General features: G+C 41.8%; 9 protein-coding genes and 2 long non-coding RNA genes across 13 annotated transcripts; 8 read left to right on the top strand and 3 right to left on the bottom strand.

Moving 5' to 3' along the window:
• Positions 1-11,714: 11,714 nt before the first annotated feature.
• On the top strand, positions 11,715-36,126 carry slc6a11b (solute carrier family 6 member 11b). The gene is made up of 15 exons (XM_030092601.1): positions 11,715-12,034; positions 12,426-12,653; positions 13,668-13,802; positions 14,014-14,154; positions 14,260-14,341; positions 17,362-17,494; positions 22,060-22,194; positions 28,171-28,274; positions 28,491-28,615; positions 29,675-29,787; positions 30,058-30,195; positions 32,196-32,298; positions 32,847-32,947; positions 34,226-34,396; positions 35,925-36,126. The coding sequence occupies exons 2-15, from the start codon at positions 12,443-12,445 to the stop codon at positions 36,066-36,068; spliced, it is 1,836 nt and encodes a 611-aa protein (XP_029948461.1). The 5' UTR covers positions 11,715-12,034; positions 12,426-12,442; the 3' UTR covers positions 36,069-36,126.
• Positions 36,127-75,023: 38,897 nt separating this feature from the next.
• Positions 75,024-86,803, top strand: slc6a1b (solute carrier family 6 member 1b). Its single transcript, XM_030092600.1, has 15 exons — positions 75,024-75,443; positions 76,735-77,169; positions 77,465-77,596; positions 77,836-77,936; positions 78,447-78,556; positions 78,964-79,096; positions 79,939-80,073; positions 80,596-80,699; positions 81,202-81,326; positions 81,676-81,788; positions 82,139-82,270; positions 83,355-83,457; positions 83,626-83,726; positions 84,101-84,268; positions 85,775-86,803. Exons 2-15 carry the CDS (start codon positions 76,923-76,925, stop codon positions 85,886-85,888), a joined length of 1,818 nt encoding a protein of 605 aa, XP_029948460.1. The 5' UTR covers positions 75,024-75,443; positions 76,735-76,922; the 3' UTR covers positions 85,889-86,803.
• Positions 86,804-139,486: 52,683 nt separating this feature from the next.
• hrh1 (histamine receptor H1) lies at positions 139,487-141,130 on the top strand. Its single transcript, XM_030091136.1, has one exon. It carries the CDS (start codon positions 139,487-139,489, stop codon positions 141,128-141,130), a length of 1,644 nt encoding a protein of 547 aa, XP_029946996.1.
• A 7,562-nt stretch (positions 141,131-148,692) lies between these two features.
• Positions 148,693-222,045, top strand: atg7 (ATG7 autophagy related 7 homolog (S. cerevisiae)). Its single transcript, XM_030092318.1, is given in 20 exon segments — positions 148,693-148,837; positions 149,294-149,486; positions 149,568-149,622; positions 150,768-150,861; positions 150,863-150,886; positions 150,961-151,038; positions 151,138-151,254; positions 152,691-152,837; positions 153,062-153,150; positions 157,362-157,483; positions 158,382-158,472; positions 158,724-158,868; positions 160,439-160,597; positions 171,874-172,068; positions 173,042-173,287; positions 174,655-174,770; positions 178,063-178,138; positions 183,844-183,924; positions 191,520-191,642; positions 221,162-222,045. Coding segments are annotated over 19 exon segments (2,163 nt in total). The 5' UTR covers positions 148,693-148,837; positions 149,294-149,314; the 3' UTR covers positions 221,195-222,045.
• Positions 222,046-222,697: 652 nt separating this feature from the next.
• vgll4b (vestigial-like family member 4b) lies at positions 222,698-266,266 on the bottom strand. 2 transcript variants are annotated; one of them, XM_030091433.1, is made up of 6 exons: positions 266,081-266,266; positions 262,478-262,551; positions 237,412-237,652; positions 228,184-228,451; positions 227,661-227,778; positions 222,698-227,012 (listed from the first exon to the last, which is right to left on the bottom strand). In XM_030091433.1, exons 2-6 carry the CDS (start codon positions 262,539-262,541, stop codon positions 226,756-226,758), a joined length of 948 nt encoding a protein of 315 aa, XP_029947293.1. In that variant the 5' UTR covers positions 262,542-262,551; positions 266,081-266,266; the 3' UTR covers positions 222,698-226,755. The 2 variants fall into 2 exon arrangements, with proteins under 2 accessions (XP_029947293.1, XP_029947292.1); XM_030091432.1 differs by lacking the exons at positions 262,478-262,551; positions 266,081-266,266 and adding an exon at positions 243,852-244,839.
• A 989-nt stretch (positions 266,267-267,255) lies between these two features.
• On the bottom strand, positions 267,256-277,053 carry tamm41 (TAM41 mitochondrial translocator assembly and maintenance homolog). Its single transcript, XM_030091431.1, has 8 exons — positions 276,698-277,053; positions 274,865-275,047; positions 274,454-274,546; positions 273,863-274,013; positions 272,757-272,902; positions 271,011-271,176; positions 270,844-270,906; positions 267,256-269,856 (listed from the first exon to the last, which is right to left on the bottom strand). Exons 1-8 carry the CDS (start codon positions 276,833-276,835, stop codon positions 269,765-269,767), a joined length of 1,032 nt encoding a protein of 343 aa, XP_029947291.1. The 5' UTR covers positions 276,836-277,053; the 3' UTR covers positions 267,256-269,764.
• A 12,595-nt stretch (positions 277,054-289,648) lies between these two features.
• LOC115387892 (synapsin-2-like) lies at positions 289,649-399,327 on the top strand. Its single transcript, XM_030090791.1, has 13 exons — positions 289,649-290,623; positions 356,073-356,130; positions 359,616-359,707; positions 367,644-367,800; positions 368,079-368,168; positions 385,096-385,158; positions 386,457-386,599; positions 387,470-387,544; positions 389,338-389,440; positions 393,650-393,826; positions 394,029-394,095; positions 397,697-398,573; positions 398,828-399,327. The coding sequence occupies exons 1-13, from the start codon at positions 290,184-290,186 to the stop codon at positions 398,979-398,981; spliced, it is 2,496 nt and encodes an 831-aa protein (XP_029946651.1). The 5' UTR covers positions 289,649-290,183; the 3' UTR covers positions 398,982-399,327.
• On the top strand, positions 359,979-366,132 carry LOC115387896 (uncharacterized). The gene is made up of 3 exons (XR_003931442.1): positions 359,979-359,990; positions 361,447-361,448; positions 366,060-366,132. It is a non-coding gene; the product is annotated as an uncharacterized LOC115387896 (long non-coding RNA).
• On the bottom strand, positions 371,478-382,867 carry LOC115387894 (metalloproteinase inhibitor 4-like). The gene is made up of 5 exons (XM_030090792.1): positions 382,517-382,867; positions 374,390-374,487; positions 373,865-373,979; positions 371,959-372,083; positions 371,478-371,680 (listed from the first exon to the last, which is right to left on the bottom strand). The coding sequence occupies exons 1-5, from the start codon at positions 382,653-382,655 to the stop codon at positions 371,483-371,485; spliced, it is 675 nt and encodes a 224-aa protein (XP_029946652.1). The 5' UTR covers positions 382,656-382,867; the 3' UTR covers positions 371,478-371,482.
• A 323-nt stretch (positions 399,328-399,650) lies between the features above and the next one.
• On the top strand, positions 399,651-400,836 carry LOC115387895 (uncharacterized). The gene is made up of 2 exons (XR_003931441.1): positions 399,651-399,952; positions 399,983-400,836. It is a non-coding gene; the product is annotated as an uncharacterized LOC115387895 (long non-coding RNA).
• Positions 400,837-414,883: 14,047 nt separating this feature from the next.
• Positions 414,884-447,296, top strand: pparg (peroxisome proliferator-activated receptor gamma). 2 transcript variants are annotated; one of them, XM_030091776.1, is made up of 9 exons: positions 414,884-414,950; positions 429,473-429,772; positions 429,904-430,070; positions 433,774-433,912; positions 439,754-439,953; positions 442,976-443,114; positions 443,206-443,411; positions 443,628-443,871; positions 446,220-447,296. In XM_030091776.1, exons 1-9 carry the CDS (start codon positions 414,899-414,901, stop codon positions 446,465-446,467), a joined length of 1,695 nt encoding a protein of 564 aa, XP_029947636.1. In that variant the 5' UTR covers positions 414,884-414,898; the 3' UTR covers positions 446,468-447,296. The 2 variants fall into 2 exon arrangements, with proteins under 2 accessions (XP_029947636.1, XP_029947635.1); XM_030091775.1 differs by having other exon boundaries at positions 443,203-443,411.
• The last annotated feature ends 19,421 nt before the right edge of the window (positions 447,297-466,717 follow it).

The raw sequence follows: 466,717 nt of genomic DNA, 5'->3' as shown, positions 1-466,717 counted from the left end.
GCCTTACACACTTCTGCAGATGATGAGAGAGAAAAAAACATAAAAATCTTTCTCTGTCCAAACAATATTGAAATCATTCACTCATTTCATACATGAAGCCATTTACAGTGGAGTATGATCATTTTACTGAGAAACACATGAAGCTGCCTGCAGCATGTCAGAATAGCTTCATGCAGCAGCGTTGAAGGGAGAATGGGAGGGGGTTCTCTATTTAATTTGCGATGCAGGCATGGATGACAGACCCAAACTGTCTCCATGAGAGGGAGGGAAGGACTGAAAGAGCCACACTGGTCTCTTTCCTGTTTTTGAAACAATCAGTCACACCAGCAGTGAACGGTCAGTGAACATGACTGGTTCGGTTAGGTTAGTGACTATGAGGAAGGTCAAGGACGATGCTGAGCGATGGCCACTGGAGGGCAGTATTCACCAGAGATTCCCCTGCTGCTCAGGCATTTTTACCCTGCTGGAGGTGGAGCACAGCTAATCACACAGAGGCCTGTACCCCCACCTCATCAACAATGTTTCCAGTCCAGGACAAAGAATTTGTGGAGTTTGCATGTTCTCCATGTGAAATGCTGCTTTTCCCCTTCGTCTTCTTCTTGCAGTTCAAGAAACACAAATGTAGGATTCAATTTAAGGTGTGAGTGAGTGTGTGTTTAAGCCTGCGATGGACGGTGTTCGTGGTGTACCCTGCCTCCAGCCACAGACTGCTGGGATCAGATACAACCTGCTGTTAAATCAGGCAGAAGGTGAATGGATGAACTGGTGGGTCGTCGTCAGCTAATGTAACTGGGCCCTCCTGGTTTGAACATGTATTACGTTGTGAGTGAATCTCAGGAACTGATCAATATACAGTTCAGTATCTAAAGGTCACCAAATGTCTCCAACTACCAACTGAAAAAATTCACCATCAAGCATTTATGGTAGTTGTCTTTCTGGATTTTACTTTCATTGTACTTTAAAATCTCTTTTTTTTTCTGTTGAGTACTTGCATGAAAAAACCTTTATTCTTACTAACTGAGAAGTTAAATTTTGTTTTGTTTTGTTTTTTGATGAGATTGAATTTCTTGTAAGTGGTGAATTTCTGTGCCTAAAAGATAAATTGTGAAAACAGTGAACGGTGAATGGTCACCCAGAAGGGCCAGCACCACAGCGCAACCACAAAATCCACAATACAACAGCAAAAAGCCACAAGACTACAGCAAAAAACAGCACAATGCTGCAGCAAAGGCCACAGCATGAGTGTGCAGAAGTTGGAAGAAGAGGCTTTGTTTCCAGGGGACAATATTTTTTGATGGAACCAAAGTAAAACCAAACGATTGAAGGCAGAGCTCATACATAACAGTGATGACAATTTGGACAACATTGTTCATTTCTGAAAGCACCCAGCGACATTAATGACAATTATCAAGTAGCAACATTTTACTTACATTTTATTAAACTCTCATATAATTGAAATAGTCCGTCAGAAAATATTGTCTCCCGGAAACAAAGCCTCTTGTTCCGACTGCTGCACACTTCTGTTATGGCCTTTGCCTTTGTCTTGTGGCTTTTTGCTGTTGTGTTGTGACTTTTTTCTGTTGTATTGTGGCTTTTTTCTGTTGTGCTGTGTCTCTTTGCTGTTATATTGAGGTTTTTTTCTGTTGCATTGTGGTGTTGGCCCCTCTGGGCCACCGTAGAACGTGGATCTGACACATCTGATTTAATAATCTACACATGAAGGTAAATGGGAAAATATGCATTGGGATTTTATGACATGCATGGCCAGTTAGAAACTAAATTTCCGAAATGGGGATCTGTTTTTTTTAATATTTCTCTCACTGAAGAAAAAAATCTGCAAATGGATGTTGCATCATTCATCTCAATGGAATGCAGACTATTTAAAACCATCAAAGATGTTTTGGGCACTTGCAGTAAATCATTGCTCTCAGAATTACTCCCATATTCAGAAAGAAAGCATTTGCAGAGCTGCATCAGTATTCAGAGATGCATCTATGCATATTAGAATTGTAATTTCTCTTGTAGACTCTTCATCAACTCCTGAAGGAAATATGTGGCTCATTAGTCGATCGTGTTGGCAACTTTTTCCTGTCTGCTGGACAGAGGAGGCTCATACGTCTGCCAAAGCTTTTTTCCTCAGCACAGCTGCTGTTTTGGAAGATCTGACCGTGTTGAAATGTGAAATGCAACCATAAAGTCGGAAGTGTGAAAAACATGCAAACTCAACACAGAAAGCCCTCGCTACCAAACTGGACGGAATCCTGAAGATTATCACTGTGATTTCACAGTGCTAACCAGTACAATACTGGCAATGAATGCATGATGCATAAAACGTTTAACCGATGGTTATTAAAGTTCTAAAAACAAATGACACTTTCAACAACTAATTGCAATTAGATTTCATTGAAAAGCTGTGGATGCGTCATAAACAAAGGTCATCTTCTAGAAGAAAGCAATTTGCTCTGTTCAACCACCAGTGCAAAAATAATATGTAGATAATTAATTGACTGCTGCCTGGTTAAACATACTGCTGCACTGATGCAGACTGAAAACACCGTTAATGAGGCCATAAGAGCGGCTTCAGTCTGTAACGATAATGAATGCTGTTCTTCTCCACGTCAATAGATGGTGGTGATGTTTGTCATCCTTCATGGGATTAACCCCATTTAAACATCATTAAAAATGAACTTGACCTCGATGTGTGTTTTAGTTTTATGAGCCTTGAACTGTTCATGAATGACTGTGCTTGCTATTGATAAGGAAGTACACTTCTATAAAAAAATTCAAATAGCCTCATTTCTATTTCTAAAAGACATTTTCCAATTGCTGTTTATTTGTCAGGCCTTTTAACTAATTACAGAACATGTGCGACAGACAGACTAATGTAAATACATTCGCGTTAACCCCGTGCCTGCCCAGCAGCCCGGTGTGTGGTGTGCGTAGTAACATCAGCATGCGCGGCGGTGCCTGCTGGGATGGCACCGCCCGTGAATATAGAGTGGGCTCCCACAGCTCAGAAGATTAGCATCGGAGTGCATTCAAGTCCATGTGCAAGGGCCGATTTCCAGGAAGAATAGCCCTTTATTGGGCCCCAAGTTGAATCCTGCTGCTTCCCTTTGGCCCAATAGAAGGCTGCAGTAACTGACAGTCCTTTACAATCAGCCAACACTGGTGGAGGTTTTGGGGCTCTCATTCTGGTTTTTTTTTTTTTTTTTTTTTCCCTCCACTCTTTTTCTCCAAAAGGATTGATTTTGAAATTACTCTTTCTCTGCCCAGTGTGTGTATGGGTCGGTATATTTGTGTGCATTGGTCCGTATATGTGTGTTTGTGGGTGTGCTTCCGTGCATAAACACACACACACACACACACACACACACACACACACACACACACACACACACACACACACACACACACACACACACACACACACACACACACACACACACACACACACACACACACACACGTGCACACATGCTTGAATGCCAGTCTTGGCAATTGTCTTAATGGGATAAGGGGAGACTATGGTTCCTGTTGGGGGGATGGTTCTGTGGGAATGACATGGGAAAACACACACGTGGCATTCATTGCACTAACAGCTATATTGTCGGCTGATTCAAAGCAAAGGTGATATGTTGCGGCTCATTATCTCCCAAACACACCTCAGGGAGGTGAATAGTCTGCACACTGGCTTAAAAAAAAAATAAAGATATGACACACCTTTTGGCAGGACAGGAAGTAGAAGCCTCTATTTTTGGCAAACAAAAATAATCCAACACTGCAGTGACTCAAGTGTCAGTGTTGGAGAGCACTGCTGTCCTGATGTGTTGTATCATTTTACTGATGGTGATATTTTACACTCTGTTAAACTGAAGGTGCCTTTAACCCCATAAGAGCAGAGACTCTTCCTACTGCTGCAGAACTACACTGCTGGTTGCAATGGAGAATTGTGGCCAGTAGGGGTCATCTGTGGCATAACGTTAAATCTGCTCTTGAAATCAGGAGTGTCAAACATTTCAGTTCAGAGGCCTCATGTGGCCCAGTTTCCTCTTGAGCGGGTCAGACTGGTAAAATAGTGCCCTAATCACCTTTAAATTTAAACTATTACATTTTTCTTTTTTCTACAAGACATAAGTTATGGAAATGTAGAGGTTGCGACAAAAATATTACTGTAGAAAATGATTTGTATCAAAATAAAGTCAATTTTAATGATGCCTTCCAGTGTGAATCACAGCGAATTGACCAAAAAACTTCTTCAATAGCTTTTGCATTAAGTACGAACAGACAAAATCAAACCGACAACTTGTCTTTGAGGCTTTTTCCCATTTCTATTTTGCAATAATGTTGCGTTGTGTCGATTACTCTTAGGTGTGTATTAAAACAACAACAACAAAAAACAAGAAAAAAAAAACTGTTTTCTTTGACGCTTTTAACAATCTGGGGATTTGACGGGCCGGATTGGAGTCTCTTGTGGCCACGGACCTTTTGTTTGACACCCCTGATCTAAATAGTTTGTTGTGTTTCTCCTGCTTAACAAAATGAGTATTTATTTGTGGCTCAACATCTCAACTTGTGATCTACAAGATTTAGGAGCTAATGCTACACTCAAAAAGAAAAATGCAGTAAAATCAATTTCCTCTGCAGCTTTATCCAACGAGACGTTGTGATTCAGTACACACTGTGATTCAGTGTAAAACAGAAGTTAACTGCAAATGGTGGATCTGACTTGAAGGGTATGTTGTTTGAAATACATCAAGCGTTTTATCAATGACCTGCTTGGGCATTGTTTTCATTTTCAAAAACTCCAATGACATTATCCATGTATCCATCATGTGAAGAAAACAGCTCAGAGAGCAGGAGAGCAGTCAGCGAGAGGAGGAAGTGGTAATTGAAGAAGAGCTGAAATGATTGAAATGAAAACCTCTTGGGCTTCATTGAAGGATGGGTTCATGAATCGTACCTTGGAAAATTAAGAAAAGGTATTTTCTGTGCACTCTGTGGCGAAGCTTCAGGACTCCAGGGAGTTCTTGCACATGACGGTTCACCTGGATACACATGCAATCACTGACACTCTCCTCCTGCCTCTCACAGACACACAATGACACTCAATTCTCCGATGACAGCAGATAGACAGGCCTGTGATTACCGCTCCACCTCCAAACCTCACAGGTATAATTGCCTCATTCCCGCCTTCATTGTGTCGATACTGAGATGTCAGGCAGCGATAAGTGAAATGACAAATTCAGAGGAGGATCCAGGAGTGTCATATTTCCCCAACTGATCAACATTTCATCTTGATATGAGCGCGAGCTGAAGAGGGGCAGGATGATGGATGGACGCGCAGGAGAGAATAGAGAGAAAGAGACCACTGGCAGCCATTATTTGTATGATATTTCCAGTTTGTCTTCATTACCCACGGTCTGATGCACTGTGGGATGTGGTAACAGCTCATGCATCGAGGGCTTGTCTGGCAGGTGGAGACAGATGACACTAAGAATAGCTGAATGTATAATTGCACATCAGGTTTAATAATTTCATTCACACATGAGAAAGCTCCAGGGTGGAGGGATTCACTGCAGCGTTTAAAGTGGTTGAGTTAGGATTAAAGTCATCAAAATGACAATTTGGGCCACATTTGAGATTTTTGAAACAGTTATGAAAAAAGAGTCGAGATTTAATCACTTCACGTCATGGTTCAGTGGGTAGTCCTTCCTCCTCACAGTGTAATCATCACTGGTTTGAGACCTGGAGGCTTCTCTGTGTGGAGTTTGCATGTTCATCCTGCGTCGGCTTTCTGCAGGTGATCAAGTTTTCTCCCGAAGTCTAAAAACATGCCTGTCAGATTAAATAGATGGATTTGAAGCAAAGTGAAACGTCATTGTTACATCAGATTCAATAAATTCATTTAGTTTAGATCAGGAATTTCCTAATAATCAGGTCACTTGGAGAAAGCACACACACACTCAGGGAGAGAAAACACAAACTAGAGTGACTTTAACTCAGTCAGAATAGTGCTGGTGTTTTTACCCTTCATCTCAGGCTAGGCTAAGACAGAATCCTCCTGAATCAAACAACTTGTGTTAAACCTTATACCGGAAATGCACAATATTAATAAAAAGTCAATTTAAAGAGGGAACTCACAAATTCTACAGAGAAAAGTCTGGGCTCAAACCAGGTCTTGGCCCACTGCGCAGTGACAGTATAACCACTGCACACCAAACAGTTCAACTTGTTTCTGCGCTGATTTTTTCTTCATTAACCGAAAACCCTCACAATGTGAGCATATTTCTCTGACAGCTTGGACTAGCAGAGTCTGGTGTTTTGTGTGATGTGTGCACACGTATAGCGGTTTTCTCAGCTCTGTTGGCATGTGCTCGGCGCTGCCATTGGCAGGTTCTGCTCACTACTGGGTGGCCTGGTTGGTCGCTACTCAACACCCCTCTCTTGCCATGCATAGAAACTATTGGACCCCTCAAAGAAAGCATCAAGGTGGGGTGAGATTGAACGTGCCGGTATGTGAGCATCCTCCACTCACGTCAGCAGCACCAGGTAAATGTTCCAGCCGTTCGTCTTTCTTACTGTTCCTGACATTGCCCACCTGGTTGCTGAGTGTAAATATCACCTCTTGTTGGGCACCAGACTGATTGTTCCGTGGGGATGAAGGAAACGTGGCCTGAATGAGAGCTGCGGATTGGCTGCAGCCAGTTTGTTGAACCTGAGTTTGGGATCTGTTGCACTGGGCTCTTTGTCTCGCATTTCCCCTCGCTCCTTTTCTCTTCACTTTCCCTTGCAGTTTCTCTTTGTTGGTGAAAATTGTGCATCAATGCCGTCTAAAGCTTTCTCAGTGAAGTGACCCGTGTTTAAATGTTCTGGGGGCGTCTCAAACAAATTGCTGTTGATATGAAGATGTGGGGTGGTGTCTCTATTGAGGCGGAGGCTTATGCACTTGGCGAACTGCTGGTATTTCAGCACACTGAATGGCAGATCTGGCTGCAGTTATGACTTCGTCTTTTGTCAGGCAGTTTTGGTTCAACCTTACAGCAAAATGCTAAACATATCAAACATACGTTTTAATTTTCAGAGTGAATCCATTGACAAGTCTCCTTTTAACCAAGTTTATATCAAGAGAATAAATTATTTCACTGGTAACATTTACATCCTACAGTATTATTTATTTATTTATTTATTTATCTATCTATTTATAAGTATTTTGAATGTGTGTGTGTGTGTGTGTGTGTGTGTGTGTGTGTGTGTGTGTGTGTGTGTGTGTGTGTCTTTAATCGGAGAGAGAACAAAATGTTATGTTCTCATAATGACAGTAAAGACTCTCAGTCTCAATCACTAGGATGGGATATTTCATCAAGACATTACTAAAGCAGAAAATGTGCTAAACTTAGTTCCCTGTTGTTGCTAATTTCCACGTGCAACTGGAATAATTCCACTTTGACTTTCTCTTTTCTACATTTTTATAAGTGTGTGTTAAGTTGCTCACTATCACTGAAAAAGAAAACAGTCACACGCTCTCACATTCAAACTCAAATGCAGTTTTTAAGATGCTAATTAGCCTCAGACTTATGCTTTTTGAACTGTGGAGGGAAAATAGAATAGCTGGGAAAAACCCTGCATGCACAGAGACCACTCAAACAGCGATTACTCCAAATATGTGCAAAAAATCCCTAATTTACAGACCCTTTTCGAAAAATTAGAATGGAAGTTTGACTTTTTCAGTGGAATTATGGAAATAAATGCCCGCTGTCCTGGGCCGGGCAGCCTTCCGTGGGGGCCGGTTCTCCTCGATGGGGGCCGGTTCCTCCTTGGTATGGTCATGGCCCTCTCCCTGAATGGGTGGAGTCGGCTCCGGTGGGGCCGGCGCCTGTCGGTCTGGGCTCCTTGGGGCCCGGGTCCCGGCCGCAGCCTTCCTCTGCCCCCTTCTGGACCGGTGTGTGGACGTCTGCCTGGGTAGCTTGGATCTGGGGTCTAGGATAGCCGCCGGTTGTCTGGGCCTTGAGGACCTCTCTGGCCAGCTTCTGGCCTTCTCAGGGGTCAGAGTTCATATTTGCATTATCTCTGTCACATCGGCATGATCATGTTGCTCTTTAATCAAGATTGAAGTTTATTCTTCAGCGTTTGATAATTAAAGTAAAATGAAAAAGAAGCAAATTTCATTCATGTTAACATTTCACTCTTCATATTCTGCATGGACTCGGTTAACTTGTTGGTGTTTTGTGGTGGGTTAGACTCATGGTTATCTGGATCAGGTCTCTCCTGATGCTCTTGTGTAATTTGATACCTGGATCCTCAGCTTGCACGTGTCAGATAACAACCAGCTATAACAAAAGCCCGTAGGATGCCTCTGTCATGTCTTTACGCCGGTCATCTGGAGTGTCAACACCAACTGAAGGATCGTCATATCTTTGCAACTCTCTTCCTTCGCTCCACTCTTTTTTTTCAGGTCCAGCAATATCATGTATTCAAAATAAATGAAATAATGTAAAAAAACATGTAATCAAAAGGATCTTATAAGCTCCACTTCGAAGAGCAAATCTGTCAGACACACACCAGCAGCCAGACCTCCATTCTGCTGCTTCAATGTTGGACAGGACAGGTTAAAAAACAAAACAAAAACAAACAAACAAAAAACAACTAAAAAAAAAAAAAAAAAAACTACAACAAACTGAACCCCAAGTTTTTCCCATGAAAATCTGAGCACTTTGTGTTATAGTGTGTGTTTAGTTAGAGCTGTTCGTTCACACTTTGTTAAATACAAAAGTAAAGATAAAAACAATGTTACAAGCCTTGAATTGACTCTTATATATTGATCGTAAAATCAAGTGTGTTGCTTCTACACAAGATTTCTTTTGGAATGGAATATCCAATAAAGCCCAGAAAAGAGTAATCAACACCCAAAGTGACGATTCTGAAGCATCACGTCTCTCACATCTCCCAAGTCAGATGATTTTTTTTTTTTAACTTTTCATCTTTGGCACATCTTCAGAAAACTAAAATGTTGAAATGCTCTGTTGCTATGAAACATCTAAGATTCCTTTTGCAGTGTCTTTTCACCTTCATTCCCTGAAAGAACACTTTGACTGTTAGCTTCAAAAACACACTGACTCAAACTTATGACCCTCTCTGGTCTTCAGCTGACGCACTAGACTTTGCAGAACTATCTTCTCTTGCCATAAATTAATGTAAAATATGTCATGTTTCTCTTGCTAACTTCCTTTTTTACAATAAAGTATGCAGACCCTTCTAAGCTCCAGAGGGTGGATTTGTCACTCAGATCTTAAAAACATGTATTTTCTTGAAAAGTCAACGTTACAGCATGCTTTAATCACATCTTTACTTTTTTGTGCATCGTTGCAATCATGGACTGAGCAGCAGCTGTAATAGTAATCATCACAAAATGATGCTGCTAAGTTTGTTGCTGCAGTTTGTTGTAAATTTAAAGACAGAAGAAGCCCAATCCGGCTGCACCGCTGCTCACAGAAGAAGGAAAAAGCAGCGTTGCGTAACGTCACGTGAAAGAAGTGAGACAGATGGAGCGACAGCCTCATCCACTCTCCTCCTACAGTTTTAATTCTTAATTTGGCTTCCTTTACTCTTCCATTCTTCTTTAATCTTCTTTTAATCACTTTATTTGCCAATATATGATCCCTGCATTAATCTACTTGTCTAATTTCTTTGCTTATTTTTTATTTTATTTTTTTACTTGTTTCACCTCATAAAAGACTGATGGGTTTCCCAGCAACAAGCCTTTGTAGCACTGTCCCGACCGGACAGCCGAGTGACTCTGTCCTGCCCGACTTCAACAACCAATGAAACAACAGCTCTGTGTTCCCTTTGGAGCGGGACAACCAATGAGTCTGCAGCATCTCGCTTGTTTCAGAGTCAGTAGGCCAGAGGGATTATGGTTGAGTAGTATGACCTGTAATCATCTTTTCAATCTAGCTGAGCAGAAATCTCACACAAACCAGGCTTGTTTTGTCCTTAAAGGGTCCAAAGTCATTTCCTGAAGTTTATTATCGTTACAGTTATCTGGCTGCAGCCTGTAACCCGCAGAGAACAAGGCAAATCAAAAATTCAGCAGCAGCGTTTGTACCTGAAAACATTTTTAATGCACTACTGAGAATTCAGCTTCTGATAATGTTGTGCCGGGCAACATAAATAAAGGACTTGACTCTGCCTGAAAAGCACAGCCAGTGTTTGCCAGCCGCTTTGGGTGGCCATACTTTTTATGCAGGGCACTTCCTTTAAGCTTCTAATGACGGGTGACCCTTGCGTGAAGGGACTCTTAGATACTAGGTCAGGCTTTAGAGTCAGGGGAGTTCCTAGTGCACCGAGTCTATCACGCCTGGAAACCAGGCAGTCAACTGGTGTATGCACCAACCTTACACTCTTCCCTGTTTCCAGGCCCAGAGGGAAACAATTGTTTATGAAGCAGCATGGGTTATTAGCGCGTTATGATGCGCTGGTCATTCATCATGAGCTGCTGACAGCAAAGAGCAAATGTTTTTTTCGGGGGGGTGGGTTGACCGGGAAGTCCACTGGTATTGTGTGGTGGGGTGCGGAGTGACTTTCTGAGGACACAAAGAGGTGTGAGTTGGTATTCTGGGTGCAACACATCAGGAGCAACTACACTGACAAAGGGAACCAGACTGTTGACACCGATTCATAAATCAAACGGGGTCACTGCCTCTTTGAAGATTAGGACTTGACTTCCCACAGGACTTGAACCAACAACCCCTCCCCCCCCCCGAGGTAAAAGAGAGGATTTAGTCATTTGCAATGTACACAGCAGACAATTTCAGTATTCATGTGATTATGTAAATGCAACTGGAGTCTTCCACAAGAAAATAACAACAGCATGAAACATTCAGATGAGATATTACAAAAAACCTGTTGTTTTTTTATTGTGAGGATACAAAACATTTGATTAGATTCTAAAATTAGAGCTATACAAAGTGAGATCCACCAAAAATGTAATCTTAATAAGTTGTCCAGCAGTCATTGGGTATAACTGTGAATCAGTAAGCCATAGCCAATCTATTATGCAAATGCATCATGCTAAATTAGTGTTATATTGCCATAAAGCAATATAAAACCAATTTATTAGAGAGAACTTTACTAGACCAATATGGTCCCAATGACTTCTACATTTCTCCTACACCCCCAGCCCCTCCACCTCAGGCAGCCCACAAGCCAATTCCCCAAAACTGATGATAGGTTTGACAGGAAATGGCAGGGAGATGACTCATTCTGAGCAGATATGAGGCAGGTGTCAGCTGACAAATTAAAGTAAATGTATGGCTGATTCGAATAGGGACATTGACCCAGAAACATGATTTTGATGAAGTTTGTGGCATAATTCCAACATATCCTGGTGAAAGATGCATTTGATAACAATTCCTGACACTCTTTCTTGCTAATAAGGTTTAAAACTGGCATTATTATGAGTAATCATGCATTTTTCACAACTTGCATGCTGCAAGTTGTAAATTTAACTCAGTAATAATCTAAATCTAACTGGTGGATTTGAAGTATAGCTGGTTGAAATGCTGTTGCTCCTGGTACAGTCTAAATTGGTTCTCTCCATCATCTTTCCTGCTGGTGTGCTGCGCGCCTCCGTCTCCGTGCCATCCTGCGCGCTCTGCGCCGTGGTAACGCTGGAGTGCGCGCTAGATTGGTTACCACATGGCTTTTATCCAAGTCAGAGGCGCTTGAGAGTGGACCGCTCGGAGAGTGGGAGCGCAGTCGCAGGTTCTCCATCGCCTGGTGCAAGATCTACCGCCACTCCGCCACGTCTGGGATCTTCCTTTATACAGACGAGAGACTCAAACCAACTCACTTCAACTCAGAGCGGATCCACATTGGTGTTTTTTTTTTTCTTTATTCCACTTTTTTTGCCCCCTCTCTCCTCTTGTCGCCCCCCTGGTCAGGCTTAACCACTCTGCGCGCTTGTAAAGGTAATTGTCAGTGCGCACCGTCTCGGGAGCCAACAGGAGGTTCGCCACCGTTTCACAAGACACTGGTGAGTGGAGAAACTTGCGTTTGGATTCATATTTGTTACACTGCGTTTAGATATTGTAATGCATTGAAATGCGTGTTTGCGTAGTTTCTGATTGTGACTTCACAGTAGGATTAATCAGTCAAATGCTGTCAATTTAACTTTTTTCCGTTGGTGTGATCTTGTGAAGGATGAAATGGCCACATGGCTGCGTAATTAGTAAAAATTAATTAGACTGCTTGTTCCTCATAAGTCTAAGCCATGAGATGGGCGTGGTTTGCATTAATTGGCATTCAGATGTCTCCTATAGAAAGAAAAAAAAACTTCAAGAAAAGTGAAGTGAGTGAAGTTGAGTTTATGAAGTCAACCTTTTTTGTGCGTTTCTTTTTTTCCTTCTTTCTTTTCTCCCTCTCAGCGGGCTGCTGGAGCGCCATGACAGCTGAGAAGAGTGGCCCCGTTATAAACGGTAAACCAGAGGACAGCAAGGACCCGGAGGGGTCCAGCTCCAGCCTTGACAACGGGGGGTACAATGAGAGGGGGCACTGGAACAACAAGATCGAGTTCGTCCTGTCTGTGGCCGGAGAGATCATCGGGCTGGGAAACGTCTGGAGGTTCCCTTACCTCTGCTACAAGAATGGAGGAGGCAAGAAAGTTTTCCTTAAGGGCTTTTTAGGGATGCGTGGGGAATCAGTGTTGATCAGGAAGGTTACCTGTTGATGACATGAAGCCAGTCCAGCTGCAGAAAGGCAATGGAATAGAAACGTTTTGTTCTGTGATGAGAACAGTTAGAACATTGGAAATGGACTTTTATCCATTTAATCACACATTAATGGGGAAAGATGTTTGCAAAACAATCGAAGCAGCTTGGGGTTCAATGTTTTTTCCCAATAACATCTCAACATGATGAATTCAGGGACTGAACTACTAATTTTGTGATTGGAAGACTCAGTTCTTTTCAGTTTTATTATTATATATAGTTCAAGACAGTCATCTTTACAGACGAAAACCCAGCAATCCCACCTGAGCAGACAGGAGACCGAGGTCTTAACAGGAAGAAACCTGCAGAACCAGAAGGTGGAAACTTGTCTTAAGAACCAGAATCAGAAATGCTGTTCCAGTTGAGGATGGAGGATAGGAGAACAGAGAACTACAAACAGACATAAACCCACTCGCTGTGGATGGATGGAGGCTTAAACCGTGAACTTCCAGTTCCTCTGTCTGAGATCCTGCATGGAGGTGGAGAGAGGAGACGACCTGCTCCACCAATCCTTTCACCATTACCCACAAACAGACTTTTCACGAGCAGGAGACACCTTCCTGTTTTTCCCTGTGTAAAACGAGAAGCGTCACTATTTGAAAATGACACAAGGAGTTTCAAAAGGCTGTCCTTTAGTCTTTCATCCATTATGCATGTTGATGTCAATAAAAGAGGCAGGTTACCTCATTACGCTCTATTAGACGGCACAGTATGGATCTGTCTTCCCGTCTGAAAAGGTCATCCTGCAGTGTGAGCCTCATAATGAGTGTTTTCATTTGAAATCGCTTATTGCACAAGTGTATTGGAGCAGATGTTAACTTTGGAGCTGTTGTCAGACGTGCGGATTCTGTTGCTTCTCATGCGTTTGTCGTACGAATCGGTCTGCTGGTGTTCACACAGGCGCGTTCTTCGTCCCGTATGTCATCTTCTTCGTGTGCTGCGGCATCCCGGTGTTCTTCCTGGAGACTGCCCTGGGTCAGTTCACCAGCGAGGGAGGCATCACCTGCTGGAGGAAAGTCTGCCCGCTGTTCGAGGGTGAGAAAACGCTCGCTCTCTGTCTTTTTTTAGACTCCGCTCAGGATTTTAATAATTGAAGTGGAAACGGTGAACTTCAGAGAATCAGAGTGGCTGGAATGATGAAATAGTGCAATATAATTCTGCTTTTTGATCAAGTTTTATTAAATGTGAAAGATCTAAGGTTAGGTCATTTTTTTTCTTGTTTATCATTACCTCTGTGTCTTTTCAGGTATTGGCTACGCGACGCAGGTGATCGAAGCTCATCTAAACGTGTACTATGTAGTTATCCTCGCCTGGGCCATTTTCTACCTCTTCAACTGCTTCACCACTGAGCTGCCGTGGGCCGGCTGTGGACACTACTGGAATACAGGTGGGAGGAAATACACTCGACAAATTCCAGAAAACTGAGAAGATTTTTATGCCCGTTGTCGCATCTTGCAACCATCTGGCAAATGAACCTGTTGTGTCTTTACAGAATATTGTGTTGACTATTATGGAGAAAATGCCACCAACATCACAAGCCCCAATGCATCCTCTCCCGTCATTGAGTTCTGGGAGTGAGTATCCATTTACTTCTATTTCTGTTACATCTCCGATGTGTTTGGTCTTAAATTGTGAGCTGTGAAGTAGATCCGAGTGCCATTTTTTTTTATCTCTGGGGGTTTAAAATCTTGATAGACTTGTGTTCCGGTCGCGGCAGCCTTCCACACATCACCTCTTCATCAAAGGTCCTAATCTGCCATATTGTGTGAAGCTGAGCTGTTGACGGCTCCAGGCCGCTTCCCTGACCCCCGCTAACCTAAACCCCCAATAATTAGTCAGCCCTTTTCATATCTGTGTGTCAGCAGGCCGTGCTAGGCCAGCTGCCTCCCAGCTAGAGCCATGTGTGTGGCGGCGGATCAGGCCTTGTCAGTGTGTAATGCTGACCACACTTCTGTCCCGCTGCCAGGAGCTGTGTTCACACTGCTGGCCTCCATCTCACTCGCCTCCAACATATGAATCTTCGGAAAACTGCACACTGAAATGCCAGGAGATGAATATTAAAACTGTTGGGCATTTCTTCGTTTAAATTTGACTGATATAACATCGACAGATCAGAAACAAACGAAAACGCAGATCATGGTGAAAGACACGGCAAAGGAGCCAACCACCATGTCTTTGGCATAAATGGAGACTAACCACGCTTCGTTCAGTCCGCGCCAAGGCAGGGAGGATGGTACTGTACATACAGGATAAACAAACATCAGACCCCAAAGAGCGTGCATTTTACTACCAAATCCTGTTTTATGCTTCAAACCAACCAAGGAAAAGCTACTTATTTTTTTTCAAAGATTCAACCTTATTTTTATTTTTTTCCTTTTATATTTATATGAATTTACAGTTCGAGAGAATTACCAAAGTGATTCATTAAAACAGTACGGTTTTATCAAAGTGAAAACATTTTAAAAAGGATGATATTGCAAGACACTTGTTTCACATCGTTTTTATGCTACCAGAGTAACAACAATAATGATAATAATAATAATAATAATAATAATAATAATAATAATAATAATAATAATAATAATAATGATACATCATATTTACATGAAATAATAAAAAGAAAGCAAGACTATATAAAATGTAACATTCAGGATTTATCAAGATTGCTACACCTGTTTAAAAAGGTTAGAGGGATTTAAAAGTGTGCCGGTATTGATTATTTTAGATGTCAGGAAGTTGGAGGTCTGCATGAAGACAGTGATGTGGATGATCATAAAAAAAGCTCTATGTTTTTAGTAAAAAATATGAAATATACACATAAGTTACATTGTCCACACTATGCATTCATCATAAACAATTTAGAACTCCTACAGGTTTATTTACACACATTAGCGTTCACATCTTGGCCCCTGGGCCGACCAGGGAGGGACACGGGGGGGCCGTGTTGGACCTGGCCTGTGGCTGACCACCAAGAACATGTCAGTGTGATCAATGGCTGGTCAGGAGCCCCGGGGGTGAACTCGGAGGCAGAGATTTGGCAGCGCGGTGCGGCTCAGTGGGTCCGGCTCCCGCTTCTCATCCTCCATCAATGCTGTTGCCTGGCGACGCTTTATAAAACAGGAAGTGCACTGTTCATTCACCAATCCCGTCAAGCCGTGATGATGTCATTACCTCTGATCATGACGCTCACCTGAGCATTTCTCCAGAGAGACGCTCAAGATGAGGAAATACCAAAATATTTCACCTGTTCTAAGTTATTAGCTCTAAATTTGTCAAATTAAGAGCCTAAACATCACAATCAAACACGGCAGATCTTCTAACTTCATTTAGAGACATTTGTGTGCATAAATTACTTCAGCAAAACACCAATTAAACTTTTTTAGTTAAAGATTCTGAACTATCTTGAAGTATAAGAATAGTTGTTGTTTTTTTTAAATTGTTTTTAATTCAAACATTACTTGAACTTACTACATTTATCAGAAAGGATACCCCGGGTTAATCGTTATCGAAGACACTGATCATTCAGTCACTCCCTTCAATCCGCAGCTGGACTACATGCAGCGTTGTCTTTGTGGTCAGTGCGATGGTGCTGGCTTTCCTGCTTGTGCCTGATGAAAACTTCTTCTTTCCTGACCTGCATTGATTTCATCTCTACCTGCAGGACCTTCACTGCCACATTTTCTCAGACATGTAAAAACCCCACAGTCTCCACATACCGCTGATTTTAGAGGGCATCTCTTTCTGCATGTCGTCCTCCGTCAGTGAAGCTCGCATGACTTCAGCAGATCCATCACCAGGTTCAGCTCAGGACACGGCCGAAGGCAGCCAGGAGCTTCTGATCTTAGTGATCTTAATGGGGGAGTCTGACAAACAGAGACAACAGGAGGAACCAGATCTCAGGTTGAAGGATACTTCACTGCCAGCTGTTTTTTTTTTTTTAAATCATTTAGAAAGGTCACAATCATTATAAAGCAGACCATGAAGTAATCTTAACCAAAAATAGATTAGTGAAATTCTCTTTTTGCAAATATTTCAGTGAGGGACCTATATAGGGTTAAAATGACAACCAGTTCTTGACTTAAGTTAAAAAGTCAAGTATCAGTGATCCATAATAAGATCCAATATGCTGATTGTGGCAGACTAATTAAAGAGATGTCTTCCATTTTGACACACAGATGTTTTTAGGTTTTAAACTGACAGAATAAATAATATATTACTGTGCTTTTTTTAACAGACTGTCAGTACTGGACAAAAAATCTTCTTTTTCCCATTTTATTTGAATATATTGTAGACATGCTGAGGAAGTTTTCAAAATCTTCGCTTCAAAACGGATCATTTGTTTGGTGAGAAATGAGGTTGAATTCACTGATATTCCTCAGCAATACGGTGAAACCAGAGGCAGATGAAATGTTTCTATTCATACTGAACAACTTCAAGCAGATATTTAGGTCTCAGACTTTGTTTTAACATAGTTTAATGTCTGATTTTGAAGACTGTGCTTTTATTTTATTTTTTTTTTTACCTTGTGTGTGATTGTAAGAGCACCGGCGAAAACCAGAGTGTGTAATTATGTGTGTTCTGTGGGCCAAATCAGACGGAGAGTGCTGAAGATATCAGATGGCATTGAGCACATGGGGGGGATGCGCTGGGAGCTGGCCATGTGTCTGGCCCTGGCCTGGTTCATCTGCTACTTCTGCATCTGGAAGGGACCCAAGTCAACTGGCAAGGTGAGGCTGCGGGATGCATGTTCACTGGTGTGTGTGTGTGTGTGTGTGTGTGTGTGTGTGTGTGTGTCTGTGTTTGTGTGTGTGTGTGCGCGCATCCAACCGTGTGGATGTCGGCACTGTTAAAACTGCAAAGCTTCAGCTCATGCAGTTAATGTAGTACTCGTGCTTGTGTGCCAGGATTTGTTCAACAGTTCAGCTTTCATTTCCAAATGGCCTCAAGGTAAAGCGCTCTCCAAAACAAAAGCTGCCGACGTCCAATTTCTCCTCCAATTACGCTCTCCTTTCGAATCCCTTTCCTGTATCTCCTGGAGCAGCCTTGAGAAGGAAAGTTGGGACTCTGCACCTCGCTCTGGGTGCTCAGCAGCCCCTCGAACCCTCCTCACAGATTCAATGAGCCAGAATGAGTGGAGAGATAGAGATGGAGTGAGGAAAGAAAGAGAGCGAAGAAGAAAAGAGGAGAGAGGTGTGTGGGGAAAAATTAATGGGTTCACATTCTACATGACGGGGGGAAAAAAAACAACCAGGCAGCAATGCCTATATCTCCATGAAGTGTCTTTTGTTTGGCTGTGAAGTAAGAGGGGAGAATGCTTCTTCATGGCTGGGCTTTAGCAGCCGGTCCAAGATTGATTCCTGTATTCACTGGAGGAAAGGAAAGCGTTCATGAGGAGCATGCAGAGTGTATCCTCAGCCTCCGCCTCTCCTGCTCACTCCCTCGCTGAGAAATTAACCACAGCTCGCTCTCTGCGAGAGAGAGAGAGAGAGAGACGCTTTCTTTTCCACAGACCCCAGAGCCCATTCAGTTCCGACTCAGCTAAGCTGTTTGCTTTTGTTGACCGTGTTTGTCTCACATTTAAGCCCTCCTGTTAGATTTACGGTGAGGCAGGAGCAAGTTTGACCAGTAAATTTGTGGTGGCTTAAATGTTTACCCGCGGTGAGCGGGAACGAGCATGTGGAGCGTCAGAAGTTCACGGCGCGATGGAATATTGTCCTTTTCATCTCCAGAGAGATGGGAAGAAAGCGAGGGGGAAGGTTTAGGATCTGTAATCGTTTTATTTGACAAATTAAAGAAGGGATGTTGCCGGCCAGGACACAGGTTTTCCCACACTTTCCCTGTAAGCCATGTGAGGATTAACAGACTCCATCAATGTCACACATACTTTAAACTACACTTTTTTTTTTCTATTTTCAAAGCTGCAATTAACATTTGGAAGGTTTAAAGTGTGTGGTTTGTGAATGAGTGTGTGTCGCACGATTTCCTCACCAGTGATCTGAACTCTGGAGGAGTTTGATTAAGAAGTTCACCCGACTTCCCTTTCCCAAAAGTTCATGAGCACACACACACACGCACACACACACACGCACACCCTCAAACAAGAAGCTTCCATTCATTTCATTGATGAAGGTGCAGCTTGCAGCAGTACAGTAATGTGAGCGGGTTGTAGCGGAATTGTTTGGTACATGTGTGTACTTGTGTCTGCGCACCCATTTCTATGTTGTGAATGAAGCTGTGTGTGTGTGCGTGTGTGTGTGTGTGTGTGTGTGTGTGTGTGTGTGTGTGTGTGTGTACTCATGCACTCCTGTGCGTGCTTCAAAGAGAAGCACATTTTCCCACACTGCCAGCATCACTCCTCTGGGCTTCTCCTGTTTAGGAGACGGGTCCAGAGGAGCCTTCTTTTCTTTTCACCCTCCTGGCCCGGCTCTGTTCTGTCCTGTTCTGTCCTCAATTGGACTTTGACTGCGTGCCAGAAAGGCAGGGGATGTATGTTGCCCGCCTCTGCCTTCCAAGAGGCCTAGCGTCTTTGTTCGCTGGGTTTCTAAGAGTCTTGAGATGTTGAACACAGCGCTGCAAAACCTGAATAGTTCAATAAAAAAAACCGGTGTTGGTTCGACGGTGGGCAGGAGATAGATACTGTATAGAAGGAGCTGCTGATTATATGCATCCCTGTAACCTATATCATTACAAAATGTAGAGTAACTACTTCTAAACAGAAAGACGTGCTGTGCTGTCAACAGCAACACTTTAGAAAACTGAAGTAAATCACAAAAAACCGAAGGGCATTTCTGAAAGACATTCCACGTAAAGAAACCGTTTAACAGCCGAATGTAATACTAATACATGCAGGAGTTTGATCTTGAATGGTTCTCAGTGTCAACATTCTTGTGGATGTGAAATTGTTCCTGGAAGAAAAGACTTTGGTGATTGTGTGAGAAAAATAATGCAAGGTTTGTCCAGTAGGGGTCACTGCTGCCCCAAAGACAAAGACAATCCATCAAAATTTGCAACATAAAACAAAAACATGTGATGAGCACATTTCCTGAGGCTCTGGCAGTGACTGCGGTGCATGTGAGCTTTGAACATGATGCTAGTTTTTATGTTTTTTACCAGAACTTATAAACTATATAAGAGGCGGTGATGATGCATATAAGAGAAACCATTTGAAAAAAACGTTTTGTCACTTTTGCAACATGTGAATAACAATGTGAATAAATATTGTTTATAGATGCTTTTTTATTGTTGGATTTTCTATTTTTCATATATAGATGGAACAATATGGACATTTATTTGAATCCTAAAATTACTAAAATTGGTTTTTACATGGATTTTTGTATGGAAAATTGCAAAATTAAATAGCATTTAATTGCTTTTTTTTTTAAATCTTAGCATACTATTGACTCCTGTTTACATTGTATTGATTACAAGATGAGACTTTCCTCCTTGTGTGTTACAGAGATCAACTGTTGGGAATTTTTTTTCAGCTGACTTTCATACAGTTTCAGTTTTTCTACAACTCCATGAATTTCTGAGAAGTTTCAGTGTAACTCTGCCAGACAAACTCCAAATCATAAAATCAAACGTAATAACAGAAGTCACCAGTAAAGAGCTGAGGCCGAGTAGTGTAGCAGGTTGTTGGTTTGATTCCCAGGTTTTCATGTGTTAAAGCTTCTCCCAATGGCGTGTGAGCCGTCTTCATGAATGCCTGTATATAAAAAGGTGGATGTGGGTCACGCTGTAAAGTGCTTTAATCCTGGTTAAAAAATTGTAAAAGAAGCTTCACATGAGAGTTCATTTAGCATCGAATCGATGTTATCACTAACTTTAAAAGTATACAGTGAAAAGTGATGATTTCTTTTTCTTTTTTTTTTTTGCATTTTATGTTTTCAACAGAACATAAAAATGATAAAAGATTAATTTTATTATTAATCATTCATTCATGTTAAAAGCTTCTTTTGTGCTCAGCTTGGTTGACGACACAATGCCTTTTAAGATATTGCTTATATTGCTATTTGTTTGTGAAAATAGGAATCAGAAACTGAACGATAGCTTCCCTTTTACCAACAAGCTCCAGAACAATCAGAAAAAAGAAAATAATAACAATTCAACAATTTCAGTGTAGATTCTATACATTTCTTATATAGTGTGTCCCAATTATACCAACGCAATGTTTGAGCCATCTCTGCTATATAGATAAGTTTTCACAAAATAATCCAAAAATAGGATTTTCTATGTTGTTCTTCTGACTCAAAACCGATCATATCTGTTTGTGGGAGACTGGCAGCTTTAATTAATAATGGACAATCATTTCTACATGTCTTTTCTAAGTATTTTGTATGTTTTTTTTGTTTGTTTTTTTGGTATCAACAAGTATGGCTGTGTTAAAAAAAAGGAAGGAAAAGCACCAATTCCATTTCTTTACCTCAGTAAAAAAAAAAAAAAAAAGTGACAGTTTGGCCAGTACACACACTGCCTTTTCTTGGTGTTGCTGATGGAGTTGGGCCTGGGATCATATGCACATGCATGTGTGCACATGTGCACGGATATACATTGTTATTGTAGTGTTTGCTTAATCATCCGTAACGACACAGATCAATATTGACCTTGGATCATAGTTGTGAGTCAGAAGCTACAATATTCTATAATTAAAAAAATATGCAATAATCTGGCTAACCTTAAAATTTTAATTTAAAACTTCATCGCCCTTTAATTCTTCGCCCTTTAATTCTTCAGCTTTTGCAGCTTCAGTGAGAATAACTGTTACCATGAGCTGCTTCGATCCTTTTGCTGTAATTGAGTCATCTTCGAGGAGGTTAAAGGAGTCACTGCTTCCGTTTGAAGAATGTAAGCAGCAGAAACGACTCATTTCCATGTTTAAATTGAGAGGAAAAGCAAAAGTCAGCATTAAAATAAGTACAGAGACTGAAATACAGTGGTGAAGGTGACATTTTATTACTTTCCATCTCCATGTAGCTTACAGGTAGTGTTGTTAACATTATTAGAAAGTAAAGTAACACAACTAATTTTAAAGGTTTTCCAGGTACAGTGTAACTCTTGAATCTTTCGTCATTAGCGTGTAGACGCGCGTGGTTTGGTATTTTGTTTTGTTTTCTGGAGTTCCTTCATCTTTGTGTTACTATACAAATATAGAATAACACAAAGAACAAAATAATAATATCATTATGTGGTTCTGCACAGCTCCAGGTCAACCTTTTTGTAAGTTTTCTGAGAATTTATGCTGATAAATGTGCATGTACAGTATATTAACAAATGCATGTGTCTGTTCCTGCAGGTGGTGTATGTGACAGCCACCTTTCCCTACGTCATGTTGTTGATCCTGCTGATCAGAGGAGTGACGCTGCCCGGAGCGTTCGACGGCATCAAGTTCTACCTCTACCCAGACATCTCCCGCCTCTCTGACCCTCAGGTAGGCCTGGAGCCAGTGTCTCCACCTCAGACATCAACATCAGTCAAAATCCTACTGTATCTCAGAATCTTGTCAGTAGACTAACAGCATCTGCCATGTTCATATTTAAGAGATTTAGCAGATGCTTCAGTAGGTCTCACTTGCATGAATGACTAGAATTAATCTTCTTTTAAAAAGTACTACGAAACACAGACATGAAGAACATGAGCCACTATCATTAATATGAGTTCTACGTTTTAGTGCAGCTAAAGATCTACTTCATTACCCTGAAGATCTATATTATACTTTCGTATCATATTTTCTGTGTGCTTAAGGTGAATTAGTGTGATTGTGATGATGACTTAAAGCCTTTTTTTGTGTGTATTAATGAAAGCTTCCCAGGTTAAACCTGAAAGCTAAAGAGCGTAGACTCATGAGGCTGCATTTATCCCCCCCCCATCACACCCACCTGTTTAAAGCTGGGTGGCGTCCAGAGGGACAGGTGGCGTTGTGAGTAACTGTGAAGGCCATCAGGCTCTTTATTTACACATACAGTAATACCATTCATGCATTGCTGTAGAGCAGAAACAAGGTTGTATGATTTCACCCTTTTTAAGAAGTACTTCCACAATTGTTCTTTTGTGGCTGAAACAGTGGCTCAGATTTTAATATGGCCTCTTGAGTCACACTGATTGTTTTTGTGTGAGTTGGAAGAGATGACAGATCTGGATTTACAGCTAAGAGAGGTGCTGTAATATCACATGCGCATGCACACACACACACGCACACACACACACGCAGAGACTTCTTGACCTCATCTGGTAAAGACAGACATTTGAGGTCGCTAGGCAACAGCAGCCCTTGAAAATGTCAGTGGATGTGGTGTCATGACAGCATGATGGAGACTGATGAGTGAGTGAGTGAGTGAGTGAGTGAGTGAGTGAGTGAGTGAATGGTAAATACATATGCATACCTTACAGTATTGCTGATTCAGAGTGTGGGTCTGCTGTTTTTGTTTATGTGTTGTTATACATTGCAAATTTAGCTGATGTCTTAAGTTCAATGTTTAATTTAGAAATTAATTGTTGAACAGGCTTCATATCAACCCCTGCTTCTTTTATAAACTAATTGTTTACACTTTTAATTTCAACAACTATTCTCTGGAGTGAGATCCTTCCAACATGATAACAAGCAAAACTTGTGGACTCATAATTTAATAGAAATACTGTGCAACCAACATGTTTCTCACAAGTTAAAGATGTCAAAGATTAATGTTTCTCACAGATAAACGAGAGATGATCAGAGTTGTTTGTTGGGACGTGCTCTCATTCAGTGGATTCACCCCCTGAAACAGTAGGCTGTTTGAAGGGACAGATTTTCTTTATTGAGGAGGCTCGACAGGTGTTTTACAGTAAAGCTGACGGAGGCATCTGCGACTCCTCTGGAGGGAGAGAAATGGTGACGCAGATAAACGGTGACAGAGTGAGAAACGGGGACTGACAAAGACACAAACAGCGGCGTAGGGGCTCTGTGGAGGAGAGCGATAAAGAAGCGCTGCTGCTTGGCAGAGGACATTACTTCTGACACCGATGTTAAATTGGCTTCCTTCGGGGACAATCGGGGCTCTGTTCTGTTCGCCGGGCTGTGCGGAGCGTGTGTGGCAGGGTGTTGGCCTCTCTTTTTTACACCACTGAACTTTATCATGCCTTCACTATTCTTTTCTTTCCCTCTTCCTTTCTCCCTGCCCACCGTCCTCCACCCTGCACTGTGCATCCTCCTCCTCATTTCTCACACTGTCTCACATACAGTTTTCTCTTTGCACAGCTGCAGATGTGTGTGTGTGTATTGATGTTCACATCAGTTTCCTTGAAACCAAAGTTTCTGTCATTCAAATCCATCAGAGAACAACAGCAATCAATACCAGTTCAGAGAAGATACAGTCTACACAGGGTGCACTTTCTGATTAAAAGCAGTAAATAGAGCAGAAGCAAGTGACAAGCCCACTTTGAAATATGTTCACGTGGTGACACCGGTGATAAACAGTTCTGCATTTGTTAATTAATCAAGTCAAATGAGGAATATTTGGACCAGAAAGGGGTTATTCCACCCGTTTCTCCGAGCAAATTCCACCATGAATGTATGATTGTTTTAACATCCTTTACCTCAGGGGTCTTCACTGTACAGTAGAGGCCTCTGCTGTGAGGAGCCAGAGAAAATGTAGAAGAGTGAATCAACAACAACAACAAAAAATTGTTTCATGGTTTCTGAGGAGGGGTAGTTCTAAAATTAGAGAACCCTGCTCTGTAATGTGTTGAAAAGGCCGCAGTCCTGCATTCTCTTCCTGCTCCAATACAAATGAATCGAACGAATGATATAATAAAACTTTCCAGAAAACCCATTAACACACTAATCAGAGCGCAATCATGCAGGAATGTAATCCTCCAGAACCCGGATCAACAAGTCCTCAAACCTCAGAAACAGAAGAGTTTATGTATAAGTTCAGCAACAGGGCAATCGGTCCGACTAGAGCTTTCTTTTTCTTGTGTTTAGTCTTAAATACCTGCTGCATTGGAAAAAAATAAAATCTGCTAAAAGATTCTATAATAGATCTGAACTTGTCACCACAGCAACAATTGTGAACTTGTGATTGGAGTTGTACCAAGGTCAGTTAAGGTAAGACAGTGTTCAACTATCCAAACGAATTGCAACTTTATGTCTTAAACTAAAGTTATTTCAATATAGGCAGATGACTGTTTACTGAATAAATATTTACAGTTCAGGTATATCTGCTGAAAATCTGCCATTTTTGGAAAGTACTCCCTCCTGCTCCAATTCTCTCCAGTGTTTTATGATTCTTTCTTTTCAGTACTTTTAACGCTGTTTTCCCTAAAGTAGCCCATTCTGGCGGGAGAGTCCACTTTACTCAGCCTGACCTTTGTCAAACAATACGCTCAACCTTTAATGATTGCAGTGATCAAGTCAAACTACAAAGCATCTGACATTTCTGTTGGCTTAAATTTGAACTACTACAACTACATCCATCCCTCCCTACATTTTTGTGGTCAGAAATTAGTTTAGATGAGAAAAAAAAAAAAGTATAAATGTTGAATTTGCCTCAGAGAAGGATTGAAGACGCCAGACACCACCGTCAGTGGAACAGAAGCTTATCTTAATTCCAAGCCCAAAAAAATAAAACAAAACAAAATCCTATAGAACTGGAAAGATACTAGAGAGCTCACACACAGAAAGTAGAAGCCAGAACATAGAAGATGAACGTTATATACCACAGCCACCAGGCGAAGACAGTCAGTCACTCAGAGGTGAAACACATCAGGCCGGGGATCAGCAATCAGACACCAGGAGAGGAAGCTGGTTTGTACCATGATTTAAAACGCATTAAAACAGGAGACACTGTAAATAACATGCCATGTTGTACGATTGCTCTTCTGTGAGAAGTCGCCCTCAGTGCATCATGTTATTACATCAGCCACAAGTTTGTACATGAAATATCACGTGCACAAAGTTCCAGACGATCAGGCCCGAACGGTTTAACTCTTCGGTTGGAGTTGGATAATAAGAGTATTCACTTGATAGCAGTCGTATGCATGTTTAGGACTGTAGATAAATAAGAATGCTTTCATCTGTGTGTGGCTCAAAAGCAAAGACACAAAACAATTGATTCATATCAGCTATATTCAAATAAAATTATTGATCTCTTCCATTAAAAAAACGAAGTGGGGGTCGGGGACGTGCGGAGCAGCAAGAGTGGTACATTTACATTACAAGAACACTATCTTACAGCCAATGTCATCCAGCTTTCACACAGCAGAAAAGTTTCCTGGAGCCACAGTCCCAACATAACCAAACACAAGCCGGCCAAATTAGGCACAACATCAACAAGTGATTCTCTCCGAGCCTGGGCCTTTAAGGTTTCCCTGCGCTGTGCGGCCATCAGCCGAGAGGGAACTAAAGGGAACATTAATGAACATTAGGAGAGAAAGGCCTGTTCTTCCACAGGAACAGTCCTGTGTTTGTGAGGTCACAGAAGTTACCGTGGTTACTCCCAGGAGGGAGCGAAGACCTTGCGTTTGTTAATTGTTTTTCGGTGGGGAAATGAGATTAGTGGCTGAATGGTGATGTGGGAGAGTTTTCAAAGAGCCATGCTGCATTAAGTTTGAATCCGCTAGCACCCCATGCTATCCTGTGGGCTCCGGAGCCCTGTGTTGCACTACAAACTGCTTTCATAATGCACATTTTAAATCTTTCGCAGTGAAGAATCCAACATGTGTAAATCCCCATGGAGTCACTCAACCTGGTAGTTATGTAACAAAACTATTTAGTGATAAGAACTGTTAGTGAAAGCATATCCAGAAAGTTCAGTCTGTAACATAAAGACAGATTATGTGCAGCTAGAGGGGTGAAAATGAGAGACATTTTAGAAGAAAAAACTATTTTAAAAGAAATCTAAACAGCAGAATGAAAAACAACATCCAACTGTACACCGAAACAACTCTTCACATTTAAATGACAAAACAGGTTCTGAGAGCGTCACAAAGTCTAATTAACCCAAAAATATGGAAAACAGTATAACTGCTTGATGCAAACATGTGCATGTTTTTTTTTCAAAGTTTCATCTTGGGAGCAGTTTTTAGAAAGTGGTGACTCTGAGCACTACTGTTGCGTAAACAGAACATTGAAGGTTGTCCATTGTTACTTCAACATGTTGTTGTGTAAACAAGACCGAAAACTTTAGATTAGCATGATGAAAACATGCAACCAAAATGAAGAAAAGCCAGAACTCTGAAATCCAGGGACGACTCCGACCAAACCGACTCAACACTGCCACCTAATGTGCAACAACGGCATGACTTCAACTCAAGATACCGACCCTTTAAAGATAAAACTTCATCTCATAATGAACGACTTGACTCTTTTCTTTTCTTGCATGCTCTGGTTTCCATGTGTCTGAAGTTAATTGTGTGTATGTGTGTGTGTGTGTGTGTGCGCGTGTGTGTGTGAGACAAAAAGCACACACTTAATGTTTAATTAAGCGTTTTATTACAATGTTGTGCTCCACTCTAATCCCAGGAAACAAACAGTGTCAGAGGGGGGGTTAGTGGAGCGTAATGTGAATATTTAGCCAGTGGAAGACTTTGCAGCTACTTTTAGGATTTTAATCCATGATTCATGCTGCTTCACTGTGTGACTCTCTGAGGGGAGGAAGGACGGCAGAGCTGAGCCATAATTTCATTACCAAGTCACTGGGAGGATCAAGGATAAAAAAAAAAAAAAAAAGGAGAGGAGTTTCACTGGACAAGATGAAGGCTTTTCATTTCATTAAATTAAGAATATGCATCACACAAAATGGCTTGTTTAGAACATGCTGAGATGTGATAGTGGAGAAAATAAGCAGGATGGATCAAAAAACTGAGAATGTGAACCGTCCTTTTTGTTATTATCGTCCATCTGCAGACCAAAACGAGCACAAACTTTAATAATCAAGCAGACGCTGCGCATGCTAGAAGACTTTCTGTGAAGATGCAACCACCTTCAACCTAATGTCGTTCAGCATTAGACTTTTCCATTCAACCATTTTCCATTCAGCACACACAGACGAGAAATGTCGACTTGTCAGTTAACCTCAAATGTGCTTTTGCACTGTGGGAAGGATTCCTGCAGAAAACAAACATATCTAGAGAGAATTATACTAAAATTCTCCATCTGGAGACAGTTCATGTTTGGCGAAACTATTACTTCTCACTGCTGTATCTCACAGGAGATTTCTGTTTTGTGAAAGTCAGACTTTAGTTAAAAATGCAAATTGTCCAAATCAGTGAACAGGAAAAAGCAAACAGGATCCACTCCGTTGACTGTTTATTTGCTGTGTCTGAATAGTATCTTGCAGAAAAGGAGATATTAGTTCCAACTTTTGATCTTGATTGAAAAATGTTTGTTTCTCTGTCTGCACATTTCTTTTTGTATCTGTTTTCATATCAGGTATGGGTGGATGCAGGAACTCAGATTTTCTTCTCTTATGCCATCTGCTTGGGCTGTCTCACTGCGCTGGGAAGCTACAATGCTTACGACAACAACTGCTACAGGTAAGCAGTAGATGCTAGAAACATCTAAAAAAAGTTCAAATGTACACATTTACATACATTATATACGCTGAATGGTAAACTCTGCAGGGAAAAGTAGTTGAGATTGAAAAGATTTGTACCTTAAAGTGGCATTTTAGTCTCTCTCAATTACATATCCTAACTCCATTACTTTCTGTCTTCTGGTGAATAAGCTCTGTCTCCTGTCTGGCTCCTCAGGGACTGCATCATGCTGTGTTGCTTGAACAGCGGCACCAGTTTCGTGGCTGGTTTCGCCATCTTCTCAGTGCTGGGCTTCATGGCCTACGAGCAGAACGTTCCCATCGAGGCTGTGGCAGAATCTGGTGAGAATTTCGTGGACAGCATTTTTTTTTTTTTTTTTTCTGAGATCAGAATCTGAAAAATCCGAACTGAGCAGACGGAAGCAGCATCTCTAAGTCTTGATGCACTCAACCATCACATCGCCCTAAATGGATAAACATGCATAGTTATATAACTCCACACTCTCAGAGCTCTATGTTATGATTTATTCAACTTAGCATGAATGATTCAGTAAACTTGACAGGGTGTGAGATTTGAACTGTTTGTCTTGGAGCAGACTGAGGACACAGCTTAAGGCTTTCAACAATGCCTTTTTAAGAAACTTTCACCACGTGGGAGTCCTTAAAAATATGATGGCTGCTTCTATGAAATTGGTCATACTTGCAGTAGAATGAGAAACCTTGACAAACACATTTCAGTTCAGGAACCACAAACACTCCAGTTTCATCTTGAGTGGTAAACTAATCCCATGATAACCTTTAAATGGAAACTTTAAAGTGTTTGTTGTGGTGCAGAGAACACCCGATGAAAATTTCTCTATAAAACTAATAAACAACTACGATATGAAATGACCACAATCTCAACATGGAGCCAGTTTTAATGAAAACCTTCTGGTGCAGAATCCAGGGAAATGTCCAAAAATCTCTCCTACAGCTGTTGGATTCTGCATGTTTTTACAAACTCACCCTGACAGCATGACTTTGAGACTAATAGTAGTTTGCCTGCAACAACCTCAGCGTTACAGTGTCATGTGTTCACTATTCTTTAGAAATCTGATTTTAAAAATCTGTTTTCTGTGAAATATTTACAATCCGCTTGGTAGTTTGTCAGATTGGAGCCCAACGTTTAACATCCTTATTTTAGATTCTACTTTATTATCGACTTTTTTGCACCTTGATTAGAAAACAAGGGGAGGATATGGTGATAGAGGATCCAAGATGAGATGACAAAATGACTGTGCTAATGCTTTTAAATCATCGTCATCATAATGTTGATGGTTTTTTTGCCCAACTGGGAGGTTTGGGACAGCAACTCTTCAGAGTTACCGTCAGACCTTTATTTGTCCTGTCCGCATCGTGCAGGCCCTGGTCTCGCATTCATTGCATACCCCAAGGCCGTGACCATGATGCCTCTGTCTCCACTCTGGGCTTGTCTCTTCTTCATGATGCTCATCTTCCTCGGCCTGGACAGTCAGGTGAGCTGCCGCTCTTTCAGTGGCCTCCAGTTTGCTCAGATGTTTCAGTTTTTAACAGTCGAGCTGGAGTGCAGATTGGAGATCACGCAACAAATTTTCTGAGTTATGCAGGGGAGTTTTTGTGCAAAAACAATCAGGAGGTAAAAATGGGTTTTTCAGGAGCCGTGATAGCACGAGGATCTCTGCAGGTGGACCAAACAGAGCAGAAGATACTAGATAAATGCTTCCTGGACAAAAAAAATGACTGTGTTTTGTTTTGTTTGTTCTTAGTTTGTGTGTGTGGAGAGCTTAGTGACGGCCGTGGTGGACATGTACCCAGAAACCTTCCGGAGGGGCTACCGCAGAGAGTACCTGATTCTGGGCATGTCTGTGGTGTCCTTCATCATAGGACTCGTCATGTGTATGGAAGTAAGTCTCAGATGATCAGATAATGCCAGATTCTTATCTACCTGCATTAATACACACAATCTGCTCCATTTAGACCTCTGTTTCTCTAAAGTGGCTTTATATTGTGGTTCACCTTGACTTAGATTAAAAAAGAGAAATGAGTTATTCACTGCTGCATATTTGAAATTGCATCTTCATAATTTCTGCGATCATCCTCATCATCACCACTGTAACCATCCCTTCACTGTCTTCATCGTCACTGTTGACGTCTTCATCATCATCATCAGTCTTTGATAAGGTACGCTATATCTGATGAATGGACGACTGAATTAATGAATGAATGCCTGTATTGTCCTATTAATGAATCAGCTTGATGAATAAAATATTTATTCCAACTTCTTTTTTTAAAAGTTATCTTTAAGTCTCTATTATCTGAATTATTTTTGCCTTTGTTTTCTAAAGTTAGTGTTAAATACACCGTCATTAAACAGCCTGAGTCCTGCTGTGCTTTTCAGCTTGACGTTGTGGTACTGAAGGCCTTGTTTTTCTATCAGTGAGGCTTTTCATGCTGTGGCGTAAATCTACCCATTGTTAATACATCATTCTTTATCTGGCGAGCCATAATTGCCCCGGATCAGCAGGGAAAGATTTGATTTGATTCTGGAGCACAGTAGAATCCATTTGGCTGATCAGCGGCCTCGCCTCTGTTTGTCATCGTCTCCACATCTCCCGCCGCTCCGCCCACTCTTCATTTCCAATCAGACGTCTCCTGAGAGTGTGGTTCAATTCTCATCTGGAGATAGTTTATTGAAATTCTCAGCTGTTTTCTGCCGTTGCAGAGCCGTGATGTAATCCCACTCTCAGATGCATGTGAGGTTTTATTCATGATGGCCCTTTTAGTGGAGGCAGAGAGAACAGATGAGCCATCCTGAGTGGAAGCACACCAGGTGGAGGGTGCCATAATACACATGATAACCACTGAAACTAACACACGGGGGGAAAAAGCCAAAAATACATTTATTCTGATCAGATTTTTTTTTTTTTTTGCAAAATTATTCCTCCAATATTTGTTATTCTTATTTATTTCAGGCCATATCAATACAATTTAACACAAAATTGACACATTTATAATCAAAACTTCCTGAATGATACCTGAAAAGGAGTGGGAAGAAGAAATATATGGAAGACATAATTTTATTTTCCTAAAGTCTGATCACATCAGATAGATTGAGGATGTTTTTCCCTCTGATATTTAAAAACGCCTTAAGTACAGGATGTGCGGAGATCTTTTACAGGCAACAGCATAACATCTGTGCAACATTACATCATTCACACTGAAACTCAAAATAACCAGCCTTTTCAAACTGTAAACCTTCAGAAAAATGAAACATCGAGCCAGCTGCAAGTCATGCACGAGGCACATTAAAGCATTGTGAAATCAGTCTATATTACCATTTGCATCAGAAATAACCAACAAAACAACACGAGACGCTTGTTCAACAATATGTGAGAGCATATTTGTTAATCATTAAAGCAATTACGTGTTCAATAGATACAGAGCCTTGACAAGAAATAGATGCGAGTTCTGTCTTTGTGACTGTGTTCAATAGTCAGTGTTAGTAAATCTGTTTACAATTTACAGCTTTACTCACAAATATGTGACATTTATCCTTTTGAGATATTTTCTTACTGATGAGATCAATAAACAGTGAAGGAAACCCAAGTTATTAACTGAAATAGTTCAAGTCTTTTAGATAATAAACCATATAGATTTAAACTCCACATGTGGACAAACTCCTATGTGACACAGCATTACTTACCGCACCTGTAAAGTGCTTCTCTTTGAAACTTAAATAAGATTTCACCACTGGAGTTCAGTCCAGAGTTGAGCGGTTGTGGTGTGTGATTGTAATAAATCCTCATCCAGCAGACCGTTATTCACTCTGTGTCTGAAGTTGAGTGGCTTTCCTTTTAGCAGCTGTAACAGAAGCGCTGACTCCTCTCTGCTTCGCTCCCATCAGGGCGGGATGTACGTCTTCCAGCTGTTCGACGCTTACGCTGCCAGCGGGATGTGTTTGCTGTTTGTGGCCATTTTCGAGTCCATATGTATCGGCTGGGTGTACGGTAAGATTTCCACTGGTTTCCACTCAAACTACATTAAAACACTGTTGATAGTGTTCAGATGATTTCTCTTTATTTACCAAACCAGGGCACCTTGTGTTCTGGGTTCACCCTCCTCTGTGGAAGAACATTTCTTCTCTGCCCTCTGCTGGAGAACGGTCTCAAACACATGCAGTGATAAAATAATGTTAATAAACAACTATCAACACAAAAGCTGTTTTCTTCACAAAACAGCTACTTTTTTTCTGTAAAATGAGCTCTTTGATCTGAATTTTGATTGTTGAATAAAGATAATGGGTTTTGATTCATAGTAGGATTTAGGTCATTCTTTTTTTTTTTTTTTACATCCAATACAAAATACAGCCAAAACATACCCACATTGTGTGTGACTTTGACGATCACAGAATGTTTTCACTCATTGTGATGTAAAATATCAGAACACATTTCTTCCTCGTCAGTCAACAGTTTTTGTTTGGACTTCCACAAACTGTCAGCAGGCATCAATCACATCATTATTCTGAAGCTCAGAGTGACTCTCGTGTGTGTTTCAGGTAGTGACAGATTCTATCTGAATATTGAGGACATGATCGGCTACAAGCCTGTCTTCTTCATCAAGTGGTGCTGGATGATCCTGACCCCGGGCATCTGCGCTGTGAGTCTCAGTTCAACACGAATCCAAAGCAGCAGCATCTTCAACCTGAGGACGCACGTGTAGTAGAGTACGAATGTCATGTCAGACAAACATCTGCAAAGGATTAGCGTTCTTATCTTACGCTGAATTTAATTCATGGAAGCTCATTTATGAAAACAAAGAACCTTTTTTGGCTCATTGTAAAGATATTTGAAGTTTATTGCCACGTACAGATTACTGTAATTCTTTTCCTGAAGGTCTGCTATAAAATGCATCATTATGGAATTATATTACATTATAAAACATGTTGTAAACGCCCATAATGTTATTTGACAAGGTTCATAAAGGATTATGGGCAGATGTGTCATTAGCTGATCATTTATGGTGTTTTCATAGAAACCCACAGTGTTTTCTGGTGGAATTCCAAGTTGGAACAAACGCCCAGAGACAGGCAGGCAAATTCACAAACTAGCCACAAACTAGTCTTAAATCAGGGGCGTTCAGCATAAGGCACATGGGCCAGAACTGGCCTGAAAGAGACTCCAGTCCGACCCACCATACCACCAAGAAAATTGCGAAAGTTTCAAAGAAAACAGTGATTTCTTTGAAGTTTATCAGTTTTTGTGCAGTTCTGTTTTCAGGAATAGGAGTAATGGGTTACATAGTGGTCATATTTGTTCACTTAAAATACACACAATGGAGCACTCTGTCTTAACTATGGTTGTAGTGGTTGTCGGAGTGTATGGTTGTGTTTAGATGTCACATTTTCGGGCATTGCTATGTTATTGTTTACTGTAAGTTGATAATATAGTTCTTCAAAAGTTCAGGTTTTGCCAACATATTTATATAAATGTTGATACTTTCAGATGTACAAAGTATGATATTCTAATATGAATCTGAGTTTTTATGAACTGTATTCCTTTTCAGTAAGTGAATTCAGTCAAACACCATGAAGTTGGGCGACGCCTAAAACGTTATGAATGACAAGCACAATGTATTCACCAATATTGATAACATTTTATTATAATTCCTCATGAATGCTCTTGAAATGCATTATGGATCAGACCTTTCGGCATTACTGTGATTTGTAATATGTAGCTGTATTGTGTTGCTGACTCTTTTTTTTTTTTTAACCACACTGTAATTTAGGTTTTCGCAGAAACATTTAATCCAGCCTTAAATTGAAGGGATATTATTAGCACGGCAATCAGAGAAAATTAAATGAGCTGCGGTCGCCTTTAACGATCAGCCTCTCAGTCTGAACCACATTTGCAAACTAAGTGTGTTTTTGTGCTGCAGGGGATCTTCTTGTTCTTCCTGATTAAATACAAACCGCTGAAGTACAACAACGTGTACACCTACCCGGACTGGGGCTACGGCATCGGCTGGTTCATGGCCATGTCCTCCATGGTCTGCATCCCTCTGGGCATCATCTGGAAGATTTGGCAGACCCCCGGCACCTTTTCTGAGGTAACGTCACTCCACAAACACCAGCATGCAATAGGCTGCGGCCCGGCTTTGCCCTGCTGTCTGCATGGGAGCACCGGTTTTTAAACCTCTGTATTTTTCCATAATGCCTTCTCACATGTGGGAGCAGCTCTCTCTCTCGAGGCACTAATGGTCCTCTGTACCATCAGAGCTGCTTGCTGATAAACCAGATGACTGACTGCAGAAAGGGTTTTCTACTTTTGCTCAGTTCATTTTAAATAGTGGCTTTGTTTGAATTGGAATAAATATATATTGTGCTGTAAGACCTTTGTTGATAAGAATTCACCTTGAATGGAAAAATACAGATGAGAACAAGAGAATTGTAAAAGCACTGCATTGAGGAAGCTGCAGTCTTATCTCTCCCGTTGGTCTTTCTCACTGGGATTGCAACACAGTGGGATGATCTCCCGTCTTTGCCCGGGGACAGATCACATAAACATATTGCAGTTTTTTTTTTTTTTGATATGAGATGAACAGTCGTCTCCTCTGGCAGACCTCAAACATGATGAAAAGTAGACAAACAGAAAAATCAACATGACACATGAGCACTGCTCTCGGCATAAGAAAAAAAAATTGTATAACTGACAAAAGGACAAAAAATGTGAGCACATTTATATCCAAACAATGTATGGGAATAGCTATAGAAATACAGATTGTTTGGCTTTTGTTATCTATTTGTGACATGTTTAGATACAGTATATTGAAATCACACAATCTTAAGAATTAAGAATTCCTTTAACTGCGCCTGAGTGACATACTGTATTTGATGCTATGTTATAAAGATCTAGTAAAGCTTTGCACAAATATAAATTAGTGCAAACATGGCATTACGTGAGGGGTAATGTCAGGTGTGGGAGCGGGCGTCCCAACAAGACGTATATAATATTGCATCTGAGAAAGACAAAAAATAACACACACTATCCACCTGGCCTTTGTTAATATGGAAACTTGGGCGAGTCGTCTGGATCATGCATAATGCTGGAGGAGTTGATGCTAATTTATTAAAATACAAGTGGAATTGTGTTGAAATATCTCTGAAAAAGGTTTGATTGTTTATGATTTCATCGCTTGCTTGTGGAAAATTTTCCTGCTGTTACTGTGATGAGGGACATTTCTTCAGCTGGCTCTCCAGGACTTTATATTACAAAACATTTCCTGTTTTGTACTTCAGATCTTGACTTTTTGAGCGACCCTCCACCAGATAATTTGTTTTTCCACTGATCAAATCAAATCAACTCAACTCAAATCAACTCAAATCAAATCAAATCAAATCAATCTTTAACTCGCTTTTCATGTTAAAAAAGACAACTGAAAGTGCATTATAATATTAAAATAAAGCGAAAATCGGTCAATAATGAATATCTCATTTGCTGTAAAGCTCTGATATGTTTAATAACTTCCTCCACCTGACTGCGAGCACCGCGACACGGAAACAGTGCGGTTTTTTCACAGATTGTCCTCGTGAGGGCTTTTTATTTTTCTCACCTCATCTTTCCTTCTCCTCCTGCAGAGAATGAAGAAGCTGACCACTCCCAGCGCAGACCTAAAGATGAGAGGAAAGCTCGCCGCCCTCAGTCCGTACGCCGCCAATGATGCCAAACTCAAGGTCGATGGGAAAATATCCACCATCTCAGAGAAGGAGACGCATTTCTAACCGAGCGCCTGATGGAGCCACCAAGCTGCCTGCAGTCCAGCGAGAGAAGACCACGGCGACACGCGAAACGGAAAACAAATGACTCGGAGCGTTATTTTTGTTTTGTACAAAAACAAAGGAACAACACGTGGAAATGTTATCACATGGTTATGTAGTCTGCTCGTTTTGCACAAAGTTGAAATAACACGTTTCTCGTTCGGATTAACATTGTGACTAAATCTCTAAATTTCTCTCTTTTTATAATCATTAATGTTTAAAAAAAAAAAAAAAAGCTGTTTGGTTGAAATCCGTCCTGGTACCTTGTCTTGTCAGTACTGGTCACACTCGTGTCTGTGCCTTTAGAACAGGACCAGTGTGTCGTGTTGTACAAGGCTTACACTGTACATTTATTGGCAAAGTGCTGTGCCTCTATATTAGGTACTAGGTACCCAAATGAGACTATCTGAGATGTAGCAGCTTGGGGACCTTTCCACATAGAGTTTAAAGACAGGAGACTGCCGCATGTTTTAGTAGTGAGGTTGAAGGAGGGCAGCCCGCACCCAACACCTTGTACAAAGACTCTTGCAAATGAGGTATTGAATGCTTGTTGAACATTTAAAGAATTGAGTTTTTCCGAAATGGCACATCGGTATGAGTCCTGAACTTGACTTGCTGATCTTGGTTGTTGCCGCAATTGCATGCGCCGAGTTGCAGTGACTCGATGGTGACCCCTGGAAAAGCGAGCAGCCAAATAGAAACAACGCTGTTGCTAAAACAGAAGGAAAAAGTCACTGATAATTAGATTTCTCAACATGACAGATGTGAATATTACATTTTCCCCCTATTTTCCAGAATTAAATGGCACAGATGTTTCTAAACACATTTTGCAGAGAAAACAAAGGGCCATTTAAAAGATGTCCGAAGGTGGAAACACTTCAATTCCGACCTAATCTTCACTTGGCTGCAAACAACAGTGTGTGACTCGCAGGCCGGGTCTGAAAACACACCTCTCTCTCCTCCAGCGGCCCTCCTGCAAGTCATGGATATCTGTCATTTCACAGTAATTATGCTGAGCCTAACACAGAGTGACAGATAGATGTGCTTCCAACCCTGCATTTTTATTTCCTGCTCCGCTTGTAAAGGAGAAGATGGACGGCCGTCAGATGAGCGTTTCAAACCTCATCTGCTTCCTTATCCTCTTTCTGTTTTATTCTCCTGCCTTGTCTTCTCCCCCTCTTTTCTTCCTCCCCTCCAGCTGTCCTTTCCCCTTTTCTTCAACCGCCGGTTGTCCGCCTCTTTCAGCGTTTTCTCCGCCACATTTGCCGCTTCCTTTCATCGCGCGCAGGGCTTGAGCGATGACGCAGGCATCGCATGAAGCTGTGATGTTTTGATTTCGTCACACAGACGTGCTGCAGCATTAAGCCTTTTTTTCCCCCTCCCTTGCCTTTCTGTGACCCTTCCTCTCACTCTGGAAACTTCAGTTAGAGAAACATCTGAGTTAGTGTCACCGCCTGAGCCACTGCGGGGGTGAAAGCAGTCTGGTCGCGTGTCAGAGGACGATGAGCCGGTCTCATTGTTCGGATCGTTCCAGCTCGGTCCCGTCAGCTCTCACTCCTCTCCCGGTCGTCCCTCCACTCTTCCTCGCCTCGTCCAACTCATTCACTTCCCTTCCTTTCTTTCTCATGTCCTTGTTTCCTGATGAAAATGCAATCAGAGGAGAGCATCTGAGGGAATGAAAAACTCTCTTACAGCTTTTCAGGAGGAGGCAAAGAAAGCAGGGGAAGAAAATAAGGAATTGATGAGTTGAGGAAGTGTGTGATTGAGTCAGTAATCGAGGGAAATCGAGGAAGTGTTCAGAGACCGAGGCTCCTCCTGTCTAAGCTGCGACGTCCTCTCAAACATGTGATTGGTCCCTCCTGTGTGGTTGCATTGTGGCATTATCACCTCCTCACTGATGTTTGTTGCAAGTTGCTAGTTGTGTGCATCAGAAGATTGTAGCCTGCTGTTTAACACTGATCACGTCGATGTATATTTTTACATCTCCTTTTAGAAATCTGTGATCTGTTTCTTGAGATGAAAACGTTTAAAAAAAAAAAGTATTTGCTGTAATAAAAAGAAATACGTTCTTTGTTTTGACTTTTGATATGCTCAAAAGGTCCTGTTATAGAAATATAATGAAAGGTGTTTCACTGTTCTGTACTGTTCTACACACATTTTGGTATTCACAGGACACATGAACTGTCTGCTTACTCATTTTTAAGAATAAATATGATGAAGAAAGGTGTAGACTCATCTTTTTTTTTTGCTTTTGGAGAACTCAATTAGATTATTTCTTTCATTTGTTGATATGCCTTCAGATGCATTTCTTAATGTGTCAGTTACTCAGTCCATCAGTTAAATAATAAAGAGTTGTATTTCATGCCCAGTGGATTTTGTATGATGTACATGACACAAGTTCTCACAAGACCCTATAGCTACAGATTACAGATATATCCAAAGGATCTGAATCAGATTAACAAATAAACGCATTCATTTTGTTTTATTGCAAGTAAGAGCAATTGATAGCTTGGAAATGAACAAAAACCAAAGTACTTAAAAAAAATGTCACTTGGACCTGAAAGGATCACACATGAGGAATGGAAGAAAAAGCCTCTACAACACCCTTCATCAATAATCTTGTAATGTTTTGAGTGTGACGATGGGTTCACACACATGCTCTTGTTCTCCCATATTGAGCAGGTACCGACGGCTGTCCTAAAACAGGAAACTCTTCAGCAAAGGACTGAAACAAACTGCTTGTTTGCTCGTTCTCAGTGTTGCGTCTGCTTCGCTTGAGAAATGGCTTGAATTCTTGAAAATCAGTGTTTTCTTTGATATTTTTACAATTTGCTTGATGGTTTGGCGGTCTGGATTGGAGCCTCTTGTGGGACAGTTTTGGCTCACGGGCCTTATGTTTGACACCCTTGATCCAGAGTTTTAAAGAAAAAAGTGTTTTTTGTGTGTGATCATTGCGTCCAAGGTGTAATTCATTAGCATAACCAGCTCTCTCTAGTCATCTACCACTAGAGGGGCTGAAAATCTTGATCCCAGCCGTCAGGAGATCAGGGTCAACCCCGAGGACACTATCAGGAAAAAAGATGGGAAAAATAAATAAATCACAAACATTCGTTTTCTATCTGTGATATACAATTGGTTCTGGGGCGTTTCATACCGACAGAGGGCATCCGGCGTTTGTGTGTGTGTGTGTGTGTGTGTGTGTGTGTGTGTGTGTGTGTGTGTGTGTGTGTGTGTGTGTGTGTGCGTTCTCGTATTTCTATCCTTGTTGGGGCCAAATGTCCCCACAAGGATAGCAAAACGTGGAACGACGTGCCTTGTGGGGACCTTTTTCCGGTCCTAAGTAGGAGAAACAGTGTTTTCTTGACCATGTTGTTGTTACTGAAAAAAGTAAAAGTGCAAAAACATTTCTTTAGGGTTAGGCTTTGTTGTGGTGTGGGTTAGGGTTAGGGTAAGGGTCAGGGTTAGGGGCTAGACATGAATGGGAGTCAATGGACGGTCCCCACAAGGATAGAAATACAAGACTGAGCGTGTGTGTGTGTGTGTGTGTGTGTGTGTGTGTGTGTGTGTGTATGTGGGTTTTCGTATGGTCGTGGGGACAAAATTTCCCCACAACATAGGAAAACCTGGCACAATGTCATTTGTGGGGACATTTCTTGGGTCCCCATGAAGGGAAACAGTGTTTTCTTGGCCATGTTGTTGTTACTGAAAAAAGGAAAAGTGCAAACACATTTCTTTAGGGCTACGCTTTGTTTTGGTCTGGGTTGAGGTTAGGGTCAGGGTTAGGAGTTAGACATGAATGGGAGTCAATGGAAGGTCCCCACAAGAGTGGGAAACCCAACCCCAGACTGTTACACTCCATAAATCAGCTTCCGTTGTTTTCATCTGGAGGTGACATCTTGACTTGATCCAGTAGATGATGTGAAGTAAATCTGCTTTTGTTTTCGCGTCACGTCGCTGCTGCAGGAGAACTTCTGAGAACTCTTTACTGGAAAAGTTTCTCGACTCTGCAGCCACGTAAATATATTCACAGAGGGATGTGAGGTTTAAATGGCTGCACATTTCTCTCTAAATGGAAATAAATGTCTCTCTGAAGAGCTGTAAAATTACTTTTGGCTTTCCTCTTTTTTCTTTTTGGAGATAAGCTTTTATCTGAACCTTAATCTGAGACGGAGCAGCAGGCTGACGGCCACGTACAGAAACACGCCGCAGATGAAACTCCTCCCAGGCAGAAATGTTTTACTTCACTTCTTCCACTGATGGTACGGGAAGAAGACAGGTGACAGATCCATTCTCGGGATTTCCTGGAAGCTACGGATCCTACAAAGAAACCACCCAGCAGAAAGAAAGAGATTATGGAAATGTCAAATCGGCCGGATAGCTGACACGAGACAAACTACTACAGAACTGGTGCTGATAAGAAGAGTTGGAGCCACGATACCGATCTCACCGCTTTCTTTCATCAGGGGCTGAACAACACGGTGCAATTTAGACAGAATTTGGGTGAATTATTAACGAGGACTTACTTGAGGTTTGGCAAAATGTTGATTGCAGAAAGAAAACTGACTAAGCTGCTCTATCGGCTCAGAGAAAGACCATGGGTTCGAGTCCTGGCTTTGTATCTTCTGCCTGTGCTTGCTCAAGTTCTGTCTGTCTATTCAGGGGTTTTTCCACAGTTCTAAAACATGTTATTGAGGTTCATTTTTTCCTTCTAAAATATGTGCAGCGAACTGTCTGTCTTTATGTGATTGTTTAGTATTTCACCTTTATTTTAACTGAAGATCAATAGAGAACCAGTTTTCATTCACAGTTACAACCTGGCCAAGAGACAGCGAGGAGGCACAAAGAAAAATTTTAGAAATACAAATGCATTCATACATAAAAACATTACTCAAACTTAAAAGAATAAAAGTTTTATTTACAGTGTCTGCAGTGATGAAGAAACAAACTGGTAAAAGGTAAAAGTAAGAGCACTGATCCTTCATTATTTATTGGAAATAAATGTAGAAAGTTTGAAAATTTCTGTCATTTGCAGCAGACTGATGAATCTACTAGATCATGGACTCTGAAGGGACTGTTGAAGGGACCCCATTCTTCATCACAACATTCCCCTGTCCACCTCTGTTACAAACCTAGGAATTAGAATGGACTCTCATCTCTCATTTGACACCCACATCCACCACCTCTGCAAGGTCTCTTTCTTCCATCTCAAAAAACATTTCCAAACTCCGATGCTGAGAGGTTGGTCCATGCCTCTGTCTCCTCCAGGTTGGACTACTGCAATGCCCTCCTCGTCAGGATCCCTGGCAAGAGCCTCCAAAAACTCCAGTACATTCAGAGCTGTGCTGCCTGGATCCTGACGAGGAGGCGCAGATACGATCACATCACTCCTGTCCTCAAATCCCTTCACTGGTTACCCATACAATACAGAATACAATATAAACTCTGTCTCCTCACCCCTCAGTGCATCCGTGGAACCGCCCCTGCCTACCTCAGTGAATTACTCACCATCCACACCGCCACACGAAGCCTGCGCTCCTCCTCCTCTTCCACCTACTGCCTTCACCAACCAAGGACTAAACTCTCCACCATGGGAGGCAGGGCCTTTCAGGCTGTTGCCCCTCGGCTCTGGATTGCCCTCCCAGAGACCCTGAGGGCTCCACAAAGTCTGGAGGTCTTCAAAAAAGGCCTTAAGACCTTCTTATTCAAAAGGCCTATTAGGAGTCTTTTAATGACATTGTTTTGGTTTTTGTATTGTATTTTAAACTCTGCTATTCGTTGTTATTGTTTTTAACCCTGGCACTGCTGTAGCACTTTGAGATTCCGTTGAAATGTAAAGTGCATTATAAATAAAATTTAATATTGTTATTATTGTTGAGGAGTTTTCCCAACAACAGTTTTGTATCTGACGTGAAACCAGTGAGTTTGTGTACGAGCATGACTGGAGGGCCAGTTTAATGGAGAATACAGGCAGCAGTGGTGAGGGCTGAATGGAGCTCCAGTTACGACTGTTAACATGTTCAGAGAGGCTGACGTAGATTACCCGTTCAGCAACATGGGAAGTATCTATCACTGGCTTTCACTGTCACAGTATGGGAAAATGAGCACAAATTAAGGATTAGCCTAAACAAATATTTTGAATTTCAGAAGTATCACTGTAACATCGTCACAAAAAAGAGAAGTGAAGGCGGTTTCTGAAGGCCGGGCTGCTTTGGCAGCATAAAGATGGGGAACACAGCAGTGGCACCAAGCACATGCCAATATGTTGACAACAATTAGAGCGGCAGCAAGGAAGGACAGGTTGATGACAGATAACAAATCACAACGGAGTGCAGGAGATTAGCCAACAGAGAAGCAATATTCATGCTTTCATTCATTCCTTGGGAGGGATTAGTTGACTCACGCACTGTATTCTGGGGCGGCGCTTCAGGAAAAAGCCAAGATAGAAACACATCGCAGCACCGGGACCAAAAGTCAGCCTCGCCTGAAGACCACAGAAACCTACGTTTTTTAATCATTATCTTCAGATAGTTCGTGAGAGGAAAACAGCGTGAGAGAACATCACTTTACTGTAAAGCCAAAACTTACACAGACTCAAAAACCGGAGTACAACAATCACGGGAAGAACACGCAAATTCTGCATAGAAAAACCCCCAGCCAGATCTGAACTGGGCATGTTCTCGTTGTTGGACCTTCTCATACAAATCCTACAGAGTGAAATTAATCTGACACAAATGATCTTTTACTCTGCTCGTGTAGCTGGGTGTTTATCAGCAGTCCATCATTCTTATAGATGGTAAAGGACGACGTGAGAAACAGAGAGGTTTGGGAAAGATGTGTCGTAATGGAGGATTGGCTGGAAAAAGAGTGGCACAGACAAATTTGACAGAATATTATTACCGTTTACGTTAATTTTCAGGGTACAATTCACAATTAAAGGTGAAGGAAGGCTGTGTTGTTTTCATATTTCACATGTATTGTTATACTGCAGAATTATCAGAAAGTACATGAAACACAAAGTCTTACTTCTTCATGTTTCAGTTAAAGAAGTGCCATGAATGTGTAATGCAGACAAACTGAAATTTAAGATAAGACTCTGTTACCCACCAACAAAAGTCAGCTGTTTCTTGTGAGTCGGCTCTTTAAAATGATATAATCAGCCCACTAAAACGTGATCCGCACCCTCTGCAAATCACCTGCTCTGTATGGCGACAGTATCTACTGTGAGTCAGAGAAGTGCTGACCTTTCACCACCCAGTGGTGAAATGCTCCGGTGAATCTTCTCAGTAAATCTCAGTGACGGCCAGTAAATACATGAGACCACGATGGGATTTTTCACAGGTTTAGATATTAACTTAAAAAAAAAAAAAAATGTAATTTTGTTTTAGAACGTAAGTAAAACACCAGCTTTTCGTTGGTATGTATGCTTCATGGACTAAAATCAGGCCCAGATCACATCATTGACTGTCTTCTACTGTCAATATGATTAAATTTTCTGCCCCCCTGAGCACTCAGGTGAGATCGGAAGCTGGAGTTGTTCTTTTAATTTCAGCAGGGGGCAGCAAATTCCAAACTACAATTTCTGCAGGAGCCTCAGGTGAAAACACCACATTGTATTGATGTGTACCACAATTCATCTGCACCTGATGGCATGACATTACGAGTGGGTGTGTGCTGTCTGCTCCAATCTGCGTGTGTGTGTGTGTGTGTGTGTGTGTGTGTGTGTGTGTGTGTGTGTGTCTAAATGAATGCTTTCCTCTCTCGCAGTGCCTCGCACGGCATCATGTAACATCAGGTATGTTTCACTCTGGCACGCTTCATGCTGACGGCAGTTTGGGCACACGGGGCCTTTCCTGCATGCGGCTCCTCCATATAGACCCACACACACACACACACACACACACACACACACACACACACACACACACACACACACACTCCTGTCATAGAAGAATGAGACATTGAGTGGGCTGGATGAGAAGTGGACGACCAATTGGGGGAAGCAGAATAGACACACACACACAAAAGAGCCCAAGGAGGGAGAAGGATGGGGGAGAGGAAATGGAGAGGGGAAGGGTGTGAGTCAGAGTAATCTGGTGTGTAATGAAAAGAGGCAACACAGGGAAAATGGTTCCTCTACCTGGTGAGAGCTGAGCCGACCGAGGCTGGACAGGAAACTGAGGTCAGAAAGGGTAACAATGTCCAGTGTTCTTTGTATGGAGGAGCCAGACTCAGCTCCAGGTGTTAATCCAGGAGGATTTTTTTTTTTAAGCAAACCATATTAATCATATGTTTTCTCTGTTGACAGTAGCTGGAGAGATTATAGAATTATACGTGTAAAGTGTTTCACTTGATTTTATATATATATAATCTCGGAACATACTGTACATCAGGTCATCTAGCTTCTGCAGTGAAATTATGTTGAACTGTTGTGTCACTTAAATATAATTAATCAAATTTCCAAAGATAGCAAAAGGACTTAAAACGTAAACATCTTTAGGGAATCTTGATATCATTGTGTTCTCTACTGTAAACGTGTCGAAGTTGGCTTCAGTAGTCAAAAAAAAACCCCTCAATCTAAGGTGAGATATATAATTCTTCATGAAATCATAGTAAATGAATGTAATTTCAGTTCCTTTCAGATGTGTTGATTTGAAATCTATGAACTCATATAAACATGAAAGATTGCAATCATTTAACCACCTTGATTCCTTTTATTGATCTTTCACAAACACACTTCTTTCTATGCTCACAAACTGTACACTAATCATCTATCGACCGCAGTAAAGTGGTTGGCATGCCTGCATCGCAGCAATGTATTCCCTGGTTTGAGTCCGACTTTGGGAGTGCAGTTGGAGTTGGCATGTTCTAGCTGTGTTTCTGCAGGTATTTTGGTCCAAAAACAGGTGTTCAAGGCAAATTACTGTTTCTAAATTGCCTGTATGTGTAAATACGAGTGTCTCTGTCTCTGTGTGTTTGTCCTGGGATGGAGGGGTGACCTGTCCAGAATGCATCTGGAGTCATCTGGAGTCATCTGGATCAATATGTGTATGTATACTATATACATCATTACTGAGGTCCTATAACACATTTTTATTAAAGAAAAAAAGAAAAATTTGACTGCTTACGTTTAAAAATAGATACTCGTAGAGAAATGTGTGTGGTTTTGATGGTCCAGTGCAGTTACCTCCGCCAGGAGGTTATGTAATTTTTCATATTTTCAAGAGGGATGCATTAATCGGCTGCACTAACTTGTAATACTGCAGATGCATTGATCTAAATTGAGTAAACATTGGGTGTTTACACAATTACAAGAAATGACAAAAAAAAAAAAAAATAGAGCTCATCTCAATGAGATCCACAACTAATTTCCCCTACACATGCAAATTTCATTCAATTTAGAGTTGCAAGCTTAGGATACAACATAAAGAGATATGCAAATGATATGGTCACTTAGCCTGTGAAGGGTTAATGTAATAGAGCTGCACTGAGGAGGATGTAATTTAATCAACGCCAACACACTGAGACACACATCGAGTAGACATACTGTGGCTGTGGAAACAATTAATATACTCTCCCACTGAATTTTCTTTAATGAATTCGTCCGTTCTGCGATGCCTGTGTTTGTTCTGCAAATGAGACGTTCATTCGTCCCGACGTAAGAAACGGTCCATGCAACGCTGGAACGCTGCACTGTCCACTTTGACCTACATGTCAACGTTTTCTCTGTGCAACGACGCTGCAGCAGTGTATAATTACTGTCAGTGTGTGTGTGTGTGAGAGTGAGGTGTTGACAGTGAAGGAGGGAGATTGAGAGAGACTGAATTACATGGGTACGGATGTCAAATGAGACCTGCCCCGGCACCTTCTCTGAGCTCCCGGTTCATGGGTCAAAGGAGACGACGCCCGAGGAGCCACCAGCCATCCTTCTCTCTCCCTGCTGGCCTCTCTCTCTCTCTCTCTCTCTCTCTCTCTCTCTCTCTCTCTCTCTCTCTCTCTCTCTCTCTCTCCAGTGGGCAGCAAATGAAGTGTGGCCTGAAATCCTCAGCATCACCACAATCTATTAAGATAATTGCCACTATCTTGGGCATAATAAGTGTTTATTAATTAACGAAGCGGGCGAGCCTGAGAGGTTCTGGCTGTGCCTCTATTCATGTTTTTTTTTTTTATGACAGATTACATATAGCGGACACGGGAGTTTTCATAATTCCCACCTCTTCACATCTCTTTCAGCTCTTTTGTCATTGCCCTCATAATTTCACAGCTTTATTCGAATCCCTGTTACAAAAGCAGGGCTGTGATTTGCTACCTGAGTGCAGTCAGCATGGATGATTAGCCGTGAAATGGCCGAGTGACTGCTGTGAAAGGTCAAACTGAGCTGAGTGCGACTGCAGCGATGAGAGATTCAAAGCCAGTGAGCCTGGCGATGAGAGGGAGAGCACAGCGCTTTGTTTCGTCACACCTGCTCTCAGACCAGCCTACAGTGAATTTTTAAATTCTTTTATTTTTTTTGTTACACATTTGTCTTGCCTGCTTCTTGAGAACCTGTGAGGAGAATCTCATTGTTTCTTTTAGATTTCAGCTCCTATACTGAATTACACAGATGAGTGAAACCAGGACTCAACAATGATATGAACAGAATAAATACTATGAGGCTTGAGTGTATGATTATAATTTGCTGGCTTCAGTCTCCTCTGTGTCAAACACGCGCACAGTAGTGTATGTGTGTGTGTGCAGCTCAATTCCTCAGCAGACCCAATGAGCGGTCCATGCCCATTGGGTAGTCCCTGTGTTACGCTGTTCAGCTGTAATGGGTTTTGGCAGCTGTGTAATTTCTGTTGATTTATTGCTGACCTTGGAAAACTCTTCTTCTGCAATGCAGGTGTCATTTCTATTGGACACACACACACACACACACACACACACACACACGCACGCACGCTCACTCGGTGTTAGTAGGTCAAGTCACCATTGAGCGAATGACCAGTGACTGTTTCCAATTTCTCGTCATCCGGTGCGGTTGAATGGGTGAGTGGTCAGGTGAGGCCCCACCTCGGCAGTATTTTACTAAAAGCTTGTCTGTCCTGTTGATTTTTTTTCATCTGGATCCCAGAGATGGTGGAGTTTAAATGCATCGTTTGATTTGGAAGCAGACTCGTTCCCTGTGCAAAGCTTGAGCGTGTGCCACAGTGTGCGCCTGTATAAACACGAAAAAGAAGTAAAAATATGACATTGTTTGAAGAGATTAACCTGTATGGACACTCAATATAAGAAATTTAAATATCGGTGCATTAAAATATTGGCTGTAATAGTTTATGTTTGCTTCTTATCTTCCAACAAATCTTATCCACCCTAAAAGAGCAATCTGATGGAGGAGCTGGAAAAAAAACACGCTCAGCACAAATGTCATCCTGTTTTTTATCTGAAGACATTTACACCAGCAACATATAAATCCATATCTGCTCATCAAACTATCCATTCACCCACACATCAATCCATCTTCGAAGCTTGAATTAATCTAAATCCACATCAGAAGCTGGGGACCATCCCAGCTGACATTAAACGTTAGCCGGTGTACACAGTTTTCTCAAAGCTGAAAGCACTGCAGTGCTTCTTGCTTTTATATCCATAAGAACGTTAGTTATTCAATGTAATGCTCCGATCAGGACATTGTTTCAGAATTGAAGGGTTTCGTGTCATTATCAGGAACAATAGCCAAAGTTCTCACTGTGCATCAACAACGCAACTGGAGTCAAATTACAAAAGAAAAGTGTTGTTTCAATAGTTTTTACAGCTTGAGCAATAAAGCTTGCATGTTCTGAATGACAGTCTCTCTGTGTTGCTGTAATGCTCTTCTTTTATCACACTGTTCATTTTCCATCATCCAAACACCCTCAGAAGTCTTCAACCTGAAGTGCTATCATGCTTTAACGTTGCTTTTCTGTCATCCGAACTCAATTCGGATCCATTTTTATCCTGATAAACCAACATTAGATTTATATGTTTGTGGTAAAACATTTATTGCACCCTTACTGCCAGGTTTTAGTTTTGACCATTTTAAACCGTGTTTCTGTTTCTTTCCTCTGCTTTGTTTGTGTGTGGTATACAGACTTACATAGAGCTGCAGATGCTGAGTGGACGAGACGAGGAATGAATACATCAGTTTGATGGGAAAGACAGAAATCCTTTTGAAATTACTGTCATTTAAAGGCAAAATCTTTCTAAAAAGAAAATGTGAAAATGATACGTTTTCATGTGAAACGTTGTGTAAACAGGGTCCAAGGCTCCAACTGAAAATGTTGAAGTGTCAGCTTTTGTGTGACATTTCTCTTTATTTAGTCTTTACCATAAGAGGTCAGTAGGTTTGTTTAACTAAAGGTCTTCTTGACAGTTTAGTGACTTCTGCCCCAACTGTTGACCAGGAAACAATTATAATCTTCAATAAAGCCAGCCTGATTTTGGTAGTGTTGCATGTTTCTAAGACTAATCTGAAATCTGTGCTTTGTGAAAACAAAGCGCATTCTTGAGCTGAAAAGCTGACTGCGGTGCTATTCAGGTCATCGCCCTTATTGGGTCAAGTGATGATGAGGATAATGACGGGAGTGTGTGACATTCAGTGAGATTACAAACTGCAACCAACAGTATTCATGAAAACTCCCTCTCTCCCAGCATCTTCCTGTGAAAAATGGAAAAGGGTTCCGGACTAGATTTGTCCAGTCTGTGCTGCAGTCATGTGGCTGTTTAGCATCGTAAGCAGGGAGGACAAGGGCACACTTACTGCAGCTACATTAGCTCTGAGCTGCACAAGTTCATTATATCAGAGAGAGGGAGATGGTATCCATCCAAAAACACCTCTGGCTACTCTCAAATGAAACTCCTCATCATGGTTGTGACCTCCGACCTCCGTTATAAAGCGCAGAGTAATTGAGGTTAACAGTATAATTTGACCTTTGAAGCGTCGCCTCGCTTCTGTTGGAACATTTTCTGCTTAACTGTGAAAATATAAGAAAATGTCACAGCCTTCAATATTCTTATTTGCAGCTCCTTTTACGTGGCTCTGTGGTGCGAGAGCCTTTAATCCACACTGAACATCAGACAGAGGGGAGACTAAAAGCCCTGGGTGGGAAAATTAACCCAACGTTATTAACTGAGAGCTCTCACATCAAGTCTTTACCAGTGTTTAATTTATGACTTGTGAGTGAATATCCATACAATCCAGTGTGTTAAATGCACCTCCAATCATTGTGTTTCTCCTCCTCAAGAAAAGGAAAATAAAGCACCCTCCAGAGTAGACAGAAACAGGAGCCTGGAGCACAATGAAGCCAACATCACATCTGGTGTAACGCTACTCAGAGACACAGAGGGGCTGTTCACACCTAAAGGAAAAGGACCATAAACACATACAAACACCTCCAGATGATCGTGTCACACTAAGTGCACATGCGCGCACTGACACGACCATGCCGGCACCTCTCCGAGTCGGGGGACTTGAAAACATGCATGTGGATGAGTTTGGCTGCAGGCGCCGACACCTCCCTGGGAGCCACTTCTCCTGCCGTTCAGTCCCAGAGCTCCACACCTACCATTTAGAAAGGTCAGGCTATGAAGGGAGTAGCAGCAAATAAAGAGAATTTGTTCCTTGAGGTGACACGTGCCCTGAGGTCAGGAGGGCTGTGTGCTGTGATTTGGGACGCGTGTGGTGCAGATTTCGTGAAACACTTCCCTCGGCAGAAGCAAAAGTGTACATAGTGATTTCATGTCTTCATTAAAAAAGGAGAAAAATAAGTATAAAAATAATGTTTTTAACATTAGTTTAAAAAAATCAAGTGATGATTGACATTGTTTTCCAGACCGTTAGTCTACAACTCACCCCTTAAAGTCTTCAGATTCTTCGCCACAGAATTGAAACGGGAAGCGAATGTGCAGCAGCTGTGTTGAAGACATTCTGCAGCAGACTTGGAAGGAACTGACTGCACTCGAGGCCGATGAAGAGAGTTTATTACAAATGAAGATATTGAGATATTTATCTCAGAGAAATCAGAGAGAGAGAGAAGAACTGCGCAGAGTCCTCCCATCTCCAATCCTTTGGAGCCAACCTTTGGGAAACATACTCACAAAGAGAGCTAAAGACAACCAAACAGGGGGAATTCAGTCTGACTCAGAGCAGCAGCCTGTCCTTAGCCTGTGATGGACTGCATGAAAGTGGGGGTCAGAGGTCACTGACAGTGGTCACTTTTTCTATATCAAGCTGAAAACGGACATTCTCTACATTGTCTACAACATGTTGGAGTTCAACTAATTTCATATTAGCATCAAAATGAGTTCAGATCACAAGAGACAGGCTGCATCACGTTGGTGACGTCCTCACCGAGGAAAGAAGAGACGACAAAGTAAACAGAGGTAAAGTCATCGGAACCACCAAATCTCCCAGTGTGTCAGCTGAAGCTCCCTCGTCTCTCTCACAAGTTCACAACCAACTGTGTTACATTTTCACCACAGTCCGCTTGTTCTGTGGTCTAGGAGTGTTTACATGGACCGTGGCTGGAGCTTTTCGTACATTGTTCATATGACTGCAGAACCCAGGAGCGACTCTGAATGTTGCATGGCTCGACTGACCCTGCTTCCCCTGCCAGCTTAACACTTTCACACCAACCCTGCACTGATCAAAAGAGGCGCTATAGTGGCTGCGAAAAGATACTATAGCAATTTGTAGGAACACAATGCAGATTATGATGCTATGAATAGTTGAAATTGAGCTAATTTAACAGTTGCAACTAAATTATTAACAGTATATCCTCTTTCACCTGTCTGTCCAGTATTAAGTGACTCTGCAGAAAAAAGTGTAACTGGTTCTCCTTCACTCTTCATCAACATTTGTTTTTTTATTTCATTTTGAGGAGACCACAATATCTGTGTAGAAATGTTAAGACGATAACTTTCTGACATTTTATTAATCAAATATCTAAATTTACACTGGCCCGATAAAAGTTGAGATGCATTTTATACAATTTTTAGGTTATGCATCTCAACACATGTTGAGATGTTAGTTAAATGTTTTGTAGTAATTAGTCTCCCATGAGAATCTTTAAGTCTGTCTTTTGAGGGATTGAACAATAAAGACAATCTGGGCAGTTTAAGACGGAAGGTTTCTGTCCATTTGGTGTCTGCACACAATCCATCTTTTATCAGGAAAAAGAAGGGCGGCATGATGATGTGAGTCTGTTTGCATGAGTGGGAAAGAGATTAAACTGATAGCCTGAAGATGGAGTGCCTCCCACGGTTGTGTTCAGCAGCTGTGACACTATAGAGCAACTGCATTAAAGCACCATCAAATTCAGAGAGAAAAACCCTCTACAGATAACACACACTGTGCTTCACACTTCACACTGGTAGGAGCCGAGTTTTTCTCAAAACACTATAAGTAACAATTCCAATTTTATACCTACAAGCTACAAAGATCACAGAGCAGAGGGTGTCAGTAATTCCACACTTGAAAAGATAATTTTAGAGACAGGCAGCTTCAAAAAGATGCCGTTTGTGTCATAGTTTTAAATGATTTTTCATTTTGCGATGTCTTTCTGCCATCCCATTCTAGTAAACTGCTCTTCCCTTTGACAAACTGTAATTCAGTTTTCTTCTGCACCTGCTCAAAAATCAGTTTAGGCTCGGTTTACGCAGTTGCAGAAGAAGTGGACCAAAGGGGCCTCCGGTGTGAGGCGGAGTGTGTCGGAAATGTCTGCCAGGTCAGGGGAAGCAGGCCGAGCTTCAAAGCAAGCAGCGTCTCTTCCTCTGGACCTCCACAGCTTCATTTTATGCTTAATCTGCTTCCCTTTATGTCACTGCCTCCCACCACATGGTCGTCCGTCTTCCCGCTCCAGTGGCCCAAATCTCTCCTTCTTACAACAACTTTGTCTTTTTCTGTCGTTAGCTGTTGGATCGTGAATCACACGGTGCAGTTGAGCTCCATTGGTGGAGTCCAGTCATATCAGCGCTCACCTATCATTATCAAATCAGAATAATGAAGGTTATTAGCCGGTTTAACGATGCCTCCTGAACATGCTTTCATAAAAAAAACATGGCATGTATGCTTCAGTCCTTGTTTTTCTCACTGAGTTTCACGTAAATCCCCTCAGATGGGAAAGATGGTCTGTGAATCAACTAACAGTGGTATAGCGCATTACCCAAATTCCCTATGCCTAATGGTGTGTCAACATAGATAGGCTATTAACATATAATGATGTGCTCTGCGATAACGAGTGGATTATTTGGTTTACCATGCCATGAGTGGCTGCACGGAAATAACATAGGGGGAGAGGAGGGGAGGATAATTTAGTCCTAATTCGATGCCCAAGGCGATCTTATCCGTTTTGTCCTTGTATGAAGTGCCTCTTCTCTTCCCTGCTCTTCTATGAGTGCAGTATAGTGAAAAGCTATTTTAGACGCCGTGGAAGCAGTGTGAGCATCTCATCTTTTCAAATTTCCTCATGACACATCAGCCAGGGGAAAGGATATTCTCTCTGTTTAATTTTACTGCGCACTATCAGAAAATTACTTTTCCTTTTTCCTTTGTGTTGTTTTGGGACTGTTCTTTGTTGTGGACTTATTTGTTTATTTCTCATTAGATTCAAATTAAAAACTGTGAATAGTAAATGGACTTCACTTAGTTGGCACATTTTCTCTGCTTTAGCAGTCTCAGAGTGCTTGACGTTGTTGGTTACTTTAACTTATTCACACACACACACACACACACACACACACACACACACACACAATTAGGAATGGTGATGAAGCTGCAGTGCAGAGAAAATGGAGAGGAAGAGGAAGGAAGCGAACTACAATGTCAAATGGACATTTACAACTAAATATGACAGATTAAGTTACTAATATTTATAGTGTGGCATGAAAATGTCAAATGCATCTATTTTCTTTCCTGCTCGCTCCACATGGGGGCAACGAGACGATGAGCAAAAGAAATGTCCCTCACAGCTTCTCCCATCTCTTCTGAGAGGATCACGATCTGGTTCTCGACCAACTGAAGACATCGCCTCCTCACTGGGTCAGAGGTCAACCCGGGAGCCTCGTGGTGGGTGAATGTGGATGATGCTGCCAAAAAGACATGGTGATGGGTGTTGTGGAATTTTTGGTGAATCAGAGCCAAAGATGACGAGTCAAGGTGTTGACGCTGCACAAGGAGGATTTATTGAGGATTGCAGAGGAAGCACACATAAATCAGCTGATTGAGAGCAAGGCTGTTGCTCCGGGGAGAATCCAACCCAACTCTGACATGACTTCCGGCCATGCCAGGTCATATAGCTAGATCTCACGAGACTAGCAGACGCTGTTTCCAAGTGACTTCAGACAAAACAGAGCGGCCTTCACACTGTGTTCCTGAGGACTTTGAAAACAAAGCATTATTCCACATCAATGGGACTTTCCTGCAAAACTGGCCGTGACATTTTAATTTGTTGACTCTTTACTCATAATTAAACAGCTTTGAATCGTTTTTGCTGTTTTTGGGAGACTATGCGCTGTATTTTGTTTCTTATTGGTATGAATTTTCGTTTATTTCTCAGACGTGGCAATAATTATTGGAATCGTGTAGCCATTCAATTGAAAGTGATAATCCTTGTCCCTTTGTGAAATTGTCAGTTTTTTTTAAAAAAAAAACATTAGAGGCAATTTGGCCAAAAGATTATCAAAATCTAAGATTTTTATAGCGTTTCTTGTTTGAGCAACAAGATCCAGCTAAAATCAAGTAGTCTGACAAAGTAATATGGTAAAATCCCAGCTGTGGAAAATATGAAGAGGTCGTAGTCGTATGTACTACTATGATTTTACACACTGCATCAGCGTTTGAGGCAACCATTGTGGTAATCATGCTCCTTCAGGCCATTTCCTGTTTGTTGCAACTGCAGCGATGCAGCGGTGCACAAGAGGGAAGAGATATTAACGCTGTTGACCGTAACGGTCTCTTACTGTATGTTCAGTTAGCTTGAATTTTCCTGTCTTCCTGGACACATGGCTGCTCGACCGTTCCCGGCTGGACAGGAAGGTTCACTCTTTGAATAAAACTGAGTTGAGTCCAGGTTGTGTTGCCTTCCTGTGGTTTGCTGATCAAAACACTTGGATAAAAGCAGCATCTACTTTTTCACTCTGTGGAAGCATTACATATGTTGCTTTATATCCTATTTCTACATTGTCCAAACATAAATTATAATGCACCAGTACATGTTGACATTGGTTATCTGCATCTTAAAGGTATAATACACGATTTTGATTTCCGGGTGGATCACCTAAATAATTGGTGGGTCTGTTTGTCAATCATTCTGACAAGCTGCTTTCGTAAGGCGGTTCTACGTGCTTGCGCCCAATCAGCTTCTCCCTTTTGCGCATGCGCATTCAGAGTGTTTATGTAGCGTGAGCTTCTGAGCTAGTACTTACCGATGGCGAGTCTGACATAATGAAATCAAAGTTGACGCTCAATTGACATTAATGTGATGAGTGAGTGAGCGGCCCTGTACCAAGATGGCCGCCATGTGACGACGTTAGTCCCCATTGGGTTACAGCGCGCATGAGCCATCTAGTGTTTCTATATATATCTATGGGAGAGCCGGGCGGATGGTCTGGCGCATGCGCGTTGTTCAAAAAGTGAGTAACAGACTTGGGGCTTCGTCTTTTTGAGAAAATCGTGTATTAGACCTTTAACATGCTTTGCACACTGTATAGTTACTTTTGTCTCACAGATCTGAAAGTAGAAATGTTAATTGAGCAGAAGAAGGCTGTATTTTGTAATGTGCGGAGATCATAGAAACAACCACATCAACACAGATGAACCAACAAACCAGAGCCACCGGGTGAAGACCGTCTCACATTCAGACTCTGGTGAAACATCAGAACAGCAGTCAGACAGGAGGAGGGGAGTCCAGCCTGGAGTGAGAGAGTGACAGAATCTTAGAAAGAGCAGAATGTGAACCATGATGAAAGTTTAGCTCCAGGGCAGACTGTTCTGCTATAACTTTAGCAGAAGACAAAAGGCAAAAGCAATCATCTTCATTGATGTATGACTTTCCAGGGGTTTTCTGGGACGTTGAATGGTTTTAGCAGTGTCAGCTCTGGTTTCACTCTGCTGGTCCACTGGAACTTTTCAGTTCAGTTTATTTGTTTTGTCTAAATCTGGCTCACATCAGATTTCACCCACAATGCCTAGATTTAAAGGTAAAGAACAGGTAAGGACTTTGTTTTATCATAGGTGTGTTGAGGTGGCTGTTTGAACTGCTAACACGTCCAAACCGAAAGGCCTCATCACTAATACCACAACAACATCGAAGGTTAAACAGCAAGGAACACTTACAGACAGAAGTTAATAACCTCTGATGAAGAATTAGGAAAACCATTGTCTGGTGGGGGCCCTCCCGCGAGACGCATTAATGTCTTCAATGGTTTTATCAGCTGGAGACATCAGCCAGCCGAGATCCATGAATCCCTAAAAAGCTGAAATAAGTTGTGGGACCTGATCTCCTTCTCTCATCCTTCCAAATCTGAACACACAGTCCTGAAGCGTGCGCATCGATTTCTTATTTACCCTCTGTAATTAGTTTGAAATTTATTCACAGTGAAAGAGAGAAGAAACGATTCCCGATCATAAGATCCATCAGCAGTAATTCACTGTCAATCACCTGAAATAAGCGCTGAGAAATCAATCCACTGTCAAATTGCAGCAGATATGAATTGATTCTGGCCTTTCCTATCATTATATGTGGTGCACTAAAGGCTGTGAGCCAACAAATGAGAATGAATGACATGGCACTGTGGCTCCAAGCAGATTTATGGTGCCCTGGTTCCTCTTAGCAGTTAAATGATTGAAAGAAGAAACAGTAAATCGTCCTCTGGAATACAGAGTTTCAGTGCTGCAAGTTATTTAAGGAAAGGATCTTTTTGTAATATAAGATGATTTTTTTAAAACAGCTTCGACTTGCATGGCTGAATTTTTTTCAGCCTGATGGTGATATTCATTCACAATTATCTCCACATTTTGAAAAAAGAGTGTGTCTATGTGTGCGCGTGCGTGTGTGTGTGTGTGTGTGTGTGTGCTGGTATTGGTGCAGAAGATGCCCACAGCAACGCAACAGTGGCCACAGAACCAGCAAAAACGGTAAATAAAAACTGTGGTGATCCCAACCTTTGTCTAAAGGCAGACACTGAGGAAGAGGAGCAACCGCACTCTGCAGACTGGAGATGAGATACAGCACATGAAGCACAAGCTGTGAGAAAATTAAAGGATGACGTACATCATATTGAACAGGAGGACATGAAAGACACATTTCAGACTTCAATACCAAGAAGATACTCCACAGATTATGGGAATAAAACAGAATGTGATCTTCAAACAGAAGCCAAAACAAGCCTGAGGGAACGAAACACAATGGTTCATAGTTACAACTGATTAAACACAGAGGGAAACATCCGTCCATTTTCTATTCCCCTTTGTTGAGTTCGGAGTGACGGTCTGCTGAAGACAATCTCAGTTAACAATGGGCAAAGGCAATGCAGACCCCGGACAGGGCAAACACAGAAAAAGACTGTCACGGTCTCACAAAGACACACACAAACACACACACACCTACAGGCATTTTAGTTTCACCAATTAACTTCACATTCTCGCTGTGAGGCGAGCGTGCTACGCTATCCACCACACCAGCCTGATGGAAACAACCTTTGGGAGATCATATCACACAGTGATCCTTTACATCTGATAAAACGCACAAATTTCAATACATATCAATTCACCTTACCTATTGTGACAGAATTTAAGAATCCAGCCAGCTGGAGTCAAACCCCTTGTATGTAAACTGCTCTGTTTTCTGTCTCCAGTCCACTGTCCTCCTCTCACCCTGGCATCGTGGCACGTGTGGAAATGTGTTACTCCAGGACTCATGACTCAGCCGCACGCAGCCGTGGATGTTCATTTAAGGTTTCCGTGTTACAGCTTCCTCCTGACTTCATTTCTGCCTCCACCTTCTTTTCAGCAGTGACTTTACCTTCATCTTTCCACGTATGCGTTGTGTCCCCTCCTCACCTCATCCGTCTGTTCTGCCATTTTTCACACACTTTTGTTTTCATTTCCTTTTCGTCCGTCCTCCTACTCAATCTCAATGTGCTGTGAGTAAAAGGAAGCCAGTCGCAGCCTAGTAGGCATGACTGTCAGTACAGTTCAAGACAACCTTTCACTGATGTAGACGTGTGTAACAGGGTCAACTATATGTGTGTATTTAAGATTTGTATTTATTTCAAAGAGTTTATATAGATTTATTTTATTTAAAAGCTGGCAGCTGGGCCTACAGGCATGCTAAAATGTGACACCCCCCGTTATATCTGCGATTCCCGCACGTTTTCCTCTTCCGTTTTGCTGGTGACTGCCTCCGAAGCAACCGTCTGAGTGTATTCTCATATAAAACAACGCAGAGCTACTACCGGTTAGACGTGCAGCAGCGCCTAACTGTGGATAATTTACATCCGGCTGTTCAACCTCCAGCCTTCCTCCTGTTTGCTTTTGTGTGACGTGTTTTCCTGACTTTGCCACTTCTATCAGATTTTTACTTCAGCCATCATCAAAAGGCTGGGAGTCTTTCTGTTTCCGAGTTTTCATGTTCTCCCCATGGGTGTGTGGTTTCTCCCAGATAATCCAGGTCTCCTTCCACAGACATGTGCTGAAGGTTAACTGGTGAGTGTAAATTGCCTGAAGGTGTGAATACGAGTGTGACATTATCTGTCTGTCTGTGTTTGCCTTGTGATGGATTAGAGGTCTGCATAATGTGTGTTTACTGTCAAATGGAGTGAGTCCAGTCATCATAAACTGGGTGAGCAGCACAGAAGAAGGATGGATCGCTTGTTTTTGTTTTTGCATTACTTTACAGGAGTTCTTCAACTCATTGAAATACTTCTTGTTTCATTCCTGTGTATCAGATTTAATAGCAGCTTAATCTTCAATAGTCCAAAAACGTGTGAGATCACGTGGTGACACTCGTGTGTGGCTGTGTCTCGTTCCATTTTCATAAGTTTATTCCTGAATGCACCACCTGTGATCAGCAGGTCAGAAATTGGAATCTGGGACCAGTTCATCAGTTTTTGACTCAGGTTAAGATTGTCCTTGAGAAGGCAAGAGGTGTGTTTACTTTGAGGGTATGATCCAGAACATTGTCAGGAAACTGCAGTCCACACACAAACGAGACACAACAGCCACGCTGTCGATTACTGACATGTTTATTTATTCTTTTGGGACTTCCTTTAGTTGTCTCTACGGTAATAGCTAATCTTTTTGGGTTCCAGCAACAGCAACATTTAGAACACTCAAATTTATAAGTTCTCAATGTCTCATTTGGGATATTTAAAATTTATTACACTATCAAGGGAAAACTATTTCACCTGACCCATTTTGTAATAATGAACCCAAGATGTAACAAACAAACTGTTACATTTCAGGCAAAAAGTTCCTACGTTTTGGACTCAGCATGTTGTTACATTATTGACCAGTTTTCAGGTTTTCTTACATTGTTTTGGTAACAATTTGGGTCGCTGTTACGTTTGGGGTCATTGTTACATATCGGGCTGTCACTTCATTTGCTCATTAATTTAAGGTTTACAGTGTCGTAACATGTCACAGTGGATTAGGGTTCTTTCCGCCTGCACCCTTTCGTCAGCCGGTAGGTTCTTCAGGCAAGGTTAGCTTGGTCTCTCTTTGTCTTCTGCTTCAGCGAGCGGCTCTGCCACAGAGCACCCGCTGGAAACTTTTCACTTGTCATTGTCAGTTTTCCTCACTAGTTAGCCAAACAGACAACAATCCTGAGAGCCATGTCACAACACATCTGCTCCTCATACTAAATGTCTATTTAGAAGCTTGAAAAAGGAGAAAGGCCCGTCTTTTCTTCGGGACAGTCAGGAGATACAGCGGGCAATAGATGAGGGAATCAGATTTCACTGACATTGACATGCGATTGTCTTTTCGGCAGTAAGAAAGTTGCACAGAACATCTTTTTGCCGAAGGACAAAGAGCTGGAATGTAGACGTGTGTCTTTCAGGAATCAACATTTTTCCTTCAGTTCAAGAAGATATTATTCTTTTCAGTTGTTCTCTCTTGTCACATCTTACCAGGAATGTCATGAATTGAAGGAATCAAGCATTAAATGAAATATAATGCCATGATAATGGATGTGTTGCTAGAAGAAGTCAAAAGTGTTGAAGCAAATTCATCTGAAATTGGCAAAAGAAAATCAAGGGCAACAGAAAAGATTGCATGATGTAAGAAGAGGTGTGACAGAGACAATATCTGAAAATAAAGCCTACAAATAAAAGTCATGGAGGGCCAGCAGAGACAATGGCCGTGTTCGAAACCGCATACTGTCTACTACATCCTTCCATACCCATACTGTCCATACTGCATACTACATACCCAGTGCATCAGACAGTATGCAAAGCGTTTACACTACAGCAAACTACATAATAACCCACAATGCATTGCACTCCTCCCCAAGCCGAAATCGACCGGCTAAAGCTGATTTCGCTTTAGCTCTAAACTCTTCAAATGTATGACTTTATCAAGGTTTTTTTTTTTTTTTTTTAAATTAGGCGACAAAGTGGTCGTTTAGAGCCCGAGTGTGTCGTTTATTTGTCCGAATATCAACCGTTTATGATTTTGTTCGGACGAATTCGGCAAAATTTAAGCCAGCCGCAGTGAACAACGCACTTCCGATTATTTTCACAGAAATAAAGCACCCCTTTCCCTTTCTCATGCAAAAAACCTTAGTGATAAATCTGTGCTTTTACTTTGAAAACAAGAAGCTAACCTTTCAGTAATATATCTCGCTTAACATCGCCGTTTGGACCGCTGTCCCGTTAACGGAATTGGACCAGTTACGATGCCTTACCGACGGAGAGTTTTTTCGGCTCTTCAACGAAGATCGGCTCGCCATCTTCGGTACATCATGGTCGCTTTCAACATGGACTTGTTGTCAGATGTAAGTGTTTTTGTTTTTTGTTTTTTTTTTTACTTTTTTTAATCAATGTAAATCCAATCAGAAATCTCTAACATAACATACCTACTAGCACAAACATTGGAGGGAAAATTACATGTATAACCATCCTCAGCTTGGTAAATGTACATCATTAAGAAACAGTCATTGTGAACTGAATAAAGTTTATTAAAATAAATAAATAAGTCGCGTTGCATCTTGGGTAATTTCAGTATGAGTAGTAAACCCACAATGTATACTCAACATTTCTGGCGAATGCAGTATGCATCCGGGAATTTCTCACATACTCACAAATCGCATGCTGCCAGTGTAAACGCACTGCATACTCAATAAGTTAGTATGAGTAGTACGTAAGTATGCGGTTTCAAACACAGCCAAAGCCTCTCACCACCTCTGCCAAACTCTGAGCACTTCATCTTCAAAGTATTGAAGACAGACCAACAGCAACAAACATTTTCTGCACAATCTGGGACACACAATATTCCATATTCATAAAAGCAAGCACACGCCATGGACTCTGTGTCTTAATGGGTGAGTCAGTCATGCAAGGATCAGTGTGTCCATGTGTGTTTGCACATTATCAATCCTGTTCCTCTATACGCTTATCTTTAGTAGATCTTACCAAGTGTTTGATATCTTTGATGACGATTCTTAATAATTTCCTATCCAAAATATTTCAGTTCAGTAGTGAGTTAGGTAGAAAAATGTCTGCCACTGGTTCAGGCTCTGAAAGTATAAATGGATTTTTAATATATCCATATCCTAAAGACTAAATCCTGAAATAGGGCAGAAATATTAAGTTCAAAGAAGCACGTTTCATGCCAATTATCCTCTATCAGTGTGTGATCTCTCTTTGCCATCTATCATGTAGAATATGTATAATCGCCATTAGGCATCAGCTGAATTCACTGATAAGATAAAAACTACCTAAAATCCAAACGCTAACTGTGGCAAAAGAAACTGGTTTAAACCTTTTGCTGTCAAGGGGAACTGTTTTCCACATTAAAATCTGTAATATAATATATACCCTGACAAAAAGTAGGCATAAAATTCTAAGATCATTTTACCTTTATACTCTTGTTGAGTTAACGTGTTTCCACCATCACTATGTTAAACACTACATTATTTTTTAGGTATTTTGACTTTTATTAAGGACAATCATAGATAATCCAGTGTCCTTTGAAAGCAAGCTATATATTATCGAATAAGCAGCTCATCCTTCGACATATGTCTCAGTGTCAAAAGGTTTTGGAAAATCTTTTTTTTTTCTTACGATAAAGTGCTGTATTGAAGTGACAGCCAAAAGATCACTGGGAACTGACCAAAGCAATACCTATCAGCCCTAACAGCCATTGACGTGAGCATTCATACATGTGCACTCTGGACATTAGAAAGGATCGATGCAGTGTTCGACATCCTAATCGTCACAATCAACAGTCTCCAAGTTTTATAGCCATAGCCGTGCCTTTTTAAAGGGTTTGGAAACGGTTGGCAAGAAGCTGTCACCAGGCACTAAAGGAACAGCGTCTATTTTAACTCACTGATTCATTTCCAAGTTATCTTTATCATATTTTTCTTCAAAGGAGTAGGCTGGTGGAATCTGTGCAGGAGGTTGCATGTTCTGTCTTAATAGCAATGTTCACGCAGCCGTCAGTCAAACATCCGTCCAAAACCTGCTTTCTAATTGTCCCATGTTGACACATTGAAGCTGTCTCAGTAAGGACAGTGATTTACCCCTGCAAGGCTCAGTAGACCACTACAATTCCCCGTCCTAAAAATAAATCAGTCTGTCATTATGTATATATATTTAAGGCTAGAGAGTCTCGCTGTAGTCAGCACGTGGACTTCCACTGAGCTTTAAATGTGGTTAAAAATGTGATCAAACATCAGTCTTCGATCTGTCGTATGACAACATGTTTAAAAAATGTTGATACATTCATCAAAAGACTATTTTTGGGGCTGTTGAATAAAACGAAAGGTTAAAGTTGCGAATTCAGTGGAACTTTGTTTTTTTTTCTTCTTGATTTCATCAGGAAGCCTGTTGTGGTGAAAGCATGATGATGGGATGATGTTTTTGATTCAATGTCAAATTAGATAAAATGTCTAGAATTATATTAAATCCCAAAAAAGCAAAACCATGATATCTGTAACAGAAAGGCCAATTTTATGGACTGATTACAGATTCTACTTTTGAAATAAAACTTTTTAGCGATCACTTTTCAGTGAATGCAAGATCCTGCTTAAGGGTCAAAGTTCTCAAGTTGAACAGTGATAATGAAGAAATGCTGGAAAGGCCAAACACAGAAAACACAGACTGAAACGTTGGAGAGTTACCGATGCTGAAACACAGCAGACAAACAGAACACGCACCACACACACCCAATATGTAGCAGGGCCTGCAGGCTACGACAATCACACACCCAGACACAGGTGAAACACATCAGGTGAAACACATCAGGGAACAGCAATCAGACACGAGGAGCTTGAAACCAGAGACAGAATCTCAAAATAACACAGGAAACAAAAATGTGATTCATGACAGGAAGGAGTTTATCTCCCATTTCACCTTCATAGCAGATGACCTTCCTTTGTTCTTTTTCACAGGTTGTATTTTTAAGGGAACTGTGACTCAGTACATGATATTATTACCTCAAATATATATTTTTTTTAATTGTACAAGTGAGAAGAATTTTCTCCTAAAAAAAGAGCTTAAGAGAAATAACAGCATCTCTGAGGTCTAGTTTACGTTTTACTTGCATCATGGAGGTATACATGTCCAGGGTGTGAGTACAGAGACAACTGAAAAAGAAAAGTATCTGTCGGTGTAGTAAATGTTGCTGTCAGGACAGTCTCATGGTTCCGTCTTTTGTTCTCAGACCATTGTTAGAGTCAGCAGTAGAATTCAAAAGACAAAAAGAAGTTAACCCAGTATTTCCCAATCAGGAGATACGTTTAATATTTTTACTTGGGTTTTTATTCTGTTTTTTGTCATTTTTAAACTGACATTTCAAATAATTGAATCATAGCAGTGTATTTCATTATGGAAATGTAATTTTTATTAGCAGTTTATTTGAATTCATCTTCTTATATGATTGTATTTTTATGCTGTATACTTCTGACTATATTTTTGTTTTTTGTTTTTTCCTTGGCAGCCTGAGGCAGTATTGCGGTGATCCATGTTAGAGTGAAACAATATGCTTGTTTTGTCACTGCACAGGCAAATCCGTGGTCAGTGAAAAGGATTTTTGTTGTACACAATATTGGAGGTTCATTGGATTCACGCTGACCTTTGGCCTAACAACCTGGGAGAAAACCAGGGAAATATGGCCACCACTGGTGGCAATGCAGAAGTCCCTAAAAATATTTCAAATCAAAATGTCCAGTATTGTTTTTTGTTTGCTGTAAAACTTTTACATGGATTATGTTATAAAATGAGTCATAAAGAACTAATCTCATGGATAGCTTTTAAATCTTAAGAGCATTTCAAATTGATTCCACAATCATTAGTACTCAGTTTAAACTTTTTGATATTTTGTCTTTATGTGTTTAAAATACATGAATTTGTAACTGTGATTTTAAAGTGCTGCTGTCCATCTTGGACAAGTTTTCTTGAAAGGCAGGCTTTTAATAAAAAAGTTACATTTCTGGCTGATTAAAGGCTATAAATCAACACAAAATGAAATGTGGTGCAGAACAGAAGCAGGATATTGTGTGTGCGCCACATACTGGTGTTGTCTCATAAGACCTCTAAACAAAACTTTGATCTGGCTGAGTTTTCTACTTTTTACCTCAACGGTGAAGGCTGGTTACAAGGAAGAAGTTGGCTTACATCAATGCCTGTATTCAGCTTTATATGAATAACTGAGGACTTAATTCTGAACATCTGTGAACAATACATGACAGATCACGTCTGGTTTGAGTAGAACACAATAGCATGCTATCAAGAAAGTACACGGATAGTCCATTGCAATTTAGAAAATTGGTGAATGTAAGTTTAGAAAAGTGGTAAGGACTGCAGACCAAGATGTTTTAAATCCCCCAAGTGATGCATTTGACACATGCGAGGCTTTGTTCCCTGTTAATTTACTATTATTTTCCTGAGTGGGTGTCCATTATGAGGCCAATGACTGGTGGATTGGCACCAATCATCCATGTGGCAATCCTTTCATTGGTTGCCATGGAGATGGGTCGGGTGAATAGGGGATAAGTGGGGGCGCATGAGAAGATTGCTGACACCTGCTCTCCTTCATTTTCTACCATTGCACACATATACTGTAAAAACTCCTCACAGATATGTGTTATGTAACCATGCAGACTCCGACTGTGCACGCTCACGTCCGCTTTCCCAAATTCGCTTCATATCCGTTATATTTACTGTTGAATGACTTCTAACGTCGTTCATCGCGTGCAGCAAAAAGATGAAAATGTTATTGTGTAAACATGTGCAGTAAACCACGTGTGTTTGTGTGTGTGTGTGTGTGTGTGTGTGTGTGGTCTGATTGACTGCTGTGGCGTTTCAAACCTGGATTTTAGAATGAAAGATGCAAACAAATAAAAGTAGCTGCAAGTTTCTCATTTCAATGTTTCACACTATTCTAAGCTTTTCTAATGAATAAGACAGAGAAATAATAACAATGAGGTTTTCAGTACTCTCACAGTTAAGAGACAGCCCATAAATCAGGATGGCTTGGTGGATTATAAAACTGTTCTCAAGCAGGAGTAGCTTCATAGAAGAGAAAAGACATACAGGCAGATGGGATTGCTTTGTGATCCGTACCTGATTGCATCCAGCAAGCTGCAGCATTTGCATAACACAACGCAGAAAAAAAAAAAAAAAAACATCAGAATTCAATGTGACCTTAACGGACATGTTACCTTTTAACATGTTTAATGGAGCGGCGCTGTAGCGAGCGGAGCCGGGAGGCCTCCCTGGAGGGGTGAGTGGGGTGTAGAAGGTGTGTGATTGGATCATTACATAGCCAATTACGCTGAACTAACCCAGAGCAGACATCTGAGTAGCAGAGCCTGGTCTGTACAGGCTAACAAGGCAACAAAGAAAGTAGGGAAAGGACTGAACAGACACATGAAATGAAGAAATCAACCTGGAGTGTTTCAAGTGACTCAGTTTTCCACAAAAAAAAAAAAAAAAAATGAAAGAAATATTTCAAACAAGACCTGTTTACACGTAGATATTGTGTACAAAGAATAACAGTTTTATTGGATCAATATTCAATTCAGTTTAGTGTTTTAAAACGTATGTGGACCTTTCGTAGGCCTTTTCAACTATTATTCATCCATCCAACCATCTTCTACATCGCTTCATCCAACTGCGGGTCATTGGAGCCTCAGCCGAGCAGCTCACACTCCAGAGGGGTCGTCAGACCACCACAGGGCAAAATGCAGACTTCCAGTCATACTCATTGACATTCACATCAATTAAAGAAAAAAACAAACAAACAAACAAACATGCAAACTCAGCACAGAACGGTCCTCAATCCTGGAGCTGATGCTAATCACTACCTCACTGTGCAGCCCAAAGCATCTAGAGACATAAATCTTCAGAAATTGAATAATATATCTGTAGCACACAAAGTTTTACTGAAATTCAGGGAGTGACTATAATGTCAGAGGTTTGCATTTCTGCTGATTTCCGTCATAGATGGCATTCATCCTTTCACAGTGATTGCAAAAAGGATCTTGTAGCATTTACAGTAAAAGCCACTGCATTAACATAAAATCAGACAACACTCCACAAAAACTCTCTAAGGATCCTTTACAGTGTTTACTGTCAAAAATACAGGAAAATGTTAATATCTGAGAATATTGTGTGGGATTGTTGACAGACTGAAGGAAAATTACAAGTGTCACTAAAACTGTAAAGAGTTGCACCTTAATCGTTCAGCATCTATCAACATTTATCAGCACAGCAGAGTTTTGTTTGAATCTAACCTGTGTGACATTTTTTTTGTACACATTTCAGTTCATATTAGAAGAAAAACTAATGGATAAACTGAAGGAAGAAGGTATTATTTGGGGTATTAAGTATTTGGAGTACTGTAAAACAAACTAGTGCACAGTGTTTGGTTCAAATAAATGTATATTGATGACAAAAAACGATGTCATTTTAAATGTAGGGAGAAAAAAGAAATAAATGTAAAATGTGCCCATTTGTCCTTCTCAGAATGCTTGAACTGCATCTAATGGCGGGAGCTTTAGCAGCCATTAAACCAGAAAAGCTGACAGGCTTTAAATGACAAAAACAACATGAAACATTTGATGGAGCAAAGCACATTTAAATTAACCCCTTGGAACTCCGTGTAAAGACCCATAATAAGAATTATATTAAAGTTAATGAGGCTGCTGTTGAAGCTGGAGACAGACTTTCCCCTCAGCCTCGGCTCCTGTTTCAGCCTTCCTGCAGGATCTCCTGCACACAGCTCGGCCCCATAACTCAGAGTCCGGCTCAGATCTTAGCCCTTCACTCCAAACATCACTTTTTAATCGTCATGCCACTCTATAACAGCTCCCTTGCTTTTCTGTCAGTACAGATGCTCCTGCTGCAGCTTCCTGTCCGGCCTCACCAAGGAATATTTTTTATTGTCCTCTTCATCCCAGGAATACAGTCAAAACTTGCAATGGAAATTGGCTGAATGTATTCTTTCCTTTTGTCATCAACAGTAAACGATAGTTAATGATGAATGCATTAGTCTCTTAATTGCACTTCACAGTTTTATTCCCTCCTTGCATCATGCGTGACCCTTTCATAAGATCCTTGCCCTCAAAATGGTCCAGACGGATGTGACCAATCAAGCAAACAGCCCACCGCTCTGTTGCCTAGCAACACATCAGCGCACATTTCATTTATCACAGCAAGGATTTGCATTTTAACTGTAATATGAATTGAACTGATTTAGCCTCAGCCTCACAAAACGTTGTGACTGTGCACGCTGAAGCTTTACAAAATCTGACCCGATTCAAAGTGAGTTCCTCTGACGAACATCTGAAATCACATTAAAAGTTACAGTTTTCCCTCCAAACTGCACAGGAAGGGAAATGACAGAAGGGGGTGGAGGGGTACTGGCAGCCACATTCATCCCCTCTCTCCATGCGCTGCATTCCTCTACGGTTTGAATACGAGCACGCCGAGGATGGAGGGACCAGGTGGCAGCAGATGCAGATTTTGTGAAATCTATTAAGGCTAAATATCAGCCCTGACTCCTGGATCACATTCTGCCTGCCTCATTTACTTTGACTCCAGCCAGAATCCCATGAAAACCAGTGGGAACACAGTGTGAGGAGATACAGAAGAGGCACTTCTTTCTACCACATGGCGATAAACAACCTGGGCTATGAGTGATTTTGCACACTGATCATACATATACTTGATAAGAATGGTTTACTGTGCTCTTGGTCCAAATGTAGTTGTGATATAATCATAATTGCATTTTTGCCAAACATATGTAAGACTCAACACATTGCTCCACGCTGCAGCTCTTTCCTGAGCGAGCTTGTCAATCCCATAATTTATATTTCTGCGGCCCCACCAGCTGCAAGCCAATCAAACTCAGTCATCCGGCGTTTAAAGGCCCCCATTCTGTTCTGCTCTCAAGTTGTGTGAGACAGAAGATTGATGTGGAACATTAATACAGGTGTACGAGCAAGAAAAATGTCCTCCGCTATAAATTATTGCACAACCAGAGGCCAAAACATATTGACGTCCCCAGAACACCACCCACAAGCCCTCCAGATGAAAGCCAAAGCTTTTAGTTTAGACTTTAATATCAAGTCAATAATGTCACTTTGGTGCAGCGAGATAAAACAGAGGTGATCCACGATGATTCTAAACTAACCGGTTATAATGATGGTGCAAAGGCTACAACTCTTGTGTCTGCTGGTACCAGTCAAGTTTTTTTTGTAGCTTCAATCTGCACAAACGACCTGATTCACAAAGATCCTGCAGGAAGCATGTTCAGCTGCATGCTCACACAGAGTGTGTGTTTTAGGTTTGTGTGCATTTTGCAGGTGATCATCTAAGATTAGTGACACCACTTCCAAACACAAACATTCAGACAAGGGTTTTTGGTGCATCAGAGCTGTTTGTATGTGAACAAGCTGCTTGAAGCTGTGTCGTTTCACTCTTCGTTTGCTGGCATGGGTGTCAAATTCGTTTTAGTTCAGGGGCCACATACGGCCCAATATCACCCTGAGTGGGCCAGACCGGTAAAATATGGTGCCATAATAACCTTTAAAGTTTGACTTTAAAGTTTTTCTTTAAAGTTTTTCTTTGCTGTGGTGTCAATTGTTTTTAAGGAGTAAGTGTTTTTGCAAAATGTTTCGCATTTAGTAACAAAAATGACTATTTTCTCAACATAAAAGCAATTTAATTAATCATTTCTGGTATTAAATATAGTGAAATGGCAAAAAAAAAAAAAAAAAAACTTGCTGTATTTTGCAGCCTTTTACATGTGGTGTTTTCATACAGTCACCCTGACAAACTGTGTTAAAAGTCTATGACTTCTTTGAAATTCCTTCAGTATCTGTTACGGTTTGTCAGGCCAGATTGAAGCCTCTTGTTTGGCTCTCGTGTTTGATGCCCCAGCCATAAAGTGATTAGATGAAGCACTAAGCTTCTACTACACCGAAACAATGAAATGATACCATGGAACTGGACGTGCTGCTCGACATTAAATCATTGCTGCAAACAAATCTGAATATAGCAATTAACAAAGGGGAAAAATATATTGCACATTATATTTTTTTAAGCAGACTGAAGATTGAAGGGGAAAGAATAGCAATCAAAGAAATTCAGAAAAAATTACAAGAAGAAATAATAATCAGTTCACCTCACATGCATGTTTTTGGAATGTGGGGAGAAACTGGAGCACCTGCAGATGCACAACCAGAGTATGGAAACTCCTAAAGCACAGACCTCAAACCTGGAATCCACTGTTGTGAGGAAAGAATGCGAACCAAAGCACCATGCTGCAGCCTACTGGCACATCAGAAATGACTGAGGCTTGAACACATCGGCTCATAATGACAGGTGAGTGTCATTCTTCTTTTATTGGCCATCTGATTTGATTACTGAGGATGAACAAAAACTGGCTCTTTCGTTTTTTTTTTTTTTTTTTTTTTGTTTTTTTCAATGACGATAGGCAAACGGGAGCATCCGGGGTAAATCAAAATCCAAAGGCTGCAGGTCTTCTAATCTGTGTTTTCATCAAGAGAACCACACCAAGACAATCCTCCACCAACGCAGTGGAAAAATCCAGTAAAGCAAGATTTCTTTGGCAGCCTCGTCAGGTGGTGAAGAGCAATGTCAGTGAAAGTCGTGTCACACACGTGGTTCTCAATCGGCAAGAATCGAACCTGTCTGGGTCTTTCTGTCTTTTTGGGTTTTGATAAAGTTTGAAAACAGCACCAAAATAAAAAGGCCCACTGAGGTTTTGGTCCTGTTGATGTTTTCTTTTCTTTCCTCAGTTTTTCTTTGTGTCCTCATCAATCAGTGTTGCAGCAAAGTATAAAACATAAAGAATGCACATACGTGACAAGCCAAAACACACATGATACACACTCCCAGGAGGGAGGGACGATACAGCATGCCGGAACAACATAAGGAGCAGCGACTACAAAATATCGTAAAATAAAGTAGGAATAGGTCGTCTCTAACAGGTCACCAGTGCTGTCAGTGAGTATCAGAAGTTCCTGCCTCCCCGTGAGAAGCCACATAATATCAAACTAGGTACGGCCCTCCAACGACGTCCTGAATTCAGAGTTCAAATTTAGAGAAAAAAATATGTGAAAATATCACAACAACATAAGAAAATAAAGAACATATATTGATAAGGCACCAGTACACCATGTCTGGGTACATTTTCTGATGCGGCTGGCAGTTTTTCTCTAGTCAATACAAAACGATGCTCTTCATGTTCAGTATATGTTGGCCTGGTTCAGGCACCCTGTACTGTTTTGGCCTCTTTGTCCGTGTTCTTTTTTTTTTTTTTTTTTTTGACAATTTTTCCACTAAAAGAAACACCAATAATGATCACTTTATTGCACTGAGGCGTCGTATAACAGAAAAGATTTCAAACAAACATTAAAACGTATAGTTATTAGTCATCAAAGTATTGAAACGCCAGTTGGTGACTTCGTAGGTTGAATTCACGGCTTTTTATTCAAACCTTGAAATCATTACTCATGTCAGTTTTTGTAAAAGAAATCCCTTTTTTTTTTACTTCAGTGCTTGCATTTCATTCAGTTCATTTCATTAAAAAAAAAAATCCAAAATGAATAGCTATTTACCTCCAACTTATTTCCTTTGTATCGGAAATCTGTCAATCTTCAGAAGAAAAAAGGCGTTCTGGGAAAGTCTTGCCGCTTCGTTCTCCCCACCCTCCCCTCCTCTGCTTGTTCTTTGTGGTTCCTCACAAATGGGACCCTGAAAACACATAATGTGCTTTACGAACTTGTGGCCAGCTTGAAAATGTTGTAATCATAGACTCTGTTGAATACAAGCTATGGCAGCTCTGTCTGGAAAAACAGCTTCCGTTCTTAATTGATGGTTTTGTCCTGCGTATTGACCCGCTGCGCCTTGGGTTCTGTGATAAATCAGAACAATGTGACGGTCACTTATCCTCTGTTTACACTTATTTATTCCGACAAGTTTATTAGTGTTTTTTTTTTTTTTAAGAAAATACAGAACATCAGCTTCTATTTTGGGATTTTTCGACTAATTTTGTGAGAATAATAACCTCAGCTGCCCTATTATGGCTAATGGCCCTTAAAGACGTCACCACAATGAAGTATTTACCGGATTGGTCGGGACAATTTGGCTTTGCATTTTCTCCGTGTGCTCCCACATCGACTTCTACATTCCTCCCTGGCTATGAGAAAGGGAAGGAGGCCAATATTTGTTTTACTTCGCCACTGTGTTTCCACCCTCTCCTTTGTAAAAATGCACCCCGGGTTCTTTTTGTGGATCACCCGGCAACAGACACATCGCTTTGTCTCCATCTTTTCAGCGCAAGCGGAAACGTCGCGCTGAGGCTCTTCTGGAGAGGCCTCGCTGCATCCTACCTGACTGTCTTACCAATGAAGAGCCGGAGCACATTCTGCGGGCCAGCAGTGTTACACATAACTGGCCTTGACAACAATCCCTCCCTTTCTGCACCACCCTGAAAGAACAGAGGCTTTTTTGGGGATTAGGAAACATGGAAACGCCACGGCACAGCGCTCCCGCTCCGTCTTTCTGTCTTTCTGTTTACCTCTCAGTCTTTATCTCTCTTTAACACGTGCAAACACAGACACAGATTCCTCTCGAGTGCAAAGCCGAACAATGTGTGTTAGCCGAACCAGGTATTTGGAATGCTTAAGAACAATTTGATCGACAAGCATTGGAACTGACTTGACAATTTCAGCTGAGAGCTAGAGCTCTCTGCGTGATGGTAATACCACAAGACGGTAATGTTATGTAATTATGCCGAAAACGAGGCAGAAAAGGCCCTTTTTTTCAGTCTCCTACAAATTTACTAAAGGTCAGTGTTTTTTGGATGACTACAGATCTATGTCTACATTCCAGCCCTCACACTGAAAAAATACAAAAAGTGCAGACATCTATGGAGCCTTGTTGACACAGAGTGCTGCCAAGACGTGACCAGCACTACATCTCAATCTTCACATCGATAATAATCCATCAACAGCAATGATTTTGTACCAAATAGCAGCTGACGTGATAACATTGACATTTACTAGCCCCATTGGGTTTGAGGTGTGTTACACAGAACATTAACCTCAGATCCTGGTTACACAACATTTTCACAACAATTCAGAACCTTTGTTTTGCTTGCAGTCACTGAAAATCCAAATGCAAAGTGGAAGTATTTCAAAATCCCAACTCCATCGTGTTAATGATGGAAAAGCAACTTTGTGAGAATGACCAGGCTTCATCTCCATGCAGACGAAAAACACTGCTACCGTGTAGCATATCAGCCGAGGGAAACAGTCCATGAGTGTCACGACTCCCAGTCCAGATTCTCCTGGACTTGGTAGTTTTACAGTTGGAATAACAAAAATCCAACTCCGTCATCTGTTCATACACGTCTGTTTTTTCCCGCTGCTAATGTTACAAACAACAGCATCCTCTAGCAGCACAACAAGCAAACTGAAGTATTTCTGGTGTTGTTTTCGTGTAAACAGAAATTGGTCTTAAAACTGTGGTGTGTAAACATGAAACTTTTCTGGAGCAAAAACACAAAATCACTGTGTTTTCACTGAACTGTCACGTAAACGGGGCCTCGTGCATTCAAAACGTACACTCTCATGTCGCACTGAGTGTCAGTTTTTAGCTCAATGCTGAACTTCTTCTCTCTTCACCACAGCAGATGAAGACTGACTTCCATCATAAGTCATGAGGGTAAAAGAGGTCTTATATTTAGATATTATCACATGACAATTTGTCCACGTTTTTCCTGTTACTGCTAAATGCACCAAATTCATGGTTTTACTTCATCTGGAGTATTTATTTGACCTTTAATTTTGTCCTCAACAATATATAACTTCTGACCAAAATGTAAGTTAGAACAGAAATAGTACATTTCAATAGAAAATGAACACTGGCTTTACCCTTAATGTAAAACACACTGTTATTTCTTCTCAAATATGAAAAGGAACACTGGGAAAGACTAGTAGTCTGACTATAATTTTCATCTCTTTTTATTGTTCAGTGTCTTTATATGGTACACACACCCTAAATGAGCATTTACTCTCCAGGACATGATTTTTCAAGAAGTTTTATTTCTAATCAACTCGTACCTGCGACTGTAAAACCCAGGAACATTAAACAAAAGTTAAAATCAATACGGTACTTTAACAGTCAGTTGCCACCTTGTTTCTAGGTAGATAATGTTAACAAGGAAAACATGCATGGTGTAGAAATCTCGTGTCCAAACAAGTGACGAGATTTTGCAAACAGTAGACAGGAGAGGAATGCTCTGCGATTTGAGATAATGTTGATAATGACAAGAGATCAAAACTGAAAGCAGTTTCAAGACACACTACTGTGCGACAAACCTGTGCTAAATGTAGAAGTTGTTGTGATGTTTGGGTTATTTTGCGGTTCTTTCTGCTCAGGCTCCATAAAAATCTAGCTGGACTGTGTTTGTGCGTTGAGTCTCACAGCCTCGCTCCAGATCCAGAACCTGAGCTGACATTAGTGTTGAGGAAGCTGTTGTTTCTCTGGATAATGAAGTCAGTCTGGTGTCACTCTGAAGAGTGAGGAGCCTCAGTATGTTTACACCGAGGTGTCATAAACACGCTGAAGCTGAGAGCTGACATATTTCTGCAAACACCCATGAATTATAAAGAACATCTGTCACCATTATCACTGTCACCATTTGCATCACTATTTTTCCCACATGAGTGATAATCTGCTCCACACTTCCAGAGCATCACTTTTGTCCCCAATGTGTGCGCGGTGAAAGTGACAGGAGGCCAGCTGTCTGCCCGAGCGTCTGCCTGTACTCCGCTCTCTATTACTACCACCTCCTTCTGTAATTACAAGCTTCAGTGCACACGAGCTCACCATCAGGTGGGGCCGGGGCCACGAGCGCAACACCACCAGCTCTCATCACCACCCCTCGTGTGAGCGCCGCGGGCCAACGGGAGGCTTTCTGCACATCAGAGGTGCCGCAGCCTGCGGGCCAATCAGCCAGCCAGGATTAGAAATGCTAAATTTTGTTTCATATCATTAGAGGGGCAGCTCACCCCTCATTGGTTCACCATCTGGGCATTCTTTCCTCTCCTGTCAATGGCGTGGCTTCTCGGCGCTGTGTGCACACTGCGCAGCCTGCAGCATGGCGAATAGAGGCAAAACCAAGCAGAGACGGAGGGGGAAGATTTTTGGCAGATGAGCACAGTGGGAGAAATGTAGAACAGGTAGAGAAAAAAAAAAGAAAATGGCGTTACAAATGCAGAATCTGTTGATTGTATTGCATATTATGTCACCTGACACCAAAACAAATCTACTTTGGCATCAAAGATTCACATGAATCATTACTTTTATAGAAACCAGAAATAAAGGAGACGTTAAATATTACCAACACAGTTCTTAGCAATTACACTTCTGTCATCCCCGAAGGCGGAATATCTTTTAAAATTACCACTGGTTTAATTCTCCCTCACTTCCACGACTCTAAGTTCAACTGTTAAACCATGAGAGGATCTAATCTCCCAGTGAGGCCCTCATATTTTATCTCGATGTGGGAGTTAAAGTCTGCATTAAGACTGTTCATTTGGGATGTTCCACAAGGGTATTTCATTTTGGAAGACAGCGGGCTAAGAAGATTATAAGCCCAGTTTTCAATTTATCTCCCACACCCTGACTCTTTTTATTGGCTGGGACCCTCTTATCATGTTTTGCCAGCAGCTACAGCAGCCACTGGCATCTTCCTCTGTATCCCCTTCTTTGGAGTGGCTGCATTTGATGCAATATTACACCACTTATTTTTACCCAAAGTGTGGCCTTTTTTTTTTTTTCTTCCTTTTTTAATTTTTTTTGACAATTCCTTTCTCATTATTCATGCAGGCTGTAATTAACAGAATCCTAACTATTCAAAAGTTGCCTCTGGTGTGAGTTTATGAGACATTAATGGCAACTTCATGGAATCTAGTTAACTTTAGAGATAACTTCAGGCTGCTGTGTAAAATGTTGAGTAACCTCTTGCAGTCTATATTGTGCATCAAGTGACCCTTGAGTGAGTCAGAAAGAGAGAGAGAGAGAGAGGGAAATGGGGGGGGGGAGAGACAGAGAGTGTTTGAGAGAGAGAGAGAAGTTGCTGATGTAAAAAAAAAAAGAAAGCAAAAGGAAAAAAGAAAAAAGCTGCAGGAGTAAGGATATAAAACCTTGAGACAAGAGGATGCTCCTCTCTCAAACCCACTGCCGTCTCAGTGGTGGAAATGCTGGAGTTGGGGAGGGTCGACTTTGAGGTGACATTGACGCTATGTAGATGAGAGTGAGGATCCTGCGCTGCATGTTACGTCCCTGCGCGCTTCAACTCAGACGGCGGCAGCTCCTTTCCCCGTCTTCTCTCCCCTCCTCTCTTTCAGCACCACTCCTTTAAGGACAGCACCTCGCTCTCAAAGACGCATTTGTCCACCAACCTTCCCCCTTCAGGATCATATATTTGCTCGTTGGCTCTTGGATGCAAAGTTTTGATCTCAGTTTTATTTAGCTCAACTGCGAGGAACTAACTTTTCTGATAAAATAAGGATTTTTTTTTTTCCCATTGGGGATATAATCTGGCAAAGTGCAGATTTCACTGTAAGTATATTTGTTTTTGTGCAGTTTCTATGTTGCATGAATTAAAGACAGCGTTACAGTGGGAAGTGTCGCGACGTTCGTGGACCATTGAGGAATTTGTCATGCAGATGCGCAGAAATTGGCATCGCGCGTTGAGGCGCGACTGCACTTTTCTGTGATCGAGACGATGACTTATATTATGATGTCTGTCACGGTACACATCTTCTTGAGTCATGCTTCATGTGAGATGCAATTAGTCATCTGTGTATAAAAATAGCACATTATTGTGCAGCTAATGCCAAATTGCCATGACAATGTCCGCGCGCAAAATGTAAAATATTACATTCAGACCAAGTAGTGGTGATATTTTATGGATTTAAATTGCATCTCCATGAAATGAAGATTATTATTTTTGGCAAAAATCTACATGAAAACCTCCTGCCTCTTATCGCTCCTCACCAATGCGCACCAGGTAGATTGGAAGCTCTGAGAGCGCGCTCCGTGCGTAATTTGCTTATCGCAGCGGCTATGCGTGTGCACATTAAACTACATATATTTTTTTCAAAATACATCCAAAAAGTTGATTAAAAAAAAAAAGAATCAACATAAAAACCGTCTTGGGAATTTTTTTTAATGATATTTGTCGAATAGAAATTATAAACAAGCTCAAATTAATTAAAAAAAAAAAATCTTGAAATTTCGCGTTGAACTTGCAGCTCCGGTGAGTTATTGGCCTCTTCAGGTGATTTATTAGACATGGAGATCGCGTCTGCCTCCTAAATGTGTTTAATTGCCCTCCTCTTGTACCGGAGCAGTGGGAAGTGGGCCATTGAATTTAGAGCATAATGAATCAAGGACAAGAGCAGGCTCTAAATTTCTGCTAACATGGATTCACTCCGGGCTATTAAAAGTGATTCTTATTGCATGAGAAGTCTTTATTTGATCCCGTGGGGTTCACGGATCGTGGGGCATTCAGTTTCTCTTCACCCCAGAATAAATTACATACAATTACGACTCTCCGATGATGTAATTTTATATATATATATATATATATATATATATATATATATATATATATATATATATATATATATATATATATATATATATATATATATATATAAAGCTTTCATCATTTTTCAAATTCTTTCACAATTATCCTATACAATGTTCTTGATTTTATTTGAAATAAAGACATCAATCAGTGACAATTAATACTGAACCCGATCAGTTGTTAAAATATGGATTAACTGAGTATTCTTCCGAGCCTTTTTGATATGAAATTTGACTCATTGTGTGTTTGTGGTTTCAGGGCGTCTGGGCTGCTGCTGAGGTGCCTCTGCTCCTGCTCATAATTGCTCACACTACCCGATCATTCGCCCTTCCTCGGCTGTTCTCTGGGAATTGGGAGTACTGGACGGATACGCTACAGTCTGTCTGGACCGGTGCTGAAACCCCCTCCTCTCCACTGGTCAGGACTGTCCGACACACTCCGTGACCATGGCTACCAACGGGACCAAAGCCTCGGACGGGCACGTCTTAACGGAGACGGTCAATGACGCGCCCACCACCACACCAAACGACAAACCCAAAACCTTGGTGGTGAAAGTGCAAAAGACGAAAAAGGACATACCCGAAAGAGAAACGTGGGGTGGAAAATTTGACTTTCTTCTTTCTTGTGTCGGATACGCAATCGGACTCGGGAATGTCTGGCGATTTCCTTACCTATGTGGAAAAAACGGCGGAGGTAAAGAGGAATTTTTGGCTATTTTCAGTGTACCCACACACCAGACGGAGTGCAAAGATGTCGCCATGAAAACCTGACAGCTTGCTCCTGGAGGTTTTTGATTTCAAAAACATATGTTCAGGCTATTGCCCCGTTAGTGCCGTGCGTAATTACGCACAATCCCGACGCCATAATGTGGTTTGCAATCTGACACCAAACGCTTCTTTTACCGCATATCTTTCTGGATTATGATAAATACCAGTAAATTACGGGTTCGTCATCATTTACACACCTCTACTTTTCACCTCTCATCCAGGGGCCTTCTTGATTCCATACTTTTTGACCCTCATATTTGCCGGCATGCCCTTGTTCTTTCTGGAGACGGCCCTGGGTCAGTATACTTCCATTGGAGGTCTTGGAGTGTGGAAGCTGGCCCCAATGTTCAAAGGTAAAAAAAACAAACAAAACAAATATATTTTTATATATTTGTCATATTTTAAGGCCATGAAATCTGTTTTCTGCTTTATCTTTGGCAAGAAATTGGGAGCTGGCCCAAATTATGTAATAAGGTGTCATACACAATCAAGCCTATGTAACAGCTTCTATTTCCTTCATTTCATCTACTCAGTTTTCCCATTTAATTCCAGCAGAATTTAACATAATGCCTGCATTCTCCGATTGTTTCAGGTGTGGGTCTGGCTGCTGCAGTTCTGTCCTTTTGGCTCAATATCTATTACATTGTTATTATTTCCTGGGCTCTTTACTATCTGTACAACTCCTTCACTGCAGTGAGTATCTGATTTTCAAACCATCGCTGTTCCCTGAAAACGCAATTATTCAACATATTTTCCTAAAGGTTTAAACATTTAGATTACTTCCAGATTTTCTTTATGAGGTACAGTTGTTATTTTTTTTTCTCGATTTATCGTTATTTTTCTCGATTCACCGTTTCTTCTCGTATTTTTACTCGGTAATCCATTCAGTCAGGTGGCAGGGTGTCTTTGCCAGCATAACCTAAATAAGGCTACACAGTCCTTAACAGAGTATGACATTTATTACTTCCTTTCCCACACAATTAGCTCCTTACACAAGGTATTGATAAATGCATTTGGCGATGAGGCATTCAGTCCTCTGAGAAAAGCATGAAATCTCAATGTCCCGAACGAGTATCACGGTCTTGGCTGCTCGACAGCCAGAGATAAAGGGACCCAGCGGTGGGAGAGTGGTCCAAGTAAAAAGAGCTGTGTGTGTGTGTGTGTGTGTGTTTGTGTGTGTGTGTGTGCTCCTTTAATTTCCAGGATCTGCCATGGCAGACTTGTGGCAATCCCTGGAACACAGAACGCTGCTTCAACAACTATAGCATTCCTGACACCACAAACTACACCAGCGCCGTGGTGGAGTTCTGGGAGTAAGCAGGACATTTGGATCTGTTCAGATCATGAGAACACTGCCATGCTGTGAAGAGATTTTAATGTCATGGCCTCTACTGTGTGTGTTGCATTTGTTGATCCTGTTTTCCAAATTTGTCAGTAGCTATCTAACATAGAAAACAAACGTGTGCACGTGATAAAAGGCCTAAGATTATCTTATAGGGGGGAAAAAAAACTTGATGGCTGGACTCACATACCATGTAGACATGCGTGCATACAAGCATGACTTCACTTGACTGTGATGCTTTAGGGGGAAGAAAAGAAAGCCATTTAGAGTCTCTTTGTCATTATCCAGACATGTGTAACACACAGTCATGCATGCTTCATGCACAAAATCCAAGAATGACCTTGTGGCTTGCAATGAGACGACTTTGCTTCCTTGCAGACGTAACATGCACCAGCTGACCGATGGTCTGGAGAAACCTGGGGAGATCAGGGTCCCACTGGCCATCACACTCGCCATTGCATGGGTGCTCGTCTATTTCTGTATCTGGAAGGGGGTCAGCTGGACAGGCAAAGTAAGTAGTTGAAGACAACAAGGACACAAACAAAACCTGCTGTGATCTGTAGGCCTCTGTCTCAGAGCTGGAGGTCACAAACATGGTACCATGACACATTCAAATGAAGTGATTTTTAACTTCATATCATATTATTTTCCTCTGAAAAAGGCCTATGATGAAGGATAAGGATGAATAATAGTTCAAGGTTAAACATTTTCCATTTCAATTAAATGAAATATAATCTTTTTTTTTTCAGTGTTTGATAACCAGGAGTTGCATGCACAAATGTATTAACAGTTCTGCATTTAATTGAAGTACCCTCAGTTATTTGGACAGTGAATGCTAAATTTTTACCAAATCTTTCCCCTCCATCGAGCTCCCCACTCAGAAGACTCATAATTTACTTTCTGCATCAGTCTCAGTGGACAAAACCCGGTTTGCTGTGTGGAAAAGTGGAAGCTTGAGCGCATTTTACTGCAGAGAGTCTCAGTGACAAAACCTCTGCTGGTTTTGTTTCCATTTCAGTTGAGTCTATCATGAATGACTTAATAATTACGATGATGGTAGGACAGGGGGAAATTAGTTCAGATAAGGAGGAAAATGGTGCACTGGCAGTGTACTGAACCAAGTCATTCTGGGGTCATATTGCCTCTGGGGAATGGCTGACTAGGGCACTGTGCTCTGCTGCAGGGATGGTGCCACAGTAACACACAAAGTTATTGTATTTCAGATCCTTATCAGCTATTTAATCAGTTTATTGCCTTTTAGAACAAATTATCAAAGTGCAATCACTGTCACTGGTCTAGCTATTTTTGGCTGAGATAATCCTGATTGCTTGATAGTGAATTTGCGTCCCACAGGTGGTGTACTTCTCCGCCACGTATCCCTACTTCATGCTGTTCATCCTGTTCTGCCGTGGCCTCACTTTACCTGGCGCTTTTGATGGGATCCTCTTCTACATCACACCAGACTTCGACAAACTCAAGGAGTCTGAGGTACGTTGGAGCACAGGCTGATGTCGCTTCGACCGTTCACGGGAAACGGACGGGTCATGCCAGGGTTTCCAAACTGCCCCTGCATCTTAAATGCTCCAGGAGTGCGCTGTACTTAGTCATTAAGAGTCGTGCCTGTTAAATCTTATCCAAATAAACCCTGTCAGCTCACAGCATTGACATTAACATCTGCAGACGGCGTCAGGAACAATCGCCATTCATTCCCGTGAGACGAAATAGTAGAAAGGATGGGATTTGGCTCACAGACACAGAACATCGTGTTCGCTTTGGCTTAAATCTATTGTCTGATATGAAGCAGTGTTGCTAATGAGACGATGTTCAGAGAGGGCACAAGATCAGGTGTAGCAAAAACAGCTTTTAGATAGATTTCTCATCATGCAGTCATCAGTACAGCCAGTTATGCAGCCTTAAATAAACCAAAGAGGTTGTGTATGCAGGATCCCGGTATCCAGTTTAAGAATGTGTCTCTCCGTCTTCTCTCTCTCTCTCTCCACTGTGTGTCAGGTGTGGCTCGATGCTGCCACTCAGATCTTCTTCTCCTACGGGTTGGGATTAGGCTCTCTGATTGCTCTCGGCAGCTACAATCCCTTCAATAACAACGTGTACAGGTGGGTGCTTGAAGCATTTACAGGTTCTCCTTATAAACACTGTCATTTCAGATGGGATGAGGACACGCACTGGACTGGGGAGGAAGTCTCTCCCTCAGGTCACATTTGCTGCTAGTTGCATCCTGGTGTGTGCGTATCTTCCATTTTGGGACAGTTTGGGCACACGCTTTCATTGTTTTGGCTCTGCAGTGCATTCTGATGTGTGCATTAGCTTCGGTGTCCTTGCGGGGTTAAAGCTGGCGAGCAGGCCAATTATGTGAATCTGTGATCATCATCGCTGTTAGAAAATTGCTGGAGCTCGCTGCCATTTTGGAAGAGCAGATCGATATAGACATATTCAAGTCTCTGTGCCGCCGCGAGGATGTAAAATGGCTTTCCACCTTTCCATTCCCCTCCCCTCCCCCCTCTCGGCCCCGACAATTCGCGACAATGTGTGACGGGTTGATAAGGAATTGATATAAGCGTGACAATGGCTGCCTTGTGCTTTGTCTCTCCCCTACAGAGATTCTGTCATTGTCTGCTGCATCAACTCCTTCACCAGTATGTTCGCCGGCTTTGTCATCTTCTCCATCGTGGGATTCATGGCCAACATAACAAAGAGGCCCATCGCTGATGTGGCAGCCTCAGGTAATTGCAATCAATTTTCAGATTCAATTGTGACAAAAGGCACCGGCAAGTGACACTTCAAAAAAAAAAGAAAGGATGGGATTATTTCAATCAGATAATGTATGTAAATTCATATTATGGGGATTTATTCAAAGGGTAAATTGCTGTGTCATTTTGTAAAACTCCCTGTCCTAAATACTGACATTGAACATGTTCTTTCTCTCAATGACACATCGGATTTAAACTCTCCTTTCCTCAGTTTTTCAGTTTCTGCTCTGTCATATAAGCTGGATAAAATGAATGAGAAGTGCTATAATGTCCTCTTGTTGACTGAAAATACCAACATCCTGTAATATTTGTCATGTTTCAGGGCCGGGCTTGGCTTTCCTGGCGTATCCTGAGGCCGTCACCCAGCTGCCCATCTCTCCACTCTGGGCAATTCTCTTCTTCTCCATGTTGCTGATGTTGGGAATCGACAGCCAGGTAAAGATTTGTCAAAACTATATTTTCATTATGAGTGGAGACTCTTCTTTCTTTATTTGTGTAGTTTTTGTAGCATTAAGTCCTCCTAGTGTCCAACATGTGGTGAGTTGGCTGATTAAAACAGGCTAATGTTACATAACAGGTGTGTTGTTTCATGAAGCCTAATTTTTTTCAGAGAGTAAAACTAAAAATGTTTCTGATTGGAAACTTTGACGATGTGTCAACAATTGATCGCAACATGTCTTAAATGGAAATCTCTCTCTGGCGTCCTGAACCGCAGCAGGGCTTTCTGTTGTGACAGCTCCGTATTACGTAACAAAGTCTCACCATGACTCCGCAAATCTCTGCAGTTCTGCACGGTGGAAGGCTTCATCACCGCCCTGGTGGATGAATTCCCTCATGTCCTCCGAAAGCGCCGAGAGCTCTTCATCGCAGCCGTCTGCCTGGTTTCTTACATTATCGGCCTGTCCAACATCACACAGGTAAAACCATGATACAGCAAACCCTCCGAGACGCCTCCAGGAGGCCGTTAGAGGATGGTTCGGCTTGCTCTCTGGTTCAGGCGTTTCCCCTCAGGACGCTGCTGCCGTGAGCGCAGTGGCTGACCTACTAACCTGTTAGATTGCTAACTCAACCTGTAAAGTGGCCTTTGTGTGAAATACAGCGCGAGTGAAAAGGTCATGAGTTCATACTCCTGAGACTGGAGTTCCCAGCCAAACCAGTTCAAGTTATTTAGCATCAAGTTTTACTCAGCAAACACTAAAAGGTATGAAGGCCTTTTCTTTTTTTAGTTCTTTGCATTTGATGGGTGGACAATTTAAACTATGTCTTTGTATTGACTCCCAGACCATTAAATAATACAGTATGTTAGTAATGTGTGTGTTTGCATCTTCATGTCCGTCCATCTGCTTTCTATTACTGCTTGTATCTGGATAAACACATGGAGAACATGCAAACTCTGATAAGGAAGATTCCCAGTACTGAATATAATAGAGACGTGAGAGTGCTATACCCACTAAAACCACATCCTAAATGTCTAAAAAGATGTTTTTCTTGTATGACCATGCAGTTTGTTCCAAGTCCAAGGAGCATGAAAACAAAATGCTGCCTCACATTCTTCTTCATATTTTATTTTGGGTGCATTGAGCTCTGGTGAATCTTGGAAATGAGAATGAGAGTCCTTCTCTTCCGGCCTCAGTGGTCTCCTTTCACACCACAGACTCGACCCCATTAGAATAAGACGGCCTTTTCCTCTCCGCTCGGAGCTGCTCAAAGTACATCCAACTTCAATGAGCACAAAGGGACAAACAGCAACTCATTCCCTGAATGACCTCCCTGCTGCAAAACAACTAGACGCGAGCTTTTCTCCATGTCTGCTGCACAAGCGCAGTGAAAACCTGCACTGCTAACTGGGACCAGCCACGGTGGCTGGTGCTCGCGCTGCCCGAGTGCTTCCAGCTGACCTGTCTCGCTCTGTCCTGCACATGGAAATAATTGCTTCCTCAGTGTTCGGTCCCTTTGCCTTCGCCCATCTCGTCACGTCCTCCTCTCTTGTCTCCTTTGCAGGGCGGCCTGTATGTGTTCAAGCTATTTGACTACTACTCTGCCAGCGGGATGTCCCTGCTTTTCCTGGTCTTCTTTGAGTGCATTTCAATTTCATGGTTCTACGGTGAGCCACCTTTTCATCTCTGGAATGAAGGTTCTCCAATTTTGGGTTGAAGCCACAGTGCACAGATGACTTTTGACGAGACTGAGAGATAAAGCGAATGAATGGAGTGTTGAAATGGAGCCAGGAATTCAAAACAGATCAGTAATTCATCTTTTTTTCTTCTTTCAGGTGTAAACAAGTTTTATGACAACATTGAGGAGATGGTGGGCTACAGGCCCTGCCTGTGGTGGAAGGCCTGCTGGGTTGTTTTCACTCCGCTCATTGTGGCTGTAAGTACCGTTAGCTGCATCTAGTATGTACGTTCAAACAATTTCCCATAGTATCACTACATTAGGCGTCTTGGGCTTTCAATAATAATATTATATAATATAATGCGAAAAGTGTGACATTAAACCAAAGATGGTGTGAGATAAGGCATGTGAGTTAGGAGGATTCAAGAGGGATAGATCTCATCCTCCTTTCTTCATTCAAGCTCATTTTGGCTCATTTGTTCCTTAATCATCATTTAATCGTGAAACAAAAAAATGATTTGAGGTAAGAAGTGTTGTAGATGAACAGAACCATCACGTTGACTGAATGTTGATCCTTCCTGTTTGTGTTTGGCTGTTAAACCTGTTTCCTTGTTTCTTTGTTTGGTGTCCAGGGAGTCTTCATCTTCAGTGCCGTCCAGATGGTTCCCCTCACCATGGGCGACTACGTGTTCCCGTCCTGGGGTCAGGGGGTCGGCTGGTGCATGGCGCTCTCCTCCATGATCCTCATCCCTGGCTACATGGGCTACATGTTCCTCACACTCAAAGGCACATACAAAGAGGTAAGAAGAATCTTCTTTAAGCTATTTTTTTTTTCTCAGGGTTTGGAAATACCCCCAAGGTTAACCTATCCTTCCTCTCTGGAAAAAAAAAAGTGAACTGGGCTGCAAGATGCTCACAGTAACTGGTATGCTAATACCAGGAATGTATTAAAGATGGAAACATTCGCGTGGCTGTAGCCATCTCTCAGAACTTCACACATCTCTTAACCGGTTTGAATTTTAATCTGCAGTCTGCTGCAAGGCACAGCATGTTGACTTTTAAGTGGATTACTTAGTGTGCAAGTATATATTTTTTTTAACTCGAGCCAAACTATTATTACGTGCTGTATGCCACACCAATCTAATATGAACATAATGGATTTTTTGGGATGAGGATAATGTGATGTAAATGTAAAACACAAGCCCTCAGGACTCTTAGGAGAAGATTAATTTTAATCATGTCAGTAAGCTTGGATGAACATTTGAGGTCACCATAAATATAGTCTGGTTCACATAAACACAGTTACTTAATGTCTTCATCAACTTCACTTACATCTGCAAGATTTTCCTGAAAGGCCGAAGGACCTGAGACTGCAATTTGTAATTAAATTTGTACTTTTACATCCTCAATTAACTCCAGAAAGTGATGAGCTTGGCCAAATGTCATTTAGTTTTTGTGCGTCACTGTGACTGGATGGTTTTCTAAGAAACAAACAAAAAAGCATGCTGGGTAAAGCCAAAATAGAATGTCATCAGGGGAAAAATGATGACGAAAGGATTAGCAAAAACAGACATTTTAATTAGTTCTGCTAAACATTTCCTGATGGCTACTTGCCACACAAGAGTTCTCAGTATATTCATGCGGCACAAAGCCGCGCTGCATTTTTATTGGCCTGATGATCCTAATCAGTGGCTGCTAATACCTTTTCCGGTGTACTATTTATATTAACAGCTTTTTGATTCGCAGTCATCCACAGTGCACTCAATAATAGTCCCACAGTCCCCGGTGACAGATATAACTTCACAGCCCGAGCTGACAGAATAAATGGGCCGTAATTGCAGGCAGTGTAACAGAGGCGATCAGAGGCGATGTGCAGGTGTCAGATCCTGCAGCAGCAGCAGCTGATGGCTGATTGTCTAATTGTAGCAATCAGCCGGTTGATTAGTGCTCTGCACCCGGGCTCAGTTTTGCAAACACTCCATAAAAAATTCCTTCTGCAGAGCTCGTGTCCAACCACCAAGCATTATGGGAAACATTTGCAGGATTCGCTGAGTTCAGGAAGTGTGGAAAGTTTTGCCTTTCTGAATGATTTGTAGGGGGGAGCGTGTTTGATTTAAATATTGCACATGTATTGCAAGTCCGGGATAATGCACGATCAAGCAGTGTTTCCGCTCGGGCCCTGAGGGCAAGCATTCATCAAGCTCACAGCTGTGGAGCTGGTGTGTTTTGTTACAGCTCATGAGCACAAACTTCCCAGCTGTCACACTGCTGTCCTCCCTGAAAGTTTCCCGGTTCTCTGTCCCCAGCGTCTGCGGATGATGATCAAGCCCTTGGTGCTGGTGAAGGCTCAGGAAAACGGCCCGGACCAGCAGACAGACAACCAGAATCAAAACCCCGCCAACGAGGAGGCCTACATCTAAACGGCTCGGCTCGGCGCGTCTCCTCCGTCTCGCCACGACGGCGCTCCACTACAGAAGAAACGTAATCAAGGTTGGGAACGACCACTAGACTTCTACGTCTGCTTTTATTCACCTACCTCCTGGGGACACGTGAAACCAACCTGATTACACAGTTATTTTTAGGGGTTTTTCTGTTTGTTTATTTGTATAATACAGAGTTATAAAACTTATGAAGAAAAATAAATCACCCAGCAAAGTTGTTGTGATATTATGAATTTCATTATGCAAAAAAGTTAGTCTTTTTAGAAAAGGAGATGTGACTTAGGAAATTACTGTATATTGAATATATATAATTTAAATCTGGAGGCCCACTTTGATTCAATAGTATTGTGCTTTGATGATATTAATCTACTAAACTCTGATTACTGTACAAAGAAAAATATTGGTAAAATGCATTTTGCTTTTACACAAAATGACTACATTACAATGAGAGCTGGTGGATAAAATGCAATTCGAAAGCTTGTAAATTTAATGATGACGAATTTAAGGCAAAGACAATGTGGGAATGTGCAACAGGTAAGGCCAAATCTGCTTGTATGTGTAAAGTATAATTTAGCCAGACTATCACTCCCTTGCAGAAAGCTGCACTCTGCCTGAAATGTTTACCGCCCACGTCTGGGGATCCGTTTGAAAAGCACAAGTACAGTCTGGAATTTCTCAAGTGTCCAACTTCTGTTTGGCATGATTGAAACCTGTGACAACAGCAAAAATAACCTACATAGGATACATAGCAAGAGACTGTTATAATTGTTTCTTTGTTTTCTAAAGAACAATAACTTTGTATGTTGTCTGAATCTTTTTTGTAGAATCATTTTTAGCTTATTTTCTATGTGTGAGACTGAGAAGGACCAAAATCGAGCTCTGGTTTAAAAAACATCGATGCAGACGTCCGACCCGATGACGATACACGGATTAAATCCTTCACCCGCTCCTCCTTTTTGACTCCACACGGAGCGATGGGGGGAGTAAAAACAGCATCCGCCCACAAGCACAATTTGAATCTGTAGACTACCACCTCTCATAAAACAGGTGTAGCCATTACAGAAATCCCACATTTGCACTGTGCATATTATATTTCTGCATGAGAGCAATGAAGATTTTTTTTTTTTCTTTCCTGTGACTGACAACCAGTAAAAAGCAAGCGCGTTGCAATAAGCCAACTCAGATGTATATTTTAAACTGTGAGAGTGAATAAGCTGCAGAGACCGGTTGTACTTTGTTGGAAACTGAACGGTGATATAGTTACCACTTTAATGCCTGGAATCGTTTACTTGTATATCTATTTAGTAACCCTCTCCTCAGGAACAAAGGTGGACGTGACCAAATTCTCTCAGACGCTACCACAAAACAACGAAGGCTACGTACATGTTTAAAAAGTGCACAAAATCATGCTATTCTCCCCATAAATTCAACTGCAACAGAACATGAAGACATGAACTAATGTGAAGACTTGGCGTGATCCAAAATGTTATTTCTGCTCAGCTTGCATAATTTCCTTTCCATGCATATCAATTCTTAAGGCCTTTGCTCATTTCAGTAGAAGCCATAGTGTATTTCTATTGGGTAGCAAGTGCAGACTTCCTACATGAGACTCAGAGAGAGAAACTTTACTCAGCGAGAGACAAAAGCGCTGGCAAAAGCACTGTTAAAGCAACGCGACAAAGCCAGGATTTGTACAGGCCAACACCACGAAAAACTGCCCCCGTTGACAGGGTGATTAAAAAAAACCTATCTCGACATATCAAGTTATTTTCTCGGCAATATTGAAAACACTTTGTTACAGACAGCAGATATCACTGTATTACCACCAAGAAAGAAGAAGAGAATTTGCTTCTGTGGCAGCTACATGCGACAGGAATCAGGTTGAATCAGTCCCGTTTTATTCCTTTAAGTTATGTTTTCTTTCTCTTTTTCTCTCTCAAAGATATGTGAATTAAAATGTGCAATGACAAAAAGGATTCTGTGAATTTTGTATAAAGTTACCATACTGCAGTTTTCTCTCTTGAATGATGTTGTAAACTGGACTGTGTAATACATGTATCTGTGAATGTCCGTACAACCTGAGTTTTTCTTTCGTTTTGTCTAAATGTTGAACAAAAAAAAAGTGATATTATTTGCTGTTTTCTGCAATAATACTATCTCAGAAACTATAGCACATATCTCTCAACTGTAAAAATGATGACAACAATAACAGAATAGAGTAATATTAAAGATGATGATAATAAAGATAATAATAATTATAATGTCATAGAAATGTCTAGTCAGAGAATATTGTTTTGTATATTTCTAGCTGTTTCATGGGCCTAATGTAAAATATTATATGTAAAAAATATAATAAATGTCTTTAGATGGTGTTATATGAAAAAGCATGATTGCAATATATGTTATCTGCAAAATAAATAAAGACCTATAGATTATAATGTCTGCATCCTGTCATCTTTCCATCACAGTTTCAGGTTCAGAGGTCGGCAGCCTTTATCATCAACAGAAACATTTTCGCAAAACTTTTCAACAATTCTTAGTCTTCTTCAGTTGTTTCACCAGTTTTGACAATTTTAGCTGTTTTCGCCTGTTTAATTGCTTCAACAGGTTTGGCCATTTCAGCTATTGTTATTCTTTTTTAGTGGTTTGGGCCATCAATTCCATCATTACCTTTTGTCTCTGGATGACATGTGATGATTATTTTAGCTGAAAAATACAAAGCTTTTCTTTTATAGAAGGGTTCATCACCATTCATCACCTCAAAATATGAAGAAAGCAACCATAAAAATGGCATAAAACTGGTAAAATTTTAACATAATCGCTGAAAGAAGCTAAAGAACTGCGTGGCTCCAGCTGTGAGAGGTAGAGCCTGTCAGCTGGTATATCATCTGGAAATATGTGTCTATCCGGCTTTCTTTGTATAGTAATTATGTGTATTAGGTTAATTATGGCATCATTCTAACTTTGCTTTTATCTCAAGGATGTCAAACACATTTCAATTCAGGGGACACATCAAGCCCAATTTCACCTTCCATGAGCTGGACCAGTAAAAACAGTGTTGTGGTGCAAATTATAGCTGATGAAAATGTCCATATTTTCATGTGCTCATGTCACGTGCATGTTTTTACAAACACATTGAGGCTAATTCTAGTGTCTAAATTGAGCTCACGTCTCAGTGTTGTTGTGTTGTTGCATGAAACTGGCCTGCTCTGCATTATTCTGGAGCTCCATTTACTGTCTAAGTGGGGGAAGAATACGCAATCAGGCCATCGCCACATGAGCTGCTCAGAGTAAACTTTGCTGATACTTTCTGACAAAACGAGACTTGCTACATCTATATCCTCCTAACTGGTGTTCAGGCAGCTGTGCCAGCGCAGACACAAGAGCCTCACTGGCTGGAGACCAATCCTCCTTTTCACAATGCGCCCTCCATCTCTCCCGGCTCTGCGGTATTTGTTGCAGTCCACACAGCCCCCAAAATCCTCCAGAAACGCTCAGAGAGAAGGAACTGAAAAATATGTCGACATGTAAACTTAAAGAGTTTACACACAAAGTGACAAGATGCTGAGTTTCATGTTTCTCTGCTGACATTTTACCTACCGGCATCTTGCAACCTCAGCCGTTGTCATATAAATGTAGATCGAAAACAGTGAAAGTTGTGTTACATTTAGTGTCACTTTCAGCGCGTCGCTGCAGGCTGACTGCTGGCTGCACTGTGTCTTCCAGCTGCAGTATTACAGCAGGTTGCTTCAGCCAGAACCGCTTCCATGGCCTCTTTGCTCAGTCACTGAGCCAGGTGAGAAGAGCTGAGAGAGCACACGCCGAGCTTCAGTTACTCTCGTTTCAAACACCTTTCCTTTCAAAAACACAAGAGGCAGGAGGATAAAGGGAAGGCGACCAAAGCGAAACAGAAAACGCTCTGGCGCCGCCAGGCAGACGCTGCCGGGTGTGAAACTACTGCACTCGTGTCCCTTCATCAGCTGTTCCTCAATCACCCTCAAGTCACAGCACGGGTATTTTTGCTTGAAGCACATTGCATTTATAATCAGGACGCACAGGTAAGTGCATGACTGGAAATAGGTCGGGGCGTTACCTGTGCTGCTGCAGGAATGACGGATACAAGACAGGTCAACTTAAAAACATATCACAGCACAAAGAGGTTTGATGCAACAACAATCGTCCTTCATGTACGGGTCCCAGCGGGCTGCAGCTGTTTTCCCAAACCGGCTGATGGGCTCGCTCTGCTTTCTGCAGCCGGATCACATGGAGCAGCTTAAGATGTGACCGCAGCACATGTGTAGAGTTTATGATTACCATCGTTTCCAGAATGTAGAATCGATGATAATGACGTCCCTTCAAAAACCGTATTAGACATGGAGCCCGCTGCCAGATATTATGGGAAATCTTCTGTACGTGCGGCTGCAGATTAGCCACTGCGGCCGTTTCCATGAGTCTACTCCACACGTAGAAGCAATAGCAGCTTATGTTTGGCCGTTTCATGCTGAGAACTTCAACAACATCGAGGGAATGAAGAAAAATCTCAACAAAGACATCAAAATGAACTTTTCAGGTTTGAAATGTCAGAGTTGCTTTACTACCCAACACTGTGCCCTCCAAAGCAAAAACACACAGAATAGGTCTTTTAAATCATTTCACCTTCATCTTCAAGCTCAGAAGAAAAGTCTTAGCGCAGGTTATTGAGCAGTGACTGAAGTGTACCTACGAGTTTACACGTTGGTCTCGGCCGTGACGATGCTGACTAAATCAAATAAATAAATGTGTGCATGAATAAAAGGTCTGAGTGTGTTCATCTGAGCATGCGGTGGGAGCAGAAGTGTTAGTTGTGGCGATGACACAGACGTGAGTGTAGCAGCTCTGACAGCTCCAGTCTAGCAGAGGTAGTAGCAGCTCAGAAGTCACCTCCGGGGCCACACACACACACACACACACACACACACACACACACACACACACACACACACACACACACACACACACACACTGTGGAAATGGTAATCTCCTCCTCCTCCCTGCCAGCTTGGCCGAGGCTCCTGTAGCATGCACACTCTCCAACCACATCACAATCAAAAAAAAAAAAAAAAAAAAAAAAACTGAAAGAAAAAAGAAAACTAAATAACAAGCTCAACTTGTGCTTCGTGTGGCTGCGAGGCTGTGTTTTTCCAGTTGTTTCATGTGAATGACGCACAAACGTTATGCAATTGACTTTGTGATGGGAACGCGTGCTTATTGGATAACTCTTTTAATGAGGGGCTCTGGCGGAGACCAAACGAGTCACATTGCAAAATGACTCGGGCAACAGCAGCAGTGACGATGTCCGGCTGCACAGCGGTGTGATGGCTTCCATTCCCACTTCACAGAGAGTCCAGGTTTCACCAGGTGGACCACGTTCCAGGAGATTATGGACCGGGAGTCCGCTGAGCTATGAAAAGACTGTGCTTTGTTGTTGATTATGTTAAGTTTTCTAACTCAGACTGTGTGATCATGAGTAACTTAAACTAAAACAGGATGTGAGCTGTCAGCCATGCCGACTTCCACCCAAGCCGTTTGCAGCAAGTGTGTTACAGTTTGGACCCAATTTGCTCCACTGGCAATGTTTCTGTCGTTATTGCTGCACAGTAGATCATAGGACACATGAATACATGAATGGTTGATCGCTGTTGTTTTTTGGGTGTGAGAACAATTCATCCTGAAAAGGGCTGTAATGACTGTCTAGATCAAGAACACTGAGATCTGATTTCCAGCTAATCCAACTGTTACCTTGACGAGTTCATACCTTTGATATACTGTCAATGTCAAGGTTTTGCTATCATCCATTGACTCAAACTGGCCTGAAAATGAATGATCATGCCACAAAAAAACAAAATGCTTGCTTTTGCAATATATTGGCAATTCATGCTTTTCTGCCAATTGAAATTGTGCCCATAATCGCTTTAATTTGAAGGAATGTTTCAAATAAAGGCAGCTGTTACTCTGCACCTGAACTTTTTCAGGATACCTGGCGCACGCTGCCAAGCATTTCCTTCTCCCAGCATCCCTGACCAAAGCTGAATCACAGTATCAGTGAGTCTTCTGTTCACCTTTACAACTGGGTCCTGATAGCGTATCTGCTCCCAGCAGACTGACAGCCAGACAGGCAGCGAGAGAAGCAAATGCCCTTATCGCTGCCTGCCATATGATGGGATTAGCTGGAGTGTTGTCTAACAAAGCATTAATGAACAGTTTTAATTGCCTGCACGGCATTTCCTGCCAAACTGCTGAACTACACACGCGCGCGCACACACACACAAACGCACATTCACGCAGTCGCACAACAGAGGGCTGTGACGTGTATTTTGTCCCGGCAGAAATTTGTATTCATAGCTGCAGTACAATCACGCAATTACTACTATCATCCCAATCTGTTTCAGTACAGTGTGACGGGAAACGCAGGCTTGAAGACGCTCGTCGGAGCTCCCCTCACTCCCCAGAAAACACAGACTTGATTGAAATCAATAGATGTTTGGAATTATGTGACAGTGCAAGAAGAATGCATTAAAAATGAACTGACTCACCACTCCAGATCAATACAGATCAATACCAAAACATTGATACTTCTGCTTGGTTTTTTTCCCCCTCTTTTGCTTTGACTTTAATGTTAAAATTGCATCAAAAGACTTTGAGGGACCCAGACCAGCCTCCCAAGGCAAGACCAGACCAAGAATATACTGTATAGGGACAAGACCGAGTCAAGACCACGACCAGAGCATCTGAAGCCCAAGACAGAACCAAGACTTCAAGGGACCAAGACCGAGTCAAGGCCAAGACTTTGAAAATGTAGTCCAGAGTGTAAGACCACATTTAAGTACTACATCACTGCAATGTTTGCGCCAATCCACGTATGTTCACTACTAACTTGGTCTTTTCAGAACATCGGTTGTATTTTTTTTGTATCAACACTGTCCTCCATTAGTGTACTATTGATGTTTTGTTTCAAAGATATAATGGGGCTCCCAGTTATGTTTTACCAGAAGCTTATTTCACTAAAGTGTTGCTATTTATGTAATTATATTACATTTGAATAATTGTTTTACTTTTGTATTTGAAACATATTTAATATTACTATATATCTTGTTAAATGTTATATCCTGATCATCTTCCATTTGACATATGTGTGAGTTCATGATTTCAGACTCCTCAGTATCTTGCAATATTTCCAGGACACTGTCCACCTTTTATGGGGTTCAATGGATGAAAAGAACTTTCTATTACTGTCTTTACTGGACAAGTAAAGAAAATCTGAATTCACGCTCTGGAAAAAACTGCCAGAGGTTAATAATATCCTTCATTGCAGACATTTTGGCTCAATAAAATTCTCTGCATGATACACAAAATAATCCCAGAGCGGTCAGCGCTGCGGCCCGCCACCGATCAGGCTAATAAAGGATGAGTTAGTGGAAAACTGCTGCCGAGCAGGCAGTGAGTGTGACGCTCTGCTCAATCAGCACCGTAATTTAGCGTTGTCACAGTGAGGAAAACACTCCAGACTCTGGGATGTGACTGCTTCATTGACCTAACACTTCATATGGAGGCATGAGGGGCAAATAGCGGTCCTTCTGGGCAGAAGTATTTACAATTATTTATGGTGGGATTTGCTGGAGTGATCCCCCGCTGGTCCACAGATTCCAGTTTATCTCCTCTTCATACTGATTAAAGGTACTTCACACACGTGTGTGTGTGTGTGTGTGTGTGTGTGTGTGTGTGTGTCTGTGTGGGACTTCTTCCTTCTCCTTTTTCCAGCAGGCAACACTACATAACTTTTGTTATTGTTTTTGTTATCTTCCTATCCTGACTTTGACATTTTTATGCATAGAAATAACTTTTTTTAGCAATACAAATAAAGCAAAGTTGTCGTTTCTCACACATTCAGAGTGATTTACTTTTAACAAAGTGAAACCTTTGATCATGTCTTTAATCATGTCTGCAACCGCCACACCTGAAATATCTGAAAACTGTACTTCCGCTTTGCAGTTTTGCACTGTATGTACATAGTAGGGGGCTGGGAAGTCCTGTGTGCTCTGATGTTGAACTGCAGCATCATTTCAGTTTGGTTTTTGCATCAGCTGATGAGCAGCATTGTGAGAATTTAGCCAAACAATGTTCTTCAGATGCTGTGCGGCTCGGTGATGAATGGAGACGGAGGAGGCCTGTCAAACAGAACACGGAGGGTGACTTTCAGCTGCAAACGGTTCCTCTCTCCTGGCGCAAACACCATCCCCGGCAGGGAGAGTGATTGCCACGCGAGAGCCTCAAACCAATGAACCCGCCCATCCCTTCCCGTCTCGGAGGCTTCTCTGAAATGGCACATTTATCACCAAATGTACCAGGAGGGCACGCAATATGATGCATCTCACAGCTCAGAGGCAGCCTTTCTTTTTCTTTTTCTTTTTTTTTTGTAGCATCTCCTTCAAAAATGAGGAGGAAAAAGTATACAAAATGGCATATATAAGAAAATATGGTAATAAAGATGTGCTGTTTCTTCCCTCCGTCTACATGTTTCTATTGAACGGTACTCAATGTCTTGTTCATGAAAGGCGTCTTGTGCTAAAACCTCGTGGAGATGAACAGAATTACCAGGTTTTCTTTTGGAAAGCTTCGCCATCTTATTGAAGAAAGTGTAATTAGTGCTGCATTTACCCTCGAGAACCATCACCTCATCAAGTCACAGCTCTTTGACGAAGACAGGTTGTTCGTGTGCTGCACCTCTCAGGAAATGCCGTGCACTTGACACACTTTCCTGAGTGCTATCCACACAACTCACAAGGCAGACTGACGGAAATGAAGCTGGAACCAAAGAGAGATCTGAACACATCATGAAGCTACGATCCTGCTGATGTTAGTGCCACGAAAACAACGTGAAATCATTTCACATGCACTTTCTTTTCCATATGTTATGGGATACACAGCCTGAAGTCCCATTGTCTTATCAGGATAATGTTGAGAAGTCCCACAGAGTCTCACAAATTAAAACAAAGGAGCTCCAGATGGCGTCCATCTTCTATGCCACCAAACCAAAACAGATTTTGGCCTCTGATTTATATTTTAGGACTCCACCACACAGTACATCACATCTTCAGAGAGATCATTTAGACACATTTTTAAGATCTGAGACATTTCATGCGTCATTTCTGACAGAGCTGGTTCATAAAAACTTCTACAGCCACGTGTGAAGCTCAGTGATGCTTGGTGCTTATGCTTAACGCCAAAAGATGGAAATGTTAGGCGGTGTGCTGTAACAGTTCCAGAGGGACACACAAATTGATTGAAAAGGCCCCGAATGAAGACACTTTCTAAACAGGCGCCGTGAATGAACATCCTGTGAGATGCTCAACAGCGCCGCGTCCAACCCAGGATGCATCGTACGTCGACAACCCCCAACCTTTCCTCCTCCTTAATGCTGCTTATGCAGAGAGGAGGAAATCTGATGTCATGCCTGCCTGCCCCCGGCTGTCAAGCCTCCACACACACACGCACACACACACACACACACACACAGACGTTATTTACAGTATAATTACTTCCATGACAGTTCAGACGCAGGCCCATCACTGAGTATTATCAAACCAGCGAGGCATGTAACAGTCAATAATGCAGAAAGGAAAATCTATGAGTTCTATCACAGAACCACACACACTGCCTACAACACACTCGATGTAATCTACTGGCAACACAACGTTCACTGATCTTCCTGGAGGTTTTTTTTTTTTTTTTTTTCCATCTTTCAAACGGACTAATTTGAGGCCCCAAAAATCTACAACTCACAAAGAGAGCTTTAATCTCAAAAACTAACTCTCGGAAATGAGAGTGACCATCTGAAACCTCTTATCTGATCCATTATCATTCAGATTCAGGCCAGCGAGCAGAATTTTGTGGAGAAATAGGCGGCGAGAGATTTTTATGAGCTTCTAAAGACTATCGTTACTATGCAAATCGAGTGTGGAAGACGGAGCGAGTGTGCGGATCGCTCAGTCATCTACACTCAGAGCGCCGCCGCCCTGCTGTTCTCCTGCTCGCACCGGCGCCATAACCTGAGCCACCGGAGCAGAACATGCTCTTGTCTTGCTTCATGCTTCAATTTTAACATTGCTGAGGGCATGCTGAGAGAAATTGGATGCAATTAGAGGGATGTTTGAGAGGCGGTTGGATATTAACATGGGTTTCACCACTCGACATGGTGTTGGACGCCAGGCGCACACGGCTCCTGCAGACACTTTATGTTTGCAGACAGATGTTCTTTAAGGCCCCCTCCTCTACACCACCGGGATACTGGCTGACTTGAGCTGTGCTTGCATTCTCGAAGACAGTCTTTACACAGATAATAACGTGGCTTGAAAAGGAGTTGGTCTAAAAAAATGTTTCAGTTTGTATGAAAGAAGACTGATAGTAGAAATAGAGAAATACCAAATGCAGTAAAAACTACTTTTCCATTAAACTGCTGGTTGTCTCAGTCACAAACTGAAGAATCATCATCACAGTTTGTCCAAATCCTCTGACGAATAATAACAATAATAATAATGAAAAAAACTGCTATTCAGTTGAATTTTATGTTCATTTCATGTTTACCTCACTTGTCAGTCTTTGCTCTTACATTTTCCTTTATTTTATTCTTTTGTGTGATTTGACAAGATGGATGGCGCAATATCTGTCCATGTATCATCTTTATTACCAGAGGAGACAAAATCACCCTGTCCCTCAGATTTATCTATCAGCAAACCATATAGAACACAGAAAAAGAAAATAATAAATTTTAATCAGTAAGTAAACTGCTGAAAGCTGAGAGCAGTCTTTCTCTATACGAATTCAGACATTGAATGGCACTTCTTAATACAAGATCTCATTTTAATAAAGAGATGAGGACAAAACTGTGTCTGTCGGCGTTTTTTTTGTGTTCTATCAGAGCCTTGTTAGAAAACAGACACTATTTGTGTATGTTGTTTTACTGAGTTGAAAAAAATAAAACCATGTTAAGCTGTGGTTAGACAGCAGTTTTGGCTTTTCAATAGAAACTATGACAGGTGGGGACGGTTCTACCTCCCAGTGCAAAAAAAGCATCCATTATCAAATGGGAAAGGTGGGAGGTTTCAGGAGCAGTAAAGCACACTGCACCTTGCATATTGGTTACTATATATCCTGTGAGCCTTCCAGTCCTACAGCACAGTGAAATGTGTTGAACCTGCTTCTTTATCCAGTTTGCAATAGGGGACAGTTTGCATTGTTCATAACAGCTTCACCCTTGTGCTGTTCTGTACAGCTCCAACAGAATCGAGACTCTTTCCAGTCACTCAGCCAATAGTTTTTACGAGCTTCCCAAGAATCTGAGCCTGTAGAGAGAGAAGAGTTGGCTCTATCCATTCTTAAAGATGGTGTCTGTGTTTGCAGGCCAGTCAAGCCTGATGTATGTTCCATCTCCACAGCCTCTCCTCGGAAGAGGACCGGCTGACCGGCTGGCTTTGTTCTCCTGAAGTCCACTGCCATCTCCTGAGTGCCGGTGTTGAATGAGTTACAACCGCTACAACCGCTGCATCATCAGACTACATCTCTGAGCTGTATTTAAAAGCTCAACGGTACAGAGAACGCAGGAATACAGCTGGAGCGGAGCCCTGAGGAACTCCACAGAAACAGTTCAACCCCAATTAATACGAGGCCAGCAGTGAGCTTTTCTTCAACCGCGAGGGTTAATTTCCAATGTATTATTTTAAATGTATTATTTTAAATTTACGTAATTTGGAATCTCACCTCATGGGGACTCCAGCTGAGAACTGAGGAAAGCACACACACACACACACACACACACACACACACAGAAATAAGTAAATAGGACATGCTTCGAGGAAAAATGGCAGAGACAGATTACAGATTAAGCGTGCCACATCCAGCTCTCTAACTCTTCTCTCTGTCTCCTTTCTAATGGTAAATACGTTCCTTTTCTCTGCTTGGAGAAAGTAGTGGGAAAGAGTGAGTCAGGCTGGAGTGCCGAGAGCTGGACCGGACTGTTAATGGCGTTTAATGAATTAAGAGTCGGTTCTGCTGGTTTACCATTTGAATGACTGGGAGGCTTGGGAAGGTGGTGAGCTCTGAACACAAAGAGATGCTTCACAGCCTAAATGCACTTTGGTTCACATCTACATGTCTAAATATTTGCTTCCAGGAACACAGCATGTTGTGCAGAAGTGGACAGACATTGCATTGTGCCACAAAACCAAAAAACAGCTATGTTACTTTGTTGTGTAATTTACAAGTGACTTAAACATCTTCATTATATTGGGAGGTTTAAAAAAAAGTTGTACATTTTCTGAATTTCTAAAATTTGTAAATCATTCAAATTGTCCAGACCTTTTGGAAACGAGATTGGTGAAAGTGTGCCTCGCTGAGGCAGCGCAGTCGGCCATCATTTTTGTGTTTGTAGCTACTTACAGTATTTCCACTATTAATCCTGCATGTGGGGCAATTACAGTGGGGGTTTGCAGAGCGCTCCGTGGTCTTCGTCACCAGGATTAGTGAAGGATACTTGGATTAGTCCCACAGCAATCAGCCTGCAGTGGTGGTGAACTGTTACTATCCCGTTTCAGTTAAGCCCTGTTAACGTAACTTTTCACTCCCATCAAAGCCGCTGTAATTGTAATGTTGGGGACACCTTGAGGCTTTGAACTACACAGACGAGTTTATCCTCTGACAGTTCTCCCTTCATAATTTACCATCATAGAAAAACTGAGGACTGAAACTGCGCCGTCTCATCGGAAGGATCAATCTGTGCTCAGAGAACTAGAGTGTAAAGTGTAGCGTCTTCGATCCAGAGGTGTTGTTTTTCAGCGCGACTCGTGAAGAAAGAGCGAGTAAGTCGAATCACGTGAACACTTTGTTCCCCACATGGAGCTTTCACAAGCCTCATCATCAGTGAGCCCATCGAGCGAGGCCTGATTGCAGCGACAGCGCTTTGCTTCAGCTTCACAGCAACCCTACTGAGGGCGCTATTTATGAAGAACATGGCTCACATTTCAGAAACGCTGCTCATGGTTCGGGGCAGAAATCTTGCCTTTTGAGCCATTAGAATGACGCACAGAGAACCTTTTCAAACATGGTATGTACGATCTTCATGGTCACTTATCACATTTTTTGATTCCTGGATTTAAAACAGACTGTCAAAGTGCCAATACTACGGTGAATAGATCACATAATAGATTGAGCACATTAGTAAAACAAAAAGCTGCTGAAACTGTTTATATTTTACTTACTTTGCTTTAAATAACACACCTCACCTTCACATTTCACTAATATATCTTTTTCCAATGCGTGGTCATAAGTACAGGGAAAATTCCATCTTGTGATGATAATCTATAAGCCAGAATTTTCACATGTTCATAGCAAATTAAATCATTCATATAACTATATATATATATATATATATATATATATATATATATACACACACACACAATTACATACGCAGTTAATGTATGCTCATATTCCTACAGCTATAATAATAGTACACCTGCTCACAAACAGTGATTATGTCCAAATACTTTGTATGTGAATGGCAAAAAAAAATGTCTTATTGTTTCAGACAGAAGGCCACCAACGAGTCTAAAGGGACAGTCTTTAACTTGAAGACTCTGTAGGATTTAACACAAACATGGATTTGAATTCTCAGATAAACCAGAGATTAAAATTAATGAATCATTCTTGAAGCTTAACTAATTTCCATAAATGTTTAAACCATAAATCACAAAACATGTAAAATTAAGACGGTGAAGATCTGCGTGATCCAAATAGCTTGGAACTGTTTGTAGCTGCTAATGGCACAATTAATCATACAGGCCACCGCATGTGTCACACACAAGAAAAACACATTCTTTTCATTCCCACATAGCACGAAATTCCCCTCTCCCACCGACCCAGCTTCCTTTTCTGCAGCAGGAATATCTCCAGGCAGCCTCCCAAGACAATGGCGCACAATTACCCTGAGCAAAAAGCACTGTGGCACTGACAAATGTAGTTTTTACTGAGCAGGAGACACTATGTTCTCACATCAGAGTTAAATACCTCCTATTCATCTCAGCCAAGGCAAGAGAGAGAAAAGAGCAACAAACAAACAAACAAAAAAAGTCGAATCAGAAGGCGGGGGGAGAGGAAGTCAAAGTGATCAAGATAGACAGAGTGGGGGGGGTGGGGGGGGGGGGGGGGGGGCTGGGCTGGGGAGACATTGCGAGACGTTCCATGACAACCAAGCAGGAGGATTTTGAACCATTTCGTCCTGTGTTGCCGATAGGAATGTCACACGGCAAGTGAGAAATTGCACAGTGAGAAGGTGCAGCTGCATCATGACCTATAGCTTATTCTCCACGCAAAGAGAGAAAGAAAGAAAGAAAGAAACAGCACAGATGACACAGAATCTGAGTAACACAGTTTTGCACTCCAGTAATTTTTCTCCACACGGTAAAATGTTTTACATTTGATACTCTGGTAGAAGAGAGAATGAATTTAGATGGCTGAGTCTGTCAGTCACTTCTAAGAATATGCAGCAGGTTTTGCAGTTTTCTCCAGAAACTGATGAGCATGTTTAAAGTCACATATTTGGGTGATCGCAGTATTTGTGTGTATTCATGCTGCTCTGTAAGCAAAAATCACCAAGAGAAAGAAATAACCAAAGGCAGTTTAATGATCCAAAAACCCTCTTTCCTTCAAACAGAGGAACATTCAGTAAAGTAACACTTTTTTTAGAAAAATAAAATGAAAGAAAAGAAAACTGGAGGCAGTGAAGTGCTTGTGCTTAATTGCACCTACATTTTCCATGTAACTTACTGCAATATTTTATCCTGTCACAGTCCAAGAACATCCTTGTCTGGCTAATTGCTGCACATGCATTATTTTAGACGATTGTGCTTCTCAGTTTTATTCTGGTTATGAATTGGAAACTGATCGTCAGTGTTCCCTGTTGATTGGGTTATCCTATCCATCTCTCTGTTGTGCTGCGCTGTGCACTTCAGGGTGACGGAGCGCTGTAGTCAATTCAAACTGACTGAACAGGAAGCCCACTGGAGAGGTCATAGCTCCATCACAGCAGGAAAACAGAGAGTCACACACTTTCCAAACATTAGAATCCATGTTTCAAACATGTTATTGGACAGTGAGATCTGGTGTGAACAAAGGTCAGAAGCAGAGGACAAACCAAACAAAATGGAAGTCAAATTAAAAGAAAAACTGCATCCCATCATTACATACACCTGGTTTCATTACTTGACAGTTTTTAGTTCAATAAAAAATAATAATTAAGAACCCAGAAAATTTGTTTAAACTATTTTGATGGGTTTGGTCTCCAGAGTGAAGCTATTACCAAAGTTTTCCCAGTAACCTCAGCTGGTCTGTTCCATCAGTACAGTTTTGTACCATGCAGGGATGATGTTTGTTGTAACTGCAGCCTCACAGCAGGTGTTGCTGAGTGGAGGAGACAGTCAGAGCTGATGTGAGTCTCTCTGAAATTCACCTGCTGCGGCTACACATTAAATGATGATTACAAGCAAACAATACAATACTCTTCAAAGAATAAAATCATGAATTAACACAGGTCAGCTGAACTAGTGCTTCAAGTACTCTGTGCTATTGGTAAGTGAAGAAATGAATAACAATTTCTGCCGATGAAAAACACTTACTGTTTTTAATGTCATTATTATTATTACTATTATTGAAATAGATCATCAAGGTGACATCAAGGTGGAGGACCATTAAGTTTGAAAAAGGGTTTTTATTTCCGGTTCCCACCTAATCAGGCACTGTCATTATGAGCAAAAGTACGTCTGCCCATCATGTAGAAATGAGCTATAGTGAAACTATCCCTCCATCCCTTCATCAAACTTTGATTAAAACTTAGCTTTGTCCAACTCGGGATGATTGAGCCACTCTCCAGAGACAGAGGTATTCAAACAAAGTAACACTCAATTAATCAGAAATGCATGTGTGCATGTGTCTGGATTGTGGACAGGACCACCTAGAGAAAACCAATACATGCACAGGAAGAAAATGCAAACTCCACACAAAAAGGCCAAGGCTGGAGTCGAACCCATGAACTGCCAAACACTACATAACTTTGCAGACCTGTTGATACACTTGGTATTTCTGTGGATTTCAACAGTGCAAAAAGAGAAAAACAAAATGAACAAATTAAATAATCAATGACTTCAATGGTATCTTGCCTTGCCAGAATATTATAACATGATATCTACGAGACAGAATTTCAAACAAATGATCTGCACATTCTCCTGTCTTCATAAAGGTTGCATCAAATTGTCAAGCGTGACTTTATTTCCTGGTGCATCCAATTTCACAGCCCAGCCGCAGCAGGACAGCTCGTGTCGCCGGTCTCTCCTTGGTGAAGCGGGTCTGAACCGAGATGTGCGTCTCCGGAGCGTGGCTTCTGTTTGTGTGTTTGGTCCTTCTCCAGCAGTCAGAGGTGCTTCATCGCTGCACTTTCCTTCATGTCTGAAGCTCAGTTGTGTAACTCTGCCTTCAGTAAATTACCGGAGGTCGGCGCAGGTTCAAGGTCAGCCACAGCTCTGAGTGAAAAGGGCTCCGGCTCTTCTCTCGCTGAGTCCGCCCCCCTCTGCTGCAGTCGCCACTGTGATTGCAGATAATTACCTTGGCAATGTGTGATATTTTCAGGCTGTTTGTGCTCGTGTGTGTTTGACCAGTGGAAGCATTGTGTGTGTGTGTGTGTGTGTGTGTGTGTGTGTGTGTGTGTGTGTGTGTGTGTGTGTGTGTGTGTGTGTGTGTGAGATGCATGTTTGTCTCATCCATTTGTTCAGTTCTTGACAATAACGCTTCTTCTTTCCATTATTTTGGTGAAAACATCTGTACTCCTGGTGTTGTTTGGGTGCTACAGTATAGAAAACCCGTCTGTACAGGAAGTGTGCTCTGTATGTCCCCAGGATGAGAGTTTTTTGGACAATGTCAAGGCCTTTGTACCGCTATCATGGTCTTCAGCGCAGAAACCCGTCTTTTATAATCTGTGTGTCACTATGTCACAGTGCGCACGGCTCTGAGGGCTCTCTGTGTGTTCAGGCATGACGCAAGAAGAGCTGAGGCGATGGGTACTTGAAAAGAAAGCTCTGATAGTATTCAGTCTTTAGCATTTGGAGTATTTCATAGTGCAGCGGGCACCAAGGGGGAGCGGAGGAATTAATCCATGGCCCCTTTTCATAAAGTTAGTGAATGCCCTGAGTGGCGCTAGGAGAAAAGCGCCGGGCCCGGCAGCGATGGGAACTGATGATCCATGATGCCTTTATGCTATGCTGGTCTGCATCACTATGCCTTCCCTCTTTCCCTCCTCAGCTGCTGTGGCGGTATGTGCTGAGGGGAAAAACCCGTCTGCACTCCATGAATACAGAGGAGCTGCTACCAGAAAGCGTCCGCTCAAACACCCTCACCGTTCAAACATCTTTGTCTTCTCCAAGTCTTCACTTCACAACTTGTTAACTCACAGAAGAGGCGCCAACATTTAAAACAAGGCGGACCATCTTCACTGTTTGATGTTACAAAAATGTAGAAGTAGTCCTCCTTTGCTATGCGCGTTGATTAAATTCCAATTATCAAGTAAAACTTCTTGTTCCAGATGAAGTCGAGCAAGAGTGAAAACTCTCAAAGCATAGCCTATTCATAGATCACGATTAAACATCATCATCATGTTTATATTTTCTTTTCAGAAAATTTTTTATGTTTATTAAGGAACTTTTTGAAAATTACGTCTGTTTATCCTGAAGCGTCAGAAATGCTGAAGGCAGGTCAGGCCACCAGCTGGCGTTGTTGGTTGTTTTTGTAATGAAAACACACACAAATGTGAGAACAATAAGCTCTGAACAGTAACATCGGTGATGACACAGACATTTTAACGACAGACGGCCAAGTCGGATTGCCATTCTCGGTGACTCTCGGTAACTAAACTGCAACGTCTCTGGAGAATATGTGCAGAAAGTCATGACTCTCTGGAGGCTGCCATCATTGTTATGTAGTTTACAAACCTGAAAAAATACAAACAAAACAAGAGTATTTCTGAGTTTTAATTATGTTTGTTAATGCCACATATAAAGGTACTTGAAATGATGTCTGAAATGATGTATTTAAAGTGCAGCAAAGTGGTAGCATGAATAGCACTCACATCAGCTACAATAGACTGACTTCCAGGTGTTTCCCTGGAGTTTGCATGTTCTTCTTTTGGTTGCGTGAGTTCGCTCATGTTACCCTGGATTGTTTTTCTCATTGGATGACACACTTTTGCAGAGAACTGACAATCTCTTCATAATTAAAAATTGACGCAAGTGTGAAACAAGAATTTAGTGAAAATGATTATGTAATGAAATGAAGATAAAATAAGTGCTAGCTTTGAAACTATAATTAAGCTGTGTCCTTTTCAGTGTGGATTTGGTTTGTGTTCATTTATCGGAATTTAAGACGTGAGTAGTGAGTAATCTTGGTGTGAGTGGGTCATTAGAAAGTCAATGTCCATAAATATCCAACTTTTGAAAACATCTGGTGTGACTGTACATTTCATATCTTGACAAGTGTAATGTGGAAAATCTGTGAAATTTTGTTTCCTAATGACAGTTTTGGTTCTGTTGAATATCAACATGTGAAGATCTACTAGAATTCTGTATGTAACTACAGTTGTCCGAAAGAGTGAATTTATTATTTACTATGCTGACATTTAACAACAGGTAAAGCAGCCAAGCAATGTTTTAAAGGTTGTTAAAAAGAAAAACACACACATACAAAAAAAACAATATGTCTAAATACGACCAGAACTGGTTTTGCTCCTGTAATCATTTAGATTTTTTTTTTTGTAATCCTTCACATTGCACACAGGATGTCCTGTCTGCTGCGTATCTTTTGGAGAAGCCTGATTTTCTACTTTATCACATCTGTAATGAACTGAGAAATCCTTCCTGCTGTACTTGCTGAACGTTTTTAAACAGGCACTGCCAAAAACGGAATTCAGCCCCAGAGATGTTGATGTTTTTTAGTGGTGTACTTCCTGCTGTCCGGTCTCTTCAGCCATCTCTTTCTGTTTCGCTCTTGAACAAGTGAACCCTCCCACAGTCTATTTTTACATTAAACTCACTGCTGAGTGGATCACAATAGTTTTCCACGTTAATGTACACTCGATGTCTTCCGCCCTAAACAGAGGCATCGTTTTCAGAACGACTGACCCACTCGTTTTAGAAAATCCAACCTTTTTTGAAGCTCACAGGTCCTTTCTGACACCAGCCTGGCAGCGAATGCCTCCATCCCACAGAACACAAAGACAAAATACTTCCTTTCACCATTTATTCCCCTGCGCAGAATTAGGACTGGAGATATGATAGGAGCCCTTTGTGGGCTCAGTGTAACGAAAGTCTGTACCAGTCAACAGTCCCACCGTCAAGAAGGATACACTTCTTTTTTAATCCACAGAATACGATTTGAGTTTGGGGGAATTGTTAGCTGACATAAGCTATTTCCATCATTTCAAAGGGTTTCTAAAGGCTGCAAAGCCCGCAGATCCTCATATGACCTAAATGTGGGAATGAGAAGAAATGTCATAGCGGTTGTTCAAATTATAATCATGTCTTGGCTGGAAAAGGGAAAATGTGTCATCATGTCAGATGACAAAGCCCATGGTGCATAATATGTGCAAAATACACTTTAACTGAAAACAGCATCATGCAAGTTGAGGACCAAAGTGTTTAAAGGAAAATATTCCTCGCACTGGAATACAACAGAGGGAAGGTAATTTTCTTCCAAATAAATTCAGTCTCTTTGGAGGACAAATCAATTAAAAGTCTATTATAATAAAACAGCATGCATCAATAAGCTCCAGTCTGTCTTACTCAATAGTTTGGGCCCCATGGGGTGAACAGTAATGGATTGCGCTTCAATTTTCCATTATCGCAATGTAGTATCAAAACCGACTATTACATTTTTTCCAATATACAACAGAGAGAGAGAGAGAGAGAGAGAGAGAGAGAGAGAGAGAGAGAGAGAGAGAGAGAGAGAGAGAGAGAGAGAGAGAGAGACATAATCATGAAATCAGTAAATGTGACCTCCCAACGCCCGAGGCAGAGCAAGTCACATAGCAGCAGCGTTCATTTTAATGATCTCATGCTGCATTTACTGTTTGCAGGCTGCCGTATCTTCCAGGCTCACGGGACCTTTCCTGTGTAAAGAAAAAAATGCAATGGAAAGTAACACACAGTATGATATGGAGTGGCTTTGACACACACCGTAATGCACATATTCTCTGCTTGGGTTTCTCACGGCATTCATGCACTGTATAATTTCAATTTATTGAAAGGATAACCCCTTGAGATCCAATAAGATAATACAGCACGGGTCTCAGCCTATGAGAGAAGCATTTTACATAAACGGTGCAGCCAAAATCTGAGCTGAAATGTGACTCATGAGCTACATATGCAGTGGAGACAGAGGAGTCTAATGAGTTCTGACTGGACAGCGGACCTTGCTCTTTTCATTAGTCACTATGTGAGGAGAGGTGTGGGTGAGACACTGAAATAAAACCTACGTCTGACAGACTGACTACGAGCAAAATCATGTAAGGACTCATAGTATATTTCCAGAAGTGTATTTTTAGCCCATTAGTCCAGGGCTGTGCATGTCGTCGGCAGTATGTAGAGATGTCTGCTCAAGCCTTAGTACGAACTTTTAACTGCGCACCTGAGCTGCGCCGCGCTTGTGCCTGGTCAAACAAAATAAAGCCCACAGTGTTAATCACAGGAAACAGGAAGTCATACATAAAAGAGACCTGATAAAAAAAAAAATATGTAATGAATGACTGAGAACTTATTCAGATTATTTGATATGGGCCAATGGTTTCCAACCTTTTTCACCCATATTTTGCATGTATATAAGCCCTCTCAGCATGCACACACACACACACACACACACACACACACCAATAATATGATTCATATGAAGTCTTCATTGAAAAGATTATCATACATTATGCTGGTTTTGTTCCACTACAGTCCCTTCCTGCCATGTTTGGTGAGCATCCATAAGTCTTTTTTAGCTGAATTGATTAATGAGTTCATAGATGAACATACAGTATGTGTCATGTATGTAGATGCATGAGTGAGCAGCATTTCCATGCTTCATTCATAAAGTGATTAACCTCTGACCACAGCAAAAAATAAGAATGAGTTGACAGACTTTGAGTGGTCAATTGAGACGTGTGTTTTTATAGATTTCTTTCTTCTCTTAATGTTTAATCTATCATGTACAAATCTACTGTTTTCCTCAAACCAGACAAAGCCGTACAGGGTTGTTTTTGACAGCTCCCCATTGAGGGACTTTAAACCAGGGGTAAATAAACTATAAATTTAGCCTGCAAATACGTTAATGATTTGAGAATCCAAACTATCCATCTATATCTACAGAGTCCAAATTCAGCTTGCAGTGCACCGAAGCCAGGTTGACGAGGGGTACACACCATAAACAGACACTCATATTCACTTCAAAGACTCAGAAGTCTTTTCAGGGTCTTCAGTCCCTGGTGGTCGATAAGAGCTTCTCTCCCTGGTGTTTCACAGCTGATTGGACCATCATTTAATATGAATGTTCACATCTAACATGCTTGAAGTTCAACTTAAGTCTGTTCTTTGTGATTTTTTTTTTGTATTCAGACTATATGTGTGCGTGATCAGTGTAAGCTTACAGAACTTTGTTTTATGGGTGGATCAATGGATTTTTCTAAAACGCTCCAAACGAACCAACCACAGGATGTGACAGCACTGTAATCAGAATTGATCATAATTGGTGTGGACAACAATCTCGTTTTTTATGTCTTTATACACTGCATTATGTGTTAGAAAGATCTGGCATTGTGTGGTATTGGGCAGCACAAACAGCTTTGTTGTTGGAGCACAAAGTTTTCCTTTTTGAACTTTGATCTGGTAAAGAACTAGTTCTCAAATGTGACCTCTGTCTAAGGCACATTATCTCCCTGCTGTTTCTTTACATGCCATTGTTCTTCCAGGCCACAGTCAAACCCTCTGGAGAACGTTGTTAGAAAACCTTTGATCTATGACTTTGTCACATTCGAACCCCATGGCAATGGAAAATCTATCAAAGAGCAGTTCACCCACTTACCCTAAAAATAATTATGTCTTGTGTGATGGCCTCAGAATGCATGTCTAATAGTGAATTCCTCGGATCATTAATAACCTGCCATAATAAGAACTAACGCAAAGAAATACGCTGTCACATCTTATAAACTTTGGGAGTTGAGCTTAATCTTTGCACTTTGATTGCAATTTCTGGAGCAACACCAGAGGACATGTCGTTTCCTGAACAATACTCACATATTACTTCTGTAATTACCAGATGTCTGATAATGTGGAAACAAGAAGCTTTTCCTTCTCACATCCGATGAACAAGAGACATAGTAATACTAGTATTAGAAGTAGTTTTTGTTGAGTTTTATAATGATGGATACTTTGGCATTTTTTTGCTCTTTGGAACTACTGTACATGTTGAAGGTTTTTTCTTATGGATTCAGGAACAGCTTGTTATATAATTAAAAGTTATGTATGCTTTGTTAAAACTGCCAAATTGCTCAGATTTCTGCAAGTTTTGGATAGCAAGGCATCCATGTGTGTGAACTAATGCAGCATTTTCAAGCCAACAGATGTGAAGTCATGTCAGATATGCAACCTATGGAGGGCCGGTGACCTGTGTGTTTTTGCGCTCTCCCTGCTGCAGCACTCCTCAGTCTGATGCTGATGTCTTCATCTTTCTAAAAAAGCCCAGTAATAAGCTCTCATTGCAATCAGGTGTGCTGCAGCTGCACCCTAAAAAAATGAATGGTAAAAACAACCCAAATTGGTTTATTTTTTAACCCAACAGTTAATCAATATTGGACCAGCCCAACAGTAGTCATTTTTACCCAACAAAATGGGTTGGTCTTTTTAACCCAACAGATGGGTTAACAAATTTAATCCAATCATTGGGTCAAATCAGTTTCAGCCCCGGGTCGATTCTACCATATGATTGGGTTGAATATTGTGCTCATATTTAACCCAAATGTTCCATTAAATCAATTTCAGCCCTGAGTCAATTTTACCATATATACTGGTTGAATGTGCCCAAATTCTGGGTAAAATTAACTACAGTTCTGTGTTAATTCAACTACACACATTGGTTTAATCTTCCAAAAAATGTTGATTCATCCATTTTCTATGCTGCTTCTCCTTCTCAGGGTCGCGGGTGGCTGGAGCCGATTCCAGCTGCTGTGGGCGAGGGTAGGGTCACCTGTCTGTCGCAGGGCTAACACATATAGACAAACAACCATGCACACTCACATTCACACCAAGGGGCAATTTAGAGTGACCAATTAACCTGACATGCATGTTTTTGGTCTGTGGGAGGAAGCCGGAGTACCCGGAGGGAACCCACACACTCACGGGGAGAACATGCAAACTCCACACAGAAAGGGCTCGAGCCCCAGCCGAAACTTGAACCCAGGACCTTCTTGCCGTATGAGGACTACCAACTGCTCTTTAGATATCTTTCCAACCAAACTGCTGAAGGAGGTTTTTAACATTGTGGGGCCCTCCCTCTTGATTCTAATCAATACTTCTCTCAACTCTGGATGTGTCCCTGATGCTTTTAAGCATGCTGTTGTCAGACCTCTGCTAAAAAAGCCTCAGCTTGATTCTAGTATCTTATCTAATTTTAGACCAGTATCTAATCTGTCTTTTATTTCAAAGGTTCTTGAGAAAGTTGTTTTCACACAGCTCCATGTGTTCCTAGATCATAACTCTATTCTCGAGAAATTTCAGTCTGGTTTTAGGTCAAGACACAGCACAGAGTCTGCCCTGTTGAAGGTTCACAATGATATCGCCCTTGCTGTTGACGCTAAATGTCCTGTTGTTCTGGTACTACTAGATCTAACAGCAGCATTTGACACTATTGATCACAGTATTCTTTTGTCGCGCCTAGAGATGATCGGCATTCGTGGTACTGTGTTGAAATGGTTTAAATCCTACTTATCAAACAGAAGTTTCTCTGTTAGGATCGGCAGTTTGTCCTCTTCTGTTGCCCCGTTAACATGTGGAGTGCCTCAGGGCTCCATTTTGGGTCCTATTTTGTTCTCTGTCTGCATGCTGCCTTTGGGATCAATAATTACCCATCACAAATTATCATTTCACTGTTATGCAGATGACCTGCAAATCTATTTGCCTGTGTCATCACATACGAGTGATGCTGCCAAAGAAGTAATGGGCTGCATATCTGACATTAAACAGTGGTTATGTCAGAATTTCCTTCATCTTAATGAAGCAAAAACAGACTGCATCTTATTTGGCGACTCCTTGCCTGGAGACTTTGGTGTGATGTCTGATCATTTTAAACCTACTCTGTTTGTCGCCCACAGCAGCTGGGATCGGCTCCAGCCACCCGCGACCCCGAAAGGGAGCAGCGGCAGAAAATGAATGAATAAGAAATCTTGGTGTTCTTCTTGACAGTGATTTTAGATTTGACAAACAGATTGACAGTGTGGTCCGAGCGAGTTTTTATCAGTTGCGCCTCCTAGCCAAGGTGAAGCCATTTTTAAACCGCTCTGATCTGGAAAAGACAATCCATGCTTTTATCAGCTCAAGAATAGACTATTGTAACGCCCTTTACATCGGAGTGTCCCAGTCTCGCCTGAATCGCCTCCAACTGGTGCAAAACGCTGCAGCTCGCTTCCTAACAAACACGCCTCGCCGTGAGCACATTACCCCGGTTCTTCTATCACTGCATTGGCTTCCAGTTTCTTTCAGAGTTGATTTTAAACTCTTACTTTTTGTTTTTAAAGCACTTAATGGCCTTGCTCCCCCATACCTAACAGAGCTTCTCAAAGTTCGCAGTTCAAACAGGGCTTTGAGGTCATCAAACCAGCTCTTGTTGGAAGTCCCTAGAGCCCGATATAAACATTGGGGAGATCGGGCGTTTGCTGTTGCTGGGCCCAGACTCTGGAACAAACTGCCCCCCGACATGCGAACCATCACTGACCTGGGCCTTTTCAAATCCAGGCTTAAAACTCATCTATTCAGGCTGGCATTTAACTCTCAGTAGCACAGTGGCACCTTGGTTTAATTGTATTTTATCTGTCTTTATTTTCATAGCTCCTTTTAATTGATCATGGACAAAATTTCAATTTGTACCATCTGTTTTATTTGTTTTAGTTGTTATGATTTTATTGCTTTTATCTCACTGTAAAGCACTTTGGTCACTTTTTGTGTGTAAAGGGCTATACAAATAAAATTTGATTGATTGATTGATTGATTGATTGAAGAGCGCTAACCACTGCGTCATCACGTGGCCATGTTGATGCTTGGAGAAATGTATATAATATACATATCTTGTAAGCAGCTAATTTTTCAACCCTTTTAAAATTCAACATATACTTGGTCATGCAAACAATACAGTATGCAATGACACACTTGTCAACAATGTTTAAAGTATTTATTTTGAATTTCTTTGGACCCGTTGACAACCCAACAGTGGTCAAAACAACCCATGTGCTGAGTTTAAAGATCTATGTTGGGTCTGCTGGACTGTAACCCAACACGAGTTGCAATAAATAACTCCAAACGCATTATAATAGCCCAAATTGGGTTACCGATTTCATAACCCAGCAACTGGGTTAATAAAATGACCCAACATTTTTTAGTGTGTGGGAGAAACCTAAAACATGCAGGACACTGGCCCTCCAGAACCAGAATTAAAGATCCCTGCTGTTTACCAATGTGGTTGTTGTTTCTTCATTTAGTGGGATTTATTGCCTGTTATTTCCTTAATGACCTTGAAATTGCAGTAATAATAAATTATAAAAATGTAATTAACCTCTGATATATTTAAAGTTTTTGGCACAAAAACATGCTTTTCTCTGTCATCGATAGTGACCATTTTCCCTTTTATTTAACTGTGTTTATTTTGGATTTTATGGCTTTAAGTTGTCTAAAAAATTGTAATGTTACATGTTTCTGTAATTTTAATAAAAACAACTTCAACTTTCAATATCTGTCCGTTCTTCAACGTGACTGATTTTTTGCAGGGACTGAGGAGCTTGTGAGAAACTGGTGGCTCTCTGCTGAATCTTGTCTGTAGCTGGACAGCAGAAGTCATCCACCATAACGAATAACAATTGGACAAATTTATTTTTCTATTCATTTTGCTGATTTCTTGTATTTTTTTAATTTTCTCGATATCATACACAGGCTAGGAGGAAACGTTGAGAATTATACATATGTAGCATCTCTTCAGTGAAAACAGAGATGAAAAAAAACATTGAAAAATCTTGTAAAAACGTGATTCATTATAGATCCATCAAATAGACACAGAAGCTTTTTCCCGTTATTCTGAGCATTTGTAAAGTTCAAGTTGAACAAGCAATAATGTTTCAAGTGGTCCACTAGATATGAAAGCCATTAAGTTATTATGGGGAGTGTTTTTATGGCATTACATACTCGAGCTAAGCGCTGCATTTGTACTTGGAAGAAAAGAGCATCAACACTTTGCTGCAGATGTTTTTCAGACATTTCTGAGAACAGTTCTTATGAAAAGCTACACATTTTCCATGAGCAAGAATTTGATTTATGGACGCTGACAACATTTAACCCTGAAATAGTTCAATGCGTCATTTTAAGTCAGCAGAGCTTAAAATCTGATCCCAAATAAGAGGAGCTGAGCTGCACAGAGCGTTCAGCTGCCTCGAAACAGAAAAAGTAGAATTTGTTTCCTCTGAATTTGTTCGACCGTTTTCTTAACTTTAAGCATCTCCCCGAGCGTCATTATTTTCCTGATGTTTGTAGCAATTTCAGCAATGCTGAGGATCTAGTCAAAAGGTTGTGTGCAACTCTTTCAATGTTTTGTTGAGTTAAAGACCTGAATAAATACAACTTTCACACAGGATGAGCTTTTCGCTGCTCTAGCAGAGAACAAACAGTCATGAACACAATAAAAAAAGAAAAAGGAGAGTTTATTCAGGGCCATTTGAAAGACAACAATAGTAAATTGAGGAAATTATTTCTTCTTTTTTATTTGAGTAATGCTATCAAAAGTGTTTCTTGACAGAAACTAACAGTGCGTGTTGATGTAAGTATGGGGTGTATCCTGGTTTCACTCTGGACTACAGACGATTTTCATGGAAACGATGTCGTTGGCATGCCAGGCCGATATGCTGCTGTTGGTTTCTTACTGTCATGAAACCACACACACACACAGAACAAAACCGTATAAACATTAACAATGGTGAGTACACGGACGTTCGAATGGACGGACGATCGAGGTGGATTGTGATTATGGTGACTCTCATCTATAAAGTAGTCCCATGTTGCATTTTTTAAGACACTGTGTGTTTCTGAGGATTTAGAAAAGATCTTGCTCACCTTTATTTGCTGCCATAGTGGTGAGAGACTTTTTCTCAGCTGGCTCCCTTTGACTTTTCTTTGACTACTTTATTGAAAGTTATGTTTTCTGTTGTAACTTTTCTTTGTAATCTTTTCTGAATTTTGTCTTTTGCTTTTTTCCCCTGCAGCTTGGAATTTGTAACTGAACATCACCTATGTACTTAATTTTTCCTTATTTACTTACTCCCTCCATGAACAAGTCTAGCTATATTTGCTTTGTGTTTGTGAGGGCTCAGCGCTTCATCAGAGTATTTCATGGCAAATGTAAACAGAAAAAAACGTCATGCAAACATGCATGGAAGACTCTTATTTGAATCCTTTTTTACACTTGATGTGTGTGACATTGGCATAAAATTAGTAGAACTAGGACACTGCATACTCTGTTAAACATGAAGTTGCTTTCTGTTTTCTGCAGGGTTTCCCCAAAAGATAAAGACTGATCTACACTGTGTTCACAGCAGTCTTAGAATTTCATCAGCTGCTCCGGTGTGCAACAAAGATTCCATAAACTTGAGAGTGGCATGATGTTTGAAGACACAACATTCCTCTTCACTGAATGGGATGTATCATGAAAAATTAGCTTTCTAAAACAGTGCTTTTAGGAGGTAAACATAGTAAATCAAGACTTGAGCTGCCATTCTTGTGGCATTAATTTGCAGGAAAAAGCTTAGAATGAAAGTAGAAAGAGAATGTGGACTTGGTCCAACATTCACCTTACAGCCACGAAGTTTGAAACACTTCTAAAGGCAGAGCCCTTCTTTCTTCTGGGAGGCGAAAAATCTCAGTAAAAACAGTGTCAATCCAATCGAGTTGAGTACCTGGCCCTTATATCATACCTCTTATCCAGCTGCTTTAATGAATCCTCTCGATTGGTCGACACTGCAATGCCTCCAAATTGAACAAACCAGTCATACTGTCATGATTTATTAAAATACGACGTGATCAGCAGTGTTTCCTTGCAAACAGTGCAGGATCATGAGTGGTCTTGGAGGGACCCCTGGATTGATATTCTCACATTGGTCTGGGCATTGCCCAAAGTGACACACACTTATTTAATTAAAACAGAAGACCTTTCACACTTGTCGCTCCCACTGACGCTTCTGAACTTGATGTTTGACGTCCTGTCTGGATCACTCGTGGCGTTGGCAGGCCTCGTTTCACATCTTTACATTATCACTGACTGGTATGATTATAAATGTATAACCTTGTGAGCATCTTCTTGTTGGCTTTCTTCTGCCTTCTTCTTATTTCCTATTCCACTTATACAAATGAGGAAGATAAAATGATCTGCATTGAGGCTATATGTCCCATATTCGCCGTGGCACGTGGACTCTGCATTCGCCATCTTTGAAACAAATTGTCTATTTCTCAGTCAAATGCTATTTGCTTTTTTAACTTTGATTCCACTGGGACTAGTTCTTTTGCAGTGGAAATGAGCAGTCCGCTTCATTTCAAGACTTAGCAAGGTTAACAAGGTGCTTTAAAGATATAGCTGCAGAGTCACATAAATCTGGACTGCCTTAATAGAATTTAACTGATAACTCAAACATAGTAACCTCTCAGGGGAGGAAATAAGGGGTGGATCTGTGTGGGTCATACAGCACCTGCGCACTCTATACGTTAGGTTTTTCCACTTTGTACTAATTATACGAGTGTGCTCACACAGCACGGCTGAGAAATCTACAGATTGTGCCTTTATGTATGAGTGATATTTGTGTAAGATTTATTTCATTTGTAGAGGGTGATTTGGGCTTTTTTCATGAAAGATCCCATACAAACATTATTATGCCATCCTCTGTGTATTGTTCACGTCATTACTGATTTCTTGTATCTCTCTTCATGTAGCTTTTCCCACGTTTAATTCCTGCCACATCAAACTAAAGAGCGAGTGGTGGGTGAGGGTGGAAGGTTGAGCACAGCATCTTAATAGTGGTGAATCTACTACAGCGTGTCTGCCTGTGAGCTTTAAATGTGAGTCTGCTGGGACTGATTCAGTCTCCAATGGACCAGAGGATCCAGACTAGCCTGACTGCCTCTGACTCACAGAGAGAGAGAGGGAGAGAGAGAGAGGGAGAGAGAGAGAAGAGTACGACCTTAGGTCTCCCCTCCATCCATCCCTCACCATTCATCCATCCATTCTTAATGGGATACTCTAACCTGGCTGTTTAACACACATTACCATCAGAGCTCCCCTCAGCTGGAAGTCTGGCTTTAGAGGCTTTTGGCTATAATGTCCAGTTTGAAGGGCACAATTACATTTTAAAGGCTGTGTTGTAGATCTGACACTGATGTACATGAAATCCTGGGCTATGAAATTAGTAATATCTGAACACAGCAAACAGGCTTGTTAATGTTTGCGTCTTAACATTTTTCACTTGACCATCGGTGGGCATCTAATTTTCCCACAGGGCCACATGAAAAATTAGCACCGCTATTGATGCCCGAGCCATTATAAAAAAAAAGGGTTGGGGTTAGTTTGTTTGTTTAAACATTCTTTTTGAGCGACTATTGCTCTGTGTCACTTTTGTAGATAAATTTAAGTTAACATTTCTCAAACAAGAGGTTCAAAACAAAATAAACATTCAAGGCTGATTAGAATGAAAGTGCTCCATGGAGACACACCTATTGGAAAATTATGATCAGATACAGTCAGTTTGGTGTTGCAGTTTCAAAAGAGAACAGCTTGATTAATCGAGCTTCAAGTTCATGTCAAATACTGACCGACCTGCATGTAACAATGGTGTGGGGGTCATGTTTGCACTTCATAGACGTCACACTGCAATGCATCATGGGCTTGATCCACTGACTGAATCCAAGGATATTCCTAATGCATATAAACATGCACGTGAATGTAATCTCTTCAGTGTTCCTGTGCAATGGAAAATCTGAAAAGGGAAATTTGAACCTTCCACACTTGAATAATGACACAAACAGCTTTCAACAATAAATGAATGAAGTTTGAGAACAAAGGTGACCAATGCACTGGAAATTAAAATACATCAGACGACAGTGGAGACACGCACGAGAATTTAATCCCCCTTGGATGAAATATACATGAGACAAAATACAAATTGATCTAATTTTTACTGTATAGTAAGTGCAGCTGTGCCACATCAGTATCATTTGACACATACTCCAATGTTGAAGTCTCTGGTTGAAAAAAAAATCTCTTATCCACATTATAAGCCACAGAGTGTTCGAGTGGCATAAAATGCTGCAGGCCAAAGACAACGATGAAGTTAAACATGTTCCCATGTTTGTTTATCTATTAATGATGAATATCCATTAACTGAGGGCAAAATTAAATGAAGTGCCGCTTGACGCTGGGTTTATTAATCTGTAACGAGAAACAGTGGGAGAGTGGTTATTGAGAACATGGCTCCCTGCTGGTGACTGGTTCTGGTTGGCGGGCGTAATGATGTTAGTTTTACATTAGGTTGATAATATTCATTCCCAGAGGTGAAGCAAAATATGCTTTCATCAGTAAAGACAGTCATGAAGCTCATTTTTAATGATGTTGACACTGTGACTCGATTACGCTTTTTCCATCTTGCTTGCTTGTTTTTTGTTTTTTTTTAATACGTATTTTGTTTTTATATTGACAATGTTGGGGTTTTAGCTGCCTGGATACATAAATGTGATATAAACCAGGACAAGACAGTAAAATGAAATGTTTTCTCTGATCTATGAATTTATGAGGCACGGTCAAGAAATAACAGTATTTCTTTCATTTACTGTGAAAAACAAGATGCATGTTTTTGAGCAGCAAATCTAAAAAGAAACGTTGGATTCTTGTTGTAAGGTGGCATTACTCTCAATGAAGAGATGGTTTTTGGTATAAATTTAATTCCAGGACCTGTATACGCGACATTAAAAACAGGTGAAAATGGGGACATTTCAACACACTTCAGCCTTTCATTTACATGTAATAAAGTTAAGCTGCAAAGTTGCAAAAATGATTATCAGTGAAAACCCAAGCTTTGAGAACAATCTGACTTTGTGTTTGCTTGTAGATGGGGCAGATGGAGCTTAACATCACAATATGGCACTGAAAAATCAGCAGTATTGTAGGTGTGTGACCTGTGTTTACAGTTTCACAGATTCTGATGTGCTAGCATGGCTTTATACTTCTCGTTACACTGTCATCTAAAGGTTTAATTCACTCATAGTAGCTCGTCACAAGATTTTTATGTAGGTTTATGTAAATGAAAATTCCTTTGAAAACATACGAGGGAAATATCGAATTTCTGGAAATTCCCGGCGATGTGTAAACTGTTGTGTCTGATTGCTGTTTGTTGTCCTGATGTGTTTCACCAAGCTGGGTTTTTTTTTTTACGGTGAATGTCAACTGCAAAAGCACCAAGTCCAGGAGAATCTGGACTGGGAGTCATGGCACTCTTGTCCATGCAGTCGTGCTGTTTGGCTGTGGTGCCATATGCAGAACCAGAGTTTCTGAAAACCTGCCTTTTCCTCTGTCTGCAAAGAGACAGAATCTGAACTTTTTCTCTCTCAAGTAAGTCTTCCAAGGTTCTTGTTTGGGAGAACCGCTTTCAAAACGTTGCAGTTTGTAAACGGTTTGTAAAAAGACAGGATAAAATCTTTATTGTCATTACACATTGGTGTATATTGGCTTTCTTTGTCACAGCAGAATATAAAAATGGTGCATTGTTGTGAAATGTCTCAAGAAAAAAAGCTGTATAATAAGTCAATTAGGTTCAGGCTGAGGTGGAAAATTAGTTTAGGCTTCAAACAGAGCTGTTTTCTTTTTATTTAAAAACACACACCTACCAAACCCTGAGAAATACAAGCATAAAAAAAAAGTTTGTTCTGATTTGTTCCACAGATTACTCATTTTCATCTGTAAATCCAACTTCACTGAAAAAGGGCTCAGAAGGTAGTGAGATTAATTTTTCCTTCATCCTTTGCAGACGCTGAACGTCTACAGTAAAACTCATTAAATGTTTGGACTGTTCCGTAATTCATCGCTCTTCTAATGAGATCTCACAGTATTATGCGCCATGAAGCTGCTCAGACCACTGAACCAGTGAATACAATTATTTGACCATTTATTCAACATACTCCAAAAGATAAAATTAATGAAATGAAAAGACATTTTAATCAGTTCACACAGCTCTTACGAAACATTTGCCCCTCTAAATTACAGCCGGACTTTATTGGATTTGGACCTCACTGTTGTTTTTTTTTTTTTTTTTGCTGTTTTCTCAGCTCATGTTTGATTAATGTGAAGCTTGAGATTTCCATCACACACGGGCTCACATTCTCTTGTGTATTCGGCACAGAGAAGGAACCAGCAATTAATCTGTCACTTTCAAAACAAGGTCCTTTGTGTACGGCGGGGCGGGCAGCGGGTGACCACAACACGCCCACAATGCACACACACAATTCCCCGCGCTGCTTCAGGAGCGCTACCTTCCACCAGGCCGGCGTTTAGTAATGTGTGTTATTGTTCCAGAGGGAGGCGCAGGCTCCCCTGGTGCCCCGGCTGAATGGCCTCCTTTGCTTTATAGCAGGTCGCTGCTCTCCTCTCAAGCCGCATGATTAATGTTTTACCACCATTAATGTAGGTCACCGATGACAGCATTATTACGGCATTATGTGAACAGACGACCATTATTTATTGTAGGAAAATGAGTTTCGGCCTATAAACAAGGCAAAACAATGATGTTTATTGTGATAAGGTGGAAAAAAAGCGACAGCAGCACGGGGATGTCGGGAGAACTGTAGTACATTTATCTTAGTCTTCTTTGTGCTTCCTGGATTGGATCCAATATCATATCAGCGTCACATGCAGTGACAAGCTTCTGCACTGAATTCTGAGAGTAATGTAGTTTTAATAGGTGCTGGATATTGGACATTTTGGTTATTTGACTGTATATGTGCTCAGTTTGAACTTATTATTGTGAATTCATCCATTTTCTACATCAGTTTATTCAATCAAGGTTGGAAAAGTTAAACATGAACAGGAAGAACATGCAGAAAGGCTGCTAAGCTCAACGAACCACTCATTCACTGACTGGCCAGTGCGGCTCGGTTGTGATTGGTTTATTTTAAAACATATTGGGGATTTTTTTTCTTTCTCGGCCTCTGTAAACAGTTCTTCCAATAAACATCCATATGAAATCTCCTCAGCCCGCTTCTGCATTTACTAAAGCTGATACGTTTTCACGTGAAAATGCAAAACTTTCAGTGCATTTTGGGGATCTGTTCACATGACAACGGGGCTCACAGCTACTGAAAATGCATATTTTGAGAAACAGCTCAAACAGAGGAACATTTATTTGAGAATGCCTGATCAAACGTGTGAAATAATGGTAACCCTTCAAAATTTGAATGAATTGGGGAAGAATATAGTTTACTGTAATCTCCAACTATAAGTCACCATTTTACTTTTGTGTCTTTGTTTGACATACGACTTACATTGACATATATATATCAAAATATTCTAGTGCATAACAACTGGGACCAGTGGGACTGTTTCACTCTGTTGAAACAGAACGCTGATAAAATACCACAGAAAAACCTCCATTATTACCATATTTTGCTGACAGAGCAAGCCAGAACAAAACATCTACAGTGGAATTCAAATTTTAAAAAAAAATCATAAAACGGAAAATAAAAACATAGCAACACAAACAGTTTAGAGTGTGTGAGAAGTGTTTGAGGCACTGGAGAAAAGCAGAGAAACTGTTTAATGAAGGAAACAACAAATCATCAGTGCATGGAAAAATAATACACCACTGCAACTTAGATGTGTTTCTTTTTTCCTTTTTATGGCACGTTACCTTTTACTCAGGAGCATGTCATTTAATCCAGTGCAGGTCCAGAAAATAAAGGAACATATTCACAAGTGAAATGTTATTTATTATTAGAGAACTTTTGGGCACCAAACATAATATAAACACACACTTTTGAATTACAGTCAATTTCAACCTACTCTATTTACCATTAAAGCTCATATTTTGGGGTTATGCTTCAAACTTATGAAGTGCATATCAGGACGAGCTTCACAAATGAATTTTAATGGTTAATTTAATCATGAAATGTGTTCATATTCACCCAAATTTGATTACATTGACATTAGTATTGACTCCATACTATCGAGTACTACATACTCATTTTTGCTGTGAGAAATTTGACAAAATAGTGTCTTTCTTCCTGAATCCATTATGAGATGTACGACTGCCAGAGAGCTTTGAAAGCAGAGACACAGCCACCACATACAAACAGCACCAAAAAGCTCAGATGCTGACACACAGTGAAACGGGATGTTGTAGAATGCACAATGTAAATACAGCCTGTCTGCGGTTTGATTTTGTGTTGAACTCTCGTGACATGCACTGGGTGAGCAAACCGGTGTATGAACCAGTTTCCAAAAATGTCAGGCGAGTCATTGAAGCCTGAAAGAGGCAGGCAGGCTGCACATAATGAGTGTGGTTTTCAATCATGCGCCATTGAGGCTCGAGAGTCTGCTGGTTTCCGTTCCAGCCAGCAGCCGACACTGAAGTAGCTGATTTCTCTGATTGCAGTTTCAAACTGAGCCACAGAGCACGGAGGGCTTTCATTCCTGAAGCGTCTCTCAAATACATTTGTGCTGCTGATCAGAAAAGGCGAAAAATGAACATATTCTGCATCTGCATCAGTGAAACAAGGAGACATTATTTGCTTCTTTTTTATGTTTTGGTCAAGCTGTGTTGTTATTTGTCTGTGAAGATTATTAGTTGTCCAGCTTGTGACCAGACATGTGATTCACAAATGTCATGTGTGATCAGTATATTTCCTGGTCTCATGTCTTTTCTAAAGCCAAGTCACCTAAATGCCTGATTCCACTATTATTCTCTAATATGGTCATACTTATCACACTCCTGGCATAGCATCATGCATTAAATAAGAAGGTAAAATGGAAAATAAGTGCCGTAGTCTGTCTCACAGAGGAGCTGCATGGTTACGGACCCCGAGCCACTCGGCGCATAACTCGTGGACCCTGACTTGCAGGACAGCTGTCCTGTCCGGCCATGTTTGTTCCAAAAGAAACGCCCGCAGAGACTATATCTCATCACCCTCCCTTTAAAAATAACAACATAATGCAACCGGTGTCCGTCCTCGTTAGGTTACACGTGCACAACAAACACACTGACTCATCACCTGAGCATGAAGCAAGAAGTCCGCTGTCAAAGCAAAGCTCGCCGAGAGAGTCGGCCGGTCGAAGGAGACGCAGCGTGTGACTCACTTCAGTCTGCTGTCAGGACGCTCACATGTTGAGGAAGTCCAGCGGAGACGAAGTGGGTCATCAAGGTGGAGGTTTGAACACAGCAGACTGCTGCTCACTCTGGTTTCTTTCAGCCACTGTCCACCACTTCACTCAGGACATGCTGGTATTTGGCAGGGCTGATTGAACTTTTGAAGTAACTTCAGATGAGATTACTAAATTGGAGCAGGAAATCAAACAAACAAATCTTATGAGGTTTTAGTTTTTCATTTGGGTTAAAGCTCAACATGGAAACGAGTCATCCATGTTTTAAATGCTCAAATTTTATTTGAATGCATTTTCTTTTTTTTAATTGCACAAGTGATGTTCAAGAACTACTCACAAAAGACAAAGCAGGAGGTTCATCTCTTCGGGCACCGCTGCCTTTAACTCTCAAGCATCAATATGGACATTTATGTCTATTTTGGTAAATTTTTGTTCTTGATAGACTCATTTTTTCTCTCCACAGATCTCTGAAACAAACCTCAGTCCTGCACCAAACTACCAAACCCGCTATAATCTTCAAGGGTCTGATTCATTGCTGTCACTGTTGTTAATGGAAAAATACAAGATTTAGCAATATTAGTGTGTGATGTTGTGAGAAGCTGTAACAACCGATTTTGCTACATAACAATTAGTAATACCTTAATATTATCTTAACTGTTTTTGACGTCATTAAATGTATCATATTAAAATATTTACCTTGTCAACAAAAGGTCAACGCCACATTAGGATGATCTGAAACCCATCAACTCTTTATTGTTATGATAAACAGCAACATAAAACATGTTTGGCGCTGCTCTGGATCACAGCGATGCCGTTTCAGGGTGACAGCATGATTGTTCGGGTGGTTTAAAGCCATGAAAGGCAACAAGGGAGTGTTTCCTTCTTCTTCCACAGGAAAGACCTGAGCTCAAACTGCTTCACAACAAAATGCCATAAATCAAACTGTCAATCCGCTGAACAAAGATGAATCTGACTTCATAGTAAGGATCAGCGACTCCAAGAAGGAAAGTGTCTGAGTGGAAAAGATGGATATGTGTGTGTTTGGCACATGTAATATGTTATGCTCAGTGTGTGTGTGTGTGTGTGCATGTGCATGTCTGTAAGTGTGTGTATCACTTTATATGACTAATAGTTACACTATATGGACACTTCAATACTACTGCTAATCTTCTCATTCCAAAACCATAAGCACCAATGTATGACGTCCACTTTGGTTTGGAGACCTGGAACTGAAGACAGTGTGAGTAGATTTATAATGAACTACAAAGCTCTGAGCTCTCAGTATCGTAGCAGTGACATGTGAGAGTTCTGTGGAAGTCAAAAACATTCATTATTGTAGGTATTGCATAAATCTTTGAATTCAAAGTGGTTGTTTGAGAGCGCTTTGTATTTTTCGAGCTCTGAGTAGATTTAATCATTGAGTTGAGGAAGTCTGCCTTTATATCTCCAATTTTATCTTTTGGTGATGGTCAGTGCTGGTAATACAAAAAGGTCTTAAAGGCAGGTGATCATCAAGTAGTACAACTGCTGGGCAGACAGGGATGCTGAGATCACACTCATCACCTCTGACCTAAAGGCTTGGGTGTGTTAGATTCAAGATTCAAGAAAACTTTATTGTCATCCCAGTTCACATTAACATGTTTGTGGCATGAAAAGGGGGAACCCAGGTCCCAGGTCAGAAGCCTAACTCTAGGAGTAACTCAAGGGATACGAATAATAATAAGGATACAAAAAAAAAAATAATAATAATAGTTTGCAGACAGTGTTACAAGAGCAGTAACCTGGTGTGCAAAGTGTCCAGTGCTAAGTGATATCAGTGTCTCTCTAGTGCGGAGTAGGAGCCTACAGAGCACGACTGGAGTTCAGCAGTCTAACAGCTTCAGGAAAGAAGCTGTTTCTGAGTCTGGTGGTTCTGCAAAAGCAAAGCCAAAAGACACTGAAATAATAATGAAGAGATTTTTGACAGTAAATCCAGATTTTGGTTTGACTACAGCCCATGTGGTGTCGTTTGTGGGTTGTATGAAAACACAAACTCATTTTCTGTTCCTAATTAGTGCACTTGATTGATGTGTTTATTCTACAAATATGGAAAACTTTGCTTTTGCTTTCACTCAGAAGACAACTGAAAGTGATAAGATTGTATTTTTAACATACATGCAGTGTGTCTAAAGAGTCAAGTAAGATGTGCTTTGAAAAAAAACATTGTTTTTGTAGGTCTGTAGTATGAAATAATGTATTCACCACCTACATATCACAATAATGACAATTTTGAAAACATTTTCAACAAAAAAATGGTAGAATGTGTAGGATTCTTGGCGAGTTTTACATCACTTTCTAAGAGATATGATTGTCTAACTTTCATGCAATGGTGTACTTTTGTACTACTGAGTCCTGAACTAAAGGAATATTCTCTTTTCTAAATAACTTGACAGAAAGTTTCTTTACTGGAGACATGCAGCTAAATCCAAGTCAGCAAGTGTCTCTCATCTTTTTTATAGTTTCATCCCACCCAGAGAACCAGATGAGCCTTCTATTCCTGATAAATATGATTTAAACCATAAAAGCACTGTCACAACGTTCTGCTTTCCAGTTTACAATAAAAGAACCTCATCCATAAATATGAGGGTTCCCTGACTTACTCAGAAGAGTTTGCATCGTCTTCAATTGCTGAATATTTTCCAATGTCCCATGAAAGGAAAGCAGGAAGGAGAAACTAGAAAGTGACTCATTTTCTTAATAAAATAACCAACAATAAACTTTCTCCTTGCATGGACCCAGTCAATAGGAGAATGCATCACTCCTCAGACCTTTCTCTGGCAAGTCTTCAGACATGAATCAAATTTGTTACCATTATCTGTCATTTTACAGCATTTATCTCCGCTCTGCCAAAACAGGAAGACCAGACACCACAAACCTATTTCCCTCCCCCATTACTTTTTTTTTAAACATTACTGTAATGAATTGGCTTGTATGACAAGAAGGCAGTGTAGTGAGGAGCCTTTTTCTTGTCTCCATTAGCAGGTCCTGTGTTTCCACAGAGGCATCAAAGAGAGAGGAGCGGGAGAACGCAGGGGGGAGGCGGGCTGTAAGCTTCAAGCTGCACCCAGAGATAAAGACCAGACATCTCTGCAGGAGTGTGTGTGTGTGTGTGTGTGTGTGTGTGTGTGTGTGTGTGTGTGTGTGTGTGTGTGTGTGTGTGTGTGTGTTTGAGGGATTAGGCTGACTTTGACTGGCTCTGCTCCATTGTGACAGCAGCTCCTAAGAAGCTGCACACTGCCACATGACGGACAGCACTTGGAATTGCACAGATAATGTCTGCAGCTCTCTCCCTCTCTCGCTCTCTCTCTCTCTCTTGCACACGCACACACACACACACACACACACACACACACACACAAGCTGCATAGTGTCTGTGTGATAATGTCTCATAGCCTGAGGACACACGAGCTTTACAAATTTGTGTGACTACTGAAACATGCAGTATCACCGCTGAAGGTCATTGGCTCTTAAAACTGCAATTATATACTGTACATTTCATCCTTTGTGGCTCTGTGTGTGTGTGTGTGTGTGTGTGTGTGTGTGTGTGTGTGTGTGTGTGTGTGTGTGTGTGTGTGTGTGTGTGTGTGTGTGTGTGTGAGATGTTAGGTGCCTGTTAGAGGAGGGTAAGGCAGAAAGCATGTTTATCAAGAGCACATACATTACAAGTGTGCATGTTTTCGACGCTTCTATTGAGATGTTCAATATAAAATCTGGACATGGAGTAAAATGACGGAACAAAGGAGTACAAATGACTTCTCAACACAATGATAGGAAAACAAACATCTGAGCAAAGGATCAAATGACGGTCAGAGGAAGGAATAAAACCTTCAGACAAATGGAAGCATCGACAGAAAGAAAAGTCAGAATTACAGTTTAAAAAGTTAAGAGAAATCATCCCAATAAATCCTCTTCTTCTTTTTCTCTCAGCACAACTGCATTAGTGTGTGACTCGCAGTGAGGCTTGCTTCTTTGCTTTAGTTGGAATGACATAAGCTTGTTACAGTGGTCATGTTTGACTAAAAACCCTCTGCTAAGTCCCGCCATGCCTGGCCAGCCTCATTACCTTCATCACTGAGCGAATTCAGCCGTCACACACTCCCAAATAATCCAGAGGAGAATCAGAGTTCAGTGATAGCAAGAGGTAGAAGGAAGGGCAGCTGTTTCTTTTATAAACAGATGATTCTCAGACTGTAACTGATAAAACAACTTCCAAATTTCAAAAGAGATAAAAAAAAAACTCACTGGACATTCTATAAAACACTATAAATTAAAATAAAAACTGTCATTTCGGGAAGACAAACCAAATAACATGTTAGGACAACACTTAAAAAGTCATCAGAAGAATATATGAGGATCGAATTACATCACAAACTGTTGATCTACTGAGATTTTCAGACAACCATCTCTGAAAGATGCCTTGTTGATGTCAGGAGTCAGAAGAAAATGGCCTTGTGAGTTTCAGGAAACACATGGAACCTCAAAGCTGGTGGACTGCAGCGGGAAATAAACAGAAGGGCTCACTCTGCTCCTCTCAGTTCACACACAGCACTTCCTGGTGTGACGAGTCTCCATTTCTTCAGTCAGTAACGGAATCGTTACTGACGACTGGTACATCCGTCCTTACAGTATCTTCTGTTAGACACTCCCAGCATATCAGACTAATCCCACCATCTCAAACCTCTCTTTGTGAATGTGACAGTGAGTTTATAAACTCCATAGTCTCCACGTTTCAACTCATACCTGCTATTACATTAAGAAAATGCAATTCTATGGTATATACTCTTGTTGCCTTTACCTTAAGATTCTCTCTAACGCTGTCAATCTTCACATTCATGTATTTATGTATACAGTGTAATGATCTCTGATCATTTGTCTCACAAATCACTGATGAATGCTTCGGTTTAAACAATAAGAGGTTATATTTCACATTGAAAAGACTTTGAGGTTGTAAATATGATTCCAGTTTGACTCCATCAGCTCCTCTGTCTCCCAGCATCGTTTCACCGAACCGTCCGCCTCCCTCAGTTGCTCCTCATATCTGATATTTGACATGCAGTGCACCGACAGTGAATGAGAACTCCACTCTGAATATCAGGAGTCCTTACTAGATTCACATTTTGGATGTAGAAGGGACATTTATCGCTTAACTTTCAAGATCTAATTCAGTAATTTGCAATGATCAGCATGCCGATGATTGCTTTGAGTGAGTAGGATGGTAAGAAGTTGGGGTAAACTTGGACGCAGAGTGAAGTAGAAGGTCTCCTGGGGGCGTTTATGACTGTCCCTTCAAATAAAACAGCAAAGAGATGAGGCAAAGCTTCTGTAGGCACACTCACTGTGCCTATGAAGTGTGAAATTATTATGCCATGCTCTGTGGATGTACCAATGCAGCCACTTCAAAAATGGAATACATACTGTATTTTGCTGTAACACTCATTTTTTCTTTAAAGGATCAACCCCAGCTACATCAGTATCTGACAAGTGCAAGTGGTTTTTAATGATTTTCATTTAATTACCACTCCTTTAATGTTTAAGTTTAATGATAAAAATGGGAAAAAGCTGCGGTCTGAGAGTGAAATTCTGCAGATTCTTAACATTTCTATGATGTATATGTGGAAGGGAAGTCGAAATGAGTGAGGTTTCAGACGTGTTGATGCTTCCTCTTTCTGTATGTTCACCATATGTGTGTCACTCTGAGACACTATTAAAGTCTCTGATGTGTTAATGCAGCTGCAGGCATCTGCTGATGGTGAGTGTGCGTGTGTATACAATACACGGCTGTGTGCACTGGTATATATGCATGCTCGTCATGTGTCCGTGTGTGTGTGTGTGTGTGTGTGTGTGTGTGTGTGTGTGTGTGTGTGTGTGTGTGTGTGTGTGTGTGTGTGTGTGTGTGTGTGAGAGAGAGAGAGAGAGAGAGAGAGAGCGAGAGAGAGGGAGAAGGCAAGTCTTTTGTCTGTGTCCAGTGCCGTGCATTATTCTTCATTAGAAACAGATGAGTGACTCTGTCTATTCCAGGACTGCCCCTGGGTTCAAGTCAATCCACCACCCAGGCACACACACACACACACACACACGCACGCACGCACGCACGCTATGCACCACCTCTGTTTTAGACAATGAGCAGTGATTCTTATAATCTAGAAGTTTACGTTTTACATCAGCCGGCATGGTAGCTACATTAAAGGGGCTGTATCATGCTTTTTTAGCTCGTCCAAACCCTAGAAATGGCATTAACATGGTTATAGTTTATTTTTGGCGCTAAGGAAAAGTAATTTTGTGTGAAATAAAAGATTTTCTGGGGCTAATTCTGAAACCCGGAAGAGAAAACGCTCCGTTTCACTGAAAATCCCGCCTCTCCCCCTGTGGACTTTGACTGACAGCGAACTTCAGCCAATCAGCGCTTCAAAACAAATACGCAAGCTAGCTTTAGCTTCTCTACATGCAAAGACACGCGAAAACGTCTTTTACTGTTAGAAACTCACCAGGCGCAGACCCTTCAGACTCTTGCTCTTGCTTGACTGTTGCTTTCAGACGATGGTTAAAGTTTACATCCGTAATCGGAGTTACAAAAAGCGGCAACGCTGATTGCCGAGGGCATGCGGGAGGGGGGCTCAGGGGAGCCATCTTCTCCGTGTGACGTGAACGTGGGAAACGGAGCGTTTTCAGGGTGCGGGAGGGGCTGCCTCTCTGACCAGCACAACAACGAGGAAAGCTCAAATGCACAGGCATGAAGGAAAGAAACGCTTTGGGGGTGTTTTTGGTGAGTACATAACTATATAACAAGGTTAAAACATACAAAAAGTGAATTTTGCATGATACAGCCCCTTTAATCAAGACACACGTGTTTAACAGGCTTACCATGCCTGTTATCCATTAGAATTATGTTTTAATGAATAACAGGAAGATTTACATGGGTGAAAATAACGTGGTTGCCAAAATAACCAGTTGAGGTCAAAGAAGTTATGCTTTGGGAGATATCTGAACAACTTTTTAATTAAGGAGTTCAGTAATATTGAATAATATTTGGACTCTCAGTTAAAAGTGTCCATTAACATCTGCTGCACTTTTGGTCTTTTAATTAGGTTTTGTGGCAAATAATCTCAACATCAATTAGCCTCGAACACCTTAACTATAATCTGAAATATCACATTCAGATTTCACTAAGAAGACAAGAAGGTGTGAGTTTACGTGCTGAAATACTCAGTCGGCCATTTCGCGGTGTGATTTTTCTGAGGATAAATTGATTTTCAGGAAGCATGATGAGCCTCTCTGCTATCTGTCACACACTTAATAGTGCCCGCCTCCATACTGCTGGATATTTGTTGGATGGAATCCTCGAATGCACTAATACCTCATTTTTTTGTGCTTACTCAGGTCAGATAAAGTGTTTCCTTTTTTTTTTCAAGACGAAGAAATATTCCCACAGACAAAAAAAAAAAAAAAAACACATTTTCAGCCCATCAGCATACAAAAATATAGACACAGTAGACACAGTTGCAGTGTGTCTGTGACCCATCTCCACATTATGAAGCCTTTTGGTTGAGTAGTGATGAGTAACTGATTACTTTTAGCCAGAGGTGCACGTTGTGTGCATGAAAGTGAGCGTATGCATTTACAATAGGATCCACCACAAAGACAAGAGGACAATTTGACTTCTGTTGCCTCCACTTCATTTTCAAACTGGCAGCGTGGTTAAAAAAAAGAAAAAGAAAAGGAAAGACAGACAGACAGACACAAGGAGAAAGAGAGAGAGAGAGAGAGAGAGTGTGTGTGTGTGTGTGTGTGTGTGTGTATGGAGAGAGCAGATTACATAAGTCCTTCACCTCACATGCCTGACTGTGTGACTGCAAAATGCCCAAGAGACTGGGGGATGGAGGAAGGCAGCGAGAGGAGAGGAGGAGGGGGAAGCGGAGTAAATTGGAGAAAATTAAGTGGAAGAGGGGCGAGAGAGAGAGAAAGAGAGAGAGAGAGGAGGGATTTGAGAGAGAGGGAGGCTGATGAGAGGTTTATAAAAAGGAAAGTGAAGATGATGTGGAGGGCGTATGAAGTAGGCCTCTGTCATTGGAGCTAATGCCAGGCGCCTTGCCTCCACAGCGCTGAAAAGACTGCAGCTGAGGAGGGTTCTGATATGCAGCCTGACAAAAGTACTTATCAGATGCGGCACGGCTTGAAAAATGCTGACATGCCGACAAAACGCTGAAATCAAGTCGACCATAAGGCGGGTTGATGACCTTATTTAAATTGTCTGGCTGACGCAATGTGACGGAGAATTTGTTTTGTAATCGTTTGACTCATTATTGGACATCGCCGCATTTATGAAGATTTTAATTAAAAAGACAATTTGATGAAGCGACAAAATGTGCTGTCGCATTAGGAAAACAACCCTCGGTTTTCCTTTTGATGTTTGGTTTGAGATTAATGTGGCTGGGGAGGAAAAAATACATGCTCAAAGTTGGGTCTGGAATCACATGGTAACAACACAGTTCTCCCTTTAAGAAGATTTGACACATGCAGCACAGCCAACCATCAAGTCCAAGTCACTGGAGCTGCTGCAGATTAAGTGTCATGCTCAAGGACACTTCAGAAGGACAATATCATCCTTTCAATTCCACTCCAGTGCTGCAATGCAACTCAGAACATTTCTTATTTCACCCAGTTCTTACCACTAAATGAATTAACTGTACATTTCAGAAGTAAATTCGTAAATTCCCATGATGTGTGATTAGTCAACTAGACAAACAGACACCCACTGTCAGAAATATTAGTCCAATTAGTACTTTTAATTATGTAAAAGGATATTTAATGAAGAATCCATAAAATATCCTAGAGACGGAGCATTTTCAGAAAGTTTTACCTTGGGACTCACTGTCAAAAGTTGCATTTTTAATGAAAGTTTTGCATTTTCACTTGAAAATTTGTAAACAGAGCCTAAGAGTGGTTTCATCTCATGAATGGAAACAGGGTGGCATGTAAACTGTGTGAGAAAAAAATCTTTGGAGAAGCCAAACCTGCATTTAACACATTTAGCTGCACTCAGGCCAGTTTGATATTATTTACCCAGGACATGTAACCTGCAAGACGTGCTTCTGCTTCACTCTGTTGATGGTAAAACAGACCTGCTGATTTTCATCTTCAGCTAGAAGTCAGATTATTTTTTCATGTAAGCGCAGAGGCATACATCGAATATTTTTATTATAGCATTGATTGCAAAGACTTTGCAGAAAGCTAGTTTACTATTGAAGAAGAAAACATCCCGACTCTACTGGTGAAGAATCATTTATTTCCATTATCTTCAATTTATGATGACGATTGGATGCTACAAAGAAAGGAAAATTGTTTGGAGATGAATTCTAGCTTTTCCCAACAGGAAGCAGAAATACTGTGAACAATTTTTGAGAGCAGGGTGAAATTTAGTTGTAGTAAACACGCTATTTGAGGTTATTTTAGGGAAAAGGATCGTTGTGAAGAGGATACATTAAAAGCAATGGAAATTTCTTGTTGTAAAATAGTTACAGAAAGAAACTCAGGGTGAGCTTTATATTTTTGACCTTTTTGCTTTGGGAATTGCAAAAGAGTTTACATTTATGTGAAATTTAATTTTTCACATTGGAATTAAACCTTATTCAACTGAACAAGGAGCATCCCTTGTAAGTGATGTCTTTTAATGGAGTACACATTCCATTTAGATTATTCAGAAATGTAGTCTGCAGCATTACGGACATTAACATAAAATGATTCTAAACAGACAGAGCTTTTTGCAGTAATTTCAGTCCTCCTGTTGAGCCTAATGGAACATTTTATTTGGCTCAAAACTAATTTCTTTTGTTGCAGAGCTGCTGTCTCTTTCTGCATCCACAAAGGTCTGACAAAATAACATTTGTGTAACTTAAAGAAACGAGCCAATATTTTGAGAAGGTAGGTAATACATTTAATGAAGCACTGTTTTTGAACCACCTATGCAATTCTGGTAATGCTAAAGTTTTGATAATTACCTGAAGTTTCAGAGCTTCTCGTGACATAAACCTTCACTGAAGCGTCGTTCACAGAGCAGAACCATGATTGCCTGATTGCCTGCCTTTTTTCAGGGGGTCACCAGTCATGTCATTGAAGAATCATGACAGCATATTTGGCCACATGCATCCTGCACATAAATGTAGTTTTGCCACGTATGGTGAGTCTGAGATTATAAACTTCAGAGGGAAAAGGCTCTTCACATTATTCAATAGAATAAACCCTCAACGGCCAGTAAGTGGCATCCAAAGGGCCGTCCCTGGTCCACAAGCCACATATTGTCTGTTTTTCATTAAGAGAAAGACTTTTCTCATCCTGTGTGGAATACAGCGGTTGAGTTTCCCTCCCGTCTCTGCCCAGTGTTTAAACCCTGCGTCTGAAGTTGAGCTCAGATAAACTTTCCACTTTCTGGCCTCAGATTTCAAAACTGCCTTTTAGTGTCACAGTGTGAGCAGCCATCATTCTGCCCAGTGGAGCCGAAAAGTCCGGGGGAAATCATCACTGACCAAAACAGGCCTGAGTGACAAGAAAATTCAAATAATGGCTCAGAAAGCTTTCTTGCTGTGACATTAAGACTCTGTGGAGGATAGTGTGAGAGAAGCTGCAGTGAGAGATGTAAACTAGAAGGAGGAAACATCAACGATAGAGGGAGGAAAGGTATGAGGGAATATGTCAAAAAGAAAGTAATTTAACGGGATGAGAAGATCCCTGCTGAAGGGGATCATCAGTATTTAGTGGCTTTATTAGTGAAAGATCGCAACGTGCACGGTTATTTCTACATTTGGCTTCTTGCATAAGAGAAAAATCCAGATATTGAGAGACATTTATCCTCCTATTCAAGCCTGTACAAGCATTTATTGAGTTTATGAGCTTATCATTGCCCCTAGATGGCACTCTCACAGCCCATTACCCTGCTGATGGAGGGTTTCTGCAGCTGCGGATCTGACCAGCAGATGTCACTATTGATCTGTGAATCTTTCCAGAAGCCTGAATCATGTCGATCTGAAGCAGCACCGCTCAGACACATTCATTTCAGAAATAATAGACATGAAATCTGCAAACCAGGGATGGATTCTGGTGAAGCCACCTGGCTCATTGTTAGTGGAATAATTGTGCCACACTACAATGCACTGAAACAGACCTGTTCCTTTCCCACAAGCTGTAATTACGGACTATTAGACACTCCGATTGTACAGAATGAACTTAATGAAATTAGGCCTCTGACGTACACACACACACACACACACACACACACACACACACACACACACACACACACAACCTGCAGGCTCAGACACAAAGTTAATTTGACAACACAGAAATATGTTGATTTATTGATGTACATTTTACATTTGTCTGTGGGACATTAATAAAGGTGGCACAGCATCTCGTTTGCATCGCCTCCTTTATGCACGTGTTCAGTTTGTTTGTTTTCCCCTCACAAAATGTAAAGTGAAGGATAAATGGTGTGATGTCCTGGAGAACTGTCCAGGGTACTTCCTACTTTCACTCATAATCAGCTGGGATCATTTGGACAAAACAAACTACAATATGAATGTACAAATATAAATAAATACAGCTTTTGCTCATTTCAGTGAGGCAAACAAAGGTTTGGGATTTTCAGCAAAGGTCAGAATCCTTCTGAATAAATTCAAGCTCTTTTTTGGGGGGCCACAGAGCAGCAAATACCAACTGCACCAGTGGGATTATGGGGTCACAGAGGTCAATATCTGAAGATCCTGTGTTGATAAAGAGATCTCAGTCATCTTGTGATACACACACACACACACACACACAAACACACACACACACACACACACACACACACACACACACACACACACACGGTCACTTTCTTCAAACCGTCCTCCATTTTTTGTGTGATGCGTCTTTCATCCGTCCCCCCTCACCCTCCTGGCCTTTCTCCCTGTGTTTCCTCCTTGGTTTTTAACTCGTCGCCCACAGCTCTCCCTGTGAGGAACACCATCATAAATAGAGAGGGCGCTCGACATTTTGAAAGGACTGTTAGTACGCTCAGCTGATATTAACTTCAATAGTTCATTGTTATGAGCGTGACCTACACACAGGAGCAGGTGCAGCACAAGATGAATTAAATCTACACCCATAGCTCCTGTAGTCACTGCACAAGTGCAACACTCACATTTCAACTTTATGTCTGAAACAGCCACAACATAATTTAATCTCACACATGCTTCGAGCGTGGAGCCGTGACTCCATGACGATGCTTTGAGCAGTTTGGGTCAGTGGCCGATGACCGAATCGCAGCTGCTGTTTCATTGGTGCAAGTACAGGAAAAAAGGTGCTATTCCGATTGGTTTTAAATTCTCAACAGGACGTCTTGAACTTGTGAAGGCCACATCTTTCCAGGTGCCAGAAGAGGTCAGCTGTCTCACTGGAGCTTGTGCAACAGGTCCGGCGGTGTCAGAACATTTTCACTCTGTCCTAAAGGTTTGGTCAGACCGCAATTACAGAAGAACACCTGAGCCTGAGATAATCTAAAAATAAATACGTCCTCTCACTGGTGTTTCAGCTTGAATGCAACACACAACACTGTCAGGAACGAAAGATAAGAGTTGTCTCTCTTGGAAAGAAGCTGAGTTATTCAGAGAACACTTGTGAAACACATCATGTAGAAGAAGAGGAGAACCCAGTCAAAGACTAATAACCAGAGTCAGAATGGTCTTTATTGTTGTTGAAAACAATGAAATTGTAGGTGCAACCCATAGATGTGCCACATTATGAATATATAAAGAGGTACACTAAAGAGAGCAATAAAATGAATATAAACTGTAAATGTGCCACAGTTTATCTGTATTAAAGGAAGCTGAAGGTTTCAAATACAGAACACAAAAATAAAGCATCCAACAGTCAGACAGCTTTCAAAATATCATATTATGGTTTTAACAATGACTAATGACTCATCCCAAAGCAGGTGTGAACTGTGAATACAGATTTAAAACCAGGTATACTGGATTTCTTGGACATGTCTAAAATATTATTTATCCAACTATCTTCTGTACATCAAATCGAAAGGAAACCAAGTTTTAAGATGAAATATCTGTAATGGTGGCAGTTCATTTGTAAAAGTTCATATACTGCCGGCATGGTGTGTAACAAATGGAAGCATGAGATGATGTTGGAAAACTCGGAATTCTGGCTGGAGTTACAGTCATTGTCCACACAGCAGAGGGCTGTCAGGACCAGGCACACTCATCTCACTCTTGGTGCTGTAACAATGGTAACATAACCTGCTGCCCGGGAAATAACACACAGCAGGGGGACCAAACAAGAGCAGAAATACAAAATCTTCAGGTATAACCACACCAAGCCCATAGAAAAAGTTCCAGGAAAGCCATAAGTCCTGGTGGCAGGCTATCAGACAGTCATGCAGAAGTGCTTCTACAGGGACAGAAAGGTTAAAAGAGTCCTCGAGATGAATCTGATGAAACACTTGGCCTGTTATTGTTCTGCATTTACCAATTATCTTATCTTAATCATATATAGAGCATCCTTAAGTTGTTGCTGAGCAACTTCTTTTGCCTGGAAACTGAAAGCTGATGAAAGTGTCTGTTTTTCTCGAGTCTGTCCTCTTAATGATCTCACACTGACTAAAGGAAATGTCAACACTTAATGTGCTCACTAGGTTCATGCATGTTTTTTGTGGGTTTTCATTCTCTAGCCCTTTTCTTCCTGGTGCCATTGTCTCATGTCCTCAGCCGGCCTCACCTGAGTTTCCTTCTTGTGCTGAATGTCTTTTACTTTCACTTAGTCGAGTCAACGACTGGTCTGCAATTTTTGCTTTTTCTTTTTGCTTTCCATTCTGTTTGCACTTGCTCCAGTTTCTGTTTGTCTTGTTGCCCTTTGTGAAAAAATTGCTTTTGAAGCTCTGGGGCATTTTGATGTGATTTTGAAACGTGAACGGTCTCTCTGAGTTTCAGTTTGGCCTTTGAACCCTCACTACTGGACAATCTCTGTCAGTAAATAGATAAATATAATATATTCAATCCCTTAATAAATAAATAAACAAATACACTGTAAAATATCAGTGGCACACCAACTCTTCTAATTTGTCTCTCTAAATATCCCACACATCTAACTAAATATAACAGTTAAAACAATCTGAGCATGTTGGAACCTGCTTGATCCAAACTGGGGGGTCCACCGGCACGGTAGACACCGGCCGTTCGGGAAACCTCCCGAACCTCCCGATGGCCATCCCGCCCCTGTCCATCACAGTATTTATTGTACCTGTACAACCGGCAACAAATAATTGGCATGGGTGGTCTAGAAGTTAGGAAACAAAGTATGTAGCCCAAAGTTACAAACGTTTTGGTGAATGAGAGGGGATCATGAGCTTGGTTGAACATTTCTGCAGCCAGTTGCCATTTAGTAGTCACTTCACAGGATTGCTCTGAAAAGATGACAGGGTGAGAACATTCAAACTCCACACAAGGACCCATTAGTCAGACGTTTCAAACCTGCGACATTTTATATAAAAACTGTGCTACCTTATGAGGACCCCTGCTTTATTTATTGCCATCTCTAGATGTGCAGGGTGAAGTACGAAATACTTTGCTGTGCTCTGGTTTATAATAAACATTGAAATGTTGCAAGCTGAGAGAAGAAAGTGTTCCACCCTACAGTCTTTTTGTTCTTCAGAGTTACTGTACACTATATCCTCACTGCATTTCCACTGCACTCTCTCTAATGGCAGTCTCTCAGCACACAGAGCTATTTCCTCTGTTTCCACCTTCATTTTTACAGTCTGACCTTTCATGGTTTCAGTTCCATCATGCATTTCTCACCCAGTGGACAGTTTAATCTGCAACAGATTCAATTTAATTCAGTTCAATTTAGCTTTATTTATGTAGCACTGAGTACATCAGTTATTTGAAGACACTTTAACACAGAAAACCCCAACAGATCCAACAGCTCTTTAAGATTTGGTGGAGCCTGGTTGTAGATATAGAAGCTAATATTGGACCAATGTGATCTCTCCTGCAGGTTCTTGTAAGAAGTCTTGCTGCTTATTTTGAACTAGTTGAAGACCTTTTAGGCAGTTGTTGGGGTCTCCTGATAACAGGGAATTACAATAACTACTACATTTTAAAAATGCTTGATTATCTCTAGATTTTCAAGTTATGTAACAATGAAGTTACTGACATTTGCATTTATTTTTGAGATCAGTTACGCTTTTTATTTCCCAAGGATGTCAGTGATATAACTTATGATGTGAAAAGATAAGACTTGTAAAGAGACAAGACAGAAAAGTGAGGTATAGGAGACTCTTTTGAAAATCACAATAAATAGACATTTTCACACAACTTGCTGTCTGAATGTTTCCTTTTAGGAGATAGACCAAATAGTGGAATCTGAAACAAGAAGCATTTATCCTCAGGTCCAGTTTCTTCATATCAGCTTCACTGCTGAGATTGGAAGAATTCATGAACTGATGGACTGATGAGTCCTCCTATTTCCTCCCACTCCTCATACACATCTCCGCCTCTCCGACTCCAAATTTCCATGTAATGCCTCAATTTAAGAAGAAGCCTAAGTTATTTGCTGGTATCATATTTTTCATTGAACCTCAATGCCCATTTCCCCGTTAAATGCATGAAGTTCCTCTGAGAGGAGCTGATTACGCACTGGTTATTTTCCCCTGGGTGTGATAAGAGAGAGAAAAGGAGACGGGGAGAGAGAGAGAGAGAAGGAGAGAGGGAGAGAGAAAGAGAGCGAGTGAGAGCGGGAGAGACGCCTTCTTTGGGTTTTCTGTCTCTGTCGTTCACTGAGTTCAAACCGGATACCAGAATGAATGAAGAGGACTTTCCCTGAAAAATATAAACCTTACCGGTAAGACGGAAATTATTTTCTTATTTTTCTAGACAATCCTTAAATTATTAGGTGAAATCGTATGTTTTCCCAGTCCGAGGACACTGAAATGTAATGTTGATGCTGAATGAGGAATTAGGCATGCCTTGTCTGTTTATTGGGTGAAAGTTGCGTGCGCGCTCCTGGCGCGGCTCCACAGGTGCTTCCTGCGCTCCGCTCTTGGCACAGACGCATTGTTCATAGTAATAAAGAAAAAAGAAGAATCCCTCAGGTCACAGCACGGGCAGAGATAGACAGATTAGCCTCATATGTGCTCCCACTCCGTTGTAATGAAATCATGCGGCAATGACTGTTACGGATAATCACGTTGCTCCCGATAAATAGCTTTTTCTAAAGAGCGGCGCAAGGCAGAAAAGGCAGAAAAGGCGTTATTTATCCAATCCTTTTTTTTTTTTTTTTTTTTTTGTTTTACCTGGTTATGCTCTGTTAATGTGGTGAGTAATACAGGGACACAAATGTTTGCATTGCAGAGGCAGATTCTGCAGAAACCGAGTGTTCACACAGAGAGGAAAGTCATTAAAAATGATTCATTTCTTCTCAGATAAAAAAGGTAGCCTTAAATCACCCCAAGTCTCAAATGTGGAATTTTTCTTTTTAACATTCAACAAGCGTACACCTGTTACATATGGGGACTGCTTCATCCCGATAAAACAAAAACAACCAGCCTCATTATTGAAGTTTCTCTCTGTTTAATTAGCTGCACTTCATCCTCTTCAGATGTCACAGTGAAGGCTGTCTGTCTGGGGGAGAGATTTTTCATTTTCCTGGAAGTTTCGGCCAATTTCAGTCTCACACTGATGGCAGAATGAGTCATTTTGGGAAGAAGCACCACTAAAATCTCTCACCCTCAGTGAGTGTTGTGATGTTGTTTTCCCATGTGGGCATACAGCAGTGAGATAGATAGATAGATAGATAGATAGATAGATAGATAGATAGATAGATAGATGGATAGAACTGAAGGTGTTATTGACAGAAACACACATGGCATTCCTATTTCTCTTCTTCTCCTCTTCTTTCTTTCTTTTTTTGTTTATCATCACACATTGAAAAAAGTTGTGCATAAAAATGTCACCTGCATCCATGGCAACCAGTTTATTTCAGCCAGCACCATTAAAGATCAATACTCCGGGAGCCCGGATAAATGCTTTTAGGGCAGCATATTGATATGATTTAATATTGGAAGTCTTGCAGAGTTTTTCACATCCAAGGTTGTGCCGCTGACTCCTTCTCACTCCACTCGAGGGTCACTTCCTCCATCGGCAGTTTGTCTGCTGCTGTGTTGTTTATGGGATTTGCTGTAAGTGATGAAGAAAGCCAGCTGGGCAGTGAAAGAGGGACATTAGAGGAAATTAGAGACAGCACTTTTGTACTAAAAAGGTGTCAAGAATACTGTTAGGGTGTATTTCCGATATTTATGACGAAGCTTTTTAGTTTGTGTTCTTTTAATAGGTGATTGATTTCATGTTTTCCTTACAGACTCATTTTATAACTGCCTTTGAGGAATTATATGTTGTGTGAGGCTGTGTTCCTTTTTGTAAAAAAGTTGTGGTTTACTGAAATCTAACCTGTGGAATATCTTTTTGTCTTTTCAGATGGTTTCACTTTCTTTTTGCAACAAAATGGAGTACGGCTCAAAGAAATGCTGATTATATGTTCTGTGGAAAAACCTTTTAACATCTTCTCGCTGCGCTGCAGGTATCAGACCCAAAGTAAAAAACATTGTTACCTGGGGCAACAGGAACATTAAAACCTGCTAATACATTCAGGTTGTGGTCTGCGGTGGAGGAGACAGCAGCCGGCAGTTTCCCGCCATGTAACGGGACCTAGAGTCGTCCGTCTCACCGAACAGAGATGGAATCGGTTCTTTCACCTTTCACCGATCCGCCGCACCTCAGCACCAACGGCTACGCCGGCTACGGCAACCGCAGCCGGAGCGGCCTCCCCGACGCAGAGGCGCCCGGGGGCAACCAGACCGCCGCCTTCAACAGCCACCTCCACAGCGCCCTGCTGGGAGTGTGCCTGGGGCTGCTGTCGCTCCTCACCGTCACCATGAACATGCTGGTGCTGTACGCCGTCAAGCGGGAGAAGAGCCTGCACACCGTGGGGAACCTGTACATCGTCAGCCTCTCGGTGGCCGACCTGATCGTCGGCGCCACCGTCATGCCTTTGAACTTGGTGTACTTGCTGGAGGATGAGTGGAGACTGGGACGGGCGGTCTGTCAGTTCTGGCTGATTATGGACTACGTGGCGAGCACAGCTTCAATTTTCAGCCTGTTCATCCTCTGCTTGGATCGGTACCGCTCTGTCAGGCAGCCACTTAAATATCTGAAATATCGAACGCGTGGAAAAGCCAGCCTGATGATTTCCGGGGCCTGGCTGCTGTCGATGATGTGGATTATTCCCATTTTAGGATGGAGGTCTTTCACCCACGTAGACCTGAAACCCGAAGCGGAGAATAAATGTGACACAGACTTTCGTTTTGTCACGTGGTTTAAAGTGATCACAGCGGTATTTAACTTCTACATACCCTCTGTTCTGATGTTGTGGTTTTACACACATATCTACTTAGCAGTGAGGCAACATCTCAGGGACAGAGAGAGGATTATTCATCCGTCTGATTCCTTTGGGGACAATGAGAACGGCCGGAACGATCCAACTCCAAAGGAAACTGACTGCAAGTCGGCCAAGGACAAAACTGAGGTTTCCGACAAATTATCAAAGAAGGAACGACTGCTGGACCAGAACACCTTGGATCAAGTGTATTCCGACAATGAAAGTGACAAATTAAAGTCTGGCCCGTGGAGAACTCACAGAAAAATCGGCGTGAAGTGCGGCCAGACGTCACTGCTCGCCATGACAGCACAGAGACTCAGAAAGCCACAAAAGGCTAAAAGGTGCTCCACGTCTCCTGAAGAGAGGCGGCCTGCCGCTGAGTCTCCCCCGAGCCAACCGGTGACCACGCAGGAGGCCATTTGCTCGGCGGGGGGGAATAATGACAGCAAGCTCCAAGCTTCGCTGAATGAATGTCACGTCACGGTGCCAAACTCGGTGAGCGGCGTCTGCGATATCAGCCAAGTGAGGGACGTGCAGAGATACGCCTCTGCGCCCTTCAACAACTACGACCCCGGCCGGGCTCTGCCCTGGCCCGAAGACGAGGTCGAAGACGTCCAGCTGGATCCAGACAACGCGGCCACTCTGAAGCAGGCCTGGCAGAAGTTCCTGGACCAGTCATGTCAGCGCATTCAGAGTCTGAGGATCCACAAAGAGCACAAAGCCGCCAAGCAATTGGGCTTCATAATCGCTGCTTTCTTATTGTGCTGGATCCCGTACTTTATAGCGTTCATGGTCATGGCGTTCTGCAGAGAGTGCGTGCATCATGACCTTCACATGTTTACCATATGGCTGGGTTACATCAACTCCACTCTGAACCCCTTCATATACCCACTGTGCAATGGGACCTTTAAACGGGTGTTCAGAAATTTCCTCAACATGTGACAGAGCACAGAAAAAGTACAAAATGACGCTTTCTGAATGGTACCAAACAGTGGCAATGTAAAAAAAAAAAAAAAAAAGTGATATTTACCTTGTATCTGCCTGGTTTTGTTTTTTTGTGACCTGCAGCACTTTCATCAGACAACTTGAAAAACATGTCATAATTTATTGTTATTTATTTTCTTTCCTCTGTGTTATTGACTCTTAGCTAAAGTGTGTGTATCACCAAATGCATCCAAGCTCAGAAAAATTTCCCCTCCCATCTCTGGAAGCAGAAGGAATCAGTGATTTTTCTGCCCTGCTGTTGCCCTCACTGTGAAAGACAAGAAATATGCTGTTAAAGATCTGTTTTTGCTATTAATGTAAGCAAGCAAGACACAAATCTTAAAGAATTTACAGTTGTCACATTCTGTTCTTTGTCATGTTTTCTCACTACAAAAACAATAAACTGGTTCTGCCTTTACACACTTTAAAATACCAATTAAAGACCAAAAACACATAGAACCGATTGAATGGTTTGAAAAAAATTGGCAGAACAAACTTTTTCCTGTGTACACCTGGAACACTACTTTATCTAGAAATAGCTATATCGATCCCCCACCGCTGAAGAAAAGACCTACATGGTCCAGAAAATCTTTATATGACTATATATGAAGAATCACAATAAGTTCTCTTTACAGCAAATATGAGACGACAGATTTGTTTTTCTGCTCGTTGGGAATTGACTGCAGAGCTGTTTACACTCATCTCTTTTCTTCAGATGTGATGTCGCACCTTTGTTAAAGTCAAATGATATTCCTCAGACTTGTGAGAAAGCAATCATAAATCCTCAGCTGAGTTTAAGCACTGGCATTGATTAAATATTTCACACATCCACAAGTTCCTGCATGAAGCTACAGAGAAAAAAAAACATCAATTTCAACAAATTGGTAATAAGATTTAGGACTTTAAAGTTCAAGCTGAAGATGCGCGATACAACAGATTTACATTTTGATCTGACACATGATTAAAACCCTTAGATTTAAGCTTTGACTTCGACCAGGAGGGATTCACCTGAGGATGGGGAAGTTTTAACAGTCGACTATTATGGAAGTCATTGTCATGTCATTATTAATGGCTTTACTTTAAATAACTGTTACTGTCAGTTGCTTTGATCCTTTCCCTTGTAATTTTAAATTGTCCCATTTTGAAGTCAGAAAAATGCAAAGAGGAGAAACTTCAGATATTTTTTTGTCATAGCGTTTCAGAATCAGAGTAGTTTTGGTCATTTTCCCTTTATCTTTGTCCTTCGGTCACGCTTCCGCCAGAAAAATGACTGTCTTATCGCTTAAAAGGTCATAATTACCGAATGATGTGAATTAATTGCGCTGTCCTTTCCCATTAAAAGGTCTGTCGTTTTGAATTCGCAGAGCACGAAGGACCAGATCATGGGAGCACAACTGATCACAGTTCAGTTTCACATGTTGATGCTGCAGTAACTAAACATGACATTTGTGATATATGCTTCAGCCACTCCATGCACAAAATTAATTTACATACCACACCTCTGAAGTCATGCTACTAAAATTCCGTCTGATTCCAAATGTTTCATATTTCCTGAGCAGAATCAACAAATTGTGAGTCACTGCAGGTAATCAAACAAATCGAAGGGGGAGAGGAGAGTCACAGCAAAATGCATGAGCGTGATTGCAGAAGGTGCACCTCTCATCACTGAGGGGAAGGAAATTGCAGTGTGTCATATATCTTTAATGTTTATTTATTTTTCATTGAAAAAAACTTCTGAAGGAGGGAAACAAAAGGTTTCACGTTATATTTTGTGCCAAAAATGTTTTAGTGTCAGCGTGTTAATTTTAAATCATGATTAACTGAATATATTTCTCAGTAAAGAATAAGTTCTTACTAACACACTATTGTTCAAACAAACAGCAGAAAGCAAAACTCTACAGGGCATCAAGCCGATTGTGATTTACGGCCACAAACCACCGAATTTCCTCTCCAGTGGGCTGAACCTGTACTATCGTTCCAAAAATAACAGTAATATCGGAAAAGTTTTTCTTGGTTGTGGCATAGAGTAGACGTGATGAAAATGTCTATATCGTCACAAAAAACAAACAATTACTGCTAAATTAACATAAAGCCAATTTTAATAATATCTTCAGTTGCAAAATACAGTGACATGTTGACCTTTAATCACTGTGAAAAGAGATTTTATCCTCCTCTCTGGTCAAAATAACCGAGCAAAAGATGAGATCTGTCAATCCTGACACATCAAGGTGGTGTAGTGGTTCGCTCACAAGAACATCAAAGGTTTGAGTATAGACTAATGGCTGCACCCTTCCTTCGCCTGTGCTGAGTCGGGACCAGCCCCTGCTGAGGTGGATGAAGCAATAAAGATGATCAACAGGGAAACAGAACCTTTGACAGTTGTTGAATTACATCCCATGATGCTGCTCAGCAAAGTAACCAGTTTAATATGTGGCCTGCACGATGATACTTCAGCATTTTCTTTGTTAGTGAGATCATGACATCCATCCAAAGAACAAAAGCACACAAATGAGTTTGACTCAAATTTTTGAGTTTTTCCTGTGATCATTTTATTAATTTTTCTCCTGGCTCATTCATGTTGGTATTATCCTGTTTCCTGATGTCCGTCCTTGTATTTCACACCTGTTCTGTGTCCATTTGCTCTACCTGTGTCCTCCTCTGTGCTTCCTCTACTCCCTTGATGGTTTGTTGTGTCTTGTGTCTTGTTACGTGTCGTTTTTGTGTTTTTGGTTGAGAAAAGTTTACCGGTAGCACACCAGCATTTTAAAAACCATGTCAGATGCCAGAAAGAAAATTAAAAAGAAAACATTGTCAGTTTACATGGAGACGGCAGAAATGCTGAAAACGGTGTAGCTCTCATGCCGGGTCACGAACTGGCACTGCTGCTTGTTTGTGCAATGAAACACGACCTGCATAAGGTACAGACACAATGGGACAAGGACATTCGTATGGACAGTGGACAAAGGTGAGTTATTTCTTTTTTTTTCATTTCATTTCGGGCCTGCACGTTAAATCAATAATGCACTTTCATTAGAAAACAAGAAAACATGCCAGTCCAATGTTCAATTCTTTTCATTCCACTCGAAAAAGAGTGGGAAGAAGAAAACTAGCTTAATCCCACCCCACAGTCCTCATCAGTCACTTGACAGTGAATATTCAGTAAAAGTCTGGATTCTAGGGATTTTTTTGTTTTTGTTGAAATAATTCAAAATAAATAAAACTAGTTGTTGATGGCTGTGATCCATCCATCCATCCATCCATCCTCGTCTAATCTTCTATCTTCTAATCTAATCTTCGATCTTCTAATCTGGCTAATGAGGCTACACACTGGACAGAGCTCAGGTCCATCATTCTACAGAGAAAGAGACTCACTAACATCTCAAACAATTTTAGGATCATCCTTCCCTCTTGAATGAACTTTGTACTAAATGAAAAAAAAAACACAAACAAAAAAAATCAATAAATTTGGATTGGCTATAAAAAACAAAATGAAGGCGTCAACATAGATGCAGTAGAAACACATTCACGAGAGCAGTTTTTCATCCAAAATCAAGATGTAGAAGCGGGTTTGAACAGCGGCTCAGACGATTCGCCCACATGAACTCCTGTTCTCAAAATGTCATTGAGCTGACCTGTGGAAACTGATTTCATTAAGTTCCCTGTGTAGATACACGTGCTTCAAGCGAACGAATCAACTTTAAAGCAAGACTGTCCTTCAAATGTAAAAACCCATTACCGCTATTCCTATTTGAAAGCATTCTCTGAGCCTTCATTATGAGATACAGAATGGGGAAGTTTGAGTGCTTGTGCCACTCTTATCATAAGAATGCTGTTGTTGGGGAAAATGGGTAGAATAGTTTGAACTAGCGATAAGAGCACATTCACGTCATGCATGGTCAAACATTCAGTATGGCTTAAGCAAAACCATGCTACAAAAAGGCTTTCAATATTTCTAATAATGTGTACTTGAGATCTTTTAATCAAAATAAGGAAATATGCATTTAGATTAATTTCCGTGGAAACAGAACAGCTTGTTGACACGAGGCTGACCATTCTGCGCAGGGCTGTCTGCATGCTTGTATTTGTGCACAGTGTATGCCTCCAAGTGACAACCTCTGTCGTCTTTATAATGTTCTTGAGGACGGGAAAACAATTTCACTTGCACCAAATTTAGAAATTTAGACCCAAAGACGTATTGTCTTCTGTTACAGCCAGCATAGGGAAAGGGGAAGGCAACAAGATAACAGTGAGGTGTGCTGTATGGAGACAGTGGTTCCCAGCCGTTTTCTTGAGGGACTCAATATTTTGTAAACGTAGGTGGCTCTATTGTAAACGTAGGTGGCTCATTCATCATCACACCCTGTATTATTCTAAAATAAGTAGAAATAAGCTGATAGCATACTACGTAAATGTGAAACACAGTTCCTTTAGTTATGGTGAGTTCCTTTCTCTGTGGATAAACTCTTCAGGTTTACACACCAAAGCGTGTTTGTTAACATTAAAAAAAACTTCAGCTTGCAGTGTCAAACATTCACCAGTTTTTCACTCTAATTCAGCTCTTTTTCTTTTTCAGCTCTACTTTATTGATTTGTTTTCAGTGATGCCATATTCAAAGTCCACTCGCCATGTTCTTTCAACACTTTTTTCTTATTGGGGGCTTCACTCTTCATTACAGTCTCACACTTCACAACACTTCACAATCTGGTCCCGGGTAAGCGGTAGAAAATGGATGGATGGATGGATGGATGGATGGATGGATGGATGGACTTCACAATTTTCCCCCTGTATACTGTAAGCCGCTTATTCAGTTTAAAAAACTTTTTAATTGTATTTTTTTTCTTTTTACTAATCTATTTTAAAAACAAAATATATATTATACAGCTTATAATCACAATGGCTTTGTGACCCCTGTTAATCTTTGGCTGGTTCTGCAGGTTTCTTCTTGTCGAAAGTGAGTTTTTCCTCCCACTGTCTCCCCTGCTTCCTCTTGAGGATTACTTGTTTTTTTCTTGGTAAAAGCGCCTTGGAATTGCAGTGTTGTATTTCGGGTTATACAAATAAAAATGAATTGAATTGCTTACTTTAAGTTACACTGGGCTTATCTCTAAACATGCAGGACACTGGCCCATCGGGACCATGCTTGAGAGCTATGTAACTTCAGCATTTCTGTCATTATTCTGTCTTAAATCCAGCAACTACACCGGTACTCTTCTGGGTTTAAGTTTGTTTCCAATTTGTATCAAAAGAGCACTTGAACGTTTTGCATTTGGACATCTGCATTCTGCGTTTTTCTCTAGGGATGTTACTTGGCGACGGTCCCTAAATCATTGAAGCATGGTCCGGTTTCCTAATGCTAATTTCTTACTTCCTGGTGACCATCCTTCTGAAAATAAGCTTGTAGATCACTCCTTTCAATCCCAAAGTAGTGGAGCTCAACCTGTCTCGAATCCCACCATGTTCCATTTGTTGCTTTATTCCATTAAACCGGCGATTAGGAAATAAACTGGAACATTTCAGCTGCACCCTGGTACACCGGCTGTTATCTGCGTGTCCGACATGAAAAGAAACGGCACCTACAGGTTTCTATCAGTGTTCTCTTGCTTCGTCGTTTGCGTATTTTTGATGCTGTTTTGGTTTTTCGTGTTTTATTCGATGATGCTTGCGCCGTGAAACTGCTTAGCCGCTAAGCTAAGACGGAGGGACATTTTACCCACACTGCACCGCTTTGTTGACAAATCCAGCGATCACGTGATTACGTCACCAGGAAGCCAGGAAGTGAGATTCTGGTAAGTCCACAAGCCTCCCATACTTTGACAGGTAAACCCTTTCTGTGGTCTGTAAGGGTTATCGTTTCTATTTATTATGTTGTACAGCTGTGTCTCATCTTGTGTTTCATCATCGGAACCTTTTTTTTTTTTTTTTTTTTTTTAGTGTTTGATAGCGTTTCGCTCGTCAAAGCTACTGCCTTCACTCATTGTTGGTCTATGTTCCTCTAACTTCACTACACGGCAAATACAAGTAAACAAACTCCCCAATGCAATTGATACAAAACATTGCAAATAGTTTTCAGGAGTTATTGGTGTTTTTGTGCCTCAATCTAGTCTTACTTTTCATTTAGACAAGAAATACAGCAAATCTACTTTGAATGAATGTGAGCTTCCTCTGCTCACTGATGGTAAGAATGAATTACAGAGGCATTTTAAAGTATTTTAAAATGCTCATTGTGAAATGATCCTAAAAATAATAAAATCTGTGAAATAATAAATTGTCCAAATCATCTCTCTTTTAAAAACATTTGCTTTCTGTGTAGCCCCAGCGATACATTAAAATAAGATCAAATGACAGTTTAAAAACACAACCTCGTAAACTATAAATAAAGGACACTAACAATATTAACAAAACAAATGTAGAAATGATGAAATGCAATGTTTGTTACTCTCAAACTTTGATTTTTTTTATTTTTTGTAATGTGGAGTGGTAATGACTCTCTGGCTGAATGGTGGAGCAGTGGTTCATGCTCTCACATCACCGCGATAAGGTTCAAATACTAGCCCTTTTTTGTGTGGAGTTTGCATGTCCTCTTTGTTTGTGCATTTGTTCTGGGCACTCTGGGTTTCCTCCCACGGTCCAAAAACATGCATGTGAGCTTAACTGGGGATCCTAAATTCCCCCTAGGTGTGACTGTGAATGTGTATGGTTGTCTGTCTTTCTGTGTTGCGATGTGATGGACTGTGATGGCCGCAGGATAAACAGGTACAGAAGATGGAGATGAAGCAACGGTTCTCGAGGTAAAGCTATTGCAGCAGAAGTCTGATCTTCCTGTGTGTGTTGACACACACAGAGGACTGAGTGGTCTGCTGTAAGCATGCATGCTGTCTGTGAGGCAAATGAGTTCTTAAGCTTTTAAGGCAAACAGTATCATTTTGAAATTAATTAAAAAATTTGCAGGAAGCAAGTGGAGCGAGTCAAGGACAGACACTGTAGACGAGAAACTGAAGCATGCTCAAGACCAACAAAGTGCTTTGCACTTGTGCGTAGAAAGGGGTTTGAGTAGGTGAGTCAGTGTGGCTGCTTTTGGAGTAAAAGCTAGTTTTAATCCAAGTTAGTCCAACTAATTCTACAGATTCTGGAAAGGAAGGATGGGTTGATGCTTGAGGTGTATGTCAGAGCATGTAGTGTTGGATGTTAAGCATATATATATATATATATATATATATATATATATATATATTTTCCTGCTGTGCTCATTGAATGATTTGAAAAACTAAGCTTATATGAAGTGAATTTCTCTTTTTCACACAACAGGGCTGATTGTGGCTCTCAGCTGTAACATCACGTTTGATTCTTGATTCATGTGTGCATATTGTCATTTGTATGTTATCAGTGAGCCAGTTATGGGATTTCTTTGTGTGCACATACAGATATTGTATGTGTGTATCAGAATTTGTGCATATATAATGCAACATCTTTGCGTGGTGTGTTTGTGTGTACTAGCTGTCCTGACTTTTCACATCTGAAAGGAGTCACAGTGCTGACCTCAAAAGACACAGCCTGACAAGAATCAGCAATAAAACCCAAGTTATAGACGATCTCTGTTCCACTGGGAAAGTGGCAAAAATCCATTTGTGTGAGGAGGATTTACTGAGAGGCCGAGCAGAGGTTGAGGTGAGGATGACGTGTGCAGATCCTTGGAGACGCACATACACACACACCTGACTATGGACACATACTACAGAATTACAAATCTAAAATTGAGACACATGAAAGCACAAAACATTCTGTCACTGTAAAAGCCAGAAAATGCCGCCTCCTCAGCCACCAGAAGCTTGGCGTTCTTCAGCAAGTGTATTTATCATGTGATTTGAGAACAACCAACAATTTTTGAGTTCCTGCTTGCATGTGGAAGTGTCCTTGGGAGAGAAAATGAAGTAGGTTCTGATAAGCAGGCGGGCCACAGCTGATTGTCTGTGACTCAGTGAGGGTGATGTGAAGTGGTCACCAGCTTCTCCCAACAAGGTCACAGCCGCATTTTTCAGCATCATTTCACAGCGGCCTCCTCACCAGTTTCTGCAATTATTTCAGCTTTTCCTGGTCCTGTAACTTGCATATATGTTTTTACAGCCTTCATTTCTCGAGGCGGAGATGGCGTCCGACTCCGGTGAAGCAGCTTCGTCCAGCGCAGAGCTCAAGCTGCAGTTCGCTCCTTTCAGCAGCGCTCTGGAGGCCGGCTTCTGGCACCAGCTCACTCAGAAGAAGCTCAACGACTACAGACTGGACGAGAGTCCAAAATGTATCAAAGGATACTACTACAACGGTGAGACGGGACGGTGCCAGCTTAAAGCCACTGTCACAAAAATACATGCGCTTTATTCATATTGTCATGTATGTTTGTTAGGTGATCCTGTTGGCTTGCCCACCCGCTTAACTCTGGAGTTCAGTGCGTTTGATATGTAAGTACAAGCTGCTTTTTTTTTCACACAAACTGATCTTTTTTGATGTCAAGTCTTTAATACAGAAACATAATCAGAACCGCTGGCATTTCTCTAACAATGAAAGCCCAGTTTCAGTGATCTCAAGTCCAGGATGCTACTATAGTGAGATGTAGTTAAGCTCTTCGTAGGTGTTTTTTTTTTGACACAACATTGTATAAATCAGCCTGAGTTCCTTCTCCCATCCTTTTTGAACAAGGCAGGTATTTTCATGAAATGGAGCGCTCTCATAACCAGCTTTAAAGAGAACAGAGCAGTTTTAGTATAGTAGCAGGTTTGGGGCTATCACTGTGACTTGCTTTTCCAACATATGTATTTGTGCATGTGCATCCTCACATGTAATCAAAAAAGAAAAAGAAATAGGACTCTATTATTCAACTGAATAAAACAGATGTACACAGGTCTTAAAAGCACATGAAATAAATTCATGTTGTGGAAGTCGTCAGGGAGGAGACAGACCAGTGTTTCGGGTCGACTGTCTTTATTTTTCACTCAGCAACTGACAGCTGTCATGCAGACATCCCAACGCACTTGCTCACACTTCCTTCCTTATGACCCCCCTCGTCAGTGCACCACACCCCTGCTCCATCACCAAAACCCGCCCCGCCCCTTCTGATGTGAGCTCTGTCCCACAGCGGGGGATTGGACAGCAACCCCCTTCACCACCTGAGCTGCAGACGCCTCTGTGTAGAACTATCAGAACAACTTTATTTAAACACTTTATCAAAAATTTATGTGATTCTTTTAAACTTTATTTGATCTTTTTAATGTTTAATTAGCAGTTTATATCAAACACTTGAAAAAAAGTGCTGGAAATGTTAGCATTTCTAGAACAGAGATCTGGTAAATGAAGTTGAAATCACGACTTTGGAGGAAGGAAAGCCGCGTTGAAACTTTGAGACTGAATGAACTTAAATAAACTTGGCAAAAAGTTGCTGCAGTATGTACTGAAGAGGTTGTTTGAGTCTGTTAGTATTTCTAAATGATAATTATATTCAAGTTACACATTTTTATGGTCCTTTGGAACAGTGTGTATCTTTATAATGTAATATTGCATTTAAATGTTTACATGTGCTGGGATAAAGTTTCTTTTGTTTCCCTCTCAGTGACGGTCCGACTCCGGCTCGCTGCTGTCCGGCTGTGGGAACGCTGTACAACACCAACACTCTCGACGCCTTCAAGACCACCGATAAGAAGGCATTTGCTGGAGAAAGAAGCCAGAGAGGTAAAATCACCACGAAACGTTCAGGTAGACTGAAACTACATTTAGATGACGGCATTGGATCTTTTCCCGTGTAGATCTGGGATGCGATCCAGTCCGGTGCAGCATTAAAGGACCCGTCTATCCTCTGCAGATTCATCCTTCTGACCTTTGCAGTACGTAAATGCATCATCTAAAAGTTTTATTTCTACAGTCGTAATGATTTCTTTGGCCTCTTTTTGAACACCTTTTTTTTTTCTGATTTTATTTTGCAGGATTTGAAGAAGTATCACTTCTACTACTGGTTCTGTTTCCCAGCACTTTGTTTCCCGGAGGGGATAAAGATCGTCCAGCGGCCCGCCGTTTTAGAACAAGTGTTTTCAGCAAAGCAGGTTAGTTTTATCAGTCAAAGGTTTGTCAAGAAAAGTCATGTAGCAAACAAGTGTATTGGATGCTTCTTACATTCTTCCTTCCTTTCAACTTTTACGTTTGCTGTTTTATCTTTGCTTCACACATTGTAATACCTGGGAATGGAAACCTGAGATTTCTTTAACTGAAAATTATCTTTTTAAACAATTTATATATCTTATAGATTCTGTTCAAGAGTGTGAAATTGATCGTAATCATACATATTATTTCATATACTGTTGGATCCTGCAATATGTATGTCTGATTTAAAGAAAACAAATCTCACTGGGAGAGAAAAAAAATCTCTGCAAAACACAACAGAACTAATATGGCAGCTGCAAATGTTTTAATTCATACAAATCAAAGTCCTGTTTTGCCTGTTTTAATGTCTAAAAAGTTTAAATTAGGATTCTGTAAGTGGTGTGCAGCAACCAGTAATGTCATAATTTGGGCCATTCTGAATGTAACAAAGCCAATAACTTGAAAACTTTCCAATAAAGTGGTAAAGTAGTCACAGATTTTATAGCCGAACTGCAGAAAACCAGCAACCCTCCCATGTATTGTGTTGAAGACTGAAGCAAGCTTTAAAACAGAAATGGTCTTCAGCTTTGGGTCATGACTGGAAGAGACAGATGTCAGATACAGGCGGTCGGAGTGAGTTTTCTCTGCAGGCTGGATTGTCTCACTCTGTGATGGAGTGAAGAGACTCGGAGTCCAGCCGCTCCTCCTCTGTGTCCAGAGGAGCCAGTTGAGGTGGTTCATCTGATTAGGTTCCCCCCCCGCTCGCCTTTCATGAGAGGTTTACCAGACTGGGAGGAGGCCTGAGGTCGGTCCAGGACTCGCTGTGGAGATTAGAGCTCCGGTTTGATCTGGGAACAGCTTGAGGTCTCCCCAGAAGAGATGGAGGAAGCTGTGGCAGAGTGAGATGTCTGGGCGTCTTTACTCTCTGTTCTGCCACTGCAGCCTCATACCGACTCAGAGGAAAGGAGATGGAGGGATTAAATCATTATCATTGGCTGCAGCTCTACAGTTTTGTAATGCTACGAATCCAACCTTGTCTAATGTGTGATAAAATGCATGTTACACGCTTTGTCAGGTTTTGCTGTTAATTACCTGTGGATTGTGACGTTTTTATGGAAGATATGTCTGCTGTTACTGCAGATTCAGGTCCAGTTAGGCGTGTTATACAGCAACAAGATTTTAGTGCAGAAAAATATCCAATCATTTCATTTTCATCCATTTTTTTGCTCTCATGTGGCCCCAATAACTGTTTGAGACCGATCAGAGATAAGAAAATCAGAGGTAACCTATTTTTACTGAACACAGTTAAAAGTAGATTTGATCACTATGAATGGACAAAACATGGAAAGGAGAACAAAATTTAACTGATGCAGCGTCTAACCAATCATTTGTGCTCCAGATCGCGGCCCTGCAGGAAGCCTATGATGGGCTGTGTGTCCAGAAAGGCATCACCGCGGTTCCTTACTTCTTAATGAAGTACTCGGCCGACGCTGTTCAGCTGGCTCCGCTCGGCGACTGGGAGACTTTTTACACGGACATGAAGAAGGTACACAGGATTATTTTTTATGCACATCACAACCTGACATGCAGTATTTGAGCAACATATTAATCCAGCGACAATACAGTGGTAAACATATGCATATATATGTTAAAAATGTCTTTTCTTTAAACTTTTCACTGGTTTCGTGCAGTTTTTGTGGATTCTTCCATGTATTCCATGCACACTCACACACTTCAGTCATGTAAACACAACTTGTTTGGTGTTTTCAGGTCACTGTGGGCGTTTACGATCCGTGCACTCTGTCGCAACATCCCGGCTGGCCTCTGAGGAATCTGCTGGTCCTCCTAGCTAACCAATGGTAAGCTACACTTCTGTGTGTGTTTCTGTGCGTCACGGTTGGCGGGATGAAGACGTCTTTATGATGAAAGTCTGCAATTTTCCTGACACAAGTGCTGTGAGGAAGCTAATCAGAAGTTGATCCAGGAGCAAAGTTGAAGACAGAATATTTCTGCATGAATAACTGAATGAAGCGAGCGCAAAAAGCTGTGGTATTATTCATCATTTCAGTTCATTACATAGTGAGGTTGACACTTTAATAGTCCCCACATGAGCACCGCTGACAGAAAGAAGCTGCCTCTTCCATGAAAGAAACAGCAGATCGGAGCAGAGTGGGAGATGTGGTTCTGTGCCTCGACAGCCAGAGAGCAGCAGCTTTTTGGGTTCAGGTTTTCACAGCGGCGCAGATGAGAAAAACCTGATGCACCCTGCTTGTTTCCAGATGTCTTGCTTACAGAAACACGACTGTTTTTGTTAAAAACTGTACATTTTCCCCATAAACAAGTTGGAAGATGGGTACTGATGTATATATGACGAATCCTCCTTTAAAGGGAGTGTGTTTCCACACCTCATCAGATCACTGCATTCCTGTGAATTGGTTTCATCCCTGCTCCAGATGGCCTCAGTGTATATATAATGGCTGGGTGCGTTAAAACTCCTGAAGCAGGTAAATAAAGTCTTAAATCAGCACCTCTTTTTATTTACCAGACCTTTCAGCAGCCTTTGGTGCGAAAAAATGTTTCTCTCTTCTTCTTAACCACCGTTTAGATTTCAAAGAACAGAAACAGGCTCTGTTGTCGATTCGTAGGTCACAGAGGAGCTTGGATTCCTCAGCGATTTATGATACTTTTTACATTTAGTGGCTTCAGTGTCTACACATAAAAATGTCACCTATAAATAAAGTGACTGTTTGAGAATCTTGCCTTTTAAAAAGGAATAAAACTGAATGGAAACGCAGTGTGTCCCAAACGAAGGTGGGACTTTTTTCTTCTTGTTTGTAGGTAATTATATTTTATGTAAATATTTACAGAGGAGATGCTTCAGCACATCCGAGGGGAGCGTAAATGTTTAATACAGGAATCCATGTTTGAGTATGTTTAAATATTTACACAAAGACGAAAAGCACATTGAAGATACTCCTCTTGAGAATATCTTAATATTCACCTCATGCAGGACTTTTGCTGTTCCGACAGTTTGTATTGCATCAGAAAACAGCTGTTCAGCCTTAGGTTTGCTCCACGGCCGAACTGGTATTCCTTTTGGACTGTGAGCAGGAAGAAAACACAGAAAACACACATCCACAAACTCAACAGCAATCACACTTATTTTACTTTCTGTGTGAAGAGAGACTTCGAATTTTCTCGAAGTGTTCTATAAACTGAAATCATTTCTCTTTCTCTTTTTCCCTACCTTATTTTATGTTTCCATTATTTAAAATCACTTTATTTTGTCCCCGATGGTCAAGTCAAGATGCATTGAGCCACGTAATAAAGCCTTTATTAGACCAGCAGTGTGACGATGATGGTCAATGTGGCTGTAGCAGCTCACAGCAGCAGCAGAACGAAAGAACAGGAAGAAGAAAGAACAGGAAGAGGTTGAGAAGGACCAAAAGCTGAAGGAAACAATTAGAACAGATGCGAGGCTAAAGCTGACGTGGTTCCTGCAGTAGGAGGATTGTTCAGGGCCGTGACTCCTGAGCTCGGAGAGACGCTGCAGCAGATCCCAGAAACATCGGAAGCTTCAGGAGAGTCTGACAAAGATACAGAATCCTTGAACTCCCAGACCTGTGGTAGAGGATCTGAGCTGGAGGAGGATGCAGGTACCTTATGAGAAGGTGAAGGGTTTAATTACTTTCAATCGGTGAGGTTAAGAAGAAGAAGAAATAAAAACTGGATGGAAGATACTGAGTGGGCTGGACTGATACAATAGTGGCAAAACAACCTTTAGATTTAAACCTTAAGAGTTTTCTTTGTTGTGACACAGAGTATAAGTGAAGAAAATGGCCAGAATTTCCTAAAACCTAACAATTGTGACAGAAAATGACTGTATTTTCAACATAAAGCCCATTTTAATGAAACCTTCTGGTGAAAAATACAGTGAAATAATGAGGATTGCATGGAGGCAGAGGCGGCTGGAAATGTTGATAATCTGCTGTAACCACTAACGAGAAAATGCAGACAGAAGTGGCACAAACTAATTGGTTAAATAAATAAGTCAGAGGTCTCGTGTGAAAGCAGCGTCTGAATGCGTATTCCACATGAACAATATCTGAGTGAGAAGACGCAGCTCGCTGTCCATGAAGAACTGATTCATCTGTTCTGCTCAACAGAAGACATCTGTTCATCAAGTGGCTCGCTTCATTCGAACCATTGATTCAGTGTTTCAGAACAGGCTCCGCTCCGAATTGATTGTTCCCCATGTTCAGTTTTCACTATAAAACAAAACACAATAAATTGTAAATTTCCCTGAAAGACACAAAGCATTTTCTTATAAACCGCAGTGGACTTCTGCTCATAGGAATAACTGACAGCACAGCCTTTCAGCTGAAGATGCTTGTGCAATCAGCCAATCACATGGCAGCAACTCAGTGCATGTAGGGGTGTAGACGTGGTCAAGACGACGTGCTGCAGTTCAAAGCGAGCTTCAGAACGTGGAACAAAGGTGATTTAAGTGACTTTGAACGTGGCATGGTTGTTGGTCTGAGTATTTGAGAAACTGCTGGTCTACTGGGATTTTCACGCACAACCATCTTTAGGGTTCACAGAGAACGGTCTGAAAACGAGAAGATATCCAGTGAGCGGCAGTTCTGTGGGCGGAAACGCCTTGTTGATGCCAGAGGTCAGAGGAGAATGGCCAGACTGGTTCGAGCTGATAGAAAGGCTACAGTAACTCAAATAAACACTCGTTACAACCAAGGTCTGCAGAAGAGCGTCTCTGAACGCAGAACACGTGGAACCTTGAGGCAGATGGGCTCCTGCAGCAGTAGATGACACCGGGTGCCACTCCGGTCAGCTACGAGCAGGAAACTGAGGATGCACTTCACACAGGCTCACCGAATTGGACAATAGAAAATTGGAAAAACGTTGCCTGGTCTGATGAGTCTGGATTTCTGCTGTGACATTTGGATGGTACGGTCAGAATTTGGTAGCCTCGTAAACCAGCCCCGCCCACCCCTCATCCACATTTGGATTTGGGAGCCCAGCTAAGTGAGTGTATTTCCAACTTAAAAGCTCCACCTCTGCTCAAATCAACTAAATATTCACACTAAAAAGCCAAAAAGGTGACTCTTTCCCAGCATTGGCATTATTAATCAGTCTCTATTGTGTAACGCTGACTTAACTGAAGCCTGAAGTCTGCTCCTTATGTCATGTTCTTCTGTTTTGTTTTATTTTTTACTGTAGATTAAGCCATTCAGAATCAATGTAGATTCAATGTCAGCGAGGTGAAAAGGTTTTGTGAATATTAAGAAGTGAGAAGAAAAGGAAGAGACTTTGTGGGAGTGTGAGTTCAGGTGATATCAGGCTGGCGTCCCTCAGGGAAAGTTGGCAACTCTGGTTTACAATCATGTTCGGAAATGACCACCCTGGGAAAAAAGCAAAAAAAAACAAATTATCCGTCATTGTGTGTCATTATTAGTAGTTGAATGTCAGTAAAATTATCACACCATCTGCCACTTCAGTAATTATGACTCAGTGAGGTGAAACAGTTTGGAGGAGCCACACACTCCTCCGAGTTCACGGCCACAATCAGCCTCAATCAGCCATTATTGTGTTGTGCTTCCTCCAGAGCGACGCGTCCAGAGATTTCCATTCTGTTTATTTGGCGCCAAAATCCAGCGTAACTGTGGCGCATGAGCCGCTGAGCTTATGCTCCGATTATTATCAGTTTTTATCTCAAACATTGATCTCAAACTTCACTGCACTGTCTTACTTGTGAGGATGTGTCTTGTAAGATATGTGACGGTAACTTTATGGAGTTTGTATGTTCTCCCAGTGGTGTGTGTGGGTTCTTCTAAAAGCATGATGTTGTATTGAACATGTGACTGAGAGAATGTGTTTGTGTGTCCTGCAGCTTTCACCGACCCTGATCATGTGACCAACATGCAGATTGAATATTTCTTTTACATCCTTCCATATGCATAAAGTGTGATTTTGAATGTCTGTATTTTCTCTTTCTGTGTGCGTGTGTGCGTGTGTGCGTGTGCGCGTGCGTGCGTGCGTGCATGCATGTTAGGGGCTCTAAGGTGGACACAGTGGAGGTGCTGTGTTTCAGGGACCGGACGATGCAGGGGAGCCGCTCCATCCAGCACAGTGTCACCTTCCAGGTCAAACTGCCTGAACTCCCCAACAGCTCAGGTGCTTTTTATTCGTTTATTGTGCATATCACTTTATGTAACATATGATCGTGTGTGTGTGTGTGTGTGTGTGTGTGTGTGTGTGTGTGTGTGTGTGTGTGTGTGTGTGTGTGTGTGTGTGTGTGTGTGTATTGGAGCTGACATTGAACCACTTACTCAGAGACTATCAGTTTCCTTTTCAAGCCAGACTAATCTCTCAAGGCGTTTCCATTATTCCTTTATCGGCTGAACAACGCCCGGAAGTGATTTAAATGTTAATATGAGGGCAGCTTTGTAATCTGTGAATGTTTGGGACGGACTCAGATGAGGCGTTTTTGTTTACCCCTCATCACAGTGCGGCTTTTAATCATCTGGCAGGGAATGGGCTCATGCTGCAGAACTTGATTTGGCGCTTCTCTTTGGTTCTGCGCGAACAGATTCGGTATTGTTTTGAAAAGGATTTAGTGATCCTCCACCTTGACCTGGCTTTTCAGAAAGGCCAGGCTTTGCTGAGCCTCCAGCTGAAATTCTGCACAGAATATTCTGGTCAGGTTGTCTTCTCATACATTTTGTTTGGGATAATAAATATTGAATTGTTTGAAATGAATGCAGTGTTTGACATGCTGTCAATAGTTTTCGTTTTCTGGTTACTTGAGGACAAAAGAATTCAGTGAGCACTTAGTGTTTTTTTTTATTTTTTCTCAATTTGTTTCTTGACATGAACCAAACAAACTAAATTGTTTTCGCTTTCAGTGTCGGACAGACTGAAATGCCTGCCGCTGATGTATTAAACCTGATGAGAACTTTTAAATGAAGTTTTTCAGATGGAGTGCCGCAGCATGATGTCTCTGTTATTTCTAGTTTTTCTCATCTGGTTTGAGAGAATCTCATCTCGCTCTGTTCATGTATTTTCATCACAGTGTGTCCGAAGAGTGTTGGCTGGGAGAAAAACCCGAAGGGAGTGATGGGGCCCAGGATGGTGAACCTCAGTGAATGCATGGATCCCAAAAGGTAAAAGAAATGATCTCCTGTGCATTTAACCCCAGGACATGTCACTGCTTTTTCACACCCAGAGATATCATTAAAACTGGCTTCATGTAAAGATATGAACAATTTTCGGTACTAATTGGGAAACTTTTTGCAAAAACATACAGTTTTTCATCACATATACTCACATAAGAAGAACTTTATCACTGTGATCTCACCCCAAACATGTGACTGTATAGTTTTTAATAGTGTGTACCGATCCTGTGGACCTGCAGGCTCGCGGAGTCGTCAGTGGACCTGAACCTGAAGCTGATGAGGTGGCGGCTCGTTCCCACTCTGGATTTAGACAAAGTGGTCAACACCAAGTGTCTCCTCCTCGGAGCGGGGACGCTCGGATGCAACGTGGCCAGAACTCTCATGGTAAGAGGTGGAAGAGCCACATCAGCAGATGGAACAAATAACTTCTCTTTATTCCACAAAACACTGATCTTACGTTCAATTAAAAACAAAGCACTTCACTCAAGCATTCAACAAAAGCAAGTGCAGCTGAAAGTAGGGAAAAAAAACCCACATTTTTTCATTGACTTTTAAGTTTGTTACTTTGTGCTCCCCCCATCGGACACATTGGGGATCAGAGTTACTTTGTATGAAAAGTTATAGTTTGAGGAAGTGAATCCATAACTGGGTTCTGCATCCTGCATCCCACCACTGCTCTGTCACCTCTCTGTGTCCCTGAGGAAGGTTTTGTCTTCCAGTGGCTCAGGTTGCATCAGGAAGCCTCGATTTGTGTAAAACCTCTGAGTCAAACATGGATCACACGTTCCTCCTTATTGACTCTGTATGCGAGCAGAAAAACACACCAGTAACAGTTAATGCATTGTTCTTTAATAGTTTTGCCTTCCATGAGCATCCCGCGGCCTTAACTGGGATGTCTAGTGGTCTTATTTTGGCCCACACGCCACATGTTTAACATCCCTGGTATAGAGGAAGAAAACAGTATTTTTATAATTTTTATTTTTTATTTATTTATTTATTTTTTTTGTAAATGGAAAAGTTTAAAGGTTAGTTTTTGCTGCTTAAAGAGGCTAATTTAAAGTTTGAATTCACTGTATTGATTTTCTGAAATGCTTTGATAATTACAGTTTGCTGCATAAGCGAGATGCACTTATTAAAGACGACACAGCTCTGCTACACACAGGGATGCTTCATTAATATTGCACTTTTCAATAAGTACAGTGAAAGGGCTTAAATGCAAAATGCAGAGTGCCAGCCTTAAAGACACAGAGGGAAAAGAATGAGTCATTTTCTTGCTGATACACTGCGTCAAACTGAAAAGTCTTCAGAGTTTGAGCCACTCTGCAGTTTTCAGTGTAAATATTTAGTGTCTTAAACTGAAAGCAGTTTCTGCATGTTTTATTTCTGACTCCTGTAAAAGAGAAGATTTATTCCGGATTGAGACTCTTATATTATTTCGTAATGTCTCCGACTGCGGGTAGATGTAGAGAAAATGTCCAGATTGTGGTTCAAAACATGAAGCTAAAATTATATTTTCACTCCTGATGGAAACACAATTAATACACTAGTCTTTAGACATGCAGTAAATGCATGTGTCAGTCTGGGTTTTCATCATTTCAGCGTTAGAACCGTTTGTATCCTCACCTGAATTCAACACCTGTTGTTTACTCGTTGGAAGGAACCCTCTGAATTCTTTGCTCCTATTTGGTTTGGCTACACTTTATCTTAACAGAGTGAAAATTAATGAGGAACATTTCATCTCGACTTCAAATAATAAGGTTGTTTCCCCTGCACACTGATGCAGCCATTATTCCAGCGTTCAAGTAAGATTGCACTAAGCAGCGGTTTAGGAATTCGCACACGGAGAACTCTGTGTTGCTGATTGTCTCTGTAGCCGCTAACAAGGCCACCCGAGTTTAGCATCTGAGGATAATTTCAGCGTGACGCTGATTGAAATGTGTGCTTTGTTTTGCAGGGCTGGGGCGTGAGGCACATCTCATTTGTAGACAATGCAAAGATCTCGTACTCCAATCCGGTCCGACAGCCGCTCTACGAGTTCGAGGACTGCCTCGGAGGAGGGAAGTCTAAAGCCATGGCGGCTGTGGAGCGACTCACGAAGATCTTTCCTGGTGTGGTGAGTTTAATGACTTTCTGCAGAGGAGCACATTCTTCTTTTGGGATATTTGCCATTGTTAGGGTTTGCTTTTGTTTCTACTTGACTTTTTTTATAGAGCAGAATTGGAATAATTAAATGCATTTAGACACAAAAAGAACACAGAATAAAACACAGAGTTAAAACATCAATGAGACAAAATAAAAATGAAATAATTCTTAACTGCTTATTAACATAGAAACACAACAAACAGTATTTAAAAGTTCCAGGACATCATGGACAGGAAGGACCTCAGTTTGGACCTGATGCAGAACTCTATTCCGCTTCGATCGGCGATGTCTGAGATGTGACGAATAAAACCTGAGGAGAATTACGAGTTGTTTTAGCTGCATATTAATGCCGGTGGTTTCATTATGTTGTTAATTAATGAGTGGGTTTGGCTGAAGGAGATTTTCCGCTGTATTAGTGTCTCATGCTCACAGCGAGGCCCTGTGTTGTTGGGATTGAGGGTCGCCTATTTTAAAGGCACTTGGAAATGCTGAGATCAAATCCATATTAATCATGTGAACTGTGTGGGTGTCGCATACATGCGATAGCATGATTTACATCTCTGGATGCGTTTTTTTTTTTTTTTGTACATGTACTGGACGTCGGTCACAGTCACGCTTTATGTTGAATCTCAACAACTAGTCGGAAAACATCAGGCATAAACAATACGCTCTCTTCATTTATATACATCCTGCTTTGCTGTGTGCCCCTCTCTCTTCTACTGCCTCAATGACAGCGTCTGAAGTGGCGTACTTGTGGGAGGGGGAGAATGAATGCAGCCGACCTGCTGTGATACAAGAAGGCCGTTAAAGTGCCTGCATGTGTGTCACAGCCTGACTCACTCTGGAAATGAACTAAAGGGTCAATTTGAGTGAAAATGGAACCATTACATGTTTCTGCACTTAAGGATCCCAGTACAAAAGAAGAAAAGAGATGATGCAGAGACTAATGACGAACCGGGAGAAAGCCGAGGAAAGAGATGGGGAGAACATGCAAACTCAACATAGTTTGGTTTCGGAAGCTCACCTGTTGGAGTCTTTACTTGGGGGATGGCCGAGCTGTGGGGCGAGCGCGTGAACCACTTCACAGTGAGACTTTATAACTGTGCTAACACGAAAAATGACCAGTTTAAACAGAAAAAGGCTGTTTACCTGATACAGGAGTGGAGAATACGCCGCTGTGCCTGAACGTGACAGTCACTAGTGCTTTTACGGAATTACTGCCACAAAATGTCAGATTAAAAGACCTCAATTGAGGGAATTGTGGCGCCTTTTTCTAGTCTACAAATGTCACATGATGAATCATACGTGACCTTTTGAAGCTAATTGTTTACCATGTGATGTTGTGTTCTTGAAGTCCTTCCTAAAACAGACATTTGAACATGGCGGCTTGGATACCATTGGTCACTGCTGGTTGTTGGTTAAAACTCACAGAGCAGTGTCAGCCTTTAGATTTCACTTTCAGATCTGAGCTCTCACCTGGTCCTACAGGGTGTGTGTGGACGTGGCTGTCTCCTGAGAACCTGACAAAAGACGAAGTCAGCAACACACTTGTTTTTGACAGATATTGATGTTTTAATGCACTCGTAGCCTTTTGTCTAGGGAAAGTGGTGCTCAGTGTTCATAATGAAGTTTGCTCTCAACATTATGGGTTTTGAATAAAACGATTCGGGCCGTCTCATGACTGCTGAACTCGCCCATCTGCCTCCTCGCCTGCCACATCTTGCAGTTGAAAAATGTCTCATGATTCTAAACGTCCCTGCAAAACTCCCAATCAAGACTGAAAACTGCAGTGATGCCATAGATGGTCATTTCAAAGACACGGGGAATGGTTGAGATCAATCTGAAATGTACCTCGATGCTGTGATCTCTCACTCATTATCTGTTCGTCCCTCTTTTCAAGCAGCGAGCTCCTGCTGTTGATGGATGAATGTGTCCTGTCTTAACGCTCTATTTGTTCCTTAACAAGCAGCATCCAGTACCTGTCCTTATCTTTAGCAGTGTGTGTGTGTGTGTGTGTGTGTGCGTGTGCGTGCGCGTGCGTGCGTGCGTGAGATCCTCCCTCCTCAGTGCTGGTTTCTCAACACACATAGACCGGAGCATCAGGTGCGACTGAAAAACATCTAAGCTTTGTGAGCTGAAAGCACAGAATTACAGTGCCTGAAAGAACTGAGAGAAAAGTCAGAATTTTTATTGAAAAGCACTTTTAAATATTGGTTCAAACATGGGTTTGTGGTTCAGGACTGAGCTACATTTGCTTGTGTGCATCCAGTAAAGGCTGCCCTCAGTCTGAGAGTAAAAGAAGACAGAATTCCTCATTCACAGCCGGGTGGCTGCCTTGTCGCCCCTCTCCTTGATCCATACTGCTCACACAAGTGTCATTACACTGGAGTCGACATTTGGCATTTAAACCGCCAAAAGGTGCCACTCAACCACAAGTGGAGTGCTTTCCAGGAGGACAGAAGGGAGTCAGCGCCGCTGATCACTATCATGGTGTCAGCAGGGGGCGGTGGTCTGTGAGGCCGTTTATCGCCTCAGTGAGCGTGTTTACATGGTGGTTTTTTTTTTACTTGGGAATGGTTTATTCTGAATTAAGTTATTCAAAGTTATATTCATGAGCTTTGTGTTTACGTGGGAAAAACGAAGAATTAAATTCTGGCACGCCGGGGTCTGCAGAGCGTTGTGATTGGACAGGGGGCGGCCGTGACGTACTGACGTAAACAGTGCTTTTCTCTTCTTTCTGTCTCGATTAACTTTGACGCTAAGGCTTTGAAAATGTCCATGTTGTTAAGCGCTTATCCACCCGCTTGGTTCATTATTATCTGTGTATCATTCGTTCAATTGATATTCAATTAAGAATCAAAAATCAAAATATTGAAAAATGAGTAGTTTTTTCCTTTTTTTGTTTTTAAAATAAAAACAAATACATGAAAATTAGTTTGTTTTTCGATATCCCGTTTGTTAAGACAGACCAAATAAAGGAAAGTTGAAATACGGCCACAGAGCAGACTTTAATGTGATTTTTTTAATTTCTTCGATCTCTGTGACCCGGAAGTTCTACCGTCTGTGTTTATCTACGATCTCCCCTTCTGATGCCTCCCGAGAGGCTCCGACCGGAAAAAAATCTCTCTGAACAACTGCACACCACAAGAAGAATGGAGCCGAACTCATTAGCATACTCCTGACAGTTGGATCTTGTCGGCTTTGGTTGGGAGGAGAAGATCGGGGCAAAATACGGCCTGATCATTCTGTAGTGTGTGCTGGACTTAAACTGACCCACAGGGTCACGTGACCCGCCCACGTTTCCCGCTGCAGAAACCAAAACACAGACAATAGAACTTCGGGTCACGGAGATCGAAGAAATTAAAAAATCACATTAAAGTCTGCTCTGTGGCCGTATTTCAACTTTCCTTTATTTGATTTGTCTTAACAAACGACATATTGAAAAACAAACCAATTTTCATTTATTTGTTTTTATTTTAAAAACAAAAAAATGAAAAACGACTCATTTTTCAATATTTTGTTTTTTGATTCTTAATTAAATATCAATTGAACGAATGATACACGGATTCATTGTATCCAATCCTTCTAAAACCACCGTTAAAGAAATCGTCTCCATACGAGTGCGTGCCTCCATTTTGGAGTATTGCGTCATCACGACAGAGCATGCACAGAACGACCAGAATGAAGTCGCCTTATTTGCACATAATTCTGCTTCAAAAGGAGAATAAACCCGCCGGTCTGTTCGAATCCAAACTTAATTCTGAATAAAGTTTTCAGGCATTAATATGGTTATTTTAAAGCAGAATTAGACTTTATTCGGATTTATAGAATAATAAAAAAGTCCCATGTAAATGCATGGACAGTTACACGACAGTTCTTAGAGAAAATCCACCATACTTTCTCTCTTCTAATCTCACCGCTTCCCCCAACGCCTACTGGTGGTAGCGCGACTTTTTGTCCCCAGTGAATGCAGAGTACAGACGTGTGTGTCTGTGTTTGTACTCGATGCAGAGCATCAGTCCACAGGAGTGATGACATGCAGCTCTGTCATTTCCTCTGGGAAATCTGACACAGCACACAGATAGTGGTTGGATAAGTTTTTGTGTATTTTTATGGCACCATTGAGAGACAACTTGATCCTGTCTGCCATCCCAAAGCTTCATTTATGCTCTACGTGACACAAACAAAGAACCGCTCATTCATTCTCCCATTACTGTCCATTTCCTGCAAGTTTCCAACATGTACCAACTGTTGAATGTAACCATGGGAGCAGTGTTGACGACAGAACTGATTGACAGAAAGGGTGAGAGTTTTCAGAGAGTGATTGTGTCTCACCTCAGTGTGTTTAGTGGCCTCTATTGTACCTTCTTCTCAATGTCAGCATCAAATGCTGCCATGTTACCATGATAGTTATTGTTCACATTTTTTGGTTCTACTTCGTGTAGTGCTTAGCCCACCTACGGGCTTCGCTATTGGTGTTCCCCTCTGGTGCCAGCCAGTCACTGAGACAGATCCGAAATCGACGCGCCAATCCCGTACAGGCGCTGGCACACTGCCACGCCCCTCACCAAGGGGATATAATCAGCGTGCGGCAGAACCTCTCCCTTCTTCTTTCTCAGCCTACGAGGCGCAGAATCACCCGCCGCTGGCGGTGATTCGCGCTCATTCTATGCGGCGTGTGGCCGCCTCCGCGGCTTTGTGCAGGGGTGTCACGACGGGTGACATCTGCCAGGCTGCCTCTTATGGATATGTGCACAGCCTCTGTGGCCATGTCAGTTTTTAGCGAGAGCAGGAGTTCTGTCGCTTAACTGTGTTGGCTCTTGTCCAGACCGGCTGCTGCTTCCCTGGGGGGATCCAGGCTGTGTGACTCTACTGCCCGCCGTTGTGACTTCGTGCCTCGGCCGGCGTTGTGTACCGTTGTTACGGTGCTTATCGGACACGTCTGCGGTCGGCGCCTCGGTGCGAGGCTGCCTGCCACCAGTGTCTTGGAGGTTTGTTGTGGCGGTGCTGGGCGTACGGCCTGCCTACTTCCTTTCCACGCCAATCCTGTCAGCATTATAGCTGGGAGTAGATTTATCTCCCTACGGCCTCCGCCTTGGTGTGTACCAATAGCGAAGCCCGTAGGTGGGCTAAGCACTACACAAAGTAGAATTAGTAGTTATTTAACGTAACTCCAGTTCTACGAATGTGTGTGTTCCCACCTACCTGCAGGCCCAGCTGACCTGCTTCCGTTTCTCCTGGCTGTTCAGAAGAAGGAAGTGGAGCGGGCGCACGCTGACTATATCCCCTTGGTGAGGGGCGTGGCAGTGTGCCAGCGCGCGTACAGGATTGGCGCGTCGTTTTCGGATCTGTCTCAGCGGTTGGCTGGCGCCAGAGGGGAGTACCAATAGCGAAGCCTGTAGGCGGGCACACACTCGTAGAACTGGAGTTACGTTTACTAACCACTAATTTTTGTCTTACAAAACAAAGAACTCTTCTGTGCTTTGTGGGGATTTGTCCAATATGTTAATTCAGAGTGGTGCCTTCTGGGTGATTAAAAGCCAAATGCTCACAATAATATAAAAAGGAAATATAAAGGCAGTGGAAATTACACCATCTGAGCGCATGTGTCTAACCAATGCAGAATGTGAGCATAAATGAGCCTTTAAGGCAACAGTTGGGACCCTTTCTTACGTTGATTAACAAAAGTCTTGATGAGTGTGTCGTGATCAGCAGCTGGCTGAGACTAATTTAAATACACAAAAGACGAAGACATTTCCAGCACATATGGAGTTTTTGTTCACCCATAAAGGCCTCACCCGAATAGACTTTTTTCAAATATATATATGTTTTTTTGTTATTTCCAGCAGAAGGTTACAAAAGAGGTCTGGATCCTTTAACAAAACTTGAGAGAAAAAACACAGGGACTACAGTGCATCTGTTCTCATACTGAATCCATACCCGAGTGTGGACTGAAAATGACAAATAGACATTTTCCTATTGCTATGTTTTGTTAAGTCAATAGAAATCCAAGAGAGTTTTAATTATGCGTACATTAAATGAAAATGCAGTGCTGAGTAACCACACTGACACATATTGCTCTGAGAGGAAATGAAAAAACTTTGACTAATATATTGAAAATCCTGTATTACATATGAAGCATTAACCTTTCAGGACATTGGTGATCAACAACATGTTTAGGCTGCGTCCAGATATAGGCTGATGTTAGAGGATATTTCCCTGTCATTTACAGTGTGCATTAGAAAAGGTCAAAGCTGGTTCCGTTTATGATGGCTGATCTGCAGCGATCAGCTTCTACCACTGCACCAGTGTCGGTGTTCTCACTGGGGCCTTAAAGTTTAAAGATCATCAAGGACAGAGAAATGAGTTCAGTTGAAAACATCTCCGGCCCCCATGTCCACTCTGTTTTTCCTCATCTCCTTTCAGAAGTTTGGCTCATGAGTTTGTTATGATTGCTGGGTGTCCTTCTCAGATCAGCTGTGCACGTGTTCCTCCAACCTTGAGAAAACAAAACAGCCTCTCTGCTCTTGTACAGTGTGTATCCTTCAGAATCCACCCAGTGAACCGCCCACACAATGTGGTGTAGTTGCTACAGTCGCTACCTGGTTTCAGTGATCCTTCTTCCTCCTGAGTTGGTTTTCTTGATACAGAACCTTCACAGATCAAAATCGCTGAGTGCTTTTAAGACTAGACACAATGAAGATTTGGGAGCCATATTTTTATGTTTCACAAAATGCATTTTTATACATGCATTTATACATAGGTGTGAAAATATATTTGGGTATCATTAAAAAAAAAAAATCATGCTCCAAAGAAAGCCAGAAGTATTTCTTAGATTCGTCCTCTAGGGTAAATTACTGAAATCCTGTTTCTTCCTGGATGAAGGTTCTAAGTTGTGTATTGAAAAGCAGAGTAGAATTACCATCCCTGCGTTCTGACTGCTTTGTTGCTCTTGTGTCAAAGTGGGATCTAAAAGGCAAGACTTGGTTATCAGCTCCCACTCTTGAAACATTGAGAGTGGAGTCAGAAAATCCACTGATACAGTAAAAGTGTAATTTTTACCCTTTTCTGTGTGGCTTTCGATGATAAAATTTTCATTGACATTTCCATTTTGCGTCATCGTTGCAGATCTAGCCTCGAAGGTATGCAGGTCTTACAGTGAGCCATGAGACTTGTGAGGTGAAATCAGTTCTCCATTTACTGATTTATTTACCTGGCAGCATTCTGTTAATGACTTATGTTATTAACAGTCTTCATTTTCTGACAGACAAGGCAAAACAGGTGTCATATTTTACCTGTTTGTTTCTCCTTAAAGGTGCATTAAGGAGTTTTACAACCTTAAAAATACTTATTTTCCACCATAAATATGTTACACATTTTTAATGATGTGTACAATGTGCCCTGACATATTCATTACAAGTACCTCTAACAGCGCTAAATTGTCACTTGAAAGTTGCAGTGCCGGTCCGGCATCAGCATTTTTTTGGGTAGAATTTGAAAGGAATGACGTAATGCGCGCTCCGGCTGGCCTGATGGAGTTAAGTTTCGTTTTGTCCGCCATTACTCCGCCAGATGCTTAGTGAGCAACAACTGAGCAGGATCTTCCAGAAAGTAAGAAAAGACTGGCTTCTAGCACTGCCACAGCTCCAGCACAGACTCCACCAGGTAACAGAAACTTAAATCTTACTCCAGCGCTTCTAAAAGAGCGAGGAAAGAGTTCCTCTCTTCCGTGCACATGAGCCACAGGCACGAGTTTTCACTAAGCTGCATTACGCCCAAGGCCTGCAGGGGGCGCTGTTTCGCATAAAACGTGGAAACTCCTTAATGCTCCTTTAAAGGTGAAGTGAATGAACCCTATACTGGACACTTTTATATTGTTTATAAAATAAAATAATCCTCTTGGGCAGTTTGAAGGACAGGAACAAGAATTTAAGGATACATGAAGGATAGAAATTTCATTGCGTCATAATTCTACTCGGAATCCAGTGACACATCTGTCTCTGGATTTCCAGAAAGGCTTCAAAATCTGCTCTTTGTTCCTCTCCTAAGATAATGTATTATTTGTGTGAAGCAGAACCTTAAATTTAACTTACATGACAGAATAGAGCTCAATTTGACATTGATATGCATTTATTCTCTGGCTGTCATCAACCTGCGATGGTTTAAATGGAACAAATTAGGAAGTGGCAAAATATGGTTAAATCAACCAATAAAGGCCTGAAGTGTGTGCAAGTTCATATTTTTATACTTTAAAGGACAACACATAGCTAAGACAAAAGAAGAAGTTAAATGATTTGGAAGTCCGATGAATCAATACTTCATTCCTGAAAGGAGATGCTCTTTCAGCTTATTTTGAATGTAAATGAGTTCATCATTTCACATCAGTTATTAACAGTGATGGCTCAAATTAGATGATGTCATTTAAAACCGATACTTGCCAACTTTTCAGTCAGGAGAGTTCTAAATGATGTCATCATCTAATTTGCATAGCTGCTCATTTGCATATCTAGGTAAACTTTAGCTTTATCATCAAGAACAGCGGTGGGAGTAAAGGAGTTAAAATAAACGGCGTTACTATTTTCAGTAGCGGGTTATCTCACTTATTACTTCTTCCAACATTACAGCCCCGTTACCGCTGCCGACAATAATATGAGGCGCCATTCTTATCTCATTTTATCACACAGCAACATTTCAATAATTTAGATGAATGTAGTGTTTCCTGTTTGTGATTTATTCTGTCAAGTGTCAATTTATTTCATTAATCATATATTCAGTTTCATCATAAATAATTAAACATGTATCTTAAAGTTCCATTAAGAAGGGATCTGAAGTCTTTGAAATATTTAAAGGTTTTTTTCTGTAATGCAATACTTACTGGAGGTGTCCCCGACTAAGAATTTGCATAGTCAAATCTGATTCGTCCGATCCTGCTGATCTTTGACTGATAGTCAAATCTATCATCTTTTTTTATTTAGAATCATTTGAATATAGGCTACAGCAGAGTGTTGCATTAATAATAATAAAAAAAAAAAAAAACAGCACAGGCAGGTAAAACAACACTTTTATTTTTTTCCTACACACAACACACAGACTGGAACAAAGTGTCAGTAACTTTAAACATCAAACAAATGAAAGTAGTTCAAATGACCAGAACCAAACCCACTTCTAACAAACGGGCTAAAGCATGTAATTTATCTATATCTATAAGCTCTGCAGATAAGCTCAATTTCTCACATTATCTGCTCAAATTAAATGAAACAGGCTCAATTGCACTGTGTCGGTCCGTTTCGCAGCACAACATCCATGCAAACACAAACACTTAATTAAATAGAATAAGCCTTTAAGATAAATAAAAAAAATATATATATAACAACTTAAAATATTACAATTAAATGAAATAAAAGTCAGCATTAAAACTGAGAATTGAGTAACAGAAACATCTTCTATCAGCCCAGTTATCTGGCTACTTACCCTCCATGTTAGTTGTTGTGGAATGATAAGAAAGGAGCTGCTGACACAACTTGAATTTGACTTTTTTTGGATAATCTTTGAGTTGTTCTGAATTTTTTTTCTGAAATTGTGAGCCTTTTAAAGTTAAGCCAAATCACCACCAAGATGCTGCTCTGTGATGGAGCTCTGAGCAAAATCGGATTGTGCCACTCACCATGGTGGTTCATTCACAAACACTAGATAGAATATTGAATAAAAGTACAAGTTATGTAAATTTTTCCACAGTATATTTGATAGGCTAACATGTATATCAAATAGGCTTTATATCATGTTTATTTGGAGAAAACCACCAATTCTATGTAAAATCAGTCATTCAGCACCCCCATACAGCTGTAATGGAATGGTCCTCGTTTAATAACCACATTTGATGCTTCGACTGTATGATTGGCCATCGAATCAGGCCCCTTCGAACAATCATTGAATAGTAGAACATCTGAAGACACCCCTAATACTTACTTTGCCTAGTAATTAGTTATTTTTAAAATCTTGTAACTCAGTTACTAACTTGTTTAGTTTTTTGAGGAAGTAACGAAAAATAAAGACTTTTTAAAAGTAACTTGCCAAACACTGCTAATTCATTCAAAAGTGAATGAATTAGCAGTGAGCTAAGCATGGGTGGATCGATTTGTATCACTTTATGTAAAAACAGTCTGTGAATGTGTTTTTGAAGAGCATTTCTTGTCTGATGTTGTATTTTTTGGCTCAAATATTTTCTTGAGTTTTTATCTTCTATGCAGAAAATGTTTGTTTGTGTGAAAAGCTGTGCAGCCTTGTAATCGGAAGGTTGTCTAATATTGATATTCATGTCCCTGAAGGATGTTTCTCCCGATTCTCTGAATCCTTGGATGAAATATTGTGTACTGAAGTTTGTGGAATCCATACTGTCTTTGTGTGTTTAATGTTGTGGATTATTTGTGCTAAGTACCTTTTTACTCGGGGTCATTGTAATATCTTAATAATTAATCTTTACAGTAACGAAATACCTCACTCCATTTGGTAAAAGCAATTATTTGTAAGTCAGGAGTTTAATTGCGTGCCGTTGCCTGAAGAAAAGCAAGAACAGATAAGCCAGCTGACCTTACCTCTTCTTTTATGAAAGAGAACAGTCTGGGGCATTCACACGCGTGCACGTGTGAAGGATGTGTTAAACGGCGTGGGTGCTGGGTGTGTTGTACCATGAGGAAAATGAATAATGCATGCTGTGTGAACCATTTCAGGAAATGTTACTTTACTCACTGGTTTGGCGACACTGGAGTTAAACATGCTGATATTTTCACGGAGTGAGCAGGAAGCATTAAAAGTGAACCGATCAGCAGGACAGATAAGGCCGTGGAGCAGTTTTAGCTTGAAGCCAGAGAGCCCGTGTTGAAGTATCGTGAGCGCGCCGCGTGCTGAGGGGAGATGGTGTGTGAGGGTGTTGGAGTTGCAGCTCCTTGGAAAAGAGGAAGACCTCAGAAAATAAATGGAGCAGGTCATGGTTGGTGGAGCAGCGGAGGAAGAGAATAGGATGAGATAGAGGCAGGCGAGGCCTGAAGGGAGCGGTGGATGAGGAATGTATTCCATGCACATCTACTGAGTGTTTTATTTTCTTATTTGTAAGCTCATAGGAGAAACACAGCTGATAACGAAGTGACGGACCGTTACTTTCTTGCATTAATTTTCCCTCATAACAGCGTCATGTTTTTCTGCCTCTCTGATAAATCCTCGCTCTTCCACCTGCTTTTCTTTGTCCTTCAGAATGCGGAGGGCTACAACATGAGCATTCCCATGCCGGGCCATCCGGTGAATTTCTCCCAGGCCACTCTGTCCCAGGCCCAGAGGGATGTGGAGCAGCTGGAGAAGCTCATCTCAGAGCACGATGTGGTGTTTTTACTGATGGACACCAGGGAAAGCCGCTGGCTGCCGACAGTGATCGCTGCCAGCAAGAGGAAGGTGGGAGGCGTCAGCAGAGTGTTTACTGTGTGTCTGTGTGTCTGTGGGATCGTGTGCTCTGCCAGGACACAATACAAGCACCATGTTATGTTTCGTTGTGTTTTCCATAAAAACAAGATGGCATGCTTGATAAACCTACGGCAAAGTTATGGGATTTTTGTTTAGTTTTGTCATCAAGTTCAGAATTGAGTTGGGCACACTCAGGAAAAACAGCTTCATGGACTTATTAATCCACTTTAAGAACGTAGAGTGACCAAGACGGAGATAGATATTCATTTTCAACACATTGAAATGTGTCAGGTCTGTGTACATATCCTGCAACTTCTACTGCTGATTTTGTTTTTGCGGTGAGACTTGTTTTTAGATTTTTATCACAACTCACCAATGAAAATCTGTCTTTTAACTAAAAAGAAAGTCATAGCATAGCCGTTCATTCATTTCTTTATGATCCCTTTGCCAGTGAAAAAAGACAAAAGAAGCCTGCAAAACATTTTAGCTCCACACCAGTCATCTTACACATCAGTTCATTCTTCACGTTGTTGTTTTGCACAGTTCAGTTTAACAGTTTTACTTCTTTTCCACAGAGCTCGTTTTTTTTTTTTTTACACTTGTTAAATGATCTGCTGTCTTGTTGTGTTTTTGTCGCTTTAAGTCTTGGTTTACGACGTTATGGAGCCCTGTGTCAGGGACTTAATGCCTCTGGTTGTTCAATCAGGTGTTTGCTTTCCTTTTTTTCGCCTGCTCATTGAGTTTCCTTCATGGCTGATGGAACTGAGACGTTATTTGACTATTTGTGCCATGAGGCAGTTTCAGACTTCACTGCTAATTGGAATCCATTTAGACCGCTTGCTCCTCAAAGCTTTCAGCATTTTTCTGCGGGTAATATCACTGCTGTTTGAAAACACTTGGTGCTGATTCAGGATCTGCTGTGCGTTCACGAGCTGCTTTACCGTCGCTGCCGTTCCCTCCTCAGCTGGTGGTGAACGCTGCTCTGGGCTTTGACACGTTTGTCGTGATGCGTCACGGCCTGAAGAAGCCTGCCGCCAGTCAGAGCGTCTCCACGGCGGCGGACTCCTCCCCGTCCTGCTCCTCCGCCTCGTCCTCGTCCTCCACGCCGGCCGGCTCCGCGCCCAGTGTCCCGGTGTCGTCTCTCTTCTCCAACATCCCCGGACACAAGCTGGGCTGCTACTTCTGCAACGATGTGGTGGCGCCAGGAGACGTGAGGAAAACACTCGACCTTTTCTGCTCGCATAAACTGCCAATAATGCAAAAATTTCAGACACTTTCAGTGTCATAAAGCCAATACTGTCATGTATATGTCACGAAATCTACACCGTTATTGTCATAATATTTTGCTACACACATACATAAATAACATATATAAATAAATGAATTATCATGCACAGTAAATTGTGCTGCAGCCAATAATGAAGCTTCTCCATAACCTACCCTCGTGTGAAAATCACACTTTCCTGCCGCCCACTATCTGCGTGCATCCCCTGGCACTCTCCATGCTTCTCCTTGTGTTCCTCTTCCTCCTCTCTAACCTTTTCATCAGCGTAATGAGCCGCGGCCCGTTGTTGAGAATCTGTTCTATTCAAGTTATAGATTTTATTCTCTAAATGCCACACGGCTTCTCCAAGTCGCTCGTACATATCATAGCAATATTAACATTTAGATTGGACGTGCTGGCCCCTCATAACCTCTGCATGTAGATATGAGCTCAGTTAATAAATGAAAAGGAGGTAATGTAGCGAGAGTACATGTGGCCTTTATTCCCCCGTCCTTTCTTTTCTCTCCCTGCAACAGGTACAACAATCGATCAGACACATACTTTCTCACCACCTTCATCATTAACTGACTCATGCTGAGACTGTGCTCGTGGGAATCTCATATTTCCACCTTTCCCTCTATTGACTCTGCAGTTCACAGTAATATCCTGACATCTTTTTGATCGGGTGTGATGCTGTAGATCTGTAGCATCAAACATGGGCGAAACCGGCCCACAAGAGAATCCACTCTGATCCGCCAAACCACCAAGCAGATTTGAAAAAAAAAATCTCAGAAAACACATTAGTCGATACAACTCATCTGAACACAGCACTGACACCCAAGCTGAGATATTGGCGATGCTGCCATGAAAGATAGAAAACTAACAAGGCTATTCTGTCAAGGAGAGGTTCTCAAAACATCCACTATGCAACAGCGGTAGGATAATTGGTTGTTTTTTTTTTTTGTTTTTTCGTGTATTTTTGGAGAGAGGGGCATATCACTGTATTTTGCATCAGAAGGTTTTATTAAAACTGGCTTTATGTTGAAATTATAGTTTGGTTTTGTGAGAATAAATAACATATTCATCACGTATGTGTGACAACAAAGAAAAAACATACAGTTTACAGATTATTAAGGCACTATCCATCCATCATACAGCGAGCTTTATGGCATTCCTTTGTTATTTTGCAGAAAAGCATCATCTGTCTTGAAACCTTCATTTAGTTTTTTGGTTTCTGGAGTGGCGTCACGGCTCCAGTCCTCATGCTCATCTCATCACTGTCTTCCTGTGACTGGCTTTGTTTCCGTCAACAGTCCACCAGAGACCGGACCCTGGACCAGCAGTGCACCGTCAGCAGGCCGGGCCTCGCCATGATCGCCGGAGCCCTGGCCGTGGAGATGATGGTGTCCATCCTGCAGCACAGCGAAGGGTGAGCAAGAGGAGAGGTCACAGTTCCATTCGAGGAAGGCCAGACAGGGTTCCAAAAAAAAAAACAACTGCTTGACAACTTCACAAGATATATCAAGCCATAGTTCTCTGCTTGTTGGCAAAGACTCATGCTCTGAACCCATTCATGAAAAACATCAACATTTATCAGAAGATATCTGTTGAGTTACGCAGACCTTGAAGACTCCATAAATTCACACTCACCACAGAGATTAATTAACGAAGTTTGTTGACTAATACGTATAAAGTAGTGTTAGGTTGAATCTTATGTTTTTCTCCCTCTCAGGTGGAGGAGTCGTACGCTGTCTGGCAGTAATGGACTTGTGCTGCAGCAGCTTATAAGTAATGCTTTTGTCCCCGTTGGTTTGAAATTGCACTAAAAGCCAACAGGGAAAATTTCATAAAGTGCATCAGTGAATAGAAATGTTGCTTTGCAATATCCAGATTATTAACATTGCTGAAGTTATATTAATGTCAGCCGTTGAGTGTGTGTGTGTGTGTGTGTGTGTATGTATGTACACGTGTGTGAATGTGACTAATGGTATAATGCGCTTTGGGACTGCGGAAGCCTTCATAACAGACTATATAAGAAAAGTCCATTTACCGTCCACTTAGCATGAGATTAAATGTGCTTCCTGTGATTTTGGAGTTAATAGCATGAGCGCTGACTTTACTTGTGCATTATAGTACATTTATTTGCTGTGTAAATGAAGAAGGTTTTACCACTGTGAGGTTGATAGAATCCACCCCTTCATGTGACAGGAGATAATTCAGTGGAATAGGGGATGTGTTGACCAGAGAACGGGGAAGATCCCCTTGAACTGCGGTTCAGGAACACTGAGTTTCTTATCTGGACTTATTTTCCTGATTTTGGTTCAAAAGCTGCTGCTGGTATAATTTTTTTTATGAGAAAGTGTTACTGCTCCTAAAGTGGACCACAAAACAACATTCCTACAGACGCTTGTACCGATCTGATGCTCACTTTCCTCAGTGAGCTGCCCTGCGCTACGCCAGCACAGGGAGGTGTTGCTTTTTGTACGGAGCACTGCCGCTGAAGTCCCACTGCACTGAAAGTATCATCACTGATTAGATTTGAACTCAGCTCTTGCTTACGTCTCTCTTGAAAAGTGAGGTTCATGTTCCTCACCGACTTTGTAACCCGCCAGGCATCTTCCAAAAACTGATTTAATTATTGGAGTCACAGGTAAATTCAAATTCAGGACATGTAATCGGTGCTTTGCATTGAATTAGAATTTTGACCCTCTTCAATGAGAATTTGGTAGTTTTAGAGTTGATAACAGTCCAACTCGGTTGTCTTGTCTGTTTGTGTTCTCTGCATGTGTGTCGTTTCATTACGGTTCTTCCCAGATGATGTGACAGGAATTAGCTGAGACTGATGAGATACATCTTAAAGAATTCAGGAAGAGGAACCCAGGACCTCGGCTCTGACCTTCAGAGAACATATTGCGGTGATAAATATGGATGTGAACGGGCGCCTTGCGTATGATCTAAATCTGTCCAAGACATGTAAAAGTAGAGCATCAGCACATCAGGAGGTTGGAGTGCCTTTCAGCCCGAGTGCTTCCCGCTGTTGTTCCTTTGTGGGGCAATAATACCATGTTTTCTGTGATGAACTAACTGGAGGTCAAGAGCCTTGGAGTGGGTACTCGAGGTGAACCAGGTGGGATTGGTCGACACAGATGCATGATTAGAACTCCTGGGAGAGAGAGAGAGAGAGAGAGAGAGAGAGAGAGAGAGAGAGAGCACACATTTCTCTATTCATAGAGATTCTAGGGAGAAGATATGTCAGTGTTTGTATTATGGCTGTTACAGTGAAACTGCAAATGGTGCATTCATTTACTCATAGTATAGTTTTCATGGTTCTTCTATTTGTACGGAGGCATTTTTGTGAAAAATCAAATGTGTTTTCTTTTGCAATCATTCAAAACAGTTATTTCTGGGGATAAGACAGCCACTCACCAAATGCTTTTAGAGACTTTCTTTTTTTTGGTCCTGGATGAAAACCTCCAAAAAAGTGGAGGAAAGCAGAGTGTTTGAGATTCCTTTCCCTGTTATTGAATTGAATTGAATTGAATTAATTGAAAGTCCTTTATTTGTCCCGCATGGGGAAATTACAGGGTTGCAGCAGCAAAAAACGCAGAAAGAAAAGTAAAAAAAATACAAAGCCCAACCATACAAGAAAAAGTTAAATATAATTTGTATGCAAAATTAGGATAGATATAATTAAATAACACAAATATACTGACCGTCACAACTAAATATTAAATATAATTTAAATACTAATTTAAAACAGATATAATTTAGTAATAGATATAAACTGACAGATATAAATGAAATATAATTTACATGAAGATCCAAGACAGATATAATGAAATAAATAACAGATATAAAGTTAACAGATACATTAGCAGATACAAAGAGATAATTAATAATATACCGTACGTTTAGGACGGATGCCTCCCATCCCGTTCCTCTACAGTCAGACTCGCCTCTCTTGCGTCCATCCTCTCTCTGTCCTGTTTATTCAGTCCATCACTTTCTTTATAGCCACATCCTCTTTACACAAGCTTTCCTTCGGAATCACATTGTACAGCAGCCGTGATTTGGAGAAACTCTTAACGTAGGGATTAACGTTGCAGCATTGTGAGTCACATTTCTGACTCTGCCTTCAGCTCCGTCTGTAATGTGTTTTCATTGATCACTATCTGCAGGGTCTAAATCTTCACAGCCTGCCTGGATTCACAGTGAGCTCGAGCTCCCGCCTCTTCTGAAAGATGTAAAACCTTTAAAAGCATCGGGCCGTACAGTGGTGCACTCTTACCAAGCTAGTTAAATAAACCAATACACACATACAACATTGGGATGAAATAAGTTTGTGATATCGTATTTAGTGTAGAGTAAAGAGTGTTTTAGTAAGCTGGGATTGGGTCCTGTGACTCTGAACTGAATCAAATCTATTCATTAATTGTCTTTTGAGATGAAGCATCTCATTTATGAAGCGAGGTCTGACACCCAACATGCATCACGATCATTCACATACAGCAAAAATGGACATGCATGCATTACCTAAGGGCTCTCACATGCCATGCTTCAAATGCACGGATCTTTTAAAAGCTTTTTCAGTGAAAACTGTTTTTGTTTGCCTCTGAAATCCCGCAGGTTCTGCTTCTGTTCACACACAGAGATGTAAGCATGAAACCGGTGTGCGTCGATATTTCAGATATACTCTTTTCTCCTCCCTTCTGCGTGTCCAGAGGCTACGCGGTGGCCAGCAGCAGCGACGACAGGATGAACGAACCCCCCACCTCTCTGGGTCTTGTGCCACATCAGGTCAGACACACTCAAACACACTCCGGTGTTTCTGCGCTGTGTGGAGAATAACACAGTGGATGGAGTCCAGGTGTAGTTTTGTTTCAATTGTCACAAAGTATAGAAGAAAAACCATTAGTTCAAAGTTTTTTCAGGCCAGCATCTCTTCTGGAAAAAGGACAAAAACCTCTCGAGTGTTTTTGAGCGCTGCGTGATGCTTTTTACGCTTTAAAACACAAACTACAGTACAGCATGTCCATTGAAACTAGTGGGAGGAGAGGTAGATGCTTAATGTCTTATCATGTATTTTATATTGAACCTTAAAAAACTGACTGAGAATGTTGGTTTGATAATATGAAATAGCAGGAGTTTGCTCTTGTCGTTTGAATCCATTTGTATTCACTAAATTATTTGTAAGTCAACATTTTAATCTGAATTAAGTTTTTCTGCACAAAAGACAATCTTACAAACGGACTCCGACCACAACAGTGAAATTACACAAATTCACTGAAATACTACAGTATCTGATATCTGCAGGTGGCCTTTTACTGCAGGTGAATAAATCTTGAGAATCCAGATGTGTCTCATAATAAATAAGACTGAATGTTTCAAAGTAAGAACTTCACAGGGACTAATTTGCTTTTCTTACCAATTATTTTTGCCATTATGTTTAATATGAGAGGAGAAGATAATAAAGCTGTGATCAAATCTCTAAACATCTGAATCGGCTACAGTGATTAAAACAGCTGAAGAAATCTAATAATGATAATTTAACAACTAAAATGGCTTCAAACTGAATGAGCTTAAACAACTAAAACAGATAAAAGTAGTAAAAAAAAGACCCAGTTGATGTTAACTAAGCACCTTAAATGTCTTTAACAGAACACAAGCTTCTACAGATTTTTTAAACAGCTATGATATGCAGACACGTTTCTGATCCATGGCAAATTTTTTTACACTTTTTCAAATAAGTTAATAAAACAGAAAGTGAAGTCAAGGAACACATTAAAATGTAGTAATGGGTGGAAAAGTAAAGCATTAAACTTTAAACAATGGAGATAAATTCAACAATAAAGAAAAAGATCTAGTTTTGTAAGATGTGATTCGCTATTAAGAAACTTTATCTTGCAATGGTAAAAAGTATTGATTTCTCCCTGACAGCATCAGTTTTTTTGTGGTGAATGATTGAAAACAGACACATCAAAGGCTTTTTTTTTTTTTGCAGCTCAGTTGATTTAAGCGGCTCATCCTGCGATACCAAAGCTGAATTGATCTTAAACAACACGCCTGTATCGCTCACACCTCACACTGCAGGTTGAGAACCTTTGATGGCAGCCTTGATCACTACTGTTCGAGTGTTTGACTAGCAAATGTGAAGTTGTTTATAATTATGATTGCTTTTTATGAAACTATAAAGAGAACAAGAGATTTTCCACGAGCCATTTCATTAGTCAGTATGTGTTGAAATGAAAAAGATAAAAAATGACTCAATTTTGCTGTTTAGCAGACTGCTGCTGGACTAAAATCGGAATTAAGCTATCTTAATCTGGCTGAGAACAATCTTGTTCAGTCAGATGTGAAGAGATTTAATCATATGCAAATTAAAAGTCCAGATATGAATGTTTTTGTTCCTTGTTTTAGTTAATAGTTTAATATTCAGGACTTCATACACTTGGATGATGAAAAGGAGAAATGGGTCACTGATAAACCCCCCATCGCTCGCCACAACAGACCATATCTTGATCTGAATTTGCTGCAGGCCTCCGAAACAAATGTAATTCAGTTTCATCGGTCAGCAAACGCAGCAGTCGAGGTCAGGAGAGACGATGCTGGAAGCAGCAAGAAAATCCTCATCATAATGTGCAGAGATCATGAGTGATTTAGCTCCGGTGGCTGATTCTCCCCAGAGGGAGGAGTGTGGAGAAGTGAGCTCGAAGAGGCTGTGTATCCTGGAGTGTGTGGGGATTATCGGCCGTCTTCGCAGCCAACGCACCGAATTCAAGCACAGCTGAAATTGTAAACTCCCACCAGGATCTTGGCACTGTTTGATTCACAACTACAGTTTAACGTCAACACGGATCCCGCTGTCGAGCACTTCCTTTCCCGTCCGTGAAAGTGTGTGTTACGTAACTTTCATCAGTATTTTATTGGAAACCTTCGACTTGCGAGTGACAGAAGCACGGTAAACAACGCTGTGAAGATGTGTGTTCAACGTTTACCAGAGGGCAGCAGAGACACTCCAGTCAAACAAGTGGCTGAAAGGCAAAAAAGAAAGGATCACCCGAACAGGTCATGTTTTACCTCATGGACTCAGACTGTACAACATCCTGCCAACAAGAACAAATCATTTCTCCAGATCCGTCATTCCCTCTGCTATTATTCTCCTCCACACAGATAAATCCCATTTAAAATGATTTTTATGGCTGAAATGTTTCTCCTTTCTATCATTGTTGCCTATTTATTGCCCTCATGATGTACAGTTATTAGAACTTTCTATGTGTTGAGTCTGTTCTCTCAGGCTGTCTTTACACAGCCTTTAAAGCAGAACGGTGAGGCAGTAACAAACCCGAAGGGATGAGTTTAGAATCTGGAAATGGTCACCAGAATGTCTATTTGCAGGCTGTGCTTATGGCTGGATGACTGCGCGTTCTCACCACCTCCATCTGCGTCGTCATCAGCCGCGTTCGTCATCCTGCGAATTTCAGCTTCTGCCACTTTCTTGACGCTTCTTTCCCCTCATAGGATCCCAGCCAAGTAACTCCTAGAAAAACTGACATGCAAATATGCGTGTGCAGACTGGCTGTGAAATAATGCTGATGAGCGAGGGAAGAAGCAGCAATGCGGTGAGGGAACATGATGTGCACGTGGAGTCCAGTGCACGTGACCTCAGTGTTTGGATATATTCAACCACTCTGTCTGCATAACAGCACTTTGACTTTCACTCTTTTTTCCAGTCGCACAGTGACTGCTTGTGGTGAAACACTGAAAATACAAGTCCCACTTACTAAACTACCAAAGACATTGCTGGTTTTTATATAGCTTTATTCTTTTGTAAATGGTTCTACTTTGCCCAAACTACATTAAATTACACAAAGTTACAAAGATTATGGATCTGTTTGTGACAAAACATTCAAGGAAATACATTTTAATGCAGAATACAAAGAAGAAAGGGAAGAAAGGCACAAAGAAAATGATCAAAATAATATCAGTTATTTCATATTAGAAGTTGAGATAAACTTCAGAGGCTCTAGATAACTGTTGTTAAAGGAATATGTGAGTACCGAGACCTATTGGAAAGAAAAAGTCTTGTCCATATTGTTTATACAAGGAGATGGAAATAGTGATTATGTGCTCTTCGTTTGTGCTCAGACATTACAGCTGCAGCACATACAAACGCTGAGGTCACGTTCACTGAACTCCTCATGCATATTATGTTCGCTCTCTGCATTGCTGCATTTTCCTGTTTTCACCCTCTCATCATCATTATCTCACAGCCAGCCTACACACACACAAGTACACACACTCGTGTGTGATAGATACGCTGTTGTGTATCTATCTGAGTTATATGGCCAAAACACTATGAAATACTCCTCATACATATCTACGGAGTTGAACATTTTTTTATTATTTAAATATTTAGTATGACTACATTTTCCCAATGTTTTTGTACAGTCCAGACCAAAGAATTATTATTTAATTTCAAGTCAGTCAAAAGAAAGAAGATAGTACAACAAAACTCTTATAAACATGCCAACAGTGGAGGGTAAAAAAAACCCTCACATTCACCTGAAATAAGTCTCTGGACATCCAGACTCAGAGGAAGCAGCATTCTGCTGGCACCCGATGGGGTCAGAGGTCAGTAAGAGAAAAGAGGATATGTTGGAGACAAAAGTAAAAAACAAAGCTATCAGACAGCCGGCTAATCCACTCACAAGATGGGGTCAGAAAGCAGAGATCAATAACTTCCAGTTGCTTCGTTTGAAATGTCAGCACTACAACACAGAGAGAAGAGAGCACTGACGACAGGGAAGAGACATGTTGCGTGATGATAACAAAGGAATAAATGCTTTGCGAGGAAGAAGCTCTCCCAGCAATCTAAACCTACAGCTCATGAAATAGAAAATGATCCATTAGTTTTGAACCTTTGTTCGTAGCTCGGCCTTGTTTTGTCGAGAAGCTAAAACTCAGGAGTCGCTGATGTGGTGTCCTTGAGAAAAGTGGATATTTTTCATTTAGTAATAGAGTTAGAGCAGAATATTTACAGTTGATATGAGGTTTAAATATGATTAAATGGACCTTCCTCAGCCTCTCGCCTGTGAAAGCTGTGGATTTGTGACTGTTTTTGGGTAGAACTGTCTTGCAGGCTGTAAATCGAGAATCTCGGGACCTGATTTGTCAGTTTCCCCTTGTCTGCCTTCAAGCACCTCCTGTTTCTAAGAGGTTGATTTCACCTGAGCTGTCTCATCCAGGCTCCATCTAGTGTTAAAACTCGGGAGAACATGTAAGAAGTGACGTGCGCCTCTGTGCTGCAGGCCAAATAAAGATGAGCAGGTCGTAGTTGGGACACCTCTGATTTAGGATGCACTGCGATTTTCACTTCTCTGAACCACAAACTGGATAAAGTGATGGATGATTTTGCTGGAAAGTCACAGAAGCGGCTCTTTTGGTCTTAAACGTTGAGCTGATTGCCTTGCACCGTTATCGTCCTCCATGAGATCTGCACAGCTTCATGTTGGACTGGGAACTTAATAAAGTGTGTCTCACTTGCCCACGCACACACACTCTCTGACTCAGTCATCCAGTCACCCGCTCATTGCTTAATTGCCTGGACATGTCAGCGCTGCTGGCCCTCTTCTCACATCCATATCATGTCTGCACTGCCCTTTTCCTGCGGATGACTTTCATGTCGACTCATCCTTTTTATTTCTCTCATTACTTCTCCTTTAATGTGTCAGCTTAAAATGAAGACATGCTCGATAACAAGCCCACGAAGCTGTAACAAGTTGATTTTATTGCTCAGGTTACATTTTGCCCCATGAACAAGACATTGGGGTGTTCTTCCAAATACCCCGGCCAAGAATTAAAAAGCTTTTAACTTCCACTCCCCGCTCATCTGCACAAATTAGCCCGAAACGTTCCAACTCTTTCTCAGTTTCAGCAGCCCACAGGAAGTCGTCTCATTCTCTGCTTCTTGTGCGTCATCAGAAAACATAATTGGCTGGATCTTTTTATTAAAAACACAAGGAAGATGTGGGAGGAAGGGGGAGCGGTGAAAGGAAGGTATTGATGAGCAGAGCTGTTTCGACACGTGTGGCTGTACAGTTGTCTGTGTGTGAGAAAGAGGCGCGTGAGTTTGGACGAGCTTCTTTAGACTGTAATGAAGGTAATTTGCCATAATTAGGAGTGAAGGTTTTTAGTGGAGAGTTTGTGAGAGATGAGGAGGGAAAAAAATAAAGCGTGACGCCTCTTTGACACCAGAGGGCGCTCTCTGCTTTACTTTTAAATCACTCCTGTGCTGTTTACTTGTGCTTACAAGAGATGAAACAGCAGTAAAACTATTCATCAGCATGAAACAATCCTACGTCGTTTGCATGGATAAATAAAAACTTAATATTTAAACTGTGTTTCCATTATCCTACACTTTTCTGGTTGAGTTTTCTATTAGACCCATGTTGCTCTGATTAATACTACATTTATTTAACCGGCTTTGTGCTTTTCCTCCACAGATCCGAGGCTTTCTCTCCAGGTTCGACAACGTCCTACCCGCCAGCCTGGCCTTTGACAAATGCACCGCCTGCTCTCCCATCGTGAGTGGCCACAAAACTCAGCCCTGAAAACTCCAAATTATGTGTTTGCAAGATCAGTTTTGCAACAAGACAAGTGTTTACACAGTGACTTACAATTTAGTAGTAAAACTGACACTTGCGCTGAGACAGAGGGGGTGAGCCTGCTGCACTGATCAGGTTATATTCGGTTACTATGTGACAACATTGTTTTGAGAAACAAATTGCAGCTGAAGCAGAAACGGGGGGGGATTCCCGTCCCGTCCATCTCCCCGATGCTGAGCCAGTGTGGCTGCGCTGAAATGTTGTTCCTCCAGGATCACTGATGGGACACACACGCATGCACACACGCACACACATACATACACACACACAGAAAGGCTGGTAAAAGCATATGGTAGCAATCAGGCCACAGTTGCTCATTGATGTCAGTAACTGTCGTATGAGTGAAATGAGCTCTCACCACCACTGTGTGTGTGTGTGTGTGTGTGTGTGGATGGATGAAAATTTGAAGGTCCCAAATCTGCCCAACTTGAAGAATTACCCCTTTTTTTTTCTTTTTTGCGTAAAGCATTGTCATTGGTGTAAGACCAGGAGACGAGGACGAGGAGGCAATGAAAGCCACATTTTCAGGAAAGCAGAAAGCGTCTTATCCTCTGTTTGTGGGGTTATAAGACAAGGGAAGTACAGAGTGCTGTGATGAGTGCAGGGCTGGTTCTCTCTCTCCCATTCTTCATGGATCTCAATGCAGTCTTTGTGTCTATAAAGAGGTCATAAAGCCTGAGATCTATCACTTTCATGTGAAGACAGAGAGAGAAACCAAGAGGCAGTTTAAGGGGGGGAGCGAGCTGAGTTGGCTACCTCGCGGCTCTAAAAGTTCTCTCCACCTACGCAAAAAAAAGAAGAAGAAGAAAAAAAAAAAGAAAAATCAAAGTGTGGAGCTCCTCCCCATCTGAAGGTGTCATGTTTCTGCCCGTGTGACTGATGAGATTATCCGGTCCTCGCACAACTTTCATATGGTTTTATAGGAGCTGAGCAAAGCCTGTGTGGTGGAGAACAATGAAAAGCACGAGTACAGAAAGAAAAGTCTGTGCTGAAGGCAGGGAATAAAGTGGCGAATACGTCTTAATCCCACCCCTCACACCCACCCCACTGCTCTCTTTAGCATTTGCTTATCTGCCTTTCACTCTCTCCCTTTCAGCCAACTCCTATTTCACTCATCCTGCTCTTGCCTCCTCTCCCCCACCCGGCTCTTCCTCCCACAGATCTCTCTTCTCTTTGTGCATCCCACTGTCCATCTAACTGTGCGTCCACTTTAATGTGTGTGTGTGTGTGTGTTAGCAAGTGCATGTGTGTCTGTGTGTATTCCTGCCGCAGTCAGCTGTGTGCTGCCAGGTCACTATGGAAACAAAACAATTCAGCCCCTGTCTGGGCTGGAGCAGTTCCTGTGGAGTTGGAGCTTTTCATTGTGTGTGTGTGTGTGTGTGTGTGTGTGTGTGTGTGTGTGTGTGTGTGTGTGTGTGTGTGTGTGTGTCTCCTAACTCTTTCTGGAGCTGCAAGCCAATAAAACTGCACGCCAAAGAGTAAATCACAGCTGACGTGGCTTTGTCTAAAACTGTGCCAGACACCTCTTACTACAGCTACTTGTACACCCCACCAAATATGCTTCCACTAATAATAGCAAACGGTGTTTAAAAAAAAAAAAAAAAAATGTTTTAACACATTTTAAGCCTTGAAATGACTCTAAACTTGTCATAATGTCACTGTGATTATTCTGTGGTTCTCATTCTTTTTAAATCTTTCATGGCAGATGACTGTCAATCATAAGGCCTTCTGGCCAAAACTGGGCAAACTTTGCAACGGTCCAAAAACTGTTTTCCTTTTTTTTTTTTTGCTTTTGATTTGGCAACAAATCCGTACTGTGGAGGTGAGCATGCACACTTAAGGCTGCAGGACTTCAGAAGTCACTTTCTTGGTTTTTTTTCATTGATAGGCGTAGAACGTTCTCAGTGTGTTCTCATCTATCATTTCACTGAAGCAAAGGGCAGAAGGGTTGTTGTTGTTTTTCTTCCCAGACTCACTTTAGATCAATTGCTGCTGTATGTGAGCCCTGACCTGAAACAAGTTTGACAAGTTTGGGGTTTTCTCACTCAACAACCCAAAATTACTGAAGACTACTCAAGCTGAAACACTTTAATTCTGTTGGTATTTTACTTTTTTCCCGTCAAAGATGCTCCAGTACGATGTGGTGAGTGGTTAGCACGTCTTGATACCCCGGGTTTGAATCCGGACCGGACCCTTGTAAACAGATGGATTAAAACGGAAGAGCAGATCGATGGAGGAAGGTTTGGAAACCCGTCTCTCTGTGACCACGGAGGGATCTTTTCTGTTCGGCCAAATGTGGAACCCCACACGCATCCGTCAGTGTCCAACACTCATCCTTTGCATTTCCAGTGATGTGTGTTGCTTCTGTGAAACACCGTCAGACTCGATGTCCACACCTGTGAGTCACTGCGGCGCTGGAGTGTTTTCAGGGCGAGGGTCTAACGGGCGCGATGACCTTAAATCTCAACAGAGGAAGTCAGAGTCACTGAGTCACCATATATTGTTTATTCCTCGCCCTCGGAAGACACTGTGTGTCACATTATACCGAAGCCACTAGCCAGGAGCTTTTTCTTGGAAGCATTTACTTCACTGTTTTGAGGCATTTCAGAAGTCAACGATTTACCGATGTTATCGTTCACTGTAACCAAGTGGATATTCTCAAGTAGGTTGTTGTGGCTGACAAACAAAACAAAAGCCAAAGATGATGAATACATCACAGAAAGAATCGTAAATCTGACAAGAAATGCAAGCCTGGAACCGGATTTTCCAAGAAATAATAGCTTCAACATTCCCGATAAATCAATTGTCATGTTAGCATTTTCTGACGTCGTCCTTTTACATAATCACTAAGACCAAATAGAAGACAACTTTCTGGCCTCAATACATCTGAAAAATAGAGTTTAAAAAAAAAAGAGTTATCTATGCCTCTTTGCCTTGTATTTTAAAGGTCAATAAGTATAATTTGGTACATTAGTGTCCTTAAAAGGAAAATATTCAGTCGTTTCACTTTTTTCATGTTGTTATGTTACAGAATGGTTTCAAAATGGATAAAGTTAATGTTTTTCCCCCAAAATCGCACACAAAATACCCCATAATGACTTAAAAAAAGATTCGTAATGGTGACCGATGGTGACCAATGCAGCTGAGTCTTCCAAAATATGCTGTCACTGGTGCAACGTAGGGAGATGGTCACTGCAAAGCAAATAAACAAACCCGGTTTGAGCAGGTTGTACCCCTGGTCTCTAAAACAGATGTTTTACGGAAATGGATGCACATGAGGATCAACACGTCAGAAGAAAATGTGAATACGGACCGCCCATCACCAGCTGAAGCCACAGAAGGTTGCCAAAGAATTCCTGATACTGATTTCAAAGCCAGTCTGGATCGGTGTTGAAGGTTTATGTGGTGTAACCGGATGACCAACAACTCTGGCCCTTCACTGATGATGTGATCAAGCCAAGAAAGAAACGCATAAACCCTTCTAATCAGACAGGATATTAGAATAAAGCACCATGATTTGTAACTGTGAAGAAAAACGGCAACAGGTTGAAGTGGCCAACAGGTAGCACCAAGTCTTCTTTATTCATCCCCGGAGTTACCCTTAACTGTGCATGATGAGGTAGTGGACCGCCGCCGTGCAGCAGGTGCCAGGGATCCAGTCTGCGGTGGGATTCGAACCAGTGAACCTCAGACGCTGTCTGGATGGAGACAGTTATTGAGCATGCTGGTGTTGGATGTTCTGCATTCACACACGACTGAGCTGCTGAAGCGTCAAACACCAACAATGGTCAGTCAGAGATTCCCTTCAACGGTAGCCTCAGAAAGAGCTCCACAGGTTGGAGCATGGTTCCTGTCTGATGAGCAGGCACAACGCGATGGGAGACATTCAAAAGCCGTCGGTACGTCTGCTGTGTGACTGGATCCTTCAAGCCCAAGATGCCTTCTCCAAAGATTCATCATTAGAAACTTTCAAAAATGCTGCATTTCAAAATGCCTTGGATGGCAGCGAGGATGACGCGCTGCAGGAGGAGCATTCTGAAACGCGGAAATGTCAAATTGTTAAAATATGTTAAATTCGATGTGTTTAAGTTATGCTAATTAAAGATTTTTTTTTTTCGTAATGCCATTTGGTCTGATAACCATTAATCAAACACGAGTCATTTTAAGGAGGGAGTTGTCTTATATTCAAGGTCATCTTTTCTTTGGACCAATTGTGGTACTACTAACCAATAATTAACATATTCCTCCTCAAAGAGTTAATATTTAAAAGTCTAATTCCAATCTGTAAAGCCTCAACTATTTGTGTTTTTCTGAAAAGCGTGTTCTAAATTGTCTGTGCTCACAACCTAAATGAAAGGCTTTGTGAACCACAGGGACCACCCAGTGTTTGCTATTTTTATGGATGCTGCACATACACACCGGCACACACAAGCAAAGCCTGTAATGCGGGATGCTTTCAGTACGGATACTTCAAAAAGAAGTGTCAAATAAAGCCGGGGGACATATTAATGCGGTCCCTAACGGAAGGAAGCTGTAGCGAGCATATGCTTATGTCCACATGTGCAGTGTGTATGTATATGCGTGTGCGTATAATCAAGATGTTTGTTTGTTTTCTGGGTGTGTAGCCGTCCTAATTGCTAGTATCCTCCCACAGCATGTGGTCATGATTAAAACTCATCAACGCCTGTTAACACTTGTTAAGAAATTACTTCTCTTTCATGTTTGTTCCTTTTTTTTTTTTTGCGTCTGTGTTTATTTGAACCTTTATTGTATATCTCCCACAAAGTTTCCTTTCCACCCCGAGACGTCTGTTTACGTGCCTCTGAATTAGTTTGGCTCACTCTCTATGAAGTTTGATAAAATCTTCCAAGAAATTTTCACAGGAAAAAAAAAAAAGTCATTTAAATTTTAAAAACTCATATTACTTTATTTGTTTAATCTATCAAGTTTCACCTGTCTTGTTCTTCTTTATCAGCTTTGTAGACCTTATTCAAACTATATTGTCTGGACTCGTAGGTCAAATATAATTTACAATATACACGCTTAAACTATCACTAAACAGATTTTGCTGACATTGCAAATGTCCTGAACTCCAAACCTCACCTGGTTATCAGTTGGAATAGTACCAGAGTCAGCATGATCTGCTGTGCAGCAGTGGTTAGCACCGGAGCATCACAGGAAAATGTTCCTGGCCATCATGTCCTGTCTGGGGATGAGAGTTTGCATGTTCTCCCTGTGTGGGCAGTTACTTTAGCTGCCTCTCACGATTCCTGTGTTTCTCTTGTGAAGTTTTGTAGTGATGTTAAATTGTTTGCAGGTCTGTTTCTATGTTTATCCTCACCATGGGCGACTTTATGGTGGTGTAGCTAGAGGGGGTTCCAGTCCTCACTGGTCTCACTCTAAATATAGTGAGTATAGAGCATTTGAATGTGTTTTGTTTGTTTAACGGAATGCCATAAAGGTTACAAGATCTATCTACGTAGCTCATTGATCTACTATCACTACATGGTCACAGTTACCAGAATGCTTTCCTTGATATGAGCAGCTCAGTCGCCACTTTGTGGGCCGAATCGCCTCAGTGTCTCCCGTAACAGAAGCCACCGAGGGAAACGGAGGATCAAAACAATGAAAGAGAGGCAAAGAAAGCTTGAAAAGATGAATGAGGGACACTTCAGCATCTATTGTGTGCGGTGTGTCTGGCTCCTAGACGAGACGCCAGGTCAGTCTGACACACACACACACACACCCACCCGGTGATGCTCATGGCTTGTTGATGTCTGAAGCAGAGGTAACTCTACACCTGCAGAGGCGGGTCTGTGGGCGTCCATGAAAGGCTTGGCCAAGATTGTGAAGGTAGCGGTAAGGGCAGTGTGTGTTTGTGTGTGTGTTTTGGAGGAAAGGTGCAGGTATTTGAAGTCTGCATTGGGAGGAGATCAAGGTAAACACTGCAGTGTGATTGCAGAGGTGATGAGTTGTGGTTTTACAAAAGCTTATGCCTCTGGGTCGACGCCACCGAGGGTTTCTATTTTAATTCAGATCAAATTTCTCCTTCTTTTGCAATTTTTTTTCGAAAACACAACTTACTCTACCCTCACAATTACACATATCAGATTCAAAAAGCACTTAAACCAAGAAAGTGATCTTTGTTGAAGAATCACAGCTCAAGAAATGCTCCTGCCAAGATGTCTTATTTTACTTTTGCTTTAAAGTAGTGTTGTCTTGTTAGAAAGCCCTTTTTTGTTCAGTGACTTGAATATGACCTAAAAAAAAAAGATTATCATCTGTATTTTGTATAAAATTTGCAGCTTCGTTTTCAGTATTTCAAATGAATACACAAACCTTTAGTTTGGAGTGTCTGTTTACATGACGACGCTGCTCAGACTACACTGATAACACAACTTCTTGAGAACGACTGCCGAGGTCGATCTTTTGGAAAATGCCCTGACTTTGTCGTCATGTAGATTGGAGAAAACGGCACTTTCTAGAAACACCGAGGCTCTGTTGTCTCCTCGTAAACAGCAGAAATACTGCTACTGTGCATGTGCACCTCAACTGTGGTAAATATTTCTTCTGCACATGCTCAGGAGGTGGACGCTAGCAATACTGTAGTTGATGTAGTTAAGAGTCTTGGTAATAATATTCCAGCTTGTTTATCTGCCCATTTGAATGTCTGTTTTCTCCCTTTGTTCATGTTTGTGTGCAGGTGTGTGTGTCTGTGTGTGCTTTCTTTACAAAAACAACCCTCATTAGAGGCCTTACATGAAAATGGAATAGTTTTCAGTGTTTCTGCCGCTGCTGTGTGAATGGGCATTGTTTTTTGAATGTTACTGTGTAAATGTGAAAGTTTTCTGAAATGAAGACACAGCGGTGTATTTTCATCATTGTAAATGGGGTTTGAACCTTGAATAAACTTCACAAATCTATCAACGATGTCATTTTGTTTCCTTTGACTTTGTGGATTCAGTGTCGTTGCATAGAATGTTTGTTTTTACACTGATTTCAGATCAGTTCAGATTGACTTCTTTTGAAACTGACCGTGGACATTTATTGAATTACAGCGATATCTTTGGTTTTCATCCAATCAGGAGGCTTTTCTTGTTAATTCTGATGTGTGATTCTTTATTTGTAAAGTTATCAGCGCATTTGACTTATTTCCATTAGTATGCAGTTTTGAAAGCCTTTTTGAAAGCTGAGATTATGTCCTTCACACCACACTTAGTGTCACTGGCTCAGTTTTCCACAGTGCGTCACTTTGAATGACTGAAATGTAGTTCGATTTTGTGGCTGTAGAATAGTGAGAAATGTGAGCGCCTCACCCCCCTTTTTAAAGATAACTTTCATTGTCTGTCAATTCTGTGATATTGCTATCTTTCAGTGTTTGGAATTGCAGCTCCTTTTGAATTTTCTTGATATCCTAAAGGCTTTACGGCGAAGAGAAATCCGCATGTCCAATCCTGCGGACATGAGAGCAGAATAATAAGGTTAACATGTGATTTCTTTCTGTTTTTGTCCAGGTCCTGGATCACTACGAGAGGGAAGGCTTTAACTTTCTCTCCAAGGTTTTCAATTCCTCCCACTCCTTCCTGGAGGACCTGACAGGCCTGACTCTGTTGCATCAGGAAACACAAGCTGCAGAGGTAAATCACTCCCACACCAGCGGGTAGAGACATGCTCACAAAGCCTGCGGCGGTGTCCTCTCTCTCTCTCTCTCACACACACACACACACACACACACACACACACACACACAGAGGAAGTACTTCTGTGGAGACACATTATCAGTACTTCTGCAGTGGGCTGCCTTGTCGCCAGTGTTGTGATCTTCCACAGAGAGGCACTGAGGTGTCCACTCTTTCAGGATTGTGTGTGTCGGCAAAGCGTGAGACTGAAATGACAGGAGAGCAGGTCAGATTGAGGCAGATGCAACTTTGTGAAGAAAACACCTCGAACACAAATATTGGAAGCTTTCTGGAGCTTCTGAAACAGGAGAAGTGCTTCCAAACAGAAGATTAGTAGTTAAATTCAGGATGCCAGTTTAAGGAGCAGATTTGATGCTCCGTACTTTGCAGTATAAACCTACATCCATGTTTTACGCCACTTCGTCCAACAATTAACCTTTTTGCATGTGGGAGGAAACATAAAACATTCTCTACAGACAGTATCGACTCAAATCAGGGACGTTTATGCTCTTGGTGAGTCTGCATGAGAAGGTAGAAGTAGAATACTGGGATAGCCCACAGCCAAAGCATTTCTTATATAAAGTAATGCAAAATAAATAGAAAAGCAGTGTCCAAATGACATGCTCAAACTACCTAATGAGAAAACTGGAAGGCTGTAGAATCATGTTGTTTCCTGAGCACCATAGGATGCAGCTTCGTCAGGAATATATACATGAAGCAGGATGTAGCCTGCAGAGTTGTTTATTGTATTCCTAGTGTTTCAAACGGTGTTCCTCTTCAGGCTTGCCATCGTAATAGTTCTTATGGTGTCTATAAAGCAAATTTAAGTATGTAGTACCCAGTGATGGCTCTCGGGTTTAATTTCATCCATGTGTTGGGCTTTAAGACTGATTATGAGGCTGACTAACTTTTCCACAGGTTTCTGAGGAGTGGCCATCTGTCTCTTTTGTTGTCATGTAAACACTCACCTCGAAAGTAGGACACTCTCAAAACTGGAACCTTCCCAGTTCAAGTCAGGAAAAGAAGTACAGCCAAATAAACGACAGGAAATGGATGAGCTGACGGCCTTCTTGACCTTTTCTCATTAACTTAGTTTGCGTTGGTTGTCCAAGAATTCTCAAAGTAGATATTCAATAAGGAAAAAGTTTCAAGTCAGATGTTGTGATATTTTTATTCTGTGTATTGTTGCCGTGGCAACGCACAGTCGATGTGCATGGAACAATGAGAGGAGTAAAGTTCCAGCGAACACCCAGTGGACTCTGCGGTGGAATACGGGTGGTTTTCCTCAAGTCTCCCCTCCTGACATGAGACAGAGAGAGTCGGGACTCTGAGTGTGTGTGTGTGTATAATGTGTGTGTGTTGGGGGTTGAGTCTGGTCCTGCAGATCTGTGGGAAAATCCCATGTACTTTCTCCCTAACTTCTACGCAATAACACATATGATGGAGGAGGGGAGAGGAGAAAAGTCTGAAGGAGTTTAGATAAAGAGACAGAAATGTTGGAATGAAAAGATCAGAACTGGAGACAGAAGAGAAACACTGGATGACTAAAGTTCAGTCTGATCAGGTCTTTCTTCATTCCCCACCTTCTTCTCCAACCTTTTCCCTTATCATTGCGTCCATCTGTAGTGTATATTCCTCCCCCCTCCCTCTTGGTGCTGAGGACCCCGGAGGCGTCGGTTCCTTTCTCTTCACTCAGAACATGGAGAGATTGTTTTGATTGCTCAGCCCACTAGCGCCAGAAGTCTTAGCGCCTGTTTCCTGTACACAGATTACTTATTCTGAAAACTACTGCACTTGGAGGACGTCCTGTGGAGGTTTTTTGTTTTGTTTTGTTTTTTTTTCTCTTTCTCTCCAGTTCCAGGAAGGGACAGTCGTTCTTTTCTTGACGGTGAAAGCATGTCATTACTTATTTCTTGCGGGGAGCCACTAGAAAACGGCCTGTGGCTCATTTCAGATCTTTGACCCGTATTTTCTGAAGTGCTGGTTTGCAGTAATAGCAGTTTTAAATGTAAAATCTAGGAGTTTGAAGGTCCGTATGAGTTCCCTTTAATGTTTACGCCCTGGGATTGCTTACAGAAATGTGTTTTGATGGGATGAAGATTATCGTTTCCAGTGGCTTGTTTAGTGAGTCCGCGCTTGAAGAAAGTGTGCGTAATCTAAAATGTTAAGACGTACATTTGAGTTCGACTTATTATGGGTCTGTTGAGGTTAAATTGCACAGCAGCCTGCACTCCATAATAAGGATCACAATGATATTCCTCCTGTGTTATAAGATGCTTGAATATACCATTACAGTGGACTTAAATGACTTTCTTTATAATAACTTGTTATTTTCGTAAGTTCTCATCTTTCCCTAAAGCTTGGCACATCATGACAACCAATGTGTATCTGTGTGTGTTTTTTGTGCATTTAAGTGTGTGTGACCACCCTAAACTATAATCTACGTCACCAGATATCACTACTATGTACTTAAGGCCTATTTTGGGCACGTTTGTAACCTGATAAGTACTTTTTATGCGGTCACGGTAGGGTTTTGGGGGAGTTCAAGTTCGGTAAAAGTTTAGACTGACTGAAACCTTTGTGTGCATGTGTGTGTGCGTGTGTACTTTTGTGTGTGCACGCAGAGCTCAGTGTCAACGGTTTCTTTGTAAGATCAGCCCTGCTAAAATTTCAACCTGTGGTGGGAACATGGCAGGGTGGAACCTGCACTGTGAATCTGGCATCTGGCAAATTACTTACATGCATTCAAAACATTTGCATGCTGCATATTTAGCTAGACAAAACCGTTCATGTTTGTGGCGGAGAGAATTATACGTGACCCATTTTTCACATTTATGACTTCACCCGTAATTGTGCTGCATTTCCTCTTTGGGTCTCTATCGGCTGAGAGTGGTTTACCTTGTCCACTGCAGTTAGCTGTTCGTTCCATTGTGACTCACCAGACTTCATTTTTATTTAAATAAAGAGTTTGTCAGATTTAACAGAGCCAGGTCAGTAAAATTCCTCCATCTTTCTGAAACGGCCTACAAATCACCAGCTTTTCTCAGGGACTGGCGGTAACAGTCAGATGTTAAACGTCTCTGGAAGCTCCATTTTGACTCTTTGATTATTGATTATTATATATGTGACAGTAATTGTCTCGTATATCGGAGCTTGTACAGCAGAGCATGTACAGAAGAACTATTTACTATTGCCTGTTTTTCAGTGTGTCAAAAAAACCTACAAGTGCTGTGTTTTGGCCGACGGATCATGCGTGTGTGTGTGTGTGTGTGTGTGTGTGTGTGTGTGTGTGTGTGTGTGTGTGTGTGTGTGTGTGTGTGTGTGTTTGGCCTCTCACTGAGCACGTGCGGACACTGAGAGCGCCCGTCGGGAAGTGTGTGTCTGCACAGGAAGCCGTACCTCTCCTGCACGCCCACCGACTGTGTGTGGCTTCTCAGATGAAGTTACATAAAGTTCTGTACATCTTCACCCATACGGCCACACCCAGGGAGGGATCAGGCTAATCCTTATCCTTATTATGTAAGAGTACAAAGGAGACGACCCCCCCCCCCCCCCACACACACACACACACACACACACACATGCATACACAGAAAACCTGAATTTTGTATTTACACACTAAAAAATGCTTGCATTCAGTTGATGCTCTGAGATGTAAGTCAGTTGAAAAGGGACGATTATTAAATGAATGGCTGTGTCTGATAACCAAAGTTATATAACTAAATGCTGCCTATGACTAAAATGGAGGACTCATGCGTCACCACTGCCGTTTCCAGGCCCACGATTGATATGGAGGAAGCACATGACCATTGTCCGCCCTTCGTAATATATACCCTTGTCATCATTTTCAGTAAGCGTGTGCCGGCTGTGTGTTTATCGCGCACAGTCGGCCTGTGAACGCCTCCAACAGAGGATGTGTGACCCTCCCAGCACAAAGGCTCTTTCTGTTGGCGCTCCACTCACATCCACCTACTACGACTGGCACTGCCAGGAAGTCACAAGACAGACGCGTCTGCAGCGAAGTGGGAGAAGAGAATGTCACTTGTCACACTTCACTCCACTTTTTGGTTTGGTTTTTATGTGGCGTGAACTGTTTGCTGTATACAGTTTGATTGATTCATTCTAGAAAGTCAATCTATCAATCCACCCAACCAGATATCCTTCAAAAGGACTCTGTGCCTAACCAGTACTGAAATGTTGGCATTGTGCGGAGTTATAAGCCATTTTGTTTTTTTGACTTACTTAAAAAAAGGCCTTTATATGTTGGGAATATAGAAGATTGGATGAATGAACGTTTCAGTCAGTTGTGATGGAGGATTGTTTGTTCTTTAGAGATGAACCATCATAATGATGGTGCCCAAATAGAGAAATTCTCTGTCTTCCAGTTGTTATGCAGGTTCAGTAGCGATATGGCTCTTTGTTGTTTTGTTTTTGTTCACAGTCATCTTTTATTATATTATATATCCGTCCTGATATTCAGTGGTAGCAGCATCATGTCGGTCTGAATCCATCCTGTGGCCTTATTGACTTGTTCACCATCATTTTGTTGCGACATGTTTTGTCTGTTGAGAAAGCCCTCACACCGAGTTGCAGTTATTAAAAATCACTTTTCGTGGGGTCTTACCCAATGCTTACTCGGTGTGTCTGGGGAACCAGGAGTGACGTGATGGTCTCTCCATCTGAGTTTCTCTCAGAGGATTTACACTGAAATGGAGAAAACTGTAGTGGTTGACTGTCTCAGTTATGTAAAAGCAATGTACATCAACAGCGATGTTGTTACAACATCTTCTTGTTATTGTTGCCTTTCACAATTAGCTCAGTCCCCTCTTATTCATAGCTCCTCCTGGAATTTTCAGGACTGCTTCGGGTCCAGGGCCCTTAAGCTGTGATCATCTGATCCTCTAGATAAGACACCTTTACCTTTGGGAGTCTGACTCACAGGAAAAACCATGACGGTCATTCAGGCCGGAGCAGCTAAACTGTGAAGACTTTGTTTTTCAACTGTACTTGACTTCCACAGAAGAAGAAACCCGATATGAGATAGAAACCGGCTTTGGCCCCATTTCACTGCACAGAGGCAGCGCCGGGAAGCGTCCACACCTGCCCTTCTTTACGTGCGTGCATCTGACATTTCGGCGGCTATCTTGACTCAATCACACGTCGCTTATCAGCACCCTGAGTCATCCGAATGCCCCGGAGCAGCCCAGGTTGCCTAACTGCTCACACACGGCCCCGGCTCTGCTTTGGGATTCTCTGCGTAAAACAGTTTGCTGACGATAAAACTGATTTGGTTATGTTGGCCCATCAAGCAGTAGCTTGGACACACACACACACACACTCACACATACACACAAACACACACACACTCTTACAGTAAGTCAGACTCGCGCTTTTCCTCCGCCTCTCGCCCACTTTCTCTCACCCCCACATAAACACACACACACCAGCGCAGGCACACACACTTACTCTGCGGACGTCAGAGGGCCCCATGTATGTCAGAGCTTTATCCAAACACAGCTACGGTTGCTACATGTTACAATTATTACCAGATGGACTCGGGGAAAACATATTAGGCCTGCTTTTTCATTAGAGCATTGCACACTGTCCCGCGAGACGACGAGAGACGGAGGGAACAGGGGGAAAAACGGGGAGACGGATTGAGGGAGACGTTTTCAAAAGTTAATTTTTTAAATTTCAAATTCAGTGCAGTCGATGAACTACATGCTTCTTTCCATTTCCTTTTTTTTTTTCTTCCTTTACGTTGCTATGTTTTCAAAACAATGGGTTTCATGTCTGTATATTCAGCCACACACGCGGTAATTTCCCTTCTGTTAATTGTAACGACTGCTGTGCGACACCGTAACTGAATCAGCGGAGACTGATGCTCCTTATCACTGCCAAATTTATCATTTTCCCCGGATTCATTATCACAGATATTAGAGCGTCATGCTTTTCTCTCATGTCCAGCATGAAAGTCATGAAGCTGTGAAGCTCAGTCCGTCTGCGCGTCGTGTTGAGCAGCGCTCTGTCTCGCCTTAACATCTCGTTTCAAGCGCACTCATTTCCAACCACCATGTCAGAGTCATTAAGACGCTGTGAGGACGGAGCGCTGTTTACATTCAGTGCAGCAGAGATGAAGGAGCTTCTCTCATGTTGGTTAAGTTTGGCCTTGTGATGAAGCCAACCTTCAAACCGAGGACCTTCAGCTCAGATGCCGCTTGGTGAACCACTGCAGGAGCACGACTGTTCCGCCCTACAATATCAAAATAAAATCTAGTTCATTCAAAAATGAACAACTGACCCCAAATCAGGTGTTCTTTTCCACTTTTTTTGACATAGAAAACTTTGGAAGTGTGATAAGTTTTTAGGTCCACTTCCCACATCCACTTCCTGCACACGTGGTGTGAGCAACTGGTGGCCCACGGCCTACATGTGGCCTCTGGCTGCTTTTTCTGCAGCCCAACTTATTTCCCAAAATGTTGATTAAATGATGAACGTTAGTGTCGAATATTATAAAAAAATATATATATATATGCATTTCAAGGTTTATATTATTAAGATTTTGATTCAGTAAGGTAAATTTGTTCCAATTTCATTTGGGTTTCATATTGAATTAGTTGCACCGATTCTTCTCTTTCATTGTTAGTTAGCTCATTAGAATTAGTCTCTTTGGTTGAGAGGAGAAGATAATTGTGGCCATTGACATGAATCCAGTTGCACATCCCTGCTCTGGTGCTGCTATCTTATGCTAATGTCTGTTACTTGTTTTGTCCTAAATATAATTCACTGGGGAAGTGTTTAGCATGATGATTAGTATTTATTAGCATGTTACCACATATTCTCCGACTGACTTGAAGTCATCAGTTCACAGCAGTTGTTTCCAATACGCAGTTTTAAAATGCAAAGTTGATTCAAAGAGAAACCGACCGGATGAGATATTTGATCGGTTTTGTCACTGACTCTTTCCTGCTTCGCCGCAGTAATTCTCGGCTCGCTCGCATGAATGAAGCCGCATACTTGCCGGTATCTGCCGGTGTCATCATGCAGCACGTGTGTATTTATGTCTCGCATGTATGCCGGCTATGCCCGCTCGACATCTATTGCTCTACTAATTATAAATGCGTCCCTTTCTAGCTGGGGAGCATGTCAGCTATGTGCGGACACATTATAGCTCCTACCCTTCCGTTCTTCGCATAGTTCCTCTCACATGCGCGCACATACGCAGACACACGGCCCTATACATAGTCCCAATCTTCTCACTTCTTTACGGGCTAAATTCAGAAGCTTTGTGTCAGTCGCTGGCTTGACTTATAACCCGACTTGCTAACCTTCCTGGCAACCGCTTTGGTTTGGGAAGGTATTTCTTCCCTGCAGATGTGTTTATATTTGGTCGAACAGCCAAGATGCATCTGTTTCTGAATTTCAGATAACGTCTCAACATTTCTTCAGATGTTTTCATATAATAAGAGTTTCTTTTGTGATAGAACAGCAGGCTGGACTCACCTTCTAGAATTCCTGTTTTTTTTTTGTATTGAAGCAAACAGATTTTCATTTATGCAAAAAATCATGCGTTTTGACATGAACCATTGTGTAAATGTAGCACTTGAACTCGTTTTTACGTTTTACGTGACTCACTTGACATCCATCTACAACAAAGATTGTGGCAGGCAGCCTTTTGACTTTTGATTTATCATGGTGATGGTTTCTTTGAGCCGACATCTTGACCATCACCGTATATTTCATTTCTTCTCTTGTGTTCAGATGACCACGTTTTACTCTTCATTTTTTCATCATTTTATCCTGATTCAGGTGCATTTTTGAACTTTCTGTTCTGCTCTTTTGCACTGATCAGTGGAGGCCGTCTCACTGTGAAGACGTTCAAAATGTCCCAAGTTTCTTTTTTTATTGTTTGCGGTGATCCGCTCCGCTTCACCCTGTCACCATGGCGAATGACACACATTCTGTGTCAGTCTGGTTTAATCCCAGTGAGACAACTACAGTACGTCATCCCTCATTTAAGGCACCCCCACCTCCACCTCCGCCCCCCCTCCACCCCCTCTTTCTGTTTCTGTAGCAGACGTAATGTGACTCTCGGAGCTCGCTCAGCCTCTCTGTGTTTCCCTGATTACAGGATGCTACCTTCAGCAAAAAGTCAGATGGTATTAATACCGCAGATGCATATCGTTCATACGAGAGAGACATTATCATCTTCAGTGTTTATGTATGAAGTGGAGATTTAAATAGAGGTAAAGATGTCAGGAGGAAGAATAGCAGGTGATAAAACCCGGCCCTCTTCAGATGCCGCCGCTCTGCTGGGATGCTTCTTTGGTGGGCTGCGGAATATTAATACCCTGGCTCCCAGTGCTGGAGGTGTACTGTAGGTGAGGGTGGGGGTGGGGGGGGGGGGGGGGGGGGGGGGGGGGGGGGGATGCATGGCGCCCAGGACAGCTGTCCTGTGTGTTGAGCCCAAAGAAGCTCATACAGAATTACGAATCATCAATCATGGAGGAGTTATTTTCATAAGTCATAAATAGGGCCCATAAAGCCATCTTTTCCCCCACTGCATGGGAAATCTCCCGGCGGCCCCCCGCGGCCCCCCAATCCTATACATGGCTCCTCCTCGTCCCCGGCGCCAGTCGGTCCGGAGGGCCATGGCTTCCTCCAGCCTGGCAGCTGGCTGGACAGACGGAGCGGTGGTCCGCGCCGCTCGGCCACGTTTAGCTCGCACTCCTCTTCCTGCTCGGCGGCTTTTTGCAACTATTTCTGTATCTGTGTCAGCACTGCTGTTTCGGACTGGCTTTCACTTCCGAATGCGTCCGCCCGTCACCGTGCGCCAGGCCTCACACAGGACGTCTCAAGCACACGTTGTCCAATGCTTCAGTTGGAAAAGGACACAGTTTGACACAGCTGTCAGACACAAAACTGTGACATTTGTTCGAAATCATCTCCACAAAAGAAGCTTTCCAGTGTTTTCTGTAAAATTACTTATAGTGACACGAAGCAGCGTTCATGGTTTGATCTTCAAATACGTTGCTGTGGTACTGGAGCCTGAATGCAACATCACGATATTTTGGAAAAATCGTATTTTGCCTCTAAAGCTTCATAGTTTTCAGAGATTCTGCTGTTCCCATGTAAACTGACATCCTTCTCAAAACGCTGCCGTGCCAACTTCACTGAGAAGAAAATGCAAAAAAAAATTTCCTCTTGAAGCATTGTGTTGTTGAAGGGACTTTAGTGTTGCCAATACTTTGTTCAATCTAGTCTTTTGGAACCAACCATAACATAAAAATCTGATTCAGTGGCAAGAAAAGACAGAAAACTTCTGGCTTAAACATACCGAAATACGTTGTGATACGGAAAAGTCACTGGTCTCACACTTGTTGGGTTATTTTGTCGGTGTCACACCCAGTTTCTTTAAAAATGGAAACATAAAAATTACAAATAATAACAAAGTGATGATAATAAAGCATAAATGAAAAATTTGATCAATGTTCTTGAAGGTTGCTACTAACCCCCAAAACACTGAGCAGCAGTTCATATTTCTAAAAGGAAAAGTTGTATGACGAATAATGTATTGATCGAAAATGACCTGTGTTATTTTATTTTTATGTAGTTAATGACATTCTTTCAATGTTATAAATTACTTTCTGATACATGAAGACTCTTTAAGCTGCTTTTATCATCTGCTGTAATCGTTCCTTATTTTCTGCTGCAGAATCATCTTCACGCATGAACAAACCACAGAGAGACGGGGAGCCTTGATCTGGTTCATTCATTTCGTTTGTTAGTTTTGTTATGATGGCTTTTGCCAATAAATACTACATAATCCCAACAGGGGTCGTTGGTGAAGTTATGAACATGCATTTGTGCAATGAGCAACGAAGCTGAGTTCATGAGATACATTACATCATGTTGACGATCATTTCTAGAGTTGGTTGATTGAAATCTGAACAAACAAGACATATCAATAATTTAACAGTTTATTCAGTGTCTGAAAGAACCATACACGATCACAAAAGCCAGCTGTTCATCCCACAAGTGCAGGGAAGTAAACAAGCTTTTTAATGGTGCAGATTTATTGCTGAGAAGCGACGTTACAACAAAACCGACAACAACAAACGGTAAACTTCATATGGCCTACGCTTTGTGCCAAGTACAGCTTCCAAATTAATCTTTGGGTTTCAAGTTTATGAGACTTCAGAAGAAATTAAATGTCTATTTCCTGAAATGAAGCAGCGTTTTTGACTGCTGCTTTATGAAAGTTGAAGTTAGCCACCTGTGTCCGTCTATATAAAGCGCTGATGAATCATTACGCCGAACCTCAGGAAGTGACTGTTATCAGGAGCTGAAGCACACATTGTTTCACCCCATTGTTTGATAAGCCGCTCACTGATGCATTTAAGACTTTCAGCTGAGCAGATGTATGAAAGTATAAATTATATCAGAGAAAGAGAAAACAAACGCCAGTACAATCGTTTCTGTGCTCACATTAAAAACACTGTTTATGTAACGGTTCAAAATGTGGGAAGACGAGCCTGATCGCAGAGGTTAAACCGCGCTGCAGGTTCAATATTCCTAATGTCTTTCATGTTTTGAAGGCCTGATGGAGTGCACAGGCTGCTCACAAACTTGTACCTCAGAGCCATTCTCTCAGGGTGAGACTAAAATTGGCTTCATGTTGAGGTTGTAGACATTTTTGGTAGTAATTGTTCGGATGTTTTCATCTCATATCCTTTGCGTTACAACAAAGAAGAACTTTAAAAATGTAAATTTAAAGGTTATTATTGCAGTTTTTTGCCCATCCAGCCCACTCCTCATGAAACCTGGCCGTGGCCCCTGTGAATTATGTCTTTATCATCCCCGGTGACCTCTTGTTACCAAACACAGTGCCGGACTGTGGTGCAGTGGTTTGCATTGTAGCCTCATAGTGGAAACAAATCTCTGGTTCAAGTCAAGAGTTTGCATGTTTCCCCTCTGCATGGGTCTCTTTTCTGTGTTCTCTGACTTGCTCTGAAACATGTATTTCAGGTTTTCTAGTCACTGTATATAGTCTGTATGTGTGAATCTAAGGTTATTACGACCCTGGATCATCTCATATAGACGTTTTCACAAACATGTTTTAAAGACATATTTCTTCCAAATAATGAATGAATTATTAACTAAAGTCATATAATGAAACATAAAGTAGAACTCTACTAAGGCTATCAAAGATGTTCTTTCAGGCAAAACTAGAGACTCATTAAAAAGTCTAATTTCTCTCTAATGGAGGAAACTGTGCAAATATGAAAGCTTCTTTTTGATTTTGGGACTTATTTCTGTGGCATTCACTTCCAACTTGGCTTTTTTTTTCCCTCAAAGAGTTACAATAATTAAGTTTAAGTCATCACTAGTAATTATAAAGCAATTTGTATGATTGCACTCAGCAAATCTTTCAGCCTAAAAACCTTGAAGTATGTTTTGTGAATTCTGCCTGAGTGCAGGACTGATTTGTTTCTGGTTCAGATAATAAAAATAAAAAAAAAACCTCTTCAGCCGCATCAAAGACAGAGATAAGAGTTCTGTGTGTGTGTGTGTGTGTGTGTGTGTGTGTGTGTGTGTGTGTTCTCGTATTTCTATCCTTGTCGGGGCCAAATGTCCCCACAAGGATAGCAAAACGTGGAACGACGTGCCTTGTGGGGACCTTTTTCCGGTCCTAAGTAGGAGAAACAGTGTTTTCTTGACCATGTTGTTGTTACTGAAAAAAGTAAAAGTGCAAAAACATTTCTTTAGGGTTAGGCTTTGTTGTGGTGTGGGTTAGGGTTAGGGTAAGGGTCAGGGTTAGGGGCTAGACATGAATGGGAGTCAATGGACGGTCCCCACAAGGATAGAAATACAAGACTGCGCGTGTGTGTGTGTGTGTGTGTGTGTGTGTGTGTGTGTGTGTGTGTGTGTGTGTGTGTCTAAATCTTGCGCGGCCTGGTTTTGGCCTGCCTTGCTGGTAACAGGTAATCTGCCCTGGAGCTCTGGCCTGAAAAGGAAAACCACACATACGCACACACAAACACACACAAACACGTCACACACACTAAACATCTGGTCACAATGCCAGTTCTTATCTTTTTGTGCCGATGCGGTTTCTGTCCAGCACATGGTGGGCAGCGATAGCATCGAGCCTCTGGTTCAGATAATTATAGACACACACACACACACACACACACACACACACACACACACACACACACACACACACACACACACACACACACACTGAAACAATGAGCAATGCATTATGCACCTACTGTTTGTGTGCATGGATTTGGGTTTGTGTGGATGTAGTGTATGTCTACATTATATTTTTGCAGGTTTGTGTGTGTGACTGCTCCTTTTTCCTTTGACTTTTGTAATTTTTTTGCTAATTGGCTTAATTTTCTCTGACCTAAATATTCTCTGAAAAACACTCTTGTTCAGTTACACTGACAAAGATCAATGAAAAACCTGCTGCTTGGTTCATCGTGAATGTCCAGTCTGAAGAGAGCATGAAATGAAACCGTGACCGTTATTTAAAGTCATCATGACTGCATGGTGTTTTTCAAAAGCCGTAAAGTCAGTTAAACAATAAATTCAGAGGTTTGGAACAGGAGCAGTATTAGAATCATTTAAAGGGCCCTCAATAACAAATGAAGGAGAGTGGGGCATCGAGAAATCAGAAGCTTGATGTATATATTGTTACTGTCACTGTTAGCTTAGGCGAGTTTGAAGGTGCAGCTAAAGATAAAAGCACATCGAGATTGAATGGAAATGTCAGAAATCACACCTGCCTTTAGAGAAAAAGCTTTAATTGTGTAGTTTTGGTACAGTTTCTTGGTTTTATGAATGCTAGCAGACCACGTTCCCCTTCCAATACGCAGCTCAGATGCTGTGGAAAGGCTCTTTCCTGTCCAAGAGTTGAATATCATTCTGGTTCCTTTGACTGATCTGTAAACAGGAGTTTCTTCTGATCTTTATTTTGGTGCAGTCGTCCTCCATGAAGTTTTGAAGTCAATACTTCGGCTCATCTCGTGAGCGAGAAGTTGTTGTCAGTCACTGAAGAAGTCCTGATAATGAAAGACTGTCTGCTGCGCTGCGCGTCCCATCAAAAGACTGTGGCTTACCCGTGTGTGTGTGTGTGTGTGTGTGTGTGTGTGTGTGTGTGTGTGTGTGTGTGTGTGTGTGTGTGTGTGTGTGTGTGTGTGTGTGTGTGTTTGTGTGTGTGTGTGTGTGTGTGTGTGTGTGTGTGTGTGTGTAAGTGTGTGTTTGAAGATCGTTTGCTTGAAATTTTCTCGAAGGTTTTTGTAAAATATTTCATATTTAAAAGAATTAACAAAAAAAGGGAAAAAAACTTATTTCCGACTGTGCTCAAGGGTGTGTGCTACTCATATTTGTGTGTGTGTGTGTGTGTGTGTGTGTGTGTGTGTGTGTGTGTGTGTGTGTGTGTGTGTGTTTTTGTGAATCTGAGGGGCCTTTCCAGCGTGTGGCTGGTGCTCTGACCACACGTCAGTTGGCTTTGACTCATAGTTCTAATTAAACTGAGGTCAGGTCTGAACTGGAGACACACACACACACACACACACACACACACACACACACACACACACACACACACACACACACACACACACACACACACACACACACACACACACACACCCTCTGAAGTTGATCTGTTGCTATTTGGCGAGTTGCACACTCAAAACGGGGCTTTATGTCGACTTCTTACTGGTCACACACACTTCAAAAAGTGATAAACCAAAAATGGAAAATTGAAGAAGAAATATCACAAATAATTAATGCGTTGATTTCTGTTATGTGCTGGGAATGTGTCAGAGTTGGAGGGAGGGGGCTCACAGAGAGGAATCGGAGGATGTGCATTCAGTTAAAACAAGAAGAAAAAGAAAAGCAGAGTGATGGAGATCAAACAAGACGAAAAAACCAAAGTTCGAAGTGTCTGAGGATCTAGAAATGTTTCAAGATTGAGATTTTTCAGCTTTGAGGAAGCAGTTCTCCAGTGGAGGAGGGCGATGAGCCGGTCGGTGTCTCAGGAGAGACAACAGGACCCAGCTGTTTCTCAGCAGGCCGCCACACCCAGCCGAGAGACGCTCTGTTGTTCTAGCTGCTCTTTTACGACTCCGACAGAAAAGGGAAAAGGTTCGGGAGGTGTGTTTTGGCAGCGGCGAACACTGACCGACTTTAAGTAGTGAAAAAAACAAACAGGAGGAAAATAGGGGAAAGGGGCAGATGTCCACCTCTGGTTCGGAAATAGGAAACGGAGTGAGCAGAAAAGTGGACGCGGCATCACTTCCTGCCTCGCCGCTCCTCGCTGGCGCAGAGGCTTGTTATCGGGGCCGGGCGCTTTGTTTGATTACCCTCGGACTCAGGAGTTTATGAAAACACAGTCGGGGGACGTGACCTCAGCTGGGACCTGAACGCCGACTCCGTTCCCACCAGAGCGGCTCTGCCCTCGTCCTCTAATGGTGTCGGCCCTCTCTCTCTCTCTCTCTCCCTCTGACATTACTCTCGGCGTCTCCAGCCTTTTACCCCCCACAGGCTTCATTTGTCACTCGCTCTTCCCCACATGTCGCTCTCTTATGGTTTCCTCTCGTCCAGATTTGACAGTAATAGTTTTCTTGGCCCTTTAGACTCACATCCAGTGTTTCTCTAACTCCTGTCTCAAAACATCCTCTCTTCAGCTCATGATTTGTGTGTGAGGCTTCACACTGGTTCCAGGGCGCTTGCAACTGACAGAACACAAGATAACGTTACTTTAAACATCCTCATTTAATAGCTTTGAAAATACAGTTTCAATTTTAAATTTTTTTTTGACTGGAAAAGCAAGGTTTTCTTTCTTTTTTTTAATCACAATATTCAAGAAAAACTGTTCTCAAGTAATTATATATAAAAAAAAATACAAACATATTATTGACCCAATATATATTGTAGTGTGAGTTAAAGAGAAAACTCCACAAATTGGCACATCAAAGTGTGTTTACAGGCTCCGGGCGGTGTCACTGTGTGTGTGAAGAGTTGTAACAAGGCCTGGGGCGATGTGGAGGAAGTGGAGTGAAGTCTGGAAAACTGCCCCGAGCCATGAGCGTCGGTTCGCTCTGAAAACTTTTTTTGAAGTTTGAAACTGAGACTTTGAGCTCATTAGGTCTGATCCTCCTCACGGTCGAGCTGCATTCTGCATAATGTGGATTAATAAGCCATAAAAAAAAACCCAATGCATTAATAAAGAAGAGAATGAGGCCATCAAACGCTTTATGTTTGTTTTTATATCTTATCTTCCCAACATTGACCTTCCTGTACAAACAAGTGAATCCTGACCGAGCCAGCTCAGATAACATTAAAAAGACATCAGTCAGCTGCTCCACCACTCTGGTTAAAACATCAGTATTTACAGTTTACGAGTCAGCCCAGCTCACGGCGTCCTGCTGATAGAATCCTCACTCCGATGAGTGAAAACAATCCCCAACAAATGAATGAGTTGTCTTCAGTCAGAGATGGTTTTAAGTAAATATCACCACTTATGGCGTTATAGGGCGCTGGTTTGGGTGGAGCCCCGGGTTCGTCAGGCTCGCTGCGGCTCCAGCCGTCCTGATCAGACGCTGAAGCCGTCCGACTCCTCTCATCCCTGTGGAGGCGTCGTGTCTCTGCTGCTGTCGAATGCCTCGCTGTCACAAGGACGAATTTCTGTTCCTCACTCGTAAATAAGACGTCACTCACCGAACTGGTGAGACGATACCTTATTCTTTTTTTATGTCAGAGAACTTAAACTCTCGGATTTATCAATCTCCTCATCCCAAACACTTCTCCTTCAGCCACACACCGTACCGATGCTTAACCATCATTCACTGGAGCCAAAAGAACATCATCTGCCAAAAGCAGACTCCACCTTACAGCGTCTCAGAAATCTTTAAATGTTGTGTGTCAGTTAAAGTATCTCCAATAGAAACAAATAGAGTTGTCCTATATTTGGTTTAGTTCATTAAGTTGTTTTTTTTAGTGAGATTGAAACATATTATGAACTATTCTGCAGTTTTATCAGGAAAGGGTTTAAAATACTGTTTATGTGTTGTATTCAGTCCAGAAGTAAAGACACACCTGGCATGTATTTGATCAAACCTGTCACACAACAGCTGAGTAGAATTAGTAAAGCCATAATCAGATCGTTTACATGGGACTTTTTTTATTCCTGTTTAAATCCGAATAAAGCTTGATTCCGCTCCGTGTAAACTGACCTGAAAACTTTGTTTGGAATTAAGTTTAAATCCAAATGAACCGGCCATTTTATTTTCCTTTGGAAGCGGAATTATATGTACATTAGGTGACTTTATTCCAGTCGTTCTGTTTATGTTCATCTGTCGCCATGATGCAATATTCCAAGATGGCGGCTAATAGCCCGACTCGTACGGAGACGATTTGCTGAACAGGAGCTTTAGGAAAAATGGATATAATGAAACGAGTGGATGGACGGGTGCATACCAAATATAGAAATACCAAAGCTGCAGCATCAAAGTTAATCGAGAAAGAAAGAAAAGAAAAATCGCGGCCAAAATGTTTTGTTTACTTCCGGGAAACATCACTACATCATGGCCAACTGTCCAATCAGAACACTTCACAGCCCCCAGCGTTAAAGAGGATTTAATCCTCTGTTTTTTCCATGTAAACATGAAGCTCATGAATATAATTTGGAATTGCTTCATTCAGAATAAACCAGTTCTGAATTAAAAACACCATGTGACCACTCTCAGTTCGGAGTCATTGTTTCACTCCTGAAACTGGGTGTGTGGGTCAGTTTTGTTTCGGGTCACGTCCGACTGAGCTGGGAGGTCGCGTTAGCAGGTCTCCTTCCTTTCCCCTCCTCCACCCATCCCTGTCTTCCTCTTCCTGCCTGCAGCCTCACTCGTGTGAGTGGGACGTGTAGCTCACGCACACACACAGTCGCTCGCCGCGTTGGCTGCGTTTCCCCCCCGAGAGCTGCAGGCCTGGAACAACCAGGACGCCAGAGACAAGCAGAGGATTGCTGCAGGAAATGGAAAAGCACAAACTTATCGTTTGAAATTCAGCAGGCTGCCTCACTCCATCTCAGTGATCTGGGTCCAAACACTCCGAGAGGCATTAAACGTGGAAAATGTCTTTTGGCTTTAGCTGTTGTTGGAATTTAAATGCAGTATATAGTATCATGTAGCTGCTGTGGTGTGTGGAGTTTGGAACTTATGGAGGCCTGGAGCTTTCTGCTTGTATTAAAGTGGTTTCATGCACAAAGAAAAGAATTAGTGCCCTTGTGACCTCTGCAGGGTCTCTGTTCATTTTATAGCAGCGACGGAACACATTGTGCTCCAGTTGGAGAAACCAATCTTATCGTCTTCTCTTTGGTTTGGGAGCTAATTTTTCGGACTCAGTGGCTCTGGTTAGTTTGATTAAAGCGAACTGTGCTGTCCCTGGCGTCACTGGGTGCGTTTGGTGAAGACCTGAATGTGAATCCACCCGCTGGAGTTGGTTTGGTCCGTCTCAACACCATCTCTACCTGCTCTGGTTTAATAACTGCACAACTAACATAGAGTCACTCAGTAACCTGGGATAAAAGTGGGACTGTCAGAGAAAACCAGAGAAACCAGAGAATCCAAGATTGTAAAAAATAGCAACTTTGTTCCCATTCAAACCTCATCAGATCAATTTTTTTATTTTGTATAATGTCAGTTGTGTTGCTTTCGCACTACTTCTGGTTTTTAATGTGGGATCAGCTGTTTTGCTCATCTGCAGGTCACCACTGCCTGGTTTGTTTTGGGATTAGAGTTTCATTTTAATTCTCAGCTGCTCGTTTACAGTTTCACTTTCAGAGCGCTGAACCAAAGCGCCCCGTCCCGCCCCGCCCCGTCTCGTCTCACGGTCTCAGCCTGGATGCGGCTGATCGCAGTGATTTCACCGAGCCACCCAGAAATCCAATTAACTGCCCACACAAGGAAAAGTCTGAACACGGCAAATGTTCCCACTCTCTTTTTTATTATTTTAATAAAAGATAATGTGGCCTGAATGTCGTAAATCTCTCACAAACTGACACATTAAGGAAACAATTGTGTTTTTACAACTTTAAAGTTTGGGTGTTTGCTTTTTTAATTTTTGCAGCCTGTCTTGTGACAATTGAAAGATTATTTTCACATAATTGTGGAAAAAATACAAATGTGGACGTTTGATTATTGTGGTTAAAGGATAAATTAATATTATGTGGGATGATTCAAACCTGGTTAAGCCGTACAGTTGATTCTATGGCAATTATCCAAACAGCGCTCCTCCTCCTCCTCCTCCTCCTCATCATCATCATCATCATCTGAGATAATGATGATGATGATGATGATGATGATGGTTCATCCAGTCATCTTCCACACAGCGTTATCCTTCATCCTTGCCACTGTGACCTCCACAGCAACCTGCAGTCCCACAGTTTATTTTTCTTCTCATTTCTAGTTTATCATCACAGCTGCAGATTCACAGTTTGTTTGTTTTTTTCCTCTCGTTCTCATATTTTAATCATCAAGTCAAAAGTTTGATTTCTTTTGTTTATTTTATACATCTGAATGTTTGTGACCTTTTGACCCCAGTTCCATCCACCTCTTGACCAGTGACTTACCTGCACTTCAGATTCCTTCCACGCTGAGCAGGAATGTGTGTGTGGAATTCAGGAATGTGGTCGGGAATGCAGCTCGCTGCAGCCTTCAGCTCGCGTTGGGTAGTTTCCTCTGCTGCACATGCATTCATCGGAATTGCTGCACGTGCTGCACATGTGTGTGTGAGAGTTTATTTAAGTGTGTTACTGGAAGAGGAGACGCACAATAGGGTTTAACGCTCTCAACCCTCGCTGCTGTTTTTACTGGAACGTGACACATTGAATTCCCAGACCAAGATTAACTCTCAAGTGTTTACTCACCCAAATTACATTTCCAGGTATTTGTTCCTGTGGGTTGCTCAAGCACTATAGCTGATTGGAAAAGGCCATTATCAACTGATTCCACTTGTTGCCACCCAGCTGTGGAACATTTATTTTAAATAGCCATCTGCTCTGTCCCTTATCAAACACTGTTTCGATTTACAGGTTTTCACATCAGGTTGTTTTGCAGGGAGATCATGTTTAAGATGTTTCCACTGATTTCTAGAGAAGTGCTTTGAATTCATTTTATGATTTGCTACCTGTTGTAGTTTGTTATGTTCTTTACGGTTGACATCTCTGTTCAGTTTTATTTATTTACAACAGAGCCTTCTTATGGCGCTTTAGGATTAGGATAGACTATGGGGAAAAAAAGATGATGTTTGGAAGCTTTTTACTTTAACATAAGACACGAAATCTGCAGGTTTTTTCAACTGTTCATTCATTTTCTGACGCTTTATCCCTTTCGGGGTCGCGGGTGGCTGGAGCCGATGCCAGCTGCTGTGGGTGAAGGCAGGGTACACCCTGGACAGTTCGCCAGTCTGTCGCAGGGCTGACATATATAGACAAATAACCATTCACTCACACATTCATACCTAGGGGCAATTTAGGGTGATCAATTAACCTACCATGCATGTTTTTGGACTGTGGGAGGAAGCCGGAGTACCCGGAGGGAACCCACGCACACACGGGGAGAACATGCAAACTCCACACAGAAAGGCCCTGAGCCCCGGCCGGTATTTGAACCCAGGACCTTCTTGCTGTGAGGCAAGAGCGCTAACCACTGCGCCACCGTGCAGCCCTTTTTCAACTGTGAGATAACAAATAGAAATTTTTAGGCTCAGTTTTTATACATTTCCCTCTGTACTCAGGGATCCTGTAATAGAGTTCCTGTACTGTAGAGTCAAGCCAAGTCTTCACTCTTTCCAGTGTTGCTTCCTCTGCTCACTGGATCAGGTTTACGTTGTTGCAGAATCTGCATGTATGTCGGTATTTAGTCGATTCCATTGTTTAATGTTTCTGCCTCACCGCCTGGCGAGGTTCTCCCTTCACCCAGTCCTGGACGCGTTTCCCCCAAACACGCTCTGCCTGCTGGTGGCTGCAGGACTGAATTGGGCCTCTGTTTGTCCACAGACCTTGGTTCCAAAATGATTGTGGCTCATCCAGATGTTTGTGCTTCACAGCTGCACAGCAGAGTGGTCCAACACCTCGCGTGGTCAAGCTAATCACCCCTGCAGCTCTTTCACTGCCCGACAGTCACGTGGCTTCCTATAAACATTTCCCTGGTATTCCAGATGCTGGAAACACTTCTCCTTACTGACGTTTCATAATGAGGCTTCGGACAGTGGAAACTGGAAGCTGTCAGCACTCCGATACCTTTTTATAAGCCTTCCTCCTCTTTGTAGGGAGCAATTAACTTCAGATCCTCGTTCCGTTGTTAAGTGCAGCTCTCTTAAAACAACGACGGAAGAGTGAGAAAATTCATCGGCTCTGCAATTATCATCAGGCGACAGTTATTTCACCAATCCTCCAACTGCAGTAAAACTTTTAACAAGTCCGTTTCTGGTCTGACGAGTTAATGAAGTTCTTTAACTTAAAGGTGCTGTAGGCAGGATTTTGCTAGTCAATGCTAATTTTTCTGTTTTTTCTTTGGATTAAATGTTAGAGTATCCATTGATAATCCTTTAGGAGTGTAGCATAATTGCACTAGCGTGAGGGCGCAGCGTTTCCATCTGTCTCTGTTCTGAGCTGAATCTCGACCGCTCCAGGTATCTTTGACCAATCAGAAGAGCCCATGAGGCTCTAACCGTGATTGGTCGAGGGGCGTTCGTCACACGTTCTTGTGGGAGGGGCTTAACTTGCGTGAGGGCGTGATTTCAGAGAAAACAGGACAGGATTGGCTGTGCTGGGTTTCAAATCGCCATCTTAGATGGGTCAAATCGCCATCTTACTTAGGTAAACCTAAGCAAGATGGCGGAGATGCCGAATCCTGCCTACAGCACCTTTAAGCAGAAGTTGGATCAAACTTGATCTTGATAGAAATCCACTGCAGAGATTCGCCGTCTTGCAGATCCACATGCAGCCTCACACTCCTGCAGCAGCCTGCGGCACTTCCTTCCAGCTGACAGGTGCTGCCTCAGCTGTGCAGGGCGGCTGACGTCTCGGCCATCTCATCACGCTGGCCGTCACTGTCGAAGATGAACAGATCATCATGGGTTAAATGTACCTGTTGCTTTGGAAATACAGGCTAAGATGATAAATATAATCATGATCTTGTAGCAGTCTGAGGTTAAACCACAGTGACATCTTTTTCAAGAGTTGGTGGAACAGTTTCTGCCTAATTAAGGCGTCAAGTTTCAGATGAACCAGATAGAAGTCCTTCCCCGAGGCGACTGGAGGCCCGACTGCATCCTTTGTACTTCAAAGTGCCGCCGTTTCACAGCTGAATACTCCCTCATACGGGAAACTCAATCCTCACAGAGGCTACACCCAAACTGCATTATTTATTCACACCAGCCCCTCTAAACCCACACATTGTCCGTCCGTCCGACCGACCGACCGACCGAGTCGATGTTTTTTCTAGTAGTCTATCCAGATTGGTGGTTTCAGTTAAGAGTAAGTTTGGGTTTACGTTCTGGTGTCCGGAGCTCAGTTTGGTTGAGCGGGTGATCTTCCCGACCCAGTGGTAGGTAGTTCAATCCCCATCTCCACCTGTCCTCATGTCACAGTAAGATTCTGCACCTTCAGTTTCTCTCAGTGATGAACGGACATGGCGCTCCAGTTAATGATGACTGAGCTCATTAAAGGGAGACTGCAGGTGAACATCCACCTTTATTTAAAGTTTATTCACCTTTGTGTCTTTGAGCGGACCCCACAGGTAATGCAACACTACAAATGTGTGTATTTCGTTTTGCACATGTGAAATAATGGATCCTGTTTTAGTGTGACACACACACACACACACACACACACACACACACACACACACACACACACACACCTGCTATTGTGGTCAGTGTTTGGGTAATTCCCAGCATGTTTCGAAGCATTGTGAGTGTTTCCATGATGAGTGGATTGTGGTTCACCAGCAGAGAGGACAGTCATAAAAAAAACTGATGAGGGAGGAGAGGGGAAAAAGAAATAGAGAGAGGATTTCAATCCAGACTTTTATGAGTGTTTCGTAACAACCAAGCCGTTGTGAGCTGGAAACATATTTGATGTGAGTTTCCATAAAGTTCTCGTCTCTTAAATAGTTGAAAAAAAGCATGTGGGTCATCCTGACCCCCCCCCGGCGGATCTAAAACTGGCCCCCAGGAGGTTTGAGCCCCAATCATGAAATGTTCCGCTAATCAATAGATGCTCTATCATGTGCTGGAGGAGCCGCTTTTCCACAAACTGGAATCCATCCTGGAGACTGTGGGGACAAGAAATGTTTTTCTAGAATGCTGCTAATGTGACTCCCTCAAAAAAGCATATTCAAACTTTCATTTGATCAAAATCTGAACTTTCTCGTTTCTTTTATGCCACTGTTTTACCAGTTCGGCCCACTCATGAGGAAATTTGGTGAACTGAAACGTGTTTGACACCCCTGATTTAAAGTTTGCTACAAAAGACAACAAATCATCTCCTGAACACTCGCAATGAAATAATTATAAATATCTATGCTGAGTGGTTTCTGGAGCTGTAGAGCGAAGAACAGGAAGCTCCTGCAGCAGGTGACGACGGTGACTGAACAGATTATAAACAGACCAGAAGTTCCCCTCTGACTTTTTCCGCAGAGACTTTAGTGGCTTCATTTCGCATGTTCTGCCTGTCGCCCTCTGCATGCAGATACTGCTTAAAACTTCAACAAATCCAGTAGAAAACAGCTTTTGTTTCTAAACAGACCGTAAACAGTAGAAAATAATGGCAGTTCCTGTTTGTCCGAACGTACTGAATGTAAAAAGTTATAAGTCACAGGTAACAGGATATCAACCCGCAGAGATTTTTCTTTTTAAATTCTGAGACATTTTTATATGTGACGTGAAATAAAGTGAGGGTTTTATGAAATACACGTTTTCAAAATAATCAACGATTCCAAGGTTAAAACTTGCAGTATTTGAGTTAAAGCACTATAAAAGGTTAAAACATTTCAAACTTGTTTCATCACTGTTGTGTGTTTCCCACAGTTAAACACTGATCTGGTCCTGATTCAGCTGCTTTTGTCTACATGCAGTGTTCAGCCTCACTTCTCACTCAGTTATTCTCAATCTGTCCAAATAATCCTCGATATTAAGCCTCCAGTGAGTTGTGTATTCGTAGCGACCGTGTTGTGCGTGTGTGTTTTTATATATTTGGTTGATAAACCATTCATGTGTTGGAGGACCTCAGGGGAAATTATTCAACTCAGGCAGAACACACAAACTGCGAGGACGTTTACCGGTGAGAGTAAAATCTGAAGGAGGCCTGAAGAGACGGCCTCTCTGCTGCGGATTATCGGGGACAGTGACGGAGTGTTATTATTGTTTACCGCGCTTGTTGCTTTTTCCTGGACTGCTTCTTCCTCAAAACTGACGGCTGGAAACTTGAGGACATAATCCAGACTCCTCGCCACGGCGTGCGCGGACCGACGTTTGTGCAGTAAAAGCCGAGTCTTTTCTTATAGTGCATGACGACTGTTTATGCTCGGGCTGTGTTTTTGTTTCTCAAACCAGTTAAATCCTGTCAACTGGAGTTTGTCACGTCTTGGAAGACGTTTCGCTCCTCGTTTCAGTGTCTTCGTGGCTTCATGCTGTTGCTTTGACCAGGCTGCCTGCTGGGTGAAGCCACATGGATCCTTTTTGAGATGAACTCGGAAATCTTGTGTATATAGTCGAATGGGACCTGCTCCAAACTCAAACAACAGAGTCAAGAGGTATAGAAGATGGACTAATGATGCTGGTTAATGTTTCTGCTCCCTTTAAATCTCCAAACCTCTTCATCGGGCCCTCACTGAAACTTTTGAAATTAGAAGTTTTAACTTTTTTTTTCCAGAATCATCATTATATGCCTCTCATATTGGATTAAATCTCCCCAAATCCCACGTTATTTCTTACATTAATGCCTCTAAAAGAAAAAATATTCTCCTTGAAGATCTATAAAAGGTTATCACATTCAACAAGTAAATAAGTGCTGCTCTTCCTCTATATAGTGTGTTATTTGCAAAACTAGCAGGCTAAATAACACTTTGTTTGAAAATGGACACACTGGAACCTGCTCTGGTTTAATATGAACAGTTTATAATCAAACATTATGTCAAAGGTTGAAAACACACTGCTCTGTGTTATAAAGTTTGAAGCATAATTCTGCACATATCTAAATGCAGCACCACTTTTATTAACTCACCTCTCTTGTAGTTTAGTTTTACTTGTCTAGAAGTTACAAGAATCACAAATATCATCACTTATCTGATAAAAGAGTTGAAGCGTTTCCAGGAGGAATGAGCGAGCGGCTGGAGACGGGTCTCTGCTGGCGTCACGTGTTCTGAGCTGCTGCTTCAACTTTGTTATCGCTCACTGTGTACAAACGCAAACCTCCTCAGATCCTGGAGATGAAAGACAAACTTCTGAACTTTTCCCTCCTCGGCCAGCAGCGGCAGCGGCGCCCGCTCGCTCTCTCGCTCGCTCAGCGTTGCATCCAGCGGCCATAAACCACATCAGTCTGTGTGGTCCCCTAATTGCATATCAGATGGAGCCAGTCTGCATGATGAAAGCTTGACTTTGCTCTTTGGTGTCAGTTCTAATATGTAAAGCAGATGTGTGTTTAATAGCGAAGCCCCTCGGTGGTGGTGCAGCGATGGCTTCAGAGGCTGGATTCCCACCGGGGCCACCCGCACTTCGGATGTCTTCCTGTAAGCCGGCTCGGGGTCTCGTGTCGGTCCCGATCGCGTCGCTTCAAAGAAGTTACGTTAGCGAAATCTGAAAAAGTCACTTTGGGATAAACTCCTGATCGCAGGCGCCGAGCACCGTGTGGATCCCGCGTGGCGTTTCCACGGCGGGGTAAACGGCGGCGTGGCGCACGGTGCCGGCGCTCCCGCCGTCTTTGTGAGGGAGCCGGTAATCAGCAGCGCCAGAGAGTTGGCGGCGGTTTCCCCGGCCTCAGCTTCCAGCTAAAACCTCCTCTATCTGATCAGATCCCGGCCCCGTTTCAACAACCAGCCTGGATTATACTTGTCATATCAGCTGGAGCCCAACTGATTACAAAAACAAACACATTCGCTCCGTGATTACATGCAGCTTACTGCTGGACTTCGGGAAAACCTCCGGCGGGCCCTTTCTGTCCAGCCTGCCGCGGCGACTCGAGGTCCTCCGGTGATAAGACGGCTTCAGAGTTAGAGACGCGTTACGACTGCGGGCGTGCGAGCCAATCCCTTTGAGGCGCTGTCATGGTGTGGGCACGTCTGTGGACGACGAACAGCAAACACTCGCCATTCAACCCGGAGCTCTGACTCCCGGTTTATTGTTGATTCCTCTTACTTTTTTCTGTCTAATATCATAATGTGACCTCTGAACGCCGTTTCTTCAGGGTCAAGGCGGCGCCTTGCTTCATGGTTACTGCTGCTGCTCTCATCTGCAGCACATTTATCTCTTAATCTTGTGTTTGAAGTAAGAAAATGTTTTTTTTTTTTTTTTTTTTTTTTGTTTTATACCAGCTGCTACTGATTTTCCCAGGAATAGTCAATGCTTGTTATCAGGCATGGTGCAGTTTGGGACTTGGTATAGTTAGTCGCTCTCTAATATGACAATGAAGACACTGGTTTGAATTACAGTTTTTCCTGTGAATACTTGAGTTTTCTCCTTCTGTAGAAAGATTGTTAGTTTAATCAGTGATTTAAGGCCTTTAACTATGTGCTGGAGACATCTTTAACTCAACACAACTTTATTTATGAAGCACTTTTAAAACAACAACAGCAGAACCAAAGTGTTTTACATAAGTTTACATGAAAACCTAAAAACACAAAGTGAAAATGATAAAACAATAAAATGGCAGCAGTGATAACAGGAGCGGAGAATCAGGCCGAGGTCTTCAAATGTCTTCATGTAAAGAAACACGAACAATAGTTTGGCTTGAAACCGTCATGTAAATGGATTTAATCAGCTCCAGGTGTGTGTCCGCTCAATTAAATGAAATAAAGAAGATGGACGGATGGATGCTTAAAACTATGGTTAAGATTAGCTTTGAGACAAACCGTCAGATTTTATATTTGGTTTATAAGTAGATATTAGTGTTTGCTGAGAGGAACGTTTGACATGAAGTGAGGTTTAAATGTGCAGCTGAATGTTATAAATCCACCTTCTGCAGTGACTCTAGTGGTGTGAACTCAGTATGTTTTAAATCATGAATACGAGTGGATGGAAGACACATCTTGAGAGAATCCTGTGGAACGAATCAGAAACTGAAACTTATTTTTAACCCTTAATCGAGCGAACAGACGCTTGATGTTTCTCATTTTAAACAGTTTTTAGACAAACACTGACACATTTTGCCATTTTCCCTGGAAAATAACCATTTTTCTACCAGTTATTCTCCCGGGATACGGTATTCTTTCTTATTCGCAGTACCATGTGAGTGTGTGTGTGTGTCTGTTTATGTGTGTGTCTGTATGTGTGCTCGCTACTGTTTTACTTGTGTGTGCGGCTTCATTACAGAAACAACCAACAGCGCCAACTGGTGGAAAGGCAGGCTGCAAAGTCTTTTCAGTTTTAAAATAAAAGACATGGAATCACGTTTGTTTTGCGCTCAGGTCCACCTCGTTCGTTCGTTCACTCGGAGTAAAAGCAGCAGCCATGTCCTCCCTAATCGGACGTGATTTATTTGGATCTCGGCTTTACTGAAATCTGCTTAAGTGTTGCTGCAACGGCGGCGAACAGTTGAGAAACATCCCAAGTATTTGAAAGAGTGTAGTAAAGTTTCTGGCTTGGGTTTGCTGGAGCTATTCATGTTACATAAGCTCCCCCCCCCCCCCCCCCCCCCCCCCCCCCCCCCCCCCCCCACACACACACACACACACACACACACACACACACACACCCTACCACCTCCACCCCCGCTCCATTGTGTACAAAAGCTTTCACACACACACACACACACACACACACACTCTCATGCAGGGCATCAGTGCGGCGTGGCAGCGGTCCAGAGAGGGGCTCCAGTGTCGCCGCCGCCTTTCAAAGGCCTCTTTGCTCGCCGTCCTTTTGATGGCTGCAGTGGAGCGGAGCTGCCGAGCGTCCAGCTTTGATATGAATTTGTCCCTGATTCTCCACACGGCTACGCTCCATCTCTATTAGCGAGGCGAAGGCGAAGGCGCGGGGCGGCGTGGAACCAGCAGACCGCCGCCACAGGTTACCGTGCTGCCTGCTCAGGTCGCACTGCTGCTTCTAATGGCTTCCCTCCTGAGCCGGAGAAGAAATCACCCCTGGTGGAAAACCTCTATAGGCTGCTGATTTCACACTTTTTACTCATGTGCTAGCACGTTAGTTGTGTTTATGCCGTCTAGAAAATTCAGTAACTCCTGTAAAGCAGAGAAATAAAGCTTCACATCCGTGGAGAAACTCCCTGCTGTGGCCGCAAGGACGACTGTGATGCAACCGTTAAATCACAGCCACATGAGCTTCTCAGCACCGTCAAAAGCACACACTGTTATTGAAGAAGAGCAGAGAAGATTAAGAAAAAAATGAAGTTATCTCATAAAAAAAGGGCCTGAAATGCCCCCATTCCACATTTTTGGACGATTCTTTGACAATTTAACAACCAAAACCAAAATGAATCCTGTCAGTGTCGTCAGGAAAAAATGAAATTAAACAGATTTCCCTTTTCAAGTTGTGACTTTATAAGATTTCTAAAAAAAAAAAAACAATAACACAACATTATTGGTCATTTATATGCAGTGTATCACACACGTTCTGCAGGATCTTGTAAAGCCAGGCCCAAAAAACACATGGAATGCAGGCAGGTGTTTTTGCACCTTTTCTTTTTGTTTTGTTTTAGAAAGTCTTTTTCTTTTTGTCTGAGGTCGACTCCTCAGAGTCATGTCTGCAGAGAAACACGCAGGGTTTCGTACTCACATCCTGATACATGCCATCAACTCTTATTACCCCTGAGACTCTGCAGTGTGAAATGAAAAGCCGCCGCCTGCAGATTCAGGGAAAACTCGGCGTAAATGTGTCGCAGTCCTCCTCTAAGGTTTGCCGCATGGCAGTGAGGACGTCCCGGGTCAACAATGTGTTTTGGTTTGTAGGAAAGATGTTTTTCTCCTCAGTGTATCATTCCAAGACGCAACCTAAAAGCAGGTTTTTAATTCGGCACACATGCAGTGGAGTTTGATCTGGCTCCAATAAAATGAAATTTGTATTAAAAAAAAAATGCAAAAAATGAAGAAAAGCAGTTAAAATAATTGCTGAAGTCGATTTTGGCTGCCTTTTAAAGTGTTTGTTATTTTATTAGTGCACACTCCCTCCTTAAAAGTCAACTTTTATCAAGAAAGCATGTCTTAATTTATAGGCCTGTTAATCTTTTAATAATTTTCTGGGCAAAATGAAATAAAAAAAAATACAGTTTAACCGTCTTTTCTTCATTATTTAGAAATATTCTGCGTATCTCAAAGGAGTGGGTTTCTGTTGAACTACGTTTAGCCTCTGAACGTTTGAGCACAACTTTAAAGAAGTTGATGTATTTGTTTTCTGCGGCGCTGAAGGCCGCGGCTCGGCTCGGCTCGGCTCGGCGGCGTTTTGAAGCCGTTCACTGGGAGGAATGCGGCGTGTATTTGTGAAAAGTGTGTGTGTGTCTGCGTGCGCTCGGAGCCATGTGTGTGTCACATTCCTGACGCTGTTGGAGGTATGCGAATTACGTCTGACGGAGGGGGAATGTGAGGAATCTGCTGCCATGAGAAAGCTGCTGTTGTTTGCTGACACACTCTTGCAAAGGGGTGTGTGTGTGAGTGTGTGTGAGTGTGTCACTTCCTGGTAAGAGACTTCTCAGTAGAGACTGTTTATAATAGTTTTCAAAGCTTTTTTTCTTCTCAGTTGTGATTTTGGCTGCACTCAGACTTCAGGTGATTCCTCCATCCATCCTCACACAGATGCTTTCAGGAAGCTGCATGAAGCTCACTCATGCACAGGGAGAACATGCAAACCATGCCGACATTCACTGAGAGTGCCAGCCGCTTCAGCGCTGTACTGCAGTTCTGGATGCAATCGGATCAATCTTGGTCTTGGTTGTGGATGTGGAGGCTTGTTGACTCGGGACATCAGTGGAATTATGGGATAGTGGGATGAGAATCTGAGGTTTTTAGGTTTGAGTCCAGCTGCTGCAGCAGATTTTTCCCTCATGCAGGATTTTTCTACTTCATAAGTTCTTTAAGCTGTTTGTTAAATGCGGATTACACTGCTGTGTTTGTATGCGCTGGTTCCTGTAGAGGAACTTCAACACTTTTCTAATAAGTAACTAAGACACGCGCAACACTGCTGTTTAGATGTGTTGGTTGTTGTTTTATTTCTTCTTCTGTTGTGTTTTTATTCCTCAGATTTGGGACATGAGTGACGATGAGAGCATCTGACGGGACTGGAGGAAGGCAGAGATGGAGGAAGATGAAGGACCCCACACTCCCGTCTATATTCTATCTTTATGGGTTTTTTTTTTTTTTCTCATGGTAACCCAACAGCAAAAAACAACAAACCAACATCTTTAAATGTAGCTGAAAGCTTTCACAGTTTCTCTCGTGGTTGTCCTGATTACACAGAAAACTCAGCCTTCAAATAACTCCTTGAAATAATTCGGACGTCTTAAATATTCAGTGAATGTTTGTCACTTTTACACAAGAAAATACAGTGAAGCTCGGACAGATTGCTTCTTTTCTAATGTGTCGAAGTGTTGGATTAACAGGAATGTACTTCTTGATGTGGGGGGGTGTGTGTGTGTGGGGGGGGGGGGGGGTTGTTGATATTTGTGTGTTTGAATGATTTTCTCTGCATGGTATTAATTTTCACAGTTAATGTGTTTACTCAGGAGTCTTTTGGCAGAACTGTTGCAGCATCTGCTCACTCATTCAGCGAAAAGTTCAAAAATAGCAAACACATCCGCCGTCTGGAGACACGTACAGTACCGCTGATGTTAGAACCTGCACACACACACACACACACACACACACACACACACACACACACACACATTTGTGCAGATGATTTAAGAAGCAGTGCGACTCTTGTGGCGCACAGGTTTGTGCATTTTACTGTCTTTTCTAACTCTTGTCTGTGTTTTCAGTGCACCCACGTGTATTTCTGCTCGGATATTTGTAAGAGTGTGATGAGATAAAGTTTACGGAGAGGGGATGATGTGTCTGTTCAGATAATTCCTATCGGTCTTTACATAATCATGGAACTGGAATAAAGGTTGTCTCTCTTTATTTCTCTGGAAGCTACAGAGCAGATTCTGCTTCTTTACTTCAGTTATTTTTTTGTTTTTACTTTTTCAGCCATTTTGAATCTGTAAATCAGGGGTACCAAACTTTAGGCCCGTGGGCCAAAACAAGCCTGCAAAAAGGCTCCGATCTGGCCGCCAAGCCACCAAGCAAATGGTGAAAATTTCAAAGGAAAAATTTTATTTTATTTTATTTATATATAAATTTCTTTTACAACACTGACACCGGAGCAGAGATATCTGTGGATAAATGTGGTAAATCAAGCTATTATCACCATAGCCATGTGGTTAGGGTGAGTTTATTAAAACAGCAACCATAGGGAGTGTTTTTTGGACATTTCACTGTATTTTGCAGCAGAAAGTTTAATTGACTTTACATTTTGACATTTTATATAATAATTTTTTTAGTTTTGTGAAAATATCGACATGTTTTATCTCATATACTCTTTGCCACAGCAACACAAACTTTGAAATTTAAATGTAAAGGTTATTATGGCACCACTTTACCAGTATGGCCCATTTAAGATGAAACCTGGCCATGCGTCGCCTCTGAAGTCTCGTTTTCATCGTTGTCGTGTATACAGACCCCCAACAACACAGCAGAAGTTCAGCGTTTTCACTGACGGAGACTCACACAGTCAGAGTGGTTTAAAAGCACTTTATTGTTCATCAAGGCTACTTTACGTACAAAAAAGGTGGCCTGCCAAAACCTTTTTAGTAGGAGGAGACACAGAGCCACAAATCAACTTGTTTTCTTGATAGACATTTTTCTTACAGTTCAGAGTTTCTACCACTAAATACATGCTACTTCCACTTCAAAAGATAAGGACCTGGAAAATGTTTTACAGTCAGAGAGTGAAAAACAACTCCTCTTTGATTTGATCTTCTTTTTCTTTTCTTTTCTTTTCGGGTTAACTAGATTACAGGTGCTGGTCTCTACAGATGAGAACTGTGAGGACAGAGTCAAGACTGGCAGCTCCATTTCAACACATCTTACAGTTCAGTTCCCATCTGCCGACACGGAACAGACTCAAAACCTGTTTTCATTACTTTCATGCAGTGGTGGAAAATGTCTGCCTTGAAAAAGAGAGAATTCTTCGATGGAAGTGGTTTGAGAACAGGCACCAGGATGCCAGGTCTTTGTTCCGTCAATGCAAAACATGCAATTTGCTGGATAGTCAAACGTTTGTTCCGATGTGTCTGAAATCGCATGATTGAAGACAAGTGGGATGATTTGGGAGCAACGGGGACCAATGGAAGCAGCGATTGTCACCAACGCGCCCGAGCAGGGCGCGCTGCGGTTTCATATGTTTACTGTGTTCCTGCACTTGAACCTCTTTTACTCTAACAAGACAAACTCTATAAACAAAAAAGATCAACTTTTTTTCACATAAGGAAATGCAATGATTACAATAGGACAGGGAAAAAAAAAACAATTAAATAGCTACATATCATTAACAAATTAATTGTTCCTCAAAAAATACCTACGATTTTTTTTTCTCTGTACATTCGTTACGCACAGCGTAATGATGGTCTTATAGTTACCTATTATAAAAAAAAAAGTATTTCTTATTAAGTGATTTTCCTACAGTGTGTAGGGAGTGTGTGCCGAAGCAGAGAGAGAGCCTCCTACCTACAGGGTGGTAGTGAAATGATAATGAGAACGAATAATAACAGGAAAACAAAAATCCTCTGGACTTCAAGCCCCCTTTTTCCCCCCCTGGTGTTGTCTGGATGTGACCCAGAGGCGCCGGCCGAGGCGGCGAGGAGGCGAGGAGGAGGCGTTCAGTGGCAGGTGGACGTCTCCTCGCTCACGGGCGGCGCCGACAGGAGCTCAGCTCCAGACGCTCCGCCTCCCTCCCTCCCGACGCTCGCCGGCCGCCTCACTGTTACCGAACCGAAGCCGGGTTTGTTTGCGTCGCGACTGTTTGGAGGATGGAATGTGTGGAACGCTCGGAAACGGAGAAGCTGAGAACGAAACCAGGTCTGCTGAGGAGCAGACTCTCTCTTCTCCTGCTTCTGAACGCCCTCAAAAATGCTGTTCCTTTACTGCAGAGTATGGCCGACACGTCTGATGCGTCAGACGGTTCTAGAAAAGAAAACGGAGAACGCCTCGTCGCGATCAGCTGAGACGCTCGAGGCCGAGCTCGAGCTGAGGCCTACCGGAGGAATGTATGCCGGGTTTCTTCATTCTGCGGCAGAAGAGACCGACTGCACAACAAAAACCACCTTCTTCAGGAAAGAAAGCAAAAGAACACAAGAACACAAGTCCAGACACCAAATCGGAGCGCGGGAGAGAAGTCGGCTGCAGAGACTGAGCATCCATCCTGAAGCTTCCTGCAACTTCACGGCTGGATGGATTCTGTGAGATTACATGTTCTACCTCTGCATGTTTCCACAAATATGTCACTGAGGCGGAGAAGTGAGTCTGCATTGCCCGTTGGTGCAGATTTGTGGGTGGATTTAAATTTAATGTCAGAATTCTCTTATTTCACATTACTGCATTTTCGGATCTCATTAGAATTTGGTCAAACTGAGACTTTGTCATAATTTGCCACCCCGCCGACTCGTTTCGGTGCTGATTTGGCGTCTGGCTCACTCTGAAGGCTTGTAGCATCCTGTACCACCGATGGATCAACATCTTTAGCAAACCTTGAGGAGCGTGCGCCGGCGAGACGCCGCTCTCCTCGTTCAACAGAGCCTGTCCGGAGGCTGTCCCGCTGTAGACCGTTACCATACTGATATTAATGGAAAACAAACATACACGAGTGTAATAACAACAAGAACAATAAAATATATGGAGTAGGACTGACCCAGCAGTGAGTGTATAGAGTCTAAGTCTGTTACTGACAATGAAAAAAAGTAACAACGTCTGAATGGAAAAGGCTAATGGTAGTTAAGTTTGAAATGCTAAAAACACTAATAGATACCAGCTATTAAAAAACAAACAAAAAAGAAAAAAAAAACATGCCTCTATAAAAGCATTAAATTACCCTTAAAACCTTTGTAGAAATCTACCAAACCACAGTGAGAAGGAGAGGGAGGGATGAAGAGTCAGGTGCCAAATTACAACCCCCGCATTCAAAGACTCACAAATATAAACGATGGGGGCGATCTTCTCCCCCGCGCCTGTTTTTCTTCTTTTCTACCACAAAGTGACGTGCAGCGTCGTGAATAACGCACGTCTGCAGCTCTCCTCTCGCTACGGGCCTGAGCTCATCTCACAAACTCCAAACCAGCGGGTCTCCAGGAGCTGGATATCGTTCCTTTATGTCTGAAACCTCTCAGCCGTCGCTCCAACACCTGGTCATGTTTTTATCAAGTTCAAATGACTGATGGTCAATGTGGATTTTCACTTTTTTCTCAAAACTTAAAAAAACTTTTTTTTTATAACTATCTGATCACTCCTGATCACTTCCAGGACTTTTTTTTTCTCTCATTTTCCAACTTTAAGTCATTTTTGGACCAGAAATGCGTCACATAAGCCATTTTTTTTAGTTCCTGCTCATTTGTAGTAAAGTGCTTTTCCTAATTAAAAAAAATACAGTTAAAGCAACATCAGACTATATTTGGTAACTTGTGCATCTCTTCTGTTTTCCTATCAAATTAACCTACTACTGTAGTATATCTTAATAAAACAAACAATGTTGTGTTCTTCTATTCCCAGATTGTTCAATTCAAAGATGCATTAATCCCTCTAGGACATATTAATGTCCTGTAAAGAGCGAATCTGACGAAATTCTGCTTTGATCTGTCTTGAACTTGATGGATTTTCTTCTGCAGGAGGTTTAGATGGGCTGTGGAGCTCAATATCTCACGAAGGTGACTATTAACAGCGGCACTAATGACGCGTTAGGGCCCAGCCCCACTGTCGTCTGAATGGTTTCAAATACATAAAGCACGATACGGCAGCTGGAAGCCGCTGGGCTTCAGACAGACGGTCAGTGGAGATCGGATCAGTGCCACGAGACAGAAGTGACGTGGCGTCTTCACCCTCCACGACAGTAGTGCAAATCAGACCCGGTCACCAACCGACATACAGTAACAAATCACCCCAACACACACAAACACACACACACACACGCAGGAGAGAGGGAGGGAGAGGACAACAAGACGGCGTCTTGCTGGGTATCGATAAAACATCAGCGTCTGAGGTTTCTTTGGTAACAGTCCGGTGGTTTGTGACTTTTTTCTTGACTTTTTTTTTTTTTTTGTCTCCAAATTGTTTCTCGCTCATCTTTTCTCTCAAACGTCGGGCATCTCGTAATGCAGAAGCGGTACACAAAAACTACTGTTAAAGAAACAAACAGACCAAAACAAATTTTAAAAAAAGAAAACAAAAACAAAGAAGAGAATTAATAATTAAAACTCCACCTCTCCTCACTCTTTATGTACATATAACTACAGACACTTGCTCAGCTCCAAGCTTGACGTTTGGGGATGATGGATGAAGGCGTGAAGGAGGCTCCGGTCCCCAGCCGAACCCGAATCGCTCGTTACCGATCACAGTCTGACAGGAGCAGAGCGGAGGACGGCGGGGGGGACAGAGCACGTCCGTATTGCTTGATTGATCCTCTGAGTGCGCAGTGATGGAGCGGCTCGAGGGTTCGGGGTGTTTTTAAGCTGGTGGCAGACCGAAGTGGCGGGGTGGTTCGGAGGGTGGGGGCGGTGGAGGGGGGGGCTGGGGTCCCTCCTCCTCCTTCAGGACACCACAGAAGGGGAGTGGTTGTGGTTGACCATGTGACTGTCGGGGGAGGAGTTTGGGCTGCTGCCGGACGACGAGGGACTCCCCTTGTTCTTGATCTGCAGCCAGGTTTCGCCCAGCGCCTTGGCGAAGTGGTCGTCCACTGAGCCCGTGATGGATACCGAGTTAGTGGCGGTGGGCTCGGGCTCCTTGTAGTTGTTCCCGAGACTGCGGCGGAAGTGCTCCTCGATCACGGGGTCGCAGGCCGTGTTGGCTGAGGCAGGAGAGACCAGAGATTTCAGTCAGAACCAAAACAGACACTCACAGAAATTCACAGCCAGTTAATTATTGCCCAACTTCAGTCTGAATACTGTAAAATGTATTTCAGGCTAATGGAAAACCACCAACTCTAAGCTCTACTTCACTTTTTCACTGCAGTGATTTCAGTGCTACTCTTTGAAATTTCACTGCTAACCTCAGTGAGATCATCGCGGCTTCATGGGAATCATAAAAGGAGCCGCAGCAAAAGTTATCGACCCGCAGAAACACGACACTCAGGATGAAGCACACACGTGTTTGGAGAGGCCTCCAGTGCTGCTCCGAGCAGAGATAACACACAGGACTGTAAATCAGGCATGCCGAGACTCAATCACAGGAATTTATGTGCTATAAAGAGAAACTGCGAGGGCTCGCTGACAGAAAACATTTTTTCGACATCGCCAGCTCAGCATGAGCGGCGCTGTTTTCTCTGGAGGGGGACTTGCTATTGCAAGAGGTTTTTCTACAAATTGCACTGCAAGGGAACGTTTTTTTTTTTTTAACTGAAAATTATACCCAGTTTCAGAGACCAGTCATCTGGTAACCATCAGCATTAAGTAATGACTCCACGCTGGTCAGGAGGAGGGTGTCATGCTTCACTCACTGTTGATCCTTCTGTAGTTGTTGGTGAAGTTGGAGCAGCCGTTGTGGGAGACCGGACAGTGGGACAGGTTGCAGTTGCGGTTGTTGGCCGGGGCGCACGTGATCACCGACGGACGATTCTGAAACGCAACGACAACGTGTCAGGCGTCGAGTTCCACCCCTGAGGTTGCTGGTCAACAGTCAAAGAAGACAAATTAAGAGGGGCCGCAATGAGAGTGAACGCAAAAACAGACAGAGGCGCCATTATTCAGCTGCCGATGACAGACGAGAGGGAGCTTCCAAGTTTGAGGGAGACAGAATGATTCACGTTTAGGAAATTTCTACTCTCCACCTACCGAGCAGTTACAGCTAATGAAAGCACATTAGTCACATCATGCGAGGGACCTACCGGAGTTGAGGTTTCACTCCACAATTATAGAGAAAAATGTAGTGGGTAACTGAGCCAAACAAACAGGAAGTGTGTGTGTGTGTGTGTGTGTGTGTGTGTGTGTGTGTGTGTGTGTGTGTGTGTGTGTGTGTGTTACCTGCTGGCGTTCCACTGCGCTGACTGTGTGCGGCACCGCGGCCAGGGAGGCCGTGCTGCTGCGTGCCGACTCCACCATGCTGTTCTTGGTGAGCGCCAGCGGCTGGTCCATGCTGGCCAGGCTGGCCAGGTGGTGGTGGTGGTGGTGGGTGTGGCTGTACAGGTGGTTGCCGTGGACTCCCAGAGCGCCAGGCACCACCACACGCTCAATCGGGCTCCGGCTGCGGTCCTTAGAGACGCCGGAGCTGCGATAGTCTCCATTAGGTTTCCTGTGGAACAGACAGAACGGGGATGAGGTGAGTTTAATGTTTTTGTGGTGTGATTTCTGTGCAGAGATTGCATGTTCTCCCTGTGCACGCATGGATATTCTCAGAGGATCGAGGTTTTCATCTTTTAGGTTTCATAGGACTCTAAGAGCTCATTTACAAAGCAATGATTTCAACACACAACTTTTGTGTATACGTTTGGGGTATACATTTACACAACAACAGCGCAACAGCTTCTAGAAAAAGAATGGCTCCCGAAGTGGAACTTTCTGGAAACGCTGTAACTCTGTTACCATGTAAATGGGGGAAAATGACACTTTCTGGAAAAGTATTTTCAGTGTTTCTGAAACACATGGTAGAATAAATTGAAACAGAAAATATCTTTGGCAGCTGATCACAGATTAATAAAAACCAAGCAACCTATTAGGGAGAAGCATGAAAGACAAAAAGAGCAGCGAGCCTAAATTAAAAGAAGGTTTTAAATGGGACTCTACAATAATAGCAAATCCACGGCTATTAATACTGACCTAACACACATCCTCACTTCTCAGATTGCTGGAAACCCTGATAAGACCTCTGGGTATAAACACAGCCTCACACACTGTGCTAGCAAGGAGGAAGATTTTCCGACGCAACGCGGACAGGCTCCAAACTTATCTCAGCGGAGGGGGACAAATGGGCAGCGAGTTCAAAGCTCTCGAGTGGCTTCCTCACTGCCGCGGAGCAGCTTTATCTTCTCAGCTCGATGGTAGCCAGCTGCACTCGCTGCCGTCAGAGGAAAACTCTCAGTAACAAGCTGTGCTTTCACTCAAACGCAAATGGAATCATTCGACCAAACTCTACGATGAAAGCTAAATAAGTTATCAGTACTCATGACAGGAAATGTACCTTTCAGTTTTAAGCTGTATTAGTAGATTCTTTAGCAACAGAAGTAAATGTTTAAAGACTTATTCGAGGATAGTTTGTACAAACAAAAAGAATTCTTCACAGCACAAAGAAAACCCTGTTTGCTTCAAACTATGAGTTCATACTCTAATCACTGAAAAGGCAAAGATAACAGTTAAACCAAACAGATTTGCCTTTTTTTCTTCCTCTTCTTCTACTCCCAGCTCTGGTGACAGTCACTTTGATGTGTGATAGAGTTAAGTGCTTGTTCCTGATAAAGCCCACTGTACAGGTAGCAATTATTTCTGGCGGCTGTGTCAAACGTGGTCTGGGCTTCGTTTCTGCAGCTCCACTCTTCTCCTCAAACTAACTCAGGCTCAGTTTCAGGGAACATGATTTACTCAACTGGCTTCTGCGCCACATTTACGCTACAACTGTATAAGAACATGTATTACACACACTAATCTTGTCTTTAGCCTCTCCGCCACATACGTTGCAGATAGATTCCATCCCACACCAGACTGGAGGGAAAAAGTGCAGAAATCCTTCAAGGTTTGTTTGGATGCAAAACATCAAGTTGAGGCTAACAGTTGTAGATCCGTGTGACCAGGCAACCTGACTGCGGGGTCAAGCATCTGGAGCCCACAGCACCGTCCTCCACAAACAAACAGTCTCTACAGAATACAGGGGGGAGCCGAGGGGGGGGGGCTGCCTGTGAATGGACCGGACCTCCACTTCAAGAAAGAGCGAGGTCGGTAGTTTCCTTCGTTTGTGCCGAGAGCTTACATTAGCGGGGACCCCCTCTCTTTTTTCTTTCTTTGTCTTTCTGTTTTTCCCCTCTTTCTCTCACAATCTGCAGCAAACTTCCTGAGGGTTAAAGAGGGAGAGACTTGGCAGTGCTTGCATAAACCCTGGCTGACATCTCACCAACAAGCTTTCATGTTTTCCCATTGTGGAAGAATTCTGTTTCATTCTTTAGAAAACAGTCAAAATAATACCTGCACTAAGAGGTTAATCCCTTCAGCGAGGATCATAATAAATACAGACGTTTGCCACAGCAAGTAGTTTGAATTATTTCTATGGGAGACGTAAGCTCTGGAACACTCCAAGCAGACGTCCCGCAGTGTAACTCTGACTTTATCTTTGAACATAAGGGATGGCTTGAAGAGCTTGAAGGCAAACAGATAACAAAGCTCTCTGGTCCCCTCCTAGCAGCTGGGTCTCCCATTAGGTTGGGGAAGTTGTTCCAAACTTTAATCACTGCCAAGGAGCGGGCATGCCCACATCCTCATACAAGAGGGGCCGGCGCAGGAGCCAGCGAATGGGATCAACAAATCCCACCAATGAATGGTTGTAGCTGTCGAGTCCATCGCCGCCCCCGCCTTCCCCTCGCCTGACTGCCCACCAAACCCCGGACCGCATTTTATGCCAGGGATCAAGCACTGAATACCCACCCCGGGGCTTTTGTCTCTCTTACTCACCTCTCAATTATCGCTAAGGTCGCAGCTGGGGAGAGATGGAGAGGATGGGAAGGGCGGACGGCGGGAGCTACACATGAAACCTTAACGTGGGTCTGGGAGGGGGTAGCTGAAGGGGGGGGGGGCCTGGCAGGTCTGGGACTGGAGGAGAGGATGAGAACCAACAGAGCGACAGACAGGGTGCCCCCATTAAAACTGAGGGCTACTACAGTGGGCTGAGGGACAGGAAGACAATAACGACGACAAAACAGTTGAGATTGTGGAGAGAAGTGAGGCGGATGGGCTGGACACACAGGTTATTCTCATTTCACAAAGGAGTGAGGAGGAGGAGGGACGCTCATATTTAGACACGTGAGCCATGGCTCTGAATTTAAATTCTTATATTAAATCAGTTTTATTCAAGCGAATGTTAAGTTCACTGTCACTCCTTCTGAATTCAAGCAAATGTCATTATTTCCAAGTCGAAGTAGTCTGATGAAACTGTCTTGATGATGAAATCAACTTCTGGAAACTATACCAAAAATAGACCACTTCACCAAGGCTCTGTTTACACAACATTTCAACTGAAAACACACAGTTTTTGCACTTTCGTTTCAGAAAAGTTTGGCATTGATACAACGTTTTGAAAACGATGTCCATTTTACGTGTAAACAGTGTAAACACTAAAAACGGTGTAACTTTTATTTTTTTGGGCCACTAGTGGGAGCTACACTTGCACGCACAGAGCACAATATGCTAGAAGCAATAAAATTGAGGAGTATGTTTAGTACAGTAACAGATGATATGGTTGGATTACTATCACGGCGACTGTCAACTCTCAAACTATCAAGTTCCAGGAGAATCTGGACTGGGAGCCATGACAACGGAGGAAAACACTGCTGTTAATTCTATCTATTCATGCGCAGAAGAACTAATTAGTACCTCCATGGTAGGCACGCATGTGAAGAGTAGGTGCTTTTTTTTTTTTTTTCTAATTCATGTTCAGTGGCTCTGGGCCATAAACCCCCCAAAACGCAATGAAAGTTTTAACATCGAAATCTCCCGAAATGTTAGTCGATCAAACCGATTTGGGTTCGATTCATGTAAAAGTTATTGGCATGCTGCAGCCTGCCACTAGTGGGTGCTACAGAGCTGAAAGAAAACATCGCCTCTCACAACCACTCTCCCGAAACCAGTGAGGGTCCATCAAGAAAACATTCATCAAGAAAAAGAAAATAAGCTAACGTGTAGGCTGGGACAGAAGAAAAAATGGAAAATAATCACTCAATCATCTCATCTTCATTAAGTTTCCAATTAGTCAACACAGCAGAGAGGAACGACTTCATGCACACAGGCAAGGCAGAGAAGCAATAATATGACACTTTCTTCAAAGTGGGAAAATTACATACATCTATTTGGTTCTGTTTTATTAGAATATGGGTTTACGTGCAGCCTGGTATTAGTGGTAGTAGCTGCGGTAGGCACTCACTGAAGGATCCCTCCATTTAAAACTAGGCAAATCCATCCCTCATTACATAAATGGCGTAGTCATATATCTTTTACAATATCATACTTCTCAGATCTATCATTAAGTGCAGCCTTTAAAGTAACCATTCACATGAGGCCCTGTCTTCAGGCTGACCTCAACTTTCAGATCGTTGCTGTGATCATGTGTTAAAATGACTCGAAAAGGGAAAAAAGCTGTTCAACGTCTGCGCACTTCTAAAATCGGAGAACTTGTAATTTGTTGTAACTGGCTCAGAAAGAGACAATTATATACATATAAAACAAGATTTTATTTTTGCGATTAGAAGTTTTAACCCCCCCCCCACACACACACACACACACACACACACACGTCCCAACAATCAACACTAACACAACCTCTGCAACCAAGGACTTTAAAATATGGGTTAGTTTTGAGAAGTGAGCCAAGTTTAGTTCTATAGGGGACTGGGAGTTTGCTATATTTTACTCTGAGGCGAATACACAGGAGCTATAAAAGTTCTCGGCTTTTTCTCACAATTGTGCTCCAAAGTCTTCGGAGAAAACCTCCCCACAAATCTTGTGGTTTGGCAGAGATTCATGTCCTACTCCTTTAAGAGAGGAGAAAGAGAGAGAGACAGAGACAGAGAGGGAGAGACAGCGAGATACACACACAGGAAACATCTGGGAAGAATCAGGCTGTAGGGAGAAGACGACCGGAGCAACAAAAAGGGGGGGGGGGCTTGACCACAAGTTACAACAAGAACTAGGAAGAAAACCACAATATATACAGTATCACACACACACACACAATACAAACATTTCCTTAAAGGTCACACTGTCCAGTCCAGGCATACACGTTTCTTTTGTTTTGTTTTGTTTTTTAACATTATTAAGGACAAGCTCATCATTTCACAATAATAAACATGTTTTCATACAAGGAGTTTAATTATGAAAGTATAATTTTGCTTGGTACCTAATAAATCAGGGACATTTTGACACGACTTTCAACATGGCATCATTGAAACTTTCAGACATCTGACTGCAGAGGAAGACAACTGAAGAAAATCTTTTTTATCGAAGCCTGGATCAATCGGATATGGGAACAACCACAGCAAGGCAAACACAACTAACTGTGTGTGTGTGTGTGTGTGTGTGTGTGTGTGTGTGTGTGTGTGTGTGTGTGTGTGTGTGTGTGTGTGTGTGCGTGTGTGTGCACAAACACACACACACACCACCACATGTCTCCCTTCTTTCCTCACAAACTCGCTACATAAATAGTCTCATGTAAAACAAGAGGGTAACAATGACTTCACCAGCCTCCGCACACACACACACACACACACACACACACACACACACACACACACACACACACACACACACACACACACACACACACACACACACACACACACACACAATTATTTTCTCCCCATTTGGCCTCTAGAGAAACTTTCATGAGAACAACTTGGTGATGAAGTTCCCAGTAGAAAGCAGCTGCACTTCCAGTGCTTTGCTACTTCATTTACTTGGATTTCACATTTTGCCGGCACAGAATTACAGTTGAGGATAACAGAGGATTAAATACAACTTCAGATTGAGGCTTACAAGGTATGACAAATAAAATAAAAAATTTCTATTCACATCTACAACTAATAAGGACTGTAAGAAATCCTTTGTTCAAGTTCACTTAGTAATTAAGTTTTCTTTTACAAAACACATCAAATGGAGCATCAAGAGACAGAATTGTAGTCTAGTAATTTCTACTTTTCAATGTAGCCAAGTTGTAAATATTTCTAAATCACAAACAACATGAAAAATCTGTCTCTGTCACTGCTCGTTACTTCGTAAAGACTTGAAACAGCTGAGTAAGAGGACTGTTTTACTGGCGGGTCGACAACCAGCAGGCAGGCAGGCAGGCAGGCAGGCAGGCAGGCAGGCAGGCAGCGGCATGCTTCCAGCCCGCAGGCTCCAGTGGACAGGATAAGGCTTCTTTGTTCAAGACTCCTCCTACTCCTCAGAGAAAACCAGAAAGTAGCCTCTGCTGTCTGACCTCACCCAGCGCGCTCACACACACACACACAGACACACACACACACACACACACACACACACACACACACACACACACACACAGATGGGAGTGCACACATGCATGTACAAACAACACACACTGCGACACATGTGCATACCTGCACAAACACAGAATACATACAGAGTGTGTATCTGCCCACGACTGAGACTGCTGCTGTTTAATTTTCAATTTTATGACAATGGCTGAAACGTGTCTCGGCTGCATTAGTGACAAACAGTGGCTTCAGCAGCAGCTCGACGGCAAAATCCATTCACTTTTAAAAGGCAATCTTGTTGCGTTAAGAGGAAGAAAAAAAAAAACAAGCTTGAGTCGGTTCAGAGAGTTTCCTTTCTCCCCCCATCGTCGACTACAGCTTGTGATTGGACGGAGACAGAAAACTGAGCGTCCTCCGTCATGGCCCCGCCCACATGTCGGGGTGTCAGGTGTCCGCCTGTGTCAACACTCCGCGAAATTATGACTGAAACTGCAGACAAAAGAAGGCCAGCGACGGGCAGCTCCACCACAAAAACAGCATTCGGGTCTGATGGAGTCAGAGCAGGGAAAGTGCCAGTCAGGCCAAGTGGAGGGAAAAGTTTTCAGAAAAGAGGAGAATGAACACAAAAGCCTCCACATATACAGGGATGGTGGACACTGAGCAGAGCAACCAGTGCAGACAAAGAGAAAGCAGTCTCACACACACACACAGAAGCAGCCAGCAAAACACAACAGAGGAGACATACAATCTGTGCACATGTGAACATGTGTGTTTCTAGTTCTCTCTGGCTGTTCCACAATAGGCATGTCCGTCATTTTCAAATGGAGCCTGATCACTGTATCTGTGGAGACAAGCCCGAGCTTTATATTTACATAGCCATCGTTTGAAAAACGATGTTCTGCATTCCATCATCCTCGACTTTAATCACGAGCAGGAAACTTGTCAGAGAACTTCCACTGCAGGTCTCAGCTCCTTATTTACCTCTGACAAAGACAAAAATGCCCTCAGAAGCTAAAACTTAAGCTGCTAAATAAAGAAACATTGAAGATGGCTCAGAGTGGCTGACGTCTCCATAATGAAAAAGGTACATCCTTGAGAATTACAAAACCTTAAATTTGTCTTGAAGTTGCAGCATGTCAACCAGCAATTGACTGTAGTTGAGTGGAAATTAACCCACAACACCAGGAGTCAAATGACTTCAAGGTCATGATTAAAACGGAGATTAAATAAAGGGATTATGGCTTATGTCTGGGAAATGATCATGGTACAATGAGCAGTCTGAAAGGCCTCAAACTTCACACACACTTTTACATGAAACTAAGTGGTTGCTCGGAGGAGCTGAGACACAAACTGAGAACTGAGATGACAATAAGTCCTGTTGTACTCTGGCAAACTGGCTCACAATAAAAAGTTCAACTTGTGACACACAAGTGGGAGAATCTGCTTATCAATGCATGCAGAAATTAACCGCACAGTGCTTATATAATGTCCTGCAAGGAGCCGAAAGCAATTGAGACATCAGGACGGAGAGGGAAGGATGGATTTATTGGAGAATATAAGGTCAGTTCTCCCACCACTGGCACATCCATAACAGAGAGCAGGATGACTCGGCACAAATGTCCAAATGCACAAGCTAATCCTCTGCTAAGGGAGCACAATGATCACAAGACCACAGAACAATGACCCCTACTCCTGTGCAACAAGAAATCTGTCTTAGAATGTCTTTAAAGTCACACATGCAACTAAAACGTCATTTTTTTTATGGTTCCTGCTAAAGCAGAGACTCTTCCTCATTATTACAACATACGCAGATGACACCACATGTTAAATGTTCCTTCGGTTTAGTTTCATTAAACCAAGCAGGTAGGGAGAGGTGCGAAGTCCTGAAGAACAAATACTCATTTACTGCACGTCAGCAGGTTTTAGCCTATCTGTACCTCATTTGAATATTTTTGTCTGGCTTCATCTTTCATACAGATCATTGCAGTTTTCACTTAGTTTGCCTCTGAGAAGATTTTTGGGAGCATCTCGATTGCAGGCAAAAAAACATGAACACAACAACACATACAAAAGCTAGTCTGGATGTGTATTCATTAGTTCAGTTTTGCCCCAAAACACACAAAAAAAAAGGGTTTCAAAAAATGTGAAAAGACCGAAAAGGACACCAGAAAAACACCTTTTGAATGTGATCTCTGCAACATGGTGAGATTATAGTGACCAGCTGAAAATAAGCAGTGTTTATTAGCAATGAGGAAACAGCTCTGGTCTTACTGACATTCTGAAGTTGTCAACACAGAACAGAGAAACCATCAATATGACTGTCCTTCATGGGGATTTTGGGGATTATCTTTATTTTTTCCTTTTAACTTGTGTAAAAACCTTACAAAACAGGGAATTCGTTAATATCAATGTTACTTTTACTTTGAGCATCTGGACATTATTGAACGAGCATGCATGTCGGACCGCAGAGCTCCGCCTAACACCTTCTGGACTCAGTCTGTAATAAATAGCTATGGCTGGAGTCCCATGACTGACTCAGTTATGAGTCTGACTCCACTACCCCGAGCCCCGCCAGTCTTTCACCACCAACCAGCCCTCCAGAATCTCTGGAATCTCTGGAAGTGGGAATGTGGGAACGTTGGGAAGGCGTGAGTAATCTTTCTGTTACATGCTCCCTGTTTCCAAGCTTCCAGTGATCTGCGGCTGCGAGGAGCGTGTAACGTCGCGGAGCCGGCTAAACCTGGCATAACACCCAAGAGTCCAAACTGGGACTTCTGAGAAGGCCGGAATATGCACAGCTTCACACGTGGTGGAGCGCAACGCTCCCAGGCAGGAAAAAAAAAAAAAGAATAAAAATAAGACTCGGGAAGTTTTTTTTTTTTTTTAATTAGTGTGCAAAACTTCAGAGGAGAGATTCTTTCTGTGTGTTTGATTAGCAAAGACACAAAATACAAAAGCGTTAAAGTAAAAATGAAGTTGCATTTCCCCTCCCCATCTGCACAGAGTCGGACTGTTTTCCAAACGTTCTAGAGGCTTTCTGGTGAAATTTCTTGTATCAACTTACAGCTGTGCAGCGAACAGTCGGCTCATCTTCGCCACGTGCTCATTGTCGTCCATGTCGCTGTCGACCTGGTCGCCGCTTAGCTTCCTCTTAGTGGGGCTGATGGGAGGAGGGCCAGTCCTGTGGCTGGAGATGGAGGAGGATGAGGAGGAGGACGACGACGAAGAGGAGGAGGACGAGGACGAGGAGGACGACGACAGGGACAGCGACTGGAGTCTGGGGTCTCCTCTTAAAGCTGCTTCACCTGGGATGAAATAAGAAAGCGAGATCAGGTGGACTTCCTCCTTTGGCGGAGCTCAGAGAGGCAATAGAGTTGCAGAAACCAGCAGCACAATGCAGAAAAGACACTCTGCAATAATCATTATGCGGCCAAAACAGCTGACAACACTCTTGGCCTTTTAAAAAAATGGCTGACAGTTGTGCTGTTGCAGTCGACTCACATGCTCAGCCGATCCATAACACAAATTTGAATCACCCCAAATCATAGTATCTTTCAGTGAGACACCACTATTGCGTTTCCATTTGAACAAGCTAACCACAAAATCAACTTCATCACAGTGTTTTACTGTACATCGGCTCACAGAGTGGATTTTGTTGACTTATACAGTTTGCTGAGAGAGGCATAAACCTCTGGCATGAGCAGAGGAGGATCTGGTCAGGAATGTTTTGGAAGACATAGCTGTGGATGGATTGTGTGTGCCTGTGTGTGTGTGTGTGTGTGTGTGTGTGTGTGTGTGTGTGTGTGGTGTGAATTATTTCTCTCTCTGTAGTCTCGTCCCGGGACAGAGAGCCTACAGAGTGGTGAGTGGGAGCCGAGCACGGGGGAGAATCGGGGAAAACTACCACTGGCTGGGTCTCAGCGCGGGGACTTTCCACTGCTCCGGCTTCATGTATCTGTCTGACTTTCCCAAACAAAACAAAAAGTCTGGACTAAAACACCTCCTCTTGCTCACAGTTTTCTCTATTTTCTCTCTGTCTCTCAGCCACTCCCATACTAATAACAAAACAGTGAATGGGCTGGACACTAATTGGTTGATTCAGTTTTAATTTATCACAAATTAAGCATCGATTATCTCTTGAAGCAGCAAAATCAAATTACAGCCCACACTGGTGCTGGGTAGCAGTGGATTAGATCCTCACTCAGCATGCACACATAGAAACAGAGAGAAAATAGTAATAAATTGGCAGTCGGTGCACCGTTTCTCCATCTATGTTCAGTTGGAGTATAACCTGTGAACCACAGTAGCAGCTCCGGCTCGGCCTCGCTCCGGCATGTTCCTGCTCGCCCTGCCGCGCACCATGGCAACAAGGCTGACGACATTGTTTTTGGCAGGGCAGAGGGACGGCAATAAAGGACAGGAGACTGTGACACCGCGCCGTCCAATCAGCGTCCAGGACGCATAATAGCTTATCAGTGAGCGGAGCGCTCAAACAAAAGGGTGAATCTGTGAGTGTTATCCCCCGGCAAACAAGTAAGACATTTGACCGTATGGAGTCAAACACTATTGACCCAACTTCTACTCCGGGCTCAACCTGCACAACAACATGCACTGCTGTCGGCCAAGCACGCAAACTGAAAACCAATTGCAGCTCAAGAACAAAATCTACGCTTTCAAAGTTTTTGTTGATGTTGAAAGAAGAAGATTAAACATTCAAATGTGAAAGAAAACGATGTATAGCTCCACGACTGACACTAACCTTCACCCTTTTCAATGTGTTAAGGCTTTTATTAAGGGTGAAAAAGTTCGTGTTGATTCACTGGATTGTCACAAGGTTGCGTTTAACACACTGTCACACAATGTTGCATTTAAATGTTAATATAAAAGATCAGTGAATCTTTTCAATGCCAGGGTGAAATAGGAAAGAAAATGATGGACGCTTCCTCCTTCTGACACTAACTCCAGCCAACATAACTGTCAATTCTGTAGAAAGCGAGCCGGAGCGATGAGGCACGTCTGTGGAAGACGACTCATGAAGAGCTTATTCAAAGGTAACAATAAGACTGCGGTTCTTAGTCGCAGCTGATTATTTACCTGTGACACTAATGGCAAACCCATTCTGACCACCGCGTTTCATTTCCGCTTGCCGACTGTGACGTGTGCAAAGCACAAACACAGAACACGACGGATGGAAGGACGGACGGATGTTACACAGGATCACAACAATCTGTGCAATTTTCTGCAATTTCCTATCAAATCGAAAGACAGTTGAGGGATAAAAAAGTAGAAGACATGCTACAGCAATCGCTTACAAAACATGCACGGCTATCTGAGAAGATAGCAAACAGCTTTCTGTGTATTTATGAGGAAATATTTTTTTTAAAAAGAGCAGCCATACTGCAAAAATATAAGTCTGGTCTTTTTTTCAGTGGAGAATCAGTGGAAAGCGGGCAGCAACACAGAAGTGAACTCAACTCTCTTTCCCCTCTCTGCTCTCTCAGTTCATTAGGTCCACATGATCAAAGCCTATTTCTCTTGATAGAACTTCAAACAGCTTGAAATCAGGATGAGATTGGATTACGAACTGGGGCGATCTCCCGCTCGCTCCTCTCTCTCTCCTCCCTTTCTCTCTCTCTCCATTTCCGTCTCTCTCAGTCCTTTCCAGAGCTTCTGATACTTGAAGAGAGATGAGTCCTAGCATGTCTGCAAAACAGCAAAGTAGTTATTTTTGGCTGAGTTTCTCAGTAACCTGAACTTGGCCCTCTGGGTTTGACTCCATCATTTAAGTCCAAAGAGATTTTATTCTTTAAATAGTTAAAAGGACATGCAAAAAAAAAAAAAAAAAAACTGTTTCAAAGCAGTTCACGGCTGTTTGAGCTGAACTTTTAAACCAGATGTTACTTTGGTTTGATCTTTTAAAGAAAAAGGAAGCAAGAGAACAGCAGGAAAATTGAGCTAGCCTGACAAAAATACATGGCTTTGACTTTTTACTCCTTAGTTTGTCTAAGTCAAATGCAAAAATAGATGGTCAGCACTGCTACAACAACTAAAAAGGAGTTTCACAGAAAAGAAGTAGGTGGAGATCAACAAAGACTCAGAAGGAACAGAGAACAACAAAGGCTCAAACACTTATGAAGTGTCAGAGCAATTCAATAACACCAAAAATGAATATAATAAAAAGGACTGACAGCTTTAATATGCCTGCAGGGAAAAGAAAGACGAGGAATTAAATGGGAGCAATCAGTTGACGTGGTTTTGCAGGAGATTGGAGTCTAAAGTTAGCAAGTGTTTCTCGATGTTGCACACGTAGGAAGTTCAGAATTACATGTTATTATTGTGACGAGATGACATATTAATTTGCCTTTGCAGGAAAAAGCAAGAAATTGACAGTCGTGTTCTTCATTCCAGTCTGAAAGCATGGTTTGGATCTGTGCTGCTCTGTAACCTAGCACCAGAAGCACCGGCTGCCAGCACGTCAAGGCCAAACACAACATATGATGTTATTATTGGTGGTGAGTTACTGAAATACAGTTGAGCACAATTTATCACTTAGCATAAAATTGCAAAGTTGACCGACACCAATCCAGTCATAACTACAAAATGTAAACTCTCTGGACCGAGAATTGAGGAGACTCGGCGATTCAGGAAAGAAGAACCACTCCAGGAAAATGTTGCTTATCATCTGCTAACCAGATATAATTATTAGATTTAAGGTCAGAATCCATATTTTCATAACCTGATTACAGACCAAGGCGATCTGTTGATTTACCACAGCTCAGTAACATTGAAATTAGATTTTAGATGTTTACATGAATATTGGCTAAGTGAATAAGATCAATGTTAAAATGAAAACCTTTGTTTATTGACATTTGAGCTTGAAGACATAAATTCAATATTGCATTACTCAGTAGAATTCAAACCTTCGGAAGTGGGTTAGTTCATAGAACTCAATGTCATCTTTACTGGGTCAGACTGGTATATGGGGCCATAATAACATTTGAATATAAACTTCAAAGCTTTTCTCAGTTGTGACGCAGAGTATACTTGATGAAATGTCAACAATTACAACAGAAAATTACTCCAATTTTGACATAATTCAAATTTTTAGTGATTTCTTCTGGTGCGAAATACAATAACTTATCAAAAAATAGCTTCTTGTATGGCTGTTGCTTAATCAGCATCGTGCTGTTTGCTACTCTACAGAAATTAGTTTGACATTTTTACAATTTGCTTAGTGGTTTGGCAGCCTGGATTAGAGTCTCTTGAGGGCCAGTTTTGGCCCACGGGCCTTATATTTGACACCCCTGATCTAAACCCTTCAGAAAGGTGTTTATGAACCAGGTCATATATGAACACACCCAGCACTTTGAGAGGGGGGGAGGGGGTACAGACACAGTGAGTGAGATAACTAGCAGCACATCTGCAGTTGCTATTAAATTTCCATCATGACAAGCAGTGGGATAGAAGCACAAAAGAAATGAACCTCCGAGGACAGCGTACCAGTACCAGCACGCATGTGTGTTTGCTAGGAAATGAATTCGTCTGCTCTTTCATATAATAACAAGTCAGGGCACCCATAACATCACAAAGCCCTTTCAGCCCTTTCTTGGCTCAACATGTTTGAACATGAGGGGCTTTTCTTAAACTCTTTCTACTGGAGGGCTTTTTTTCTCCCTGGTTCTTTTATCTCTGTTATCATGAGGCACATGATGGAGTCAGATTTTAGCTCAGTCAGCTAAAAGGAAGAAGAAAAAAAAAAATCACACACGGAAACAAATATTCAGACTAATCCTGTAGAGGTATGTTTCCAGACCCATTAGTTTTAGATCCAGGGTGTAAAAGAGACAACCCGTGGGTATACAAGCACAAAAGTCTCTTTGTTACTCACTCCTGTGATTATTTTTATAGAAACAGAAGAGATGAAATCTGAGACGGATGAAGCGTTGAGGTAACACAGCATCACTCCCAGCACAAGAGGCAGGCCACAATGAACACTCACAATGAACACTCACTGAAGTTGCACAACAACATGTGCAACCAGATTACTTAGCAAAACTTGACAACTCACTTATCCCGGAGCAAAGCATTTCACCTGCAATTTGCCAAACAGGAATTACTGCAAGCCAACACTTCTTTCCCCACAAAGCTGCATTAGAATCATAAAAACACACTGTTGACAAGGGGCCTTTATCACATGCCAAACCACACACAAGCATCTTTTTTCCCCTTCTGTTCCCTGTAGAAAAGTTTCATAAGAAGATAACTTCTTATCATGTGCCTCTGTACTCCTCTCTGCAAAATCACAAAAATTGTTTTCAGTCACATGGCTTTAAAGAGGAGAGATATTCCAAGTAGATTATAGATTATGTGAAGGCAGGAGACACTATCTGTGGGTCATTTCTGTATTTTGCAAAAGAGTAAAGAAGATAGTGGTAAAATACTCTTCAGCATCAAATACTTTTTTCACATCCTAACAACCCACGCCTATTTAATTCAGAAATGATTGTGTTCTTGGGTAATGCGGCACATAAATGTATGTATAACTAAATAAATAAATAATCAAGAAGAAGAAATGCATGCATGTTGACAGAGCAAAATTGAAGTTTTCCTTCAAATTAAGCAGTCATAATTCACATACATCCTCCTAGTAGATGGACCCAGTCATGATTTGGACCTGGACACAACCAGCAAAGCTGCCAGGTCCAGTCCATGTGTCTTTACTGCTGAAGGAATGATGATGGATAACTCAGATTACACAGAGGAAAAACCATATTTCTCATCACTGGATCTCATCCTGGGGGTTGCAGTATGGAGAAAACACTTGGAAACAGAGTGGATGGTGTTGGAACTCCACACACGCCACAGAGAGAGGACATGAGGAGCTGCAGGACTCCAAACTCCACCAAGGTTATGGAAAACTGTGTGCTTTCGTGACATAACCTGAAATCCCAAACTGCAAGTGCCAGAAATAGCTTGCAATCCACAGGGGAAAAAGGGATCATCTACAATAGTGCAATTTCTGGCATGATTAGGGGGGAAACAATACCGCAAAACGTGACTCATGTGAAAGCCAGACATTTAACTATCAACAGGAGAAACAGCAGCAGGACCAGTAATACAGTGAGTCAGTCACAGGAGAGCCATCGCAGTGCGCACATCACTCAAATACTATTCAAACAAGCGTTGCTGCTGCAGACAATAACACAGAAAGGGATTTAAATAAAAGTTTAATGAGATAGCCAGAAGCTACGCACGACGGACGCTCACTACGTAGCCACGTAAAAAACGTAAGGAGAACTTAAAACAGCAGTAACTACTACTCTAACTTTTTTTTTTTATTAATAGTGACTTTTATCTGAGCTCGCGACTGTCAAACAGAAAGGTAAACCATAACTTTTAGATGAAACTTCGTCGCTAACGTGAACTGGCAGCGTAGCAGTTTTTTTTTTTTTTTTTTTATAAACAAGCCTTAAAAAACGCCCACAAACTCCGATTTTTTTTTACCTTCGTAGCAGAGGATGCCGATGTTGTTGTTCATCTTGTCCAAGTATTGGTAGTTCAACAGGTCCATTTTCGTTAGTAGCATTTATCGAGCTTATGTATTATTTTTTTTTCTCAAAAAAATAGAAAAAAAGGAGAGACCAGCTTTTCTCTTTCTCTCTCTCTCTCTCTCCTCGGTCAAAAAGCTAAAGGCCCAGCCTCCAACTTTACTGAATAATAATAGTAACGCACACGGAGAGTGACCTCGCTGTTGGTTTTCAAAAGTTTTACTTTTCTTTTCAGTGAGTAAAAGCGGCGGATGCGGAGCAAAAAATGAAAAGAAAGCGTCAGTTGTCCTCACAGCCAGCTGTAAGTCGACTGCACTGACACGCAGGCTATGCTTGGTATGACTCCTCCGCTGCCTGCAGCCGCGCGCGCCTCCCCGCACGCACGCACGCACGCACCCGCGCTCTCCCTCCGGAGGCGCGCACTGGGCATGCTCCACAAATCCCCGGAGCGCCTCAAATATCACGCGTGTTTTACGCACAAGATCAGCCTCTCCGAGCACATCCGCACAGAAACCCTCGTGCTATAAACCCAGAGATCACACAGCGCGATCGGGTTCTAAGAACTGCAGATTTTTTTTTGAGGGGAAACGTGGCAAACATGCCAGAGATGTTTGACCCACTTAAAGTCCCTGCAGCCAGGCATGGGCAAGGGAATGACAAGGGAGTGACATGTGTCGTTAAAGAGGAGGAGGTGACTCCCAACAAAATCACATCATCTCACTCCCTGCAGTGTTGTTATGGCCCTTTAACATGCTGGTCAAAGCACATTTGAGGAATTCGTCTGTTTAAAGGCTCCAAGGATCCAGGTTTATTGTCACTGTTATTATTTTCAAAAGTGTGTGCATTGTTAAAGTGTTTCCATATAGGGTCAACAGTCATTCACACATTCATGGTGATGGCTGCCATCCACTGGAGAAGTCTGGGGTTTGATATTATCATTTCAGCATATGGACAATAGGAGATGTGGGATTGAACCTTTGACACTGAAATGGAAAGGTGATCCACTACACCAGATGATCCAACACCCCCATTTACTGAACCACTCATTGAAATCTTTGCCAATTTCACCCCCTACATACATTTATTTTTATATATAATTATGTCTGTTGGAACAGCATACATCACAATTTTGAAACTTAAAATGTTTGAAATGCAACAAAAGTCTCCTTAGATAAATGATTGGCATCATATTTTTCATTGCATCAGTCCTGCTATTTATTGTTTTATTTGCATAACAACTGTCCTACATTTGACTGAGGCGCATCCTAAAAAGGGCGTATGTCTGATAATAGACAATGAGATTCAATAAAGGTGTCACTTGAAGAGTTAAAGTCCAATGAAAGATAGGTTCGAGTTTTCTTTAAAAGAATCCAGGTCTCGTTTAAAAGTTTGGGGATTAGTTGAAGACACCCAACTTCTATAGAGTTCAGTTCTATTTAACTTTTTCACATTTTCCCCCCTTTGAGGGTGTGGTACAGAGTGACAGCACAATTTTCATCCCCTCATCCTCATCCTTTGTGGCCCCCATACATATTTTAGGTAGTTCCACAAATTTTAGGAATTGGAAACCCATTATTATATTAATAAATAATTAACAATGTATCAAAGTCCCCATAAATTGCCGTAATACCATTACATCATTGTAATAAACATGCATGGTAGCAATATGGGAATTTTAGAGGCTATTAAATGTTCACAAGTCATTTTATAAAGTTGTTTCTAAGGGAGTGGCACCAGAAGAATATAAAAAATGGAAGGGGAATGAAAAAAAATATATCAATCAATGACACAGAAAGAAAGAAAACTAACTTTATCTAATTCCTGCTTATGAAAAAGTTTATGTACATATTGGTGTGTGTGTTTTAAGATTAATACATTATTTCCCATGTCTCAACAGAGAACACCAGGGTTCAATTTTCAATCCTCCACATTTTACAGCACTGACCTAAAGGAAATGCAACGGCATGAAAATGTTAACATGTTAGATTCAATAACATGCATATTACAATTGCAAAAGATGAGAAAATAATAGTAAAATGGATGGAGACATTGTTAATTGGTCGGAAACTTTCTTATAACAAACTACATGAATTTTTTTGGAGCAGAGGCATCATTTCACTTTTATATCAATCCTCTACTGCCCCCTGGTGTCTGAGGTGCGCTACAGCTTATTGGAAAAATCCAGCAGAGTGGGATTAAAAAGGAGGGAGAAGAGATTTGTTATGACTGATGAACAAAGTTTCATATCCTGGCATTGCATGCTGTTTGTGGAACAGCAGAAGGAAACTCCCTGTAAATATCTGAACTTATAGTGCAGTCATCAGGGCGTGGCGGTGCTGCAGAGAATGAGTTTACACACAAACACACATTGCTCATGAGCATGTTTTCGTGTGACACATACCTGCAAACACAAGGGCCTGGAAACAAAAGTGACAGTCAAATAAAACACTTTAAATCCCAATCAGTCAAATGAAATCAGCAGCACTTTCTAGTCAAAGCTTAGTAAAACAACGTAAAACCATTAAAAAAAAACTTCCAATGATGCGTTTGATTGTGATTTTAGGCTCTGTAAGATTTCAAATGACAAACAAGTAGAAACAAAACACAACAAGTAGAAACAAAATCGAACAATCAAAGATATCTGAAAAATCTAAACATCCTGGCCAATATAATGATTATTCATATTTGTAATCTAACAATAATTCAGATTTTATGGTTGTTTCCGTGACGTCAGAAGAATTCAGTCAGACTTTCTTAACTTGTAGCTGTTCAGAGCAGACTATCACACAAAACCTTACTCCCGTCTCCACAACGTACAAACAGCACAGTGTGTATCCATGTAAACACACTCAATACACCCACTGCATCCTGCTTCACAAACACGCTTCAGTTCGAACACCCCCCCCCCCATTTCTTTTTTGTATACACATATAAACACAAAAGCCTTCCTCCCTTCGTCCCCGCCTCCCTGTCCCCCCCCCCCCCCCCAACGGTGGCTCAGAGCTAAGGAACATGGTCCTTGTCTCATTGGACGGCCATTGTTTCCAGTTTCATGCACAAAAAGGCTTGGTTCAGACAGAGAGTCCATTCAGCCGCGACCACTACAGCTGCTTCTGCAAGTTACAACTCACTCAAAGGCTGCAGCTCAAGGCAGAGCGCCAACAAAGCATGAGGCTTGGAGCTTAAGGTTTTTCTTCTTCTGGCCCGCTGCTGGACTGAGCGACTCCACTGTATACGAGTCAAAAAGCTGCTGCATGAATTCAAAATTCAAAGGGGAAAGACTTGTAAAGCACACCTTTAGAAAATGAAAGGGGCGGTGCATCTGTTCACAGAGTCAGAACAAAACAGCAGAGGCCTTTTTTCAGTTTTTATGCGCCAAATAGTATTTGGTGCAAAACTCCTTTAAATCTGCAGTACGGCTGCTCTTTTGAACAATACCTTTCAGTTTGCTGCTGCCTTCAACATTTTAATTTTCACTTTGCACTCTTCTGATAATCATGATAATCTCTATTAAAAATTTTTTTTTTTAATTTTTGTTTGTCTTGACTATATTACTATCAGATCTAGAATAGAATTTAGTTTTTAAAGCAAAGCTTTTAACAATGAGGCCAGCTATCAGTTTGTTTGTTTTTTTGTTTTGTTTGTTTGTTTGTTTTCTGGGGGGGGGGGGGGGGGGGGGGCAGGTTTAACACAGTTTCTACTCTTAAGAACATGCTTAAAACCTTAATATTTGATAAAGTTGATAGTTACAGCTGGCTCAGTTCTCCGTGGACATTTTCTAGCTAAGCTGCTGTAGGTTCACACTGGTTTGGGCTGTTTGTTTTATCTCCTTTCCTCACTCTCCATACTCTCATTTGTCACCACTAGAGTATTTTTCATTCACATATGCATCTTTCTGGGTTTATCCATGCTCTTTTTCTAATTTCCTCTCTCTGTACCTTCCTGCAGGATCTCTGCCTGGACTTTGTTATGATGCTCTCTGTCTCTGTCCTGTTCTCTCTTGCCATCCCTTAACCCCAACTGGAACATCAGAATAGCCACTACCTCCACATCTGGCTCTGCAGAAGTTTCTCCCAAGGGAGTTTTTCCTTTCCACTGTGGCCTATTCTTGCTCATGTGGAATGATTTGGGGTTTTTTTTCTCGGTAACGGTGCCATGAGATGACTCTGTTGTCACTGGCACCACATAAATAAAACTGAACAGAATTTTTTTCCCATGTGTTACTGTTTATGCCTGTGAATGTGAAGCATTTTGAATATCACTGCTGCAGAAATACAGATCAATCTGCCTCTCAGCTTTAAGGCCAGCAGATATACTGATTCTTACCTGAACACAACGTCTAGCAGGTGTACATATATTTCATTGTTTAAGTGGGAACGATAACCTGTTGGGGCCTTTCATGAGCAATCATCCAATATTTGCTGAATGTTTTTGTGAACGTCACTAACAGAAAAAGGAAGGTGTTCCTTGTTCCTGTTCAAAAGTCCCCAGGCAGTTGATGAGATTTTTTTTAAATCTAAAAAGAAATGAGGTGCGCAACAAGTGAGCATACTTATACGATCGTACAGTGTCGGGAGCCGTGATTGAGGCGCCTCACAATGGCCCGCAGGAACCGGTAGACAGAAGAATAGTGAACTCACTTTGCATATTGAGCTCTGACAGCAGAAACATGCAAACGATGCGTACAGTGACAAAGGGTGATGCAAATATTGTCCCAAAAGGTTCATGAAGATGTACAGATTAAAAAACATCAATCCTTTCAGAAATCGCATTCCACATTTGGTGAAAGAAGCATGCAGAAAGAGATAACAACATGTACAATATACATCAATAAAGCAGCAGCTTCAGTGTAAAAAGGCGACACGCTGCAGAAGACTTGATGAATTCATGTTGGACAATAAAATGTCTTTGTTACATTTTAGATTACAGATTTGCAATATAATACTACACACTATTGATAGTGATGCTTGGTGAGGAAGTGGTTAGCAAGTTTCCTTCACAGCAAGGCAGTAATTGGTATCGAGTCTGATCCTTTCTGTGAAGAGATATTTGATTCTTGACTGTCCAAAGGTGTGAATATATGTGACTGTCTGACTCTCTGTATCAAGTTTATTAAAACATAATGCATGCATGTAATAATTTCCACTTAGGTTCCACAATATACTGCAAATTTATCATTATTACATTATGAACATGTTATTATGAAATGTCTGAACTTTGATACATTTTCACATTTAAAATTATGTTTATGTTCCACAAACAAAATTGTGAGATTAATCTTGATTTAAACCAGTGAATTAAAACAGGAAGAGTGATCATTCAAAATTTATTATTTCACAAAGTACAATGAAACACAGTGAAAACTTCTCACAAAATTTTAAGGAATGACTGTATCTAATGTATGTAAAATAAAGGAATGCAACCACATCAGGGTTAACTCCCCTGTGGCTGCTTCATATACATTCCCAAACACATCTGTCTCCCAGTGATCACAAAAGCGAGACATGGAAATAGATCTTACTCCTAAAGGCAAACACACCGTGTAACACAGCTTCCTTGTTCTGGGCTGGCACGCCGTAAGACAAATCAGTATACTAAGCAGATTAATGGTTACACAACACAAGTTGGTGAAATTCCACCTCTTTCTTCCATTCGAACAAGTTCTTACGCACAATTTAGCCTACTGTGGAAAAACACTGCTGTTCTCAGTGTTTCCGCAGCCTACAGCTGTAGGAGGCTGCAGCTTTCTTCAGCTTGAGTCAGAGGTGTTGAGAGCTCAGCGTCGGGTTACTGACAGGTAATGGTGTCAGCTTCAGGAAGCGCAAATAACAATAAGGCTGCAAACGGGCTTTTCTGCCTTCACTGAGGGAGTTCTGCGATGTGTTGGGTCTCACTCTTCAGGTTTGAGAACTCCTCAAACTTATAACGGAAGAGGATTCAATAGCGTTGCCATCCATCCATGCAGCCATTTCTCATCAGGTAACCTGGTTCATGATCATCCCTTCCAACTGTAATGTCATAATACCGTCGCATCCATTTAAAATAATCTACCAGGACAACATGCGAACAGACCGGCTTCGTCTGCTGCGCCGCTGGGTGTTTCTGAACAGGTCTGGGCTTCTCCGGGGAGAAAAAGGTGTGTCCGGATAATAACACGGCGCGGGCCAGGTGGTGATTCACACTAATGATTCATTAGAACACAGCGACGCTGTCAAAATAAAGATGACAGCAGAGGCGTAAACAAGTGTGGTTGACCTCATTCTTCATTTCTGATCCTTCACACTGACTGAAGTACAATATTATCATATCCAGAGATCACTAATCGCTGATTTAAAGTGATCTCCCGCCTCATTCTGTGACCTTAGAGAGAAAAAAAATCCACAAGCCAGCCTGAAAGAAGAGCAACCCTCAACACTGGGAGAGATCAAAGATCAAATTGTTGATGACTTTACGACGTGGGTGCTGAAATACCGCCACGCCATTACTGGCTGGGTTTACAAGGTGATGTAATCAATGGACGCCTTTCTACCCCATCTGAGACCTGTTGTCTCAGCCTTTGGTGTCAAAGCATTTACTTACCGGCATCTTCCCTGAATTCCCCGAGGCTGAGAAAGGTTTGATTACCGGTATAATGTCTGCACACACCAGAAAGACCTGCATTTCAGCTTGAGACTCTATACAGCAGACTGCCGTGCCTCAGGTTTCAAACTGTCTTCTATATAGGTACAGTATACGACTCAACCATACATTTACATACAGCTTTTAAATATCTCTGATACCTGTGTTAAGTTTTTTGGTGAGTGCTTTAATGAGTCTGTGAACACACACAGAGACAGTACAAGAAATGTCAGGTTGCAGCTCTGAAACAATAACAGCAGGTGACTGTGAGGAGGAGAAGCCACTCTGTCATTTCCCATCTTTGTGTGCTCAGTGTGTGTCTGTGTGGCTTTTCTGTGAAGACGCCCTCTGCTTTGATTATCGCTGATCGCAGCGTCGCGGCCGATCGGCACCTCGGCGCCTTCAACTTTAAAACCTCTCCAGGTGAATGAACAATTTCACACTCCGAAACACTGAGGACTTTGACAAAATAGCTAAAACCAGTATGAGCTTCCCCCTTGCTGGGAGTGGTCCAAATAAATCTGGTAAATGGCATTTAAATGACGCGTGTATCATAAGACTGTTTTTGTCCGTTTGCATTTCTCATCAAGGTTCGGGGGAAGATTCAGGTTAGGATTTAAGGCAGTTCATAGAGCACAGCTACTTGTGGACAATCATCAGCAATCATGGTGGTTTTCTGGAGATAACAGTCAAGATAAGTCCGAGATGTCCTGAGCACAGTGTTCCCTCACAGCTGAGACGTCTGAGTCCCTGTCTGTCCTGCTTCACCGTCTCCATTTCTGTTCTCCAAGAACACAAATTTGTTTTATCCTCATTAGGTTTTCTTCGAACAAACCATCTGCACATCTGATTTCTTTGATTTACTGCCATCTTTTCATTCTGGAAAATTAAGTTAAATTCAAAATAAATCTGAAAATCTTTCTTTTATTAAAACAGCATGTGAACGAGCATGCCAGATGGGGAATTGAACTTGCAATATCCTCATTGAGAAATGGCCCACTCTATCAGTATAATGTACAATTTATATATTTTTAGTACATTTAAAATAAACTTATATGCTTATAAATTACATAATAAGGAAATCCACATTATGGGCCTGGATAGAAAATACAATGCATTTATTCCATTGTAAAAACATCCTTCTTGTTCTGTTTTCCCCTGATTGATTGACCATGTTTAAAAACAGAAAGACGCGTTGTTTGGCATATTGAATCATGTAATTAAAGCCCAAATTAAAAAACAAAAGCTCAGAGGTGGAACAGACATTCTGCGATTCAGAACTGAGTGTTTGTCTGTGAAAATGTCTCCTGAACAGCAGCTCAACTCTCACATCTCAAAGAGGAACAGAAATAAAATATTATTTAATCCGTGACATTGACTTTCAACAGTTTAATCAGTTTCGGGGTTTTCTTAATGAAAAACAAAACAGAGTATCCAAACATGTTAGCTGCTCCGACACGAGACGTTAAGGTTGTTCAATGTCTTCTTTGTTTCTAATTTAAGAACGGAGCAGCATTTCAAATGCATCCTGTCTCTGCTCATGGAAAATGATCTCTGCTCCCATTGGTCAGTCGGACCTGTGACAGCATTCTTGCCATGCTGACAATTAGCTGACGGCAAAACTGACCCCCCGGAGGGCTTATCATTCATTGGCAGAGACAGTTCCTGCATGGCTCTGAGCCACTCACGATGTGAATGTGTGAATGGATCGCGGCCTGTACGTGCTGCACAGCCTTATCAGAGGATGCAGAGACGGACAACAAACACAATCCACGCATTTCTGAGAAGAACACGTGCTTCTTTTCTTTTTTTAATCTTGGACTCACCTGAAAAGACTTAAGATCAGTAATACCTATTTAAATCCAAGGCCATGATGTCTTTAAGACATACATTTGCACATATCAAACACGGCAGCTTCATTGACTTGAAATGTCTTGATCAAAAGTGTCTGTCTGCTCTGTAAAGGTTGACTTCTTCTTTGTGTGAACCATTGCAATCCTGTTTCGATTCATTCTGGGTAGCTACGGCGAGCGCAATGAAAAAGAGAGGAATGTAAAGTATGTGTGGTCGGCACGGCTCTGAGAGAAGGTTTCCTCGCTGAGACAGCAGAGTCGCTGTGGCACAAGAAAGCGTGACATTTACTGAGAAGCAACGGGGGACATGGATTCTTTAACAATTTCAGCCGGGATGTGGCTGCTCCAGCTCTCAGAGGTCCGGGGCCTGAATTCAATCTGCTCCTCTTGTCAGGTGAGGGTCCGTGAAAATCCAGACACCTGACTGTTTGACTCAGGACAGGATCAGCAGAGAAGTTCAAACGGTGACGGCTGGTAGCTTCAGTAAGTCAGCATATATTAGTCCTCCTCACACTGAATACTTTGACCATGTGTCTCAGTTCAATACATAAATACTGAAGATGTGTCTCTAATTTTCTCAGTACTTAAAAAGCATTTTTTTCCAAACATGTTCACATCCATAAAGAACTTTGCAAGGAAATTTGAAAGACTTTAGAAAGCATCTCTGCAACTATTCCAGGAATGACACTGATGTCCTTTTACATGCAAAAAGAAGTACGACTGAAAAACTTTTTAGAAGAGAACAAGAAAAAAAAAAGAGGAGTTTATGAAGAAAAAACAAGGGTCGATTGTATCCGACCTTACGCTTTGCAACAGTGACCCACTGACCTTTGACCTTGCGACTGCGATGGCCTCTTGGCCCTCTCGCGTCGATGGACGCCTGCTGAACTGTGACGCTAACAAAGCGCTGACGGTGATGTAACGCCCCTGCGCTCGCATGTGTGCGGCGGTCAACAGATAAGTGAGTAAAAATGTCCACGGGGCCACGGGCCGATGAATGCAGGTCAACGGGACGACAAACAACAGATAGACTGATGGTTAAGGGGGATTAGGGGAGGCTGCCCCCCCCCCCGAGCTCTCAAAGGACAGCTGCAAGTTCAGCGATGAGTCGGTGCGTTCCTGCACTGGCAAATGTCTCGATGACAGAGCAGCACACATGTGGCACTGTCAGCACTGCGCTTCTAAAACTGTTTAACATCACTTATGAATATTAAGCGTGAAGATTGAAGACATGATTTCTGGGCAATGCGCTTGAACATATTCATCCGGAGCAAAATGCAAAAACATTCTACATTTAAAATGCATTCGCTGACATATTCAGAGTGTTTGGAATTCATATTAGCTTGAGAAATGGTTAAAATCAATGGCTTATGGATTTTTAGAAACATGCAAAGAAAGATGAAGGGGGCCACATGTTATCCATGAGATGCCCGTTTTAGGCATGTCTGATCTGGGCAATGAAGAAATGTAAAAAAAAAATAAAATAAAATAAAAAAGCAACCTGAGGTTTAAAATGCCAATATATAATGGTTTATTCTGTGCTCACGAGTGAATGCTGTCAATGTATTTCATTTTTGTCCATGTTTGCCTCATGATGAGTTACTGATTTTACAAAAGTAACTCACTTTATATCTTTATTACAGGTTCACTAAATCAATTTCCATGATTTTACTTAAATAACATTTAGTAATGAAGTAATTTCAAAGTGATTATTATACATATCTGGTTTAAACTGAGGCTAAAATTACTTCTTCCTCTTTTGGAAGCAACTTGTGGATCATCGTTTTTCCACGCCTGCTCTGGATTTCAGACAGCAGTAAGAGAAAAAGCTGCGCCCTGTTTCTTTAGCTTGTCGATTTAACCTGAGCACCTTTTCGCCAAACAGTTTGTTTTTCCATCGTTACGCCTTAATTCAGTTTATTCTGTGCCGCAGGCTGTGGAATAGATGGAGAAGAGGGGTCTTTGTGGTTCTCCTGCTGCGTCAGCATCTGCGGTCGTCACAGAGTTAAAGCAGTGTCTGTATGAACAGGTGGACAGGCAGGCGGCCACCACACACATGCACACACATACATGTCTGGGGTGGGGGGGGGGCTTCATTACAACACTGCATATACTCAAACTGATAAAGTTTTTGAATTCATTTTGACTTTAAAAAAAAAAAAAAAGTTGATTTCAATCTGTTAAGATTCTCTGTGTTTTCTGTAAGATATAATTTGACCATGTCCGGTTATCATATCAGTAGCCTGACTCAACATGACGCAGAGAAAGCTCAAACTTCTGCCTTCTGACTTGGCTCAAACTGGCGTCAGCATGTTGCATATCTGTAAAACGGCCCGTGAAGATGAGGCTGGTGTTAAATTACAGGTACTTATGTTAGGTATGTTAGTTTGTACAGTGCTTTTTTTTTTTTTTTTTGCTTTGTTTTTAAATTGCATGACAAGAAGCTGCAGAACTGAAGAAATTAAGCTTTCTGTGCATAATCTTAAAGGCTCCCTGAGGTATCAAAACATAGAAGATTAAAGTGGTTTTTACAAGGCTAAAGATCATAAGGAAGATTTAATATTTTTACTTTCTTCCCAACAAATGATGTCAGATGAACAAAAATGATAATACTACAGATTCAAAAGCCTCAAGCATGGTAGTTCAATTACATATTTTGTGTCAATTTCTTTAACTTTCTGGCTTCATGTTTGGTTTTAATAAATTCACAATTCTTTGTAATTATTATTAAAAGATTCCTGAGCTCACTCTCGGCTGCCTTTCCTCCTCCCTCGCAGTGACTTTTAGATCACACACGACCGACGCTTATGTAAAAACGCGTTTGGGTACAGTCGTTGACAACACAAATACTGAGTGAACAAGTTCTACTCATCAGTTCAGCTCCGCTGATTCAAACCCACGGAGCAAGACTTACAAGATGTGTTCCAGCGAATCTGTTACAATTCAATGGGAATGTAAATGAGGTGAGTGAAAACCCTTCACAAGGCCAAGCACATCACAACCTGCAGGATTATTATTAATTACAGTACATCCTCTGTGAAGGGAGTAAACACTGTCTGTGTGTGACTTCAGTCTAGTCCATGCTGTATTTACAGTGCTGACTAAAGCTACCCTGATGAACAAGGCAATCGACTGCGGACCCTTTGATCGCTGCACAAACTGATACAAGGCAATAACTCAGACAAAGTTAACAATTCTCAGCCATAAAAAGAGAGCAGACAGCGACGGGGGAGCTGGAGGGCGAAAGAACACGCCGACTGTAAAGCACCAAGCTCTTCACTGCATGCATTTCACTCAGGTTTTTATTGCGCGCACACATTTTAAAACTATAGCGCAAATACACAACCACTAAATGTGCCAGGTGTTTAGATAAAGATTCATTGGTGCGATAAACTTTCACTCATAAATTTGAGGTCAGGCAGTTATTCAGAGAGTGGACAGACAAGCACACATCCTTTCTATTGTGAGGAGTTTCCTTTGAAAAATGAATGGGACTGAAAGGCTCTTATCATAATGCAGCTACATCCTATGATGTGGAAAAACTGCTCTCACTCTCAAATTATTTTATTTAGCTTATCAAAGACAAATGTATCTCTGTTAATTGGAAAACAAGTACTAAACAAACATTTAAGCTGCATTAGAATAAAGAACAAAATACCTAAAGCACCTTAGATCTTAGAGATTTTCTTAATATTGATCTTGCAGAGTGAGTCGGCGCTTCTCTAAAGGCCAAGATAAGACACTGGTTCAATATTTGCTAAGTAAAAAAATTGGCAAAAAAAGAACTTATTCTAAAAGAAACTGGACATTATGCCGCACGATGGCACAGGGATCAGCACTACTCACCACATGGCAAGAAAGTCATGTGTGGAGTTTGCATGTTCTCCCCATGCGTGCGTGGGTTTCTTCCCAGAACCAAAAAAACAACATGTGACATGAAGTGGTGATTGGTAAGCTGCCCCGCTAGGTGTGAACGTGAGTGTGTGTAGCTGTCTGTGTCTCTGTTCAGGGTGTTTCCTGCCCTCACGTACGGTCAGCCGGGACTGGCTCCATCGCCCCTCGACCCTGCACAGGATTAAGCGCTAATAGAAGATTAGGACTAATACTGCTTTCTTTATATCTCTGTCAAGTATAACAACATAATGGTTAAGTTCTCTGGTTTGTTTAAAGCTTAAGAAATGCACTTGATGGCGACGTGCTAAGTGCAATGTGAAAACCAATAGCTGCAGTTAGTCCTGAAAGCTAACCAGAAAGTCACCATTTCAACATCACTGCATGTTTTCACAAAGTCAGGGCCCGCCTTCATTTTGTTGCAAGTCACTGCATTACTAAAATACATCCAAGAGCACGCTGTGTGCTGAAGGTTCGAACTCCTCCGACTTCAGCATGTCCCACAAAACCACGCGGGGGGGATAAGTTACAGCGATGGAGTAATGCTGCTCATTATCTGCATGCTTGCAGCATTATGTTCACTTGTTTAACACCTGTGTCGTGTTACACACAGAGGCCCCGCTGAAAGAGAGTCAGGAAGCCGAACACGCTGCAGGGTAAACCCACTCCTTTACCGTACACACACACACACACACACACACACACACACACACACACACACACACACACACACACACCCAAAAAAAAATAAAAAGCCTGAGCCCATCCCATGAATATGCGAGTGCACGTCTCCTCAGTCATATTACCGCTCCCCATCAGGCAGACTTCAACAAAGCGGCGTGATGCAAGCTCCCCAATTTCACTTTCAGAGTAGATGTGAGTAAACAGGAATGAGCAGATTAAAAAGTTTAGAAACGTGACGTGTCTGATCGCAGCACTTGATTTGTATTTTCAAGTGGATAAGAAAAACTGATGTTCCACCATGGCATACCTTAACAAATCTAACTTCAAGTGCACTAAAACCACAAACACATGCATTTAAAGCTACAGCCATATGTAACGAAATTACGCAATGAACAATTAAACAAAAATTAAAAACTTCAACAGAATGAAAACCAAAGATAAGACTAAAATAAGGTCCTGTTCGCACAACTTTTCAAGAGAAAACACATAATTTTTACCTTTTCTTTTCAAAAGGTTTTGTGTGTATGTTTGAAACACTGTGAAAAGGATGTTAATTTACACGGAAACAACAGAAATGCTGAAAACAATGTAGTTTTCCTGTGGGGCCACGACTGGTAAAAAAAAAAAAAAAAAAATTACTGCCATAAACGCGCAGCCCCGCTCAGCTCCTGATGATAATAGACTGGTAGATGATGATAATATTTCGGCCAATTGTTGCAAATTAATGGTTAACAATGACAGAAATGTCATTAGTTTCTGAGACACGGACAAAAAGTATTCCGATTAAATGATTAAATAGATATTTTGGGGAAAACTTACATTAATATCTTAACAGCAGAACAAGGCCAGCAGTAATTCAGTTAACCTGCTGATTATGTTAGGTATTTGAAGCTGTAAAGCAGTAAAGCAAAGCTCTCTGTGTAACGGCCGCACTACATCTGTTCATTTAACTATGGCAGAAATGGACAACTGGCAGCCAGGAGCCACATGCGGTCCTGTACACATATGGTACTTAGTAGCTTGTTGACATATTACAAACAGAAATAAATCACTGGTTGGACGGGGAACTGCAGGATGATGGTCATCTGCTGAATGCTGAGTTTCCCTAAAGGTAAAACATATAAGAGACAAACCCCGGCGGGTAACCGTTGACATCGGTCAAAGTCGCCCACTCCTGAACTATGATGCTGAACCAACGACCAAAACAATGAGACTGTAAACACAAGCGACTAAAATAAGTTTTATGCATGAGGTGAAAAATTTTAGGGGAAACAGCTGGAGGAAAGTCAGAGGAGGTGGTTCAAACTCTGGACTGAGACGACCCCTGACCACCTGCTGCAGGTTTCAGGTAAAGAAAACGAGAAACGAGACAAGTTAAGCAGTGGAGTTTATGGGGAAACTTAACCCGAGGGTTTGAACCTACAACACGTAAAATGAGACTGGCTCATATGCGACTCACACCCTCATCTTTGAGTTTAAAGATCACAAAGCAGAATTTCAGGTCTATTTTCAAGGACTACTTGCCTCAGTCTAAGCCTTCACAAGGAGTCACAAAAAAGACTGTCGGTGTTTGAACAAATCATGGAAACTATAACAATGAAGGGGGTTTCTGTGTGTGTGTGTGCGTGTGCGTGTGCGTGTGCGTGTGTGTGTGTGTGTGTGTGTGTGTGTGAGCGATTGTGTGTGTATTCTTCAAACAAACAAGCAGGACCTCGGCGTGCCGAGCTGGAGCGCAGGGCGCTGCGGAGATCTCAGCCAACCACCTTCTCTTGGCAGCGGTGTGTCTTTTGTTGTGGTTCCTGTCAGAAACAAAAGGTCCTCGCTCCGTCTCGTCAAACGGCCCCAAACCGCTGGCTCTTTCTGGAACCGACTGGCTCCGATCAAGGAGGCATAATGCGGACTCGCTTACTGACAGTGTCGCTGGATTTACGATAAAACGGACAAAAAAAAACACACACAAAAAAAGAGGCCGCATTACAGAAAACACTGAGCGGCAAACAAAAACTTTTTGATGGGGACTTGGAGCTGCGCCTGCGATCGGGCGCAGACTGATTTCAAACACAGGTTTGCTTCCAGGAAGGGTGGAGCGCGCAGCGAGAGCTTCCAAGCAGCTACCAAAATTGCTATGGAGTGATGACAAGTATTAAGCATTTCCCCACATTCAAACATTAAATATAAGGCACCCTGCACTTCAATGCTTTCTCAGTAAGAGTGTAATTACGGTGTATCCGAGGTCAGGAGCATCTGACTGAAGGCATGTGATTAGTGCTGCGTGCAGACAGCCTGGAAAAGACAGCGAGGATCCGTCCTGCTGGAGCGTCTGGATGCAGCTGAGTTCAGCTAGAAATCAGGGAGGATCAAGCATTTAACAAAAACATTTTCACGTATGTTTACGTTCAGAGCAGTAGGAACTAACTAAAATAGCTAAAGATGGCTCTAGAACAGGTCTGGGCCTCCTACAGGGAACACCTCAGAGTGTCACCGAGAAATGATTAATTAAATGATAATTACTGGCAGCATTAAAACAAAATATCTTATCTGATGTGCAGTTGAGGCTGCATCATGAATCAAGGCCGCTCTGCTGCTTGTGGACTCAGAGAATCTTACAGGATGATTCAGCAGAACAACAACCCTTCAAACTGAACAAAATCTGAAACAGAGTGGGAGCAAATAAAGGAGATCCATCTCGTGTTGTGGACCAGACGGAGCCTTAAGTCAACACCAGCAGAGTCATCCACTCTCTCAGTCCTATTCAGTCTTTGACTGGAAGCTTCCAGAGGTCCTCTGAGGTCTGTCTTACTTTTTTATGTGCTTTATAAACTTTTACATTCTATACATTTTGTGCACCACTTTTGTTGATGTTTTAATAAAAAGCCTGGAAGACATGGAAATCTTTTTCAACTGATGACATGAACTCTGTGAAAAAGCAGCAACTGCTAAGAAACCACCACAAATACCAAACTGCATGTAGAGTTATTTCAAATATGCGAGCGCTCATACTATTTCTATGCTGCTGTGAGCGCAACACACTGCAAATGCACGAGTTTAGAGGAAACTGGAAAACCTGAAGAATATCAACACAGAGAACATGCAAACTCCAGACCGAACAACCTGGTCTCAAACTGGGGAAATTCTCATAGTGAGGCGAGAAAAGGCTTTCAATAGGGAAGACAGAACTATTCTTAAGTAGGCAGAGACAAAGTTTTCAGTTTTAAATAAGCACTCTTATTGGATCATCTTTAATATCTGGACGAGAGCCAACAGCTCTGCTTCTGAACATGACCGTTGTGTTTCCCATTTCTGGAGCCGAGCAGTGTGACCTCAGACAAATACATTATTCATGTGCAGTTGCTCGATTTCCCTCAAGACAACATTTGTGCAATTATGTGACAAAATTAAAAATATATATACATTTGTCTTATCTGCAGGGCTGTGGCTCAAAAAAAACAAAACAAAACGTACTAGTTGTTTGTACTGAGCTCTTAATGTGCTGAAGTGCAGCACCGGTCCGGGCAGGCAGGCCCTGCACGGTTCATGTGAGTTAAAGTGGGCAGGCCCCAGCCTCTCCCCGCTCTGGTGTCAAGTGTTGCACAATGCAAACACGTCTGCAGAGGCCGTTTACTTAACCGCCCGGCGGCCTTGTGCACCGGTCTTATCACAGCTGGAGCGGCCAACTAGCCGGTTGGTTGACAACCTCGGTCGGTCGGCTGAAGTTGGGACACTTGAGATTTCCAGCGCCACTGTGGAAACAGGTCGGGCGCATTGTCCCCGGACAAAGAGGCCATCCACAACCCGCAACAAAAAGTGACATCGGCGCAGAGGGAGGGAAAAAACAAAAACACCGCAGGGGAGCGGGGGAGCGGGGGAGGAGGGGAGCGAGGATTCCCGGCAGTTTCGCTCACAAGTGCAAGCAAGCTGATATTCGGCTCATGTGTGCCAAAGCATGATGGGAACATGCTGGTGACATGAGAGTGTCTACAGCTGAGCTTATGTCTGGATATCTCCAGAAACGCAGGAGGTTGTGATGCTCTCCGTGCGCATTCTGCCATTTTTAGACCCTCAGTCCTGACATCAGTTCAAACGGATTTTACTTATGAAGCATATTTTAAAGTGTAGCAGTCTCACAGCGAGTCTCATCCGCTCCAGACGTGATTCCTCCCACGCAAGAAAACAGTGGAGGGGTTCAGGACAGACTCTGGACACAGGTTCACCTTGACTCCTATCAACCAGGAGAATCCCACTGTTTAATTAAAACGAAGCACCATGAAGGTCCACAGGAAGTACAGACATGTGATTCCTGTCCAGAGAGAATGAATGTCAAAAGAAACTCAATGAAGCAACTTCACTTTTTGATCCATTAAGAGAACTTTAGAGTTAAAGACTTTCACCCAAGGGCGAGATGAAGGATAAAAGTCTAATTTAAATGCTTGTTTGTCGTAATGAGATTCTCATCAAGTGATAAGAAATACCCCAAATCTTATATTTTTCTTCTACAGGAGAGAATAAATATCAGTCAAATATTAAAAATGAACAAAAACACTAAGATGTTGTTCAGAATCACAAAAGATAACAAACTGAGCCACGTCTGTTAGAGTGTGCATCAGTTATCCTCTATATCCACTGAATGCTGAGTGTCTACAGGTTTCTCTTTCCTCAGAGGCCCACGGGCTGCAGGCTGAGGGATTGGGGAGAAGAATCCTGCTGAGAAGGATTGGCCATTTCTCCTTAATCTTGGAAGGAATTTTTTTTTTTTTTTTTTTTTTTTTTTAAGAGAGACCAAAAGTCCTCAGACACAAGGAAGAGAGGTGAATAGAAGACGAGCTGAGGAGGGAGAAATTACAACGTGTTGCAACAGCGGAGCGTCTCATCGGGTTACAGTAAAGCGAGAGCGTTTGAGAAATAATTATGATGGGGAAAATTACATGAACACTTCTCAAGATGGAACAATTAGAGAGTTTAAGTGCTTCACCTTCATCCATATTTTATCAGATTAGCTCCTACTCCTGCACATGGACTTAATTGAGCTGCGAAAACACATTCATTAGCATTACCCCGTGAGGCCAATATAGCTGTCAAAGGGTAGTTTATGTAAGCTTTTATACAGCTTCTAAAATACAGAAACATATAGAGCGCTCAGGGAAACGTGATGGTGAAGAAGGAGTCAGACGGGAAACAGACACCACACCCTGACCCCAGTGAAATCAGGCGAATATAAGAAAGCAGCATGTTTAACGCCGCTGGTGAAGGCAGTTGAGGGCGGTTGGTCTTATTTGCCTGCATCTAAAACTGCAAGCTTATTCAGCACAAAGCTGGCTATTGTCCCCTGGCATAAAGCGGGGCTTTAGGTTATGGCCGCTCATAATGTTGCACTTCATCTGTATGTAACTCGAACTCTAATCATGCAAATCCTTTGTCTACGCAGCACCTTTTTCAGAGCTTGAGCGGAGAAAGAGAGAGAGAGAGAGAGAGAGAGAGAGAGAAAGAAAGAGAGAGGCCAAACATGATGTGTCAGAAACCCGAGCCGGATGAGACTTACTCTCTTCTTCATTGGCATGAACAAATGATGCTGCTCTCGACAGGACGTCCAGTGGTGTCTCCATGCTGCGACGCCTGCGAGACAGAGGAGAGGGCAAAAACCCAGAACATCAACTTTCATCTGGTGTTCCTCAAGAGATCCAAACCTGTCAGAAAGTATCAGGAAATTCTGACAATGAAACTGAATCCAACAGAAAATCAGAACTCGATGTTGTGATAGCACAAGCTTCAGTCTTCCAAGATTCATAAGAGGAAACACCAATCACAGCGCAGGACTAATGGGACTGATTTTTAAGATTTCTATAAAACATTATGCATGTAATCTGTATAAATATGAGCAATAGTAACATTCACAGTCAACAAACAAACAAGACGGTCAAACATGTTTAAAATTCACAGTCAAAAACTAACCTCAAAAGCATGACGGAAAACAAACATGCAAGCAGAGCAGCCTCCACACACTGACAGCTAATCTGGACTCAAACCACACGTGAGAAAACACTCATATAGTTATTGTTGCTTTGCACTACTATAAGAGTTCAAAGCAGGATTTCAGGGCTGCATGATTGTGTAATATTATCAGGTAATATTTGGCAAATAAATAATGCAGATGAGCATCGTGATCATGACACTTTAGTGCCTTGAGATTCAGAATAACAGTGTTCATTTTCTTGCTTCTATTTTACACCAGCTGTGACTGGACCATTTTTTTTCACGTTATTCACTTTTTGCTGTCATTTCTCATCCACTATTACACTTCTGCCCCGATGCCAACAGGTATTGAATAAATAGGGCAGTAAATTAATTAATTTATTGTTTATTTGTCAATCTTGCATTTTTGTGTAATAACCACAGCTGAATATTGAAAACACTGTCATTTTGAGTGTGTAGAGCTTGAATGGACAGTGGATGAAAATATTTATCACAGCTGAGTCAGTCTTTGACGTACTTTCTCACAGAAAACAGGAAAACTGACTCATCATCCATGATGGGACACCAAATCAACATAATGTATACAATAAAGCTGAGAATAAACCAAAGAAACTGCCAGTCATTGTCGCTTCTATCAATTATTGGTGTGTAAACCAAACACAAATTGAGAATATGAAGAGGATTGAAAAAAAAAAAAACATCTCAGTGATTCAGCTGACAAACACTTTTCTTTTCAAGTAGTTTGAGGAGTGACTTTATGATATCAACTCCTTTCAAACTGATTTGAAAAGGCTGAAAGCTGCTGATCGTGTGACTGAATCCCTCCCAGCATGCACTGGGGCAACACATCCATGCACATAAGTCTGATTTCATGTTCAGCCTCTCTTATCTTCATTGCTGTTATTTGGTTCTACGTTGTGTCGAACAATGTTTCCACAGTTTGATGTCTGGTCCCTGAGATGTTGGCAGTAAATGTGCTGAGAGCACGAGCAGCGCCAGCGCATGACCGCAGCTGTGGACATAAAGGAGATCTGACACTGATCATCCAAAATCTGTTAAAGAGTAGAATTTACTCTTGAAAATAATATCGATTTTATTTCTTCAGTTTTGTTTTTCCTCATGTTGTAGTTTATCAGTTAAAACATAACTGTAAAAAGAAAACAGATTATATCATATCCAAACTCTCCTGGTCTGCTAATTAAAATGTACATTTAAAATCACCACTATTTTAACACATCACTAAACTGGAATCACACACAAGCTGCTGTTTGAAGAACGTGTCTGTCTTCATAAGAAGTTAAAAAAAATTTAAGGTAAACAGTCAATAAATCCCACCTGGTGTCAAATAGCAAAGGAAATGAAGAAAAAAAAAGTTATATGATTGAAATTACAAAAAAAATAAATAAATAAAAAATTGTAACTGATTAAATAAGCAGATATTCTTCACTTAACAGCCAAAACTTAATGCAACAGCTGCAGGAGACATTTTTGCACATATTACTGTATTTTAAAAAAGTGCAATTCAAATATTTTATTATTATGTGCTATTATAAATTCCTAAGATAATTAATTTTTTTTCTGCAAAATCTGCAATTGCACCCAAAGGTTTCATTAAAATTGGCTTCCTGAGGAGATTGTAGTCATTTTCTCTAGTAACTGTATGATATGTCTGATATTGTCATCACGTACCTTAAACTATAAAATTTAAATTTAAAGGTTATCATGACTCTATTGTACCAGTCTGTTCCACTCAGGATGAGAGTGGACTGTATGTGGCCCCTGAATTAAAATGTGTTTGACAGCCCTGATTTAGAGCTGATGTGAAGGAGAGTTGTTTGCACAGTGGTGCAGTGATTAGCTCCCTCACTCAGTGGACTCATGTGGTTCAAGTTCAGGTCTGAGGGCTTTCTTTGCATGTTCTCCCTGTGCATGTGTGAGTTTTCTCTGGGTATTGTAGATCGATCATCAGTCAAAAAAACGTATTAACAAGCAGTTAATGCAGGCATGTTAACCAGCCAACCTCTAATCCAAGCTTACATGTCTGACCCTGAGGCCACAACCCCCAGTTAATTGTTTTTTGGGGGGTTGGGGGTTACTTTCTGGATTCCTCTTGTTTATGCCTTTTAGAAATTAATGCCATTCACATAATACATGAATAAGCAGTCATGCTGAAAGATTATGTAGTATTTGCTGATATTCATTGTATTAACTATATATTAATCTAATTGTATAATAAAATGTCCTATGTCATATTATAAACACTATGATGTTTTTCCATTTTGATGATGCATTAATTAACCATGACATTATAACATATTCCAAATGTATTTGTAGGAGCAGAACGTCCATTTATTTACTGGATCTACATACATGAGGTATTTGTTGTCACAAGGTAATTAAAGGGTTAAAAAGTAACAAGAATCACTTGAGAGTTTCACTCCTGCAGTTTAACTCCCGGTGCCCAAAACCTCTCAATCCGCCCCTGTTTTCAGACAGCTTGTACTGTTCCTCGTAATCTCGCTGTGATATTTTGACACCATTCCTCTCAATTTGTCTAAGGATTTTTGGGATTTTTCTCCCACTATGTTGAGGCTTTGGGCTCGCGGAGCTATGGAAGGCATTTGTGGATCATAATAAAGAAAAAAAGCAGGCTCTCTCCCTCTCTCTGCATTCCAAAGATACCTCCCCCCCATTTCTCACGGATAACAGACATTATCTTCGAAAAGTCCTCCAACAAACGCGAATATTTTTCTCCGGTGCTTCCTGACAGCAGCGCGCACCGCGCCACAGAAACCAAACTTCTGCCTTTGGAGCGACTCGGCGGTGTTTTCGGTAACAAGTGCGTCTCCGCTTTTATTCCCACCAGCAGCTTTAATTATAAGCACTGACTCAGAGCTTCCCTAACAGCAGCGGCAGTCCCTTCAGATGCAACCAGGAAGGCTTCCAGCAAAAAACGCTCCAATACCCGAGCCGGGGCGCTTGTTTCGAAGTCTTTCCACATGTGGCCGAACAGTTTGGAAAGCCGCCAGTGTCGCTTCAGTTGTGAATTAAATCCCACCTCTTTACACACTTCACGCACGCTTTCTCTCCCGGGACTGAAGTTAAAAGTTGCGCACAGCTCATCCCACGAACCCGAAACGGTGTCAGACGCTTCATGTTGGGCAGCACGTACCTCTTTCAAGCGCCACTTGGAGGTCTTCCAATATGATAATGTCCGTCCGTGTTTTAATTCCCACAGATTAAAATAATTATTGTTATAAAGGGAAACAGAAAATAATCCCGCGGTTACGAGTCCAGGACGAGAAAAGACAATAGTAGCAGCGCCAGAGCTGTCGGGACAAAGTTGGTTGTAAAGAAGGAGGAGGAGGAGGAGGAGGAGGAGGAGGAGGAGGAGGAGGAGGAGGAGGAAGGAGCAGGAATGTCTGGAATGATGGAATTCAGTTCCTAGCAGGTGGTGAAAGTGGAGCAAGATGATTGGCGGAGGCGATGACATCAGCATATATTATGTTAATGAGATGCTGCGTCACTTCCTGTCAGCGTCACGTACTGCCTGGTTGATGGACGGCAACTCCCAACTTCAACAACTTCAACAACTTCTGCAACAACACCATCAGCTGTCAGATTGTCAGACAGTCAACCCTCAAACCTGCTCAAACATTTTAATCCATTTCTGCTATTTTACTGAAAATTAACCTGATTTTTATTTATTTTGTAATTATCTGTGTCTCATACTTTGAAAATAATAATAATACTCTACACAAATCCTTTATAGTATTATTTGTTGGTATAGGCAAAGCCTATAATCACCCCATCATTAGTAAGCCTTGTAATGTTTAATTATTTCTTATTTGATGTATTCAGTTTCTGTTGTATTTTATTCTGCAATGCTGTGAGATAAATAAAGTATTTCCTATTCTATTCAAAAATAAAGTAACTGAACTGCAATACATTCAAGATTACTAAACATGAAAACAATGAATAAATCACATAAATGAATTTGAACTTCATGAATGTTTCTTACTGAATCGATAGCAGACATGCTCATGTGAGTATCATGACCTGCATTTTAACTTTACTTCTCTATTAACCTGCTTCAAATATTTCCACTCCATACATAATATGAAAGAATTTTACAATGTCAAGTGCCATATAAACTTGAAAATGAGCTTTTTGGGTTGATCAGTGATCATTTCAGACTTTTTCTTGCCTGAAAATGGAACTTAGATGAAAAGTCTAAAAGATCTTCAACTATATTTTATTAAAACACAGTGGGAAGACGCACTGGATGAAAATTTTATTAACCAAGAGGATTTAGAAGTTACTTCATCCTGATGAGAGCGCTGGAAGACGACAACAAAGACGAAGATGAGGTAAAGCGTTGGTGAAAACAAAGACAACGTCAGGATTTACATGAGTCATGCCTCCATAGATCAGATATGAGTCATGATGAGAGGTGAATAACAAGGTGGAAGAATAAAAACAAAGAGTGGATCAGGCAAGGCCTTTTACAAATGGGTTTTCTACTTTTCAATCTTGGAAATAGAGCACATTATCCTAGAATTCATTGCATCAAATGTGCATTTCCTTATATTTAGCTTCTCCCTGGTACTTATAAAATAGCTAAAGCATTTTGTCTGCAGTTGCATTTTGTTTTTGTCTTTTTTTTTAGCCATACATGTCATGTTTAATTAAACTAGAAATAAAACATTAATGCAGCAGAAGAGTAACTTTTTTATATAAGAAAAACTTAAGTGTCTCTAATGGATCAAATCAGATGAGCCAGTCATGCCAGTGTGGGAACAATAAGAGCACAACTAAAAACAATGTTGACAACTGCAGCTTTTCTTTTTGTTTGTTTTATAACCATGACACGTCAGCGCTGTGAAGAAGTCCAACTATAGCTGCAGATGATCTTTTGTATTATTGTGATGCAGGATTCCCGTCAATGTGTCGCAGTGATCTTTTCAGTGAGTGTCAAAGTTACAACAAAAGACTCACATTTTAAAAGGTACTGAAATGAAAAATAGACACAAACAGCAGAAAAATACAGAATAAGCTGATTAAAAAAGCATGGTTAGGTTATTAAACTCATTTATTTTAGCAGAATTGGAGAAAAGTTTGTGAGATGCTCACCAAAGTGTGATTGTCCCTTAATGACAATGAAGGAACAAAACATGAAAAATGTGGACTAAAGTTCTGAAGTCTTTGGTGAGAAGAGGAAGGATTAAGAAGCGTGCTACTCTCCACATCTGCAGTATTTCAACATCTTTTCCGTGCACCGTCCTCGGGGCCCAGGTTTAGTATTTTCTATCCAGACTGTGTCTCTGTCTGAACATCCAGATGAATTATGTCTGTTTGGAGTGGGGATGGACGTTATATTACAGCACGTCAGCCGTCTTTCTTCTTTAAATACTGGCACATGGTATGGTTTGTAAAAACCATTTCTGACATGAACAGAGACCAAAGATAGAAACAGATAGATATTCAATTCCCTCCACATTGGTTCTTCAATTCTTTAAAACAGGAGTGTTAAACATAAAATTATACCATTAAATGAAACTGCAAAGTGTAAATGTAAAGAAAAAAATAATAAAAAAATCAATTTTAATGAGGTTTCAAGGTTAAAGAAGCAAACCACTGTGAGTCCTGGATGAAGATCCATCAAGAAAGATGTTGGGAGTGAAAATTTGTGTCAAATCTAACATGCAATTCACAGGATAGACTAAAGTAACACCGGAGTCAAGCATTTTCTTCATCCATCCATCTTCTGTAATGAGGAAGCAGAGAAAAACTCATGCATGCATGTGGAGAACGTGTAAACTCCAAGCAAGATTAGAACCTGTAACAGTGATCAACTGTCATTTTTATTTATTTTTGTTAAAAGGGTCTGAGACTGCTGAATCAGATGCCAGCTGTTTGCACAAAGGCAGATATGGACACACTAATAAACCTCATTCCAGATGTTTTGGACTGTGAAACAAAAAACATGCATGCAGAAGGACAAGAGTGCTAACCACTACACCACCATGAGGCCCACTGCGATTCTTGATGCAACAAAATTTTAAGAGAAAACAAGTTATTAAATAAATCAGGCAGTAAAAAAAAAAAAATATATATATATATATATATATATATATATATTTCAATTGCAGTCATTTGAAAAATTTAACCCATTTAAGGTTTGGCAACATGACTGTCTGTGAAACTTAAACTGAACTGAGTTCGACACCCCTGCTTCAAAGACTTAAAACAACATATTTGACGTGACGGGACAAACTAGCAGCCTTTCGGTGCCACGTATATCACACGGCGACTTGTTACAACCTTCTGAATAAATCATGAAATCTTTGGTGAGGTAAGAATGAGGAAGACACACACACCTCACACACACTGCTCTCCACATCATTAATACTTCAGCATCTGCGCCGTCCGCCATCTTTCACCTGGGAAACACACATGCACAAAAACACAGGAAGGCCTCAGACATCCTGACACGTGTGTGTTCACGCACACACACACACACACACACACAGCAGGATCCAGATGCAGCTCACTCAGCAGTACATCAGGGGTGACTGTGACCCGACATGCAGTCGACACCATTAAATGTCAGCCATAATTCACTCTGACTCGCCAAACAGCACCTTTTATTCTACGACTTTTTTTAAGAATTTAATGAGAAAGGGAGGATGCAGATCGGTCAGGACACCACTCACACACAGCCTCGTGTACGTGATACTACCGGAGGTCGTTGGGTCTGGCTGCTCTAGCTGGAGTTTGTCAGGGTAAAAAAAATAAAAAAATTCAAAGTGTGAACACTGTGATGGTTAGAAAAGTTCCCTTTGAAGAGACAGGATCAGGAGATCTGGGAGATGGACGGCTTCCTCCTCCAGCCCTTCCACATCTTCAGCAGTTTTTTGGAGCTGTACGACACCGTCTTCCACAAACCTGCAGGGGAACAGCCGACAATGACACACACACACCTCCAATAAGATCCAAGGCCACACTGAATACGAGGGTCATCCTTAGAGCTCTAAATACACATTTCAGTCCATCCAGTTCGATATTATTTTCTATCAAACATTGTTTTTGGTCAGACTGGCACATTTACATTTAGATTCTTATTTTATGCTGACTCTAATTTCAACACACAGACATGTGGAGAAGAATTAGTCAACAAAAGAGAAAAACAATGAGTTCATACAGCACTGCGACTATTGATGATAATCATGATATTTTGGAGGGAGAAAAGAAGGACGAGGGGTCCTAAAGCTATGCGTGCAATCAAACTTTGGGAGTTTTAAGTACTTTCTGCAGCTTAAGACTTCAAAATGTTTCCACAGTAACAAAAATATAACAAATGAGTGACTAAACTGTTTATTGTCAAAGCAGAACATGAGCAGGCAGCATGTTGAGAGAATGTTGTAAGAACCACAGCATTTCTGTGTACTCATGCAGTCGTTAGCGTTTCGCTGGTATTTCCCACTATTGCTTGTTTATTAAATATTTAGAGGAGTGAAAACATCAGAAGGAGTTCCTGTATTTCACACGCCAGCGACGCGGTGCTGCAGGGAATTGGTGTGTGTGAACTGCGTCACATCGCTGGTTTGGTGTGTTTGGACGTCGCTGCGCTGCTTTCAGACATCAGTGGAGTCACTTCAGAGTCCGTTTGGAAGCAGGCGGGTGTCGGGAAGCTCGGCGAGCTTCATTTTAGTAAAACATCACCGGGTGTTCAGGCCAGGTTTCCTCACCCTCTGCACATTCAGTGAAACTATCAGCAGAGTTTAAAATGAGCCGAATCCGTAACTCTCAAGAGAAGGCTGATGATTTCAACCTCAAACTGCTTCCTATTTATTTCTTCTCTGAAAAAGGCCGCGATGCATCATATCAGCTCGTTAGATATGATCTTGGATGTTTTGCACAGAAAGCTCTTACCTGCTGTAGCAATGCCTTTCACACCCTGTGTTATACTGGAGGATTTGGTGATCGAAGAGATGCCTGAAAGGAACAGAAACACAACCAGCCATGTAAGAATGACTCCAGATCTCATCCTTCTGGACCCGACGGCAGGGCGCCGCCGCCTCGTCCTCTCTGCTCTGTACCTTGCTGCACCACTGCTCCACAGTCGGGGTCCTGGGCCACCTGCAGCAGGATCTCCTCCACGTCCCGGTTCTTCCCCGGAGGATCCACCAGCTTGGTGATCCTCTGCTGGAGCGTGCGCGGTAAAGCCATCAGCTGGGTGAACTGGCCCTCGGGGCTTTTATCCACCTGCAGGAAGGCAAACACACAATGCTGACATTTCTAAACTCACACTCAACTCCTAGTCTTTTAAAGTCTGTTAAGTTTTTCATGTAGATAATTATCTAAAATACACCAAGAATAATTGTATGAAAAAACTTCTAGCAAAAACTTTCAAATCTCACAATTAAAGTTGAAACTCAAAAAGTTAAAATTACAGGCTCTTAAATTAACTAGAGTAAAAAGTGAACATTATTTGAACCAGTTTTGCTGGCTATGGGATCATATGTGAATAGCTGTGTGGACACGTGAACACGTGCACACACAAACACACTGCTGTGATTGTAATGTTTTTCTGTGGACACACCTGCTTAAGCATGAGTAATAACAGAAAAAGATTCAACTTGTTTCATAGTTTAAAGTGAGCAATGTAATTATTTTCAGAATACACGTGTAATTAAAAAAACCATAATGACAAGGCTGCAGTTTCGATTCAATGGCAAGAATTAAATTTAAAACCTCTTAGAAGGACTGTTACTGAAGAAACAAAAACAGGAAATGTTGGTATTTATTTGCTTAATGTGCTGCGGAGCTACAATAAAGCAAGGATTTACTTTAGGTACACTACATCTTTAATTCTTGCAACTGATGTTTTTGATGGTATTCTTTTATGGCCATGTTTTCAATCTCCTTGTTTTTCTCACATAAAGCGCTGAATTCCATTTCTGTTGATATGCGTTTAGCTTTTAATAAGTAATTCTGGATAATTCTCATAGAAAATATCACCAGTAATGAATTAATATGGAGAACGCACAAAGCTGAAAGTAGTAGATATCTAAGTTTAAATGTATAAAAAAAAATCCCTATAAAACTAAATAAATAAGTAGAAATATCTCCAGACTCTACTTTTCAGAACAGTAAGGAGGGTCCGACGCTTCATTACTTGCACCAAACTTCATCGGACATTAACCTGCTCCGGTTCATCAGTAACTCCGACTAACTAGCACTGCACCTTATGTCAGCTACCTGAAGCACAAACACTCACACAAACACACACACTCGCACGCACGCCTTGCCCTAAACTTACTGAACATGTTATTCCAGGCTGGCGTGGCGCTCGAGGCCATGAGGAGTGGTGGTTTGAAAACTTCTCTAAAGAAAACCACCCGGGATTCTGTCTTCATGTCACTGAACGTGTAAAACCACACTGATCTGACTGTGCTCGTGGGAGCAGCGGTCGCCTGGAGCTCAGGGAAGAAAACCTGTGACTGGAAACTTTACGGTTCAACAGGGCAGCGATGCGAGCCCCCGGAGGAAGAGCCTTGAACGGCACCGATTGTGAATAACTTGTGCCTGAAACCACGGCTAAGCCTGGAAGAGAGCAGTTAAAGGCACACTCCACGAGTTCATCACAGCTGCTACTTGTGTGATGTTATAAATCTTCAGCAATCCTGGATCCATTTATTCAAATAATCCCTTTTGATTTGTCACATTTTATGCCGTTTTAGTCCCATTTATTTATAAGACAAGTGGACAAAAAACAGCAAACCGGAGCAGAGAACACACTGTGGAGTGATATGAGAGTGAGCGTGTGTTCTGTGTGTCTTTACCTCCAGTTTTCCATGCTGAGGCTTGTAGACCACCTGAGGACAGTCCCGCAGGATGTTGCTGTACAACACCCTGAAGTGCTGGATGTTGTCTCGGACGATGTTGGCCACCTTGGATTTGTCCTCTCCGATCACCATTCTGAAATCCCCTTCAGAGGCAGAGACAAAATATCAACGCACGTAAAGCAGAAAACTAAAAATAACATTTAACACATCCTGTCCACATGAACATACAACAGCACTGTTCAACTAGAGACATTATAGAGGGGAGAGGTATTTTTAAAAAGAGAACTAAAACTTTCTAATGCAATCAGAATTAATACCAGGAAGTAATGTTACAAGAACACAAGATAACAAACATATTTTCTTCCTTTTAGCACATTTTTTACATTCAAGCCCAAAGTACAGAGACAAACACAATGTGTCTAACCTAACAATGCAAAAAATGCCATTTTTCATTTCTTTAATCAACTATGATTGTGCCAGAGGGAAAAAAAGAGAGACTCTTCTGATTTAATAACTGCTTGAGCCTCCTTTGGAGGTAATAACTTTGATGAAGCACTTTCAGCAGCTGCGGATCAGACCTGAACAACACTCCGGAGGAATTCTGGATCATTTGTCCTCAGAGCTGCTTCGGGATGCGAGCTGTGAACGGCTCTCCGATGGATTCAGCTAAGAAAACCTCGATCTTCTGAATCCACCATGTTTTCTGTTTCTTGTGCGTTTTATTGTTTATTTTCACTCTTGTAATTTTATCTTTCTGTTGTTTTTTCAAAAAATATTTCCATGTGTTGTTGGGCCTACATGAAAAGCACTTAAGTCAACTCTGTTGTTTTACAAATTAGGTTGGATTAAACTGGTATGCAGCAGCAGTTTCAGACCATATGTGGCGATGCATGTTCTTCTTAATCAATCTTACTTCCATAAGCAGTAGTTTCCCACTGCTTGTTCAGTGTTTTGTGCATGTTGACTCTTGAACGGAGATACTGTGAAAACAAGCCTGCTCTATTTGAAGCTGCATCACAGAGAACCTTTGAACTGAAGACGCAGATATGTGCACAAGAGTGTAAAATGCAGAATGCATGATGTCTGTGTTACGATCTACTAACCAGCATAGGAGAGACCAGCGATCTGCAGGAAGAGGTCCTCCTCGGAGAAGCTCTCGGGCAGCATGAGGAAGGAGGCGGTCACGGCACTTTTCAGGTTGGCCACCAGAGCAGCTCGCAGCTTTCCGTTCTCGCTCTGCAGCAGCATCTTAACCTGTGTGGGAACGGGTGCAGAGTGTGAGCAAAACCTCACATGCAATCATATAAGAGGTTTAATACAGCAATAATGCTGCGAGCTTTGATTGAAAATGCATTATAGTTTTAATGAAACATATTTGGCAGATCTTAGGTATCACCAATACCATAACTGATAGGTCTAAAGATGGCGGTGTTTCCACATTTTTGCTTTTTAAATGTTACATATAAAGCCAGCAACGCTTTGTGAGAATGCATCTTTGTATAAGTGAAAGAAAAATAAAAGTGTCTCTGGATGTGATCCAGATGATACTGTAGTACAATTAAACGTGACTTGATTAAAAAGAAAGAAAAAACTGTGAGCTGCAGAACACTGAAAATCCTCTATTGGTATTGTTGACCACAGTGAGAATAATGTTTGTTCCTTGTTTAGAGTTAGACTATTAAAAAACTACAAACCGGTTTGTGTAGCCGTCCCGCCACGTACATGGTCTTCCAGTTCATGAGGTCGTCGATCAGGGCATCTGTACTGATCACCCCATATTTGATTATCTGTGAAGAGATGAAATTGCTTACTTGCTAAATTAAAAACGATTGAAACAAAAAAAAAATAACTTCTAGATCTTAAAACCAATTCAGTAATCTTACTTTCAGTAAGACGTCACCAAAGTTAACCCATCAAGCTTGTGGGAAAACTTTATCAACATCATTAGCACGTGATTTAAAATTCTTTTAAAGAAGGGCTTAGTACAGGCTTCAAACTGCCTCATTATTACAAAGAAAAAAATCTTACTTTTATTTTACACTCAGTTGGCTTTTGAAAACAAACCAGGAGAAAGAGACAGGTGAACTGAGGACAGAGTGATTTACCCTGTCGTCCACAGGCACCAGCGTGTTGTAGTAGACGGAGGCCCCGTGCTCATTCTGGATGGAGCTGATCTTTGTGGGGCCCAGCAGCTTGAGGATGGAGTAGTGTTTGCGATTCTGGAGCAGATTCATGGTGTGCCACGTCACCGGGTCGTCCACCGCGAACACAAAGTCCAGCATGTTCTTCTGTGTGAACCACATAGAAACACACCAAGAAATATGACATGTTCTTTACCCACGAAAGAGGTTAACATCATCTGCACTGTGTGAGTCTTTTAATGTCATATTGACACTTTGACTGGAATTTTACCATCAACTAACACATTGGGATCTGCTGTTCAGTCCGGGCTTGAAGGGCATTTCCTTGTACACACTGAGATTTCTTTTCCGAGTTACTGTGACAGCTTTACACATTTATTGATGTTGTTTGTGAACATTTTTGAAGGTTTTCTTTTGTGTGAAGCACTTTTGAATGTTGTTGCAATACATAAGGCTGCCTTGCCACTGATTCAGAGATTTGCGGCTTGACTGTTGATCAGGACCAGACGGTAACAACATGTTACATCAGTTTCAAAGTCTAACCCCGAGTCTCAGCAGTTTACTGGTTTACTGCAGTACGTGGTTGTTAGTCTGCGAGGCCAGAACTACAGCAATTCTACTCCACTGAATTTTAATTATATAACTAGTCAACTTTTACTCATTTTTTTTTTAAATAAAAAAAATTCATTTCAGTCAAGTTTTCTTGCTTGTTATTTTTTTTCACTTTGTCACTATCAATTTATTTTCTTCCCACATATTTATGGCCTTTTAAAATCAGGTTTTACTTGAGTTATTTTATTATGCTTAGCTCCTCAGCTGGTTTAAATTTCTCCTTTTTAGTGAGCTGTGATTGCAATTGAAGCAGCCTTAAAAATGAGTCTAACTACGAAATTGAATTAAAAGTTAATAAATTAAGTAGTTTTGCCATCACATTTGGTTATACAAAATTGAGAAACATACCATAAGCGGAAATAACTTCAGAGCACACCAAACTAAATTAAAAAGTGTCCTAATGCTAATATACTATTGATCTATATCAAATGATTGATTTGTGGTTTGAAGCAAACTCCAAGGATGAAAAAAACAATGGTCCATATTTCATTGAATGCCAAACGTTTCGTAATCCAGGAGGTTAAATTTATTACGTTGTGTTTTTATTTAGTTCTTTAATTCAATCTCTTTTAACAGTGGTCTGATGGTTGCAACGAGTCAGCTATGCTTTTCATGAATCTTTCAGGCAAAACAACATCATGAAACAAGTTGCAGCACAGACAGAATAAAATACATATTGGTTTATTAATTCACAGTGATGTTTCTGCTGGTCAACACAATGGCATAAATGGGCTCAACTTCCACAAATATCAACATATTGGGGTTTAGTGAGGACTGAAACAACCCAATGCTGTCACGGCTGGACACAAACTAGACAACATCGTGGGAGGATTGGCTTTATAAACCAGACTCATGCCAAAGATATTTCCTGCAGAGACATTGAATGGTCAGTCACTAGGAGCTACCGCAGGTGTTTTGGATTAACCGGTTTCCCTGTTATCTGGTGACTGGGTTCCTTTAATACTCTCTATTACTGCTAGTGACATAAAATATACATTTTCAAACTTAAAGGGATTGAACAGCGCCAATCGGCAAAGATCTGGATTTCTAAGAGAGTTTAACGTCTGCTGCTAAGAGCAGCAACAAAGTAAATCAAAAGAAGTCGGTCACTAGTTGACACGGAAGCCAGCTAATCGGCAACACCGAGAGCTTTGGACATTGCTGGGTTCAGGTGGCGTGTCTTACCTCCATTTGACCTTGGCTGGTCCCATGTTGTTGGAAAACACCGGATCCGTAGGCAAAAGCTAAACTGATGTCCTGTGGGAACTGTGAGAGGATCCGCCTGAAAAGCACGCCGGTGTTGTGCAAAGCTGGAAGACTCATTTTCAACAAGATATCACACCTGTCAAGCAAAAACAAACAGCTCAGCGGTTAAATGACGCATAAAGAAACATTTCACCGGCAGTAAGCGGGAGATACGTTTCAGGTGGGCGAGTTCAGTGACACTAGACTACAATTCAATCACATAACGACACCGAAACGACCTAATTTCTTCATAAACTCGGTCCATTGACACATTGTGGGTCAGCTGTGTCGCCTTCCTTCGGTCCCCTAAAGTAGACGTCATCAGCGTACCGACGCCCGTGGGCTGATGGGAAATGTAGTCAGAGTTGAAAAATTAGGCCCTTTGATAAAAAAATGAATAGGACGCTTAAAAACTCATTATATAGAGATAATTTATAAACATTCATCTTGTTTAAAGAATAAAAACAGTAAAAAAAAAAACAAAACAAAATCAAATCTGATAATCATTGATTAAAAAAACTACTACTAGATTTTAAGTCTAGCCAGCAGAGGGCGTTTTTTTCAAACTTTGGTTGGTGAAGGTAAGTTGTCTTCTAAAAGAAAACGTTGCTTTTGATATTTTTTTTAACATAGAACAGTTAGTTAATGTGCAAGGCTGTACATTCATTTGACTGAATGCACTCAGCTGCAAGTCAAAGTCTACATTTATTGATTATCTTGTAGAACGTTATCTTCCTGCATTTACCATCCCATTTCTTGCACGTGGTAGACTGCTGCCGCACTGGGACGCTCCGGGAAGCTGATGGGGGTCGAGGGTCTTGTTCGGGGGGCCGTAGAAGGTGAGGCCCGTCAGGATGATTTTAAAATGATCAATATTTTTTGAAATTGTTGCAGCTCACCATATTTTGCTTCTGTATAACGTCTTAATAATGGAGTGTACATTATTCCTCCTCCTCTCTTCCTTCAGTATTGAAAAGAAAGGCAGTGAGTGTGAAAAAATATAAATACATCCGAAGAGGCATGATGATATCAGTGTGGCTCAATCCTACATTGAGTTTAATATTGCGTGACATGTTTGATGAAATACAAATATTGTACTGACATAATGATAACTATGATGATGGTGACGAGTCCTCCTTTTAGCTTTCTGTCTTGGATTTTTGTCAACAGTGTTGATAAAAAACAAAAATAATGTAACAAGATGAGCAAAAAATAAAGTAGAAGTTACATATAACGCCACAGCAGAGGCCTTGTTTAACAGAGTCTGGCATCTTTAACGCCCTCGCAGTACTGAAAATTGAAGACCCGCACATTGAATGTGAAGTGTGAGATTTTTGTAAAAGATGAAGGTCTAGAGAGGCCATCATCAATCACACCACCACATTAACTCCCAGTCTGGTAGGTTAAATGCTCAAATCTGTCCGGCTGAATTAATATTGGATGTAGATTCATAGCAGTTGGCGATACGTCTGCGGCCCATTTTAGGTTTGTCATGTGTGGGACAAATATTATCTTCCCAGTAATTGGCGAGGGCCATTTCTTCAGCCAGATGAATATTGATAAGGTCACTGAATCTGACTAACAAGCTCGCTCACTGTGTTGAAGTGTCCAGTTAATTCAGGGACACTGAAGCACTCATGATAGTATCAGGATTTTTTTTTTGTTCATTATTCAGTCTTGTACTACTTGATGTAAATGTTATTTATAACCGCTGTGAACACGACCCAGATGTTTTCATTTGCCCCACTGCTATTTTGAGCAACGTTTTCCACACCATATGAATCTGCCACGATGCCAGATTCACTTCCACTGCTGTGGAGTCCTTGTTTAGGAGCAGTATCTTAATATTTTGTTATTTTAGACTCTGGCCTTTAAAGAATAACAGCAATATCATCAGTCATTTCACAAACTGCTCCAAAATGATGCATGGTGACATTCAAGTGACAAACACCCGAGAGGCTGAGGGAGTCATGACCATCGTTCACTGTGAGCTTCATTCAAAAGCTACACAGCATATGTTGGGAGGATATTTATAGGCTGGGCAGCCTAACAAACATCATTTCAGCAGGAGAATGGATTTTGGGGTCTGAACATCTCTAAAACTGCAGTTTATTGGATGTTCCCAGTCTGCAATGATGCGTTAACCATCAGCAGGGTCCCGATGGGGGGCGGGGGAAGTGTGGCAGGTCTGTTTTGATTAAGTCTAACAAACAAACTGCTGCAGAGGTTGATGCTGGTTCTGACTGAAGGGTGTCAGAATACACAGCAGTAACAGCATGTTGTGTATGAATGAGGAGCAACCATGTGGACACAGAGCAATGAAGAAAGGAACCTTAAGCCTTTGATTTTTCATATTTGGCATTAAGATATGTACTTCGCTTACCTAGGTAACACAACACAGGAAGCATTATGGGAAGCCAGCAAGCTATCAAAATCAGTGATGATTTGGGGAAGGGTCTTCTGGGAAACACTGAGACAGTAGCATGCACCACCACGATGCAGCTCAGAGTATAAATGATGAAAATGTCAAAATTTTCACAGAACCACACAATTACTAGAAAAAAAAATGCTATAATCTCAAAGTAGAGACAAAATTAAACCCCCTGGAGCAAAAGACAATGAAACGTCCAAAAATCATCTCGTATAATTGCTGTATTGTGCTCGTTTTTACCCTGACAGCATGGCTTTGAGCTATCTTCAATCTGTCTGGGGGTTCGGCGGGCCAGAACGCAGCCTCTCACGAGTCGGTTTTGGCCCATTGTCCGCATGTTTGTCGTCTTTGATGTAAACCCTTTAATGGGAGTGTCCTTCACCTCAAAGCAACAAAGGTTCATAAGCAGGTTGAGGAAAAAAGACAACAAAAAGCAGAAGGAAGACTTATGTTGCATTAAGCAGCTGATCATAATGTCATGGCTGATAGGTGCACTGATGGGGGAGCTGGATACACACGACCTTCATCCAAGACCATGTGGGAGTGAGTATTATTTCCATGCATTTCAGTAGAACTGACTAATGGATGATACTGTTGTTCCCTGAAGTGACCTTCTCAGTTTTTAGTTTTACTATTAATCCAAAAGTACGTTGAATGAGAGTGAGATGAAATCACTCCATTCTTTTGCTTCAGCATGGTTTTGCCACATCCAGGGCATTTTTTTTTTCATATATAAAGAAAAGGTAGCTTTCCAAGCATTTCATTGCGGCTGTGGTTTGTGCTTCAGGCCTCCTCAGTTGAATCAGTGAATCAAAATGTATCTCCTCAATTTTATCTACAAAAAAGTCTAACAGCAAGCACAACAAGAACAATACTGACAACAAGAAATACTATAAACACACATTGTTGTAGATTCCTACCTTCTCTGCACTCTATTTTCGAGTCCACAAAAATCAAGCCATTCAGAGTCTATTTTTGTATTTTTTTTGTGATTCCTGTGAAAGAACAGTGAGTTGGTTTCAGGCCAGTAAACAGGAAGGAAGACTTGTAAATATACATAACGGAGCAGAGTGAGAAGTTTCCCATCACACCTCCATGTTCCCTCGCACTGTGTGTGTGTATGTGTGTGTGTGTGTGTGTGTGTGTGTGTGTGTGTGTGTGTGTGTGTGTGTGTGTGTGTGTGTTTGTGTGTGAAATTGGCTGCAGTGTCTGAGAGGAAAATGAAAATGCCTTTCTAACTTTTTGTCTGGAACAAATGCAACTAATTCCAGTAGAATTCCCAGTTGTAGTGGTTACACATCGATTCTTTTTCTCTCTTTTTGAATGATCTGGGCAAAGTTTCTTTCCGGTGAGACACTGAATTGATTCACAAATTACACAACCTTTCCTGGTCTGAAGTCGGTGAAACCCAGAATCCAGCGAACCTGATGAAAGTAACTAAGTTCCAGAACAACATGAGAGATTTAAATGGTAAATGGTCTACACTTATATAGCGCTTTTACACTGCATTGACAGAGCCCAAAGCGCTTTACACTGCATTAACACATTCACCCATTCACACACCAGTGGAGGCGGCTGCCATGCAAGGCACTCAGTCCATCCACTGGGGGCAGTTCGGGGTTCAGTGTCTTGCCCAAGGACACTTCGACATGCAGACAGGGGGAGACAGGAATCGAACTAACAACCTCCCGATTGCAAGACGACTGCTCTCCCCACTGAACCACAGCCGCCCCAAGACATCTAGAAGGAGCCTTTTTCCATCCATCTGCTGTACAGATAACCAGCCAATCATGGAACTGATGTTTATAGGTAATTATACAGTCACAATTAACCTGGAGTACCCAGAGAAAAAAATGCACACATGCACATCTGTCGATCTATCTGCAAGCCCAGATTCAAATCGGGGACTGGCACCCAGCCAGCATGCTTCTGTGGGCCCCACGTTGTTTCTGGGCACCAAGTAGGCTAAAAATAAACCACATCCATGGGACCCGAATGGGCGAACGGAGAACGCCCCATATAGGTTCATACAACGAGGATTTTCCTTATTGGTCCTGGTTAGGATGGTATTGGGAAAAGTGCATGGGTTCAAACTGAAAACCACATGGCACCGTTACTCATATATGGGCTGAATGTGGGAAAATACACAATGGGCCGCTGTGGTCAAACCGTTTGGACGAAACCAGTCCAGCGAATAGCAGGTGTAACACTGCATGACGCCCATATGGGCGTTTGGCGTGGGGCCATCATGGGACCAGAGGGAAAACCCACACCGAGCCAAACATCCTTTAAATCCATGTACTACCAGCATCGTCCCCGTGCATGAATGTTCGAAGCAGTTTCTAAGTCAACCGGCATTTATATACATCATGCTTAGCTGCAAATTCAAGCCCACACACACAAACACACACACACGCGGACCGATTAAACACGAGAATCTTTTCTGCTTTCACACGTTTGTTGTCATGGAGATTTCCATTCCTGCCCATGCTTAGTGGTGGAACATCAAAAAGGAAATGCATCATTAATCACACAAACACATGCACACTTATGTGGCCGCACAGCTGCTTCAAACCTCTGCAAGAGATACACACACACACACACACACACACACACACACACACAAAACCCCACAAGCTTCTCTTTTTATCTTGCTCCACAGAGGAGCTCCTGTGCCACGCAGCACGAAGACAGTAACTTCCTCAATGTGAGTGAGACGCAGTCCTAAATGCACATCCGAGGTGAAATGAGGAACTGCAGAGTAGCTGAAGAAAAGTAGTTCAGATTAACAGAGCAGCTTTGTCTTCTTTGTGAATTATATAGTGAAACAGTTAATTTCTAAATGACCATGTAAATGAAGATTAATGTGATCCCCTGCTTTATGAATTTTCCTCCTGGGATATGTGTGTCGACTCATGTGGCAACGTTTCAGTTTGATATTAATCCATTTCAAACACAGCAAAACCTAATATATACATTCTATATCTACTTAAATGAACAGATTCAGACTTTGCAATCACATGAGATGTGCAGTGATTTACATTTTAAATACAGAAACACATTTTATTGCTTACTTATAGAGTTCAGTGGTATAATCCATCCATCCATCCATCCATCCATCCATCCATTCATTCATCCATTCATCCATGTATCATAGATAACAAGCAACATGACCATCACTTTATTCTCTGAGAATAAAGGCAAACAAGCTTATACTCACATAGATCTAACACATAAGGAGTAAGGTGAAGCTTGGGAGAAACAGTTTTTTTTATTTTATTTTATTTATACACATAATTTCTCCTGTGATTCCTTTGTTTTCTGACAGTTGTTGCTATGAAGTGGCTACAAAGAGCAGGTTGCCTTTCACTGAAGTAATGAGAAGGAGGACTGTAATTCATGCCTGTGTTAAAGGAAAACACAAGAAGAGAAGAAGAAGCTTTCTCGCGTTTGAAGTGAATACATTTCTTCATTTCTTAAACCTCCCAATTACCGGTACTTCTGTTCACACCATTAGTTAGGCTCAACCAATATGCCTGTTATGAAATGTCCTTCGATTGTGGATTATGGCACCATTTGAAATGACTTACAGTCGTATTTAGTATTGATGATTTACATCTTTATGATCTTTAATATTCTACAGTTTTTTGACAAAATATGTAAATAACCTAGATATTCTGTGGTGCTTCATTTTTGTCATCCTATAATTTCTTATAGGCTCTTGAAATAAGTCACTTGAACATGAGATACTTTATTATTTATTACAGCCGTGGTGTTTTGTGTTCTCTGCATTTTTAACCTATAATGTAAACAAAATTCATCATATTTCTCACTTATGCAGAGTTTTCCTGCATGATCCAATGTTTGTAATGAATATTTAATGAAAACAATCGAATGAATCAGGCTTATTAACTTGTGATTTTGTAATCCGATTCTCTACTGAGGTAAGTCGCCACAGCCTGCTGCCAGTTGAATCGGAACCCTTCCTGCAGACTGAAGGCAGTGGCTATAGAATATGAGTGAAATTGTGCTTCACAGCCTGCAGTATGCTGTAGCACATCGTGAGCACTCGCTCAGTGTTGTGCTAAATCACAGATCTCACTGACATGCGGCGCACCACATGTTGGTATTTGCATTTTGCATGAGCTTGGTGTGACATAGTGCTGCCTCCAGTCAGACGCTGCACACTGAGCACTTCAAAAAATGAAAGCAGACCCTGCACTTCACCTCTTATTAAAACTCTCTGCTGGTTTCCCCACCTCACACTTTTTATGTTTTACCAAGAAAAGAGCCTGTGCAGAGCCGCAGAGCCAGAATGGGAGTGTTAAATGCAAAAAGTATTTCACACTTGACTCTTTGACAGTCTTGAGCACGCCGTGTTGGTACTCCCTGTACTCCTCCTAACTTTGGCGTGCGGCTGCACTTTAAATTTTAGAGTCGAAGATGTCGAAGTATGCAGTTTGAAGTGCCACGCTGCAGACATTTGTCTGAACGGGCAGCCTTATTGGGGCTATTGCCAGTGTCACTTCCTCGGTTCAGAGGCTCCTCAGTCTGGACACCAACAGTCAAAGTCAGACAATAGAAATGGTCTCTTTAGCAAAGGAGACTGGAACACTTGGAGGAGGAGGATTTCAAACCATAGAGACTTTTTCAGACTCAGTTTAGAATCAAGGCTTTTCTTTTTATGTCACAAAGGTAAAATGTTGCCTGAAATTGTACCGATTATTTTGAGAAATCCCCAATAACTCACTTTGATTTGACTCTTATTTAGGTTTTTCTTCTCTAACTATGAGAGGGTCTGAGGTGCTTTTCCAACACAAAATGAGGCAAAAACACTCGTCAGGACAGTATATGACAAGTTGGAAGTTTTGTGCTTTGTGATAATTTCACACACATAAAAAGTCTTTTCAGTTTTCAGAAAAAAACGTGTCCATAAAATAAAACAAGTCAACAAACTATTGATTTTGCTTCGACATGCAGAAGCAGTTCGAAGACGGTCAGAACGTAAACAATACATTCACACACACACGCACACACACACACACACACACACACACACAATGTTGGATTACAGTAATGTATCATGGATCATGTTGTCTTACTTCCATAATAAAAAAGGCCTGCGTCCAGATTAAGCCTCAGGCTGTTTCCCTGACTTTAAATCTCAAGATGAATATATTTTTTTGATATTTTATTGTTTTTTAGTGAGGAAACCTCTGCTCCACTTGTTGCCATGGCGAGTTTGAATCTCAGTTTGGTCGTGCCGAGGATGTACAGTCAGCTCAGCCTTTAGAGAAAGCACCAGCACGAATCTAACTTTGACAGAGTGGGACTGTGTGTGTCCACATGTTGCACACCCGACTGCAGATGTCTGAGGTGTGTGTTTGTGTGTGTGGGTGTTTTAATACCCTAACTCCCTCCATCCACAGTGCTGGTAGAGTTATTTCAGGGAGTTGTTTCTTCCCGGAGCTGAACTGAATCTATTCCGTCCCTGAAGCAGATTCAGACGCTCGACTTTACATTCATTGCATCTCTTTGGTGTTTTTCTTTTAAATTGCACCATCTAATAAAGAAAGCACTGAAAAGTGACTTCTGCAAAAGGTTTGCAATTATAAAGCTTCGAGTCGAAACATGGCTCTACTGTAACGTTATAATGACTGAACTCCAGAGCGAGCTCCACTCTTGAGTTTGTGCCCCTCGTGTTTTAATTAACCCAGCATGCTCAGAAAAGTTCCTCTCAGTTCACTGTGTTCTTCACTGTATTCCTCATTACATCCAGTAATTTGAAGAGGGCATTATTGGGTTAAGTTCAACTTCAGCCGAGCTGACAGCGAAAAGGAAAACTCATTAAAAAATCTCTGTCTTGGTCGACTGCGATGCCCTTCTGAGGGTGTAGAAAGTGTTACACCGTGTCGAGCGAACCTCCTGTCGAAGCCAGATGTGCGCAGAGGTCAAGTGTTCTGATTTCTCCTGGATTATCTAAATTGAGCCAGCAAAGCCACAGATGGTTTTACACTTGCATATTCACACACACACACTCACACACACTCTCACAGACCTACAGCATATCCTCCAGAGCAGCATTTCCCTATGCTCTCACACACACACACACACACACACACACACACACACACACACACACACACACACACACACACACCATTTACACTAAAGTCCTGCTTTCAATTCTTCATGGCGCTCTCATCTGCAGATAATATGATCATTATTTTTAACTGAATGAATTTGAGTTCAATAAGATGATTCATTTGTTTTATTGGAGAATAATGATTTATTTCACCCACTCCTTCACACAAGACACACACTCGTGTCTGTGTGTGTGTCTGAAACCAGCGGCGATACCATTCAAAGCGAAAGAGCTGTTTGGATGTTAGCATCTGTGTTTTGTGTAGATAGGAGAGTGTGTGTGTGTGTGTGTGTGTGTGTGTGTGTGTGTGTGTGTGTGTGTGTGTGTGTGTGTTTGCTTGTTGTGTCGGTGAGCGTGTGTGATCTGACGGGCGAGGGAAGCTCCAGGCGCCGTGAATCCTCACTGTTTCCCGGATCAGTCTGTCCTCTGCAGGTTGAGGCTCTGCCTCGACAACACGCTCTGAAACGAGGGGGAGGTTAGAGGAATAGAACGGCCATCGCTTGATGGAGCTTTAAACCCTCACTTTGGATTTTCCGTTGTGTAAACAGGGCCTAAGAAGCTGTGCAATGCATGTATATATATATCTGTGTGGATGTGATTGTTTTTAATTATTACACTGACTTTAACAATAACAGTGATGATTCTATTCGATTCTATAACTTATACCAATATCTCTATTTATGAATGTAAAAGGCGGCATGGTGTAGCAGTGGTTTGCTCTGTCACCTCACAACAAGAAAGTTCCCAGTTCATATCTAAAGTTTTTGCTTTTTAGTGCATGATTTTTTTTTTTTTTTCTGTCTTGGCTTCCTAATACAGTCCAAAGAAATATTGGTGAAGGCAGTTCTACGCTTAGAGATTTCAGTTCCACAATGGGCAATCGTGGCAATATCTGTGGGGGGGGTTAAAGTGAAAGGAGTTGGCTGATTGTTGAAAACGGCTTCAGTTCACCTTCTGACAGTGTTAAAAACATAGAAACGGCAGGAAAAAAAATGAAATGACAATCAAAGTGACAACTGCACCAAACAATAGTTTGCTGATTCCAGAGGAGGTGAAACCATGAACCATGTTCAGTTTCTTCATCTTCGTCTATACCAAACTTAACAGCTCCATTCATGGTGCGATTTGTTTATACGTAAATGTTGAGAGCACCAGCGGCGTACATTCGTGATGTACAGGACAATGTTTGCACATTGTAGATGTTTCTACTGCTCGTACATTCAAATTGAACCCCATTCTGCACAATTTAGCAGCTTATAAACTTATCAGGCTGCGAAAATTGCATAGTATGTCAAAGTATTGTGTGAATGCCTCCTCTGGAGTGCTTGTCAGTGTGAGTGTAAATGATGGATTGATGCATAGCAGTGTGTGTTAAGTGAGAGGCCCGAACAATGCAGGAAGAAACAAAGACTGACAGTGTTTTTCTCTGAGTGTTTCCTTTGATTGCCTCGCATCAGTCCCTGCTCACATGTATTATATAACGGCTGTTCGGGGACGTGTTAGGTGTTGTTTATATGTGTCATGGAACATGTAGGCCAGGCCGAGCTTTGGATGTCGCTACAGTTCACACTGCAGCTCTGTGACTCACTCCGTCTCTCTTCTGCTCGGCTAAACCCAGCCCCCCCTCGGTGGGGCCTGACTCATCGTGACTTGCTACAAATGTGCATCCTGCATGTTATGCAAAGGGACTTGAGCGTGGATCCGTCTCCGAGCGGCTTTCCAGCGGCACACTGGACTCACTCACTGCTGAGCTGCTGGAGTTGAAAAACACTGATTTATGCGCCGGCTCTTTGATCGTGCTGCTTTTATGACAGGATAAATGGATTCACCTACTTTCCTCTGTCATCAGCACATTTCAGTCACGATGCTCGTCTTGTAAATTTGAGCGCACACCAGAGGCACTGTCCTCAGCTCTTCAGCTTTATGTCCGGTTGGACGTAGGGGTTAATAGAAGCTGACTGCCGCTGGCTGATGGATTGTGTGGCGTCAAGCAACGCTTTGCTCTCGCCTGCAAATTGCAACAATTATTCATGTTTCAAAGAAAAAAAACAGGAATTATGACTCAGAAAAAACTGAAAGTTCAAAAGCTGTGAATGGTTCAGACTGCAAGCTGAACAAAAAAAAAAAAAAACACCCAAACCTCTGACTGCCTCAAAGGTCAAGGAATACATTTCCATTCATTGAGGCAGCATCGGCCAAACAAAGCTATGTTGAAAATGAAAGCTGAGTTTCAGGAAATATCAAATCTTGACAATGAGTAAGAGGTCAGATTTCATTTCAAGGACCGGCTGATGGGTTAATTTCATGTTTCACAGGTTTTGAGAGGCATTATAATAAAAGGAGATGATGGTGATGTATTGTAGCTTTGCGTTTTCTTACTGCAGTCTTTTAATGCTCCACAGTTCTCCCTAATGTGGCTCGTGCGCATGTGGGATTTTCTTCCTGCAGGAATAATCTTCCCTCTCCCTCTTTGTGCTGTCGTCTCCAGGCTGTTTTTTGAAGTGAAGCTTAGAGCTGCATACAGTGCAGACGCAGACTGCAGCGGCCGGCGGCGTTCAGGAATCGTGCTCTTCTCATGCCCTGAGATAACGAATGCATAATGAATCCTGGCACAGGCGGGGGATGTTTGTTAAGGGAACACGTGGTCTGTGGCACGCACTTTCTGGGAAGAAATATGTATGGGCTCTTAATTTGACGCCTGTGAAGGTGTGTGTTCATTGGAAAGCATGCTGAGTTGTGCTAACGACAACAAAAATTATGTTGTCAGAAAAACGGGTTTTATTGTTGTGACGGTTGCTGCTTTCTATGAATAGTCTTCCCTGCGCTTAAAGACCCTCAGAAACAAAGTCAGGCCTAATCAAAGTCAGATATGTGACCATCATCTTGAAGTACAGGTAGTTTCTCAGGATTTGATGTTTCCCGTCGTCAGCTCTGCTCCATGTATGTTGCACTGCCAGCGGTTTGAGCAGGTGAAGCTCCTGATGTTGGATTGTGAAGCTGCACATGCTTCACATGCTATTTCATGCAGAATTAATGAATGACCTCAAACACAGGATGAATTAATAAACCCTGGACATCATTTCACAAGAGGAAAAAAGAGGGATTTTTTTTATTGAATAACTCCAATATCATATTTTTAACAATTCCTCAGTAGCGGTTATCTCAAAAATGAACCCTCTTCAAGTTGTTATGGGCTTTACTCTATTGAAAAATGTCAAAATGACTCCATTGTCAGGAGGTATTACAACATTATTGATCGTTACCCAGTGCCACCTCAAATGCAGCTTTCAGAATCAACAACAAGGCTATCTGTCCTTTCTCTATTCTGACTGAGTGAATGCAGGGCACACCTTGGACAGGCCAGCAGGGCTAAAAGAAGACAGTCATGCACATGCACATTCATTCCTCTGGAGTCTCCTGGAGGCTGTCGGAACATGCACAGGGAGAACATGTAGCTCCACTAAGAAAGGTGGAACAGTTTGGACCTAATTTGGCGATGTTGTACCGTGAATCAACAGCCATAACCAGGCAATAGAGAATTGATTGATAGAAGACAGTTAAAATCAATAGATTTTTAATCATCTTCTCTCCATCTCTATCCTCTACAGGTGAAATCAATTTTATCACACGCAAATCCCAAATTTGTAGGATTCACATTCTGATCCACCTTTACTGTTTGACATAGATACAAAGGAAAACCCTCCATGCCACAAAAAATACATATCTCCACACTGCAAATATCTGGAAATATTCACACTCTGCTGCAAAACAAGCGTGCATGCAAAAGAAAGCGATGAAGATATTGTGAGAGAAAAAAAATGACACAAGCTGTAAATAATCCCTGTCCTTGAATCGCGCTGCGTGCATTTAAGGATAAAATATTGGCACAGTCACAGTCCTGAGAGAGGAATTCTATTTTCAGCTCTGCTGGAATTCACATGTCAAAAAAAAAATGCTTCAGCACCGCCACACACGACGGCGGGAAACGAAAGAGGAGAGGACGACATGTTGAGCGGGAGGCAGGAAGATGGACGGATGGACGGATGGATGGATGGTTGTACGGATGCTGGGAGGAGAAGGTGTGGCTTGCACGGCACGCGGGGTGGATGGCATTTCCATCCGTGAACTCCACCGTGTGCACGCTCGCAGGAAACCCCTTCCACTGGTTGCACACGGCACGCAGAGTTACAAGGCTGCAGCACGACACATAAACGTAGCCCGTGATGTAGGAGGATGATGACAGGAGAGAGGAGGAGGAGGAGGCGAGGGGGGAGGGGGAGACAGCCAGTGAGCGTGCCGTGCGAGAGAGAGAGAGAGAGAGAGAGCGAGAGAGCGAGCGAGAAGGGCAGAGGGAGTGTGAGCGAATGAAAGGGTGAGATAAGCAGAGAGAGCTGCAGCTCTTCAGTGCATTCGGCTTGCAGCAGATCAGGAGGCAGGAAGGAGGGAGAGCACCAGCACCTCACCCAAGGGGGCGACACCACACCTCACTCTCTCTCAGACACACGCATACACACTCACACGTCACACACACGCAATCTGCAAGGAGGCGTGAGGCTCCGGAGGAGGAACACCACACACACACACACACACACACACACACACGCTGTTTTGCTGGTTGAGCTGCGCTTTGGAGAGCTGTCTCTTGAAGACTGGACCAGAGCTGTATCCAGCGCTTCATCCATCCTTTTCCTTCCTTCCTGCTCTCCATCCTCTTCCAGCAGCACCTCTCCGTCACGCTTCCCTCCATCATTCGGACTGATTTGCATCTGACCTCTTGTCTCCACTCCAGTCCAAGAATTTAAAGGAGAAACCAGCCGAGCGACTGAGAGAAGCACCGTCCGACTGCAACCATGAACTTCCTGCGCCGCCGCCTCTCCGACAGCAGCTTCATGTCCAACCTGCCCAACGGCTACATGACGGACCTCCAGAGGCCTGACCCACCCGCTCCTCCTCCGCCCACCGCCTCCTCTCCGTCCCAGCAGGGTGCCGTCCCCGCCACAGCTCCGGCCCCTGCCCTGTCCCCGACCACAGCTCCGGCGCCGGCCCAGGCGCCGGCCAGCTCCCCCGCGGCTCAGGAGCGGCGTCCGACTCAGCTGTCCCAGCAGCCCCAGCAGGCCCAGTCCTCCTCCGGCGGGTCGTCCGGCTTCTTCAGCTCCTTCAGCTCCATCACCAACGTGGTCAAGCAGACGGCCGCGTCCGCCGCCGGGTTCGTGGAGCAGTCGGCTCCCTCGCCCTCCCTCTCCAAGAAATTCAAGATCCTGTTGGTCATTGATGAGCCCCAGCATGAATGGTGAGTCCTCACATGTGCATTGTCCAGATGGCTGATGGGAAGCTGAGATGGCTGGATGTGGTGTCGAGTGAAGCCGGAAGTTCCCGTTGACCCATAGAAAACGGGGTCAATGTGTTCAACTTCCTTGGAGGGGTCTCAGGATTTGGTGTGGCTCGTTTTGAGCGTGTGTGCGTTTGCCTCATGCTGGCATGATCAAATCAAAGCATGCATGTTCCCGTGGAGCTGCTGCACACACACACACACACACACACACACACACACACACACACACACACACACACACACACACACACACACACACACAATGGATTTCTCTGCTTTTTTTTTTTTTTTTTATTGCTGTTGTTGATCTCATCTCGTTCTATTAAAATGCTTTTCGCTCTCTCGCTGAAGCCGCTCCAAAAATAGAAACAGCTCTTTTAATCTGAACAGACTTCTCTCTGGTTTCGATTCACACATGCCTCCACCCACCGCCGTCACCTGCCTCTGATTCGGGGTTTTTATCTGTCTTAATGATGCCGTGCGTGCATGCTCATGTTGCTGTGTGTGTATGTGTGTGTGTGTGTGTGTGTGTGTGTGTGTGTGTGTGTGTGTGTGTGTGTGTGTGTGTGTGTGTGTGTGTGTGTGTCTATCCCTTGACAGCACAAGTTGGCTAACAGGATATAACCGTTATGCTGTTAAGGTGTACATCACACCGGTGCCTGTAGATCTGAATAAAACGTCGTGGTGAGACGTCGACTCTGAAATCGCTGCTTTGCTTTTCCTCTTTTTACAAATCAAATCCACATTTTGAGGTTGTAAATGTTTTTGTGTGGCTCTTCATGATGTCTTTTACAGCCAATCAGTGGTGCCATAATCTATGTGTAGTTTCATTGTCTATTGTGAGGCCACTTGAAAATCTGGCAGTCACACAACACACTTTTGCCCTTTTGAATTTAATGGACGCTCCACAGTGTCATCGTCTCACAACCACAGTTTAGTGCAGCTTGTAAAGCTGAACGTAGAGCGATGTGGTCAGTAGGTCCTCAACAAGGAACCTTTTCATGGGTTTTTTTTCCCTTCCCCAAGTTAAGAATGTACTGACAAGCTTAATCAGTACTAATAACAAGTCACAGAATAATGACATCCTGAAATGGTCTCAGTTACATGACAATATGCACTAAAAGTGTTTGGTTGTTTGAGGTGCGGAGTGTCAGAATACCTCACTCATCAATACATTTTCATACTATTCTCTGTGATACACCTTCCTCAACAGTGATCATTAAAGATCAGGCAGTGATTTGTGCTGAAATGTCTATAAATGTTGAGAAGTGGATCTATTTTTAATCTCGATACGCCATCTGTCTGTGGCGTCATATCCGCTTCACCCCCCCTCTGCGTTCCACGACCTCCAGGGAATCATGGGAGACTCAGAGAGACGTGCAGCAGTTCAGTGAATGAACTAACATTAACCGTCCTTCACAATGCTCATCAGCAGACCTGACCTGATTTAACTGAAAATCTTCCCGAATCTTATAAACATGAATCAGTTTCTCATCACAACAACAACAACTCCTAAAATAGTGACCTACATTATGATGCCAGCGCTGTTCGCTTGATGGAGCAAAGTTGGAAAAAAAAAAAAAGAAATAAAACAGAAAGATTTGTAATAGAGTCGGGTTTGTTTTCCATTAACTCTGACATTTTAGACATTGAAGTAAAAGATGTGGACAAAGTGCACGTTGGACCTGTGTTGTGATTTCTTCACCAGTGTATTTGAGCCATAGCCTTTACTTAGGAGTCTTAAATATATACAAGGGTCTAATAATAACCAAAAAACACATTGACTTCCGCCTTTCAATCAGAGTAATTAATGATTGATTTATTCAGTGGGGACCACAGTGTTTTTACAGGAACAGCTGACACATGAAAACAGTGAAGCTCCAGCTGAGAGATTAGCGATGCAGCAGTGACAGGTAGTGAAGCATTAGCAGCACATCCATACTGTGACGGGGAGCTTGAGAAAACAAAAGCTACACAAATTATGCCAGGTTTTGGTCAACATTAATCTGAGTAGAAACACAGAGGTGGAGAGAACTGTAAGCAGATTTTTACAGATAAAGTCATTTTATGTAATTAGGGGCAAAATTCAATGCAAATACATGAGCTAAAAGACCATAGCTTGAAATCATCATGTCATCAAATAATGCACCATTCTCCTCTCTCAATCTGTGGAGTCTCTGCAGTGATTTGAATTTTTTGTGTGATGTGCAGCTTGAAAATTGGGTTCACAAAATCCGACAACAGCATTTTGGCACTTTTAAATCATAGTTAATTTGATTGTTGGAGTTCTCATTTTTGAAGCGTTAAACTCTTCACTGAAGTGTCAAAAATTCATCTGTTCCAAACAGGAACCCCAGCACAGAGCTGCAGTATTCGCATGACTGTTGTCACCCCCTATGAACTGTGGATTTTAATAGAATTTCAGTCGAAATCTGGTCCGATTGTTTTGGATGCAGTAAAAGCACTGTATGGCCTTTTGTTTACACTCCTACAAATCCAGTAATCACACCACACTACACTTCAATCAAACCAGTCTTTACAAGTGGGACCACACCATGAGTGCCTGCAGAGTCGCAGTCACAGTGATTTCTGCTTTCTAAGATATAACCCTGCAGTATTTTAAGGCCAGCGATAAGTCGTGCCTGAGTTCTAGACGTCGAATGGTTTTTCAGTATGTTTCAAACACTATCAGCACAGGATTATCTTCATGAGGGTCCATTATGCGTGTGTGATGCATGCATGAATACTCCAGCTCCTCTACGCTGCACTAGCCGAACATGAATGGCAGCTTGATGTTATGGTAATCCTGCAGCTCAAGCTGTGAATGCTCTGGTGGCTTATGATTGGACGGCCGCCATCCATGATGCGAGCGCGTCTCAGTGTGGAGACTCTATAGCCGTAGCTCATCAGGGAGAGAATTGAATGCCTGGCTCATCTCCATGCATTTACTACATCTGTGACATCTGCAGGGAATATACAAGATCCGTATCTGTCTACTTTAACTGTAAACTGTCGAGTTATAAGATGTATGTTTGATAAACTTCCAAATGTGTGACTGCAGATCTTGAAAGAAGGCTTCATATCTGCAGCATGTGTAGCCTTTTAGAGCGGAGTGTGGCCGCTGATTTCCTCCCATGAGAAAACTATGCTATGGAGGTCTCAGCCATGAATTCAATTCAGTTCAGCTCAATATCAATACCCGTCCTAATGAAATAAAGTATGCCACAGATTGTTCATAAGCTTCTGTTCCTGCTCTGCCTCAGTCAAGGTTCTTGCATTTTTTTTGAAAATGCAGCATTCTGTCTTCTGCAGATTTTGCTTTTGACTTTGGTATTATAATACCTTGATGTAAACATGATGTTAAAACTCACAATGATGCATCAATTTTCTTTTTTTTTTTTTTTTTTTGTAAAAATTGTTAATTGTAAGCTTAAAATTACAGCTAAAGCCAAAAATTACAACTTGTCTTGAGAAAATAAAGCTGTCACCTGAAACAAAATGTAAGCCAGACAGTTGAACTGCCTGGATCATCCATTCCTCCATCCATCTTTTAGGCAGCTTTATCACACTCAGGGTCGTAGGGCACTGGAGTCGATCCCAGAGGAATGTGGGTGAATGCTGGGTACATCTCGAAAAGGTCACCAGTCCATCACTCGACAACCACACACGTCACACAACGACAGGCAATTCTGATTCTCCAGTTATGTATTGAAAACAGAGTACCTGCAGAAAACACACTGGGAACACTTGAAACTCGAGAAAGGCTGTCGAACACAACCGTGACTCAAACCAAGGACGTCCTCGCTTTGATGCCACAGTGCAAAACATTACATCTCGCATGCATAATAGAGAAGAACTTCAGCTGGATTCATAACGGATCTCTGACAGGCTCACTGTTCTGATTTGTAACAAATGCTAATTCTGCAGCGTGCATGTGTTTTCAAAGAGGGAGTCATACTGACGCCAGATTTCATGGTACGCATGCAGTGAAGGAATGGTTATTGAACGAGTTTGTAATGAGTTCCAATTCCAGTCATGAAGTAGATTTGTGCCAAGCAAATACTGTAAGATAGTGGCTCGTGTAATCCGACGCATCTTTGCTTTTGCAGTCACGTTTTAGGAATTATCAACACAAAAAGGAAAGTCCATAGTGAGAAAACCAATTTCAGTGTTATGCAAGACGATACAGTGCATTTTATCTGTATTATTATTATTAATATAATTTCAGAAACAATTTTTCATCTGAAGAGCTCAACATAAATATTAATGTTGTTGTTTCGTTATAGAGAGGGAGATTTCAGACCAAGCTTTCCTTTAGGCATCTGGGCCAAATGGGCATTCAGCTAAATGTTATTGATTTTCTACCCAGCAAACGGCAGTCTTCAAGCTCTCAGTATTGTAAAATGGAAAATGCAGAATCACACAGGGAATTCTCGCTCTGTGGCGTATGTCTATCAAGCAGAAGAACTCACCTTTCTCGCTTAACCTTGTTGATTTCTGCACATTAAAACTTGTGTTGCTGTTTTTTTTTTTTGTTTTCCCCTTGCGATACTTGTTTCGAAATCATAAAAAATTCACAAGCACACATTGAACATCAAGTTGAAGTTATTAGCAGGCACGGTTTGCAGTTTGGAATGGGAGAACTTGTCCATGGATCCTTAAAGTTGCTTCAGTAGACGCACCGCACACAGATTGTCTCACACCAAGTAGTAAATGTTGGCTATAATCTGTATTGCTCTTAGCCAAGCTCAGCTTCGATGTATCAGAGATGGATGAATGGACATGCTGAAGGTGTACCCTGCGTTTGGCCAAATGCCCAGCTGGGATTAACTCCAGGTCCCCACGACCCTTAAACACACCTTAAAATGAAGCATTTAATTGATTTTTTTTTAGCTTGATAGATTGTTCTTTCCACTTAGATTATACAACACCATGTCTGAGAAAAGTGCACATCAAGTGATCCATCACATATTTTACAGTGGCCACTCCAACTTTGGGCTCAAGGTTAGTTTTACTTTTAAATTTACGACTAGTATCAACTCAGCAACAATGAAGCCAAAGTGAATGATCTTGGGTTTTCTGAATGGGACAGAATTAAAAGTCTTTGGTGATTTTTCAAGAAATCCAGCCAAAGGAAAAAATACATTTACCAAGCACAAGGATTTTGTGGAACTCATTTCCAAAATGGGGCTCAGCGTCTTGCTCAAGAGCATTTGGACATAAGGACAGGGCATGAACCTATGTTACTATAATTGAAAGGCGACCCACTCTACTAACTGAGCCACAGCCGGCTTGATGGTTCAGTCCGTATAAGTCATTACAGTAATAGGCTGCCTCTCCTCAGAATTTGCAGCCCTCTAAAAATGGCAGCAGGTCACATTTTAATTACAGATATTGCCGGCTCCCAGGACAGGGATTTCTGGGATTAAAACCAAGTGAGAAAATCTATTCGAAAATATATATATTTGAATACCAAGGATGAGTTCATTCATATCTCCTGGGGCCAAGTAGAGAGGAGAGTCAAACAGAATTTTAACCCAATGCAGTAACAAATATTTCATTCAACCGGATGTTGGAATTCTGTTCAAGCATTTAATAGTAGAAAAGAACATATTTGACTTACTGACGGACACAGTGGTATAGCAGCTAGCACTCCTGCTACAGAGCTGGGATTGAGTAGTTTGCATGTTCTCTGTGTGTGCATGGGTTTTCCTGAAGTATCACAGTTCAAAATGAAGAGTTGCAGGTTTATTGGTGGTTCTGATTTGACCAAATGTATCATAGAGAATTCTGACCTGTGACGGAGTGGCGACTGGCCCATTGTCTACCCTCCTTTTATTTATAATCAGCGGGGATTAGAATTAGCGCCAAAGACCCTAAAGATCCGACGTACTAACAGTGTTTATGTATACAAACAGGTGCAGGTTCTTGAAGTATTGAGGATGTGTCAACCAGACATACATGACAACACACTAGTGATTTCTTCAGGGATGTAGAATATCAGGTGGAGGATTTCTTGCCTTTAGATTAATGGACAATGTACACTGTGATTTAGAAAGTCTGAGCACATTTGTGTTGTTGTGCTGTGGTTTAAAGCACTTTCTCAGCTGGCTTCCCACGACTTTTATTTGCAGACTTTCTCACAAGATATTTTCTGTGTTGTGTACTTTCCTGAATCTTGCAGTCTTATCCACATTGCTTCTGTTGGTCTTTCTTTGTACCATATTTTTGACTTTGCGACTAGCCATCTCCCGTAACTGGCTTTAAAGCATCATTGTATTTGATAATTTCCTCCACCAACATGTGTAACTCAAAGGCATCACATTTGATTGTGAGATGTCTATGCTCCATCGATGAAGGAAATGCAGTGCTGGCCATTCCAACTGCTCAATTACAATTAGCTGAAGCTGAACATTCGTATGTCTCATGATCAAGATGTATTAACATCTTGACTGGATGGCAGCGAAGAGACGTACTGAGACTTGAACTTCTTTCTGCTGTCTTAACATCTTGAGCCTCTATTTCCCAATATTATATTGTTTCCTTTTATACATTCAACTAAAATATGTGTCCAATTCCCATAAAACAGATGCTCTGTATTGCAAGAAGAGGAAATTAGCCGTGTAGACACTCATGAGCTGCACTGAGATCCCCATTTAGATGCTCGCTGACAGTTGCATAATAGAAACTGCAGGTATTTTGTCTCTCTGCTTTCTCCACATTCCCAGATATCGACTGAGCTAAAGTGATGAGTTTACCCGATCGTGACACAAGAGGAGACCACAGTGGGAGTTCGGCAATAAAGCTTAAAGATCGGAAAACTTATTTTCAGGCAATTCATGATGCGATTGTGCACTTGGCCAGCACTGTGTTTTCCTTATGTAACAGATCCGAGCCCATTGAGATGACTGGGGGAGAGGCGGTGCCCTCCAGGACTGTTCAAGGTGATTATCAGTGCCGAAGGGAGGATTAAGGATGAGAGAGTGACAAAATCTGGGGGTCTCCCTTTTATTAGTTTCTCCGTGTGGTGTTCTTCCCAGTCTGTCCCAGCCTCTGTCCATGTTTCCTCCTTGTTGCCTCCTCCTGCCTTTTATTCTGGACCGTGTGACTGAGTGTGTGGCTCTGGAGAAAGTGCTCCAGGTTCACGACGGGATGAAGTAATGAGAAGAGACGTGGTGATTCAGCAGTTTCAGCCCAAAGGCCACATCTGCTCCCTTTCCTTTTGGTCTCTGTATCCGTCTGCATCCCTCCCACTTTCTCTCTTTGCATTCCCTTTATCTGTCTGCTAAATATGGACTCTGTCGCAGAGTGTGCTCACCTCCTGTAATGCAAAAGAGCCCATCAGAGGTTTCTTTTTGGGGCAATGGCTGAGTCTTTGAATCGACTCAGTGGTCGGTTTTGTAAGCTTGACACCAGGTTGACAGTGACTGTCAGCGAAATGGCCTGCAGCTAAAGCTTCAGCCTGAATGCCTCATGTCTGAATGTGAGTCAACGAGAAGCAGCATTTCTATTCATCTCCACAGAAAACAGTTCGAGTAACTACATTATTTCACTCATTCACTTTGACTAGAAAGCCTATTAAATGAGGCAAGTAAGACTGCACTTTGAGTGGACATGCTGTAGAAATGGAGTTTAATGATGGTTTTAGATGGGGAGTCAAAGTAATCACAGGATAAAGGGGACTGACCGACAAGTTGAAACAGTAGCTCAGCTTTAACTTATTAGAGACTGTTCTCAACTCAGCAGCCGCATAAATACACCAATTAATATATATTTAGTACTATAATTATATAACATGTTTAATATGTGAACAAGCGTCAAAGAAAGTCAGTTAGAGCTGTAGACAGTAAATATAATGAAACAGTCTTCCTCTAGGTGAAGTTGGAGTTGCTTGAGTTAATCTGAGATTTTTTTGGATGATATTGTGATGAAAAGTGGCAGTGGTGGCAGGCTTGGCAAGTGTGTAGGTTTGAATCCCAGTGGATGCCTTGACCCAGGGCACCAGGGCAGCCCACTGCTCCTAATATATCTGTCTAAGGTTAACTATGAATAGGATGGTCTAAATGCAGAGATGGGGTTTCCCAAACAGATCAATAAAGTATGCTAGGCAGAATATATTTCTTGTTGTTGCCGATTATGATGACGAATTGTTGGTTTCTGTCTTTATTAATCAAATGACTGGTTGTATCAGACTGAGGATCTGGTGTTCATGCAGAGAGGGCGCACACTGATACAGTATATGGGCGTAATGGACCTGCTCTGTGGCTTTAGCTGCTTCCCTTCCCGGAGTTTCACTGCAGAGCTGCTTCTTATGAGCTAAATCACTTTTGGGCATGATGACATTGACCTGACTTGAACACAAACTGGTGTGTGCATGCATGCACTCGCAGTCAAGCATCGCCGGTGGAGACAGAAATACACAGTGGGAGCAGGTGGAGAGGTGGAGCCACGTAGCTCCTCATCAGCAACACACACTGCGCACACACATACACACACACACACACACACACACACACTAGCAAGCACATGGTCTCTCCGTTTCTATTTCTGCCATCTCTTTATACATTATAGAACAGGTGTGTCCTCAGATTTGAACAGTTTTAGGTTGTATTACTTTGAGTTTACGTTGAAACAGAGCTCTGGGAATAAGATTCCCTGCTTAAGGTTATGTGATAAATACACATTTTCTATGGGAGCCTCAGTGACGAGGTTCACGTAGGATGTTAAAAGTTTATTGTGTTTGTCTCCTAAGAGTAAAGAATTTCAAGCCTTAATATTTCAAAGAAAAAAGGGAAGTATGCAGTTTAAGCAGAGGAATAGATTCTCCTTTTAACAGCAGCCAGACAGAGTGCATCAACCACTCTCTACACTCAAAGTATAAATGTTTCCTGCTTTGTAACATCCGAACATCGAGTTTATCCACCTTCACGTTTCAAGGTCTTAATCTCAATGCCTCCCAACCTGGGGTCAAAGACTCCCATCGGGTGAACACAGGGGGCTTTGTTGTTTATCTTAGATTTGCAAAGGTCAAAGGAAACCAGGAGAACCTTTCTAGAATTTAGAGCATGTCTGGCAAACCGCCCTCATGTCTTTACTTTTAGGAGTCCTGCTTTTGCGAGAGTGTGTGTGTGGCTTCACTGTAATGTTAGTAGTCACTCATGGAGGAAGAAGAAATAGTAATAAACGAACATCATTTGTGTCTCTCCCTCCATCACAGCCTTTTTACAAGAAACCCACATTCAGGTCAACGCGTGCACCATCAAGAGAAAAGGCTCCACGTGTTGTCTGACGTCTGTATGTTTTCTTTTTTTCTCCTTAGTGGCTGATGTGGAATTATGGGTGGCATTCTGGCTCTCAGCTGCAGGTCACATTTCCAAACACACACAGGCTGAGAAGTGACCTTATTACAGCCGGTGGCAATGTCGTGTCGACTTTACGGGGCGCTCTCGGCTCCGACCTCCCGGTGTCTTGTACCTCTTGGCTGTTGTCGTACCGGGCTGCTGGCATTTTCAGCTGATGAGACAGACACAGTTCAAAGATGAAAACTGTAACCTTGTAGCTTCCAGTATAGCAGCTGGTAATGCAGTTAATGTCTGGCTAGTAAATTACTACAGTTGAAAATGAATAAATTACATGAATAGGAAGGTCTTAGTCACTGCTTTATGCTTATAACTATAAATGAGCATGTTTATGACTTAATAACTGTATTTATTACCTCTAATGACCTGTCATACTTCCTGGAAATTGGATTTTTAGCATCCTTGCAAAGCTAGTAAGTTGATTCATAGAATGACAACATCAAATATTAATTCAGATATTCATTATTCTTCACATTATGGCACTCTGCCTTTGTTTTTCCTTTGCCTGATTATCTGCTCCATGATAAACTATTGCAGTGCTTCGAAGGGTGAGACCACAGAGAAAAAAACAAATCCTGATATTAATTAATTTGTGATCGAAAGGTAGGGACACAGTGGTGTGGTGGTTCACTCTGTCACCTCACAGTAAAACTATCTCAGGCTCAAGCCCAGCCGAGGCTTTTGGGTCAGTCTGCGCTGAGTTTGCATGTTCTTCTTTGTCTCTGCGTGAATCCGTTTCCCCCTACAGCCTCACAGCCTGCAAATAGTCAATACTGATCCTAAGGCCTTGTTTACAAGAGAACCGCTGATTGGAAAATGGATTGTGTTTGCATTTTCCCTTCCAGAACAGTTTGACGTTCAGATTTTGATGAACATTTGCCATGCATGAAGCAAACACCAGAGACTCTGAACACACTGTGTTTTTCATGCCAGGCCTCTTACTGCCATGCTTTCATAACAGAATGCATGCTTGCCTAGTTCTTTAGATGTGTGTCTTCCAGACCCAGTCAGTATCTGCTGTATAAGAAATGTGTCTCCATTGATCCAGATGATAGTGTCGTAAATTTATTTTGCAAGTGTTTTTAACTTGAAAAGCTTCATCAGCACAGTTTTCACTCTCAAATCTGTCACTGTTAATGCTGATCTTCTCGACAATGGGCAGAAAAAAACTGTAACAACTGTCTGCATATGTAGAAAAGTTGTGTTCTTCCTGTTTATCCAGAGTTGGAAACCAGTGCATTTTGAAAGTTTTGCTGTCTGGAAGCTGTTTTGAAAAAGTGCTCGTCCAGAGGCTTGCAACACTGTTATGTCAACAAACTGTTAAAGTGCAGCAGAATTTCACCATTTTCACTGACAATAAACTGTCCATGAGTGTGAATGTGACCATGCTTGTGCGTGTTTACAGAGACTGGACCTCCCCGCCGATCATTCAGCAGAGATTCGCCCTGAGCGGCTCATTAAATCGGTCACTGTTGGCTCTATTATAGCAGCTCACTGGTGCTGGTGTGTGTGGTTAAGTTAAACCAGTAGGAAGGTTAGATGCTGAGAAACCGAGCGATCAATACGGTAACTCAGTGATTATGGGCCTCTTCGATTTTGCCATTGTCCATTCAGTATCTCCTGCTTTATGTCCAGCTCAGTGAAGTTAGGCAGCAACATTTTCTTGAAAATAATTAAATGGGCATAGATCTTCAGTCTCCAGCCTCCCATGTCATGGAAAACATGGAGAGAGAGAACCACACACTCTCACATCCACACCTACAGCTGATTAATAGTCATAACCTCGAATGCGTGCCTGAAACTGCTAAATTTCAAATTTTTCCTGCATTTAATTGGATCAAAACAGAAATTATTTTCTCATAAGAAAATGTTGTTTAGTTTGTTTGTAAACTTTGACCTCACATTATGTTATTATCATGTTGGTGAATAATATTTGAATGCAGTGATCCTGAGTTTGCTCCCATTACACCAGGCGATCGGTGATTACGGATGTGTGGCTCAGGCTGTATCAACACCCGCTGACTAATGGCAGGCTTTAGGAAGAGCTTTTATTCCCAAGACCCCTGGAGACTAAATATCACCGATCGCCCATTATCACAGAGTCCAGCCTCAGAGGAAAGCAGCTCGTCATTCAGCTGATCTGAATGTGGCGAGGAAAACATGTGTACGCTCTAAAATTGCAATTAGACAAGCAGAGCACTCATTATATTTATATGTGCTTTCAGTCATTTTACACCTCAACAGCTCGTTGAATTCAAAGAGACAAACAGCTTGAGGGGCTTCATTCAAAAAAAACCCAAAAAAAAAACCTTTAATTGTCCCAAAAGTCACATTCCACAGCGTCGCCTCAAATGAAAACAAAACAAAAAGTTCAACGCCTCTCTTGTTCCAAGAAGAACATTCAATGTTAATGAAAAAAGGTTTTCACGATTTTATTGAAGTTGGCAAACAACCCAGCAAAGGAACAGTCCCATTACTGAGTTGGGAGAGAACCCATAAAGACAGGTACCATCACAAGATTTACTGAAACAGGACCGGAACTTTATCCTCTCCAGAATATGCTAAAACAGGAAAAGAACGAGGCTCGAAATACCAATTTTATGTATGCGCGTCACTTCTACGCATTCACATTTGCTGCTGCTTTTCTCTGTGGTAACGAAGCCTCTTCATTCTCATTCACACTGTTACATATATATATATATATATATATATATATATATATATATATATATATATATATATGTATATATATAACACCGTTCAGATACATGAAAACTGCATTGTTTTCAGCTTTTTCTGCTGTTTCCGTCTAAATCAAGATCATTTTCCAAACCTTGTCGTGTAAACGAGAATCTTTCGGAAATTAAACAAAGTGATTTCACTTGAAAAATTTAGTGACATAAACAGGGAATGAAAGCTGCTAGCTTCGATGTCGGCTCTTTCTATCATTGTGAAGCAGAATTCAGCGAGCGTTGGATTGTTCAGCCACTAACAGGGAACCTGAGCTGGGATTAGACCGTTGTGAGTCAGGCTAGTTTTACCCTACTGATGATGTGTTGTTGCAGTAATAATAATCCAGAAGAAAACGTGACGTGACAAAAACAACACCAGTGCTGCACCAAAAGAGTAATTTACAGGTTCCCAGGAAGGTAGAATGTAGTGTTTCCTCCCTCCTGCTGGTCTTCCTCTTCCCTCTGCAGGTTGAACGTCTGAGAGCAATTTGTTTTCGGGTGGAGTATAGCAGGGGGAGGTTTTAGAAGAGCTTGAGAGGGAGAAACAAACAGCTGGACTGGGTGAGGTTTGGCCTTTGGGTTTTTTTTTTTCCTTTTTTTTTTTTTTTTTAACCAAGCAGATTTCAGAATATGTGGTTTTGTTACTTTTGCTTGGGCTGCAGAGAGCCATTCATCCTTAATTCAGCCTGACTTCTGTTCCTGAAATTAAAACATGTGGGGGTTCTATAACCCACTCTCAATTTTCTAAAATCTGACCAGCTTCAGTTTGGTCCGCAGTGTTATGTCGGCTCTTCTTCTAACCACGCTGCTGGACTGAGATCTGACATGACAGAAAACAAATAAATAGTCTGCTTTTGTTTGATGTCGGAGTTTAGCTGCTCAGCGATCTCCTTCTTACCGTATTCGGTGGAATTTCCGATGAGAATGCCAACTCAGCGAGCTGAAGGCAGTTTTTGTTCCGGACTAATCCCAACATCTCGTCTCATTAAAATGTGCAGATAGAAAAGCTGTGAGTTCTCTCGTGTGAATTTTAACACTCACTTTGTGTTGCTTGGGAAATTTGTAGTCGCCTCCTTGAAGAATTGAATAATGTAGTCGGAGTCTGGACGAAGCCTAAATGGAGTTTCATTTATTATAGATGGCTGAGGAATGGATTACCCATTTTTGAATGAAAATCAAATTCATAATCAAAGCATCCACAATGCAATAAAACTAGCTAAGATATCAAAATACGTCTGTACCATACAGTCCTCACTGTATGGAAATGTACTGTAGAATGTCATGGAGCAGGCCTGAGTGCTGTAAATCAAATCACATTAGGAGCACATTATATAATGATGTGAAAATCAACTTACAGTCGTTGATACGTCCATGAATAGAAAAAAAAAATCAATACCACAGTCGAGATGCCAGACATGTCAAGGTTGTTTTCATTTAATCTTGGCTCATTTGACCTTTAGTCTGATTGCACATATTGTATGGACTGACCTCTGCAGTCCTCTTCTGGTAAACAGCCTCTTCAGCAGGATGAGAGGACTCTCCCGATGTAGGAGTGTGTAGATTAGCCTTTTTTTAGCATATTTTTTTTTTATTATTTCCTGACAGGAAATCTAATTGCATATTTATTTCCACAACAGGAACACAACAGAATTCTGAACAGACTTTAAGAGGCTGAGACTGAGTCGACAGACCAAAACGAAAACGTGATCTCAGGACTTGTGTTGAGACCAAGACTGCTCCCAAATACTCCGACACTATTCCAGTCCTCCACTGTTGTCCTTGCTGCTTTGCAGAGCTACAGCCTGCAGATTAAGGCAGACGTGGGGCTAAGAAGTCAGCCTGTCAGCATTTCAGTCAGAGTTACGCCGGTGTTTTAGTTCGTTTCACTGATCGCACATGAGCAACGCACGACACTGCCCCCAGATGTCATCAGTGGCGGTTTAACTCCCATTTGTTACACATTCGGAAGCTGTTTGGAAATTAACCAAAATGCACATGTAATGAACTCCGAAGGCAGACAGAAGACTTGCATGGGCGAAGCTTAATGAGTGAAGGAATCATTAGACTGACCCACACAGCAGTTAAACCCCAGCCGATGCATCACACCAACTGAGGATCCAAGCCATCCAAAGTAATGCTGAATTTACCTCCCAAGTAACTCCACTAATTTGAGGAAGCAGCTAATGGTAGCATTTGTCTGTCAGTATTTTTTTTTTTTTAAGTAAACCCCCCCCCCAGGTGGAGTAAGTTGTGTCTCTGATGCGCTTGTGTTTGTCAACCAGGTTAAACTGGAGTCGATTCAGTCACAGTCCGCTCGATGCTCATTGAATTTCCTCGCTTCAATATACTGACTGAGTTACCTCTGACCATCTGCCGATTACAACGAAAATCGGTTTGAAAAGGGCAATCGAGGAATCTTTTTTTTTGTACAAACACACAAAGACACTGAAATCATATTGATCGTCTCATTAGTGTGACAGATTGTGTGTTTTTTTTTTTTTCCAGTGCGTGTGTACCACTGTTTCTCCACAGATAAAGTGGTTACTATGCATGAAGCGCACAGATACCTCAGAGGACCATAAACGAGACCAATCAGCATCACCACCGCTGGTGAAATAGCCCTCTGTTGCTATGGCAACAGGTACTCCTCTTCGATAATCTTGAAAATTTGTGGGTGAAATGAGGGACTGATGTGATTTTCTGACAAAGAACTGTCTGCTGTTGATGCTTTTCTGCACGAGAGACACAAATGAAACGGAGGAAGACGACCGAAGTTTGTCTGATATTTGCATTTAAATAAAATGTGTCAAGACATTGATGAAAACACGCGCTCAGGACTAAGAAAGTCCCAACTCATTCATGAAAATGCTCCTTTTCATGTCGTTACTAATACTTTTTAAAGGTTTCCCACAGATAGTCAACTTTCCACTCAGATAAACAGAAAATAAAAAAAAAGCCATTTGAACCTTTTCTTAAATTTTATTTTACTGTAAAAATATGCCCAACTGTGATCATTCAGAGGCTGAGAGTTCTGAGCCAGAGAAAGAATTTCTTCTCCTTTGTTACAAAATAGAAAGTCTTTCAAGCTTTGATAACACAATAGCTCACAGGTCAATAGAATATAAAAACGTCTCAAATAGTTACATCAGTGAAATATTGTTGGGTCACTTGTGTGTGCAGGGGTCAGAGGGAAGTCACCCATCTCAGCCGAAGCTGACTCACATATGCTTTCCCCTCTCAAAAAAAAATCCTAAATATTTTCCATCACATTGAAGAGAGCCTGTGAGTTCTCTCTTTTGTTCGCTACTTTGACTTTACGTTATTTTCTTCTTGGTGATGGGGTCCTCAGAGTTGCCCAGAGGGTTTAAATGTAAGTGTGAGCTGATGTTTGTGTGTGATTGATGGGTGGCTGGGTGTACCCCGCCTCTGGCCTTGTCAGCTGGATCCCAGACCCCCCCTCCCCTCCTGTGAACCTCTATTCTGACGCAGATAATGATGCATGGTGCAAATTATACATTGAAATATGTTGTATGGACGATCATTGCTGAGGTCCAATTTGCAGATAACATTATTTTCTCTTTGGATAAAGAATCTTGAATTGTCTTCTTCCTTTAAATAAATCGGCTATATTCCAACACAGCCTGGCAGGGCAGGTTTATTTATATAGCACCATTCAATTTGTGCGCACACACACACACGCATGAATAATGCAGGAATAAATCATTAGGAAGTGATTAGAAAACACACTTGGTGTTATTTTGGATTTATGATGCAACAGGGTGGGTCTGGGCTGAGCGTTTCATTCACTTTGCCGGGCTCTGTTGGGCTGGCTGATGGGATTACTGTTTGGCGGACGGCGTGCAGGTTGGTTGAGGATCGGAGGTAGCTGAGAGCTGCAGCCTTGGTGTTGCACCCTGCTGTTGAATCAAAACACAGAACACAGATGTTGCCGCAGTGGCAAGCAGCACAGCGTGTCTCCGCTCCCTGGGTCCTATGTTCCTCAGCCCAGCTTCCTCTTTACATACTGTAATCCAACATTAGCCCTGACCCAAGTCATAGTAATTAAATACAGCGCCGTGGATATCTTTCAGTGTCGTTGCTGTGAGACATGATAAAGTGGAGAAACCTTTAACATTTTCATTATATTCCCTATAAAAATGATGGTCTTGCAGAGGAATGACGACCAGGAAGCCATTCTGTCCCTGAAAGCAGCGCAGCCGCTCCTCCAGATTAAATCATTATTGAAATGAATGGGGCGCCATGCCTGCGCCCAGCTCTGGTCGCACACGAATGGATCGAACACCGTGATGTCAAACATCGTGGTCAAGTGAACGGTGGACTCTTCAAACAGAAGCAGCAGGAGCTGTTTGTGACGTGACAAATGCCCCAAGGACAAGCGCTTCTGCAGCCACAGGCTCATACAGCTGAATACAGCTGTTCAGTTCCTGCTCTACATCCCTGAAGCAGCCAGAAATTATATGTAAATGCATTTATTTAATCTAATTTTTTTATTTTTCATTTCCTTTGCATTTGCATACTGAACTTGTTCATAAAAAAAGACTCTTTGAGTGGTTACAACACCTGAAATTGCTAAATTGGCTAAAATGACTTAAGATCTTGAATAATTTATACATCTACTATACTGTTTTATTCAAATCAGGAACATGGAGCGCTGCAGCCCTCCCCAGTTAATACAGATTATACATAAAAGTGTCTTTAGTTGACATCTGTGTGCGGAGAGCAGCTCCATTTCCTCCATGTACCTCCATGTCTTTCATTGTGAAGCGCGATAACCAGAACTGGAGACAGTCTCTCTCACCTCCAGGCTCCAACTCGCAGCACCGCACAGCACAGACATGAAAATTGGGGCTGAAGCTGTGAGTTAATTTTATTATTTTTAATTGCTCATTTGTTTCTTCAGAGATGAATCACTGTTTGAGGCCCTTCAAAGCCCGTGTGGCCCTGAGTTTCCTGGTCCTGGCAGAGCTCTCCTGCTCCTCATGTGTCCCTTCCATCCCCTGCACACCATTTGATCTCTGTGATAACTCACTGCAGGACGGCTAAATATAGATATTTACAAACCCTGGGCGCTCTCACATGTTTGATCTGGCTCCTGTGTTGTGGTGACTTACTGTACAGTATTGTATCTCTGTGTGGTTTGTTGTTTAAGCCATGCTCGGATGGCAGCAGCTGCAGTGACGCACCGAAATGTCTTCACTTTTATAGTTTCAGAAAGCTGTGCAGATTCTGTATGATTGATACATAACCTGTAAAACAGCTTTGGAATGGGCGAGAAATGTAGTAAGACCTCACGAAAAATGTAATTCAACAGTTGCTAGATGTGAAACAAATTAACCACGCAGATTTTTTTTTGTTGTTGTTTACAGGAGACTAACATTTCACTGCTCTATTCACGTCCATGTTGTGCTGTTGCTCTTCTCACATTTTATCCTGTTATTTCTATATTAGCTTTTCTTTGGACTCATTCTTTGACTAACTGTGTTACAAAAACCTGGAAGAGAATTGCTGTCAACTTTCACATTATGTTATAAATTACAAGTCAGCATTTGTGTTTACACACTGGTTCGACATCAACAGCTGCTATAACAACAACAACAACATACATTAATTGTACAAGTATAAAAAAGACATTTTGAGGTGAGCCGTTGGGTTTTGTATTGGACTTTATGGGAGAGCAAAACTCAAGCAGGACTCAAGCTCAAACTGCTGCAAAAGGTTTCAGGATGTCAGGTCTCTGGAGGCTATATATTCCTATCATGCATGTTGAAGTTCTTTCCTGGTCTGGTTTCCTCCTACAGCTCTAAAACACGAGCTCTAGGTCAGTTGGTGATTGTATCATTGTCTCTATGTGTGAATGAGAGCGTGTTTGTTCCTGTGACAGAGATCTCTGTCTGTGGGATCGGCTCCACCTCGGTATGAGTAGATGAATTGACGGATCTGTGCTGTGTGCAGACATGAATCTGATCTGTTTACTCACTCACACGGTGAAATAACTTAGATGATGGAAGCATCGGGCCTGCAGTGTTTATGGTGAGAGCTCCCTGTCTGCAGCAGAGGAACACAACACAGTGTGAGTGTTTGGTGAAACAGTGAGAGTGAGACACTGCTGGCACACACTGTGAGGATATGACCAGCCAGGGGAATGGAGCTATTATGTCAATGCAAATATTTGACTGATCTCTGCAGTGTAATTAGCGCCGAACAAAGACAGCAGCCACGTTCAAGTGCTGGTTTTAATGACAGTGAGCTTCCTGCGCTGAGATTTCGTGAAAAGGACTTAACACTGTACGCCCCGGTTTGAGTGAAAGACAGCTGTCACTACACCAAATTAGGGATAAACTGAGAGGTATATACAGTTTAGTTTTCACTGACGAAACACGCTTGTGTTAGAGCTGCTTCAGCCGCTGGTAGACACACAACAATGTACATGACCTGGATGTGTCAGAACACACTACTACAAACCCAGGACATACTGTCTATACCAGCTGTCACACGGTGTACATCACTGCTCCATTTCATTATCGACATGTATTAATTATTTATTTCTGCCTAATTGGATTTCCAGCTGAAGATGGGCGATTTGGTCCGCGAGTCTCCCCAGGGTTACAGGCATGGCTGCGCGATTAATGATGATTTTATGACTAATTTTCCAGGCAAAATACCACTGACAGACATCACAAGAAGGGATTCACAAACTAAATGAAGCTGCACACATGAATATTTTCAGTCCAAGTGAGGGCAGCTCAGAGTTCGACCTCGATATTATCTGGACTGTCGAAGAGGCCAAATGGAGCACAGGTCAGGAGGGACCGCGGCTTCAGTACAACAGATGAGGGAGAGCCGCTCCTTAAAGGTGTCTCACACACTCACACACACAGACACACACACACACAGAAATAAAAACAGGTGTGACTAAGCAACAGTGGCTTTGTACTGATCTTCCAACATGTTCCCCGTTTTAAAATTCTGTTGTTTTTTGCATCAAAATCAAACAGAAAGACATCAAGTGGGCATTTCATCTCAGCTTGTTTCTATGGAAACTCACAAATGAGATTGTTTTTAACTGTGAAATATCTGTTGGATTGTTTTGTGTATTATTGCTACCAGAGGTATTCAGGATTTCTCTTCTCCCGCTCATACGTGTGTGTAATACTGTTAACTTTCCCTGGTTCCATTTCAGTCTTGGGGGCCGTTATGTGTGGAGTTTGTGGAAACAGACATAGTTTTTGAAATGCTGCTGTGTAAACGGGACGTAAGTTGAGAGTTTTTAGTATGTTTTGGAAAATCCTATGAAACAGCAATCAAGTGCAGAAATTCTCCATGTCATGTTTGTCACGATGCGTTTGTCCCGTGATGGACTTGTATCCTGCCTCCAGCAGCCACATGGCATCGCCTCCAGGTTGGTTAAAGCTGTACAGAAATGGAGGTTTATTGAAGCCTTTTGTTTTCATATTTTACATTTTCTCCTCACAGAAGTAAAATCAATGTCCATCATAAACCTCTCCAACAGTCTTTTCTGGTATTCTTGGAGCAGGATCGATGTATATTAAAACTTCATTTGGACCCACCAGTTAAGATTTGTACCAGGCAGTGCTTTTCTCACAATAAGATTCTGAAAATTATATTTCTAAGAACGTTGAAAGGCATAACAAGTAATTAAAGGACATAACGGGAATATTAAAACCTCCAGACGGTGTTACAGTGTCAGGTCAGTTGATTTATCGTTGAAATGTAATTATCAGTAGAAACTACCAGTACAAGTTGCACTGCCAGAATACGTCTGACTTTCCAGTAATAATAAAATTATATATTGTAGTTGGCTTCAAACGCTGGCAGTCAGTGCTTCTAATGGTGCTGGAGCTGAGCCATGCTGTCAAACAACTCTGAGGAGCATTTAGGAAACAAAATATTGATTTCACACTTTATTAGTGTTGTAATTAAACTCACGTTTAGATTTAGAGTAGTAGGAGGTTTTTCTGGTATTATCCATGACTGTTACTATGTCTCTTATCTCCTGTTTACTGGATACTGAGCTCGTCCTCAGTCAGCTTAACAGTAACTTCTATCCACAGCACTGTGCTTCATTAGCAGCACTCAATTAACCTTAGCATACGTTTATAAGCAGAGTCTGGCTGGAAGCTGCAGCTAATGCAAGAATGAGGATAATAAATTCAAGAATAATTTCAAGACTGCGGTTTAGAATGACCTGTCTGAGAGGAACCTGTCTCGGTAGCTTGAGACCCCATTTTCAAATGAAAACAGAAAACGTCTGTTATGTTTTGGGCGTCTGGACATGACAACGGTGCTCAGAGCCACTGGAGACACAACTTTTTAAAAATTGGCTCCTAGATGGAACTTTTTGAAAATGCTATGACAATATAAACAGATGAAAAAATAAATTTTCTGAATCGTTGTTACTGTGCATGCACCCCACAGTGAATAGTTCTTCTGCACATGTGCGAGTACCTGGACAGTAACAGTGGCGACCTCCAGGGTGTCATTACTACCAGTCCTTATTCTTATTGCATTGTAAACATGAAACCTTTCCTGAACAAAAGTGCAAAAAACAATGAGTTTTCACCTGAGAGGTTGTTCCAGATATTAGGTTTCCCTTCTTCCCACTATCGTTTTATTTGTTTCTAAATCTGATAACATACAGAAATGTGTACAGTAATCAAGAACAGAGCGGAACCTGCATTGGAATTTCCTATTTATTTTGCATTAACTAACTATTAAATTCATTAATTGGTATTTTTTTGAACATGAGTTTGAATCATGAATTAAAGGTATAGATTCAGTCGTCCGCTGGGTGAGTGGCTCCTGTATGAAATCTACGGTGCCTTGTCTCTGGCAGCTTATGCCATTAACTATGTTCTAATTGAAGTTAAGGTACACATAATATGATCAGCTCGGGAGTGGAGCAGTGCAATAAGCTGACTGGGCGCTGCTTCTTCTTTTTTTTCTCCCTGGAGCCATCTCTGTGTACTCTGGAAGCATCTGTACAGACCTGGAGAAAGAAACACCTACCAAGTGGCGTTCGCATCTCTGTGGATTCCCTCCGGCAGAATCCGCCTTTGTTTGTCTTCCATTAGTCCGGGGTCGATGTGAGACGCTGTTAGTTTTGAAGACAGCGGGGAATCAGGGATAATCTGACAGAGGCTTGGAAAAAAAAAAAAAAAAACTAGAGGGGAGAAAAGGGAAGTGGAACAGCAGAGACTGTCAGGAAAAGAGAAGATGGGCAGAAAATGAGTTCAGAGCCGTCAGTCCAGCAGTCCCTGTTAGACGCTTACAGTCAGGCTGTAATTCCTGATAAAAGCAGGCTGGGAGGGGAAAACACACAAGTTTTAAAACTTCATTAGAATGAAAGCACAGCTGCCTCTCCACATCAAGCTGCTTCCAGTACTTATATTCCCAAATCACACTTTTGTTCTTCAGCATTTTGAAACAATGCTGAAACAATGGACTACATGTGTGATTGTGATATTCTTCTTATTGTTCTTACGGCTGCTTTTGGCATTACTGCAGGGTTTTTTTGTGTGTGTGTGTGTGTTTTATTCAATTTTTTTATTTACTTATTTGGTGTTGTTACTGTTGTTTAGCCACATGTCAGTCTACTGAAATAACAAGATAGAAATGGCAACACAGCTCAGAATGAAGACAAACCAAACCAAACCAACAACCAGAATACACAAAAGGTTCAACTCTGCTGTCTTTAAATATGATCTCCAAATAAAATAGGATTGGATGACAAGTTAGTGTTTTTGGTAAACTAATTGCAGTATTATTAACTGTCAATAAAAATTAAATATAACATTGTAATTGTCTATTGAACTCTGATTCACTTAGACTTTAAAACATATTGGTTAGATGTTTTTTCATTCATTCAGTCTTTAATGTAGATACATTTAAACCCACTCTCCAGTAGAAATGATTTAAACAGAAGGAGAAGGATGAGTTACATCCCTCCGATTCCACCCAGTGAATCTCAGCCTGCTTACAGTGTTTAACAGGATGTTTTATGTCGGTGTGCTGGGATTTCTCTCCTGGTGGTGTTTTCTGCTGCTCCTCCTCGCTTGTTTCACTGTCCGAGCTCAGTCCAGATAACAAGAGGCTCAGATCCATCAAAGGATCAGATCGTCCTGAGGCCGGTCTGATCCACTGGCGGCTCCGATCGCCCCCGTTACTGATCTCATGTTAGTTCACAAGCAGGACTTTGTTTTATATTAAGCAGTGGAGGCGTTGAAAATACCTTGTATCTTTAATTTGACTTTAGATCTCTTGAATAACTTCAGCATCGCAGACATGTCGTCTCAGCAAAGCACATTTAATTTATAGGATTCACGCAGGGAAACAGGACCCATGAGACAAGTTTATATCACCCACCATTTCAAACACAGGGGACAATAAAAAATAATGAACCATTTCGACCATGTATTACAGTCTTTACAAGCCAGTTATAACCTTTAAAATATGTCTGTTAACATTCTATTCTTAACCTTTTTTTCTGAACAAACTCAAGAGAACAACATAAAAAACATATTTCACCTTAAGGTCTGCAACAATAAGATCTTCAGTCAACTGCTGTTGGTCAAATGTTGCTCTTAGGGACATAAAAACTTAATCACAGAGTAAAGAAAAGTGCTGTTTGATGAATCGATCCAAAGAAATCTGAATTCCTTTTGGCTAATCCGCTGAATTAAACGCTTGAAAAATGTAGGTGCTTGCTCATATTACTGCAATCGTGGTTTAATCCAGCATTTTTATAGAATGTCAGCAGAATGATTTACAAACATTTACATCGGCCAGGCTGCTGTGACAGCAGCAGCACAAAATCATAAGCTTCAACAGTGTTTGAAGGATGAGGCTCTGCACAGGCCAGTTCCCCATTATATTAATCAGATAAAGTGTTTCATGAAAGATGACGCGGTTTGATAACGAGAGAGAGCTCTGACCTTGACTTGACAGTGTTTTGTCATCATTTTCTGCAGCGGCTTGATCCATACTGCCAACAGAGATGACACAGAGCACAACAAGAGGAAAACTGCAAGCCCCACACATAATCCACGCTAAGATTCAGAGGCTGCGCCCTGCATCCCATTCACCAGTTTGTTCTGCCAAATTTAGCATCTCTCCAGTGCTGTCGCAGCCGAAGTGAGATCCCATGCTGGAGAAGGCGCAGAGAGCAGGGCCAGCTGAAAGCAGCTGTGGCTGTAAATTCAATGGAGCCTGATTAGCTTCATTCAGCTCCGCTGTGGGATCAAGCGCTAATTCTCTGAGGTCTAAAACGAGTCACTTGACCGTATGTTGTAAGGTGCAGCGGTGCGTCTCTGCAGTGAAGTTTACGGAGTCCCACACGGCGGTTTAACCGCCACGCAGAGCCTGTCTGGTGCATTATGACTCCACGCCTCACTCCAATTTAACGCTTTTCATTTATCCCATAAACCAAACATTTGACAGTTGTTACAAATACTCCTTCATCCATCATCTTCCACACCAGACATGGGAAAAATACCCGAGGGCCACATACAGCACAAAAGCCAATTTCCAATGATTACTGCACTATCGGTTTCACATGGCAGGAAAAGAGCAAAGTCATTTCAACTCAGTTCATTTCACTCGTGATCACAGTGATGCATTAAAAGAAATCCTGAAATTATGGCCATAGTTCCAGCAGATTCTTGTAGTAGAATTACTCCATCACAATTTAAGCCCCCATTAGTGACGATAACATTTTTCTTACCCTCATAATGACATAAGTAAGCGATCCCTGTTCTATGCTGCTTCAGAGCCACGTCCATGTCACCAGTCCATCACAGAGCATAAAAACGGGCAGAATCTCATGCCTACAGCTAATTCAGCTTCACTGCACTCACTGCAAAATTGAGCAATTTTCAGGTTGTTGGTTCAGTTTACCAATGTGTCAACTGAATGGATGTAACAACTCTTCTGTTCCCGTCACTGCGCTGCCGAAGTTTGAGTGTTGTTTCTGTTTTTTCATGTTTTTATGTTGACTGCACCAAATATTGGCACTTGCGTCTAATAGTAAAGCTCTCCTTGGACTTGTGCCCAGGCACAGGGAGAAGATGCAAACTCCACACAAGATGACCTCCAAGCTAAAAATGAAACTTGGAACATTTTAGCGGTGAACGACCCTGATAACAACACAACATCCAGTCTTCCTCCATTGTTACCTTCCTTTCAGCTCAGATTACAACCTAGAAAACAACTCAATAGCATAACAACCTTGTGAATAACTCAGTAAATATGGTCCCTTTGACTGAGCTAGTGCCTAAAATGTGGCGCTAAACATCAACGACAAAAAGCGTTAGGCATGACTGTGGAGAAGAAGAGAGGAAAAAGCTGCAGCTTTGGAGCCAGAGATATCTGCAGAAGGAGAAAGAAGAAAGTACAGACTCCAAAAAAGCCACTAAGTTAATGATATGCAGATGAGTAATGTAAATGCAAAGAGACTGCAGAAGTTCTCTGCAGCAAAGCTAAGAATCACCTGTGTCTGTCCAATATTTTCAGGGTTGAGGGAAAGCTTTCAGCTCCATCTTAAAAATAATAATAATAAATTAAAGCCGCAAGCGGCATTGGACGGGACCTCGCCCTCTGGCAAGGTGGCCCGACTGAGGTCGTCCTTGTACCTTGATGACTGAAGTCCAGGTCACTGGGAACCTTGCTCCTCCACAAACAACCATTTTCATGACTTGACCACATTTCCTGTTGTAAATGGCCTTTTATTTTGAAGGGATTTTGGGCTTTCATTTTGGAAACGTAGTACATGCTTCCACTAACAATGTGTAAACCGAAATTATGAAGCTGCTTTGTTAAAAATGTCATTTTTTGCAAAAATGTGACTTTTATTTTGAAGGGGTGTGAGGCTTTTATTTTGATAGTCATGTGTGCTCCACTTTAACAAACACCAATATATCCATCTTGCTCCTCAACAAACATCCATTTTCAAGACTTGACCTAATTTTCTGTTGTAAATGGGCTTTTATTTTGAAGAAATTTTGACCTTGTATTTTGGAAACGTAGTACATGCTTCCACTAATACTGTTTAACCTGAAATTAGGAAGCTGCTTTGTTAAAAATGTCATTTTTTAAAAAAAAGTGACTTTTATTTTGAAGGGGTGTGAGGCTTTTATTTTGGTAGTCATGTGTGTTTTGCAAAAAGTGAAAGTCGAATGCAGAAGTGCATGAGGCGGCACCTATCTCCGTTTCTTACCCACAGGCCACACAGCTACTGTGAGTAGTGAAAGCTGCAGTGGGGGGGGGGTGAGAACTCTGGTCGCGCTGTGTGTTCGACACACTGCCACATTCTATATATGCCAAGGAACTGGTTAGAAGGCAGTATGTACTATTTTTAAAGTGTTCGGTCTGACCCGGCCGGGACGCGAACCCACGACCTTGTGGTTGTGAGACGGAAGCTCTACCACTTAGCCATCACTCCGGTAGAGAAGTGTATGTTTCCACTAACATTATTCAATACAATCCGATTCACTTTATTTTTATAGCACATTTAACCAACAGATGTTTCCAAAGTGCTGCACAGCAGAATAAAAACTACAATGGGATATAAAACTGAGAAATAAATCCATCAGAACAAAAAGAAAATTCAAAGATAAGTAAAAAAAATGAAAAAAAAAAGTAAAGAAAAAAAACCTCTTGAACCTGAAATTATGAACATGCTTTGTTAAAAATGTCATTTTTTGCAAAAATGTGAATTATTTTGAAGGGGTGTGAGGCTTTTATTTTGATAGTCATGTGTTCTTTGCTTTCACGAACACCAATATATCCATTTGAGTGTCAGAGTAGCGTTATTCCATACATCCCATTGTCTGTCTGTGCATCCACGTATCCATCCATCCATCATTTATCCACCAACTTAAAGACTGATTTCAGGTGTATGGTGTGTGTCAGGTGATATTTCTGCAGGGTGACATCTGTTTAGATCATTCCAATGTGTTTCAAGTGTTGCTTCCTCAGTGGCTTGCTGCTGCAGGGGCACTGCTGCTTCAGTCATGTGTGATTTGTGGTCACGGAGCGCCATCTACTGTGAAAAGCAGGTACAACATGCAGAATGTTTTACAGCAGCTCCCAGATCAGCCCAGAGGCTCTATGCCCATATATGGCTTAAGTAGGTCACATGATGTTAGAGTGTGACTCGGCAGACACACAGTTTCTCTTTGGTAAAAACAGCTGGTCTTGGCATTCCCGTTGCCCAAAATGAAAAAAACACCCTCAAGTTTGATAGGCATTTTAGTTGTCTTTACAAATGTCAAGTTTTCAGAGCATCCAGACTTATAATTTTGACCATGGAAGCCTTAATTGGTGAAGAAGGAGAGAGTTTTTGAGCAAAAATGTACAATAAAAGTGTGAATGACGGACTTCCTGTTGCATTTAGGTCATGGGTACGAGTGAGTAAGTTGTAGATCTCGATGAGACGAACGCATGCATATGTTTCTTTTCTCTGTACGACACTGTGAAGGGTGAAACCGTCCATATTAGTGGTTTTTGAGTGAAAAGTGTTTTGAGGCACATTTGATTTGACAGGAAATAACGGACTTCCTGTTGGATTTAGGTATAGGTATGTCTCTTGGTAAATTGTAGAGCTCGATGAGACGAACTCATCCATGTTGATTTTATTTCTCTGCGACATTCGTGCGGGTCGCACTGTCCATTGTAGTGTTGCAAGTGCGTTTTCAGACTTCAAACTTTAAGGGTTAATAAAATCCACACCCTGAGACTTTTGAAAAAGTTTTTAACAACTTTGTGAGAGACACTTGTCCTCTTTTATTTGGCACTACTCTGACGTCTCGACGACAAGTGGTCTCGGAGCAGATAATTTTTAAAGGAGGAGTCATTTTTTGCCAAATTTTACACTGAAAGTGAAATACCGGACTTCCTGTGCGATTTAGGTCAAAACTAACAGATCATTATTTTTAGATCTCGAGGAGACGAACGCGTGAGCGTTGGTTTGATCTCTCTACGACATTCCTGCGAGTAAAGGCAGCTATTCTACTGTTTGTAGGTGGCGCTAGAGAGCAGATGGTGTCATGGGGAAAATTTTTGCATTTTATCAAATGTTTCGCGAGTCCGGATGTACCTGCAAAATTTGATGAGTTTTCGTGCATGTTTAGGGGGTCAAATTTGGCGTTGAAGCGGCGTAGGAATAATAATAAGAAACGAACGAAGAACAATAGAGGCCTTGCCCTCAGGCAAGGTGGCCTCAGTTGAGGCCACCTCGCCCTCGGGCTCGGTCCCTAAAAAGACATCGTGACAGTGACTGTGTCTGCCTCCTAAACCCAAATCGGGAACTGGCTCCACAGGAGAAGTCTGACAGCTGAAAGCTTAAACAACCGTCTTTCTCTGTGAAACTCTGAGAAAGTGAAAGTGATGCTGCACTCTGAGAGCAAACTGCTCTTTCTAGGCAGTCTGGTTCGATGGAGCACGGTCATCAGATGTAAGACAGTTTGGTTCAACGTGGAGCCAAATTAATGGAGAAATGTGACAGATCACCCCTTAAGCTTTAAACTTAAGCAGTGTAAACCAAGTATGAGCTGTGAGCTGTATTCAGTGAAAGCATTTCTAATCACAAGGCATCGCTTAAAACTATACAAGTCTGTGAAAATCAATCCCTACAGTAAGCAGAGCCAAAGTCAGCAGTAAAGACAGTCAGTGCATCCACGACAATGACAGCACAGAGAATAATAAAACAAAGGATTTTATAAGTAACACAAAGACTAAAACACACTGTGGTTACCCCAGTAATCCATTAAATTCACAGTTACTGAGCTAAAGCTTTGCTGAAGCTGAATAAAGACAAACATCGCATCCCAATCTGATTTGTATTCATGCTGACATTTTTAATAAACGAAGAGACGTAAACAGATGGCTGCTCACCTTCACACTTCACACTGGCGGTCACACTTTCATCCATATCGATGCTTTACCCAAAGCTAAATGCACTGGTGGGAAAATAGATGATCTGCACTAACTGAAAATGCACCTCAGTGTTCTTGATTTCTTTCACAACGCAAGAATAAATCAGCCCAATGGTTTTTAGGAAGCTGCAACACATAAAGACAAGAAGAAAGTCAATATTCAACATCCAAGGGGGGAAAATCCTGTAACAGCAGCTGCGGCGTATTGAGATAACGTATAAGATAACACTGTTATCCCTGCATATTGAAGTACATTGAGTCAACACCTCTGATTCAGTCCTAGTTGCTCACTGAAAGGGCTAAAAGACTTCTAAACCCTCTGGTGGAGCTTAACTGAACTAATGGTAACATCTAAACTGCATTACCTTAAGAACTAAAAGCAGCAATTCTCCAGCATCTGAATATACGTTGAGGGAGTAATGGTGCTTTAGGGATGAAGAGAAAAAGTCTCCTCTCCTCCTGCCTTTAAGTGAATGAGCTGTCCTGCTGTCTCCGGCCTTCTCACCTCCTTTCCTAACTTCCTGACCTCTGACTGACCTCAGCCTGCTGCAGTCAGACAGAGAGGAGGACTGGCTGCTGCCGGTAATACCTGTTAAAGTGTAAATATGCATGGCAGTAGCTCCTGTGGAACAAAGTAGTTTTCGGATGTTTGAACACAGATCTGATGATATTTCCAGCATTACCATGTAGTCTTAGCACGGTGAATTTGTTGAGGTGTGAATGCCGGAATGCAATCTGCAAGCAGGCCAATCAGTGTACACGGAGATCTGTGTCCATTTCCAAACCAAATTTGATGCTTTTTGATCAAAGTGCGATTGAAGTCTATGAAGTCTGAGCCAGCCGATGCCGAAGTGCGGCACTGAATATGTCCAGCATCAGCTGCTGCAGGATGAGTTTTGCTTAGATTGGTGATGAAAAGTGCCATTGTTGTCCCAAATTGAACTGGACAAGAGCAGACTGGGCAAACTTTTCTTATAATCGATCAAAACCAATCCGCCGCGTGCCAGTCAGAGCTGTGGTGAGCAGGAGAATGATACACCGAAGACCAAACCTGGAAACAGAAACAGCGTCTAAATTTATCTGCTGCACGAGACAGCTCTCATCAGATTACTGTGTTCTCAAATACCTTCCCCTCTCACTCAATGCCGGTATCAGTACGATCGGCAATTGACGTTCAGTGTTACCATGGAAACGCAGGTCTTGGTTAGAGTTGGGTCACGTGGCTATCTGCGTCAGTTTGAAAAAGGTTCATCTTTATCTGTGTGGAACTGTCAGGCTGAAATTGACAGAGATGGATCGAATGTTACGGCCTGTGGCATGGAGGCTACGTCAGCATCACGTCTTCACCCACTCTCAGTGCTACTCAACATATACTACGTCTTTTTATCATGCAACAATGAAGATACTGGAGACCAGAATCACATTTCATGTCTTGTCTTAAGCACATCTACATAGAGGAAAACCTCAGAAGCGGTGCACATTTTATGCTTTTCTTTTTTCATGCTTGTAAAAAAATGAATATTCTCCTCTCGACATTATTAAGAAGATTTTAATTTACACAAACTTGCATAACAACTTTAAGAACTTCTGTGAATATGCCAGACCTTTTGGCAGTAGTGTATTGAGAAGCATAAAGCCAAACATTTGCTGGTGTGATTATTTTCCAGGATTCTGTTCTGTCACAAATTGCTTCCTGTTCCTTCAGCAATAATGGCGCCAGGACAATGAGCTTGGATCAATGGAGAAGTGGAGCATCTCCTAAATGCGTTGTTTGAATTTAAAACAAGTAAAATACAAGAAAACTTACTGAGAAGTACAACGGTGAAAAAGGTACTACTTTAACAGCATCCATTGTATAGAAAAACTGGAAACACAGGTAACACACACGATACTGATGAAGTATCTGTCACATACATTGATGTTGAACTCCCTCCGTCTACATGAAGACAGTTTTTTTTTTTTTTTTTTTTTTTCAAAAACTAGAAACCCTGGCTGGAGTTTTCAGGTACAATTGATTTCTGTGACTGTTACAGGACGTTTGTTCACTTGTGAATGAAAGGCCCACTGATCCCAAGGTAAACTGTCACGTGGCAGCTGACTCCATGACACAAATATGACTCAAAGGGGGAAAACACAGTAGCGTTTGTCATTTTGAGGACCAAAATTATCATAATTTTCATAAATATTAAAAATAAATCCGTGAACTCCTGCAAAAGCTTCTCAGTGTACACCACATTCTGTCGAGTCTTGTTTACCTCAGCTTCTTTTCAAAGATTGACTCTTATATAAACTGGCATGACAACACTGCACCTCTGAAGATTTCTACGAAGGAAGTAATCTAAAATAGAATGAAAAACAGAAGACAATCAGAATAACCGTCTGTTATCCAGCTCCTCTGTTGCTCTTCCATCGCTCACATCCTCACATGCATAAACAAAACAACCCCCCATGGCGCGGCGCGGCGCTCGCCCATGACGTTCCCACATGACGGGACGCTCTGTAGTAGGTGTAAGTGTCAAACTGTCAATATGGATGCACCGCAAACTGTAAAGGCCAAGCGGAAGATCTCTCACTGTTCTCTGTCTGTATATACAAACAGCAAACACACACATAAACGACATGTGCAGGGGCAAACCTTCTGACGGCGCACAAACTTTGTCTCCTTCCACCTTCCTTCTTCTTCTTCTGAGGCACAAAATTAATTGTGGGAGCCATTCTCTGCTCTCTGTAGATAAGTGTGTGTGTGTGTGTGTGTGTGTGTGTGTGTGTGTGTGTGTGTGTGTGTGTGTGTGTGTGTGTGTGTGTGTGTGTGTGTGGGCTTGTGTGGGTGGGTTTGCAGAATAGTGTAGTGCTGAAGGCAGCCTTCTGCATAACCACCATTGACACGCTTGTGTCTCACACACAACACGGGGGGGTGGAGTCACGTGACTTCGCTCTGCAGGCCCTGTTCCTGCATCGCTCGCAGAATTATGGCAGCACCATGTCAACGTTTAGCCGAACATGTGCACGTACATGTTTGCATGTGTAAATGCAGAGTGCATGCACTGTCTGTTGAGTCGTGACCAGAAGAAGAAGAAGAAAAAAAAAAAAAAAACTGAAAATCCTCCCCCTCTGAGCTCATCTCCAACACCCACATAAAGGATTTGCTGCTGCCAGCAGGGCGCTGCAGTGTGCTGCTCTGTGCATGCATGCGCCGCTCGCCTCGGTGTGAGCTGTGTCAGGACTGAAGGGGAGAGAGGAGGCTCTCGTGAACCAGCGGCGGCCACTCTCCGACGCCGCGGGAATCCTCAAAACATCGACTTTCAACCGGCAGAGCTGCGACTCTGAAGGCAGCAGTGATGAAGCTTGATGGGCTCCATCGCCAGCCTCACTGTGGGTGCAGCTGCTGGCGAGGGTGGCTTTAACCCCCGCCTGGTTCCATCCTGGAGAGACCAACAGAAAGCAGTTGATCATGGACAAGGAAGTGCGCATGGTCCTCAGGGTCGAATCAATACACAGGCTGATCAAAGATTCATGCTTCACTTCAGTGGATTTTGTCCAAAGGAAAAAGGCCCCGTGCCTCATATCTCACCTCCATCGCCCCCGCCCCCCCCCCCCCCCCCCCCCCCCCCCCCCCCCCCCCCCCATCCTCACCCTCCTCAAGCCAGCGGCTACCACGAGTCACCCATTCATCCCGCTGTGACAAAGAGCTGCAATAAAAAATAAGAGACAAGAGGCTGTCCAGCAGGCAAAACCATCCACAAGCTCTTATTTCACGTCCTATGCAGGGCTGTGCGCTGTGCTCTTTCCCCGGCACCACCTCCAGGAAAGGAAAGTGAGCAACAGGAAGTCTGAGCTACATCATTTTTAAAGTCGTCAAACTGGATTTCAACATATCTATGAGCATTAATTCACTGTAAAGCTGCCCTCCGGCTGAGAATATCTTATCGGTTGTGACCGGAGACAGTAAATATATCTAATTTGACAGGAAAATAAACATGCTGGAGTTGTTGGAGAAGGACTTCATCAATAAAGAAATCAAATAAGCAAATCTCTTTCCACAATTTACAGCAGGACAGAATCCACCTTTGAAACAGGACAAGTGAAAGAGCTACAAATAGCACAGGTTATGGAAACTCGGTGTTGTTTATTTCCTCTGGGACGCGTAACGTGGTTTTATTTTATTTGTATCAATTCAGCAGACGCTGCCGAAGCCTCCTTTGCAACATATTACATCATTAGCTGTTTCCTCTGGAGGCGCTCAGCCCGTCATGCTGGCTGAGTCCTCAGTTTCATTCATGTTTCTCATTTACTATCGCACATAAGTAAATTAGAAATTAAATAGAACTTTGGTTTTAATGTACTAATTAACATCCTAATCAGTATTTTCAAGACAGAGGTCAGAGGCGTTTGCATCCGGAGAAACAAAAACTCAAGAAGCGGGACCTGTTTTTTAACCAACGCTGCACTTTTAGTCTATCGTGTCCTTCGTAGAAATGAAGAATGTAAGCAGTTCTGTTTTAGCAATATAACTCTCTGTGTGTCACGACGGGATGTTTTCATCATAAACAACCTGCAGGAAATAAACGCTGTATTGGAGAAAACGTTTATTTGTTGGAGCCTGCAGCTTCTGAGCAGGAGTTTTGAGGAATATTTAGCAGGGATGAACCGCCTTGTCTCGTGGCCAATAAGTATAAGCAAGCAGAATAATTGCATTTGAGCTTTAAGGAGAGAGACAGGAGAGGCAGAGGAGATACGTGTGCAGAGGAAAGGATTTCAGTGGAGGAAAGGAAACGTGTGAATTAAAAGCAGGCAGGACAGGGCTTCACCCTCTGCCTCCCATGTCAGGAGGTGTTACTGCGTGGGCTGAAGAGGATGATTTAAAGTGAAAGGAGGGCAAAATATCTGCAAGGGTAAGCTCTCTTTCCCTAAAAAAGACAGAGGATTGAGGTGTTTTAGCGCGAGGACCTGGAAAGACGCACACGTGATTCCTGCTTTTGAGCTAAAAGCAACATGAATGTGTTCATGTGAGCAAAGAAACGGCTCCGAACGACATGAATTCTCATCACATCCTGCTGTGAATGAAATGGCACACGAGAGGTGGAATCATAAAGGGCCGCGCACATTATGCTATCTCTTAAAGGGTAAAAAAAAATCCTCAAAGAAACACAGGCATGACTAAATGAATGGCGAGGGAGTGTGTGTGTGAGCGATTCAAAAGGTGCGGATGCATTGAGATCTGAGAGATGTTTGGCGAGGATAACCGCGGCACGTGCATCCATCGTCCGAGTGAGCGCCGCGGCACATGACCGCCGGAGGGCCGCCGTGCTCAGCTATGTCATGGCTGAGCGATCCCGGCGCACGGACACGCAGGAACAGACACACAATATGAGATCCTGACAGGAGAATGAGAGGGTGAAGGAGCAGGGGAGGGAGAGGAGATGGAGATGGAGGTGTGGAGAGATGAAGAGTGAAGCAGTGAAGATAAGGAGGAAGGAGGGATCAAAGTCTGAATGTCACGGCTGCTTCCATCTCAGACGTGTACGAGGAGCACGAAAACTAAGGAAGTAATTTCCCTTCTGCCGTGACATGTTTGAACCAGAGTATCAAAATGAGTCCGATTTGTTTCAGAGGCTGCAGAGGAGGAGTCTGTCGTCACGAGACGGCAGCAGTTCTGAAATGTAAAGCTGCAGTGAGACCACAGAGGCTGCCGAGCACTAACATTGCCTCTGGCGCGTTTCACTACAAGGCCTCGGCCTTTATCTTCATGTACATGTTTGATACCTTTTGTGCACTTACAAAAAAAACCACAAAGCCTGAAGTGAAGCACACACAGAGAAAAGAATGGGGAGGGAATTAAATAAGAACAATAAATTACAGTTTGTCATGAGGAAGTGCAGGTGGTGTCCGAGCCTGTCAGCCGGAACTGTTTGTGTTTTTATGTTTGTTATTTACGTGCGTCGTTTGTTTGTTTGTTTGTTTGTTTGCCTCATCACAGCAGTAGCTGCCAGTGTGACTCAGTTGTATAAAATAACACTGGTAGTGAAGCTGTGTGTGAGCGCAAATGTGTGTTGTGAGACATATTGTTACTCACCTACTAATTCGTGGCTGTTCTGAGGACGTTATATCAGACGTCATTGACAAAGAGGAAACAGTGGAGGCGTGGCCTCATCGGGCCTCATTTACATGTGAACATTTCAAGTGAAAATGCATCATTTTACCATTGAAATGGAAAAAAAAAAAACAGGAAATGATGCAGTTTTCATCTAGGGCCACTAGTAGGCGCTGTTGTTGGTTTTGTATCGAAGCACACACATGAATCCACAAATGAGGAATGGAGAGAAAACATCAGGATGAGCCGGCAGTCATTCATCAAACTGTGTGCGAGGATGGAAAGTTACATGGCTCTGAGCAGCGTTAGTCAGGGCTGCTGCAGCTCAGAGTGGAGGCTGTGCTGTATGAACTGGGTACCAGTGTGGAATAGTGTGTCATTTCTAATCATTGTGCACTGAGGCACAGTTAAGAGGCTCACATACAAGTTTTGAAAGTCTACGACCAAAGATCTGATGAACAGACGATTAAATTTATTTAAGAGCAGCGTTGCCTCCAGCATCAAACAGTTGGGTTTTGTCGTGGCATTTATCTCACCATGCATGAACTGCCACTAACAAAAAGCTCAGAAAGTGACAAGAAATCCAATATATTCTTCATCTGGACTGATTGAATCGCACTGCTTCACCAGCTCTCCCAGTTTCAGTCGGATCAGGATTAAGGCCCAATCCAATCAGAAGTGTTTACATGTCATGGTTTTCCTCAGACCAGCATTCGGTCAGATTACTTACGGTCCATGTCACTGTGGTCGTCGTCTCAGAGCCCAGTGGATTTTCCAGTCGATTCAAAATGTGACATTTTCGTCCGAGTCACTTTTTTCATCCCAATCTCATTTTCATGGCACCTGCTGCTAATCTGAGATTAGAATCAATCATGTGAATGCTTCCTGTCATGCTTGACCTTTCTGATCCTGCAGGTCTGTGAGGAGACATTTGAAACATTGTGAAGCCCGGCTGTAAAATGACAGATCAGTTATAACAGCTGTGATTTATCTCGGCATTTATCTGTTCTGGCTCTTCCGATCGATGCTTTTTTTTCTGTCTCTCTCTCTGTGTCTCTCTCTCGGCACAGAAATCTAATCTTCAGAACTTGATGCTGGAAAGGGGCTCTAATAAGTGCAATCACTTTTGTTTGATTATCATCAGAGGTGGCGAAGGTTCTCCACTTGTTTCTGTACTTGAGTAGATTTTCAAGTGTCCAAGTTCAAAGCGGCGGGTTCCTTGTTTTAGTTTTAGGGAAGGTTTGTCATCCAGTTATCCACAAGGCATATTTTAAATAAGGCATGAGGATAATTGTGTCTGGTCTCAGGCCATTAACTTAATTTGTGTATGTTGGGGTAATACTGTATCTCTTTACACATCAAGTCTTGAAAGAGTACATTCTATTGGTTTTATATTATTTTCTTGGTCAATCCGTGTTGCAATCTGAGTTTATTGAGGTAATCACATGATTTTAGCTAAATATTATCATATTTTATTGACAGTGTTGATAGTTATTTTGTGCACTTACTAAGGACACAGGACTTAAGAATGTAAAAAATGCAAGAAACAACAGTGAAAAAAACAGCAATAATACATCTAAAGAATATACTGCAGTTCTGCAGAAGAAATTATTAAATGGAGCAGGACTTGTTTTTCTGGTAATTGAAATATTTCAAATTCTGCATCAAAGTTTCACTCAAGCTGCTTTTTTTTCTCTCAAGTTGATTTGCATTGATGATTTTAAATCACATGAGGACAGTAGTTTTCAAAGTAGCAGAGTTTTTGGTGTTTTGCTGTTGTTTAGGAATTATGAAGAGCAGACAGTTGAGCTGAATCAGCAGAAAAGAGAAGTCTGTGCAGGTTTCTGTAGGACAAAATGACCTCTGCTGTCTCTTTAACCCGCCTGTCTTCACACACAGTCCTGCTAAATGCAGCGTGCGCGTTGATCTGACGTGATGTGACAATCACAGCGTCCCCAAACTGTCTTTGATCATACGTAACAAGCCAAGAGTTTGAAAACTGCAAGGCGCCTTCTGTCTTCATGCTTTCTCAGCACATTTTCAGAGGCAACCAGGACGAGCTCAGACAGCATCTCATTGACTTTCTGTAAATTCTGATTTGGGCTGCTCTTAAGCTTTTTGCCTGTCTTGAGCACTTACAGAAAAATCACACACTTCAAATAACTTCCTGCTGCAGATTCTCTCTGAATCAGAAGTTATTGTGTTTTTGGAACTTGGAGCAACTTTAATGACAGAGAGCAGTAGTGAGGGCTACTAGTCACAAACTTTCTTTATAATTCATTTCATTCTTAAAGACAGTAGATATTCATAGAAACGCATGGTAATTTTTCAAACACATCTCTGCATGGGAGTGTCCTCTGTTTGTCAACTGCATCCGCATTTTTAAGTGAAATTTTCTTTAAGGAGTCAACAGCTAAGATTTCCCATTTATGTTGAGATAAGACCATCAGGACACAGGTTAGTTTTACCCTACTGATGATGTGTTGCTGCAACAGTCGTCCTCCAGGATGCTCCTACTCCAAACCCACCTGTAACCTTAGTTGAATCAAAACAGGGTCCTCGGTCATATGACTTGTTATTAGTGTGCCATCAGTTTAACACAAATATACCAGAACAAGGCCAAACACACATTTTAATGCCTTCTATGAATGTTGCATTAACTTGTATTGTTTTCCATTAGACTCACTCTAATATCAAACTCATTTCACACAAGAAGGATCTGCTAGAAACAGTCTCTGTATTCTGTTTTTCTTTGAGAAAAGTTCAGACAGAAAGGCTTTGATAATGATCAGCACACACAGGACTCACTCTCACCCCAGCCTGGCGTCTGGGATCCCTTTGGATGGATGGATGGCGGAGATCACAGAGAATGGGAAAGGTGCTGAAATTATATTTGCACATGTCAGAGAGAGTATGTTTTCCACGTCCAGTGGTGTTGACTTCAGTTGCTTTGTGAGACCAGAAACCAGAGGATCCGCAGCGTCTCATAGAAACAAACCCGAGGCACTCAGAGTAGAGGTGACTGGAAAAAGAAAATGTGTTCCTCCTTAAAGAGACTTTCTTTTTGTCCTCACAATGAGTCAAATCCTTATGATGTTGGTGTGTAAAATCATATTTATGTCCCCACAGCGCCGGCACTGAAACGCACAAACTCACACAGGCGCTCACAAGCTGTAGCTAATGAGTTGCAGTGAACCACAAAGAAGCACGGCTCTGGTGTTTTCGTTATGTGACAAGTCATTATGCAGAACAATGAGAGGAGGGAAGCGCATTAAAAGACTTGCACATGCCCTGCGTGTGCGCGCTGAGCTAATATATCATTTTCTTTGGATCTTTAATGATGATAAAATGCAGACAGGCGACCTGTCCTTTCACAATCTGTCTTCTCCTAATTTGACGGATCCCGCTGTCCACCAGGACAATTTCGCAGGACGAGCCGGGCTGCTTTGTGATGTCTTCATTAACTGTTTTGATAAACAGACTTCAAGGATCAAAATAGATTTGAAGAAGTTGAAGTGAAGCCAGCAACGCAGCGGTGCAGTGTTCAGTGTTCAGTACGGGACAAGAGGAAAACAAGGGCTGGACAAAAACAAGAGTTTTCTGCAACTTTTTTCACTAAGAGAACTATTTTTTTTTTTTTTTTTTTTTTTTTTTTTTTTTTTTTGCCCTTGGCCGCATCAATTCTTCAAAACAAGGATGTACTTATAAACATTGGAAAAATTGTAGTTCATGTTTCACTGATGAAACTGAGATATCTCACAGTCTTGTCTGTTTATTAAGCTTCTTTTTATGTGCAAGGAACAGGACTTTACTTCTAAATAATAAAACATTCTCTTATTCAACTGTCTCATTTATCATCTCTAGCTGCAAAGCTAGACTGTCTGAAAATGTGTTTTCTGTTCAATGAAATTATAAATGCTAAAGCTACTTATTTAAAGCTACAGGGAGCCGCAGTGGAGCGTCTGTAGAGCCATGTGCGGCTGCAGATGTCTGGGTTTAAACCATCAGTCTGATGCATTTTACCACCAAGGGTGCAGAAACCAAAGCCCAGTATGTTTCTCAGGCCAGCAGTAATGAGTGGATCATAATTATCCCCTCAGTTGATGTGCAAATAATTTGAATTTCTGATCAGTAGTAAAAAAAAAAAAAAAAAAAAATGTTTATTTCGACTCCCTTAGTGGCTACCGCTGTTGCCTCACAGTGAGTAAATCTGCAGTTTTAGGGGTGAATGTGAGTGTGTGTGTGTGATTGTTCGTCGAATTTTCTGACCTGTGATCAATGGGAAGCTGTCCAGGGTTTATCCTTTCTCCAACTAAACCTTCAGTTCGATACCACTGACTTTCAATTCTATCTGATACAAAACAAAACAAGCAAAAAAAAAGTTTGTAACCAGTAAACATCTTATTTCGGCAGTAAAACTCTGAGGATTCTTCCTTGGACTTATTCTGCATCGGGGTTGGTCAACTTTGCCCGTCTTGGAATCATCCAGAGTTTCATCCTCTCAGCCAGAGCGTCAAATTGTAAAATACTAAGTGCTTTTTCATGAAGCTACTGGTTAAACAAAGTACTGTAAATTAATCGTTATGAATGTATGCAATGTAATTCATAATGCCCACATCACGTCACAGTTTTTGTGATCTGCCATAATGATCGAGCATCTTAGGCCTGATTCACACACACGCGGTCACTGCGCGGCGCGGGGCGGACGCGTAGACCACGCGGGCGCTGGAGCGGCGTGTTCAGGTGTCCCTTTCTCACCAGCGCGGTCTGCGTGAGCGGGTTGTCCGCGGCAAAGGGCTACTAGTGTAATATGTTTGAAGTAATTCCAGAGGCGTTTCGGGAGCGAAAGGATGTTTATTCCCAGGAGCAGCCATCCAAACACGTGCATCAGCATCGGCAGTCAAAAACAGACAACACAATGCGGCTTCTGTAGCTCCAGCATAGACCTATAGATATAGATCTCTAGATATGTGTATCTAGACACACGCGCTCCTCTCAACTGCGCCGAATAGTAAATTCAGACGGAACATACATCTGCATATATGACAACTAGGCCCTGTCTTCATTGTTTTCAATGGGACTCCGCTCCAAGCCGCACGGAAAAATAGACAGAGCAGAACACTGGAAAGCCTCTTGTGTGACCAGTTTGTGAGCAGACATGAGCTCAGTACATGCATAGAAAGCCTAGCTGACACGAGATGTGTGTTTATGCCATTGGTTTCAACGGGACGCCGCGCACAGCCTGCTCAAGTCCGCGCAGAAAATAGACTTGATATCTATTTAGAAATCGCTGCGCAGATTTGAACGGGCCCCGTGCGTGCAGTGTGAAAGGACTGATCTGTTTGCATGCAGTTCTGACTTTTCCGTGCAGACACCGTGCAAACCCGGACAGATCCGCGCCCGCACAGCCGCGTATGTGTGAATCAGGCCTTAGCCTCATATATAAGGATAATAGTGCATCTTTATGTGCCCTTTTTTTGTCCCGGGTGCTCCATTTGTTTTCAACAAGTAACCAACATAAAAAGCAAAACTAACTGAAAGGATAAAAACTGAATAAAATCAGTGGACAGAAATAAAAGAGAAGAGTAAGAGTGATTTAGTGGAATCATGAGCCATGAAATCCTACTGGGAATAATAGCAGTCCCGGTGTGTGAGCAGGTGGGACCTCTGATCACAGAAGCTATTTGTTCAGGTGGAAAAACTACGATCACATGTGGATTCGCATGATATCAGAGTCGATCTGTGCTTCCATACACACACACACACACACACACACAAAGCTGCAGAGGACTGCTGGCCTCCACCCACACACTCCCCGTCCGCCATGCTGGATCGTTAGACCCCCAGCTCCACTCAGAGCGGGCACCGGATCAGCGAGCAGGATTTACTACCTCAGTGTTTCCACCCACAGACACTGTCTGATGCATTCAATCCTGCACAACAGGATTAATTTAGAAATCATTAATCTTTCTGCCAGTGTGACGCAGAATTTTGTTAACATGCAAAACTGCACATTTGTCATGAGTGAGAGCATTTTCTGTTCCTGGTCCCTGGTGTAGACAAGCGTGATGCGTTGATTTACCTGTTTGTTAAAAAAAATTCAGCACACACTGAACTTCAGCTTCTTCACATTGATCTTCTGCTTTTCAAAGAACAAATATTAGAACAATTACTCAATTTCAGACACAGGTCAGTCAGAAAACTCAAGCCTATAAAACACAACACATCAGAAATCTTAAAATTGCCGGCAACAAATGTGTCAGCGTATTTGTTCTGTTATGAGCTTTGTGATTGCAGGAAAAATGTCCTCATACATGACTCGAGGTTTATATATGATCTGCAAAAACAGAGGAACTGGTTTTCACTTCCAGAACAGCAAGAAGGGGGTCAGAAATTTCAAGTGTGTGTGGTTCATACACACAGCTGGAAGCGCTTGTTGTTGTTCTAACCATTTATCCAAATTGAGACTCAGATCAGGTTTAGACAGTTTATCTCTGGGAGTCCCAGAGTGAGCGGAGGTCGATATCCAAAAGCCAGCCCATCAAACCAAGGTGTCAGACGAGGGAAAGTCCAAATCGAGGTTTTTAAACAGATGAGGATCAGAACATGAACAAGATATCAAACTGGACGAGGACGGTAAAGCGTCTGGAAAAGGCTCGTGTGAGGCGAAAAGTTCAAGACGTGGCGAAGTGACTGAGGATGAAACACATATAGAGCAGGTGTTTCTGAGCATTGTTTCAAAAGACTTCTAGTTCTCATGACAACTGTTGAGCTCCTTCCAACAGCGTCATCGGGTGTTTTATTAGCAGATATTAAAACCAAAATGTGCTTTTGTTCTTGGCTGGTTGCTGACTTGTTTACCCAGGAGTTAATGGATGACGGTTTATGGAGTCTGTTGAAGTTAACGTGCCATATCGGAACTCGCAGTTTGTTGTTGTGATGAGAACTTAATGAGAATGAGAAGGAATAAAACTGTCGATTTGTTTCTTTCAGCTTCCACATCAGCAGCTCAGCTCCTGTCTTCCATGACATCTGCAGATATTCCTGGCCCTGTGTTGTTCAATGTTAATATCCTCTTTTTAAAGTGAGTCTGATCTTAGCAGGGCTTAAAGAGTTCCGTTGCCACGACGGAATTCCGTCAGTTGAAAAAATTAAGAAAAAAAAAATACGTATCATGAGCGCATATTGACTGGGTGCCTCTTTTTCTGGCTTGCGTGCTTTGTCAATGAAGTTGTTTCATTCATTTGGTCTAAAATGTCATATGCGCAAGGTTACAGGCTTTGTTGTTGTCGCACCTCGTCACAATAAATCTATCCTGATAGCAGGAGTACATGGGGACTTTTATTTTGTAGGTGATGCGGGAAGTTGATGTACATATTCACATTGCCTTGAATTTACAGCCGAAGAAGAGTTTCTCCGCTGTAAGGAATACATTTATCATTACGGTTTTGAAGACATGACCTGATTTACACAATCTACAAGAACAATGCAGCGTTAAAAGCACACGGGACATCAGGAGCTACTTCTTCAGGCTAGCTAGCTCCAGCCGGGGGAGGACACCGGGAGTCAGAGCGTCTCCTCGGGGTCTGGGAACCAACGCATGGAGGCTGTCAGTGTTCAGGCCCGCTCAAGTTAAAACTCGGACTCCATCATGTCAGGGGCTCAGAGGGCTTGCCTAGGTGATGCTCAGGTCGGAGAATGTTGCTGCGCCCTCAGCCAGTGGGCTTCAGTGCTTTAAGATACGAGTTGGAGAAATATTGCACAGCCGCGGCGACGGCATGGACGAAGATTCTATTTTTAGAACAGCTACAGCGATGCCTGCAGAGGATGGAGCGTGGCAAACTTTTCACCCTCTGTTCACCAAACTGCTGGAAGTCATTTCTTCGTGGAAACAATGGCAGAAGAACAGGTAACTGATACACACTGCTATTACTTGCTGTAGCTGTACAGCCATAGCCTTATGCTCTTTACAGAAAAAGATATAGAAGTCACTGTTTCAAATGATTCTATGTTGACAGAATCATCAGTCACAGGCAATGTTAACTTACAAGAGCAAGGTGACTGGAACCTGCTTGAGAAACTTTAGATGTATTTGGAAGTCTGAAACATCCAAATAAAATAAATTCACTAATGTTTTGTCTGAATTCACAGTGAAACAAAAAAGGCAGACTCTTTGCTTGTGTTTTTTTTCTTTACAAAATTAAGTTAAAATGAATGAATTATGACACAGTAAATGAGAAATTTGGACTTGAAGTGAACCACAGTGAAATTTAAGGTCTTCCTGAATTGGAAAAAATGTTTTGTTTGATGCTGACTGCAGGAAGGTTCTGCTCTGTTCCAGCTCTAACAGGCGTTATCCTATTGATGACAAGTAAAACAGCCAAGACTGCTTCCTGATTATGTATTATATTAATATACTATTTTAGGGCTTGTTCAGTGGTGTTTTCTTTTATAATTTCAGTTTTTGTTTTTACTGTGGCAGGTGGACAAAGATGCTGGTGGGATGAAGGATGAGGAAACCCTCTTCCTCATTCTGGAGCTGTGTGGAGGCCAGCTTTACATTTTCTATTGTCTTTTCTCCTCTTCAGTTTCATGCAGTTTTATTTTCACTACAAATTCTTGTCAGTTCCTGAATGATTTTATTGCAGAATATCATTGTCAATAAAGATTTTATTTTTGTATTAAACTGTTTCAAACTCAAGACAGTCTTTTTTAATATTTCCCAGTCTAATTATATTGATTCATATCTATGATTTCATTAACACTGGTTTCTGCTGCTCTTAAAGCAGTGAAGAGACCAGAGAGATTGTTTTACCTACCTGTACAGAGCCCAGCCTTACCTGGCAGTGAAGCTGTGTGTTTTACAACCAGGAGCTCCAAGTCTGCAACAAAGACCGGCGAAGAGGCCAGGATGCAGGGCTAAACACTTTTTATTTACAAAATGTGAAAAACTTCACAGATTGTCAGCTATCAGTGTGTGCATAGATGTGGTTGTGTGTTAAACTATGACAAAAAGCTGTGCTACTGAACCCACATGAGTGGCGTGCACGGGGCATCCACCAGCCGTTGTGTGTGCCTTAGAGAGAGATGAGGAGGAAGTTAAGTACAGATGTATCCTACAGAGTCAATCAGTATGCAGCCACTGACATAGAGAGGTTGTCACAAATATTTGAGTCCATTCAGCCTCCATTTGAGGGTGTAAATATCAGAGCAATTCAATAATCCTTTCTGGACAGTTTTATCTTTATAAAGAGATGCTCTTAAATCCCTGTTTTAAAAAAAGAGAGCAAATCAGTCAAAACAAAAGATTCAATTAATACAAATGTATGACTCTTAAGAGAAATTTAACCGTGGTGTGGATTTGGCTGTACCATAATATGGATGCTGTTTGTTATAAAGGACATTGTTGAAATCCAAATTGAGAAGAAAGCCCAAAGTTTCACTTAAAAAAAAATGTTCGAAAATTTTCAGTCAAATCATTTTTTTTTACTTTAACCCCTGTCTTAGTGAGGATAAAAAAAGAATTGCAATCATAAATCAGATTTGTACTAAATTGACCAGAATTCCAGGTCTGTGATCGGAGCTGCGTTGGATTGGATGACTGGATGTGTGGCAGTTAATAACCGAACCAGATGAATGAGAACTTCTCCAATCCATTTATCCGCATTATGATCTCTGCATATTTTTGAAGTGAGGGTCACAAGTGCAAAAAAATGAGAATTCGAGATGTATAAATGGCACATTTCAGGGAGACGCATACAAATGATTCATTTTTTAGAAACATTTTTTTTCCACTCTTCATTTTTGACAGGATTATCTTGCCACTAGGAGATGAATGAGATTTCTGCTGCCTGAAGAAATAATCCAGTACGTTCCATTCTGGCACGACGAGGACAGACTGCTTAGCAATGCAAATTGCATTTGGGAGACGGCTGCCATATTAACCAAACACAGACATCACCTGAGCGCCAGCAGATTTTATTATTGCAGACAAAACTCCGAGCACACAGGAAAAAGACAACGTGAGCTCAACACTAACAAGATTTCCTTTTTGTATTGTGTTGTTCTCACTGTGCAATATGTGCTGAAAGCAGGAGGTAGGGTCTTTACTCTGCATGGAGGGGGTGGTTAAAAGCAAAATGCCATTAATTTCATTAAAACCTTCAAATATGAGTGACATGTGCCAATCGCAGAAACTTAGTATAGCAAATACATTTCAGGTCAATTAAACTTCAAAACAAAAGTTAAAAATCAGCCTTAAAAATGTGAGTAAACTCAACTTTTAGATCAATTTGGTTTCAGCTCAAAGAGCTCAGTTGGTCACCAAATGATCATTTGTTCTTTAAACTTGATGTTTTGAGTTAAAGCAGCTTAGTTTTTGATGCATTACGCTTGTCAGAGAACTTGTACTTTCTTTAGCAAGTGGAGTTTAAGAGATGAAATAAGTCTGTTTAACCAAGCAGGGCAGTCGGTCTTTACAGTGTAGCTGTCAACAGTCCTTCTGCTCATGGCTCAGATCCCGAAAATGATGTATCACAGTTAAAAAATGTCGGATATGTGGAGCTCATTTCCCCAGCCCACCTTGGCCTCGTGCTCGTGTGCAGAAGAAGGTTAAGATGAGGATGTTATCTCAAGGAAAGAGGAAGTGAGTTTGATTTAGTATTCAGCATTGCTGAGTCCCATCACCAGTTGTACTTTATTGATAACATCATCTATTCGGCTGCTCTCGTTTCAGACACTTTCCTCTGTAAGTCATTGCAACTTATACTGTTGACTTTTTTTTTGGAGGAATGTCCTTCCTGCCACAACTGGGATTTGAATCTGGGTCTCGCAGCGCTCTGTTCGAGTCACCTTGTTTGTGTATTTTATAAGAAAAAGACAACATTAAATTGAACTAAAACAAATGAAAACATGTCGCTAAACTGCCTTGCAAAATTGCCTTTGCTTCCAGAGGCCATTGGGATTTCCAGACTTCGCTGTGTTATTTAGTTGTTTTAATACACATTTGTACAGAGACAGACTTACAAATCCTTCTTTCTCTTCATACACAACATATTTACACATTTGACTTCACGACACCAATGGATTTGATACTGACAAAACTCTATGTAATATGCAGATTAAAAAGGCAATAAAATGATTTCAATTAATAAGTGAAATAAATGAATTTTGCTGGTTTATAACATTGTACCGCTGTTATGTATTTTCATGTCATTCTAATATATAATTACTCAATTAAAATCCCCTTAGAAAGCTGGATTCTTTATATTTTGTCCTTAGCTGTATTACAGATTGTTAGAATATCAAGTTTTTTGACTAACACGGGAACAAAATTCAGGTTAAACATCCAAAACAAAGAAATAGCTTCTAGCTTTTCAAGCACTAATAGAAAACAATGGTTAAACAAAGATGTTCTTGCAGGAAGCTTGTTTGTTCTAGAAACTTTTTATGCCTCTAAAGCTTGTTTCCATGACAATCCAATTTAAAGCATCCCTTTAAAAGCCTGTAGCGGTTCATCTTCTGCTTGAATGGGTCGTGATTCGAGGACCTTCTGGTCGGTGCACTGAGGAGGAAGAGCCTCACTTCCACTCCTCTCTCCAGTCTTCAGTTAATCCTGAAAAACAAGCGAGGAACTGGCTGGGAATATTAGCAGGCCGGCTAATATTCTGGCGAACTGCCAGTAGCACAGGAACAACGTGGGATTGATGGCATTCTGCGCGGCGGCGCAATAAATCACCACAGCTTTCATTACTTCGTTTTGTTTTAATAGGAGGAATGATTGGTCCTGATGCAGAGCAATATCCTTTACCTAACTGTGTTTCGTTCTGACTCAGCGGAACATGTGCTTTTGTTTTTTCTTGCCAGACAAGAGGGACGAAAACAGTCATCAGTTTAAACTACAGCACTCAGAACACAATTTCTGAACTAATAATGCTAACTAATGAGCAGTGCCACTTTTTTGGACTTATTTTTTTTTTAGCTCCATTTTCAGTCCTAAACAAAAGTTGTGTGTTTCTTTTTTGGATGATGACATCCCTTATATATCACATTAGATAGAAACGTGAGCTGAAAGAGAGCATCTTCTGCCTTTGGAGTGTTGCATATCTGTCCTCGGGGGCTTTCCACTTCCTTGACAAAACGCTGTTTCCTCTGAAGCAGAGCGGCTTGAGACCCCCGGTTCGGCCCATTAGGAAAACTTTGTGCCGCGTGCGAAGATGTGAAGACGTAGCGGATGTCATGAGGCGCCGCCGACGCCTGATCCAGCTACACCTGCTGCTCGCTCTCCTCCCAGAAGTATTTGTACTTCATACTCCAACTGCTTTCCTGACCTTCAGACTGCAAAATGATGCAACAACAATGCTTTTGAGTCCAATTTCAGCTCAAAAAGCAAACAGAGACAGTAACATAATGTATTTCTCAGTCTGTTGATCAGCGCCATCCATATGTCTTTCTAACACGCTGCTTTATCCACCTCAATTCAAACTCCATCACAGCGCAGACACAGACAGAAAGTCGATCACATTAACCGAAATAACTTCAACAGCATGTCTTTTGGACTGTATGAGGGAGCCGCAAAAAAAAAAAAATGCAGAGATGTCAACAAACCAAACAGAAAGGCTTGAACCAGGCGCTTTTTTCACTGTGATGGGTGAAACACTAACCACTGTACCACCATCCTGCCACAGTTTCCTTATAGGAGGAGAGAAAACATTCAGGACCACTTCAGCTACGCTGTAGGTTCAGCTGGTCGGTTGTTAGCAAGCTGCTAACTGCACGTTTCAGGTGGCATTTCAGCAAAATTAGCGGCTATTTGGAATTGCATGTCGGCTCTACAGCACCGTCCTTTCTCTCATCCCCTATTTTCCTTTTTCTACCGGCCCCCGGGGGAATTAACTAAAATGCTGCTAAAAGCTCAGGTATGTTTACCCGCTAGTCACTAATTGTTTCTGTTGTTTTAGTGTTAAAGAGAACAATTTCAATCACCACTACCTCATACTAAATGTTGCTCAGAGGAATGAGACGAGGCATAAAAAGACCATTTGACAAAAATAAATATATCTTGAAAGGATGCAGAAAGCCTCCAAATGGCCGAGGGCTGCTGCACTGCGCTGTTTTCTCCAGGTCTAAGTTTAGGTCATTGATTCTGCCACTGGGTAAAAATTACTTGTAGATTAAAGCAAACACAGAGAGAAAACAAGCACTCAGGCCAAAAACTTCAGCCAAACTAAAGATCTCAAATCACCTAACATGCATGGCAATGAACTGTCAGAAAAACCAGGAATACTCTGAGGAACCAAAAGCTATTGCAAAAAGAAAGCATCAGGCGGGTGGCTGGGTAAACCATCCATCCATCCATCCAGAGGAGAACAAGATCCACATCAAGAGTTCTTTTCAGTGCATAGAATGCCTAAAAACTGTCCTGCTTCAGAACATTGCGATAAATACCAATTGGTTGATTCCTAAATATACTCACAACACCATATTTAATTGAACTGAATGATGGATCTTTATCTATATACAGCTTAAATGTGACTAAAAAGAAAAACCCCGTTTGTTCCAGTCTTTCTGCCTCTGGAATCACGGCCCAGCATGTTTCAAAGTCGTCCTCTCCTCCAACACCTGTATTCATATAAATGAGTCATGAAGATCTGCACAAGCCTGATAACAATGTGGGAATTTCAGTCAGGTTTGGTGGGACGGGGAAAGCTTTTGAACATGCAGTGCGGGGCTCCCTTAAGACCAGGACGTCTACAAACTGCGACCAGCGGCAGCTCGCTGTGAAGTCGGGCGACTGTATTTTCCCTGGCACACATCTCCTCCATGGTTTTCCAGACTGAATGACGTCTGGCTCCGTCAGAGCATCATTTACTGTATAATATCTCCGCTGTGATGGCTTTTCATCCCCCGGGCCGTCTTAATCTGCAAGTTTTCCCTTCATAAGTCCTCCTATTAGGCAAAGTGCCAGTAGGTGGATCAGGGGCTCCTGTATTCTCTCTCTCTCTCTCTCTCTCTCTCTCTCTCTCTCTCTCTCTCTCTCTCTCTCTCTCTCTAAATTTAAATCCTCAGCTCCAATTTGTCACGACGGCTCGGCGTGTGTGTGGGCGCTGGACAAACACACGCACCCGCACATGAAAACCACACACCATGCAAGTTCTCCACCAAGCAGAACAATAAGTGAAGTGATGAAGACTTTGTCAACAGGGAGACAAATCGTGTGTGTGTGTGTGTGTGTGTGTGTGTGTGTGTGTGTGTGTGTGTGTGTGTGTGTGTGGTGGGTTGTAGGTGTGTGTTGTATACATTTGTAAGTGTTAATGTGCACCAGAGAGGAAAGTGAACTGATGAAAAGAGAGAACAGAGAGATTCTGTTATGAATGTCAGCTGTGCAGGACTGAATGGACCGTCTTTGAGTGAAGATGTCCAGTCAGCAGGTAATCAGCCCAGATGTGTCAGAAAAGTTGCGTTGTGCTCCGTCTACAGAGTTGGAACTTTTCCCAAAACGTTTTTGCTCCCTCCCCCCACACACACACACCGTTTGCCTGAAAGTTCAGTTTCCAGTGGCTCTGAGCGTTGCGGTGTAAATGAAGACCCAAAATGCAACAGAGGTTTTCAGTTTTCACTTGAAAACGTTGCGAAAACGGTGCCTGAAGCGTCTGCTTCATTCTGTTAGTTTCTCTGTTCCTAAGATGATGACCATGTGTGTTTCTTGCACATTGAAGTGCAAAGAAACAGTCATCCTCTCTAATTCAGTGGAAAACGACATGTTGCAGTCACACTTAATGTCTGACCCAATTTATAAAAACCACAGGGTAGCGTTCAACAAATTAATATAATATAGTGTTGATCTAGACCCTTTTTATTCAAATGAAGATAAGTTTAATCAGTGACATATTTTAGATGCCTGTGTGCTCCAACACACCTGATTCAATAGAACAGGCTGTTATCTGCCTACAGCAGAGCTGTCACTGTTGATTCTCATTAATTAGACTTTTACATGATTTGGATTTATAAAAAATGAAAAGTGCCACTACAAAAACTGCCATCTACTATACCCACTGTTGATTCTCATCCCAGTGGTTCTTATGGGATGCAATTTTAGTCCATTAGAGGCCCCTTTAAACGTGGTGGTTTTTAAATTTGAAGCTAGAGAGCGAACCAATAAACCATACCTAAGAAAAAATTGTAACCTTTTTTTGAAAGAGAACTCCTGATATTTATGCTTTTCACTTGAATATGGCCGCCTACTCTCCGTCTCTGCACACAGAAAGCCGCGTCCCAGCGCTCCTCCTACCGTGTCTGGAGCTGCCCTTCGAGGCCTCGGTTAATCTTATCACCACGCATTAGAAAACTACATTAGATATGAAACCAGAGCTCAGTATTTCTTTTTGCCCTTATGTGAGTGAATTCACCATCACAGAGCTTCAAGTGAACACAAACCTGAAGTTGTTGTGTCAAGACTCTGGAGTGCTGATTCACTGGAACAATTTTCTACCTGACTTTTTCACAGCCCCTCTCAACCTTGAAATTGTGTTGTTATTTTTTTTTGTGTGTGTGTTTTTATGACGTGACTGGTCTGGCGCCTGTACAGGAAAATAGGCAGTATGAGCGGACAGATGGACATTAGGCTGAAGAGCCTGTAAAGGCTCATTTGAGAGGAGTTGCAGCGCAGTTGTCTGGGATGATTTATCCTCTCCATCTTGCCAAAGACAGACACTCTGTCTCAGACTAACATTAAGCCGGGAGGATCACTCACCTCAGCTTCACCTCGCCGTCAGATGAGTCAGTAGTCGTTGTTTCTGGAGTGCTCAGATCATTTCATATGTCTGATGCAACAATTTTCTGTTTGGAGATTGTGTGCTGAAGCTCCCCTGATGTATCTCCTTGCTGCAGTGGGATCAAACAGACCTCCCAATAGAGTTATCAAGACGTGCAACAGTGTGAACGCCGTGGGAGATGCTTCACCTGATTCACTTAATTTGATCTTTGACCATCCAGCAGCGCTCCGTCACAACAGGACCCGACTCCACTGGAAAATCCCTAAATTTAAACTGCTGCCTTCACAGCTGTGCATCTGTCTCTGCCTCCAGTCGATAAATAAAACATTGAGCAAGAGTGGAAAATCCAGTCTTTAAAAGTGAGAGGCCGGCTCTCCTTATCTTTAAAGCCCAGAGCAAGGGGGGTTTTGTCTTAGTTTTGGGGCGAAACGGATGAAAGGTAGAATTTAAGTTGTATCAAGATTTATTACAGACTTACAGCTCCATCAACGCTCGTATCGAATCTTAATTCTTACTGAAGCTCAATGTGAAACTAAGAGCCTTGCATTCCGTTGAGTTTTGGTCAAATTTAGAGTGACTCGGCTGAAGAAGTTAATTACTGCAGAAGTTAAATAAAAATATTAAAAGAGGCAACGTACCTGATTCCATTCGCAGTTCAGTTGTCAGGCATGAATTAGACTCCGATAGTCAGAAATATCAACACCGAGCAAAGTAATGATTACACTGCTTCATGGCTCTGACAACCATCTCGACCTCCCTCTTAAGTGATAGATTTTAAAATAATGGTTCTGTGCCTGTGAGTGTATTTTGTTGAGCTGAATACATTGGTACTTAATATAATTTGTCAAGTTAATATAAAACTTGATTAAATTCATATTCCCAGTCAGTTTCAGGCCTGCTCGGGGCAAAGGAACAGGACTGTCCCAAGTTTCACATCATTATGTTCTGTATCGGGGTGAGTTTGCATCGTTATCTGCATGACACCTGTTGGTTCTGCACACAAAATTGTGCCTCAGTGCACAAAACTGATTTTCAGTTCATTTCACTGAGGAAACGGAAAAAGCCTTCCTGTTCCTGAGAAAACAAGCAACGCTGAAAAGTTTTCTCATTACCAGATGTACTGCTGCTGGAAATTCTTCATATTTTACAGCTTATTTTCAATCGTGATGAGAACCGTACCCTGATCGTTCTTAGCATTTTTAATGAAGGCAAAAATGAATCCATAAGATCAGAGGGGATGGAGGGAATAACGATTTCTGCATCCAAGGAGAGTGAAACAGCACACAGCTTATCCACACAGAAAGCACAGTCAGGGACAAGAACACGGAGGTGCTACCAAACGGAAAAGTGCTCAGACAAAAGGAAGTAAGGTCACAGAAACATGATGAGGCATCGCAAACGCCTCGAGGAAAAAAAATGAACAAGCTGGATGTCAGACACTGGGAATGAAATACCCTCGAAAACATCAAAACAAAAAAACACAAAACACGAAACTGGACCGGACTGTTTTGACAGTTTGGATTGAATAAGTTCAGAAGCTTCCTGAAATATTTCTGCAACTTTGGAAGGATTGTCATTAAATATGGATGACTGGACCAAGGCTCAGGCTCAGGTTTGGGTAACTTCATTCATTAAATTTGAACCACAGCCAGCAGAAACTCACCGTCTCTTGGTGCTTCATGCACAGACAAGCACACAACAGTCAGTAGTAGCCACCACCTGCTCGCTGTTACATAACGTCAACACAGACTGCAATCCAGCACTCTACTCACTTTTTATCAACCTTCACATGTCTAGCTATATTAACCACTTCAGTCCCAAACTCTGTGTCCTAATGGGCAATATGTCTCCGTTTCAATAAACTCAAGTTGATGACAGATCCTATTCTGGGTTTTTTTCTTCTTTTCTTTGGGTGTTTTTAACTGCAGGATGGATTTAAATCCATCTCAATCACTGTGTTTCACCACAGTTATGAGGACTTTTCTGCCTCAGCCAATAATTTGCAGTAATTAGGAGGCACGTTTTTCTTTTGCCCAGAGAACCAATCATGCAGCACATTTGCCAGTAATTGTTTGGCTTTGTCACTATGCTAATTAGTAAAGTGAAAAGCCATTGCCACTGCAATCAGTTTGAGAAGAAACAGCAGAGGATAATTATCTGCGCGGGTCACGCGTTGTCAAGACGCCAAAACATCCGAACTGCAGCAGACGTCACACGCAAGAAAGCGCCGATACGACACATCAAGCCGTCAATGCTTTTCATTACCATAAGTATCTCGGGAAAATTTATATTTGTTTGTTTAACCTTATTACCATTCCTCCATGGAGTGAGCACTCTGTTTAGCACAGTATGGATTCTCCTGTTCATTTACATATTATTAATGTCTGACAGCCATGACAGACTGACGGCGCTGATTCATCTTGCAGTCTGTCAGTCCTTTAGAGTTATGTGATCAGGGTTTAAATCCAACTCTTTGTATTGACAAAAAAATCCGTCACAAATCTAGACTAAAATTCTACAGTCTGGAATGTACTGCATGTCTAAAATCTGCAGGCTTGCTTCCAGGAATAAGAATATTATTTGATCTTCCAATGTTTTCTTTCAGTTTTTGTAACTTTTGATTAATTTTAAAGTGTGTCATCTCACATCTTAAGATAAATCTTTTGGAGTGTATTACTTCAGTTGCCTGTCTATATATGAAAAACTGACAGTTTGAAAATTCCTTATGTAGATAATTTAACAGTTCTTATAGTGATTGCAGAAAAGTGACCTATTGTTAATGTCATTTTTTTCATGTGTGATTGAAGAAAGATAGTCACTGCCTTTCTGTGCAGTGTATTATTTTAAATTTTTACGAAGTGAAACTGAACAATATCAGTAATTCTTTAAATTCTACATACCTATTTCAATATTCAAATCGTTACTTATAGTAACAGAATACAGTAACTGTTAGTTACCAACTGCGGTCACTCTGATGAGGGTTTAACACAAATTCTGTCCATGTTTCATCTGCTAAATATACTGTAGGTCCCTGTTGTTAAATCAGAAGTGTCAAAGATGAAAAAGCTACACAGAGAGACACCACAGGGAACCTGGCGGATCAAACTCACAGGTGGAGCAAAAGATGGAAAAACGGATCAAAGCTGCAACAAGAAGGAAAAAAACAAAGCTTTCAAATTTCAGGGACACAAGTGAAAGGATTACTGCATCTCCGGCTAGATCCCAAGGACACAAAGAACAATTTGCAAACACTTAAAAACACTCAAACACAAAGCTCACGCACATGCAGAGCGGAGCAGCATCCATCACTCAGTGTGTGCAGGTGGCATTCGCTGAAGCCTCAAGAAGAACAATCAACTCCGCTGAAGGCTTCACAATGTCGCCTTGATGGGTCTTCCTCATTAACGCAGATGCTCTGTCAGTGGGTGCTACAACACACACACACACACACACACACACACACACACACAAAACAATCCTCACCTTCCACACAAAGCCAAACTTCAAAGTCTGCCTGTGCGCCGGCTGCCTCGTGGGTCATCATTCATCACAGTGATGTGATAAAACCAGGCAGACAAACCGCAGAGTCCTCTGATACACACAGACACATTTCTGACACTTATTGGTAGATGATGCACAGAAAGCACAGAGTTGATGTCACTTGATTATAATGTTCTCTTTTGCCAGACTCTGAATATGTAAATGGAATTCTGCAGACTGTCTGGTCCATGTATTTACACCTTTGTCCATATAAACTGCATTCAATCAGATTTTGTTGTTGTTGTTGTTGTTCTATTCCCTCGAGGTTACACTTTCTCTCCTCTTCTGTTTGTAATATCCATGGAACATGAAGGCCTCTCATGGATAGGGCTGAAGAGTGGCATATTCACTTTTTGCAGATGATGTTATCCTTTCGGCAGTAAAACATTGCTTGCAGCAGGTGTTGGATCATATCAAAACCATGTACAGATCAGCACCACAGAGTCTGAGTTCGTAATTCTCTAATGGGAGAAGATGCCTTCTCTTTGTTAGGTAAGCAGGACTCTGAGTGTCTCAACTTTTCACTCACTCCTGATGGGAGACGGATCATCGGGGATGTGAACAGGTGGCTGCAGTATCGCGTGGCTGCTGTACCAGACTGTGAAGAGGGAGCTGACCTTTAAAGAAAAGCTCTCTGTTTACTGTTTAGTTTCCATTCCCACCGTCACCTCTGGCCCTAACTTATGAATGAGAGAACAAGATTGTGGATGAAAGTGTCTGAAATGAGTTTTCATTTTGGAGAGACTCACATTTAGAGAAGCAAACTGAGGTGGTTTGGCCTTCTGATTAAAACACTCTGCTCATCCACAATTAGAGGCTTTATCAGGCATGTCTAAATGAGAGGAAATTGACAGGTCAGCCCAGATTTCCATCTCTCAGTGAGACTGAAATAGCTGGACGTCCCCTCCGGAAGAGCCGGTGAAAGTTTTGGTGTTTTGTGACAGCGAGAGGCTGAGCCCGACTCACAGGAACGCTGTGTGACTCGTCACGCCTGAGGTGGGGTGCCGCTCTGCCGAGTATTAAAAATGCCAGGCGTCTTCAACCTCCCTCACTGCTAATACCAGAAAGCAGAAATCCGTCTCCCAAACACGATGGCCTCACCTGCCTGTCACTTTTATTGTGGAGCAGTACTTCATTATAGTCCCTTCAACTGTCACCGTGTTTGTTCTTATGAACACTGGTTTTATCAGCCTGTTGCCATGGAAGTGGTTCCCAAAGACTATCGACTCAGAGGTTGTAACGTCCATGCAAATAAAGATGTATAGAAGTATAAGGACAATCAAGAAAACATTGTTCAGTAAGGATGTATTTACATAAATGAGCATTAAAATGCTTTTATTTTTCCGTACCAAGGTTAACGAGCCTGAAACGAGACGCAGAGTCAAGATCTCAAAATAACACAAGAAACAAAATGTAAACCATGAAAAAGCCGTAGCTACACTACTAAGAAATGCTTCTTACTATCACCCTCCTGGCCACACAACCAAAAAAGTGTGAGTATGGTCAGTGTGCGAACGATACCGCGGCTGTCGGGGGGGGGGGGCTCACTTATTGGGGGGATGCGCGTGCCTCGGAGGGAATATGTCTGCTTTAAGTGACGCTTAAGGCATAGCGCCCCCACGCTTCAATGGTGAGGACAAGTACTGCATGCAGGTCGGCATCTTTATTAAAGTGAAGTAGTGATGCGCAAATCATCCATTAAAATTGGCCTAATTCTGCATATAATCCATGATTATGATCATACAAAATCAATAATAATAAATTAAAGGAAATACATGGGGGAAACAGCATTTTTCCAATATTTAGGGCCCTCCCAAAATTTCACAAATCATGTTTTCAGGGGGGCTCATGTCTCATCAAGGGGGGCTGAGACCCCCCTGGCCCCCCCATAGTTCGCACCCTGAGTATAGTATCGAAAATACGGTAATAAGAGACAGAACTACACAGTAAAATGCATTAGAAGTGGGCAGAGCCAACAACCTTGAGTTGTGCTTCACTGATGATCTGTCCAGAGTGTCTTCTTTCCTTCCTACTCATGATAAAAAGACCTATGGATGGTTGGATGACTGGATACTGCCTCACAATCTCTTTTTCAACAGGGAACTTATAGGTGGTGTTTATGAAGTCAGACTAAGCCATTGCTTTCACGACGCACTCCCTTATATCATATTTCTTTGTACTGCCAGCATCCTCCCTGGTGAAGCTCTAACTGACCTTCAGTTCAGCCTCCTTGTTGCTTGTTCTTGTTATAGAGTCTCTCTGCCTTCAGCCTGGTTTCCAACACGTGTTCTGCAAGACAATTGGCCCGAGCATTGACTCCTCACACATTTTACACCTCTTACAGATGAAAATGCTCTCTTTTTTTAGGTTAGAAGCAGAATCTGAGAACACAGGAAACTTGTGTGTACCTCCGCATTCATCCCGCTGCCTTGTCAGCAGTCCGATTATTAATAAAAAGAAATGCAGTGCGTGTGTTCAAAGACCATTTCTCTCTAACAGATCCGGCAAAGATGTTGCCAAATGCCACAAATTAAAAGAAAAAAGAAACACGGCCAATTGTTGTATTGTACAGATTTCTGTTTTAAATTATGTTTTGTAAAGAACAGACCCTGCTGCACGAAAAGCGTCACGTCCAAATATTTTCCTGGATTTCTTGGACATGATGGCAAAAAGAACACCACAAGACGATAAAAATACTGAGAAGTTTCACGAACGGAGATGGCACCAGGAAACTGCTTCTTTTTCACAGCTAAATTACAGACTGAATCCCTAAAGTGTTTTAAAGTTCAGACCGCAAGAAATCACCTTTCCATTGCTTTTAAAACTGCATTGGTCTTTTGAAGAGAATTTCTCACCCATCTTTAAATATGCATGATCATTTCAATGGGGTTTTGCCAATTATCTCCTGGAAAAGGTCTTCGTTGACTCCAGTTGAAAATCCAGTTATTAACACCTGAACCGATGAATTGCATTTAAAAAAGTTTTGATTAGTTTTCGACGTGTTCCCCTGCAGAAGACTTCATTAACTTGTTGCATTTCCCAATACATTTACTGCTGATTCCTGAATATACATTGAAATTATTTCCAATTTAAAGCATCACTGACATAATTTGAATCCTTCTTCCTTTATGACTGCAAAAGTTACGTGCTCATAAACTCATACAGTGGTTTAGTTTTAAAAAACCACATGCAAAAGGAAAGGAACGAAAGTTTTTGGTAGATTTTTTTTCTCTGTAGTGAAGATGCCTCTTGGCAATATGCTGCATGTTATTATTCCATTGTAAATCCAGTTTGTTTCCCATTTTAGTGATACCACATCTGTAAAGGGCATGCATTTGTTGGATGAGCAGCAGAACATGTAGGTTGTACAAATGCCAGACAACTTTTCGTGGCTGAGAGTTTATATATTCCACATGTGTGAGGTGTGGCGTGGCGTGCGATCCTGGTTGCAGTGTGTGTGAGGTGCAGCAGGTCCAGAGAGGATCGGTACTGTTCATTTTGCAGCCGGAGTTAATCACATTCCTCCATCCATCCCCTCGACTCATCCTGTTTGCTCACTTAACCCTTCTTCGTAAACACTGACACCAACCCTCACGGAGCAGGATGCTCCCCGTAAGACAGGAAGCGAGGTAAACAGAGCATTAGTGGGAATGAAAAACCAATAGAGTTTGCAAATGAAGAAAAGACTATTTACTTTGTTTTATTTCCTTCAGCGCTATTGCGAGACCGAAGCAAACCAGAAGTCTGCTGTTGTTATAGTATATAGCACAGTAAAGCCACTACTTCCAAAACTAATAACGGTTCGACATATGACTCTTACGCCCCTGAATAAGTATAGAATAATGCATTAAAATGCACAGACGCTGCACTGACTTCTGCTATTTCTAAGCAATACATATCAGCGTATAGAACAAAGCAATACTGATAAATACAAACACACTAGCAACTACAGTTTCTCTGTTATATATGCGTGTTCATAAAATACCAGTGGTGGCATCAGTAAATCTAAATCTTGCTGTAGCTATAGCACATCTCCCTGCAACACTACCGTCAGAATTCCTGTGAGTTGCAAATACTGTTTTTCATCCCAGCTTGTGTTTTTTTCCTGGATGCCTTACACTGTTTTTATTCATCTGTAAGCTGTAAATGCAGTTTTGGTAAACAGTGTAATAAAATTGAGCGCTCTCAATGAAAGAATGATGTTGGATTCATCACTACATGACCTCCTTTATGTGTACAACACAAACCACCACTAGCAGTTACTGTTAACATCCATTACCATGTGTGAGAGGTGCGGTGTCTGGTACACCTGCATTCCTGCAGGGCACCGACAGCAGAGATAAGAGCAGGAGGCGGCGCCACAGCCGCTCCGGCTGCAGCTGAATAATTCAAGAAACACCTTTACCTCTGGCCAGACGCAACACGCAGCCAATACGGATGATTCCTAGCTTGGCATTCTGTGCTCTCGCGGCCAGAGCAGTCAATTACAACTTTTTTGTGTCTCCTGGCTAATTTTCTCACAGATAACGTTGATAGAAGCTCATTGAATTATTCAAGGAATGAAGGATTAATGTTAGACTGAACGGTGTTGTCTTGCTTGGGGAGGAAAAGCAAAGGAGAGTGAATGAATGTCTCTCTGAGAATTCTGTGTCTAAAATAAGTCTGTTGAGTGGTTTCCTGTGGTTCCACTGACTTCTCAGATTTGAAGCTGGTCCACTTCTGTCACATGACAACATGATTGATTAATGCTTGAGGTGTCAAACTCGTTTTAGCTCGGGGGCCACATGCAGCCCAGTTTTATCTTGAGTGGGCCAGACTGGTAAAATAGTGTCATAAAGTTTTTCTTTTTGACTGTACATCATGAAAAATGTCTGTAGTTTCACCAAAACCAAACAGTTACTCTGGAAATGGCTACAGTCTTAACATAAAGCAAATTTTTATTAAACTTTCTGGTGCAAAATGTAGGGAAAACATCCTACTAGAGCCGGTGTGCGTTATGCTGATGTTTATTAACTCCACTTGACAGCATGGCTTTGAGGCTGGTGTGCCAGCATCGAGGTATCTTTCATAGCAGCATCATGGATGTCTCAGCTGAGGTCCCAGTGTTGTGTGCTGTCTATTTGCTTTTAAGATAAGAGAAAAATCTGTTTTCCTTGAAATTTTGACCATTTGCGCGGTGGTTTGGCGACCTGTAGTGAAGCCTCTTATGGGCCAGTTTTGGCCCATGGACTTTATGTTTCGCAGCCCTGGTATAGGTCCTACATTGTTGTGAGTGGTGAAGGGTCTTTCCTCACTGGGCGCCATGGTAAGTGTGTGTTGTGCCTTCACCCACAGGCAGCTTAGATTTACACCAAGTAGATAATGTGATATAGAAAATTGTTTGGTATAAGAAAAAAATCACATTTGTATATTTTTTTATTTCAACGTTCACTGACATAAAATGTTTTGTTGTTGTTTTTTTTTTTTTTCATCCAGAGATGTTAACCATGCTTAATTTGAATTACTCGAGCATTGCTTGGACTTGATGTTGTTTCCCTCAATATTTTGGATTAAATTATCACCCGTTCCCTACCCACTGGGTTTAGCAGGTGTTTTCCATTTATTAGCAGTGAAACATCTGTTGTAATATATTTTCAGTGGGGGATATGGCCTGTATCCATGAAAGCAAAGCAGCAACAGCTTTCTATACTTTATCAGATGGCCGAAGGAAAAAACAAAACAAGCCTTCATCTTTTAGCCCACAGAGAGAAAGTTTCCATAGAGACTGAAAACGAGCTCCAGGTCGGCAGTTTGCACAGATCACCAGCCTCAGAGCTCTTCCTCAGATTGGACTTTCATCTTCACGCCCATGTTGCCTCTGTGTGACTTTCTCCTGCCACCCTTGAACAGGCACGACTGCGCTGACACATTTTCTACCCCTCCACCCCGACAGTCAGTCTTGTTTCAAACATCTCCTCTCCACTGGAGGATGGAGGGATGAGGTGGCCAGGGAGAGGCGACGGTTATTTTACACATAAAAGTGTGCAGCCTCCTCGAAAACCAACAGAACGGATCATATAGCAACTGCAATTTTATGGAGGGATTTTGGATTCAATGCGAAAGCTTGTCTTTAGTTCCTCAAATGACTTTTTTTTCCCTGTAGGTGGATGATTTTTTTCAGTGTGAAGTTTCCAGAGACTGATGTGTGATTTCTCTTCTGTTTCAAGCCAATCTCTGCACGATGAGTCCCGCACGATCGCTCCTGTCTCAGCAAGCCCATTAAAAAAGCTGCGACTTTATCATGCTTGGCTCATCTGCACGCACACATTCCATTAATGTCTTTTACACTGAACAGCCTCAAGATAACCACTAAAGGCAGAGTGAACGAGAAGGAAGGGAGAAATTATATAACCAGAGGGTAAACTGTGCCATGATAGGAGAGAGAGAGTCAAGGGGGAAAAGAATAGCTCAGTAGGCAGGAAGTGAGCGAAACCGAGACAGTGAGGTTCTTTATGACAGATAATGTGATGTGTATCGTACAGCGGGCACAGCCGTTACAACTCGATTATTGAGTCTATTTTCATCAATTACGTGATTGAGGCCATGAAGTGATGTAAAATCATAGCTTGTGCACGGTTTTTAAGGATAATTGCAACCTTGCAGCAGGTTTACGTGTCTGTGTGCGTGCGTGCGTGTGTGCGTGTGCGTGTGTGTGAGAATAAAAGCTTTCTTGGAGGATATTGTCTACAGCTGTATAAATCACTCCTGAAGACTGATTTTATTGGTGTATCTTTGTCGGAAAAAGTTAAATCTGACATTCAGTCTTGGTGATTATGTAGAACTTGCCAGCTATTACCAAAGTCCATACTCCTTTTTTTTTTTTTTGTTTTTTTTTTTGCTATGCTCGCTGTGTCTTAATTTGCAGTATTGACGCTGCTCACTTTTCCCTTTGTCATCCGTCTCGTTGTGCGTCTGTCTCTCTATCATTACACTGCATTGATTTGAAAGGCTTAATTTCTGCGGGCCATCTCAGACTCTCGGACTCCACGGATCAATAATGAAAGTGGGATCCCATCAAGTGACCCTGAAAAAATGGAGTCAATAGAGTGGAGCAGAATTAAACCTGGTGTGCAGCCATGGGCAGTTCCGTTGATTCCGGTGGTGTCCTTCTCGCTAGACAACTTGCCTCATTGAACTTCTGTGACTTGTGCATCAGCCTGTATCCAAACACAGAGTGAGGCGTCCTCACTGGCAGAATAAGGGAAAAGGTCAACATGAGGCATACATCTACTGTAGATACGAGGTGGATAAAGCAATATTTCACCTGTTGAGGAAATGCTGAGGATCAATACCTGTGTTTTTTTTTTTTTTTTTTGCGGCTTACACATGTGCAGACATGTCTCATGTTCTATATAACACCAAAAAAAAACAAGGTTTAAAGATTATCATGACAATATACCTGAAACACTGCTCTACTGTTTACATCCATGAATATCACCCATTACTCACTGGTGTGTGTGTGTGCAGCGCCAGACATGAGTTCTGAAACAAAACTTTAATTTGTTGCCAGAAATTACCCTTTAGTGTCCACAAAAATGTATTGCATGGCCATATTATAGTATTTTGTGGAATAAAATTGCTATACCGCAGCCATAATTGAAAGTTTTATTTCAGATGTCATGTCTGTAGATGTGTACTGTGCATTCCTTCTGTGAGTCAATTTCATATGCATGTGCAGCTAATATATCTCATCCATTACAATCAACTTCGGATCTTTACTGCAAATGAGTTTGCTTTCCCACCCATCTGCATAAATGTAAGTGTGAGTTCCTATTCAAATTTTTACTTTAGGATTTCACGTACAACATTCTCAGCTGAATATCAACCACACCGCGCCCGGCAAATGAATTGGTCTGCTGCAGAGACCATTAACTTAAATTGCTTCCACTTTGTAGCAAAGCATGTAGGCAATTTGGTTTAAAGGAATAGAAATACTTCACCTGAAATGTTAACCTCAAGTATCCTTGACATAGATGGAGGGTGACGTGATGTTAGGTACCAGCTACGTTCTTTTTATATTGGAGTTTCAGTATTCATAACGTTGAAATATTGGCCTCTATTACTGCATCTTAATGGTGTGTTAATTCCAAAGTCTTTGGCCTAAATGATAAATTTTGCGTTTGTTGGTTGCGCTGTAACTAAACAGCATGTTGGTATTTCTCTCTGGGGAACACGCCGCTCATTAAACCCCACTGAAAGCATTTTGTAATTACTATTTTCCAGACAGCAGTAGGTTCTGAAGCTCACGTACAGGAAACTGCAGGAATATCCAGTCAGTGGTTATTGTTTTGTTCATAGCAGGATTAAAATGTTGGCTCTCCTTGAGGCTGTAAAGCTCATTACGGTGAAATAAACAAGAGGCTGGAGGGATGCGGGATGAGGAAAGGCCTGTGGGCTGGATGTTAGTCCTGCTTGTCGTAGATTTCTGTCTGCACTCTCTGCTCTGTCGTTACTTTCTCCATAATAAATAAAGAGTATATTGGCTTTGGTGTAAAATGTGAGTCCTCCTTTAGAAATAATTGAGCATCTTGACTTTACTGCCATGCAGTGGGATAATTAGGCCTTGCTGCGGTTGTTTTGAGGGAATTGTCATCACTCTCACACGACACGGAAAATACTTCAGCTTTCAGTCGGTCAGTCCACTGGAGACTCTCCTCCCAGACTCCAACAATATGCATTTAAGATAAAGCGATCGCTCATAGACTGCTGACAGTGAATTAAAGCGTCAAAGATGCAGGCAGGTGCTGTTCAGAATGAACCACATTGGCAATACAGCGCTGAGGAAGAAGTGCTGAGTTGCAGCGAACTGTCTGGATGCTGCCGTACAGTTTCTGTAATGTTTGTTAAAGCTGCCACACTCCATCATTTAGTGCTTTTAAAACCGCTTTTTCAGCCGCAGTAGGTTTCAAAGCAGACATAAATGAATAAACTGCATACTACATCAGTATTTTCCGAGCTCCCATATTTTTCTCGTTTTCACATTTGACAGCAGCAGAAACACAATTTCGGTAATTCAATTTTAGTTGTATTGCGCCCAAAACAAGACAGTCGTTTCAAAACACTTTTACAGAGACAAACCCAATGATTGAGCGAGGATAGAGATGGTGGAAAAAGAAACACTTCTTTTTCAACAGAAAGAAACCAGACTCAGAGGTGGAAGCAGATACAACCATGTGATTGCTTTACTCTAAAATTTGACCTTTTATTTGGAAACCAACCCTAAATACACCAAAATGTTTATTGAGATCCACTTTAGATCCACTAATGTTGGTAAACTCAATTAGCTGTGCTCAAGAATAGTGATCAGCTGTTAAAGTCTTCACATATTTCACCACAAAACATCAATTTATTGTTGTTATTTCTGCATTCTAATTACGTAATTGTCAATTTATACTCAGACCTTTCTGTGTCAAGTTTGCATGTTCTCTCTCTGTGCATGTGTGGGTTTTGTTGGGACAGTCCAGATGAATGGAAGGATTTCATTTCATAAAATCTGCTTTCAGTTGGTACATTAAACCTTTATTATAACACATCATTTAATGTCAAAATGTGTATTTCACATTTGCATTGCGCACTTACCCTGAGGTGCATTAACTGGCTCAGCTCTACACTTAAACCTGACAGTGTACTTAACCAGGTGTTCCTGTGTCAGTCGTACGTATTCAGCTTCTTCCACTGATCAGTAGCTTCGCTCTTCTCTGCACCACAGTGAAATAATAAGGTTGAGGTTGGTGTGACGTTCGTCTCTTGCTCTCTGGCATCCGGCTCTGTTCAGATTCATGTTTTCAGGCGGCGTGTTTTGGCTCTTTGAAAGGTCCATTATGCTGTTTGAGGGAATTAAACGAAGAGGCTACATAGGACACAATAATTGTCCATTACCATACTGACCTAACATTGCATGCTTTTTATTCTTTTTTTTTTAGAGGCATTGTGTTGAGCAGCAGCTAATATGCTGAGCGAGGACTGACTGTATCATCTCAACACTGTTTCCATCACATTTTTGTGATTTAACTTGCTGTATGGAGGGATAATGGTAAACCTGAGTATCGTATAATGAGACTATATCCCTGGTTGGAGTGCAGGCCTTGGAGTTTGCATGTTCTCCCTCAAATGAACTCTGTTTGAGTTCAATTGGTGACTCTGATGTAGTGGCGCCTCGTCCAGGGTGCATCCTGCATTGGCTTGCAGTCAGCCGGGATCAGTTCCAGCCTCCTGCAGCCCCGAGCTAGATAAATCTGTATGGAAGATGGATGGATGGTGGCGCGTAAACCAACTTGCTCAATTAGTGCCGCTGGAAGTTGCCGTTGAGCGAGGGCCATTCATTTTGGCTGAATGTGTCGGTGTGATAACCCTGCTGTGTGTTTAATCACGTCTTTATACTGACAAATAAAAGGCGACGCACTGAAACAACCCCACTTTTTTTAAAAGATATATCACAGTTATCAGAGTGTCGCCCATCTTGTCGACGCGGTTATCGATCGAGGAAAGTTAAGACACATCCTCTGAGTGTTTCTCTCACAGATGGCCGGCTCCTAATGAACCAGAATGACGAGCCAGATGTCTCCGAGCTGCCACCACACAATGCTGAGTGAGGTTATACAGAAGGAATTCTGCATGCATTTTTAATTTGATAGCACAGCGATGAACCGGTAGTGTACATGCTGTCTGATTATAGGTTGAATTGGATTTCAATTATTAAACAGCAGGAGTCAAATTGGTGACTCTGGTGTGATTATGGCTGTGTATGTGTGTGTGTGTGTGTGTGTGTGTGTCTGTGGTGATGGACCGGGGCTCTGTTTGAGGACGTATGCTGCTTTCATCCATAGTCAGCTGGAACTAACTCGAGCTTCCCCATGGCTCCATGTCGGATGAATTGGTGAAGAAGATTAAATGGGGTTTAACTTGTTCGATTGTAGCACTGGGAAGTTGCTGTTACTGTAATAGATTATTCATTTTTGGTTAACTGGTTTTGACTGGCTTTGTGGTGATGAGGTTTGTACTTCTACCTGCGTCTGTCCATCTCTCTGGTGCTTTTATCCGATCAGAGGTAAAGAGAGACAGACGTCATAGAATTACCACAGGGAGAACATGCAAACTGTACACAAATGCCTGGACTCAAGCCCTCTTCTCAGCCAGAGACAGGTGGGATTGGATCCTCAACTCCAGTCTGTATAAGGGATGAATGGATGAATGGTCAAATGAAGTCGGATTGAAGGCCCCTGATGAAGAACATTTCAGTCGCTGAAGCGCTCATGAAGTATTTGACGATGAGCTGCAGCTTCTCCATCAGGCCGGACTTGAGAAACAAGCCTCCACGCTTTGCTTCCTGCTCCCAGCTCTTGCTCGTCAGTGTACGGTTTGATGATGCACGCCGAGGAAGCCATCTGCGGTGCGTTTACAACGCCGTGTATGATGAAACGTCCCGAGCTTTTTTGCCCGGTTTGTGTTTTGGCCGGCAGCCTGCGCCGCTCCGCTCGTCTCTTTCTCTGCGCCGCTCCGTCTTCCCCTGCCTGATCTCCATCTGTCTGCCTCTGTGTGTTTACTTGTAATCTGCCTCGACGTCTCTACATCGCTCTGGAGCGAGTGGCGGCCCAACTTATTGAGAAGTTGATGTCAAACCCTGCTCATATCGGGTGCAGTCATCACTGGAACTGCAAGATGGCGTTTTAACGCTCGCAGCCGATTAATGCTACCGCCCACTGCCGTGACACTAACCGCAGCCTCAGTATGGATCTGATCTGCTGTGCAGCTGAGGAACTTTGTCCCTTGTACACAAACAGGCATCCATTTTCTGTCCCCTGTTTGAGCGCGTGTTCTGTCCAGTAGAGGGCAGCACAGACAACCAGGAGGCTAAATGGCAAACTCACCCTCCATTTCTCTCTTCTCTTCTTCTCTCCTCCAGGTCCAAAGTGTTTCGCGGGAAGAAAGTCCTTGGTGACTATGACATTAAAGTGGAGCAGGTACAGTCATATTTATTTTAAATTCCATTTGATTTCTTTTTCATCTGTGATGCTGCACATTCATTTATAGGAATGTTTTATAAAGTGACCCTCGCTTTTCAGTTTCATTCATACTGCAGATATTCTGGCTTCCCAGCAGGTGTATTTGCTTCAGTGATCTCCAGACGGCACCTCTGTTTCCTCTGTGCTTTCAGTTTTGTCCAAATATCTGCAGAACTAATGAGATTTCCATCAGACTCAGCTGCTGGGCGTCATGTCAAGATAATGAAGTTATCCTAATCAGCAAATATAAGCATGCCAACAGGTTAAACAAATTGATGCCGAGTCTGGATCAACATTATCATATTAATGCTTAGTTTAACAGGCTTAATATATCAGCCTCCAGGATAACTTCATTTTATTCAACATTGTTTATTCACAGAAACCTGTTTTGCAGTGATTCCAGCTTATTTATTTGTTTCACTTTCTTCTCAATTTTGTTTTATTTTTTTGTGAACAAGGTGTGATTTCCCAGAAGGGATAAAGAAGAATTAATAATAGCCTGTATAGACTGGAAGCAACTCATTAAACCAAGTAAATCACAGATTAACAGTGAAACTGTGGGATTAACTCCAAAGTGACACAGTTTGTCTCATAGCAAGTAGCAAACGTTGGTGAAATCCTATTATTTTTATATCAAATGCTTGATAAATGCTTTTCTTTTGAGAGTTAAAGCCACAGGATCAGCCAGTGAACATTTCTGATGTCTGGCCTCGTTTTACCTGTGTTACATTATTAGATTTACTACATAGATTTTTAAGGCAACATAAACTTGCAAACCTTCATGTTTTGATTTGTTTATATTTGTACTTTTAGACTATTTATGATCTGATATCTAATATCCTTTAATAAAACAGGTTTCATCTTGGAAACCAATTACATTCTGCAACGACAGTTCATATTACTCAGTCCATCTTAGATTTATGCTCCAGGAGAAAGATAGATGCAAATCAAAGGGAGAGTAAATGTATCATGTTGCTAAAACTGGTCCTGTATTTTAATTCAAACTTCCTGGTAACTGAGGTTACTGCAAGCTTCGAAGCAAAACTCAAGGCGTCTGCACGATTGTGGATCTAAAACAGATGACGCAGGATAAAATATATCAGTGATCTGAGGCAGTATAGTTATTATACAGCAGTCGTGGGATATGTCCTGCTCTGGAGCCTCATGTGGTCCTCTGGTTTCCCCTGATGGGCTGCAGGAGATCATTACAAAATCCACAAAATTAGATGATGTGTGGAATAACATTCATGTTTTTGGAAACCTCGATCAGCAGAGCTCACAATTGCGAAAAAACAGGCGGATTGATTGTTTTGGGTATTTTTTTTTTAAAGGGAAATTAAAGGTGCTGTAGGCAGGATTTTGCTAGTCAATGCTAATTTTTCTGTGTTTTCCTTGGATTAAATGTTAGAGTATCCATTGATAATCCTTTAGGAGTGTAGCATAACTGCACTACCGCGAGGGCGCAGCGTTTCCATCTGTCTCTGTTCTGAGCTGAAAAGGAATCTCGACAGCTCCAGGTATCTTTGACCAATCAGAAGAGCCCATGAGGCTCTAACCATGATTGGTCGAGGGGCGTTCGTCGCACGTTCTTGTGGGAGGGGCTTAACTTGCGTAAGGGCGTGATGTCAGAGAAAACAGGACAGGATTGGCTGTGCTGGGTTTCAAATGGCCATCTTAGATGGGTCAAATCGCCATCTTGCTTAGGTAAACCTAAGCAAGATGGCGGAGATGCGGAATCCTGCCTACAGCACCTTTAATACAAACTGGAGAATAGAGTGGACGTGTGTGTTTCAGGAATATGCCTTCAAGTTCAAGGACATAACATAAACAGGAGCTTAATTGAACCCATGCAACAAAATGTCTGAAAAAGTTTTTTTCCTGAGAGCTAGTGTTTATTCTTATTTAGCAGAACTGAAGTCTCCGACTGCTGCAAGGCAGTTTTCGTGTTTCCCTTTGAGGAAATTAATTTCCTCCCCCTGATATTCAGGGCGCCTTCTGATTCTGATATTCCACAGATGTGAGCAATAAAAGCGAGGTTTGAATCAACGAAATAATTAAGAGGCTCGACTTCTCTGGCTGATCTCAACAGATCAGTAAACGACTGCAGAAAGGAAGAAAAGACTGTGAGGGAAAATAACAAAACCGACTCAAAGAGAAGCTTTGTGAGGCAGAAAGACTTCAGATTTTTGCACATATAAAGACTGAATTACTAATTCCAGACTGGTGGAATGAAATTAAGGGAAGTGTTTTAGGGTAAATTTCATCATTATTTTTTTTTTTACAGTGTATTCTTCTCTGCACTCGTGTGTGTGGTTTCACTACAATGACAAACAACAGCGCCTACTCGTGGCAAAGTATTTCCTTGGAAACCAACACCGTTTGCAAAATGTTACAGTGTGAATGCAAAACGCAAATGCTAAAACAAGGAGTGTTCCTATGGAGTGTTGCTCTGTAAACTGAGCCTAATTTTGGGATTGTGATTTCTAACTATACGATGAGCTGGTCAAAGTTCAGGCAGGTCATTGACAAAGTGAAGTTTCTCTCACTTTAGACGGTTGATTACATTAAAGTTAAAAGTATATCATTTGATTTGTTATCATCTGTCTGTATAATATTTTTAGTTATTTTGTTGTTTTTTGGCTTGTTTGTGTTGGTATGGTTGGTGTTATTTTGATTTCTTCGGGAAACCTAATAACTTCATTTGTCTATTGTGATGGACATTCACATTCAGTCTAACTTACACTGGAAAATTATACCAGAACCTTGAACCTACAGGTAATCTGAGTAGTAGATGACACTTAATGACATATTGGCTGCGTTTCGACTCGCTCCTCTGCAGACAAATCCCTCTGAAGTATTTCTGTCGCTGCGTCTGCCTTGATTTTTCACTGGAGTTTCACACCAGTTAATAGATGCTGACAGTTAATTTGCAACCTCAGGATTCACCACAGACAGAACAGACACCGGCAGGGGCAGAAGTCTGCGACTTTGAGCCAAACAGACGCCCTCACTGTGTTTCCAGCCTCAACACACGAGCAATGTGCCTTGTTTTACAAGAGAAATCATACATTTTATGTACACATTGTGCCGTCTTGTGCAAATGAATGACAGCTGTGTGTCTGTGTGTGTTTGTACGTGTGCGCACAGAGCTAAATTGCTTTTACTGCTTTTGGGAAGGACATTTGGTAGAGGTGAAAGAAATGTTCGGTGTTTATTTTTCTCCCGGAATGAGTCACTAATTCGAGTGATGAAAATGAATAATGTGGCCGCCATGACAGCCGCTGTAATTCTGGAAGAGATTTGACTGATGCTGCAGAAGTGCCTGCCTGAAAGTCCTTGAACTCAGAGAATTATGAGATACACACACACACACACACACACACACACATAGAGTTTGTGCAGATGTAAGGTCAGTGTGTGATGAAGCTGTCCTGTCCTCGCAGGCTGAGTTCTCAGAGGTCAACCTCGTGGCACATTCGAATGGGACCTGCAATGTGGACATGCAGGTCGTCCGGGGCGGGACCAAAGTGGTCAGGTAAGACACACATGGAGGTGCGCTCACACACACCCTTCGCAAATACAAGGTTGTTTCTAAAATCAAGGTTTATCAATGATTAGGTCGATCACTTGCATATAAAGTAGCTCGATTCTCAATCCAGCTGTTTTTCTTGTGATGCCAGTGCATCATGGTGTAGTGTCTCGCCCCCTCAGCTCACACTTTAAATGAGGCTCTACAGATCTGATGAGAACCAATAGTGACCATTGAAAGTGGGTGACCTCCTCTACGATCCCCAGTGGGATCCAGAAATAACCCGCTGGTCCGCTCAGCGGTGCGCCCGCTTTTGAAATTAATTACCTGCTGGACCTTTTCAGTTATTTGAAGCAGCAGTAGTGAGAGGAGAAAGAAAGAGGATGTCATGCAGAGCATGTGAGTGAATTTCACTCCACTTTCCTATTACCGTAGTATCATGGACATTTAAATGTGTGGTCAGGATTACATAGGGAGTCAAACTGCCAACCCTGGGATCAGAAGATGAGCTGCGCTACCAGATGGACTCAGAGGGTTTGTGTTTCAGATGAATTCTTTCTCCATCTCGACCGCTCCAATTGAATAAGTAAACTTCCGCAGAAGCGTGATAACAACTCATTAATATCATTAATGTAGAGCAGGCACACGGGAGCATGGGCACATCGAAATCATTCAGGCTGATCAGTCCCTTAATGATAAATACATATGGCCCAGGAGATAGATGTAGCCCACCAGAGGGCCCACTGTCGACCTTCTATGCAAAGTCTAGGATTGACAAAGGAGATATTCAATTGAAAACTATCTGCAGTATTAATGGTTGTTTGTAATTTGTTCGCTTTGAATTTTGAGTCCAAAAGCACAAAAGGAAATGTTACAGCACAAAGTTCAATGCATTAGTGGAGAAAGTTATCCAACAGAATATTAAATTAAAATCAGAATGTGAGTTAAAAACAAGAGAAACGATGTAAAATGCAATACAGGAGACGAAGAGCGACAAAAAATGTTCAGAAAAAAACTTTAAATCCCTAAAATAGGCTCAACGCAGATGATATGTTAAAATAACATCTACTAATATAAGTTGTGAGAAGCCAGCTGACAGAATTCCTCTCAAAACCTCTTGAGGTTCCATTATTGTTTTTATCATTATTATTATTATTATTATTATTATTATTATTATTATTATTATTGTTATTATTATTATTATTATTGTTGTTCTATGTAAGTTTTAGCATCCTACTTGTACAATTCAAAGGCATAAAATGAGCTCCAGAAGGAGGCAGATAACTGACAAATGTCTAAAGTTTCCTTTTGTTAGAAACTGCAAGGATTTTTCCACAGCTAAATCCTTGTTTGCACCAAAATGTTGAAACAATTCTGAGTAAAGATTACTTGCAATTTCATGCAATGATCTTCAGCCTGCCACAGAAATAGATTTTCTTCACCAAATTTTAAAAGGTTTGCTAAAAGAATATGAAGTTCTCTCAAAAAGCACGAAGCACACTCGCTTTCACATCACACCATCTGACTTCACATTGATTCTTCTGCTTTTATGTTACAACGACCTACAAACCCAGAATAAAAGCACATTAATCTGACCCAACGCCCAGAAAACATTTAAATGACTCATAAAAGCGTCTCCTCTTTGCATTGATTTTCTTCTCTGGATTCATGCATCACTCCGTGGTCAGAAGCATCTTAAAGTTAATCAGAGTTTAGTTCACTGAATGTTATTAAAGGAAGCAGAGGCGTGTCTCCAAATGAAAATACTGTTAAGCAGAGAAAGACACAGTCGCACCACAAACCGCCCTGACACACACAAACACACACACACCCTTGTCCTGCCTGAAGACTTTCGCTCCCACGCCTCGGCCACAAGTGAAACCGGCAGGAAATGAAGTCGGCGGCATCGGACTCGTAATCAGAGCCTCTGCTGGGTGATTGTGCTTTACGAGGGGCTGGACTGCACACACTCACACACTCACACACAAATCGGCCGTAAACAGTGAAAAGATAAACAGGAAAACTTTCATTCACACAGTGATTCATGATGAGTCGCTTCAAAAGTTTTACTTTGCTACTTTCAGTCTCATCTCAAATGAGTTTATAGCACAGACTTGAGTCTGCCTGCTCGTTTAATCCATACTTTTTAGGTATTTACACCCAGCTGTCTGTTCCTGTCCCTGAAATCACCCTCCGTCCATCGATTTGGAGTCGGAGCAGTGATTTGTTAACTGCTGAGTGTCGTCAGGCTGATGAGGATCCTCCACACAGGTCTATTCTGTCTGCATAGATGCACATTTACAAGGACTGATGTTCAAGTTCAGACAACTGTGTAGAAAAGAAAAGACTCTGGTAAAAAGAAAGTACAACGAAGCTAGCTTAAGCTGTACTTTCTGAGCAATAATAATAATAGTATGAAATTTATCAACATAGACATAAAATCTAAAATCATAAAACAGACTAAAATGTTTGTAAAACATTTGACGCATATGCGTAGCTCATTTTGCTCCTCTGATATCCTCAAAGCAGTTGGGTTCATGCTGACTTTGGCTGGTCAGCATGAAACATTTGCTGATCTCTTTGCTTCATGTGTGCACGGTTCGCCTCCATATGCTGCTCCACTCAGCTTCGGGTCAGCCGGGGACTGAAAGTCCAGCATCGCTGAGCGGGCAGGGAGACTGGGAGACTGAGACTGAGACTGAGGAGAATCTGTGTTCATGGCAGGTTTTGTTTTTGCTAAATGCCCGTCGAATTTCCCAAATTTCCTTTGTTTTAAACACTGCATGCACTTTTTAAGCTTCTTTTCTATTCCTAATAAAACAATAAAGTAAGTAGAATGTATCTTTATAGCACCTTTTGCAGATAAAGGTCACACAGGGCTTTACAGCATTAAATGCAGAAACGGTTGTTGCATTGACACCTTTAATTGAAGAATTAATTTGATCTCAGTGAGCAGAGCCTGAATAAGAAACAAGCCATATATTAATTCTCCTATCAACTCCCAACAAAACCAAAAGGATCACCAAAAGGCCACAAGAGGAGAAAAGGATTAGAAAAACAAATAGGCTGGCACTGAGGAGCACATCACTGACAGTGTGGTTGGGAGGAGGGAGGAAGCGAAGCGCCGGCCTGGGGTTGGTCTCTCCTCTGCAGGCTGTCACATCCGCTCTGGTCCAGTCGGTGGGCAGCACCTGGGCAACACCTGCTTCACACAGACAATGAGCAGCGCCCTCCTCAGGCAGGGAGGGGAAAACTGATGTACACATGGGGAGCAAAGGAACACAGAATAATCCTTCATAATGAGCTCGGATCATAACTCTGTGGGAATACTGTCTACAGCTACAAATGAAATTTGTTTGGCGTCTTGTCTCATACTATCACTCAGCAACATTTGACTAATTTAGATTAATGTAGTCTTTCCTGTTTGTAAATTATTCTGTCAAGTATCCTTTTATTTCATTAATCATATATTCAGTTTTGTAATAAATAATTGAACGTGCCTATTAAACTTTCTTTCAGAGGGGATCCAATTTCAATGACATTTTTAAAAAAAAAATTCTAAAAGTAATGCAATAGTAACTTTGCCTAGTATTAGTTACTTATAAAATATTCTAATGCAGTTACTTTTTTGAAGAAGTACCTAATAACTATAGCTAATTACTTTTTTAAAGTAACTTGCCAAGCACTGCTAACCCATGTCTCTTGCTCTCTTGTAGTCTGTGCCCTCTTTTCTCTGTCTCTCATAGCCCCCCCCACAGTCCCCACCCTCTTCCTTTAAAAAGGAAGGTTTCCTCCTCTTTTAAGAGAGTTTTTCCTTTCCGCTTGCCTTCAATGTGAAATAACATCTACATTAAACTACTTCGTAATTCAGTTAAATGTGATGTACTTTATTGTGTTTTGTATAAAAAAAAGAACAATGCTGCATTAAAACCAATGAATTTTTGCCAACTCAGCCAGGAAAGTTCTAAATGACATCATCATCAAATTTGCATGGCTGCTCATTTGCATATCTAGGTCAAATTAGATGATAATGTCATTTAAAACTGATACATTGTTGCAACTCCTCAGTTTGGAAAGTCCAAAATTTTGTCATACAGAAAGAAGGAACCATATAGTTGCAAAGTGCATCGCATGGCGTGACAGAGATACAGCCAGAGAGCCCCGATCATTCCAAGGCAGCTTTTAAAGTAAAGACCTCTATTGAAATACATCTATTGTGTTTTATTATTCTCTTACAAATGTAGAAATGCTCTCTAGAGTTATTAAGGAAATTTAATTGGTGTCTTGTCTCATATTATCACACGGCAACATTTATTTCATTTAGAAAGAATGCTGCATTTCCTGTTTGTAATTTATTCTGTCAAGTGTCCATTGTTTCATTAATCCTACATTCAGTTTTATGATAAATAATTGACGTGCATCTTAAAGTTCCATTAAGAGGGGATCCAGCTTCGCTGACATATCTCAACACTTTTAATAAAGTAATATGTTTCTCACTTTGCCTAAGAATTAGTTACTTTTTTGAAGAAGTAACTAGTAACTATAACTGATCACAACTTGCCCAACACTGGTTAAGTCACACATTTTATAGATTCGGTTTCTGAATGGTTTTATTGAGTACCTATCAGTTCACTCTCATTTTGCAGAGGTTAACTTGGAGACCGTCGTCCGTCTGCTTCTAACCGTCATCAGCTGCATGACAGCGTTACCCGTACTGGTTCATTGTAGCTGCATATGTGATTCAAAAGAGCACCGGCGTTCACAGAGACGCGGCTCATCGCTGCGTGCTGAATGGATCCACAGCTACTTTCTGTTTGCCAGCTCCTGCGAGACGTCGAATCTCTTGCTGATTTCCTTTGTGAGGTGAACAGAGAGCCTCCATATGCTCAGCCATGCTCACGTGGACATCCAGGTCAAACATAAAGAGCGCTCAAGACTCCATTAAAGATGCTTCACCTCCTTTGACCGTCTTAATTCAGACAATCTTTTCCACATCTTAAAAGCCGAGGATGATTTTTCTGAGTTACTGTTCAGAGCAGAGTTTCTCAGTGGAGCTGCAGGCCAACAGAAGCACAGTGAGAAGCTCCAGCTGGGATCAGTGTTTGTTGCATTGCTGGCATCACTGAATCGCAGTATTATTGAGCCGAGCATTGTGGAGCGTCGCGTTCATCTCTCCTGCCGGTAATGAAGAGATTACAGTCATCTTTAATTGCTGTGTCCTCTCCACCACAGTCTTCTTTAGTCTGTTGAAGTGTCTGATTAGTATTCCCGTGGCATGAAGAGCTGGTGGCGGTCACACTGCGCCAAACTTTTCTCTCCGTTCTCTCACTGTCTCATTTCTTACAACTCTTTTCTCTCGGTCTGTCGTCACACTTTTCCCGCCCAACACACTCGGGAAAAATAACAGGAGTGGTGCCCGATCGCCGTCGGCCTTTCACCCAAACAAACCAGCTATGAATGTAGTTTTGCACCTTTCTCTGAGCTTTGTGTTTCTCTGCGACTCGCCAGTGGAGACCTCCACCTCTCAAAGAGCAGCATAGTGAAAAGAAAGCATGCTGGGAACATTTCTTCCCAGATTCATCTGTGTGAGTGGTGACTGAAAGTCTCTGACTTGCTGTGACACACAGCCTCGACTCACCTGCTGGGGAGGAATTTACCCAGCAGGATAAATAATTAGAGAGGCTGCTCTGCGCACACTTTTCTCCCTACAGCTCACGAAGCTCGAGCGCCTGAAATGTTAAGAGTAATGTTTAAATTTATCATTTCAATGATGCACGCATGGCCATACATTTCTGTTTCTTCCAAAGTAACTATGGCTAATTGATATAAATTAGCAACAGAATACATGAATAAAATGATTTTAAGAGTTTCATATTACTTACACATGAAAAACTATGGTATTTATTTCTACAGTCTTTATTAAAAAAAATCACAAAATAATTTATAAATCTCAGAATCAGGATTGTCATACAGCTGCAGTTGATTTTATTAGGCCAGACTAGTAAAATATGATCATGATAACTTTTCAATATTGATGTATCCGGGGTTTTTGGTGTGAAAAAAGTAAGTACATTGTGTAAATGTGACTTTTTACATAACCAGTGATGAGACTTTTTTTTCTCTTTAACATATTTGTGAGAGATAATTTATGCACTGAGGATCACACAGATTACACAATCAGCAAGCTTGAAACAATCCTGAAATCCAGCTACTTGTCTTCAAGCAAAACATCGTATTATTATTTCTATTGCAGAAACATATAATCAGTAAAACTAACCTGTGTCCCAGCTCCCGTCCCCTATTAGAGAGTGAACTGTCCAACGCTTGGTTAATTCGGCTTCACAATATGGACACTCAGCCGCCAAAAGCCAGTTGTCCCTGTGCTAACTCTTCTGACACGTTCTGCTAAAAACACCAAAAGTCAGAAGAATTCAGTTTCACTCTGCAGTAATGTTCCTCCCACAGGGCTAATTATTGCACCTCAAGGTGACTGTGTCGACCTTTGAGAGCGTCCACACCTCTTTCCATTCATATATGCACACGTTCCTTTAAATGTCACATTACAATATCAGTAAACAGGAAGTTGGCTTTAGCTGTGAAATAAGACCATCCTGATAACGGGATCATGTCAAACTGCTGGTAAATATTGTTTTCAGTTTGAAAAAATGTTGTTTTATAGCAATAAATTATGCAAAATGATGTTGAGGGAAAGATCTAATAAAGAACGATTCCATGTTTTTGTGTAAACAAAAAGCTTTACATTTCATTATTGTTACATTGCATTCATTCAGAGAAGAGGCGCAGATTGTTAACATATTTATTTAAATGTGATTTGTCTGGCCTGATGGTGAAGTTTTGAAATTTATGCTCCTAAAAAGTCAGAAGGTGGATCGATGAGTAGACAGGATGCCTTCTGTATTTTGACTTTTTTGTGCAGTTTTGACCTGGAAAAATTGCTAATAATATCATGTATATTAGAATATATATTAGTAAGCTTTAAAGCTCATTTGGAATTAATTTAAGTGATTTGACATCCTTTTATCCCACAGTGTAAATGGAGCTTGTATCTGTGGCCTTTTGTCATCAAGCATAATATAATGTTGAATTATGATTTTAAACACTTACAAGAGCAGTAAGACTAAAGTCCACCAGATATACAGTTCAGTTGATGTTGTTTGTTTGTTGTTGTTTGTTTACTGACATGTACTTTAAGTATCCATGCCAATTCGGTGTTGTTGGCTTCATGTCATGTTGTCACTTTCCGATCCTATCCTCCTTTGTCCTCAGTGTACACCCTCGATCTTTTTAAACAGAGACATGCAATTTAAAAAGAAAAGCTAAATTGAATTAAAACATAGTGAAACTAAGTGTCCAAAGAGGATTGTGCAAATTTCTAGTTCACAGTGATCCCTAGAAAATCAAATTACTGCGTCTTGTTTAAGGAGTTGTGTCATTTTAATTATGCATGTTGTAAAAATCACTGTAACATCTATTAACTGTCTCCAGGCTTCATTTACCCAGAAATCTCTTCTAGGATTAAGCGTCCAAGCACAGCAAAGAGTAATCCGTCCAAAACAGAGCACTTATTAGGAATCTGTCACAGATGATTATCTATTCTTAGAGAAGAGAACTGATCTTCAGTTTTGTGTGTTGAGAGCCACATTTATTCAGCTTCTTTCCCATTGTTACAGCTTTCTGGAAGCTGAATTAAAAAAAAAAAAGATTTTCGCAGATTTTTATTGTTTTCCATCCAAAAATACAGATCACCGCCTCTGAAAATGTAGTTTTCCATCTAAAACATCCAGATTCTGACTTTTTTGACTTTGTACAGAAAATTCACTCCTATATGTACATCTATGTACAGTGTATCTGAGTATAGATCAACCAGTGCTACCATTCTGAGGTGACACTTCACTTCTGTCTTTTGTTTTTCTTTTTCTAGATCTTTTAAGCCTGACTTTGTCCTGGTGCGCCAGCACGCCTTCAGCATGGCCCAGAACGAGGACTTCAGGAACCTGATCATCGGCCTGCAGTATGCAGGAATCCCCTCCGTCAACTCTCTGGACTCCATCTACAACCTCTGTGACAAACCCTGGGCTGTAAGTCACTTCAACTAAATAAACCTACAAACGCCGAGCCGTGGTGCACTGCCTGCACCGTGATTTCAAACATATGTGGTACATTCTGCAAGTTAAAGCCAATAATGCGTTTAAAGCGGTGCTGGACATTTGGAAAGGTAAAGCTGTTGCACCATTCTTATAATCTGTGTGAATTATGAAATTTTTGTTTCACACTCTTTATAATATTATTCACTTGTCTGACATGATAAACACATTATGTCCATTTTCATGTTTGTTGTGTCTCTCCATCAATCCAGTTCTCCCAGCTGATCAATAATCAGAAGAGGTTGGGTCAAGATAAGTTCCCGCTCATCGATCAGACTTTCTACCCCAACTACAGAGACATGGTAAATATATATTTTATACTTACACTCACACACGTTTCTGCAGTTATTTCACAGCACAAAGACACCAGACAACAATTGTTTAAAAAAAAAACGAAAGTGAGCTTCGGAGATCGACAGATTTGCTGACCTGTGAAAGCTGATCTAAACCGTGTGATGGCCCCAGTAGAATCCATTCAAAACCAAAGCTTTCATGTTTCTTCTACTTGTAAAATGTGAGGTTTGCATCTAATCTTTAGTTAAAAGAAGTGCAGTGGAGCCCTGAAAATGTTGTGATTTCTCTCAGAGAGTAAAAAGTTTTACCTTCAACAGAAACACAACATGTGACACACTATCCATTGGATAGACATAACAATGCACACAGTGGGAAGGTCCCTGTCATGAATCTGGGTTGGAAAGGTGTTAAAAAATAGTAAGGAGTCTTCTCAAGAGGAAACAGAACTAAAAGTCAAATTATGCCACAAAGAAGAAGCAAAATTCAAGAAGCAAACCGAACAGATACAGTGAAGGCTGAGAACTGAACTTAAATACACATAGGGGAGTGGAGAGACAATGAGGCACAGCTGATAGCAATCCACCATGTCCAGGGGAGGCGAGGGAGCTCAGAGGGAAACGATGACAAGAAACTGAAACCAGCACTAAAACAAAAACTACATTAATCAGGAAATTCTGGGTAAAAAAAAAAAAGCAAATATGTAGGTAGAAAACAGATGAAAAGTTCCAGCATGTCTCCGTACCCCTTTACCACAATTTGTTACACATTTTCATTGTAGAAAATATAATTGATGCCATCATATAAATAATCTGGTGTGCTAAACTGCTGATAGAATACGAGCGTCGCAGGGGGTCTGAGGATTTGTTATAATCAGGGTCATCTTACATCTGGACAATAAAGTCATTGATACGTACCAGTAGAAGAATATTCTGCAGCAGTAGAAACGGTTGTGCTCATAAAAGTCCACATTCATTTTTTTTTTTTTTTAATGTTTTGATGTCTCACTGTGAGCAATAAGTCAAGTTTTGCAAAAAGTGTCAGATTCAAGTTTCTGAAGATGAAAAGAGAGACAGTGACACGATTTTCCACTGAGACATTTTATATACAATCTTTTTTGGTACATGGAAATAGAAAACTCTATTTAGACAGGAACAGAGACATAAATACAAACCCAAATAATTCTTCTTCAATATAAAACAAACACAATAATGTTGAACACTTCACTGAAGCCACACAGTCCACCATGCAGTAATATTGTGTCGCTAATGCAATTACATGTGAATATTAAGCTACTTTTATGCAGTGTGTCTCTCTAATTCCATGGATTGCGTTGTTCTGAGGCCGTGTGTGATCCTCACTTCCAGACTAATGCGTGACTTTTCAGTCAGAGTGACTTCAGTGAAGTAATCCAGTAACAAGACAGGGGTCAATTCAGGTTTTGGGTCTTTTATTAAATGCTGACTCGTTATATTACGCAACACTTTAATCGTTACTTTTAAGTTCATCCGAGAATATCAGTAGTTATGTCTTCTTTTTCTTTTGTTAGCTTCTTGTGCCAAAGTGACACCTGAGGAGAATGTACTGGCTCTTTTAGGGGCGTTCAGAATGAGTGAATTGAACCTTGTCCTGTTACGGAGTGTTTCCTCTAAGGAGGAGGCGTCTTGGCTTCTACAGGTGGCAGTGCTGTTGTTAAAGCGCTGGATTAGATTTTTGGCACAGGAAATAGTACAGAGTTCAGCCGAGGAAACTAAAAACACACACACAAATAAAAAAAAATCCACAAGATAAGAATCCCTACGCTACAAGAGAAGTGTGGTTAGCCTTTAAAATGTTAATTTCCATTGAAATACAATATTTACACGCTGAGAGACTTGATTATTTAAGACGTATCGTCGCATGTAGCTTGTGTGTTGGAGTGTGATCAGTATACAGTACAGTGTGAAGGTTTTAGGCACTTCAGAAGAGATTCTCGTTACAGTCCTCACTCCGCCTCGCTTTCTTTATGCACCCTGATCCCAAAAATACAAAAAAAAAAACCTTTTCTGAACCACAACGAGGACAAGCACAGATGGTCCGGCTCCCACAGGGCCGCCGACACGACGGAGTCAGTCCAGGACAACACAGAGTCTCAATCCACACAATTTACTGTGGCAGGTTCCACCAGACCGGGGGTGTCAAACATAAGGCCCGTGGGCCAAAACTGGGGAACACAACACAAAACTGATCGGTCGGGGAAAGCTTACTGCCTGTGATGTAGCATTAGCATCCGGTCCACGTTTGATATACGCTGCAGAAATCAACACACAGTCTAAACAGATCCCTTCAAGGATTTATGCCAAGAAAAAGTTGAAAGTTTGATAAATATTTGTAATTTTTAATGCAGCAAAGGAAATACAAGCTGAGAACAGATCACTTTTTGCTGTCATTTGTAATATCAGCTGTCATTTTGCAGACTACTTGTTGAATTTCTGTAAAAAAATTCAATTAATTCAATATTTGTGAAAAGATAAGTGAATGTAGACTTTTGAGACACCCCTGATGTAACTTCACAGCCAGATCAGTAAAAATCTCTCAGCAGATAGACTAAAAAAACAAAATGATGCTCACATCAGACACTGATGACAATCTGTGCGTGCAGAATCAAAGACTAAGTGGCAAAGAGGTGTTTTATTTGCCACAGCTGTAATGCCTAAAACTTTCACACAGTACTGTGCATGTGTTTTGTTTTGCTCTGGACGGCGATGTGATCATGTAAAGTTAAAACTCAGCTTCATGGTGTGCGGCGGATTGTTGGTACTGGTGCAGATGTGATGCTGCAGCGTTTGACCAAATCTGGCAGCTTTCTTTCATTGTGTTCATGTGCAACTTAGTCAACTTTTACAAATGTGCAGCTTAAAGTGTTACACAACCTCACGCAAGAGCGAATCCCAGCTCTTCCATATTTAAGGTTGCATGAGGTGAAATGTTGGCTCTGGTGTGAGAGATTTGGAGAGCAGGGTCTGCCGCTGTTCTGATTGGGTGACAAGCAGTGAAGTGGAGTGTGTGTATGTGTGTGTGTGTGTGTGTGAGTGAGAAAATGAACAGGAGGAATGCTGAAAGCCTTGTGAAAGTGTTCCCAGCTCCACTGTAGCAACCGCGTGAACTTTGCTAACAAATCTCAGCCGGTTTACGCTCCATTTAATCGAAGAAGTGGCCAATTTTTCAATGTGATCGGTAGCTTCTCGCGCCGAATTTTAACCTTTTAACCAAGTGTTTGTGTTTGTTTGTGATTTAAGCTCCTGCGAGGAGTCAGACAGCACAGAGCGAGCGTCAGGATCACAGGTCAAGGGTCAGTCATGTCCAAGAAGTCCTTCTCAGGTGGAGGCCCACCCCGGTACCAGCTGCAGCTCGTGTCGGAGCGGCGGATGCAGGCGTACTGCCGAGCCTGCTCCCCGTTTAGGCTGTTATCCAGCAGCCAGTCCGTCCACAAGCACTCGTTCTCTCCCGTGGAGGCGCACGGCACCGTGTAGCACGTGTTGATCTGAGGAGAGCAGAATTACACTGTATTGTTCACTATTTTTCATATCAGTGCTGGGTGAAGTTTGGACGAAAACAATAGATGGTGTTGATAGCTTCTGCTAAACTGTGATGCTACACAGAAGTGTTGATTGGGGAAAAAAAAAAAAGAGCGAACACTTAAAACACATTAGCGCCTAAATATAAAGAAGCTTTGCAGCAGATGAGGAAACGCGGCCTTTCTGCAGCAGCAGCTGCTCCTGTTCTGGACTCTCATGAATGAGAGAAAGAGATCTTACTCACTCTGCACTCGCAGCCCATCTGGTATCTGTAGTTGAGATTCTTCTTTTGCGATAGAGACAAGTTGTCCCAGGACTCCACCAGGTCACACTGGCCGATGGAAATCCTGCCGTCGCTCCACATGCTTCCTGTTCAGTGACGCCACATCACCGTTTATTTACTATTTATTTATGATTAACAAGTTTCACATTACATGTTACACACGTATGAGCAAGAAACATTGATGCCAGAGTTTAGTCAGTTAGTTTGGGTGAAAGTAGTTTGAAAGTATCTCGCTCGAGCCCGGGTCGGGCTTGGTGGTCTTTCTGAATATGAACCTGAGAGCAGTTCCACCAGTGACTGGTAGGGGGCAGTGTGGCTGCTGGGTGAAACTGACACCAAACTTTAACAGGACAAGATGTTTGAGTCAGAAACGTTAAGTTTGGATAATCAGCCCTTTAATCAAAAATCCCTCTCAGTCACGCTCTTTCCTTTCAGGAAAATCCACCAACTCAAAGTTTTGTTTTTACAATCACAACATCGAGGAAGCAACTTCCAACTTTTAAAACGAGGTGATTCAAGGCTCCAGTCGATCCCATTCAGTAAAACTTGCTGCTCTTCCTCATTTGTCTGCCGGGGTTTGCGCTGATATTTTAGCCTGATTGTAACTGATCGTGGAAGCTTCCATCTTCACTCCTAACTTTTTAACCTTCTACTGAATATGTGGAGTTGTTGGTGTTTTACATCCCATGATGCCATCGTTTTACGGCTCCAGTATGTTTGAGATCAGACTGAGGTGTGTGTGGCCCCGGGGAAAATAATGGCTCCACTGCATTGTATTAGTCAAGGTGTGAGCTTATTTATTGTTCTTAATCAAGAATCTAATCCAGAGGGGGAAAAAAGCATGATGGCTGAAGCAAAACTATTATCTGATAACAAGTGTCCTCCATTAACTGTGTGTCAGTGATGATAAAATTGAGTGTAGTGGCAGGAACTGTATTTATGGGCATCAGTAGTGTGTGGTATTAATGTATGTGTGCAAGTCCCGAGATTCATCCCAGTGGGTTTGGTTTCACATGACAGAACGTGCCAGACAGCATGATGGAGGTAAAGAGCCTTCGTTCCCAGCGGTGTCCTGTGTTTTTATTGACTCAGCTTCCTGCCCTCACTGATTCTTAAAGCAGGAGAAGTTCTGTCATGATGCTCACGTTGTGCCTCGAACAGCGGCTTGTTAGGATGAATACTTGAGCAGGCGAGTTTGTTTTCCTGCTGGGAGGTAAATGTGAAGATCAAAAACCTGACAAGGCTTCTTCTTCCTCTTTCTGCTTGTTCATATTTAAATATGCTAGCCAGCTGTAGCCTCATGTTTATCGGAGACACATAATCGCTCGTCTCGTTTAGCTCTCAGCGGGAGGGCTGACGGAAATCATTTCCTTAAAAAGCTGTTTGGGACATTCAAATCGCTTTGTCTGCTTTTCTTACTGATGATCTATAAGCAAAGCAATTAATTTGATAGAAAACACACTTCTTTTGTTATCAGATTTGTGTGAACTGTGCATCTTTATTCTAAGCTAACAATTGTAAATTGAAGACAATACTCAATTATAGGAATGAATTGTAGCTTTTTTCATAGTTTGATAAACACCACATTGTTTGCAGCTCATTTGCTTCTGCAACAGAATCACAAATTCACACTTTCATTGTTTTCACTGCCTGCACAAAACCATTGGTACTATTCTTAAACATGAGAATACATCTTCATTAGTGTCTTATTTTGTAATAAACACATTGGTTTATGATTTTGGTGAGTTTCACATGACTTTTCTAGAAATCCGTTTGCATTATTGACACATACATTATATAGGTAAACGTACAACCGTGCTATCGACTGCTAAGTGAGTGTTAAGGGATGTAAAGCTGCTTACTGTACCTGAGAGCAGATAGCCCGCCTTATTGTTGGAGTCCAGTTTGACTCCACACAGTGAGGAGAAGACTGGGGTGTAGACGTACTGGATATCCTTGGCCTTGTCAAACCCTTTGAACATCTGAACAAGTAGACACAAAGGGACAAGAGGCGAGTGTGAACTTCACGCAGTATTTGAAGCAGCAGTGGTTTTTAGGGTTGTACTTCTGTGCAAGTTTTTTATTCTCCTGCAGGATTTTTGCTTCCAGAACAATATTAAATCTATGGCGTGGAATGTATGTGTACATTTGATTAAGATTGGGAAATTGAAAGCAGTTTTAAATATTCTGTGGCATTTCGCTCCTCGCTTGACTCTTGACGGTCCTCAGGGAAAGTGGAAAGAAGGCCAGAGGAGGATGTGATGTGAAAAGCATGTGTTTCTCAGACGTTCGCTCTCCATTTGAGATGGATCTCAATCTTTATTTGTGAGACAAGCACATGTAAATGCTTCAGGACCGATGTGTCTGAATGCTTGTGTCCCGCTCCTCTCACCTTGATCATCTTGATTTCGTATTGGATCATCTTCATGTAAGGTGAGGAGCTGTTGCTAGGCGACACAATCTTCTCTCCTGAGATCTTTGCCCTGATCACTGTTCAGAAAAACAAATGAAAAGCAAGATTAGCATCGATTTATAAAGAAAATGATGCAGAATGAGCTGTCGACCTTCACGGAAAAGATAAAAGAAAGAGTTGGAATTGTGCTTTTTCTTTCTTTTTGTCCTCAGAGATGATTGGCAGATGATTTTCAGTGGTTTTTGTCTCCTGTCACTCGTCTTTCTGCCCTCACAGACAGTGCTTCAGTCCTCTCAGTAGTGATACAGGATGTGTCCCTCCTCTCCTCTGGGAGGGAAATCAAAACCCACATGGAATAACAAGTAGCTCCCTGCTTGCTCACCCCTATTAACCCCCCCTCCCCTCCCACCCCACCCTGCCCCCCTCACACACACACACACACAGCGTACAGTACGCACTCCACCACCTACACACACACACACACACACAGAGAAACAGACCGCATTGTAATTCCAACGCTTTAAAAAAAAAAAATTGTTCATCCAATCACCGTCGTACGCTTCCACTCAAAGAATACAGCAGTGATTGAAGCAATCCAGATTCATACCATCTGCAGTTTTATGAGTTAATTTCACATTTCTAACACATTAATAATGCGGTAGTAAAATCAATCAAACATAATTGGGTTTGCTTGTGCAGCTCTCAGGTTGAGCTCCGATAAGGAAAATCACGCCAGTAAAAACAATGGAGGAGCAGAGCCAGCTCATAAATGTCAAGCTCACATATATCAGCACGTTAATTGGACGTGCACAATGCTTGTGGATTATACTTTACTTTTTCTGCTTCTTATCGTGTTACAAGTAACTATTACTAATAGCTTTTAAAGAAAAAAAATCAAATTATTAAAAGGTTAAACCCCTACAGTCTTTCACACGGCTAAGCCAGTAACGCTGGGTACAACATATAATTAAAGCGGAAAAAGAGCAGTAGGTAAGGTGTGAAAATAAGTTTAAAAAACCCTTATATTCCAGAAAATCTTATCAGCTTTAATAGAACCTGTTTTAGGAAAAATTCTCCTCTATCCCAGCTCATTAATCACACTCTCATGTGGAGAACACAAATAAAGATGTTTTTATAGATTTCTTCCTTCAAAAGCAGCTGATTGCAGATAAAAGTTACAAACAACATCTTAAATCAGCTAATTCATCAAACTTCAGTTCTTTTAGTCAGGAGATCATAAGGAAACTAAGCAGACAACTACAAATGATAAGTTAGATTTCCTCCCGTTTTGTGCTACTTTCTAACAAAGACTGATGTAAATGTTTACATCAGAGATGGACAACTGGCTGCATGCAGAACCTAACGAAACAATACTGCTGTCACAGGTTAGCGAAGTCATTGAAACTGCATCTAAATTTCATTTCATGTCTTGATTATAGTGATTATGGTATTGAATTAAAAAAGAATAATAATTTGCCACATTTTGCTCCGCTGTTACTGAGGATAGTTTCTGTGGTCCACACATTATCCACATTTAATTGAGTTTAATTCCCTTTTAATCCCAAATAAAAGTTAATTCCGCTTTAAAATGACCTTGTAAACACCTAATTCCTAATGAAAATGATTATTCTGAATTAAACCTAATTCCACATAAAACTGCTAGTTTATTCTAACTCTGGTGGTCTTGTGAACCTTGATTCTGCTCTAAGTTAATTTCGGTCATTCTGTGCATGCTCCTTCCTGTTGCTAAAACGCAGATATTCCAAGATGGCCGCCTGGAGCAAGAGCTGGACTCGACTCAACGATTTATTTAATAGGAGCCTCAGAAGAAATGGACATAATGACAAGAGTGGATAGACAGAAGCATAAAAATGTAGACCTTTTTTTAAAAAAGGTATCATCAAAGTTAATTAAGAAAGAAAGAAATAATGCAGGAACTGGAGTTTATTTACTTCTGTCACATAGCTGCGTCACTTTCGCCCCCTGTGCAATCAAGACCCTTCCCAACCCCCAGAGTTAAATCAGAATTAAATCAAGGTGAACAAATATGCTTTCCATGTCAATCTTAATTCAGAATTACAATCTCATGTAAACACAAAGCAGAATACGTTAATTCCGACTAATTTAATTCAGAATCGTTAATTCCACATTTTTAGGCATCAAAGTACCCCACCTCTGGTTTAAAAGTTAAAAATGACAAATCTAGTTGTCAGTGTGGATCTGAAAAATAAATCAAACAAATACAATACAAGACAACACTGTGGACAAAGGATGTCATTTTTGAGCCACCAAACTATCAACCAACCACTTAACCAACCAACCGGCCAAGTAAACCAACCAACTAACCAACCTTCCAAATAAAAAAACAACCAACCAACCCAACCAAACAACCAAATAAACAGTCAACCAACCAATAATCTGACTCGACAACCAAAAAAACAACCAATCAAACAGCCAACTAACCCAACCAACCAACCAACCAACCAAATAAACCAACCTACCAAACAACCAGCTAACCAACCTTCACAATGAAAACGCCAACCAACCCACAAGACAACCAATTAAAGAATCGGTCAGTAAGTAAATAAGTTTAAATTTCTATAAAATATAAGCATTACAAATGGTAGTTCAACATCAGAGGTTCGTAACAAACTAAAGCCGTTAAAAACAGCAGCATGATGTCTTTGATTTTTAATAACTACATTATTTGTGTGGATAAAAGAATAAAAGGACTGTACTTCTGCTAAAGTAAAGCATAAGTTTCAGGGGACTTTGCTCATTTCCTGCGGTTTCCAGCATCAGTGATGGCAGTTTGCTGGAAACGCCAGACAGAAAACAGGAGAAGAAAAGAGGCAGGAGTGGATTGAGTGAAACGGTAAAACCCTGGAAGAAAAGGAAAAGCAACAGTATCAGAGCGAGTGTGAACCTCACACACAGCTAAGCAAACCACCCCCTTGTTTTTCCTTTTTCGCTCATCACACAGGGGAAGAGGAGGAGGCGGAGCTCGGCTTGCTCTGTGAAATTGGCTCAGGAGAAGCACAGACCTTTTCTAGGTTTGTTTGTTGGAGACGCACAAAGATAGAAAGGCAGGCAGACAGACGTATGTGTGAAGTGTTGCAGTTTAATGGGAGAGCGCTGACAGCCGGTCCAGGCCCAGAACCAGTCGGGGAGCGCCGGTTCTGCATGTTCACGCTTCCTTCTCATCGCTCGCAGCTCGAGGAGAGTCTGTCACACCTGCATCTTTCTTACGTGAATGTAAAGCTGCTTTAAAGCAGATTACAGTGAAAGCGCCACCTGGGGGAAAACTTGATAAAATGAGTTGTGGGAAGCTGTGAACATAATTTGTAGCAGTTTCATACTTTACACTGCCTCTAGATTTAAATTCAACTGCACAAACATGCACAGCTGCAGGCTGGAAAGAACCAGAGTGTAGTGTGATTCTTAAGCTTGTGCATAAACGTGCATTATCACTGTAGCATTCAGTTAATTAAATATCATCACAGCTCAGGACTTCAGTTCAGTTTTTAAATGGTTATATATTTTAAAGTGAAACCAGCTTAGTGCAACGTCGTACTGTCACTTGATTTTATTCGTGCAAAAGTGCAAAATTTGCTTAAGTGGGATGGATGAAAGAACCGATTTCACTGTTTTACTTGAGTCACAGTTAGAAAGTGCAGGTTCTAATTGGTTCTTCAATACAAAAGAAAATGTCCACTCAAGCACATACAAAATGAAGCTATTGTATGTAAAACTGTCTTGTTTTACAATTTTAGCAATATTAAAAGTAAGATGTACTATTATGCATGAGAGTTAGAATTATTGATGCCATTAAAAACTTTCAGTTTGAGGGATTTTCATTTTAGTCATTTGTTTGACTGTGTTTGGTATGTATGTACTAAGTATATTGGCGTAAACGTAACTAAAAGGATGTGTTTTATTCATATCACTGATGGAGTAGTTTGTTCATCCACTGGCATCATGTCATCAGGTATAGAAGTTTGAATTAATCACTTTTACCAGTTTTGAGTATGTAAAGTAAAAAATACTTGTGTTTGAATGCGGGGAGTAAGATAAGGTTACTATATTTTAATATTTCATATGTGGACATACTCGAAGTTCACTCAAAGATGACTTATAAATTTAAATATACTCAAAATACACTTCCTCTTCCTGTGGATCTTAACGTACTTTATTATGCTAAAATAATCTGTTTTTGATCATAAGTGGAGACAAAACCTCTTCAATGAAACAATTATTGAAATAATCCCTCTTTTGTTAAGGAGATAAAAATTTATCACGTATCAATATCTAATCAGGATGTTAGTTTTACTCGAGCCTGATTTTAGTTTGAGTTTTAGGTGTTCCGTACTGTGAATTTCTTCTTTAATGATATCTTCTAAACACATTATCCTTAGTTTTTAAAAACACTGCATTGAGGCACATAGAAACAACAAACATGACCTGAAGTGATTGTTTTTTCTCCACTTTTATGAAAAGCTGTCAGAAGTCAACCAGAGGAATTGTCAGTACAGGCAGAAGTGGCATGTATTATTTCCCATCGCTGCACCCGCGTCCTGGGCTGTGATTAGACTGTCACACACACATTCAGCTGTAGCAGTGATGACTATCGTCTCATTGCCCTTTGTTGTTGGGTTCAGCTCTTTGATCTGCACTTCTTCTGGCAGGAAGAAGCATATCTCTGAGTAGATGTAGTGAATGAGTCGCACCACTTAAACCTTCCCTTCCGAGCTGAATGATGGGACTGCGCGGCCTTTTAATGGTAAGAAATAATAACTGAGTGAGGATCAAACAGTAGTGACCTTTGACCGTGTATCAGTGCAGGGACAGAATCTCAGGACGTCACATGTTGGGATTGGTGGCTTTAGTCATTTGTTGACAAACTGTCTTGTAAAACTGGAAAGGCTGAGGTTAGATCACCTTCCAGTTTGCATGTTTATAAGAACTGAACTGCGAAAACTTCAAAGTTTGGTGTGTTTCCTCTTGCCCCGGATTCTCAGAAGTATTTACCCCCTTCTCCGCACACACTTACCACATGTCTGAACTGTTGCCCTCTCCTTTCGGTTTCTGCAGCTGTGCACGCCTGCAGAGCCAAAGTGGCCGTGCATCTGCTCCTCAGCGACATAACCAAAGAGAAATATTGCAAACTTGTACCATGAGAACTGATGTAGTAACTAACTTCCCCCCTCCCAGATGAATCGGCGCCCTTGTCATGCTCACAAAGCTGGACTGTCAGTGGGCTTTCACACTGATATTGTTAGTATGCAGACCATTAGACCGAGCCTATAGACATGGAAATGAAGTGGGGAGAGAGGGGGAAAGAAAGTGAGAGAGATGGAGTAGGCTGTGTTGGCATGGCTTGGCCTCCTTCCAACAATCACACACAGACACACACACACTCACAATGTCAGATACACAAACATTAGCCGAGGAATCGTCCAAGGTTTGTCCAGATGGGATATTACTCAGATGCACAGCTTTATTGAAAGAGCTCGTCTCTGCTCTGACGGCACATTCAGGTCAACTGAAGGCCACCAGCAGCTTGTCCTTAGAAAACAACCGGACGCTGTAACCACCAACACCAGCAAAGGGAAGGTTTTCCTCTGTAAACTCGCCCTCAATGAGGGATTTACATTATCTGGTATTCATGGGCCCAAAAAGTTGTGTTCCACATGAAAAGGGACCACGGACTGTTCCCATTCAGCAACCGAGTCAAACATTTGATCCTCAGGCACTAGAAAGTCAATGAACCTGCAGCTGATCTGCCGCACTTTGAAGACTGTTTTTGGTTCTGATTGGTTCTCCAATTAGATTCACTTTGTGAAGTTTGTAATATAGTAGTTAAACCTGGTCCTTTATATAGTAGAGAAAAAAACACGGCTTCATATCTCAGCTCTCCTGACATCTCACTAGTTATCACCTCCACAAAGAACGGCTAAAAACAGATATTTGTGATACTTTATGTCTCTAATATTTACAGAATTAAAAAGATATCCAGAACTCACTTTAATTACCCCAAAATCATCTTTTTCTAGTTATTGTTTAATAGTGGTTTAGCTGGTTTGGTTGAACAGGTTAACCTGTTTCTGCTGTTACATTTCTAGAAACACAGAATAGGCAGATGATAGTGATGGGCACCTGAGTTTGCATCCAAGCCCAACCAAAACCGTTTTCCCTTCACACGGATTTTTTACTAGCTTACAGTCACACCTAACTTAACCGAGTTACTAAATAATGCCGTATATATCAGAATGTATATATGTATGTGAATATCAGAGAAGTCCTGAAAAGACTTCTAACCTTGAAATAATTAGACTAACAGTGATCTATAATTAATATAACACATTCAATTGCTTTAAGGTTTTGCTTGTATTATATAAAAATTCTCACATATTTTAATTGTTAAAGTGTGATCCAGACTATAGACTTTTACTATCTGGTTTAGTATTGACTTTGCATTTGGATTCTTGTTTCAAGATTTTGGAGTCAAAGTTAATATGATGATCAACAGTTCAGAGGAATCTGCTTTTCTTTTCTACCAACAAAGAAAAGTTTGAAAGAACTGATATAGTTTGCTTTCTGGATGTTTTCATCCCTGAGCTGCGTGTCGTTCTATCGCCAGTGTCTTTCCCAAACTGTAAAACCGATGGTTATATAACACGAAGACCAATCAGTTCGGTTTAAGACGGAGGTTTCAAACTCAAGCTGAGCTGGAGGGCCGCTGCTGGCACAGTTCACTGTGTGTGTATTCCAAGAAAAAAAAAAAAAAAAACAACAACAGAAGTTTGGTTTCGAAATGTGCTGTTTCATTTTTGCTTTTATACAACACGAGCAGATATTTTTCTTCATTCTGAAATATCTAATTGAAAAAAGTCACTGAAAGGGACGGGAGGGGGGGAGGCAGGTAAATTTTGAAACGTCTTTAAACGTCTTGTGTTGGAGGCATTTCATTCAGATTGTCTGGTAGGTTTGTAGATGGAGTCTGCTACTGTGGTTACACTGAGGATTTTTTTTTTTTTTGGCATATTTTAATAATTTCCATTTTACTTAAAACAAACTCAGTAATGAAAATATTTGTTTCTTCAAATTATTCATACTATTCCTGCTTAAAGGAGATAAACAGGATATTCTCCAGATTTCTCCCACTGTGCCCTTCCTGAAACTCTCTGGCGTCCCCCGCCTGGTCCTGCTCCACACTTTGAGAACCACAGCTCCATACTGTCCAGCCTTGTCTGAAACGATGATAACACCTGCAAGGCCTCCGTCTCATTCACCGACGACACACTTCACACGTGAAACACCGTCCTAAAAACGTCGGCCTAAATCCTCTCATTGTGTTCCCTTAACCCAGATCTAATTCCACCGGAAGCTTTTTAAAAACACGTCTCAGCTTCATACTTTCAGAGCACCTTGAAGGAGCTGATCCTATAAACGAAGGGCAGTCCAGGACCCATTAGAAAGCAGGACTCCAGGCGAGCACTAAGTCGTTTCTTCTTCCTTTTTTCTTTTTTTTTTTTTTTAAGCCCTCCTTCATCTCGCCCTCTCCCCTCTGCTGGAGTGTAACCTTTGACTGAAGCACAAACTGCAGCTTTCCTCTCTCCGCAGCCAAGCACTCGAAGTCAGAGCCGAGTGTTGGTTTTGGCCTTTGCTTAGACAAGAAAGAACTGGATGATGAGGGGGGTGTCGGACAGAGAGAGGGAGAGAGAGACAGGCGGACGGACGGACGGACAGACAGACTTATAGAAAGTAGGGCAGGCCAAGTCAGTGCTGACTGTTTTTCTCAGGTTGTTTTTCATGTGACGTAGATCAAATATGCAGCAGGCAGCCAATGGGAAGAAGAGGTCAATGAAGATGTAGTTCCTCTGCATGTCTGCTCATCTTTTTCAGAACTTTGAAGATATTAACAATAACCCGTAATAATAAAACCTTTCGTCATTTAATCAGCAATAATGAATCTCTTTTTCAATAGATCTTGCAATAACATTGTGACAGAGTCACATTAAACATGCTGAAATCATTCACCTGCTTCAGGTTATTTTCTCCCATGGATAACGGGACACCTCCAGTGATCTCCAGCTGTTAACTCACCGATCTCAGCGCTGCAGAAAAGCTGCTGTGGGTGTGCTGGGTAGCAGCTACATCCCTCCACCGCTCGCTCCACGCCTGCGCCCAGCAGAAGGAGCACCCAGAGCCCCAGACACACACTCCGCTCCTGGGGAACGGCCATGACGACTCTGGCTACCTCTGACCGCTCCGCCACTCGACCAGCGCTCGGCAGACCCTTCTGATCCCGTTAAGTTCCCCGTGAAGCGGCTCGGGCCGGCGGTCGGCGAGGGAGGGGGGGCCGGGCGAGTCGAGATGAGCTCTGCTCTGAGCGGACAGGCAGCTGTGGACAGAGACGTTTTCAGAAGGTTGAAAAATGCACTTAGAGGTTGAAGCTGCAGGAAATCTTCGGAGCTGAAGGGAGCGGGCCTGCTGTCGATCCACTGCCCTCCTGTCCCCCTCTAACTCTGCCTCGCTGCCGACAACACGCAGAGAAACTTACAATAGTTGGATCCCCTCTCACTCTGGTCCTGAATGCTGAAAGAGTCGCACACAGGGAGCCTCTTATATGTTCAACAATTTAAGGACAGCCTCCTCAAACGCAGGAGGAAAAAAAAAAAAAGAACGACCATCCTTTGCTGCTGCTTCTCTCTGCCCTCGTTTGATGTCTCCTCCCATGAGTGACCACAAGCTTCTCGCTTCACAGCATTAAAAATAAATGTCTGACGTTTAGTCTTAGAGCCTGTGCACGAATCCCAACAGCAAACTTTCAGGATTTCACAAAGTTTTCTAATAACGTGTTAAATAGCAGTGAGATGATTTTGATCAGCCATCTGTTAACCGTCTTCCGTAACATCAACATGCGAACACAGAGGAAGTAGGAATTATTCACAGAGTAGTCTTTTTCTGTTTCTTGGCTACACTTTGAGCTTTAATGGGTGATTTATTAATAACACCATGAGTGATCAGGAAGAACCAGATAAGGCTTTTACTTGCTTTGCATGAGAACAATCTGCTGGAAGCGGAATCACATTTGTATTGACAAATTTTTTTTTTACAGTGACTGTCAGCTGTAAAACTAGCACCGTCCAGGAGAACCTGGACTGGGAGCCATGACACTCTGGAAGAAAGTAATGTTAGTTCCCATCTACTGAGCATGTGCTGAAGAATGTACTCTGGCCGTGGTGCTCATGCTCATGCTCAGCGTTTCAGAGAAGTTGTGATTTCCTCCGTTTCCATGGAGACAGAACCAGAGCATCTTCAAAAAGTTCCACCTTGGGAGCCGTTATTGGGTTTTTCAGTGGCTCCAAGAACCGTTGTCATATAAGCAGACACCCAGAATGCAAAAAAAAAAAAAAAATTCAGCTGAAGAGAAGGCCTAAATTTCACCGTGTTATATCTTAGAATTAAGTTTGCAAAAAGAGGCTGATCCAGTGAGCTGCACCTGTTCATCCACTGCATTACCAAACAACCCGAGGGTTTCAAAAGCAAATACATCACTGCACCAGCTGTAATTCAATCAATGAGTATAAACTCCTCCCAGTATTTTGTGTGATCTGATCCAATGATCAGCTTTAATAAATGCAACCCTTTAATCAGCCGGGCCCTTTGTGTTTAGAAGTAATGAATTTAACTCTGAACACTATTGAATGCAGAGTTTGGCAGTTCAAATTTCCCAAAGGAGCCACATGAAAAACCATTAATGCCATTGGGTCAAGCCTTAATTTGATTACTTCTGCTCAATAGGAATAGAACAGAAACAGAAATTTAAAATTAGCAGTGTTTCAAATGAATTAGACGTTGTACTCGCCATCAGGACTCAGTCCCTCGGTGTGTTTTCTCTGGTATTGGTTATTCAGCACTCTGTTCCCGTCGGCGTGAATACACAGCTTCACGTTTGGCTTCAACAAAATGTTTGTAAAGAATATAAATCCTGCATGTCTAATACAATGTGTATTACCTGAATGGGTAAATTGAAGTTAGGTGTGAAGTGTGTCATTATACTCAGCTCTGTTTGTTCTAATGCTGTAGAAGATAAATGAGTCACTTCCTTTCTGGTGCCCAAAGTTAACGAATTTAATCTTTTCAATTTTATTAAAACTAAATTTTTTGCAACATGATTTTGTAAAATTGAATTATGTAATGTGGCCAAAGTGTGTTGTAGAAGCGTAATAAATGTTTCAGATGCTGACAGAGATTTACTTTAAATTTCACAGTGAAAAACCGATGAAGACAGATGTTCTTTATTGGTTGTGGGTCGGCACTTGAAAATCACATGCAGTGTGTCGCTCCAACATATCACAACTTAGGTATACGTTCTTAACACAAGCAATTGTCCTGCTTTTAATAAGGGTGATTTTATTTTATTTTATTTTATTTTATTTTATTTTATTTTATTTTATTTTATTTTATTTTATTTTATTTTGTATTTTTCTCTGATTTTTACTTCAGGCCTTTTGACTGCAGCAGTTAATTACAACATAAATCCATGAAATAATTTATTCATGATGAAATGCCAGATTTATGCCAGGTTTATTTTTCACTGCAGTTTTATGAATACGAACTGTTGTTATTCTGTTTCTCTCCATTCTTCACCGTTTAATGATCCTGTTTGTCTCCGTCAGATCACCACTCCCAGTTTTCCAGTGGTGGTGAAGATCGGACACGCGCACTCCGGAATGGGGAAGGTAAGCCTGATTTAGATTCGAGTTTTCTCTGAATCGAGGTTACTTCCACTGAAGTTCTCGATCTGCACCATTAGCCTGTTCATCTTTAATAACACAAAGTCACGGTGAACCCAGAAATACCAATAAGGCTCCACAAAGCACCGCTGTGTCTGGAATCATTTATTCCACATCGCTTCCCCTGACATGTGCTTTCATCTGATATCCTCTCTGGAGTCATCCTCAGAGTTATCACAGTAGCTGTCTGTACTTATTGCACGGCTGCGGTGCTGTTGTGAGTCCCGCCCTCCTGCCTTTATGCTGTTATTGATTGGCAACTGTGTTAATATTTTCTGGGTGAATCCAAAGAGAAAAACACTCCAGCAGCTCCTCATCGATCCACCACACACGGTTTGATCCCCGTCGTCTGGGTTGAAAATGTTCCCACCGTGGGTCAGTTTAGTATCAGTGCATTATTGGGACGTCTTCACCTGCTATATAATTAAATCTACCTGTTTCTGTGTCACTGCGTGTCTTTTCTACACAGCTGTTCTTTTTCATAAGGTTTTTGTAGAATCTCTATCTTTAGCTCAACATTAACAGGAAAATAGTGCATTTTATGGTTGTTAAAAAAAACTAGCCAAGTCTTATTGTGTACACTGCAAAGATTTATTGTGGTAATTAATAAGATGGAGTCGCCAAAGAGACACTTTACTGGTTTAATTTAATAGTGGTGCCACAGAACCTTTGGGCCAGACCAACACAATAGCTGCTTAATAACCAATAAATGCCTACAACTACAAACCATTCCCTTTGTTGCAGTGAAAAACATTTCATAAATGTGAAAATTATTCACATTAAATCCTCTTTTTATAAATTCTATTATAAGAATGTCTTTGAAAAAAATGATTCCTAAAGTTAAACTGTCTGTTGCTTCCCCCAACAAAGACTAACAAAAAGAAATACATTAAATTACTTTAAAAATGACATCTATGAGAGACATAAAAGATAAACCTGTTATTGTAGGATACAAAAAAATAATATAAAAGAGATTATTAGCAGCCCTGGTAATTGTTTGTTTTTTAATAGAACTAGTCATGCTACCTTTTAAAATTACGCTTGAAGGTTTTTCTCTGCTGTTTCTCAGAGTTTATATGATCAAAATATCTATATTTTCACAAAATCAAAGTTACTCCCTGAAATGACTACGATCTGGCCCACGTGCCTTATGTTTGACCCCCCTGCCCCATATGCAGTAAATCTGATGTGTATTTTGCGGTCGCCCCTGCATTAATGATGGTTTTCCGTGTGTTTCCCTGCAGGTGAAGGTGGATAACGTGAGCGACTTCCAGGACATTGCCAGCGTGGTGGCGATCACTCAGACCTACTGCACCACCGAGCCATTCGTAGACGCCAAGTACGACATCAGGGTGCAGAAAATCGGCGCTGACTACAAAGCTTACATGTACGTGTGTTTCCCCGTGTGTGTCCCCGATATTCCTCATTGTGGCACAGCATTTCAGACCATTTATTGTTTTTAGTTTTGTGGTGTGGCGGCAGAAAGATCCAAAACCAGAGAGGCGTCTTGAAAATGAAACAGCAAAATTAAACTCCAAACTAATTAAAGAAGCAATCAAAAACAGATGAGGGAAAAAAACTGAAATGACAGTGAGTAAATGAATGGTGATTTTCTGCTGCTTTTCTTCTGGCTCTTCGCAGCAGGCGCTGCAGTGTGGGGATTTTCCCGGCGCTGTCAGGAAACCTTCTCAGGCTCTTTGCTGTATTTTCTAGCTGTTTTCAATGATCTCTCATCTGAGTGTGTACCTGTCTGAAGTTTGATAAAGAGGTACAGAAAATGGATGGAAGGAGCATTTCTGTCTGAGGAGACATTCAAGAAGCCGTTCGTCACAGCAGTGACGTCTCGGTGAAATGACTCCCAGAACTTCAGCGCTCGCTGAGGAATCTCCTCCTCAAAATCGCAGCTTGTCAATCCGCCTCACAGCTGCTTAAATGAGCTCCAGGCCATGAAGTAAAAATCAATCTAAGGCGCCGTTTATGCAACGTTTTCAAGTGAGAATGGAAAAGTTACATTGTGCTTTGGGTGTCTGTTACCGTGACAACGCTGCTCGGAGCCTCTGACAGTGCAACTCTTTGAAAATGGCGATTGAAGTTGAACCTTTTGATAACACTGATATTCCATCTCTGTTGGAACAATCAACCTAAATAAGATGTTAAACAGCCTCACCGTGTTCCTGCCACTATTTCCTTCCACGTATCCTGAAGTGTCTGTGGTCTGACTGTCACGATCATCTCCTCGTTCCTTCTTGTTTTCCAGGCGAACGTCCATCTCCGGTAACTGGAAAAGCAACACTGGGTCTGCCATGTTGGAACAAGTAGCCATGACTGACAAGTGAGCCGTGCTTCTGTATTCGTGACACTCGGGCTGCTCGGCTGTCACGCCAGTCACCCTTCTGTTGTGTCTCCGTCCGGATGTGTTCGTGTAGCAGATTCATTCAGACGGAAAAACTCCTCACATCCAGATGTTAGAAACTTTTGCTGTGACTTTGCATTTTGATACCATAATTTATCTTTTTGGACCAAATTAACCCAATATTCACACTGAACTTCTACTCTCACAGCCAAATCTGGATTATGATTTGTTTTTATTCCACCATAGAAAAGCTTCGGCTTGATATTGGACGCTGTAAAAAGAACATTTTATGCTGCATAAGACAGAAAAAGTTCCATATTTTTCCTCCTCCAACAGCAACATCTTTCATTTTGTCACAATTTTGGCAATCTAGCTGAATTCATTCGTATTTTAAACTTTTAATTGATATGTTCTATAAATGGATCAAGAATTTAGTCTGGTTTTTTTTTTATAATGCAAACACGATAATCCAATTGAACTCATCCCAACTGAGGAATCACACGGATGTGTTTACCTGAAAACTGATTAAAATAATCAGAGGTTTACATGCACCAAAACTAGAAACTGATCCAGACAGTTATCAGTCCCACAATGCTTTGCATTGCATGGAGCCAATTTATTCAGTTAGGAGGGTTTAAATGAGGTCATTTCCGTCAGTATTTAATCAGATTACTCCTGATCCATGTAAAAAGCAGTTACTGTCAGATTTGCTGAAAGACAAAGTTTTTTGATTTTTTAAATTTTATTCAAATCTACACAATATAAAGAAGTTATTGATCCCTCAGAAAAAGATAATGTAATTATCCACTGCCATTTTATGGTTTTCAATGCCTGGTGGTGTTTCATATTTCACATCTTTTATTGGCTGTATTGTGTATGCGATGTTACTTTTTTATTGTTTGAACTAATTTGTTTTTATTGTAAAATGAGCGTTTTTGCAGCCATCAGTTTGAAAAGGGCAACATAAATAAATTTATTATTACTTTCGGTCATTGCATTCCGTTAGTTTTTTATGCTGTGAGTCAGAGTCTTAATATGTTCCCTCATTGCTTTTATTCTGCCTTTTTTAATCCAAATGATCACAAACACCTCCTGTCATCTTGTAAAAAAGCTCAATGCTGCTGCAGAACTTCAAAGATTGATATTTAGGTGCGTCTGAACCCCTCTAAAGAAAACATGTTGAATGTTTCCTGTATGAGGACAGAAGTCAGTGAAGTACTTTATGTAGGATTACATTGTTTATATGCGTACTTTCCCATCTCCTGTGGATGCTGTGCTGCTGGATTTCTGGATCAATAGCTTTGAATAAAATCAAATCTTATCATGCTAATGAAGAGATAATGTGTGCTGAGTTAGTCTGGTATCTGCCAGAGAAAGGTGGAATACCTGTTGCTCCTGGATCCGCCTCTTTAGACCCGTGTTGAATTGTCTGCAGCCTTCCAAACAAATAAGCACCTTTTTGGACTGCAGCCAACCTTGCCTAAAGCGAGAGAGGCCCTGCAGCAGATTTACTATCTGCCAGGATAAATGCCCTGAAGAAAAATATTTGCACTTACACACTGCCGGAGTGATAAACAGGTCAATATCATAATGCATAAATGAGTTTTTCTAGCGTTTGTAAATATGGAAATGTGCTTCTCTCGAGCACTCAAGGTTCTTGTTGCAGATCTTTCCTGGATTATTGCACATAGCTTTGTTTGTGACTTGACTTTGAGCTGTTTTGGTTGGAACAAATCCAGTCAGGTTGTGAAATGTGTCTTTCCTGATGGCAGGTACAAGCTGTGGGTCGATACCTGCTCCGAGATCTTCGGAGGGCTGGATATCTGCGCCGTCAAAGCCATCTGCGGCAAGGATGGTAATGACTACATTACTGAGGTGAGGAAAACACACAAGAGGGAGGAAACAAAGGAGAACCCACAACGCAATTTTAGATTGACCAAACAGTTGAGAAAACAAAGAAGCCACCATTTTTCTCCGTCGTATCTCTGAATTGATTTGCTCCTGCTTTTTGTTTGTGAGCTTTCAACATCTACCTACTGAAGCTCTGTAGCATAAAAGCACTGAAAGAGAACATCAAAACCAGCATGTCTGACCTAATTTACTCCGCTGGGGCTTCAGATTGCCTTATCAGGAATAAACTGGTTCAATTTAGCAAAATTGCACATCATGAACTGGATACCTTTTTGTCTTCACTGACATTTTTACAGAATCTGTGTTATTCTTCCTCTACATTCCTAATACAGTTTTAGAGACACTGGTTTCTTTGCTCTTATTTGTGACTGCAGCTGTTGTGAGTAACTCATTAATAATGGGAAAAAAAATTCTACATTTTAAAAACACAGGTCCTCTTATTTAGAATAGTGATTTTGATTTTGTGTGGGAAGTATCTTATTATGTATGAATCATACGTTACAGGGTGCAAATATCAATGAATGGAAACTAAATTTTTTTGTCAGACATTGTGGAATTCTCAGACGTTCTACAACTGTGGCTGATTGTAGATCTTTAACACATTTTGATTCATTTTGGGCCTCCCACTAACCTCTGTGATTAATTATTGAACTGTCATGTTGTATCTGTCACACACTCAACAACTGTAATTCCCAGAATTTGATACTTTCTTGAACTCTCACACACCCTAAAACTGTGACTTATGCAACTGAAACATTCTAGAATTCTAACATTCTGGAAATCCACATTCTGAAAACCTCACATGTCTCACGCCCATTTGGTGTTTTTTCCCATTAGCTCATCAGTTCATGTTTGGATAAAAATGAGAAGGAATGTCTGAGTTACCAAATACGGTCAGTTGCTTGATAAATGGTTGAAGTGAAGCTGGGCATTGATTCATGCTGTGACTCAGCAGAAGATCAGGCATCTGTCCAGAAGAGGTAGGGATGAGGAGGGATCTGACAGGAGGACTGGACTTCCTGTCAAAGTGTTTTCACCTTAATCCCAAATTATGAAAATCTTGTCAAACTATGGGGATTTATTCAACCGATCTGAAATCATTTTAGTGGTTTTTCTCTTGAACGGTTCAGAACAGTGCTTTTTTATGTCAAACTTATTAAAACCTTTCATATATTTAAAAATGACTGCTTCAGGTGTGTCAGTGGAGTGGAGACTTTCTACAGCCTTTAGTTAGTCCCCTTCAAGATAAGCCATTTATTACCTACTGATTAACCACTGGCAAAAATCCATTTTATTGGAAAAATACTTGAAATTCAAAATTCTGTTATTTCCTGAGAGGGAGTTGGATTTGGTTTTGAATATATTTAACACCTTTGCTTGATTCAAATCCACATATCTTTTGTAATTCAGGCATTTGAGACAAATCAGCTCTCCTGATTTTGTAACGTATTGACTGGAATTTCTACCAAACGGCACGTTCTCCAACTTTACTGCCTTCATTTAGTCTTGCAATATGGGCTTTGACCACTAGATGGTGTATTTAGTCACTTATGGGAGACACAGGAAGAATAGTTAATGCAGCAGTGGCTGAAGCTCTGGCTATTACACAGATGTGTTTTCTGTGTGATGAGCAGGTATAGATAATTCACCCTCTGGAACAGAGCAGACCGCTGCAGCCACCAACCGAAAAAGACTAGTGAAGACAAACTGTGAAACAAGCCAAGCTGAAGGGTCTCTCAACGCCGCCATCCACTGTACAATAGAAGCATCAGTCGTTACATTGTGGATAAATAGCTTTTTTTTCCATATATACAGAAAAAAACACATGTTAGAAAGCATTTTGCTGACCAAAATAATGCACATTTCAGCATTTCTAGCTGCAAAATTCTCCAAGTTGATTAATTTTTCTCTGGTTTTCTGTTGAAGATTCACTACATACTATTGTGTACTTCTGTCCTACATATACAACCTTATTTGAGGGGAAAAAGTTACCTGAATATCAATAATTAAAAACAAAATGAATATGGTTCAAAGTGTATGCTAGTGTTATTTGTACTAGTTTCAGTATTGCCTGTTTTTTCTTACTTTATTATATTTTGAAGTTAAATTCATCAATCACTGTGTTGTTCATTAAAATGATGTTATTGTGTATCATCTGACTGTCATTAATGTACAATCATGAGCAAACAGAAACACAAGTGTCACATAATAAGCAGTATATGTTACCTGGATAAAGGTTTAGAGGCTAATTGTGTATTCTTCAGATTACATTGCTTTGGATAAAATCTAAATAAAACTACGAATTTAAAGGAAGTTATCTGTAAGATTCAGAGGAAAAAGAATCCCTAAAGAACAGGAGCTGCAGTTGAAGTGGGATAATTATGATGTGAAGCAGACAGGGAGATTTGGCTCGAGGACGGAGTTCACTGAGTGGCCAAGATTTCTTCCATCTCAGGGAGCAACTCAATACGCCAATGTTTGTGGGAGGCAAATTAAAGCGTCTGGGTGCATTTAGGCAGTGAGTGCTGAGCCAGTTATTGGTGGTAAACTCAGTCCCCTCGTCTTTGGATTAAGTTCTGTCAGTTTTGATTTTATTACATTTCTGTTCGCTGGTTGTGAATGGCTGGACTAAGAAGCTGACAGTGACACTTCACATATGCTTAAAGCTAGTCTGCGATTAGAGAGCCAGTAAACAAGCTTGCTGCTGCAGTGGTAGTCGACACAGCCACACAATCCAATGCTTGGACAGCGAGACGGTATTGAGCAAGTATTGATCAAACGCTGAAGCTCTAGTTTGGCAGCCAGTGCCTTCAGCAGCTAACAGGTTAGACCAGGAGCATCGAAAACCCTGACGGGCCACACGAGGCCCACGGGCCGTAGGTTGACCACCGCCTGGCTTAGACCAAGACAGCATGACCAACGTCCTGATCAGCACAGAAGTCACAGATTCAGTGACTGAGTCTGACACTGTTTTGAACTACATCTAAAGCCAGACCAGTACTTTTCTGAAACCTTCTTAAAACAAAGTCTAAATCTGGTCTGAAAGGACTTTATAACCTCATCCGAAACCAACCAAATGCTGGTCTGAAACCCGATAAAAACCAAGTTTAAATCTGGTTTGAAACATTTTAAAACCGATCCCGAAACCATCTGATATTGTCTGAAGCGTCTGTCGAACCGTGTCAAAAATGAGTCTGAAAGTTCTGTGAAGGTAGTTTAAACCACGTTATAAAACCAGTTAAATGTGATCTGTTCTGAGTAAAAAAAACAATTAAAGCCATGTCTAAAACCAGCCATACTCTGGTGTGACACTAGTTTACTATCAAGCTCGAAGCTCATCTGAAAGTCACTCAACACCAAATACAATAAAAATCCAGAACTAATTCTAATTCTGAAGCTGTTCTGAAACCGTGGACACTCAGAGGATGATTAGTGTAGAGAAGCATGATAAATTTGGCGAAATTACAATTAAGAATCCCAAAGTGAACATTTCAGCAGAAGCAGATGGAAGAGTGGAACATTGTAGACGGAGCAGAATAACTCCCAGAGCCAGTAACGCTGGTAATAAAACCACCACACTCAAACAGCTGGTCTGTCACCATGAAATATGCAATAGTCCCATAGAAAGTGAATTAGAAGCTGAATTTGGAAAGATATAAAAACACTTCTATCTTGTCTTCATCTGTTAATATTTTATGATGATTTGAATTTCGTGAAAATATCAGATTGTGTTTATCGGTTAGATTTGATTTTGTCTTACTCCTTCATTATTCATTTCTTCTGTTAGGCTGCCAGTGGCACATTAATGTTGGGACGAACACTCTCAAATTACTGATAGAAGACCTGAAGATGTGTTTTAGTCTTCCTCTGTGCAGTTTCTATGCTGTCCCTGTCCCTGTTTGGGGGCTTTCCAAGGCCTTTGGCGATTTTTGGGCCAATTGGTTGACTGTTGGTGTTAAATATGTGCACAAGTGAACGTCTGCCTCTGTGTATCAGGCTCATGGTTGACCGGATTCATGTCCAGGGTGTATAAATGATGGGTGGATTCAGTGGCATGAAGAATCATGTGCTCATGTTCATTTGAAGTGTTCAGTCCACACTTCACTCTCTAAAATCTACAGTCTTATTGTCAAAAATCTGCTTTCTGATGCAATACCGTGTCCTGTTTTCCAGGTCGTGGGTTCATCTATGCAGCTGATCGGAGACCACCAGGCGGAGGACCGCCAGCTCATCTCAGAGGTGGTCATGGCTCGGATGAACCAAGCACTGGCTGCAAGGTCATCCAGCGCGTCCCGCTCACCCGCCCGCTCCCCTCAGAGCCAGAAGCCAACCACGGTGCAGCCCCAACAGGTGAGCTGGACCCACATGGACTGTGCTGCAATTCCAGCCTACCTAAAGATGAGAACAAGACATCACACAGCACTGCTTCTTATCTCCCAAACTAAAAGTTTGTTGTGTGATCGATGATGATTTCTCGAGCAGTTCCTGAGTTCATTTTTCTTTTTGTCCATCCCCGTCTGGTTTCTCTGGCCTCTCCGTCGCCGCCCAGCAGAGCGCTGCCCTCAAGGAAGGACTGGCAGATCCAAACAGGACCGCAGCTCAACGTCCTCAACCTCAAGGTGGTTTGAACGCTGTCCTCCATTGAAAAAGAGCCGTCACTGTAGAGCTGATCCATGTCTAAGAAACACAGTTTGGATTGATCCTTCAGGGGGTTTTCTGTAACGACACATTTTTCATCTTCCCGCAACCTGTTGCTCAGCGGTGATCAATCTATGGCGTTTGAGGGGAAAGCCACTGGGGAAAGTGTTTGATGGTATCAGCTGTGAAAACAACAATCTGACAAAGTAATATAAAGTGTGTTTTAATCCTTGGAGCTCTTCACAAATGGGACTGTGCATGAGCAGTAACATACTTCACCACCAGTGTGGCTTAATTCATCTTCATTCTTACTCTTTTAGGCTCATAGATAATTAAACAGCTAATTAAAGTCACAGATTGACATCTTGGACATAACTTTATGCTAGGAGTTCAATGAAAAGCTCATCATACACATTTACACTAAATATGTAGCTTCTCTGTGTAAACTAAATGTGCTCGCGAGCCTTTTCCTTGGCACAGTCACTCCATCAACCAGAGGTGGGAAATTCATTTTCCTAAAGGGGCCACATGAAAAAACAAGGATCGATTCAGAGGACCAAGCCTTAAGGTTACAGAAATTCTGCTCAAGACAAATATTTCTTATAACTGAAACCAGTTTGTTTTGCGGGTTTTGATAAACGACTGTTCCCGCTCTGCATTCATCTTGAGGTTTTCTGTGTGTTTTGGGTTTGAATTCAGCAAAGGAAAAAAATGATATCAGCTTCAGGCTCGGTTAGCCAGGTAACCCACGAGCACTGAATCATTGGAAAATCGCTTTGAACATACCTTTAGAGAAGGTAAACAGTAGATTTGTATGCATCATGAACACTTGTCATGATTGGAGCTCCAGTTTTTCACTGACCTTCAACCAACAGGACACACGTGGCCAACTAATAGCATTTTTGTAAGGAGAATCACTCCAGCAAAACTAAATCTGTTTAATTTTTAAATTTCACGTAGGCAAATTTAGTGTCTTAGGAAGATAATGCCCTCTGTTTGCAGGCTATGAGACATATAGTTAAAGTGTAACATATAAAAACAGTTTTCCATCTTTGCATTCAACACAACAATGAAGTACTTCCTCCAAAAATGCTGTTAAACAGAGAAGGTTAATTTTTTATCCTCTGCTGGCTTCATTTGAGCGTTTAGGTCAATGATCGCTACAGTAGTCTGGGTCAAAAACAAACAAACAAAAGGAAGCCGCTGCTGCGTTTCTTTACTTATGAATTCACTTGAATTAACAAACAAGTGTGGAGTGAAAAAAAACACGCTCAGCCAGCGTGCTGAGCTTAATTGCTAAAACGTGCGTGGTGGTGTGTGTGTGCTCAGGGCCGATGCTTTCTAAACTAAATGTGCCTCCTCAAAGCCGTGCTGAGACCGTGTGCAGCGTGTTGAACTGACGAAGCCATTCTCTCCGGAGCCGTTGTGTGTGTGTGGTCGTGACCGTGCGTCTGCATGTTTGTTCTTGCATGGATGGGACCAATGCCTGTTCTCCATGTGGTGCTTACTGTGTTTTAGCATTGCCGGCTTCTTGTTGTCTTACGGGGATTCGTTGGCGATGAACATGTGCCTCAAGCGATTAAAATGTGTGTTTGAACTTTCAGAGAATTGCCTTTTAAGTATGATGTTTACACAACACGATGTGATAATGGCAAACAAGTACATTTACTTGTGGATTTATGTGGTATATTTTTAGATCGACACACATAAAAAGTGTTGCTCACAATCCAGAGTAGTTCAGTTTGGGCCTTTTTTTTAATCATCTATAGAGTCTAACTGTAGTTTTTTGTGGTTGTTAGTTTGCTGTGTCGATGTGTTGTGGAGTAATCCGTGGTGTTTTTGTGATTTAACCTTCCGTATTGTGCTTCAACATCTGGGACAAACTGGCTTTACACAGTATGCAATATGTATTTTTGGGGGGCAGATAAAAAACCTGTTGATGTTACTGATTAAAGGTTTCAAAGACAATGAGCATCTTTTTCTTTTCCTGCATGATCATTCCTTATTTGCCTGGATCCAGACCTTTACGTTTTTGTTAGTTAGTCTTCATACATCACTTGGATACAATTAATTCAGAATATTTTGAACTTCCTGTAATAATGAGATCAGCGAGATTTCTGTTAGTGCACATCCTGGTCTGTCTCTTTATTAGTCGTTTTCCTTCTTTAATCAAGGATTTACTTGAAAGATCATTAATTCTGACAAGCATGAAGCAGGCCAGTAAATACTGAAAGGGCTACTAAGTAAAATTTAAGTCACGCCTCTCCTGCCGTGTTCTTTGGCTCTTTTTTGTGTTTGGTAGTTTTATTTTTCTAAATTGAGGACCTGCTTACAAAAAGTTCTGCTCACTTCTTCGATGACTCAATGCACCATCTTGTGGTGTAAATTGGTACAGCAGAACTAAACAGGCTAATACAAGTTGGAAACCTTGCTGATTTTGGTAGATTTCCCATCAACACATTATCAGACTGATGTTTTGTGTCATTCAGCTTGATATTTCAGGGAAAATTCATTCACACAAATTAAACTATTACTTCTTTCTTTTCTTTTTTTTACCTTTAAGCAATTAGATTTTTTGTGTACTTGAGGGTTTGTATCCAAGCAAATTCTTATTGTGTCTTCCTTTACAAGATATCTTTGTACAAATGGTATTTTCTTTGGTTTCTATGCGTCGTGAGTCCCAAGCAACCATTGGGATGCTTTATGACAATCTCAAACAAAACGTAAGACTCACAGCCATTCAGCTGCCTGACAGCAGTGACTTTCTCAGAACATCGGGGATGAATTTTCAAGATTTTGCAGTCATCTAATCTTGTCAAGATAATATGACATGAAAATTGTTAAATGTGCATTTTACAAAGCAGCTTTAAGATGCAATTTAAATGCTAAAACCCAATCTCGCATCGGAAGAAGTTAGCTATCTGCCTTTGGAAACTCATCCCTGTTTCAGCATGTATAATCCCTTGGTTTTATTTCTGATTTTAATTATTTATTCATTTTTGTGCTGCCAGTCACGTTGCTTAGCTGCCTCAGTTTGAGTGGCTTTCTTTTATCATCCGCTCTTTTGTTGCGTATTCCCATCCATTTCCACCTCTAAGCTCTTATCCCCCTCCGCTGGCTGTTACTGTCGGCACACCACCGATGTTTACTCCAGTAGCCTGCACTGAAAGCAACTAACACTTGGCATGAGAGTTGAGCAACCACGACTTGTCTCTCAGCTGCTGATGTGCCGCCCTCTGCTGGTCACTACAGTCCACACACTGAGAGCCTGCTTCGCCCCAGTCTAGTCTGGAGGGATGCGTTGGACAGGATTCCGATGAATGTGAGAGGTTTTGAAGCGAATGGGCATGTCTAGACTCAAGCTCATCATCTGTGTCATGTTCTGCTTCAGTCTCTCAAGAGTTTTGAAGAAGCCCATTTTTTTTCTAACTGCTGCACCAAAGTAACAGGCGCAAGATGTTCCTACAATGCTTAATTGTTTCCTTTGAGTCGGCTATTTCTCTCTTTTTTTTTGCATTTTGCTGTTTAGTTTTTGTGTTCCGGGAGGAACCGTGTTTGACATCAGCTCTGTCGATCCCTCAGGTGCTCCAATGAAATCCCAGAGCGTGGACACGTCGTCCGAGGCGGCTAAGAGAGTCGAACCGGTACCAAAGCCCAGCCAGGCTCAGAAACCTGGTCCAGGTCCAGCTCAGAAACCCGCTCAGCCTCAGAAACCAAGCCCGGTGCAGAAGGCCGCCTCCGTCACAAAGCCCCCGGTGCAGAGGCCTCCCCCGATGACCAGGGCCCCGTCCGTCACCAAGCCGGGCCCTGATTCTGCTTCCAGCCCTGCCAAGGCGTCGCCCTCATCCCCGGCTAAAACGGCAGCCGCCGCCGCCCCGGCTTCCCCTCCCGTCAAAGCAGCGGCTGCCGCTCCGGCTTCTCCTCCGACCAAAGCGGCGGCTGCAGCTCCGGCCTCCCCTCCGACCAAAGCGGCGGCTGCAGCCCCGGGGTCTCCGTCGGCTTCAGCTTCCCCGCCGGCCTCCGCTCCCACCACCGAGCAGCCCAAACCCCAGCCTCAGGGCTCCCCGTCCCCGGCTCCCGGAAAACCAAAAGATCTGCCCCCCAAGCCCACACCTCCCGCCAAGCCCATCCCTCCCATGCGGAGGAATTCCAAGCCGCAGCTCCAGCCAAAGCCACAAACCCCGCCTCCTCCCAAAGCTTCGCCCAAACCCCAGCCTGCGGCTCCGGCTCCGGCTCAGGCCTCCGACGCCGCCTCCGCTCCGGCGCCGGTCCAGTCCCCGGCCGCAGCCAGCCAGTCCCCGCCAAACGTGCAGTCCCCAGCTAAGGCCCAGGCCAAGCCGCCGTCTCCCTCTTCAAACCCCGAGCCGGTCCCGGCTGACGCGGCGGCGGCGGCGGCGCCCGCTGACGGCCAGGCCCCCGTGGAGGATCAGCCCCAGCAAAAGACCCATCCTCTGCTGAAGTAAGAGGCGCGTTATCAAAGCACTCTTTGATAATGCAATGCTTTTAATGGGTCGTGAATTTGAATTGTCCGTAGTTTCTGCTTTAAAAGTTGATTCACATAGTTTGTTTGTGGCCGTCTTACAAATCTCCCTGTTTGTCTTTGCTCCAAAATTGTCCCGTCACCAACTCAACTAATACCCGGCTTTTCCCTTCCCTCATCCCTCCTCTTCCTCACCCTCCTCCCTTCTTTTTCCCGTTCCTTCCCTTTCTCAGTAAGTCCCAGTCCCTGACTAATGCCTTCAACGCCTTCAGCGACTCCTCTTTCTTCCGCGGGGTCTCGAGCTCCGGAGGCGACGGCCAAGAGGAGGCCAAGGCTGAGACCATTCGCAACCTTCGAAAGTCTTTTGCCAGCCTTTTCTCTGACTAGACACGCCCGAACCGTAGTCAGCCCCTCCTCCACAGCCCCGCCCGCCCGCGTCGGTTCTGGCTCCTCTGTTTACCGCTGGCCAGTGATGACTTGATTGACAATAAATGTGAAGCAGTCTGAGATTTAAAAAAAAACAAAACAAAACAAAAAAAACGTTTGTGTGTTAACTGTACTGTACTCCCTCCGTCCCCGGTCCCTGTTCTGCACCACTTTCAGCTTCCCTGTGTGAGTATCAGTGAGGCCTGCTGGGTAGGAAGTCCAACGGTTGAAGGGACACCAGAGGAATTCAGCTTGAAGGAGTTACGTCATTGATGTAGAGTAGATTCTAGAAGAATAGAGCTTAGGAGAAATTAAGAAGAAGACAAAAAAATCTTTATTTTTTTTTCCAGAGCACACTTGAGGAATACAATATAAAGTATATGGAAAGTATAACGTTCAAGAGATGGAATGTACATACAGTATATTTGCAGTATATAAATATTAACATATATAACTATAACGGGAGATAAGCCAATAAAAGAATAAACTAATCCAGCAGCTTTTGTCAGTGACATAACTCTTTCACCAAGTGGCTGGATTTATACAATTTTAAGTGATCAGTGGGTTTTCCTTACAGTGAATCCGTGTTGGTTAATGTGTGATTAAAATGGGTTAGAAATCTCTATATATATATATACACATCTCTGAGAGGACTTGTTCTTGTGTAAATCCAGCTGTTGTGTCTCTGGTCCTTGGCGACTGATCACTAGGCTCATCATCGCTGCCCCTCGTTTTGTCTCCGACGATGTGTGAGGGAGTTGGAAATATGTGTCCGTTCATCTGTGTTCACTTGTTATGCATGACTCCTCCAAGTGGCTCGGTGTGACTTTTAGAGCTGACGGGAGCTCTATCAGTGTTGAGTTCTGCGTTTTGCCCTCTGTTGCCTCTCTCTCTCGCTCTCTCTCACTCTCTCTCTGTCTCTCTCTCTCTCTGTTTCTCTCTCTGTTTCTCTCTCTCTCTAGATGTTGTAGCCTTATTGTGAACATGTTTTTCGATTCGCAGCTATGTTAAGTAGCTGTGCAGACCTGGGTCGATTACAGCTTGAAACGCGTTCATCCACTCATGTGGTCGATGAACACATTTCAAACCGTAGCTCATGTCTGTAGCTGTGATTGGTGATTTCTTGTTTCGCCTCTGTGTAGATCTATCAACAGTATTGTAATTTGATGATTATTCTCATGAAAAGACATTGAGACAGTAGTGCAATAACACCTCGACATGACTGTTGAGCGCTGTCCTCCTATGATTATGAATATAAATATATGACCATACCTACAGGATCTGTGTATCTGTTCCATGCTGTACTCCTACGTTCCCTTTAAGGTTCCGTTCTTTCAGTGGCGACTCTCCACGCTGCTCCGTAACAGCAGTCAGCAGCTGGGCGTCTCATCATTCTCCCATATTGACTGTCATTTGTAGAAGTGCACCGAAGGGATGACCCCACTACCTTCACTGGTCATATTCAGTTCAGCTGATGCAGTTATGTAAAAAACAAACAAACAAAAAAAAAAGAATAGAAATAGAAAGTTTCCGATCTGCATATCGACCTGTCTGCTTAGCCATCTCCGAAACCATGTTGCAAGTAAATGAAAACATATTGTATTTGTATGTATGTGTCATCTCAGGAGTTTATTTTTTGTAATATATTTATTTAATTATTTATTTTTGAGGCTCCATATTTATAGTACAGTATACAATGTTTGTTTTGTAGTGTGTTTTTATTTGTAATGCAACTCTGCTTTGCATGATCAGGTGACTGATAATGTTTCTTTTTTCTGTACAGGTAAAAGTTAATAAAGATGTGGTTCCATCATTCCACTGATTGATCACTAAGTGAGATTCATGCCGGCCGATGTGACTTTTATTAAACGGGCACTTTTTTTACACTCAACACAGGAACTTTGAAATACGGATCACAGTACTATTATGGTATTTATCACACATGAGAAGATCAATACTTAATCAGGCAGGTGACTATATGCAGTAGCCGCATTTCTAAATTGTGAAAAGTTGTGATATTACATGTAAATATAAGCACTGTACACAAATAGCATATATAAACTGACAGTATTTCCATTTGAAAATCACAACCGATGTGTTCAAAAAGTAACATTTATGAATTTTCCTGCTGGATTCAACACACTTTGGATTTTCACCTCGATAATTTTACCTCCATTTCAGTGTTACATTGTCTCTAACCCTAACCCTAACATCCTAGTTGTTTTATTTCTTCTTGCTAACATGAAAGTAAATCTACTTGAAGATTGTATATGTTTGGGTTTTTAAGCAGTTTTGTGTGGCGAATGGCGCACAAAAGACAAAAGCGTAATAATATGAACTAATGTTACTACTGTTATTACTCTATTTTATATATGAAGTCAAAACAGGAATATGAAACCTTTTTGTTGAAGTACATAACATTTTGAAGCCACAAATGGTGAAAATGTGTAAGATTTTTCCAAATACTGGAAATTCACTGTGGATAATGCCGGAATGTTTGGACATATTCTGATATTCTGTAAGACTCCACTTTCAGTGTATTTGCTGGTTTATGTTAAAACTGTAATAGTAAGTAAGTAAAAGTTTATTTATATAGCACATTTACAAGCGGCATAGCCGTGCCAAAGTGCTTCACACAAGTGCAGAGAATAGAAACAAACAAAAAACGGTGAAAAGACAAAACTGCACAAACAATTAAAACACATCTCAAACTCGAGCACCAAGGAAAGACCTAGCTGAAGGCCAAGGCAAAGAGGTGGGTCTTCAGCAATGATTTAAAAATTCCCACAGACTCGGCCGCGCGGATGTGGGGGGGAAGGGAGTTCCACAGCCTCGGGGCAGTAACAGAAAAGGCTCTGTCCCCCCTGGTTTTTAACCTGGTCCTGGGAATGAAGAGGAGGCGTTGGTCAGACGACCGTAACGCTCTGGAAGAGTTGAGGGGGCGGAGAAGATCGGTCAGGTAGGGAGGTGCGAGGAGATGAAGAGATTTAAAAACTGTTAAAAGAATTTTGAAATCAATACGGTAGTGGATGGGGAGCCAGTGAAGGGAAGCGAGAACCGGAGTGATGTGAGCGTGTTTTTTGGTGGAGGTGAGGAGTCGGGCGGCGGAGTTCTGGACAAGCTGCAGGCGGTGGAGTTGGGCTTTATCAATACCGGTGTAAAGACTATTGCAATAATCCAGGTGTGAGGTGACAAAGGCGTGAATGGCCTGCTCTAGCCCCGCCAGGGGAAGGTAAGTTTTAATTTTGGCCAAAGTCCTCAGGTTGAGAAAACTTCTTCTGATGACTGCGCTGATCTGCTGCTCAAACTTGAAGGAACTGTCGAAGACCACACCAAGATTCCTGACAGCTGGCTTGGACTTCAAGGCAAGAGTACCCAGGGCGTTGGAGAGAAATGCTGGGGCGGCTTTGCCAAATACAATAACCTCAGTCTTATCCTCATTGAGGTTGAGGAAATTTGCTGTCATCCATGCCTTAATGTCAGACATGCAGTCAAACAGAGGCTGGAGAGCAGCAGGGTCGTCGGCCTTGAAGGGGAGGTACAACTGAACGTCGTCCGCGTAGCAGTGGAAGGAGATATTATATTTATTTATAATATCTCCTAAGGGCAATATATATAGGATGAACAGAATGGGGCCTAAGATGGAGCCTTGAGGCACACCGCAAGAGAGGGGGGCTGCAGAGGAGGTGAAGTCTCCCAGCTGAACAGAGACAGAGGAAATGAGACAGAGGAAAGCTGGAGAGAAGATGTGCAAAATTTCATTTCCTATCAATGTTTTGTACCACTTTAACCAAATCAGGGTTACCAATCCTTCATTTCTGTTTGATCCAGACTGGAACCAATCATACCTGAAATTAGCTAAAAACTTAAAACAGATAGGAAAACATGAACTCTGTGGCTGCTGAGATTTTTCTGATTTTTCACTGGCAGTAAAAACTACACAGGCCGTCTTTTCTGGCCTGTAAGTGTGATTCTCATTCAGGAAGACTTTAATGCATGCCAGGCCTGACGTGTGAAGCAGAAAAGTTTGATAACTTCTCACATTTCTGTCATCTATTACTGTCTTGCAAATCGCAGAGACTGTGGTGAAGTGGAATCTGCTGGAAGCAATTCAATTTCATTTAAACTTTTTATTCATTCAGCTTTTATTTTGCCCAAAGTTATTGAGAACTGACATGTGAAGATGCCCAAAGGTAAAAACTGCTCTGTCTGGCTTTATCACTAAAGTGAAAATAATTATGTTTAAAAAATGAATAATTTTGGACAATTTTGGACTCTGAGCCAATTATTTCTTATCGCATTCACAGTTTTCTCTGCTATTTAGAACTGGCACATAATTTAACAGACAAACGATGTAATGTCAAACATGGTTTTCGGTCAGTTTTGCTTCACTCTCCAACAAATTTCATTGTAGAGAAATACATTCATATGTCCTTCATCTATTCTTGCTTCTATCTAAATATCTAAAAACAAATACGACCACCTTCAGAGTATAAAGACTATTTATCCACAGTCACACCATGCTGGAGCAGATGCAAGCGGAAGATAAACCAAAAAAAAAATTAAATTAGACATATTACTGCATAATGTGTCACTGTTGTTGGACCTGCTCACCTCGGTGTTTAAACATTGGACCTAAAATGATCATCAACCCTTTTTTTTCTTTTTATGATGTAACCATCTTCAGAGAGACAGCAATTAACTCATTTAAGCCCATTTTTTCCCCAGAGCTGAGAACATCCAAATAGTGTGTCTAGGGTAACTCTTGTGCTAAATCAATCATAATTAAAAAAAATAATAATTGTGAAAAAATATGTGAAAAACTGTCTTTCTTGACCTGCTAATATGTTATTGATTAATTCATTTTAATGTGTCAAAAGTGCTTTCTTGGTAAAATAAGTGTGAAATACTCTCTATTTTTATCTCAGTCGGTGAAATTGCAGTTTCCATGTTGGAAACCTTGAACACAAATATAAATTATAATTGAATTATTTAATTGATTAATGAATTACTTAATTAACATCTGTTCAAACTGGTTCGATTAAAAAAACTCACAGATCATTTATTGAAGCATTCACATTGACTGAAACTGTCATGCTATGTTGTAAATAAAGGTTTAAAGGTTATGAAGTAGGAAGATTCCTTCATGCCTCCCTGCTTCAACACATCTGAATCTCATCAAGGTTCATCAACACAGAAGAAAGCCTGATGAGGAGCCTCCATGCTCTCAGCAGGTAGAACATGGAGAACATGGAGAACTCCAGGATCTGAGCCTGACACTCCTATTTTAGAAGTTCCTACTGGAGTCTGGATCATCTTACAAGTTTCTCATAGTGGCCCTCTGGTGTGGAGATGATCTTACACAACTTATCAAGAAAAGAAAGACAAGGGTGGAAAATTCAATCCAATATAACTTAATATTTTTACATGTATATACCTATATACAAATATACAACATTCTATCCCACCAGTCACTACTGTGACAATTAACATATTTACTGATTCTGTGCGCGCGCGCACACACACACACACACACACACACACACACACACACACACACCAAACTAATTGTGTTATCTTCAAATGTATATATAATCATGATCATGCGTGCTGAAAATTGTTGAATTATTCTAACGTTAATATACTTACCTTTTATTTTGAAGCTTTGTGGCAGTAAAAGGTCACGTGTCTCTTTACTATACATATTTGACACTGCACACTTTTCATCCAAACACTGTATTGTTGTAGGAATTACTGAAAACGCATGACAAAATCACTCAGTATTGTTTTTACAGAAGATTTTTTTTACGTCGGTCGCTATTGTGACTGATGAAATGGGTTTAATTGAAATGGGTTTAATTTCAATTTTTCTGAACAGGTTGAAGTGTCTCTATTTCACCAGTAGATGGTGCTGTATGCATGTGAAAATGTTTTCTCTGTGTCTTTCTCGTTATGGATTTTGGATTTAATGTTTCTTGTGATGAATCCAGATTATTCAACATGATCAAACTGTACCTGATTGATCTGATTGTAGTTGAACCCTCCTGAATACTGAAGGTCCGCTAAGCACAAGTCACAGACCGACACACGAGCCTACAGACAGTATTAGATCTTATTATTTAGATTGTGAGGGGGAAAAAACATGAACCAGAAAACAAAACAAAACAACACAAAAAAAACAAAACAAAACCACCACCACACCATCTGAGATCAATGAACCGTATTGATGGAGAAGGTGGTTCACACTCTCAAAGTAGCAGTTGTTTCACCTGAACTTTGTCCCTTCGTCTGGAAAAGTCAAGTCCAAATTTCAAGCGACCTGATGGGTAAATCTAGATATACACTTTTCTTATCAGGCAGTTAGATATAAAGACATAATACGATTTTCAAGGAGCGGTGGGTGAAGCCAGGATATCAGCCCTGTTCTTCATCATTCTTATCTCCTGGTATAACATACAGCGATTAGACTTACTTCACTAACAGACCAAACAAAACACGTCAAATACATTTTTTTTTAATCTACGTGAAACAGAGCTCTCACAGGTTAAACTCCAAACTCACTCTGCACGTTTTCATTGAATTCCAGATATGCTTTTACCAAGGGGTCGATACCATTAGCTGACACTGGCGCTCACAGACTTACAGTAACTGCTGCACTGGGAGCTTTTATTTCAGCCTTGCAGTTTATTTTATCTACATTGCATCACCCTCTTTTTCACCCATACCACCTCTTTCTGTAGTTTTCAAAACCATCCTCCCCTTTCTGGCCTTCTGCATATAGGCCGCGTAAGATTCCAGTACCAGTCTTTGAATTTGAAACATCTATATCGTGCCTTCACGTGATATAGGAGTGGATTATCGGCCTTGGCAGAGCTCAGTCGTCTCGGCGTGCCGGGCAGCTTTTTCTGATCCGGCTCGTCTTTCATGCCCTTCTTTTAATGTCACACATGTGTCACGGCTGAATTCGCCAGGGAGGGAGGGAAGCGTTCCATATTTTGACACAGGCAACGCCACAATATGAGCTGTGCCATTTGCAAACTATATGGTCTGGAAGGAGTAGTTACTCTTAACTGTTTGAACAAGGAGAGACTGAAGACGTTTAAAGTTCGACTGTCCCCCTAGAACTGCCACCTTAACGTGGTGGGGGAGTTTGAGAGCCTGCATGATCCCAGGAGCTATGTTGCCGGGGGGCTTTATGCCCCCTAGTAGGGTCTCCCATGGCAAACAGGTCCTGGGTGACGGGCCAGACTGAGAGCAGTTCAAAACCCCCTATGAGAAGAAAAAGAACAAAGGTCGTTACGTCGCCCGGTATGGCGCAGCCGGGGCCCCACCCTGGAGCCAGGCCTGGGGTTGGGGCTCGTAAGCGAGCGCCTGGTGGCCGGGTCTTTGCCCACGGGGCCCGGCCGGGCTCAGCCCGAAGGGACGACGTGGGCCTGACCTCCGGTGGGCTCACCACCCACCGAGGGAACCGTAGGGGCCGGGTGCAGTGTGGATTGGGTGGCAGCCGACGGCAGGGTGCCCGGCGACCCGATCCCCGGACACAGAGACTGGCTCTAGGGACATGGAATGTCACCTCGTTGGCGGGGAAGGAGCCTGAGCTTGTGAGGGAGGTTGAGAGGTACCGGCTAGATATAGTCGGGCTCACCTCCACACATAGCCTGGGCTCTGGAACCCAACCTCTCGAGAAGGGCTGGACTCTCCACTTTTCTGGCGTTGCCCGCGGTGAGAGGCGGCGGGCTGGTGTGGGTTTGCTTATAGCCCCACAGCTCAGCCGCCATGTGTTGGAGTTCACCCCAGTGAACGAGAGGGTTGTATCCCTGCGCCTTCGGGTCGGGGATAGGTGCCTCACTGTTGTCTCGGCTTACGGGCCGAACAGCAGTGCAGAGTACCCGGCCTTCTTGGAGTCCCTGGGAGGGGTGCTGGACAGTGCTCCGACTGGGGACTCCATTGTTCTACTGGGGGACTTCAACGCCCACGTGGGCAGCGACAGTGAGACCTGGAAGGGGGTGATTGGATCGCACGGCCTCCCCGATCTGAACCCGAGTGGTGTTCTGTTATTGGACTTCTGTGCTAGTCACAGTTTGTCCATAACGAACACCATGTTCGAGCACAGGGGTGTCCATAAGTGCACTTGGCACCAGGACACCCTAGGTCAGAGGTCGATGATCGACTTTGTTGTCGTGTCATCTGACCTCCGGCCGCGTGTTTTGGACACTCGGGTGAAGAGAGGGGCAGAGCTGTCGACCGATCACCACCTGGTGGTGAGTTGGATTCGCTGGCGGAGGAGGAAACCGGACAGACTTGGCAGACCCAAACGTGTTGTGAGGGTCTGCTGGGAACGTCTGGCGGAACCCTCTGTCAGCATGGCTTTCAACTCCCACCTCCGGGAGAGCTTCTCTCATGTCCCGAGGGAGGCTGGGGACATTGAGTCCGAGTGGACCATGTTCTCCACCTCCATCGTCGAAGCAGCTGCTCGGAGCTGTGGTCGTAAGGTCTCCGGTGCCTGTCGTGGCGGCAACCCCCGAACCCGGTGGTGGACACCGGAAGTAAGGGCTGCCGTCAAGCTGAAGAAGGAGTCCTATCGAGCCTTGCTGGCTCATGGGACTCCCGAAGCAGCTGACGGGTACCGGCAGGCCAAGCGAACTGCAGCCCGAGCAGTTGTGGAGGCAAAAACTCGGGTCTGGGAGGAGTTCGGGGAGGCCATGGAGGAGGACTATCGGTCGGCCTCGAAGAAATTCTGGCAAACCGTCCGGCGCCTCAGGAGGGGAAAGCAGGTCTCCGCCAACACTGTTTACAGTGGAGGTGGGGAGCTGCTGACCTCAACTGGGGATATTGTTGGACGGTGGAAGGAATACTTCGAGGACCTCCTCAATCCCGTCGCCACGTCTTCCGTGGAGGAAGCAGAGGCTGAGGTCTCAGAGGTGGACTCGTCCATCACCCAAGCTGAAGTCACTGAGGTGGTTGGCAAGCTCCTCGGTGGCAAGGCACCGGGGGTGGACGAGATTCGGCCTGAGTACCTTAAGTCTCTGGATGTGCAGGGACTGTCTTGGTTGACACGTCTCTGCAACATCGCGTGGCTGTCGGGGACGGTGCCTCTGGATTGGCAGACCGGGGTGGTGGTCCCCCTGTTTAAAAAGGGGGACCGGAGGGTGTGCTCCAACTATAGGGGGATTACACTCCTCAGCCTCCCCGGGAAAGTCTATTCCAGGGTACTGGAGAGGAGGATCCGACCGATAGTCGAACCTCGGATCCAGGAGGAACAATGCGGTTTTCGTCCTGGCCGTGGAACAGTGGACCAGCTCTATACCCTCCATAGGGTGCTCGAGGGTTCGTGGGAGTTTGCCCAACCAGTCCACATGTGTTTTGTGGATTTGGAGAAGGCATTCGACCGTGTCCCTCGTGGTGTCTTGTGGGGGGTGCTCCGGGAATACGGAGTCCGGGGCCCCTTGTTAAGGGCCGTCCGGTCTTTGTATGACCGGAGTAGGAGTCTGGCCCGCATTGCCGGCAGTAAGTCGGACCTGTTCCCGGTGCATGTTGGACTCCGGCAGGGCTGCCCTTTGTCACCGGTTCTGTTCATAATCTTCATGGACAGAATTTCTAGGTGCAGCCAGGGGCCGGAGGGGTTCCGGTTCGGGAACCACAGGATTTCATCTCTGCTTTTTGCAGATGATGTTGTCCTGTTGGCTTCATCGAACCCGGACCTACAGCATGCACTGGGGCGGTTCGCAGCCGAGTGTGAAGCGGCAGGGATGAGGATTAGCACCTCCAAATCCGAGGCCATGGTCCTCGACCGGAGGAAGGTGGCTTGCCCCCTCCAGGTTGGTGGAGAGACCCTAGCCCAAGTGGAGGAGTTCAAGTATCTTGGGGTCTTGTTCACGAGTGGGGGACGGATGGAGCGTGAGATTGACAGGCGGATCGGTGCAGCGGCTGCAGTGATGCGGTCGTTGTATCGGTCCGTCGTGGTGAAGAAGGAGCTGAGCCGAAAGGCGAAGCTCTCGATTTACCGGTCAATCTACGTTCCCACCCTCACCTATGGTCATGAGCTTTGGGTCATGACCGAAAGGACAAGATCCCGGATACAAGCGGCCGAAATGAGCTTCCTCCGTAGGGTGGCTGGGCGCTCCCTTAGAGATAGGGTGAGGAGCTCAGTCACCAGGGAGGAGCTCGGAGTAGAGCCGCTACTCCTCCACATCGAGAGGAACCAGCTGAGGTGGCTCGGACATCTGTTTAGGATGCCTCCTGGACGCCTCCCTAGGGAGGTGTTCCGGGCATGTCCCACTGGGAGGAGACCCCGGGGAAGACCCAGGACACGCTGGAGAGACTATGTCTCTCGGCTGGCCTGGGAACGCCTCGGGATCCTCCCAGAGGAGCTGGAGGAAGTGTCTGGGGACAGGGAAGTCTGGGCATCCCTGCTGAGACTGCTGCCCCCGCGACCCGGCCCCGGATAAGCGGTAGAAAATGGATGGATGGATGGATGGATGGCCTGTTTGTGATGTTCTCTGCTGCCATGACCGTCTGCTGCAGATCCATCCTGAAGCACAGCAGATCTATCTGTGGGAACGTCTCCATCACTCTGGGACGTCCGTGTGGGCGGCTGAAGCACCGAAAGCAGGCCCGCACTCGCCGAACCCTGTTTGTTTTGGTGCTCATCCCAACCTGCTGGAGCCAAACCTACAGTGAGGAGAGACGGATGTAGGAGAGATGATAAACACTGTATTTGTTTATCATCCAGTGTTCCTGAGAAATGACTGCCAAACCGATCACAGTGTTGATTTAAAGTGTTTTATTTTCCTTACACCACTCCACATCAGTTCTTGCACAGCTTGCGCTCCTCCTCGGCCTGGAGTTACATGTCTTTTCCACTCTATAACAATTAGTGTCACGTCAGTGTCAGAAAGCCCCTTAAAGACACGCAAAGCACGTTGATGACGGACATTTTCAGAAATCAGAGCTCAGGTCTGCTGGGACTCCGCTCTATAAACAAGCAGGAATTATTGTTTCATTTGTTTGCGACAGCAAAAGTCTCAGGGGTGTTTTTTTTTTTTAAGCTGAGCTCAAAGAAATTGTGCATGGGGAGGACTTTTAGTATGTGAAAGTGCACCGAAAGAATCTGCATTTTGTGTCTGCACGCAGGTCTGTAAGAAAAGCACCATTTTCCAGCTGTTTTGAATCGATTTATAGAGCTACAATGGATAAAACACAGCTGGAATGAAACTTTGAGTGAGGCATAAATTAGGTTAACTTTAATATCTGACATTTAATCAGTTTCATCATGTAAAAGAGGCAAGACTACATTTTATCTCAACATGTAAAAGAAGAAAATAACTTCAAAGTAGGCTTCAAACAATGCAAGAGATGCTGATTTGAGATGTATAAAGATGCACAACACATATTAAAAAATTAATGGAAAAAACCTTCTATAAACCAATCTATAGCCATTGTTTAACATGTGAAAACACATATTGTCACAGTCTTGTTTCAAAAGTGGAATCTGGCGCACCAGCAGCCTTTTCTTTTCTATCATGCTTCAAATGAGTTCCTTAAATAAGATGGATAGACAGTATTTGAGGTTCTATCTCTCCTGTTTTGAATCAAGTGAAGCCTTGTCTGTCAGTGTGGGGGAACCTGGACCAGATCCAGGATCCAGCAGGAAGTGAATCCGCTGCTGAAACTATGACTGAGCGAGTTGCTGTGAATTTCCAAAGAAACGCTACAGAAAAAAGTTCAATTTCATCACAAGACCGTAAAACCAACCACACAAAAATCAATAAATACGCAAAAGTACTGTTTGTTGCTTTTATTTTTGTGCAACACAAAAAGTTTGTTCATATTTATTGCATTTTTTTCTATTATCGATTATAAACTTTCATTAAATTTTGATTCACATCTGAAATCCAACCTGTGAAAGTGTTTCTCTTCAGACTGATGTTTCAAAAAGATGATTGTTTGGCCAGCTCAGGGTTTCTTCTGTCATTTCACCAAATTCTACCACACGGTTTGGCTTTAGCGCTCATTACTGAACATAACGTCACAGATCTCCCCACTGAGAGCCGTGCTGCCGTCTGCTGACCTTTCACTGAAACACCACGACCCCCGATGGGAAAAAGAGACAACAGCAGCTACTTCTAATGAACAATCACACTGAATACAATCCAGTTATCCAGACAGCTGTCCTGTTTTGACCTGGAAGCTGCATGTTTTACACTCCAGTAACAATAGTATAATGAAGTTTAATAACCGCATGTTCAGTCACATATCAAATGCAGGATTATTCTTCTTCATAGGATTATCTGTAAAAACAAGAAGTTTTGATTGTGAGTCATGAAAAGTGAAAAGTGATAATTTTCTTTCACTTGGTGCTCAGCCTCCACCCTGCAGTGTCATTTCGGAGCGGAATGACTGTTTCAGACAGACAGGTCACCGTCTGGTCAACTGACACTTTCACAGAAAAACAGGAACATTTGTTTCTTCATGGACTCAACTTTTTTTTTTTTTTTTGTTGTTGTGCAAACTGTGTTCCCGGTTGGGATGGCGCATGTTGAACTTCTGTGTGTGTGTCAGTGTCGCAGTGAGTTTAAATCAAATCTTACAATTAGAACACGATTCAGTACGAAGGGCCTAGAAGTCATTATTTTGACATGTCAAGCACTGGTGGGTTAAATCCTGACAGATTGACCATATATTCGCTGTTTATTGAAATATTCTCTGTCAACTTAGGAAAGTTACTGAAAGACACCTCAAGACTTGTTTCAGCTTTACTCTTTTCAACCTTCAAACAAGCAATAAACACCATTATTCATCATATATAATTGTTAACAAATCTGTTTTTTTAGAAAATCCATAAAAGTGGCCAAAATTTCACATATTTAGCAAATGAAGTATTGAACATTTCTTATTTCACCATAGTTTCCGTCACCGATTCATCATAGTTGGATTCGAAGTAACCAGAAGAAAAGTGGAAGTAACTAAATACAGTCATTTGCTGAATAGACATTTGAGTTTGCTTCTTGAAGAAATGAAACGGGGAATTTCAATATTAAAATACTTGGCTGTTAAAAAAAGCTCAAAGCTTCTTTATGTGTCTGACTTTTTGGAGCAAATCTTAAAACAAAACATCTGTAACTTTTATAGAAACGTCATGAAAATCAATAAACTGACAGCAATTACCATATATTTAACAACTTACAGATGAAAAAAACTCTGAATAGGAAATATAAACTGTTTTTCTCTATAAAAGTGATTATTAACTCATGAAGGTTGATTTGAAACAAACCAGAAAAAGCTGTAAGTGACCACATTTCAGCCCACAGAGGGTTACATTTATGGTGTTAAGAAAAACTACTTCTGTTTTCAGCATTTTGAGATATTCTGAAGCATTTGATGATCTATCTATCTATCTATCTATCTATCTATCTATCTATCTATCTATCTATCTATCTATCCATCCATTGGGGTGTCAAACATAAGGCCCGAGGGCCAAAACCAACAAGAGGCTGAAGAACTGCCAAATTGTATGATTTAAGATCCTGCTGACATTTTTTCATAGATTTCTTAAGAGGAGCGGACACAACACAACGCTGAGACCTGAGCAGAGAAATCAGTGACGCTGCCATGAACGCCAACACCCAGACCGGCATCAGCCTCAAATATACGCCATGAGGGGTGAGTCTGTAAAAACATGTATCATGTAACAGCTATAAGATTTTTTTTTTCTTACATTTCTATTAATTTTCACACCAGAAAGCATGATTAAATGTATCTTTATGTTGAGACTGTAATGCTTTTCTGTGTTCATTGTCTGATTTTGTGGAAATGCAGACTTTTTTTCAGAAGAATATTCGGAGCCACAACAAAGAAAAACTTTAAAGTTTAAATTCAAAGGCTAAGAGTGCATTATCTTACTGGTGTGAACGAATGAATGAATGAATGAAATTTATTGAATACATGCTTCCGTTTTTGTACAACCACCATGTTCCACAATTGACATATATGTAAAAAATATATTCAACTTACATACATGAACATATATATTAATATTATTAATACTATGACTATCATTATTGTTATTAATATTATAATTATCTTTATAATTATTATATTTTTCTTCTTTAATGAAGTATGCTTACTGAGTAAGACATTGCATTGGCGTAGAGATACGTATTGCCATCACCACTCCACTAAATCACCATCACACAGCAAGACTCTCTCTTTATAAATTATTATTAACAGTTTCTTACTTTTAATTAACTATGTATAATTTAGATATATTCTTTAGACAGGATGGCATTGATGGTAACAATTACTTGAAGTTGTGAATGATGCTTAGGATGGCATCTTGTGGACCTGCACAGGCCCTTGGCCCTGTCCTATACTGCGCTTTGAAAGAGACAATGTTTCTGGAGGCCTGCAGCCAGAAGGTGGTGACCTTCGAGCAGCAGAGCCCCCGCTTGCCTGCCCTACACTGAATGTCTCATCGGGTCAAGATGAGATGGGGTCGTGTTTGGCCCCTGAATTGAAATGTTTCTGACACTCTTGCTCTCCTGATCCCAAAAACACTTTTTTCAGAAACAAAGCTTGCCAGCTTCCTGTCTTTTTTTTTTTTTTTTTTTTTTTTACGATTTCCAATTATTGATTACATTTTTCATATCCTTCAAGTCCAGGTATTATATTTCTAATCCAAAAAGCTTATTAACTTCAAACTTCTGTGTGACTGTACCACCTCTGGGTTTTGAAGGAAGACGGCAACAATCTGGTCTATCAAAGTAAAGTAACTGGTTAACTTTGATACCCTGGTAGGACAGTTTCATTGTTAGTATTTTTATAATAAAAAGTGTATAAAAACTAATGTTTGTTTTTCAAATTTTATGCCAAAGTGCCACCAAAGTGTCTTCACTGAGCCAGGTCATAATTGGTTAACAGATATCTGGGTTAATTATACTAATACTGACACGTGTGAATATTTACTTTCCTCCAGTTACTTAGTCTTTTATGAACACATTTCAGTAAGTAATAGAAACACAAAAAACGTGTACTTTTAACTTTCCCTGGCTTCCTAATAGTTGGCCAAAGAGGGAAAGTGAACCAGAAACACAGGCTGTAATGTAATGCGCGTAACTTGATGCCTCTGACTGCCTGTGTCCTCAGAGAGAGAGAGAGAGAGAGAGAGAGAGAGAGAGAGAGAGAGAGAGAGAGAGAGAGAGAGAGAGAGAGAGAGAGAGAGAGAGAGAGAGAGGCGGCACAAACCTCCCCAGCAGACGGACCTGACCACTTTGACGCTGCGCTCCTGTGCGCGCGCGCGCTGCAGGACAATCTCCGAGAAAAAAAACCCCCGAGTTTACGCACCATCCCTCCACCATCATCATCACCCCCACTCAGAAAACAACAAAAACAAACCCCAAACAGAGAGAGAGAGAGCCAGGCAGGCAGAAGCAGGACCGTGAAGCCTCTGATCAGGTCAGTCACCTTCCTCTTGGTTCGCACTTTGACGCGCCGGGGCTGCTGCGGCTGCTGAGCTCAAACACTGAGAAACCGCTGCGAGAATTCACTTCACCCATTCACACTCTGCACACAGCAGTCATCTGACTCAGCGCACGTGCTTGCCTCGATATATTAAAGCAAACAAACAGAAAAATCTGCCCGATCTTGATTTGTTTCACCTCTGAAAAATAAATAAAGAGCGATCCTCAGATGATCTCTGGAAGGAGCAGACCCGTCCACAGGCTGGTGGCTGATGTGGACTCTGGCTTTGGACAGGCTCCCGGGGTGAGATATAGGGGTGGTGATGGCAGTGATGGGGGGTGCGGTCAGAGGATTGACAACTGGCACACAGTCAGCTCTGCTCCTCAGTATGTCTGAGGTCCATAGTGTGTTAGTCTGACATGCAAACACCAGGCAGAGACTTTTACTATCAGTGCGATCACAGCTTCACAGGTGAGTGCAAAAAAAAAAGATTGGTTTAATTCTGTGTAGCTGCAGTTAGGGGTGATTTATAATGAACTCATTTCTCATTTATACCAAAGTGCCATTTCGTGCACGGTCTTTCTGCCAGTCGTCACTGTCATGTCACTATTTGGAGATCTTGCATGGTATTAAATGTTTTTAAATCGGCTGGGAAATAGTAGCAGTGACTCAGCAGCGGCGTGCACACAAGTCTGGGGACAACAACTTGGCAGAAATGCCAACTTCAGGCTTCCTGCATGCACTGCTGGGTGTCCTCACGCTACCTTGCATTGATGAGATGAAAAGAAAACAATAGTTTGTCTAAAACTCTGATAATAAGTCACCATTTCCACCAGCATGTGTCTTCATCCTTTTATTCTGTATTTATGGCAGTGATCTGATAACACTGTGAAAACATGCAAGCATTTATCATATTAATGGCAGAGTTATCTGAATATGATATTTTGTGTTTCACAATTCAGCATTTTATGATTTTTGATTTTCTTTCAGCTGTGTAAGTTGACGCTGGCAGTTCAGTCAGGTTTACTCAACTTTATTTTAACCATTTGTCTTCTTTTGAAAGGGCGCTTCCAGCGTTTCACTTGTACTTCAGTCCACTCACTCTCTCTTTCACCTGATATATCCTGTAGATCCCATGAGTTTTAAGTTCATTAAAGGTTAAAATCTCAGCACTAGTGTGACGTGCCTGTTTTAAATTTGAGAACATATGATGAATCTGTGGTTGGAAAATAAGAGAAGTTCTAAAAGGTCATTTCATTCTTCAGCAGAACAATTTCATCATAGCACATTTTAATCATGTCGATTCCTCAGCTGTCACCTTAATGTGGCAACAAGTTGTTTTGCAACCTTTTCTTTTTGGTTTTGTCAACTCAGTTTTCACTTTTTCAACATTTTAGTGTCGAACCTGCCCTGTTTCGTCGTGAATTAACAACATGTGCAAATTCTGCATTACAGTGAAAGAAATCACTGAAATTTAATCAGTCTGACAACGTGACTCCTTTTTGATTTTTTTTTTTTTTTTGCCTTTCATTATATAATTCCTGAAGAGAGGTGTGTGTGCGTGTTGAGTGCGTGTTGTGTGCGTGATGTGTGTGTGTGTGTGTGTGTGTGTGTGTGTGTGTGTGTGTGTGTGTGTGTGTGTGTGTGTGAGACTGGACTTTGTTCTGTTGTCATAAATGGAAGGAGTGGTTCAACATCCATGCTGTGTTTCTGTTCTCCATCACACACCGTCTCAGAGTCATTCCCACGTTCGATCGTTTAAAGCTTCGCTTCACGCAGAGCTCCAGAGAGTTTGAACCAAGTTTGGCCTTTTCAGCACTTTACCCCATTTTTGTCTAAAAGCTGCGTCAATTTGAATATGTGTCATAAAAGATATGTGAGAGCTAAAAATAATGCCGGGGCTGTGTGATGGTCTGCAGATCAAACATGATGTTCAGCCCACGCTCTTTTAACCGCTTCCAGCATTTGCAGCAATTTTTCTTTTTATAATGTTGCAAGTGTTTTGAAAAAGCCTTTGATTCGGTTTTATCAGACAATGCAGTTTAACCCTTACGGTCACCGATGTGTGTTTTTTAAATTGGGCGTAATTATTAACTTCAAGTCTTATCAGCTCACTAATTCCTTTGTGTTGCAGGATCAAATTTCAGAGTGATCATATTCTTTATCTGTTCTAATTTAATGTCACTCAAAGTATAATTCTTTGACTGGTTATTCTGTTTAGCCATAGTTCTGTTATAATTTGGGCGTATTTATCAGATTTCAGTCTGATTTGTAGTGTAATCATATCTTATATTATGCAGTTTATCAGGCCAGTGTAAATTTATTGTAAAAGAGACTCCGATGAAAGGGACTCCGTTCTCCTCAGGTTGTAACAGTATAACTTTTAATTTTATTAGAAAGATGTTGGTGTATAAAACTCTTTTTTTTGTGTGTGTGTGTACTCACATCATGACGACTGGCCGACGCGTTCGCAGTCTGGTTTTGTGACATGTGACTTTGTCATCTGAAAAAGTCCAAAACCACAGAGAGAAATGTAACTTCAGAATGCTGCAATGTCTGTGAGCCACATCAACAGTTTGGTAATATCAGCTCGTTGCATTATTCATTCAGCAAATCAGCCAGAAACAAAGCAATAAGGGAGTACTGGAAATTGAATTTTGCAAGTTTAACAGTATTTTTTTGACCTATTAGAAAAATCTTGTACACCTGAAAACTGCTGATTTTTTCTCTCTCAGTAATCCCGTATTCATGAAGCAGATGTGACTCATGTTGAACATCGAAGCAGGGACCACTTTTCATCTCTTTACAGTTTATTTTGTTTTATTTCACCTTGATTTTACAAGAACAAGCTGCTTGGTGTCAAATGATCTCTTTTACAGATCAGGCCTTTATATGAAATATATCTTTCAGGTTGGCAGAAATGCAGTTTAACATGAAACGTTAACTTTATTTTTCTTAGGTGAAGACGAGGCTTTGAAAATACTTTTCTTTTCTACTTATGTTGACCATAGGATGCATTTTTAAACCCTCAAACCTTCACATCTTATCTGCCACAAAGATTTATATGAATGATCGGAGCAAATTTTTTGAAAATCATTGATTTTTAATGTCTAATTTGAGGTTGTTGTTGTTTTTTTTAAACTTTGGAATAAATCCTGGTTCAAATTAAATATGCTTGTTTGACCATAAACGTACCATTACACATTAAACCATTTCTATTGTGACTTGAGGTATTTTACCAGAAAGACTAAATTTTTAAAAACTTACATTATAGTGTATAGCTTTTACTTTTACTGGACAAGCGTTGGTTAGTGGAGCTGCCGGCAGCTGGAGTGGAAGTCTGGCTCATCTTTGTTTTTCTGCCAGACTTTATTGTAGCAGTGTCACTTTGTCCTCTGACCTTGGCTAATACGATGGCATGAAAACAGAAAAGAAACATCCTGAAATCACATGATGATCACAGAGCTGTCCTCAGGCTCGTTCTTCTGAATCTAAACCAATCGATATGTTCACTTTGAGTAGACTACAGACCCGCGGTGCACGGAAACACGAAAATATGCTGGCTTTATTTCACTCGCCAATGCACTTTAACATAGAAGTTAGTCAACAGTCATCAGGGACATGTAATAACCTTTATTCTAATTTCCCTTTTTAAAAAAAAAAGATATGTGGGAGCGATGAAAAGCTCCTCGGGTCAGAACTGTGGTCTTCGGAGGGAACTTGAGATTGACTCAGCCTTTATGTGCATCAGTTCCTTTCAGTTCATCGAACACACGACTGCTCCGGGCGCCACTTCTTCAAGTTCCTCTATAATCCACCCCCTCAATTTAAAACTGGCTTGTGTTGTTAAATGTCAAAGAATCATGCCGATTTGATAGGAAACGAGACAGCGAACAGCTTCCCTCTGACTGGATTTATTATTAAATCACCTATTTGCTCGTCGTCTGGACTCTCTCTACGCTGTGTTTCATTAATCGTCAAGTTTATGGTGTTTGAAAGACCGTATTTTGTGGTGTTAAACAAAGGTCACCTGATTGTCCTATGTTATCAACCAAAATAGCTCCAGTGACGAGCGTTTCTTTTATCGGGTGTAGCTGGCCGGTCAATTAAGATAATAGATTTTCATGAGTTGGTAGAAAAGGCAGTTTATGGTCATCGCTGAGTCACATTAAAATCTGGAGCTGTGAGTCTGAAGTGAGAGTCAAATCTTATCCGGAGTCACAAATGGCAAACGTTAAAGCAGCCATGCGACTTTTCTAAACTTTCTCTGAAGCAAGATAACAGAACAGCCACAATCGTGTCAATTACACATTGAAATATTCCAGAAACCTGAGTGAAAATGTTCAAACGCTCGCTAATGGCTTCAGTGTCGTTGACAGAAATTGCATTTTGAAAAGCAGACGTGAAGCAAAAGTAACGGACCAAATCTAAAAACTGCATTCCAGATGATCTTTTGACCATGTGTATTTATAGACAGGCACATTCTGAACTCCCTGAGAAGACAGAAAGCCCCTTCAGCGACCTGCCGTCGCTGATGTGTGATTGACAGTCCTCCGGAACGGGTCGTTGGACGGGCAGGTTATTTGAGCCACCCCTGACCCTGCTCGGACTCCCCTCGAGGCTTGAAAACAATACTCGGTGCGTGTTTTCAGCGCGCGCCTTTTCCAGCGCGCATATTTACAGCACGTTTTGTGAATGAGATCGGCGTCATGAACGGCTTTGTTATTGTCCCCCTGCTGAAGGCAGCACACTCCCGTCTTTTCCTCTCCGCTTCGAAGAACTCCTTCCCACGTCGCACTTGTTCACATTCTCACCACTTTGGTAAAATTGAAAAATGGAACGATTCGTATTGACTGTTCTGATTTCTCACACTAGATCGTGATCATTCCCGGTGCGACATCTCTCTGAGTCATGCATTTTTCTCCATAGATTCCATTGTTTATCTTAATGGATTTTTTGTTATTTCCTTTTTATATGATACACCTTTCATTGAAGAGGTGTGTTTGTGCACACACCATGTGGCCAGAAAAGGTTATTGGAGTTCAGCTTTTCTCTCTTGTCACAGATGGAAGGAGTGCGCCAGACGATGCTTTGTTTGGGCTCTGTACACACTTCCTCACACATATAGGTAGAATCACTGTCACAGCAGGACACCGGTATGTATATATATTTGTCTGTGTGTGTGTGTGTGTGTGTGTGTGTGTGTGCGTGCGTGTGTGCGCGTGAGGCCTTGACATCATGTACCACTCCTTCTCTTTATCCAGTGAGGAAGCTCTTGAGGCCCAAGGGACTCATCAACCATTAACTCATAACTATTTAAAGGAACTGGGGGAAAGTTCATGTCCTCGGTTTATTGTGAAAACTGCAGATTCCCAGAAAGCTGTGAATGTATCACACAGTCGCAGTCGAGATGTATATCACAGCGGGGAGCTGTGGAAGTATACTGACCCATTTATGTGTGGGCTTTGCGCGTGTTTGCACGGCTGTGTCTGAATTCCGACCCGTATCTACGTCTAATCTATAACTTCCCCGGGTCCGCTACGCCCCTGCACGTGCAAAATATGAGAAGCATAATATTTGTGTGTCCTTAAATGTCTCTTTGTTTGCATAAAAGTGTTTAATATAGGCTGCAGCAGTCATGTGAGTTCAGTCACCCTGTCCTCTGGTGATACGGGAGCCTCCGCTCCGTCCAGGCGTCACAGGCAATGTCCAACATATCCTGAACAGCCCTGTGGCTGAAGGTGTGTGAGTGTGTGTGTCAGTGAACCTGGCAGACACACTCAGGGCAACAAAGGACAATTGAGTGTTATTTACATTCAGTTTTTTTTTTGTTTGTTTGTTTTTTTTTGTTTTTTTTTTGTGGTCATGCAAGGTAAAATATTTGACAGAGAGCAAGTTCATTTTATAGATTATTACTATTGAGTGTCATTTTTACAGGTTTGGTTGTGCTTTAAAAAAAAAACCTGATAGGTGTTTTCTTTGTTTTTAGATGAAGATAGACTAGCTGCTTCTTCATTTCCTGATTTTCATGCTAACCTGATTAACTGGATGGCTGGATGGATGGATGGATGGATGGATATCCAGATGAAGGATATAAACTAATGTGACGACTTGTTGTCTTATTCAGTTGTTCAGTATTTGCATTATATTAATGTTGAGTGCTCCTGGCAGTGTTTAATTTTATCTCCTCCTTTAGTTGGAGATTAAATCTACAACATGTCCACAAATCTGCCTGTTTGCCGAGTGTATCTAAAGGTCTGTCAAATGTCTTTCATTAAGATCTGTGCCTATTTTGTATATAAAAAGTGGCCTGTGAGACACAGAGATGAAGTCTCGCATTGTGTTCATGCTTGTTAATCTTTGTTGTGTTGTTGTTGTGGTGTCGACATCGCAACTGACATACCTGCCATATCATGCAAATGCATATGATGAGCACTCCCTTCAGGCAGTTTGTTTTCTAAAGCTGTAGCAGCCCTGCAGCCTTTTCTGTGATTGGCTCTCAGGAAATTTGCATGAGAATCAATAGCGTTTGAACTTTCAGGTCAAACCGGGTCCGACTTGAAAAAACAACTTTTGGGTTTTTATGTATGGAGACATGAATAATGCATTTTTCATCACTTCAGTTCAGTCAAGTGTTTATAATACTGACCTCAAGCATATCAGAATATCAAATCTAATGCTGATTTTTTTTTTGATATCTTCGAATGAGTCATTTTCTTTATTCCCCCCACACATGGTCACTTTCTGCAATCAACTTCAGACTTTTCGCTTCTGTATCTTTCACACCTCATTGATCTCACGTGTTCATTAGCAAGTGTTCTAAATGTGAACGCATCAAATGCTAACTTGTCCTGGACTTCTCTGAGAACAAATTATTTGGAAGAATATTGGCTCTGCCTTCCTTCTGGCTGCTCATTGTCTCAGTGCACACTCACCATGTGAGTGGTTTAGTGAAAGCGACTGTCAAACTGATGTGAAACCACTTAACCCCGTCTGAGCAGCATGAGACGGCTGTCAGTGCATGCAGGATGGCAAAAAACAAGTCCAGACTCCGTCTCCAGGTTGTTCTGTGTTTGCTGCTCCTCTTTTGACTCAGTTCAGTCATAATCTGCTCATTTTTCTAACAGGTTTTTTCAGGATAACTTTTATTTTTGATGATAAAGCATGCTTCATAATTGTTTATGCACCCCCATATAAGCACATGGCTTTTGTACCAATGCAGACAGAGGCAGAAATTCCCAGTAGTTACGCTTAATTGTAGGAAATCGCTTCTCTCCAATTTGGCCCGAGCATGTGCGTTATGAAGTATTTAAATAAAATATATAGCGAGATAAATAACTCCACAGACGATACCTTATGTGGACTTGTTTGGCTCCTTTCATTAAAACCGAAATATGGCGTCAAAACTTTAAGGTTTTTATCCTTAATATGAAAGCGTATAGCATGAATAAAATCAGTGTGAGCTAAAAGACTAAGTACATTTATAATAACATTAAAGACACTAAAGGTAAAAACACAAGTATATTGATACAATAAAAAAAGTGAAATCTTACAAGTAGACTAACTTTGATTTAATTAGAAATAAAATGAAGAAGCCGGAAATATAGAGCTTTAAATATAACTTGCCTGATGTGGTTACAGAGTGTGATTGACAGGTTTTGACATATAACATATTGGGATGAAAATATAAAACGAGTTTCTCGATTCTGTTCAGACAAAATCAGAAAGAAGAAACAGTGAGGATCTGGTCCAGCAGCGTCAGTATTCTGAATGGAAACCGACATTAGAGAATAACTGGTGTTAAGAGCTGCCTGTTCGGGTTACATGTTTCACGAGGAGGAGAAGTATGTGTGTGTGTGTGTGTGTGTGTGTGTGTGTGTGTGTGTGTGTGTGTGTGTGTGTGTGTGTGTGTGTGTGTGTGTGTGTGTGTGCGTCACCACTGTCACATCGACACTGAGTGACTGAGTGGAGGGAGAGAAGTGCAACTAAAGAGGCATGATGAGGCTGCCTGTCAGCGTGAAGCAACAGGAAATCATCTGCATCTGATGTCTACCACCACACACGCACGCACGCACGCACACACACACACACACACACACACACACACAACCACACACACACACACAACACACACACACACGTTTAATGCACAGAACAAACAGACATTCAAACACACATACTCTAACTTTTATTGGTTAATAGTACAATGACAAGCATATATATGTATGTCATCATATGAGTAGGGATTGCACAAACACACACACACACACACACACACACACACACACACACACACACACACACACACACACACACACACACACACACTGACCACATCAGACCACATGATGGATCGCTGTCTGAACTTCTGCTGAGTGCAGACTCTGTCAGAGAGAAAATGAGTGTGTATGTAGTTCCCTTTCTTTGGTCATCACTTCCTAAGGAAAAGCATGACCACAGAAAGACACACACACACACACACACACACACACACACACACACACACACACACAGTTGAGTGCCTTCTCCAGTCACTGTCAGTTCGATGCTGGTCAGTAAGCTGACAGTGAAAACTCTCCGAAGCGAGACAGTTGAAGCAGGGTGAGTGATCGCTCCTGTCAGTCAGAGTGTGTGTGTGTGTGTGCGCGTGTGTGTGTGTGTTGTTTCAACATGATAAGTGCAAAGGCCAGTGTGGTGCAAAAGACGACCTGCATTAAATGCATTTATTCATCTAATTGTGCCGTCTGCTGGGTTGATTTCCATTCAGTCTTGTGGTTGCGAGTGAGACGCTGGAGGTCGGCCAGTTTTCTCTCACTGTCTCTTCGACAGTTTATCAACAAAAACACTTGATTTGGGTTTGAGTGCAGAATGAATGTAGACTGCCTGCACCAGTGATCTAAAAAAACAAACAAAAAAAATCCCATAGATCAGAAGAGGTTTTTTTGTGGCTTTTTTTTCCCCCAAAAAGGGTTGAAACAAAGAAAATTTAAGTAGGTCATTACAGGTTTTCAGACACAACTACCTACCGAGTGTAATATTTCTGGATTACCCAGTTGTTTATAAGTAAATCTAATGCTGAAAACCTGTCTGTCAGCTTTTATAAAATCTATTTTGTTTAACGGGGGAAGTTTTCTTTTTAAATGTGTGCTTCTTTGTAAAAAGCACTGCCTCCCACTCAGTCTGACCTCAGCTTGACTGAGTCTTTATCAGGGCTCCAGTGTTGGAGGCTAAAACACATAAATTAGACAGAAAAATCAAATTGAAATCAGAGTGAGGTTGTCTGGGTGCCGTTTTACTCAGAGCTGTGCCACGCAGATGAAAAATGTGGTTTTCTAACCTCCCACCGTGGCAGACCGTGGAGATGCTCCATGACTGAGTTCAGTACCGATCGCAGCAGCGGGTTTTCAGACGAGAGGAGACTCTCGGTTCTGCCAAGTGAGCTGTCCAGACCGCTGCCTGACACTCTGATCATTCAGGTGCTGAGGGGGAATGCCCTGTCAGGTAATTCTGCTCAGTGTGGCTTCACACCATCAGAGTGACAAATGGGGCCAGTTTCCTGAAGCGTGAAGCTGGAGGTTTTTTTTGGTTTTTTTTTTTTTTTTTCTTGCGTTCAAACTGCATTCAACCTTTTGGGCACCTACTGAGAATTTGGCAAATTTCTAAATATCACACCACAACATTTTTCAAAGGCATTCAGTCCCACAGTTTCCTCACAGAGGAAAATCAAACGCAGACTTTTTCAAAGGCGTTGCGGGGACTGTGAAGCAGACATGCAGGCGGGCATATCTTTGTTTTAGTCACTGACACTGAACCACATGTTGTCTTACATGAAGAGGTCAGGAAGTCACAGAGCTCTCTGCACTGACTCTCTTTCTCTCGCCCTCTCTTTCTCTCTCTAAAGCTTGTTCATGAACAAGGAACTACTGTGATAATACTGAGATAGCTTAGAGTGTGAAAAAGAAAACAGACATTACACATATTTTGAGTAAGGAAATACTCTTCAGCATATCTTTAGAATTCCACTGGACGCACATTGGACCCAAAGTTAGTAGTTTGCATTGAGCAACCATAATACTTTTGAAAAAAAAAAAAAAACATGCAACAGGAGGGTTGTGTTGGCAGTAGTGTATTTCAGGAGGAGACTGGAGGTGCAGCCCTCAGACAAAGTGCATATTTATTTTAACAGAGCAGATAAGAAGAGGGTTTACGTCTTGAATGCAGCCAGGCAGGTTTTCTCTTTTGTCGTGCATTTTACTTAATATACCGGACTGGCTCCTGTGGTAACCTCTCCCGTGTCCTCAACTCCACTCTACTGTTAAACAACGGCTGCTGTGTAGGAGGATCTCTAACCAAACAAACGATGATAAAGCTGGATGTTTTCCCATAGCAGGGTTTTTGACTTGTTTTTTTATTTCCCCTCCCCCTGTTGGACCAGTCAGTCTCTTTGTAGCACTTAATGTGTAATCATATAGCTGTTCAAGGCACATTTAATTCAATGACGTTTGCTGTCAGAGGTACAAAAAAGGTTTTCATCCCATTTCTATGCTGTAATCTGATCCCCTAATGTGTTTGCTTCGCCCTGTTTTGGACCAATTAGCTGTTGCAAAGAAACTTTGAATATTATAAAGTCCTGCATTCATTTTGCAACTCAGTCCCCGAAGAAAAGATTTCACATTTGTCAGCGTGACTCCTTGGTTTCACCAATTTTTTTTTCTTTTTTCTTTTCTTTTTTTTTTACAGAGCTGCTGCAATCAGGCTGCATGTGAGCCTTTCAAAACATTCAGCGATAGTTTTACAGTTCTGTCATAACACAGCTCATGAACATTTTCACTCATTACTCTCCCATCTTGATAAATTAGCTGCGTCTTTTGCCAGGGTTGATGCTCTCTGCTGTGTGTCTTTGCGCACACACACATTCACACAGACACGCACAGACACACACACACACACACACACACACAGCAGCCTGCCAGACCTGCCTGCCAGTTTGCCGTTGGCCCTTTGTCATTATGTCATGACTGAGGCAATCACCAATAGAAAGCACTCCTACACACACACCGTCCTCTTTCCTGGAAGTCAAGTTCTGACACGGGGAAATCTGAAACGGGCAGGACACAGTAGCGCAACTGTTGCACACGTGCTCACATGCACACACCTCTGCAAACACACCACAGATCCCTTACTAATCATCTGTCACCTTTTATAATATCTGACAGCTTGTTTTCTTGCACTTCGCTCGCAGATGCAAACATGTTGAGTTCAGTGTGACGGCGTCTTCACGGACACACACAGAGCACGGGCTTGTTTCCACCTTCAAGTACGACTTGATTTCAGCAGCTTGGCGTAACTGTCGCGGGGTGCAGCCGCCTTCCTTCTGTCTTTGCAGGCTGTCTCAAGGACCCGGCATGGATGAGGTTTCTTTCTGAGCCTCTGGGGTGCAGTTTGGGTTTGTTAAGTGGTCTTGGGACTCGCTGTGTCAACACTCGCGTCTATCTCCTTCACCCCTCATCTCTTGGGCTCTCGGTCTCTCCCAGCGGACCTCCCGTCTCCTTAACATGACTCGATGCCAGCGGGGACACAAGTCGCTGCAGTGCACTGTCTATTTTAGACTTTTGGATTGACTGGCGACTGTCCAGCGAACGGAAAAATAACCAGGTTTCACTGGTTATTAATAGTCAGCGGCTTCCAAGGCAGTGTGGCGCTCGCCTCTACACACACAAACATTTTCTCTTCTCTCCCCGTTTGGAACAATAAAACATGTCACCGTCCATGTGAATTTTAAGTGGACCCCCACCGATTTCTGCTGCCACATTCCAAACAAGTAAAAAGGAAACAATATGTAGTTGAGAACGGAGGATGTTTGTTCCACGGGGATGTTTTGACAAGTAATCTGGAAGCTTTTCAAGCCATTTTTGTACCTGGCGCTGCCGTGCCACTGGGCTATGACTATTTTAGCTTTGTCCTGTTGCATAATTCATCTCAGTTCTTTGTTACATTTGAGCACTAAATGGGGCACTGAGGTTGATTAGTGGTTTATTTTGAGATCCAGTGTTGCTTCTAAAGGATGTATAGCAGGTCAGGTGCTTCAGTTCACAGACCTTTTGCACCATTGATTATATATAGGCTGTTGTCTCTGCTTCTTAGATTTAGGTAATTTTTGGAACTACTCTGTCAGATAAAAAAAACTGAAATTGCATTTGATTAGGCAGTTAAAAATGCTGAATGGAACCGCATCAGGCTGGTTCCTTTTAACACGATGTCTCGTACTTGATTTAGGATGATTTTTCATGTTTTTTTCTACTTGAATATACATTTTTTAAAACTCTTTTTCTTTGTGCATTCTACATTTAAAATCAAATATCTGTGCTTTCTCTTCCCTTCATTCTTCAATTAAGCCCAAATAATGAACAACTGTATGTTGATGCAAAGCCTGTATGAGCCTGTTTAGTACGATCATCTGTCAGTCATTAAACAGAAACTTTAACTCTGAAGCTGGGCTATAAAGGTGCTACTCTGATGAGTATGAGCTGTGATTAGATGGCCTCTGTACCGTTTTAGTTTATTCTTCATGTACCATGCTGTCAAAGAAAATTGAAGTCAATTAAATGTATGTTGATGCACATTTAAAGTATATCAAAGCTAAAAAAAAAATCCAGATAAGCTTGATAGATATTACAGGTTCATTTTTATTCCTACTGATTACATTTCACTTTTCTCAAAAGGTTGTAAAAGTCTTGAGATGGATACTTAAGACTATTAAATTATGCACCCAAATTAGTACTTAAACAGTGTTTTACAGCCTCAGTTAATGAAATATTTAGATTTTCCGTTCATGTTATTTTCAGGACCAGCTTTGACAACATCCAACGTATGATTTTTTTTTCTTATGAACCGATCGGATTGGAGAACTATTCACCTTTAATGTCTAATTTGATTTCATTTGACTTGACCACCTGTTTGAAGCATTTCATTGGTTGAAGAGCCTTTATTATTTCTTAGCATCAATTGACTGTGTGCATCTGTGTGTTAGAAATTAAATTCAAGTCTTCACGCAATATTGAAGGAAAACAAATCTAAATTTAAATCATTACACGGTGAAGTTTCACCTAAACCCTGATAAAGACGCCTATATTAAAAGACTTATCACCACCGGTGGTCACATGGGCTGTAAGCTGTCTGTAAGTCTGATTAGATCAGTGTATCTAATTGAAATTATTGGATGAGAGACGGTGGTGTAACCCTGTTTATGGCCTGATCAGAGTCCATGGAAATGACTCATCGGCTCGCCTCCCACTGTTAGAGCTGAGCGTCTCACCACACTCGCCGTCTTCAGAAAAACACTGGCGATGTAAAAACTATCTTAAATCATGTGTTTCTTAAGAGAAACACATGATTCTATCTTCAGTGTGAAGCATTATGGGACTGATCTTATAACATTTCGTGGTGCAGTTAAAACCCAGCAGTGATCTCATCACTTTATTCAGTGGTCGTGTAAACAGCAAAAACACTGTCAGATCAGAAAGAATTGAATCAAAATAACAAACACATGATGAATCCTGACTGAGCCTGATGTGTCCCGGTGTTTTCTGACTCAGTCCGTATGCATCATCCTGCTGATGTTTGCTTTTTCACCAAAAAACCCCAAGAAAATCTGCACTTCACACTTTTTCAGTTAAGTTTGCTGGGGGGGGGGGGGGAACAGCAACAACCCAAAAATGCAGCACATGAAAATAAAGTTTGTAGACACAGGTTTCAAATGCTGGAGAAATTAAGGGATTTTCTGCTTTCGGCGGTGCTGTCCTTTTGTCCTTTAAGCAGGCTGTGAAGAAATATGATTTAGCATGAGATGTTTTTCGTTATTTTCAGATCAGAGTCTTTATTGAGCAACAACGATCGGAAAAAAAAAAAGTCTGTAGTGTTAGCAACTCTTCTATTTGTGCTTTCTGTGACAGCCGGAGGGAATGCTCAAACGTCAGCTCTCGAGCCTGGGGACTGATCTGGAAGAAGCAACATGGCGTAGTGATAACTGAGGAGATGTGGGAAGATATCTGGATAATGCAAGGAAAATAACGGTCTGACTGGACAAACAGAGCTTCACGCAACAAGCACATGCTGCCTCTCCACATTTAGAATGGATGTTTCACCATTTTGCCTCAAATGTAGAACAGAAATGTCTGCAGACTGATATATCTTGGAATTGTGTTTTCATTGTTGTCTGTTTTATTTTTCATGAGTTCCCAGCTTGTCCTTGTCTTGTTTTTTTTACTTGTTAATGTTGAGGTTTTTTTTGCTTTTTTTTTTTGCTCTGAGAAAGAAAAAATCATATATATATATTTTTTTTTTTTAAAAATTGTATCTATTACCTTTTTTTTAAGATTTGCATCGTCACCTGGAACAAATTGAATTCTAACAGAGCAGCACAGGCAAACATCGAGACGAGAAAATATCAGTTATTTAAAATAATAGGACAGATTATCACCACCTGTGTCCTTTAACAGTGCTGATCAAAATATAGTCTTCAGGGATTGAAAATAAAATCCTTAGAAGTCAAAAGAAGGTTCCTGGCGGTGACGGCGTTCGGTTTGCAGTCCTTCACAGTGTGTTCTCCAGTCCTGCATCCTTGGCCTGTTTTCTGTGTCCTCTGGTTGGGCAACCAGACGGCCAGCCACCCAAACAGCAGCGGAGGAAGACGGTGTTTTGAGCCGCAGAGACGTTCCTCAGTGCCAGAGTTCGTCTTGTTCTCCCCGTGACACAATCTGCCTCCATATTTCCTAGATAACAGGCAGACGGGGGGCGAGCGGCCCTCCTGCTTGATGATATTTGTGCTCATGGGCCAGTTTCCGCCTAAATATTGTGGATGTTCCCGAACAACAAGTCTATATTTTCAGATTTTTTTCCATCCTTTTTGTAGCTTCTCATGATTATTTGATTTTTAATCAAGGCCAAGTGGCGTTGCTTGCTCTAACGCCGGCGTGTCTCCTCCGTCCTGGCAGCAGACATGGTGGACACCCAGCAGCTCCTGGCCTGGCCCGTGGGCTTCAGCCTGAACACGACGGACCTGCCAGAGCTGGACGACAGCTCCCACTCCCTCGACATGAAGCATTTGTCCACGCTGGACTACGCCTCCATTTCCTCCTCCTCCTCCATCCCGTCCTCCGTCTCTCCCCGGCTCGTATCCTCCATGTCTTCCGCCGGCGTGACCTACGACCTCAGTCCGCCACAGATTGAGGAGCACCTGACCAACATGGACTACACAAACATGCATAGCTACAGGACAGAGCCAGACATGCACAGTAAGCCAAGACGCTATTGTGACAATAATTTGTGTGAAAACGCTTTGCTGAGCAGTAAGAGAGTTTTATGAAAGTTTCAGTTTGTCTGTCAGTCTGTCTGCGTGTCTGACGAATCGTGTTTCATCTTTCAGACTCAATCAAGCTGGAGCCCGAGTCGCCTCCGCAGTACGCTGACAGTCCCGTGTTCGCCAAGCTCCCCGAAGAGACGTCGACCGCAGGCCTAAACATCGAGTGTCGTGTGTGTGGGGACAAAGCCTCGGGGTTTCACTACGGCGTTCACGCCTGCGAGGGCTGTAAGGTACAGCCGGAGGAGCAGAGCATCCCACCCATACGTACATCTTCTACACAGCTCAGGGCTGCTCGGTGGCCTGGAGAGAATCCCAGCAAAACATACACACACACACAGACACACACACTCATACACAAAAACGCGCTTACAGTTTAGAGCCACTGACTAATTGGACTTTAAGTAGGAAGTGGAGTCACTCACGTGCTCAGGCTCGAACCGGAGACACTCTCAGTATGAGACTGTTATCCACTACACCGGGGTGTCAAACTTAAGGCCCGTGGGCCAAAACTGGCCTGCTCGAGGCTCCACCTGGCAGGCCAAGCCACCAAGAAAATGATAAAAAATTTAAAGAAAATATTCTTGTTTTCAAATTTCTGAAGAGTAGAGGATGTTTTCATCACACCTACACCTTTCTGAAGACAAAAAATACTTAATTTATACATCTAGCCATTATGTAAATCAATAACTATTAATTTTTTACATTTAAAATTTTTAGACTGTAAACAAATTCATAATATGAGACAAAGAAAAGTATAATTTTTTTTCTTTTCTTTGTGAAATAATGATGAAAATTTGCACATATTGCTTGAGAAAAGTCCCGACTCGTAATGAGTCATGTCATTATCGCTGTTTCACACAGATGAATGAAGACAGTATGTATAGCTGAACATAAACATTTTTGCTATGCTGTTAAGAGCAGAGACCCCCTGAGTGTGAGGAAGGCGCGCTCGTGGCAGGAAGGGCATCCGGCACGTGAACTAGCCAGTGCAGGTTGAGATGACTTGCTGTGAAAATCACAGCCAAATACAGACTTTAGAATAGCAGAATAAAACTAATAGATTCCTTTTATTCTAAGGAAGGAGAGAAAACCGCCACGGTCAGACCACCGTCCCAAAGAGTCGTTCATAGGCGTAGTGATCTTCACTGCTGGGGTTCGGTTCAGCCTCAGGGGGAAGAATTAATTGTCGATGCATAGAGCGATGCCTGCCATCTTTACCTTTTGATGTCTGTCACTCTAACCACAAGCCCCGTGCATTTTCCATTCTGCGATTCAACAAAGGCATGTGTGCCTACAATTATACGGCCGCCCTCTCAAACTTTCTCGATCTGCCTGTCTGTCTGAAGTATAAATAGCCAATAGTGTGGGGAGAGTTTCAGACACAATTTCCATTCTCTCTGAAATTATAACATATTATAGGAAGACCAAAAAAAAACACAAGCGCTGCAGACTTCTGAGTTTTACAGAATCAGCAAAAAAAAAAAAAAAAAAACAACGTGTGGCTCTTTTAGTTTCTTTGCAGTTTCTTGTCTCACCTGGCTCAAAAAGATCTTCCTACTTTAATGACTTTTACAGATCCTCTCAGACATTCTCCTGAATGTTGTGCTTTATGTGAAAGTAGAAAAAAAGGTCAACATTTTTCATTCTGAGATGAAAGTTTTCTCAGTGATACAGTTTAAGAGAAGAATTTGAAACTGAAGAGTATGATGCAACCCAGTGTGAGTGTTACCTTACCTCTCAGTAAATATCTGTTACTACTCTGCAGTTCTAGTGGTTATAACAATACCCTTGAAAAGATCAAGTCTCATTTTGATTAAAATACGTCATTTCATTAAAGCATCAGAGCTCAGTTGTCTAAAACAATTAAAGCATTGTAGTTTGTAACAGTGTGAAGTTCTGTCTATCATCGGCATTCTACTTTTTATACATATGGTAAATACTAACTGGTTAACCAAATATTAAATATGGATCATATTATCTCTTTTTATTATATTTAAATAAGAAAACAAATACAGATCAATTAAATTTTTTATAAATATTCTGTGCTTTCTATTATGAATGTTAACGTTGATATGTTGACAATATTGTGATATATAAAAATGATTTTATTCAAAGTATGTCATGAATACCAAAATGTCCCCATTTTGTAAAATGACATCTGTCTAGAAACATTTTCAGGATCTCCCAACATGACCTGCGTTCTGATGTACCTGCAATTTCCACGTCCTGTTCACTTTCTGCTATTGAGGCTTATCTCAGAACCAGACTTTCATCAGACTGAAACGTGCTGAGTTTCCAGCGAGCATCAGCACACATGGATGTTTCTGGTAAAAATGGAGGATTGTCTGATCTGCAGAAAATTCCAGTAGTGTGTTTACGTTGAGTGTGGAGCGGCGCGGTGGGGTAGTGGTTAGCACTGTGGTCTCACAGCGGGAAAACTCCCAGACGTTTGCTTGGGGGTCTTCCTGTGTGGAGTTTGAGTGTTTTCTCTGAGTGCTGAGTGCGATCTGCTCTGGGCGAACCTCCTTCGCCCACGGCGATGTGAGACGGGCGCCAGCGCTCCGGCACGCTGTAAAAGATGGACGTTAAGTGTGTCTTTGTCATTTCTCCTCTGTGTCAACACTGGGAAGAATTGATTTTGTACTTTTTGGCAGACCGAAGTGAAAATGTTTTGGAAATGATTTGTAATGTGATGGAGTCAAACACAATAGAAGCAGCAGCCACAGTTGAAGTAGCACCTCTCTGACGGATCCAGATTTGGATGGAGCTCGGATTTCTGTTTTTCCATCCGCTGACACTGAACGGTGCAGTACCTCCAGAGAGCTGGACGAAGGCAGGTACAGCAGTTATTGTTCTGTTTGTGTCTCAGGGGAGACGCAGCAGAAGAGGGGGTCAGCCAAGCAGGCAAACACTTAATTGTTTGGACGCAAAAAAAACATTCTTCATTAAGGCGAGGCCTGGACCCCCTTTAACTTCCTCTTTCTTAAAATAACCTACTATTAAAAAGGAACATCTGTGGGCCGCAGGAATGCACATGCCAAGAAACACGAGGCTTCACAAACTCCAGATGTGATTTAGTATGCTGACGGAAAAATTCTCGGTATGGAGCTTCCTGCCCCCAGGTCTGTTTTTTAGTGCAGATTTCACACTATCTAGTGCATCGGTCTTCAGGAGCTTCTTAGTCAGCATGAGACAGTCTGCAGCTGTCAACGGACCTGTGGCTGCGTGGAGGAGTGTGCAGTGGGAGTCTGATCACGGCTCCATAGTTAAAAGCTGAGATAAGCGCCGGCCTCACGGCGTCTTCGGTCCGAAGGTTGACAACATCAAAGCTTGAATCTACCCCGAAACGCCATCAACTTTTATTCTTTTAGATATTTTTCATATCAAATCCAGATAAGTAACAAATAAAATATGCGTAAAAACACGTGTTTAGGTGAAAACCGCATACTGGCAATATCACAAAACTATCATAACAATGTCAATATTAGAGTTTCCATGCGGTGTAATGAGTATTTCACTATTGTTTTTGTTTGGAGAAGAAACACTTTCATGCCACATGGTGATGCCTCAATACTTTTAAATACTTTTAAATATTGAAAATTAGATGTTTTACACAGAATAAGATGGAGATTTTACTGAAAGAATAATATCTAAAATAAACATCAAAGTCTGACTTAAAGTTAAAAACAAATTTGAAGTGTTAAACTGAACCAGGAGCTTCATTTCTTTCTGTTTAAAACCAGATGTTCTTCACAAGAGTCACAGAATGTAAAGTCTTGAAACTGAACATGGATCAATAACATCGACACCGCTGATCAGTCATCAGACCAACACGTGTACTGATCGTCACTGCTGATAAATTTTGACAGAATTATCTGACATGAATTATCAATAAATTGCAAAATTTAACCGCCTGTCTTTCTTTCTCCGAAGGGTTTCTTCAGACGCACAATCAGGTTAAAGTTGGTGTACGATCACTGTGATCTTCACTGCCGCATTCACAAGAAGTCCCGCAACAAGTGCCAATACTGCCGCTTCCAGAAGTGCCTCAACGTCGGCATGTCGCACAACGGTAAGACGAGGTGCTGTCGCATGCAAGCCTGCTGTTCACCATCACCTTCACATGTGAAGAGAAAGTGAAATAATAAATCAAAACGTGCCAAAAACATGACCATGGAATTTCTTCCAGATTACAAAGTTATCTACAATCACTGAAAACTTGCTGTGGAAATTGGGAGCGTTTTAAGAATTCATGAAAATTATGACGGCTTATGGACCTCATGTGAACTTTTACCTTCAAAACACAGTAAACTTCTTGTTCTCAACACTGTGCCCTATAAACAGCGTCCGAGCGAACCTCCCCTCATCTATTCTTCACATAAATAAAGGAGAAAAGAGCGTTTTTTTCTGAGACTGTGTTCCAGGAAATGCATCTTTACACCATGTTTATTACTCTCTGAGAACAGCTGCATGTTCACCACACCGCTGCCCCTTTAGTCTTTGAGCTGCGGTTGTAATGTCTGTGGAAAGCTGCACCATTGCCTTAAAAGCCCTCTGAGGTCTTGGGGCTGCATCACGAAGCCCCCCGTCAGGTTTCAGTTCCCATCACCTGTGGAGGGCATCTGCCGCCTCGAGAGCGCAATCTGCAGATGACACTGTTGTGGAATGGCTAACTTTAACTTGAACTGCACGTTATAAATGCCTTATTTTTACCCGGCGCTGTGCAAGGGTTCACACTGAAAAATAACTTTTTGAGACCTCCGGTGAATCTCTCATGCTGAGCCTGAACTGAACGATAAATGTTCTCTCAGCCAAGCTACCGTTCCAAACTGAGGTTTTGATTACTCAAGCCTTTTTGTTTTTAATTGTAGTCTTCATGTTGTTCAGTCATGTGGGCCGACTGCCTTTGTGATTCAGTCACAGATGTCTGAATTTACCGCTATCCACAGAAAAAAGACTTATTCTACAAATCGTCAGGCAATTTTTTTTAACCATAGATGGTTACAGAAACTCCGTCAACTTTTAGTGAAACTGTAGTAATTGCATTGGATTTAAAAGCAGTAATCACCTGTAATCACATAAGTTTATTTTTTTGTATAATCTCATGTGGAGTGTCACAGAATATGGTCATTTTCAATAAAAACACAGATTATAAGTCAGATAACATCACAAATTTCAGCACCCGTCTTTACTCATTTATATCTGTGAAAGCCTCCTGCCTGAATGAAGAAATAAATCAATTTGACTCTAACCAAGTGAGAATTTAAAATACAGAAAGGTTGTTAAAGGAGTGGGGAAGGTTATCCATTGGTTCAGATTTTTCTTCTTTTACCATGAATAATCTGAACAGATTTCCTACATGTTAGATGCCTACAGGTTCTGTTAATTTCAGTAAATCTGCAAAACATTTATAGGTGAAAAAGACAGAAATATTCACATGACAAAAAAAACTTATTTAAAGAAATTCAAATCTGCACAACAGCTCGTTTCATTATGACCAGAGCTGTCTGGGTGGTTAGTGCTTTGCTGAGAATGGATCATATAATTGAACTTATTTGAGAGGTAACTTGTTGAAAGCTGAACTCACAACATTGTCAAGAGAAAACTGCCTTCTTCATTCCAAAATCTCTCTATTCACTCGTCGCCATCAGAGCGGATTTGTTGGTTTTATTCATCCTTTGGTGGCCACTGAGGCGCATCAGCGGCCCCGGCCAGCCCCGCCTCCGGCCGGCCCCGCCCCTCCCAGGTGCGTTCCTGCAGCGAGCAGACTCGGGTCACGCTCTGCTGGCGCGTCACCAGCTCTCCCGTCAGGTTCTGCTGCACCTGTTAGGGTGGGACAACCCACAGCGTTTTCACCGTGTCACACAGACCTAAAATTCTCAGCATAGCTGCTGGAAACAGCTCCTGTCGTTACGTCTGCTCACTTTAGCGACCGCCCACGGACATACCGCTCAGTCTGCACAGCACGCTGGGGAGGATTTAATTTAAAAAAAAAAAAAAAAAAGGGCAAAAGTTTGATGTGCACTGGCAGAATTACAACTTATATGTGGGCTGATAGTGTGATTTTGTAGAATTTAACAGAGGGAAGTTTCCACTCTACATATCTCAGTGAAAATCAAGTTAAAAATAGAGGTGTGACTAACAGAAACATTTTTTTAGTAGTAAAAACTTTGTTGCATGTCAGCTTGCAGGATTTCCAGACTCCTACTGTGTGCATCCCGTCTTGTGACTAACTTCACCTTCCCCTCATAGTGATCAATATGTTTGAGAAGCACCTCAGCAGCAAACAGACATGAAGCGCAAGTTTAGCACAAAACTACAACCATATAACCACACTGTGGGATTTTTGTTGTTATTTTTTTCATCAACGTTGAAAAGGCTGTGCGACACTGGCTGGCGACATGCTCTATTACCTGCCACAAGGTGTTAGAACTGTGTGTGAGAGACGCAGCAGAACTTTATCAGGAGCTTTTGCTCCAGTTGTGTTTTGTCGTCTACAAATGACAGATGTGTGTCAAACCACAGCTGATGAGAGATACCAGACACACGCCCATATTGTAGTTGCAGCATGACTTCACCTGAATGTTGTGGGAATGCAAGATGTGGCATGCTGCTTCAGAGAACAGTTAAAAAAAGTTAATAATGCTCGTAAATTATACAACTTTAAGTCACTTTAATCTCTCGTCATCGCTGTCTCTGCTCTGAAGCAGCTTCTGATCAGTTTGCATGTGTGAATCGTTTGTTCTCATACTGCTGCTTGGTGAAATTGATCGAGAGTGAAACGCAGGGACTGCACCTCGTCGAGGTGTGTAATTATGTTAATTATTGGAAACAGCGGTGTGGTTGTTTGGTTCCCGTGTGCAGCATTGACATACTGTGCTTGGCTGTTTGTAATTACAGTTCAGATTATATGACCTCAACTCTGAATTAGACTGTAGCAGTCAGTTTTTCTGTCAGATGCATGAGAATCATTTTGATGTATTGGTTTGGAGGCGGTGATCAAGAAAGCATTGCTCAGTTATGATAGGAAACAACTCTCGGAGTGTTGCGAAACGCTGCCCCATAACGCGCTGTTTAGGGGTAAACACTGAGATTTGCTCTATAGGCGAGCGTCTGTCCAGCTCCTTTATCTCCCTGTCCGTCTCCCTGACTCCGCGCGCCGTCATATCACCACGGCGTCATTTCATGAGCCCCGGCCGGCGCTTTGAAAACCCGCTACGTGTGGGTTTTCATCCCGTCAATCATTGACGCGCCGGAGTGAACCCAGAGCTCAACTGATTTCTGCAATGTGCTGTGTCACTGCTGCGGGCGCGCTGCCCGGACGGCGGCGGGGCCGCTCGGCTTTGTATTCATTTGCTTAAGGTGTGCATTCATCACATAGTCAGCATTACACAATCACATGTGCAGTCAGTGCAGAAGCGAGGGATAATTAATGACTTCCACCAACAGGCGGTTTAACCATCTATTGGGTAAAAACGTAGGGTTTTTTTTTTTTTTTTTTTTTTGCAATATCATCATACACCGTTACAGGAAAACAGAGGGAAATCTTGGAATTGTTAAAAAGTGTTAATTTTCAACTGTTCCACTGGTCCGGTCGGCTGGCGATCAGACGGCGCCGTGTGAGGCCCCTGAACCGAAACGAGTGTGAAACCCCTTCTCTTGTACAAAGAAGCAACAAGGCTTTTGTAATCGGAAATCTATCCGGCTGTCTTTGTTGGTTGTACATGCGCTGTGTAATATTACCTGCACTGCCGGATGCGGGGGGGGGAGACGGGGGGGAACTCGATGGTTTTTCAGGTTTCCAGTGAACTCATCACCAGCACATTAACTAAATGGACTAAACGTTGTAATTGCCTCGTGGGACACGCCTCGTAAAAAGACAGTAGGAACATTTATCGTGTGTTGCTGACAGATTCTGTTTTTTCTTCCATTGAAAGCTGACATGAAGATTGTGACTCATTTGCAGACATTGTCTGAGCAGCCGTGACTTCGTGTCTCTGCTTATTAACAGCTACGTGCCGTCTCCTGACAACCACACATCTGCTTTGGGAAGATTTCTACTGCTTGATTTCTCTTTAAATATGCATTAATATGCAGTCTTGTTGCTCCCGATCCGTTCCTGCTGATTCTGCAAATTGCCTCGCTCGTGGATTTTTCTTGCTTTAGTATTTCGTGATCCTGGGTTTGTTTTTTGTAGTTTGGTCATTTTGTGGACATTAGCTGCTGATCCCTGTACAAATATTAGAGAAGTGATAAAGAACTTAAACAAACACCCAAAAAGCTCCACAAGAAAGAAAAGCTGCATAGATTCATGTTGAATCACAATAAAAACAAAGGGGAGATTTGAACATAAAATTAGATTTCAGGGCAGGGCTATTCATTCCCAGCTTCAGTTTGGACACATTATGAGACGTGAGCTGGGCGGGACAGAGGCAATGAACTGAAAAAGAACAAAGAAAGCCAGTAATAGATTAAAGTAATCACTCAATAAAACTCAATTTGTTCATTGTCACTGATAAAAACATGTAAAATAAACCAGTAGAGAAACTTTTTAAAACTATGCTTTCATCTGTTCTGATTTCTGCATCAAAACTAAAAGAAAAGACATATCTTTTCTGTCATTATTTCATTCCAGAGAGTTTTAAGGTCTTTTAGCTTTATTGATTATAGAATAGAGATTATTTCAGTCATAATAAAGTGTATTCAGAAACCTTTGATCAGTACTTTGCTTGCAGAGATATATTGTTTTTTGTCATTTTAAATTACTTTTGAATTACCCCAGAGGAGGCATACTTTGAATTTATTCATTAATTGTGATTTCTCTATCACTAAATTTCTTGTGATTTTTTTAAATATCTTGAATCTATATGAAAAGCTATCAGAAAAACAAAATCGGGGGAAAAAAAAAAGATTTTAGCCTAGCGTATTTCAGGTATTTGTATGTCAGTGTGCTCAGTCGGGGTTACATATTTGCATTTCGAGAAAAACATGTGAAAGTGTGAATGTTTGACCTTGATCGTGGAGAACCCAAGGTCAAACTGTGGTTGCTGCAGAAAAGTTATCCAACTCGCCAAGCGGCCTCTGAAGAAGCTAAACGTTAGCTCCTCCCCGAGCTAACGCTGACGTAGCGTTAGCACGCTGCAGCTTGATGCTGCGAGGCCACGCAGAGCGCTCGGCGTCCGGTGCAGCGTATTCATCTCTGTTCCTCTAAGCTGCAGTCGCTGCTTGTCTCGCCTGCCTGGAGTCCAGGACGAGCTGTCGGGACGCTCGGCGGCTGCTCCCGCGCCGTCGAGTGGCACCGATAAGCCGGGCTCAGAGAGCTCAGTGCTTTGTATTCATGTCCAGATTAAGTGTAAAACATACTTGCATGTTTTGCTTTGGATAATTATATGGATGACAGATCTTTCACAGCTCACTGCAAATATTTGGTGCATGGGTAACTTGACAGGAGGGGGATTACGATGAGGGCATGTAAGTTCATGCGATTGCGGCTCGTGTTGCAGCTTTCTGCTGCCGCACGTGTGACTGTGGTCCTCCACCGAAATGAAAGTCTGGATGAGCTTTTAATGACTTTCCGTCCCACACTGAGATACTGCGGTCACTAATCGACCTGAAACGCGTTCTGAGACTGTGAGAAGAAACTCGCTTGAGACAGAAGGGCCTTGAACTTGAAGTGGGGGTGTTCTGTCTGTGCGGTGGGAGTACTGACCTCTCCATCACCGTGCAGCTCATTACAGCAGCCGATGAAAACCGGCAACAATGCGCCTCACTGTGAACTATCACTACTTCCTGAACTGATTTTCTCACTTTCCTAACCTTGACAGAAAGTCGAGCGAATGAACCCTGGGCTCCATCTTTTATGTATTTAGTCCAAATATGTAAATTCACTGTGCGCCTCTGTTTCCCTTCGCAGCTATTCGCTTCGGCCGGATGCCTCAGGCGGAGAAGGAGAAGCTGCTGGCCGAGTTCTCGTCCGACATGGAGCACATGCACCCAGAGGCGGCGGATCTGAGGGCGCTGGCCCGGCATCTGTACGAGGCCTATCTGAAAAACTTCCCCCTCACCAAGGCCAAGGCCAGGGCCATCCTCTCTGGGAAGACCGGAGACAACGTGGTGAGCGGCGCCGCATTCATTCCACGCCCACTTCTTTCTGTTTACACATCTCTGGAATAGATTGAACACTATTTAAAAACCACTGCAACGTGAATCTGCCGGGCCATTAGTCATTTTTTTAATGAAAACAGGACTGTAGGAGGAATAAAGCAGCGTTTGAACAGCCGCTCTGCGGTGACGCCATTCACCAGGTGAGCTGTTTGCTGTGAGCAGCTGGCCCCGGTTGTTGTTAGATTCCTGGATATCATATCAGCATATCATCGACATTTTCTGTACGTTCTCGTCCTGCTCTGACCTGAGCTGCTCAACCAGTCGCTCACAGAAAAACATAAAACAATGCACACTTCTGTTTGATGCCAACCAAACAGAAATTCGACTCGTTGTATTTGTTATTTACAAAATTCCATCATCACTGAAAGAATCCTGCCGCTGAACTCAGATTACATTAAGAAAGAATCCATATTTAATCTGATCTGATCAGGTTCTCAGGTTTAGTGAAATATGCTGGTTAAATCATTTGAAGCACATTTCCAGCATGTTGTCATCACGCCGCCGCCCCCGGTTTTGTTCAGATGAGATCTTTTCAGGCTATTATTGCTGCTCCGACATGAAAAGTGTACGGACTTGTTTCTGCGTGTCTTGGCTCCTCTCGAACGTTTCGGATTACGGCGGTCAAGCCAGGAGACGGGGTGACATGGGACTTCTCCTCCCAGTAGCCTCCTCGCCATCCTCACTCAGACGTCAGGAGTCACAATATAAATCTGCCGGTGGGAAAATCTTTACTTTATGTATTCACATTTAAAAGATTTCAACACTGTGTAATGTAAAACAATTTGAAAATAGAACTACTACAAAAATCTTATCAATCAATTGACTTAGATTGTTCTTCTTTACTTCTTGACTTTGTGGAGATAATTAATGTATTAAAACATTACAAAATAATCGGAAATAAAGATTATCTTTATGACCTTCCTTTGCTTTTGACAAGCTGAACAATTTAAACAAAGTAAGCTTGAGATTTTTTAAAGAAAAAAAAGCACCAATTATTACAGTTAAATGCACTCAGAATTAAATTCAATCATCCAAGAAAATTATGTAATTTGTATTTTGCACAACACACGAAAATTATTAGCAACAAGTACTGACACCGATCATGTTTAAGTCAGATGCACTTGTTTAAACTCGAGGAGGGAAAAAGTGAAGCATTTGGTGTAATGACAGCGTTTGGTTAAATGCGGGTGAATCACGTGACGTGTCCCGTCAGGTCCAACCCGTCTCAGTGTTGATCGCTCTGATTGGTTCTGCTAATCATCCTGAAACCTAAAGATCCTTGATCTTTTAGATGCAACAGCTGAATTTAGGAACGCAGTATCGTGAGATGATTGTTTTCGTGAATTTGTGAAATTTGTTCAACAGTTGTCAGATGTTTCCTGGTTGCGTTCAGTTTTATTTACAGTCTAGTTTAATGTCGTCAGCCTGTTCTTCCTGTCGTCCTCGCTGATAATTCAATGTTGTTAGAAGTAACTAAAGAGTTTTTGAGAAAGAACTTTTTACTTTATAACAGCCGTAATCGTATTGATGACTGGATATAATTCACGTGTTTTAACCGTAGCTCTCCTTCAGTACCAACTCCCTGCACTCTGTCCTGCTCTTCATACATTTCATTGGCGAATATGTTGCAGCAAATGGTATTTTATTTTTCACCCATCTCTAATGAAAAGTCTCTATATCATTATTACCGTAGTTAAATCAAGAGAAGCTGATCTGGATGTACTTTTTTAGGATCCTTCGGGTTCAAGGTTTCTCCTTCTGCTTGTTTTGACTGCTCCCGGCAGTGATATCAGCTAAATGACACTGAATCGCCTCCTTGTTTGAGACACTACTGGTTTATTTACCAAACCACAGCCGGTCTCCTAAAACAAAGTGGGAGTCAGTGATTTTAGCTTTCGGAGAATATTTAGTTTTGTTTTTTTTACATGCACGGCCTTGATATGGGTTTATGTGTAATCAGTGTTTTACTGGGCTGCAACTGCAGACGAGATGCTCCATCAGAACAGGAAACACTTTTATTTGCTTTATTTTTTTGCAGTCTGAGTGATTGCATTTATTTTTAAAACAGGGTTGTAAATGGCAGGTACAGTATGTGTGAAGACGATTGACTACCAGATTATTTCACCTTTATTTTAAGTAAAGAATGTGAGTAAAGCAACAGAAACACACACAGGAGGCTTTAAAAGAGCTGGAGGGAAACTGTACTGTCCACATGTGTTTTAATGGTTATGAATTCATCTTTTTCTTCGGAAAATATTTCAGAAAATGTTGTGTATTTTGCATTTTTTTGCATCCTCCTCTACGAAGCATAACACTGTGACCAGCTTTCTAATAGCATACAGGTCCTCTTTTGGCAGCCTGAAACCTTCCAGACACACCCTGAACTCAAATCCTTTTGCTTTTCCATTTTTACACTTTTAAGACCAGATACTGGTTCCCTGCATGCTGCTATAACTTCATCTGGTCCTAATGTTATGGCTGATCCATGGAGGTCAAATATACACACAAAGAATTACATTATTGAGGAAGTGGTCAATTGTTTCATAACTTCCAAAATCACCTGCTTAACTTCCTTCTAAGACTTGCCTCTGTTCATTTACATGATGTAGAAGGAAATTTCAGCTCTTTGTTGTTGTGAGACTCATTCATCACAGCTGTGCATGTTGGTGCAGCGTCTCAGCTTAGAGAAAGAAAGCTCAGTTCAGCTTCACTTACCTGGGAACTCACTTTTTTCCCCGTGTGTGTGTGTGTGTGTGTGTGTGTGTGTGTGTGTGTGTCTGAACCTGCAGCTAACACACTGTCGTCGTGCCTTTACACGAGATATCAGACATCGACTGCTGCTCGCTCTGATTAATGAGCCGTGACCGAAGTCCACACACTGTTTTCTTGTTTCAGCCTCTGCAGCTCACGTGTCCTCAGAAGACCCAGGAGTTATCTAATGTTTAGCTTTGCTTTGTCTCTTTTTTTCCAGCCTTTTGTCATCCACGACATGAAGTCTCTGATGGAAGGGGAGCAGTTTATCAACTGCAGGCAGGTTCCCATCCCAGAGCAGCAGCAGCAGCAGCAGCAGCAGCAGCAGCAGACCTCCATCCCGACAGGCGGACACGGAGGTTGGTAGAAACAAATTATTTACCCTCTATTTATAATACAAAACAAAATATGTATTTGAGATTTTCACCTCACATTCTCTCCTCCCTCCAGTTTTCGGGATCAAAGGCGCCGGAGTTCATCCCATGTCGGACTTGGGCGTGGTGGGCATGCAGAGCATCTGTGGACAGGGACCCCTGGACATGGCCGAGCTGCGTTTCTTCCACAGCTGTCAGTCACAATCGGCCGAGGCGGTGAGACAGGTGACCGAGTTCGCCAAGAGCATCCCCGGATTCGTCGATCTGGACCTGAACGACCAGGTGAGAACCTGGACGTCAGCATGAGACGTCCATGAAAACTGAGGTGGGGAGGGATATCGTCCTCCTGCAGTCAGATTTTCTCTTTTGCATGTTAACCTCTGTGTATACAGCTGAATTTGAAAATCTTGTTTCTCGCAATAAAATAATCTTCATACATCCATCTGACAGTCTTCACCAGACTAAACCCTTGCAGTGAGCCTGTACTGTTCTTTCCAGGTTACTTTGCTGAAGTACGGCATGATTGAGGTCTTGATCATCATGATGTCGCCTCTCATGAACAAAGACGGGACCCTGATCTCCTATGGACAGATTTTTATGACACGGGAATTCCTCAAGAGTCTCCGGAAACCCTTCGGTCAAATGATGGAACCAAAGTTTGAGTTCTCGGTCAAGTTCAACACGCTGGAGCTGGACGACAGCGACATGGCTCTGTTCCTGGCCGTCATCATCCTCAGCGGAGGTGAGTGTGTTCGTGACGAAGGAGGAGCCGAGGAGATCAACATGCCTTCAGTATCTGTCCATTAACGTGAAGCTACAGATACAGCACACATATCTTAGCACAGCCACTCTCCCACTGAACTTACTCAGCAATTTCTGTAAATATTCAGCACCACATAAAGAAAAAAATCCACCAAACTGTGATATTTTAAAAGTTATCCTTTGCTTTTGACGCTGTCAGACTTAGATGGTGTCAAGATGAAAAAACGAGAGTGCTGTGAAGACTGTTTGAAGTGAAGCTCTGTCTCTTTACAGCCCTGCGCCGTATACATTACACATGCTATCTATGGCCAGCCTTGACCCATTTATCAGTTTCCTGAGGGACACAGAACTCGGGGGGGGATGAGTTGGGTTCATGTCAGGGCAAAAGCAAAAAAGAAAAAAGAGCAAATCTTAAATGACAAGTGAAATGTAGGTCAGAACGTGGTAATAAAAATTAACAAGAAAACAACTTTATCACATTATTATTGGTGATTTATCGCAAAATTGAGTTCCTTAGAGGAGACCAGTTTGAAGTTTTGAGGTTTAGAATAAATTCACAGTGCTGCAGGTATGAATGTTTAATCATGATTTTTCATCGTCGTCCTCATGGCGATTTGACCGGGACCATCATCAGAGTCCAGCACGAACAGTTTATGACCCCGAACTGACCCACATGACGTGGCCTCACGTGGTGATGCAAAAGTTCATATGCAGTTCGGAGTTGAGCAATTTCAGCCAATAAAATGATGACCAAATGATTTAAGTGGGAGGCGGATGAAGAGGGCACTATAAGAGGGTATTTTAACAGCCGCCTTTTGTGGAGCACAAACATCCGTTTCCCATCTTCTCTGGTGCGGAATGGTGAGGCTGATTAAAGAAGACGGCACAGTTCAGAGAACAATCGCACCAATCTGCACTGGAGATGAATTTATAGGACAGAGAAACAAAGATGAAAGTAATTAAATACCAAATTTAAATACCAAAATGATAATAATAATCGCCATGATGATAAAATACTATGAAATAACCTTTAAAATCTTGTTAGTCTGATCAAATCTATATAAATCCATGCTGAGGATCCAGATGAAGCTGGTCTGGATGTCAGAGTTTAGACTGTCATACAGAAGCAGATCTGGGTCCAGAAAGTCAGATCTGATCCTCTACGGAGGACTCTTGAAAAATAAACGTTTCAAAGCAGCTTGTCACGCACTCAGACTTCCTCCCAGTTCCTCACAGTTGGTTTAGTATTGGCGATTAGCGTGTAGTTGTTTGAGAAAAGCCTGACCTTGAGCAAGTTAAGGATATAAACCTGACATTGGAGTCAGTCATTAACTTAAATGACTCAGATAATAGTTCGACGTGAGATAAGTGCTCTTTTGAAAGTAGCATCAAGACGACTTGAATTGGCGATCGGCAGCAGATATGGGTATTTAGGGGGAATTTATCATCTCCGCTTGAAGGATTTATGTCATATTGTGGTTCTCTGTTGGCGAAGCTTGCCACGGTTCACAGTTCAAACCATAAAAGGAAACATTATAAAGCTCATACCAACCTTTTTATTCTACTTCTGCTGGAAACAAAACAAACTTCTGTGTTTCTTTCAGTTTTCTGTAGCCCGTGATCTTTCGGGAAGTCCTGTTCACAATCAGCTACTTGTAATTTGACACCAGCTTAAAAAAAAAAAATGTAGAAAAATTAACAAATCATCCTTAATGTAAACTTAAGCAGGGGTGTCAAACGTATGGCTCGCAGGCCAAAACCAGCCCGACGTCAGGTTCACTTCAGCTCATGAGATGGAAAAAAAAAAAAAAAGAAAAGACTTTCATTTTCAATAAAAGTAACTTTGTAATTTCACTGTGTTAGGAAGAGAATCCAGCATAACAGAGATCAGTGAAAAGCAGCGATCCAGCGGACAAAGTAGCCTTCCTGTCAAAGAGCGTGAGTGTGTGAGAACACACAGGCTGCACACGGCGTTCGGCCTGAGAAGTGACAGAATTTTATCAGCTTCAGTTTGAGGAGAAACACTATCAGCTTTCAGAGCTCGAGGCAACTTTTAACAGCCAAATAAAGCACGGAGTAAATCATTCCACAAATGGATGAGATAATATTTAGACACTTGACTGTATTTTGCACCAATAAAAAAGTATTTTCTTTTCTGTAAAATTCAACTTGTTTCGGTTCAGATGTTACAATATTCTGTTATTTGTCCCTAATGTTCCACTCACTGAACCGTGATGCCCCCGGGTCACTGATCTGATCTGATCTGTGTGTGTGTGTGTGTGTGTGTGTGTGTGTGTGTGTGTGTGTGTGTGTGTGTGTGTCCCGCAGACCGGCCCGGCCTGCTGAACGTCAAGCCCATCGAGCAGCTTCAGGAGACGGTGCTTCACTCTCTGGAGCTGCAGCTGAAGCTCAACCACCCCGACTCGCAGCAGCTCTTCGCCAAGCTGCTGCAGAAGATGACGGACCTGCGGCAGATCGTCACCGACCACGTGCACTTCATCCAGCTGCTGAAGAAGACCGAGGTGGACATGTGCTTACACCCGCTGCTGCAGGAGATCATGAAGGACCTGTACTAAAGCCGGGGGCAGCGCCAGACAGACTGACTGAAACAAACCGAGAGAGAGAGAAGAACAGGAAAAGAGAAATCAGGAAAAGAAATACCGAATCTGAGTGTTAGATTTTTATCTCCACAGCCTGAATGCATAACTTGTGGTGCGCAATCATTAAGCCGCTGCTGAGCCTGGACATTTTGTTATGAGTAGGCTGCCAATCGAAATACAAAACCACCACCCAGAGCACCAGAGACCAGTGTGTCTGGAACTCTTATTGACAGTCTCTAGCTGTTTTTTTTTTTTTTTCCAACACCTTCGAGTGCCTTCAGGAGAAACGAATCGCTGCCATCCAGCAGGCAAACACGCACAAGCACACAAACACACACACACAGTCGTCTTCTGTCTCAGCGTCAGGGTGAAGGTGCTATCTCTTTTTAATCCATAGATACAGATCTGATTGAAGCCTGCAACGTTTTGTCAGTGTCAAACAAGCTGTGAGAAAAGTTTGCTCTTTGGGGGAAATGAACCTGTACATACTGTAATGTGCCTTTAACATCTTATCTTCTTCTTTTTTTAATGAATGAATAAACTTTAAAGACTTTATATATTATACACACAAAATGTATGATATATATATTCAAATGTATGTTTTGTTTTGTAGATAAAAGCAATTTGAATATATGTGGGCTCCTTTTTTTTTAGATTTTAATTATGAGAAACTGGTTGTAATTTTTCTTGATGAGATTATTTTGTATGTTGTGAGTCTTCTGTGACTGATCTTTGTAATGTTTATTTTGGGGCTGCGCAGACAAAAGACTGGATTTATAAGATATTAGCTGTAAATAAATCTTTTTTTAACTTTTTACTTGACGTCTGTCTCCAGCCTCGTAGTTTCTTTAAAAAAATCTGGTGCATAAAAAGCAGCGTCTGCTTGTTTGATTCTGACTCTGTGAACAGAAATCGGGTTTAATCCGGATTACGTGAGAGGCTTGAATGAACCGCAACACAACAGAAGATCTGAGATCCAAACTACTTGGAGCTTTGAGGACTTTCTCTGTGTTTCTGAGCGTTTTCAATCCGCTGCAGCAGAGTTTACTTATCTAAAACACAACAGACAGTGTTACAGCAGTCAAGTCCACTGAAGACAAATACATTGATTAACTTCTGTAAGTCCACTTGAGTCATCAATGATTTTAACCCTCATGATATTCTCCAGGTGATAAAAAGATGTCTGATTGTTTTAATGTGACTCAGGCTAAAGTTCATGACCAGGGCAAGATTTCTGGCTTTGTCGGTGTCGCTCACTTTTAATCTCCAAAAATCTGCTACTACTTCAATCTGTGTTAAACAGAGAAGTGTCGTCACAATAAAAGGCAATTACGGAGATTTAGTGAGATATTAATTCCATTAAAAGAAACTTTGAGTTCATCAAATGTGGTTTTGATCAATTAAGTTCAGTTAGTTTCAGGATTACAGGAGGAATTTAGGAGAAAATGCAAATTCCACAAATATCCAGACTCAAGCCTGATATAATCTCGCGGTGAGGGGACAGCACTCACCACTACACCACCATGCAGCCCCTGTGTAAAGCCATACATGTGTCTGTCATTCAACCCCTTTAAAAAAAGCCAAGTCACTGCCAGACTGTGAGGCATGTCAGACGCTCATTACATCAGCTGCAGTTGCAACATGTGAACTCTGCTGAACTGAGCCAAAAGACCAAAGTCTGCGGAGAAAGGTTAGATCATGCAGCGGGGAGGCGTTTCTCCTCTCTCACGGGTCTCCTGGGGTCGTCTCTCTTCGCTTCACCCTTTGACCTTTACTGTTTTCCTTCTTTCAGACGCCTCTTCCTGCAGGCTGACCTGAGAGAGCGGGATGATTTCAGGACAGCGTGCAGGATTGAGGTCAAAACCTCGGCCTCGGCACACGACAGGTTCGTTTACACAGAGCCGGCTCACCGTCTGGCTCGCCGCCCGCCGACGGCTCCGCGAGTGCGTGATCGCAGCTTGTTTTCCTGCACACGCCACAGGGATCAAACTCTAATGCGTAAAATCAGATATTTGACAAAGCCGTATCCTCAATAAACACATTTTACTAATGTGTAACCCGGACACAGGCTGCAGAGACGTGACGTCTTCTATCTAAAGGTTGTCTGATGTCTCTGTTTGTCAACACAAGTCAGTCAAACAAGTAAGAGGGAGATTTATCACTGGATCATCTCAGGACGATCAGAAACTCGACACACTAACATCTGAGGACAATTTACAGTCGCTACTAAAAAAGGGAATCTATGTTTGGACTGGAAGGAAAAGTACCTGACAAAATCACAGACATGGGGAAACATACAAACTCTACACTGGAAGAGTTTGAACAAGGTCACTCTTCACTGTCAGTCTTCTACCGGTTTAGCATCACAAATGAACTTCAAACACAGACATTTGAGCTGTGAGAAGAAACACAGGGAGAACATGCAGACTGCACAAGGAAAAACTGAAAACTTCTACTCTCATACTTCAGCTAAAACTAAGCATTCATTAAATCTCTGTGAACTTCACATATTTCACACAAAACATTTCTTTGTTTTCTACTATTTTCCTTTCTGGTTTTTCTTACTTCACAGTCATATCATCATAAACAGAATATTGCGCCCATAAAAACCCAGTAAGCAACACGAAACACACAATAGGAGCTGCTTTATAACCGACTGGCAATCAGTTTCCTGCCTGTCCTCAGATAACACCTCACTCGCTCCTCACTCGGCCGCTGTGTAAATACACTCCGCAATCAGTAGTGATATTACTGAATAGGACGCTGTAAAAACAGGGTTAATGTGTACATGATCTCCAATTGATTTCTGAGTAGGCATCGCCCTTCATTAACGCTAAAGAAAGCTGTCCTAACAACACCTCATTCCTGGCTCCACCGCCGCTCGAGAGCAGTACTTCACCTCATATGCACTGCATCGGGATGTTATTGTACATAACAGTCACTGTGATCAATATTATGGCATAATGATCATTTTGTTAACAGTATATTAAGCATCTTTAAGAACATTTTTGTGATGATGATGATGATTATTATTATTATTATTATGTTACCTTGAATAAGGCAGTAAAGTTCTTTCTATTCTGTTTTATTCTTTAGCAACTTAAAGGAAATCATCTCCTTTTCACAATTACCACACCCAATTGATATTGGACAGTACTAATGAAAAAATGTGGAAAAACAGTGCATTTACACACAAAATCTATTATAAGTGGCAATATCTATAAATCTAGAAAGGAAATATACGTGCTGGCAAATTGGTGTAAAAGTATCAGATCTTGGTAGACAGTTTTAGACTGGTTAAACTGTCAAAAAGCGTAAGAAAATTTTAATTTTAACTGATTTTAAATCTCTGATCTAAAAACCAAAATTCCCTCAATGAGTTTGATGTTAAATTCTTGTTACGGCGGGTGAAACGGAGGCTCAGATGCAGACAGGCAAGCCATCGCAGAAGGTCTGGGTTTAACAGGTTTATTAACTTGGCCAGGTCCAAGGGCCGAGTCCGAGGGCAGTGCAGCCAGCAGCGAAGGACAGGTCTGAGGCGGTGGCAGTGCCACCGGCAGGCGTGGACGGGTCTGGAGTTCTGGTGGCCTGGCGGGACACAGTCCAGGATGCAAGTCCGGGGGGTTCCAAGCTCCACGGAAGCCAGGTGAGGGGAGAGAAAGGGCGAAAGAGCAGCAAGGCAGACCCACTCCCCAGTGGCAGAGAAGTGGGCATGACGATTCTATTCAGTTCACATCTCAAGATATTGAATAAAACATAATCACTATATATGGTCCAAGTATTTTAATAATGTTTAAAAAAAATGCACTTATGGGTCTCATTGTTTTTCATTATTACAGATTGTGATTTGTCATTCAAAGCTTTCAACAAACACATTCAATGAATGTCTTTCATCTGGATCTGACTTTGAAAAATTACACACTTTATTTTAAGAAAAGTTAACTGCATGTTTCTCCTCAAATTTGCACTCATATCATTGTCATAAAAAAGCCATTTTTTTGGGTCAGTTTTCAGCATATAAACACCAATTGTTGAGAAGAATTATTCTAAAAGTGCGTTTCTGTTCACTACATGAATTTCAATCTAGTGTTTTCTCCCACTGCAGCTCTTGGTTTCATCCAAGTTCTGAGGCCATCGGCAAGTTTCCACACTGGTCTGTTCGCTATGTGTGGAGGAGCTGCTGGAGTTCACTGGGTTCAGTAACTAATTTTTCCACTGAAGCAAAAAGGCTGCAGCTAAAAGTGACACTGAGAGTGGAGTGAAATGTGAAGATTCGGGTGTGAAAACCTCACGAAAATGAAGTGAATGTTCAAAGAGAAATCAGATAGGATCGAGGGCCAGTGACTTCTTTCACACATCAGACAACACTGACTGGTCATGAAGAATATTTAATTATTTTCACTCAAACATGTCTGTGAATGATGTGTGAAAGTTTAAAAGTTATATCTGGCCGAGAAAGTACAGAATTAGCGTCAGTAACACATCTTTTAGCACACAAGGAGTCCAGTGTTCACTAATATCTTCAACAAGTTTTATTTTTTTACAAGGTTATTAGAAGTCTTAAAAATTGCCTTTTTTATTTGAAGTTCAGTGATTGCTCGTAAATAATATGAACCTGATCTATAAAAGCTCTTTTCATATGAAAACTGATGCAAACGTGATACTGTGCACTGTGGAAAATGATCTACTAACAGGACACACTGATGATCGTCTCTGAAAGACACAGAATAATAAACCTGTCCGTTTGTGTTTGCCTTCGTAAATGAGGAGTAAAGGGTGTGTGTGTGTGTGTGTGTGTGTGTGTGTGTGTGTGTGTGTGTGTGTGTGTGTGTGTGTGTGTGTTACAGCGTGCCTAAAATACAAGGCGGAGTTTATGCTAAGTGATAAATGTTCAATGTGCAGAGTGATTCACTCCCCATATTGTTTTGTTGTTGCATTTTTGTGCAGCGTTTCTACTGAATCCTGAACAAACTAGCTGAGGATTCAGTAGAAATGCTGTTGTTACTATAAGGAAAGTCTTTTCTTCAGCTGGCTCACCACCACTTTTGTTTGCAGATTTTTCTCATCTTATACTTTCAGTGTTGTCACTTTTTGACTTTGTGAGCATGATTCCCTTTATTTCCCACCAAATTAATTTGCTGAAAACCACGAAATATTTAACGATGTCCTATTCTGCAAGCAAATGAAGAAGGGATTGATACCATTTCCAGTAGTTCATGTGTAATCTGTGTCTAATGCATGCAAAGTAACATGCAATGTATTTGCATGAACGTCATGCATGGTGTTGTAAATCATCCTGAGTAGAGGGTTGTTATATGGCGGCCCTGGCACACTGAGAGACTGATGAAACAAGCGTGAGTCTTCATTGGAAATGTAAGTAAGCAAGTAAAATGTATTTATACCGCGCTTTTCACAGATCAGCCGTCACAAAGTGCTTCACAGTGGTAAAAAATATTTAAAGATGAGATATAAAGACAAAAGAGCATTCAACACAGCATTTAACACATAAGATAAGAGATTGTAAAAAATTGTACAGTACATAAAAACAGAGTGATAAGAAATCATACAGACGGTATATGGTACTGCCAAGACAACGCTGATCAGAGCTTCTATGCCTTCTGAAACAGATATGTTTTTAAGTGTTTTTTTTTTAAAGCATCCACTGAGACCAGGGAGTGCAGGTCTAGAGAAAGCTCGTTCCAGAGGAGAGGCACGATGGATGTGAACCTCAAGCTTCATTGATTTCCAAAGGTGCTTCGACACAATCTTTTTAGGCTCAGATGTTGTCATTTAACCAGGGAGATGACTGCTTTCTGGAGATGGGGCTAGATTCTAGTGGTGCCACTTGGTCCATAATAGAGCCACAGAACGAGTTAAAACAGCACAAAAAACCATCAGCATCAGTGCAGTGGATCAGATCACAAGTGTCAAATGAGGCGCAGAATCTTTCAGCTGTGGTTTCAGTAATGATCCTCCTTTCTACCTTTGTAGGGGCAGGCCGGGGATCAGGTGGAATAATAACTTCAAAAAAACACATGGCTGTGGTCACTCAGGTAAGAACACTTTCACTGCAGCCCAAAACAGTTTGTGAGTTAAACAAAGTTCTTAAGAGTAGCCAACACAACACTGAGACCCAAACTGAGATATCAGCATGAAATACAGCCACATTATTAAAAAGATGAGAACGTGTCAGGACCCTCTGGGTCCCGCCCCTCTGGCTTGGTCTCCCATCCTTCACTCTGTCCATGTCCTTCCCTTTGTGTGCCATCAGCCCCGCCTGTTGTTTGCCTCAGCCTCATCTCATGTTTCTCCAGCCAATGGCCTTCCCCTTGTGTTCATCCCCCTCATGCGTTACACCTGCGTCACTCCTATTTAAGCCTTGCTCTCCTCATGTGTTCTTGTTGGTGGATTGCTAATCTGTGTGACTTGACGTAGTTTGTGCTCTCCCCTGTGTGAGCCCGCTTTCTTCATTCATCTTTGGGTTTTGGAAATAAATGAGTTTCTCTGGAACCCTGCCACCTGCATTTCAGTCCTGACAGGACTGGTCTCAAAGCCATGTTGTCAGAGTGAATTTGTAAAAACATACCGAATGCAACAGCTATGTTGAGATTGTAGTATTTATTTAGTTTTGGAAAAAAATAGACATTTTCATCACATATACTCTGCGCCACAGAGAAAAACTTTCAACTATAAATTTACTCAGGCTGCATGTGGCCCCTGAAATAACTTTCAGACCTCACGTGACACACTCTGCACCATTACTGTGTGATGCACCACCATCACAGCTGAACTCCAGAGGAGGAAAAAAAACAGCTGAAAAGGGGTGAATTGTGGTAACAGAACCGCGTCTCATATTGTCTGTAACAGTAACGGTGCTGGAAAAACGTATTTCATTAGATAACTCATTAACACCATTTATTTTAACGAAGTTACTCCCATCGTCTTGACGATAAAGCTCCATTTTAGATGTTTCCCTCTTCCAACACAGAGCTTGATGACAAGCTGATTATTTGAATCAGGTGTGTTGGAAGAAGGAATGCTGGGCGGGGAGGCCTGAGGACCAGGATCGGGAACTGCAAAGAGCATCAATGCAAATTAGATGACGAGGTCGTTTAGAATTTCCTGACAGGAATTGGAAACAATGTATCAGTTCTGAACGATGTCATCATTTAATTTGACCTAGATATGCAAATGAGCAGCTTTGCAAAGTAGATGATGATGATGATGTTGAAGATTTAGCAACAATGTATCGTTTTAAAGCAACATTGTTTTTTTGTTTTTCTTGTACAAAGCACAGTGCATCATATTTAATTTAATTATATTCATATAATTAATATTTAAATATTATTTCACATTATGCACTTTCATTTAAACTACTATGACACTGTAATATCTATAACACAACTCGCCATTCAATTCACCTTTACTGATACAGCACCAAGTACAACACAGTCACTTCAAGACACTTTTACAGACACAAACCAAGGGTTCCACAGCAAGCATAAGTGACCGTGGGAAGGAAAAAGTCCCTAATTATTATAACCCTAATTAGCTTGAAATAGAAGACACTCTAATATTTATTCAATTTAATTTATTCAATTTTTTTTTTTTTTTTGACTTATTCACTTACACTGATCCTGAAATGGGTTAAGTTTTACATAAGTCAGGTATTTTTTATAGCTTAAAATTGTGCACTTGATTTACTGAAGTAAAAACAATAATTATTAAAAAAAAATCAATTGATTAATTTAATGGAATTTATGCAGTTAATAAACATAATTGAATTAAGGCAACCAATGTTCTCAAATGGTTTGAGTTGAGCTCAATCATCAGATTTTAAAATTTCATTTTGAAATTCAAAAAATTGGCCTAAAGAACAACAATACTCAAGTATTTGAATGAATGGTGCCTTTTCGCTCACTGACCTTCAGCATCTATGCATTTTATTCTTGGTTTATGATTTAATTGGGGGAAATTGTCTGCTGATGGGGATAGCTTCCTCCTTTCCTCCAAATTTAGAAACATTATGAAAGAAATCTTGTGTTTTCCAGTTTTTCTCCATTAGTTTGGCCCATTTCTTGAAACAGAAATTACCTTCTCAAAACAACATGGACAAACCTCCAAACTTGCTCCCAACAGAATGGTGTTTCTCATTGATTTTGTCATATTGCAAATATCTCAGTGTGTCACAACTTCTTTGCAAATGTCCAGTTAGCTTACATTTAGCGCAGTAACTCTACATTTGGCTAAGTTTACAAGTGAATCGATCATGTTGATCTGAACTTGATGATTGATTCTCAGTCTCATGGTCGTTCTCTCCAAAGCATGCCAACATCATTTCGTTGTATCAGTCATTTTATGATCAATAGTCTGATCAACTGTCAAAATGGTGCAAAATGAATACCAGACATTGATCTGTTGATGTGAGGGTGAGGAGGGTGACCAGTGGGGTGAGGAGGGTGACCAGGAGGGTGATAGTGAAGGCAGTGAAGAAGTGAGCTGTGAAACTCCAGCTCTATTGACAGCACTGTAGGCTACATCTGATTTTCCTTGGTTTTTGTTTTGTGTTTGTGTATATTACAGTATGTTGTACTCTGAATACACAAAAGTTACTTTGGGAGTGAATACAATTCCTTTGGCACGATGAAAACAAAGTGTGATTTCAAACTTGGAGGTTTTTCTCACAGTAAATTGTTTCTGATTTTTTTCTTTTTTTCCAGTTTTATGTAAAGCTGTATTCTATTAGCTAAACAATAAAACCTCACACAGTAACCACTGTCATTGAAAGACTGGACTCAGACTCGGACTGAGAGGTGGACATGAGGGATATTTCAATGGTCCTCTAATGTATTAACAAAATATCTAAACATTCTGACTGTCAGTGCCACACAGTGCTGAAGGGACGATGCATTCTGAGGACACTGACCATTTGTTTGAGAAACACATTTAGATTGGACACCTGATTGAACAGGTCTGTTTGGAGAAAAGAGTAAAAGTAATTGAGAAGGATCTTTGCATTTTTGGTGGCACTGATTATTTTTATGAGAAATAAATTTAGTTGTGAAACAGTCTGAGGAGTGATACGGGCTTTTTCAAGGGAGCTGTGGTGTTGAGCTGAACTGCAAGACTGTTTTGCCAAAAGATCTTATAGTTTTGGGAATGTAATTTCTATTTCATTCAATGAGACAAACCAGTGGAGAAACACTGCAGAGCGATCTGTGTGAGGCCACTGATGACATTTCCTGTTGCGTGTCAGCACCCATACGTGGATTGAAGTGAACCTGACGGACCAGTAACTGTCTGGCAACTTGTTTCAATCTGCTCCACTTTTCTGTGTGTGTGTGTGTGTGTGTGTGTGTGTGTGTGTGTGTGTGTGTGTGTGTGTGTGTGTGTGTGTGTGTGTTTAGAATCAGCTTCACCATCGATACAGTTAAACTAAGACTCTAAATAAACTGCCCCCACACTGCACCACACCCTCAAACTTGGCATTTTGGCTCCTTTCTTTACTTTCCACAAACACGTCATCAGATATTACAACACAAAAGAATTAAGAAGTGTAGGACGAGCGGAGGGAGTGAGGGTGAAAGGAGGTCCCGAGCCGCCTCGGAGCGGCGGCATGGCGTCACGGGTGCGGGCAACGGAGGATTGAGCAAAGTCTGCTCACTGCAGATGAAGCACGTGAAATTCACTTGATAAGACTTTACAACTACACACTTCTTTTTTTTATTATCAGCTCTCATCGAGATTTCACGCACAAACCAATGACTCATAAATATTGGAGTCTCTGTTGATAAAAGCAGGATGTGTTTGTGGCCAAAGGTTGGTAGTTCGAGCCCCCATCACGCCCTGCCAATGTGTTAAAGTATCAGAAATCTCAAGCTTAACTTCCTCCTTATAGTTATTTGAGCATCTTCCATGAAAGCTGGTTTCTTTGGTTGAATGTCTGATCTAAATGAAGTCCGATCACAGCGTAGTGGTTTGCACTGTTGCCTCACTGCAAGAAAACCCCCTGTTCAAGAGCAGAATTGGTTTCTTCTGTTTAGAGATTGCATGTCCTCCCTGTGCATGTGTTTGCTCCCTTACACAGTCCAAAACCGTGCATTTCATATTACCGGTAATTGGGTATTTTCACAGCTTCACTACTTCCTGAAAATAGCTGTGCACATTCATTTCCTGTCTTACATTATTGGCCAAACTGATTAATCCAGGTGTGTCTGGTTTAGACTGCTGCAACAAAACACACCTGGATTAATCATTTTGGCCAATAATGCAAGACAGGAAATGAATTTGCACAGTTAATTTCAGGAAGTAGTGGAGCTGTGAAAATGGCCCATTGCTGCCTCTAAATTGCACGTGCACATGTGGACAAAATTGTTGGTACCCTTCATTTAATGAAAGAAAATTCACAGTGGTCAGAGAAACAACTTGAATCTGGCATTATAGAAATAAATTCTATGAAATTTAACCAATGAAAGTCAGGCATTGTTTTTCAACCATGCCTCAACAGAATTATTAAAAAAAAAAAAAAAAGAAAAAAAAAAAGAAACAGGCCTGGACAAAAATGATGGTACCCTTAACTATATATTTAGTTGCACAACCTTTTGAGGCGATCACTGCAATCAAACGATGCCTGTAACTGTCAATGAGCCTTCTGCACCTTTCAGCAGGTGTTTCGGCCACTCCTCATGACAAAACTGCTCCAGTTGCCTCAGGTTGGAAGGCTGCCTGTTTCAGCTCCTTCCAAAGATGTTCGATAGGATCTAGGTCAGGGCTCATAGAAGGCCACTTGAGAACAGTCCAATGTTTTCCTCTTAGCCGTTCTTGGGTGTTTTTAGCTGTGTGTTTTGGGTCATTGTCCTGTTACAAGACCCATGACCTGCGACTGAGACCAAGTTTTCTGACCCTGGCTGCACATTTCTCTCTAGAATCCCTTGATAGTCTTGAGATTTCATTGTACCCTGCACAGGTTCAAGACTCCCTGCACCAGAAGCAGCAAAGCAGCCCCAGAACACAACAGAGCCTCCTCCATGTCTCACAGTAGGGACAGCGTTCTTTTCTTCATATGCTTCATTTTTCCTTCTGTGAACATAGAGCTGATGTGCCTTGGCAAAAACTTCCACTTTTGTCTCATCTGTCCGTAGGACATTCTCCCAGAAGCTTGTCAACATGTAGTTTGGCAAATTCCAGTCTGGCTTTTTTATGATTTGTTTTTAACAATGGTGTCCTCCTTGGTCGTCTCCCATGAAGTCCACTTTGGTTCAAACAGTGACAGATGGTGCGATCTGACACTGATGTTCCTTGAGCTTGAAGTTCACCTTTAATCTCTTCAGCAGTTTTTCTGGGCTCGTTTGTTACCATTCATATTATCCGTCTCTTTGATTTGTCATCAGTTTTCCTCCTGCAGCCACGTCCAGGAAGGTTGGCTACAGTCCCATGAATCTTGAATTTCTGAATAATATGTGCAACTGTAGTCACAGGAACATCAAACTGCTTGGAGATGGTCTTATAGCCTTTACCTTTAACATACTTTTCTATAATTTTCTTTCTAATCTCCTGAGACAGCTCTTTCCTTTCCTTCCTCTGGTCCATGTTGAGTGTGGCACACTTCATGTGACTCCCTGTCGCCCTAAATACGAGCCCACTGACTGATTACAAGACTGTAGACACCTGTGATACTAGTGGACACACCTTTTGTTGACATGTCCCTTTGGTCACATTAATTTTAGTCTTTTCTAGGGGTACCATCCTTTTTGTCCAGGCCTGTTTCTTGAGTTTATTTTTTTAAATAATTCTGTCGAAGCGTGGTTGAAAAGCAATGTCTGACTTTCATTGGTTACATTTCATAGAATTGTTTTTTTATGAAATGTAACTTTCGTCACATTCAAGTTTTTTCTCTGACCACTGTGAATTTTTCTTTCATTAAACAAAGGGTACCAACAATTTTGTCCGTGTGTGTGCGTGGGAAATTAATTTCACTGATGTACTGATGTACCCCAGAGCTCTTTACACTGTAACTTAGTCACTCTGTTAATCACTGTAGCACCTGATCATTTTGTAATGTTGGCCTTTTTAAATTCAATAATGTTTGTAATGTAATAATTTCCCAACATTGTAATGAGATACTTGATCCATTATTGGATTAACTTTTTGTCAATTATGTAATAAGTTATGATTGAAGTAGGATTAAAAAGCATTTCAACTTGTAGTAACTGCAGCCAATAATATCATGATACATAAACAGGACTCAATTTCTTGGAAATTAAAAATTATCTTGCAGGTTTTGTGCAGCTTATGTTTAAAAAATACATCACAGTAGATGGTGGAGCTGTAATTCCTTCACTGAGGATACAGACTGTGCAGCTGTTTGTTATAAAAAAAATATATGTAGGAACAGAGAGAAGTTTTCTGAAACAGGCACTGCACATGTGCACTGCTGTCTTAGTAAATAGTTCTACGCACGCACAAATATATGGACAAAAACAAAGGAGGAATGCAGGATGTTAGTTCTGTTCACTCCTTTAGTTTTAACAGCTCTTCTCCAACGACGTGTAAATTTACTGAACCATCGCCTGGATGTAGATCCAGATGTTCTGCATACTGCTGATAGTAAGCGGTCAATAAGACGAAGAAGGACAGTTTAAAGGCGCTTGAATGTTTACTTAATACTGTTCTCTGCTCTGCATGTGTGTTGCATTAAGAGAAACTCACCATCAGCTTTTGGCCCGACATACAAACTGCAGCACTTCGGAGCTTCTGTATGTTACACAGTGTGAATGATCTTTTTAAAAATAAAGGAATCTTTTTAAACCAATCAGGAGCTTGGTTTGACTACGTGTTGTTGCTCTACGCCGAATCGGTGGTGACGACTCACGACATGTGAGTCACAAATAAAACAACTTTTTAAAGTCGGCGATCTGAGCTCCTGCTGGAGGAGTTTTCTGAAATATCTTTTTTCCATTCAAGGTGCTTGTGATTGATCAACAAAAGGGCAAACAGTGTTACATTCAGGGACTCCTCTCCGTAATGCTGCAGGTGAAAACTTTTGGATTTAGCATTTAAACAGCAACGTTTTGAAAAAGATGTCCATTTACACAGAAACAGAAAATTACGCTGAAATGATGTTTGCTTTTGTAATGAAACCACACGAATGTGCACAGAAAACGGTGTGCATTAGCAGCATTTCAGTAAAGTCACCCGTTTCCATGGAGACTAACCTCACGAAAAACTATCCTGGATGCAGAGCAGGTTTTTTTTTTAAGTTTTTTAATTTTTTTTTTTTTTTTTTACATTTTTGCATTAACGCATTTCTTGAGCAACATAAGACATTCTGTCATTAAGGGTTTGTCCAGCGCCTGTGAAAAGCTTCCTCTGTTCTTCTGAAGACTTTATTGTACCTCCATACAAAGAGCGCTTTAATGTTTTTCCTTTCAGCAGAAATAAATTGACGCCTGAACTTTCAGTCCGAAGTTTTTTATTCCTCGCCAGCCTTCATACAAACAGAGAAATTCCTTAAAGCATCCACCTGGGAGCTAAAAGAAACCTGAAGAGTTCCTTAAAGAGTTGTAACTCCTGTCGCTTTACTGGAGTTTTTTTTTTTTCCGTTTTCTCCCTTTGGGCCAAACTTCCTCTAAAAAATAACAAACCTGCGGCTGATTGGAAGATGATTCAGCTGTTTGCGCCGGTCAGGCTGACCTTTGGCAGCTGATGTTACAGAGGACTGTCTGAACTCTCGCTCTCGCTCCTGGTAACGCTGCCAGTTTCAATCCACTTAACAGCTTTGTGAACTTGTACAGAACTGCCAACCGTCACCGTGAGTAATCCACACTCGTCTGCAAACACGGCCTCAAAAGTGTTTATATAATAAATTAATGGAGGAGATTTAAAATGTGAGGAGTCACTTGGGAGCCGAAGGAGCCTGGAGCCATAAGGACTAATAAAAGAGTCGTAATTCCTATCACTATTGATAACAGCTACGTAAATCAGTACACAGGAATAACAGCACTATCTGCCCTGAAGAATGAATTAATGAAGGGAACCAAGAATCGAGCCATTGTTGGAGTAGAAAGTCAGTTCAGGGAAAACTTATGGAAATGGAGAAGGAGGACGTGGACGGCAGTTTTCCTCCCTGGGACGAGGCGGTTTCTCACACTGCGCAACAAAAGACTGCAGATTTTTATCCCTCAACCTAAATATTGCCTCGATCATTAGTCTTTAATGTGAGAAGCGAAACAGTCTATAGCAAATGTGTGCACATGATGGCCAGTGGGCCATGTGTGCCCCCCCCCCCGCCTCCCATCCCCACACTTGGTCTGTGAGTAAACTTAGAGGAAGGATGATGATCATTTTAAGCACATTTTAACCAAGTATGAATCGAAATTATTCAGAAACGCTGCTTTATTTACATATTTTATTTATTCAATTAATTATATCATCAGACTTTTATTATTACGCCGTTTGTTTCATCCTTTTTGTCATTATAGAGGAATTACTGTTATTACTACCACCAAAAATACTGTATGTTAGTATGTATACTGCATTAATTCTTCTGTCTATGCTGCTACAGCATGATATGGAATAATGCTCTGTTTTCAAAGTTCTCAGGAACACAGTGTGAAGGCCGCTCTGTTTTTTCTTTAATTTCTATCAATCTATCTATCTATCTATCTATCTATCTATCTATCTATCTATCTATCTATCTATCGCTGAGTTGATTGTAAAGGTTTAAATGAGGACATACAATAAGCCTTTTTTGCTGAATCAACTTCCATACTACCCATAAACCTCTGAGCTTGAGATTGGAGAAGAGGACTCATGATCGGAAGTTTGCAGGTTTGAATTCCAGTGCAAGACCTTTGACCCCAGCTGTGCTGGACGGTGGCAGCCCGCTGCAGGACGGCTTAAATGCAGGGGAGGAATTTCCCCGGCGGGATAAATATAAACTCTGCTTTCTTCTTCTCTTCCGTCTGTGAAGCGGAGTAACTGCTTGATACCTAAACGCAGCTCGCAGGGGATGGTTTCTCTCAAAACAGGATTTCCACGTCACATTTTCAGTGTTTGCTTCCTCCGCCACTGTTTCTGTCCCTCGCATTGGCCGGTGTCGGGAAGACGGGGATCTTCTCAGGATGAGAGTGTGAGGGGGAAAACCAGACAGGAGTGCTGAGAGGAGGGCCTGCAGGACGTGAGAAAGTCTCCCAGTGAAACAGAGAGGTCCAGCCCCTAAAAATAAGCCTTTGAATTGGCAGTTGATGGCCGGGGGTTTCTGGCTCGGGGCCGGATGGTCCTCCTCTCCCACTACTGACGATGATGGTAATTAAATGTGCTCTTTATGCCGACTCAGCATATCCTCACTTTGTTGCAGCGGGTCTCTGCAGACCCGGCGCTGCCAAGATTTCTGCGCTGATCTGCCAGATCATTTTCTGAGAGTATGTTTCTGCTGCGAGCCAAGTCCAAAGATAGAGACGCTGATTTACTGGAGGACGTCTTGTTTTTGTGTGAGCTCGGTAAGAAACGGCAGCTTTTGTTTTGTTTTGTTTTTGATTTGATTCTCTTTTGTCTTAATGTCCGAGGGGAATCTCACTCCCAACAGGGTGCGATGCCTGATGTGTGTGTGTGTGTGTGTGTGTGTGTGTGTGTGTGTGTGTGTGTGTGTGTGTGTGTGTGTGTGTGTGTGTTTCCTGAAGTGATACACCTGCCACTTCAAGACAAATATCGCTCCGGAGACACCAGCGAAGCTTAATGTGCTGTTTGCACAGAAAACAGAAAACACCTCAGGAATGTATGTTGCTTCATGTTCCAGCAGAGAAAACATTTCTAGAGTTTCAGTGCAAAAAAAAAAAAAAAAAAAACAACGTCCCCGAAAGAGAGATTTTTTATTCCTAATGTAAAACAATTACGGCTGTGTAGTCAGGAGGAATGTGTTTCAGGAGTTCACCCACAGAACCTCATTTTTCTGGTGAAAACTCATTGATCATCCATGATAAAACACAGCAGCTCAAACATAATGGAACAATCAGGATAGTTTGGAGGTTTTTGGTGTGTTGATGTCTTTTCTATTGTCACGGAATCCTCTTTTGGGGTTTATTCCGTCTGTTTTCATGAGGTGTATGGAAAGTTTTGACTTCAATCTTGTTTCGTCAGCCTTTTTTTTTTTACTCCGATTGTTCCTCAGTTTCATCAACCTACACAGATAGAAATCAGCCTTTCAGCTGAGTTGCATCATAATTAATGAGTCCAACATAAACAAAGGAGGGAATGGAGCGGCGCCGCGCCGCGTCACGCTCATGCTGGAGCTCTATAGGCCAGGACGGGACGAACGGGTCCTGACATGACAGTGGAAAACAACAACGACTGTCAGGTGACAATGCTCACCTGATTTCAAACGCCACGCTGGTTTCGTCACAGGTCTGAGGGATTTTTTCCGGGTGATTCATTCATTCAATCACTTTTCAGTGATGTTTATTGACAGCTGTGGAAACTTGGAGGTGTTGACACATTTTTTCCACTTGGTCACTGATACTGATCCGTTCAGGATCATCAGGTGAAAGTATGTCGACATTTTTACGTGTATTGAAACGTCATTTGTCGACGTTTTATTGAGAAGATAGGAGCTTTCCTTACTTTTTCTCCCAGACACAAGGATTGTTCACAATGATATAAAACGTGGTTTAAAAGCTTTGGGAGAAGTGATGCTTCTGTGGGATTTTCTGAGATCTGAGAAAAGTATGAAACTGTTCATCACTTCTGCTTTACACTCACCACAAATACATTCAACCTATGAAGAGGACGGTTCTTATGCAGTACAAATACTCTGATACTGATTATTTACAGCTGAACTAAAGTATGTGTGATGATTTCTATTTCATGCAATCCATCTAGCCAAGCACATTCAGGGAGCTTTTCTTTGTGTTGTTACTATCACATTACAATAAAGGAAATTAGCCAAAAGGTTTTACAACAGCATTTTTTGAAATTTCAGTGAGAAGTTTACCCCATTCAGTGAAATAATAAAGTTTAAAAACTGTGAAACTGTGTGATTTTGGTCAGTTTAATGACTCTTTAACAGACTAGTTTCATGTGGAGTGTCTTGCTGCTGTCTTTACTAAGTCATTTGATGATTTGTTCAAAAATGTTTAGAAAAAAACAAGGTTTTGAAATAACTTTTGATGTCAAAGTCTGTTTCAGTGAGCTGAAAGATATTTTCCTCTAAACACTTCATTAGGTAAAGTACAGTATTTGGAAAGTTTCATTCATTTCCTCTAAATAAATAAAACAAAAGTTGTGGTAAAACTGAATTAGATTCTGCTTTTGTAGTATTTCTCTGAAAATAGGATCACTTCACCACAACCTCTTCCGCCCAGTCAGAGCACCTGAGAGACACTTCAGACATTAAAATGATATCATATTTCATTGTCGTTCTACCCAGCAGGTCTAGACTGTTGTCACAGGATTTCATGAGGAATTTATCCTATTTTGAGATGTTCTGAAGGTCTGAATTATGAGAATACGTGTTGAATCACTGGTAGAATCCATCCGTTAGCGGGTTGCTGGCTTGTCTCAGTCAGTTTGTGGAAGACTGTGTAAAAATAGATTGTAGATTGTAAAAAAAATGTAGTGTCATCTACGATCATTAAAATAGATTGGGAAAATTCTATGTACCGCATGTTAACTGACATTTCACACTGTAGATCAGGGTGTCAAACTCATTCTGGTTCAGGAGCCACATACAGCCCAGTTTCATCTTGTGTGGCCAGTTAAAGAGTGCCATAATAACTTGTATTTCATCTTTATAGTTTTTTGGTTTGTTTGTTTTATGTGGTGCACCATGTGCACATGATGGAAATGTTCATATTTTTACAAAACCAAGCAATAAATTACTGCAATCTCAGCATGAAGTCAGTGTTAATGACGTAAAAATACAATGAAATGTAAAGAAAAAAAGAAAAACCTAGAACTCTTGTATTTTGGACCCGTTTGCATGAGTGTTTTAAAAAACTCCTCCTGGTAGGAAAGCTGTGATTCCACAACTAGGTGACAATAAATGGTAAATCCATTCAACTCATATCCCCAAAGTGCTCAACTGTTCATCACGTTTATCCATTCACACACACATTCACACACCAGCGGAGGCAGCTGCCTTGTAAATCCTTTTAAAAGAGGATTCAGCCAAGCTGGGATCCATAACGGACGGCTGTCTGAGTGACAGAAGAGTTGTAACTCCAGGTGATCCACACCTGTCTACAGCCTCCCTGTGTCTGCTCTGATGTACGGAACGCCGCTAACCGTACTCATGACGGTGAAAAGACCATTTCTCATTGTCAACACCTTAAATGATCTGATTGGTCTTATTTCCTTCACTTTGTGCCGTTTGATGTGACGTTTATTTCCCCATGTGAGATGAATAAAGTCTTATCTTATCTCTCCAAGGAGCTTTTTGTTTTTTTTTTCCTTCAATGAAATGACGTGATGCCCTAAACTAATTTCCCGAGTGACTGGGAGGTGGGAAAGATCGGGATCTTTCCCACCTCCCAGTGACTCATGAAATTAAACATTCGTCTGACAGAAGTCAAACTGGGAACGCTCCAAATACAACTGAACTAAGAACAGTTTCTGTCCTTTTACTTCTGGAATTACTACTTGAACTTACTGTTCAATATCATTCATCGACACTTGTAACAACCTGGAAGGGTGAAAACTTTTTTTTTTCACCCTGTGATCATGAATCATTTCCTCGTGTCTCTGATCAGGTGACAGGAGAGTCCTGATGATTTTTCTTTACCTCTCATTAGTTTAAAAAGTTTTTTTTAATGCATCTTCTTCTTTTGTTTTGAAAACATAAAAACTCATAGATCAACTCACACTTTTACAATAAGCTTTAACCACTGAGATTGGAGATGTGTTGTTTAATGTAAGGGTTGTAAGGGTGTGAGGAAATACAGAAAATAAAATAAAAATATCCCTGAGTGTTCACTTTTAATCAAGAAACGAATCAAGGTCACATCCATTTTTATAATGCAGCCACAATATTATTTCAGGTTTCCCACGAAATGCTCATTAATACATTTCAGCATGTTAAGCTTTTACTGCATTTATTGTTTGTTCTTTTCCACATGTTTCACATTTAGTTAATTATTTAATTTTTTTAATCTAAATCATCATATTTTGCCAATGATTTGTGTTTCTCACTTTTTTTTTTCAAATTCAACTCGTATTTCTTTTTATCCTGATGCACAAATTTCTGCAGATTTAATTTTTTTCTTGAATTAAAAGACAGGTTTCCCATTATAGTTTCACATTTTAAAGGTTTTCTTGGCATGATTTTGTGCTTTTTTGAACATAAAGTCAACTCGAATAAATGAACAAGATAGAAATGCTTCTGCATTTTTCTCACTTTATGGCCACATATGTCCAGTCAGCTTTATAAGGTAGTAACTATTTCACAATATGTCATGTTTCTGATAAAAAAAAACAAAACACATTTTTATGGCACTGGCAGCGTGTGGCGATTGGGATCAGACCACAGAGCTGTGAACGCTTGTTGAGGACATTCAGTCTGAGTTTTAGCTTAATTGTGGGTTGTTGTTGTTCCCCCCCCAAACTGTTTAGATAAGTTCAGAAATCAAATATATATTTTTTAATTGATAATTGAAGTTTAGAACTTTTTTGTAAACACTTATTGACATTATTCAATTGTTTGTTTCTTTAAACTGACAGTCTTAAGAGTCACATATAAATAAATCAAATTCTTTGGGAATGACTTTTGTTGATGCTTTTGCTTCACAGTAAAGCCTCCTGCTTTTGTATGACCTTCACTATAACTGTTGCTTTGGCTTCACTGTAATGTTTTAGTGAGTGTCGGACCAGAGAGGAGGTCTGAATCTCTTCTGAGGGGCAACCTGTGGGACTGTAAGTGACCAGAGCTTTATTTATTTCTTCTTGCATGAGATTGTTAGATAATCATCACTCGTTTCTTTAAATGGATATGAGTGTTAGGAGGTTCAGAGTGACCCAGGTCTCTTTAGCCTGGAGTCTGCTGTACTTCTGTTCAAGCGGCTTGGTCACAGGGAGGATGGGAGCCTCCAGAGAAGAGACAAAATAACCAACGCTCGAGTCTCAGTCCGTCTCCTTAAGAGGTTTGATACACATAGTATCTGGACGGGGTCACATGGCCTGCACCAGATCTACTCATTTACCACAGACTGTGTGATCACCGTCTGGCATTAAAGACCA

Source organism: Salarias fasciatus, chromosome 5 (genome assembly GCF_902148845.1).
Source record: "Salarias fasciatus chromosome 5, fSalaFa1.1, whole genome shotgun sequence".
Lineage (NCBI taxonomy): Eukaryota > Metazoa > Chordata > Actinopteri > Blenniiformes > Blenniidae > Salarias > Salarias fasciatus.
The sequence above is the reverse complement of the archived record's forward strand: the minus strand, read 5'-3'. Positions and strand labels throughout refer to the sequence as shown.

Bases quoted from the DNA above. Each gene is read 5' to 3' on its own strand.
- slc6a11b (XM_030092601.1), top strand. From the start codon at position 12,443: ATGACAGCTGAGAAGAGTGGCCCCGTTATAAACGGTAAACCAGAGGAC. The intron at 32,299-32,846 runs GTAAGATTTCCA...TGTGTGTTTCAG, and splicing joins ATGTATCGGCTGGGTGTACG to GTAGTGACAGATTCTATCTG. The intron at 34,397-35,924 runs GTAACGTCACTC...CTCCTCCTGCAG, and splicing joins CCCCCGGCACCTTTTCTGAG to AGAATGAAGAAGCTGACCAC.
- slc6a1b (XM_030092600.1), top strand. From the start codon at position 76,923: ATGGCTACCAACGGGACCAAAGCCTCGGACGGGCACGTCTTAACGGAG. The intron at 80,074-80,595 runs GTACGTTGGAGC...ACTGTGTGTCAG, and splicing joins ACAAACTCAAGGAGTCTGAG to GTGTGGCTCGATGCTGCCAC. The intron at 83,727-84,100 runs GTAAGTACCGTT...TTTGGTGTCCAG, and splicing joins TCACTCCGCTCATTGTGGCT to GGAGTCTTCATCTTCAGTGC.
- hrh1 (XM_030091136.1), top strand. From the start codon at position 139,487: ATGGAATCGGTTCTTTCACCTTTCACCGATCCGCCGCACCTCAGCACC.
- vgll4b (XM_030091432.1), bottom strand. From the start codon at position 243,933: ATGCTACTAACGAAAATGGACCTGTTGAACTACCAATACTTGGACAAG. The intron at 237,653-243,851 runs GTAAAAAAAAAT...ATTTCATCCCAG, and splicing joins CGGCATCCTCTGCTACGAAG to GTGAAGCAGCTTTAAGAGGA. The intron at 227,779-228,183 runs GTAACACACACA...GTTGCGTTTCAG, and splicing joins GCGCAGTGGAACGCCAGCAG to AATCGTCCGTCGGTGATCAC.
- tamm41 (XM_030091431.1), bottom strand. From the start codon at position 276,835: ATGAGTCTTCCAGCTTTGCACAACACCGGCGTGCTTTTCAGGCGGATC. The intron at 275,048-276,697 runs GTAAGACACGCC...TGGTTCACACAG, and splicing joins CCAGCCAAGGTCAAATGGAG to AAGAACATGCTGGACTTTGT. The intron at 274,547-274,864 runs GTAAATCACTCT...ATCTCTTCACAG, and splicing joins TGGTGCCTGTGGACGACAGG to ATAATCAAATATGGGGTGAT.
- LOC115387892 (XM_030090791.1), top strand. From the start codon at position 290,184: ATGAACTTCCTGCGCCGCCGCCTCTCCGACAGCAGCTTCATGTCCAAC. The intron at 359,708-367,643 runs GTAAGACACACA...TTCTTTTTCTAG, and splicing joins GGCGGGACCAAAGTGGTCAG to ATCTTTTAAGCCTGACTTTG. The intron at 368,169-385,095 runs GTAAATATATAT...TGTCTCCGTCAG, and splicing joins ACCCCAACTACAGAGACATG to ATCACCACTCCCAGTTTTCC.
- LOC115387894 (XM_030090792.1), bottom strand. From the start codon at position 382,655: ATGGCCGTTCCCCAGGAGCGGAGTGTGTGTCTGGGGCTCTGGGTGCTC. The intron at 373,980-374,389 runs GTGAGAGGAGCG...CTACTTGTTCAG, and splicing joins ACGAAATCAAGATGATCAAG to ATGTTCAAAGGGTTTGACAA. The intron at 372,084-373,864 runs GTACAGTAAGCA...GTCACTGAACAG, and splicing joins GGCGGGCTATCTGCTCTCAG to GAAGCATGTGGAGCGACGGC.
- pparg (XM_030091775.1), top strand. From the start codon at position 414,899: ATGCAAACACCAGGCAGAGACTTTTACTATCAGTGCGATCACAGCTTC. The intron at 414,951-429,472 runs GTGAGTGCAAAA...CCGTCCTGGCAG, and splicing joins GTGCGATCACAGCTTCACAG to CAGACATGGTGGACACCCAG. The intron at 443,872-446,219 runs GTGAGTGTGTTC...TGTGTCCCGCAG, and splicing joins CGTCATCATCCTCAGCGGAG to ACCGGCCCGGCCTGCTGAAC.